This window comes from Bufo bufo, chromosome 2 (genome assembly GCF_905171765.1).
Source record: "Bufo bufo chromosome 2, aBufBuf1.1, whole genome shotgun sequence".
Taxonomy (NCBI): Eukaryota; Metazoa; Chordata; class Amphibia; order Anura; family Bufonidae; genus Bufo; species Bufo bufo.
In genome coordinates, this window is record NC_053390.1 from 767787125 (window position 1) to 768297529 (window position 510405).

The following is a 510405-nucleotide window of genomic DNA, read 5'->3' on the forward strand; positions in this document are numbered from 1 at the left end:
ATTATGGGCATTGGCATCCGAGCGTTTATTGCACATGCGCCGGCCCCAACATCCCGATCTAGCCGGCGGCTACTTCCGCTGGCTAGATCGGGATGTTGGGGCCAGCGCATGCGCAATAAACGCTCGGATGCCGATGCCCATAATGGGTTATGCTGTGCGCAGGCGCCGTCATTCGGGTGCACGGCATTTCACACTGAAGGGAGGCGGTAATAAGAAGAACCTAGGGCTGGCCTGAGTGTTTAAAGGGGAGGGGTTTCATATGAATAGCGAAGAGAGGCCTGGGCACCGGCCGCTTGAACTGGGTACTATAATGCTGAGAATGGTGTTAGTGTTCAAAAACGGTCAGTATAGGTGAAAGACTCCCTTTAAAGGGAACCTGTCATCAACTTTATGCTGCCCATACTAACGGTTGATTTCAGAGGTCTGTCAATTATAAGTTAAAAGTGGTTGCCGAGAACCAACATCACAACCATTGCAGACTGGAAAAGAGTCACGGCCACCTGAGAAGAGTCATGGTTATTCATGAATTCCTGCTCTCCCTGCCCACCTGCTGATGACTGACAGTCTACTACCTAGTTTTCTCCCTTTCTCTCTATGAGAGAACTGCCAATCATCAGCAGATGGGCAGGAGAGCAGGAGATTATAATAACCATGACTCTTCTCAGGTAGATTTGACTCTTTTCAAGGCCTGGGCTGCACTTACTTTTAGCTCATGAGTGACACACCGTTAAAATCAGCATTTCTGTCACTAATTTATGCTGCCCTCAGTGAGGTGGGCGGCCTGTCACGAGCAAAAGGATCAGGTAAGTATTATTTTTTATTTTTTCAATTTCAGGTTAAATCGATTCACTACCGCAAAGCAGGAGGAAATTCTGCTTTGCGGGGAATCGATTTTATCCTGATATTCGGTTTGAAAGAGGTTGCATACAGTCTTAGGAGACCCCAGAGTATCATGCACGACTTTTTAGGGCAACTGGAGAACTTTCAATTTGGGTCAAATCTATATGGACTGAATAGTATCTGATGGTCGAGTCGACTGAATCGGACCTGATATGAATTTTGGGAAATTCACTCATCTTCACTATATAGCGTATTTTTCGCCCTATAGGACGCACCTGCCCATAAGACACACCTAGGTTTTGAGGAGGAAAATAAGAAAAAATATATTTTGAACCAAAAGGTGTGCTTTTGGTGGTTTTTGAACTAATAGTGGTCTGTGGATGACACTATTATGGGGGATCTGTGGATGATACGACACTGTTATGAAGGGGATCTGAGGATGACACTGTTATGGGGGCTCTGTGGATGACACTATTATGAGGATCTGTGGATGGCACTGTTATAGGGAGGGGGGTGGCACTGTTATAGGGAGGGGGTGGCACTGTTATGGGGAGGGGGGTGGCACTGTTATGGGAAGGGGGATCTGTGGATGACACTGTTATGGGGGGGATCTGTGGATGACCATGCTATGGGAGGATCTGTGGATGACACTATATAGCATCGTATGCTATATGTGTCATCCACAGATCCCCCCCATAAAAGTGTCCCCCAATACACCGGGCCCCGCCGCTCACAGCAGTATACATATCTAAACAATAATCCTTAACCTCGAGTAACTTTAACTTTAAAGCAGCGCTGTCCTGTTTGCTACTTACAATCAAGCTCCGGTAACAGGCAGAGCGGGCGGCGGCGTAACGTCACTCACTCACGTCACGCGCCTGCTTCACCTGCTTCATTCATAAAGTGGGAGGAGCAGGCGCGTGACATGAGTGAGTGACATTGCACCGCCGCCTGCTCTGCCTGTTACCGGAGCTTGATTATAAGTAGCAAACAGGATAGCGCTGCTTTAAAATTAAAGTTACTCGAGGTTAAGGATTACTGTTTAGATATGTATACTGCTATTCGTGGCGGGGCCTGGTGTAAGAGTACAGTGACTGCATCGGGCCCCGTCGCGAGTTGCCGGCCTCCAGCCCCTCCTCCCTCTCCGCTGAAACATCGCTGCGTTGTGCAGCATCGCAGCCGGCGATGTATCAGCGTTAGCAATGTAAAAATGGCAGCATGTTCCCCATAATACACACTGCCATTTTCCCCCCACTTTTTTGGGGGGGAAAGTGCGTCTTATGGGGCAATAAATATGGTACTTTACTGATATTATGGCCTATAGACTGCTCATGGAATGCTGACAACCCCTTTTTGTTAAAAAAACATCTCCCCTAAAAAAAAGCTAATTTTTATAGTGTCTTTCTGCTAGTGAACCTGGTATTATGGGCTCAGTTCTCCTGCAGTGACATGGCTGGGGAGTTGAAGAATTACATGGCACTCATTAAATTAATGGTTTGTCTGTGTAATGCAGGAACGTTCCGAGTCTTCCAGAAACAGAGACTCTAAATTCTGACTATTTGGGTGATTTGACATGAATTCAATAAGCCAGACAATCCCTATAATAACAACACATTTGGACACTGCACTTTGAGCAATTTCCCAATTTAATACTTGAAGGGATACTTTAGGGAGCGGGGAAACAGAGCGGCTCATGGACGGATGCGAGGGGAGCGATAAACGATTAGGGAAAATAAAAAATGGAATAATGTATAAATGTAAAGAGCAGAAAATGACATGTTAGCCAACAGTTTAAATCATTTCCATGAGAAATGTAATGCTGAGGCAATGTGTCTAGTCCTATCATGTGTGATACCGTCTCCGAGAAGCAGGGAGCGATTACTGAATTTCATTAAGGGGAAATTTCAATGGACAATGTGCTGCTGGAGCATCGGACTGTACTTTGTAATGTTTAGTCTTATTATTCAATAAATATTACCTTAAAAAACTGAAAAAATTATATGAAAATTTTCTACATAGATGCCAAGGAATAAAATTAAAGGCAATGTGTCATGGATTTTAATATGTTTCATTGATTAGATTGAAGTAAAGTGATGATATGAACTTGGTCTTTTTTTCTGAATGTTCTAGCAATTATTTTATTTTTTTATGATAAAACGATCCCTAGAGATGGCCATATTGAAGGACACACCCTTTATACCTTCTAAATACAGTGTAGTGAGCATGGCAGGATGTGTGTGCATTAAGGCAGCTGAAATGAATGGGGGTCAATTGACAGAGAAACTTGTCAACTAATATGTTACAGAGAATGGGTGTGGACCTACTGTGCCAACTAACCGGTGTGGCTTTGGGCTAAACCTTGGGGCATTGTCCTGGTGATGCCCCTGGTATTCACCCTTTAACCCCTGTACAGGGATGTGAACTTTGTTGAAGGGAACCAACCAGGCCTCTACCTCCTGGAGTAGCCCCAATGTAGTTGGTAGCTAACCTACAGGGTCAGACGCACCAAGAATGCTTGGAATACCATTAGCTGTTGCAACTGGAGATTACCATAGGCATGCAAACTGGGAATTTCCTTCAGCTATCTTCATCAAGGCTATTTTAAATGCTGTGGACATCTTTGGGGTATTATTGTTTTTATAATGATTGCATACTACTTAATTTGACGCTAAAAATCTTTTTTTTCCAATTGGTCTTAAAACTTTTGAATTGTTTGAATTCTACAGTTCTCTTTCTTTTTTTTTTTATTAAAAGTTATTGAGTTAAGTTAACAATAAAATATCAAACAATCCCCCCTTTCAATCCACATTTTACATAGCAGCCATATATTTGTACAGTGTATTACACATGCCAAGAGTGTCAACATAGCATTTACTGAGAAATACATCTACAGTTGGATTAGGAATGATAATCATGTATAGCCATTCTTCTTCACTGTCAAGACCTGCGAAAGTTCAGGAAATCGCTCTGTTACTAAGGATAGGGGGGGCAAGGCCTGGTGAATTTAACCATGGACCCCATATTTTATCAAATCTATAGTTACATTTGAATATACTGATTTTTCTAGGAGTAGTTGTAGAATTACTTGAGGAATATACAGTATTCTACCAGCGTAGGCATTAACTGGGATTTTTCGATAGAGTGCAATTAGCTTGCGGGCCAAATATAATAATCAGAGAATGGCTAAGTGATGATTTTCCTGTACAGGTATTTCCAACTCTACCCCGAGAAAACACAGCAACAGGACTCTTTGTAGCTGAGATGCATAGACTTTATCTATAAGATCTAGCACTTCTGTCTGATATTGTCTTAATCAACGAGAATTCCACATTAGATGGATCAATCCTGCTCCTGGGGCCTCGCATCTACTGTATTGCATAGATCCCATTTTAACTAATCGAACAGGAGAAATACGCTCTATGTACATAATAAACTTGAGATAGCCAATGTGTTTCGCGGACGGATGCTTGAGGTCCATTATGAAGAACTTCCTGCCACTGATCAATTTCCTTGATTCTGCAGACTGTTCCTTCTGAGTGAATTTCTCGAAGAGCTGTTCTGGAGGCTGGATCTGTAGCCCTTATCTCTGGTTCTCTGTGTTAGGTCAACGGTCCGTGCCCGCCATTGCCCTGCTACTCACCATCCTGCCCTAAATCCTCTGCAAGCTGTTGTCTCCATTCCCTACGGTTTCTGGGTATATAAGAGACTGTCTCCAGGCAGAGGCTGCCTGAGCTTAAGGTTCCCTATGACCAGCAAAGGTGTTTGGAAGACTTCAGCGTTTTCCAGTCTGTGTTCCTGTACCCATCCTGCCTGTGTACTGTTGACCTCACAATTCAGCTTTCAGTTCCAGTTCTCTTAGTCTGTTTGCCTGTCTGTGCTACAATCTTGGTTCCTGCCTACCTTGTTTCCGCATCCACCACTATCCTACCCGCACACTCTCCTAGTGTCTCCAGTTCTGTGTTGCCGTTATCTGCAGTTCCAGTGTTGAAGAAGACTGTCCAGATTGCTTCTGTGATCGTGGTGCGGTTTCTTGCATCTCAGCCATTCAGCCAAGTTTCCAGTAGTCAAGTTCTACCAAAAACCACATAATCAGCATAAGTGACTGTTCAGACTGTACCTGCGGTTTTGGTCTGTTTTCTTCTGGTGAAAGTTCGAGTAGCCATTTTCACACTTGGACCCCAGGGCATGGAGAGTGCAGGACTGCACCAGTGTTGCAAATAAGTGAAAAGGCCCAGACTCCGGTAAAAGACATCCAACATTTATTCCGTCATCTTTAAAATCAGCCACATACAGATGAATCCAGACAGGACATTGTTCATCCTTCTGACGCGTTTTGGGTGCGTCCTCTTTGCACCGTTAGTCATAGAATAGTGAGAAAAACAAAAACAGCCAAACTAAAGAGCAGCCAAACCACATGTGTGCTTGCTGAAGGAAAAAAAAATCAAATAGAGCTTCTGGTGCTTGCACCAGATCTTGACCCCAATGAGTCAGCTGCCAATCATACAGGGACTATCCCAAGAGGTAGCGGTCTGGTTGCTCCACTGCACGGATCTTGGAAGTAATTGATGCAGAAAGCATATTGGAAAAGCGTAAACCTTTTCCTTATACAATGAATGACATTTGCTGTAGCTGGAATACCCCTTTAAGTTTTCCTATCCTCTATATCAGAACAGTACCCAGAATGCCCTCTGTTTAAGATGACTCATATGCCTGTATTTAATTACCTGTGTAAACTGTTACCTAACAAAACACACAGATGTTGTCGACCACATTGTGACTTCTTGGCTGCTTTTTGGTGTGATGCAACCTCTTACTTCATCTATCTCTTCCTATAAAAGTATTCTTAAGAAAGCAGTAACATATCCTTCTGGCAGATGTGAACATTCCTTTACAGATGACAATGGAAGCAGGTTAGACGCTGATGTAAAAGTCAGGCTGCTTCATAACGTCCTTAAAACAAAATGAAGGGTGCAAGTTACTGTAATATTCCCAAGTCTGGTGATGTCATCAGATGTAAGCCAACTTGGCAGCCACCTTACTTCCTGACTTGTCTGCCAGCCCTTATTTATTTGATACATTGATACTAATACCCGCCCCAAACTCCCAACAGAACAAGTGCAGATGGCAGGTGCAGTGTGTTTGAATGAAGCAGACATCACATGGAGGTGGTTTGCCTGGGCACATGACTCTCTATCTGTAACGCCCCAGAGATGCATTACCACCTTTTACAGCTTCCCACTATCTTCTATGGTTGATATTTTATGTCATCATGTGTACTTATTGCCAGGGCCTGCAAAATGTGTATTCCTATTTTCCTGTAATGTTATGTTTAAATGTAATGTGCCTGGTTTACCAGCAGGTGGCAGAAAGCTTGCCAGAGTTAGTTTGCCTCGAGTGGAACCTTCTGTCCATTCTAGCCCTCTCTAGAGAGGGGGGAGTTGAGTTAGTGAGGGTCAGTCTAGAGTACCCCCTGCTTGGGGAAGGCAGCAGGCCCTTGTTCCTGCTGGATTGGCCTTGCCAAGGTGAGTCTAGCTTACCCCTTCCAAGGGGAAGGCTGTGAGTCAGCCAGCAGAACCCTATATGTTCTGCTGGAACAAGAGAAAAGAGCAAAGAGCCTCATAAGCCAGGAGGAAAGGTTCCCTGGATAAAGACAGAGTCAGACTACGGAAATCTAAGTTCAGCAGAAAGGAAAAGTTTATATTTAATCCTGATAGCATAGCAGAGCTAAAGTGTGTTTGCCTGCCAGAATTAATGCCAATGCCTGCTGGTAACCAAGATTAAGTTGGAAGATTGTTCCCTGATGTAAGTATATTTAAGCAAAACTGTTATCAACTTCAGTACAAGTCTGGACTTCTTCATCCCATTCTTTAACTATCCCTTGCACTGCCTTCGGACGACTGCGCCTGGGGTTCCAGGATATCCAGGTATGAGCACCATGACACGTGCACAGCCACACCTAAAGGGACATTATAGGCTTCCCTTACACCACTCTGGCATTCCTACACCTGGGTACCACCAACACCATCTACTTAAGGGGACTCTGTCCCTTGTTGCTTCAATGCAACTGGCGTCACAACAATATACTGTATATATTACCATCTATAAACCACCAGAGGGGACCCCCGGCTGACACCCCCCTGAGGTCTGTCGCACATACATGGCAATCTTATGGACAGGACCTCTGTGTGGACAGTGCAAAAAACTTTAGAAACAAGGGAGCATAACTGATAAAATCTTGAAAATGGTGCAGAATTTCAGCAAAGGCTATATTAGTAGGTGCTATATAATCATCTTACAAACACATTGGTCAACAATAACTAGAAAGTGGCCAACCCCTTTAAGGTTAGTGCTATGGTCCGGCACAGGTAATGTGTGTTTTTGTTCTCAATTAGTTCTGAAGTTTTTAGATCTTTTATTTATATGCTACACTTCTGATTTATGTAGGAAAACCCTGGATAGACGTTGGACGCCTTACCTTCACATGTCCTAACCTACAGCATTGCCAGCCGCCAAGACACATTTTCTAGCTTGTTGTACAAAAATATTTAGAGGTAGAGCATTGTTCTTAATCCATAAACTGTGACCCTCAGTAATGAAGCCCCCGGTAGTAGTCCATTCTATTACTCTTCATCCCATCCCTAATTATAAAATACATTCTTCTTCAAACTTCTGGACCATATATTTCATTAGCTGACTGTGTGTCCTGGGATAGAACATTTTTGTTAAAAGGGCCAGGATATGGAGAGCCGGGAGTAGTAGGTGGAGAACAGTGGGGACAAAAGCAGCATTGAAACATCAGCAGTGGAGTCAGTGAGGTATGTTATAATTTATTAAAATTTTTAACCTATCCTGGCCCTTTTTACAAACTGTTGTTACCCCCATATCCCCTTTAAGAATGTATAAAAGTCCACTCTGGAGTTCCCTTAGCTATCCCAGGAAGCAACCTATTCCTGCAGCTCTAACATCCATCCAGAAGTCTTTAACAGCCTTCACTGAGGAGCAGAAGGAAGAGGTTGTGGAGTCTTTACTGGAGAGACCATGGGCATTTAACGGCATCATTGGTAATCTCTTCCTTTGTACAGTGCATATTATTGAATTTCAGTATGGAGGTTGGACTAAATAGACCCCAGTCTTTTTTTCCTCTACAATGCTTCTATGCAACTATGTAATTATTTAATATTTTATAACTGGATGAGAATAATATTTGGTCCTTGTATACTGGTAATATTTGACATATATACATATAGAAATTTACTTGCTGGATTGGGGGAGGGGGGTAGGAAGCATATGTCTTGAAACTTTTGCCCCTGATATTTTAAGACCTTAGCAATACTCTGGCATACCACCAGATGAACTGACTATTTACACTGCCTGTCCAAAAAATAAGTCGCCACCAAAAAAAGCCTTTAGCTTTGATTACGGCACGCATTCGCTGTGGCATTGTTTTGATAAGCTTCTGCAATGTCACAAGATTTATTTCCATCCAGTGTTGCATTCATTTTTCACCAAGATCTTGCAGTGATGATGGTAGAGTCTGACTGCTGCGCAAAGCCTTCTCCAGCACATCCCAAAGATTCAATGGTGTTAAGGTCTGGACACTGTCAAAACATGTGTGAAAATGATGTCTCATGCTCCCTGAACCACTCTTTCACAATTTGAGCCCGATGAATCCTGGCATTGTCATCTTGGAATATGCCCGTGCCATCAGGGAAGAAAATATCCATTGATGGAATAACCTGGTCATTCAGTATGTTCAGGTAGTCGCTGACCTCATTCTTGGAGCACATACTGTTGCTTAACCTAGACCTGACCAACTGCAGCAACCCCAGATCATAGCACTGCCCCCACAGGCTTCTACAGTAAGCACTAGGCATGATGGGTGCATCACCATCTGCCTCTCTTCTTACCCTGATGCGCCCATCACTCTGGAACAGGGTAAGTCTGGACTCATCAGACCACATCACCTTCTTCCATTGCTCTACAGTCCAATCTTTATGCTCCCCAGCAAAGTGAAGCCTTTTTTTCTGGTTTTCCTCACTGATTAGTGGTTTTCTTACGGCTACACAGCTGTTCAGTCCCAATCCCTTGGGTTCCCTTTGCATTGTGCATGTGGAAATGCTCTTACTTTCACTATTAAACATAGCCCTGAGTTCTACTGTTGTTTTTCTTCGATTTGATTTCACCAAACATTTAAGTGATCACCGATCACAATCATTCAGGATTTTTTACGATGGAACAGAGGAGAGACAACTAAGGATGAATCTGAGTAGGAGAAGCAGTTGATGATGATCACAAGGACATTACTGCTTGAGGATACGGGCTAGTTGCCAAAAAGAAGACCGGGAATAGAAGGACAGACTTGTTCTAATTTAGAATGCAATGTTTGCAGTCTTTGTACTATGCATTTATTAGCACAGTTCAATGCAATTGTTGTAGTAAAATGTCTCTGAACTACACAGTCGGATGCAGTAATGCATTCACTACCACAAATATAACAATGCAATTTTTGTTGTGAAATGTCTTTAACCCCTTCTTTTTGCAAATCTGATATGTGTCACTTTATGTGGTAATAACTTTGGAACGCTTTTATGTATCCAACCCATTCTGAGATTGTTTTCTCATGACACATTGTACATGTACGATATATTTCACCTTTATTTATAAAATAATCCAAAGTTTACCCAAAATTTTAAAAAATTGCAATTTTCAAAGTTTCTATTTTTCTGCTTTTAAAACAGAAAGTGATACATCATAAAATATTTATTGCTTAACATTCCCCATATGTCTACTTTATGTTGGCATCATTTTGTAAATGTACATTTATTTTTTGGGGATGTTAGAAGGCTTAGAATTTTCCAAAACCCACTTTTTAAGGACCAGTTTAGGTCTGAAGTCACCTTGGGGGGCTTACATAGTGGATACCCCCATAAATGACCCCATTGTAGAAACTACACCCCTCAAGCTACTCAAAACTGATTTTACAAACTTTGTTAACCCTTTAGGTGTTCCACAAGAATTAATGGAAAATGGAGATGAAATTTCTAAATTTAACTTTTTTAGCATATTTTCCATTTTAATTCATTTTTTTCTTTAACACATCGAGGGTTAACAGCCAAACAAAACTCAACATTTATTACCCTGATTCTGAGGTTTACAAAAACATTCCACATGTCGTCGTAAACTGATGTAAGGGCGCACGGCAGGGAGCAGAAGGAAAGGTTTTTGGAGGCAGATTTTGCTGGACTGGTTTTTAGATGCCATGTCCCATTTGAAGCCCCCCTAATGCACCCTTACAGTAGAAACTCCCAAAAGTGACCCAATTTTGGAAACTAGGGGATAAGGTGACAGTTTTATTGGTACTATTTTGGGGTACATATGATTTTTCTTATTTTTTACAACATTCATCTGACAGGTTAGATCACGCGCTATTTTTATAGAGCAGGTTGTTACGGACGCAATAATATCAAATATGTCTACTTTCTATGTTTGTTTCAGTTTTACATAATAAAGCATTTAAAAAAATAATAATTTTGTGTCTCCATTTTTTGAACGCCATATTTTTTTTTTTTTCTTCTAATCGTCTTATGCAGGGGCTCATTTTTGCATGAAGAGTTGACGTTTTTATTGGTACCATTTTTGGGTACATATGATTTTTTGATCATTCATTATTACACTTTATGAGGCAAGGTGACCAAAAAAATTGGTTGTTTTGACTCAGTTTTTATTTATTTATTTTTACAGCGTTCACCTGAGGGGTTAGGTCATGTGATATTTTTATAGAACAGGACATTATGGACTTGGCGATACCTTTTTCTTATTTATTTAAGTTTTACACAATAATAGCATTTTTGAAACAAAAAAATTATGTTTTAGATGTTTTAGTGTCTCCATGTTCTGAGAGCTATAGTTTTTTATTTTTTGGGCAATTGTCTTATGTAGGGGCTCTTTTTTTGTGGGATGAGGTGACAATACCATTTTAGGGGGCATACACCTTTTTGATCGCTTGCTGTTGCACTTTTTGTGATGTAAGGTGACAAAAATGGCTTTTTTTTAAACAGTTTTTGTTTTATTTCTTTTACAGTGTTTATCGGACGGGGTGGATAATGTGATATATTTATAGAGCCGGTCGTTAAGGACACGGAGATACCTAATACAGTACAGATCAAAACTTTGGACACACCTTCTCATTCAAAGAGTTTTCTTTATTTTCATGACTATGAAAATTGTAGATTCACACTGAAGGCATCAAAACTATGAATTAACACATGTGGAATTATATACATAACAAACAAGTGTGAAACAACTGAAAATATGTCATATTCTAGGTTCTTTAAAGTAGCCACCTTTTGCTTTGATTAATGCTTTGCACACTCTTGGCATTCTCTTGATGAGCTTCAAGAGGTAGTCCCCTGAAATGGTTTTCACTTCACAGGTGTGCCCTGTCAGGTTTAATAAGTGGGATTTCTTGCCTTATAAATGGGGTTGGGACCATCAGTGGCGTTGAGGAGAAGTCAGGTGGATACACAGCTGATAGTCCTACTGAATAGACTGTTAGAATTTGTATTATGGCAAGAAAAAAGTAAAGAAAAATGAGTGGCCATCATTACTTTAAGAAATGAAGGTCAGTCAGTCAGCCGAAAAACTGGGAAAACTTTGAAAGTAAGGGCTATTTGACCATGAAGGAGAGTGATGGGGTGCTGCGCCAGATGACCTGGCCTTCACAGTCACCGGACCTGAACCCAATCGAGATGGTTTGGGGCGAGCTGGACCGCAGAGTGAAGGCAAAAGGGCCAACAAGTGCCAAGCATCTCTGGGAACTCCTTCAAGACTGTTGGAAGACCATTTCAGGGGACTACCTCTTGAAGCTCATCAAGAGAATGCCAAGAGTGTGCAAAGCAGTAATCAAAGCAAAAGGTGGCTACTTTGAAGAACCTAGAATATGATATATTTTCAGTTGTTTTACACTTGTTTGTTATGTATATAATTCCACATGTGTTAATTCATAGTTTTGATGCCTTCATAGTCATGAAAATAAAGAAAAGTCTTTGAATGAGAAGGTGTGTCCAAACTTTTGGTCTGTACTGTATGTGTGTGTTTTCTCTTTTTTTAAATATTTTTTAATATAAAAACAGTGGAAAGGGGCGTTTTTTTCTTTTTTTACTTCAAATGTTATTTTTTTTTATTAAAAACTCTTTTTTTGACTTTTTTATTAAACTTTATTTCTGTTCCACTCTGGGACTTTACTTTTGGGGGTCTGATCCCCTCTGCAATGCATTACAATACATCTGTATTGTAATACTTTTCCTGTTCGTGTATTACACTGAGTCATATACTAACAGGTTGCCTAGGAGACCGGGCCTGAGGCTGGATCTCCTGGGCACCCGTAGAAGGCAGGTCCCGATGCCGTGCAGGGCACTGGGCAGCCACTGCACGGCATCAGGCTGCCTTCTCACCCATCGGGTCCCCGCCACAGCAGTGGTCTCCCTCTCACCCGCCGCAAATCCCCTCTATGCCACGGTCAGCGCTGATTGCGGCATAGAAGGGGTTATTCCGCTGGCCTCGGCTTGTACAGCGATGCCAGAGGATACAGCAGGGGCCTGGCTACCAGGGACTGCCGGGCCCCTGCAGCGATTGGGCGCACACCGCTCCAGGTGCCCGTCCGATCACAATGATGTAATAGTACGTCAAAATGTGGGAACGCACCTGCAGGCAGAGTTTTGGTGTCCGCCTCCAGAGCGGAATGGTGACTGATTGGAGGCAAACTGATGCATTCTGAGCGGATCCCTTTCCATTCAGAATGCATTAGGGCAAAACTGATCCGTTTTGGACCGCTTGTGAGAGCCCTGAACGGATCTCAGAAACGGAAAGTCAAAACGCCAGTGTGAAAGTAGCCTAACACGGAACTATCTATCAGCAGCAGCTGTATTAAACACACAACGGGGTGACCCTCAAAGATTTCCCTGATCAAATTTCTTGAAATCTACCCAATTCTATCTCCCTAATCTCTCCCTGTTCACTTCCTGTAGTGCCCCTGTCACACTGCATGAGTGGCCTGTGACTGCTACATAACTGAAGGCTGCCTGCAGACTGCATCCTGATTGGCTGCTCCAGGCTGTCTGTCAGCCTCCCAGCCAATCAGGCTTAACGTAAAATGGTGCTGAGAGCAGTTGTTATGCGATTCAAAGAAATCGCAAAACCAAAAAACCTTCGGATTTGTTCAGCAGACACATTTTTGTGAAATTTGTAATGAATCAGATTAATTTCAAATTGATTTACTGATCTCCACTATCTATTATCCGTCTATCTAACCTGTCTGTCTATTATCCATCTCATGTCACCTTTCTAACTATTTAATATTTCTATCTATCTATCTCATATCTATCTATCTATCTATCTATCTATCTATCTATCTATCTATCTATCTCATATCTATCTATCTATCTACCTATCTATCTATCTATCTATCTATCTATCTATCTATCTATCATTATCATATCTATCTATCTATATTTCTATCTTTAGTCTATCCATAAAGTGAACTCTCTTTGAGATTACTAAAGTGCAATGAAAAGTAAAGTGGACATCTATCTATCATATATTTATCTACCTATATCTCATTCTCATATCTATCTATCTTTCTATCTATTCAAAAAAGCTCTATTGGCATGTCCAAGTAAAACATTTAGCATTGCCAAAGCAAAAGAAATACTAGGTATTGTGGAGGTTTTTTGTTTATGTGGGAATTAAAGAGGGTGGATGTTGGGTTAAAGGGGCAGTATGGGGGTATAATAGTCCATGGTGTCTCATCTTACTCTCAGTTGGTGACAGGTAGAAACATATTGGTCAGCGATCTCCACAGTGGACTCCTCTTCCCCCAGTAGGATGTGGAGTTTCCTCCACTGATCTATGGAGGTGAAATCTGGGATGTGAGTGTAGAGTCTCTGGAGGTAAGTACCGTAGCCTGTAGGGGTGAGTATTTGCTGCAGTGTAGCAGGAAGTGGGCCTCATCCTCCAGGGCCCCCTGACACACAGCCTGTATGTCTGCCTGTGCCGCCCGTCTCCATCTCCAGGCTGTGGGCGCTCAGTCTGTACAGGGTCAGGGTCTGTCTGTGTTTGGGGTGGGGTATCTACTCCAGGTAGGGCGCCATGGTGTAGTCTCTTTGCAGTGATTGATATACGGTGAGTTTCTGGGAGGTGTTTATTTTGCTTCTCCATTCCTCTATGTATCGCTCTTTGCAGCTCTCTATCACCCCATTTACTTGTGCTTTATTTAGGGCATGTTGGGGTTTTTGGCTGAACAGTCAACTGACAATTGGTTGGAGGGCTATCTATCTATCTATCTATCTATCTATCTATCTATCTATCTATCTAATATCTATATATCTATCCATCTATATATCCATATCTATCTATCTATCTATCTATCTATCTATTATCTATCTATCTATCTATCTATCTATCTATCTATCTATCTATCATTTTCATATCTATCTATCATTCTCATATCTATCTATCTATCTATCTATCTATCTGTCTAATCTATTTATCATCTGTCTATCTATCTATCTATCTATCTATCTAATATCTATCTATCTATCTATCTAATATCTATCTATCTATCTATCTATCTATCTAATATCTATCTATCTATCTATCTATCTATCTAATATCTATCTATCTATCTATCTAATATCTATCTATCTATCTATCTATCTATCATTCTCATATTTATTTATCTATCTATCTATCTATCTATCATTCTCATATCTATCTATCTATCTATCTATCTATCTAATCTATTTATCATCTGTCTATCTATCTATCTATCTATCTATCTATCTATCATTCTCATATCTATCTATCTATCTATCTATCTATCTATCTATCTATCAATCAAGCTTTATTGGCAGGTCTAAAATTATACATAAGTATTGCCAAAGCATGTGGGAAATAGGGGGTTGAGGAATGGGGACACATCCGGGGTCGGTGTATAGGAGTCCGTGGCTTATCATGACAGAGGGGGAAGGGGTGCGGACAAACTCCGGGTCAGGGTATAGGAGTCCATGGCATATCACGCTCCTCTCTTCCTCCTCCATGGAGCTGAAGTATGGGCAGAGATCAGAGAGTCTCCTAAAGTCCCTCACTGCTGAGTATTTGGGGTAGTATATTAGGAAGTGGGCCTCATCCTCCACCGCCTCCAGGTGGCACTGCTGGCACAGTCTGCTTTCTCTAGGCATGTAGCTCTGTCGATGCTGTCCGGATTAGACGGCCAGGCTGTGGGCGCTCAGTCTGTAGCGGCTCAGGATTTTCCGGTCTCTGGGGTTCCGTAGTTTCTCCAGATATGGGACCAGTTTGTAGTCTCTCTGCAGGCTCTGGTACACCGTCAGCTTCTGGGATGCTCTCACCTCCTTCCTCCATTCACTGACGTATTCCTCTTGTCTCTTGTTTACTGTGTTCTTGATCCCAGCTTTTGTGAGGTGGTGTGGGGTGATTTTCTGGTCGGGCTGGGTTTCAGTAAGTTTTTTTTAAATTAAATTTATTTATTACATTTTTTTCCCATTACAACTCTAGGTTACAAGAGAATTTGACAGTAACAAGTCCGAGTACATCCTTACATACACATCTGATATAACAGATATAATAAGTTATATGTCACTTTAAACAGTAAGAAAAATACAAATCTAATACATCATACATCGTCTATGCTAATATAACAAACTCCCTGTTCGGTACACTATTACATTGGACTCGTATCTCCCACTGTCCATCCATACTTAACAACCATGCCCCCCCCCCATGATGGTCATATCGGTGGACATGCCAGTGGTTGCTTCAGTCCTCCCCCTCACCCTGTCCCCTCTTTGGCCGGCAGCTCATACAGGACCCGCCGCATATATCTCGTATCTCTCAATCCTTGCCAGAAGGTTTTTCCATTTCCTAATACTAGGTGCTCTATTTGCTCCCCACTCTCTCGAAATGATAACTTTTGCCGCCATAAGGCCTCTTATCCAGACCCTTTTTTTTTCCTTTTCCCTGATTGATGATGTAAAACACCCTAGGATGGCAACTTCCGGTTTATATCGAAGGGATATTAGGGACTATGCTCTTAGAAAATCGAAGACCTTTCGCCAATACGTTTGAATATTTGGCCAGCTTTTGTGAGGTGGTGTTGGGTAATTTTCTGGTCGGGCTGGGTTTCAGTAAGTTGATCTTGGGGCTTTGGCTTGGTGTAGCAAGGCTTTATGGTGATGGGAACCTTCACTACTACCATGTAGATGGCCCCAGAATGATAGTGCCCTCTTCTGGATTGTAAAGTGTAGAGGGAATCTGCCCAGCTCCCCTTGACAGGCACTGTTAGAGGTGCTCAGATGGACCTGGAGGAGATGCCTACAGAATTCCAGGTGGAATATTTCTGTTGGGCTGGAATCCCATCTTGACCAGTCGGGGTACGTGTGAGGGCCCCAGACTTCACTGCCATACAGGAGGATTGGTGCAATGATGGAGTCAAAGATTTTAAGCCAGATCCTCTTGGGTGCTTTGAGGTGGTACAGTCGTCTTCTGATCATGTAGAATGTCTTGCATGCTTTGTATTTCAGATCCTCAATGGCTGATTTGAAGCTCCCAGTTTGGTCAATTATCAGGCTCAGGTAGGTGTACCTGTTGGTGGCTGTAAGAGGGTGGTTGTGTAGCGTGATGGTTGGGGGCCTGGCTGACTTTGTTTTTCTTCTCTGGAACACCACAGTGTTGGTCTTTTTTAAATTGATGGGAAGGGCCCATGTGATGCTGAATTTCTCCAGAATGACTAGCTGGTCTTGGAGATCTTTCTCAGTTGGTGATAGTAGGAGAAGGTCATCCGCATACAGGAGAAATTTCACCTCAGTGTCATGGAGGATGAGACCTGGTGTTGAGGAAGGCTCCAGAGGCGCTGCCAGCTCGTTGATGTAAATGTTAAAGAGAGTTGGACTGAGGCTGCAGCCCTGTCTGACTCCTCGGCTCTGCTGGAAGTAAGCCGTTCTTTTCCTATTTACCTTCACCCTGCATCGGTTCTCGGTGTAGGAGCTTTTGATGACGTCATATGTCTTTCCTCCTATTCCGCTCTCCAATAGCTTCAGGAGAAATCCTGGGTGCCACACCGAGTCAAAGTCCTTTTTGAAGTCCACGAAACAAGCGTATATCTTTTCCTGCTTTGTGTTGTGGACATGGCTCTGGATGAGGCGGTGCAGGGTGTAGATGTGGTCTGTGGTGCAGTGGTTTGGCATGAACCCTGCTTGGCTTTTACTGAGTACATTGTGCTGGGTGAGAAAGCCAAGGATTCTCTGGTTCAGGATACTGTTAAATAGTTTCCCCAGGATACTGTTAAATAGTGTCAGTTGCTTCTGACACATATCCCTCGGTAGTTGGCAGGGTCATACCTGTCCCTGCTCTTGTGTATTGGGGTTATGGTTTCAGGCTTGGGGGAAGTAGCCAGCGCTTAGCACAATGTTGTACAGTTTTGCTATGGCTGCCCGTATTGCTGGTGGGCTGTACTTAATCATTTTGTGTGGGATGCCATCTGTGCCGTTGGCTTTCTTACCTCTTATGGTTGATATTCTCTCTGATATCTCCTGCAGTGTTATGGGTGAGTCTAGCGGGTTTTAGAAATCTTTAAGTATCTCTTCCATGCTCTTCAGTTTTGACCTCATTTGTTCTTGGTCTGGGTTTACGTTCTTCTTTTGGGATGTCTCTGTAGAGGTCTCTGAAATACTGGAGCCACATGTTGCTGTTCTGAATATGGAGGTTGTTTTTCTTCTCATATGTGCCCAGGTGGTTCCATAGTTCCCAGAAGGAGTTATATTGGAGGTCATCTTGAAGCTGTGTATGTTTGGTTGAGGTATATTCTTGCTTTTTTCTTCTGAGGAGGGTTTTGTATTGCCTCTGCGTTGTGACGTTATCTATCTATCTATCTATCTATCTATCTTTTATTTATCCATGAAGTGAAAGCTCTTTGAGATGACTACCCAAAATTGCATTGAAATGTAAATTGGTCTTCTAGCTGTGTGATCCTCTATCTATCTATCTCTCTATCTATCCAGTATCTATCTTTCTATCCAGTATCTATCTTTCAAATCAAATCAAATAAGCTTTATTGGCAGGACTAAATACATTTTAGAATTGCCAAAGCAAGTGGGAAATAATTGGGTAGGGTTGGGGGATTGAGACATATACAGGGTGGGGGTATAGGAGACCATGATATATCAGGCTCCTCTCAGTCTATAGCAGGCAGTAATATATTGTGCTGCTGTGGCCGCTGTGTTCTCCACTTCCCCAGCAGTATGGAGAGTCTCTCTTCCTCCTCCATGGAGATGAAGTCTGGGCAGAGATCAGACAGTCTCCTGAAGTGAGTATCCCTCACTGCTGAGTATTTGGGGCACCGCAGCAGGAAATGAGCCTCATCCTCCACGGCCTCCTGGTCGCACTGCTGGCACAGTCTGCTTTCCCTGGGCATGTACCTCTGTCGGTGACGCCCGGATTCAATGAGCAGGCTGTGGGTGCTCAGTCTGTACCGGCTCAGGATCTGTCGGTCTTTTGGATTGGGGAGTTTCTCCAGATGTGGGGCCAGTTTGTACTCCCTCTGCAGGCTCTGATATACTGTCAGCTTCTGGGATGTTCTTATGTCGTTCCTCCAGGCGCTAATATACTCCTCTTTGTACTTGTGTATCGTCCTCTGGATTTCGCCCTTTCTATCTGTGCCCAGGTGGTTCCATAGTTCCCAGAAGGAGTTATCTTGGAGGGCATCTTGAAGTTGTGTAAGTATGGTTGAGGTATATTCTTGTTTTTTTCTTCTGAGGGGGGTTTTGTATTGCCTCTGCGTTGTGATGTTTATCTATCTATCTATCTTTTATTTATCCATGAAGTGAAAGCTCTATCTCATCTATAGATAGATAGATGAGATAGATAGATGAGATAGATAGATAGATAGATAGATAACGTCACAACGCAGAGGCAATACAAAAAAAGCAAAAATATACCTCAACCAAACTTACACACCTTAAAGATGCCCTCCAAGGTAACTCCTATCTATCTATCTATCTATCTATCTATCTATCTATCTATCTATCTATCTATCTATCATATCTATCTATCTATCTATCTATCTATCTCATATCTGTCTTGTACTTATTATGTCTATCTATTGTATATATTTCTATTTATGATCTATCTATCTATCTTTTAAGTGGAAATGGACTTCTAGCTGTGCGGTCCTCTGAAAGTAGATGGCCAGTATGCATAATAAAGAATGAAAATTAAGATCTATCACAGTAAATCTAGTCTAGATAAGGGGTTGTCTTCTAAAAGAGGTGATCTTTTGGAAATTTTTCACCTGTATATACACTATCCTTTTCAGAGAAAGAAGAAAGAAACATAGGAAGATATACAATGGAAAGATCCATATAATAATGTAAGATAGATTGATTGCTTGATAGATAGATAGATAGATAGATAGATAGATAGATAGATAGATAGATAGATACAAAGATAGATAGATAGATAGATAGATATTAGATAGATAGATAGATAGATAGATAGATATTAGATAGATAGACAGACAGATAGATAGGTATTAGATAGATATTAGATAGATAGATAGATAGACAGATAGATATGAGAATGAGAGATAGATAGATAGATAGATAGATAGATAGATAGATAGATAGAATATAGATGATTTGAAACTTTCCATCAAAATTTCTCAGCAAAAAACTCTTTCACGCTGAAAAATGACTGCAAAAAATCTGCATTTTATTCTTATTTTTGCTTTAATTTACACTCTTCCTCTTTTTTTTATTTATTTATAATATTATAAAAAATATATATTATTATTATTATTATTATTTATGATTTTATTTCTAATAATAAATCACACACCTCCATAGAAGGAATAATAATAGAAATAGACTGGATGCAGAGCATTAGAAGTGTCCGGGTCCCCTGTGGGACTTTGCCAGATGAAATGAGAAGAAATAGTTTTTGCGGTGCCTGTGCGGACAGGAAGTCGCCCTATTGGCATACTGCTTCTTTAAAAACAGGCAGTGTAGCCTGAAGCTATCCAGCCTCTCTCGCTCTGGTGCTCTCCCTCTCTCTCTCCCTTTCTCTCTCGCTCTCCAATCTCTCCCTCGCTTTCTCTCTGTGTCTTGCCATAGAGGGCTTTCCAAGCACTTCCCCGGCAGTGTGATCTGTGCTTGCAGGCTGCTAGTTTGTGCTGGGGAGAGCACACAGCCCATGAGCTCTATATGGATGCTGTTGCTACTCTGATTCTCTGGAAACAAAACAGAAGATGTCCAGCACTCAGCATGACCCTTTCTATTCTTCTCCCTTTGGTCCTTTCTACAGAAGGCATACTCCATACATGGTGCAGCCAGAGTATCGCGTCTATGAGCTGAACAAGAGACTGCAGTCTCGCACAGAGGTAAGTCCTTCCACCCTTCCCCTATAGACTGCCATATAGGCTCTCACGGATCCTCTGACCTGCACTATGCATGGTCCAGACTCTCCGTCAGCCCCGGTCGTGCCTACTATTGTCTATAACCCTGTCACTGGGTTCTAGAAGGAACTAGAGGAATGTTAGGTTCGGTCACAATGTTTCAGTGATGGGGACTTTCTAAAGGACTGAAGTAAAGTTAAGTCTCAGAGTCAAACGTTCTTACAATTTTGATTGATTTGTTTCTTGCTTTGAGTCTTTTTGATTATTCAGAGTCATTTCTTCCAGACTATGAAGTAACTGTAAAGTTGGTACCAAGACATCTTATGACAAGGACTTAAACTTGTAGGATAGTAAAGTGTGATTGTGTATGATGAAATGAGCGGGGGGCGATGAATATTCACTAGGCTGCCTGCGCGACTCACTTTTGGAAAGTGATGAAAAGTATGTGAACTGGATTGATGGCAGGCGTCCTATAGCACCTGTATCTCCAAATGTGTTCTGTCGCCACCCTGGGAGCGTGCCCCCCGCACAGCTGCATGGTATCAACATGGCTCACATGTGTGGAAGTATTTACCACAAGTCAGGTTCCTTTAGATGGATGTCTACTGCTACTGAGGGGGGTGAAGTGGTGGGGAACCTTCCAAATATCGGGTCCGGTCATACGAGAGATGGATGGCTACTGCTACTGACGGGGGGTGAAGTGGTGGGGAGCCTTCCAAATATCGGGTCCGGTCATACGAGAGATGGATGGCTACTGCTACTGACAAGGGGTGAAGTGGTGGGGAGCCTTCCAAATATTGGGTCCAGTCATACGAGAGATGGATGGCTACTGCTACTGACGGGGGGTGAAGTGGTGGGGAGCCTTCCAAATATCGGGTCCGGTCATACAAGAGATGGATGGCTACTGCTACTGACAAGGGGTGAAGTGGTGGGGAGCCTTCCAAATATGGGGTCTGGTCATACGAGAGATGGATGTCTACTGCTACTGACGGGGGTGAAGTGGTGGGGAGCCTTCCAAATATTGGGTCCGGTCATACGAGAGATGGATGGCTACTGCTACTGACGGGGGGTGAAGTGGTGGGGAGCCTTCCAAATATCGGGTCCGGTCATACAAGAGATGGATGGCTACTGCTACTGACAAGGGGTGAAGTGGTGGGGAGCCTTCCAAATATGGGGTCTGGTCATACGAGAGATGGATGTCTACTGCTACTGACGGGGGTGAAGTGGTGGGGAGCCTTCCAAATATCAGGTCGGGTCATACGAGAGATGGATGGCTACTGCTACTGACAAGGGGTGAAGTGGTGGGGAGCCTTCCAAATATGGGGTCTGGTCATACGAGAGATGGATGTCTACTGCTACTGACGGGGGTGAAGTGGTGGGGAGCCTTCCAAATATCAGGTCGGGTCATACGAGAGATGGATGGCTACTGCTACTGACAAGGGGGTGAAGTGGTGGGGAGCCTTCCAAATATCGGGTCCGGTAATACGAGAAATGGATGGCTACTGCTACTGACAGAGGGGTAAAGTAGTGGGGACCCTTCCAAATATTGGGTCCGGTCATACCAGAGATGGATGGCTACTGTTACTGACGGGGGGTGAAGTGGTGGGGAGCCTTCTAAATATTGGGTCCGGTCATACGAGAGATGGATGGCTACTGCTACTGACAGAGGGGTAAAGTAGTGGGGACCCTTCTAAATATGGGGTCCGGTCATACACTATGGATTAATTCCGCTGTATTACATATGGAAGTTTATGATGATACATAAATAATAAAACAAGCACAGTACTACACTACATCCAGATGTAGCAGAGCTAAATTGTTTTTTTGTTTTTGTCTTGTTTTTCATCCCGCTCACCGGGGAGCATGATATGCACTTTATATTACAATAGTGACCTGGAACCTGCATTTCTTTGACCACACGTGACATAAATCTGCTTAACTTTACAAATCAGGTCGTAAGGTGTACAAATAACCAACCGTTATCTCAATGCTTGTAAGTACGTATGTAGCAGAGCTGAACTTGTCATACAGATGTTCATTCTCTGCAGTCCACACGAAATATCAGTCATATACAAGTTAGTAAAGCACATGACACAGCTCTGCTACATCTAGAATTAGGGCAGATAGGATTTAGTAAGTCTCTCCCTCAGGTTAGGGATGTATATGTGCAGGGAAATACATGTCCCTGTCTCCTTACAGTACACATAGACACGTGCATAGTACACGAGGGCACACGCCCCAGCCTGAGGGTCTCCATACATGACAGTGGGGATTACCTGGTAGACAGCCCACCCTTACCCATAGACTGCTCATACTAGCTTATATAAACCCCTCCACTTTATATAGGAGGCTGTGTTGTCAGGGCACAGCTAGCTCCTTGTGCAAATGCCAATGCAAGTGGCCGGCCCTGGCATACAGATTGCTAAATCAGGCATATACGGTATACATGTGTGGCATAAGAAGTTGTCCTCTCGTGACATGAAGATTCAAGTTCTAATTCTTTCTATACAGTGGATTCTGACATGGATACATTTATTTTTAAAACATTTTGGATGTTCTTGAATTACATTAAAGGACTGGAGTAACGTAAAAACTAAGGCAATAAAAAAGTCAAAAAGGCAAAAATAAAATCACAAATGCTGAATAGAGGCTCAGCGGCACTGTTGCCTTAAAGGGGTCGTCTCACATCAGCAAGTGGCATTTATTATGTAGAGAAAGTGAATACAAGGCACTTCCTAATGTATTGTGATTGTCCATATTGTCTCCTTTGCCGGCTGGATTCATTTATCCATCACATTGTACGCTGATCGTTTCCCGGGGTTACGGCCACCCTGCAATCCGGCAGCGATGGTCGTGCTTGCTTACTTTAGAAAAAAGTACTGGCCTCTCCGGTGGCCAGGACTGTAGGAGTGCGCATAGACACGCAGGCGCAGCAGCACTCGCCCTGGACATCTCGAGTCTGCGGTACAGCGGTGGTCAAAACCCCTGTAGAGTATAATGTGATGGAAAAATGAATCCAGCCAGCACAGGAGGCAATATGGACAATCACAAATACATTAGTAAGTGCCCTGTAGTAACTTTCTCTACATAATAAATGCCATTTGCTGAAGTGAGACAACCCCTTTAAAGTCCTGGGTTTGGATCTGACCATAGGCATCTGCAGACAATCCCTTTAAAGTCCTGGGTTTGGATCTGACGGACCATAGGCATCTGCAGACAATCCCTTTAAAGTCCTGGGTTTGGATCTGACCATAGGCATCTGCAGACAATCCCTTTAAAGTCCTGGGTTTGGATCTGACCATAGGCATCTGCAGACAATCCCTTTAAAGTCCTGGGTTTGGATCTGACCATAGGCATCTGCATGCAGTTTGTAAGTTCTTCCTGTGGGTTTCCACCGGGTACTCCAAAAACATATCTACAGTATGTAGTTTAATTCAGAATTTAGAGAGGGAGCCCCAAGGAGGACGAGAGCTGATGTGAGCTGGTGCTATATAAATGAATAACAGGATAATACCCTAAGGCAGTGTTCACATGCTGCTGTCATATTGCGGTTTTTACAGCAAAGACGTCGCTGCTTTGCAAAACTTTTTAATTTTTGTCACAGTTTTGTGACAGTCAAGTCAAAAGCCGTGAAAACAGAGAAAACCGCAAAATGTGAAAACAGAGTAAATTTTTATTTATCTTTTTCACTGATTTTAATCCATAAGAAGTGATCATTATAATCCGATCTGATGGGATGACAGGGGGCCTCATGCTGGCTGTGAGTCTCAGAAGCTTGCAATCTATACTGCATTCAATCAGCCAACAATCAATCAGAGATCCTATGCCATCCCATTCTATACACAGGATAGTAGAAAGTTTTACTTTTCCCCTGAGGGTGAGGTTTCTGTTTGTAAAAAATATTTAGTTAAAAAAATTAAATAAAAATAAAAACACTTACAGAAAAGTGAAGCTCTACCTAACGTTACCAGTGAGTCTGCCATCTATGCAGGGCATATCCATTACCTTTGTTTAGGGGAAACAAATCTGCTGTTGCTACTTAAAAACTGTCAGTAAGCTGCTGTTGACTGATCTCTTATACTTATGTGTCTCTATGTAGTAGTGCATAATGGTGTCCTATGAATCAGGATTGTCTGGTTTAGCCCATCCATTATTACGTCACATCTCCTGACAACTCTCTTTTAGTAGATGATTGTCACATGAAATTACAGTTCCATTCAATGGCTCTATGTTGTGTCGTTCCTCTATTATTCCTACTAGAAGTTTGAGTAAATTACCAGTTGGTGGTGTGTGCCTCCACAGTCTAACATTGTCCAATCAGTTCTGACCGACTGTGCTGAGACACACCCCTTTGTCAAGGAGAATGGTAACGCCAAGTTGGCAATTTATTCTTAAATTTACAGGAGGAACCACAGAGGTACAGCACGACATACAGTTAAATAATTTGATGCTTCCAAATTGCTATTCCGTTGGAAAGGAAGTAGTTCCAAAAACAGACATGTCGGGAGAGGTGATAGGTCCTCTTTAATAGAGAGAAGATGTTCTGTACCTGGCACCTAAACCAGTGTGGACAGCAGCTATTTTCTATCCATAGGACACAGATAGCCCTTTCATTTCTATAGGAATTGTGTAATACTTCATTTCTCCTGTGGTGGTGCTGCAGAGAAATTGAACACTTGTTGCCATGTTCCACTTGCAGAATACAGGTGATCACTGGGGGTCCAAGCATCGTTCGGGACCCTACTAACTAAAGGGAGCCCATCGATGAACACACCAATATATTATGTATGGACAATATATTGAGAGTTCATCAGACTATTTCCATGTTCATGCATTAATGAACAAGTCATATTAGGCCATTATAATAAAAAAAAAAACTATATTTTGACAACTTAAAGATAGGAAAAGTTTTTTTTTTTAAACCAAACAAAAAAACAAAAAATAAAAAATAAATATATATATGTATAACAGATCATTACATTTTTCCCTATAGTGCAGTGACCCATTGATTCACTGCTAAAGCTACTTAATAGTTAATGTATTTCATGATGCTCTATGTAATCCAAATTGGTTGTGTATAGGCAGGAATGTGTTAAACTGGCAGGCCTTAGTTGGTTGGCGGAAGACAGTCTGGCCCAGCCCCCTGGCTTGTAGATTATAGAGTTCCTAGCAAGCAAAGGTAGAATAAAGACCTCTTTGTGTGTACTGGTTAAAAAGTAGGCCAAAAGAGAAGCATCATCTAGGAAAACACCATTCCTGAGAGTGGAAACATGCGGGAAAGCAACCTTGCCAAGGATTATCCTCTAAGGGAAGGAACTACTGAATATTTACAGAAGGATGAGGACCAAATTAAGGCTGTGCTGGACCGAGACTGTAAGGTAAATGCAGGTTTATAGCAGTAGACTTTAATGCATATGAAAAGGGTTAACAGCTTCAGGCGCCCTCCATAATTTTGAGATGGACTAGTCATCTGATCTACTGTAGGACTGCACCCCATAGACTGGGCATTGCAGAGAAACATTGAGGGTGATTACACGTCTCTGGTCAATTTGGAAAGATTGCCAGAAAGAAATTCAGGGAGGAGGACAGCATTGCCACCTCCTATATACAGCCTTTTGTAAAACCTTGCCCTGTGATATGCCTCAGAACTGTGCCTATTACTTGCAATTGCACTGTGACACCCATCATCCTCCGTAAAGAGACTGATCTTTGTTATAATCAAGTCAGGCCTGGTCATTGCTCCATCATCTGCCAGCACTGTTCTCCTGCACATCTTCACCATCTAGGGCACCCACATCTCCACCACCAAGGACACCCCAGCCACTTTCAGACAGGAGACCCCAAAAGAGCTCTCAGGAGTCCACGGCACTCCATGAGCATTTAGGCCTCTTCCTAGGCAAGTGACATCATCATACTTCAGTCACGTGGCCTACATGCAACTCAGTCCCTTTCATTATGCAAGGTATAGAGGTGTGCTTGGTGAGGAGGCATTAGCACTTACTGGAGCTCCTCAAACAGCTGATCATTGGCAGTGCCGCAAGACGAACCCCAACTGATCGGATATTGATGACCTATCCTGCAGATAGGTCATCAATACCAAATTCAAAGTTAACCCCTTTAATAGAGTTGATCTGTATTAACCAGACAAAGTCTGCTTCTAATCTGACAACCCCTTTAAATGCTTTCATATGTACTTGAAGGATAATAATGGGCTGTCTGAGATTATAATTGTTGTAAAACAATATAAAATAGCAAAAAATGCATTACTTACCTGTTGAATCCCTCGCTGGTCCAGCTCTCTCTGGTCTTACTGGGCTGCAGCCAATCTCTGGCCTCAGCAGATTACTGGTCACATGATGTCAGTATTGCAGCCCAGATAATGGGAAAGTGGTGGGGGGGCTAAATATCTAAGTAATGCTTCTTTCCTTATTATATACCTTTGCCTCAATTTTATATGATCTCAGACAATCCCTTTATATTTTACCTTGCCTTTGGAATTAATGCATTACTTAACACGCTCTTCTATGATCCGTTATCACTGGAATTACTCCTGCCAGCCTCAAGGCTGCTTAAAGGCTTTGGGACACTTTGCATCCATTTTTTAAACTTGAAAGCAGTTTGCGCTAAAACATTATTCTAAATGGGGTTAATTAAAAATTGTGCTTTGTTTGGATTCTGCAGCCTGCATGTATTCCACTGCACGGCCAGCTGCAGAATGCCCTTGTGTGCTAAATCTGTCAGACGAGCTCTCTGATGGTCCTGTCTGCAGCCCCACTCTCCTGAAACTGAATGAAGTTCAAATCTTAAAAATAACAACTAAAATAAGCATAATTGAAATCGGATCTGAGATCAGCTTCAGGAAAGGTCCGAGCCACTGAAGATGGATAAAGGACAGAACGGCATTTTGCAGCTTGCTGAATAGTGGAATATACTAACTGCACACTACTGAAGCCAAAGGAAGCAGCATTTTCAATTAAAACCAAAATAAAAAAAATTTTTGCACAAAATAGATGCGTCATATAAAAAAATCAATAGAATGTCCGTAGCCTTTAAATCTACCGGGCCTGTCTCTTGTAATCTGCATCCTATTCATATAGTAAGGTGACAGACTGTCCCAAATGTCCTGCAGACTGTCCCAAATGTCCTGCATTAAATTAAATTACTATTTAAGCAATCCTTCTAGAATATTAGCAACCAAATACAAAAAATGCCTATTGGCAACTACAAATGGATTCCTCATTGTCAACAAAAGGTTCCTGTTTTCATAGACACAATGTATAATATTACAGTATGTTAGGGGATCACTATTTAAAGGGGTTATCCTATGATTAATGTAAAAAATGAAAATCAGACATCATATAGGAAATGACATTCTCTTTCTAACAAAGCTAGAACCGGCCCTGTACCTCACATGGATCCCGAGATCTCCCCATTCATTGCTCTGCTAGATTAATATCAAGCTGACAGCTCAAAGGGAGTGTCTTCTCTGCTGCAGATAAGTCTCAGCTCTCCCTATCACAGCTCAGGAGGCGTGTCTCAGCTCTTACTATCACAGCTCAGGGGGGCGTGTCTCAGCTCTCCCTATCACAGCTCAGGAGGCGTGTCTCAGCTCTTCCTATCACAGCTCAGGGGGCGTGTCTCAGCTCTCCCTATCACAGCTCAGGAGGCAGTTGAAGGATGGAACTGAGCATGTGCGGCCATCTCAGTGAGCAGGTCAAAGAAATAAGAAAAAACAAACATCAGGTGGCGCTATACAGACACATTTTACTAAATAACTCAATGGCTATGCAAAATTTTTAATTACATGCAATTACAAAAGTATTCAGATCCAGGTGCTGGTTTGAAAACTGTAGAATATTTTTTTGTGGGACAACCCCTTTAAGCAATTCAGTATTTCCTGAAAATTAGCAACCAAGAGGAGCTATAAAGCTACCATGACTCCTTGATCATTCATGTGTCTGATATGAATTATTTTTATTTTTTTTCTGTCTCTGGAACTTGAATCTTGAAGGACTTATTACTCAAAGGTACATGAAGAACCTGTAACTGAGGAGAATATGTCTAATATATCGTATAAATGTATGCAGAGATCAGTCTGCTTATCAGAGTTCTGATTCATCCACAGATCTATCCCCTTTTTTATTTGAGTGCTGTTATTGTGATATACCACTAGGTGTCACTGTGTTTGTGGAATTGTATGGGTTTAAACCCCATTGGACATAATGCTGAATCTGTTTCTGCAATTTATCTTTTTTTTTTTTTGTCCCCCTATATTTATATTTAGAAGAACTATCTTCTGTGTTGCTGGGGAAGGGGCAATTAGTTTTATGTTAAAGGGATTCTCCAACTTTTTTATACTGATGACCTGATCAGTGTCTGATCGGTGGGGGTCCGGCACCTTGGACTCTTACTGATCAGCTGTTTGAGCAAAGTGCAGTGCAGTACATTGTATAGGAGCTGTGCTTGGTATCGCACTCAGCCCCATTCACTTGACTAGGACTGAGCTGTGCCTAGGCCACCTGACCGATGAGTGTGACGTCACTGGGTCACAGAAGTGCTGGTGCCTTCTCAAACAGCTGATCAGCGGGGGTCCCAGGTGTCAGACACCCACAGATCAGATACTGATGACCTATCCAGAGGATAGTCACCAGTATAAAAAAGTTAGAAAACTAATTTAAGAAAAATATAATAGAAGCTTCTGGGAGAAGATTTATTGTAGATAATATAGTAATTTTAGAAAGTTTTAACATCCAAAATTTAAGAGTCACAAATCCCATGTGATGTGTCCGAGATGTGAAAATTAGATTGTGAGCCCCTTGGAAACATGATGTGAATGATTACTATCTATCTCTCTCTCTCTCTCTATCACGCTCTCTTTCTATCTCGTATCCATTTATCTAATATAATATAATATCTATTTTCAGTATCTATCTATCTATCTATCTCTTTATCTCTCTCTATCACTGTCTCTATCTATCTATATCTATCAATCTATCTATCTAATATCTATCTTTATATATATATATATATATCCAAAAAATGGAACAGCACCTCCAGAGACAAATCGCAGGTACAAGCTATCCGGCAATAATACAGCAAACAATATATATATATATATATATATACTTAACAAAATGATGAGGCAGCACTTCCAGCTTTAAGGTGACAGGGTGAAGACCCCAATAGACTTTAATCCGGCAACGTTTCGGCCTGCTCAATGAGGCCTTTATCAAGCCTTTGTCAAAGGCCTCATTGAGTAGGCCGAAACGTTGCTGGGAATAAAGTTTTTGGGGTCGTCACCCTGCCACGTAAATCTGGAAGTGCTACCTCATTCTTTGGAAAGTATATATATCGTGGAGGAGAAGCCGGCCTCTGTGAGGAATTGCACCCAGTGCACACTGTCTGACTGTGCTGCTGCGGTATTTGCTATTTATATATATATATATCCCATAGCTATCTATCTATCTATCCCATATCTATCTATCTATCTATCTATCTATCCACCCCTTTATGTGTTGGGTCGCCTTCCTCTACAAGACAGCCCACTCTTTCCTTTCTTGCCCCCTGGTGGAGATGAGGGTGGCTCACATATTTGCTCATACTGTGGGGGTTGAGCAGAGGGCTGTATGGCTCACACTACACATGTGGAAGGAACAGGCTGTGCTCCTCTCATGTGCCTCAAAGCTTTTGTCCAGTGTGAACTGCTCCTATGGTATGTGCATCCTTTGTTGCAGTATTATTTAGGGTCATGTATACAGGTAGCAGGGCTGCATTTATTATCTATTTGTGGCTTTATATTTCACATATCATGTTAATGCAGCAGATGGACGAGCGCGAGCAGTCCTATGTAGAAGAAAGCTAACACATGTACCCAAGACTCATTTCTGATTTACCAGACAAACACAGTTCCGCCTGCTATATAACATGCCTTAAAGGTACACAAGGTTCCTGCTTTACCTGCTTTGTGACTTTTTCCGCCATCACTATCATTTCTTGCCATCATTTTTTTTATCATGGTGATTTCAGGTGAAAACCACTTCATTGCTTCTATGGTTTCCAGGTTCATGTAGCAACACATATTTTTAGCATATTATTACAGACCTGTCATTACCTTTCCTCTTGGCTGCACATATCCCTGGACGTGTGACCAGCTTTAAAAAGAAAAAACATGATTATGTGATAGTATGTCACAAGATGTCTATCCTGTCTGTGTCTGTGCGTGGCCACCCAGTGGTTGTGTTGTAAATTACAATCTCTTAAGGGTTTTGCTAGCATGGGTTCTTCAGGCCCTTTATCTAATTCATGTATGGTGGTAACCTATGGAGGGAAGCTCTTTACTTTTGCATAGTACTAGTGGTGCATCCTCTCTTGCTCCCCCGATGCAGCCATCTCCACTGCACTAGCACACACTGCAGGCTCTTCATCCTGGGTCACCACCGGATGTGGTCCCTTCTTTTCCGTCACATCCAGGACCCAGGCTGAAGAGCCCGCAATGGCGTGAGAGAGGGTAAGTACTATGCCGCAGAACTTCCCTCCATGGATTAGCACTAAACGTTAATTAGATGAAATGCCTGGAGAACCCCTTTAACTACATTGAATCTAAGGTACGGAGAGATATATCTGTATATCTATGTAATATACAGTATAAAACCATCAACAAGCAGGTTAGCCGATCTTATTATTGTTTCTGTTTTGTACTTCACGTTTTTTTTAACACAATCAGTCTGGTAGACTATAGAAAGCTTCTCCTTGTCTATAGAAAATTGATCCCCAAACCTGATGCAGGATGGGATTTTTAAATTTAAAAAAATAGTAAAATTTTAAAAAATACTAGTCGGAGCCTGTGCACACATTTGTTAATAGCGGAATCAAGATGCATTGCCGGATCTGTTTTACTACAGATAATAGCATCCAACATACCCTGTTGACTTAAATTTGGGTATAAATGGTTCAGTCATGGAATCCAGGGTCAGACTGGCCCACCAGAGTACCAGAGGATCCTCTGGTGGGCCCGGGCTCTGATTCAGTAGTGGACCTCAAAGGTCCAGAAGAAAAGAAAAAAAAAATTGAGCTGCCTTTGGAATGAATTACTTCCCCCTAGGGCCTATTTATTTGATTCAAAACCTATTAGTCATCATTGATCATGTAGAGGTTGGGCCCTGAGAATAATTTCCTCTGGAGGGCCCAAGGAACCCCAGTCCGACACTGATGGAATCCATCAAGTAGCATTTCCTATTCTTCGCACTAAGTATGTGGGAAGTTGTGACAGATTCATATATCATGTGAGTATCATCCTTACAAGTCCGTCCTGGTAGGTTGAGGCTCAATACTATAGACTAAACCCATAAGGGGAGATTTACGAAGACTTCTCCACCACTTTTGCCGCATAGTAAAGTTGCAAATTACAGTGCACATCATATTTGCGTCATAATTGCAACTTTTTGCACATCTCAACACTCTTCTAAAGTGGTGTGAAAAAGAAGGCAGGGCTTAGTGGGAGGGGCGGAGCCTCCACTATCCAATGGAAAAACCATCATTTACACCAGAAACTAGTGTAGAAGATAACTCAAGTCCACACCTGCCCCCTGGCTAGCATACATTTTAGTTTCTGGTGCACGGAAGGCCAGAGATGCAGGTAGAGGCATGTGCCTCGTGATCTCACTCCACCGCGCAGGGGTTGAAGACTGACATAGGAAGTACTGGTGCTGAGCAATCTCTCCCATAACCTCCTGTGATCCTGAAGCCAGTAGCTCTGTGCTCCGTTCACAGTCAAAGCATGGCATCGTTATATATCAGGAGAGACTGTAATGTGATTTTATTGTTACCCAATTAGAGATCAGCAAACAGGAATCTACAAACAACTAGTCGAAAAAGAGACGTTTTGAAAGCTATAAGCTGAAATGGCTGATTAAGAAGAATCATAGAGCCTATTATGTTAATGGCTGCAGGTTACACAAATAACTGGGAACATGAATATGAGGAGTCATTTGCATTTCCAAGTAGAACATTGTTATACGCAGATTTCCTTTACCAAGCCAATATGGGCTAGAGAAGAAAGAAGAGAGAGAATAGATGTCTCTGAGTGTATATTGCTTAAAGGGGTTGACTCATCTCAGACATTAATAGCATATCGCTAGGATAAACCATCAATGTCAGATAGGTGGGACCAGTTCTTATCTCCAGAACGGGCCCCCCCCAAAGCGAAAGGAAAGCAACCGAAATGCGCAGCCACCCTCTGTTCATCGCAACGGGGGTTCTGAAAATAGCCAAGTGCTGGATGGGCTATTTTAGCGGTGCCATAGCAGTGAATGGAGTGGTGGCCACGCTTTTGCGCTGCGCTCTCCATTCGTTGCTGTTCAACTTCTGAAAATAGCAGAGCACATTTGCTCAATTCCCATAGTGATGAACGAAGAACAAGTCACGCATGCGCGGTGTACTCTTCTCTTCACTTTGGGGCACACCATTCCAGAGTTAGGAGCAAGTCCAAGAGGTGGGACCTGCACCTATCTGGCGTTGATGGCATATCCTAGAGATGTCTGCCATCGATGTTTGAGATAATAGAGAATTGCGACACACAGCTTTTGTCTGCAGTTTATGACATTTATTAGTGTTACATCACATGGGATTTATGATCCAGTTACATTTCAGAAGAAAATTAGTCACATTCACTAGATTTGGCGACCGAATGTTTCGGCTTATCAAGGCCTTCCTCAACGGGTCTATTATCTTAGTGTGACTTCTTGTGTTGTGGCTAGTGATCCAGCGCCTTGATAAGCCGAAACGTTTGGTCGCCAAATCTAGAGAATGTGACTAATTTTCTTCTGAAATGTAACTGGATCATAAATCCCATGTGATGTAACACTAATAAATGTCATAAACTGCAGACAAAAAAAGCTGTGTGCCACAATTCTCTATTATTTGGCTACGACTTACCAGTCCTTGCTGGCACTGGCAATAACAGTGTGTGGTGCTCTACCTCTATAACATCAATGTTTGAGATGACCCAACTAGAGATCAGCAGACTTCTTGAAATTCATTTTGTGTCCAATTCGCTGAACTTTTCCAACAAATTTGATTGAAGTCTGACGTTCTACACAAATTAAATATGCTCTAATTGGCCTGAAAATGGGCATATGAAACTCTGAGATCTCCTAGGACTCATATATATATATATATATATATTTTTTTTTACAAAGGACTCCTTTTAAGCTCATGAACGCAATGACAGCAATAGTAATTAATGTCAGAGTGCCACTGACATATATAGCTATGGGTAAATGCATGCTTGACGGTATTAACAAACAGTGTGTTTAAAAATACACCATGTCATCACAGGTGTTCTGCTTTTTTATATTAGAAAGCCCCGAAACATTGTCCCTCATTGAGTGCAAATGTTTAAACACACACAGTGTTATGGGGGAAAAAACAGTGGCTTGTTGGGGGATCAAGCTTCCAAATATTATGCCTCAACTGGGGCAGATGCATGCCCCTGTTTATACACAAACACATCTTAATATCATGAATAACAGTGGCTTGTTCTGCACAAGCATCCAAAAAGGATGTGCCTGACCATATCTATGCATCCACAAGTCTTAGGCTACTTTCACACTAGCGTTTTTGCTGGATCCGGGAGGGTTCAGCAAAAATGCTTCCATTACTGATAATACAACAATCTGCATCCATTATGAATGGATCCGGTTGTATTATGTTAACATACCCAAAACTGATCCGTCATGAACTCCATTGAAAGTCAATGGGGGACAGATCCATTTTCTATTGTGTCAGATCGTGTCAGAGGAAACTGATCCGTCCCCATTGACTTGCATTGTGGGTCATGACGGATTTGTTTTGCCCCGCATCCCAGGACGGAAAGCAAACTGCAGCATGCTGCGGTTTTCCCTCTGGTATGAAAACGGAACGGAATGTATTTTGGAGCATTGTGTTTTGTCCCCATTGACAACGAATGGGGACAAAACGGAAGTGTTTTTTTCCAGTATTGAGACCCTATGATGGATCTCAATACCGAAAAATAATTACGCTAGTGTGAAAGTAGCCTTAATTGTCAGAAGAAACAGTTGCTTGTACTGAACAAGCCTGGAAGAATTTGACCTTTAATTTGGTAGCAGCAGTAGTACAGTGTGGATGTAGAAAGGATAGGATAATAGTGGCATGCGGTTGCACTAGTAGCAGCAGTAGTAGTGGCTGTAGTAGTAGTAGTGGCAGCTGTGTAGCGGTAATGGTATTGGCAGTAGGGGTTATGGATGTGACAGTAGGGAGAGTAGCAGCTGCGGAGGCGGCAGCTATACACTGTCTGACTGCCTATGATGATAGGCAGGCAGGCAGCAGCAGTGGCATGATGGCAGCAGCAGTAGCCATGGGGTATGGAACATGATGATAGAAAGGCAGACAGCGGCAGTGGAATGATGGTGGCGGCAGCAGGCATATGGTACAGAACATGATGGTATATCATGTATATCAATATCTCAATGTACAAATCAGTAGTTAAAGGGCAGAGCTACATGTGCAGGTATTGACGCTGTGCAGTAGCTAGCTTGGCTATGAATTGATCTGTGTATTGGTGACCTTAGTGACAAGAACTTACTTCTATAAAACAGACGGTGCTTCTGAGATGAACACAGATGCTGTTAATAGTGATTCACATAGGTGTTCTGTAGGTAGGTTGGTTATAGGAAATCAAGTGCACATCTGATTTGTTAAAAATTTTTAGCAGGGTTTTCATAAATGTTAGAATGATAGTATTTCTGGCAGCTGCATACATGTCTGTGGACAGTGTGATATTGTGTCCTGCATGTCTATTTCTATAAATTATTGTTACGATTGAGCATTCTCAGTTACAAAAGCAGGAGACGTGATACTATCCAGTGACTGGCCGGTACTCTCTTTATTTTTTAGTACCATGATGTTTTTATATTGGATTTAGGTACCACTCGGCGAATTACTATGCGCCAAAACCATATGTTTACTGCAGTAGAGCAAAAGCATGCAGAGACATCTCAAAAGTTTTTATCGTAGGGGTCTGAATGCTGACACCTCCACCAAAAACTAGAATGAGACAAGAGAAGCGCTCTCCTCTCTACAGAGGATAGAAGCAAGACGGGTCCATGTCAAAAGTTTTTATCGTAGGGGTCTGAATGCTGACACCTCCACCAAAAACTAGAATGAGACAAGAGAAGCGCTCTCCTCTCTACAGAGGATAGAAGCAAGACGGGTCCATAGACTTCCAGTGAGCCCATCTCCTGAAGCGAGAACAGAGAGCGTCCTATGTGAGCACTTCTCCTATCTCGTTCTAGTTATTGGTGGGGGTCTTAGCACTCTGACCCCACAAATCAAAACCTTTTATAGTCTCTATCAGATTTTTTTTGAGAGAAAAGGGAGCAGAGAATCCCAGTCAATCACAGGATAGAATCACGTCTGCTACATTTCATCTGAGGATGTCCAGTTGTAGCAATAATTAATTGCTTCTCGGCCTTTTGGCTAAAATCAAGTATAGTATCTGTTCTCATCAGTGGCAAGGGCTCATGAGATGAAAAAGATCTACACACGGAGTGGAAGTTTTCAGATGTACACAGGTTCGCTGATGGCTACCTGTAGGTGACCCTCTAGATCAGAGTCATGGGCCGAGCCTGAGGTGTGGAAGTTCCCCAGAAGTGGTGACCCTGGGATACATGAACTCACTGGGGGGTGGGAGCCCACTGAGTGATGGTGCATTTCCATGCACTCATTCTCACATTTGGAGCACACTAACCTCTCTTTACCTAGCCATTCTGGGAACTAGGAACTTTTATCATTCCAGTCGAACATCAGGGCCATAGTGGAACATGTTCACTCTATATAGTTTTTATGTCACCGTATGTTCACTGTCCATGTTTGTTCTTCATAGGATCTTTCAGGGTGTGGCACCATTATTGCTTCCTTCTGAGGTCTAAGAGGGGAGGGGGCAGCATCAGGTTCCTTAACCTGCAATCTCTTGGCTTCTGCTTCTTGGGGATCGCCAAATCTCGACTGAGGCTCTTGACCAACACCTGGGTAGCTCAAGTAGAACCTAGATCATGACTGGCTCTAGCTTGGCTGAGGTTGACTACTTGTCCCTGACCCTCACAGGACTTTCCGACCTCAGAGGGACGGGCATTGGTTTATGGGGGACCCTTCTTTTCGGGCTTTCTATAGACATTATTTTTGTGTGGTTTGCTGAACTTTTGCAGCCCGTCTGTCTAATAGATGGGGATCCTAAATGTTCAAAAATAAGATATTTGAAAATAAATGGATTTTGTAACCCATACAACCACTTTAATAATGTTTATGATGCTGATTATTAATCAGATTATTTTACAGCAGTCATTGTATTATTCAAATCAAGTTGCAGTTTCAGTTTTTCCACCTTGAAATGGTGAAAATGTACAAATCTGGATTTTTCCGAATGGGCTTCTCATGCAGCATAGAGCAATGATTTATAATACAACCGATCGCCATATAAAACACAATATGCTGAGCTTTATTTCATATAGACAAGCCTAATATTACATAATTCAGCAGTATTTAAAGTGGCATGGATTGTTCAGCCAGGCTTCAGAATTATAATCAATGCTATTTCCTAGGTTTATGATTCTCAGTGTGAACCTTAAAAATAACCCTGTGGACCACAATGCTGCGTGCATTTATCTGAAGTCAGCTCTGACCATAATAACATGATGGATGGGGGAGAATACTGTGATTCGGGTGCTCATGTAAAATACACAAAGCATAAGTTATGATGAGCATTGCAAACGACCGCGTGCCAGCAGTAGTTAAATGTGGAATAATGAGAGCATATCAGCACACGGAGGCACCAGCGGTTCAAGAGCTCTGTCAGCGGGGCCTACTTATTTTTTCTAAAAATTATAATTTGCCAAGCCTAAGATTTTGCAGCTGAAAGAAAAATACATGTCACAAAGATGCACCTCTGCCTGTCTCCGAAGACTGAGATCAGCACACCAGTACAGAATCTCCTGAACAGTTTCGAAAAGAGGGGCGAATGTATATATACACTGCTCAAAAAAATAAAGGGAACACTTAAACAACACAATGTAACTCCAAGTCAATCACACTTCTGTGAAATAAAACTGTCCACTTAGGAAGCAACACTAAGCGACAATCAATTTCACATGCTGTTGTGCAAATGGGATAGACAACAGGTGGAAATTATAGGCAATTAGCAAGACACCCCCAATAAAGGAGTGGTTCTGCAGGTGGTGACCACAGACCACTTCTCAGTTCCTATGCTTCCTGGCTGATGTTTTGGTCACTTTCGAATGCTGGCGGTGCTTTCACTCTAGTGGTAGCATGAGACGGAGTCTACAACCCACACAAGTGGCTCAGGTAGTGCAGCTTATCCAGGATGGCACATCAATGCGAGCTGTGGCAAGAAGGTTTGCTGTGTCTGTCAGCGTAGTGTCCAGAGCATGGAGGCGCTACCAGGAGACAGGCCAGTACATCAGGAGACGTGGAGGAGGCCGTAGGAGGGCAACAACCCAGCAGCAGGACCGCTACCTCCGCCTTTGTGCAAAGAGGAACAGGAGGAGCACTGCCAGAGCCCTGCAAAATGACCTCCAGCAGGCCACAAATGTGCATGTGTCTGCTCAAATGGTCAGAAACAGATTCCATGAGGGTGATATGAGGGCCCGACGTCCACAGGTGGGGGTTGTGCTTACAGCCCAACACCGTGCAGGACGTTTGGCATTTGCCAGAGAACACCAAGATTGGCAAATTCGCCACTGTGCTCTTCACAGATGAAAGCAGGTTCACACTGAGCACATGTGACAGACGTGACAGAGTCTTGAGACGCCGTGGAGAACGTTCTGCTGCCTGCAACATCCTCCAGCATGACCGGTTTGGCATTGGGTCAGTAATGGTGTGGGGTGGCATTTCTTTGCAGGGCCGCACAGCCCTCCATGTGCTCGCCAGAGGTAGCCTGACTGCCACTAGGTACCGATATGAGATCCTCAGACCCCTTGTGAGACCATATGCTGGTGCGGTTGGCCCTGGGTTCCTCCTAATGCAAGACAATGCTAGACCTCATGTGGCTGGAGTGTGTCAGCAGTTCCTGCAAGACGAAGGTATTGATGATATGGACTGGCCCGCCGTTCCCCAGACCTGAATCCAATTAAGCACATCTGGGACATCATGTCCTGCTCTATCCACCAACGTCGCGTTGCACCACAGACTGTCCAGGAGTTGGCAGATGCTTTAGTCCAGGTCTGGGAGGAGATCCCTCAGGAGACCGTCTGCCACCTCATCAGGAGCATGCACAGGCGTTGTAGGGAGGTCATACAGGCAAGTAGAGGCCACACACACTACTGAGCCTCATTTTGACTTATTTTAAGGACATTACATCGAAGTTGGATCAGCCTGTAGTGTGTGACTCCAAATCCAGACCACCATGGGTTGAAAAATTTAATTTCCATTTTTTAATTTTTGTGTGATTTTGTTGTCAGCACATTCAACTATGTAAAGAACAAAGTATTTCAGAAGAATATTTAATTAATTCAGATCTAGGATGTGTTATTTTTGTGTTCCCTTTATTTTTTTGAGCAGTGTATATATACACTCACCTAAAGAATTATTAGGAACACCTGTTCTATTTCTCATGAATGCAATTATCTAGTCAACCAATCACATGACAGTTTCTTCAATGCATTTAGGGGGGTGGTCCTGGTCAAGACAATCTCCTGAACTCCAAACTGAATGTCAGAATGGGAAAGAAAGGTGATTTAAGCAATTTTGAGCGTGGCATGGTTGTTGGTGCCAGACGGGCCGGTCTGAGTATTTCACAATCTGCTCAGTTACTGGGATTTTCACGCACAACCATTTCTAGGGTTTACAAAGAATGGTGTGAAAAGGGAAAAACATCCAGTATGCGGCAGTCCTGTGGGCAAAAATGCCTTGTGGATGCTAGAGGTCATAGGAGAATGGGCCGACTGATTCAAGCTGATAGAAGAGCAACAACCGAGGTATGCAGCAAAGCATTTGTGAAGCCACAACACTCACAACCTTGAGGCGGATGGGCTACAACAGCAGAAGACCCCACCGGGTACCACTCATCTCCACTACAAATAGGAAAAAGAGGCTACAATTTGCACGAGCTCACCAAAATTGGACTGTTGAAGACTGGAAAAATGTTGCCTGGTCTGATGAGTCTCGATTTCTGTTGAGACATTCAAATGGTAGAGTCCGAATTTGGCGTAAACAGAATGAGAACATGTATTCATCCTCTGATGGCTACTTCCAACAGGATAATGCACCATGTCACAAAGCTCAAATCATTTTAAATTGGTTTCTTGAACATGACAATGAGTTCACTGTACTAAAATGGCCCCCACAGTCACCAGATCTCAACCCAATAGAGCATCTTTGGGATGTGGTGGAACAGGAGCTTCGTGCCCTGGATGTGCATCCCTCAAATCTCCATCAACTGCAAGATGCTATCCTATCAATATGGGCCAACATTTCTAAAGAATGCTATCAGCACCTTGTTGAATCAATGCCACGTAGAATTAAGGCAGTTCTGAAGGCAAAAGGGGGTCCAACACCGTATTAGTATGGTGTTCCTAATAATTCTTTAGGTGAGTGTATATACAGTCATGTCTCAGGCAGATATGTAAATGATTACAGGTGCGGACTAATAAGAAACTGGGTGTTGTCACAAAAGAGTAGAAAGGTGCCTCCCCCACTGCCCAACAGAATGGCTCTCAGAGGCTACTTTTGAGTAGTGTACCTCTTGGTCAGAAATAGTTGTCTGCTAGACATGCATGTACGATGCACTCAAAGACATTTTGCTCAGTTGACAGACATTGAGAAGGGGAGCATCATTGAACAAAGACAAGTAGGATGGTCATCTCGACTAACTACCTACCATGATGGACGTTCTGACCTAGCTGTTAGAAGGTGTTGGGAGCAGTAGTTACGTGAAGTGATGCATACACTGTGAACAGGCTCACACAGACCACCAGTTGAGAAGATTGATCCACTGAGAAGCTCAAGCAGCTCCCACAGGTTCATTGTCCACCATCTAGACACAGGTGGCTTCTTCATTACACACCCCTGTCTCTGGCTGAATCGTTTCTAGTCACTGAGCAGAAGAAATGTAAAAAAAAGTTTCATTCGATTCCAACAACTCCTTCTCGTTGTGGATTTTTTTTTGTTGTTGTCAGTGAGCCTATACATACTGGAGACTGGTGGAGGGGGCAGGACATAGTCTAGGGGTGGAACTTATGCATTTTTGGCTTATTGTGGACAAGACAAGGGGAAACTCCTGCTGCATCCAGTTGTCTTATAGCCTGACAAAGGATTTTGAGGAGGAGGGGAGAATGGCTGCTCTCATAAATTATTTATATATTTCTCAGCTTTAATTGTTTGATGTTCTACATACTGTGCCTTAAATCTGTATTTTTTATGGAAATAAAGATGTTACCTAACTCGCAGATCAGCTATTCTTATATATGTAAATTATGCTTTGAGATAATAATTCTAAAATGATGTATTAACCACAATATTTGGTCCATCTGTGCTAGTAATGGTTAAGGTGCACACTTCTGCAGTACCCCAGTCCTGGGGGCACCTGATTGTGTGATATTCTGTACTCTGAACACATTATCCCTCCTCTCTTCCCTCCCTTTAGCATAGGACATCACACATCAGACGGGAAGGGGTGAGATTGACCTCAAAGTAGAGAGGGGTTTGTGCAAATTCACTCCACACTGGGTCGTTTGTGGGTGTTTACTGAGAGTTTTGGGCATGTCACATAGGCAGGACTTTATAGTTCAAAATGTGGACTTCTCTCCTTGCTATCTCCACTGCTCAATGTCTATCCCCTCCCCCTTTCTCTAGAGGGGCTGTGTTTCACATGAAGATCCTGCAATGTCAGTCAGTAGCAGAGGATCAGAGAATTGCCTCAGTAGCAAATATGTGTTGTCGGTGAACACAGGGAGTTATTACAGCACTACCATACACTTTGTAATAAAAGGGCATGAGGGCAACTGTGAATAGAGGCAATGTCTGTGTGAGGGGAGAGGAATCATAGAAACTATAGTCTTTTCTCATTAGTGAACCAGCCCACAGAAAGCCCTTGCAGCATAAAAACAAAGGTGCATCACAGAACTGAAGAAGTTGGAGAAGGCCATGGCGCTACTGCATGCACTGCTGACTTCTCAAACAGCTGAGAATTCTCAGAAAACCCCTATAATTATGCAGATGTTGTTTTATTGATATAGTAGGGAAATATTGAACAAAACATACAATGCAACAGCTCTCTGCAAACCAAATAAAGTACAAAAATGAATTATATTGCTTATGCTATGCTTATAAATTAGAGATGTTTGGCAAATCATTTTGTACAAAATATTTGAGCCTGTCTGCCCCACGTCAAGGTGATCTCTGTAAGACGGGAACCTAACACTAAATTCTACCTTTTGTGTGCCATGACAGCTACCATGCAATTCAGGGAATGTAGGTTCCACATGCATGCTGGGCCTGCTTTAATTTTTATCATCTTTGGTGCCAAAATGGCCTCCATTATATCCAGAGAATGCAGGTACCAACCTGCATGCCGAGCCCACTCCACACCTCTCCTGGTGCCAAATGGCCACCAGCGAATGCAATGAGAGTCCATAGTAGGGAAATATTGTAAAAATATATATATATATATATATATATATATATATATATATATATATATATATACACTGCTCAAAAAAATAAAGGGAACACTTAAACAACACAATGTAACTCCAAGTCAATCACACTTCTGTGAAATCAAACTGTCCACTTAGGAAGCAACACTGAGTGACAATCAATTTCACATGCTGTTGTGCAAATGAGATAGACAACAGGTGGAAATTATAGGCAATTAGCAAGACACCCCCAATAAAGGAGTGGTTCTGCAGGTGGTAACCACAGACCACTTCTCAGTTCCTATGCTTCCTGGCTGATGTTTTGGTCACCTTTGAATGCTGGTGGTGCTTTCACTCTAGTGGTAGCATGAAACGGAGTCTACAACCCACACAAGTGGCTCAGGTAGTGCAGCTTATCCAGGATGGCACATCAATGCGAGCTGTGGCAAGAAGGTTTGCTGTGTCTGTCAGCGTAGTGTCCAGAGCATGGAGGCGCTACCAGGAGACAGGCCAGTACATCAGGAGACGTGGAGGAGGCCGTAGGAGGGTAACAACCCAGCAGCAGGACCGCTACCTCCGCCTTTGTGCAAGGAGGAACAGGAGGAGCACTGCCAGAGCCCTGCAAAATGACCTCCAGCAGGCCCCAAATGTGCATGTGTCTGCTAAAACGGTCAGAAACAGACTCCATGAGGGTGATATGAGGGCCCGACGTCCACAGGTGGGGGTTGTGCTTACAGCCCAACACCGTGCAGGACGTTTGGCATTTGCCAGAGAGCACCAAGATTGGCAAATTCGCCACTGGCGCCCTGTGCTCTTCACAGATGAAAGCAGGTTCACACTGAGCACATGTGACAGATGTGACAGAGTCTGGAGACGCCGTGGAGAACGTTCTGCTGCCTGAAACATCCTCCAGCATGACCGGTTTGGCATTGGGTCAGTAATGGTGTGGGATGGCATTTCTTTGGAGGGCCGCACAGCCCTCCATGTGCTCGCCAGAGGTAGCCTGACTGCCATTAGGTACCGAGATGAGATCCTCAGACCCCTTGTGAGACCATATGCTAGTGCGGTTGGCCCTGGGTTCCTCCTAATGCAAGACAATGCTAGACCTCATGTGGCTGGAGTGTGTCAGCAGTTCCTGCAAGACGAAGGCATTGATGCTATGGACTGGCCCGCCCGTTCCCCAGACCTGAATCCAATTGAGCACATCTGGGACATCATGTCTCACTCTATCCACCAACGTCACGTTGCACCACAGACTGTCCAGGAGTTGGCAGGTGCTTTAGTCCAGGTCTGGGAGGAGATCCCTCAGGAGACCGTCCGCCACCTCATCAGGAGCATGCACAGGCGTTGTAGGGAGATCATACAGGCACGTGGAGGCCACACACACTACTGAGACTCATTTTGACTTGTTTTAAGGACATTACATCAAAGTTGGATCAGCCTGTAGTGTGTTTTTCCACTTTAATTTTGAGTGTGACTCCAAATCCAGACCTCCACGGGTTAAAAAATTTGATTTCCATTTTTTTATTTTTGTGTGATTTTGTTGTATTTCAGTAAAATATTTAATTAATTCAGATCTAGGATGTGTTATTTTTGTGTTCCCTTTATTTTTTTGAGCAGTGTATATATATATGAGGACAGCACTCTTAAAAAGAAAAAGGGAGTCCTTTATTCACCCATGTGGTAACAGCAAGCTTGTTGAGCTGACATTGCTATTACCATATGGGTGAATAAAGGTCTCCCTTTTTCTTTTTAAGAGTGCTGCCCTCTTTTCTTTTTTGTATTTTGGGTAATAGCTTATTCCCCTTGGGCTTGCACCTGTTTGTTTTAGTGCTACTGCTGCCATTTTTGTTATATACTGTATATATATAACGCCTGTATAAATAGTATTACTATGAGTCTCGAATTTAAAAAAGATCTTTGTATCTATCACAATTTGACTCAAAATCATGTTTAAAACACCCAATGAATACAGTGGAGACTCAGTGCATGAACCAATGAGGCAAAAATAAAGTAATTTAAAGGGGTTGTCCCATGAAAAATATTCTGCAGTTTTTAAACCAGCACCTGGATCTGACTACTTTTGAAATTGCATGTAATTAAACATTTAGTATAGCCACAGAGTTATTTATTAAAATGTGTGTGTATATATATATATATATATATATATATATATATATATACAGTATATATCTCTTATATATATATAAAAATGAGTTTCTGTCTGTCTGTCTATCTGTCTGTCTGTCTAGACGTTCTTTATGCGCGACCAAACGACTGGACCGATCTTCACCAAATTTGCCACACAGGTACATCAGGTGTCCGGGAAGGTTTTAGACCGGGTCTCAGCTCTCTAGGACGTACCGTTACTGAGATATTCCAAAAAAAATTCCCCCCCCCCCAAATACAAGCCTGCAATTCTTTCTCTTCAAAGCCCAACTGCCATAAACACAGTTTTACTCCAGGTTTCCATAACAACCCAGCCATATTTCTTTACTGCTTAAAGTCACAGTTAAAGGGGCGGTCAGAGTGAAAGTCACAGTTAAAGGGGCGGTCACAGTGAAAGTCACAGTTAAAGGGGCGGTCACTGTGAAAGTCACAGTTAAAGGGGCGGTCACAGTGAAAGTCACAGTTAAAGAGGCGGTCACTGTGAAAGTCACAGTTAAAGGGGTGGTCACAGTGAAAGCCACAGTTAAATGGACGGTCACAGTGAAAGTCACAGTTAAAGGGGCGGTCACTGTGAAAGTCACTGTTAAAGGGGCGGTCACTGTGACAGTCACTGTTAAAGGGGCGGTCACTGTGACAGTCACTGTTAAACGGGCGGTCACAGTGAAAGTTACAGTTAAAGGGGCGGTCACAATGAAAGTCACAGTTAAAGAGGCGGTCACAGTGAAAGTCACAGTTAAAGGGGCGGTCACAGTGAAAGTCACAGTTAAAGGGGCAGTCACAGTGAAAGTCACATTTAAAGGGGCAGGCACTGTAGAGGTCACTGTTATGGGGGAAACTGTTGATATTTTTTTACGACACACGGAAACATAAAATTAAATAGGTGAAATATACCCGTGCAAAGCCTGCTAGTATATATATATATATATATATATATATATATAGCGTCACCTGCTGTTGGTATTTTTCCTATTTCTATGTACACCTAGTTGAGGAGGCCTCTTGATCTATAATAAGGAGAAAGCTGCAGCAGAAAGGAAACACTCTCTATATCGGAAATAGAAAAGGACTTGCCTCCTGAGCTGCTATTTATATGATATAATTCTTACATAGCGACTGGAGCAATGAATAGGGAGATCCCTGGATCTATGTGAGGTACAGGGCTGTTTCTAACTATGATAGAAAGAGATTATCATGTTCTATATGATGTCTGATTTTCATTTGTCACATTAATCATGGGATAACCTCTTTAAGTTAAAAACTATCACTTCCAACAAACTTCTAGTTCTGCTAGAAAAGTTATCCACAGAGGACTAGGGAACAGAAAAGCATGTACCTAAATACTTTGGCAAGTTATTATATTTTATGTATTTATTTTGGCAATGTTTCGGGCAATACTTAATCATGTACAGGGGGAGGTGTAAGGCTTCTTGGTGACTTCCGTGAACAGCGAGGGGCAGCCACAAATGTTATGTATGACTCCATATTACAGCATACTTCTGTTTTAATTGGAAACATCCCAAAATATGAAATGAAAAAAAAAAATGGAATTAACCGTTTCCTCTTTGTAAATATTTTTATATACTGTATATTCAGGCAGACAGTCTATATGTCAGGCATCATCCAACATACTATAAAGAAAACCTCTTTCATTTACTGTTTACTAGCGATGCCAAACTGTGCCTGATCTGCGCCCCCTCCAAAAGGAAAATGGATAAGTTGTACTTGCCATCCCTAGGATAAAGATCAGATGCGCACTGTAAAATCTATCCCAGCTCTAAAAGTTACGTATGTATCTATGCATGTGCAGCGAGCCCCCGTGGCAGCCGGTGTAGAGGATAGGAGTGGCAGTGGCCCTGATGTAGTATAGTTGTGTCATGGTGTCCTACTTCAGTTTGTTGCTCTCTGAGGTCCGTAGCAGTGAAGAATAAGGCCAGAACTGAATATAACAAAGTCCTTTTTACTAAATGCATCATAGAACTCGAAAATCTATACAGTAGCAGCAGGCTTTAGTGCAATTCTTCTCTGGCACCAGCAAGGATATTGAGGCAGGTTGACTGGTGGCAATTCGGCACTTAGGTGATACTGGCCTGGTAGTTTGGTGATGAGGGTGCCTTTAGCTGTATTCCCTCACTTCCCAGCAGGGTCTGTAGAGGTGGAATATAGCAGGACACTCTGCTGTCTTTATCTTCTCAAGGCTTTATGTGAGGCAATTTAGTAATGGTTTTCTCTGCAGAGATCTGTAAGGAGCAATGCAGGCTGAATCTTCTCCACACAGGAAATCCCTACTCTTGGCAGGAAGCAGGACCAGCCCGCTCCTACCAAGAGGGGAGGAACAGGGTGATTAACTCCTGACAGCCTTTGCCATACCCTCCTTGCTGGTAGTGATAGCCAGGACACAAACAGTGAAATACAATGCATAACAATAACTTTCACATCTACGTTCACATCTGCGTTTTTGCTTCCGTAAAACAACCGGCTGCATCTGTTATGAACGGATCCCGTTGTATTATCACTAAAATGGCCATCACTAAAACCATTGTAAGTCAATGGGGGACGAATCAGTTTTCTTTTGTGTCCGAGAAAATGGATCTGGCACCATTGACTTACATTGTGTGTCATGACGGATCTGTCTTGCTCCGCATCCTATGCCGGACAGAAAAACACTGCTTGCAGCGTTTTTCTGTCCGCAATGGAGATGCAACCAAAGGGAACGGAATGCATTCTGGTGCACTCTGTTTCGTTCAGTTCAGTTTTGTCCCCATTCACAATGAATGGGGACAAAACGGAAGCGTTTTCCCCCCGCTATTGAGATTCTAGGACGGATCTCTATAGCGGAAAGGGAAAGCGCAGATGTGAAAGTAGCCTAAACAATTTGTAGTGTGCAAGATGACCAGCTTTCACAAAGATATGATTTTGCAAAACCCTTTTAGGAGTTGTTTGTGCTATATGTGTCTAGGTAAGGCCACTCAGTGGTTGTGATATAAATTGCAACATGTCAAGACTTTTGCCCGCATGTCACAAAACTGTGTGGAATTTGTATTGTAATTAAAGATGAGATAATTGATTCTAAAATTCAGATATTCAACCATTTTTCCAAAATGTATGATTTCAACTAACTCGAATTTTGTATGTTAGAGAGAGGTTTTCAAGGCAAGCAGAGGACTTTCCACTCAGGTCAAACTTATTTGAACCCCAATCAAATCAGCCAACCGATTCCGTTCAGTCGGACTCAAATCAATTTTAAGAAATTCTTTCATCTCTAATTGTGATTATGGGTAAGCGAATCGAGCTTCAGATCTAAGATCTAAAGTCGATTTGTTCAAAAACTTTGCTTTAATGCTGTACGGAGACATGTCTCTGTATAGCATTAAAATGTATGTGCTTTGATGAGGCAAAATTCGTTAAGTTCGAAGTCACACAAGGTGAATAACTTTGGGCTTCGAATCTACAACTTTAAAAACATTTTAAAACATTAATCCAAAGTTGGCTTCGTACCGGCTGGTACCTTGGTACTGAAGCTGACTTCAGATTCCTAATTTAAGGCGTTTCTAAAGTAATTTAAAATGTTTTTTAAAGAATCGAAGCCCGCAGTTATTTACTGAAGTCTTGCGCGACTTCGGACTTAACAAATTTTGCCTCGTTGAAGCACATACATTTTAATGCTGTATGGAGACAGGTCTCTATACAGCATTAAAATGAAGATTTTGAATGAATTGACTTCAGATCTTGGATCTGAAGCTTGATTCGCTCACTCCTAATTGTGATAAATTGGAGCTCAAAGTTTGTAGAAACGTAAGGATGGAGACCTCTGTTTGTGTGTTACTATCCCTGGATCTGGACCTGCCTAATGTGCCCCCCACACTATTTTGAGATGACATTTACAGTTTTAATTAGCAAAAATATATATAATTTCCGTCTGATTCCCATAGAATATGTTGTCTGCATGCATTAAACAAATTTTCTTCTCTCTCGCTTAGAAAAATAAAATTTGATAGGCTATTTTTTCTTCTTTTTTGGCTTAGATTGGTTTTGGATGAATGTTTTTGGTTCTAAAGATGATTAAACATCAGATAAAAGATATGGCAAACATATATATATATACAATGTATTTTATTTTATTTTTTTAAAGAAGCTTCTCTTGGATGTCCTACAGGGTATAGCCTACGGGAGCGAAAAGACCTAAGAAATTGATTTCTTCTTGGTGATTTTAGTTTCTGATTTTTTAGAACCTCTTCCAACCATTACAATGTAGAAGAGCCTTGGACCTGATGTCAAGTCTCCTTTAAATCCAATCAAGCTGTAAATGTTTGCCGTTCATTTTATTTTTTTTGTAAAGTGAAATTTATTTTCATGTTTTGTTTTTGAGTGGAGTTCCTGATATTATTTATAACCCTTTTGGGGCCTGTAAAATGCTGACAAGAAGTTTATGACCTTTAACAAGCTGTCGCGAGGCAGAAATGAGCTTTTACTGTATATGAAATGGAAAAAAATAATGTTTTGGTCAATCTACAGTCATCTTTCCTAAAATCCTTTCCATTGTGACCTTTTCTTGCTCTGTAATTGTACAATACTCTCCAGAAACCTTTCTATAAAATGTGAGACATGCTGCGGGATTGCTGAACATCTTTGACAAGTAGAATTAACTACCCTAATGAGGAACATCTACAATGACCAAAGCTATCAGAGCAAGTACAGGTACAGCAGGGCTGGACTGTGCTTTGAGGTAGTGCCCAGGGGCCCATGGCCAGAAGAGGCCCGTAGAAGAGTCACAATAAATACTGTTCAAAGCCATTGTGCTAACCTGGCTCAGGTAAACTACAGTAAACTACTCAGAGTAAACTACTGTGGTGTTTGGTAAGGGGACCATGAATATTAATACCTAGACCCAGACCACTCTTAGTTTGCCCCAGAGCTACAGCCATTTTAGCAAATGTGGCATGCCATCACGTGTAACAGTACTTCACTGAGCACTGACAACTTACAAGTGACTTTAACTTTTCACACAACTTTGTATAAATCAATTGTACAAGCGACCACAAGAAACTTTGTAATATGTGTTATCAGTGAGAAATGTATAGTTCTCCTGTTATCAGCTGTTTATCAGCACCTCCCTAATCCACACACACTTCATCCGCTAATTGCTTTTCACTTGGAGAAATGCCTTTTTCCTGTCTAGGATGGATCATCTCCGCAGGAGGATCATATTACACATGTCAATTCAAGTGTATGGAGAGGGGAAGAGGGGGGAAGAATGAGTAGGAGCTGAGGAGACACACAAAGACAAGCAGACATGTCTTTTACAATTAATACTTGTATTTCCAATTAATATGTATACAGAGCATCCCTTCTTATAAATCTGGTTGCACTTTTCCTTTGTCATTTCTACTAGAAATTTATGAACACATTAACAATTGCATGATACCATTCCCCTGATGAGACAGTGGCCCCTATTAGACGAGCGAGTTCCACACTTCGGACTCGCAGCGTTAGTATGGGGCAGCACTCACCCCGACCTCCCAGCACTGCCGGGGTCGCATACCATTATATTGATTTATGATGCTATTTAACCCTTGCAGTTCTGGAATGTATTGTATTGCAGTGACAGCGTTATGTCAGTGTTATCCAATACATTCCAGACCTCTAAGGGTTACATAGCATCATAAATCAATATAATGCTATGCAACCCCAGCAGTGCTGGGAGGTCAGGACGGGAGCTGCTGCATACTCACGCTGCAAATCCGATGCGTGGAACTCGCTCCTCTGAAAGGGGCCAGTCTCAGTGTGAGAGTGTGCAGCCACACACCTCCAACTAAAAACACCCAGTTGTCAATGTACATTTCTACATTAATACATTTCTTGGAGGAATAACAGAGTCAACACAGAGTGATTGACAATTCATATATTATGGAAAGCTGACAGGACCTCTTTAAAAATGAATGCAGGAAAATATAGTTCCAACCCTTCATTTTTCCATCCCTGAATGGCTGAAGTGAACTGGTAAATGGGTGAATCTACAGTATATGGTGAACGCATGTAATCCAACCTTAGAGGTCACCAATCACCATAAGTCTATGTGAGTACTGCAGTATCAACATGGCACATCCGTTGCTTAAAAACAATGGGGGACATTTATCATCTGAGATAGTTTTCATGTCCCTTTTAAGTCTGGTTTTGCATTGTGTGGTTGCACCAAATTTATGAAATGGTGCACAGTTTTTTGATGTATTTGATGCAACTGAATTGTGTTGTATGACTTAGTCTTAAAAAATACACCATGGGGCTGCTTGGCATAGGATGCGACATTTCAAGTGTCGCAGATGGTAAATGTACAATAATTAAGCTTGAATCTCATTTTTCTGCCTTAAACATAGACCACTCTGAAAAGTGACGACTCCTAAATGTCACAGAGATGTCGCAAACAAGTTGAAATTGGCATGTTCTGTGACATTTTTACACCAAAAACCTGACATATCTGATTTGATATCCACCCTTACCTTAGCTTGAATTTGATCAAGGCCTTCAATTTGTCATTTAATAAAGTACAATGTTACAGATGAAACTCGAAAAAATCAGAATATCGTGCAAAAGTTAATTTATTTCAGTAATGCAACTTAAAATTAGAATTTTGTGAAGAGGTTCAATGTTCTAGGCTCAAAGCGTCACACTCTAGTCAGCTAATTAATCCATACCCCCTGAGCAAAGGGTACCTCAAAATTGCGACTTTGGAGTTTTCATAAACTGTAAGCCATAATCATCCAAATTATAACAAATAAAGGCTTGAAATATCTCGCTTTGCATGTAATGAGTCTCATCTGTTAGTTTCACCTTTTAAGTTGCATTACTGAAATAAATGAACTTTGCACGATATTCAAATTTTTCGAGTTTCACCTGTACATGCTATACAGTCTGCAATTCACATCATGGCCACTAGGTGTCCACAGAGATACATATAGAATAGATATCTCATGACAGAGTATCGTAATTTTTTTCTTTTAAAAATGGTCAACCTGTGGCAAGTATTTCAGTAATATCTCAATGTGTGGTCGGGAGGAAAAATAAGAAAGGATATAGGATATAGTTTCCAGAGTAAATGTTTTTATATATTGCATTGTTTGTCACAAAAATAAAAAAAAATAAAAACGTTTATACCCACAACTTAATTCACTCAAGAAAAAGGCACATTTTTCGTTATTGCTTTAAATGCCTTTTATAGTTGATGTCTAAGTCTTGATAATGGTAGTTACACATGGCATATTATGGCTTACAAGACAGTGTACAAGTAATAAAGTGCTGGGTATTGCGGCACCAATGTCCATTTATTATAAAGTCAATTGTATCAAGGCGATGAGCTGCTTATAGATTATATGAACAAGGTACGAAAGGACACTGCAGACGCTTAGCACCTGCTCCCTGGGATGAGAATCTGGAAGACATTGCTCTGCTGTAACCGTGCGTTAAAAAGCTATGACTTGTTAATATTAAACCTCTAAGTCACATTAAATTAAAATCATCAAAAGTTACTGTTTTTTCGCCCTATAAGACTCAACATCCCATAAGATGCACCTAGGTTTTAGAGAAGGAAAATAAGAAAAAAATATTTTTCATTAGATTGGACCCCCCCAATGTTAATAAGACCCCCAATCAGACCTCAGATTCGACCCCCTAGTGCTCATTAGTATTCGCCCCATAAGACGCACTAAAATTTTCCCAAATCTCCCCTGTCATATAAGAATAGACCAGTATTATAAATGGTACATGATAGTTAGGGGTGCTGTTACAAGTGGTAGATTGGGGTCCAGGAGTTTCAAGTTATACCACTCGCTGGGTGATCACACTTTCTACCTCACCCACTATCACATTGCGGTACCAGTACACACCAATGAGGTTTAGTCATTTACAGTATAACCCACCCGTTCCCAGAGCTATAGAAAACAGTTTCTACTGCATTTAAATATTGTGACAAAGACAAAGCCTGCGGACTTCATTATCAGACTTCACCAGAGTATTTCCATTCCCTGCATTAGTGGGTGAATCAATATGTGGCTTAATAAACTCCATCCCAGGTTGAGATTGAACTTCGGCATGTCCTGCACTCTATATCATGGATAACATAGACACAATTATACAAGAATAAATCCCTTCCAACAGTCATCTGTAGTCTGAAGGATAGAATTTATGCTTCATGGAATGTGATAAATTCTCCCGACATACAGTATGGTATGTAATAGATTTTTAAAAAGTCACAACAAATGTTACACAATAAGCAATCCCTAAGCACATGGCTGCACATGGACATCTGTGGGCCCCTACTGCATTTCTACGTGCCTCCTGTTTTACACAAAGACACAGAAAGGGGAACTTTATCATTCCCTTTGCACCAGAATTAGGCAAAAATTCTATCTTTGTGATTTCACACCGCTCTCGGCTCTTTTGAAAAGTGTCCGTGGGCGGAAAAGTGGTCATGGGCAGAAAAGTGGTCGTTGTCAATTATGTTATTAGGTGTATGCCAGGTGTATCAACTGCAGTATTTTAAAAAGTTGTAATCTTGATCCAGTAGGAAGCAGTGGAACAGAAACTGAAGCAACCACTCTAGGTAAAAAAGGTTTATATTTAAAGAGTCAAAAATATAAAAGAAAATCTCCTTATGATAACTTTAAAGCCAAAGTCTTTCTCCCAGTGTGAGTGACATCAAGTCATGCCAATGGCATGGTGTCTCTATGATGAGATGCTGAATCTTGATGGGTCATGGAGGCATTGCTTTATATCGGATGGTCAGGCTTTAACACCAGATTGTGATGTTGTCACTGACAACACTCTCATATGTACACAATGGGGGAAATTCATCAAACTGGTGTAAAGTAGAACTGGCTTAGTTGCCCATAGCAACTAATCAGATTCCACTTTTAATTTTCCAAAGGAGCTGTGAAAAATGAAATCTGTAATCTGATCGGTTGCTATGGGCAACTAAGCCAGTTCTACTTTACACCAGTTTGATAAATCTCCCCCAATGTACTGAGGATGTCCTGGAGACAACCATGTGGAGCACTACTGAAGCCAAGTAGGAGGAGACGCCAGCTACTTCCTTCCTGCCTGGTGCTGGTGTAGAACTGCGCTATGCCTAATTATTTTGTAGGGCTGTTGGACAAATACAATTTTGTTAACTGTTTAGCAGTTAGACTGACATGGCAATCTACGATCGGTAAGAGCGAGAACTTTGGGTGACAGAAAAAGCATTCCTTTGAGATCTAACATGGAAATGGTGGCAACTCTATAAAATTGATCGCAGTAGACTTCTGGAGCAAAAATTGCTGAAACAGCAGACCTAGTTACTTCATGTTTGAATTCTGGAGCAAAGCACATCGACATTTTGGTTTGAGGCCAGCCAGAAAAATTTAAGGGGTTGTCAGGCCTAGCAGTCGACTTAAAGGGGTTGTCTCATCATAGTCAATGGGGGCATATCGCTAGGATTTGCCCCCATTATCATATATGTGGGGGTCCCACCACTGGGACCCGCACCTATATTGAGATGGAGCCCCGCAAGGTGGTGGCTGGAGGACTCCGGTCCGGCCACTACCAAGACAGCTCCCCATAGAAGTGAATAGGAGCGTACCGTGCATGCGCGGCCCCTGCTCCCATTTATTTCTATGGGCCGGCGGAAATAGCCGAGCCAGCAATCGGCTATTTTTGCTGGCCCCATAGAAAATGAATGGAGGGCGGCTGCGCATGCGCAGTGCGCCCTTCTTCACTTGCAGGGCTCCGTTCTCAATATAGGTGCGGGTCCCAGCGGTGGGACCCGCACCTATAAAACAATGGGGGAATATCCTGGCGATATGACCCCATTGTCCATGATGAGACAACCTCTTTAATTAACCCTTTCCAATATTGTGTGCCAAAAAGAAAAAAAAATACACACAAGTAAACACTGTCACGGCCTTTGGTGTGCGCCGTGACATGGTTGCCACGCATGCTGTTGCCTGCGGCAACGTGTTGCTTTTTATGCTTGTGTGTGCACTTCCCCTTTAAGTGGGGTTAATGTCTTCCTTGGTGTGGTGTGGTCTCTAGGCTCTATTTATCCTTGTGTTTTGAGCCTGAGATCTAGTTTTGTCTCCAGCCTTGGTGTGTGTGTTGGAGTGTTGATGTTTCCCCCACTCCCTACCGTGACATACACATTGCGGCCATTCCAAAGCTACGTCTCCTTACTCCGCTGCTACATGCCCGGACCGGACAACCCCATTAACTACTATAGATACTCCATTTTAAACTTTTTCCAATGTTCCGAGTAATAAATGCTGTAAAAAATTTACCCAAATATCACATCTCTCTAGAATACAAATTATACCCCATGATAGATGGTAGAGCAAGTAAAGTTGGACCACTATTTTGCGAATTCCCACTGAATCGTAGTTGAATCATTTCTCATAAAAAACCGAGTCAGAGCAGCACAGAGTGTTTCTTAGAGGAGTATGATCATTTTGTAGCAGATAAAGTCCAAGTAACCTACTGAAAATATCAATACTGATATTAGCACTGATGCCTTGCATCCACTTTCATCAATTATTCTACTATGGAGTTTGTATGTTTTCCCCATATTTGTATCTTCCCACAGTCCAGAAACATCCTGACATGTGAAAGGGCTTGGTCAGCTGGTAGCATTTTTTAAATAAAAGTATCAGAATGGCTTAAAAAAATCGAATAAGTCATACTTAGCTTACTGAGCACCCCTCTGTTCCATCTTAACTCACATTCTGATGTATCTTGGTCTCTACTTCCTGTCCCTCTCTATTCAGGAAATCTGACTGTCTCTGCCAATCACTGGCCACAGTGGTGAGTCTCAGCCAATCACTGGCCACAGTGGTGAGTCTCAGCCAATTACTGGCCACAGTGGTGAGTCTCTGCCAATCACTGGCTACAGTGGTGAGTCTCAGCCAATCACTGGCCACAGTGGTGAGTCTCAGCCAATCACTGGCCACAGTGGTGAGTCTCAGTCAATCACTGGCCACAGTGGTGAGTCTCAGCCAATCACTGGCCACAGTGGTGAGTCTCAGTCAATCACTGGCCACAGTGGTGAGTCTCAGCCAATCACTGGCCACAGTGGTGAGTCTCAGCCAATCACGGGTCACAGTGGTGACCAGGGGCAGATTGACCACAGACCTTACAGGGAAATTTCCCGGTGGGCAGATGCCCCAGGGGCCACCCTAGCCCTCCTCTCAGGCGCCGACCAGGTACTGTACATAATGAGCTCTTAGTGGTAATTAACTCTGTGAGAATCAGGTACTCACCTACCTGGCCAGCGACCACACATAACCTCCTGAATTTAACTGCTGTGGCCACATCTCATTTCCTAACCCCTGCTCCATATCTTAATAAGAGACAACTGGAGGAGGACAGAAAAGTGCTGCATTGTGGCATATGTTACAATGGGGCGGTATTTGTGTTGCTCTGCCTTCTGTCAATTTGGGGCCACTTCTAGGTTTTTTACAGGGCCACTTTAAGTTCCCAGTCCACTCCTGGTGGTGACCTGTCCAAGTCAATCATTGGCCACAGTGGTGACCTGTCTCAGCCAGTGTTTGACTGGGCAGTCACATTTCCATGCACAGAAGGACTAGGAAGTAGAGACATTGTAGGATTCAGGTAGTGTCAGGAGTATCAGGGTGAGGTTTATTTTTTTTTTAAAGCATTTTGGTCCTTTTACTAAAAGAAATTACCAGTTGGACAATCCCTTATAATGGCTTCCTATGAAATTTACAGTATCTTAGCTAAGGAAGGAAGTATATTGCTCATGAACTACCTACTTTCCTACTGAGCACCCCTCTGTTATTGTGCCAACATAGCTTATTGTCTCTGCAGTGCCAACTTCTTTTTTACTATCAATGTGACTGTTGATAATCTCTATAAGGCCTCATGCACACGACAGTTGTTTTTACCGGTCCGCAAAATGGGGTTCCGTTGTTCCGTGATCCGTTTCCGTTTTTGTTTCCGTGTGTCTTCCTTTATTTTCGGAGGACCACCAGACATAAAGGAATGTAAAAAAAAGTCTAAGACAGGTTTGCCATGTAAATGATAGGAAAAAAACGGACGCGGACGACAATCTTGTGTGCCTCCGCGTTTTTTAGCGGTCCCATTGACTTGAATGGGCCCGCGAACCGTTTTCCGCGAAAATAATAGGACAGGTTATATTTTTTTGACGGACTGGAACCGCGGATCACGGACGCGGATGGCAAACGGTGCATTAGCCGAGTTTTCCAATGGACCCATTGAAAATCAATGGGTCCGCTGAAAATCACGAAAAACAGCGCAACGGACACGGAATAAAACAACGGTCGTGTGCATGAGGCCTAAAGCAGTGTGAACTATGTTGGTGCCATATATGCAACATGACATATATCATTTAAGGGGTTGCATCACAGGGGTTGTGCCTGGATCTGAATACTTTTGTAATTGCATGCAATAAAAAATTTTGTATAGCCAGTGAGCTATTCAATAAAATATATCTGTATAGAGCCGCTTATTTTTTTGTCCACCTCTCTGAGGTGGTCGCACACGCTCAGTTTAAATCTTCAACTGCCACCAGCCATTTGTTCTGTTGGAAGCTCTTCTGTTGGAAGGACACGCCCACTGAGCTGCCAGGCTGAAGATAATCTGGCAGAGCAATTAGACAATGAATGTGGAGATCTCTGGATCCATTTGAGGTACAGGGCAGGTTCTAGCTTTGTTAGAAAGAGAATGTCACGTACTATATGATGTCATTTTTTTACATCAATCGTGGCATAACCCCTTTAAGTTTCAAAAATATAGTAATAATTCTGGTTTCCTATCAAATCAATGTCCATTTCTCTGACCTTTGCTGTTAGCTCTGTATTTACCAACCAAGGGGGACATTAGAAAGCGATTTAGTCCTGGCTCATGAATATATTCACAGCTTAGGGTATCAGCAGAGACCTTGCCGCTGCTCTGTCCATGAACTAATCTCTAACCTAGTTTCTTCAATTTGTGTTGAGAGCAGAGGTGACCAATAAAGCTTTGGGTGATCCAGTAGCGCAAAAACGGGATTTGCCTCCTTGAGCTTCGTAAATCCTCCTCACTAATGAATTAGATAGGCTGAGTGTAAAATAATAGTGTCTCCTTGTTATATCCCGCACTATACACAAATATGACCTGAAGTCTTCTCTATGGCAGTGCAATCGCCGTCTGAACATTTCTGATAAATAAAATACGTGGTTAGTGGATTATATAATAAAAAAAAGCAAATCCGATTTTACAGTGTAACGCTGTGACCCAGTCAAGCAGGTATAAGCATGTCTTATCCAAATAAATACCGCAGCTTTCCAATATCAGAGATGTATTACAGTGGATTTCAGGGGAATGCAGAGATCAGCATTATCGCCCGGTTTGTTTTAGTTTGCTGTAAGCCGTTCGTGTGACTATCTGCATGAGAAACAGAAGTGCTGCCGGCTATCAGCCTGGGGGTCAGTACAAGAAAGGGGCCTGTGTGCCTAAATGACCGGCTTCACATTTATAATATATCCTAACAAAATAGACTTGTGTTTTTTTCCCTTGGGGCTGCTTCGGTAGTAAAGCAGACTTAAAACGGTTCTCCGAGTGTTCATCAGTAGGTGATTGGCGAGGATCCGACTCCTGGCACCTATCAGCTGGTGAGCCCTGTGACCTTCTCCGTGCTCACAGCTTCGTCCATTGGATAGCGGCTGTGCTTGGGATTGCAGTCTAGGCCCGTTCACTTGAATGGGACTGAACAGCGCCTAGGTCAGTGATGGCGAACCTATGGCACGGGTGCCAGAGGCGGCACTCAGAGCCCTCTCTGTGGGCACCCGCACCCTGGAGAAAGTCTATGGTGTACCAATATGCCTTAGAATTTGCCTGCCATTCAATAGTGCAGGACATGCTATGAACAGCACAGGCAGCACATTGAATGTAGGCAGGTTATTATAGCTAAATGATAAAGTACATGGAAGATATATGGTATTGGTGTTCAGGTTAAATTGCTGTGTTAGCACTTTGCGATAAATAAGTGGGTTTTGGGTTGCAGTTTGGGCACTCGGTCTCTAAGAGGTTCACCATCACTGGCCTAGGTCAAGTGACGATGAACGTGACATCACTGGCCTAGGAATAAGCTGTGATGCTCATGGGATTCGACCGTCTCTTCAAACAGCTGATCGGCGGGGGTGCAGGAAGTCGGACCCCCACGGATCAGAAACTGATGAGCTATGCTGAGGATAGGCCATCAATATTAGGCCTCATGCACAAGACCGTGCCGTTTTTTGCAAAAAACAGAAGTCGCCCGTGTGCCTTCCGCAATTTGTGGAATGGAACGGGCGGCCCATTGTAGAAATGCCTACTCTTGTCTGCAAAACGGACAAGAATAGGACATGCTTTATTTTTTTTGCGGGGCCTCGGAACGGTGCAACAGATGCGGACAGCACACGGAGTGCTGTCTGCATCTTTTGCGGCCCCATTGAAGTGAATGGGTCCGCACCCGAGCCGCAAAAAATGCGGCTCGGATGCGGACCACAAAAACGGTCGTGTGCATGAGGCCTTAAAGGGAATCTGACCCTATAATCTTGGACTATTATCTGCAATAGTGTTGAGCGAATCAAAGTCCATGAATTGGACTTATATATGAATTTCAGAGAAAATCCAATTTGCCGCAAAGCCGAATTTCCTAACATTTCATGGTAACGAATCGATTTTCCCTGAATGGCAGTAAAAAAAATTTAAAAAATCATACTTACCTCATCCGTTTGAGCGCGAAGAGCTGGCCACCACCATCTTGATTGATGATCCCACGTTAAATCCCGTGTGCAGGGATGTATGACATCATCATGGGCTGCGCAAGATTTTGCGCTGGATCTTCAATCAAGATGGCAGCAGCCGGCTCTTCGCATTTAAGTGGATGAGGTAAGTATGGTTTTATTGTATTTTTTGTATTTTACACTTTAATATTAATATAAGATGCCGCAATCAGCTATGAACATCGCACTCACTACATACAAAGAAAGCAATTTGTCACAAAGCAAATTTTTTTGTAAAATTTGGCGAAGCAGCTGAATCGAATTTTCCAATACTTCGCTCATCTCTAATCTGTAATACTATGTTAATTGTACAGCCAGTAAGGAGTCCAGATCGCTATATATTTTTTTTATTTTCCTACTGCCCCGCATCACCCATTGTCAGCGCTCAAAGTTGCACTGAAATTCACAGTTGTACTGTGCTAACAATGGAGAGGAGTCCTGTGCGCATGCACGGCAGTCCTGACAACGTATTTCAGTGCAGCTCTAAGCACTGACAGCAAGGGAACGGGGGGCAGTAGGAAAGTAAAGAATAGTAATCTGAATTCCTCATCTACAGTAGTACTCATGTAATACTACAGATAATAGTCCAATATTGTGTTGACATATTCCCTTTAAATACTCAGACAGACCCTTTAAAAGGAATCTGTCAGCTCCAAAACACCTCCAAACTAGAGTAATCTACAGTAAGCGCTGTATAGTATAAGTGAGGCAGTAAAATGCATTGAGAGGACTCACTCAAATAATGGAGAGGACTCAAAGAGGAGTCCTGTCAATGCATTTTACTGCTGGTTAGTCGGAGCCCAGTGTTGGAAATGCAAGTGAGTATGAAGATAAAAATTACATAACCGAACTTACTCTAGTTTGGGGTGTGTTTTGGATCTGACAGATTGCCTTTAAAGGGGTTGTCTGGGATTAGAAAAAAAGGCCAGTTTTTCCCCCCAAAGCAGCACCACTTTTGTCTATAGACTGTGTTGCAGCTCCTTCTCCTTAATGTGAATGAGGCTGAGCTGCAGTGCACAGCGGCGGAGGAGAGGGATAGCTGCTGGCCTCATTGATGCACTCGCCGCTGTAAACATGCAGGAAGCTTCTGATTTTGCTGTGGGAAGGTGTCAGTCAAGGCGCATGAGCAGCTCTGTGACCTAGCGTGCCTAGGACTCCTGTTCTGGCTAGATATATGACATACCAGAAGTGACATTATTGGAGACGTGGGAGCCGCAGGAACAATGCAGGTATACCAGAGTGACTCCAACTAGTGTACACCAGGCCACTCAAAGGGGTTCTCCGTTTTTCCTATATTGACAACCTAACCTCAGGATAGGTCATCAATATCAGATCAGCAGGGTCCTGACTCCAGCACCTGCGCTAGGGTGGCCACTTGCAGAACCCCAAAAAGGAGGACATCGTACCGGGGAGATTTGCGCACAATAGTTCAATACTACACCATGCAAGATACTACATTATACAGAATGTAAACATTAATCTATATTACAGTATCAGCTAAATAAAACAAGAAGTCAGTAAGAAATGTTGTACTCACCAAACCTAGCTTCTACTTTCGATATTTCACTCCTTTCCTCGCTGCCGCCAAGAGTTTGCTATTGGCCAGGAATTTCTTATACATTTCTGTACATTCTTCTACAAGCATAATAGAGGTTTAACTAGGCTAACTGGGTCCCCGCGCTGAAAAAGACACTTCCTTCAATTGATATATAAAGTTGCCGTTCATTTGTAGTTAATAAAGATACTTTCTCTTATTGATACATATGGTCCAGGTTAGTATGTTATAAGTTCTCACCTATCAATGATGTTCCAAAAATCGTTAGTGATATAGTGCAGGTAATCTTCTTATGTTAAAACACTGGGTCCTCTTGCTTCCCCTCTCCTGCGTGCGCCGCTCTGGCCGGCAGCTGGCGTACGCTTGGGGAAGCAAACAGAAGTTAGTTCCTGTGTGACGTCACACTTGCAAGTACGATGCCTTCAAAGGTAAAAAGACCTTCCAACGCATTTCGGAACATGCGTGTTCCTTCGTCAGGGATAGGTAAGTATCTTAGTCCTCCTGGTTAAATAGGTGTTCCGTTCGCATGACAACTCCTGCATGATTCAATGGGATCAACGTTTTACCTGCCTCTATTTATTTATTCCCACCATATTTCCAGCAATCGGTTTTCTAGACTATGACGTTTTTGAGAGATCTCTAAAGTAGCTTCTTATGATTTCCCTTCATCTACTTTCCAGAGGCACATAATTAATGAAAAGCAAACAGTTCAATTTCTTGATTTAGGCCTCTGGGTGTCAGGCTATTAAGCCTATAAATCCACCTACCTTCACACTGTGACATTTGTTTTATATAGTGCCCACCCGTCACATCCATTTTTACTTTCTCCACCCCTCCAAATGAAGAACCTAAAAACTGTCCTCCATGATGTTCCGTATAGTGACGTGATAAGGGATGGTCATCATATTTCTTCTGTATATTTTTTTTATGTTCTCTTATTCTTATTTTTAGGGCCTATTGGTTTGCTCTACATACATTTTCTCACAGGGGCATTTAATGGAGCAATGGGGACCAGGTCCTCTGGAAAAGATTCATTATTGACGTTGTTTTTATTTGGAAAGGGGTCAAGGCTTCATTGACACAATTTTTAACGGATATAAATAAAAATGACTTTTACTTGCACTTTACTCCAAACTGGAGTCGCCAAGAAATACAGTTTTTAGACCTCACTATTTCTATTAAGGATGGTCAGATGATCAGATCCAAACTAAAACCTACCACAAACCTACAGACACTAATAGCTTTATTTCATTCAATAGCTGTCATTTATCAATATGGCTAGCAAATATTCCCCGCAGTCAGTATATTAGACTACGGAGAAACTGTAGTACAATTGAACATTTCGAAGAAGAAGCAAAATAATTACACAGAAAATTTGAGGAAAAAGGATATGAAATTAACAAACTAGAGCCCATAAAAGAAGAAATAAAGAAGATGAACCGTGACATGTTACTGCAGAAAAAAACACATACTATAAAAGCAGAACATAAGCAGGATGGAGAAATTATTAGAGTCCCAATTATAACACAATTTAGTGAAGAAGAAAGGATCTTTAAACGAATTGTCAAACGACATTGGGACATCCTCAAACAGGATAAAATTATAGGGGGAAACATAACGACATACCCTATTTTCACTTTAAAAAAAGCATGTAATCTGGCCAGTTTAGTAGCCCCCCCTATAGGTATAAAGCAAACATCAAAACTGAATAACAAAAATAATAATAAAAAAGGGTTTTTCCCCTGTAAAATGTGTAATAACTGTAGATTAGTAAAGAATAAAAGGACTATCACAGAAATTAGGGATGGCCTAGAGCCTTAGACCAACATAAAATTGAGGAACATGTTACATGTAATACAAAAAGAGTAATATACTACATAAAATGCCCCTGCGAGGAAATGTATCTAGGGTGAACCAAAAGGGCCCTAAAAATAAGAATAAGAGAACATATAAAAAATATACAGAAGAAATATGATGACCATCCCTTATCACGTCACTATACAGAACATCATGAAGGACAGTTTTTAGGTTCTTCATTTGGAGGGGTTGAGAAAGTAAAAATGGATGTGATGGGTGGGGACTATATAAAACAAATGTCACAGTGTGAAAGTAGGTGTGAAAGTAGGCCTAAATCAAGAAATTGAACTGTTTGCTTTTCATTAATTATGTGCCTCTGGAAAGTAGATGAAGGGAAATCATAAGAAGCTACTTTAGAGATCTCTCAAAAACGTCATAGTCTAGAAAACCGATTGCTGGAAATATGGTGGGAATAAATAAATAGAGGCAGGTAAAACGTTGATCCCATTGAATCATGCAGGAGTTGTCATGGGAACGGAACGCCTATTTAACCAGGAGGACTAAGATACTTGCCTATCCCTGACGAAGGAACACGCATGTTCCGAAACGGAAGGTCTTTTTACCTTTGGAGGCATCCGTACTTGCAAGTGTGACGTCACACGGGAACGCTCTCGGACTAACGTCTCTAGCGTACGCCAGCTGCTGGCCAGAGCGGCGCACACCTACACTCGGGAGGGAATAAGAAGATTACCTGCACTATATCACTAACGATTTTTGGAACATCATTGATAGGTGAGAACTTATAACATACTAACCTGGACCATATGTATCAATAAGAGAAAGTATCTTTATTAACTACATATGAACGGCAATTTTATATATCAATAGAAGGAAGTGTCTTTTTCAGCACGGGGACCCAGTTAACCTAGTTAACCCTCTATTATCCGTATGTACATACTTTTGTGAGTCTGGGCAGGAGACTCTATTTTGGAGAACCAGCAGCGATTCCCCTGATTGACACCGGGTAAGGAAGACACATAGAAAAAAGCGGCAGTGCAGGTGTATATTCATCACTGTTATATTCTTCTACAAGGTTCACACAGATCTGAAGCTCTGCCTTTACGCTGTCCACCTCCAGACGGTTTCTCTCATTTCTTCACGCTGAAGACATCATAGAAAACACACGCTCTGTGTGAGCATTACTGCATGGGATGGAGAATACATAAGCACTGACAACCTTCAGACTTTTGAGGGGCACCTCAGACTTACCAAACAACTGTAGATATCTTTCCTGACTGCTGCTGTTAGCTGCCTCTGGAGAAGTAATAAAAGTCTCTACACTGGCATACTCCTGATAAAGGCTATCCATATCAATGCCTTGCAGAAAGCAGGCTTGGACTCTCCAAATGGCACCGGACTTCCAACACTCAGTTTAGATATTTGGCTATGAAAGCTCTTTTCAGAGAAATTATATCTGTCATTTAAGTATTTTTTTGTCCTTTCGTAGAAAAGAACCAAATCAGCTTCATATTTTCTAGCTAGATCTGGAGTAAGCTGTTTCAACCTGGAGTTCACAGCAAAACCCAAAAAGTGATCTCTAAGTCTTCTCTCAAGTTTGCCATTCAGATCTGTCATTAGCTTGTACACTGAGGTGATACAGAAGGATTTGGCCTCCAGAGCTTCAATGCAGTCAGAGAATAATTTCAGAGCATGGCTGAGAAATAGAAAATAAGCCTGTGACACATCACAGGTTTTTTTCTCCAAAGAACGCCTGCAGAACTTTAGGGAATTCCTCCTCATCTAAACCCTGTAAATAACGTGTCAGGGGTTTCCAGTTCAGAAGAATCCGGTCAATAGATGGAAGTAGAGACAACCACCTCGTCACAACATGACGCAAAAGATTGCATTTATCAACTTCAAGAAATTCACAGAATTCCCTCAGTTGTGATGTCCTACTAGCTGAGATACTGAAATGGCTATACACCTTGAGCACAACATTTTGAACATCAAAATCCAGTTTTCCTGCAGCATACTTGGATGTATTGTGGACTATGTGAGCAAGACAGTTTGCTGCAACAACGCCCTTATGAGACCGTTTCAGTTTCCGAAACACGCTGCTGTGATTTCCATAGTTGACACTGGCATTGTCTGCTGTGTAAAAGCCGACATTTTGGTCAAATCTAGACCAGCCTGATCGAGCTTGGAGAAGAGTTGGTTGGTTACAGCTTCAGAAGTTTCATTTCTATCGCTGTCAAAATCAAGCAGCAGATGTTGCACCCCTTTCTCAAAATGAAAATATCTGAGTACAACTGGAAAACACTTATTTGAAGCATCTGTTGCCGATGACTATGCCAGGCTGTGTTCTTTAATGTAGTCTATGTGCATCTGCACAGAATATGGAGCTAGAACCTTTTCACATAGAGACTTTGCTTTGATTTTCCCACAGGTCACACTTTTAGCAATAGAGGAGTCATTGTAAATCCCTCTATCAACTTTACTGCCGCAGTCCACACTTCTGTACGAGTGGTGGTGCTTCACTGCATGATACACAATGCAAAGTTCTGCAGCAGATATTTTGTCATTCAGAGGTGACCGGGTATTAGTAAAAAATTATGCTTGGGAGGATGCACCTGCACTCCGCACATTCAGCCTGTGCTTGTCTGCATCAGCTCCCTAATGTCTACATCACATCTGCATACTGTACAGAAGGCATGACATTCATCTTTCCTGCTCTTTGAAATGTAAGGATGCTGTGCTGACCACTGAGAGCTGGAACTAGTTTTTCTTTTTGGCATTGTTGTATTTAGCAGAATCTAAGCATCTGAAGAGTGGACCTTCTGAGGCTAACCACTACTTGTAATGCTGTTAAAATAATTAAGGAAAAGATATTTTTTGTGATTTTGCCACCCCCTGCCAATCAGGCACTAATAACAGCTTTTTTTCGACTTCATTGTTAAGAAGGCCTACCTTGAAACAGCAGAGCACTGTTATGGTGCTGAGTACGGTAAGCTGCAGAGTCTAACGGATCCCCCTTGTTAGTGTTGGTACTGGTCAGGTGGCACTAGTCAGCAAGGGACGACTAATCTAGGGATAAGTGCATATAAATTCTGGTGGAAGCTATGGATCAAACCAGAGAAAAAAAATGACAAAAAAATCAAGGGGTCCAAGGAAACTAGAAAAATATTGCTGAACCAACCCTGCCCATCGATTATGTCTGGTATTGCAGCTTGACTTCACTTAAGGGCTCATGCACACGACCGTATGCATTTTGTGGTCCGCCAAAAATACGAATGACGTCCGTGTGCATTCCTTATTTTGCAGAACGGAACAGCTGGCCCTTCATAAAACAGCACTATCCTTGTCCGTAATGCAGACAATAATAGGACATGTTCTATTTTTTGGGCGAAACGGAAATACGGACATGCGGAAACGGAATGCACATGGAGTAACTTTTGTTTTTTTTGCGGACCCATTGAAGTGAATGGTTCCGCATATGGTCTGCAAAAAAACCCGGAATGCACACAGAAAGAAAATACGTTCCTGTGCATGAGCCCTAACTGAATAGGGCTAAACTGCAAAGCCACACACAACCTATCGACTGGTGTGATACTGTTTTTTGGGGAAAAAATATGTTTAGCTATTTATTATGAGTCTTCATGTACTAAAGCGCAAAAGTTACAAGATGTAAATTTACCAACAGTGTCCTCCAGGTCTTTAATATTCAAGTCGATATAGCTAGCGGTGACTAGATGGGTGGCGGCCAAAATCCTGTCTCTTTAGCAGTCAGGTCCTTCCAGAAAACGGCTCCACTAATAGATAATTAGTGAAATCTGCACACACAAAAAAACAAAAAACACACCAGAAATTGATGAGGATTTCTAAATCTACATGGCAGAACAATTTCTACCTAGAAAAGAAAGCAAAATAAGAGTCCATTCACACATCTGTATGTGTTTTGCAGATCCGCAAAACACGGACACCGGCAATGTGCGTTCCGCATTTTGCAGACCGCACATCGCCGGCACTCTCATAGAAAAAGCCTTTTCTTGTCCGCAATTGCGGACAAGAATAGGACATGTTCTATTTTTTTGTGGAACGGAAGTGCAGATACGGAAGTGCTAGAAAAGACTTTATTGTGCTAAAAAAAATATTTACAAGTTCAGGGAAAGATTATTCAGGGTGTAGGGAAAGGATAGGGAGGCATCATTTCACAGCATTTATGTAGAACAGGGTTCAGTAGGGGAGGTTACAGCCTGGGTAACAGGAACAATTCTATTACACCTTGCTTCATTGACTGGGGATCCAAATTGCCATTATACTGCTCTGCAATTCCAGCAAACCGTTCTTGTTATTGGGGTGCAAGTGCTGTTTGATACAGCCATTAACAGGGTTTATTACAAGGAAATATTTCTACGTCTTATTTCCCTTGTGCGGTGCAGTTATGTTTTAAAGCATTTTTTGGCTTGTATTAGTGGGGGAAAAAGGGCTTATTAGTTGTTGTTTGGTGAAGTGCGAAAATTACAGCCCTTTTTGGCGTGTATTAGTGGCACAAAAAAAAATTATTTGCCGTTTAGCGGTGCAGTTATATGTTCTAAAGCCCTTGTTTTGCGTGTATTAGTGGCACAAAAAAAGTATTAGCCATTTTGTGGTGAAGTGAGAAAATGACAGACTTTTTTGGGGTGTTTTAATTTCCTTTTTATTTATTTATCTGATCTAACAGTATTTCAGACAGAGAAGTACTAGGCCCTGCACACGAGAGTGGCAGAGGCCTAAATGTTTCTGGCGAAGGCACAGGTCGCAACAGAGTAAGGGGGCGTGGCAGCAGATGTCACTTCGAGAGCCCTAAGCTCCTGGTGTCATCTAGCGGTTGTGTCTTGATCAGCAACCCAGCGGTTCTTGAATGGTTGACTCGGTCATCTCTGTTTTGGATCCACTCCTGTTTTTTTGGGCATTAGCAATACTGATGGATTACTGACCAAATGCTGACCGAGTGAAGGCGGATGCTCAACAGACAGGATCCGTTTTTTGGTTGTTATTGTTCTGACATCTGACATGTTCTGTAGACAACTATGTGGAATCAGCTGTGATGACAGTGTAAAAAGACTGCGCTTCTGTTTGACGCAAACATTGACCTGTAAGGCTGTGTTCATAGTGATTTGGTCAGTTTTGGTCCCGTGACTGCCCAAATAAGTGAAGTGTGCAGTGATTCTAAAAGCGTTTTTTTACGCGATTTGCCGCAAATAAATTCGTATCGAACTGAATTTTTTGGAATTGGTTAGCCGAATCGATTTTTTTAGAAATTCGCTCATCTCTAGAAAATTATATATGTACAGCTTTTATAACCTAGGCACCCACTGCATATAATTATGTTTATACAACTGGTATAAGTTATACATCTTCGCAGCTTTTAATCAGTATTTTGTGGAAGCATGTATATCGCAGCCCTTAATCAGTATTTTGTGGAAGCAGGGATATCAAACTCCTTAATCAGTATTTTGTGGAAGTAGGTATATCACAGGCCTCAATCAATATTTGGTGGAAACAGGTATATCAAACTGCTTAATCAGTATTTTATGGAATCAGGTAAATCGCAGCACTCAATCAGTATTTTGTGACAGCAGGTATATCAAACCCCTTAATCAGTTTTTTGTGGAAGCAGGTATATCGCAGCCCTCAATCCTTTTTTGTGGAAGTAGGGATATCAAATTCCTTAATCAGTATTTTGTGGAAGCAGGTATATCGCAGCCCTCAATCAATATTTGGTGGAAACAGGTATATTGAACCCCTTAATCAGTACTTTGTGGAAGCAGGTATATTGCAGGCCTCAATCAGTATTTTGTGGAAGCAGGTATATCAAACCCCTTAATCAGTATTTTGTGGAAGCAGGTATATCGCAGCCCTTAATCACTATTTTGTGAAAGCAGGGATGTCAAACTCCTTAATAAGTATTTTGTGGAAGCAGGTATATCGTAGCCCTCAATCAGTATTTTGTGGAAGAAGGTATATCGCAGGCCTCAATCAATATTTGGTGGAAACAGGTATATCAAACCCCTTAATCTGTATTTTGTGGAAGCAGATATATTGCAGGCCTCAATCAATATTTGGTGGAAACAGGTATATTAAACCCCTTAATCAGTATTTTGTGGAAGCAGGTATATCGCAGCTTTTAATCAGTATTTTGTGACAGCAGGTATATCAAACCCCTTAATCTGTATTTTGTGGAAGCAGATATATTGCAGGCCTCAATCAATATTTGGTGGAAACAGGTATATTAAACCCCTTAATAAGTATTTTGTGGAAGCAGGTATATCGTAGGTCTCAATCAATATTTGGTGGAAATAGCTATATAGTACCCCTAAATTGTTTTTTTTGTGGAAGCAGGTATATATTGCAGCCCTCAATCAGTATTTTGTGGAAGCAGGTATATCAAACCCCTTAATCAGTATTTTGTGGAAGCAGGTATATTGCAGGCCTCAATCAAAATTTTGTGGAAATAGGTATATCGAACCCCTTAATCAGTATTTTGTGGAAGCAGGTATATCGTAGCCCTCAATCAGTATTTTGTGGAAGAAGGTATATCGCAGGCCTTAATCAATATTTGTTGGAAACAGGTATATCAAACCCCTTAATCTGTATTTTGTAGAAGCAGGTATATTGCAGGCCTCAATCAATATTTGGTGGAAACACATATATCAAACCCCTTAATCAGTATTTTGTGGAAGCAGGTATATCGCAGCTTTCAATCAGTATTTTGTGGAAGCAGGTATATCAAACCCCTTAATCAGTTTTTTGTGGAAGCAGTTATATCAAACCCTTTAATCAGTATTTTGTGGAAGCAGGTATATTGCAGGCCTCAATCAATATTTGGTGGAAACAGGTATATCAAACCCCTTAATCAGTACTTTGTGGAAGCAGGTATATTGCAGGCCTCAATCAGTATTTTGTGGAAGCAGGTATATCAAACCCCTTAATCAGTATTTTTTGGAAGCAGGTATATCGCAGCCCTCAATCAGTTTTTTGTGGAAGCAGTTATATCAAACCCTTTAATCAGTATTTTGTGGAAGCAGGTATATCACAGGCCTCAATCAATATTTGGTGGAAGCAGGGATATCAAACCCCTTAATCAGTATTTTGTGGAAGCAGGTATATCCCACCTCTTCAGACAAGCCTACAACCAGTGACCCTGCTGCCTCCATACCACCATGACCAACTTCACCCGCACCTACTGTGTCCTTCTCCCATACCATGTAGATTGTAAGCCCTCACGGGCAGGGCCCTCTCTCCTTCTGTACCAGTTTGTAACTCGTCTTGTTTATGATTAGTGCAATTGTCTGTATTATGTATGTATCCCTCTTCTCATATGTACAGCGCTATGGAATGAATGGTGCTTTAACCACCTCAGGACCGCCGTACGCAGGATTGCGTCTTTGCGGCGGTCCTGTTGTTCTGGGTGGACGCGCCGGTGCGTCCTCTCGCGAGACGCGAGATTTCCTGTGAACGCGCGCACACAGGCGCGCGCGTTCACAGGATCGGAAGGTAAGCGAGTGGATCTCCAGCCTGCCAGCGGCGATCGTTCGCTGGCAGGCTGGAGATGTGATTTTTTTAACCCCTAACAGGTATATTAGACGCTGTTTTGATAACAGCGTCTAATATACCTGCTACCTGGTCCTCTGGTGGTCCCCTTTGTTTGGATCGACCACCAGAGGACACAGGCAGCTCAGTAATATGTTGCACCAAGCACCACTACACTACACCCCCCCCCCCGTCACTTATTAACCCCTTATTAGCCCTTGATCACCCCTGATCACCCCATATAGACTCCCTGATCACCCCCCTGTCATTGATTACCCCCCTGTCATTGATCACCCCCCTGTAAAGCTCCATTCAGATGTCCGCATGATTTTTACGGATCCACTGATAGACTGATCGGATCCGTAAAAATCATACGGACGTCTGAATGCAGCCTTACAGGGGAGTGATAAATGACGGAGGTGATCACCCCATATAGACTCCCTGATCACCCCCCTGTCATTGATCACCCCCCTGTAAAGCTCCATTCAGATGTCCGCATGATTTTTACGGATCCACTGATAGACTGATCGGATCCGTAAAAATCATACGGACGTCTGAATGCAGCCTTACAGGGGAGTGATCAATGACGGTGGTGATCACCCCATATAGACTCCCTGATCACCCCCCTGTCATTGATTACCCCTCTGTCATTGATCACCCCCCTGTAAAGCTCCATTCAGATGTCCGCATGATTTTTACGGATCCACTGATAGACTGATCGGATCCGTAAAAATCATACGGACGTCTGAATGCAGCCTTACAGGGGAGTGATCAATGACTGTGGTGATCACCCCATATAGACTCCCTGATCACCCCCCTGTCATTGATTACCCCTCTGTCATTGATCACCCCCCTGTAAAGCTCCATTCAGATGTCCGCATGATTTTTACGGATCCACTGATAGACTGATCGGATCCGTAAAAATCATACGGACGTCTGAATGGAGCCTTACAGGGGAGTGATCAATGACTGTGGTGATCACCCCATATAGACTCCCTGATCACCCCCCTGTCATTGATTACCCCCCTGTCATTGATCACCCCCCTGTAAAGCTCCATTCAGATGTCCGCATGATTTTTACGGATCCACTGATAGACTGATCGGATCCGTAAAAATCATACGGACGTCTGAATGCAGCCTTACAGGGGAGTGATCAATGACTGTGGTGATCACCCCATATAGACTCCCTGATCACCCCCCTGTCATTGATTACCCCTCTGTCATTGATCACCCCCCTGTAAAGCTCCATTCAGATGTCCGCATGATTTTTACGGATCCACTGATAGACTGATCGGATCCGTAAAAATCATACGGACGTCTGAATGCAGCCTTACAGGGGAGTGATCAATGACTGTGGTGATCACCCCATATAGACTCCCTGATCACCCCCCTGTCATTGATTACCCCTCTGTCATTGATCACCCCCCTGTAAAGCTCCATTCAGATGTCCGCATGATTTTTACGGATCCACTGATAGACTGATCGGATCCGTAAAAATCATACGGACGTCTGAATGCAGCCTTACAGGGGGGTGATCAATGACAGTTGGGTGATCACCCCATATAGACTCCCTGATCACCCCCCTGTCATTGATCACCCCCCCTGTCATTGATCACCCCCCTGTCATTGATCCCCCCCCCCCCCCTCTGTAAGGCTGCATTCAGTCTTTTTTTTGGCCCAAGTTAGCGGAATTTTTTTTTTTTTCTTACAAAGTCACATATTCCACTAACTTGTGACAAAAAATAAAATCTCACATGAACTCACCATACCCCTCACGGAATCCAAATGCGTAAAATTTTTTAGACATTTATATTCCAGACTTCTTCTCACGCTTTAGGACCCCTAGAATGCCAGGGCAGTATAAATACCCCACATGTGACCCCATTTCGGAAAGAAGACACCCCCAGGTATTCCGTGAGGGGCATATTGAGTCCATGAAAGATTGAAATTTTTGTCCCAAGTTAGCGGAACGGGAGACTTTGTGAGAAAAAAATAAAAAATATCAATTTCCGCTAACTTGTGCCAAAAAAAAAAAATTTCTATGAACTCGCCATGCCCCTCATTGAATACCTTGGGGTGTCTTCTTTCCAAAATGGGGTCACATGTGGGGTATTTATACTGCCCTGGCATTCTAGGGGCCCCAAAGCGTGAGAAGAAGTCTGGTATCCAAATGTCTAAAAATGCCCTCCTAAAAGGAATTTGGGCCCCTTTGCGCATCTAGGCTGCAAAAAAGTGTCACACATCTGGTATCGCCGTACTCAGGAGAAGTTGGGGAATGTGTTTTGGGGTGTCATTTTACATATACCCATGCTGGGTGAGATAAATATCTTGGTCAAATGCCAACTTTGTATAAAAAAATGGAAAAAGTTGTCTTTTGCCAAGATATTTCTCTCACCCAGCATGGGTATATGTAAAAAGACACCCCAAAACACATTCCCCAACGTCTCCTGAATACGGCGATACCAGATGTGTGACACTTTTTTGCAGCCTAGGTGGGCAAAGGGGCCCACATTCCAAAGAGCACCTTTCGGATTTCACTGGTCATTTACCTACTTACCACACATTAGGGCCCCTGGAAAATGCCAGGGCAGTATAACTACCCCACAAGTGACCCCATTTTGGAAAGAAGACACCCCAAGGTATTCCGTGAGGGGCATGGCGAGTTCCTAGAATTTTTTATTTTTTGTCACAAGTTAGTGGAAAATGATGATTTTTTTTTTTTTTTTTTTTTCATACAAAGTCTCATATTCCACTAACTTGTGACAAAAAATAAAAACTTCCATGAACTCACTATGCCCATCAGCGAATACCCTGGGGTCTCTTCTTTCCAAAATGGGGTCACTTGTGGGGTAGTTATACTGCCCTGGCATTCTAGGGGCCCAAATGTGTGGTAAGGAGTTTGAAATCAAATTCTGTAAAAAATGACGAGTGAAATCCGAAAGGTGCTCTTTGGAATATGGGCCCCTTTGCCCACCTAGGCTGCAAAAAAGTGTCACACATCTGGTATCTCCGTACTCAGGAGAAGGTGGAGAATGTGTTTTGGGGTGTCATTTTACATATACCCATGCTGGGTGAGAGAAATATCTTGGCAAAAGACAACTTTTCCCATTTTTTTATACAAAGTTGGCATTTGACCAAGATATTTATCTCACCCAGCATGGGTATATGTAAAAAGACACCCCAAAACACATTCCCCAACGTCTCCTGAATACGGCGATACCAGATGTGTGACACTTTTTTGCAGCCTAGGTGGGCAAAGGGGCCCACATTCCAAAGAGCACCTTTCGGATTTCACTGGTCATTTACCTACTTACCACACATTAGGGCCCCTGGAAAATGCCAGGGCAGTATAACTACCCCACAAGTGACCCCATTTTGGAAAGAAGACACCCCAAGGTATTCCGTGAGGGGCATGGCGAGTTCCTAGAATTTTTTATTTTTTGTCACAAGTTAGTGGAAAATGATGATTTTTTTTTTTTTTTTTTTTTTTCATACAAAGTCTCATATTCCACTAACTTGTGACAAAAAATAAAAACTTCCATGAACTCACTATGCCCATCAGCGAATACCCTGGGGTCTCTTCTTTCCAAAATGGGGTCACTTGTGGGGTAGTTATACTGCCCTGGCATTCTAGGGGCCCAAATGTGTGGTAAGGAGTTTGAAATCAAATTCTGTAAAAAATGACGAGTGAAATTCGAAAGGTGCTCTTTGGAATGTGGGCCCCTTTGCCCATCTAGGCTGCAAAAAAGTGTCACACATCTGGTATCTCCGTACTCAGGAGAAGGTGGGGAATGTGTTTTGGGGTGTCTTTTTACATATACCCATGCTGGGTGAGAGAAATATCTTGGCAAAAGACAACTTTTCCCATTTTTTTATACAAAGTTGGCATTTGACCAAGATATTTATCTCACCCAGCATGGGTATATGTAAAAAGACACCCCAAAACACATTCCCCAACTTCTACTGAATACGGAGATACCAGATGTGTGACACTTTTTTGCAGCCTAGGTGGGCAAAGGGGCCCACATTCCAAAGAGCACCTTTCGGATTTCACTCGTCATTTTTTACAGAATTTGATTTCAAACTCCTTACCACACATTTGGGCCCCTAGAATGCCAGGGCAGTATAACTACCCCACAAGTGACCCCATTTTGGAAAGAAGAGACCCCAAGGTATTTCGTGATGGGCATAGTGAGTTCATTGAAGTTTTTATTTTTTGTCACAAGTTAGTGGAATATGAGACTTTGTAAGAAAAAAAAAAAAAAAAATCATCATTTTCCGCTAACTTGTGACAAAAAATAAAAAGTTCTATGAACTCACTATGCCCATCAGCGAATACCTTAGGGTGTGTATTTTCCGAAATGGGGTCATTTGTGGGGTGTTTGTACTGTCTGGCCATTGTAGAACCTCAGGAAACATGACAGGTGCTCAGAAAGTCAGAGCTGCTTCAAAAAGCGGAAATTCACATTTTTGTACCATAGTTTGTAAACGCTATAACTTTTACCCAAACCATTTTTTTTTAACCCAAACATTTTTTTTTAATCAAAGACATGTAGAACAATAAATTTAGAGCAAAATTTATATATGGATGTCGTTTTTTTTGCAAAATTTTACAACTGAAAGTGAAAAATGTCATTTTTTTGCAAAAAAATCGTTAAATTTCGATTAATAACAAAAAAAGTAAAAATGTCAGCAGCAATGAAATACCACCAAATGAAAGCTCTATTAGTGAGAAGAAAAGGAGGTAAAATTCATTTGGGTGGTAAGTTGCATGACCGAGCAATAAACGGTGAAAGTAGTGTAGGTCAGAAGTGTAAAAAGTGGCCTGGTCTTTCAGGGTGTTTAAGCACTGGGGGCTGAGGTGGTTAATAATAAATAATAATAATATCGTAGGCCTCAATCAATATTTGGTGGAAATAGGTATATCGAACTCCTTAATTGGTATTTTGTGGAAGCAGGTATATATTGCAGCCCTCAATCAGTATTTTGTGGAAGCAGGTATATCAAACCCCTTAATCAGTATTTTGTGAAAGCAGGTATATCGCAGGCCTCAATCAATATTTGGTGGAAATAGGTATATCAAACCCCTTAATCAGTATTTTGTGGAAGCAGGTATATTGCAGGCCCCAATCAATATTTGGTGGAAACAGGTATATCAAACCCCTTAATCTGTATTTTGTGGAAGCAGGTATATCGCAGCTTTCAATCAGCATTTTGTGGAAGCAGGTATATCAAACCCCTTAATCAGTATGTTGTGGAAGCAGGTATATCGCTGGCCTCAATCAATATTTGTTGGAAACAGGTATATCGAACCCCTTAATCATTATTTTGTGGAAGCAGGCATATCAAACCACTTAATTAGTATTTTTTGGAAGCAGGTATATAGCAGCCCTCAATCAGTTTTTTGTGGAAGCAGTTATATCAAACCCCTTAATCAGTATTTTGTGGAAGCAGTTATATCAAACCCCTTAATCAGTATTTTGTGGAAGCAGGTATATCACGAGCCTCAATCAATATTTGGTGGAAACAGGTATATCAAACCCCTTAATCAGTATTTTGTGGAAGCAGGTATATCGCAGCCCTTAATCAGTATTTTGTGGAAGCAGGGATATCAAACTCCTTAATCTGTATTTTGTGGAAGCAGATATATCACAGGCCTCAATCAATATTTGGTGGAAACAGGTATATCAAACTTCAAAGAAAAAGACTTCCAGCACGTAGTAGATTAGAAAATTGCATCCTCTTTATTCTAAAAACAACATCATGATCATGAGTAAGAACCGACTGGTTCGAAAAATGTCGATCTGACGGGAGGTGTCGGGAGGTTTGTCCATTGTACTTTAATCACGATGTCGTTTTTGGGATAAAGAGGATGCAATTTTCTAATCTACTACATGCTGGAAGACTTTTTCTTTGAAGTTTACTACATAGAGCTGGCCTTGGCTTTTCCGCCTCACGATTGATATTTGGTGAGCTAAACTTTTTTCTTTTTATGTTAGGTATATCGAACCCCTTAATAAGTATTTAGTGGAAGCAGGTATATCGCAGCCCTCAATCAGTATTTTGTGGATGCAGGTATATCAAACCCCTTAATCAGTATTTTGTGGAAGCAGGTATATCGCAGCCCTCAAAAAGTATTTTGTGGAAGCAGGTATATCAAACCCCTTAATAAGTATTTAGTGGAAGCAGGTATATCGCAGCCCTCAATCAGTATTTTGTGGATGCCGGTATATCAAACCCCTTAATCAGTATTTTGTGGAAGCAGGTATATCACAGGCCTCAATCAATATTTGGTGGAAACAGGTATATCAAACCCCTTAATTGGTATTTTGTGGAAGCAGGTATATCGCAGGCCTCAATTAATATTTGGTGGAAGCAGGTATATCAAACCCCTTAATCAGTATTTTGTGGAAGCAGGTATATCGCAGCCCTCAAAAAGTATTTTGTGGAAGCAGGTATATCAAACCCCTTGATCAATATTTTGTGGAAGCAGGTATATCGCAGGCCTCAATTAATATTTGGTGGAAGCAGGTATATCAAACCCCTTAATCAGTATTTTGTGGAAGCAGGTATATCGCAGCCCTCAAAAAGTATTTTGTGGAAGCAGGTATATCAAACCCCTTAATCAATATTTTGTGGAAGCAGGTATATCGCAGCCCTCAATCATAATTTTGTGGAAGCAGGGATATCAAACTCCTTAATCAGTATTTTGTGGAAGCAGGTATATCGTAGCCCACAATCAGTATTTTGTGGAAGCAGGGATATCAAACCCCTTAATCAGTATATTGTTGAAGCAGGTATATCGCAGGCCTTAATCAACTTACTCAATCTACTTAGACTAACTCAGAGCTTTTCCACTGTTGCAGAACTTCAGCAGTGTTTCTAGTGGATACTCAGACACTGTGTTTCAAAACAGCAGAACTTCAGCGGTGTTTCTGGTGGATACTCAGACACTGTGTTTCAAAACAGGTGAGGAATTTGTTAGATAGGTTATCATTATTGTCTGATTGCAAATGAGCATAGGTGATTAAGGTGTTAAATTTGTTGTTGGGGGAGGAGCTTTTTTGGGAGTGTGTGTATATATAGCCACATTAGCTTGCCTAATTATAGCTTGCTGCTTTTTCCAAGTGCTGATTTTTATAAGTGCAGATATTCAGGAGACTAACTTAGACTAACTCAGAGCTTTTCCACTGTAGCAGAACTTCAGCGGTGTTTCTGGTGGATACTCAGACACTGTGTTTCAAAACAGGTGAGGAATTTGTTAGACAGGTTATCACTATTGTCTGCAAATGAGCATAGGTGATTAAGGTGTTACATTTCTTGTTGGGGGAGGAGCTTTTGTGGAAGTGTGTGTGTATATATAGCCACATAGTATTAGCTTGCCTGATTATAGCTTAATCAGTATTTTGCAGAAGCTGGTATATTGTAGCCCTTAATCAATATTTGGTGGAAGTAGGTATATCAAACCTCTTAATCAGTATTTTGTGGAAGCAGGTATATCGTACCCATCAATCAATTTTTGGTGGAAGCAGGTATATCGAACCCCTTAATCAGTATTTTGTGGAAGCAGGTATATCACACCCCTCAATTATTTTTTTTGCCACAACAGTTATATCACACCACCCTGTTTATTTGGGGCAACAGGTATATCGCAGCCCTCAATCAGTATTTTTTGGAAGAAGGTATATCACACCCCTCAATAATTTTTTTTTGGGGGGGGGGCAACAGGTATATCACACCCGTTGCAAATAGTTGTTCCAATAGCGCTTGTTCCTCTATATAGCTGCGGTATTGCAGCAGAACAGCACACAACTGCTGCACAATACAAATGCATTATATACTTTCTATGTTAGAAATTATATTATAGGTATTTCATACCTCTCAATCAGTTTTTTTAGGGGCAACAGGTATATCACACCCATTGCAATTAGTTTTTCCAATAGTGTTTGTCCCTCTATATAGCTGGGGTATCACAGCAGAACCACACAAAACTGCTGCACAATACAAATGCCCTATAATATACTTTCTATGTTAGAAAGTATATTATAAGTATATCACACCCCTCAGTATGTCACACCTATCGATAGCACACCTATACCAGTCCTTAAAAGGATTTTTGTGTCCCTAATAGCTAGCGTTTGGTGTCCCTGATAGCCTGTCCCTGCTCCACAAAGCAAACTTTCCCTACACTGGCAAAACACAGAATGTAAAATGGCTGCCAGATCGGGTTCTTTGATAGGGTGAGGGTGTGTCCATGTGCTGAAACGTCTCAATTGGTTGTCCTGTCCCATCTGATGGATGTGTCATGGGTCAAAGTTTGGCGCAATGCAAAAGAATATGGCGCCGGTGGACATCGCCATATGTTCGGTGAATCGCGAATGCGTAAAGTTCGCCACAAAACGACCGCCAGGCGAACCACATGGCCATCTCTACAGATAAATTGAAAAAGCCACTGAATCAACTTGGAAAAGTACTTGGAGACTTGGATGGGAAGTTGGAAGTGGCTGGCAGACAGTGGCAAGCAAGTGCAAGGCTGCTGGCTGTGGCTGGGCTCAGTGGGCTGCCTACTGGGCTGGCTGGATGGATCTTTCTGAGGGCTGCTGGGCCTGGCCGTGTCTGGCTTTCTGGGCACTTCACTTGACAAAATGCACCTGCGCGGTCCGTGATCCTCAGAGTCTGTTCCCACGCCTGCACAAACCAGAATTGACCGTCGAGATGCAGGCAGCGCTGGACATGTGACGTCACAGCGGCAGCGCACTGTGTGAGTGTGATCCAGATTGGTTGGGAATACTAAAGTGACCATCCCTGAGCCTTTCCCGCCAATAATCACAAAAAAGGAAGACTTCTGGCCGTCCGTCATTATAGCAGTGAGCAGTGTAATTACAGCTCCGCCATCCCCATTCACTTCAATGGGATAGCTCCCTCCTATTCAAGTGACGCAGCTGTGCTGCAATTGAGAACCAGGCAGCTGATAACAACACAGCCTGGCTTAAAGGGTTTCTGTCAGGTTTAGCCTATAGAGCTCTGCTAGATCGCCACTAGCACATCCGCAATATACATTTCCCATAGCTATGAGTGCTTTTATTCAGTCAAAAAAACTATTTTATATATGCAAATGAGGCTAGTAAGGAGCCCACCAAGGGGCTGTTACCAATGTTTCAGGAGCCCAGCACCGCCCCACATCCTCCGAATCTCCTCCTTGCTCCCACGACGTTCACACAGTTAGAGCGCTATAATCTCGCACATGCCAGCTAGCGCATGCACAGCTCATTCCCTGAGGCTGATGCCAGCACAGGAAAGGAATACTATGCCGGCACTAACATGCGGCGTACTCGTGCATGCGCAAGATTACGGTGCTCTAACTGTGTGACGTCAGGGGAGCAAGGAGGAGATTTGGAGGATGTGAGGCGGTGCTGGGCTTCTTCAAGTGAGCGTGGCTGGGCTCCTGAAACGTTGGTAATAGCCCCTTGGGCTCCTTACTAGTCTCATTTGCATATACAGTACAGACCAAAAGTTTGGACACACCTTCTCATTCAAAAAGTTTTCTTTATTTTCATGACTATGAAAATTGTAGATTCACACTGAAGGCATCAAAACTATGAATTAACACATGTGGAATTATATACATAACAAACAAGTGAGAAACAACTGAAAATATGTCATATTCTAGGTTCTTCAAAGTTGCCACCTTTTGCTTTGATTACTGCTTTGCACACTCTTGGCATTCTCTTGATGAGCTTCAAGAGGTAGTCCCCTAAAATGGTTTTCACTTCACAGGTGTGCCCTGTCAGGTTTAATAAGTGGGATTTATTGCCTTATAAATGGGGTTGGGACCATCAGTTGCGTTGAGGAGAAGTCAGGTGGATAAGGGCTATTTGACCATGAAGGAGAGTGATGGGGTGCTGCGCCAGATGACCTGGCCTCCACAGTCACCGGACCTGAACCCAATCGAGATGGTTTGGGGTGAGCTGGACCGCAGAGTGAAGGCAAAAGGGCCAACAAGTGCTAAGCATCTCTGGGAACTCCTTCAAGACTGTTGGAAGACCATTTCAGGGGACTACCTCTTGAAGCTCATCCAGAGAATGCCAAGAGTGTGCCAAGCAGTAATCAAAGCAAAAGGTGGCTACTTTGAAGAACCTAGAATATGACATATTTTCAGTTGTTTCACACTTGTTTGTTATGTATATAATTCCACATGTGTTAATTCATAGTTTTGATGCCTTCATAGTCATGAAAATAAAGAAAACTTCTTTGAATGAGAAGGTGTGTCCAAACTTTTGGTCTGTACTGTATATAAAATCGCTTTTTTGACTGACTAAAAGCACTCAGAACTATGGGAAATGTATATTGCGGACGTGCTAGTGGCGATCGAGCAGCGCATGTCCTTAACTCTATAGGCTAAGCCTAGCTGACAGAATCCCTTTAAGCAGTTCCGTCTCATTAGTTTAATTAGGACATGTATCAGCCGCGCAGTTCTTGATTGCAGCACGGCCGCATCTCAAACCCCACGTGATGGCGCATTTTTTTTTAACCCTTAAAGGGGTTTTCCTATCTCAGACAATGGGGGCATATCGCTAGCATATGCCCCCCTTGTTTGATAGGTGTGGGTCCCAGCTCTAGAACCCGCACCTACAACAAGAACAAAGCCTCTGAAGTTGGGGAGGGAGCATTGCGCATGCGCAGCCGCCCTCCATTCATTTCTATGGTGCTGCCGAAAATAGCCGAGCACTGGCTTTGCTATTTACGTCAGCCCCATAGAAATTAAATGGAGCAGAGGCCGCGCAAGCGGGCTGCGTTCCCATTCACTACTATGGGGGGAGCTGGTGGACCCTGAGTCCAGCCACCACCTTCCCAGCTCTGTTCTCGGTGTAGGTGGGACCCACACCTATCAGACAATGGGGGCATATCCTAGTGATATGCCCCCTTTGTATCAGATGGTAATACCCCTTTAAAGAAAAATCATCTAAAGTGGAGAAGTGATCATGTGGATTGCAGGTGATGAAAACATGAAAACAGCTGAATAATTCTCTGAATCCCGTCTCTTGTCAGCCGCCGCTCCTACCTGTAGCACGCTCCCCATATTTCTATCATCGAGCCTTTACTCCCTGCATATTCTGACCTGTTGATGCTCAAGTCAATAAATATTGTTTCAGTCCCTGGATGGAAAGAGGATGTAAAAGGAACCATTGTGACTCCATACAACAGACTTACAAAAATAAATGTGAACAATACTGGAGTTTTTTTGCCCAGCAGGAAACACCAACAATACTCCCACCTTTTTCCTGTGACTTACCCAGAGTTCCTTCCAGGCGACACAGATAACTGATATTACCCTGGAATCAGCTGAATGCCAATGAAAAAAAAGAGGATATGCTGCATTGTGACATCTTATCTGATTGAAAACGGGCCTTATATTGTAAAAGGCAAAGGGCTTCATGTGACTTCTTGTGGTTACCGTCCGTCATGTGCCTTATAATCACTTGTATTTAACTCCTCGTGGTAACTGCTGCTTTTATCATTCCACTGTCAATATCTGAGCGCAAGAAAGTCAAGTTTTAGGCTGATTGTATACCTTCAGGTAATTCTGGCGAATTGATAGATTTGAGAATGGATTCATAATGTATGAGGTGACATCATTACGGTGGCCTTACATAGGACTGCAGGTAAAAATGCTGCATTATCTTAAAGTGTAACTGTGATTTCTGGCACTTTTTCAGAATAATCTGCTGTGTGTACATGAGAAAGAACAGTATTGTAGACCATTATTTGACATTTATTGCATTTTATAACCTGCTATGTGTCTGTAATTCCTGTAAATGAGTTCTTAGAAAGCTCTTCCTCCAATGCCACCAGATATAAGATAGCTATCCGGATTTTAGTGATAAATTTGATTTATCACTAAGATCTGGCACAAAATCCCATGCACGGCGTGGCCTGTGGTGACGTCATACAATGACGTGCACAGGATTTTGTGCCAGATCTTCAAGCAAGATGGCGTTTTTTACACTATTTCATGTCAAATTGATTCGCTACCACAAAGCACGAGGAAATTTGGCTTCGTAGCGAATCAATTTGACATTAAATAGTGTAAAAAACACCATCTTGCTTGAAGATCTGGCACAAAATCCCGTTCACGGCAACGTATGACGTCACCACAGGCCACGCGAGATTTTTTTTAAATTAGGTGAAAAAGCCAAATCGAATTTTTTAATAATTCACTCATCTCTAAAGATAGCCATCCTATAAGTCAATGTTTCATCTTTTAAACAGGCCTTGAGACATGATTCAGAAAATAATAAATCCAGCATCTCATCTGCAGAAAGCTGTTTCATGTGATTACCCCTCATAAGTGCAGAGGCCAGAGTACTGGCTTAACTGGGTGGGAGGCCTAGGTGGGAGGCCCAGGATTCGGGGGATACTATATCTCCTTAGGGAGAGTGCCAGCTGAGCTGGTGGATAGTAACTAGCTGGAATTATGTTTTCCCATACACAGGACTTAGATAAATAGCAGAATATACTTCCTAACTCTCTGTAGTACAACCTCAGCAGCAGCAGTAATAGAGGACAGTACACAGCAGAATAGAGCAGTGTAGATGTAAATCCAGCAGTGTAGTTAGACAATCAATCACTAACAAACAAACTGCAATCTCTGTGACAGTCACTCTGCCTCTGCCTGCCTCTCCTGCTTCCTCTCTCCATAGACATCTATGTAATCTGATTCTTCAGTGAGCAGGTGGCCCATCTGAGAGTTACTGAAGGGGAAGGGGAGCAGGAGAAGATTCTGAGGAGAAGGAAGCATCTTTTTCTGATAGGATATATTATAAAGTTTCTTATATTCGTCTGAATTATTCAGTAATGACTCACTTACTCTTTAACTTTTTTAATGAGTTATCAGGACGCTTGAATGAAACTACCAAATGACTATTACAGTTCAGCTACATCTGTAAAAAAAAATTTTTATACACCTGCCCAATATACTAAAATGTTATGGATATAGTTACAACAACCCTGTGAGGCGGCTTCTGATGTGCACTTTCCTGTGGAAACAAGTTAAGTGTCTTGAGACACATACCTCTTTCTTTATCATTTTCTTCAAATGTCACATGACACTTAACACAACCCAGGGACAAAACTATAAATTATAGGTCTTCATAGAAAAATAAGATTGCACTCCTACCACCTAGTGTAAGAAAATTAAAACAGCAGCATAAGTAACAATATACAAGTATGTATAGCAGCAGCATATATCAGAAAATCTACATGATAGCAAAAGCCGCCATATTGTTATTCCCTACAAAAGGTATAATGTTCTTGCACCTGATTGGACCCCTCAACCTCTGAGCCCCAAAGCAAGCGATATGGCATATCCCATGGCATAACCTATAGATCAGGAGTTGCGCTTGTGCCATATATTATTACATACCTCCCAACCATCTAAATTTTGTAACACAAGGCAGACCATTAGGGTACGGCCACACGGTCAGGTTTCCTAATGCAGTTTTGGAAGCCAAAAGGAGTCAATCTTAAAAATAGGAAAGTGTAAAGGACAAAAACAACATCCTTTTTTAAATTCACTCCTAGCTTCAGCTTCTAAAACTGCATCAGGAAACCTGAAATGTTTGGAGGAATGCTATTATGATTTTGAAGTAAGGATGGAAACTGAAGCAAACATAGGGAGAATGTACAGGGTGGGCCGCGAAAAACAGAATCCTGTCTTGAGCAGCGGACAATTCATATGGCTTCAGATGAAGCTGTTTCAGTACAAGTCAACATGCTGTTTTGCCAGAATGCACCTGCTGGGATCATTTTTAGTGATGAGCGAGCATGCTCGGCCGAATACCTGTTTAGCTCGAGCATCGCTATGCTTGGCAGATCCGAGTGCTCGGCCGAATAATTTAAGTGCTCAAATACAATTTAATACAATGGAAGTCAACGGCAGACAACTAGGCACCCTCTGCTCAGAAGAGAAGAGGATGTCTGGTTTATAAAAAAAAGATTAAAAATTGATGGAAACCCCATCAAAATGGCTTGGAAACAGCATTAAGAGGATAGCTGGATGTGTCTTAGACTCCAATTATGTACCACATACAGTAGACAACCACACAAAGGCTATATGACAAAAGCCAGGTATGTACAAGCCATCAATCTATCCATGAGACAGATAACAGCCAGCATACCTTACAATGGCAGTCTTGAGCACTGTGAGATGTTCCAAACCATCTGATTGAGAACAAGTAAACCTCAAAGTTATTTTGCATCTGTTGGATGGCTTAGGTGGACCTGCACACCTAGATCAATATCATTAGGGCGACAAAAAGTTTTCTGATTGTCCGAACATAATATTCAATAACCTTTCTATACAGTTTTGTCATGTAAAAGCTAATTTGCATAAACATGGGCATATGGGAAAGACAAGCAAATGAGCAGAATCTGCCTTGTTTTTTTAGCTGTCATAAGACTATGAAAAACAATTGATGGCGCTGTTCACAACTCAATAGCGTCCTCTATTGGTTTCACAGTCTTCTGACAAGAATATTAGACTGATTCCTATGACAAGCTTATTAGTGTAGCATTTTGCATGGAAAATTAGCGATTAGAATATTCGCGATCTACACTAGGAGGATATCTGACACTGATAAAATCTGACACTGGGAAAGCTGAGTAATAACTTGCGATCTACACTGAGTTAATACCCAGCTTTTCCAGTGTCAGATATTATCACTCACTTGCTACATAATTATTACATAATATTCGCTATATTGCTATATATTTGTTTTTTAGAATATTCGTAATATTCGAAAAATCAAATATATAGCAATATAGCGAATATTATGTAAAAATTATGTAGTAAGTCAGTAATAATATCTGACACAGGAAAAGCTGGGTAATAACTCAGTGTAGATCGCGAGTTATTACCCAGCTTACCCAGTGTCAGATTTTATCACTGAGTTATTACCCGGCTTTCCCAGTGTCAGATATCATCCTAGTGTAGATCGCAAATATTCTAATTGCGAATATTCTAATCTCGAATTTTCCATGAAAAAGGCTACACTAATAACCTTGTCATAAGACTCAGTCTAATATTCTTGTCAGAAGACTATGAAGCCAATAGAGGGCGCTATTGAGTTAGGAACAGCGCCCTCTATTGTTTTCATAGTCTTCTGACAAGAATATTTGTCTCGTCATAAGACTGTAAAACCAATAGAGGGCGCTGTTCATAACTCAATAGCGCCCTCTATTGGTTTTCATAATCTTATGACAGCTGAAAAACAAGGCAGATTCTGCTCATTTGCATGTCTTTCCCATATGCCCATGTTTATGCAAATGAGTTTGTACATGACAAAACTGTATAGAAAGGTTATTGAATATTATGTTAGAACAATTGGAAAACTTTTTGTCGCCCTAATGATATTAAGCTAGGTGTGCAGGTCCACCCAAGCCATCCAACAGATGCAAAATAACTTTGAGGTTTACTGGTTCTCAGTCAGATGAGAGCTGTTTTGGAATATATCATAGTGCACAAGGCTGCCATTGTAAGGTATCCTGACTAAGCCTGTCATCTAGTTACGAATAGTTGGGCAGCAATGCTTGAAGGTATGGGTGTGCGGTTAGCAGATGTCACTCCGGATGCTTGAATGAAGGAAGGAACCGGCACTCCTTTGTACTGAAATTATATCAGGTTTATTTGCCACTCATAGAAGAGGTGACATGCGTTTTGGCACATACAAGTGCCTTTATCAAAACAACATGGATACTGCTGCTCACATTGTTTTGATAAAGGCACTTGCATGTGCCGAAACGCGGAGGAGTGCCGGTTCCTTCCTTCATTTAAGCCTGTCATCTGTCTCATGAATAGATTGATGGCTTGCACATACCTGGCCTTTGGCATACATCCTTTGTGTGGTTGTTTATTGTATGTTGTACATAATAGGAGTCTAAGATGCATCCAGCTATCCTCTTAATGCGATTTCCAAACCATTTTGATGGGGTTTCCATCAATTTCTAACTTTTATGAACCAGACACCCTCTTCTCTTCTGAGCAGAGAGTGCCTGGTTGTCTCCCATTGACTTCCATTATACTTGAGTGCTCAGCCGAGCACACGAATATAGCAATGTGTTCTGGCAAAACACCCGAATACTTTGGTGCTCGCTAATCACTAATCATTTTCACAACTGATTTTCTTGGGCTCCTCATAATCCTCTCCTGGATTTCTGCAACAATAGCGGGTGCTTGTCTATTGTTTATGACATTGTCCACGGAGCATGCATTATGCCACATCCACACTAAACCATGTATGCTGCTTTGTGCAGGAAATCACAAAGTGACTAGCAAAACAACCCTGCTCCAATCTCGGGCAGGAACCCACAATATCATGCCGTGAATACAATTCAGTACAGCCGCAAACTGGAACGCTTATGTATTCGTATATCATATTACGGAATTCTGAGTTAATAGTCAGGAGTCCCTCATTCAGGACACTTGTCTATTAACCAGTGCAAAGAGCAGCTGCAAAGAGTGTCTCTAGCTCCGGAAGACCCAGTTCAGGCAATTGATCTTAATGGAAATGATGTAATGCTTAATTTCTCCTGTGGTGCCACTGCAGGAAAATCAAACACTTGCAGCTAAGTTCCTCCAGAGATTACAGCCTATACGTTATCACCAGGGAACCCATCTAAATAAAATGGATTGTCGAAACAGAGAACCTTTTTAATTCTTTACCCTAAATGTTGATGTACTGAAAGATGTGACAAAGAATCACTAGAATCTTCCACTATAACCTTAACAAATGGATTAAAAGTATATTTATTTGACAAGGGCTTACTAGATTGATGGTCACTCAACTATGTAGTAATAAGATTACAGTTTTATAAGATGAGTTCACAATGTGTTCCCAAGCAAGGGATTTCTGGATTTTAAAACAGTGAAGATGGAGGTGCAGTTTCCAGCTCTAGGCCAAGAACATAAACCCTTCAAAAAATTCACCTAGGGGTATAGTGATAAGTTTGACCCCACAGGTGTGTCATAGAATTTTTTAAAATTGGGACATGAAGTCAAAAATTACATGACATTTTACCTTCCAATGTTTCATTTTCATAAGTGGTAATAGAAGAAAAACACCCTAAATTCTGTTACATGTTTTCCCGAGTAAGACAATGTCCTCTATGTTGTCATAAACTGTGGTTTGGGCACACTGCAGGGTTCAGAAGAGACAGAGCACCAAGCGCATTCAAGGACTAGTTTGTTGATTTATACAGCCCTGGTCACTGCAGAAGTGCTGAGATGGAGTAAAAAAATAAAATGCCCAAGAAGTGCCCCCATTTTACAAACCATACCACTCGCAGTGGTTTTTGCATGGACATACAAAAGGGCTCAGGAGTAATAGACTGTAGAGGCTCTGGGGTCAAATAATAACCCCCGAGAAGTGACCCATTTTGGAACCTACATCCCTCAAGATATTTTTTAAGGGGTGGGTTGAGCATTTTGAGCCCAAATCTGTTTTGCGAAAAAATTAATGCACATTAGATGGTGCAAAAGGGGTTAAACTGCCATCATTGGCGTTTTCACCGATGCTGTCAGTAACAACCAGGTCCCTGTCTTTATTGGTCAAGCACGGCTCCTGTGCCCACCTGATTACCGTGCCGTAATAGTATGGAGTCGTTAACTCTTTTCCAGATGTTCAGTATATACATGGAAATGGTCGGGATGGGGTTAAACTTAGGCTTTCTAGACCTACACTGGATTTATCCCAGGGGCTCAGGCCGTTTGATATATTTGGTGCAGGGAGAGATAATTTTGTTTAACTCTACAACAATTATTGGTTAACTTATTTTAAAATTAAATTTTATGCCAAAATTACAGCCCAATTTTGGCGCAAAATGTTGCTTCTGAGATGTTGCCGCTTAGGGAAGTGTCCCTTTAAATGTCTGCACTAGCAACAAGTAATATAATGTAGTTAGATATGAGGAACATCCTTGATCTAGATATGTGTGAACAGGCAAATAATGCTACAATTTAATTATTTTTAAGCGCATTACATAGATATATTTGTTAGCCATTGGCAGTCCTCTTAAACATATAATGCGAAAGATACGAGTGCACAACGCGTTCTTCTGTGTGACATGTTGCTGTCAATTCACAGCCTCTTTAATGGATATGGAAATGTAATGTGCTTTATGACTGCAGTCAATAGAGGACAAGTGAATATAAAACTGTCAAGGTAAATTATAGATGCTGCAAAGGAGGGTTTTCATAATCACTATTTACTGCCGGTAAATATCCATTATGGAGTGGGGCTTGGTCTTCTTAAACATGTGGTATGGATGATGAAATATTTAGGGAAAGGCAGATAAACAATTTTAGATTACCGTTAATTACTTTGAGAGTGGGCACTAGATGACCTCTCTGTGGGTCTCCAGTCCTCTGGACAGTGCATTAATTGCCAGCTAATGCAATCAATTTCCATTTCTTCCAGACTTCTTTATGAAGTCTGAGCCATCTACTGTAATAACGTCAATGCCATGTCAGGGAAATGTCTTATTGCGCCTTTAGAAAGTTCTTATCGCAGGTAGGAAAAGACTGATACTACATACTGAAATAGCTCTAATCAGTGCTAATGCATTACATACATGCTTGCTTCGCTGGGCTGTGAAACATGGTGCTCCTTATGGGTTGCGTGTGGTATTGACTGGGACGGGGCTGCAATACCAAACACAACCAGCTGGGGCACTGTTTTTGAAAGAAAGCAATCATGATTTTCCAAACCTTAGGGGCAGGGCCGGACTGGGGATTAAAAACAGCCCTGGAAAAAGTTGCATACCAGCCCCACAGCATTGAGTCATTATTTACTTGTTTATAAAAGGGGAAAGCATTAATTTTAAAACACGTGTGTAAACACGAATATGAACTTTGCCCCACGATAGCTCTTTTGTAGAACCCCCATTGTTCATATTATCACAGTCTTTTCCCAACCAGGATCCCTCCAACTGTTGCAAAACTACAACTCTCAGCATGCTCAGACAGGGTTTTACCACGCCCTTTGACCCGCCCCTTTTTTGTTGGCCAACTATTTAATGATTGTTGCATGCAACATTTTACTTGACCAGCTATTTTAGATATTCTACGGCAGTCCTGTTACAATCCCCCCCAATGAGCCTCAACCAAATAATAAAAATATTTATAAAATCTCACCCATATGCTGCAAAAAAAATAAAAAATCTGCAATGTAAAATCGATAATAAGGATCAACTACAAACATAAACATATTTCACATAAAAACTTACAATTACTTGGCTTGGCCCTTGGGGATCTCGGACACCACTTCAACACTTGGCCGGGGGCTCGGTGGAGCTGATGTTGTGTTTTATCTTAATGAGAAAGATTTCATAATAAGGATTTGGAGAAGGGGCAGAGGGATAGCAGAGCAGGAAGAGGCTGGTGCTGCTACTAGGGGGTCATACCATAGGGGAGTAATAAAGCCCACCATAATGCCCCAGCCAGTAGTAATAATTCTCCTTATAATGTTCAAAACATACCCCTTTGTAATGCCCCTAGTTGAGCTAATATTCCCATAATGTGCCAATATAAAATACCCCTTCTCAGTGCCCCCATAGATGACCCCCATAGTGCTCCTCCCCCCTTCCCCATAGAACCCACCATAATGTGTCCCAGTATAAAATGCCCCTATACAGAGCCCCCCATATAAAATACGCCTTCTTTTTAGCCTCAGTAGATGCCCCTATAGTGCCACCCAATAATCTGCCAGTAATAAGTGCCCCAATAGATGCCCCCAATCATGTGCCAGTAAGATGTGCCCCCATAGATGCCCCCAATTATGTGCCAGTAATAAGAGCCCCCCCACCATCATGTGCCAGTAGCCAGAGTGCTCCCCCTATCATGTGCCAGTAGCCGCCCCTTATCATGTGCCAGTAGCCACCCCTTTTGTGCCAGTAGCCCCCCTTATGTGCCAGTAGCCTCCCTTATGTGCCAGTAGCCCCCCTTATGTGCCAGTAGCCCCCCTTATGTGCCAGTAGTCCCCCCATCATGTGCCAGTAGTCCCCCCATCATGTGCCAGTAGTCGTCCTTATGTGCCAGTAGCCCCCCTCCTTATCATGTGCCAGTAGTCCCCCTTATGTGCCAGTAGCCCCCCCTTATGTGCCAGTAGTCCCCCTTATGTGCCAGTAGTCCCCCTTATGTGCCAGTAGACTCCCTTATGTGCCAGTAGCCCCCCTTATGTGCCAGTAGCCCCCCCTTATGTGCCAGTAGTCCCCCTTATGTGCCAGTAGCCGCCCCTTATGTGCCAGTAGTCCCCCTTATGTGCCAGTAGCTGCCCCTTATCATGTGCCAGTAGTCACCCCTTATCATGTGCCAGTAGCCCCCTTATCATGTGCCAGCAGCCCCCATATCATGTGCCAGTAGCCCCCATATCATGTGCCAGTAGCCCCCTTTATCATGTGCCAGTATCCCCCTTTATCTTGTGCCAGTAGTCCCCCTTATCATGTGCCAGTAGTCCCCCTTATGTGCCAGTAGCCCCCCTTCTGTGCCAATAGCCCCCTTATGTGCCATAGCCCCCTTATCATGTGCCAGTAGCCCCCCTATCATGTGCCAGTAGTCCCCCTTATGTGCCAATAGCCCCCTTATGTGCCAGTAGCCCCCCTTATGTGCCAGTAGCCTCCTTATCATGTGCCAGCCCAGTAGTCCCCCCTTATCATGTGCCAGCCCAGTAGTCCCCCCGTATCATGTGCCAGCCCAGTAGTCCCCCCTTATCATGTGCCAGTATTGTACCTATATAAAAAAAAAAAAACTTATACTTACCTCCAGCGATGCGATGCAGGCCTCTTCCGGCCTGTGTCCCTCGCTATACGGCTCAGGCGGTGCGATTACGTCATCGTGCCGCCTGCACCGGCCTCTGATAGGCTGCCAGCACTAGGCCAGCAGCCTATCAGAGGAACAGGAGGGGACACACCTCTCCCTCCCCTGCCGCAGCATAGACATCTGTATCGCGGTCCTGAGGACGGCGATACAGATGACTATGGAGATGAGCGCTTCCACAATGGAAGCGCTCATCTCCTGCTGCTGTGCCCTGCCGCCCCCACTTGCCACCAGGGCCGCGGCCTTGTGGCACTCAGGCCTGTCGGCCTAGCGGGAAATTTCCCGGTATCCCGGCAGGCTAGTCCGGCACTGCTTAGGGGTCATTTATTATACTAAAATCTGACTATATTAGGCGTATTTCAGGTGCAGATTGCGTCGCAATGGTTAGTTGCGCCACAATCTGCAACTTTTCCTTACTCATACCAGGTCTAAAATTGTTGGAGTGGCATGGGCGAGGAAGAAGAGGGGCCAGCAGGCCCATCCTATTTACCATTTTCTACGCCCGTTTTAAGCATGAAAAAAAGGTCTAAATGTAAGACAGCTCGGAATATGTCTTACATTTAGTAGCAGCGGTAGATCCGCAGAAGTTATGCCTCTTCATAACTCTGACAGATCCACCGCCAGCTTAGGGGTTTATTAAGATCGGCGTCTAAAACTCCGGTCTTAATAAATATGCCCCCTTGTACTGAAAAATGGGGAAAAAGTTCTATGCCAGTTGAATTCTTTTTTTTTTATAGTTTTTTTGGGGTTATGCCATACATAAAATTCTGTGATGACCCTATTCTGTGGGTCAGTACTTATTAAAAAATAAAAACCTTTGAAAAAATAAAAATGTACACTATCTTGTGAGTCTCCTGACCAGTTCAGAAAAAATTTTTGTATCTCTTGTCACACTTAATCATAATTACTCATATAATACAAAACGGGTGGATTAATCCTAAAAATTCTCTGTCTTTTACCTTCAGGAACATTAAAGTCCACCCACAATAGAGAGCAGTTAGAGAAGCCTCCAGTTTCATAAGAAATCCATTGTATTGTTAAAAGCATTCCTTTGTTGATTATGGCGATATCAGTTCTCAACATCATCCCAGAACCTTTCAAGTAACAGGAATATTCTCTGGGGCTTCTCTCCCTCCAAATATCCACCCATCCTCACTCCAGTAACAGTTCAGAGAAAGCAGACCTAGTGCAGTTCTTGTTGAAAGGTAATGCCTTTTTTCAGTCTAATAAGGGATCGGCTTCACGGCTGGTAATTTGGGATTGGTTTAATAGATTAAAATTTATTAGAGAAGTCTATTTATTGGGAAAGAAGTTGAGGTTTCAAAGTTGGGCTTTATAAAAGGTAGAAGAACCTGAGTTTAGATATCGGAAGGAATTGTCATCTACAGTATTTGAAGTTGCGGTGGCAGATGGATCAAGACTCATATAATAAATATCAATTGCAGAAAGCTCAAGTACAGATCTTTATTAATTCAAAGGATTTTCTTTTAAGCTAGCAGGTCGAGTGGCCTCCTAGCATTGATTATAAGCAATCAAAAAGCAGTTATAGTAGCTATTGAGACTAAATGGGAAAATGGGATACAATTGTCTCACATTTTTGCTAATTATTCCGAACAACTTTATTTATCTAAACTTGGATATGGTGTTAGAATATCTTAACTTAAAGGGAAACTGTCACCAGCTTTATGGTGTCCTAACTAAGGGCAACATAAATAAGTGACTGATTCTCTTAGCAAAATTCTGGGTCACTTTCTTTAATTGACCCAGTCAATCTGCCAACATCTTGTATTGAAAAGCTCCAGCGGATAATGATGAGTCCTGAATATTCATGAGCTCCTGACTGTTCCCACCTACCCGCTGCTGATTGAGAGTTTTTTTTCCATATGAATCAGCAGCAGGTGGGCAGGGGAGTGGGTATAGCTCTGAATTAAATAAACTCTGGACTCACTGACATCACGCTTGACTCAAATCAGCTCATTAGCATGTGGCATCATTGTGTGTATATTATGAGGTAACCATCTGTCACACCAGTAAGTTAATACATCTAAGGTACTTTTTAGTAGTTAATAATTGTATATAATTAGTTAGATTATAATAAAATATCCACATGAAGGTTCCCTTTAATTCAGTTACCCTCCATTGCAAAAGAACAAAGGGAGGAGTTGGACGGGGCTCTCTGCATTGAGGAACCTTGAAGAGTGTTGAAGAAATCCCCCAACAATAAGTCTGGGTGGTAGTCCTTGTGAAGTTCTATGATAAGTTTAAGGACTTCGTTTTGATTTAGTTTTTGGAGACCTTTAATTATGGGTGTGCCTTGCTGTCCTCTATGAATGAGATAGTTATACCTTTGATACCTAAAAAGGGTAAATCTCCAATGGAGATTAAAGACTACCTTCTAATTTCTCTGTCACCAGCGACCTACCATCCAACCATAGACACATAGCTGTGGTCCACCTGATTGCGACACTGTTTTTCTTTTGTTGATGTTAGGCTCCATTCCAGAGTATGATACTTTTATATGCAAATTAGGCCTTTGGTGCCATGAGGGCATCACCGTTGCTCTTGTTGCACCCAAGCTCCACTAATTTCTTTGGCCACCTCCTCCCTCACTGCTTTGCCACTGCCTGGCCCTATCAATCAAAGCATTGAGGAAGGGGCTGGCTATAGAAATGAGTGTCGTTGTGGTGCAACAAGAGCAATGATGACACCCTCATTGCACCAAAGGCTGAATTTGTATATTAAGAAAAAGAATCATGACTCATGAACGGAGCCTCAGATCAGCATAAGAAAAACACTGTTTTATTCAGGTAAACTACAGCTATGTGTCTATGGAAACAGTTGGATAGGAAGGTCGCTGGTGACAAATTCCCTTTAAAGGTGCATATGAACCTGTTGGCTAAGATTTTATCCAATTGATCGTTAACAACAAATAGGACAATAATGCACCCAGATCAAACATATATAATATATAACGCAATATACTCAGTCCTGCTCTGGTTCTGGAGGTTTTTGCAATTGATGCTGTTAGGGCATCTGAGACGGTAGAACAAAGGGGGGGGGGAAGGTTACAGGTTCTTTTACAAAAATGTACTTTTGGAGAAAAATGTATTGTATGGGTAAAGTTATTGTATAAAATGCCAAGAGCTATGGTAGTAGTTAATGGGGAATCTTCCAAATGACTTAAATTAGGTTGTGGAACTAGACAGGGCTGTCCCCTTATCCTTCGTTATTTGCAATTGTGATAAAACCATTTGCCTCCATGATTAGAGCTGACTCATGGATTTAAGGTTTTTATATTTTGAGTTGTAGGGAGAAGATTTTTTATTATATGCAGATGACATGCTATTTTTTCTAAGCGATATTAGGGAAGTGGAGCATGTCTTCTCCCTGCATGGACTCTTTAGGAGTTTTACTCGATTAGAAATCAATTGAAATATGTCTTACCACTGGGGAATAGTATGTGTACTGAGGTATTACAGCATGGGATAAGAGCACTAGATAAGATCCAATATTTGTGTATATGGATATCTTGCAATTGTTTGAATTTTGTTAAATTAAATGTTTCTCCATTGTTATAACAATATTTTGTAGGACCACCTTTCACTGCAATTACATCTTCGAGTGTTTTGGGGTATGTGTCTACCAGCATTGCACATCTAGAGGCTGAAAGTTTTGCCCATTCTTCTTTTCAAAATAGCTCAAGCTCAGTCATATTGGATGGAGAGCGTCTGTGACCAGCAATTTTCAAGTCTCGCCACAGATTCTCAATCGAATTTAGCTTTGGACTTTGACTGGGCCATTCTAACACATAAATATGTCTTGATCTAAACCATTACATTGTAGCTCTGGCTGTATGTTTAGGGTCGTTGTCCTGCTGGAAGGTGAACCTCCGCCCCAGTCTCAAGTCTTTTGCAGCCTCTACCAGGTTTTCCTCCTGGATTGCCCTGTATTTGGCTCCATCCATCTTCCCATCAACTCTGACCAGCTTCCCTGTTCCTGCTGAAGAAAAGCATTCCCCATAGCATGATGTGCCATCACCATGTTTCATAGTGGGGATGGTGTGTTCAGGGTGATGTGCAGTGTTAGTTTTCTGCTGGCTTAAAATGATAAATGAGACCACCTCACCCACCCATTTTTTTAGACCTGGCGTGAGCTGGAAAAGTCGCAAATAAATTTTGCACCACAATCTGCGACAGATATATGTCAAAAAACTGTAATATATCAGTTAGTAAATGACCCCCATAGTGTTTTGAATTTAGGCCAAAACATTTAAATTTCGTCTCATCAGTGAATAGATTTCTGAAATGGCCCTAACCTGCATGTCCGAGAGTTAGGGATGCCATGATGGATTTTAAATTGACTTGGTTGGATGCCTTGGTGCCTTTGGATGTGAGACAAGGGAGTTCTCAGTATAATTATAACTGTTCTGTGAAGGCCTCAGAGGTTTGTTAAAGAATAGAGATGAGGGAATTTCTTAAAAGTTCGATAGCGATAGCGCCGTCCCTGTCATTGTACCCCTCAGATACCACATTCATACATGATTGCGGCATCTGAGTGTAAAATAAACAATACTTTTTTTTTTATCAAACTTACCGCCTACATTTGCTCGCAACGGGGCGGCCGCCGCCATCTTTCTTGAAGATCTCGGCTGAAATCCTGTGCGGCGCGAGATTACGTCATCACGCCGGCTGGTGTGGTGACGTATGACGTCATCATGCCGGCCGGTGTGATGAGGTAATCTCGCGCCGCACAGAATTTCAGCCGAGATCCTCAAGCAAGATGGCGGCAGCTTGCCCGTTGCGAGCAAATGGAGGCGGTAAGTTTGATTTAATAAAAAAAAATGCCGCGATCATGTATGAAAGTGGTATCTGAGGGGTACAATGACAGGGGCGGCGCTATCGCTATCGAACTTTTAAGAAATTCGCTCATCTCTATTCTTTAACAAACCTCTGAGGCCTTCACAGAACAGTTGTAGTTATACTGAGAATAATTTACACACAGGTGGACTCTATTTACTAATTAGATGACTTCTGAATGCAATTGATCACACTGGATTTTATTTAGGGCTATCATGAGAAGAGGGGGCTAAATACAAATGCATGCCATACTTTTCAGATTTTTATTTATTCAAAATTTTAACAGCCATGTACCATTTTCTTTTTACTTCACACATGCTTGCTACTTTGTGTTGGTCTATCACATAATGTGTAATGTGTAATGTGAAAAAATGTGGAAAAGTATGAATACTTTTTCAAGGCCCTTTATTTTGATAGATCGAATAAATAATACTGTTTGAGGGGCAAAGCAGGGGCCATTATACTGGGTGAGGGTCACCGCAAGGGGCATTATATGGTGTGAGGGGACAGCAGTGTGCATTGTACTGTGTAAGGGGCACAGCAGGCGGCATTGTACTGTGTGAGGGGCACAGCAGGCGGCATTGTACTGTGTGAGGGGCACAGCAGGCGGCATTGTACTATGTAAGGGGCACAGCAGACGGCATTGTACTGTGTGAGGGGCACAACAGACGGCATTATACTGTGTGAGAGGCACAGCAGGGGGCATTATATTGTGTGAGGGGCACAGCAGAGAGCATTATACTGTGTAAGGGGCACAACAGGAGGCATTATATTGTGTGAGTTGCACAGCAGGGGGCATTATACAGCGTGAGAGGCACAACAGGGGGCACTATACTTTGTGAGGGAGAAAGCAGAGGGCATTATACTGTGTGAGGGGAACAGCAGGGGGCATTATACTGTGTGAGAGGCCCAGCAGGGGGCACTATACTTTGTGAGGGAGAAATCAGAAGTCATTATACTGTGTGAGGGGATTAGCAGGCGGCATTATACTGTGTGAGAGGCACAGCAGCAGGGGTCAAGTCCTGGGAAAAAAAGTGTGGGAACTCACCCAAGATCCACTGCCACCCCCCCCCAAAAAAAAAATATATATTTCGCTGAAAATTCAGTGCAACATTTATTGTAAAGTGCCAGTTTACACAAACAACTGCAAAATTAACATGAAATAAACAAATATATATAGGGACCCGCACCTATCAGACAATGGGGGCATATCCTAGCGATATGCCCCCATTGTCTGAGATGGGAAAACCCCTTTAAAATACAATACATGTGAATGGGCTTTTGAAAGCTACGTGTAGCGGGGGGAAAAAAGCACAGAAAATCTAGCATGCTGTAATTTGTGTCGCTGCGGACTGAGCCAAATGTACACATTGTGATCAAAACAAAACAAAAACTCCCCTTATATATAATTTACTTACAGTTCTGAAGACTCAGGGGTGCTGGCTGGTTTGCCTCAGGGGTGCTGACAGGCTTGGCCTCAGGGGTGCTGACAGGCTTGGCCGAGCAGAAGGAGTGTGGGACTGTGAGGCCTTTTTTCTCCAAGCTGCTCCGGATCAGTGCTCTAGGCATCTGGGCTCAGGGCTGGAAGTGGGCACCACACAATAAGAAAAAAATATTTTTCATTACACCTCAGGTCAGACCACCAATCAGACCCCCAATGTTAATAAGACCCCAATAAGACCTCAGATCAGAACCCAATATGAATGACCCCCAATCAGACCTCAGATAAGAGCCCCATGCCTCATAGCAGCCCCCAGTGCCTCTCCATCAGCCCCCCAGTGCCTCTCCATCAGCCCCCAGTGCCTCTCCATCAGCCCCCCAGTGCCTCTACATTAGCCCCTAGTGCCTCTACATTAGCCCCCAGTGCCTCATATCAGCCCCCCAGTGCCTCTCATCAGCCCCCAGTGCCTCTCATCAGCCCCCAGTACCTCTCATCAGCCCCCCAGTACCTCTCATCAGCCCCCCAGTACCTCTCATCATCCCCCAGTACCTCTCATCAGCCCCCAGTACCTCTCATCAGCCCCCCAGCACCTCTCATCAGCCCCCCAGTACCTCTCATCAGCCCCCCAGTGCCTCTAAATCAGCCCCCAGCAGATCTCATCAGCCCCCAGTGCCTCTATATTAGCCCCCAGTGCCTCTCATCAGTCCCCAGTACCTCTCATCACCCCCCAGTGCCTCTATATCAGCCCCCATCAGATCTCATCAGCCCCCAGTGCCTCTACATTAGCCCCCAGTGCCTCTCACTCATCAGCCCCCAGTACCTCTCATTAGCCCCCCAGTACCTCTATATCAGCCCCCAGCAGGTCTCATCAGCCCCAGTGCCTCTAATCTGCCCCTAGTGCCTCTAATCAGCCCCCAATGACTCTAATCTGACCCTAGTGTCTCTAATCAGCCCCCAGTGCCTCTAATCTGCCCCTAGTGCCTCTAATCAGCCCCCAGTCCTCTATATCAGCCCCCAGAGCCTCTCCATTAGCCGCCCAGTGCCTCTTACCAGCCCCCAGGGCCCCATTCACTAGCGCCCAGTGCTGCCCCATCCACCAGCCCCGAGTGCCCCCTCCACCAGCCTCCAGTCAGTGCCTCTCCATTCAGCCTATAGTATAAAATATGAAAAAAAAAAACCCACTTACACTTACCTCTTCTGCTCCTGGACGCAGACACTCCTCTTCTACTGCTGTAGGCTGCGCAAGGAGTGACGTCACAGAGCAACTCACCCGGCTCCTGTGCGCAGCCCTCACAGTCGACAGCCGAGGACCAGGAAGGCGGTCCTTTTGCCCTGAAAGGGAACGGCGTTCCTGCCATGAAAAAAGTGCAGGAACGGCGTTCCCACGCTGTCCCCCTCGACTCGACCCCTGCACAGCAGGGAGCATTATACTGTGTGAGGGACACAGCAGGGGGCATTATACTGTGTAAGGGGCACAACAGGGAGCATTATACTGTGTAAGGGGCACAACAGAGAGCATTATACTGTGCGAGGGGCGCAGCAGGGAGCATTATACAGTGTGAGGGGCACAACAGGGGTCACTATACTTTATGAGGGAGAAAGCAGATGCCATTATCCAGTGTGAGGGGCACAGTATAATGCGAAGGGGCAGGCAAGGGGGCATGGTTACCGTGACTTGAAGCTAGGAGGCCGCTGCCTCCGTGACTTCAAGCCTGACTAGAGAAGTGCGCTGGCAGGGGATTAAAGATCGTTTTCACAGCTTTTGCTGTGAAAATTATCGTTACAAATTATCGTTACAAACACGCTGCTGGCTACTCTAAGGTACTGCTGGCAGCTTGGGATGTTTTTAGGAGGTGACAGGTTCCCTTTAAGATAATGCAGTCACACATGGGTAACAGTCCGGTAAATGGTATGAATGGGTATGTAGTCCAAATTGAAAATATTTTGGATTATTTTATGTGCATTGGTATTTCATGTTATTACTATAGCATATGATATGCTTTTATCTAGATTTTTACTATAACATTTGTTTTAAATTATTGCTTAAATATTATATTTTTTTAAAATTTCAGGTTAGGCTTGTTTCAAATATGTGTGAAACAGATGCGGCAGGCTTTTCCAGCCGGGAACAGCCTGTTGGGTCCGTCTCTACCGGGCACAACCGTGCGCTAGCCCCCATTATAGTGAATGGGGCCAGACAGAATTCCGGCAGCGCACGGTTGTGCCCGGTGGGGCGGATCCGGCAGGCTGTTCCCAGCTGGATACCAGTGTGAAACAAGCCTTATCTGGACATTCAGATAAAATGGGCCAGAAAGAATGAGGGAAGAGAGCAAATGCTGCTTTTTGATCTGCTAGCATCCCAAGCCTCTATCTCTGCCGCTGGTTGGGTACAGAAAAAGCTATCAGTAGTGTTGGGCGAGCATGCTCGGCCGAACATTAATTTTACTCGAGCATCGCGATGCTCGGCACATAGCGGTGTTCGGCCGATGCTCGAGTCTCCTCCCCGCATGTTTGTTGCCTGCTACAAAGCCAATAAACGTGAAGGTAAGTACTGCCATTCACTCTAATGCCGTAGCCATGTTGGCTACTGGCATTACAGTGATTGGCTGGCCGGAATGCGTCATCAGGTGCTATATAGCACCCAATGTCACGTGTTCGGCTCAGTCTTAGTCAGGAAGAGCTGTGCTGAAGAAGGGACAGATAGTGTAGGGAGTGAAATCCTAATATTTTTATTGAAAAAACTTGTTAGAGACCCAAAAGTCCTTTTAAAGGACTATTGTTGTATCTGGCAGCAATATAATTATTAGTGCAACCTGCGCTAAATTGGGTGGAATTGTTAGAGACCCAAAATTTATTTTAAAGGGAGACTTTCACCTATACTGACCGTTTTTGAACACTAACACCATTCTCAGCATTATAGTACCCATATGTGAATGCTACTTACTGTTTAGCTGTCTGTCGCTTATTTCCTTCAAAAAACACTTTAATCCAATATTCAAATTAGGTCTGAAGGTGCCCAGGGGCGTCGTTCAAGCGGCCGGTGCCCAGGCCCCTCTTTGCTATTCATATGAAACCCCTCCCCTTTAAACACTCAGGCTGGCCCTAGATTCTTCTTATTACCGCCTCCCTTCAGTGTGAAATGCTGCGCCTGCGCCGCGCAGCATTACGCATTATGGGCATCGGCATCCGAGCGTTTATTGCGCATGCACCGGCCCCAACATCCCGATCTGGCTGGCGGCTTGAACGCCACCCCTGGGCACCTTCAGACCTAATTTGAATATTGGATTAAAGTGTTTTTTGAAGGAAATAAGCGACGGACAGCTAAATAGTAAGCAGCATTCACATCTGGGTACTATAATGCTGAGAATGATGTTAGTGTTCAAAAACGGTCAGTATAGGTGAAAGACTCCCTTTAAGAGCTATAGTTGTATCTGGCAGCAATATATATTTTAGCTTGCAATTATTTGGCCGCTGCAGACAAGGACATTATCTGCGCTAAATCTCCTGTTTAACGTGTGCGCATAATAAATATCTGTGACAACCAGTGTACTTATTTTGTAGACGTGTCCACTGCGGACAGTTACATTACCTGCGCTACATCTCCTGTATAACGTTTGCGTATCCGAAATATCAGTGACATTCAGTCAAATTTTTTTGCTGGTGATGGCAGTGACATTACCTGCGCTACATCTCCAGTATAACTTTACCGCATCCAAAATATTAGTGACATACAGTGTAATTTTTTTTGCCGCTGGTGACAGCGACATTATCTGCGCTACATCTCCTGTGTAACGTGTGCGCAGCCTAAAAAAATCTGTGACATCCAGTGTACTTTTTCCTGTAGACGGTGTCCGCTGCGGACAGTTACATTACCTGCGCTACATCTCCTGTATAACGTTTGCGTATCCAAAATATCAGGAACATTAATTAAGTGTAATTTTTTATTAGCCGCTGGTGACAGCGACATTACTTGCGCTATACCTCCTGTATAACGTGCCTGCTGCCACAGCACAAGAAACACACTCATCCACGATACCTAGCTTCATGTCCCAGTTTGTAGGGCAGCACAGGACAACACTCTCGACGTCACACCAGTGCGACCAGGTGGTCGGTTGTATTGCACCAGATAATGCTTCCAGTTGGTTAAGCACCACCCTGTCTTCAACAAAGTCCAGTCTCAGTAGCCAAGAGTCTGGTCAACAGAATCCTTGCCCTGATCCTCCTTCCTCCCACCACAGAGAGTCTTTGCAAACAAGTAATCCCACACTCGCATAGTCCCAGGAGCTCTTTTCATTGCCATTCCTTAATTTGGGCCTCTCACCAAGCCCGCTTGAAGAGTGACATGAGATCTTGTGTCCTGATTCCCAAACTCTTAAGCATCCACAGTCAGAAGATGGCGGTGGGGAACGGTAATTAGTGTTTCACGAGGTGGATGATGATGATAAGACACAGTTGCCAATAAGTCAACCGCAATTAGTGTCTCAAGAGGTTGTTGATGAGGATGAGACACAGTTGTCAATAACTGAGGTTGATGTTAGGTCAACAAGTCAGGAGAATAACCAGAGTGAGGAAGTGGAAGAGGAGGTGGTGGGCGATGAAGACATTGACCCAACCTGGGAAGGTGGCAAGCCGAGCGAGGACAGCAGTACAAAGGGGGAGGGATCCGCAGAACCGCAACAGGCTGGAAGAGGCAGTGGGGTGGCAAAAGGGAGAAGGCGGGCCACACCAAACAGGCCTGCAACTGTTCCTCGGAGCACCCCCTTGCGGAAATCTCCGTTGCCATGGGGTAGGTGTTCCACAGTCTGGCGCTTTTTTGATAAAAGTGCAGACGATAAAAGAATAGTCATTTGCAACCTGTGCCATTTCAAAATGAGCAGGGGTACTAGCAACCTCACCACCACCAGCATGATCCACCACATGGCATCAAAGCACCCTAATAGGTGGGCCGAACGCCTGGGTCCATAATCAGTGTCTGCGGGTCACAACACTGCCTCCTCTTCCCCTGTGTTACATGCTGGCCAATCCCCTGTCCAAGACGCAGGCCCGGATGCCTCCTGCCATGCACCTGGACCTTCGCAAGCACCAACAGCTAGCACATCCACTTCTGTGTCTCAGTGCAGCGTACAGAAGTCTGTACTCCAGGCCTTAGAACAAAAGCGCAAATACCCAGCCACCCGTCCACAGACCATAGCACTAAATGCGCACCTTTCCAAATTGCTGGTCCTGGAAATGTTGCCATTTAGGCTTGTGGACACTTAGGCTTTCCGCAGCCTGATGGCAGTGGCCGTCCCATGTTACTCTGTCCCCAGCCTCCAATATTTTTCATGGTGTGCAGTTCTAGCCTTACACCAGCATATGTCCCGTAACATCACCCGTGCCCTGACCAACGCAGTTATTGGGAAGGTCCACTTAATGACTGACACATGGACAAGTGCTTTTGGCCAAGGATGCTACATTTCCCTGACGGCACATTGGGTGGACGTTGTGGAGGCCATGAGCGAGTCGTACCCTGGGATGGCACAGGTGCTACCGATGCAAAGGATCGCGGGCCCTATTTCCATCAGGGTTTCCGCCACCACCTACGTTAGTGGCTGCAACCCACCCCCCCCTTCCTTCTCAACTTCCACCTCTGAATTATCATCTTGCAGCACCAGTCAGAAATCAGTCAGTAGCTGTAAGCAGTGTAGCACTGCAGTGGGGAAGCGGCAACAGACTAAAACTAATTTGCTTAGGTAACAAACAGCACACTGCCGCAGAGCTGTGGCAGGGTATAAGGGACCAGACTGAGCTGTGGCTCTCTCCACTCAACCTACAACCAGGTATGGTTGTGTCTGATAATGGCCGTAACTTGGTGGCGGCTTTGGAGCTCGGCAAGCTCACATAGTGTCACGGCCATGGCTATGACCGTGACTCCTGAACCGCATGCGGTTGTCAGCGGTTTTCATTGGTGTTCAATCACAGGTGAGGGCTGTGGTATTGGCCTCACCTGTGGTTGCCGCTGGCAACAGTTTGTATGTGGCAGCGTAGCAGGCTGAGCTGTGCCATGCAGCTCGCTACGCTGCGCATGCGGTTTTGTGTGTGATGTGTGGATGTGTGCACTGTGTTTTATGTTATTGTGTGCACGTTCCCTTTAAGTGGTGTTTTCCCTTCCCTGGTGTTGGAAGGGTTAATCTCCTTCCTAGTGTGTGTGTGCACTGGGTGTGTCCGACTGTGGGGTGTGGCTTCTTGGCCTATAAAGCCTCACTGCTTTTGCAGGCCTTGAGGTTGCTTCAGCCATGCTTAGCTGAGAGCAGCCTCATGTATTTGTTACCTGCCAGTAAGAGCCACCCCTGTGGTCATAAACCTTAATGTCATAACCATATTGTGCTTTAGTTATTTCCAGTTATGTGTGATGTCCGTGTGATGTTTTATATGTGATTTTGTGCAGCTATGGATCTGGGTCCCTGTGTAGGGATGCGCTTGTGATCTGCACCCTGCTAACACAGGGATCCAGTCAGCAAGGCTGTGGCAGGTAGGTGGAACTCCTTGTTCACCTGCCATATCCATAGAGCTGTTTATGTCTCCCCTTTTCCTGCAGCTTGGCCGTTGAGACTCCTGCTCCTCCGTGTCTAGGAGGAGTGGGCTTGTCTTACTTAGCTCCTAGGTGAGGGTCATCTTGAGGGCTAGCAGGGACTTTTAGGTTCCGGAGCATGGGCCCTCCTACCATCAAGGTTGGCCCATGCAGCTAGGAGCTAGGGTCAGGTTAGGGATGCCTTAGGAGGTGACCTGCTCCCTAATCCTGTCTTCATGGCCAAGCAGCCGAAACATCATCGGGCTCCACACGGCTGAGGATTTCCCCCATCCTCAGCCGTGACAGTATGACCACAGTCGCTCTTACGTGGCGTTCCCTCGAAAGAGGGTAAAGCATGCACCGCTATCTGCGGATGGGGTGCATGCGCGTTCTCCGGAGGGAGAGCGTTATGGGGCTCACCATCTACGGCGCGGTGAGTGGCATTCCCCGCCATTCCTCGCTCACCGTTGTCCGTGTTGGTGTCCCCTTTTGTTTGTCTTTCCCCTCCCCCCCTCCCACTGTTTTTTATGCCTCACCAACTTTCCCCTTTTTGTGGTTGGGAGGGGCTTTGAGGGGTGGGAGTATGCATACCTTCGAAAGAGGGTGCAGCATGCAGTGCCATATTCTTGTGGCCTGCATGCGCGTTCTCCGGAGGGAGAGCGTTCCTGGGGGTTCTCCGTTAACGGCACGGTTGGTGGCTTATTCCCCGCCACCTTACCTTCCGTGTCCGTGTTGGGGATCCCTCGTCCCTCTCCATGTTCCCATCTCTGGTCGTTTGCTGGCAGCACTCCGTAAGTAGTCCAGCTGCGTGCTGGTTAGGGGTGTCTGCTGGCAGCGACTGGAGTGGGGACGTGTGTGGAGAGTCCCTTCGTCCATCTCTCAGTGGTTCTTTCCCCTTTGTTGCTGGTGCGGGCTGCAGTCCTCGTCGGACTGGCTAGTGTGAGCCGGGAGAGGATGCAGCTGACAGCGACCCCTTTTTAGAACCGGCACTGAGAGTGGACGTCCCCTTCTCCTATCCCCTTGTCTGAGTCCCTCACGTGTCTTTTTTTGGTGGGGGGGCTTTGAGGGGTGGGAGTGTCACGGCCATGGCTATGACCGTGACTCCTGAACCGCATGCGGTTGTCAGCGGTTTTCATTGGTGTTCAATCACAGGTGAGGGCTGTGGTATTGGCCTCACCTGTGGTTGCCGCTGGCAACAGTTTGTATGTGGCAGCGTAGCAGGCTGAGCTGTGCCATGCAGCTCGCTACGCTGCGCATGCGGTTTTGTGTGTGATGTGTGGATGTGTGCACTGTGTTTTATGTTATTGTGTGCACGTTCCCTTTAAGTGGTGTTTTCCCTTCCCTGGTGTTGGAAGGGTTAATCTCCTTCCTAGTGTGTGTGTGCACTGGGTGTGTCCGACTGTGGGGTGTGGCTTCTTGGCCTATAAAGCCTCACTGCTTTTGCAGGCCTTGAGGTTGCTTCAGCCATGCTTAGCTGAGAGCAGCCTCATGTATTTGTTACCTGCCAGTAAGAGCCACCCCTGTGGTCATAAACCTTAATGTCATAACCATATTGTGCTTTAGTTATTTCCAGTTATGTGTGATGTCCGTGTGATGTTTTATATGTGATTTTGTGCAGCTATGGATCTGGGTCCCTGTGTAGGGATGCGCTTGTGATCTGCACCCTGCTAACACAGGGATCCAGTCAGCAAGGCTGTGGCAGGTAGGTGGAACTCCTTGTTCACCTGCCATATCCATAGAGCTGTTTATGTCTCCCCTTTTCCTGCAGCTTGGCCGTTGAGACTCCTGCTCCTCCGTGTCTAGGAGGAGTGGGCTTGTCTTACTTAGCTCCTAGGTGAGGGTCATCTTGAGGGCTAGCAGGGACTTTTAGGTTCCGGAGCATGGGCCCTCCTACCATCAAGGTTGGCCCATGCAGCTAGGAGCTAGGGTCAGGTTAGGGATGCCTTAGGAGGTGACCTGCTCCCTAATCCTGTCTTCATGGCCAAGCAGCCGAAACATCATCGGGCTCCACACGGCTGAGGATTTCCCCCATCCTCAGCCGTGACACATACATCCCATGCCTAGCCTACATGTTTAAACTATTGGTTCAGTGGTTTCTCAAAACCTATCCCAATTTACCTGAGCTACTGGTGAAGGTGTGCCGAGTGTGTGCCCGTTTTCGCAAGTCATCGACAGCTTCCACCATTCTGGCGACGCTGCAGCAGTGCTTGCAATTGCCAGATCACTCCACGTTCCACATGTTGGCCAGGCTTTGTGAGCAGCAGAGGGCAGTATTATTATTTATTATTATTATTATTATTATTTATTATTATTAAAGCGCCATTCATTCCACAGCGCTGTACATATGAGAAGAGGTATACATACATAATACAGACAATTGCACTAATCATAAACAAGATGAGTTACAAACTGGTACAGAAGGAGATAGGACCCTGCCCGTGAGGGCTTACAATCTACATGGTATGGGAGAAGGACACAGTAGGTGCGGGTGAAGTTGGTCATGGCGGTATGGAGGAAAAATATGGAACGCTTCACGAATTTGCGTGTCATCCTTGCGCAGGGGCCATGCAACATGGTCGTCGCCTTTCCAGTCAGCTTCCGCTCTTCACAAGCGACGAGTGGGCATTGATGTCTGACCTCTGTGAGGTTTTACGCAAGTTTGAGGAATCAACACAGATGGTGAGCGGCGATAACGCTATTATCAGCGTAACCATCCCATTTTTGTGTCTAATCAAACGCTGGCTGCTCACAATTAAGGCGGACGCTTTGCATGTGGAAGAGGTGGAAATGAGGGAAGACAGTTCACAGAGTGATAGCCAGACCACCCTCAGTTTGTCTTCTCAGCGCGAATTGGACAATGATGAGGAGGAGATTGTGAAGTATTGTCTGTCGGGACTCTGGCACACATGGCTGACTTTATGTTAGGCTGCCTTTCCCGTGACCCTTGCGTTGAACGCATTTTGGCCAACACCGATTACTGGTTGTTCACCCTTCTTGACCCCCGCTACAAAGAGAACTTCTCATCTCTCATTCCTGTTGTGGAGAGGATGAGCAAAATGGTGCAATATCAGAAGGTCCTTGTGGAAAAATTGATCCAAAAATTTCCAGCTGACAACACTGGCAGCAGAGTACGTAGTTCCTTGGTTAACCGAGGAGGGGAGGGGAACCCACAGCAGTTCTAACAGAGGCAGGTCAACACTCTCCAAGGCCTGGGACAGTTTTATGACACCCCGCCAGCAACCTCAACCTGATGCGTGGCCTAGTGTCACAAGGAGGGAAATATTTTGGAAGATGGTGAAGGAGTACGTAGCAGACCATGTCAACTTCATCAGCGATCCCTCTTTGCCTTACAACTATTGGTTGTCCAAGCTGGACACGTGGCACAAACTGGCGCTCTACGCCTTGGAGGTGCTGGCCTGCCCTGCCGCCAGCGTTTTGTCAGAGGGTGTATTTAGTGCTGCTGGGGGCATAATAACTGATAAGCGCATCCGACTGTCAACTGAAAATGCTAACCGGTTGACTCTTATAAAAATGAACAAGGCCTGAATTTCCCCTGACTTCTCTACTCCACTAGAGGAAAGCGGCTGAACATAAAGGCACTCTAAATGTGGCTTTTATGGCTTATTGAATACACTGTATTCCCATGCACCCCTTCCACCACTAAAAGGGTATATGGTTCAATCTCCCTTTTCTCGTCCTCCTCCTTCATCATATCAACATGCTTATTAGGCTGCCCTCGCTCCTAATGTTTTTTGACGGTCAGCTCAGCAGCAGGCCCTCACCCATAATGTTTTTGAGGGTCACCAGCAGGCCCTCATTCATAATGTTTTAGAGGGTCACCAGCAGGCCCTCGCCCATAATGTTTTTGAGGGTCACCATCAGGCCCTCACCCATAATGTTTTTGAGGGTCACCAGCAGGCCCTCATTCATAATGTTTTAGAGGGTCACCAGCAGGCCCTCGCCCATAATGTTTTAGAGGGTCACCAGCAGGCCCTTGTTCTTAATGTTTTAGAGGGTCACCACAGGCCCTCACCCCTAATGTTTTAGATGTCAGAGCAGCAGCAGACCCTTACCCCTAATGTTTTAGATGGTCAGCTCAGCAGCAGACCCTCACCCATAATGTTTTAGAGGGTCACAGGCAGGCACTCGCCCATAATGTTTTTGAGGGTCACCAGCAGGCCCTGAACCATAATGTTTTTGAGGGTCACCATCAGGCCCTCACCCATAATGTTTTAGAGGGTCACCAGCAGGCCCTCGCTCATAATGTTTTAGAGGGTCACCAGCAGGCACTTGCCCCTAATGTTTTAGAGGGTCAGCTCAGCAGCAGACCCTTACCCCTAATGTTTAAGATGGTCAGCTCAGCAGCAGACCCTCACCCCTAATGTTTAAGATGGTCAGATCAGCAGCAGGCCCTCACCCCAAATGTTTTAGATGGTCAGATCAACAGCAGGCACTCGCCCCTAATGTTTTAGAGGGTCAGATCAGCAGCAAGCCCTAGCCCCTAATGTTTTAGAGGGTCAGATCACCAGCAGGCCCTCGCCCCTAATTTTTTAGATGGTCAAATCAGCAGCAGGCATTCGCCACTAATGTTTCAGAGGGTCATCTCAGCAGCACCTTTAGGTGTAAAAGTAGAACAAGGGTTTGCCTGCCATGAGATATGACAAAAGTCGCACATAGTAAGTGTGCCCTAATCCCGGTCTAATCTGGAGTTTTCATCTAGAAAATGGAACTGTTGCAGAATTGATGTAAAGACCAAAATGTTGCAAAAACCCACAAAAAACACCATCTGCGACTTTTTTAGACCAGAGAACAGGCATACCATAGTTCCTTAATTAGCCCCTTTATGTCTACTATATGTACACTGTAAATTATATGACCAATATATGGCAGTACCTTACAGTATTTTTCAATGTTGTCATATTAATGATCACCTCCCATGTGTAATGTGTCTTGCATATCTAACCACTTTTCTTTATTCTGCTGTATGATCCCGTGCAGTATATTAAAGCAGCTCTTCAAGTGCTAGCTTCCTTGTAGGTGGATGGTCTTCTGTAATTAGAAAAGATTTTCCTTGCAGGAGATTAAAGTCATTGGTTATGTCCTATGTACTGTACAGTTGTTGCCCGGAGAAATGAAAACTCCAGGCTCGAAGTTCTTAAGTGAGTCACACAAAGTCACTGGCACAGAAAAACTCTGTGTTAATCTTATGCTTCTTTTAATATTATGCACATTTTAATATTTTATGTTTTTAAAGTTTTTTTCTTTCCTTTATATTAGTGTAGAGGGATTTTCCCATCTTATAAAGTGATAACATATCCCTAGGAAATGCCATTACTTTATGATCGATAAAAAAGTCTGATCTCTGGGGTCTGTATTGTTGCATCCAGAGATAAAGGGGTTGCCAGAAAGTGGCCAACCCTTTTAAATCCTATTATGATACCAGTTATCCACTTTAAAAAGCATCTGCCATGACCCGTGAATGGTGAACAATTTGACATTTCCTAACGGTGAATCTGAAATACTTATTGAAGGCAGCATGAGAAAGCATAGCAGAGCATGGGGGCATGGGGGGGGGCTCAAAATAATTATCAGAAAGACCTTCAGGTCATTCTCATTACTGGGAGCCACCAATGGGCAAAAGGGATTTTGTGGTCTTATGGGCACAAGAGTGAATATTTAATTATGATGAGATGAGCCTATGGTTGTCTTCTTTACAATAAGTTGAATGACGCCTCCCAGATATGATGCCAAGGAGCAGCAAGTAATTATTATATCTGCACATTAGAAGACTGTTATATATGTTATTTCAGGAAAGATTTACCATAAGTTTTTTTCTTTTTAGATTTATTTATTTTACGCACTTATAAAGTGCTGCTATATTCCACAGCGCTTTACAGACATTAGCATCGGGCTGTCCCCTATGGGGCTCACAATCTAAGTTCCCTATCAGTGTAAAACCGGAGAACCTGGAGGAAACTCAAGCAAACATGGAGAACATACAAACTCCATGCAGATGTTGTCCTTGGTCAGATTCCAACCTAGGACCCCAGCGCAATTCTGTTAACCTTTTTGCAGTTCCTGGGGTGAGGGGTGCAGATGCTAGATACAAATGGCCGGTCCATCTCAAAATGTGGTGGCTGAATGTTTAAATTCATCTATTTGGAAGACGATACTGAGAATTCAATTTATAATATATAATGTTCTTCCAAAACCTTTCCACATTTCTCAGATATAATTAATCTAATTAGTCCATTTTCCTAGTATATTTTTATTTGACATATTTTTCCTCATAACATTAAACATTAATCTCTAGCCTGGTTTAATTAATTTATTTAATCTATAGAGCGGACATCTGTAAATTGATACAGTAACCCTTTAAGGTGAAGATCATTCGTTTTTCGACGTATACGCCCATTTTCTTTTGCCCTTAACATCTTTCAATATCCGTATCCTCATATGGCCCTCTGCGCATGCTGGTTTAACGAGCCTACCAGCGCGCTGCCACCGACGTATGTTCACAGACCAGGTCTCTGTAGGAATCCAACTAATGAGGCCATGACATTTGCGCATGCGCACCTTCAGATGCGATCTAGCTGGGGAGGTGAGAAATACTCTTCTTCCTTTTTATAGGCAATACTAGACTGATATATATCGAGAGGATAGCGATCTCCCCCCTTATCACTATGAAACTATGACGTAACTATTGGTGCATGCGCAACAGAGGACCCTTAACGCTGGGATTTTTTTAGGGGGACTATTTAAAATGACACAGTGCTTTCTGACCGGTTGGCTGCAGCACTTAATATAGCTGATATGATAATCATTTAAGCACCAAGCTTAAGTCCACTGATGAACCTGTAACTTATCCATCCAGGGGAAACACCGGGACATTTGGTTAATTAGGGTCTTCTAATCTAGGGACAGCCACCGATAAGTGGGGCCACCCCTTTCTGGAATATTACTCTACTTGTAGGCAGGGACTTCAATAGGGACAGAGTCCCAGACCAATTTTGCCTAATAGCGATATTGGACAATAGACCTTGTTTGCACATGGCACTTTATAGTTTGAATATCTACAGAACTTCTAAACACCTGAACTGCTTCCATTATTACCCGGACCGATTGCTTCTGTGATCCTGCAATTTCTCCAGTCTATATTGTGAATTCCAAATACAATGGAAGTTTCAAACTTTCCAGCGGACATCAAAACATAAGTAACCACAAAAGAAAATCTATTTAAGCTATTGTTTGATTTTGATTAGCCCCATCATCCCTCACTAGACCTTGCTTTAGACCTTTTAGTGTTATTTTTGACCTTGTATCTAACATTTATTTTGCTAAGTGGTTTTTAATATCTAGAAATAAAATATATGCTTTAAAAGTAGGTGTATCCCCTCAAGCTCAGTGATTTATGACACATACCTACCAAAATTCTTCAATGTTCCCACTTGATCTCATCAGATTCCATCAGTAGAGGCATCATATTATACCACTGAATCCTGTTTTACATTCCGTTTTGGACTGATTATTTTTAAGCTAATTTGTTTATCGTGGTATTTCCACCAGGATAACCATTTTTCTGTTTTGTTAATGAGCCTGACACAACCCATACACAGGGTTAGAGCTGTTTCCAAAAAAAGTTTAAAAAAAATAAAATAAATTTAAATTATACTATCATTTGAAATATTATATTAATACAGTCTTTTTTTCCATTTAGGAGCTGAAATTAAGACAAACAATTCTTACCCAGTAGAAGTTATCATTAAACAATGATTTCGGAAGTGATCCATTACTCGCTCACTATGGAGTCATCCTTGCCCGCCAATTGTCAATCATATTTTAGACTTATATTTAAAGGCGTTACACATGGCATCACATCTGAACTTATATTAAAGGGCATTTTTCATGTGAAACATCACTAGGATATGCCATCAATGTCATTAAGGTGTGGGACCCACTCTTATCTCCAGAACAAGGCCACACTCCATTCCTCATGGCCACACTCCATTCCTCATGGCCACACTCCTTTCTTCACTATGGGAGTTCCAAAAATAGCAGAGCCCTGACTCAACTATTTCCGGCAATCCCATCGCAGCGAACAGAGAGATGGCTCACTCCGCTGTCTTCAGAAGTCTGAATTCACTGCAGGGAATGGCGAGCAAGACGTGCAAGTGCATTGTGCTCTTCTTCAATTTAGGGGCCCCATTCTGAAGATAGTGATATAACATCAATGTCCAAAATGGGACAACTTCTTTGTTGATGCTAATAACTTATGGATAAGTTGTATAAACCTGTGCTACGGCACACTTAGCTTGGTATAGATCCATACTTTACCTTCTTGTCCAACTGATTTTACCTAGTTTACAGTTTCTTCTAGAACCTGTGAACAAAAATGGTGTGCCTGAATACAGGGTTGCTTCAAGACCAGAATATGGGACTTCATCAAGGCAATGTATGGAGGCACATATGAAGTGCTGTGTAGGTCACAGAGTCTGTGTATGGAGCAATTTCATGCGAATACCCTTATATACGTAGGCCATAGTGACCATTAGAGTCCATAAATGACCATAAACTGAAGAATAAATTGTCTGTCTCCTGTCTTAGTTGACAATCCATGTATGTAAATAACTTTTTCTTGCAATAATTTAGTTACAAGGAAGAACATACAAGGCTAGAACTTTCCCTCTGAAACATCTACTTTTTAATTTAGTTGGACTCCAGGGAGGCAATAGATATTCAAAATCATGTAATTGCTGGTGTACCTTGAATAACAAATCAGCTCCCGTCATTTCTTCTGAATATTCATTTTAACATAATAAAGCCTTCTATATTTACATTTTCTTGGGGGAAAAAAAATGAGATGACAATTGAGCCCTCTAGCATTTCGGAAAGGTGAATGAATCATCTGGTATTTTATTTTCCCTTTTATTTTAAAATATCATAAGTTCAGTGTGGTCCTTGCCGCCGTCCACATTCTCTTGAAATGAAAATTGTGGTTTAGATTTCAGCAGATGTATTTTCCACTAAACGATTTCTTCATTCCGAGAGTGTAGCACTGAAAAGTAAACATGCAGTAGAAAATTAGAATGGTGTTGGATATTTATGAGATCAACTTTTTAAAGCAAAGTGAGAGTTTCAAAGAGAAGAGTAGATAGAAGAATAAAATGTTGGAAAATATTACAAATCTTTATGTACTTAAAGGAGAAAAAAATGTAATTTAAAAGCCCACGTACCCCATATGTGAAGTCAATATATACCTTTGGAATCATTTTCTAGTATTCCAAAACATAGGGAAAGGCAATTTTGAACAACTACCATTTTTGTTTATACTTCTCTTATGCAGATACATGTGTCTCCTTGGTTACAGACTACAAACAAAGTCTGTGTAGTCTGATCCTACAACCGTATGTTAATTTCTATTATCTCGGAGAAGAGCTGACAGTTGGAAGAAAGTAAAAGTGTAGGGAAGGCCAGGCTGGAAAGGGTCAGTGACCATAGAGAGAAATACGTCTATGTAGAAGCTGTAGATGCAAAACCGTAGGATTTTAAAGGGGGTTGCTAAGTGTTTATAGTGATGACCTATCCTCAGGTAGGTCATCAGTATGTGATCAGTGGAGGTCCAACCTCCGCCACCACTTTTGATCAGATGTTTGGCGCCACATCATCCTTGCAGTTGACCAACCACAGTGCCATCCATTAGATAATGGCTGTACTAGGTATTGCAGCTCAGCCCCGTTCACTTAAAAGGGACTTAGCTACACCTAGGCCATGTGACCAATGAACTTGATGTCACTGGCCTAGGAAGAGGCTGCAGCACTTACCGGAGCGATCCAGCCTCTTCAAACAGCTGATTGGTGGCTGTGCCGGGAGCAGGGTTGCCAATTTTTCCTTTTTCTGGACAATTTATCCCAAAATGAATGATAAAGATTATAAGTAATACATGTCTATAGCCCAGTATACTGATAAGAACTCATTACTAGCATTTACTGTGAGCTGTAAGATCATGATAATTACCAGCAAAATAATCTAGTCAAGAACCACCAGCCTTGAAAAAATCACGGACACATCTATTTTTTTTCCACGGACACAGGAAAAAAGTCAACTATTTTTACGGACTGTCCATAAATCTCTGATTGATCAATTCAGTTTAATTTAAAGAAAAATAAATAAATACTGGACCCACCTACGTTAAATTTACAGTAACCGCTCATCCTACGGTATATGGCCGCAGTTTGCTACCCACTGTTCCGTAATATTTCCTTACGTTGCATTTTATGGAATGTGTTGCTTCTGCGGTCTTGCTGCTGCAGCGCTGCATACATTAATTATCCACACCCTGCACATTCATTACACACAGCCCTGCCGCCAAACTGTTTTTATGCCTAGTTCAATCATGGAGGCTGAACTCTAGGCAGTAGCTGGATCGCGGCTCATCTCTTACTGCAGAGCGTAATTTATCTCCGAAATGATGCCCATGAATCTTAATCATATTAAATAAACCTTATGTAATCAGTTATTGAAAAACACACAACATTTGCAGCTGCGGGATGGTAGTCATTCCTCATGGGACACAGTGATCTTGGCTTTATATAAAGCTGCACACATGAACATTGTAGCACATTTAACCTCTTCTGGACTGGGTGATTTTTCATTTTTGCGCTTCCTTTTTTTTTTTTTAACTCCCGGCCTTCCCGGAACCATATTTTTTTTATTTTTCCATTCACTTTGGAGGGCTTATTTTTTTTCAGGACAAGTTGTATGTTTTAATGGCACCATCTAATATTTCATATGAAAAAATTGGAAAGCTGGAAAAAATTACAAATTTATTTATACTATATAGTGCTGACATATTCCACTGCGCTTTATAGACATTAGCATCGGGCTCTCCCCATTGGGGCTCACAATCTCAGTTCCCCATCAGTAGGTCTTTGGAGTGTGGGAGGAAACCCACGCAAACATGGGGAGAACATACAAACTCCATGCAGATGTCATTCATGATTGGATTTGAACCCAGGACCTCAGCACTGCAAGCCAACAGTGTTAACCACTGAGCCACCGTGGGTGGGAATTGGGGGGGAAAAAACACAATTCTGCCATAGTTTTATGGGTTTCATTTTTATGTGGTAAAACTGACCGGTTACCTTCATTCTCTGGGTCAGTACAATTACAGTGATACCACATTTGTATAGCTTTTCTTGTGTTTTAATACTTAAAAAAAAAAATAACAACTTTGAAAAAACTGATTTTTGCTTTGCATCTCAATATTCTAACCCCCATAAATTTTCTATTGTTATGCTTACAGAGCAAAATGAGGGCTTATTTATTTTTTCATCCGTTCGTGTGAAACAGCCCTAAGAGGGAAGGAAACTACCACAAGGAACGAACAGCGGGGGACCCATTCAGGCCCCTGGGAAAGCTGCTTATGACCATGCAGTTGTGGGGTTAAATGTCTGCGATCTACGTTATCGCCGATCGCAGACATTTTCTGTGGGTGTTTGCTGTTTAAGGCTGGGTTCAGACCTGAGCGTTTTACAGCACGTTCCTACGCGCTGTAAAACGCTCAACAGGCAAGAACCAATGTTTCCCTATGGGAATGGTTCTCACCTGAGCGTTTCACAGCGCGTACGATTGCGCTGTAAAACGCCCGACGCCCCAAGAAGTACAGGAGCTTCTTTGGGGCGTTATGTCGCGCGTTCCCGTACATAGACTGACGGGAAAGTGCGACAATGGGCGTTCGCTTGTTCCGGAGCCGCGTCTGTAAACGCGCATAAAATCGCGCATACAGAGTGCTCCATCCCGTACGCTCAGGTCTGAACGCAGCGTAAAACAGAAGAAACCCAGTGGCTAAGGCGCCCACTCTGCTCATTGATGGGCACAATTTAAAAAAAATGGATTTCCACCATACATGTACGTTCCTGAAGGGGTAATAGGTAGGCAATGAATATTGTAAGTAAAACATCAGCTCTCCTTATATTTCTTTCTTTTTTTATTAAGTAAATACAGTTCTAAAGCATCTTTTCTGCTTTGCACTATTTCTCTATAACTCTATTATTCCTCCTGGGTTTTAACATTCCCCTTGTCAATGGGTTGTGCCCCTACATAATCTGGCATTGCGCAATCTGTGCTGACAGTGTCTTACTATAGGGGTACACGTTCTTCTCCCAAGCATCCTTTCGCACTTTGTCTCTTGTACATGTAATCACAGTGATGGCTCCTTTAGAATATCTGCTAGGTAGTATCACATGTGGGCGTTCTGTGCTGCATGCAAACAGTTTTCCATCGGCAACCCCCAATATTTGAGACAGTTTTCCCCAAAAACAGTAAAATCTTACATCGGCAAGCAGTTTTCTGCTAGCAACTTATCTGCCGTGAGAACAAAGAACATTCATCTAGTGTGTATTCTCATCTTAAAGGCAATGTGTCATCTATAGATATGAGCCAATCGATTCTAAACTAATCAGATTTAACCCAAACTTAGAAAGAATTAAAGTTGCGTCCGAATCAGAATTTTTGGTGATTTGATTTGGGTGAATTTTGGGGAAAGAGAGAGAGAGAAAAAAATATATGAGTCCTAGGAGACCTCAGAGTGTCATACACACAATTTCAGGCCAATTGGAGCACTTTCGATTTCAGTAGAATTGATTCAGACCCAAATTGAATTGATCGATCTACTTGGCCCAATCAAATCTGAAGCTAGTCATGTAAATTGTATCTGCCAGTTAAAACCAGATGTGACACACATTTGTTTTTCCCAATCTGTTTTAATTTTCTGATTGTCTCATTTTTTATTCTATTTTCTGAACATGATTACGGGGGCAGCCATCTTGCCTGATCTGTTGTTAACAGCATTTAGAGATATGCTTTACAGCAGCCACCATGGGCCATGGGCACAATGGACAGGAGGGAACCTCATGGACTTCTATGGCAGCCTTGTGCAGAGGTCAGGAGGGAGTAGAAAAGCTGTAATATAATCTCTTCTGAATGGTGATATCTGTCATTGTAATCGGCAATTAATGATAATGAGATGACTGCTGAAAAGTGACCTGTACAGACCAAACAGTGGCACTAGGCGATGACTTACACAGGTATCCATCTACAGGAGGCACTAGTACCTTCTGAGAGGATGTTAAGTTACACAAATTTTAAGAAATACTTTGTCGTTTCTTCTTATCTCTGGCTATAGCAATCTAGATAAACATACATTTTTAGTTGAGATTTATCAAGAAAATTTTACAATACCCCTCACCATTTGCTGCTTTATTTCATGATTCATCGCCAGTCTTTGTTATGCTCAATGTCCTTGTATATTTTCAGTCTTCGCAATGAGTCATTTCAGAATGTAAATTTTTCTCTTAAAGGTAATATAGTCTTGATTTTATGCAAGTAAATTAAACATTCCTGCCTCAATTCTTCTTGCACCACTGGATTAAAAAATAAATAAATATCTATCTATCTATTATCTATCTATTTCATATCTATCTATTATCTATCTATCTATCTATCTATATCATATCTATCTTTCTATCTATTTATATCATATCTATCTATCTATCTATTTATATCATATATACAGTACAGACCAAAAGTTTGGACACACCTTCTCATTCAAAGAGTTTTCTTTATTTTCATGACTATGAAAATTGTAGATTCACACTGAAGGCATCAAAACTATGAATTAACACATGTGGAATTATATACATAACAAACAAGTGTGAAACAACTGAAAATATGTCATATTCTAGGTTCTTCAAATTAGCCACCTTTTGCTTTGATTACTGCTTTGCACACTCTTGGCATTCTCTTGATGAGCTTCAAGAGGTAGTCCCCTGAAATGGTTTTCACTTCACAGGTGTGCCCTGTCAGGTTTAATAAGTGGGATTTCTTGCCTTATAAAGGGGGTTGGGACCATCAGTTGCGTTGAGGAGAAGTCAGGTGGATACACAGCTGATAGTCCTAAGGAATAGACTGTTAGAATTGGTATTATGGCAAGAAAAAAGCAGCTAAGTAAAGAAAAACGAGTGGCCATCATTACTTTAAGAAATGAAGGTCAGTCAGTCAGCCGAAAAATTGGGAAAACTTTGAAAGTAAGGGCTATTTGACCATGAAGGAGAGTGATGGGGTGCTGCGCCAGATGACCTGGCCTCCACAGTCACCGGACCTGAACCCAATCGAGATGGTTTGGGGTGAGCTGGACCGCAGAATGAAGGCAAAAGGGCCAACAAGTGCTAAGCATCTCTGGGAACTCCTTCAAGACTGTTGGAAGACCATTTCAGGTGACTACCTCTTGAAGCTCATCAAGAGAATGCCAAGAGTGTGCAAAGCAGTAATCAAAGCAAAAGGTGGCTACTTTGAAGAACCTAGAATATGACTAGAGTTGAGCGAACACCTGGATGTTCGGCCGAACTTCCCGGAAATGTTCGGGTTCGGGATCCGAACCCGAACCGAACTTCGTCCCGAACCCGAACCCCATTGAAGTCAATGAAGACCCAAACTTTTGGGCACTAAAAAGGCTGTAAAACAGCCCAGGAAAGAGCTAGAGGGCTGCAAAAGGCAGCAACATGTAGGTAAATCCCCTGCAAACAAATGTGGATAGGGAAATGAATTAAAATAAAAATTAAAAAAATAAAAATGAACCAATATCAATTGGACAGAGGTCCCATAGCAGAGAATCTGGCTTCACGTCAGCAGAGAATCAGTCTCTTCATGCCATAGCAAAGAATCTGGCTTCATGTCAGCACAGAATCAGTCTCTTCATGCCATAGCAGAGAATCTGGCTTCATGTCAGCACAGAATCAGTCTTCATGTCATAGCAGAGAATCAGGCTTCACGTCACCCACCACTGGAACAGGCCACTGTCACACATTTAGGCCCCGGCACCCAGACAGAGGAGAGCGGTCCCGTAACAGAGAATCTGGCCTTATGTCAGCACAGAATCTGTCTTCATGTCATAGCAGAGAATCAGGCTTCATGTCACCCACCACTGGAACAGGCCACTGTCACACATTTAGGCCCCGGCACCCAGACAGAGGAGAGCGGTCCCGTAACAGAGAATCTGGCCTTATGTCAGCGCAGAATCTGTCTTCATGTCATAGCAGAGAATCAGGCTTCACATCACCCACCACTGGAACAGGCCACTGTCACATATTTAGGCCCAGGCACCCAGGCAGAGGAGAGAGGTCGCGTAACAGAGAATCTGGCTTCATGTCAGCACAGAATAAGTCTTCATGTCATAGCAGAGAATCAGGCTTCACGTCACCCACCACTGGAACAGGCCACTGTCACACATTTAGGCCCCGGCACCCAGACAGAGGAGAGGTTCATTCAACTTTGGGTTGCCCCGCAATATAATGGTAAAATGAAATTAAAAATAGTATTGAATGAGGAAGTGCCCTGGAGTAGAATAATATATTGTTAAGGGGAGGTAGTTAAAATCTAATCTGCACAAGGGATGGACAGGTCCTGTGGGATCCATGCCTGGTTCATTTTTATGAACGTCAGCTTGTCCACATTGGCTGTAGACAGGCGGCTGCGTTTGTCTGTAATGACGCCCCCTGCCGTGCTGAATACACGTTCAGACAAAACGCTGGCCGCCGGGCAGGCCAGCACCTCCAAGGCATAAAAGGCTAGCTCTGGCCACGTGGACAATTTGGAGACCCAGAAGTTGAATGGGGCCGAACCATCAGTCAGTACATGGAGGGGTGTGCACAGGTACTGTTCCACCATGTTAGTGAAATGTTGCCTCCTGCTAACACGTTCCGTATCAGGTGGTGGTGCAGTTAGCTGTGGCGTGATGACAAAACTTTTCCACATCTCTGCCATGCTAACCCTGCCCTCAGAGGAGCTGGCCGTGACACAGCTGCGTTGGCGACCTCTTGCTCCTCCTCTGCCTTCGCCTTGGGCTTCCACTGGTTCCCCTGTGACATTTGGGAATGCTCTCAGTAGCGCGTCTACCAACGTGCGCTTGTACTCGCGCATCTTCCTATCACGCTCCAGTGTAGGAAGTAAGGTGGGCACATTGTCTTTGTACCGGGGATCCAGCAGGGTGGCAACCCAGTAGTCCGCACATAGTCGCTCATGTGTGCCAGGCTGCCCAGAGGTAAGGACAAGCTGTCCTCTGTGGGAGGCGTATCGTCATCGTCCTGTGTTTCCCCCCAGCCACGTACCAGTGATGGGCCCGAGCTGCTTTGGGTGCCACCCCGCTGTGAACATGCTTCATCCTCATCCTCCTCCACCTCCTCCTCATCCTCGTCCTCCTCGTCCTCCAGTAGTGGGCCCTGTCTGGCCACATTTGTACCTGGCCTCTGGTGTTGCAAAAAACCTCCCTCTGAGTCACTTCGAAGAGACTGGCCTGAAAGTGCTAAAAATGACCCCTCTTCCTCCTCTTCCTCCTGGGCCACCTCCTCTTCCATCATCGCCCTAAGTGTTTTCTCAAGGAGACATAGAAGTGGTATTGTAACGCTGATAACGGCGTCATCGCCACTGGCCATGTTGGTGGAGTACTCGATACAGCGCAACAGGGCACACAGGTCTCGCATGGAGGCCCAGTCATTGGTGGTGAAGTGTGTCTGATCCACAGTGCGACTGACCCATGCGTGCTGCAGCTGAAACTCCACTATGGCCTGCTGCTGCTCGCACAGTCTGTCCAGCATATGCAAGGTGGAGTTCCACCTGGTGGGTACGTCGCATATGAGGCGGTGAGCGGGAAGGCCGAAGTTACGCTGTAGCGCAGACAGGCGAGCAGCGGCAGGGTGTGAACGCCAGAAGCGCGAACAGACGGCCCGCACTTTATGCAGCAGCTCTGACATGTCGGGGTAGTTGCGAATGAACTTCTGCACCACCAAATTCAGCACATGCGCCAGGCAAGGGATGTGCGTCAAAAGGGCTAGTCCCAGAGCTGCAACGAGATTTCGCCCATTATCGCACACCACCAGGCCGGGCTTGAGGCTCACCGGCAGCAACCACTCGTCGGTCTGTTGTTCTATACCCCGCCACAACTCCTGTGCGGTGTGGGGCCTGTCCCCCAAACATATGAGTTTCAGAATGGCCTGCTGACGTTTACCCCGGGCTGTGCTGAAGTTGGTGGTGAAGGTGTGTGGCTGACTGGATGAGCAGGTGGAAGAAGAGGAGGAGGAAGCTGAGGAGGAGGAGACAGGAGGCAAAGAATGTTGCCCTGCGATCCTTGGCGGCGGAAGGACGTGCGCCAAACAGCTTTCCGCCTGGGGCCCAGACGCCACTACATTTATCCAGTGTGCAGTTAGGGAGATATAGCGTCCCTGGCCGTGCTTACTGGTCCACGTATCTGTGGTTAGGTGGACCTTGCCACAGATGGCGTTGCGCAGTGCACACTTGATTTTATCGGACACTTGTTTGTGCAGGGAAGGCACGGCTCTCTTGGAGAAGTAGTGGCGGCTGGGAACAACATACTGTGGGACAGCAAGCGACATGAGCTGTTTGAAGCTGTGTGTGTCCACCAGCCTAAATGACAGCATTTCATAGGCCAGTAGTTTAGAAATGCTGGCATTCAGGGCCAGGGATCGAGGGTGGCTAGGTGGGAATTTACGCTTTCTCTCAAATGTTTGTGAGATGGAGAGCTGAACGCTGCCGTGTGACATGGTTGAGATGCTTGGTGACGCAGGTGGTGGTGTTGGTGGTACATCCCATGTTTGCTGGGCGGCAGGTGCCAACGTTCCTCCAGAGGCAGAGGAAGAGGCCGAGGCGGCGGCAGCAGCAGCAGAAGAGGCCGAGGCGGCGGCAGCAGCAGAAAAGGCCGAGGCGGCAGCAGCAGCAGAAGAGGCAGCAGGGGGAGCCTGAGTGACTTCCTTGTTTTTAAGGTGTTTACGCCACTGCAGTTCATGCTTTGCATGCAGGTGCCTGGTCATGCAGGTTGTGCTAAGGTTCAGAACGTTAATGCCTCGCTTCAGGCTCTGATGGCACAGCGTGCAAACCACTCGGGTCTTGTCGTCAGCACATTGTTTGAAGAAGTGCCATGCCAGGGAACTCCTTGAAGCTGCGTTTGGGGTGCTCGGTCCCAGATGGCGGCGGTCAGTAGCAGGCGGAGTCTCTTGGCGGCGGGTGTTCTGATTTTGCCCACTGCTCCCTCTTTTGCTACGCTGTTGGCTCGGTCTCACCACTGCCTCTTCCTCCGAACTGTGAAAGTCAGTGGCACGACCTTCATTCCATGTGGGGTCTAGGACCTCATCGTCCCCTGCATCGTCTTCCACCCAGTCTTGATCCCTGACCTCCTGTTCAGTCTGCACACTGCAGAAAGACGCAGCAGTTGGCACCTGTGTTTCGTCATCATCAGAGACGTGCTGAGGTGGTATTCCCATGTCCTCATCATCAGGAAACATAAGTGGTTGTGCGTTAGTGCATTCTATCTCTTCCACCCCTGTTGAAGAGCTAGGTGGATGCCCTTGGGAAACCCTGGCAGCAGAGTCTTCAAACAGCATAAGAGACTGCTGCATAACTTGAGGCTCAGACAGTTTCCCTGATATGCATGGGGGTGATGTGACAGACTGATGGGCTTGGTTTTCATGCGCCATCTGTGCGCTTTCTGCAGAAGACTAGGTGGGAGATAATGTGAACGTGCTGGATGCACTGTCGGCCACCCAATTGACTAATGCCTGTACCTGCTCAGGCCTTACCATCCTTAGAACGGCATTGGGCCCCACAAAATATCCCTGTAAATTCTGGCGGCTACTGGGACCTGAGGTAGTTGGTACACTAGGACGTGTGGCTGTGGCAGAACGGCCACGTCCTCTCCCAGCACCAGAGGGTCCACTAACACCACCACGACCATGTCCACGTCCGCGTCCCTTATTAGATTTTTTCCTCATTGTTCCCGTTCACCACAATTTTGAGAATGGCAAATTTGGGAATAGTTTTTCAAACCAGAAAAAAAAAGTGCTTTTACGGTCACTACAAATAACTTGACCAGCTAAAACAGTACAGATTTGCTTGAATAGAAATGTGAGACCTGTTTTTTTTTTTTGCACTGTGTGACAGGTTAAGGTTTAATCGCAAAATCAGACTTCTATCTGCACGGTAGCGTGTGTCTTAGGTTTTTCTGAATGACACTATCAGTACCTTCAATGTAAGATATCCTTTTTGGGATAGATTTCAAGTAGGCCTCAAATACCAGAAACTAGTCATTTTGAGAATGGCAAATTTGAGAATAGTTTTTCAACCCAGAAAAAAAAATGTGCTTTTACGGTCGCTACAAATAACTTGACCAGCTAAAACAGTACAGATTTGCTTGAATAGAAATGTGAGACCTGTTATTTTTTTTGCACTGTGTGACAGGTTAAGGTTTAATCACAGAATCAGACTTCTATCTGCACGGTAGCGTGTGTCTTAGGTTTTTCTGAATGACACTATCAGTACCTTCAATGTAAGATATCCTTTTTGGGATAGATTTCAAGTAGGCCTCAAATACCAGAAACTAGTTATTTTGAGAATGGCAAATTTGGGAATAGTTTTTCAACCCAGAAAAAAATAAGTGCTTTTACGGTCGCTACAAATAACTTGACCAGCTAAAACAGTACAGATTTTGTTGAATAGAAATGTCAGGTCTATTTTTTAGGCGCTGGGTGACAGGCTCAACTTGCCCCTGATGTAGTATATGGCCAAAAAATAACCACACTGTTGATGGTTAAATGCACTTGGGTGACACAGGCTCAGCCTGCACCAGATGTAGTACAGTCATGTGAAAAAATTAGGACACCCTTTGAAAGCATGTGGTTTTTTGTAACATTTTTAATAAATGGTTATTTCATCTCCGTTTCAACAATACAGAGAGATTAAAGTAATCCGACTAAACAAAGAAAACTGAAGAAAAGTCTTTTCAAGATCTTCTGTAAATGTCATTCTACAAAAATGCCTATTCTAACTGAGGAAAAAGATAGGACACCCTTGCCCCTAATAGCGAGTGTTACCTCCTTTGGCTGAAATAACTGCAGTGAGACGGTTCTTGTAGCCATCTACCAGTCTTCGACATCGGTCTGAGGAAATTTTACCCCACTCCTCAATGCAGAACTTTTTCAGCTGTGAGATGTTTGAGGGGTTTCTTGCACGTACAGCCCTTTTCAAGTCACCCCACAGCATCTCAATGGGATTCAAATCTGGACTTTGACTTGGCCATTCCAGGACTCTCCATTTCTTCTTTTTCAGCCAATCTTTGGTTGATTTACTAGTATGTTTTGGGTCATTGTCATGTTGCATGGTCCAGTTCCGCTTCAGCTTTAATTTTCTAACTGATGGTCTCACATGTTCTTCAAGCACCTTCTGATACACAGTAGAATTCATCGTGGATTCTATGATGGTGAGCTGACCAGGTCCTGCTGCAGCAAAGCAGCCCCAAACCATGACACTTCCACCTCCATGCTTCACAGTTGGTATGAGGTTCTTTTCTTGGAATGCTGTGTTTGGTTTACGCCAAACATGTCCTCTGCTGTTGTGTCCAAATAATTCAATTTTGGACTCATCTGTCCAAAGAACATTATTCCAGAAGTCCTGGTCTTTGTCAACTTTATCGCTGGCAAATGTCAGTCTGGCCTCGATGTTTCTCTTGGAAAGCAAAGGTTTCCTCCTTGCACACCTCCCATGCAAGTTAAACTTGTACAGTCTCTTTCTGATTGTAGAGGCATGTACTTCTACATCAACAGTAGCCAGAGCCTGCTGTAGTTCTCGAGATGACACTTTAGGGTTTTTGGATACCTCTTTTAGCATCTTGCGGTCTGCTCTTGGGGTGAACTTGCTGGGGCGACCAGTCCTGGGCATGTTGGCAGTTGTTTTGAAAGCCCTCCACTTGTAGACTATCTTCCGGACAGTGGAATGGCTGATTTCAAAATCTTTTGAGATCTTTTTAAATCCCTTCCCAGACTCATAGGCTGCTACAATCTTTTTTCTGAAGTCCTCTGACAGCTCTTTTGCTCTCACCATGGTGCTCACTCTCACTTCAACAGTCAGGAGCACACCAAACTAAATGTCTGAGGTTTAAATAGGGCAAGCCTCATTCAACATGCAGAGTAACGATCTACTAATTATGTGCACCTGGTGTGATATACCTGTGTGAGATCTGAGCCAATTTAAGAGGGAATACATGTGAGGGTGTCCTATCTTTTTCCTCAGTTAGAATAGGCATTTTTGTAGAATGACATTTACAGAAGATCTTGAAAAGACTTTTCTTCAGTTTTCTTTGTTTAGTTGGATTACTTTAATCTCTCTGTATTGTTGAAACGGAGATGAAATAACCATTTATTAAAAATGTTACAAAAAACCACATGCTTTCAAAGGGTGTCCTAATTTTTTCACATGACTGTATATGGCCAAAAAATAATCTGACTGTTGATGGTTAAATGCACTTCGGTGACACAGGCTCAGCCTGCAGCTGATGTAGTATATGGCCAAAAAATAACCAGACTGTTAATGGTTAAATGCACTTCGGTTACACAGGCTCAGCCTGCAGCTGATGTAGGATATAGCACAAAATAACCACACTATTGATGGTTAAATACACTTGGTGATAGCTTGTGCTGTCGCACCACAAGTCACAAAATGGCCGCCGATCACCCCAGAAAAAAAGTGATCTAAAAACGCTCTGGGCAGCCTCAAAAAAGTGAGCAAGTCAATACTAGCACTTCAATGATCCACAGCTGCAGATCGATCACAGAATGAAGTCTTTTGGAGGAGTTAATCTGCCTAATCTCGCCCTAACGTCGCAGCTGCAACCTCTCCCTATGCTTCAATCAGCAGAGTGACGTGCAGCGCAACGTGACCCAAGCTTATATAGAGGCTGGGTCACATGCTGCACTGGCCAATCACAGCCATGCCAATAGTAGGCAAGGCTGTGATGGCCTCTTGGGGCAAGTAGTATGACGCTTGTTGATTGGCTGCTGTGCAGCCTTTCAAAAAGCGCCAAGAAAGCGCCGAACACCGAACCCGAACACTGACTTTCACGGACACCCCAAAATTCGGTACGAACCCGAACTATACAGTTCCGGTTCGCTCATCCCTAAATATGACATATTGTCAGTTGTTTCACACTTGTTTGTTTTGTATATAATTCCACATGTGTTAATTCATAGTTTTGATGCCTTCATAGTCATGAAAATAAAGAAAACTCTTTGAATGAGAAGTTGTGTCCAAACGTTTGGTCTGTACTGTATATAAATATATATATATATATATCCAGTACCTATCTAGCTATCTATTTATAATCTATCTATCTATATCTATCTATCTATCTATCTATCTATCTATCTATCTATCGATCGATCTATTTATCTATCTGTCCAGTATCTATCTATCTATCTATCTATCTATCTATTTATATCATATCTATCTATCTATCTATCTATCTATCTATCTATCTATCTATCTATCTATCCAGTACCTATCTAGCTATTTAGCAATCTCATATCTATCTATCTATCTATCTATCTATCTATCTATCTATCTATCTATCTATCTATCTATCTATCTATCCAGTATCTATCTATCTATCTATCTAATCTATATCTATCTATCTAATAAGTGTGAGTCCCTTTTTTCTGGGATGCATGTCTATGTCAAGAACAGGACTCCCCAGTCGAAGAGAAGATGACCATGCCTGTGCCCCTCTCTCTCTGTCATGGAAACAGCAGATCAAGCATGCAGCAACCTCTCCATTCTTTCTTAGTGGTGATGCAGCAGTCAGTGGCCACATCATCAAACCGGATGGTGTCCAACACCTATCAAATATTTATGTCATATGTGCAGTCCCAACCATGTGACTAAAATATTTTCAAAAATCTCAATTAAAGGTGGGGGGCCTTGTGGCATCCTTCATCCCTGGTGCTACTCTTGTATTTCAAATTGCAATAAAAACGTCACTTTTCTATGGGTTCATCTTCCCGGGACAGAATTGTTGACCATAATGTACAGAAGAGGTCACATGTGTATTTTCATTTGCCATTTGTTTATTATAATAGAAGACCAATACAGGGCATAGACCAGCAGCGTGTTGTCCATGTGCAAGAACAGTATATGGGCCCCATATTCTCCGGCTGTCAATTTGATGACAGCTATAGACTAAATCATTCCTGGCTCTCCAAAACAGCCTTCACTAAAGTGCCAACCCACCAGTAAGTGTAGCCCCTCACATGTGATGTTATACTGTAGAGATAGCAGCGGTCCTCCTTGTCCATTCACATCTGGATTCTGGTCTATTTCTGTCTAAATATGTTATCTTAGCATGTTTGACATTTATTTGACAGTAGTGCTATTACCATGCTTTAAAATTTTCCAATTTTTAGTCTCTCATACTATTGGCTTAAACAGATATGACTATACTCTTCGGCCTGCTGAAATTGTTAGAGTCAATTTTACACTGTCTGCAGAACATGTTTATGAGAAGCAGCGAGAGTGCAAGACATATGCAATAAAAGGAGCCAAATTTCCCTATTATACCGATTTACTTTTGGTGTAATTTCACTAGTATCACTTTTAATATCTTAAGTAGTGGCAACAAAAGCCGATCACAGGGTAAGTACAGTGGTGCTTGAAAGTTTGTAAACCCCTCAGAATTTGTATATTTCTCCATGAACTGCTCACTTCAGGTCCTTCACAACATTTCCATTGGATTAAGGTCATGTCTTGGCCATTCCAAAACTTTAATCTTCTTTAATTATTCTTTGGTAGAATGACATATGTGCTTAGGGTCGCCATGGACAAATTTCCTAAAACATTTTTTAGAATTTGCTGGCATAATTAAGAATTCATTGTTCTGTCACTTATGGCAAGCTGTCCTGGCCCAGATGCTGAAAAACAGGCCTAAATTATGATATTACCCCACTGTGTTTCACAGACGGGATGAAGGCTTTATGCTGGAATGCAGTTCTATTTTGGTCTCATCTACCCACAAAACATTGTTCCAATCACCTTATGGGCAGCAATGTTCTTCTAGGAGATCAGCGGCTTTCTCTTTGCAATCCTGCCATGCACACTATTGTTCTGTATCTGTCAAAGGTGAGGTATGGGAGGGAACACCACACCAACAACAGGAGGAAAGGGAAAAGCCACTAGGCCTCAAAGCTAAGGAAAAGGGGAAGGGTCATCTCCTAAATAACCCTACTCCTTGCCTTGTCTCCTATCCGTATGGGCACACCCCGAAGGTAGGAATGCCCATACACTGGAACCTGAGATAAAGGCTGGGCTTGAGGTGACCCGCTTCTTCCCAGTAGAAGGAACTAGCATCTCCCTGAGGCCTAGTAGCAACAGACAAGGGAGGGACAACAAGACACAAAGGAGCAAGACACTTAACTGCTGAAGAGATGGATGAGCACGGACTCCAGAGAGGACAACACACTAGCTCTTCCAAAATCCAAATGAAGCTATCAACCGCATAGCCAGAAGGGTGAGGTCAGACTATATAGGGGAGGTGTGATGACCACTAAGCTACACCTGAAACAAGGGGTGTGATCATGAGCAATAACAACAACTGAAGTAAGTAACCAAAGAGGCTGTTAGATTCCTTCACGTGTAGCCAGTCTCTTTGATCTACTGACATCTGTCACAGGGGGGACCGTGACAGTGACCTCTTGATGGTTGGTGGACTTGTGAACATTAACATTAGCTAATGTGAGAAAAGCCTTTAGTTGCTTAGAGGTTACATTGGGTTCAATTGTGATCTAGTAGACTATTACACGCGGTGCTGTTGGCGTGGTCTTTGTTAGCCAACCACTCCTGAGGAGGGTAATAATGGTATTGATGATCATCAACAACTCTTCTACTGAGGCCTTCAGAAATCTTCTTTATTCGTGTCATAATACACTTCCTTAACCTCTTCCAGACTGGGCCCTTTACCCCCTTCCTGTCACGACCATGGTCATGGTCGTGACTCCTTGTGACGCATGCAGTTGCCCGCGGTCTGGTATTGTTCTCAACCAGTTGAGGGCTGCTAGTATGTTGCCTCACGTGTGGTTGATGCTGGCAACATAAGGTTCTTGGCAGTGGAGCAGCCTGAGCTGGAGGCTAGGCGGCTCGCTGTCTATGCATGTGCTTTTCTCTGGCAATGTGTAGTTTTATGTGTGCACTTTGTTTGTTTGGTGTGCACGGGATTTAGTTGTATGTTCACTTCCCCTTTCAGTGGTTACCTTACCTTGTCTGGTGTTGGAAGGGTTAACTTCCTTCCCAGTGTGTGTCTGTGTGGGTGTGGCTACTTGGGCTATTTAGCCTCTGCTGGAAGCCTGTAGCTGAGGGGTACTCCAGCCATGCCTTATGCTGGAGTCATCCTCCTGGTATCCTTATACCATCTTCCAGTGAGGGCCACCCTTGTGGTCATAAAAGACATGTCGTGATGTTATGTTTATCTTTGTGTGGTTTCTATCCTCATTGCAGCTATGGATCTGGTTTCCTGTGTGTTTATGTGTGTGTGTGGTGTCCTTTTTATGTTTGGTGTGGACATCAGCATTTGAGCACAGGTTCCAGTCAGTGTGTCTGTGGCAGGTAGGTGTGGAAGTGGTTTCACTCACCTGCCATATCCATAGGCTGTATATCTACTCCCTTCCTTGCAGCTTGGCCAGTTAGACACTTGTTCGTCCGTGTCTAGGAGGAACAGGTTGTCTTACCCTGCTCCTAAGTCCAGGGATTTCCTTAGGACTAGTAGGGACCCTAGGTTCCAGAGTATGAGCCCTCCTACCATCTGGGTTGGCTCATACGGATAGGAGTCAGGGTCAGTATTAGGGACGCAATAGGAGGTGACCTGTTCCCTGATCCTGGGGTCCTGGCCTAGCAGCTTCCATTATCCTTTAACATCGCATGGTTGAGGGTTTCCCCCACTCTCATCCTTGACACTTCCTGACCAGGCCTAATTTTGAAAATCTGACGTGTCACTTTATGTGGTAATAACTTTTTAACGCTTTTACTAATCCAAGCCATTCAGAGATTGTTTACTCATGACACATTGTACTTCATGTTAATAGTAAATTTGAGTCAATATGTTTTACTTTTATTTATAAAAAAAAATCCAAAAGATAACAGAAATGTGAAAAAATTCACTGTTTTCTAAATTTGAATCTCTCTGCTTTTAAGACAGATAGTAATGCCTGATAAAATATTTATTAATTAACATTCCCCATATGTTATGTTGGCATCATTTTAAAGAAAATTTCCAAAGTCAAATTTCCAAAGTCAAGGATCAGTTATGAAGTCACTTTGTGGGGCTTACATAATAGAACCAACCCATTAATGACCCCATTCATTTTAGAAATTACACCCCGCAAACTATTCAAAACCAGTTTTAGAAATGTTGTTAACCCTTTAGGTAGACCACAGGAATTAAAGCAAAATAGAGGTGAAATGTCAGATTTTCCATTTTAATCCATTTTTTTCCTGGAACACATCAAGGGTTAACAACAAAACAAACCTCAATATTTATTACCTTGATTCTGATGTTTGCAGAAACACCCCATATGTGGTCGTATACCGCTGTTTGGGCATATGACAGGAAACAGAGGCAAGGAGCGCCATATGGTTTTTGGAGGACAGATTTTGCTGGAATGGTCTTTGGAATGTTGCATTTGAAGAGGCCCTGTAGTAACCCCACAGTGAAAACACTCAAAAAGTGACCACATTTTTTAAATTACACCACCCAAGGAATTTTTAAGGGGTATAGCGAGCACTTCACTCGACAGCTGTTTCATAGAATTTTTAATACTTTGGTTGTGGAAATGAAAAATTACATTTTTTTTACAACAAAATGGTGCTTTAGGCCCAAACTTTCTTTTTCACAAAAGATAACAGGAGAATATCCTCCCAATTTGCTACCCACTTTCTCCTTAATACAGTAACACCCCAATTGTGGTCATAAACTGTTATTTGGGGATAAAGCTAGGGCTCAGAAAGGAAGGAGCGGCATCTGGATTTTCTAACATGGAATTTTCTGTCAAAGTTTTTAAGAGCAATAACTTTTACATTTTTTGTTGAATGAGCTGCATGAGGGCTAATTTTGTGCGGGACAAGCTTTAGTTTTTATTGGCACCATTTTGGGGTACATTTGGCTTTCTGGTTGCTTTTTATCTCATTTTTGGGAGGTGAAGTCACAAAAAAAGCTGTTTGGTGTCATTTTTCTATATATATATTTTTTACACTGTTCACTTGATGGGGTAGATCATGTGATATTTTTATAGCTCCGGTCATTACGGATGCAACAATACCAAATATGTCTTTTTTTTTTTTTTTTTTACATTTTACACAATAAAAACATTTTTAGCGAAAAAAATCATGTTTTTGTGTTGCCATTTTCTTAGAGCCATATATTTTAATTTTTCTGGCTATAGTCTTGTGAGGTCTTGTTATTTGCAGGACAAGGTGACTTTTTATTGATACCATTTTGGTATACATACGACTTTTTGTTTGATTGATATTATGTTTTTTGTGAGGTAAGGTGACAAAACAGTTTTGGCATAATTATTATTATTTTTTTTACACCGTTCACGTAGATCATGTGATATTTTTGGAGAGCCAAATGTTACGGACGCGGCGATACCAAATATGTCTATTTTGTATTTATTTTTTTACATTTTATACAATAAGAGCATTTTTTAAAATAAAACCATGTTTTGTGTTGCAATTTTCATAGAGCCATATTTTTTTATATTTCTGGCTATGGTCTTGTGTGGGGGCTCATTTTTTGCGGGAAATGTTTTTTTTATGTGAAACTTTTAAATTATTTTTTCAAAACGGTTTATTTTTCTATTTTATGTTACACTTTGTGTGCCCCATAATGTCATACAAGACCTCTGGGGGACATTTAACTTTTTTTTTAACTATTGATTTCTCCTGTAACTGGGGCTGACATAGTAGCCCCAGTTACAGGGGAAATACACCCCCCAGAGAGGCTGTACAACATAATACTGCGCTGTACAGCCTCAGTGCAGGGCTGATCGAGGTCCCGGGACAGGGAGCGGCATAGCGCTCGTTGAGTGCTGTATATACAGCGATCTAAAAGGCAGGGACATACAGGAACTGTCCCTGCCTTCTCTCTGGGTTGCCCTTCTGTCACTGGCCCCCCGCTTTGCTGCTTTAGGATTAGTGCACAGCTGCGATCTCTGAATGGACGTTCCAGAAAATCCATTCAGAGATAAGCGACCGCCCAAGGACGTTTATAGTCAATGGGCGGTCGTGAAGTGGTTAAACGTGTTGCGATTTCAGACTTTGATTCCTGTTCTTTAAATAAAACAGATCGTCCACTCACAGCTTATTGTCATCCCATTGAAAACACTTGACTCTAATTTGACCTTCATATCTGCTAATCCTAAAGGTTCACATACTTTTGCCACTCACAGACACATGATGTTTGGATCATTTTCCTCAATAAATAAATGACTAAGCCCAATACTTTTTATGCATTTGTTTCATTTGGTTATCTTTACTGTATCTACTTTTAGGACTTGTGTGAAAATCTGATGTAGTTTAAAGTCAAATTTATGCAGAAATATAGAAAATTCTGAAGGGTTTACAAACTTTCAAGCACCACTGTATAGTCAGGAAGGGGTCACATTAGTGGCACAAGGTGGTATATGGAGGCTCCCCTTTTTTGGCTGTGCAAGACTTAGGCACAATTAATTAGCGCTTTAGTTACGTATTCGCAGATGCTGCCAAGGTCTTAAGACCTTCTTCAGTCCCCTGACTAGAGGAAAAACAAGGGAAGTGGTTAATGTGTGATTGTTATGGACAGTGATGAATAGAATGGGTGTAAACTGCAGTGTCACCGCTGCATTATTGAGCCCTACTTCTGTATCAGAGGCCCATAAAATATTCTTAGTAGGAGGGATAAGGTAGCCTAACAGCCTCAACAGTAAAGTAAGATGCAGAGTATTGACTGGGTCATTGGGCAAATGTATTAAAAATTCAAGAGCTGGCAGTTGCATGACACAAGTATTGTGCAGATTGCAGATGTGATAGATTGAAACTGCTGATAGCTGTGTATACACAAGTCAAGTACAGTGCACTGAGGGATCAATGAAGTCTCATTACAAGGACGAGAGCGCAGATCTCTGTACACACACCTCCGCTCCGCGTGTTTGCCGATGATACTCTAATTTGTTTATCTGCCGGGATTTGCTAACAAGCATATCGGAGTCTGTCTGATAATGTGAAGGATTCATAACTGATTACAGGAGAGGTACTCTTCTCTGACTGTTACCTTAAAGCACCCCTCCAGGCTCCCTCCTTACTAATTGTCCTTTTACACAGACGGATGAATCGATTGATCGAGTGCCAATCCGCAATATAGGAAGTCAATCAGCGCTTGTTTTCAGCTGGGTGGAGCTTGAACAAACGATTGGGCTCCCGGTCATTTGTTCAAACTCCACTCATTTGTTTGGCAAAAATCACCCAATGTGAGTGGACCTTAAAGGGGTTGTCCCGTGAAAAATATTCCACAGTTTCCAAACCAGCACCTGGATCTGAATACTTTTGTAATTGCATGTAATTAAAAACATGTATATAGCCAGTGAGTTATTCAATAAAATGTATCTGTATAGCTGTATGTTTTTTCTTATTTCTTTGGCCCCATTCACATCTTCAAAAAAATGCTGGGTTTCGGCCGGAAATAAACCGTTCCATGCAGTGGTTTATGTCTGACTGAAACCCGTCAACACAGATCCGGAAGATCAGCAGGTTGCTCTGTGCCGAAATCTGTCAGATCTCCAAGCGGACATGTGAAGGGGGTCTTAGTAATCTGTGCTTTATCTGTTGTAATAGATATGAGCTCTCCATGCAGTGACTTCCTGGAGAGCCTGAGATAGACCGGCAGAGCTGAAGGGGAGAAAGAGAACAGCAGACGAGCTGAGTCTCGGACTACCGCAGACTCCCTCCCGGCACTGTAGCTAAAGTGTAGTCACAGCTCAGCCCTAATGGAGCTAAACCTAAACCGCGACCAAGGAGCAAGACCTGTAAGCCAGTATCTAAATGCAATCATCCTGTGTAGATACTGACTTACATATCATTTTCATTGAGCTCACGACTGGACAGTTTCTTTAAGTTAGTGATGATATGCAGTAGTCAATGCCAAAATTGACCTACTGTCCCAGAGTTTGCATGGTGCAGGGTGATTAGCATTAGCATTTTGCAGCAGTGTAACCTTGCGTTCCATGTTGGTCAGTAGAAATCTAAACATTTATTTCTCATTTTGCAGTAATTTTTAAAGAGGGCTTGTGTCAATCAAATAATATAGTTTTTCCAAAAAGTTTTTTTTTTGAAGTGTCATTCAAGTGTTGTGACCATAGACAACCACTTGGAATATACGGAGCATAAGGAAACAAATACGTTATCAATAAATCAATTAACTCTTTGACATAAAATTAAATACATCTAAAAAAATTTTTTTTTCAATTTTGCTCCCTTAAGAACTTAAAGCAATTTAGCATGAAAACAATATTAACATATTTTCCAGTTATGTTCTAGTGATGTTAATTGGAATTCTCCATACAATAGAATCATATTTTTAATAACTGACAATGGGCTGACACTTTCTATCACTTCAGCTGGTGCAGTGTACACTGGGTTCATAAGACATAATCATCATCAAAGGGCAGGTTACAATGAGGTGACACTTCTGTTAAAAGGCTAGATGGTGGTAATACAGGATCCATCACTGACAACAGCAGGTGATGGGAACAGCTCCCCTCCTCCTGCCTGCAGAGTGACCACAGCCTGACCCGAGCATGCCCACAACACCAGAAGTCAATACAGCATTTTCTAACTCAGGTTTATTATGCCCAACTAGTGCCTGCTGTAATGGGAACTTTTTCAACTACTGTTGAAGCAACTAGGGCAAGATGGCTGCCTCCCTGCCCCCCCCCCCCCCTCAAAAAATAAAATAAAATAAAAATATCCGAAAACAGATTGGGCTAGCTAGGATCCTTACATTATAGATTTAAAAACATGTTCTATATGCTAAAAAGTTCCTATAACTTCATAGGTCAAACCCAATCTTTTTGATATGATATATAAAGATTTTTTTCAATGACATGGGCCGTTTCATTTACGATCATCTTTACATGTTTTCTATTATGTCACCACATTATGCAAAAAAGATATCTTACATGAACACCTTTGCTTTAGGCAGGGGCGTAGCTAGAGCCGTGAGCAGGGGTGGGATTCAAATTTTCAACAATAGGTTCCCTACTCACTGGCGGACAAGCGGCGTCTTGACACATTTTTACATATACTTACACCATATATATGCAACAGACATACACATAAATACACCATATACATAGTACACATACATAAATACACTATATATACACTACACACACATACCACCCAACTAAGGAGCTAAACTATCAGCGTCGCGCGAACAATGGAAGCAAACATCTCCAGCTGCCCTACCTCCGCCAGAGCACTAGATCAGGACTCAGCCGGTAACACAGTTCTCCAATCCAGTTGTAATTTTAACAACCATATCTGGAGAACTAGAGGGAACTGGCTGAATCCCATGCCTGGGTGTGAGTCCCCAAGGGAGTGGGTGGGGGGGGGGCATTTGACCTTGTCCAGGTTACTTAGATGAAGAACTAAGGCAGGAACCAGAATACTTGCCCTGGGTGTAGGATAACTTTGACTTTACTTTGAGTTTTCTGAGGGCAGACTTTGGCCGGTGCAGCAAGCTGTTTATTTATTTTAGTCTTCCCCTCAATCAGCAAGATGGTGCTTTTCAATATCCCGAACTGAGCTTGTTGTGGTTATTGATGGGAGCTGACTAGCGCCGACAATGCAGCAGACAGTGACCAGTACATGTTTTATTCTGTCACAACTTAAAACCCACTTCAGCTTGACAGGCTGACTACCTTTCAATCTCTTTTATCGCCTCAGTTAACAAGAGATCCATTCCTAAACATCTAGCTGGAAACTCTCCTGATAGTTATTTTGTAATATTAACACGCTTCAGTGTGCACATAAACAGTCCCTTCTTCCCATATTCTTTCATGTTGTTTAGAGCGCTACCAGCAGATGAACATGGATGAATCGAAGCCGATAATCATTAGCAGACCACCGCGGTAAATCAAAGTTCACAATGCGATTTCATCATGTTACCGGCCTCAGGCTTTTGTAAACTATAGTTTACAATTTTCTTCAAACAACCTACTGTATCTGAGAACCTACCTATTAAATACTTATTTGTGGTGCTCTGGTGTGATATGTAGCAAGTGACCTGAAATGAAATTGATAAGTGGTAGCAGTCTCGCCTGGCCCCTGGTGCTCGATGGGGCCCAAAGACCTCACTGCTGCATAAGAGGACACTAGTATTATAAATGGAACGTGGTAGGATCAGAGTCTAGAATAGCTTTTATATTGGGGCCTAGACACATCAATGTCTCTACTCTTTGCAAGTTGTGATGTGTGACACCATGCATCATTTGTTGAAATAATAAGTTCTAAGCTATTTGGACAAAGGTATTGGGACCCCTACAAATTACACATACAGGATATTTTATGACAACCCATTCTACACCCATAGGCTATTATATGGAGTTGGTCCCTTAACCTTTTGCAAAACAGCTTCTGCTCTTCAAGTAAGGCTTTCTACAAGATTTTGGAGTATGACTGTAGGATTTTTTGCCCATTCATCCAGAAAACCATTTGTGAGGTGAGACACTGATATTGGGCATGAAGGCCTGGCTCACAGTTTCTGTTCTAGTTCTTCCCAGGTTTTGAACTCAGGAGGACTCTGTGCAGACCAGTCAAGTTCTTCCACATCAGACTCACCTAACCATGCCTACAGTATAGACATTTATTTATACACTGGGGCAAATGCTGGAACAGAAAAAGATCTTCCCCAAACAGTTCTCACAAAGTTGGGAGCATACAAGCAATTGTCCAAAATGTCTTGGTACGCTGAAGCATTAGGATTTCCCTTCACTGGAACTAAGGGGCCTAGGCCAACCCCTTAAAACAACACCATAACATTGTCCCTCCTCCACCAAATTTTACAGTTGGCACAATACAGTCAGAAGTTCTGGCATTCATCAAATCCAGACTGTTCCATCAGACTGCCAGATAGAGAAGAGTGATTTTTTAACTCCACAGAACACAGTTCCACTGCTCCAGAGTCCGGTGAGGGTGTGCTTTACACCACTCCATCCGATGCTTGGAATTGTGCTTCGTGATGTAAGGCTTCTATGTAGCTGCTCAGCCATGGAACCCCATACTACGAAAGACGTAACACATAGTTTTTGTGCTAATGTTAATGACAAAGTAGCTTTGGACTCTGCAGGTATTGAGTCAGGAGAGCATTGGTGACTTTTATGCACGATGTGCCTCTGCACTCGATGATTCTGATCTGTAACTTTACGTGGTCTCCACTTCATGACTGAGTTGCTGTGGTTCTTCAACGCTTCCACTTTGCAATAACACTACTAACAGTTGATGGTAGAATATCTAGGAGGGAAGAAACTTCAGGAACTGAATTGGTGCAGCAGTGGCATTCTGTTACAGGACCACTCTGGAATTCAATGGGCTCATTCTTTCACTAATGTTAGTAAAGACAGACTGCATGGCAAGGGACGACTGGATTTTATATACCTGTGGCAATGGGACTGAATGAAATACCTGAATTCAATTATTAAGAGGTGTGTGTACCAATAACTTATAGACTTTAAAAGCATATCCAAATCTAATTTGGATAAATTAAAAAAGATATGGGCAATGTTTACACAATGTATGTCAATCACATGAAAGCCGTCCGGTTATTTTAAACAAATAGTATTAGTAATTAATGATGGTGGGGCACTGCTTTTCAAGTTTATGGCACATTTGGTCCTTGACTCTTCTAATGTAGGCAAAATGAGTGTAAGCTGTCCTTCAGTAACTACACAATAGATAGAGCTGAGCTTCTGGCTTCATCATCTGTGTTTACTTGCAGTGATGCAAACAGCTGATCACTGGGGGTGTCAGGTGTTGGCCCCCCACAAATCTGATATTAAGGATCTATCTAAGGGATAGGTCATCAATATCTAGAACTGGGGCAGCCCCCCTAAAGTTGTCTGTCGATTCCACCAGGCCGACCAACCATATAATGTGTACAAAGGTGTTTTGACTTTCCCCTGATGGCAGATGGCAGGAGAAAGAAGAGTTAGGCATGTTCGATGTCAACATACCCTAGCCATTACTAGAAGTGTCTGAAAGGTTTAACTGAATAAGCTTCTCTCTTCACTGTAGTGCAAAATAGGAGTTGTAGAACATCCAACGATGTATGGAGTTAGGCAAGGATAGGAGTTATGGCCCTCTTCCATCTCTATCTGTATCAAGCCTCTTCCACCTACAGCAGGCAATAATACTCTTTTAATGATGGCTGTAATGTCCACTGCAGGATAAAGGGTTTTAGTGATACAGCTGACCAGTTCATGTCCAGAAGTGAAGGATGTCTTAATAGTGTCCCTCATTGCAATAAAGTCTTGGTAGTTTTAGATAGTATGTTACCTTACTGACTCCAATGTTCAGCCTTGCAGACTATAAATTCTCTAGTTCTCTCCATTGTATTACTCCTTCTCTCCTTCTGTAGATCATGCAGAGGTCAGTTATGTCTCCTAAGCAGAAGGAGCAGAAGTTTCAACTTCCTCTCTTGATGAACTTCAGTCTAGACTGACCTAAGGTTAAGGGTGGGGCCAGCCCACACCTAACATCCTACAAGGACTGAGCTAGGATTTTTACCTTGGCTGTACCATCCATACATAGTTATGTTACTGTAGGTACCATGCAAAACATGAAAATATATAACACTATATCACATAACAAACCATTTGCCGATACGCTCTGCTCTGGGGTACTGCACTTTTACATTTTTATAGCTTATTTTATTTTGTTCTGTAGGGATTGTTTCTCCTTACCATGTAGAATATCTCAGAACTTGTATTACATTATGTGCACACTTGGGACTTCATCCAGATTGCTAGATGTAAAACTTTCAAGTTCTACATCTTGTGCATGCTTAATGATGTAATGACATTCTTGCAAGGCACAAAACTCTCGAGCCTCATATGCTGCACTCTAAATGCACTTTCACAGTCTTGAAGCCCCTGATATCGTATGGGCTTCTGAGACATGGTGAAAAATTGAACATTTGAACACATGATGGTATAAAATGTAGCTGGCTTATCAACGCATACTGTGTAATATGATGGATCAAATGCCTTTTAGATGGTGTGGGCATGATGTGATGTTTTTTTGGGTAGCATGGCAACCTCACAGTGGACAGAACCTTCTGCTTTTGGCTTCGTCTATTGTTTCATTTCTGCCACCAACAGCTGCCAAAAACAACTGACCAGTGTGGGTGCCAGGTGTCGGACCTCCACCAATCTCCTATTGATGATTTATCCTGAAGATAAGTTATTACTATCTCCAGGCTGGAAAACCCATTTAAAAGTGGACGAAGGGGTGGCCTTCTAAAAACCTCAGTCCTTTGGGGAACCTAAAAAATCAACAACCTTCAGACACTGTTATGCCAGATTCTGATTAGAGGAAATGATCTTGAAACTGTACGGTGGTCATTTTCCAATAGAAATCTGTCATATGTTTTATTTTTTTGGAGAACCACTCGAGAGTAGAACATCCATGGAAAACAGTAGTTTGAGATTGACTTCAGAGACTACACTGATGAATACTATCATTTGGATATGAGAGAGTTGCAATACCATTCACGGTAACTAACCGATCAATGGAGTTGTGTATGCCCTGGAGGATTGTGACTCCCTCATCCAGCTGATTATGGGAGTGCCAGAAGTTGGACTTCTACTAATCAGATATTGATAACTTTAATGGGTTCTCTGGACTACAGATATGGATGACCTATCCTCAGGACAAGTCATCAATTTCAGATTGGTGGGGGCTTGACACATGGCCACCTGGCACCCCCACCAATCAGCTGTTTCAGGCTCCCACAGCGATGGAGACTTTGCTGTGTATAGAGCTGGAGGTAGACAGTAATGTGCAACATGTAGTGGACATGTTGGGGCACTGCAGCTCAGCTCCTATAAAAGTGAATGGAAGACCTTCTTTTTCCACTCTGAACACTGTTATCCTCCAGATGATCGGCGAGAGTGCCGGGTGTCGGATCCCCACCAATCCGATTTTGATGACCTATCCTGAGGACAGGTCATTATTATCTGGAGCCCGAAGAACCCCTTTGAGGACAAGTCCTCAATAGCAAAATCCCGGAAAACCTGTTTGATTCTAGATGCTAAATGCAATGGGAAATGGTACTCTAATTTCATGGAATATTGTTTTAAGTCTTCCTACTTTTTGCTAGATCTCTATACACAATTGAAGTAAATTCATGGGGATTTGGAAATTACAGGATGTCAGGATACATATAGAGAGTATAATAGGAAGAAATAGCTAAACTGGAAACAAAAGTAGACCACCTGTAGGACCACTTGCCTGCTTTGTGTCTGGATTTAAACTTGGATCAATAAATCTGAAGTTTTTACAGGACCCATTGCTGGAGTAAATGTCTTTCTGGCATTTTTCGCATGCCTCAGACGACCTTAGACTCCCTGTATGCACTGTAGCTAAAGTGTAGTCACAGAGGACAGCGGTGTCCTAATGGAGTAGAGCTGAAAGGCAATCAAGGAGCAAGAACTGATGAAAATAAAGATCAGGTAAGCATCACCTGCGGGTACTGACTTACATATTAATTCTGAGCTCCCGGCTGGACCGTCACCATGATCTTAATAGCACAATTGCAAGGATGAGAGATTTATTGCTGCCATGAAACTGCTGAGCGATCAGTTCTGGATAACGAAAAGATGTAATCAGCTTTCCGCCGTGACACCGTCTCTTATGTGCTGCATGTCTTTTTGGGTACGCCACAATGCGGATTTAAATAGCGACTGAAGTAAAGGGATTATGATGCATCACATTGTAAGCTGTTGTTGAATTGACACGACCTCAGTAATTCATTTACCTTTATTTACCTTGACTCGTCATTATAGTGTTGTCGAGAGAAGCAAATTAAGCCGCTTGCCGTGGTATAAAGTCCCTGTCTAGGCAATGCGCCAGTCATGCTGTGAGGCATAGTTCCTAACAATAAAAAGTAACAGCTTCACAAAGCTCGCTTTCTAAACCTACTTGGAACATTTCCATTCTGAAATTACTTCCAGCTGTTCATTTAGATCATGAACTGTTTGTCAATTTTGACAATTAGTAGGCGAAAGATTTCATTGACCATTTTGCAAGGATCAATGTCACTAGCCGCTGTTAGTTATTTACCACCTTGTATTCCGGAGTCTGGATTCCTAATAATTCCTCCCGAGCCACCTTGCTGAGACTTCTGGAAAAAAAAAATGTAAAAAAAACACGACACATCAATAAATCCCTTTGACCAGAATGATATGTGAAAATCAATATTAGTTCATCAGGAATTCCCATGAAATCAGACAGGCTGAAGGTGTGTGGTAACTCAAGCCATGGTCTTTGTCCTAAAGTATCACAAAGACGTCTTACGATGCTGCGTAAGCGATTTCCTCATCTGCTTGATTTAATCAAAAACACAAGTTGTACTCCGCGATGTTCTTATACTGGGAAAGTATGTTTTGTATGATACAGTATGGATATTTCTGACATACAGTGAGTGACATGTTCTGTAGATTAATAGGCCAAGGATATCATGTATGGTGTTTAGTGATAGTAAAAGGGTATGATTTACTATATGATCTTCTAAATGAATAATAAAAAAAATCTGCCCTTCAAAAAACAAAATTCTTAAGGTAAATTGTTTAAGAGGATCTGTCCCCAGATTTCACAATACAAACTGCCTACATTATAAAGGGGTTGTCTGGGTTCAGAGCTAAATTCGGACATACCCCCATCTTCACCCAGGAAAACCCCTGATATCAGCATCAGAGCATTTTATGCTCTGATGCTCTCCCATGCACAGCACTAGATTGCGCTGGGCCACAAATTTTTTTGTTTATGTTTTTACACTACTAGGCGGAGGTTTCCACCCAGCAGTGTGTTATGTGATGTCACCGGCTCTGACGGGCAGGCTTTGGCACTACCCTAGCTTTTTTACAGGCTAGGGCAGAGCTAAAGCCTGCTCATTAGTGCCGATGACATAACCGGGCTCACTGCTGGGCGGAAGCCTCTGCCTACCAGTCCCTATGGAGAGCCCGGTACGTCATCGGATCTCTTAAAAAAGCCCTTGCAGGGCAAAGGAGAGCATTGGAGCATGAAATGCTCGTAACAGGGGGTTGCCTTGGTAAAAAAATGTGGGTATGTCGAGGTTCAGCCCTTTTACTATCACTAAACACCATACATGATGGATAGGGCCGGGGGCTATCCATAGTACTCAGATATATTGGGCAGACTAGATGGGCCAAATGGTTCTTATCTGCCGACACATTCTATGTAACCCCTGTAAATAGGTTTCTTAGACCTAATGAGGCTGGAGTAGTTGTTTTGAAAACCCATGTCTGAATGGTTGTAGTTTTCTTGCCTAAATTTAAAATGAGCATTTCATGAGTCCAGAAAGACACTATAAACAGAGGCATACCCAGAAATCATAAGCCACCATAGCAAATCTTAGTAAGGGCCCCCTTCCCATTAGATTTTTGGTTAACTTGTGATTTTTTTGTGTGGATGTTTTCCTCTGCCTCACCAAATTTACCCAACTTTTATGTTGTAAAGGGAAACAGATACTTTATAAATATCGATGAATTTACACCAGACATCTGGCATCAATTCGTTGCTAAATCTCCCCCACAGTGCTCTAAATCCTCTGATTCCCTTGAAAAAGTACATGATAAAACCAGCTGCCTGCAGCCATCATAACGGGGAGTTCGGTGCATAAGAATTTATACAGCTACCATTGAACTCAAACAAAACTGTAAAATCTCTATACACTGAGCTCCCTCTAGTGGTAGCTGCAAGTAAATGCAGAGGTTTTATGTTGAGAAGCAAGATAAGGAGTTCACCATTGGACCTCTCTCATCATGGGCCCTATAGCAATGGTGTGGTCTACTTCCATGATGAGTATACCAGTAACTGAAAAAGTTCATAAATCCAATACATTCACGTGCTAAACTCAGTATTCACTCATCTAGTCTGATTGACAAGTCCCCCTCCTCCGCAGCTGCTGATATCACACACTAAGGGCTTATTCACACGACCATATGTATTTTGCGGTCTGCAAGTCACGGATCCGCCAAAAAAATGGAAGACATCCATGTGACGTCCGTGTTGCATCTGTTTTTTTGCCGATCTATTGTAACAATGCCTCTCCTTATCCGCAAAACGAAAAAGAATAGTACATGTTCTATTTTTTTTTGCGGAACGGACATACGGACACCGAATGCATACAGAGTAATTTCCATTTTTTCAAGCCCCATTGAAAGGAATGGTTCTGTAAATGAACCTGTAAAAAAAAAGCAGGACGGAAACGGAAGAAAAATATGTTTGTGTGCATGATCCCTAACCTATATTGTCAGAGGAGATTGATTTTAGCTCATAAGTACAGTTCTCTCACTTATTTGCTGAATTGAAAAACTTGTAAAAAGCTATTTTGACATGAGTTTTCAAAGTAAGTACACCAGCCTCGCCAGGTCTAAAAGAGCGATTTAATAATTTATGAATTTTGCATTACATTGTATTGATTGTGATGCCATTGCATGATTCTCATGAATTGAACTGTTTTATGATAATTTAGGTATAGTTTTTACTAGTTAGCGCCCTGTAGAATTTTGTAAGTATGAATTATAGTTTGCTAATGGAAAATCAGGACAACTGCAGGGATCAAAAAATTCATCCAACTATAGTGCCCTTTTTTGGATCGTTCCTTTAACTGTCTTCTTTATCCATTGTTGCTGAATTCTACCTGTCAGATCTTTGGTAGGGCTCAATCACACTTGCATGCTACCAATGCATATTACAGTTTTTTTTTCATCATTATACAAAATATTTCCAATGCATTTAAATGACCTGCTACAGCCAGTGATTGGCTGAGCTGTCACGTTTTCATGTTGCGAGGGGACCAGTTAGTACACATACAAGTGGGGCACATAGGAGAAGGAGCAGCAGATGATTGGTGAGGCGAGTATTGCTTTTTAATTTATTTCTTTTTTTCTTAAAACGTTTCTGAGTCTGTTAAAAAGCTATACAACCTCTTTAAACTAATTTCAGATAGTGTAGTGTGAACATACAGTATAAGAGCTCACTAATTTAAGGAAAAGGTGCCTTCAGCAACCAATTGGAATTTGGAAAGGTGCGCTTTCAGTGCTACGGCCTGTGGGTGGGTTGCTGGGTATTTGCGCTTTCATTCAAAGGCCTGGGGTATAGACATCTGTACGCTGCGCTGGGACACAGAAGTGGATGTGCTAGCTGATGGTGCTTGCGAAGGTCCAGGTGCATGGCGGGAGGCATCCGGGCCTGCATCTTGGACAGGGGATTGGCCAGCACGTAACACAGGGGAAGAGGAGGCAGTGGTGTGACCCGCAGACACTTATTGTGGACCCAGGCATTCGGCCCACCTATTAGGATGCTTTGATGTCATGTGGCGGATCATGCTGGTGGTGGTGAGGTTGCTAGTGTTCACACCCCTGCTCATTTTGGTACGGCACAGGTTGCAAATGACAATTCTTTTATCATCTGCACTTTCCTCAAAAAAGCGCCAGACTGTGGAACACCTAATTCTTTGCAAGGGAGATTGCGGCAAGGGGGTGCTCCAGGGAACCGTTGCAGGCCTGTTTGATGTGGCCTGCCTTCTCCCTTTTGCCACCCCACTGCCTCTTCTGGCCTGTTGCGGTGCTGCGGATCCCTCCCCCTCTGTACTGCTGTCCTTGCTCGGCTTGCCACCTTCCCAGGTTAGGTCAGTAATTTCATCGTCCACCCCCTCCTCTTCTATTTCCTAACTCTGGTCATCCTCCTGACTTGTTGACCTAACAATAACCTCAGTTATTGACAACTGTGTCTCATCCTCATCATCAACCTCCTGAGACACTAATTGCCGTTGACTTATTGGCAACTGTGTCTCATCATCATCATCCACCTTGTGAAACACTAATTGCCGTTCCCCACCGTCATCTTCTTGTGACTGTGGATGCTCAAGAGTTTGGGCATTGGTGCACACGATCTCCTCATGTCCCTCTTCAAGCGGGCTTGGCGAGAGGCCCAAATCAAGGAATGGCGATGAAAAGAGCTCCTTGAAATATCCAAGTGTGGGATCACTTGTTTTGCAAGACTCTCCATGGTGGGAGGAAGGAGGATCAGGGTGAGGATTCTGTTGACCAGACTCTTGGCTACTGAGACTAGACTTTGTGGAAGACAGGGTGGTGCTAAACTGACTGGAAGCATTATCTGCTGCAATCCAACCGACCACCCAGTCGCACTGGTATGACTTCGCGAGTGGTGTCCTGCGCCGCCCTGCAAACTGACACATGAAGCTAGGTATCATGGATGAGTGTATTTCTTGTGCTCTGGCAACAGGCACAGTTTCACCGTGCCCAGGGCCACAGCCTCTGCGTGCACCATCAGCAGCACGTCCACTTCCCCGTCCCTTACTGCTCGCCTTCTGCATATTAAATGGTATATATGCTTGCAAGTATGTCACACGTACAGTAGCGCAGGTTTTGTAAGTGTATGCGCAAATAAATTAAACTGATGTCACTGTTATTTGGGATGTGCAAACGTTATACAGGAGATGTAGCGCAGGTAATGTCGCTGCTGTCACCAGCGGCTAATAAAAAAATTACAGTGAATGTCACAGCTATTTGGGATGCGCAAACGTTATACAGGAGATGTAGCGCAGTTAATGTCGCTGTCACCAGCGGTTAATAAAAAATTACAGGGAATGTCAAACCTATTTGGGATGCGCAAACGTTATACAGCAGATGTAGCGCTGGTAATGTCGCTGATGTCACCAGCGGTGATAAAATTAAACTGAATGTCACTAATATTTATGATACGCAAACGTTATACAGGAGATGTAGCGCAGGTAATGTCGCTGCTGTCACCAGCGGCTAATAAAAAATTACAGGGAATGTCACAGCTATTTGGGATGCGCAAACAATATACAGGAGATGTATCGCAGGTAATGTATTTGTCTGCAGGCAACAAACGTGCGGGGAGGAGACTCGAGCATTGCGCTTGAGCACACATGATGTGCCGAGCATCGCGATGCTCGAGCCGAACTGATGTTCAGCCGAGCATGCTTGATCTACAATAGATGTTATATGATTTTACTTGGCAATATAATAATATAGTAAGGATTAAAAGAAAGCCTTAGAGAAAACATTCCGAATAAATCCACAAAATGACATGTTAGCTGGTATTTTTTTTTTTTAAAAGAGCATTTACCTATACAATCAACATCAGTGTTTTTAAAGTACTGGATGTATCAGAGCAAAATGTTAAGAAATAGCAGTAAGATTACAGAGGTAAGAAAGTTACAGGGTCATTGTCTGGGACAACTGCTAGTAAACTCAAAATTTCCTACCTATATTTCTTTACAACTCTGGTTAGTGAACCTAAAGCTACCTCTAGGTGTTCACCAGAGCCCACTATGATGTAGGCTGGACTTCTCTGCTAGGACCTAGTTTATGCGCTGAAAACAGCTGTATGCTCACAGGTAGCAGATCTGTCAGATACCCAGGAGTAGAAGGAAAGTAGAACAAGGCAGAGTCTAAGCCATGACAGACAGTAGTAGCCACAACAGAAGACAAGGGTTTAATCCAGAAACAAGCTGAGGAGTCAAAGCCAGGAGAACCAGTAGAAGCCTAATCAGTAGACAAGGGGTTGCTCCAGAAACAAGCCAAGGGTTCAAGCCAGAAGAAACAGTAGAAAACGAATCAGTAGACAAAGCATAAATACTGACACAAGCTGAGGGAAAAATACAGATCCGGCAATATACAGGTCCAACAGATATGCAGCTCAGTTCTGAGAAAACAGAACAATCACATCCCAGTAAAACAAAATCAAGCAGTAAGTGCCAGACTTAAATCCCCAGCCTAGCTCTGGGATTGGATGCCAAGCCGAGGACCTGATTGACCCGGCATCCAGATTCACTGATAGGTTGACCATCCGAGTCTTGGCTGGTCAGAATAATAATCCTCCTGGAATGTTGTTGGGGAAGTTCCTGACAATAGTATTATATACTGTTATCTATTATCTTCATTAGCTATCTTCCATACTGTGTAAGTAATGTGTCGCTGGAGGAGGAGGCCATGAGGGAAATTAAAGAGCTGAAATCAAACACTATGTGCCAGAAAGGCTATTGGCGTCGTGCTCTAGCATACCTCGTCCAACCATAGACAGTATTACATCCATTTGAATCATCCTAAGATATTGCATTTACCCTTTGTGACTGCTATATGTAATAAAGTAAGAAGTTTGTGAACATAGAAGCCTTATTTTTCACCTACCAAAAAGGAAAGCAATAAATGCCTGTTTTTAAAAAAGAGAATATCATGAGACACTGCCGTTAAACATGTAAATTAGCACACCTCTTGTCTGGACCTTGGGTGAAAGTAAAATGCTGACCTCTGATGTCCCATTTGAAACCCCCATCATGTCCACCATTGGGTTATAGTTTCACTATGGGCTCCAAGAAGCAGAAGATTTGCATGTTTTTATTAGCTGCAGACTGATTTTGCACAAATTATTGACTATGAGTGCCTCCAAACTGGAGCCAGAGGCTGGAGGGATACATGGGGATACATTTATAAAGCGTGGCTCTAAAAATCAGCACAGAAAATAATCTTACATGAATTATTTATTTATAATTATTATTATTTTTAATGTGATTTATTATCGTGTTTTCTTTTTAATTATACATTTATTTATTGTATTTCTTTATTTATTTAACAAACTACCGTAATTCATTTTTACTTATTCATTTCTAACTACTAAGCTGTACTGTATTGCAGCGATTTCCATAGCTTTATAGTTTATTTTCTTTAGCCATTTAAATTAGTAACACAGTATCTCACAATACTCAGATTAAAACTAGTGCATCAAGAATGTAAACTCTGCAAGAAAAAAGCTGCGTTTAATGAGCTAAGCCCTATTTTAAAGGATTGAGATAAAACAGTTCTTCTGCATGTTTTAATGATCAGTATCATGGACTTTCAGATATAGTTATGTATATCAATGGCATTTAAAAGCAAATCCTGCATTACAGTGACACTTTCAAAGCTGTTTAGTTCTGCACTGGTAATTTCCAGCCACTGTGGAATAAGCAATATGTCCTGAAATGCAAGTTCGAAGGTTTAAGGATCCACATGAATGAGCAATGCTGAAATGATAGTAGATGCAGACGTTGCCACTGTGAGTGCACGCACCCTAAATTAACTGTTGTGGCCCCCGCATACTCACTCCCGCTGTAAGACCCACACCAATTAATTCCAAGCAAGAAAGTAAAGAGACATTTTAAAAGTAAAATAAATATTGCAGATGCATTTATTCACAACCACTCCATCAATTATTCCTTATATTACAGACTACTGCTATCTAAGTAACTGCTTTAATGTTTCAACCTGTCGAGCTGGGATCTACAGTGGGGCAAAACAGTATTTAGTCAGCCACCAATTGTGCAAGTTCTCCCACTTAAAAAGATGAGAGAGGCCTGTAATTTTCATCATAGGTATACCTCAACTATGAGAGACAGAATGAGAAAAAAAAATACAGAAAATCACATTGTCTGATTTTTGTAAGAATTTATTTGCAAATTATGGTGGAGAACGTTTCATCTTCAATGCCCTTGCTGATGGAAGGAGGTTTTCACTCAAAATCTCACGATACATGGCCCCATTCATTCTTTCCTTTACATGGATCAGTCGTCCTGGTCCCTTTGCAGAAAAACAGCCCCAAAGCATGATGTTTCCACCCCCATGCTTCACAGTAGGTATGGTGTTCTTTGGATGCAACTCAGCATTCTTTCTCTTCCAAACACGAAAAGTTTTTACCAAAAAGTTCTACTTTGGTTTCCTCTGACCATATGACATTCTCCCAATCCTCTTCTGGATCATCCAAATGCTCTCTAGCAAACTTCAGATGGGCCCGGACATGTACTAGCTTAATCGGGGGACACGTCTAGCAGTGCATGATTTGAGTCCCTGGCGTAGTGTGTTACTGATGGTAGCCTTTGTTACTTTGGTCCCAGCTCTCTGCAGGTCATCTCACTAGGTCCCCCGTGTGGTTCTGGGATTTTTGCCCACCATTCTTGTGATTATTTTGACCCCACAGGGTGAGATCTTGCGTGGAGCCCCAGATCGAGGGAGATTATCAGTGGTCTTGTATGTCTTCCATTTTCTAATAATTGCTCCCACAGTTGATTTCTTCACACCAAGCTGCTTGCCTATTGCAGACTCAGTCTTCCCAGCCTGGTGCAGGTCTACAATTTTGTTTCTGTTGTCCTTCCACAGCAATTTGGTCTTGGCCATAGTGGAGTTTGTAGTGTGACTGTTTGAGGTTGTGGACAGGTTCTCTTATACTGATAACATGTTCAAACTGGTGCCATTAACGAGTGGAGGACAGAGGAGCTTCTTAAAGTCTGTGAGAGCCAGAAATCTTGCTTGTTTGTAGGTGACCAAATACTTATTTTACCGAGGAATTTACCAATTAAATCTTTAGAAATCCTAAAATGTGATTTCCTGTATTCTTTCCCCCCATTCTGTCTCTCATAGCTGAAGTGTACCTATGATGAAAATTACAGGTCTCTCTCATCTTTTTAAGTGGGAGAACTTGCACAATTGGTGGCTGACTAAATAGTTTTTTGCCCTACTGTAGCTGGAAAGTCAGATTCTCCATCATTGTTTGCAGCAGTCTATATTCTGTCTTTGGAACAGACTGCTATGGACTTCATTAAAATCTCCACCTTCTTTAATAGAGTCAATAATAGGGAACACGTTGTCAAACCAAGCCATTTCGCCTGAGTGGGAGCCGTAAACATTAATAAAGGTGTACATGTGGCACCCGATCATGCCCTTCACCAATAAAAAAATATATATATATATATATACACTCACCTAAAGAATTATTAGGAACACCATACTAATACGGTGTTGGACCCCCTTTTGCCTTCAGAACTGCCTTAATTCTAAGTGGCATTGATTCAACAAGGTGCTGATAGCATTCTTTAGAAATGTTGGCCCATATTGATAGGATAGCATCTTGCAGTTGATGGAGATTTGAGGGATGCACATCCAGGGCACGAAGCTCCCGTTCCACCACATCCCAAAGATGCTCTATTGGGTTGAGATCTGGTGACTGTGGGGGCCATTTTAGTACAGTGAACTCATTGTCATGTTCAAGAAACCAATTTGAAATGATTCAAGCTTTGTGACATGGTGCATTATCCTGCTGGAAGTAGCCATCAGAGGATGGATACATGTTCTCATTTTGTTTACGCCAAATTCGGACTCTACCATTTGAATGTCTCAACAGAAATCGAGACTCATCAGACCAGGCAACATTTTTCCAGTCTTCAACAGTCCAATTTTGGTGAGCTCGTGCAAATTGTAGCCTCTTTTTCCTATTTGTAGTGGAGATGAGTGGTACCCGGTGGGGTCTTCTGCTGTTATAGCCCATCCGCCTCAAGGTTGTGCGTGTTGTGGCTTCACAAATGCTTTGCTGCATACCTCGGTTGTAACGAGTGGTTATTTCAGTCAACGTTGCTCTTCTATCAGCTTGAATCAGTCGGCCCATTCTCCTCTGACCTCTAGCATCCACAAGGCATTTTTGCCCACAGGACTGCCGCATACTGGATGTTTTTCCCTTTTCACACCATTCTTTGTAAACCCTAGAAATGGTTGTGCGTGAAAATCCCAGTAACTGAGCAGATTGTGAAATACTCAGACCGGCCCGTCTGGCACCAACAACCATGCCACGCTCGAAATTGCTTAAATCACCTTTCTTTCCCATTCTGACATTCAGTTTGGAGTTCAGGAGATTGTCTTGACCAGGAGCACACCCCTAAATGCATTGAAGCAACTGCCATGTGATTGGTTAACTAGATAACTGCATTAATGAGAAATAGAACAGGTGTTCCTAATAATTCTTTAGGTGAGTGTATATATATACCATCCACATCTTAAGTATGTGAACAGTAGTGAAAAGGGGTGCTCCTCTGTAATCCGACACTCAATCCCCTGGAGGCCGAGGAGCTAGCACCACAGTGGTACCATTAAGAATAATGTGAATATGAAGAGTTCGGGTAGTGGTCAAACCTAAAATGGGTTTCCTGGAGTATAAGCACAGGGAATCACTCCTTTTTCAAATAGAAGAAAATTTGTCTACGTTTTGAGGGAGCGTTAAGGCCCTTAATATTTTATGAAGCAAAAAGGGGGAGGGTTAATGCCATTTAGTATAGGCCCAGGGAATGTGTATAGAGATACATAATGGTACTCAGCCTGTCACAGGCGAGTTAGTGTTGACCCATGTATAATCAAGTTATGCAGAAAAAGGTACCTGTAAGAAAAGAGAAAAACTAACCAAACACAAACAGAACAAGGACACAGTAAATTTAACATCAAAGAAAAATCCACACTCAAAGAGCAGTACTGGGGGAGGGGGAGAAAATGAGAACATGTCGTATACACCCTCTGGTAAAGCTATACCCAATTGGGAAGGAAAGTAGGATAAGGTGCTACGGCGAGTGGCAGGGAGATGGGGACTATACTCTCCGCACAAATAACCGCAGTAAAGGACTGTACAGTGTGAGCTTAGCAAGTGGGTAGTAAAGGGAAGAAATTATTGCCAACAAAAACTGACAGCAAAAAGGTCTTAAGAAAAAATAAAGCTAGGCTTCCCTACAAATAAATCTTACAAAATGTTCAGAAGTGATAAAACAAACCTAAGAGACATAATCACTGCACAAGCACCTCAAGGAGTGTCTGTGATGATCCTTCTAGGAGTGAGATGGAGGTTCTTCTTGGTTCTTTGTGGTTTGGGAGTGCAGGGTTGCTCCCATGGGATAATTGTAGAAAGATCTGGAAGTGTGGAGAGATCCTATATGGTTTCCCAGTTCAAAATTTTCCAGAGGTGAGATGATAAGATTATCATAGGCTGTTTCCAGATTCGTATAAAAGGATAAAGAGAGACAGCGACCTTCATGTAAAAGTCCAGCCATACATAATAGAGCACTGGCTACTCTTGTGCAGTGTGCTCTCCATTCATTTCTGTGGGATTTCGGAAAATAGGTGAGTGCTCGGCTGTTTTCAGCCCTCCTATAGAAATGAATGAAGGGCGTCAACGCATACACAGTGTCCTCTCCTTCACTTTGGCGCTTCACTCTCGAGATAGGTGCAGGTCCCAGAGGAGCAATATGCCACCAATGTTTGAGGCAACCACTTTAATGCGAAGGAGAAGCGCCAATGAGTCACTCTGCCTTGGCCCAGGGTATTTAGATATAAGGCTGGGGTGGCAAACTGAGTCTTTGCCCCAGGTGAAGGAAAGCCTGGCTACAGCTCTGTCTACTGAGGCCTCCCAGAACAGCATTTTGATCGACTTACTCCAATGTTGTAAGAGATCATCACGTAAGCAGAACTGTAACTATAATATGATATTTTTACATAGCATGTCCCAAACTCACTACGAAGACATTAACATATTTAAGACCTTTTTTCCCTAATTAGATGGGAATTGTCAACTTGTCTACTGTGATGAAGTGTGAAATGCAATCTAGCACCCAGCACGGGCAGATGTCAGCCGTACAGTAGCCTTTAAAACTTTAAACAAATAGACATTTTGCTAAACTAATTGGCATCTAGGCAGCATATGATGACATGTGAAGCACGGGTGACATTTGAGCAGTGTAACTGGCTCCCGTGTCTTCTGACTCCGACTCACTTTGACAGATTGTTATAATTGAGATCATTGCATTTAGAAATGGAAGACGGGAACATTCAGGGCCATGGTGTAGGGCTTTCGCACAGCTGACCATACATTGTTAGGTTTGGATAGATTTTTGAAAGAGGATATTTAGAGTGTTCAGTGCAATTCTAAAAATTGTGAGTATGACACTAATAAATATATGGGATTTTATTGTATGAGGCAATTGTTTTTTTGTTCATCTTGCGAGAGATGAGGAATATTAGCGTAAATTACCGTGGTCATCAGCTGACTGGCACGGGTCGGGCTTGTGATATTCCTAGCAAACAATTGATTTTGTCGGGGCTTATGTACTGTTACATAGCATCAAGAACCATTTTTTACTAGCGACTGGCTAACAGAACGGGGAAAACTCTCCATGACACTTACATGCCCTAATAGGACATTTAAACAGGGCTGCCGATTAAAGGGAATCTGTCGCCAGTTGCTATTCTAACTCCTAAAAGCTCTAGCACATGCCAATAAGTCCTCATATTCACGAGCTCCTTGCTCCCTCACCCCCAACCTCCGATTGACAGTTTTTTCCTACTAAAGACAGTGGCAGATGGGCAGGAAGAGCCTGAATATGAGGATTTATCGGCATTTGCTGGAGATGTTCAATACAAGATTTTAGCTAAACAGTTGGGTCAAATAAAGTGACTCAGTGTCTAGCTAAGGGGATCGGTCACTTGGGACAGCATATATGGTAACTGCTAACAGGTGCCCTTTAATTTTTGGCATGTCAATGAAAATGTCTTTGTCAGTTCCATAATAAATGTATAGATTGACCAATAGAAGTCAAATGTGTTCGTGGTCAACCAAGTTTTGAGTTGTTGTTTTTTTATCCAGAACAAGTTAACTTCTTGCTGCTCTCACATAAATTTCATTAGTGCTTATTGTGTTGTTCTTTGTGGAGTCATCATGACCATTGACCTTAGCTGAGATTGGAGATGTTTTCGAAGTTCCTTTTATTGGCTCCTGAATGAGGGGTCAGTGTAAGAGGGATGCCCATTCTTAGGGAGATTCACAAATGGTCCCTTTCACCATTTTAAGACAATAGGTCTCACTTTGATTCAATGGAGAACCAGAGCTAGAGGACAACAACTTTTTTCTCTTGTCTTCTTAACATGTTCCTCAATCATTGCTTCTTTAATCTAACGAATATTTAGTAGATTATTTGGTCAGTTGGTTGATAGAGATAGTGGAGTATGAGAACATGGCAGCATAATATTTACTTCCAGTGACATGTTTCCAAAGGATGCAACTTTCTGCCCCGGTATTGATATCCCCTGCACTGCCAGAGGACGCACCTAATTTATGACGAGGTACATGCTTCGTCAGGTGATGAATCCCCTGGCAGTCCATGCACCAAAACAGAAATCTTCGACAGCTCAGCACAGCACACACAAGTTTTCCGCTCCTAGATGCCTTGATCACATTTGCCCACGGCATCTGGGGGGGGAGGGGGTTAAACATCTGTGATTGGCATTATCGCTGATTGTAGACATTAAACTTGGGAGTCTACTGGTTAAAAAAAGAGAAACCCGGTGGTTATAGTACTCACTGTTCTCATGATTGGGCGCCATTTTTAAACCCCACACTTTTGCCTTATATGTACAGTGGCAGTGTTGAAGGGGTTAACAGGATACATTTAGGTATGGAGATGAAAAATGTATGCAGGTTTAAATGTTAATGTTTGAGCAGCCATATTGGAGCCTTAAACATCCTTCCTGCATTGCCTTTATGGACAGTACATCAGGGTGTCTGCTTTCTTGCAGATTCAATTATTAGAAAAAGGTCCCTGGACTAATAGTCTGTGTATGCAGTGTTGCTATCCTGCTAGTATATCTCCTGAACTCCTTAGTGACCACCAATGCGTTGCCTTTTTACAGTGGCCTAGTCTAAGATCTGCATGGGTGCCCTTTTCATGCTGAGGCCAGTGATCTTTAATGGCACCCTTGACATCTAACTGATTTAAGAGGGAACAGACTCCCGTTGCCTACATACTGTACCCAAAAATTATACTGCTGAAAACTGCAATTTGACATTCAAAAACAAGCTCATACAACTTGTCAATGGAAAAATAAAGCTGACGAGGTTGAACTTTTTTTTGGTCATTTTTTTAATATTCCTGAAAAGTAAAAATCAAAAAGTAAGATAAAAAGAAATCCCTGTTTATGGTAAAGGACACGGCTGGTAACTGGAAAGTGGAGTTTTAACAAGCTCCATGTAGGCCCTTAGCCATCAGATAAAGCTGACAAGCTTGAACCTTTTTTGTCATTTTTGAAATATTTTGAAATTCTTATATCCCATCTCCATCATGTAATAATATTAAACAATTTTTAGCTTCTATCATGGTTTGCTAATGAAGTATCTTCTTATAATTAGGATTTCTAAGGATTTACTGAGCCAAATGCAAGATAATTCTGTCCCACTCTTTTCCAACAGGTGAAGTACATGGCGTGACCCCTCGTGGCTCCTCTAAAGGCAGAGCAATTTAATGTGTATGCCCGCCCATCCTTAGGTCTTGGATAGTGTTGAGCGCGAATATTCGAATTATGAATATTTATCGCGAATATCGCAACTTCAAGAATTCACAAATATTTTGAATATAGTGCTATATACAGTATTCGCTATATCGAATATTTAGAATTTTTTAACATCTGAAAACATGATTCCTCCCTGCTTCTTGCTTGTGGGCCAATGAGTCATTGGCCCAAAGGCAACTTAAGCAGGGAGGAATCATGTTTTCAGATGTTAGAAAATGACAAATATTCGATATAGCGAATAAACAGCACTATATTCAATATAGTGCTATATATTCGTTTTTTATAATAATCGTCATTTTTTTTTTCTTCTTAAGTCATGATTCCCTCCTGATTAAGTTGCTTGTGGGCCAATGACTAGCTGGCCCACAAGCAAGAAGCAGGGAGGAATCATGTTTTCAGACGAATATTCTAAAAACGAGTATATAGCACTATATTCTATAGTGTTATACTGTATATTCGTTTTTTGACCCACTTCGCATTACGCGATTTTTACATTGCAGATTTTAAATAATCTCGAATACGAATATTCGCGAATATGTGACGAATATTCTACCATATATTTGCGAAATATCGCGAATTCGAATATGGGACCTGCCGCTCATCACTAGTCTTGGAATGTGACAATGAAAAAAAATTGATTAGTCATCTTGGCCCAAAATAAGCCAATCACTAAGTGGTTAAGGGGTTATCCAATATCATAAACTGCCCCCCTTCATGTGCCGGGCCGCTCACAGGTAATATACTTACCCCGCTCCCTGCTCTGCTGCTGGTCCCCGCACCGCCGCTGCTGCTTCTACCTGTGCACAGATAAAAACAACCGGTATTCGGGGGGGGGGGGGGCAGCCAATGGCAGGCGTCACCTGCGATGCTAGGGAGGCCCGTCCCCGTCCCTGCCTGCCATTGGCTGCTCCTCCCTGACACCGGATGTTTTCATCAGCACACCGGGAGAAGTGGCGGTGCGGGGACCAGGAGCGGCGCAGGGAGCGGGGTAAATATATTCCCTGTGAGGGGCCCGGCACATGGGAGGGGGGGCAGTTTATGATTTTGGATAACCCCTTTAAGAATATATATATTTATATAATTATTATTGTGTCCTGTCCTGTATTATTGTGTCCTATCCTGTTTCGAGTCACTAGTACGAAAGCGGAAATATTTCAGGATTTTCACATGAAAAATATAAAAAATATATACTAAGTCATTTTCTGATGATCCCCTTAATGTTTTTATTGCCTTCTATTGTTTTCCCTCCATGTCTAATGAAAACCAATTAGCCATATTACCTTCTAGTCCTATAAGATTTTATTATGTCCCATATATGTAGAAGGTAATGATGCAATATGAACAGATATAAGTACATTTTAGATAGCACCATGATCCATGACGTTTAATGCATTCCTTATAATTTTCCAGTAATAGGCTTTATGGTCTTCCTGTACCCATTATCCACGATAGGGCAATTACTCCATGTAAGTGGGGAGCATCATAAAGAAAATGAGTCCACATTGTGGGTATATGCTGCGTGTTACTTGTTCCCTTCACATGACTGTGTGTGGTGTGCCTATACCATCTGCCAGGGGAGAACTTAGTTGCCATGGCAATTTCTCATTACCGTTGAATAGGAAAATAATTAGTCTGGTAGAACTCCACACTACCTGTCAGTCCATAACTTAAACCTGCCTAGGGCAGTTCTCGAATTTCAGTTTTTAATCTTTTGTTTCTTTTTTTTTCTCTACTCATGGAAAATGAAGCACTTTTTTGCCAGTACTGATTTCTGCATTTCTAGCTGAGCAGATCTTTTGAATTAAAATTTCCACTAAGTTGCACTTTAAAAATCTTTGCCAAAAAAGCAATTTTTGTGTTCACTTTTTTTTTAACGTAAACTTCTTTGCTTTTGTCCTGCTTAGTAAAAGTCAACAGTAAGAACGGAGAGGTTTAATTGGGTTAGTTGTGTATTTTCTGCAAAGCTAGAAAAGTGAAATAAACAGAAATCCCTGTTTTTGGTTTTTGGATGCGGCAGGTAACTGGAAAGTGGAGTTTCAATAAGCTCCATGTAGCCCCTCAGCCATCAGATAAAGCTGACGAGGTTGAACTTTTTTTGTCATTTTTGAAATATTCCTGAAAAGTAAAAATAAAATAAATTAAATAAAAAGAAATCCCTGTTTTCGGTAAAGGACATGACTGGTAACTGGAAAGTGGAGTTTTAACAAGCTCCATGTAGCCCCTCAGCCATCAGATAAAGCTGACGAGGTTGAACTTTTTTTTGTCATTTTTGAAATATTCCTGAAAAGTAAAAATAAAATAAATTAAATAAAAAGAAATCCCTGTTTTCGGTAAAGGACATGGCTGGTAACTGGAAAGTGGAGTTTTAACAAGCTCCATGTAGCCCCTCAGCCATCAGATAAAGCTGACGAGGTTGAACTTTTTTTTGTCATTTTTGAAATATTCATGAAATTCTGTTTCTTAACTAATCATTCTTATATCCAATCTCCATCATGTAATAATATTAAAATATTTTTAACTTCTATTATGATTTGCTAATGACATATCTTCTTATAACTAGGATTTCTAAGGATTTAATGAGCAAAATGCAAGAGAATTCTGTTCCAAGAAGTGAAGTACATGGTGTGATCTTGTGGCTCCTCTTAAGGCAGAGATCAAGAAATTTCTGATCTCTGTGGTTTAGCATCATTAACAGCATTGACCACAACATGGAAGTTTGAAACACAGGGTTTGCTTCTGTAAAGCTTCTTTGTAATCAGTCGACGATGTGATCTCTGCCCTTAAGGTTCTCCTATACATTAATTTATTGTTATAGTAATGAAGAGCCGTCCTTTACCTTATCTATATATCTATTAATTTATTGTTGGCTGAACCCACCGAGAACAGCGGATTTGGCCGACAGTCTAATGTGTGTGAGCTCCTGACTCTCCCCTGACAGACGATGTGGGGGAGAGGAGGATTGGGCAAAGTAAATCTTTTTGCTGGATCCTTTGGTTTTCACAGGAGATAAGACACCTCCAGAAGTATTTGTCAACCACTTTTTTTTCACGGACTCCTAATTGAATACACATAAACATTCAACCATGCTGACCGTGTTTGTATATGGGGAGCGTTGAAAGAGACTGCTGTCGACGAACAATCTTTTGGCCGACAGCTATTAAATGTGTATGCCTGCCCATACAGCCCAGTGTCCATTGAAAAACTCTTAAGGAGGCCATATTAGACAAATCAGTGCAGAACCTGACAATTTTGTTAGGACCACCTGACTATCTAATGCAGGGATCAGCAACCTTAAACACTCCTTGTGAAACTCCCAGCATGCACACATGCTCGGCTGCTCTTTTAACTTCCATAGAAGTGAATGAAGCATTCTGGGAGTTGTAGTTTCTGAACAGCTGGAGTTCCGGAGGCGGGGGCGGACTGGGAACTTAATGTGGCCCTGTAAAAAATACTAAAAGTGTCCCCGTTTTGTACTTGGGTCCAAATTGATGGAAGGCAGGGCCAGCAATACTATATTGTGGCACATTATACCACCTCAACAAAGGCAAATACCACAGTCCATCACAAAATACTGCTAGCAGCACAAAATACATCCCCAAAAACGTACACTGGCTGGCCGTGAAGAGGGCCCATGCGGCCCCCTGGGCATTGGCCCACCGGGAAATTTCCCTGTAAGGTCTATGGCCAATCCGCCCCTGGCCGGAGGTTTGCTGATCCCTGATCTAATGTGTATTGGGGACTCCCAACTGGATTTCAACTGTCAAATCCTTTTGTTCTTGAGGAAATAAGATACTGCCAGAGGTGTGTGGCTGCGAATTTCTTCCCACTCCCCATTTGTAACACATGCATGCTTGATTGAGCCAAGTGGGCGTGTGTGTGCGTGGTGGGGGGGGATTGAAAGAGTTAGTTGTCAGCTGAATTAGCGGTTGCCCAACACAGATATATCCTGTATTCAGGGGCGTAACTACCATAGCGGCACACCATGCCACCGCTATGGGGCCCAGGGCAAGAGGGGGCCTAGGCTTGGGATTATTTCCTCTTCTACTGGAGGTGAAAACTTGGTCAGGACTCTACTCTATAAATAAACAACTTTTAGCAAACGAGGCAGTGGAAAAATGGCCCAAGGGTCATTGAAAAGGCTTTAGGCAGAAACCCTTCTGTCCTGTGTGGGGGGCCTGGTTTGATCCTGGTCCTTGCTATGGGGCCCTTACTTCTCTATGTACGTCACTGCCTCTATTGCCAGCCTATGGTCTCATACAAACAGCCATATTATGGTTTCATGCAACCCATGAGTTATATAGAGCTTTAATATTTCACAAAATATAATACAAATGTATGGGCCCTTACTGTACCTCCTGTATGCCTGTATGCTTCTGATCCCATACTATTATAGAGGCTTTTGTCAGATTTCACACAAATCATCATGCAAAAATTATGATGTGGCATATTTATTCAGCTTCCATACTGTATATACAGAGTTTTCCCCCTCTAAGTATTGCATTAGGTGGCAGTGCAGTTTTATACTAGGAAGCTGTATGCCTTTGGTTCTGTAGAGGAGCCCTAAGGTTTTTACAGGCTCTTTTACACTGGCTGATGATTAGGCCAATTATTGCCACCAAACATTCCTACAAACACTATTTCCAGGTAATTGGCTCACATAAACCTGCTATTGATCACTTGGCCAATGAGCAAAACTCTGGTTTGTTGGGTGATTGCATCTTTCCTGGGGCACCCAAAATTGTTTGCTGCCAGCATATTACCCTGTGTAAACAGATGATGTGCTGTTGACGATATGCAAAGTGAATGGTGGACAAACCATTGTAATAATGATCATTTGCCCCGATCTCACTTTGCATCTGGCCATGTGAAAGTTTTAGCATCTGCCTGTACATTTAACCATTCAGAGAAAATTAGCTTTTTTTTAGATGAGCGAATAGATTAATTAGAATAGAATTTCAACCCAATTTTTGTTTAAATCTGATTCGGTAGAATCAGAATTTCTTCAGATCTGTTTGGGTAGAATTTTTCCAGAGAGACAGAAATTGCAGGGCAGAGAGAACTAGCTTAGCTAGGTGAGAGGCCTTGGTCAGTAACCGGTGGGTACTATTTCTACTTATGGAGAGTGCCTAGTAGGTGTCTTACAGGCCTAGCAATGTTCCTCTGGGGAAAAGATATGCAAATTAGTATTGTCTGACATATAAGATTCCTTGCGCCTATCCCCAAGATCCTGGCCAAGGCCTCTCACCTAGCTAAGCCAGTTCTCTCTGTTCTCCACTGATCAGGGGCAATCATCTCAAAACTGCTATCTGCAGCAATTGTTCAAGTTATGATTGAAGGCCTGTTTAAAGGGAATCTGTCACCTGCTTTTAGCATTTTAAGCTTTCAACATTTCAATAAAGTACCTTATTTCCTGCAGTTTTTTTTTCCTCTCTGGAGCCCAGTGACGCCCCCCTGCAGTGCCCAGCCCGCCTTAATTTGAAGCCCAAAAACGCCTCCTGATCCTGAAATAACCTCCCACAGCCCCGGCAAACAGTTCCGCCCCCTCGCCATGTCATCTTCTACCTGCCCCGTTCGTCTTCCTGTCTGCTGCCAGAAATCTGCCTGCGCCTGCATGATCATCAAGCTCCTGAGGCAACAGCGCCCAGATTACATCACTGGGCTTGGTGCATGCCCAGTGAGACTTTTGAGGCTGTTGCCCTCAGGAGCTTGATGATCTTGCAGGCCGCAGGCGGTACTGCGCCTGCGCAAGATTTCTGGCGGCCGACAGGAACAAGAACGGGGCATTTCTTGAAGGTAGAAGATGATGTGGCGAGGGGGCGGAACCGTTTGCCGGGGCTGTGGGAGGTTATTTCAGGATCAGGAGGCGTTCTTGGGCTTCAAATTAAGGCGGGCTGGGCACTGCAAGGGGGCGTCACTGGGCTCCAGAGAGGGGAAAAAAACGCCCCTCTGGGCACCTTGGAGCTTTATTAGCATATCAGAAAAAGATCTTTTTTTATCAAAATGACAAAACAAAATAAAGTAAGAAGACCACTTCAGGAAATTAGGTACTTTATTGAACATGGCAATGTTGAAAGCTTAAAATGCTAAACGCAGGGGACAGATTCCCTTTAAAAGGTTGAGAACTGACTTGAATGGAAAGCTAATTTGCACATATGTTTCCCAGAAATCAATCTGTCCCTCCCTCAGTCATTAAAAATACCTTTGTGTAACGGGGTTCCGAAGGTGCACTCGGTCTCCCATTAGCCGCAGACCTGCTGCTTAGCTTCTGGAGCGAGGATCTGTGTTTGACCTCGTTCCCAGGGCGGCTTTGTTAGCTGGGAGGCCCCCTGCTCCTGCCTTGAGCGCCGAGCTGATCACTCAGTGCTCGACTGGTTGGTCTGTCGGTCATGTGACGCTGGCCACGTCACATGACCCTCACTCCCCACTATAAATACAGGCAGCCTGCTGGCCACAGGTTGCCTGTTAATTTAGGTTCCACCTGTGATTTTGTCTTTCCTTGCGTACTTACCTCCTGCTGAATTCCTGACGATCCTCTGCCTGCTCCTTGTGTACTTTGCTGCTCTCCTGGTATTCTGACCCCGGCTTCTCCTGACAATTCTCTGCTTGCTCCATTTGTACTTTGTAGCTTTCCTGGTATTGACTCGGTCCGTTCACGTCCTGTTGTTTGTCTGTCTGTCATCCCTGCACTTATTCCAAGCTAGGGATTGCCGTCCAGTTGTCCCCTGTCATTAGGACTCGCGAGGCAAGTAGGCAGGGCCAGGGGTAAGGGTGGAGCGCAGTGGTCACTTCCCTCCCCCTGTGTGTGTGTGTGTGTACACGTACGCGACCGTTACACTTTGATTCAGGTAGAATTGGGATTCTAATTTTAAGAAATTCTCACGTCCTTATGCTATTTTCTTTTCAGGACAGATTGGCTCATTAACCTTTTGCTGGATCAGTAGGAGAAACAAATTTCTAAACTTTACCCATACCTCTTCCCTTCCTTCCCATCCCTTGGTTGGACCTAATTTACATACCGTATGTCATTTTTCATCAGTTCTAATTGTGTAACTTTATGTAACTATGATCAATAAAAACCAATACTTTGAAAATAAATAAATAAAAAATACTATTTCAAAATTTTGAAGAAATGTAGAGATACGCTCTGCAACTCTTTGCCTTCTGAAATGACTTATTTTGAGTGTGTCGTAGGTACAATATTTCATATGTGGCCCCATTTTTAATTTTGCACAGCCCCACTCATTGTCTAAAACGAGCCCTGTACTGTAACTATGATTAATAAAAGGACATCTGCTATTTAATAAAACATAAATAAAATAATTATTACAAAATTTAGAGGAAACTTTTTTTTTAATAAAAAAATAAACTTCCAAATTCATTGGAAGACAGTAAATAATATAAAAAGAATTGGTAACCGAGAGACGAGCAAATTTCTTAAAATGTTATTTAAGTCGGATTCGATTAAGCTTTGTTTCGATTCAAATCAATTCTACCTGAACAGGAATTGCTTTGATTGCCTGAAAAAGCGTCTCGCTCTCTTTTTTTAAAATTCTGCTCAAATTTTGAATCTGCAGGATGGACTTACTGTACTTATCTCCAGTATCCACATAACTGTAATGATCTATACATTGAACTTTTGACACTATTTCAGCTGATTGGTGAACAGTGTAATAAATAAATCAACGTCAAAATATTTTTTTCTCATTTTTGACCATATTATTAATATGAAAATGCCAACAAATGCATATCTTTAAAGTGGTTGTCTCACTTCAGCAAATGACATTTATCATGTAGAGAAAGGTAATACAAGGCACTTACCAATGTATTATGATTGTCCATATTGTCTCCTATGCTGGCCTCATTCATTTTTCCATCACATTATACACTAGTCGTATCCAGGGGTTATGACCACCCTGCAATCCAGCAGCGGTGAAGGTGCTTGCAAGCTATGGGAAAATGAGGTTGGGGCCAGGGGAGTGTGCATAGGCTGGAGCTTTTTCCTATAGTGTACAAGCACAACCACCACTGCTAATGGATTGCAGGGTGGTCGTAACCCCTGGATATAACCAGTGTATAATGTGATGGAAATATGAATCAAACCAGCAAAGGAGGCAATACGGACAATCACAATACATTAGTAAGCGCCTTGTATTAATTTTCTCTACATGATAAATGCCATTTAGTGAAGTGAGACAACCCCTTTAAATAATGTCCTAAAAAAGTACAACTTGTTCAACCCAAAAAAGACATGTTGGAGTAATGGAACACTATAATATACAGAATGTGAAAAAGCTAAAGCCAAAAAAGTTGGGTTCTGAATGCCTAAACTCCCCAGGTCTTTTTGAAAATGACAGAATTAGTCATTTCCTAAGAGAATACTATTGAAATTGCTGTATATAACACTCCATTGCTAAGCTTATGGCCGCAAGGCAGGTTATTACAGTGATTAACTTTTACATGTGCTACAACACAACTGTATGTTGTTGGTGCCATGCAAGTGCATGGAGCAGTTTTACATGCTGAGACCCCTCCATAGGTGGTGAGTGCTGGCTGTGTAATACAGAGATAATGCAACTTTTGGCATTATCTCTGTATTACATGCAGCCAGTGAAAATTGCTTGGACTGCACTAGTATTCTATAGTAGTCTACTGGACAAGCGATCCGGAGTTCACTTGTACAAGTCCTCTAAGGGGACTAAAAATGATAATAAAAAAAAGGTAAAAGAAAAAGCTTGAAAAAATGTAAACACAAAAATAGTATAAATTCAAATCACCGTCTTTCCCGATTTTACATATAAACAAAACAATAAAAAAGAGTAATTGGTATCACCGCTTCTGAATGTCCAACTAAACTATTGAAATATAAAAAAAATACTTTCCTGCACGGTCAATGCTATAGCAGAAAAAAAAAGGCTGATTTGCTGTTTTTGGGTCACCTCACCCAACAATTTTTTTTTTACAAAAATAGATCATAAAGTCACCCCACAAAGGTAGTAAAATAAAATAAAAACTACTGCTCATCCTGAAAAAAAAATTACATAGACAGAAATATAAAAAAGAAGTTATGGGTGTCAGAATATGGCGATAAAATAAAAACTTTTTTTTAAAATACTAAAACATAAAAAAAATATATATAAATTTGATATAATTAACAACCTTATTCTGCAGGTCAGTGTGCTTATGGCAATACATAATCGTACTGACCTGCAGAATAAACAGTGAACGCTATAAAAACAAAACCCCAAAAACCTTGGTGGAATTGGCATGTTTTTCCAATTTCACAACACCAAGAGTATTTTACAGTTTATGGTAAATTAAACGGATCTGACTGCCATCTACAAAGTCCAACCAGCATTTGTTTTGAAACTGCTGTTTTTTTATGTTTTTTTTAAATAAAATGTTATGCTGTAAGGTAATCTTGGGCCATTTCGGGGAATGTATATTAGTGATGTAGTCCCTATGATCAGATCATTGTACGATTAGAAGGATGTATTATTACGCTTTTGAATTGCAATATTTTTAGGTTGTGTGTGGGAGGGTGAAGGGCTTGTGAGCTTTGATGCATCCCTAGCTACCTTGGAAACCACAGCAAAAAAAAAAAAATCTAAAACTTATTTCAAAATACAAAAAAACTATCTAAAATATCAGTTAACTGCACCAACTTACATACAAAATTGGGGCCAAGAACAATAAAATACAGTATACTTATTTGGTTTATTAAACATTCACAACATCTGGTTGATGCCTGATTCAGACTGCTATATTTTAAAAATCATCTGCGTGGCAGCCACAACACATGGATGATTTTTAATTTGCGTAGGGGACAGTCCTGGCACCCATCAGAGATGACTGTCTCCAATGGCTTCCAGGTTTATGTTCCATGAGACGTGTAGTGTGTGCACTGAGTTTCTCTACACAAACCTATGGTCTATGTGGAAAAATGGAGTGCGATTGCACCGTTGACTTCTATGGATCTGTGCGCAGTCTGCACGAAAAATACGGCCTTCTGAATCAGGCCCGACTTTCTTTGCCAAAAATGTAATCACTGTTGTTGTGTTGTTATTTTATACTAAACAGAATTTACTCGTTTTATATCAGTTCGAAGAACGTTAATGATACCTTAACAATTATGGAAAAAAGAAACTAAAAAATAGATTAAATGGAATACTTTGGTTTTAAATATAATATTATAGGTCAAGATTCAAGAGGTGTTCCAAAAGCTGATCAAATTTTTTACCATGAGATCCCCGTGTTTTTCCCTCAGAAAATTCACAACGGTGAACGCTTTTAACATCCTAGGCTACTTTTGGGAATGTATGTACTGATACCCATTTCTGATTTCTTTGCTAGGACAGTGACAATCTTTGGTGGGATGCCTTTACTACAGAATTTTTTGAAGATGATGCAACGTTAACACTGTCATTTTGTTTAGAAGATGGACCAAAGAGATACAGTAAGTCAGATATTCTATATGAATATGCCATCACTCTGTATGTACTCTATATGCCATCATGACCAAACAGCGTGTACCTAAAGAGGGGTTATCTGGGGGTTTTCTTACCCCCAGGATCGGTCATCAATATCAAATTAGTGGGGGTCTGACTCAAGCTTTATTTAAAAATATTTAAAAATGATTTAAAAATATTATATTGTTGATTTATTTTCTTACTTATCTTTTTCTTACTTTTCTAGTTTGAAAGTCAATGAGAAAAAAAATTTGTATTTCCTATTAATTGTGTCAAATGTATATAGAAATTCTAGAACAGTGTATTGTAGAAGTGCAGGTTTTTCTATATTTCTATATAGCCATGTATACCACACAGTGAGCTTCACACATTTAATTAACTTATTGTGCCGGAGGCAGGAATAATTCACGTGAGTGTGATATTTTCCACCGTACCTGTATATGCCAAGTGATTGTGTGCACCTATGCAGTATAAATGAATTCTTCCTCTATGGTTTGTAGATAGTGGATCACTATTTCAGTCATAAACAATTCAATACAAAGTCAATGGGGCTTTGTTAAAAAAAACAGTAAACTTAGAAATGAATGATACAAGTAAACTGGAGTTGGCCTTGACCCCACGGTTTGTCAGTCTGCAGGATTTTCAGCATGTTCCTGAAACAATCGGTCTTTCAGAAATTCAGCAGAGAACACAGGGAATAAAGGGGTCTGTCTCCAGGAAATTCACTGTTAAACCGGGCAAGACCAAGTTCTTGCAAAGTCACCTTGCCTGTCCCTGTCAATCAAGAAGGAGAGGGAGGGGCTGGAAGAGGAAGCAGGAGGAGCAAGGGAGCACAGAGTGGCTTGGGCCCACCTTTTGTGCACTTAAAGGGGTTGTCCAAGCTTACCCGGATAAATCCACTTCTTTCCCCTTTCAACCCCTCTGTATCGTGCTGTTTTTTTAAAAATATAATAGCAGTGTTCCCGGTGACGTCACCGGCACTCATGGGCGGGCTTTAGCGCTGCCCTAGCCGTTTTACATGCTGGTACTGGTATCTCGGAACTGAAGCAGGGTACAGTTTCAAACTTTAAAATGGTTTTCCACTTTAAGAATCAATTACTGAAGTTATTCAGCAAAATCACACACGACTTCGCGAATAACTAACTCCAGCTCATTGGAGCCCATACATTTTAATACTGTACGGAGACAGATTTTTTGTGGATCTTAGTTTTGTGGGCCACAAAATACATACGGTCATGTGAAAGAGGCCTAACCTGGCCCTCACACAGCTTGGCACAGGGAATGCAATGACGTGGCCGTTGTCAAACTGCCCCCATTTGCTCCGCATTGATGTGACCGTTAGGGAACTGTCCCATTTCCTCTACATTCAACAAAATACGATCCAGGGTTCTTATTTCAGGTTGCATGGAATATTTTTGAGTTTTCGAAGTTACCCAATAACTCTAGGATTACTAACATCTTCAGCTAAAGGCCTCAAGCACACGACCGTTTTTCGGGTCCGCATCCGAGCCGTAGTTTTTGCGGCTCGGGTGCGGACCCATTCACTTGAATGGGGCCGCAAAAGATGCGGACAGCATTTTCGTGTGCTGTCCGCATCCGTTGCTCCGTTCCGAGGCCCTGCAAAAAAAATATAGCATGTCCTATTCTTGTCCGTTTTGCGGACAAGAATAGGCATTTCTACAATGGGCCGCCCGTTTCGTTCCGCAAATTGCGGAAAGCACACGGGCGGCTTCCATTTTTTGTGGATCCGCAGTTTGCGGACCGCAAAAAACGGAACGGTCATGTGCATGAGGCCAAAGTCTGAATTGTCCCTGAGCCTGTGACAGAGGAGTGCAGAGGTTTACCATTGCTCAAAGCGTAACCATAATTTTTTTTCTGGATAAAATAAATTAGCATTTAGATATTTTATATTTAAAGGGGTTGTCTCACTTCAGTAAGTGGCATTTATCATGCAGAGAAAGTTACTACAAGCCACTTACTAATATATTGTTATTATCCATTTTGTCTCCTTTGCTGTCTGGATTCATTTTCTTTTACATTATACACTGCTCGTTTCCATGGTTACAGACCACCCTGCAATCCATCAGTGGTGGTCGTGCTTGCACAATATAGGAAAAAGCACTAGCCTATGTGCAATGCCATGGTCCCGGCCACCAGAGAGGCTGACACTTTCTCCTGTAGTGTGCAAGCACGACCACCGCTGATGGATCGGTCTGTAACCATGGAAACGAGCGGTGTATAATGTGCTGGAAAAATGAATCCAGCCAGTAAAAGAAGCAATATGGACAATCACATTACATTAGTAAGTGCCTTGTATTAACTTTCTCTACATGATAAATGCCACTTACTGAAGTGAGACGACCCCTTTAATCTACCGTATTTACCAGTTTGATTCTTTTTTTTTGTAACAATTTTGTTTTATTTGGCCGCACATTTACTTTATGCTATTTTCTTTTAAATGCCTTTTTTTATGCTAATACGAAAGGATTAGCAGGCCGTGATGTCCATCTGATAGGACTTATTATTATATTTGCATTTTTTATCCAGAGAAAATATTCATTTTTAGACCAAATAAATTTGCTCAGTTTAATGATGTTAGTATCTAACTAATAAAACGAATCTATGAAGTGTAAAACATAAAGAGTTCTAATTACATCAATAGCTAAAAACATTTCCCCAGCTGTTGTGACATGAATGGCTGTAGCATGATAAGGTGCTATTGGAAGGAATGACAGTATTACTGTCCCTAACTTTTTATTTGTTAGACTACCAAACTATTTTTTTTTGTCATGGGCATATTATTTCTTTGATTTACATAATATGTTGCTCAAGAGGTCACTAAAATACCTCTGGCAGACACTGACAGTTTTCCTTTTTTGAATTTACACTTTTCCACTGTCATTGGGGAAAATAGTCCCATGTGGGGGCATTGTTGGCAGACAGAGCTGATCAGGGTCTGCTAAGACCTAGCAGCTCTGCTGTGCCTCTGAAACACTCAGCGATCACATGATCACCAGGTCCAATAGAGGAAGTAGCATAGCCGTTTCCTCTATTCATTGCACAGTGCTCATTGAGAGCAGGAACCTATATTATTGCACCCATAGCAGTCTATCGGCCAGCTAAAAGACAACATACAGATAATACAGAGGCATAGAAAGTATTTGTGCTACTGTATAGACTCCATGCACACGGCTCTGCTGCATGGACGGAGCTCCAGATTAAGGCTTCCACAGATGGTGGTATTGTACCTATTACATTAAGGACACAACACTGGGACCCTGACTTTCCTACCGATCCTTTGCTCACCAATTTCATTTTATAGTAATTTAAGTTCAGTTTCTTAGGGCTGGGTATAACAGGTGTCATGTGTATCCTAAATGAAATGCATTTATAGGGTTTTTCTGGGCTTCTAATACAGTATTAATGACCTATGCTCAGGATAGGTCATCAGTATCCAATCGGGCGTAAAAATGGGTGTTACCAGTTGAGAGTGTGTCCCTGCAAAGTGGCAGCACTAACTAGATAGACTGTGCAGTGGCATGCCCCCAACTGGTGACACCCATCTGGACCTTCATTGTGGACTGCTAGTAATGTATTTATAACTTCTAGCAGTAATAATAAGGGAGCATAGCATAGAGTCATAAGAACAGATGCTCTTATTACACGGGGACTACAGCAGGCATGTCCAAAGTTATACCGTCCATCGGTACTATACTCCTGAGGTAAACCTAATGACATATACACATAATTGGCATAACTGGCAGTACAGGTGAAACTCTGATAATTAGAATATTGTGCAAAGTTCATTTATTTCAGTAATGCAACTTAAAAGGTGAAACGAACAGATGAGACTCATTACATGCAAAGCGAGATATTTCAAGCCTTTATTTGTTATAATTTGGATGATTATGGCTTACAGCTTATGAAACCCCAAAGTCACAATCTCAGGTCCTCTTTGCTCCGGGGTTATGGATTAATTAGCTGACTAGAGTGTAACACTTTGAGTCTAGAATATTGAACCTTTTCACAAAATTCTAATTTTAAGCTGCATTAATGCAATTCCTTTTAATTTACATTACTGAAATAAATGGACTTTCTAATTTTTCGAGTTTAACCTGTATATTTCTCCTTTAGACACCCAGGGAATATAATTCTTGTTAGGCACAGAATATAAGATTATTGTTGGAAAACATTCTCTAATCAGTCATTAAAAATGCAACATTTCCGTAAGGTTTTCCAGATGAAGAACATAATATAATCTACCATACAAAGATCACCGGACAATGGTCTAGTCTGCTTCTTAATAGCTTGAGTACAGATTCCCCTCAACAATTACTGCTGAGGAATGGGATTTATTGTACGAAGGATACTCAGGCCTCATTCACACTTCAGTGTTTGATCTGAAGGTGGATTTACAATAATGAAAAGAAGTATAAATCTTTTCATTTCATTTTTTTTCTGCATTTAGAATCCACTACTGGTTATAGTGTACAAAAAAAATACTGATCCAATTCTGAAGTGTGTATTGCACCCCAGCCTGTTATATTTGCCTGTTCCACATTGCTCTGTTTCAGCTCCCTGGCATTGTGACTCTCTTCACTGGTCTTCTGGTTCCCTTGCCTTTAACTTCCACACAGATGGGGGCATGTGCTACTGGGCAGATTCCCAGTGGACTGGTCTGTCGGCGGGGCCACCTGACTGGAATAAACAAGAACTACACTCATGATGCAAATCCTGCAGCATAAGTGCAGTTCAGAGTATATGAGAGCTCAAAGACCTGTGATGACATCATCATAGGTCCTTAACACCCTTAAAGTACCCGAACTGCACTGATAGTCAGGGCAGTTCCAAGGTTAGGAGCACTCATTTTCCTGTCATAATGTCATCACAAGTTCTTAACCACCTAACTGTACAAGGGTAATGCCTAATATGAATGGGCTTCTGAAAGGTTGAGGTCATGTGAAGAGGTCATATGACTCTGAGATAGGTAGTGGTATAAAGTATCATTTATGTAAGTTATGTTTTGGGGGTTGTCCACTGATTAGGCTAAGGTTCTAAATAGAGATGAGCGAATTTTTCAAAAATTTGATTCGGCCGTTTCGCCAAATTTTTAGAAAAAATTTGCTTCATTGCTAATTTATTCACGGCGAATTACGTTAAAAAACATATATTTCCGGGCTGCAGAGAGCCTTTATAGTGGTGTAGAACACTGTGCCTTACAGTTACACGCATAGGGAGTCTGCTGTGGTAGTGAAATAATACTGTGAGTCCGTATGATATACAGTTGACAGCCGTCGCTCTTAAAATCACTGCACACTTCACTTATTTGGGCAGTCACGGGGGCCAAAACTGACCAAATAACTGAAGTATCAACTCAGCCTTACAGGTCAATGTTAGTATCAAGAAGAAGCGCACTCCTTTTACACCCTCGTCAGCTGATTCCACATAGTTCTACACAACCTGTTCTATTGTAAGCCTGACATCAATAGTGGGGAAATGAATGGAAACCATACTTAAGGAGAGGATTGTGGAACATCTACAATCCCATGGATTGAAAGATGAAAAACAGCATGGGTTTACTTCAGGGAGATCATGTCAAACTAATCTTATTGATTTTTTTGATTGGGTGACTAAAATAATAGATGGCGGAGGTGCAGTAGACATCGCTTATCTAGACTTTAGTAAGGCTTTTGATACTGTCCCACATAGAAGGCTTATCAATAAATTGCAGTCTTTGGGCTTAGACTCCCATATTGTTGAATAGATTAGGCAGTGGCTGAGGGACAGACAACAGAGGGTTGTAGTCAATGGAGTATATTCAGACCATGGTCTTGTTACCAGTGGGGTACCTCAGGGATCTGTTCTGGGACCCATATTGTTTAATATCTTTATCAGCGAAATTGCAGAAGGCCTCGATGGTAAGGTGTGTCTTTTTTCTGATGACACAAAGATTTGTAACAGGGTTGATGTTCCTGGAGGGATACACCAAATGGAAAAGGATTTAGGAAAACTAGAGGAATGGTCAAAAATCTGGCAACTAAAATTTAATGTTGATAAGTGCAAGATAATGCACCTGGGACGTAAAAACCCAAGAGCAGAATATAAAATCAGTGATACAGTCCTAACCTCAGTATCTGAGGAAAGGGATTTTGGGGTCATTATTTCAGAAGACTTAAAGGTAGGCAGACAATGTCATAGAGCAGCAGGAAATGCTAGCAGAATGCTTGGGTGTATAGGGAGAGGCATTACCAGTAGCAAGAGGGAGGCGCTCATGGCACTCTACAGAGCACTAGTGAGACCTCATTTGGAGTATTGTGCTAAGTACTGGAGACCATATCTCCAGAAGGATATTGATACTTTGGAGAGAGTTCAGAGAAGAGCTACTAAACTAGTACATGGGTTGCAGGATAAAACTTACCAGGAAAGGTTAAAGGACCTTAACATGTATAGCTTGGAAGAAAGACGAGACAGAGGGGATATGATAGAAACTTTTAAATACATAAAGGGAATCAACAAGGTAAAAGAGGAGAGAATATTTAAAAGAAGAAAAACTCCTACAAGAGGACATAGTTCTAAATTAGAGGGGCAAAGGTTTAAAAGTAATATCAGGAAGTATTACTTTACTGAGAGAGTAGTGGATGCATGGAATAGCCTTCCTGCAGAAGTGGTAGCTGCAAATACAGTGAAGGAGTTTAAGCATGCATGGAATAGGCATAAGGCCATCCTTTATATAAGATAGGGCCAGTGGCTATTCATAGTATTCAGTATATTGGGCGGACTAGATGGGCCAAATGGTTCTTATCTGCAGACACATTCTATGTTTCTATGTTTCTATTAAACGCTTATACAAGTAGAGCCCCCCTGACAGAGTGGAGAGGGTGTCAGCAGTAAGTTTGTGTTGACGTCACTGATTATTTTGCTCTTCCTCTGATCCGTCAGAACAATAACCCACAAAAATCGGATCCTGTCTGTGGAGCATACGCCTTCACTCGGTCAGCCTTTGCTCAATAATCCATCAGTATTGCTAATGCAAAAAAGAAAACAGGAGTGGATCTAAAACAGAGATGACACGTGAATGGAATATTTGCATGTCTTCTGTGCTTTGTACCCACTCCTGCTTTTGGCTATCAAATCATAAGCCAATTCTGATGAGACCAGACAGGCCTTACAGCTGCTACACAGACAGTATCCGTTGTGCGTCTCATTTTTCCTTACTTCTGACAGATCAGAAGAAAGATGAAATAAATGATTATGTCAGCCAGGCCGAAAGCCAAAATAGTGGACCAGTCATAAAGTGGTGAGGGTGAGAACAGCATGAGAAGTCCACAGAGTGAGCCTATGACATAGTGGTGAGGATTCAAGCAGCATGAGGAGACCACAGAGTGGCCCAATGACAGGGTCTGGATGTGGAAGCAGTATGAGTAGGCCACCGAGTGGCACAGTGACCAAGTCTGGAGTTGGCAGCAGTATGAGCAAGCCACCGAGTGGCACAATGACTAAGTCTGGAGTTGGCAGCAGTATGAGGAGGCCACCGAGTGGCACAATTACCGAGTCTGGAGGTGGCGGCAGCAGCATCAGGAGAAGGCCACTGAGTGGCACAATGACCGAGTCTGCAGTTGGCAGCAGCATGAGGAGGCCACCGTGTGGCAAAATGACCTAGTCTGGGGGTGGCGGCAGCAGCAGCAGCATCAGGAGAAGGCCACTGAGTGGCACAATGACCGAGTCTGGAGTTGGCAGCAGCATGAGGAGGCCACTGAGTGGCACAATGAGCTAGCATGGAGGTGGCGGCAGAAGCATCAGGAGAAGGCCACCGAGTGGCAGAATGAGCTAGCCTGGAGGTGGCAGCAGCAGCATCAGGAGAAGGCCACCGAGTGGCACAATGACCGAGTCTGGTGGTGGCGGCAGCAGCATCAGGAGAAGGCCACCAAGTGGCACAATGACCTAGTCTGGAGGTGGCGGCAGCAGCCGCAGCATCAGGAGAAGGCCACTGAGTGGCACAATGACAGAGTCTGGAGTTGGCAGCAGCATGGGGAGGCCACAGAGTGGGAAAACCTCACGAGTTCCCAGTCATCATGGACTGGAAGGAGGACATCCTGTGGTGCACGGAGATTGAGAGGGTCTTCGGATTCCCCGCACACTATACGGACGTCTCAGAAATGAACAGCTGCTCCCGACAGCAGCTCCTGGGAAGGTCATGGAGCGTCCCGGTCATCCGGCATCTATTCGCCCCACTGAAGGATTATTTTGAAAGTGTTTAGAAGCCACACGGGGCCCTCACGCTGCAGATTTATCATGGAGACATCATGGAGATTTTATAGCATATACAGTCAGGTCCATAAATATTGGGACATGGACACAATTCTAACATTTTTGGCTCTATACACCACCACAATGGATTTGAAATGAAACGAACAAGGTGTGCTTTAACTGCAGACTGTCAGGTGAATGGTGTAGGAATTACAACAGTTTGCATATGTGCCTCCCACTTGTGAAGGGACCAAAAGTAATGGGACATCATAATAAACATAAATCAAACTTTCACTTTTTAATACTTGGTTGCAAATCCTTTGCAGTCAATTACAGCCTGAAGTCTGGAACGCATAGACATCACCAGATGCTGGGTTTTATCCCTGGTGATGCTCTGCCAGGCCTCTACTGCAACTGTCTTCAGTTCCTGCTTGTTCTTGGGGCATTTTCCCTTCAGTTTTGTCTTCAGCAAGTGAAATGCATGCTCAATCGGATTCAGGACAGGTGATTGACTTGGCCATTGCATAACATTCCACTTCTTTCCCTTAAAAAACTCTTTGGTTTCTTTTGCAGTTTGCTTTGGGTCATTGTCCATCTGCACTGTGAAGCGCCGTCCAATGAGTTCTGAAGCATTTGGCTGAATATGAGCAGATAATATTGCCCGAAACACTTCAGAATTCATCCTGCTGCTTTTGTCAGCAGTCACATCAATAATAAATACAAGAGAATCTGTTCCATAGGCAGCCGTACATGCCCACGCCATGACACTACCACCACCACACTTCACTGATGAGGTGGTATGCTTAGGATCATGAGCAGTTCCTTTCCTTCTCCATACTCTTCTCTTCCCATCACTCTACTACAAGTTGATCTTGGTCTCATCTGTCCATAGGATGTTGTTCCAGAACTCGGAAGGCTTTTTTAGATGTCGTTTGGCAAACTCTAATCTGGCCTCCCTGTTTTTGAGGCTCATCAATGGTTTACATCTTGTGGTAAACCCTCTGTATTCACTCTGGTGAAGTCTTCTCTTGATTGTTGGCTTTGACACACATACACCTACCTCCTAGAGAGTGTTCTTGATCTGGCCAACTGTTTTGAAGGGTGTTTTCTTCACCAGGGAAAGAATTCTTTGGTCATCCACCACAGTTGTTTTCCCTGATCTTCCCGGTCTTTTGGTGTTGCTGAGCTCACTAGTGCGTTCCTTCTTTTTAAGAATGTCCCGAACAGTTGTTTTGGCCATGCCTAATGTTTTTGCTATCTCTCTGATGGGTTTGTTTCTTTTTTTCAGCCTAATGATCTCTTGCTTCACTGATAGTGACAGCTCTTTGAATCTCATCTTGAGAGTTGAGAGCAACAGATTCCAAATGCAAATAGCACACTTGAAATGAACTCTGGACCTTTTATCTACTCATTGTAATTGGGATAATGATGGAATAACACACACCTGGCCATGGAACAGCTGAGAAGCCAATTGCCCCATTACTTTTGGTCCCTTAACAAGTGGGAGGCACATATGCAAACTGTTGTAATTCCTACACCGTTCACCTGATTTGGATGTAAATACCCTCAAATTAAAGCGGACAGTCTGCAGTTAAAGCACATCTTGTTCGTTTCATTTCAAATCCATTGTGGTGGTGTATAGAGCCAAAAAATTTAGAATTGTGTCGATGTCCCAATATTTATGGACCTGACTGTAAGTACAGAGCTGAACGCTGAATAAATTTTATTTTTCAACCAAAATACGTCAATAAAGATTTTACCACATATAACTCCAGCACTAAACGCTGAATAATAAAAAAAAAAATTTGACCGAAACACATCAATAAAGATTTTACCACATATAACTGCAGCGCTGAACGCTGAATCAAATTTGTTTTCCGACCAAAATACGTCCCCAAAGGTTTTACCACATATAACTGCAGCGCTGAATGCTGAATAAAATGTTATTTTTGACCTACGGTAAATACGCTAAGAAAGATTTTACCACATATAACTGCAGAGCTGAACGCTGAATAAAATTAGTTTTTCGACCGAAATAAGTCAATAAAGGTTTTACCACATATAACTGCAGCTCTGAACACTGAATAAAACATTTTTTCAATCAAAATACGTCACTAAAGGTTTTACCACATATAACTACAAAAATGAACGCTGAATATATTTTGTTTTTCTACTGAAATAATAATAACTGCAGAAGTGAAATGCGCATATATTTTTTCGTTTTGTACTGAAATAGGCCACTAAACTCTTTCACCACTAGTAAATGTAACAGTGAAGTGGGTATATTTTTTTCCTTTTTGTACTGAAATAAGACACTGAACGCTTTCACCACATATAACTGCAGAAGTGAAATGCGTATATTTTTTTTCCTTTTTGTACTGAAATAGGCCACTAAACTCTTTCAACACAAATAACTGCAGAAGTGAAATGCGGATATAGTTTTCTTTTTCCACAGATATAAGCCACTAAAGGCTTTTCAACATAACACTTGCACCCCAATAACAAGAACAAATTGCTGGAATGCCAGAGCTGTATAATGGTTATTTGGATCCCCGAATAATGTTTCCCTGCACTTATAAATCGCTTTTTTTTCACAAGGGTTTGAGGTTTTCAGTATAACTCTCCCTAGCGCCTGCAATGTCTGTCCCTGCACTCAGAACGCTGGAAAATGTCTGAATCCAAGATGGCTGCCGTATTTATAGGGCTGTGACATCACAGGGCTGGTAAGCTGCTGACTGGCTGCATGCAGGCATGTCAGTCTGGGTGATCTCGCCTTCCCAGAGTTCCTTGCCCCATGTCCTCAGTCCTCACATGTGTAGCTGCCATTTTAGGAAAAATTGTGTTTCGTTACCATGAAGCGCAAGGAAATTCACATTCGTTGCAAATAGAATTTTTCCTGAAATTCGGATCGAATTCCACTTCATCAGCTTCGATTTGCTCATCTCTAGTTCTAAGGTCCTGACTGTGATGACATCACCACAGGTCCTTCACCCCCTGGGAGTGTGGAATTTTACGCAGGGGAAAGCATCTCTATCCAGTCTCACTGCTCCTATGCTGTCCTTCTGCAAGAGAGGTGAGAAATTTAAACCCCTCTTGACATCTGCCATACACGTATGACAGATGTCAGGACTTTAACGTTGGAGGCCGGTCAGAAGCTGAGTAGGTGCCAAAGCTGGGTGCCTGCTGCTTTACAAAGCAGACTCTCTGTGGCAGAGTCTGTGATCAGCGATAATGCTGATCACAGACTTTTAATCTCTCAGATGTTGTGGTCAATTGTGACCAAAGGCACCTGAGCAGTTACTTTCTGGATAACTGAATGACTCTCCCACTATGAGATCACAGGAGATGTTTGGTTGCTATGGGAAACTTGGGCCTTCTGTCATAGCTAATTTCCTATGTAGCCCTGTCTGTGGCAGGGCTTGTTAGGAACGTAGTGATTCTCCCATATACTGCAATGGTAAATCATTACAGGCTAAGGGAAAAGCAGACAATCACATATTCAAGTCCCTTAGGGGTGCTAAAAATAAATGTAAGAAAAAAGTAGAAAAAAGTTTAAAAATTTTAAAAAAGCCTAAAAAGTAAAACAGTATAACAAACAAAAAAATAATACAAAATAAAAAAAAATAGCATTGCTGTGTCCCAAACACCAGAACTATTAATATATGAAAGTGTTTATCCTGTACGGTGAATGCCGTAAAAAAAGATCAAAATGGCCAATTTGCGTTTTTTTTGGTCACTTCACCTCCCAAAAAATTGAATAATAAGTAATCAAAAAGTCAAACACATCCCAGAATGGTATCATTGAAAAAACAGATCGACACGCAAAAAATGAACCCTCATACAGCTCCGCAGACATAAATAAAATAAAAAAAGTTATGGGGGTAAGAATATGGTGTTTCAAAGTAAAAAGTTTAAAGATAATGTCATTTCTACCACATACCGTATTGAACACCGTAAAAACAAAACCCATAAACCTATGGCAGAAGTAATGTTGTGGACCTGCGAAGGAAGGGAGTAAAAAAATTAAAACAAAAAATTGACAAATCGCTGCATCAGGAAGGAGTATAACTGGGGATGCTGCTGCCAGTGGGGGAGGGGTGGTGCTGGGAGGTATTTTGTGCTACATGGTGGCATTTATTTGTGCTGCTGGGGAGATATTTTGAGCTTTATGATGATATTTATTTGGCGCCTTTGGGAGATATTTTGTGCTGCATGGTGATATTTGACGCTGCTGAGGAGAAATTCTGAGCTTTCTCATGGTATGTGTTGCTGTTGGGAAGGTAACACTATCCCTAACCATGTGCTCAGGCATTTCTGTCTTGCATTTTTGTTCTCTTTTTTTTGTATTGTTTAATTAGGGACATGACCATGTTGAGCAAAATTTTGCACCACTAATTTCACACCACTAATTTTACACAATATTATACAGGGGCTGGTGGGAGTTTTTGTGCCAGGGCTGCTTTGTAATCCCAGTCTAGCTCTGCATGTGCACTACGGCAGCCAATGACTGGCCTCAGGAGTGATGTGTCCCCAAGTAGCACTTGACCCAGCAGTCACCCTCAGGGACAAATTGTGATAACTATGGCTGGCCATTTATTCCATGAAATTATGTGATCAATAGAACATCAAAGAAAGGGGGGCTGACTCTTCGCATTTGATGTGGCCAACAAAGAACGCGAGGGCTGTCCTCAAATAATGCCTGTTAGAGCATATTTAAAGTATGCCAGGCTAAATGGCATTATAAATGATAACTAACGGAGTGTTAACATCTGGAATCTTGATGGCTATTTCTAGGATATGCCATCAATTTTTGGTGTTGGTCCCACGTCTGGAACCCATTCCTAGTTCTAAAATGGAACCCTCAAAGTGGACAGAGAGCAGCCACATGCGGGGCCACCCTCTGTTCACGACTATGGTAGCTGGCTTGGCTATTTCCAGCAGTCCCATAGTGGCAAATGCAGAGGTGGCCTTGCAATTGCACAGTGCATTCTGGATTCATTACTATTGGATTTCCAAAAATAGCTGTGAGTGCTCGCTCTACTGTTTTCAGCACTCCTGCCCATGCGCTTTGTGCCCCCTTTACTTTAGGGTCCCCGGTGTCTAAATAGGAGCGGGACCCAGAGGTGTGACCTGCACCTAACTGAAAATGATGGTGTATCCTAGTGATATGCCATCAGTGTGGCAGATGGGCCAACCCTTTTAAAAGCCAGACAAAAATATAAAATTACATTCAATAAAGTAACCATAAAATGAGCAAAAGGAAATAGTGAACATAATTAGTGTTGAGCAAATTTTTGAGAAATTCGCTTTGTGATGCTCATTTCACCGCCTCCCGTCATTGAACCCCTTAGATGCCGCTTTCATGTTGATTTCAACATCTGAGAATAATAGTGAGGGCTTTCAGGGGTTAATCCGTTAAAACAAAATAATAATACTTATCTCATCCATCTGACCGTGAAGAGGCTGCCGTGACCATCTTGATTGAAATTCCCACACAAAATCTTGTGAATTACGTGACAACGTCATATGAGAAAATTTGGTTTCGTGTTGAATTGGATACTTTGATTCGCCTAACCCTAATAATAATTAAAAAAAGGTGAACGTGAAGAGCCTATTGGTGCACAGTACAAACCTGTGTTCTACCACACTGGGTCCATCCTTGCAGCAATTAACTTACCGATGTGGCCCTTGAAGCTCCTTGGCCCCAGTGGAAAATGTGTTTCAGAAGCCAGTCTACCTAGCAGCTTTTATAATACTGATGTCCTCTTATGTGGCCTTTGGACACCTTAATGAACCAGGGCCCGGGTGTGCACTTTCTATGGCCCTGCTAACTAATATAGCTCTGTTCTTCGAGAAACTTCGGCGCATTTCTCCATGATCCATAAATGTGCAGTGATAAACTACCTCACTCATCATGGGTAATATCTTCTGCTGGTGTATCAGATGGATGTGACCATTTAACCCCATTTCTCTATCCGAATTATGTTTCTACAGACCCATTCAGTTCCCAGTGCAGGAGTTTTCTTTGTCACAACATATTTGTTATTTCCTTAATTAAGGGAAAGAAGAAGAGAGGAATATGGCAGTGAGCACGGCTTTCTAACACTTGTCTGCATCCGGAGCTTCTACCGCACACAAGTTATCGACTTAATAAATAGAATAGTTTTTTCTGCTTTATTTGATCATAAAATAATGTTCTTGTTGTAAGGAAAAAGTACAGAACAGTGAGAACTCTAACTATAGACAAAGCAGGAATGTGACCAACTTCAAGAGTCTAGTAACCACCATGAATCCACTCATTGTTCCAAAACTTCTCGTAGAGATGTGACTCTAGTAACACATAATTTTTGAAAAAAAATACCTGACTTCTCGTGAAGGCACCAGCGCTAATCACTGAGCCCTTACTGCAATCTCCTTTCATGTTGTTGGCCCTGTAATACCATATCTTTTAATGATCACAGTCATTTATTCCCCTTTTTCCCTTCTCAATCAAATACGGTTTATGGTTTATGGTCATAAAAACAAATTTTCTTCTTCAACGTCATTGTGTTCTTCTTCAGAAACAGGGGTTGAAACATTGTTGTTTGCTTCTTTGTTACAGAATCTGTCAAACCCCTGTATTAGCTAAAGCACAGAGGCTAATTCTCAGCTGTGGAGTACCGCCCCACGGGACATACTGTATGTGGGAAAAGAGCTGCAGGGAAAACACACACTTAGGCCTCATGCACAAACACTTAGGCCTTCCGTGCATTGGGGACGGCACTGGCATTGGGAATAATGCACGGGCACTATCCGTGCGGCTGCCGCAACAGATCCAGACCCATTCATCTTGAATGGTTCAGTGATCCGTCTGCACCGCAAAAAATAGAACATGTTCTATTTTTTTGCAGTGCAGACGCACAGGGTGCTTCCGTGGGGTTCCGTGCCTCCGTTCCGCACCCTCCAGATAGCAAACCCATTCAAGTGAAGTGCTGAGCAAACAGCCGGTGCCTGCATATTGCAGACCCGCTGTTAGCAGGCCGTAATACGGGCACTACCGGGCAACAGCTGTGTTCATGAGGCCTTATGCAGAAGATTCCCTAAAAATCATGGATGATAATGGTGGTGCCTGGCAGCGAAACACCTTGTGCCAGGGTGACCGGTAATCCAAAACAAATTTCATGAGAATGAAATTCAACAACTTTTTTTATTTTATTATTGTTTAGCTTAGACCTTAGTTTTCGCTTGATTACCAAAGTGGCTCATTTGGTAGGAAAAGGGTGTGACTTAGTGAGAAATCGGGCACGGGTTATGAGGCGCCATCGTGCACCAACTTTTTGGCACAACGTGTAGGTAGTGTAAGTTTACATTTCTCTTTGTGACCTAAAAACGACCATCTCACTATTCAACTGATCGCCAACAAAAACACATCCAATTATATTGGAGAAACTAAAACCCATCCTTCCACCATTTTGGTTTAGTATATTGAACAGTATGGGGGTTATGCCCTCATTAAGACTGGTGGTTTAGACACTGGTCTTTATACCCCTTTGCGCAAGTTATGTAGAGGTGCCGGCCTCTTCATAATATCAGCGCATCCACCGCCTGCCTAAATGTAAGACCACTTTCTTGCTGGAGAACATTTAGACCATTTTCTATGCCTAAAACAGACGGGTCTGCAGGCCTGTCCCCTTCCCCGCCAACACCACACCCTCTTTTTTAGACCTGTTTTGTGCTAAGAGCTCTTTACAGGAAATGTATTGTAGTTTTTTTTAGGCCAGTCTCACTGGAGCATATACAGTCCGGGAAACATGTGGGAGCTATATTTTCCTGACAGAACACGGCTCTTCTGAAGTGAACTCACAGCATCCTAATCATTTATGATGCTGTGAATTCCTGTTTCACCGTTTGGTCCACTAAACGTTATTCACATAATGTAGTAACTTGAGTTCAGTAGACCTACGGTAAGATGCGAATTCACAGCATCAGGAATCTTTATGGCCTTAAAGGGGTTGTCTCATCTCAGACAATGGGGGCGTATCGCTAGGATATGCACCCATTGTCTTATAGGTGCTGGTCCCACCGCTGGGACCCTCACCTATATTGGGAACAGAGCCCTGCAAAGTGGTGGCTGGAGGACTCCGGTCCAACCACCACTAAGCGCTCTGCCCATAAAAGTGAATGGGAGCGTATCGCACATGACCGGCCACCACTCCCATTCATCTCGAAATAGCTGAGCCAGAGCTCGGCTATTTTCGGCGGCCCAATTGAAAATGAATGGAGGGCGGCTGCGCATGCGCAGTGTGCCATCCACCACTTCCAGAGTTCCGTCCTCGATATATCCTAGCGATATGCCCCCATTGTCTTAGATGAGACAACCCCTTTAAGGATGAACAGCCGGTTTGCTGAGATGTTCAAAGCCAAGGGAATATTTAACTATGTTTTGGGTCACTCAGAAGTTTACATCTACTCAGAAAAATTGCATAGAGTACCACCATCATTAGTGCTTATAAACAGTACCAACCTTCCAAATGCAAGACTGAACACTATGAAAAGATACAGACAATAATGAAATGCTAAAAAGAGGAAAAGACCATTGGCTATATGGGCGGTGTGGTCTAGGATTATGAAAATTTTCCTGAAATTCACTTTGAACATGCAAGCACATATACTCACCGATCCCCCGTTTCTGCTGAGGTCCCCTGTGAATGTCACCCAGCCAAACACTCGCTGAAGCAATGATCCGCCTCAGATGGTGATTGGCTGAGCAGCAACCCCAGCCATTTCCTGCTATGTCGAGACAGAAGCGGAGTGCAGCAGGAACCCTGGCATATCATTGTGGCATCAGAAGGGCATCAGTAAAGTGAATATAATCGCTTTTATTTTACTTTTATACCATTTGCTGCCAAGGGAACTGAGAACAAAGGATTGAGCATGTTGAAATCCAACAGGCTTGATCCTACTTGATCCTGACATGTGCAATCAGGAGAGAGTCCCCCATACACATTAAATGGTCGGCTCCAGGGGAGTAGCTATAGTGGAAGCAGGGAAAGCAGCTGCTACGGGGCCCAAAATGAAAAGGGGCCCGCCTGGGAAGAGGACTGAAATTTTTTATTTTCAAGGCTCCTCAACAGTATTATACAATGACATTATATACAGTGACATGACATACAGTATATGCGTATAGGGAATGGACTGAGCGGCTGCCGGTCCTGGTCTGACAGACCGATCTTGACTAGCTGCAGGAGTGGGGGGGTTGCATGGGAGGAGGGGGTTGCTGGGGGGGGGAGGGACGTTCAAAAATTTGCTGTGGGGCCCAGTCAGTTGTAGTTACGCCACTGGTTGGCTGGTCATGTCAAAGTCAGCAGGTATGGCCAATGAGTTGTTGCTCCTCATCAGTAAAGAGTAGGGATCCGATTGGCGTGTGTATAGCATAAATCCTCTTATATAGCTTAAGCGAAGTATTAAAAAATTTGTTTCGGCTTCTTCGCCAAATAAAAATAAATAAATCTGCTTCATGATTAATAATTTCATCAAGAAATGCATTTCTTTGTAAGTAGTAGGTGCATTGTACCAGTCATTGTACCCCCTCAGACTCTGCGTTCATACTGAGTATAAAATAAAAAATATATATCATACTTACCTGATCCATTTGCTCGTGATGGGCTTACCCCCACCATATTGCTTGAAGATATGGTGCAAAATCTTGCGCGGCCAAAGATGACGTCATCACGCCATCCCCCGCACATGGGATTTCGGCCGAGATCTTCAAGCAAGATGGCGGTGGCTGGCCCGTCATGAGCAAATGGATCATGTAAGTATTTTATTTTATTTTTTTATTTATTTTTTTACACTATTTCAGGTTTAATCCATTTGTGGCAAATCGATTTTATCCCTAAATTCAGATCATAGACTGATTCGCTCATCACTACTCTTCTACATGGGCCATAGTGTGATTCCTGCCATTGTGAAGGCCAGTCACTAAGAAAAGGCTTCTCTTGCCTTCTGAGAAGGAATCATAAGAACAGCAGGGGGCGCCATGACAAGTATGTACCGTAACTGCAATATCTGCACATAGGAGATGAAAAAATAATAATAATTGATGTGAAGCTAAGAGATGTACACTGTAACATTAAATCGTACACCCAGCTCACAGTATAAAGCCAAGTGAGAATATTTTATTTCTAGAGGACTGAACTGAAGATGTGTATAGGGAATGTGTCTCCGGAGTAATGATTGTCATCTCAGTTCAGCATCATAGCCGCCTATTCAGCCATCGAAGGACGGTTGTTGCCGTTCCTTGGACAGAGAGAGCCGTTATCCTGACAGCCCGGTCAGCCACATGTTGTTGATGTGTCCGGAAGTGACAAGTGACTGACAGCTTAAGACACATGAAAGGAGTAAGATGAAGCAGGCTTCCTTCAAACACAAAGGCAGACATAACGTCTGTCACTATATATATTACTATTACTATTGATGCAGAATTTCATATAAATGACAGTGGGCACCTTTATTACTCAAACCAGTTATATTATTTCTTAACATATCAGATTATTGGTTCCGATCAGCCTTATGTGGTTTCGACACATGAAATGCAGCAGAAGAAACAGCGAAAAGGTGAAAAAAAAAACAGCATCCATCATCAGATGTTCTCTTAATTGAGTATCACATGAAAACTACAAGATGACATCTGCTGACGCATTTCGGGGCCTTGTAGTCGCTTGTTATACAGCTAGCCAAACGGCTCCTTTACAAACTCAGTTCAAGGAGTTTGCCCTGGTAGAGCTATTTTATTCAGCAAATAGTCTTTGATTTGCAGAACACTGAAGACGTAGCAGACAGCGGTTATTGCATCGCATTACCAGACAGCTCTTATTGTGGCACTGGCGGGCACGTGACTAGCAGTCTCGTTCCTTGCCTGACATGTACCATTGTGCTGATGGAATTGCATTGTTCAGTACACAAAATGACAGCGCGTTCCCATACAACAGCTTCATCTATAGGCAGAGTTTATGGTGTCTCTATCTATAGGTTATAATTTTTCCATCTAGGGACGATAAATGACAATACCATGGAATGACATCATGTGACGCCGCAGTGTATTAGGTAACACTCTTCTCAGTTTTCCCTATGCCTGGTGATCAGACTTTCTTGGCAAAAGTTTACTCATAAATAACAATTGTGGAGCATCTTGTTTTTTATAATCTGCATTGTGCTGTTCCTCTGTTATTTTTCTTGGAAATTAAGAACTACATTGACAACTAAGCCTTACAGGGTTTTTCCCATTAAAAATATCCTAGTTTTCAAACCAGCACCTGGAGTTGAATATTTTTGTAATTGCATGCAATTAAAAATGTATTATAGCTAGTGAGTTATTCAATAAAATGTATCTGTATAGCGCCACCTGCTGTTTGCTGTTTTCTTATTTCTTTGTCCTGCTAACTGAGATGTCCGCACATGCTCAATTTCATCCTTCGACTGCCTCCTGGGTTCTGACAAGGCAAGAGCTGCAGCAGAAAGGATCTAAATCTAGCAGAGCATTTGGATAAATGTATGGTGAAATCTCTCATGTGAGGTACAAGGCTGGTTCTAACTTTGTTATAAAGAGATTGTCATGTCCTATATGATGTCTGATTTTCATGATTTAAATTAACCATGGGATAACCCCATTAACTTACCCCTTGTGTGCACTCACTGACACCATACGTTGTCAATCAGCTGCTTCTAAGGCCACCAGGATATTGTCATGCATTAAACGAAACATGGACTCGCGGGACAGGGTTGTGATATTACCACTTTACAAAGCGTTGGTGCGGCCTCATCTGGGATATGCAGTTCAGTTCTGGGCACCAGTCCATAGTAAGGACACACTACAGCTGGAAAAAGCGCAGAGGAGAGCGACTAAACTGATTAGGGTCATGGAGGGTGTGGCAATATGAATAGTGATGGGTGCAGTAAAGTCCTGGGGAAGCATGAAAAATGGGTGTTTGCACCAGGAGCGTGTCACCAAGGGGCCTGGCCTTGGTGGAGTAAAGGCCCAAGATATAGGTGGCCACTAAGCTAGTTGGTGGATACCAAGCTACTTGGCTTAGCTGGCTCCATCTAGTCCGGGGCGGGCTTTTACTGGGAACAGGCAATGTGTTGGGTGGGTGGCTGTTCCACATGCTCCAGTCCAGGATTTTGGAATATGCCCATGTCCAGAGATGGTATTTAATCCTGTTGCTGGACTTGGGTGTGGCTGCCAGTCTGGGGAAGGAGACAGAGTCTTTGGAAAACACAGTCCTGCTGGAGGCTCTGGAAGAGTTGTCTCAGCTGGGCTGGCTGAGGGGCCACGGGGCTAGGTGCTAGCCGGATTGTTGGGGGGACGCCGTGACACTTGGGTGCAAGTGGTCACAAGGCCGGAGTCTGGAGGACTACTGGGCCACACTCCCCCATAAAGGCACTGGACCGTGTGTGAACGGTGCTCTGTACAGCCAGGAGGCTGATGGACATTGGGCTGGGAAAGCCGCGTGTTATGACCGTGTGTGAACGGTCCTTTAGGTGAGTCAGGTTATTATATGTTTAGTTAGAGCCCAGCCGGGCAGGTGTTTATTTTTTATCATTTATGTTTGTTTTGCTGAGGTGCCAAATAAAGCGATGTTTGGACCTGAAACTTGGTGTCTGGCGACGATACTTGTGTGAATGACCCCCAGAGAAGAGCTAACCCCCCACAAGGATCTTAGTTATGAAGAAAGATTAAAAGAATTACATTTAGTCTTGAGAAGAGACGACTAAGGGGGGACATGATAAACCTATACAAATATATAAATGGGGCTTACAAAAAATAGAATGAAAAACTGTCCCATGTCAAATACCCCCAAAAGACAAGGGGGCACTGCCTCCGACTGGAGAAAAAAAAGTTCAGTCTCAAGAAGCGTCAAAACTTCTTTACTGTAAGAACTGTGAAGCTGTGGAATAGACTTCCTCAGGACGTGGTCACAGCAGGAACAGTGGACAGTTTTAAAAAAGATTTGATGAATTCTTAAAAGTAAATGACATTAATGGCCATAGGCGTTTTTGTGGTCTGCAAATTACGGATCCGCAAAACATGGATGGAATGGAACATCCTGTCATCTATACAACAGTACTATCCTTGTCTGTAGAACATCAGATCACTGGGAGGCCGACACCTAGCAACCCCGCCGATTACCTGTTTGAAGAGAAGGCTGCGCTCACACGACCGCTTCCTTCTTTTTATTGTTTACCTGCTTGCCATCGCAAATGCAGCGGTGAGCAGGTATAATGCTTAGGAAAATGTGTAGTCCGGGTCTCACCCTCCTTTTCTGAAATTCACATCCCCACCGATACCTTGGTTGAACTTAAAGAACTTATGTCTTAACCATGTAACTACTGTATGTAACTATGATTGGATAGAGTCAGAGTATATAGGGACATAATTCGTATTGTAAACAATGTCCAGCTCATCTGCTGCCTCTATCCCTTGTGTCCGTGAGATAGTAGAAATAAAGCGATGAATCCAGCATCGAAGTTATAAAATATTGTGGGTTCCTTTATTCAGTATAGTACAGATCCATACAGTGACAGCATCACCTCAGTGTTCCGAGTGAACGTCTACGCGTTTCGAACAAACATGTTCTTGGTCGCGACTAAGAACATGTTTGTTCGAAACGCATAGACGTTCACTTGGAACACTGAGGTGATGCTGTCACTTTATGGATCTGTACTATACTGAATAAAGGAACCCACAATATTTTATAACTTCGATGCTGGATTCATCGCTTTATTTCTATATAGGGACATAGATGACATCTTTAAAGGGGTTATCCAAAGATTTTAAATAATTTCCTATACAGTGGATAGGGGTAAATGTCCAACTGCTTGGAACCCCATCCATCAAGATAATGGGGGTCCTCTGAACCCCCTGTATGAATGGAGAGTCAGTCTAAAATTTGCATTATGTTTTTGCAGTGTTGAAATTCCCCTATGTTTTCTGACTTAAAAAAAAGCAAACTTTTGTAGTCGCAACTGGCATTTTTATATCGCCCTTGCCAGTTTCCAAATGGAGGCATGGTGAAGGTGGGTTGTTTCTCCATAGCATATCACATCAGCAGTTGGAGCAGTGTGTCGTTGCAAAGGCAGGATTGTGCACTCACCACAAGGCCTCCGTATTTGAACTCGACTGTTGTGGGATCCCAAACAGAACCTGGATTCGTTAATAAAGACAATAAGGTTCCAGTCCATAGCAGTCCAGGTTTCATGACACCACTGCAAGCAAAGGCAACAGTGGCTGACTATCAATGGCAGGACATGTAATAAAACCTGTACCCCATTTGTTTGCGCTCACATAACCACTGCTCCGAACACCACCCAGCAGCTAGGTCAGAATGGCCTAGATGTTGGGTAATTCGTCAAAATGACTATCCTGTTTGTCTCAGTCTAATGGTGTGCCCCCTCTCAAAGTCTGTCAACTGGGCAAAATTTCTTCAAGTGCATAGTTGAGGCATCTCTAGCAGTCAATAATCTCTCACCATAAGGTACACTACCCAAAAGTAGCCTCTGAGAGATGTTTTATAGCAGAGCAGGAGAAGCACTTTCTTGTGGCAAAACCCAGTGTCTAATTAGACCACACCTGTAATTATTTACAGGGTTGCCATTAGAACAGTACTGCCAGTAGTTCTATCAGGGGCCAGGTGAGAATGATGGACTGGGTGGGCCAAGCGATGGCTGGGCTGAGGCCCACGTGCTATGTGCTGCACCCTATACTGCTATCAGTGTATGATATAATATATGCCGGATTAGATGGAAAGACCTTGGCATGGATGGTCTTACTTCTCCAGGACAGGGTACAACGAGTGAAGCTGGGGGTATTTCACTCAGCCGATCTCCCACTGTCCTGTGGAGTACCACAAGGCTCGGCACTACCTCCAGTCTTGTTCAACATCTATCTGAGACCATTGGCCGACATCATCAGGAGCCACAATCTTCAGTTTCATGTTTATGCGGATGATACACAACTGTACTTTAGGCTTGCCAAAGGTACAGTTGATCAAGTCGATCTGGCCGAATGTCTCTTGGAGATCGATCACTGGATGAGTGGCAATCATCTAAAGCTTAATGGCACCAAAACTGAATGTATTACATTCAGTGACCAGAAAATTATACCCTCAGCACCCCAATGGCCATTGTCTTTTGGACCTGTCCCTGAGACAGCCATCCAGGTCAGGGACTTGGGAGTGGTCTTGGACTCCAGATTAACCCTGGCTCCTCAGATAAATCAGGTGGTTAGTACCTGCCACTACCAGCTGAAACTTCTGAGGAGGATCTTAAAATACATTGAATCCCCTCTCAGGAAAGCCTTGGTCGGAGCAGCGATCAGCAGTCGGTTGGACTATTGTAATGCCTTGTACATGGGACTCCCTAAGAAAAACTTGCATAGACTTCAACTTGTGCAGAATGCCGCAGCAAGGCTACTAACGGGTGTTGCCCGCCGAGAGCATATCACTCCCTCTCTTAATGCCTTGCATTGGCTCCCCGTCCAACAACGGGTGATGTTCAAGATTGGATGCTTCATGCATAGGGTATTCCATGGTGTGGGGCCCTTGTACCTGCGACGTAAATTCACCAGGTACGCCCCGTTGAGGACACTGAGGTCTAGTAACTCTGCGAATTTTAACATCCCGCAAGTTATTAAGATCAGACGTGGAGGTAGATCCTTTTCGGCTCAAGGGGCCAGATTTTGGAACCACCTCTGGCCCCGAAAATGATTCCCAGTCTTCTCTCATTCAGACGTGCACTGAAAACCCTACTTTTCAAACAGGCGTTTGATCTTCCTACAGTATGTAACACTTATTTTTGGTTCATATAATTTTGGGGGTTTTCCTAAATCTTAGTCTGGTTGGTAATGTCCCTTCTATTTTAAGGATACCTTTTCCTCACGTTTATTAATTTTGTTCTCTTCACATTCTCTATATCTCGTCCGAACCCTTTGAATCTTGAGATCCCCCTACCTTCCCTCCCTTTTTTTTTGATTCTCCATTTGATAAGTGCTAGGAAATTGATCTCTGGAATAGGTGCCTTATCCTCTAGGCCTTTGCAGCCCATGGTAAAGTGTCATGCCTTCTTCTTCAGCCAGGTAGGCGCCACGAGGCCCTAAGGGTAAGACTGCGTGTACACAAGACTATACATCATCATCATCATGCCTGTACACATTGGTATTGGAGCCTGGCTCTGGCATTGTACATCATGCCTAGCCCCCATCAGAGCGCTGTTGGCAGTGGTGTCACATGTGCTGGTGGTAACGCTCTGGCATCCTTCTGTCTATCGGCCCCAGAGCAGTCCTACTGGTAGCATTCACTAGTCAATAATGAAGCGGGTGGTGTCTCACTGACAGTGCAGATAAGCAGGCTTTTTAGTTAGGGTTCAGCAGACATGCTCCCAGATTTACTGCTAGCATCATGTATGCAGCTAGGTGTACTTTGTCATGATGACAGGATTAAAAATCTTTTGACCAAAACAAAAGCTAATGGTGGTGTATGTGATATGGTGTAGGATGGCAACTGTTAATGTGTGCTCGGGGGAGGATGTAGGGGCAGGGCCGGGGTGGAGCCAGGGAAGGGTAAGGGGTGGAGTCTGGTAAAGTATAGTGGAGCACTGTATGGGGCCCTGAAATTCCTGATGGCAGGCCTGTTTACATATCTGCTTGAGACTTCATTCCAAGTGTATGCCAAGTTTGGCAGCAATCCGACATTTCTATCTGAGTGCGTTAATTTTTTTGTCCATGAGTGTGTAAAGAAATAAGAGTTCATTACGGCATGGCTTCAGATTTATAAAAATTATTCTCCTGTTCGCTGACTTTTGCATCCTTTTCTTTAAATTGATATCTGAATTTTTGATGCTAGTGGAAGCATTAAGCAGAATTCACACTCTACCCAGAGCCAACGATTGTCATAATTAATCCCGTATTTTCCACAGCAAAATGCAACTCATTTTAATGACTGCAAAGTAGCTGAAAGAAACACCCTTGAAGCCATATTTTATTTCTAGCAGTATTTTATACCGTGGGGTACAATGCACTTCTCCACACACTTTCTATTCCTTTATTGTGCTTTAACATTCTTTTCATTTGTATACTGCACCACATCTGCTATCAATAACATAATTACTATCTGACCTTTATTCTTTTTTTCATTTATGCAATGTTTCTTTTGTATGAGCAAATCTCTACAATATACAATATACATTTGGGATAATAACCCTCTAACAAATACCACGATAATAGTCACATACCGTACATACTAAAGTTGAAAAAGACAAGTTCAACCAATTATCTTACAGTGCAGATTCAGAGCAAGATACAGTATCTAGGTGTACTTAATTCATTTGCATCCTCCACAATTGACCTGGATGACTATACCTCTCCATAAACGCTTGGCCGAATATGCATGTGTTTTCAATGGGGTGAGAGGAATAAGCCCCTCCTAGACACCTCTATTGTCCTTTGAGAACAAAAGGATTGGGCAGAAAGATTGGGACAATCTGTCATTTGGGGGAAAGTTGGGTTTTCCCAATGAACTTTAATGGTTAGTCAATCTATCAAGATTAATCTAATGTGTATGAACATCTTAAAGGGTTTATCCAGCCAAAAAAAGTTTGAAAAACTTTTCAAAATGCTGTGAATACAGATTTGAGTTGAAGCCCAGGAGCTTCTAGTTATACCACTGGCATTAGACCTCGGTCTACAAGGACATGAAAATGTAATTGTTCCAAAATCCACATGTGTAGTCTTGTCAAAAGGGGTTTCTGGTACTTAGATATTGGTCCTCAAGATATATCATCAATGTCAGATCAGTGGGGGTATGACACCCAGCACTGATCAGCTGTTTTGGCAGCATCTGCACCAGATACTGTACAATGGATGGAAGGGTCTGACCACTGTATAGTTTCTGGTACTGTGTACTGAATGGGAGCTGAGCTGTAGTACACTGGCACTACACAGTTTGCGTAGCCTTCGGCTTCCAGTTCCATCCACTGTATAGTTTCTGATATCGGTGACCAATCCTCAGGATAGGACATTAATATCTAAGTCCCAAAAATCCCTTAAAATCTACTTTATGGTTTGCCTGACTTTCCTTCATACAAGACCAAAACTTTGTCAAACCACTTAATCAGTATTTTGTGGAAGCAGGTTTATCGCAGGCCACAATTAATATTTGGTTGAAACAGGTAAATTGCAGCCCTCAATCAGTATTTTGTGGAAGCAGGTATATCAAACCCCTTAATCAGTATTTTGTGGAAGCAGGTATATCAAACCCCTTAATCAGTATTTTGTGGAAGAAGGTATCTCGCAGGCCTCAATCAATATTTTGTGGAAGCAAGTATATCAATCCCCTTAAACAGTATTTTGTGGAAGCAGGTATATTGCAGCTCTCAATTAATATTTTGAGGAAACAGGTTTATTAAACCCCTTAATCAGTGTTTTGTGGAAGCAGGTATTTTGCAGGCCTCAATCATTATTTGATGGAAGCAGGTATATCAATCCCCTTAATCAGTATTGTGTGGAAGCAAGTATATCACAGGCCTCAATCAATATTTGGTGTAAACAGGTATATGAAACCCCTTAATCAGTGTTTTGTGGAAGCAGGTATATCGCAGGCCTCAATCAATATTTGATGGAAGCATGTATATCAATCCCCTTAATCAGTATTTTGTGGAAGCAGGTATATAGCAGCCCTCAATCAATATTTGGTGGAAACAGGTATATCAAACCCCTTAATCAATATTTTGTGGAAGCAGGTATATCACAGTCCTCAATCAATATTTGGTGGAAGCAGGTATATCAAACCCCTTAATTACTATTTGTAGAAGCAATTATATCGCAGCCCTCAATCAGTATTTTGTGGAAGCAGGTATATCAAACCCCTTAATCTGTATTTTGTGGAAGCAGGTATATTGCAGGTCTCAATCAATATTTGGTGGAAACAGGTATATCAAACCCCTTAATCAGTATTTTGTGGAAACAGGTGTATCGCAGCCCTGAATCAGTATTTTGTGGAAGTAGGTATATCACACCCCTCAATTATTTTTTTAGCGACAACAGTTATATCACACCACCCTGTTTATTTGGGGCAACAGGTATATTACACCCGTTGCAAATAGTTGTTCTAATAGCGCTTGTCTCTCTATATAGCTGCAGTATCGCAGCAGAACCGCACACAACTGCTGCACAATACAAATACACTATAATTTACTTTCTATCTTAGAAATTATATTATAAGTATATCACACCCCTCAGTTTATCACACCTATCGATAACACACCTATACCAGTCCTTAAAAGGACTTTTGTGGCCCTATTAGCTAGCGTTTGGTGTCCCTAACAGCCTGTCCCTGCTCCACAAAGCAACCTCTCCCTAAAATGGCAAAACAAGAATTTAAAATGGCTGCCAGATCGGGTTCTGTTATAGGGTGGGGGTGTGTCCATGTGCTGAAACGTTTGAATTGGCTGTCTTGTCCCACCTGATGGATGTGTCATCGGTCAAAGTTCAGCGCAATCCAAAAGAATATGGCGCCGGCGGATATCGCCATATGTTCAAATGTTCGGCGAATTGCGACCACGCAAAGTTCGTCGCTAAACATCCGCCGAACGAACCGCAAGGCCATCTCTATTGTTAACTTGTGTACCTAGTACTGCAGCTCATCCACATTCAAGTGAAAAACAAGAAGCATCACCTGAAATACAGGAACATAATATCTTTCTTATTAACGCTACTTTCACACCTGCGTTTGGTGCGGATCCGTCTGGTATCTGCACAGACGGATCCGCACCTATAATGCAAACGCTTGGATCCGTTCAGAACGGATCCGTTTGCATTACCATGAACAAAAAAAAAAAAAAAAAAAAATTTTTTTTTTTTTTTTTTTGTTCATGATAATGCAAACGGATCCGTTCAGACTTTACATTGAAAGTCAATGGGGGACGGATCCGTTTGAAAATTGAGCCATACTGTGTCAACTTCAAACGGATCCGTCCCCATTGACTTACATTGTTTCACACTAGCGTTCGGAGCGGATCCGTCTGATGTTTCATCAGACGGATCCGCTCCTATAATGCAAACGCTTGCATCCGTTCAGAACGGCTCCGTTTGCATAACAGTTTATTTCAGATCTGATTTTTCACTTCGGAAAACTCAGATCCGACAGTATATTCTAAACACAGAAGCGTTCCCATGGTGATGGGGACGCTTCAAGTTAGAATATACTGAGAACTGTGTACATGACTGCCCCCTGCTGCCTGGCAGGTGCTGCCAGGCAGCAGGGGGCAGCCCCCCCCCCCCTCCTGTATTTAACTTATTGGTGGCCAGTGCGGCCCCCCCTCCCTCCCCAGTATTAATTGTAACCAGTGCGGCCCCCCTCCCTCTATATTCATCGGTGGCCAGTGCGGTGGCCAGTGCAGATATTAAATATGAGCAGTGCGGTCTCCCCCTCCCTCCCTCCCCAGTATTAAATATGAGCAGTGCGGTCTCCCCCTCCCTCCCTCCCCAGTATTAAATATGAGCAGTGCGGTCTCCCCCTCCCTCCCTCCCTCCCTCCCTCCCCAGTATTAAATATGAGCAGTGCGGCCTCCCCCTCCCTCTATTCATTGGTGGCCAGTGCGGATTCAAAGTATTGTGATCAGTGCGGCCTTTCCTCTCCTCCCCCCCCCCCCCCCCCCATCATTGGTGGCAGCGGAGAGTACCGATCGGAGTCCCAGTTTAAATCGCTGGGGCTCCGATCGGTTACCATGGCAGCCAAGACGCTATTGCAGTCTTGGCTGCCATGGTTACTTAGCAACAAATAGAATCATTATACTTACCTGAAGAGCTGCGATCTATGTGACCGGCCGGGAGCTCCTCCTACTGGTAAAGTGACAGGTCTGTGCGGCGCATTGCCTATAGACCTGTCACTTACCAGTAGGAGGAGCTCCCGGCCGGTCACATAGATCGCAGCTCTTCAGGTAAGTATAATGCTGCTATTTGTTGCTAAGTAACCATGGCAGCCAAGACTGCAATAGCGTCTTGGCTGCCATGGTAACCGATCGGAGCCCCAGCGATTTAAACTGGGACTCCGATCGGTACTCTCCGCTGCCACCAATGATGGGGGGGGGGGGGGGGGGAGAGGAGAGGCCGCACTGATCACAATACTTTGAATCCGCACTGGCCACCAATGAATAGAGGGAGGGGGAGGCCGCACTGCTCATATTTAATACTGGGGAGGGAGGGAGGGGGAGACCGCACTGCTCATATTTAATACTGGGGAGGGAGGGAGGGGGAGACCGCACTGCTCATATTTAATATCCGCACTGGCCACAGATGAATATAGAGGGAGGGGGGCCGCACTGGTTATAATTAATACTGGGGAGGGAGGGGGGGCCGCACTGGCCACCAATAAGTTAAATACAGGGGGGGGGGGTCTGCCCCCTGCTGCCTGGCAGCACCTGCCAGGCAGCAGGGGGCAGTCATGTACACAGTTCTCAGTATATTCTAACTTGAAGCGTCCCCATCACCATGGGAACGCCTCTGTGTTAGAATATACTGTCGGATTTGAGTTTCACGATTTAACTCAAATCCGATAGTATATTCTAACATAGAGGCGTTCCCATGGTGATGGGGACGCTTCAAGTTAAAATATACCATCAGATTGGAGAAAACTCCGATCTGATGGTATAATCCTGACTTTACATTGAAAGTCAATGGGGGACGGATCCGTTTGAAATTCCACCATATTGTGTCAATGTCAAACGGATCCGTCCCCATTGACTTGCATTGTAAGTCTGGACGGATCCGTTTGGCTCCGCACGGCCAGGCGGACACGAAAACGCTGCAAGCTGCGTTCGGGTGTCCGCCTGCTGAGCGGAGCGGAGGCCAAACGGTGCCAAACTGATGCATTCTGAGCGGATCCGCATCCACTCAGAATGCATTGGGGCAGTACGGATCCGTTCGGGGCCGCTTGTGAGAGCCTTCAAACGGAACTCACAAGCGGAGCCCCGAACGCTAGTGTGAAAGTAGCCTTAATGCTGTATATAATATTTTATGTTCTTGCAGGATACAGTTCTTCTGTGTTTCTATGATTAGGTTTGCATTTTATTTTGCTGTTGGCTAACGGATAATGGTGGATAATATGAAGAAACTATGTAGGGAGGATTCTTTTTTGTAAATCTGTTTGCAGCTTAAAAGAAGATCTGGGATTTTGATGCTAAAGACTGAATGTAACGCAGCAGATTACATAGTTATATTTAACATTTGTTAATTTTTAACAAGCAGCTTTTTCATTCTCTGTGCTGACAACTAATCCACAAGACTAATGCTCATCCTCCATAACTAATCATCCCGTCTCTATGAGATTTTCTGTTGTACAACAAATTTCCTTTTCTAACAATTACCGTAGTATTATTATAATTACTATTATCAATTCACTACATTTCCCGTTTGCTGCATTGACTCCTAAGATTATTGGATTTTTTAAATACATTTTTTTACTTTGATTTCAAATACATCGACCAATCTGAGAATTATGCTAGAAAACTGAATCATTTATATCAGTCTTTATTATAGAGGTTGTTTGAAATAAGAAAAATCATGGCTGCTCTTGGAAAGAATGCCACTCTCATTCATGACCTGTGTCTGGTATTGCTGGTCAGCGCCATTCACGTCATCTGCAATACCAAATCCAATCTAATGTCATGCACTGTTTCTGGAATAAAGCAACTATTTTACAACCTCAAACAGATACTTAAAATCTTTATCATATATTGCATTAATTTCCCATGCATTACAGAAATTATAGGTTTTGGGTAGAGATGAGCGAATTTCATAAAATTATTTTGGGGTCTGATTCATCTGAATTGGCCTTGTGACTCGATTCAGGCATGATTTGATCGTACCTCAATTGTAAATAGTTTAGATGCCTGGAAAAGGTCTCTCTTATGAAAAATGTAGGCCAAATTTGGATTCTAAAGAATCGATTTACCCATCTCTAGCTTTGGGAACTGGAAAAAATTGGAGAAATGTCATAGACTATGACAGTCTCTAGGAAATGATGGGGTACAGACAGGGGCAGACACAGAAAAATTTCCCATTGTTTAGATGGACAGGGGCAGAGCAGTGGCGTAACTAGAAATGACTGGACCCCACAGCAAATTTTTGAATGGTGCCCACAAACTCCAGCAAATTCTTCACAACCTACAGTGTCTCTGTATACAATCTTATTTTATAATACCATTGAGGGATCCCTGACAACAAAATCTTTTAGTTCTCTTCCTGGATGGGCCCCTTCTGAGTTCGGGACCCAAACCAGCCATTTCCCCTATGGCTACGCCCCAGGGGCAGAGGCAGATTGGCCATAGACCCTACAGTGAAATTTTCCAGTGGGCCGATGTCCGAAGGGGCCACCCAAGTCCTCTTCTCTGCCGTTGACCGGGGACATAATGAATTTCCACAGTAATTAATGCTGTGAGAATCTGGTACTCATATACCCAGCCACTGACTACACATGTCCTCCTGAATTCAACTGCTGTGGCCCGCACCTGACCTCCTAAGCCTCCGGCTCCATATAGCTATTGATGGCCACCACAGAGAGATGGCTTTTGGGGCAGTATATTGTGCTGCATTGTCGTATTTGGTTCTGCTGCAATAGTATTTTGCACTATGGTATTGTTGACCCTACCTACTTGTGTTGCCCCATCTTCTGTTAATTTGGACCTGCCTACAAAATGGGGCCACTTTTAGATTTTTTTCTAGGGCCACTTTAAGTTCCCAGTAGTGTTGGGCGAGAATGCTCGGCCGAACACCTTTTTCACTCGAGCATCGCAATGCTCGGCACATTGCGGTGTTCAAAAAATAGTGGTAGGTTGTGGTGGCTCACTAGCAAGTAGTTAAGGTATGGTGCTGCAAGCTCATATAGAGGGAATCACCCCACCCTCTCTTAAAAGGCAAATGTAGTAATAGGAAAATGAGCGAGCACTCATACACTTGGCAACCAGATTGACATGTGCAGAAAATATTTATTAAATCCCCATAAAATACAAGTAATAAAATTTATAAGAACAATGTAGCAATAATATACAACATTACAGTCACATATATTATGGTAGATATGATCGACACTATATTCATATGACTCAATAGTGTCGATAAATTCAATAATATATATCTCACCAAAAAACTTCAACTATATGCTGTTATTTGGGAAAGAGGGGGTATTTTCTTCTAGAGCTTTATCCCAATTTGGGAAACTGAATGTCACTGAAAATGTTGTAGGTGTATTCACTGGGAGCGCAATATGTTCATAAAGTGTCCACAGGAATCCTGATAATGTGAAAAGTCTCTTATAGCATATCCTTTTAAGCTCGTCCTCGACCAAATAACAGCATATACTTGAAGTTTTTTGGTGAGATATATATTATTGAATTTATCGACACTATTGAGTCATATGAATATAGTGTCGATCATATCTACCATAATATATGTGACTGTAATGTTGTATATTATTGCTACATTGTTCTTATAAATTTTATTGCTTGTATTTTATGGGGATTTAATAAATATTTTCTGCACATGTCAATCTGGTTGCCAAGTGTATGAGTGCTCGCTCATTTTCCTATTACAAACTGAATGTCACTGAAAATGTTGTAGGTGTATTCACTGGGAGTGCAATATGTTCATAAAGTGTCCACAGGAATCCTGATAATGTGAAAAGTCTCTTATAGCATATCCTTTTAAGGTCGATATGAGCTTTGAATTGAAGAAAACTTTAAATCGAGTTTGCAGGGCGGTGCAGGACACCACTCTCGAAGTCACACCAGTGCGACCAGGTGGTCGGTTGGATTGCAGCAGATAATGCTTCCAGTCAATAAGCACCACCCAGTCTTCCACAAAGTCCAGTCTCAGTAGCCAATAGTCTGGTCAATAGAATCCTCACCCTGATCCTCCTTCCTCCCACCATGAAGAGTCTTGGCAAACAAGTGATCCCACACTTGGATATTCCTAGGAGCTCTTTTCATCGCCATTCCTTTATTTGGCCCTCTCACCAAGCTCTCTTGAAGAGGGACATGAGGAGATCTTGTGCACTGATTCCCAAACTATTGAGCCTCTACAGTCAGAAAAATGGTGTGGAATGGCAATTAGTGTTCCACGAGGTGGATGATGATGATGAGACACAGTTGTCAATAAATATATATTAACATGGGTGACGAATAAAGAAATTTCTGTTCAGCATAACGGAGTGCTGGTCTTTCTAATATATATTTCTAGAGGGATCCGACCTATTGACCGCGCACCCGGACCTAAAGAGCACAGTGCCGTCCAATTGTTTGTATCACAGTTGTCAATAAGTGAGGTTCTTGTTAGGTCAACAAGTCAGGAGGATGACCAGAGTGAGGAAGTGGAAGAGAGGGTGGTGGACGATAAAATCACTGACCCAACCTGGGAAGGTGGAAAGCCGAGTGAGAACAGCAGTACAAAGGGGGAGGGATCCGCAGCACCGCAACAGGTTGGAGGAGGCAGTGGGGTGGCAACAGGGAGAAGGCGGGCCAAACCAAACAGGCCTGCAACTGTTCCCCGGAGCACCCCCTTGCGGCAATCTCCCTTGCCAAGAAGTAGGTGTTCCGCAGTCTGGCGCTTTTTTGAGGAAAGTGAGGACGATAAAAGAATTGTCACTTGCAACCTGTGCTGTACCTCACCACCACCAGCATGATCCACCACATGGCATCAAAGCCCCCTAATAGGTGGGACGAACGCCTGGGACAACAATCAGTGTCTGCGGGTCATACCAGTGCCTCCTCTTTCTCTGTATTACGTGCTGGCCAATCCCCTGTCCAAGACGCAGGCCCGGATGCCTCCCACCCTGCACCTGGACCTTCGCAAGCACCATCAGCTAGCACATCCGCTTCTGTGTCCCAGCACAGCGTACAGATGTCCATACCCCAGGCCTTGAACGAAAGCGCAAATACCCAGCCACCCACCCACAGACCATAGCACTAAATGCGCACCTTCCAAATTGATGGCCCTGGAAATGTTGCCATTTAGGCTTGTGGACACTGAAGCTTTCTGCAGCCTGATGGTGGCGGTGGTCCCACGTTACTCAGTCCCCAGACGCCACTATTTTTCCCAGTGTGCCGTCCCCGCTTACACCAGCATGTGTCCCGTAACATCACCTGTGCCCTGACCAACGCAGTTATTGGGAAGGTTCACTTAACGACTGACACATGGACAAGTTCTTGTGACCAGGGATGCTACATTTCACTGACGGCACACTGGGTGAACGTTGTGGAGGCCGGGAGCGAGTCGTACCCTGGGATGGCACAGGTGCTACCAACGTCAAGGATTGCGGGCCCTACTTCCATCAGGATTTCCGCCACCACCTACATTAGTGGCTGCAACCCCCCCCCCCCCTTCTCCTCCTCCAACTCCTCCTCCACTTTTACCTCTGAATTGTCATCTTGCCGCACCAGTCAGCCATCAGTCAGTAGCTGGAAGCAGTTTAGCACTACAGTGGGGAAGCAGCAACAGGCCGTGCTGAAACTAATTTGCTTAGGTGACAAACAGCATACCCCTGCAGAGCTGTGGCAGGGTATAAGGGACCAGACTGAGCTATGGCTCTCACCATTCAACCTACAACCAGGTATGGTTATGTCTGATAATGGCCGTAACTTGGTGGCGGTTTTGGAGCTCAGCAAGCTCACACACATACCATGCCTATCCCATGTGTTCAAATTAGTGTTTCAGCAGTTTCTGAAAACGTACCCCAATTTGCCTGAGCTACTGGTGAAGGTGCGCCGCGTGTGTGCCCATTTTCAAAAGTCATCTAGAGCTTCCGCCAGTCTGGCAACGCTGCAGCAGCGCTTGCAATTGCCAGCTCACCGACTGTTGTGCGACGTGAGCATGCGCTGGAACTCCACGTTCCTTATGTTGGCCAGGCTTTGTGAGCAGTAGAGGGCAGTAGTGGAATACCAGCTGCAACATGGTCGTCGCCTTTCCAGTCAGCTTCCGCTCTTCACAAGGCATGGATGTTTGACCTCTCTGAGGTTTTACGCAACTTTGAGGACACAACACAGATGGTGAGCGGCGATGCCGCTATTATCAGCGTAACCATCCCACTTCTGTGTCTACTGAAACGATCGCTACTCACAATGAAGGCGGACGCTTTGCATGTGGAAGAGGTGGAAATGGGGGAAGACAGTACACAGGGTTATAGCCAGACCACCCTCAGTTCGTCTTCTCAGAACGAATTGGATGAGGATAATGAGGAGGAGGAACTGTAGACGGTTGCCTCCACTACAGAGGGTAGTACCCATAGCAGGTTTATTCCATCTGTTCAGCGTGGATGGGCCGAAGAGGAGGAAGAGGATGAGGAGATTGAGAGTCATCCTCCTGACGAGGACAGTGAAGTCTTGTCTGTTGGGACTCTGGCACACATGGCTGACTTTTTGTTATGCTGCCTTTCCGTTGACCCTCGCATTATATGCATTTTGGCCAACACCGATTACTGGTTGTTCACCCTTCTCGACTCCTGCTACAAAGAGAACTTCTTATATCTCATTCCTGTGGTGGAGAGGACTAGCAAAATGGTGCAATACCAGAACGTCCTTGTGGAAAAATTGCTCCAAAAATTTCCAGCTAATGACGCTGGCAGCAGAGTACGTAGTTCCTTGGGCAACTGAGGAGGGGAGGGGAGGGGAACACACAGCAGTTCCAACAGAGGCAAGGCAACACTTTCCAAGGCCTGAGACCGTTTCATGACACCCCGCTAGCACCCTCACCCTGATGCGCGGCCTCCCCAAGGAGGGAAAAGTTTTGGAAGAAGGAGTACGTAGCAGACCGTGTCAGTGTCCTCAGTGATCCCTCTGTGCCTTACAACTATTGGGTGTCCAAGCTGGACACGTGGCACGAACTGGCGCTCTACGCCTTGGAGGTGCTGGCCTGCCCTGCTGCCAGCGTTTTGTCAGAACAGGTATTATGCTGGGGGCATAATAACTGATAAGCGCATTCGCCTGTCAACTGAAATTGCTGACAAATTGACTCTTATCAAAATGAACAAGGCCTGGATTGCCCCTGACTTCTCTACTCCACCAAAGGAAAGCAGCTGAACATAAAGGCACTTTAAATGTGGCTTTTATTGTGTATTAAATACACTGTATTCCCATGCACCCCTTCCACCACAAAAAAGGGTATATGGTTCAATCTTCCTTTTCTCGCCTTCCTCCATCATGTCAACATGCTTATTAGGCTGCCCGTGCTCCTAATGTTTTAGAGGGTCAGCTTAGGAGCAGGCCCTAGCTCCCAATGTTTTAGAGGGTCAGCTCATCAGCAAACCCTCACCCCTAATGTTTTAGAGAGTCACCTGCAGGCCCTCGCCCCAAAATGTTTTAGATGGTCAGATCAGCAGCAGACCCTCACCCCTAATTTTTTAGATGGTCAGCTCAGCAGCAGACCCTCACTCCTAATTTTTTAGATGGTCAGATCATCAGCAGTCCCTCGCCCCTAATGTTTTAGATGGTCAGCTCAGCAGAAGACCCTCTCCCCTAATGTTTAAAAAGGTCAGATCATCAGCAGGCCCTCACCCCTAATGTTTTAGATGGTCAGATCAGCAGCAGACCCTCACCCCTAATTTTTTAGATGGTCAGCTCAGCAGCAGACCCTCAGCCCTAATTTTTTTAGATGGTCAGATCAGCAGCAGGCGTTCTCCCCTAATGTTTTAGAGGGTCAGCTCAGCAGCAGACCCTCACCGCTAATTTTTTAGATGGTTAGCTCAGCAGCAGACCCTCATCCCTAATTTTTTAGATGGTCAGATTAGCCTCAGGCCCTCGCCCCTAATGTTTTAGAGAGTCAGCTCAGCAGCAGACCCTCACCCCTAATTTTTCAGATGGTCAGATCAGCAGCAGGCCTTCGCCTCTAATATTTTAGAGCGTCACCAGCAGGCCCTTGTTCCTAATGTTTTTGAGGGTCACCAGCAGGCCATCAATCATAATTTTTCAAGGGTGTGTATGATGCCCTCCCTTATGTGTAACAAAGGGTGTATTGGAGTGCCGATCCTTGTAATTTTTGGCAGCCCTTTCACTTAGTGCATAGGCTTTATGAGTGTACGAGTCCGACTACCTGAACAATTGTACCACAATGTGAATGAGGCCCTCCTTTATGTGATATACAGGTTGTATCGGAGTGCATCTTGCTTGTAATTTTTGGCAGCACTTGCACTTTATATACAAATAAATATACAGGAAAGATTGTTTTCTAACAATTTTTCCTCTAAAATCGATTTTATCTTTGGTTTGGAGCGTATTATTGTCAGTCTGTAAAAGTTGCGTACTACTTGGACAACATCGTTTCCAGCAGCGACCTGGGAGTCCAAGATGCATCCGGACATCCTCCCCATGCTGTTCCCGAACCATTTAGTGGTGTTTTCATAAATTTCTGACCTTTTCCTATGAACCAGACACCCTCCCCTCTTCAGAGCAGGAGGTGCCTGGTTTAATGCTCGGGTTCTCCCATTGACTTCCATTGTGCTCGGGTGCTCGGTAGAGCACCCGAGCATCCTGATGTGTTCTACTCGAGCATCCGAGCACTTGGGTGCTCGATCAACACTAGTTTCCAGTCCACCCCTTATCATGACCGCCAGACGGGTACATAATGATCTCATGCACCCAGCATTAATTAATGCTGCCACTAATGCAACTGGCCAGCAGCAGCTCTCCTGAATTCAACTGCATTGTCATCCTCAGGACGGTGATACAGTTGAATACTGTGTTGACGGTGGCAGTATTGTGCTGCACCGTACAATTTGGTACTGGTGAGTCAGTTTTTTGTGATGCACTTAGGTATTTGGTTCTGATGGGATGGTATTTTGTGCTTCACTATGGTAGTACTATCCCTGCCTACTTGCATTTCCTCACCTTCTGTCAGTTTGGACCTATCTACAACATGAGGCCACTTTTAGATTTTTATACAGAACTTCTTTAGGTTCCCAGTCCGTCCCTGCGTGCAGCTTCTCCTCCAGTTACCAGGTAGTGGAAGGGGAGATGTATACGGAACTTCATATGTATATATAAGGTATAGTGTTACTATTATGCCCCATTTTGGTCTCCAACAGTACAATAGGGCTGTCATTAAATTACTTTTGTCCACCATGTCTCAGCCTACACAGCAAAGCTGGCACGTGAGCTGGAACAGGAAATGTGATTATTTCTCCTCTTCTGATTCCCTAATAGTGCATTCCCTTTAAGACAGAAAAAATATGCATACATTTAGATTAATTTGATCACATTAGTGCCCAGAATTCTCTTCATTCTGTAAATAACAATATTAATAAAATGGAACAATATGAGATCATACATGAGACTACTTTGAGGTAGCATGGTTTGGAGGAGAGGTGTAAAACATGGGATTATGTACAATGTTAAGTGGAGCTGCTATTCAGAGGGAAGCATTCTTTCTCAATGGTGTAGTTATCTACAACATACAGTAATATACATGAACCTTAAATGGTAGAATTGTGAGTTTCCCCAAAGAACGTCTAATATTAGCTGAGCCTACAATGTCACCAATGGTTCTTTTAAAAGTCCATTCTAAAGAAAAGGTCACGTTTCAATACTTGAATCATTAGATTAATATTCACAATATACTTATTATTCCTTTATACTGACAATAATTTCCATGGTGATCATTAACAGCCACAGACAATGGAAAAGTCTCAATATAAATATTTACTTCTAACCATTACCCCTTACTGTCCTAAACAATTTTTATTAAATTTTTTGCTTTTTACTCCTTTCCTTCCTAAAGTCATTAAATCTTATTTTTACATTCACATAGCCATATGAAGGCTCGTTGTTGTTGATTTAGTTTTTTTGCAGAATATTGTTTTACAAATTTTGCTTTAATAACGTATACTGGGTTGTAAAATTACACAATTTGTGGGTCAGTACAATGACAGTAATTCCAAATTAATATTGTTTTTATGTATAAACACTTTTAAGGAATGAATTTTTTGAGGAAAAAATCTTTTTGCGCCACCATATTCTGACACCCAGAACTTTTCGATGTTTTTTCCTATAAAGTTGTGTAAAGATTATTTTTTTGCTGAGCAATATATAGTTTTTATTGATACCATACTAGGTTATGTATAGCTTTTTGATCACTTTTATTCAATGTTTTTTGGGATGAAAAGCAACAAAAAAAAAGGTGATTCAGGCATTTTAATTTTTTTTTTTGTTATGGCATTTACCATAAAAGATAAATACTTTTATATTTTGATAGTTCTGGCATTTTCAGATGCAGTAATGCCAATGATGTTTACGTTATTATTATTTTTTTTATTGTGGAATGGCGAAAGGGGGTGATTTAAGTTTTTTACTTTTTTCCACTTTTTTTGAAACATTTTTAGCTTTAGTTTGAGACCCCCTTGGGACTTTTGATCATGAGATTGCTTATACCATAGACTGTAATAGTTTGCTATTACAGTCTATGGCAAATTCAGCAGGGTTTAGTAGGAACTTTACTATAGCAAGCCTGGGAGTCTTCACAAGGCACACAAATTCCATAGAAATGAAATGACTCCCATAATATTATTGTGAGAGGGGAACACTCAGTGACCATAGATAGCAAACATTTGGTAAATGACCTCTCAGATGCCGTGGTTACTTCTCTAAACCCTTTCTGATATCTGGCGTACATGTACAGGGGATATAGGGAAGGAGTTAAAGAGAATTTGTCTCTTCTTCTGACACAACTATTTTCTTAGAACTGTATGTTGTGCCATTCCTCTGCTATTCCTATTACAAACTTATGAATAAATAGCTGGGTGTTATAATTCACCTTGTCTAAGGGATGTATCACTACACAATCTGCCACTGCCATGATGGATTGAATAGATTTCGATTGCGCAGGGACATATCAACTGGTAACACCCAGCTGGCAATTCATTCAAAAAACTTAGGAATAATAGAGAAATTTTATAATGTGCAGCGATAGGAATAAATGCTCCTGAAATGTCAGATTCTTATTGGCAATGCTGAGCTTTGCTAAGAAGACTCTTTATTCCCTGTTTTCTACAAAGACACATCTTTCGCTAATGAAATATATTACAAAAATGTCTAACATCACTGTCCCTGTACTATATTATAAAATTAACCAAAATGACAGTTACACGTTAAATACAAAATATTGTCCTTCTGCAGCACTCAGAACAAATGATAGCACCTTTATATCTAGATAGGTAATCAGTTATCAGCTTAAAGGGGCTGTCACAGTTTTTTTTGTTCTTTGTATGTTTCTTACTAAGCAATAGTGTTGATCGCTAGTATTCTAATCGCGAATTTTTATCGCGAATATCGGCACTTCGAGAATATAGAATATAGTGCTATATCTTCGTTATCGCGAATATTCTAGATTTTTTTTTTTCATCAGTACCCTCCTGCTTCTTGCTTGTGGGCCAATGAGAAGGCTGCAATATCTTTCTCTGAGCTTATCAACATCGCTAGCAACCAATAGGAAAGTTGCCTACCCCTTTACTATATAGGAAACTCCCCAGCAGTCATTTCCTGCAGTTTTTTTTGCAGTTCTGAGAGAGAGAGAGCAGTGACATTACTGTGCTCTGTGCTTTCATCTGGATCCTATTCCTTATCTAATTACATTGGATAGTTTGGACCACCATTTAGTTACTTTGACCCCTTCACCCAAACAGAGGAGAGAGGTTCCACATCAGAGAATCAGGCATCATATCAACCACCACAGGAGTAGGCCACAATTTAGTTTATTTGACCCCTGCACCCAGGAAGAGGAGAGAGGCCCCACAGCACATATTCTGGCATCATATCACACACCACAGGAGAAGGCCTCTTTCAGTGATTTAGGCCTTTGGACCCAGACAGAGGAGAGAGGTCAGAGATTAGCTTCATATCCCCCAGCACAGCAGAAGACCGCTTTATTTGACTTAGGCCTCAGCACCCAGACAGAAGACAGAGGTAGCATGGCAGAGGTTATGGCTTCATGTCACCCGTTAGTTTAACCGGCCACTTTCATCTGGTTAGGCCCCGGCGCCCAGACAGAGAAGAGTTTCATTCAACTGTGGGTTTCATAAAATTTGTATCAAATAAAGAAGTGGCCCGTAGCACAACAAGACATGTTTTAGGCAGTTAATAAGGACTACTCTGCACAAGGGAGGGACAGGTCCTGTGGGATCCATGCCTGGTTCATCTTTATGAAGGTCAGCTTGTCCACGTTGGCTGTGGACAGGCGGCTGCGCTTGTCAGTAATGACGCCCCCTGCCGTGCTGAATACGCGTTCAGATAAAACGCTGGCCGCCGGGCAGGAAAGCACCTCCAAGGCATAACATGCTAACTCTGGCCACGTGGACAATTTCGAAACCCAGTAGTTGAATGGGGCCGAACCATCCGTCAGGATGTGGAGGGGTGTGCAGACATACTGTTCAACCATGTTAGTGAAATGCTGCCTCCTGCTAACACGTTCCGTATCAGGTGTCGGTGCAGATAGCTGTGGCGTGGAGACAAAACTTTTCCACATTTCTGCCATGCTAACCCTGCCCTCAGATGAGCTGGCCGTGACACAGCTGCGTTGGCGACCTCTTGCCACTCCTCTGCCTTCACCTTCCACCTGTTCCCCTGTGACATGTGGGAATGCTCTCAAGAGCGCCTCTATCAGCGTGCGCTTGTACTCGCGCATCTTACGGTCGCGCTCCAGTTCAGGAATTAAAGTGGGCACATTGTCTTTATACCGGGGATCCAGCAGGGTGGCCACCCAGTAGTCTGCACACGTTAAAACGTGGGCAACTCTGCTGTCGTTGCGCAGGCATTGGAGCATATATTCGCTCATGTGGGCCAGGCTACCCATGGGTAAGGACAAGCTGTCCTCTGTGGGAGGCGTATCGTCATCGTCCACCGTATCCCCCCAGCCACGCACCAGTGATGGGCCTGGGCTGCCACTCCGCTGTGAACTTGCGTCATCCTCGTCCCCCTCCACCTCCTCCTCCTCATCCTCCTCGTCCTCCAGTACAGTGCCTTGGCTGGCGACTTGTGAACCTGTCCTCTGCTGCTTAAACAAACCTCCCTCTGAGCCACTTCGAACAGACTGGCCCGAAAGTGTTAGAAACGAGCCCTCATCCTCCTCCTCCTCCTCCACCTGGGCCACCTCCTCTAACATCATTGCCCTAAGTGTTTTCTCAAGGAGACATAGAAGTGGTATTGTAACGCTGATAACAGTGTCATCGCCACTGGCCATGTTGGTGGAGTACTCGAAACAGCGCAGCAGGGCACACAGGTCTCGCATGGAGGCCCAATCATTGGTGGTGAAGTGGTGCTGTTCGGCAGTACGACTGACGCGAGCGTGCTGCAGCTGAAACTCCACTATGGCCTGCTGCTGCTCGCACAGTCTCTCCAGCATGTGCAAGGTGGAGTTCCACCGGGTGGGCACGTCGCATATGAGGCGGTGAGCGGGAAGGCCGAAGTTCCGCTGTAGCGCAGACAGGCGAGCAGCGGCAGGATGTGAACGGCGGAAGCGCGCACAGACGGCCCGCACTTTATGCAGCAGCTCTGACATGTTGGGGTAGTGGTGAATGAACCTCTGCACCACCAAGTTCAGCACATGCGCCAGGCAAGGGATGTGCGTCAAACCGGCTAGTCCCAGAGCTGCCACGAGATTTCGCCCATTATCGCATACCACCAGGCCTGGCTTGAGGCCCACCGGCAGAAACCACTCGTCGGTCTGTTGTTCAATACCCCGCCACAACTCCTTTGCGCTGTGGGGCCTGTCCCCCAAACATATGAGTTTCAGAATGGCCTGCTGACGTTTACCCCGGGCTGTGCTGAAGTTGGTGGTGAAGGTGTGTGGCTGACCGGATGAGCTGGTGGAAGCAGTGGAGGAGGAAGCCGAGTAGGAGGAGGAGGCTACAGGAGGCAGAGAATGATGCCCTGCGATCCTAGGGGGCGGAAGGACGTGCGCCAAGGAACTGTCCGCCGGGGGCCCAGCCGCCACTACATTCATCCAGTGTGCAGTTAGTGAGATATAGCGTCCCTGGCCGTGCTTACTGGTCCACGTATCTGTGGTTAGGTGGACCTTGCCACAAATGGCGTTGCGCAGTGCACACTTGATTTTATCGGACACTTGCATGTGCAGGGAAGGCACGGCTGTCTTGGAGAAGTAGTGGCGGCTGGGAACCACATACTGCGGGACAGCCATGGCCATCAGCTGTTTGAAGCTGTCTGTGTCCACCAGCCGGAATGACAGCATTTCAAAGGCCAGCAGTTTAGAAATGCTGGCGTTCAGGCCAAGGGCTCGAGGGTGACTCGGGGGGAATTTGCGCTTCCTCTCTAAGGTTTGAGATATTGAGAGCTGAACGCTGCTGTGTGATATAGTGGAGACGCTAGTTGACGGTGGCGGTGGTGGTGGTGGTGTCGGTGGCACATCCTCTGTTTGCTGCTCGGCAGGTGGCAACATTCCTCTCGAGGCGGAAGCCGAGGCAGCAGCGGTAGAGGGAGCAGGGGGAGCCTCAGCGAGTGCCTGGTTTTTAAGGTGTGTACCCCACTGCAGTTCATGCTTTGCATGTAGATGCCTGGTCATGCAGGTTGTGCTGAGGTTCAGAACGTTAATGCCTCGCCTCAGGCTCTGATGGCAGAGCGTGCAAGTCACTCGGGTCTTGTCGGTAGGACATTGTTTAAAGAAGTGCCATGCCAGGGAACTCTTTGAAGCTGCCTTTGTGGGGCTGGGTCCCTGTTGGCGATGTCCAGTAGCAGGCGAACTCTGGGGGCGGCGGCTCGTCTGCTTTGGCCCCCTGCTCCCTCTTTGGCTTCGCTGTTGTCTCGGTCTCACCACTACCTCTTCCTCTGAACTGTGAAAGTCATCGCCACGACCTTCAGTCCATGTGGGGTCTAAGACCTCATCGTCCTCTGCATCGTCTTCCACCCAGTCTCCCTCCCTGACCTCCTCCTGTTCAGTCTGCACACTGCAAAAAGACGCGGCAGTGGGCACCTGTGTTTCGTCATCATCAGAGAGTCGGTGACTCTGCTGTGGTGGTATTCCCATGTCCTCTTCATCTGGAGACATAAGTGGTTGTGCGTCAGTGCATGGTATGTCTTCCTCCACTGGGGAAGGGCTAGGTGGACGCCCCTGGGAAACCCTGGAAGCAGAGTCTTCAAACAGAAGAAGAGACTGCTGCATAACTTGTGGCTCAGACCGTTTCCCTGATATGCTTGGGGGTGATGTGACAGACTGATGGGCTTGGTTTTCAGGTGCCACCTGTGCGCTTTCCGCAGAAGACTGGGTGGAAGACCATGTGGTGAACGTGCTGGAAGCACTGTCGGCCACCCAATCGATTAATGCCTGTACCTGCTCAGGCCTTACCATCCTAAGAGCGGCATTGGGCCCCACGAGATATTGCGGTACATTCTGCCGGCTAGTTGAGGGAGTTCGTTCACTACTGTGTGCGCCTGGGGCCGAACGGCCACGTCCTCTACCAGCAACAGAGGCTCCACGGACACCACCACGACCGCGTCCTCGTCCCTTAATAGTATTTTTCTTCATTGTTGCGATTCAACTCGCACCACAATGAAATATATTATTTTTTATAAGCAAAATCCCCTCACTGGAATACTTTCAGTCTTTTGACTGTATGGATTACAGATGGAATGACTGTTATATGTGAGTACCGCTTTCTTTGACAGATTCTAGTATGGGTACATATATGTTTTCCCAACCCCAGCACATTAGTTTGCTAATTCCAGATGTATGAAACGCAGGCCTAACTGTATCTAGTATATTGAACGCCAGATAAACTAACTTGGCCTTTTTTAAATAAAAAAAAAATTCCCTCACTGGAATACTTTCAGTCTTTTGACTGTATGGATTACAGATGGAATGACTGTTATATGTGAGTACCGCTTTCTTTGACAGATTCTAGTATGGGTACATATATGTTTTCCCAACCCCAGCACATTAGTTTGCTAATTCCAGATGTATGAAACGCAGGCCTAACTGTATCTAGTATATTGAACGCCAGATAAACTAACTTGGCCTTTTTTAAATAAAATAAAAATTCCCTCACTGGAATACTTTCAGTCTTTTGACTGTATGGATTACAGATGGAATGACTGTTATATGTGAGTACCGCTTTCTTTGACAGATTCTAGTATGGGTACATATATGTTTTCCCAACCCCAGCACATTAGTTTGCTAATTCCAGATGTATGAAACGCAGGCCTAACTGTATCTAGTATATTGAACGCCAGATAAACTAACTTGGCCTTTTTTAAATAAAAAAAATTCCCTCACTGGAATACTTTCAGTCTTTTGACTGTATGGATTACAGATGGAATGACTGTTATATGTGAGTACCGCTTTCTTTGACAGATTCTAGTATGGGTACATATATGTTTTCCCAACCCCAGCACATTAGTTTGCTAATTCCAGATGTATGAAACGCAGGCCTAACTGTATCTAGTATATTGAACGCCAGATAAACTAACTTGGCCTTTTTTAAATAAAAAAAATTCCCTCACTGGAATACTTTCAGTCTTTTGACTGTATGGATTACAGATGGAATGACTGTTATATGTGAGTACCGCTTTCTTTGACAGATTCTAGTATGGGTACATATATGTTTTCCCAACCCCAGCACATTAGTTTGCTAATTCCAGATGTATGAAACGCAGGCCTAACTGTATCTAGTATATTGAACGCCAGATAAACTAACTTGGCCTTTTTTAAATAAAAAAAATTCCCTCACTGGAATACTTTCAGTCTTTTGACTGTATGGATTACAGATGGAATGACTGTTATATGTGAGTACCGCTTTCTTTGACAGATTCTAGTATGGGTACATATATGTTTTCCCAACCCCAGCACATTAGTTTGCTAATTCCAGATGTATGAAACGCAGGCCTAACTGTATCTAGTATATTGAACGCCAGATAAACTAACTTGGCCTTTTTTAAATAAAAAAAAAATTCCCTCACTGGAATACTTTATGGCTTTTCACTGTATGGATTACAGGTGGACTGGTATTAGTAGGGGTGACACAAGCACACCCAAGTCCCTGATGTAGGATTTCTATGGCACAGACCACTATTACAAGTGATTAATGGACGTTGGGAGAGATTGTGCTGCAGCACTAGTCCCAAGATGGCCGCCGCCTATCAGCCCAGTAACATGTGCCACAAAATGGTCTGCACAACCTTTAAAAAAAATAGCCTTGGACTGTGCTGCTAAATCGCTATTGGTCTGAATCCCAGGTGTAGATGTCTGACTTGTTTGGAGCTTTGGAATGCACACTGTGGCAGCTTCTGCTGCAGCACTACAAGTCGCAAAATGGCGGCCGGCGGTCAGCCCAGGTACATGTGGATGGAAAAATCACTCTGGCCACTCTAAAAATAGCCAATCCCTATCAAAAAAGCAGCTCAGCTGCAGTTGTTCAGATGAATCACAGGTGGAGGAGAGAAATTTGCTTCCAGTTATTCAATTATCCCTGCCTATTCTCGCCCTAGCATCAGCTGCGTCTATCCCTGTTCTATTCACATCGGGAGTGAGCACGTCCCGACGTGCGCACAAGCTTATAAAGAGGCTGAGTCACATGCTGCACTTGGCCAATCACAGCCTTGCCAATAGTAGGCATGGCTGCGATGGCATCTTAGGGCAAGTAGTATGATGCATGTTGATTGGCTGCTTTGCAGCCTTTCAAAATGCGCCAAAATACATGCCGAACGACGAACCCGAACCCGAACTTTTACGAAAAAGTTCGGGTTCGGGTCCGTGTCACGAACACCCCAAAATTCGGTACGGACCCGAACTATGCTCGAACTGTTCGCTCAACACTAAATACAACCGCATGCATCCGTCATGAACGGATCTGTTTGTATTATCTGTAACATAGCCAAGACGGATCCGTTTTCTATTGTGCCAGATTGTGTCAGAGAAAACGGATCCGTCCCCATTGACTTACATTGTGTGCCAGTTTTGTCAAGCGGACAGCAAAACGCTGCAAGCAGTATTTTGGTGTCCGCCTCCAGAGCGGAATGGAGGCAAACTGATGCATTCTGAGCGGATCCTTTTCCATTCAGAATGCATTAGGGCAAAACTGATCCGTTTTAGACCGCTTGTAAGAGCCCTGAAAGGATCTCACAAACGGAAAGCCAAAACGCCAGTGTGAAAGTAGCCTTAGTTAGCTCATATTTATATAATACAGATAGTGGGAGATAGTCAGTGTAGGTTAGGTAGTGATATAGTGTAGCAGGGTGTTAGCTAGTGTGATAGGAATTACTGTGCTGTGATAGGGAATAGTGTCTTTGTCTTTCGTCTTTGAAAAAAAAAGACTTCCAGTAACTAGAAAAATGTAGCAAAGTGACCCGTGCCTGTATTGTGCACGCAATACGCGCATAGTAAATTGCCGATTTTCGCAATCAAGAAAATAATGACTGGAGATCACGAATTCCAGAATTTGCAAATTTATGGTGAATATTAGGCCAAAAATTTGCAAAATATTGTGAAAAAGAATATTGCCTATGCTGCTCATCACTACTAATCAAATGCAAGGGGTTTTCAATAAACTTCCTTCATCTACAGTGACCCCGTACTTCTAATCAGCTGAGTGTGACATGATCTGTGATGTCAGCTTCTTTCCCTGCTCTGATGATGTTCAGTGCACAAGCCTGAGGGATCAGAAGGAACAGGTCTGTCTCTGTGCACGGAACGTTGGAGTGACAAGCCACGCACCCTGCATTGCCGATCTGCTGTCTCAGCTGTCTGCCCTGTGTCTCCCCTCCAACTGGATTCTCCTGAAAAGTTTAACCCCTTCTACCATCAGCAGCACAGACTCAGGGCTGGAGGCACTTCCTCAGATACTGAGCAGCTGCAGGCTTTCCTCTTCTCCAGGCACTTAAAAGACAAATGCTGGGAACAGGATCTTCCCTCCTCACCCTGCAAATACAGAGCTGACAAAGACTGGATGAGTTCTTTCCTCTGTACTCTTCTGCTGGCTGTGATGAAGTGTCTATAAAACATTGCACAAGCATAGGTAGGGGGAAAATCCTGTGTGAATCAGCAATGTCATTATACTGTACAGCTGGGACTTGTAGTCCTATACATACAACATGAGTATGTCAGCACCCAGACTGCAGGCAAGGCGCCAATTTAATTCACTTCCTTTGCAGTGCAGGGGGAGAAGAAAGGCAGTCTTTGTTGACACCCACAAATATTCATGAAGAAAACCTCAAAGATTATTGTTACATGCCCCCACAACCCTGCAACTGCATGTCAACAATGGGCCAGAAAAGAATTTAGGAAATTAGGGAATATCATTTTTTGACTAAAACTTGCTTAGCTTATGTATATATTGCAGACCATCAGATTTACAGTGCTTTATTTTTATTTTTTACATTACTCATACAACCCCTTTAGTGCTACTGTGAGAAGAAGAGTTCGCCTGTAAGGCAATCCTCATGATAAGATTAGGTTTAGAATTTGGTGGGATCAGTATAACCGCCCTATTTTTCTCTTGATAGACCTAGATAAAGTGTCACTACCAGAGTTTTGAGACGTTCTCACAGCTCTGTTTCTCCACCCCTGTGATGATGTCACTACTAGAGCTTGGAGGAGTCCTCCCAGCTGTTCCTCCTGCGTTTGATTTCCCTGCCTTTAAATCACCCCTCCTCCTTTCTAGGCTGTGGATTATAGTTCTCATTTGAGTTGTAGCTCTTGCTTGAGTATCTTCACTTGTTAGCTATCATTTCACTGGACCTGTGTTCTGCTGCAGCAAGCACTCCGGATATTGCCAGCTGTCTTTGGATCCGTCTTCTCTGCGGCTACAGCACCTTCAGCTAAGTGTGCAGACATTGTTGGGTACCTGTTTATTTTCTGACTGGATCTGAGGCGGCCACGGTTCCCTCCATATACTGAGCAGGGCACCGGTGGCCGTGCCCCTTCCACTATTGTAGGGGTTACAGTGGTCATCAGTCTTAGGTACGTGGGCATGCCCCGTTCCACCATTTGGATCCGGGCATGTGCTTTAGCAGCATAGGGAGAGCTTTGAGGGTCTGACAGGGGTCACCCTTTATCCTCCCTAGTTTTGGTCCGGTCAGTAGCTCTATTAACTGTGTATGCTCTTGTTGCTCACATACAGCCGTGACATAAAGATGTTCACAAAAGAGCATTACTACAATGTGTGATGCTCTAATTAAGTAACCCCCCCCCCACGCCCACCCAGCCAGAGTAATGGCTTAACTGAAAGAGTTAAGCGAGATTGTCTGCTGTGCTAAAAATTCAAATAAGATGTTGAGCAGTCAGGCCAGAAAGCTGAATATGTGGAATGACTTCAATAGAACTTTTATCCAGAAAAGTATTCACTTGTTTTGTTTTGTCTTCTTACAAAAAATTACATTGAATATGCAGATATGTAGGTTGTTAATATGTGACAAAAAAATGTTGATGGCAGTATCCCTTTAAGGACGAGCCTATTTGGGGCCTTCAGAATCAAGCTTTTCATTTTACATAAGGCATATAAAGGGGGGGGGGGTTTAACTTTCCTTCGACAAAGCTGCATGAGGGTTGGAGTTTTTTGTTTTGTTTTTTATAGTTTAGGATACATATAAACTATTGATTACTTTTTTTTTGGGGGGGGGGGGGTGTAGGATACTGCAATTCTACCATTGTTTAGGGTTCTCTGGAAGACCTTGGGGTCTTTCTCATGCCCCCAGCTGATATGGAAATCCATTGACACTATGCAATTGTGTTGTGGGGCATCAGTGGGCTGATGGAGGGAGTCTCCTTCCTCTCTTAAACACTGTCAATAATGAGGGTTAAATGATGAGGAATCAGGATTGAATGTAACTCCAATCCCAGCTGTTGCAGTCGGATGCTGGTACACACTGTTAGTGGCGCAAGCACAGCTTCTGCCCCTGTTCCATCCACTGAAGATACTATTATGTCCATTTTTGGTAAAGACACTGCATTTTGGATGTAATAATATAGCGGGACAAAAATGATGGAATTTGTAATTACGCACTTTCCCATACACTGCCTATGCTACGAACATTATGATGACTATTCAAGTGAGATTAAATGTTTATATCTATATAGTATAGATAAAAGGTTAGAGAAGCATTGGCTTCCTATACCTGTGATGAAAAGCAGCTTTGTTCTCTATGATCAAAAGAATGAGATATTGTCTGATAGCCTCTTCATTCTTTGGGATTGGCAGGAGCTTTGCAGTCAGAGTAGTTGTTGCAAAGGTATTGTTCAGTCGAATAACATTTTTTTTATACAGTACTGTATATGGATCAGAGTGGGTTAAGAAAGAAGCATTACTCACCTCACCCTTGTGTTCCAATGTTGTGTCCACTTCCTGGTCTCGACACAAAGTCCCCGGAGATACCTGCGCCTCCAATCACTGACTGAGGTGAGTCAGCACTGCAACTAGTGACTGGCTGAGCATCCATAATCATCCCGTTTACTGTAACAGCCAAATATAAAGTCCAGAATTCGATGCGAGCAAATGTATAAAATCCTCAGCTTTATAAACAGAAAATATACCTACAAAAATCCAAACACAGAGCCTCCTTCCTTGGTCTACACGTTTCGGCTATTCAGTCTTATTCATGACCCTCTGAATAGCCGAAACGCGTACAACGAGGAAGGAGGCTCTGTGTGTTGATTTTTGTAGGTATATTTTCTAGTAATAAAGCCGTGGAGTTTTATACATTCCCTTCTATCGAGTGCTGGACTGTATTTGGTTGTTGATGCTCCAGGAGGTACAGCGCACAGTTGCTTTGGATTATACGGGTGAGCTGGATATTGTTGGCTTAATGCCTTTTTCTGTGTGTCAAGCTGGAAGACGGAAGTAGAGAGCAGCGGGAATCGTTAAGTGTCAGAACAACAACGACAGCTCACCAGTGAGAGGGAGTAAAGCTCTTTTTTTTTTTTACCCATTCTGAGCTATATATTTAAAAAATATGATCCTTTTTGAAGAGGTCAACTAGTTTAATGCATTTTCAAATACTATATTAGGGAATTCTTAAGTTAATGGAGCGGGTCTATCTTTTGGCACCTAAGTCAATTTGGGAGAGCTGAGAATGGCTACAAAGAATTTCTCTCCCAAAATATCATAGAACATTATGTTGCAGGAGGCCATTAGAGCCCTAAGTCAAGTGCACAGATAGGAGTATGATCATACAGGAGTATCATCAGCAAAGATAATGGTATCTTTACACCTGTATTCCCCTATTTAGTGTAGCTAGGTTTGATTTAAGTTCCCATGTATATTACAGCTGGACTCTGAGCATCATGGCAGCAGGACACTAAAAGGAGGTCGTCTAAGCGAACAACCCCTATTTATACATTTCTCCACTGCTTACCCTCAGTCCGTCCTAAAGCTGGACCAACGACTTTCCATACTGACGTATTTTGCTACATCTATCTACCCATAGAGGCAGAGGCATAGCTACAGGGTAAGCCTGAACGCAGAAGGGGCCCACTCAGGTGGAAGACTAAAATATTTTATTGGCAGGGCCCCCTCAACAGTATTACGCAATTACATTATATACAGTGACATGACATACAGTATATACGTGTAGGAAATAGACGGAGAGGCTGCTAGGCCTCATCTGAGAGTACAATCTTGACTAGCCACATGAGTGGGGGTTGCATGGGAGTCAGACTTTGTGAAGAAGTTGCTGGGTGGGGATGGGGTAAGCTTGGCTTTCAAAAATTTGTTTTTGGGCCCAATCATTTGTAGTTACACCACTGCATACAGGTGAAAAAATATATAGAAATGCTTCACTTTAAAAATTTTCTTAGATCCATCTACACAGAGAGATTTAGGCCCCTTTCACACGGGCGGTATTTCCGCGCGGGTGCAATGCGTGAGGTGAACGCATTGCACCCGCACTGAATACCGACCCATTCATTTCTATGGGGCTGTGCACATGAGCGGTGATTTTCACGCATCACTTGTGTGTTGCGTGAATATCGCAGCATGCTCTATATTGTGCGTTTTTCACACAACTTAGGCCCCATAGAAATGAATGGAGCTGCGTGAAAATTGCAAGCATCCGCAAGCAAGTGCGGATGCGGTGCGATTTTCACGCACGGTTGCTAGGGGACGAATGAGATGGGGACCCGATCTTTATTATTTTCCCTTATAATATAGTTATAAGGGAAAATAATAGCATTCTTAATACAGAATGCTTAGTAAAATAGGGCTGGAGGGGTGAAAAAAAATAAAAAATAATTTAACTCACTTTAATCCACTTGTTCGCGCAGCCCGGCTTCTCTTCTTTCTTCATCTTTGCTGTGCACAGGAAAAGGACCTGTGGTGACGTCACTGCGCTCATCACATAGTCTGTCACATGATCCATCACCATGGTGATGGATCATGTGACGGACCATGTGATGAGCGCAGTGACATCACCACAGGTCCTTTTCCTTACAGATGAAGACAGAAGAGACGCCGGCTGCGCGAACAAGTGGATTAAGGTGAGTTTAATTATTTTTAGGTTTTTTTTAACCCCTCCAGCGCTATTGTACTATGCATTCTGTATTCAGAATGCTATTATTTTCCCTTATAACCATGTTATAAGGGAAAATAATACAATCTACACAACACCTAACCCAAACCCGAACTTCTGTGAAGAAGTCCGGGTTCGGGTCTGGGTACCAAACATGCCGATTTTTCTCAAGCGCGTGCAAAACGCATTGCAATGTTTTGAACTCACGCGGAAAAATCATGCATGTTCCCGCAATGCACCCGCATCTTTTCCCACAACGCCCGTGTGAAACCAGCCTTATAAACCTACAAAAAAAATTTCATTCTATCTCTATAAACTAATTTTTCTTTGCAAAAATTCACAAATGTACAGTGATAACATAGAAGTTTGTTAAAGTGTAATATATTGCTTTGTACTGTACAATTTTGTGCTGAATTATGTTGAGACAATGTGACCTGCAAGGGTGTCTGTATAGAGGCGCTATTGCACCCCTGGAGAGAGAGCTGATTCGAAGTCTGTCTTGTCCCTAATTTAGTGGTGAAAGTTAAGGAATGTGCTGTTAAGTTTAACAACAAGTGGTAGTGTCAGCTGCTGTAAAGGCCTTCATTTTTATCTTTGCTATGCAATGCGACCTCCTCTCCTCCATGTATGCCATTGCTAATCAGGGTCATGGGTAGAGATGAGCGAATCGAATCCCACAAAGTGGAATTCGATCTAAATTTCTGGATAAATTCGATTCGCCTCGAAGCAGAATTTCTTCGTGCTTCGTGTTAGCGAATCGATTTAACCTGAAATAGTGTAAAAAAACAAAAAATTCATACTTACCTCCTCCATTTGCTCGCGACATGCCGGCCATTGACATCTTGATTGAAGATCTCAGACGAAATCCCATGCGTGGTGACATCATCTTGCTCCACGCGAGATTTCGCACCAGATCTTTAAGCAAGATGGTGGAGGCCAGCCCGTCGCGAGCAAATGGAGGAGGTAAGTTTAATAATTTATTTTTTTTAAATGCAAATTTTACACTGTTTTTACACTCAGATGCCGCGATCATGTATGAACGCGGCATCTGAGGGGTACAATGACGGGGGCGGCGCTATCACAGCTCCCTGTCATTGCACCCGCTACTTTTTTTGCAAAATTCGGCGAATCAGCCGACTTGAATTTTTCAATAATTCGCTCATCTCTAGTCGTGGGCTTGAAGATCAATTTTTTTTGTTCCTAAAACGATCTGTGGAATCAGCATGATTCTTCACATAGGGACTAGACCAATACTCCAATGATGTATGTAGGGATCATACCCCGGCCGGTGTAATAACCGTAGCACCTATTTTCCAGCTTGTTTGCCAGTAAGCTTGCCTATAGCATATTACACAGCTGGATGCATGAGAGTTTTATGTGTGATCTTTCTTATCCAGATTATCAGCTTTCCTCCCTGTCTTGATTGACATCCTGTTTGCGAGTTTCCTTCCAACAACGTAAGCCGCAGGGCTGGTGTTTCCTATTAGAAAATCTCCCTGAATCCGCCCATGTTGTACTAAATGCAAAAATGTATTTATATGAATAATGTTGGTAAGCAGCCAAATAGTTTTTGCATTTTAAAGTGCTGTATTTTTTTCTTATACTAAATCCATCTACAACAGACATTAATAAATACATAGTTAAAGTGGGTATTAAAAAGAGGCTTAAATGCTTCTTAAAGGGGTTATGCCATGATTGATTTAAAAAATGAAAATCAGACATCATATAGTACATGACATTCTCTTTCTAACAAAGCTAGAACCAGTCCTGTACCTGACATGGATCCAGAAATCTCCCCATTCATTGTTCCCATTGCTCTGCTAGATTTATTTCAGGCTGGCAGCTCAGTGGGTGTGTCCTTTTTAGGAGAGTGTGTCCTGTCTGAAGTAGCTCTTCCCTGTAACTGCCACAGCTTATAACACAAGAAATGGCTGGGGTGGTGACAGTTGAAGATTTACACTGAGCATGTGCGACCACTTAAGACAGGTGGACAAGAAATTAGGAAAAGAACAAACAGCAGGTGGCGATATACAGGTACATATTATTGAATAGCTCAGTGGTTATGCCAAATTTTTTATTACATGCAATTTAAAAAATATTCACAAGCAGATGCTGGTTTGAAAAGTGCAGAATATTTTTTGTGGTACAAACCCATTAATTCTGAAATATGGATATATCAATACAGCTCAATGGACGAATGAAATGAATTAAAAAGTAACAAATTTAAGTAACATTTTAATAAGATGTCCCTAATGCCCTAATAAAAGTTTTTCTAATATACTTTATTAATGTTTTTTGTATTTTTATTAGACTTTTCTCTACCTAAAGCGCTATTCCCCGTGCGCTAAAAACGTACATTTCCGTACACCGTTGACTGCTTTGCGGTGTACGGAGTATGGGCTGTAGACACTTTATGAATGGGGCCTCAGCAGCAGTGCATAGGGGCAGGAGCGCTTATTGCTGCTCCTTCCCCTGCCCCCTGCAGGTTTACTAAATCCTGGCATAGCACATGGGTACCCTGCTGACTGCTCTGCTAAGTTAAGAGTCCTGCATGTCAGCTCTTAGCTTAGTGAAGCAGGCAGAAGCAGGAGCCGCTCCGCTCAGCTAATCCTGGCATAGTATATGGTTACAGGGTACCCATGTGCTATGCCAGGAGTTAGTAAACCTCCGGGGGGCACGGGCAAGAGCAGCAATATGCTCTCCTGTCCGTACTCACTGCTGCTGCGGCCCCATTCATAAAGTGTCTGCAGCCCGCACTCCGTACACCATGGTGTGGTGTACATAAATGTACAGAAATGTCAGTTTTGAGTGCACAGGGAATGGTGCGCTTTAGGTAGGGAAAAGTCTAATAAAAATACAAAATCCATTAATAAATATATTAGAAAAGGTTTCGTTACTCTTTAAGATGCAAGAGTTTGTGTACCTTCAATGCATTTTCCTCCTAGTTTTGAGCAATTTCCAAAAAAGTCCTTTTTTTTCAATAGAAAGTGAAAGAGCGACCCACTCTATCGAGTAATTTATAGAAATTAATACGAAGGAAAGGAAATCTCCATTTAGTTTAATTTAGAGAGATTTAGGAATTAGTAAAGAGTGCAAAGGAGGCGCAGTTCTCTCTCTCTCATTTTTCTGATACTGCATGCTGTGAGAGGGGAGAAGGAGCAGAAGTAGGCAAAACCTGATTGGCTTGGAGTGCTGGGCACATCAAAAGCATCACACCAGGTAAAATCTGCCCATTCAGTAGGCTTGGAGAGAACTTCAAAAAATATGCAGAGGGATAGAAAAGACCGAAAAAACACAAGACTCGCAATTTAAAGGGCTTCTGTCACCCCACTAAAGTAATTTTTTTTTTTTCGGCTAGTTAAATTACTTATCCTGCGATATATGAAAATATAATGGTCTTACTTACTTTGATTCAGCAGTTTCTTCCAAAAAACGAACTTTTATAATATGTAAATTAGGTCTCTACCAGCAAGTAGGGCGGCTACTTGCTGGTAGCAGCTGCAGAAAACCACCCCCTCGTCGTGTTGATTGACAGGGCCAGCCGGGATCTCCTCCTCCTGCCGGCCCTGTCGGCATTTCAAAAATCGCGCGCCTGTGTTCATTCGGCGCAGGCGCTCTGAGATGAGGAGGCTCCCTCAGTGCGCCTGCGCCGATGAAATCACCGAAATAGAAGACGTCATCGGCGCAGGCGCACTGAGGGAGTGCTGAGGAGGCGAGCCTCCTCATCTCAGAGCGCCTGCGCCGAATCAACACAGGCGCGCGATTTTTGAAATGCCGACAGGGCCGGCCGGAGGAGGAGATCCCGGCTGGCCCTTTCAATCAACACGACGAGGGGGCGGTTTTCTGCAGCTGCTACCAGCAAGTAGCCGCCCTACTTGCTGGTAGAGACCTAATTTACATATTATAAAAGTTCGTTTTTAGAAGAAACTGCTGAATCAAAGTAAGTAAGACCATTATATTTTCATATATCGCAGTATAAGTAATTTAACTAGCCCAAAAAAAAAATATGACTTTAGTGGGGTGACAGAAGCCCTTTAAGGCTGCACTAATAATGTGTCTAACACAAATCTGCAGTTTCAGGAGCTTTACTGATATTATACAATAATAAATAGATTTTCTTTGCCATATTAATATAATAACTGCAGCAGGATATGTCCACCTGGGTATTCTCATCTCTAACTTTTGCTTCGTTTTTGTTAAAAGTTATACTTTTATATTCTTTTGACTTTTTAACTGAAAGACAAGACATTTTATACAGTTACAGAAAGTGACAAAGTTTCTGCAAGTTATCTATTAATCATACATTATCATACATTATTTCTAAATGTCATTTTCTGAAGAATGTCTCTGAGTAAAAGTTTGAATATTTGATTTAAATAATAAAAAAACATCTAAACCTGGATGTGCATACAGGACACCGGTCACCCTTCAGTAACCAAGTGGTTTTATACAGTTTTGTTGTCTGATCATTTAGGTACAGTGCCTCTTGAAAGTATCTACCCCTCATCGTTTTCCTTTTTTGCTATAATCTGGACCTGCATTGGATTTTATGGATCTTGTACCATTTGATTTACCCAACATGCCTACCTTTCAAGGTGGAAAATATTTTTTTACTGAGACACATTAAGGAGAAATTTGATATGCACTATTGTATATACTGATGTTGCCCAGGTGTAAAACTATATATTTTCTAAAGCTGTTTCTTTCCCAGAAATACTTATTGTTGTCTTTGGCCCAATTGGAGAGGTAAAGAAACATCCACCATTTTTAAATAATTTATGTTATTTTTTTTCTTTATAGGCCCCCATACACATTAGTGTATTGTTGGGTTCGGATAACAGTTTAAGGGTCCATTCACACATACTTTGTTCTGGGTCCGCATCTGTTCCACAATTTTGTGGATTTGATGCAGACCCATTCATTTCAATGGGGCCGCAAAAGATGTGGACAGCACACGGTGTACTGTCTGCATTCGTAGTTCTATTCCGCGGCCCCACAAAAAAAGATGTCCTATTCTTGTCCCCCAAAATATTAAGTAACAGTGATCAAAAAGTCTTACATACCACAAAAATGGTACCAATAAAACCTACAGTTTGTTAGGCAAAAATCAAGTTACATATTGAAAGTCAATGGGTCCGCAGAAAATCACGAAAAACGGCACAACGGACACGGAACACAACAACGGTCGTGTGCATGAGGCCTCAGAGAGACATTCGATTAGCCCCAGCTTCTGGCAGAAATCACCTATTAGGTTCTGTTGAAAGAGTTCCTCTATGTTGCCGGCAATAAAAAATATTTTCCTTCCCCTCTTAATTGAATTATGATCGAGATACCTTTGAGTACAGCACTCCCATAGCACATTGACTTAAGGATGACTGTGATTAACTAGTGGATTTGCACATGACACATCTTAGACAGTTAATATCTTTGACGTGCAAATAGATCTAAGAAGACATTTACTGAATGAAAAGATGAGCTGCAGTAAGACAGCCGAAACACCTAGGTATCAAAAATATTTAATCACTGTGTAGATTAAATTTCTTAAAATATATAACAATTCAAAAGGGAAAAATACCTTAGGGTTTTTTTCATAGATAAAAGAGTAGAACATTAGTACCTGCACAGTAACTGGGAATATTGAGTCCTAGTGATTGCTATATGCCGGCTACAGATTCCGGTGCATGAATATTAGCTGGTCGTGCTGTATGCTATTCAGGTGTAGAAAGATGAAACTAGAATCACACTTAGTTGTAGACATTAGTCAGAAGTATTCCTCTTTGCCAGATTGGAGGTAGCTTAGTACATACAGTATACATGTAGCCTCACTACACCGCACACTCTGCTTCAATTTTGTGCGTAACCTGCATATTTGAAATCTTTTTTCTTCCCTCTGCTGGTTTATATCAATTTATATTTGCTTTCTCCAAGCTTGCTGAGAGGGGTCTTCCCGGTGAGATGTAAGAGTTGTGTTGTGTCACCCATCTGTTTTTCACCCTCACAGTCCCAGGCACACAAATGGAGAGATACTGCAGCTGCATCCCCCTCCTGCATCTCTTATATTGACTGTTTTACATTAGATGGACTTTTTTTTAGTGACTGGGGTCATGAAAATGAGGAAGAGGCATTTTTTCCCTTAACAAGTCATTCAGTTGTATTCAGATGTTCTAGAAGGGTTCCATAGTGCAAAGGTGAACCAGTTAGGGGTTAAAAGTGTGCCCTATTAAAAAAAAAAAATTCAGGGCGTAAATATTGTTGACCGATCCTCAGAATAGGTGATCAGTATTTGTTTGGTGGTGGTTCGACTCACAGGAACGCTGCTGATCAGCTGTTGGAAGGGGCCTTCAACTCACGTTGATTAATCCCATGGACTTTGTGCAGCTGAGTCCTATTTAAAGGGGTTGGTCACTTTCTAGTTCCTATTGACAGCAAAGACAGGTGCACTCTGCGGTCTTACTAAACCCTCAAACTGATTTTAAAATTGAGAGATTAGTCAACATGTCCTACGGTGTAGGACATGTCTAAGCCCGGGCACCACGCCAAGGTTTCTCAAGTAGTTCCTATTGACCAATGTGTATGTAAGATGATTCTATGACACTTACTAATATAGTCTTTGTTGAAATTCTGAGCCATTTTCTATATTTCATAAGCTGTGCACCTTGTTTGCCAAATCTTTTGTGCTGTCCACACAGAAATCTTATCCAAAAATGTCTGCTGATGGAGGGTCATATGACCAGGAAAACCACCTCCATGTGATGTCTCCTCCATTCAAATACATTGCACCTGCCTTCTGCACTTTACTGTTGGGAGTTTAGCGCAGATGCAGTGTGAATAGAGAAGACTGAGTGATGTTTCTGGTCACATGACCCTCCATCAGTGACCATCCAATGCATAGGAACTCTATACGGACAGCACAGAAAGGGCCAGTGCTTATGAAATATATCAAAATGGTGCACAATATCAACAAAGATTATATTAGTAAGTGCCATATAGTTATCTTCACTACACATTGGTCACAAGTAGCCCGAATGTGGCTGACCACTTTTTAAGTGAATTGGATTGCTATACCAAGTTGAGCCTTTATACAACATATGGCACTGTACTTGATATATTATGACGAGGCTGGAAAACTCATCTGAGTGTCACAGCCCCTTCCAACAGTTGATTTGTGGGCATGCCGGTTGTTGGACCCCCACTGATCTGATATTGATAACATACTGTATACTGAGGATCGGTCATCAATATTTAAAGTGATTTTTCTGGATTACAGTGGTCTAACATATATACTTATATAGGTGTTTCCTTCATGTACCTATTTCCCATACCTTTTCTTTTTCAGTTTGGACTCTCCTGACTAGTGTTGATATATTTTCGAGAATTCGCGAAGATTTAGAATATAGTGCTGTATATTCGTATTAGTGAATATTCTAGATTTTTTTTCATCTGAACCCATGATCCCTCCCTGCGTCTTACTTGTGGGCCAATGAGAAGGCTGCAATATCTTTGTCTGAGCTTAGCAACATCCCTAGCAACCCATAGGAAAGTTGCCTACCCCTTACTATATGAGAAACTCCCCAGCAGCCATTTTCTACAGTTTTTTGCAGTTCTGAGAGAGACAGCAGTGTCATCTGCAAGAAAATAATGGCGAATTCTTGAATTCGTTAATTTATGACGAATATTCGCGAAATATTGCGAATTCAAATATTGCCCCTGCCGCTCATCACTACTCCTGACCCGTTTTCACCATGTAAACCAATCACTCTGCTTTTCCCACCAAACCCATAATTCACCTCTCCTTCCACTGCCTCAGCTCTAGTACCGCCCCTAACAACACCCAGCTAGTTTACAGCTCCTCCCACCCAGCTAGTTACATAGACACTCCCCTATCACTACCCATTCATGGACATAACATCACAGGAAGTAAGAAAGAGCTGCATGGACATGGTCATGTCACCACAGCCCAGAATGGAAGAAAGGGAGAAAAAAATAGATTACAAAATTACAGGTACCATCATAAACGATCTGTTGCAAACTGGAAAACCCCTTTAAATAACTGGAAAACCAAATTCCGTAATGTACTCCAAACCAAATAGCATCTTCCAATGCACTTGAACTAGAGAGTAATGCATTGTGGGAGCTCATATGAAACATGACAAAGGAGTATGTAAATCTGCATTATGTTTCCAAGGGCAACCAGAGGAATCTTATAAATACCTGCAGAATTAAGATTGGTAACATAAAAGGAAGGGGGGAAGAGAGAGGCAGCGCCAAATGTGTAGTAAAGTATGAGACGATTACAATGATGAAAAAAGTAATGCGCTTACCAGAGTCTAGTTGTGACGAGCCTTGCTGGAAAATGGACCAGCGGCCAGGGATGCCTTGCTGCAGCCTAGGTTCCAGGGCGCATTTAAAAATTAAATGCGACAGCGAAGTGAGATAAACAAAAAGGAAGAAAAAACTGGAACTGCAAATAGTATTTGCTCCTTGGGCGCTGCTCGGCTGGATATATAACGCAGAAGGTGAATAAAAAAGTATTTATTGGTCTACGCGTTTCGAGGGAATTGGACCCTCTTCCTCAGGACAATGCGTAGACGTGACGCGTAGACCAATAAATACTTTTTTATTCACCTTCTGCGTTATATATCCAGCCGAGCAGCGCCCAAGGAGCAAATACTATTTGCAGTTCCAGTTTTTTCTTCCTTTTTGTTTATCTCAAGATTGGTAACATGCTACTCAACATTTTATGTACGTCTATGAGAAGTAGATGTAGACAGTAAGATACCTCTTGTCCTGGGCCCCAATGCAAAATCTATAACAGGGCTCCCTACTTACCAACGTTTCTTTCTGTAAAATCGGGGCATATAAGCCCCGCCTACTGGAAATTTATGGGCAGTGTTTGCGTTAGCCCTGCCCTTTTTCGACCTTCAGTCCGGGAAATTGTGACTTGCCGGGACAGTCCCAGCAAATTCGGGACAGTTGGCAACTATGATCTAGTGTCTTTTTGTATAGAAGACCACCAGTCCCCTTTATGCACCAGGGCTCAGGTGCAACTGTTTCTACACCTCAATTGCCATACCCCTGAATGTGATCATTTCAAGAGCTTCCATTGACTAAAAAAGCGGAGATTTTATTTTGGAGAAGTAGCACATGGGCCCTCTATCGGACCTCTGTGTCAGTCTACTGCGGCAGCCCAAACTGTCCCGTACTCCGCTCACTGCTGTGTTCTCTCCTCTGCTTTATCCATATATTTCTTTGTATTTTCAGATTTATTTTGTCAGTCAGGGGAGAATGTAATGGAAAATTCCCAACTAATGAGAGATTCTTTTTTTTTTTTTTTTTCTTTTTCTGCAGTGCAGAAAAAAAAATGTGTGTTCTTTCCTTGCCAAGGAAGAAAAAAATTAAACTTGGATGAATGTTATAAATAATATATGCTTGGGGTGCCAGAGGTACCTAGAGTCCTTCTGCTTCGATGGGTGGTTTGAAATTAACTCTTTATGGAATTCTTGTTATGGTTGGAAAACATTATAAATACTGCATTAAAACCCCAAAGACCTCCACAGCTTTCTCGTTCATTCTGTATTTTCAACTTTTTTTTAAATTTTACTAGTTTGGTGCTACAACCATGTGGCAAGTTGCCAATCAGCTTTATAGACAGAGACAAGGAATGAGATCAAAATCTGCAAATTAATATTGTCGTAGGATTTTAAACCAAATTATCAGGGCAGGGTTTATATCATGTTCTTGATGTGTGTTTAGCGTGTACACTGGGAAAGCTCCCGACATATTCTACATGCTAAAAGTGTCCTTAGGGTTATATTAACCCAGCAGAGGATGAAATGCAGTAGACTTCTACAGTATCAAGTATAATATCTTGGGGCAGACTTCTACAGTATCAAGGCAAATTTTCAAGTTAACCCCTACCCACAGAATAGGGGTGCGATTTTCATGCATAGTACAATAGGGCTGGAGGGGTTAAAACATTTTTAAAATAATTTATTTCACCTTAATCCACTTGTTTGCGCAGCCCAGCTTCTCTTCTGTCTTCATCTTTGCTGTGCAGTAGGAATAGGACCTTTGATAACGTCACTGCACTCATCACATGGTCCATCACATGATCCATCATCATGTGACGGACCATGTAATGAGCGCAGTGATGTCACCACAGGTCCTTTTCTTGTGCACAGCAAAGATGAAGACAGAAGAGAAACTGGTCTGCGCGAACAAGTGGATTAAGGTGAAATAATTTATTATTATTTTTTAACCCCTCCAGCCCTATTGTACTATGCTTTCTGTATTAAGAATGCTATTATTTTCCCTTATAACCATGTCATAAGAGAAAATAATAATGATCGGGTCACCATCGCGATCGCCTCCTAGAAAACGTGCGTGAAAATCGCACAGCATCCACACTTGCTTGCGGATGCTTGCGATTTTCACGCAGCCCTATTCACTTCAATGGGGCCTGTGTTGCGTGAAAAACGCACAAAATAGAGCATGCTGCGATTTTCACGCAACACACAAGTGGTGCGTGAAAATCACCGCTCATGTGCACAGCCCCATAGAAATGAATGGGTCCGGATTTAGTGCGGGTGCAATGCGTTCACCTCACGCATTGCACCCGCACGGAAATCTCGCCCGTGTGAAAGTCTTTTTAAAGGGTGTGTGATTTAATGACAGCTCTGTTGTTCTGCTGGAGGCTTGGATGAGAGAGGACAGCAACATTATATAGTGTACACAAAGACACAGAAATGTACACTGACTCTCAGAAACTTTATCAGTCTAATGACATCTCTACGACCATTAACCCTTTCAGGACCCTGCCATTTTTCACCTTAAGGATCAGGCTGTTTTTTGAAAATCTGCCATGTGTCACTTTATGTGGTAATAAGTTTGGAACGCTTTTACTTATCCAAGTCATTCTGAGAATGTTTTCTCGTGACACATTGTACTTCATGATAGTGGTAAATGTTAGTCAATATATTTCACTTTTATTTAAAAGTAAATTTACAAGAATATTGGAAAAATTCGCAACTTTCCAAATTTCTATTTCTCTGCTTTTAAAACAGATAGTGATATTATAGTTATTACTTTACATTTCCCATATTTCTACTTTATGTTTGGATCACTTTGTGAATGCCATTTTATTTTTTGGGTACGGTAGAAGGCTTAGAAGTTTAGAAGTAAATCTTGAAATTTTTTGGAAAGAAGACACCCCAAGGTATTCCGTGAGGGGCATGGCAAGTTCCTAGAATTTTTTATTTTTTGTCACAAGTTAGTGGAAAATGATGATTTTTTTTTTTTTTTTTTTTTTTTCATACAAAGTCTCATATTCCACTAACTTGTGACAAAAAATAAAAACTTCCATGAACTCACTATGCCCATCAGCGAATACCTTGGGGTCTCTTCTTTCCAAAATGGGGTCACTTGTGGGGTAGTTATACTGCCCTGGCATTCTAGGGGCCCAAATGTGTGGTAAGGAGTTTGAAATCAAATTCTGTAAAAAATGACCTGTGAAATCCGAAAGGTGCTCTTTGGAATATGGGCCCCTTTGCCCACCTAGGCTGCAAAAAAGTGTCACACATCTGGTATCTCCGTACTCAGGAGAAGGTGGGGAATGTGTTTTGGGGTGTCATTTTACATATACCCATGCTGGGTGAGATAAATATCTTGGTCAAATGCCAACTTTGTATAAAAAAATGGGAAAAGTTGTCTTTTGCCAAGATATTTCTCTCACCCAGCATGGGTATATGTAAAATGACACCCCAAAACACATTCCCCACCTTCTCCTGAGTACGGAGATACCAGATGTGTGACACTTTTTTGCAGCCTAGGTGGGCAAAGGGGCCCATATTCCAAAGAGCACCTTTCGGATTTCACAGGTCATTTTTTACAGAATTTGATTTCAAACTCCTTACCACACATTTGGGCCCCTAGAATGCCAGGGCAGTATAACTACCCCACAAGTGACCCCATTTTGGAAAGAAGAGACCCCAAGGTATTCGCTGATGGGCATAGTGAGTTCATGGAAGTTTTTATTTTTTGTCACAAGTTAGTGGAATATGAGACTTTGTATGAAAAAAATAAAATAAATCAGCATTTTCCACTAACTTGTGACAAAAAATAAAAAATTCTAGGAACTCGCCATGCCCCTCACGGAATACCTTGGGGTGTCTTCTTTCCAAAATGGGGTCACTTGTGGGGTAGTTATACTGCCCTGGCATTTTCCAGGGGCCCTAATGTGTGGTAAGTAGGTAAATGACCTGTGAAATCCTAAAGGTGCTCTTTGGAATGTGGGCCCCTTTGCCCACCTAGGCTGCAAAAAAGTGTCACACATGTGGTATCGCCGTATTCAGGAGAAGTTGGGGAATGTGTTTTGGGGTGTCATTTTACATATACCCTTGCTGGGTGAGAGAAATATCTTGGCAAAAGACAACTTTTCCCATTTTTTTATACAAAGTTGGCATTTGACCAAGATATTTCTCTCACCCAGCATGGGTATATGTAAAATGACACCCCAAAACACATTCCCCACCTTCTCCTGAGTACGGCGATACCAGATGTGTGACACTTTTTTGCAGCCTAGATGCGCAAAGGGGCCCAAATTCCTTTTAGGAGGGCATTTTTAGACATTTGGATACCAGACTTCTTCTCACGCTTTGGGGCCCCTAGAATGCCAGGGCAGTATAAATACCCCACATGTGACCCCATTTTGGAAAGAAGACACCCCAAGGTATTCAATGAGGGGCATGGCGAGTTCATAGAAAAAAATTTTTTTTGGCACAAGTTAGCGGAAATTGATATTTTTAATTTTTTTCTCACAAAGTCTCCCGTTCCGCTAACTTGGGACAAAAATTTCAATCTTTCATGGACTCAATATGCCCCTCACGGAATACCTGGGGGTGTCTTCTTTCCGAAATGGGGTCACATGTGGGGTATTTATACTGCCCTGGCATTCTAGGGGCCCCAAAGCGTGAGAAGAAGTCTGGAATATAAATGTCTAAAAAATTTTACGCATTTGGTTTCCGTGAGGGGTATGGTGAGTTCATGTGAGATTTTATTTTTTGACCCAAGTTAGTGGAATATGAGACTTTGTAAGAAAAAAAAAAAAATTCCGCTAACTTGGGCCAAAAAAATGTCTGAATGGAGCCTTACAGAGGGGTGATCAATGACAGGGGGGTGATCAATGACAGGGGGGGTGATCAATGACAGGGGGGGTGATCAATGACAGGGGGGTGATCAATGACAGGGGGGTGATCAGGGAGTCTATATGGGGTGATAACCACAGTCATTGATCACGCCCGTGTAAGGCTTCATTCAGACGTCCGTATGCGTTTTGCGGATCCGATCCATCTATCAGTGGATCCGTAAAAATCATGCGGACGTCTGAATGGAGCTTTACAGGGGGGTAATCCATGACAGGGGGGTAATCAATGACAGGGGGGTGATCAGGGAGTCTATATGGGGTGATCACCACAGTCATTGATCACGCCCCTGTAAGGCTTCATTCAGACGTCCGGATGCGTTTTGCGGATCTGATCCATCTATCAGTGCATCCGTAAAAATCATGCGGACATCTGAATGGAGCTTTACAGGGGGGTAATCAATGACAGGGGGGTGATCAGGGAGTCTATATGGGGTGATCACCACAGTCATTGATCACGCCCCTGTAAAGCTTCATTCAGACGTCCGGATGCGTTTTGCGGATCCGATCCATCTATCAGTGGATCCGTAAAAATCATGCGGACGTCTGAATGGAGCTTTACAGGGGGGTAATCAATGACAGGGGGGGTAATCAATGACAGGGGGGTGATCAGGGAGTCTATATGGGGTGATCACCACAGTCATTGATCACGCCCCTGTAAGGCTTCATTCAGACGTCCGGATGCGTTTTGCGGATCTGATCCATCTATCAGTGCATCCGTAAAAATCATGCGGACGTCTGAATGGAGCTTTACAGGGGGGTAATCCATGACAGGGGGGTAATCAATGACAGGGGGGTGATCAGGGAGTCTATATGGGGTGATCACCACAGTCATTGATCACGCCCCTGTAAGGCTTCATTCAGACGTCCGGATGCGTTTTGCGGATCCGATCCATCTATCAGTGCATCCGTAAAAATCATGCGGACATCTGAATGGAGCTTTACAGGGGGGTAATCAATGACAGGGGGGTGATCAGGGAGTCTATATGGGGTGATCACCACAGTCATTGATCACGCCCCTGTAAGGCTTCATTCAGACGTCCGGATGCGTTTTGTGGATCCGATCCATCTATCAGTGGATCCGTAAAAATCATGCGGACGTCTGAATGGAGCTTTACAGGGGGGTAATCAATGACAGGGGGGTAATCAATGACAGGGGGGTGATCAGGGAGTCTATATGGGGTGATCACCACAGTCATTGATCACGCCCCTGTAAGGCTTCATTCAGACGTCCGGATGCGTTTTGCGGATCCGATCCATCTATCAGTGCATCCGTAAAAATCATGCGGACATCTGAATGGAGCTTTACAGGGGGTTGATCAATGACAGGGGTGTAATCAATGACAGGGGGGTGATCAGGGAGTCTATATGGGGTGATAACCACAGTCATTGATCATGCCCCTGTAAGGCTTCATTCAGACGTCCGTATGCGTTTTGCGGATCCGATCCATCTATCAGTGCATCCGTAAAAATCATGCGGACATCTGAATGGAGCTTTACAGGGGGGTGATCAATGACAGGGGGGTGATCAGGGAGTCTATATGGGGTGATAACCACAGTCATTGATCATGCCCCTGTAAGGCTTCATTCAGACGTCCGTATGCGTTTTGCGGATCCGATCCATCTATCAGTGCATCCGTAAAAATCATGCGGACATCTGAATGGAGCTTTACAGGGGGTTGATCAATGACAGGGGGGTAATCAATGACAGGGGGGTGATCAGGGAGTCTATATGGGGTGATCACCACAGTCATTGATCATGCCCCTGTAAGGCTTCATTCAGACGTCCGGATGCGTTTTGCGGATCGGATCCATCTATCAGTGCATCCGTAAAAATCATGCGGACATCTGAATGGAGCTTTACAGGGGGGTGATCAGGGAGTCTATATGGGGTGATCACCACAGTCATTGATCATGCCCCTGTAAGGCTTCATTCAGACGTCCGGATGCGTTTTGCGGATCCGATCCATCTATCAGTGGATCCGTAAAAATCATGCGGACGTCTGAATGGAGCTTTACAGGGGGGTAATCAATGACAGGGGGGTAATCAATGACAGGGGGGTGATCAGGGAGTCTATATGGGGTGATCACCACAGTCATTGATCACGCCCCTGTAAGGCTTCATTCAGACGTCCAAGTGCATTTTGCGGATCCGATCCATCTATCAGTGGATCCGTAAAAATCATGCGGACATCTGAATGGAGCTTTACAGGGGGGTGATCAATGACAGGGGGGTAATCAATGACAGGGGGGTGATCAGGGAGTCTATATGGGGTGATCAGGGGTGATCAGGGGCTAATAAGGGGTTAATAAGTGACGGGGGGGGGTGTAGTGTAGTGTAGTGGTGCTTGGTGCTACTTTACTGAGCTACCTGTGTCCTCTGGTGGTCGATCCAAACAAAGGGGACCACCAGAGGACCAGGTAGCAGGTATATTAGACGCTGTTATCAAAACAGCGTCTAATATACCTGTTAGGGGTTAAAAAAAACACATCTCCAGCCTGCCAGCGAACGATCGCCGCTGGCAGGCTGGAGATCAACTCTCTTACCGTCCGTTCCTGTGAGCGCGCGCGCCTGTGTGCGCGCGTTCACAGGAAATCTCGGCCATCGCGAGATGACGCGTATATGCGTGACTGTGCGCAGCGCTGCCACCTCCGGAACGCGATCCTGCGTTAGGCGGTCCGGAGGTGGTTAAAGGACCAGTTCAGGTCTGAAGTAACTGTTGGGCTTACATAATAGAAACCACCCAAAAATGACATGATTTTAGAAACTACACCCCTCAAGGTATTCAAAACTGATTTTACTAACTTTGTTAACCCTTTAGGTGTTCCACAAGAATTAAAGGAAAATGTAAAGGAAATTTCAGGATTTCACTTTTTTTTCCAGTAACAAAGCAAGGGTTAACAGCCAAACAAAACTCAATATTTATTACCCTGATTCTGTATTTTACAGAAACACCCCATTTGTGGTTGTAAACTGCTGTACGGGCACACGGTAGGGCGCAGAAGTAAAAAGGAGTGCTATGTGGTTTTTGGAGGGAAGATTTCACTGGGATAATTTTAAGTTGCCATGTCCCATTTGAAGCCCCCCCTGATGCACCCCTAGAGTAGAAACTCCAAAAAAGTGACCCCATTTTGGAAACTACGGGATAAGGTGGCAGTTTTGTTGGCATTATTTTAGGGTATAAATGATTTTTGATTGCGCTATATTACACTTTTTGGGAGGCAAGGTAACAAAGAATAGCTGTTTTGGCACTTTTTTTTTTTTGTTATTTACAATGTTCATATGACAGCTTAGATCATGTGCTATTTTTATAGAGCAGGTTGTTACGGACGCAACAATAGCAAATATGACTACTTTTTTTAGTTTTTTGTTTCAGTTTTACATAATAAAGCATTTTTGAAAAAAAAATGCATTCTGTCTCCATATTCTGAAAGCCATAGTTTTTGTTTTTTTGGGCGACTGTCTTATGTAGGGGCTCGTTTTTTTCAGGATGAGGTGATGGTTTGATTTATACTATTTTAGGGTGTATGACTTTTTGGTCGCTTGGTATTACACTTTTTGTGATGTAAGGTGACTAAAAATGGGTTTGTTTTTTTACGCTGTTCAACTGAAGGGTTAGGTCATGTAGTATTTTTATAGAGCAGGTCGTTACGGACATGGCAATGCCTAATATGTATATTTTTTATTTATTGAAGTTTTACACAATAATATCATTTTAGAAACAAAATAAAAATCATGTTTTAGTGTCTCCATAGTTTGAGGTCCATGTTTTTTAATTTTTTGGGCGATTGTCTTAGGTAGGGTATGATTTTTTCAGCAGGAGATGACGGTTTGATTGGCACTATTTTGGGGTGCATATGCTTTTACACGTTTTGTGATGTAAGGTGACAAAAAATTGATTTTTGACACCTTTTTTATATTTTTTTAATGGTGTTCCCCTGAGGGGTTAGGTCATGTGGTATTTTTATAGAGCAAGTTGTTACGGATGCGGCGATACCTAATATGTCTACTTTTTTATTTTTTTTACATTTAATACAATAAAAGCATTTTTGAAACAAAAAAATCATGTTTTAGTGTCTCCATAGTTTGAGAGCCATAGTTTTTTTTATTTTTTCGGCGATTGTCTTAGGTATGGGCTCATTTTTTTGCAGGATGAGGTGACGGTTAGATTGGTACTATTTTAGGGGGCATACGCCTTTTTGATATCTTGGTGTTGCACTTTTAGTGATGTAAGGTGACAAAACAATGTTTTATTAGCACAGTTTTTATTTTATTTTTTTGATGGTGTTCACCTGAGGGCTTAGTTCATGGGATATGTTCATAGAGCCGGTCCTTAAGTCACGTCCATCAGCGCCATACATATACGGTGCGGGCCTGCAACTGTCACAGCTTTTAACTTAAGATATGGCTGGTGCTAGTTGCAGGATGCAACTGACCATGTGTGTCCACTTCAAAAAAGAACAAACAGCAGGTGGCGCAATACAGACACATTTTATTGAATGACTCAGAATAACTATACTAAATTTTTTATTACATGAAATGACAAAAGTATTTAGACCAAGACGCTGGTTTGAAACATGTAGAATATTTTTCAACGGATAACTCCTTTAATTCCCTTTTATTCCAGCTGCCCTAAAGTAGAGACACCTTGTTACAATATTTTTACACTAAAATTAGATTTAATAATTAACTAATACATCTGGAATTAAATACGTGATACATTCCCTTGAAACCATAACTATGTAAAATTGGTCCTTTAAATTCTCTGTTCACAGGGTAAAACATATTTTTTCACTGTGACTTTTTAAATGCTAGTTTTAGTAGACAATTAGGCAGCAGTTCTGGCAGAGAAGAGCCTGGACAAATACTGCTGCAGCCAGATCTCCCCCGGAAACCATTATAGTCCATGGGGCTGGTGGGCATTCTGGGAACCTGCCGGAACTACCGTCGGCAGGGTGAAACAAGCCTTACTTGAATGGGTCTTATTTTTTAGTTTTTTTTTATAAATAAGCTTAAAGGGGTTGACCACTTTCTGGTTACTGTTGACCAACATGTATGTAAGATGACTATATGGCTCTTACTAACATAGCCTTAGTTGATATTATGTGCCGTTTATTTCATAACACATGCCTTCTTGTTGGGCAAGTCTTCTGCACAGTCATGAGAAAGGATCGTATTTTTGTATCCAAAACGCCTAGACTACAACGCTATCCTGCATGTATGATGTCACACTTGGATTTTATTATTCAGGATTTTTGAAGAATACAGATGCAACGCTTTTATTGTAAGCTGGACTTTTTTCCACTTTTTTTGGACTTTACGTCTTCTGAGCTGTCTACACAGAGGTCCTGCCAATAAGATGGCCACTGAAGGAGGGTCATGTGTCATATACACCCTAAAATAGTATAAATCAAACCGTCATCTCATCCTGAAAAAAACGCTGCACCCGCACTAAACTTCCAACAGTGCTGATGGCAGCTGTAATGGAGGAGTGATGTGTCTGGTCATTAGCAGCCATCTTGTGGACAGGATCTCTATGCGGACAGTAGAAAAGATAATGGACATACCTTATGAAATATAGAAAATGGTTTGGAATTTCAAGCCTATATTAGCAAATGCCATAGAATCATCTGACAAACACTGATCAATAGTAGCCAGTAAGTGGTCAATATACTTAGAGGCTGAACAGCTTATTGGGTTAAATGAAAAAAGAAAGGCCAATTTTAGCAAATGATGATGAAGAATATCATTGTTCTCACCATAATTGTGCATCGTCATCATCATCATCGTTGTTCACTGCCATCATTACTGCTCATTATCATGGTCATAATAATCATCATCATCATTATTCATAATCGACATAATCATGAAAATATATTATTTTTATCACTGCACCAAAAAAGCGTGTCCTTGTCCTCTGCTTGGATCCATTACCATTTTGCTTCAAACATGGAACAAGATCAAGCTTTAAAAGGGTTCTCCACTTTGGGCAGTCCCTACCTGTTACATGGGTCCCTTGACCATAAGCTAATCCAGCGGTGCACATAGCCTTTCTAGCCTTTCTGCTGCCTGAGGCGAAAACTTAAACGGTGACCACCCCCCCAATGCCAATTTCTTAACCTAACCCCTTTGCCACAATGAAAGCGCACATTGTCCATGGCCCTTCCGCTGCCCCCCTCTTGCCCCTACCGGGTGCTGCTTGAGGCATTTGCCTAACCTGGCCTCATTGGTGGTGCACCCCTGAGCTGATCTCAAAGCCCCCCCCCCCCCCACTGGGACCTCAGCAATCAGTTGTAGGAAAACCTGGCAGCAAGTGTTCAGTTTTTGAGGGTAAATTAACCATTACAAAGTGCCCATGTCTATGGATGAATTGTGAGGGTAAAGGCTCATGCACACAATCGTAATGGCTCAGTGCCCGTGCTGCGGACCGCAAATAGCGGTCTGCAATGCACGGGCACTGACCGTGTGCACTCTGTGGTGCGGATATACTATCCACAAGATACGGCCAGAGATAGAACATGTTCTATCTTTTTGTGGTGCTTAGGCATGGACCACAAAGCCCACGGAAGCGCCCCTCAAGATAGGTGAAGTCCTATCTTTGGTCGTATCTGGCGGATTGCAGACCCATTCAAGTACATGGGTCCGTATACACCACATGAAGTGCACACAGCCAGTGCCAGTACATTGTGGCCCGGCCATTTATGGTCCACAATACGGACACGGAGTCCTTACGTTCATCTGCTTGAGCCCTAATAGAGGACAACACAGGTCCTCCAGAGTGAGATTTGCTAATTGTAATCACCCTCCACTCTGGAAAAAAACAGAGGATCCTGAAAATAGAACCCTCCCCCCCCCCCCCCCCCCCTGAATTCACAATTTCTTAACTAGGTACTAAGGATAGGTGAGCTAATCGATTCATGAGCGAATCAATCCATTCATTTTGTTATGAATTGATTTGTTCATCTGAACGAATTATGGGGGTCATTATCAAACTGGTATCAAGTAGAACTGGCTTAGTTGCCCATAGCAACCAATCAGATTCCACCTTTCATTTTGGATAGCTCCTTTGGTAAATGAAAGGTAGAATCTGATTGGTTGCTATGGGCAACTAAGCTAGTTCTACTTTACACCAGTTTGATAAATGACCTCCTATATGTCTGTGAGGGGGCGTTCCTCTACTGACCATTCTCAAATGCGCAGGCCGATTAACATGGCCGGACATCCCACACAGCCACGATAATCTCACGTATGTGTCGTAACTGCAAGTATCGGCGCATGCACAAATGATCTGCCTACTAAATCGGACTAGCGACTGTGCACACGCCGCAAATATTTTTTTTATGGTGCATGCAAATTCATTGATGTGGATTGCTATAGATATGATCGGATTACCAAAACCGCTCGAGATGTGCTGCTATGTTAATCCGCCGGCAGAGGGAGCGTCCAGAGCTGTGGGGGCGTTCTCTCACAAGGGCAAATCCGCTCAGACGAACAAATCGATTCGTAAAAATCAATTCACTGCGTGCCTTATTATAGTAAAGACAGAAATACAAAGGCAGGTTTTGGTGTTGATGTGCGGCGAACTTCACCCTACACATTGCAAAGTGCGAAATCCTTGGTGGATGTCTGCAGCATAAATTGACATGCTGCGGATTTAAGATCTGCGCCATAGGTCAATTTACGCTGCAGATATTCTTTGTAGTATATGTATGAGATTCCTTAAAATACTGTACACAGTGGCAAATCTGCATTGCATCTGCTACATGTGAACATACACCCCAGGGGTGCACCACCAATGAGGCCAGGTGAGGCAGCACCAGGTAGAGGCAAGAGGGAGGACCATGGGCAATGAGCGCTTTTTATTGTGGTGAAGGGGTTAGGTTAAGAAATTGGGCATTTGCGCCGTTTCAGTTTTTGCCTCAAGCAGCAGAAAGGCTAGGTGCACCCATGATACACCCCTACAGTATATTTGGAAATATGCCTTTGTAAAATTCACCTGTTGATGGAATGAATATAGATAGCAGTATAGTTGTCCTGATTCAGAAAGAAATGATCCACCTCAATGGCCGACATATAAAAAAAAATACCGTACCCCCCCCCCAACGTCTTGAAGGGTCTATGCCCTTTCTATGTATTTCCACATTAGAACGGGATCTATAGAGAGATAGATAATAGCTGCAATGTAAAGTGCTAAACTCTCCAAGACATCTGCATCAGTAAACAGTGCTTAAAGGGGTGTTCCTGTCTTAGATATCTATGGAATATTTTCTCTGCAGTCAGCAGGCGTTCTCATGCATTGCAGAAGCTCAGTCTCTCTCCTAAACTCTCATTTCATTTAGGCTTATTTTATTTGGGTGTAAAAATGTCAACTTAGATTTGTGTTCGGGAGAGCAGAAGGAGGGTCTACGGACTGAGCCATTGTCTGGCAGATTGCACACTGAATGGGACTAAGTAGCCTGCAATGTATGAGAATACAAGCAGATTGAAAGAGACAAACGGAGAAAATTTTTAATGATAACCGATTTCATATGTTTTAGCGTAATAAAAATAAATAAAAAATCCCCCTAATGGTGTCCATAACTATTAAAGGGGTTGTCCAAAATAATAATAAGAAAAACATGGCCGCTTTCTTCCAAAAACAGCACCATCCCTGTGTGTGTGGTATGGCAACGCACCTCTAGGGGGGGGGCTGTTTTAGCAAGAAAGTGGCCATGTTTTTCTTATCCTGGACAACCCCTTTAACTGTTCACTCAATCTGAATTCAGTAATAAAATTTGCCTCTAGAAGGGAGAAGGCTTTCCGGCTTCATTGAGAGGACAGGTTACAGTCCTCCATTCTGCCCATATGAAGGGGGGGAGGAAGAAGCAACTGCAGAGGAAAAATAAAGGCAGAGAGACACACAACGATACTGCTGGTGGATCTATTAAAGGGGTTTTCCCATCTCAGACAATGGGGGCATATCGCTAGGATATGCCACCATTGTCTGGATAGGTGTGGGTCCCACCTCTGGGACCTGCACCTACACCGAGAACGTTGCCCCGAAAGCTGTGGAGGGCGCACTGAGCATGCGCAGCCGCCCTCCATTCATTTCTATGGGGCCACCGAAAATAGCCAGAGCTCGGATATTTTCGTCGGCCCCATAGAAATGAATGGCCGTGCAAGCGCAGTTTGCTCCCATTCACTACTACGGGGAGCGCTCTTGAAAGCGCGGGAAACCCGTGATCCCACCACCAACTTCTCCGCTCCGTTCTCACTGTAGGTCAATGCCCCCATTGCGTCAGATGAGAATACCCCTTTAAGTTTTCTATCTAACCCCAGTACTGGGGTTCACTGCTACACTTCTCTGTACTGCTGTATAATGTCCTACATGGTGCAGCTTCTTTTGAAGGTGTTCTACAGAGAAATGTGGGAGCAGGATCTTCTCTTCTATGTTTATAGTGTATGGCAGACTTCAGAGACTGCTGTGGGCAACTATATCCTGATCTCTCAGTGAAGCCGAGAAGCTGTTGTCTCTGAAGAAGGGCTTTGGCAGTGAATTCATGGTATGTGATCAGTGTACATGACATGGAGAAAAGGAAAGGGGACTCATAAGTGGAGAAAGAGGCCTATTCAATAGAATATATCACAGTTTCTTCGCTTTGCTGGTATTAAGGTGTTATGGAAAGTTGTTTATAACCAGAGATATAATATGATGAATATAGAAAAGGTCTACATCAAGACAAAACACAATAAAAAAAAAAAGAAAAATATAGAACATGGCAAAAGCCTGAAAGCAAATTGTGAAAATTTCTATGATCCTTTCAATTTATTATAACTTTTTTAATGTATTTTTTTTATTTAATAACACATAAACTTGTCATCCTGTCGCTTATGTAATGCTTTAAGTTCACGAGATTAAAATGTGGTGAATGTCTTAATGAGTTGATATCAAAACATCTCAGAACTGTGAGCAAATAGAAGGAAGCGAAGTGCTGCTCGGATTCTTCTGGGTGATTATTGGAAGAATAGAGAGAGACAATAGTAATGTCATTTAACCGATGGGTTAAGGAGTCAAACTGTCCAAACTTGACAGCAACATGACGTATTAAACTGTTTATCATATTTGGCAGCAAATATTGGAAAAAATAATGTTTTCAGTCTTTCTATCTCTGGTAGATTACAGATTTTTTTTTAATAGGGCGTAACTAGTAAAGACCGGGCCCTGTGGCAAACTTTTGAATAGGTCCCTCCCTCAACTGAGCCCTAAAGGGCATCTGTCAGCAGATCTGTACCTATGACACTGGCTGACCTGTTACATGTGCACTTGGCAGCTGAAGGCATCTGTCTTGGTCCAATGTTCATATGTGTCCACATTGCTGAGAAAAATGAAGTTTTGATATATGCAAATTAGACTCTAGGAGCAATAGGGGCGTTGACTTTACTCCTAGAGGCTCTGCTCTCTGCAACTGCTGCACCTTCTGCACTTTGATTGACAGGGTTAGGCAGTGTAAATCTGATCACACCTGGCCTCGTCACCAAAGTGCAGAGGGTGCAGCTGTTGCAGAGAGAGCAGAGCCTCTATGTGTAAAGGCAACGCCCCCGTTGCTCCTAGAGGCTCATTTGCATATATTAAAGCTTAATTTTTCTCAGCAATGCGGGCACATATGAACATGGGACCAACACAGATGCCTTCAGCTGCCAAGTGCACATGTAATAGGTCAGCTAGTTTCATAGGTACAAAACTGCTGACAGATGCTCTTTAACATTACACACCGAAATGCACACTACTAATGCGGGTGAGGCCTAAATCATTTTAAAAAGTAGCACTGTCTGAACTGACAGTTCCAGGCAGCTTAGGAAGAAGAGGACTGTGGAGGATGTGCTGCTTACGCTGTAAGTAATGCTGTGCATCCTCCACTCTTTCTATTCATTGTGTGCCAGGTTGGGCCCCTGTCACATTGTTGGGCCCCTTAGCAGACACTATGGCTGCTATAGTGGTAGTTGCGTCCCCAACCCCATGATTTTTATATTTTTTTACAAACCACTTAAAAGGGTACTGCATATAATATGAAGGAGGAATACACACCTTACCAATCCCCTGCAGCTCCTGTTCTTATGTTTCTCTGGTCCTCTGCCCACCACTCTTCACCAGACTCCAGTGGCACGTCGACATGTGACTGTTGCAGCCAATCACTGGTGATCAATTCCAGCAAGGTCACTGCTGCAGCCAGAGCCTGGTGGCAGCATTCACAAGTGATATCGACATATCATCAATGAAGCCCAATAAACAGGGACTGGCAGGGGACCAGTGAAGCCTGAGCTCAGGAGCAGAACTAGATTGTTAATTTAGTGTCATTCCTTTACTTTTGATATGATTCTAAGCCGTTTAAAAAAATAAATCATTATTTAGACATAACTTTGGGGGTTATTTATTAAGACTGGCGTTTTAGACGCTGGCCTTAATAACCCCTATAGCTGGCGGTGGATACGCAGAAGTTATGTAGAGGCGCCGGCCTCTACATAGCGTTGGCACATCCACCGCCAGTCTAAATGTAAGCCAGCTTAGACCATTTTCTACTCCTAAAAAAGGCCCGTCCCCTTCCTCGCCCACACCACACTCACTTTTTTAAACCTGGTGTGAGCAGTGAAAAGTGAAATAACCTTTGTGCTGTAATCTGTGCCATAAATAGGCCAAAAATAGGCCTGTTTCTGGATAGTTAATGACCCCCTTTATGCATGGAGCTATTATTTGGTTGTTGCTTTTGAGCATCGTGTGGAGGACTTTATATATGCACTGGCGTAGAAGTGTTTTTAGTTACTGGACACTACCATATTCTTGGTTTAAATTGTGATGGCAATTTAGAATAGGCTTATGGTCAATAAAATTATTATTAACTATTACTGTACATCCATGTACTACACCATGCATTCTAATATGGGATCTCAACTATATGTTAGAAGCAAAAAAGTGTTTTAGGCAGGGTGCTGAATCTCTTTAAAAGAGTCCAGTGCTGTATGGAGACTTACTGGCAATGCTCCATGGGAAACAAATATGGAAAGAGGTATCCCCCAAGGAAGAGAACCATCTCACCGGCGCCACCTATTGGAAGTGGTTCCCCATGGGTTATGATCCAAGTTTCCAACATGTTTTGGGATTTCACAAGGGAATATAGCGAGGCCAGATATCTTTCCATAGACAGCTGTTTTGGGTTGCTTGCCCTTCATCAGTACACAGTAGGATTCTGGCTGGCTCAGTGCAATACCTTAGAAGCCACGTAGGAAGGGTGCTGAATCTTGTTAAAGAGACCAGTCCTGTTTGGAAACTTGCTGGGAGTACTCCATGGGATGGAGACTTATTGGCAATGCTCCATGGGAAACAAGAAAGAAAAACATCTATAGGACTGTATCTGTAAAGAATAAATCAAGGCAACTGGACTTACTGTAGATTTCTTGAAAACGTTTCACTCGTTCTTCCAACGAGCTTTCTCAATTCTGAGGGAATTCACTCAGAATTGAGAAAGCTCGTTGAAAGAACGAGTTAAACGTTTTCAAGAAATCTACAGTAAGTCCAGTTGCCTTGATTTATTCTTTACAGATATACCATGACCTGGATAAATGAGAACCTTCACAGACATCTATAGAACTGGATCCCTATGAGTCAAGACTCGACTCGCCTTGAGATTTGACAAGGGAATATAGCCAGGCCAGATATTCATATGTAGACAGCTGTTTTGGGTTGCTTGCCCTTCATCAGTACAGAGTAGGATTCTGGCTGGCTCAGTGCGATACCTTGGAAGCCACGTAGGAAGGGGGCTGAATCTCCTTAAAGAGACCAGTCCTGTTTGGAGACTTATTGGCAATGCTCTATGGCAAACAAATATGCAAAGAGGTATCTCCCAAGAAAGAGAACCATCTACAGAACTGGATCCCTATGAGTCAAGACCTGACTTTACAAGCCTTGGGATTTGACAGGGGAATATAGCCAGGCCAGATATTCATATGTAGACAGCTGTTTTGGGTTGCTTGCCCTACATCAGTACAGAGTAGGATTCTGGCTGGCTCAGTGCGATACCTTGGAAGCCACGTAGGAAGGGTGCTGAATCTCCTTAAAGAGACCAGTCCTGTTTGGAGACTTATTGGCAATGCTCTATGGCAAACAAATATGCAAAGAGGTATCTCCCAAGAAAGAGAACCATCTACAGAACTGGATCCCTATGAGTCAAGACCTGACTTTACAAGCCTTGGGATTTGACAAGGGAATATAGCCAGGCCAGATATCTTTAAGAACATTCAGCACCCTGCCTAAGACGCTTCCAAGAGTCAAACAGCTGTCTATGGATGTATATCTGGTCTGGCTAAATCCCAAGGCTTGCTGGAAAGTCAGATCTTGACTCATAAAGAGCCACTTCCAATAGATGCTGGTGGCGAGATGGAAAATGAAAAAAGATTCATTCAGATTATAAAACACATTCTAGGTGATACATTCCCTTTAAGGAGGGACCTTTCTTAGATAATTTTGGAGATCATTCACATCTTAACATGTACATATACAGATCAGGACTGCGAAGAATATAAGTAATTGAAGCCTGCAGAGAGCTTGTATTGTCAGCGTGTAATCCTTATATACGGCTCTTTACTTTTTGTATTATTTATGAAGCTGTCTTGGTATGTTGTCGTGTTGTAATGTAGTCTGGAAGTGTGCTGTCTATGCTTTAGTGCTGTCTTCCGGTGCGAGAGAGCCATGTTTTCATATGTAAAGTACCATCTCTAATTACATGCTGCATTGTGTTAGTTTAGTGCTGTCTGCAAATGTAACGGCATGCTAATGTTGTTTACAAATGCAAGGTCCTGTCAGCAAATTATACATCATAATGAATTCTTCCTCCTGCACTGGGGTTTTTTGCATTTTCTATTTTACAAGAATACATTTATGTTTGTAGTTACATTGCTCGCTGCCAACACTGTACAATTAGAGAGATGGAAATACCTGTACAAGGCAGGATCAATATATGATATGAGGAGCAGATGGCAGAAACACAGCCAAAATGTCCTAGGAAACATATAAAAGTACCATGCCATTTTTAATTGTAGATTATACATGTTACAGGCAATGTATGATATGCAGGCATTGTATAGAATGTCTAAAGTCTATTTTTAAGCAAAGTACTGTATGAAATGTTTGTGTTATTTCAGTTTTTTATATACTTTGCCTAGGAATTGTATATACTGAAAGGCCAGTACTTTTTAGGGCTCATGCACAAAAACTTATTTTTCTTCCGTTTCCATTCAGTTTTTTTACAGGTCCGTATGCAGAACCATTCACTTCAATGGGGCTTGAAAAAAAAAATCGAAATGACTCCGTGTGCATTCCATGTCCACATGTCTGTTCCACCCAAAAAATAGAACATGCCCTATTCTTGTCCGTTTTGAGGACAAGGACAGGCATTGTTACAATGGATCTGCAAAAAATGGATGTATATCGTCACGCGGACGTCACGCGTATGTCATCCGTTTTTTTTGTGAGGATCCATGTTTTGCGGACAGCAAAATACATACAGCTGTGTGCATGACCCTTAGGCAAAGTATGAAATGAAACAAGTACAGTATTCAATGTTGTGAAAACATGAAACAAAAGAAATGCAAAATAAACGAAAAGCAAAATAAACCACTTGTTATTATAAAAAAAGCGGAAGAACAGAAATTTCTTAGGCTTCGTTCATATCACCGTTCAGCCTTTCCGTTCTCCTGCTCCATTTAGGAGCAGGAGAACGGAAATGACGGAGAAGGCACATAACTGAGCCAAACTGAGCCCTTAGGACCCCATAGACTATAATGGGGTCCGTTATGTTTCCGCTCAGAAGATGATTTTGAAGGGGAGACAAACGTCCTGCATAAATAAAATGCATAAAAAAAAATCTTAAATATTACTTCATTATAAATATATTACCAAATACCTTTCATTACTTATAATGGCTCGTTTTGTCTGAGGAGCAATCATTAGGAGAAATAAAATGGCCGCCATCCTATTAGTGCACACAAAACCTGTCCTAATCACCAGGAGGACAAGTTTCTTCACAACACTGAGGTAAAGCGCTGCCTCATCCTCCTCCTGCTCTCCGCTTGTCAGGGATTATGATCCTGAATACAGCTGATACAGTTGAATCTCTGTGGGAGTGGAGTTCATGAGGAGACATGAAGTTTAGGGATGAGCTAATCGAGCTTTGGAACCTTTTTAATGCTGTATGGAGATCCATTTCCATACAGCATTAAAATGTAGGGGCTCTGGCGAGCAATTCATTAACATGAAGTCTCGTGTGACTGTGGTGATTAACTTCGGGATTTAATTTTTCAACTTGAAAACCATTTTAAAACTTGTAATTAAACCAACTATGTTTCCCTATTTTAAATAATTGAGTGATCCATAATCACACATGAAGAGAACCAATAAGAAATATATGGATCTATGGGTTCAAAATGACAACTCAAACAACGAAATTTTATACAAAATAACAGATGTTTTATTGGTACAAAAATAGAGTTGTGACCACTGGCCACACAGACATTTAAGAACACTTAAAATGCCATACAGATAGCAAATGTGTGGTAGTTCCAATTATAATGCATAAAGTGCAAGTGCTAAATAACTTTACAGCAATAAGATGAGTCAGTGCCTATACCAGAGTATAGTCCTGTCTATGATATAACAACAACAGGTCAGCAATGGACCCTAGACTAAATGGACCCCATACTCACACCAAAAAATATAAACTTAATAGTAAAAAGTTGATGAGGCATACTGACCAGAATCTCTACCACAGCACTAGCTATCCGTGCCCCGACGCGCGTTTCGCCGTCAGCTTTTTCAAGGGGTAATGACATACACCTTCCCAGCCGGGTATATATAATCCACAACGTGGGCGAACACATATTCACCTAACCAATAGATGAGGAGCATAAAGACAAAGAGGCAGGATCACCAGGGCTGCTCACCTGTATGGTATAATATACCCGCCTCATGCGTTATGGCGCACGAACCGCCGCACACCGCCGATGCCCGCGTACCCGGCCGTAGCGATGACGCAGGACGGCTACGCTCATTAGAGCACAGAACGTCTCACGTCAGAGCCAGGACCGCGTCAGCGCGCCCGCGGCTGCGCAGAGGGACGCGCGCACTACGAGCTCCATACTGGTTACGGGCAGCACAGTATCATAGATCCATACTTTGTCAATGCGCTCTCCATCTTACCGGATACACATACGAGTAGGCTACTGCATCCCTACATAGTAATTAATGCATCATATATCTAGAAGAGACACATATGTATCCAAATATATCAATATGACTCTGCATAAGTTTTCCACACTATAAAGTAAATCCTAAATAAACCACACAAATATAGAAGTGTAAAAACCTTTACAGCAGTGGCAAATGCCACTAGTGATAATACTGCAGGACATATATATAATATATACCTATAAGTGTGACATAATTTATATTATATAAATCGTTTCCCCATATAATTATCATCACATATGAAGAAGGTGCAAACAAAGTTAATCAATATATGAGTAAATAGCATTGTGCCAACATACAAATTGCGCCACCATACAAATTAGCATAATCTGACATAAACAGATAGATTTGTGTAAAAATACAAGAATAACACCATGCAAGAATACAAATGGACATGATCATTTATATGAATAAATATAATTGTGCACAAATGAATAGATAATACATCAAAAGTGTTGTCCCTCATGCCTAATCAGGGTACGAAAGCACCGGCATGAGTGGACACTAATGTGAAAATATACTATAGATCAAAGAACATGATTATACCAACACCAATCTATACCATGTAGACATAGAAACATTTCATAATATGATACATATACAGGATCATAAATGGTTGATCACAGTTCACCAATCGGTCCCATAATCTTAGGCCCTATGCGTGAATCCATCACTATGGAGGGAAAGATTTTCTAATACAGCGGCCTCCAAATATATGCATCCTACATCTCTAAATAAAGAAAAAGTGAAAGTCATATTAGTGAACATGGTTCCAACATCTCACTCAATGAACCCGGCTGGAGAAATCTAAAAACATAGACATCCTAAACACTTAAAACACCACATATCAGGGATGATGCTGCACACTACAAAAATGAAGCGAATGGAATTTTATCATTCAGGCCAAATGGCATCTGAGTGTTCAATTTAACAATCCACTTGCTTTCGACCTGCTCCAACCGTTTAAATAAATCACCGCCACGCGCACCAAGGGAGACCCTATCCTATCCCCTAAATTTGAGATCTTGCCAACAGTTATTATGTTTCTGACGGAAATGTCTCGCAATAGGTTTTAATTTTACAAGTTTGTCTCTTTCTCCATCCATGATTTTGGCAGCTGCCCGAATATCTTTTTGATGTTCCTGTATGCGAACTCGAAATTCACGAGTCGTCATACCAATATATATCAGGCCACATGGACAGGTGGCATGATATATAATTCCTGTGACACTACAATTAATAAAATGAACAATGTTATAGCTCATATTGCCTGAGGAATCCTCAAAGGTCTTGGTTTTAATAATAACTTTACATGTGGTACAATGCCCACATGGTACGCATCCCATTTGGGACCTTTGGATTTCAAATATGAATCCAGATTTAGGTTGTATATAGTGACTCCTCACAAAATGTCCCTGAGATTCTTACTGCGTTTAGCCACAAATAGGGGAGTAGGTGTAATTATTTTCCCAAATCCACATCCGATTTGAGGATGGGCCAAAATCTTTTAAAGATTGCTCTCATATTGTTGCCATTGTGTATTGTCGTTGGTTATCATACGTGTGACAGGCATTTCTGGGTCAACCCGAGACCTAGGGGATAATAGAGATTCCCTTGATGCGGTGGCGGCAGCGCATATTACCCGCGTTGTATATCACTTTGATTATATCCCGCTGTGTGAATCGGTTTTTTAAGGTTACTGATTCCCTTTCAAATTCACATCTGAAGTGCAGATCCGTCTTGCCCTCAAGAATTGGCCATCGGTATTGAGTTTTTTTGATGTTTGGGGTGGAATGATGTCGCATGAAGCAGGGAGTTGACAGCAGTCGATTTCCTATGATCGAGGTTTCTAAGTCACCATTAGTTGTAACTTTAATGTTGATGTCTAGGAAATCAATCTCTTTTTGACTTACCACTTAGTCAGAGTGATATTCCAATTATTCGCATTCAATTTTCTCCAAAAATAAATCCAAAGACACCCGTGACCCCTGCCATATAAACAAAACATCGTCAATAAATCTCATCCATGATATTATACTCCCCCATCGACTTCATCCATAGATGCCTGCACACATTGCCGTTCCCAGTTCCCCAAAAACAAATTAGCATACGAGGTGCGCATTTCGCACCCATCGCCACTCCTCGTAGTTGTAAATATGTTGGTCTTTGAACAAAAAATAATTGTGCCTCAATATGTAGTCCTAGAAGCTTCATCAGGAGGTCAATCAAATCTAGTGGGAGATTTCTTGTGCGCAAAAAGAAACAGGAGGATTCTAGGCCCATATCATGTGTTATGCACGTATACAACGATTCCACATCACATGTTATTAAAAACATGTCATTCTCCATTTTGAACGTTCTCCAGGCGTTTTAACCACGTCTGTCGAATCGCGTATATAGGAGGGTAGACTCTCCACACATGGTTTTAGATAGAAATCCAAAAATTGACACACTGGTTCATTTAAACCACCACAGCCCGAGACAATGGGTCTCCCAGGAGGTTTTGTGGGGGACTTATGAACTTTCGGTAATAAATATAAGGTCGGAACGACCGGATGTTTAATTATAAGACTCTGACATACCGTTTTGGTAATAATATTGTCTTCCACCCCTCTTAATAAAATGTCTTCCAGCTGAAGCTTAAAACCAACTGTTGGATTGGCTGGTAAGCGTTCATAACACGACCCATCACGCAATTGCCTAAATACCTCAGTTTCATACATATCAGTGGGCCAAATGACCACGTTTCCACCCTTGTCAGTGCTGTGGTAGAGATTCTGGTCAGTATGCCTCATCAACTTTTTACTATTAAGTTTATATTTTTTGGTGTGAGTATGGGGTCCATTTAGTCTAGGGTCCATTGCTGACCTGTTGTTGTTATATCATAGACAGGACTATACTCTGGTATAGGCACTGACTCATCTTATTGCTGTAAAAGTTATTTAGCCTTGCACTTTATGCATTATATTGGAACTACCACACATTTGCTATCTGTATGGCATTTTAAGTGTTCTTAAATGTCTGTGTGGCCAGTGGTCACAACTCTATTTTTGTACCAATAAAACATCTGTTATTTTGTATAAAATTTCGTTGTTTGAGTTGTCATTTTAAAACTTGGTTCCGAAGCAGACTTCGGATTCGTGTTTTAAAAGGGTTTTTAATGTTAAAAATCGAATGCTGAAGTTGTGAGACTTCGGTGATAACTCTTTTCAACTCGCCGGGCCCGTACATTTGAATACTGTATGGAGACGGATATCTGTAGAGTATTCAAAGTTTTGCGCAAAGCGACTTCGGATCTAGGATCTGAAGCTCGCTTCACTTATCTCTAATGAAGTACAGAGATGAGGCGGGCTGTGGCTAATGAGCAGCAGCTCTTGTATGCAGTCTCCATTACCACAGCCCAACATTACCACAGTCTACTAGTGCCAACTGTTCCCTGATTTTCAGAGACAGCCCGGGCAAATAAGTGCTCATAAGTAGGCGTTTTCAGGCGTTCCCTATTTTACCAACTGAGATGTTGGTAAGTATGCAGTCTGTCCTGTCCATCCTCTCTGTACCTCATGTCTGCTCCTGAACTCCATTGCTACAGAGATTCAGCAAGTTCTTGTCTGCTGTATTCAGGATCATAATCCCTGACAAGTAGAGCAGAGAGGAGGATGAAGTAGCTCTGTAGCTCAGTGCTCTGAAGTAACTTGTCCTCCTGTGTGATTAGGACAGGTTCTGTGTGTACTGATAGGACAGTGGCCATTTTATTTCTCCTAATGATTTCTCACTAGACAAACGAGCCATTATAACTAATGAAAGATATTTGGGAATATATTTATAATAAAGTAATATTTAAGTATTTTCCTTTTATTATTTCCCGGAAAACCCCCTTTAAAGGGGTTTTACGGGATTTTAATATTGATGACCAATACTCAGGATAGGTCATCAATATCAGATCGGCGGCGTTTCGACACCCGGCACGTATGAAGAGAAGGACACATGCCTTCCCTTCATTGTTTACTTGCTCACTGTCGACATTGCGGCGGTGAGCAGGTGTAATTGCTTGAAGACGTCCCATTCACTTCAAAGGGATGGCTAGCTCCTATTCAAGTGAATAGGAAGGAGCCGTCCCATAGAAGTGAATAGGACGGCTTGTAATTACTCCTGCTAACCTCTGCAATATCGACGGCGAGCTGGTAAATAATGAAGAGAAGAGGTGGCCTTCTATTCAACCAGCTGGTTGGCGGGGGTGCCATGTGTTTGTACCCCTGCCAATCTAATATGATGAACTATCCTGAGGATTGGTCATCAAAATTAAAATCCCAGAAAACCCCTTTAATTGTTTTTCTCACACAAGAACACATAGTTTGGCACTTGATCTTTTTTCACACACTTAGGAATACATTATATTTATGTATGAGCAATTTTCTATGCTAACACAGTTTGACTGTACACTAATCAGGAACAAGAGCTACAAAGAAGTACCTTGAGATCTATATTTTAAAACATTCTTAAAATGAATGTTTATAGGTAATAACACAAACAACAATGAAAAAAAAAACCAAAAAAAAAAACAGGTGCATCAAGATCACATAAAATAAAGAACGGATTGAGGAGAAGGAACATGAAATTTAACAGAGTGGGCAGAGCTGGATTGCTGTAGGTAACAATAGAAATAACCCCCCCAGCTAAACACGTACACATTATATGCAGGAGATCCTACACATGTTAAATTTATGGCCATTGAGCTGATACCAGCATCAGTGATACTTAGCATTTTAGTAAATATTTTAATTACTGAAATCATACCTTTCTATTATAAAAATAGCTCTAAAGTGGCCTATTTTGAGCCTTAGCAATGCCCCACGCCCCCCCCCCCCCCCCCCCCCGTGTTCTGTTTACAAAACACAGTCAGTGTTAGCAAGTCTCCACAGTTAAAGGCTACGTACACCTTTGGGGGCAATTTTCTTTGTTAGTGCATTGTACTCATTATGAGCTAAAAAAATTTTTTTTCAATTGGTCTTTAGAAAATAAAATTTTGTCCTTTTCTCTGTACGGATCTGAGATGCTCTAGTAGCAGGATCTGAATTTTCTCTGTCAGACAGCTAGCTGTCAGGCTTCTTATCTCTGCTCTCAGATGTTATAAATACTCATCAAAGCTCAATCCTTATCTTACTGATAAGAATGTGGCTTAAATAAGCGTTTATGACCTCTTGGTGATTTAGGGATGAGAGTTATTAAATCACCTGCAAGTGAAAGTAGGATGCACACGCTAAAAAAACAGTTAACCCTTTGTGACAGAATGGCTTAATATTTTTTAATAAAGACCAATTGAAAAAATTATCTCACCCCTAAAGAAGTAAAATGCAATCATAAAAAATGCCCCCAAAGGTTAATATGTTTTTATTTTCTGATTGTAGATTTATTTCTTCTTTTTTTCCTGTAAATTATGGGGGAAGGGGGGGGGGGGGGTGACCAGCTTGCCTGTTCTGTTCTTAACAGCATTTATAAAGCATTAAAAAAAATTCTTTACGGCAGCCCCATGGGCCATAGACACAATGGTCAGGAGAGGACCTCATTGACATCTATGGGAGAGTTTTCTAGGCATGCTCTGTGACCTGTACATAGGTCAAGGAAAGAATAGATAAGCTTTGACAACCACCTATTGTGAATGGTGGATCCTGTCTTATCTATACACACAGGTGATTTAATTACAGGCAGGATTAGAATGAGTTAACTGTGGTAAAGTCTGTACAAACCAAGAAGTGGCACCAATTATTAGACATAGTGGCCAGTGCAAAAACTGCCGGATTTTATCTTTTTTGTTTAAATATATGGAACACATGGAAAATGAAAAATAATATCATCAAAAATTCTTAAAAAATATGTTAAACATAAAAATGTGATTTAAACAGCAGGTCATTTTGATGACACATTCCTTTAAGTAAACAGAAGACAGGGAGCATTGCTTTAGAGCTACTTTTCTAATAGAAATGGATGACTTCTGTAAAGTATATTAAAAACATGGTCAGTATTACTGCCCCTGCACAATAAAAAAAAATAAAAAATGACAGTTACACTTTAATTAATTCAGATACTCTGATACACATTACTACCCGAAGCAAAGTTGGTACCATCTACCATCTACAATAGGGTTGTTGTAGGGTATCCTATTTAGTTGCTAGGGATGGTCCACAGGGGTCACCCCTTTTGTGGTGGGTGTTCTGACTAACTGGACAGGGAGACAGTCCTGGATTTTGGTGGCTGTCCCACAGTCCCGAAACGGTTGAGGCATGTCCGGCTCTCAGCTGTCTCTGTATCCACAGGAAGCAGAAATAGCTGATTCTAATGGTGAAGCAGGGAGCCGTCTGCTCCCCGCTTCACCATTCAACTGCCAGAGCTCCCCAGCAGCCGCATGATGCCCTTACAAATCACTCTGCTGGTCTGTCTAGGAGGAGCCAGGAATCAGCCTCTGTGCTCCTCCTCCACATGGCCATAACTGCCCTGAAAGGGGCATATCTGGGCATAGCCACTGTGAAAGGGGCACATCTGGGCATAGTTACTGTGAAGGGGGAACAATGTGGGCATTACTACTATCTGCTGGCACAAAGGGGGAATAATTACTATGTGGGAGAATTAAGGGGACTGGGTGTGTATTATTATGTTTTGGGTGGAGTTAGAGGCCCACAAATTTACCGCACCTATTGTCCCTCTTTATGTTTTTCAAAAGTTGGGAGGTATTCTCTTGAAGCCATAGTTTTTTGCAGTCCTATTCATGTAGATACAAAGATTGGAAACTGAATCTTTGCTGTGGGTGAAGGAATGTCTAGCTACAACAGTGCCCTTATAAACGACTAATGCTAGTTTCTGTATTTCTTCCTGCAACCTCCCTTAAATGTCCCGATCAGTGGGGGGGGGGGGGGGGGGGGGGACTCCACACTGAACACAGATGGGAAGGGGAACAGTAACTGGGCCTGAAAACTAGGGAAGAAAAAGGTCACCGCTGTAAGGCTGCACAGCCTGCCTCCGGTAGAGGAACAGCCTGCCTCCGGTATAGCAGGATAAGGCCACAAAGCACTGGATCCCCTTTGACTACAGTGGAGTCCAATGGGGAACTGCCAGCTTTCGGCCAGACAAAAAGTCCTGCATGTAGAACTTTTTGTTCAGTCGAAAACCATCTGATCTCATTAATAGTCGATGGAGATCCAGTGGTTCTAGGCATTATCCGGCTATGCCAGATACAATGACTGTTTCTTTGCCGGGTCAGCCTACCGGATTTCACGCTGCAGATGAAAACATAGGGTCACTGGAAAAAAATTTTTTTTAAGTTTCTGAAGTTAGAGTAACACATTACCTTCCCATTCTGTTCCTCTCAGAACGTGGAAATATTCCAGACCCATGGGTTATTTCACAGCAAAGCAACAATGAAATGTCAAAAGACATCCACACAGACTCTTTCAGCAATCAGGATTTTGATTTTAATTTTGCAAATTCATCACTCCTGCACTTTTTCTATTTGTCTCTCCGCTAATACACGCCTATAAATTGTCAATATTTCGCTCACATCCCTACAGTTTAGGCAGCAATTTTAACAAGTCTCTGCAGCCGCAGATAGCAGCAGCATATGGAGATTAACTACATAAAGAACCCGTGTCAGCGTGTTTATGGAGCCATTTCATTAGCAATACAAATTTTGTTTCTAATTAAACTTCATCCCCTATTATTTTGAAAAACAATCTAATTCCCAATTTTAAGATGAAGTAATAGGTGCCCATGTTTGCCTTCCACCATTTCCTTTTTCATTTCATTTTCTGGGTAGTAATGAAAGCTAATTTATTACTGATGGGAACTTTGCATAAATTAGCTTCTGCTGTTTTATCCAGTCTTCTGTCCCTCTGCTTCAGTACCTACAATAGCACAACATATGTTCCAAGTTTTGACAACTCTTGTTCGTCAATTATGGCAATTAAAATGTCCACAGATTAAGGCCTCATGCGCACTAATGTGTTATCTGTGCTGTGCAGATCCTTGAAGAGTCGCTGTACTTTCACACAATTTCATTTAATTTGACAGAGAATTGTGTAATTAGCAAGTTTCTAAATCACTTCATTTAAAAAATCTGCCTGCATCCACCTGAAAAAAAACTGTAAAGTCATGGCCACTAGGGGTCTAATTTCCACCTAATTTGCAGTCCACTTTGCAGAGAGGAAGTGCGGGCTTGTCAGAGCTAGCTGAGATCCTGAGCCCGATAAAAGAACTGCTTCCACTCTGCTTCTGAACATCACAGGAGCGTCCTGTCTTTCTGTAAGTGTGATTTCGCCCTCCTTATCTGTTCTGTTTCACTCTGGAGCTAAAAATAAACATAGTGGGAAGTGAGAGAAAGGATGTCATAGCAGGACAGTGCTGGCAGATTCCACAGAAGGGAGATGCCCCCTGCTTGTGAGAGAAATGCATCTAGCTGTGCAGCTCAATAAGTAATAATTAGGCTGAAAAGGATATTTAGGCCCTAAAAAAAACTTTTCCTTCACAGTTATGATTTTACAAAGAAGCACAGCCTTTATGTAAACTTTTTTTTTTTTTTTACTTAGGTATGCTTTAATATAGTGCCCATAGTCTGCCATGTAATCTGCAAAGAAAATATTGCATTATATTCCAACACAGGCACCAAAAACTGCATCTCTGACAAGCGGGACTGGAGGGATTCCATGTCCTGCCCATGTGTGCAGATTTTCTGCATGTGTGACTGTTCAATGTATGCCTTCCAAGTTGTCCAATAAACTTAGTACACTTTTGTTTAACCTTTCCTTTCATGCCTCACTCTACTAGCTATGCGTATATTGATTCCTATTGGAACCTGAGTAGGAGGAGAAGCTACTTTCTCCCTCACTGATGTAACTACCAATCTATATGTCTCCAGGTTACTCATTTTTCCCCTTTTAAAGAGATTTTCCATATTATAAAGGGATGGCATATCAGTATGACAACACTTTATGTATAATGAGGACCAGAGGTGAGTGAATTTCTTCTCAAAAATGCTCTTATTGCATAGGACAGTCATGCTCTCTCACTTTCTCTCACTCTTTCTCATTCTCCCAAAACGAATCATCACACAAAATTTGACTTTATTAAAATCTAAACTTTTTGAAAAATTCTACCAGGATTTTCAAATTTTTACAATTTATCTCTAATGGGAACCAATGGACCCTCCTCTGGCTGTGAGACTGAAGAGGCTGCAGCACTATTTTAGTGGATGGGGGTTGGCTGCAGTTCCCTACATACTGTAGGTGGCTGCATAGGAGTGCTGCTGTGCAGGGAAAACCTCAGTGCTAAATTGCAGTGTGCACCTTGATTCTCAGGATCAGTGGGGGTCTGGCATTTTCTAGCAATCTTTGTAATTTATTTCACTAACAAACGTGTAACATGGAAATTGGTAAGCAATTGCCATTTGTCCACTCAACAGATTATGTTTTACAATCTTGAAGGTGCATTCTGGGACTTAAATATTGATGACCTATCTTTAAGATAGATCATGAATACCTGATTCATGGGGATCCAGCTCCCAGCACCAGCACCCCCGCTGATAAGCTCAGCCGGTGACATACCAATTATAGGTTAGATGGTCTTTGTACAGCTTTGTCCCATTCACAAGAATAAGATTAAGATGCAATACCAAGCACAGCAACTATCCAATGTCTGGTGCTAATCGTAGGGTTGCCAGGGTGCTGAGGAAAGACCACCAATATTTAAAGGGGTTATTTGGATATCCTCAGGATAGGTCATGTATATCAGATTGGCAGGGGCCTAACTCCTGAGACCCTAGCTGATTAGCTGTTGGAAGAGAATGGGCGCTCCGTGAGCACCTCGGCCTCTACCTAGGCCATGTGACGTCACCATACATCGGTCAAATGACCGATGTATGGCGGCCTTGCCTGTGTGAGGGGCCCGGGCATATGGGGGGGGGGATTATAGGTCTTGAATAACCCCTTTTTTCATATAATTAATCTTTATTAATCCATATTTAATACAGATATATCAAACATTGTCTTTTCCCCATTCTCTTATTCATTGCAATATGAACAGTAAATGTCAGTACACAGTTGCATAACCCGTTGTGCCTTCCCTGTTGCTTGGTCCTCTCCTGGAGGAGGTGGAGGAGAAATAAATAAATAAATATATATATATTTCATCCTTGCTTCTCCCCCCCAACCGCACCCACCGCGTATCCAGCCCCCCCACCCCCCAAGTCCGCCACCAACTCTTCACACACTGATAGCAACACCGCAGGAGAAATGCTAGCACAGGCTTCCAGTATCCGTAGTTTCAGGTGCTGCACATCTCGTATCTTCACAGCATAGACGATTGCCTTCAGATGATACGAGATGTGCAGCACCTGAAACTACGGATACTGGAGCCTGTGCTAGCATTTCTCCTGCGGTGTTGCTATCAGTGTGTGAAGAGTGGGAGAAGAGGGTTGCATTGACAATCCAACACAATGGCCAGAACATTGAACACATTTTATAAGTGGTCATAAACTTGAAAATAACTCATGAAAGAATAAAGTTACGTTGAAACCAAGCACACCATTGTTTTTCTTGTGAAATTCCCAATAAGTTTGATGTGTCACATGACCCTCTTCCTATTGAAAAAACAAAAGTTGAAAATGGCCGACTTCAAAATGGCCGCCATGGTCACCACCCATCTTGAAAAGTTTCCCCCCTCACATATACTAATGTGCCACAAACAGGAAGTCAATATCACCAACCATTCCCATTTTATTAAGGTGTATCCATATAAATGGCCCACCCTGTATAGACGATATAGTATGCTAAATTGCGTAATTCTATAAGAGAAATTATTTGACACACTATTTTTGGACCGTATAGCCTTTTCCCAAAATTCTTCCCGTAGCAGATTTAGTACCTCTTGCCATCTATGATTTAGAGTAGTAATAGCTCTTTTTTTTGTCTTCTGATGAAGTAAACCTCCATATATCTTGGAAACCAATTTCTTCCCTGCGACTAGCTTAGTGATATTAGCTAAGGGTAGTGGGAGGGGGACAATTTGCGTTCCTTTTTTTATCTCTGCTCGTACAGCTTGTTTTAATTGAAAATAAAAAAAAAATCGAATCTCTATTTCCAAATAAATATTCATTCTTAAGGTCTTGATAAGTAATTATATCTCCCTCTTTCCATATCTGGCCCAGTTCAAAAATTACATATTTCCACCAGACTTTTTGTTCTATTAATTTTAATTCCCTTAGATTAATATTGTCCCATAGCAGCGTATCTGAGTGTAGTCCCTTCTGGGACCACAATTCCTTTACCCTATTCCAAGATTTAATCCACAACTCAAATAAGAGTAGTTTATTAACTTGTTGTTGTGACAAAATATCCGCTTCTAGTAGTTGAAAAATACTACAATTTTCCAAGTTTTTATTGATCCCTGCTATCATACTCTTGTAGCTATGTGACTTACTCCACATTATCATATTTTTTATCTGTCCAGCGATATAATAAAGATCCAAATCGAGAACTGATAGTCCACCCTCTTTCTCATGAATATACAATATATGTGCTCTTATTCTCGTTTTTTTCCTCGCCATATCAAAGTTATTAAAGTAGCTATTATTTTGAAAATTCTCTTAGGGATTGTTATCGGTGCATTCCAAGGCATGTAGTTCAAGGAGGGCAATATACACATTTTCACAAGCGAAATGCGACCCGCCATCGAAATGTGTATTTTTTTCCAAGCCTCTATCCTTTTACGTATCTCGTGTATTTTGGGGAGTACATTCAACTGTACATAATCCCTAGGGTTAGATGTTATCTGAATACCTAGATACTTAAAGGGGTTATCCGAGTTATTTTTTGGTTCTTTCTATGTTCCTAACTAAGCAAATGTAACAGCTTTCCAATTCACTTACTTTATCTCCAGTTGCTGGTTTCTCAGATTTCACTGAGGGTCACATGACCTGTGATGTCAGCTTCTCTCCCTGCTCTGATAAAGGTCATTTACAAGCCTGTAAACGAGACGTCACTGTGCTGGCCACGCCCCCCCCCCCCCCTCCCCTCACTGCCGTCTACTCTCTGCTAGGATTCTTAACCCCTTCAGCTGCACAGCTCTGCAGACGGTGAGGAGACAATGCTGGGCACTGGAGCTGACATACTAGAGAGAGCATTACACAAGAAGGTAGGGGGAAGATCCTGTGTGTATTAGCAGTGTCATTATACAGGTGGGACATGTAGTCCTACACATACAACATGCTGCAGAGTCTCCCAGCAGGCAGATATGTCATTTAGGGCAGCTCTTGTATTCACTCCCTTAGCAGAGCAGGGGGAGGGGCAGAGATTGTTTTTATTGCATGTAAACAAAGGGCCAGAAAAGAACCAGGGAATTTGCATAAAACTTGCTTAGCTCAGTTATATATCAGATTTTCAGTGCTATATTATTATTTTTTCATAACTCGGACAACCCCTTTAACCGGTTCCTGCCTCTCTTTAATTTTAAGTAGTCCTGGTTAAAAAAAACATTCAAGAGATCAATCGGGATACAGGCTGATTTGGACCAATTTATATTCAGTCCAGCATAATTGCTATAATCTTCAAATACTTCAAAAATCTTCGTAAGTGAGCCATGCGATCCTACAAACAGCATGATGTCATCTGCAAATAAGGACATTTTTTCCTCATAGGCCCCAAACCTGAAACCCACAATTTCTTTATCTTGTCAAATCAAGCCAGCTAAGGGTTCCATAGCTATGCCGAATAGCAGAGGGGATAGGGGGCAACCCTGCCTAACCCCCCTACCAATATATATTTTATCCGAATGCTCACCATTCAATATTACCCTTGCAGAAGCCTCAGTGTATAATAACTTGACCCCATTCTCATCAATGTAGCAAATAGGAAGGGCCATTCTATCGTATCAAAGGCTTTAGATGCGTCTATAGTTACAATCATACGTTCTACACAGTTTGTGGGTTTCAACTGGGTGCCCATAAAGTATCTCATTATATTATCAGTTGCAGTTTTACCTGACATAAAGCCCAACTGATCCTCATGAATAATCCCAGGAACTACACTCCCGAGTCTATTTGCTAGGACCCTTGCTAATATTTTATTATCGGTGTTTATTAATGAAATAGGACGGTATGAGTCCGGAAGTGTTGAATCTTTCCCTCGTTTTAAAATAAGTGTTATGAAAGCTTCTCTTACAGAATCTGGGAGTTTTCCTATTTCCCGCGAAGCGGTCCACATTGTAAGGAGTTTTTGGAATTAATAGCTCTTTGTATTGTGCATAGATCTTAAATGGGATCCCATCTATTCCTGGGGTCTTGTTCTTAGTTATCCTTGACAATATTGCCTCCACCTCTACCGAATCTATAGGAGCTTCTAGACTTTCTCTTTGATCAGCAGTTAACATGGTAATAGTAATTTTACCTAAAAACTGTTGTAATTCCACCCCACTCTTATTTATCTTACTACTATACATATCTTCGAAGTATTCCTTGAGGAGAACTATTTTAGCCGATTGTTCCGTAATTTTATGGCCAGATTTATCTATCAACTTTTTACTGGGTATATGTGCATATATAAAATTTTCCCTTACAAAGTTCTCTTTCTGTTGTTCCGCCATTAGGAGCAAATCCGTTTCCAATTTGGCCACTTTATCTGTCCACTCTTTATAATTTTGGACTATGGGGTCGTCGATATTTTTTTTTCCAGATTTTTACACCTCCCTTTCTAAATCCATAATTTTTTTCCTTATGCTCTTCCTATATATTATAGTGTATTTGGTGATAATCCCTCTTATAAAAGCCTTTGCGGCATCCCATACCATGTTATTTTCAGTTGACCCCTCGTTTATCTCAAAATATTCCCTAATCTCGTTTAATATCTTGTTGTAAATACCCATTATATTAATCCATACTATACTTATATTCATCCCTCTATTTTTTTTTGTGTTTTTATGTTTATAATAATTGAATTGTGATCCGAAATCCCTCGTCTTCCATACTTAACCTGTTCGATATCCTGTGCACCTTTATTATCGGTAAAAACTAAATCAATCCGTGATAGACTCCTATGTGTTTTGTAAAAACATGAGTATCTTTTTAGCTTTGGATTCATCGCCCTCCAAATATCGATCCAACCCAATTCTGTTGTAATATCTCTTAGTTTTGACCCGGTATTAATTAATTGGGGATTATTTAATCTACATCTGTCCATTTGACCATCCATTACATTATTAAAATCTCCCATAACTAGGAGTGGCTTGTCTCCCACTTTAAGAACAAACTCATTTATTTTTAATAAAATATCTGACCTAAAAGGGGGGGGGGGTGTATATATACATTAGCTATTATCCATGGTCTGCTTCCAATATACAATCCATAAGGACATATCAACCTTCCTCATCTATAGCTGTATTTACTATTTTAATGTCTATATTTCGATGGATCAATATACTCACTCCTCTCGCATCTGATGAGAAAACCGAATGAAAAGCATATTGTACCCATGGCCTATCAAGCCCTGTTATCGTCTCGCCTGTCAGATGTGTTTTTTGTAAGCAGACTATGGCGGGAAAAATCCTATGTATTGAATCAAAAATCGCAACTCTCTTTATTCCCCTACTGAGTCCCCTAATATTCCATGAAATTAGTCTTATCCAATCTCATTATGGCGGCTATCTATTTCGTGTCTATCAATATGAAACCAGGGGGGGGGACACCAGGGGGAGCAGAGGAGGGGGGAAAAGGAGAAGCAGGAAAAAAAAAAAATTCCCCCTTATACCTACCCAGGAGTAAACGCCGCAACAGGTTACAGACCCCTCCTTAACCCACCCTACCTGAATGGCCCAGGTAACATCCGAACCTGGCCCTCTCTCTTGCATTGCTCCCTCCCGACTAGGCCCCAGCCTTACTTCCTCAAGTTTTTATCTTTTCTTTAATCCATTCTTGCGCCGCCTCAACTGTGTCAAAGAACCACATTTTATTCTCCCATTCAACTCTCAACTTAGCTGGAAACATCATTGAGTACTTTCCATTTTTTAAGCGCAGCATTTTTTTTATGTCAATAAATTGACTTCTTTTTCTTACTGTTTCTTGTGCATAATCAGAGAACAACATTATTGCTGTTACCCGCATATTCTAAATTGAATAACCCCTTTAAGGCCCCTTTCAGAAGGACGAGTTCCATGCATTGGACTCGCAGTGTGAGTTATGCGGCAGCCCCTGTTCTTACCTCCCAACACTGAAGGGGTCACATAGCATTATATTGATTTATGATGCTATGTAACCCTTAGAGGTCTGGAATATATTGGATTACACTGACATAATGCTGTCAATGTTATACTGTACAATACATTCCAGAACTGTAAGGGTTACATAGCATCATAAATCAATTAAATGCTATGCGATCCCGGCAGTGCTGGGAGGTCAGGGCGGGTGCTCTCGCTGACACACGATGCGAGTCCAATGCTTGAAACTCGCTTATCTGAAAGGGGCCTATACTCCCAAAAACCTCTTTAAGAGATAGATTTGTGCTGCCATGAGACTTAAGCAGGGGAAGAATATTTAGAATTAATTCATTTGCAACTAAATCCTTTCATTTGATGTCCCTCAGAGGTTGATATCTTAGCGAGCTGATTCAGTATGGCCGATTCTGTTGAAGACCATCCTTAGTTATACTATACAATAAATGCAAAAAATTCGTATTTTAGGGACCAAATTGCTAAAAGTCAAGTCATTTGTTCAGTATGTTCTGGAACTATGCACTTCAGTCTGCATCCAATGTGACAGGTCCAGAAATCTTCTTTAAATGGAACAATCAGCGGATTTATTATTTATAAAGCTGCATTGTTGGCATCGACAAATTGTGCTAATTAAGATGACTGTTCCCATGTTGTCTTACAGTATGTGTCCCGCCAGTAGCACAACAGCGAGTAGGATCTGTGATATGTGATCATCATTTCTGGTCCTCGCATCCCTGGCGTTCACGCTGTGTGTCACAACAGTTCTATTGCTTCAAGCGGGCTTTGGCTCAAACGTCTGGCATCATTCCTAAGGGCTCTGAAGAAATAATTCCACAAAGTGGCATAAATTAATGTAACTAATTAACATGATGTTAATTATTTGTAAATTGTATGTTTGGATACACATTACTTGAGAGGCATATGTTACATTCAGTGTTTATTGAAACAAGTGACTGCTTAATCGTATCTCCTGAGCCTTCCTTTTTAGAGCAGTCAGCAAACGGCAAGCTCGCTAAAAAATAAAAATTGCCTCCTATGGGAAAGTAAGAATGATTGTGCATAATGAGAAGAGTAACTAAACCTACTGACTACCTTGAAATGTCAGCATTAAAAAAGTTTGGAATGACTCTCGTAGGTGATGAATGTTTACATGAGATATTCCACATACTAATTCCACATTGATCACTGCCTAAAATTTCCTTTGTTGTTTATGCTGGAAAAGCGATGGGAAACTTAACATGAAGTTTTAGATGCAAAGGAATTCTAAAGAGACCTTAAAGGGAACCTGACAGCAAGATCATAGTGCCCTAAACACATCAGAATGGCTTAAAGGGGTATTCTAAGTTTTTTATACTGATGGCTTGTTCGTAAGATAGGCCATTTATATCTGATTAGCGGAGGTTTCACACCCCGCACCCCACTGATCAGCTTTTTCAGATGAGCCCTCCTCCCCGAAACTATACAGCTTAGTCTATTGTGCAGTGGACGGAGGTGGTAACTGCAGCACTGCTCCCATTAAAGTGAATGAAGGCAGCACTGCAGTTACCAGCCTTGTAGTCTTAGCACCAGAGCTACTCTGAAATAGCAGATCGGTGGGTGGAGGGTTGTTGGATCCCCGCAGATCAGATAAAGATGGACTGCCGTGAGGATAGGCTATCAATATTAAAATCCTGAAATATGCCTACGGTGGCCATTTGTTCAGCTGATTCATCCTGACCTCTCTAAACACATTCATGCTTAGTTCAGCCAAGTGTACATACATGTACTCTTAATGGGGAGAGGGAAGAAAGCGGCTGGCCATGGCTTATCTATAATACCTTGAGAACAAAGAATTTGGCATGTTGAAATTTAACATGCTCAATCATTTTTCCCCTCATCTGCATATGCATATTAGACATAGTTCATACTTCAGTGATTTGGTCAGGGATTTCTATCAGTGATTGAGCCAAAACCAGAAGTGAAGCCTCCACATAGATAAGGTGCACCTGTTCTGCGTTTAGAGCCGCACCTGATTTTGGCTCAAAATCACTGAGGAAAATCACTGACCAAACAATAACTGTGTGAAACCAGCCTTAGACCTGGCAGGTTTAGGTGGCATAAATCTAATGTGTATGGCCAGCTTTAGTGACAGGTCCACTGACGGGCAGCATGGTGGCTCAGTGGTTAATACTATTTATTTGAATCAAACATCTGTCTGTTCTCCCCACGTCAGTATGAATTTCCGACCACAGTCCAAAGACATACTGATAGGTTAATTGACTTGCTATGAAATGAATTTAGTTTTCTAGTGTGTCTGGCTAAGATTGGGCATTTGATTGTTTGCCCCATTAAAGGTAATGTCTGGCAGACAAAAATTATATACGAATGGCTCAGAATGCTGTAAAAAATAATAATTCTTACCTCAAAAATCTCCTGCCACTCCCATTCCAATGCTTCCTGGTCCCTCACTTGTCTCTACTTACTGTTGCCTCTTGACACACTGGAAATGACCACTCAATCATTGCGAAAGTCGAGTCACTGCTGGGTCGGTGATTGACTGAGCAGAATACAGAGGTGGGGGATCGTGAGTATTATATATATATATATATATATATATATATATTATTTTTTACAGCATCCTAGTTTTTCATCAGCCATATAACCTTTTTAGGAACCTGTACTGATAGTAACAATCTCTGTACAAGGCTACAGGACACGCTGATGTGATGTACGCCAGAAGAAATACATAACGAGCTGTCTTTGAGGCCGAACTGCCGCCATAACGTTTATGCACTATGCCAGGACTATCACGGTTAATAAAAATTAATAAAAAGTCATAAAAGTTATTTCTCCTGTCACATGTCCACTTATGGGTCCTAAAAAAAAATCTATAAACCTGAGCAACCCTTCTTATCTTTACCCCCATGAGATTTCATTTACAATTGTCCTACTTTATCTGCTCCTATGGTGAAAGAACGAGTAGTTGTTCAGTGCTGTCCTCTTCATCCCTTCTATATGTCATTGTTACCTCCAGCTCCTATTGAGCAGTTTTCCTCCGTTCTTCTCTACTATGTCATGTCTGCTGCCTTGGAGTGACCTTGGATTCGGACCTCTCCTGTCACAGTCCCTCAGGTGACTGATGTCAGGAGATCAATGGAACTGGCTGAGCGTGGAGGAATCTAACAGCCTCCCTGATTTCTCTTGATTCAGTGTTGATAGGGTTAATGGCCACTTCCCTTTTCTCAGCTGTTTCTCAGTGGTCATCACTCCTACCCTTTATAGTCTGACCCCACCCTTCTGACTATGCGGTAGATAGCTTAATTTGGATTTGGATGTGCTGGTGTGAGGTCGTCTCTAGTATTCCCTCTCGTCCATCTCTACTGAAGTTAAGTGTCGCGTTTGTTTGTGTTTGTTATATTCCCTTTTGTTTGTATCTGGGCCTGAGACAGAGACTTCCAGTCGTCCATCTGGGAAGGAATGGGTTGTCTCTGGTCCTATACTTATTTCAGGGCCTTATAGGGAAATTAGGGCCTAGGTATCCTGCATATGAATATTCCTAACTTCAAGGTCTATTCATATTGATAGGTAGTTAGGGCCCGGATTGGGGTTGTTTAGGAGATGACCTGTTCCTTCCCTAGTTTCCAGGCCCAGTTACTGTTCCCCTTCCCTCCTGTGTTCAGTGTGGAGTTTTCCCCCCACACTAATCGTGAAATCTCCTTCCGACCACACATCCAAGCCCTTTCAACCACCTGCCGCCTCCAACTCAAAAACATCTCCCGCATCCGCACTTTCCTCTGCGAAAATGCTTGTACATGCCCTCATCATCTTCCACTTAGACTACTGCAAGATCCTCCTATGTGGCCTTCCATCTAGCACTCTTGCACCCCTTCAATATATTCTTAACTCTGCTGCCCAACTAATCCAGCTCTCACCCTGATACTCCTCTGCCTCTCCCCTCTGCCAATCTCTTCAATGGCTCCCCATTGCACAGAGAATTCAGTTCAAAATACTAACAAATACATACAAGGCTGTCCACAACCTGTCCCCTCCCTACATCTCTGAGCAACTTTCCCAATACATCCCCACACGCACTCTCCGATCCTCACAAGACCTCCTTCTCTCCTCTTATCACCTCTTCCCACAATCGCCTCCAAGATTTCTCCCATGCATCCCCCACACTCTGGAACTCGCTACCCCAACATATCAGATTCTCACAGTGGAATCCTTCAAAAGAAACCGAAAAAAACCCACCTCTTCAGACAAGCCTACAACCAGTGACCCTGCTGCCTCTATACCGCCATGACCAGCTTTACCTCCTACTGTGTCCTTCTCTCATACCATGTAGATTGTAAGCCCTCACGGGCAGGGCCCTCTCTCCTTCTGTATTAGTCTGTAACTCGTCTTGTTTATGCTGAGTACAATTGTTTGTATTATGTATGTGCTCCCCTTATCATATGTACAGCGCTATGGAATGAATGGTGCTTTAATAATTATTAATAATAATAATAATAATAATAATAATAATAATAATGTACAGTCTTTACACCTGGTCAGCTAGTACATTGGACATCAACTTTCAATGAATTCCCAATACCCTACTACCAATTCAAATGAGACTTGAGAAGGATTCTTACCATCAGGTTATATCACTGGGTAATGTGAAAGAAGGGACATTTCTACCCCCAATCACTATGAGCTCCTCTCTGCTATCAATCAGTGGATTTCAATCAATAATCAATGATGTGAGGAGATGTTTTATTCTAATTCATAAGAAATGCCAATAAAATTATTACTGTCTGCAGTACATTACCTTCCTATGCTCCATTTGCTATTTTTTATTCTTGGGATTAGGCCACATTAATCACCATATTCCTTATAATGCAATCAATTATCGATGACTCCCCAGATGGTAGATTTTGGCCAGAGGATATTACCATCTTTAACATCTTGGGTTTCATGGCCGACCACACAATTGCCGCCTGAATCACACTCAGAGGCAGCAAAACCAAAGGAATTTGACAGAGAACTGAAAAGGCCACAGTCTCAGACTGGTAAAATTCATTCTGGGGGCCTACTGTACAGCTACATGGCAGGCAGTATGGCAGGCACAGTGGCAGACAGCAACAAGACTCTACAAAAGGATTGATTATTGGGGTTCCTACAGTAACTTTGAGAAGGCAGGTCCCTGGGGAAAGAAGATATCGGCTTGACCACCTCGGTGCCTAGAAGTCTTCTCAGTGACCCAATGCATCTATAATAATAAACTGTGTAGTTTGCTCAATAATTTATCCAGTTTGTTATATGACCATAGGCTGGTTGAGGTGCTGCCTGTGTATATGTAGTACAGTCAGTCTACTGTATAATGTGCCATTTGTATAGGGAACTAGGGGGCCCTCCTTGCTCAGGGTCCCATCGGGGGATTCACTTGTTTCTCTGTGGAGCAGTCCGAGCTTGAATGGCCAAATGCTAGATAGAGTTAATGATGAACATATACTAAGATAAAAAAAATGTTAAAATTTAATGAAGATTGGTATGTTGGACAGTCTAGGAGTCAAAGCCTACTTTTAACACAAGCAGGTATAGATTTGCAACACATATTTTGTGCCATTTTCTGGCTTTCTTCTAAAAAAGGTTGTCCCATAAGTGTCTGATCAGTGGGGTCCGATGGCTGGGGCTCCACATTTGACTGGTGCAGCAGACACTTATCCATTCACCTCTGTGGGGTTGCCAGAGATAGCCCAGTACAAGCGCTGAATGGAGCAGCAGTACACGTGCGTGACAGCCACTCCATTCAAACAGGGAAAAAAAAGGCCCAGCAGTCCGACCCCCCATTGATCAGACATTCATCCTAAATCCCATGGAAAGGGCATAAGTTGTCTTAATGACACAATCCCTTTGATAGGTAAATATGTCTAAAACTTGGAGACAATGTCTACTTTTTGAAGACCCATCCACTTTTCAAAGCACTTTTGAAATATGGCAGGTGCCGAAAAAAGTCACACTTTTTGTGTAAACTAATTAGCAAATGTGAGCTGACAACCCTATAGATAGGAAATTGTAAAAATGGAAGGCAGGGGAGACCGTGGTTGGGTGTTTTCCCTGTTCTAATGTGTTTTAGGTTAAAAAGAAAATAATAAAATTATTATAGAATTGAAAGGAGAACAAAAAAACTTTTTGTCGGGGGGGGGGGGGCATAGCTTGCACTTAGTTATGAACGTTCTAGACAATAGATATGTGGAGTATATAGCTGCAATATACGTCAGAAAAGGTTTGGTTTATATCTGTATAGTAGAGAAGCAGAAATCTAAATGGGTTTTCCTAGGATGTAATTTGTCAGCGGTCAACCCTTGGGATCCCCATTGGTCATCAGTACAAATGAGCTCCTTGACATCAAGTGAATGAGCTGAGCTGCAGTACCCGATGCATCCATATCGAAGAGAGTGGCGCTGTGTTAGGTACTGCAGTGGTATGTTTGGTTTTCCTTCTTGCTGATCGCTGAACCAACCTTTCAATATTATTTCACCAAAAAAAAAAACATTTTTTCTTCTATTTTATGCAAAGGGCACACAAGGCATGGGCATGTTTCTTTAAATCAGCAGAAGCGGAATAAGCTGCTGGCAGACTCCCAGTCAACACGTTACACAAAATTTCCACAAATTCCACATTCAGGGCTTTTTAGTTTTCCTTGTATTGCCCCTAAACATGATTAGGCAGAAGAACAAATGTTCTTTTGTGCATTTATTGGGCTGAATGTGTTAATTATCGCATGGATCTTTGGGTTCCTCGGCAGAGAACAATATATGATCCTGTTCCATTGGTAACAGACGTTGATTGCTGGTATTTAGGCTCGGCTGACAAGGTTAGAAGTAAAAAAAAAAACATCTTCGTATGCCTTCTCCACAAAGTGACCTGAGGGACACAGCAAAAAAAAATGTAACATTAGAGGTTGTGCTGGTAGAAGAGTCCCAGAAAGACCAATTATAAAAGTGTCGATTTCTTTCACTAGAAGGCGGCAAAAAATATACAGCTGCATGGTTAAACACAGCAGACTTACCAAGTTTCAAGGGGGAGATAAATTATAGGTTGCGCTTGACTTTTTGGCATTGCAGTTTAGAATAAAAAATTGTCTAGAAATAAGAGCAGAAAACACTTTACGTGGTGTGCTCAATCAGGCGTGGACGTAGAGCTTTGTGTAGCCTACTCAGCGGCACCAATGCCCAGGGTCCCCCTTCTAGTCACATTGTGTGATAGATTACACTGCCACCACTCCAACAGAGAGCCTGTATGATTGGGAGTTGGTCTATGATTGGCCTAGAGCTGATGATGCAGTTGAACTCCTTCACTACCCTAGACCACCAGGGGTATAACCATCAATCTCTTCATTGAGCTGGACCACTACAGATGCTCTCCTCAACTCCCTCATTAACCTACACCATGACTAGTGACAGAAAAATGTGACCATGTTCAAATGTTAATAAGTTAACTGCTTTTAGTGATGAGCAGCATAGGCATTATTCGTTTTTGCTATATTTTGTGAATTATTGGCCTATAAATTCGCAAATTCTAGAATTCATGATCTCCAGTCATTATTTTCTTGATTATGAAAATCGGCAATGTAATATGCGCCAATTGCGCGCACAATACAGTTGTGGTTCACTTTTGCTACATTTTTAAAGCTGCTAGAAGTTTCCTGAGACTGGAGAAAATGCACAGTACAGTAATTCCTATCACACTGCCTAACACCCTGCACTGGAACCTATCAGCTACACTATATCACTATCTGTATTATATATATATATATATATATATATGAGCTAACTATCTAATGTAATTGAATAAGGATCCAGATGACTCAGCAAAGCACAGAGCACAGCAATGTCACTGCTCTCTCTCTCTCTCAGAACTGCAAAAAACTGTAGAAAATGGCTGCTGGGGAGGTTCTTATATAGTAAAGGGGTAGGCAACTTTCCTATTGGTTGCTAGGGATGTTGCTAAGCTCAGACAAAGATATTGCAGCCTTCTCATTGGCCCACAAGCAAGAAGCAGTGAGGGTACTGATAAAAAAATAAATATGTGCGATTACAAAGATATTCTAGATCTTCGCGAATTCACAAAATGTCTATATTCACGATACAAATTTGCGATTAGAATATTCGCGATCAACACTGCTTTATGGATTTCATAAAAGGGGGTCCTCTTTATCAGCTTTGAGAGGACAGCGCCAATGCAAAAAGCAGACCCTCCAGACCTTCTTTTGGAGATCCAGCTATAGTGGTGGAAGACAGCCTTCCAGCTGTTCATGCACAAACATCCTCAGCTGTCCATGTCTCCCCTTGCACTCAAATATTTAGTAGAAGATCTGTGATCCATTTCAGGACATACAAATAAACTCAGTTCATCTTCTTTTTGAGAAAATGGTCAGAAAATGTGAAAAAACTGTGCTACCAACGTTTAATTTGGCAAATTCGGACAACTAAAAGCCACCCGGAATGGGGTTTAACATTAGACTAGCCAACTTTTGGCCTCGGACAGCCTGAATTTGCCAGGACTCTCTCTAAAGATTAGGGATAGTTTTGTGAAATTCAGGATAGTTGGCAAATATGTCCTATTGTTCAGCTAACTAAATGTGGAAAATAGGAGCAATTGGTAGCCTTGAGTGACCAATTTATGGCGTTCAGGAGAAAATGTCATCAATAGGTCTTTCTCCCAGATGACATGAGCTTTTTTTGGAACCCTCCACAGCCTTGTTTAGTCGATCATAAATTTTGTATTCAGACTGGCCAGAGGATCCTTTGGTGGCTCTAGCTCTGAAACAATAATGGGCCCTTTATAAAACATGGCCCCTTATAAAGCCTGTCTAACAGAGGTTGGGCCTCCAGAATCATTTCCTCCAGTGGGCCCAAGGAAATTCCATCCGAAGCTGCTTGTATTCTTTACTTCAAGATTTGGAGCAAAAAATATGATATTCTTTAAGAACTAAAACTACTAATATTAATTTATAGGAATGTATTGTGGTCATGTGTCGGGATTTTACATTTTTAACCAAATATCAAAAATACCTGATATTACCATTTGTATTTCACATGTGTGTGCTCACTCAATTATTTCCTCAGCAGTTTTAAAACTATATAAAAAAAAAAATTAAGAATGCATAACCGAGCACTGGTCCTTATATCACTGGGTATGGAAACATTCCTCCTGAGCTCAAAACATTAATATGTTATATAATACTCTCTGGAAACCTCCTAATTGGTAGAAAAACCTCCACAGCCCCTTCTATAAAACCTTTATCTGAGAAGGTTTCAAATCATTGGGGCAGATTTATCAAAACTCGTGGTAAGAAAAACCTGGCTTAGTTGCCCATAGCAACTAGAGATAAGCACATTTTCAGAAAGTTCAATTCGGCTGCTTCACCGAACTTTACAACAAAATTGGCTTTGTGACGAATTACTTTGTCACAAAGTGCATTTTTTGTAAGTAGCTGGTGCAATGACAGGGATACCCCTCAGATGCCGAGTTCATATATGCTCGCGACATCTGAGTGTAAAAACAGTGTAACAGTAAATATAATAAATATATGTATGGAGAAGGACGCTAAAACAAAATAACAAAATCTTTATTATAATGTCTCAGTAAAATATAGGGGTGTCTACCCAAACTGCACAGAGCAGCTTTATGCGTCACTGATTTATGGGAGCACCATCATAATAACTACACTGGTGAAGGTGGAACTGCACTGGAGCAGAATAAACGGTGGATCCCACAAACTAAAACCCACCAACACTGGGGGGCGACACACCACAGGGTCCTAGGTGTGAGACCTGGGTGAAGTACTGTATAGCTGGATATCTGGTACCAAGTATAGCACCAGGTATCACTCCTAACAGTGGATGTCAGCGCGCAGACATCCACTGCACTGACACAATACAGGTGCAGAATTATGACAGGGTAAGAGCCGCTGACTCCGACTGGTGTGTCAAGAGCACCGATTCCCCTGACACTGTCCTCAATGGTTAGTGCTCAACGCGTTTCCATGCACTGAACGTGCACTTCATCAGGAGCAACATGGACCATGAATGGAGCCCACAGCCTCTAATATGGATGTTTACTTGAGGCTATGACAAGGAGGCAGAGGTAGGGTGACCTGCCTATAACTGACTTCCTCTAGTGTGAGGCACGGTATCGTCACTGGAACCTACAGTCCACCTCTAGATTGAGGGGCAGTGTGCTGGTGTGCAAACACATCGGCGCTGTAATGGCCGCAAAGCGGCTCACAGAACGTCGGGATTCAAAGGGTGAAACCCCGCCCCGCTGGACACCCCCCACCCCCCCTGCATGACAGCCAATCCGGCCAGGAGGCTCGGTTAAGGATCAACCAATGGCTGAACAGCGGGCGGAGCTAAATCGGTCCCGGGGAAAGCGCAATGTGCCACATTCAGAGAGGAGAACTTCACGGCGGCTCTGTATGAACATGCGATCACGGTATCAATACCTTAAAATTATTGTCTATATTCAGTAGAATAGGATCAGAATAGAGGAAACAAAGAAAGAGTGTTGACACAACACTCTAGGGAGCCCAGGAACGTCAGGAAATGCCCCAAATGAGTTAATCATGAATCACATATATACAGCCAGTAAATTTTCATATAAAAGGCACAAAAGAAATGGCATCATTGAGGCCAGACGGTTTGATAGTATTTAAAGAAAAAATCCATTGCGCCTCTTTCTGCAAAAGGATGCGGTCACAATCACCGCCCCTTGGTGACATCTTTACAGAATCAATTGCCTGAAACTTAACCGATGACGTTCTGCCACTGTGACAATCAGACACATGGCGTGCAATAGGGGTGTCCTTCAGGTTCGTAATGTCCAAAACATGTTCCCCTTTGCGTCGCCTGAGTTCCCTAATGGTTTTGCCAACATATTTTATGCCGCAAACACATGTCATCAGATAGATAACACCAATCGACTTGCAGTTGTAAAATGACCTAATGAAATAGGTCTTATCTGATGTGCTGTTGGCAAAACTCTTGGTCTTGTCTATAAACCCACAGAACTTGGAGGATCCACAGGGAAATGTCCCTGTAAGGGAATTGCGCAACCAGGACTGTGGTTTAGGACTTAGGTAAAGACTGTGTGTCAACATATCTCGTAAGTTGTTGCTACGCCGGTAGGTGACAGATGGTCTGGGTGGGATCATATTGCCAATATCTGGATCAGATTTGAGTATGTCCCAGTGTTCAAGGAGGACTTGACGTACAGCCTCATGGGCACTATCATACGTGCCAATAATTCTGACATTGTTGTCACCGACCTCCCTCTTATTGGGGGACAACAGAAGATCCCTATTGGCGCTTAGTGAATGTTGATACTCCTGTCTCAAGCATCTCTGTGGATAACCACGACGCCGGAACCTGTGTTGAAGATCTCTCGCAGCCACCCTAAAATCACCAAGTTGAGAACAATTCCTCCTCACACTTAAATATTGTCCCTTTGGAATCCCTCTTTTCAGGGCCAAAGGGTGCCCACTCCCATTTTAACAAGTTGTTGGTGGCCGTGGGCTTCCTGAACACATTGGTGATGATGTGACCAAATGCATCCCTTGAAATGGTGAGATCCAAAAAGGAAATAAGTTTGGAATCGATCTCCGACGTAAATAATAGCCCTAATGGATTGATATTCTGGGCTGCAACAAACTCCTGGAACAAAACATCAATGTATCTGATCCAGAGGGGGATGACAGAAGTGAATCGCTCCATGTCCACTTCCCTCTCCCACCAGCCCAGGCAGAGATTCGCAAAAGTCGGGGCACAGGGACTGCCCATTGCGACCCCCCTGAGCTGGTGGAAGATCCGCCCATCAAACAAAAACACATTGTGCTTGAGGATAAAATTCAAGAGTTCAATCACAAAAGCATTGTGGATCCTGGTAAGAAAAACCTGGCTTAGTTGCCCATAGCAACTAGCGATAAGCAAATTTTCAGAAAGTTCGATTTGGCTGCTTCACCGAACTTTACAAAAAAATTAGCTTTGTGACGAATTACTTTGTCACAAAGTGCATTTTTTGTAAATAGCGGGTGCAATGACAGGGAGCTGCGATAGCGCCGCCCCCGTCATTGTACCCCTCAGATGCCGAGTTCATATATGCTCGCGACATCTGAGTGTAAAAACAGTGTAACAGTGACATAAAAAATAATTAAATGAAACTTACCGCCTCCATTTGCTCGTGACGGGCCAGGCGGTACCTTCATGCTTGAAGATCTGGCGCGAAATCTCGCGCGGCACTATATGATGTCGGCATGGGTATTTCGGCCGAGATCTTCAATCAAGATGGCAGCTGGTGGCCCGTCGCGAGCAAATGGAGGAGGTAAGTAAGAATTTTTTTGTTTTTTACACTATTTCATGTTAAATCAATTCGCTAACACGAAGCACTAGGAAAATCGGATCGAATTCCACTCATCTCTAATAGAACTAATCAGATTCCACCTTTCATTTTTCTGAGCTCCCTTGGGAAATGAAAGGTGGAATCTGATTGGTTGTTATGGGCAACTAGGCCAGTTTTCCTTTACACCAGTTTGGATAACTCTCCCCCGTTGTGTATATGAACGATTGTTCTCACAAGAATTTTCAGTATGGTTGGAACTCTTGAATCTAGCATTTTCTGTCATGATAACCGTGACTTCGCTTCTATAGCGAATTCTGAAAAGTCAGCCGAGTGTGATATGTTGCCAACCCTTCCATGTGTGCAGCTCTCTTTACTCCCATCCTCTCTTTTCCATCTACATAACTTTCTTTATTTCCTTTTCTCCACGATTTTATCCACTATAGTCTTGTTATTTATTACTTTTATATTTAAAATCCAATAAAATTCATTGGTAAAAAAGGGACAATTACCCATGGGCCCCGACCATCTGGGAGCTGACACCAACTCCTCTCCACAAGAGTGCACAGTATATTACCGTGATGATCACGCTATGATGTCAAGTTTGAACTACACCTGTACCGTGCGCCTCCTTTTTAATATGATAATGCGTAACCATTATTTACTTTCAAAGACCCCCATCTCTTCTGCCCTTTTTTCTTCTCTTCCTCTTTACCCTGGTGCTATGACAATGACATTAATCTGTCTCCATGAGTGCCACCTCAAGTGGCCAGGATCTCGTTACTCCAGATGCTTTAGACCATTTGCTTCTGCTGCCTCACTTGTGCCATCTGTTATGTGCCTCGCATCATAAGACCTCTTTTACTGTCTACCCCCCCCCCCCCCCCCATGTTCCTACTCCTTGCCTCAATTCCTCCACACCTGCCAACGTTAAGACCTTCCCCCACTATGCCCCTTCCCTCCAGGTCAAAGACATGCTCCTTTATGGCTGTTCCCCCATGTGCTGCTCTTATAACCCCATTTTTTGGTAAATAAAAAATTTAGCTTTAAAAAATTCAGACATGCATATGTAGCACAGTCAGGTTGGCAATGCAGAAGAGATGACATTCTCAAACAATTTTCCCCTTACATCAGATTTTTTATTTTTAGATTTCAATAATTCTTGAGTTACCTTGGCGCACACAAAAAAAAGAAAAATCGAAAAGTTCATCTCTGCTCCATCTGTACATGAAGTAATAATTTGCTGGGACTGTCATGGTAATCACTGCTGGTCAATGCTCATTTTTGACCAGTCACAGTGAATGTCAGGGACAGAAAATGTGTCTACATTAAATGCATCAAATATTGTGATTTTTAAATACAATAATGGCCTGTGCCGAGGCTTCTGCTGGACACCGGGATTATTTCAGCATGAACGGCCGCGGGTTGAGCATCACGCAGGTGTCTAAATCAATGGTGGATTTTATTGCGCCAAAATAAATACAATTCTGGTGTTGTAGATCCCGTTCTCCAGTTCACTGGTGCTGTAAAACATTAGAACACATAAAAAAAGAAATTAATAGCCTGGTGGGTTAATGCAAATATATATGCAAATGAAGAGAGCATGCAATTTCACATCTCTTTACTCTTCCCTTTTCTTGGTGTTATTTCACCTTACATTCTTTTTCTGTCCATAGCTGGATTGATGGACACTTATAAGACAGACCCAATACATAGTAAATTGGTCGTTTTCTTCTTATCACATCAAAAAATACAGCAAAAAACACACATGAATAAGCCTGATAAGGATAATACTACTAATAGTATTTGCTTTATTCCTCTATATAGCGCTTACGTATTCCGCAGAGCTGTACTGTACTGATATTGTCACATGTCACATCTCTACTCTTGCACTACCTAAGGCTATGCGGTGACTGGAGGGCACACCCTGGTATTGGGTCTTCTGTCTGATGTTGATTGGGGTGCTGTCACGACGGGGAGTAGGAGAAACCCCCCACCGTGCAGTGTCAGAGGGTAAAGGGGATCAGCCTGGCCAAAAGGAGTAATAAGGGAGCAGGTCACCTCCTACTGCGTCCCTAATCCTCTCCCTGACTCCTCACTGTATGAGCGGACCCCGATGGTAGGACGACTCATACTCAGGATTCCTAGAAACCCTAAGTTGCCCTGGTAATCCCTCACCAAGGAGCAGGGGAGAGACAACCTGTTCATCCCAGTAATGGAGGAACAGGAGTCTCCATCTGAGGCCAGGCTGCAAGGAGAGGGGAACACATACAGCTATAGAGATGGCAGGTAAGCGAGACTAGTAACACACTTACCTGCCAAAGACACACTGACTGGAACCCGTGCACAAGTGCTGCTGTCCACACCAACATTAAGGACACAGCACAAACCACACAGGGTCCCAGGACACCATAGCTGCAATAAACATAAGACACCATAAAAACATCTTCTATCTTCTATGACCACAAGGGTGGCCCTCACTGGACAGATGGAATATGAAGACCAGGAGGATAACTCCAGCATACACCATGGCTGGAGTACCCCCCAGCTTCATGCATCCAGCAGAGGCTAAATAGCCCAAGCAGACACACACATAAACCCAGTGTTTAAACACTAGGAAGGGAGTTAACCCTTCCAACACCAGACAAGGGGAGGAAGCCACTTAAAGGGGAAGTGCACACACAAGCAAGGAAAGCTACGCGTTGCCGCAGGCAACAGCAAGTGTAGCAACAGTTTTTACAGCGCATAGGCCGTGACAGGTGCTCTTAATGTTGGATGATTTGCTAGGTGCAAGGCAGGACAGGTTCATGATGGAGTAAATAATCAGGCCCGCTGTATACAATAAATAAACTTTCTCTTTACTAAGTTGATGATAGGGATTGTAGGACAAACAGCAGCAAAAGTTCCAACTGTCTGTCACAGTGCAATATTCTCTTAATAGCAGCGTATGGACAGCAACAATGATGGTGATTATAGTACTCCCTCTCTCTAAATACACTTTGCAGTCTCTCAGCAGAACCACAGGCATGCAATAAAGTTACAGTTAAGTCCTTATGCAATTCCTGGACTGAAGGGTGCAGAACTGAGATACGGGTGGCCAATGCATTTGAAGGTATGGGGGAAGGTTTAGCAATATTTCCTTCCACAGCAGCCAAGCCTTTCTGCCATAAACAAGCACAATACCTTGCTGTCTGAGTCCAATGCATGGTCTAGTGTGTTGTAGACCTTCTCAGATATGTGGTCTCCTTCTCTCAGGAGTACTTTAGTAGTATGGCTGCGTTCTGGGCAGTTGTAGGGTCAAATATTACGGTTCTCTGAACTTGGGCCTAGTTGTGAAAGAGGTTAAACAGACATGTCTTCCTTCCAGGCTTCTTAAGACTAGACAGTAGGTGGACCTAGTCCATCTCTTGGCAACCTAACACAATTTGCCAAGTTGTTAACCATATGTTGTCCATACTATTCCACTACGTGCACGTACATAGCAATTCTCAACATTTAACTCAAGGCATTGCAGTAACTCTGTGACTAGTAGTTAATACTTTGCTGTAGTTCTTCTAACTACAATTTCATAATTGCAGTTAATTTGTAAGTTTTATTAAAGGGGTTGTCCAAGTTTCAATTTTTGGTGGCAAACTGCAGGTAGGCAGTTAAAATAATAAAAAGATTAATGGGGTATTCCAGTTGTTACAAATTATGTCCTGCCTGCAAGAATGGAATAACTATTACATCAGTGGGGGTTCTATTGCTGGGAACCACGAGTATGGGGACCCTGTACCCCTCGGAGCCCCCGGAAATGAATGGAGCGGCAGGTCAATCACGTGCACTGCTCCATTCATCTGTATGGGAGTTCCAGAGACAGCAGAGTACAGCTCTCTGGTACAGCCTGCCCTGCCACTTCATTCATTTTGGGTGCTCCAAGGGGCACGGGGGTCCCATTCTTGTGCTCAGTGGAGGTCCCAGTGGTAGGACCCTCACTGATCTAATAGCTATCCCCTATCCAACTTGTAACAATCGGAATACCCCTTGTAACAACGTGTAACAACTGGAATACCCCTTCAGACCGCTGAGGCCGGATGATCCTTCAATTCCTACGAGCAAAAGATCCAAATAACTTTTGTCTCAGAACAACCCTTTTAAGCGTACAGGTTTGCATATTGTAGGTACAGATCTTTTAACTGTTTGTCACCTGGACTGAAGACTGACCAGTAGGCGCCTATTAACAATATTGTAGGCAGGTTTTAACAACATGCTATTGGTATTTATAGATATGTCGTAGTGTGGCTTGTAGCCAAAGTACCGAAGAACTCCTTTCATTAAAAGTTGCAGTAGGGTGCATAAAACTTGGTAAAGTCACCAGAAAGCAGCAGAACCATTGGCGTTGTATGTTGTTTAATCCACTAAATTAATGAACATGACTTCTAGATCCATTTAAATTGTCCGTAAATTCAAACAGAGTTATTTTTCTCCTGAAATCCTGACTTGCTTTTGCACTTTCAATCGCGGGGATTAACTGAGCACGCTTCTATTCACTAGAACTCATCAAATTCTTCCGTTATTGCAAGATCTGCTCTCTGGCATAAAACTTTATTGATATATTAACATGCAAATTAAACCATGGTACACTAAGGTTTCCACTCAGCCCTGTTTTTCATTTAAAAACTGTATATCCCAGATTTTACTACCTGTGCTCTCCGTTTTACTGCTAAGTAGTGGCAGTACATTAAGAAACTGAAAAAAAAAGCTATTTCAATGTTCTCAGTAAGCAGTACGCCAGAACTTCCATAACATAACGTAAGAACATTTAAAAGACGTTATGAGGTTCAGAAAACTTCATGTAAAATGCCCTATTAGGACATGCCGAGAAGATAAATAGAGGTTTGTGACTCATGATGACCCCCCTCTATTAGCAAGGCACAAAAGCAGTATAAATTGTTACTTAAACTTTTGGAGAACCAACAATGAGAATTGATTTCAATGGACAAAGTCCGTCCTCCAGCCATGTTTGATTAGTTGGCACTGATTCTATCTTGGATAATAAAAGCTGGCTGCAGGAGGTAGGAGCAAAGAACCGGTAGGTGCAATTAAAAATAACCCTAAATACAAAGTCACATAGTTGGTAAGGCTGAAAAAAAAAATGTCCATCCAGTTCGGCCTGTTATCCTGCAAAGTTGATCCAGAGGAAGTAAACACTTGAGGTAGAAGCAAATTTCCCTCATTATAGGGGAAAAAAATTCCTTCCCGACTCCAATCAGAATACTGTAACTCCCTGGATCAACAACCCATCTCTAGTAACTATAACATGTAATATTATTACCCTCCAGAAATACATCCAGGCCCCTCTCAAACTCTTTTAGTGAGTTAACCATCACCTCCTCCTCAGGCAGAGAGTTCCCTAGTCTCACTGCTCTTACTGTAAAGAATCCTCTTTCCTCCAGACGCAGAGGATGTCCCCTCGTCACAGTCCTGGGGATAAATAGATGATGGGAGAGATCTCTGTACTGACCCCTGATATATTTATACATAGTAATTAGATCTCCCCTCAGTGATCTTTTTTCTAAAGTGAATAACCCTAATTTTGATAATCTTTCTGGGACCTATAGTCCACCAATTCCAGTTATTACTTTAGTTGCCCTACTCTGAGCCCTATCCAGCTCTGCTATATCTGCCTTGTTCACAGGAGCCCAGAACTGTACTCAGTACTCCATGTGTAGTCTGACTAGTGATTTGTAAAGTGGCAGGACTATGTTCTTATCTATGCCCCTTTTGATGCAACCCATTATCTTATTGGCCTTGGCAGCAGCTGCCTGACACTGGTTTCTACAGTTAAGTTTACTGTCAACTAAAATTTCTATATATTCCTATCATTTCAATCCTGTAGAACACTTCCTGTCATTAGAGTCCCTAAATATCAGAAATAACAGTCAGTCTATTACATTACTTAATGTCCTAAGGATACAGGGGTGTATGCCATCTGGAACCAGTGATGTGTCTAATCTTTTTAAGACTCCACTGAACTTCTTCCTGGGTCAGACAGGATACATTTAATGGGGAGTTTACTTGTCACTCTGCATTTTATCTATTTAATTTTCCTCTGTGAATATAGTGAAGAATAAATGATTTAATAAATTCGCTTTCTCCTCATCGCGCTTTATACCTCCTCCCTTATCACTCTTTAAAGGGCCAACACATTAAGTTTAACATTTTTTACCATTTATATATTGAAAAACATTTTAGGGTTAGTTTTACTCTCTTTGGCAATGAGCTTCTCTATCTCCAGCTTAGCTGCCATTATCTGTCTTTTACATATTAAATTTTTTTTCCTTACAGTTTTTCAGCGCTTCTTCACTATCTTCCTGCTTTTCTAATTTAAAGTAAATGGAAGCTGAATTCAGAATAATCAAAGTAAACATGTCATGCAAATGTTAGTTTGTGGTGCAAAACTAAAGTATGCCTCCAGTGGAAAATGGAAAATTTAGGCTACGGCCACAATGTCAGGTTTCTTGATGTTTAGTTGAAAGTCAAAACCATGATCCACTCCTGAGTTTGGGTTGCAGACCTGCATCAGGAAACCTGATCTTGTGGTCGTACCTTCATAGAGCCTTATGTAGAGAGCCTGTGTGGGGTATTTCCCTACAAAGGTCAGCCATCTGTCGGTGGAAATACGGTGGAGCTGCAGCCCAGTCACCAGTCACTGTTTCTGCAAGCCTGCTAGTCCACATTCTACTTGCCAATCCTCACTGCCATCCCCACACGTTGCTTGAGCTGATTTATTATTGAGTTTAGTAGACGCTGTCTAAATCCCCATGCTGCGAGCTACCTCTAGCGTTATCATTTATCAGGATGGTTGTGTGAAGCAAAGCAGAGGACTTGAAACTCTGTATCAGAAAAAAAACCCACTAATTTTAAAATTGAATTATACTGAAGTATACTTTCTTCCCTTGGCCACCAGCCTAAACCATATAATAAAATATATATAATTATCTTATTACCGGTATATAGTATTAAATTTTAACCACGAAAACCCACCCTAGACCTCCAGAAATATTGAATATTAATTCATAACCACCATGACCAGACCACCCTGGATAAATGATATAAATATTAAACCCTTCATCACCCTAGCCTAGACCAACAGAGTTAATAGCTATAATTACTAAACTTACACCTAAAAATGTGTAATGTAGTACAAGTTGAAAATTGGCAACCATAGTATAAACAGGGTAAAGGGGGAAGTAGGGGGAATTTGGTAATTTTCTTGTTTCTTGTTTCTGCCATGGGTACAACTCCCATTTAATAATCCTGCATTATTCCTACCTGTAGAACGTTCATGTAGAACCAAGAGCAAAATGTTAGTTTTTCATGCCACACAACAGAAACCTGTCCTCCTCCTCGGTTACTTATCTGTCTATGATGTCATTGTTTCCTGCTTGTCACAGAGAATGCAAGCATTAAAAAGGAATCAGAACATCAACATGAAAAACGTGGATTTTGATCTGTTTGGTTGATAGTCTGTTCGGAAATCCAAGTGTGGAATCTGTTAACACGTTACTTGTACTGCTGATAAAAGCTATAAGTAGCAATACACACAGATACAGCAATAAAAAATAAAAAAAATTTTCAAGGCACAGACAACCGCTTTAAATTTCCATTAGTGTACAGATAAGATATACAGTAGCTGAAGTGAACACGAGACTTTAGACAACCTGAACTGAAAAGAAAAATTTCTATGCAAATAATGTTATCTTTGATCTTGAAAATTGGCTTCTTAGACTCTAGATGAGAAATCATTTATTCTATGAAATAATAATAATAATAATAATAATTATTATTATTATTATTATTATTATTTTAATATAAAATATTACAAAAATACTAGTTTTTGTATTAATGTCATTTAGGGCTCATGTACGCGAACGTATTTTTCTTATGTTTCTGTTCCTTTTTTTTTTAAACAGCTCTGTATGCAGAACCATTCATTTCAATGGGGCTTGAAAAAAAAACGGAAATGCATTCCGTGTCCGTTAGTCCCCATGTCCATTCTGCAAAAAAAAAAAAAATAGAACATGCCTTATTCTTGTCCGTTTTACACAAAAAAATAAACGGATGCAACATGGACATCACACAGATGTCATCCATTTTTTTTGCGGATCCGTATTTTGTGGACCACAAAATACATACGGTCGTGTGCATGAGCCCTAAGGCTGTCACAATTCTCCTATTTGGATACAATAAATAAAAAGTTCAGCTAAATGTTGAGCTTGGTAGCAGTCATGGATTATCCTGGGATACTAGGCTTTCATGCTTAAACTATAACTGGACCCATCACAGGCAATGTCTGACGCTGGGACGTATAAAATGTCGCAATATAGGATGTGCCTCCAGTATGACAAGTAACCAGTGTTACCTTCAGGTGAATGTTCTTTCCATGTTGTGGTTGTGTTTTTATGTTGGATTCATCAAACAGATCATAATAGAAAACAACAGTCTGCCATACCTATCATGGATTCTTTAAAAAAGTAATGAAGCCTGTGTGAACAGGGCAATAGCTCTAATACTAAAGGCAATGATCAGGGCAATTATCTGGAATAGAAATGGGTGAATTTCTTGAAATTCGTTTTTCAGTTCGAAACTAACAAATCAGTAAAAAAAAAATTATTCGGGTACGAATCAGGTCTGCCCAAATTAAAAGTATTTAAATTGGCCTTAAAATTGGTGTATGACACTCTGAGGTCTCCTAGGAATTTTTCCTCATTTATTTTTTGCGAAAAATTTCTGTGGCAGCCTCGGGCCTTCTGGATGCTACTGAAGGAAAAATGTATAAACATAGTGAAACTTCCATAGGCTACCATTGTAAATCATTGCAGTCTATGGAACAAGAGATCTAACAATAGCATGTTAAAGTTCCCTAGAAGGACTTAAAAAAAGGGGTAAAAGTAAATAAAATGTTTAAATATAAAAAATATATACAAATTCAAATCATCCCCCTTCCCCATATTAAAAATAAAACTAAATAAACAATAAGAATAAGCATCATTAGCCTAAAATGCTCATACTATTAAAATATAAAAGTATTTACCCCGTACAGTGGATGCTGTAATGGAAAAAAAAAATCTAAATGGCCAATTCACAGTTTTCTCGTTGCTTCAAAAAATGTAATAAAATATGATCAAAAGCCGGATCAGAACTGATACACAATCCAAAATGGTATCAATAATAACTACAGATCGCCCTGCCTCACACAGCTCCGTAGACATAAATATTAAAAGAAAATGCAAAGAAAAAATATTTGTTTCCAGTTTTTATTTTTTTATGCATTAAAACAAAAGAAAGAGTTTAAAAATGCGCTATCGCTGTACTGACCTGTCACAGGTCAGTTTTACCACATAAAGAACAAAGCCAATAAAACTTTTTTTTATTCTACCCCTTTAGGAATTTTTTTTCCAGCTTCCAACTACATCATACGCAATATTAAATGGCGCCATTAGAAAGTGCAGCTTGTCCTGCAAATAACAAAATGTGAATGGAAAAATACAAAAGTTATAGCTCTGGGAAGGCAGGGAGTGTAAAATGAAAACGTAAAAATGGAAATTGGCAGGGTCTTGTAGGGGTTAATCATGGTATAACCCCTTCAAGAAAAAAAAATTGATATAATATGAGACAAAACATCAATATGCCAAGTCCGGTATATGATAAGGCTGAGCTCACATCACTGTTTAGTTTTCCGTTCTTCTGATCCGTCAAAAGAAGAGAGAAAAAAAAAAAAAACAGGATCATTTTTTTTTCAGGATCCTGTGTTTTGTTTATTTATTTGGATCAGAAGAACAGAAAGTTAAACATGATATGAATGTAACACCCCGGAGTGGTGTTACCACTTCTGCACCTTGCTACTGTCACCAGCAGGTGAGAATAAATAAATCACTACAAAGGTGCACTACAATATATGCAAATACAAGGCTAAATCCTCACCCTAGATGTTAAAATGAGACTTTAGCCAATATATTCAAGTACATATCGAAGCCCGCGCACGCCGTCAAGGTAGCTCATTTGGCGCGCAACCTACCACTAAACCTACCTATAGTGTGTGAACACTGTCTGATAGGTGCTAAGGTCCAACTCACAGCCAAGCTTCCACAAACCTCCAAAGTGAGATCACAAATACAATGGAAGGAGGGAGGAGGCTGTGAGCCCCACCTATAATAGGCTAGTGTGACACAGGGTACCAAGTGCACCAGAATGTTACCAAAGATTAAAAAAATCTCTATATTGTCTCTATCTATGGAATGTGCCATTTTTTTATCTTTGGTAACATTCTGGTGCACCTGGTAGCCTGTGTCACACTAGCCTTGTAGCCTTGTGTTTTCATTTGCATATATTGTAGTGCACCTTTGCAGTGATTTATTTATTCTCATAGTCTGACCCACACATTATTCCATATTGTGTAGGATTTTTTGTGGCACATGTGGTCCGCTGCCGGCATCCTCCATTGTATGCATTATTTGCTGAGGATTGCCGTTTGCAGCGGATCACATGTGGAGGTTTTGCTCCCCCGGTTATAAACACACTACAGTATCTGGGGTTCTGAGCATTTCGGCCACTTTATTCAGTGATTCACCAGCAGGTGGCAGCAAACACGGCAGAGCTGTATGTAGATAGAATGGAACTTACCATTCCATTCTAACCCCCCTCTGCAAAGAACTGGGCGAGTCCTACTTCCTGCAGGAAGTGTGGGGCAGAAGTCCAGTTAGAGTCAGTCTAGCTTATCCCCTGATAGGGGACAGGTGTGTAGGGGCACGTCTCTGCTGGATGTGCCCATTCCAGCCAGAGCACCTCAAGCTCTGCTGGCCCTGGAGGCCAAAGCTTGAAGCCAAGAGCCAGGAGAAAAGTTCCCTGGCATAACTTAGAGTCAGACTACAGAGATAAATTGCATTATCAAGAAGAAAGCAAGGATTTTATTTAAGCTTGTCAGTACAGCAGAGCCAGAGAGAAACAGATGTAGCAGTGTCGAGTTTGCCTGCCAGTTTTAATACTAAAGCCTGCTGGAACCAAGACAAAGTCTGTAAGCTGTTTTGGAGAATGTTTATGCAAAGTAAAGCTGCCATTGAAGTTCATCTCAAGGTCTGGACTCCAGTTATTCTTTTATCCCTCAATTATTCCCCCTATTTATTGCTTCGGAGCCAAGGCCTGGGGTCCAGTGCTATCCAGGTAGGAGCACCGTGACACATATAAAGGGACATTTTAGGCTGCACTATACCACTCTGCATTCTTACACCTGGGACCAGCTTTATATATATAGAGGGCCCTAGGGGGAAGCACCCATTGCAATTTTGGCATTATGAACAGGATTTACTTGCGTGCCTTTATACTACCAGGCCTACAGATTTGACAGACATCCCACTAAAAATGACTTTATTGCGTTTATTGCGAAGCGACAGGCGCAGGAAAGTGCGATCCGGCATCCGAGGGGTTAATATGCCATCTTTGCCAGTGATGGTATATGTTCTTCTTGAACCTCAAGAGCGGGAAAACAGTGAGATGCCCAGACCAAGCGCGGGAAAAGACAGCACTGCCCACAGGGAACTGCCCAGTGCAAATGAAGAAAGTAAGAACTCCACCCCTAAAACTCCTCCTCCCTTATCAGTTTGCATTGGCCAAGAAGAGAGCAAGATGGCGCGTCCTCTGCGGCCCAACTGGAATGAGATGATATGGGGCGACAAGACATCCGATTATCGCAAATACAGCGGGGAGGGGGAGAGGTCCGAGGAGTCCGCCCAGGAAGAGTGGCTCGTTCATCGGCCTGAACCCGGTGGTCCCGCCAGAGATTACAGCCAGCGCCAGGACCATGTGGGAGTATAAGAAAGCCATTGAGGACTGGGTGGTCCGCGTCTTAGACCATCCACGCTGAGAGATCCAGAACTGGAGCGCTGCCAGGGCACTGTCATCTGGTTTGCCGTGGAGAGAGGGAGCGGTTTCATAATGGATGATGAGAACGGTGGGGAGTTGTTCGCGGGTTGACGTTCTGTCAAACGCCCCTACCTGCCGCAGGCCGAGTGTGCTGTCGTCAGGAGACCTCAGAGAGGGTCCTCCACTTTCAAGAAAAGCCACAGCCTCAGCCGGAGCTCCTGATCCCAGGTCTGCCCCTGCCACCAACTGTTCACCTGGGATGTGTGTCCACCACTATGTTTTCCTACAGTCCGACGGTGGTAAATTACCACTCCCATGGAAGATGGCGTCTGCTGCAGTGAGAGCTTCTCGAGCTTCATCAACACCCCTGGAGGATTGTTTACGACAGCCCCTACAGCCGGAGATTCTCAGTCCATCTGTCCCGGCAGGAGGTTGCAGTGCTGTGAAAGGGAAGGTTGCTGCCACTATGGCCAGTGTGACCACCCGGTCACTACCAAGTCCTCCACCAGAGGTCAGTGGAGCTCCACCACAGCAGCAAGTTTAGCTTACAAGAGGCAGGAGCGCCCTCTCATGTCTTTTAGTAGCAGCAGCAGTGAGGAGGACTTTTGGTACCTCCTCTAAGGAGCTTCTTCCTAGGTATCCTGAAAAGAAAAAAAATCATGGACTAATGGGAGCCACAGCTTGGACTACTCTTGACGGGTGAGGACGTGTTGGCCTGTTTTATGTTTTGTTGTCCCCTGTTTGTTCCTCATCTAGATGGACATGTTTGTCAGGACTCCCCCCATCTGCAGGAACACTTCAAGTTAAGCACGTCTGCGCCAATTCCTTTTTTTTCTTCCCCTCTTCTCAGGTTAAGTGGGAGCCCCCTTTGAAAAATAAAAAGGGTTCTCCTTATTATTGCTGCTATCTTATACCCATGTGGATTACCAATATTACTACCCCATGTGGATTGCAAATAGTATTACCTCATATGGATTACAAAGGACTTTTGCACTACATGGTTCCCGTTTGGTGCACTTGATCCGCCAGCACTAGTGTTGATAGAGCATGCTCGGCCGAACACTCGAGTCACCTCCCTGCACGTTTGTTGGCTGCTAAGCAGACAATAAACGTGCAGGTAAGTACTGCCCTTCACTGTAATGCCGTAGCCATGTTGGTTACTGGCATTGGGGTGATTGGCTGGCCAGAACGCGTCATCGGGTGCTATATAGCACCCGATGACACGTGTTCGGCTTAGTGTTAGTCAGGGAGAGCTGTGCAGAAGAAGGGAAAGATAGTGTAGGGAGTGAAATATATTTTTTTTAAGTTGAAAAACTTGTCAGAGACCCAAAAGTCCTTTTAAGGACTATTGTTGTGTGTGGCAGCAGCAATATATATTTTTAGCACAACCTGCGCTAAATTGCTAAAACTTTACAGACCCAAAAGTCCTTTTAATGACTATTGTGTGTGGCAGCAATATCTATTTTTAGCACATCCTGCGCTTAATAGCGTGCAATAGTTAGGCCGCTGCAGACAGCGACATTATCTGCGCTACATCTCCTGTGTAACATGTTCGAATCCCAAAAATATCTGTGATATCCAGTGTACTTTTTCCGTAGACGGTGTCCACTGCGGACAGTGACATTACCTGGGGTACATCTCCTGTGTAACATTTCCACATCACAAATACCGGTGACATTCCCTGTAATTTTTTATTAGCTGCTGGTGACATCAGCTACATTATCTGCTGTATTTCTCCTACGTATGTAACCTTTCCCATCCAATACCTGTGACATTCCCTGTATTTTTATATTAGCCGCTGCTGACATCAGCGACATTATTTGCGTTATTTCTTCTGTGTAACTTTTCCACATCCCAAATACCTGTGACATTCCCTGTAATTTTTTATTAGCCGCTGGTGACAGCATTGACATTATTTGCGGTATATCTCTTGTGTGACGTTTCCACATCCCAAATACCTTTTTGAATTTTTTGCGCATACACTTACAAATCCTACGCTACTGTACGTTCGACAAACTTTCAAGCATATATAACATCTAATACGAAGAAGGCGAGCAGTAAGGGACAGGGAAGTGGCTGTGATGCTGATGGTGCACGCAGAGGCAGTGGCGCTGGGCGCGTTGAAACTGTGCCTGCTGCCAGAGCACAAGAAAAACAATCATCCACGTTACCTAGCTTAGTAGTCTCAGTAGCCAAGAGTCTGGTCAACACAATCCTCACCCGGACCCTCCTTCCTCCCATCATGGAGAGTCTTGCCAAACAAGTGATCCCACACGCGGATATTCTGAGGAGCTCTTTTCAGCGCCATTCCTTCATTTGGGCCTCTCGACAAGCCCACTTGAAGAGGGACATGAGATCTTTTTCCATTCATTCCCAAACTCTTGAGCATCCACAGTCACAAGAAGATGACGGTGGGGAACGGCAATTAGTGTTTCACGAGGTGGATGATGATGATGAGACACAGTTGCCAATAAGTCAATTAGTGTCTCAGGAAGTTGATGATGAGGATGAGACACAGTTGTCAATAACTGAGGTTGTTGTTAGGTCAACAAGTCAGGAGGATGAGCAGAGTGAGGAAATGGAAGAGGAGGTGGTGGACGATGAAGTCACTGACCCAACCTGGGAAGGTGGCAAGCCGAGCGAGGACAGCAGTACAGAGTAAGAGGGATCCGCAGCACCACAACAGGCTGGAAGAGGCAGTGGGGTGGAAAAAGGGAGAAGGGGAGCCACACCAAGCAGGCCCGCAACTGTTCCCCTGAGCACACCCTTGCGGAAATCTCCCTTTGCAAACTGTGCCATGCAAAACTGAGCAGGAACGTGAACACTAGCAACCTCTCCACCACCAGCATGATCCGCCACATGGCATCAAAGCACCGTAATAGGTGGGCCGAACACCTGGGCCCACAATCTGTGTCTGCGGGTCACACCACTTCCTCCTCTTCACCTGTGTTACGTGCTGACCAATTTCCTGTCGAAGGCACATGCCTCCCGCCCTGCACCTGGACCTTTGCAAGCACCATCAGCGACCACATCCACTTCCGTGTCCAAGACCAGCGTACAAATGTCCTTACCCCAGGCATTTGAACGCAAGCGCAAATACCCAGCCACCCATCCACAGGCCATAGCACTAAATGCGCAACTTTCCAAATTACTGGCCCTAGAAATGTTGCCATTTAGGCTTGTGGACACTGAGGCCTTCTGCAGCCTGATGTCGGTGGCCGTCCCTCATTACACATTCCCCAGCCGCCACTATTTTTCACCGTGTGAAGTTGCGACGCATGTATGCCACAAGTCATCGACAGCTTCTGCTGGTCTGTCAATGCTGCAGCAGCCCTTACAATTTCCAGCTCATTGACTGTTGTGCGACGTGAGCACGCGCTGGAACTCGACGTTTGACATGTTGGCCAGGCTTTGTGAGCAGCAGAGGGCAGTAGTGGAATACCAGCTGCAACATGGTCGTCGCCTTTCTAGTCAGCTTCCGCTCTTCACAAGCGAGGAATGGGCATGAATGTCTGACCTCTGTGAGGTTTTAAGAAACTTTGAGGAATCAACACAGATGGTGAGCTGCGATAACACTATGTGTGTCTACTCAAACGCTCGCTGCTCACAATTAAGGCAGACGCTTTGCATGTGGAAGAGGTGGAAATGGGGGAAGACATTACACTGGGTGATAGCCAGACCACCCTCAGTTTGTCTTCTCAGTGCAAATTGGATGATGATGATGATGAGGAGCAGCAGGAGACGGTTGCCTCCGCTACAGAGGGTAGTACCCATGGAAGTTTACTTGTTCTTCACTCTTCTCGACCCCAAAGAGTCTACAAAGAGAACTTCTCATCTCTCATTCCTGTGGTGGAGAGGACGAACAAAATGGTGCAATACCAGAAGGTTCTTGTGGAAAAATTGCTTCAAATATTTCCAGCTGACAACGTTGGCGGCAGAGTACATAGTTCCTTGGGCAACCGAGGAGGGGAGATGAGGGGAACACACAGCAGTTCCAACAGAGGCAGGGCAACACCCTCCAAAGCCTGGGACAGTTTCATGACACCCTGCCAGCACCCTCACCCTGATGCACGGCCTAGGGTCACTTTCACGACAGAGGGTAGGGATAAGTGCAGCCCTAAACTCCACCCTACCTCTGTCCCTGCCTACTTGCACAGCGTACAACTTGGAGGCAGTCCCTCGCTTAGACACGTGTAGGGGCCTAAGAAGATAAAGAAGTACCGTAACAGAGTCAGGAAAGCCAAGGTCAAAGCCAGGAGGTCACCTAGGTACACAGAAAACAATACAATAACGAGGCCAAAACACAATCCGGAATCAGAAGCCAAGAGGTCACGTCAATTCCAGGGAGGTCACAAGGTCGAGGTCAAAAACAGAGCCGAGGTCCAATCACACACAGAAAGGTGCAATACAAAATGCTGGTGAGGGTAGCAAGACCAATCACAGGCAACCTGTGACCAGCAGGCTGCCTGTTTAAATAACCCGTACAGGTGAGTCACGTGACGTGGCCAGCGTCACATGACTTTGATTGCTCATAACACAGCTGAGCGCCGATTCATTAACATCGGCGCTCAGATCCCCTGCTGCTCGTTGTCTAGGGGATGTTGTCATGGAGACGAGGATGCCGACCGCGTCCTCGCTCCACTGTATGCACGGGATGCCGGCGGCGTTGCGAATGAAGAGCAAGGAGGGCCCTCACCTACAATCTTTTAGAGGGTCAGCTCATCTGTAGTCCCTCGCATGTAATGTTTTAGAGGGTCAGCTCACCAGCAGGCCCTCAACCATAATGTTTTACAGGGTCAGGTCACCAGCAGGCCCTCACCTACAATCTTTTAGAGGGTCAGCTCTTCTGCAGGCCCTTGCATATAATGTTTTTGAGGGTCAGCTCACCAGCAAGCCCTTAACCATAATGTTTTACAGGGTCAGCTCACCATTTTTTCAATGGTTAGCTAAGCAGCAGGCACTCGCCCATAATTTTTTCAATGGTCAGCTCAGCAGCAGGCACTCACCCATAATTTTTTCGATGCTAAGATCAGCATCAGGCACTCGCCCCTAATGTTTTAGAGAGTTAGCTCTGCAGCAGACCCTTACCCCTAATTTTTTAGATGGTCAGCTCACCAGCAGGCCCTTGCTCCTAATGTATTTGAGGGTCACCAGCAGGCCAGAAATCATAATTTTTCAATGTGTATCATGCCCTTTATGTGTAAAAAAGGGTGTATTGGAGTGCCGGTTCCTTGTAATTTTTGGAAGCCCTTTCACTTAGTGCATAGGTTTTATGAGTGTAGGAGTCCCACTACCTGAACAATTGTACCACAATGTGAATGAGACCCTTCCTTATGTGATATACAGGTTGTATCGGAGTGCCTCTTCCTTGTAATTTTTGGCAGCACTTGCCCTTTATATACAAGTAAATATAAAGGAAAGAATGTTTCCTAACAAATTTTCCTCTAAAATCGATTTTATCTTCGGTTTTATGCGTATTATTGTCAGTCTGTAAAAGTGGTATACTACGCGGACAACATCGTTCCCAGCAGCGACCTGGTAGTCCAAGATGCATCCAGACATCCTCCCCATGCTATTCCCGAACCATTTCGGTGGTGTTTCCATCAACTTCTGACCTTTTCCTAAGAACCAGACACCATCCCCTCTTCAGAGCAGGGGGTGCCTGGTTTAATGCTTGGGTTCTCCCATTGACTTCCATTGTGCTTGGGTGCTCGGTAGAGCACCCAAGCATCCCGAGGTGTTTGACCCAAGCACCCGAACACCCGAACACTTTGGTGCTCGGGAACACCCGAACACACTAGCCAGCACTAAAGAAAGATAATTTAATGTGAATTTAACTGCACTATGCTATTGCATCATATATTTGCACTGTGCTTTTACACTAACCCTTTTAAAGTTTCAGTAACGTTCAAGAATTTAGCTCATTGTATGTACTCTCTTACGGGTACTGCAATGTGATCCTATGCACTTCAAATGGACTCTGGACTTTATATTGTTAGCTATATAGTTAGCACCTTACTCTAATGCTCATATGGACTGCCTCTGAGGACGTTAATACTAATGGTTCTTATGTTACCTTGTGTTAGCTTAGAAAGCCTAGGCATTGTATTATATTTTTGCTACACAAGGGGGACCGAGTGGTAAGTCACAAGCAGATCTAACACTGTCAAGGGTAACTCCGCTGCTAAAATGTGTGTTTAGAGGGATTAACCCTTGTGGGAGTTCTGGGAGAGAACAGGCTCCTCCTCCTACTTTGGTGTGTCCTAAGGCTTAGTGCGCAGTCTTATGGATATGTATGTTTAGCTACCTGTTTAGCCATCAAGGTGACCGTGCGAAAAGCTTTTTATAGACCGTGGTGCTAGGAAGGGATTACAGTATGAAGCCACCCTTCTATTTGCAGGCGTCTCATAGCATCGTGGAGAGATTACCGTACATGAAACCCCCACACTCCATATATGACTGTGGCAACGTCGTGGAGTATTTGAGCGCTTTGTGCAGTGTTTTTGGTTCACTGGTTATTACCGAGAGGGAAAACTGTGAATAGACACCCTACTCATACGGGAACCTAGTGGTAGCCGTTGTTATGTCAGTCTATGTATGTATGTAATGAAAAATAGTCTCATGCAGCACTCTAACCTTCCTTAGGTACCCTTAGAGCCCATCCTAAGCACAAGCTGAAGACTGATTGGTTTAAAGTAAGGGGGAATGTAACACCCCAGATTGGTGTTACCACTTCTGCACCTTGCAACTGTATTTATTAGTCTAATATAATTTCATCCTCCCCACTGTGCATTCCTATTTTGTTATGCAACTGTTATGTTCACATGTAATGTGCCTGGTTCACCAGCAGGTGGCAGAAAACACGTCAGAGCTGTATGTAGATTGAATGGACCTTACCATTCCATTCTAACCCCCCTCTGGAGAGAAGTGGGCGAGTCCTACTTCCTGCAGGAACGGTGGGGCAGAAGTCCAGTTAGAGGTCAGTCTAGCTTATCCCCTGCTAGGGGACAGGTATGCAGGGGCACGGCTCTGCTGGACATGCCCATGCCAGCTAGAGCACCTTAAGCTCTGCTGGCCGTGGAGGCCAAAACTTGAAGCCTCAGGAGCCAGGAGGAAAGTTCCCTTTCATAACTTAAGAGTTAGACTACAGAGAGAAAGTGAAGCATCAAGAATAAAGCAAAGATTCTATTTGAGTCTGTCAGTACAGCAGAGCCAGAGAGAAACAGATGTAGCAGGGTCGAGTTTGCCTGCCAGTTTTAATGCTAAAGCCTGCTGGGACCAAAATAAAGCCTGTAAACCGTTTTGGAGAACATTTATATAAAGTGAAGCTGCCATTGAACTTCATCTAAAGGTCTGGACTCCAGTTATTCTTTTATCCCTCAATTATTCTCCCTATTTATTGCTTTGGAGCCAAGGCCTGGTGTCCAGCGGTATCCAGGTAGGAGCACCGTGACACACATAAAGGGACATTTTAGGCCGTACTATACCACTCGGCATTCCTACACCTGGGACGTGTTTTATATATAGAGGTCCAAAGGGGAGGCACCTGTTGCATGAACTCAGCCTAAACTAGTGAAAGATGCACCATTCATTCCATAGGCCGATGATAACATTCTCCTAGGGTCAGGTTTGTATGGGATTTTATGAGACAGAATATACGTCATCAGGGCAGTTTAGTAAGGTGGGCTGCACCACTGAGCTCACAGTTTGCTATTGGTGGCTTTGGTTTTCAATACTGCTGCAGCATTTGGGTGAATGCCGGATTATGAAATGATATCAGGGCTCCAAGGCTTTGTCACCCTGCTTACCCAAAAAGTTGGGTGACATCCCTTGTAGGGAGACAATTGTTGGGTAAATAGGTTGTAACCCAGCTTTCCCAATAATAAGTGCACCTTTACACAAAAAATAGAGGTGCTTTTATTATTTTAGAGCACACGTAGGTTTGCACTGAACTGTAGCCTTCTATGACCCAATCATTTGAATGTGCAAGAATATTTTACAACATAATGAGACTATGCAGCCAATATTCTATGTTATCTATGGCATTTTCATGCTGGAGATATACAATATTCTACTATTTTGCTTACAGGTGGCTGAGTGGATCTTGGTTTTGAAATCTCATTACTTTTTTTTTCTCTGTCTTTTACTTCCTTAGCAATTGGAAGGACTCTTATTCCTCGATACTTTAGCACAGTGTTTGAAGGGGGTGTCACTGATCTCTATTACATTCTCAAGCACTCCAAAGAATCATACCACAACTCATCCATCACCGTGGACTGTGATCAATGTACCATGGTCACTCAGCATGGGAAACCCATGTTCACCAAGGTAATAACAAGCTGATTTCTTTCCCCATCTTTAAGAGTGATTGATTTTCCATTTTCGTGTAGTAATATAACGTTGCCTCCCTGACCAAATGCACAACTTTCATTTTTCAACCAAGAAACAAACTGTTTAATATATAAATATTTGCTTTCCATTAAACAAGCAGTGGGAGGACGACCATTACTCACTATGGTCCTCATGCATAACAATGGTTCAGACAAAAAAAAATGTCAGATTGGCCCTTGGCAACCAATGAGATTGCAAAGATTTTAGGGGGATGGTTGGAAATGAAAGAAGTGGTTGGAGTGGTTGTTACAGACAACAGTGAGTATTCTTAGATCATCCCATGGGGGAGTTTTAGCAAAACCAGTGCAAAGGAAAAGAGAAGGCACCTATAGCAACCTATCAAATTCTGGTTCTTATTTTTGGAGACCCTCTGGAAAACGAAAGCAGCAGCCTGGATTCAATAACACCCAAATCCTTTGCACTAGTTTTACTAAATCTCCATAATTGTCTACAAGCACTTCGCCATCTCCCGTACACTTGAATAGAGTGGCAGCGCACCTGCCTGACTGCCACTCCATTCAAATGTAGAAACACAAGGCCACTGTTTTCATGATAATCAGGGGCCCTACAGTTTGGCCACCATCAATCAGACACTCATGGCCTATCTTATAGATAGGGGATAAGTGTTTGTAATGGGATGACCCCTTTAAAGTTTATCGCTCACTGCATTGCTCTTTTCACCTCCTATTTAGGATACTAATTGTTGGTAATTTTCCCTTCAGTAGTTAAGGAGGTATGAGATATCTCCTTGCTAGTTAGTAATGGCTGTATTTCAGACTGCATAGCAGCTAGAGATATGAGCAAAGGTCTTGTTTTAAAGCAGCCATCTGCAGATCTCACTTCCAACCTGTCCTGCTCTATCTCTGGCTGTATTGTGATTATGGTCTTGTTTTAAAGCTTAGATTCTTAGGAAAACCGTACCAAAGTTCATAAAAGAAGACATGGCAAACATCTTTAACTGCTGTAAAGGCTGAGATAGAGTTGGCTCAACCCCCCTCCCTTCAGTCAGCTGTGATATCAGCTAAGGCTACTTTCACACCTGCGTTCGATGCGGATCCGTCTTGTATCTGCACAGACGAATCCGCACCGATAATGCAAACGCTTGTATCCGTTCAGAATGGATCCGTTTGCATTATTCTTATTAGAAAAAAGTCTAAGTAAAAACGGATCCTGACTTACATTGAAAGTCAATGGGGGACGGATCCGTTTTCAGTTGCACCAGATTGTGTCATTGAAAACGGATCCGTCCCCATTCACTTACATTGTGTGTCAGGATGGATCCGTTTGGCTCAGTTTCGTCAGACGGACATCAAAACACTGCAAGCAGCGTTTTGGTGTCCGCCTCCAGAGCGGAATGGAGACGCAACGGAGCCAAACTGATGCATTCTGAACGGATCCTTATCCATTCAGAATGCATTGGGGCTGAACTGATCCGTTTTGGGCCGCTTGTGAGAGCCCTGAAACGGATCTCACAAGCGGACCCAGAAATGCCAGTGTGAAAGTAGCCTTACCTTGGAGGAGTATGAGGACAGTGAGTAACCTGTTCACAGTCTGCAGGGAGAGGTATAGATCCTGTGTAACTGTATGTAAACCCAGGGGCTTATATCGTGGAATTATGTGCATGTTAATAATCCTCCCACAAATCAGAAACCATACTTGCTTCCTCATTGTTACATATGGTTGGACTTTTTCCAGGATAAGTTGCATGCATTTTGTGTCACATACAGGTATTATGTCATATATTTATGTACAATATAGCAGACATATTCTGTGACTCTGTCTAATGGAATATTTCTATATTTTTTTACCATGCCTATAACTTGATGTGTTGGTTTTCTTAGCCTCTTGCCATTTGTGCTGTCTGTTGAGAGCTGAGCATTTTGCTGAATTTCTTTTAATAAAGCTCATTCACTATATAAAAGAAACATTCTACAACGTTCTAATATACTTTGGGGGTTATTTACTAACAGAAATACATCTATATTAGGAGCCTCTACATAAGTTCGGCGATCCACCGCCAGTGCAGGTGCTTAGTAAGACCTGCATCTAAAACGCTGGTCCTAATAAATGACCCCCTTTATGTTTCAGTTTCTCACCATTTTCCAGATATCTGGATATATTTTTGCTGTCAGTGAATATTGTCCTGTATTTACTAATGTGAGTGCACCTCGAAGTGGTAAAATGCACTAAAATTTTGTGCAGTTTGTCAGATACAGTTTAAAAAAATCTGCAATGTCTAGCTCTCCAAGGAGCGTGGACACTTGCGGCAGAGTGATCCGGCAGGCAGTTCCGTCGTCGGAGCTGCCTGCCGTATCCGCCGATCAGTGTGACAACTGACAGCATTTGTAGACGGATCCGGATGCGGATCCGTCTACAAATGCATTGCAAGAACGGATCCGTCTCTCCACTTGTCATGCGGATGATTCCATCTTGCAGTCTTTTTCACAGTTTTCCCGGTCTGAGCATGCACAGACCGGAAGGACGGATACGTCCTTTAGTTGTTTTGCAATGCCGGATCCAGCACTAATGCGAGTCAATGGGAATTAATGCCGGCATTCCGGCGACTGATCAGGCATTTTGGACGGACATAATACCGCAGCATGCTGCGGTATTATGTCCGGCCAAAACGCCTGAAAGTGACTAAACGGAAGGCATACTGAACGGATTTCTATCCATTCAGAATATATTGGGATATGCCTGATCAGTTCTTTCCTGGCATTGAGCCCTTTTGACGGAACTCTATGCCGGAAAAGAAAAACGCTAGTGTGAAAGTACCCTAAGGTGAGCAACTTTGCACCACAACTCACCACCGCAAACTGAGCCAACCAATAGTTGGAATAGAGTTAGACCGAAGTACCTCTCCCTGCACCACATTTATCTTCCAGCCTGACCCCTGGGTTCCAGCCTAAGTTTTACACAATCTACATATATAGCTACCGTAGATCTGCATTCACCTGAGGTAAGATTAAGGCCTCATGCACACGGCCGTATGTATTTAGCGGTCTGCAAAAAAACGGATCCGCAAAAAAAATACAGATGACGTCCCTGTGCATTCCGTATTTTGGGGAGCGGAACAGCTGGCCCATAATAGAACAGTCCTATCTGCGGAACGGGTGCGGACCTATTCATTTCAATGGGGCCGCAAAAGATGCGGACAGGACACCGCGTGCTGTCCGCATCCGTTGTTCCGTTCCGTGGCCCCACAAAAAGATAGAGCATGTCCTATTCTTGTCCGCAACAAGCTTAGGCATTCTCTATATAGCGCTGGCCATATGTGGTCAGCAAATTGTGGAACACACGCGGCCAGTATCCGTGCGGACCGCAAAACACTTACGGTCATGTGAATGCACCCTAATAAATAACTAACTAACTAACTAAATAAATAACCAAATAAATAAATAAATGGTTGGTGAGGTAAACACATCAGCAGCAGCAGTTTGTTACAATGTATCAGTCTGGTGTGCAGGTCGTCTTGTTCACGGCGCATTGGTTACAATTGTATCCACTTCTCAAATGAGAGCAGAACAGCACAGAGCAGGTCTAATCCTATAAATTTCGACAGGTTGACTATGCCCCAGATTTATCACAGGAGCTCAGCCTGGATGATGGATATGCTGCCGGGAGAGACAATTTTATTTAACCCTGTACCAACTGTTGGTTGGTTTAGTTTGACACAACATTTTGGTGCTTTTGTCCCTTGTCTAAACCCTTTAGAAAACTGTTGAATGTGTCAAAAGCATCTGTTTTATTCTATTAAATTTATTATTTCAATTTATGTCAATGCTTGGGAAACATTTGCGGCAGAATTGAGAGGCAAATTATCCCACAAAAGTGGTGCAACTCTGCTAGTAATTATCATCATATTACGGATGACAGTAAATGCTGCTAATGTATACATATTAATATCCTGAGCTATAGATTTATCATCTTCATCATTCACTATGGTTTTACAATGTGTGCCAAGATAAAAGAAAAACGCAGGTTGGCAACCCTGCTCTCCAGAAGACCTCTTAGGTGCCAGGCTTCTCCTTCTCTGCCACCCAGTGTACAAGCTCTGCTGCCAATCAAGTGATGAAGGAAATGCTGGTTTCTCCCTTCCCTTACAATACTACCTAAAGAGAGCGATTACATAGAGAGACAGAGTGCGAGATGTAGCAGAGCTCAATTTGGCTAACCTGGTGTTACTGGTTTTTCATCTCTAAATCCTCCATGTAATTCCGGTGACTTTGATGGACGCACAGACGACACCATGTAGTCCCTAATTTTACTTCTCCCGTTATTGCCTTATGGACCCTTCAGGGAGCATCCACGAGAGACGAGCGGCAGATCCTGAATGTTTTAAGGCCCTATTACACCTATAGATCATTGCTAGCAAGCACTCGTATGAACGCTCCTTAGCGATGATCTGGCGGTGTAATACTGCCGCCGATTACACGATGAATGAGCAAATCTTCCTCAAACGCTCGTTCATCGAATAATCAGAATTTTTCAACATGTTTATAAATAATCGTTTGACGGCGGCAGATTGTGCCACGTAATCAGCACTGTGCTGCTGGCAAACAATGATTCAGTATGGGGACGAGCGATGGCATTAGTGATCGCTCCTCCCTATACCGAGAAGGAGATCGCTACATGTAACTAGCGAGCAAGGCGATTACCAGGAAGGAACGCTTCCCGCCCGACAATCGCCTGCTAATCTTACAGTACCAGCCAAATGGCTCTGAGATTTCGAAGGAATCTCATCTACAGGCTGCGCAAAAATAATTACAGGGCAAACGGATCTGTGGCGAGGATCTGAAATCATGTCCATTTATCCTGCAGATTTCCATAGCGGATTTCACCCTTTGCAATGCAAATAGGAATCTCCCAAAGAAGAAAACCATCTCGCTAGCGCCACCTCTTGGAAGTGGCTCCCTTTCCAACAAGCCTTGGGATTTGACAAGGGAATAGAGCGAGGCCAGATATCCATCTGTGGACAGCTGTTTTGGGGTGCTTGCCCCTCGTCAGTACAGAGTAGGCTGGCTGGGATGCAGCTTAGGCAGGGTACTGAAGAGACCAGTCCTGTATGGAGACTTACTGGAAGTACTCCATGGTATGGAGCGAGGCTCATTGGCAATGCTACATGGGAAACAAATATGGAGATTCAGCACCCTGCGTAAAGGGAGTCTGTCACCTCCATATGGCCATATACAGCGCTTACATGGCCCTATAGCACACCTATACATCAATGTAACGGTACCTTTGTCTTTGTCTTTAGACTTGCAGAAGCTGGAAAAACGAACTTTGATTGATATGCAAATGAGCCCCCGCAAGTGCCCAGGGGCGGCGTTCACTGTGTTGGTGCCCAGGCTGCCCAGCCTTTTTTCATTGTTCCCCCGGCCCGGCGAGGCAGTGCGCAGGCGCGGGATCTCGGCCGGACCTTAGGATGATGTAAGGGAATAGGAGGGCGGGCATATGCAGAGGCTGGGCAGCCTGGGCACCGACACAGTGAACGCCGCCCCTGGGCACTTGCGGGTGCTCATTTGCATATCAATCAAAGTTCGTTTTTCCAGCTTCTGCAAGTGTAAAGACAAAGACAAAGGTACCATTACATTGATGTATAGGTGTGCTATAGGGCCATGTAAGCGCTGTATATGGCCATATGGAGGTGACAGACTCCCTTTAAGCTGCATTCAAGGCATCACATGCAGCCAGCCAAAATCCTACTCCATATTGATGAGGGGCAAGCACCCCCGAAACAGTTGTCTATGGGTGGATATCTGGGTTGGCTATATTTCCTTGTCAAATCCCAAGACTTGTTGGAAAGTCAGATTTTGACTTCCAAATAGTGGCGCTAGCGAGATGGTTCTCTTCCTTGGGAAATAACTCTTTGCATAATCGTTTCCCATGGAGCATTGCCAATAAGTCTCCATACCATGGAGTACTTCCAATAAGTCTCCGTACCATGGAGTACTTCCAATAAGTCTCCGTACCATGGAGTACTTCCAATAAGTCTCCGTACCATGGAGTACTTCCAATAAGTCTCCGTACCATGGAGTACTTCCAATAAGTCTCCGTACCATGGAGTACTTCCAATAAGTCTCCGTACCATGGAGTACTTCCAATAAGTCTCCGTACCATGGAGTACTTCCAATAAGTCTCCGTACCATGGAGTACTTCCAATAAGTCTCCGTACCATGGAGTACTTCCAATAAGTCTCCGTACCATGGAGTACTTCCAGTAAGTCTCCGTAGAGCACTGGTCTCTTTAAGGAGATGCAACAGAAGGCATAGGGTGAAAGTAACAGCAATTCCGCAGCAAAATCTGTCATGTATATTCTGTCCTCGGTGGCTGTACCCTTAAGAGCCCCTACGTCAGTAAGATTTGATGAGCAGCAGCTCATAAATGCTCTGGCAGCAATTGGTTAAAACAATTCATACACGATTTTTCATAAAAATTGTCAAATGAATGAATGAATAGGAGACTTATTTTAGCAGAGCTGAATGTTAACTGAATCTTCCTTGCTCTGCATTGGTACGAAAAATGTAGCAGAGCAGAATTTGTCATCTAGCTCTGCCTTTTATGAACTGCTTTAATTTGTGGTTCTATGCAAAACCACATATGACACATGATAAATCGGACCGAATCACTTGTTCTGCTCTGCTGCAGGAGCAAACTTATTACTGCTACATCCACCTTAGTAACATAGTATATAAGGCCGAAAAAAGACATTTGTCCATCCAGTTCGGCCTGTTATCCTGCAAGTTGATCCAGAGGAAGGCAAAAAAAAAACTGTGAGGTAGAAGCCAATTTTCCCCACTTTAGGGGAATAAAAAATTCCTTCCCGACTCCAATCAGGCAATCAGAATAACTCCCTGGATCAACGACCCCTCTCTAGTAGCCTTAACCTGTAATATTATTACGCTCCAGAAATACATCCAGGCCCCTCTTGAATTCCTTTATTGTACTCACCATCACCACCTCCTCAGGCAGAGAGTTCCATAGTCTCACTGCTCTTACCGTAAAGAATCCTCTTCTATGTTTGTGTACAAACCTTCTTTCCTCCAGACGCAGAGGATGTCCCCTCGTCACAGTCACAGTCCTGGGGATAAATAGATAATGGGATAGATCTCTGTACTGACCCCTGATATATTTATACATAGTTATTAGATCTCCCCTCAGTCGTCTTTTTTCTAAAGTGAATAGCCCTAATTTTGATAATCTTTCAGGGTACTGTAGTTGCCCCATTCCATTTATTACTTTAGTTGCCCTCCTCTGGACCCTCTCCAGCTCTGCTATGTCTGCCTTGTTCACTGGAGCCCAGAACTGTACACAGTACTCCATGTGTGGTCTGACTAGTGATTTGTAAAGTGGTAGGACTATGTTCTTATCACGGGCATCTATGCCCCTTTTGATGCAACCCATTATCTTATTGGCATTGGCAGCAGCTGCCTGACACTGGTTTTTGCAGCTTAGTTTGTATTAAAATTCCTAGGTCCTTTTCCATGTCAGTGTTACCGAGTGTTTTACCATTTAGTATGTACGAGTGACTTGCATTATTTCTTCCCATGTGCATAACCTTACATTTGTCAGTGTTAAACCTCATCTGCCACTTATCTGCCCAAGCCTCCAATCTATCCAGATCCCTCTGTAGTAGTATACTGTCCTCTTCAGTGTTAATTACTTTACACAGTTTAGTGTCATCTGCGAAAATTGATACCTTCTACAAGATCATTAATAAATATATTGAAGAGAATAGGGCCCAATACTGAGGTACCCCTGAGGTACTCCACTAGTGACAGTGACCCAATCTGAGTGTGTACCGTTAATAACCACGCCCTGTTTTCTATCATTGAGCCAGTTACTTACCCACATACAGACGTTTGCTCCCAGTCCGAGCATTCTCATTTTATATACTAACCTTTTATGCGGTACAGTGTCAAATGCTTTGGAGAAGTCCAGATATACGACATCCATTGATTCGCCGCTGTCAAGTCTAGAACTTACCTCCTCATAGAAACTGATTAAATTAGTTTGACATGACCGATCCCTCATGAAGCCATGCTGATATGGCGTTATTTGCTTATTTCCGTTGAGATGCTCTAAGATAGCATCTCTCAGAAAACCTTCAAACAGTTTACCCACAACAGATGTTAAACTTACCGGCCTATAGTTTCCAGGCTCTGTTTTTGGACCCTTTTTGAATATTGGCACCACATTTGCCATGCGCCAATCCTGTGGGACATTCCCTTATAGAGCAACTTATGTTTTTGGTATTGAAGAAGTTTAATGCTTTACTCATGTAAAGAGACTTGCTGGCCAACTGCTCCATTGTAAGGGTACGGCCACACGGTCAGGTTTCTAAATGCACTATGGTAGCCAAAATCAGGAGTGGATCATAAAAGGAGAGAAGGTATGAAAGACAGATACGATTTTTTTTTTATTATTCAATTCTTGTTTTGGCTTCCATCATAAAACCCGACCGTATACCTGCACGGCAAAAAGTTGTAGAAATGTTTGGTAGTTTGTAAATGTAGAAGAATATAAATGGAGGCTGATATTATAATATATATATATATATATATATATATATTCCGTATCTTCTGCTTTATAAGACGCACCCGATGATAAGACGCACCCCAGATTTTAGAAGAGGAAAATAAGATATTTTTTTTTCATCAGACCTCATATCAGATCCTCAGATCAGACCCCCATAAATATCAGGACATCACATTAGACCCCTATATCAGCCCTCCATGTCAGAAGCCCATCAGCCCTCCATGTCAGACCCCCCAACAGACCTCAGAACAGCCGTTTTATTTTAGACCCCATCAGACCTCAGATCAGCCATTTTCTTTTAGACCCCCATCAGACCTCAGATCAGACTAAAATAAAAAATTCTCTTACCTCTCCTGCTCTCTGGGTCCGGCGTCACGCTCCCCTTTCTTCTCCGGCCCCCTGTCAGTCACCTGACTGCGTTCTGTGTCAGAACATAGTGTGCGCACTACGTCCTGATGCTCTACGGGGTCAGGACAGTGGAGCACGGGCCATAGCAAGAAGACCAGGGAGGGTGAGTTCCAGAAGCGCTTGCAGCGCTTCTTCCCCGCTCCATAATGAAAGCGCTCACTAGTATTTGCTTTATAGGACGCACGGCCATTTTACCCCTACTTTTGGGAGGGGAAAGTGCGTCTTATAAAGCGAAAAATGCAGTGTGATTATATATATATATATATATATATATATAATATATTATAAAAATATACATATATATATATAAAGTGGTCCCTCAAGTTACAATATTAATTGGTTCCAGGATGAGCATTGTATGTTGAAACCATTGTCAGTTGAGTAATCGGTTCCAAAGCCTCAAAATGTCATCCAAGATAAGAGAAAATGAAGATTTAAGAAAAGTAAGGCGATAACTAAGACAAGTTAAACAAGTCCTTACATATAACAGTCAGGAATAGCTGCTAACTAGTAACTAATACAGATATTTTACCAGAGAAGTGGCCTTGATTAGTTTGATCTGAGTCTGAGGCATTGTATGCTAAGTCTGGTTTCAACTTACGATGGGTCAGAAAGGACTATTGTATTATGAAAATATTGTATCCTGAGGCCATTGTATCCTGAGGGATCACTGTATATTTATATGTAGATATACTAGCAGAAGGACCTGGCTTCGCACGGGTATATTTCATCTATTTCATTTAATTTTTGTGTGTGTCATTAAAAGATATCGACAGTATCCACTATAACAGTGTCATTCACAGCACCCTGCCCTTTAAAGCTGGCCTGTAGCAGTAAAGAAAAATGGCTGGGTTGTTATGGAAACCTGGTTAAACTGTGTGTATGTGGAGACTAAGGGCCTGCGAGCTTCTATTGGCTGATAAGGGTCATGTGACCAGGCTTCTATTGGCTAATGCATTTTTTGGGAATATCTCACACAGGGATGTCCTTTTGAATAGCTCACTCTCAGACAGCAGCACTGTGCTGTCTGAGTGTAAGCTGCAGAGAGAAAGTCACCCTCCCTCCCACTCCTGCAGCTGACAGAAGTTGATTTTTACCTTCACTTTTCAATCCCCGTTAGCTGCGAAATGGCAACTTGGTAAGTTCAACCCCACATGGGGGCACCCGGTTCCTTTCACAAATTAGTGATTTACTTTATTTACTTTATTTTATCTGTCATGTTTACCATACATTTCCAGTGCATTGTAAGGCCTATGTTTCTATATGTCCTTGACTATTCCAGATAGATATGCAAACCTACATTATCTTTTTGGGGATTGTATATTTTACTCCTCGCGTATGCCTTGTTCAGCTAATTCTATACTGTTATTCCTAAACCGCTCATACTGGGCATATCGTGAGCTCTGCACATTCAGTTATCATTGCTTCTGTATTTTTTTTTTTTTTTTTTACATGCCTAACTAATATGTTTCATGACATGAATTCAATGTCTACAAATTAATATTTAGACCTGATAACTACTATAATGCAAATTGAACATTTATTTATTTTCTTTAAACATGTTCACACTTGATGTCATTCTTTTTTTCACTACTATATATTGTTTATATTGTCTCACAGTGTTTGAAAAGGTCATGTTTGTCCGAAACGTCACTTGAATGTGAAATTACCTTATGAATAAAGATTGAATTCTGCATACAATACAATCATAGTCTGAGAGTCATAGTTTTATTTTATTTTTTGGACGATTGTCTTTGGTAGGGTATCATTTTTTGCGGGGTGAGATGACGGTTTGATTGGCATTTTTTGGGGTGCATATGACTTTTTTATCGCTTGCTATTACACTTTTTGTGATGTAAGGTGATAAAAAATGGCTTTTTTGTGGCACTGTTTCAAATATTTTTTTTACCATGTTCGCCTGAGGGGTTGGGTCATGTGATATTTTTATATAGCTGGTTGTTACGGATGCGGCGATACCTAATATGTCTACTTTTTTTTATTTATTTCACTTTAACACAATAATAGTTTTAATGTCTCCATGTTCTGAGAGCTATATATATATACTGTATATTTTTTTGAGCGATTTTCTTATGTAGGGGTGCATTTTTTGTGTGGAATAAGGTGACTGTTTTATTGGTACCATTTTGTGGGACATGCACCTTTTCGATCACTTGGTGTTGCACTTTTTGTGATGTAAGGTGACAAAAATGGCTTTTTTTGACACCGTTTTTATTTTTTATGTTTTTTATCGGACAGGGTGGATCATGTGATATATTTATAGAGCCGTCCGTCATGGACGCGGCAATACCAAATATGTCTATTTTATTTTTCCCTATTTTTAATATCTTTTTTAATTACTTAATTTTTATATGTGAAACCTTTTTTTTTTTTTATAAAACACTTTATTTTTTTTATTTTTTTATTTTACACTTTGTGTCCCCCATAAGATCATACAAGACCTCTGGGGGACATTTGGCTGACATAGTAGCCCCAGTTACAGGGGAAATACATCCCCCAGAGAGGCTGTACAGCAGAATACTGCGCTGTACAGCCTCAGTGCAGGGCTGATCAAGGTCTGTGGAAGACCCGACAGCTCCTGCACTCTCCCGGTGTCACAACCAGACAGCTGAGAAGCTCTGACAGGAGCCTTCCAGATCCTCCTCCTTGAGTTTCTTTGTTTTGGTTTCAGTTCCTCATCTCGTTAGTCTATCTCAGCTGTCATGCAGTTGGACTGATTGCTTCCCTTTAAGTTCCTTCCCATAATGCAGTAGTGTGCGGCTTATACAACTTCCTGGAGTGTGTGTGCATGCTGTTCCTATTTCCCAGTCATCTGCAAGATAAGTGCTGTTCCTTTATTTGTGATTTTCTGTCTGCTGGATTTCAGGAGACCCTGACTCCCTCCGTGTCTAGTGTAGGGAGCCGGTGGTCGTGTCCCCTCACTATTGTAGGGTCTTCAGGTATTAGATAGCCGAGGTACGTGGATATGCGCCCATTCACCTTTGGGGTGTTCGCATAGGCTGAGCAGTCAGGGAGAGTGGCAGGTCTCATGCAGGGGTCTCCCTTTTGTTCCTTAGTTGTGGATCCAGTGAGTCATTGATTATATTGCATTGTCTTGTTTCCTGTACACCATCCGTGACATTATAAGCCGCCAAAACCGTCTCAAGCATGGATCCGGTTTCACTTTTGGCTGAACGCTTCCAGGGTCTTTCATTGGAGGTAGCTGATCTCCGTAAGACTTTTTCTCAGTTTCAAGTGACCGGTTCAGCTTGCGTTCATGGAGTTTGTTCTGAGCCTAAGATCTCGCTCCCGGATACGTTCTCCGGGGGTAGTGAGTATTTTGTGCATTTTAGAGAGGCTTGCAAACTCCATTTTCGCCTTCTTCCCCATTCCTCTGGTGATGAGGAACAGAGGGTGGGGATCATTATATCGCTGCTCAGGGGTAACGCTCAGTCCTGGGTCTTTTCGCTGCCGGAGGGGGCACGGCCCCTCCGTTCAGTGGATGAATTCTTTTTAGCCCTGGGTCAGATATATGATGATCCGGATCGTATTGCTCTGGCTGAGTCTAGACTACGTCTGTTATGCCAGGGTAAACAATCCGCAGAGATATACTGCTCAGAATTTCGGAGATGGGCAGCTGATACTGGTTGGAATGATGCTGCACTCCGAAGTCAATTTTGCCATGGTCTTTCAGAGGGATTGAAGGATGCATTTTCCTTTCATGAGAGACCTACCTCCTTGAATTCTGCTATGTCTCAGGCCGTTCGAATTGACAGGCGTCTTAGAGAGAGAGGAGAGATCTCTCCTTCCTGTCCTACTCAGTCCCGGGACAGTGCAGCGGTCTCATTCTGTGCGCAGGGGTCTCAGTCGCTGTCAGCCCCTTCTGAGCAGGAGCCCATGCAGCTGGGGTTGATTGCCTCTGACAATAGAGGATTCAGCCCGCATGGGAGGGTTTGTTTTTGTTGTGGAGGTATAAATCATTTGGCAAATGTTTGTCCCTCTAGGAGATTCAGGCAGTCTTCTGGGAGTAATAAAGAAACAAAAAGGAAAAAATCTTTTAAAAATGTTCCGTCTGTTACTATTGGCAGGGTTGAGGCGGAAATTGAAGGTTTTCCGTTTGCTTGTAGTTCCCGTTTTGTCCTGCCTGCTAGGGTGGCGCTAGAGAGCAAGAGCATTTTTTGTGAGATTTTTGTGGATAGTGGAGCAGCTGTCAATCTCATTGATAATCAATTTGCAATAACTCATGGTTTCCAGGTATGCACTTTGGGAAAGGATATTCCTGTTTTTGCTATTGATTCCGCTCCACTTTCTCAGAAATCATTAAAGGGCATAGTTCACAATATCCGTTTAATTGTGAGTGATGCTCATGTTGAGGATGTGTCATGTTTCGTCCTTAGCGGTTTGCCTACTCCTCTAGTGTTGGGGCTACCCTGGCTCACTAAACATAACCCCACCATTGATTGGCAAGCGAGGCAAATAAATGGTTGGAGTGACTTTTGCAGAGAGAATTGCCTCATGACATCTGTTTCTGAGGTTTCTACTAAGACTGTACCACCTTTCCTCTCTGAATTTTCGGATGTCTTCTCTGAGAGTGGAGTTCAGGATTTGCCTCCGCACAGGGAGTACGATTGCCCTATTAATCTCATCCCAGGCGCCAAGCTGCCTAAATCTCGTTTATACAATCTTTCCCAACCTGAGAGGGTCGCTATGCGTGCTTATATCTCTGAGAGTCTGAGAAAAGGACACATACGACCCTCGAAGTCACCTGTTGCCGCTGGTTTTTTCTTTGTTAAGAAAAAAGATGGTTCTTTAAGACCTTGTCTGGATTTCAGGGAGCTGAACAGTATCACTATTCGTGACCCTTATCCGCTTCCTCTGATCCCGGACCTGTTTAACCAGGTTGTTGGGGCTAAAGTCTTTTCCAAATTAGATCTAAGAGGGGCATACAACTTGGTCAGGGTCAGAGAAGGAGACGAATGGAAGACGGCTTTCAATACTCCTGAGGGCCATTTTGAGAATTTGGTTATGCCTTTTGGTTTGATGAATGCCCCAGCCGTTTTTCAGCATTTCGTGAACAGCATTTTTTATCATTTAATGGGAAAATTTGTATTAGTGTATTTGGATGACATTTTGATTTTTTCTCCTGATTTCAAGACTCATAAGGAACACTTACGTCAGGTCTTGCTCATCCTGCAGGAGAATAAATTATACGCGAAACTGGAAAAATGTGTGTTTACGGTTCCAGAAATTCAATTTCTGGGGTTTCTTCTCTCCGCTTCTGGTTTTCGCATGGACCCCGAGAAGGTCCGCGCTGTGCTTGAGTGGGAGCTTCCTGAGAATCAGAAGGCGCTGATGCGTCTTTTGGGCTTTGCCAATTATTACAGGAAATTTATTTTGAATTATTCCTCTGTTGTTAAACCACTCACTGATATGACCAGAAAGGGGGTAGATTTTTCTTCCTGGTCGGTAGAGGCGCGTAAGGCCTTTTCTAATATCAAGGAGAGTTTTGCTTCCGCTCCCATCCTGGTACAACCTGATATTTCGATACCCTTTATAGTTGAGGTTGATGCTTCTGAGGTAGGGGTGGGTGCGGTCTTGTCTCAGGGTTCCTCTCCTGCCAAATGGCAACCATGTGCCTTTTTCTCGAAGAAACTCTCCTCCGCAGAGAGAAATTATGATGTGGGAGATAGGGAATTGTTGGCCATCAAGGTGGCTTTTGAGGATTGGCGCCATTGGCTAGAGGGAGCCAGACACCCTATTACCGTGTTTACTGACCATAAAAATCTGGCCTACTTGGAGTCAGCCAAGCGTCTGAACCCGAGACAGGCCAGATGGTCTTTGTTCTTTTCAAGGTTTAATTTTGTTGTCACGTTCCGCCCTGGGGTTAAGAATGTGAAGGCAGATGCCCTGTCACGTTGTTTTCCGGGAGGTGGGAATTTTGAAGACCCGAGTCCCATTTTGGCTGAAGGTGTGGTGGTCTCTGCTCTTTTTCCTGAATTGGAGGCAGAGGTGCAGGCAGCCCAGTCAGAGGCTCCTGATCTTTGTCCTCCTGGGAGGTTGTTTGTGCCTCTCGCTTTGAGACACAAGATTTTTAAGGAACACCATGATGCGGTCCTTGCTGGGCACCCGGGGGCAAGAGCCACACTGGATCTCATCGCTCGGAGATTCTGGTGGCCTGCGCTTCGTAAGTCGGTTGAGGGTTTTGTGGCAGCTTGCGAGACTTGCTCTCGTGCCAAAGTCCCTCATTCACGGCCATCAGGTCCTCTCCTTCCCTTACCCATTCCTTCCCGACCTTGGACACATCTGTCCATGGACTTCATAACGGACTTGCCTCGTTCCTCGGGGAAGACTGTGATTCTGGTGGTGGTGGACCGTTTTAGCAAAATGGTGCATTTCATCCCTTTTCCTGGTTTGCCCAATGCTAAGACGCTGGCGCAGGCATTTATTGACCACATTGTCAAATTGCATGGTATTTCTTCAGACATAGTCTCTGATAGGGGCACGCAGTTTGTTTCCAGATTCTGTAAGGCTTTCTGTTCTCGCTTGGGGGTTCGGTTGTCATTCTCTTCTGCTTTCCACCCGCAGTCGAATGGCCAGACAGAGCGCGTCAATCAGAATCTGGAGACATATCTGCGCTGTTTTGTGGCGGAGAATCAGGAGGATTGGTGTTCTTTTTTGTCCCTTGCTGAGTTTGCTTTAAATAACCGTCGTCAGGAGTCCTCTGATAAGTCACCATTTTTTGGTGCATATGGGTTTCATCCGCAGTTTGGGACTTTCTCGGGAGAGGGGTCTTCTGGTTTACCTGATGAGGACAGATTCTCCTCGTCTTTGTCATCTATTTGGCAAAAGATTCAGGATAATCTAAAGAGCATGAGTGAGAGATATAAGCGTGTGGCAGATAAGAGACGTGTGCCTGGTCCGGACCTGAATGTTGGTGATCTGGTGTGGTTGTCTACCAAAAATATCAAATTGAAGGTTCCCTCCTGGAAGTTGGGTCCTAGGTTTATTGGGCCTTACAAGATCCTGTCTGTCATCAATCCTGTTGCCTACCGTCTTGATCTTCCTCAGACTTGGAAGATCCATAATGTTTTCCATAAGTCCTTATTGAAACCTTATGTTCAACCTATTGTACCCTCGCCTTTGCCTCCTCCTCCGATTATGGTTGATGGAAATTTTGAATTTCAGGTCTCTAGTATTGTGGATTCTCGTCTTGTCCGCGGTTCCCTCCAGTACCTCGTTCATTGGGAGGGTTATGGTCCTGAGGAGAGGATGTGGGTCCCAGTGACGGACATTAAGGCCACTCGTCTCATCAGGGCTTTCCATAGGTCCCATCCTGAGAAGGTGGGCTCTGAGTGTCCGGAGTCCACTCGTAGAGGGAGGGGTACTGTCACAACCAGACAGCTGAGAAGCTCTGACAGGAGCCTTCCAGATCCTCCTCCTTGAGTTTCTTTGTTTTGGTTTCAGTTCCTCATCTCGTTAGTCTATCTCAGCTGTCATGCAGTTGGACTGATTGCTTCCCTTTAAGTTCCTCCCCATAATGCAGTAGTGTGCGGCTTATACAACTTCCTGGAGTGTGTGTGCATGCTGTTCCTATTTCCCAGTCCTCTGCAAGATAAGTGCTGTTCCTTTATTTGTGATTTTCTGTCTGCTGGATTTCAGGAGACCCTGACTCCCTCCGTGTCTAGTGTAGGGAGCCGGTGGTCGTGTCCCCTCACTATTGTAGGGTCTTCAGGTATTAGATAGCCGAGGTACGTGGATATGCGCCCATCCACCTTTGGGGTGTTCGCATAGGCTGAGCAGTCAGGGAGAGTGGCAGGTCTCATGCAGCGGTCTCCCTTTTGTTCCTTAGTTGTGGATCCAGTGAGTCATTGATTATATTGCATTGTCTTGTTTCCTGTACACCATCCGTGACACCCGGCCCCTGCAGTCACATGACCACCGAGCTGGGACAGGAAGTGCATAGCGTTTCCTGATCTGTATACACAGCGCTCGGTGAGCGCTGTGTATGCAGCGATCTAGAAGGCAGGGACACCTGGGAACTGTCCCTGCCTTCTCTCTGGGGTGGCCTGCTGTCACTGACAGCGGGCCCCCTGCTCGCAGCTGCACGATTAGCGTGCAGCTGCGATCTCTGAATGAATGTTCCAGAACGTCCATTCAGAGTTAAACATCCACCAATAGGACGTTTATATACTATGGGCGGATGTGAAGTGGTGAAAGCTGACCTACAGCAGTGAAGAAAAATGGCTGGGTTGTTATGGAAACTGGTGTAAAACTGTGGGTATGTGGAGACTAAGGGCCTGCGAGCTTCTATTGGCTGATAATAGTCATGTGACCAAGCTTCTATTGGCTAATGCATTTTTGGGGAATATCTCACACAGGGATGTCCTTTTGAACAGCTTACTCTCAGACAGCAACACTGTGCTGTCTGAGCGTGAGCTGCAGGGAGAAAGTCACCTTAAGCTGACAGAAGTTGATTTTTACCTTCATTTTTCTAATCCCTGTCAGCTGCGGAGTGGGAGGGGGCATGACCTAACAGGATTGGGGGCATGGCTTAATGGGTCCTGGGTTGGGGTTTTTACGTCCATCTTTTGAGGGTGGCCTGAATGGCCACCCTACCTGTCCCCTGAACTGTCACCTCCACAGCACTCCGCTCCCTTAACATTGTCATCCACAGCACCCTGTCCCTTTAAAGCTGACCTACAGCAGTGAAGAAAAATGGCTGGGTTGTTATGGAAACTGGTGTAAAACTGTGTGTATGTGGAGACTAAGAGCCTGCAAGCTTCTATTGGCTGATAAGGGTCATGTGACCAAGCTTCTATTGGCTAATGCATTTTTTGGGAATATCTCACACAGGGATGTCCTTTTGAACAGCTCACTCTCAGAACAGCTCACTCTCAGACAGCAGCACTGTGCTGTCTGAGCGTGAGCTGCAGGGAGAAAGTCACCCTCCCTCCCACTCCTGCAGCTGACAGAAGTAGATTTTTACCTTAATTTTTCCAATCCCTGTCGGCTGCGGAGTGGGAGGGAGCGTGACCTACCCGGATTGGGGGCGAGGTTTTTAAGTCCGTCTTTTGAGAGTGACCTGAATGGCCACCCTACCTGCCCCTTGAACTGTCACCTCCACAGTACTCCGCTTCCTTAACAGTGTCATCCACAGCGCCCTGCCCCTTTAAAGATGACCTGTAGCAGTGAATAAAAATGGCTGGGTGGTATGGAAACCTGGTGTAAAACTGTGTGTATGTGGAGACTAAGGACCTGCAAGCTTCTATTGGCTGATAAGGGACATGTGACCGTGTGTATGGCAGTTGGGATATGAAGAGAAAGATCTGCAGGCTTCTATTGGCTAATGTAGGTCATGTGATGTGCCATAGTTGCATTTTTGGGGAATTCTCAGGAACTAGAGAGCTCAGACCCCCACAAGATTTTTTTTCCAGGTAGCAGGGGATGTGTATACAAAGTTTCTTTGAAATCAATGGTTGCGTTTTTGAGTGATCGCGGAACATATACATACAGTATATAGATACATGTATACGTCCTTCTTTATATATCTATATATATATATATATTATAAAAATAAAATTTATAATATATATATATTTATATATAATATAAATTAATATATATATAATTTTTTTTTATATATATATACATATTATAAATCTTATTTTATTTTTTTAATCAGCTAAAACAATGTGTTATTTTACACCTTAGAATACATATACAGTTTATATCATCTGATACTATGCAGCTGAGTTGGTGGTCAAGGGGAAGAGAAGGGTTAATCCGCTATTGGTTCACTGAAGAAATGTTCTTTTTTTCGGCTCCTTTTTTTTCCCTTTCCCCGGTCTAGTCTGGAGGGAACACGTGATCCTCTGAATGACTGCCAGCCTCTTTCTTGTTGATCCTCCGGAGACCATCTGTGCTGGGGGCATTGATTAGAGTGTGTCTGCTGGGATTACATCTTTTCTGTTGCCATGCCAACTAATCAGCTGATTTTCGGTTGCCGTGGTAACAAAATGTCAGAGCTCAGCGCACGGCAACATGAATTCAGCACAACACAAAATGTTTCCTTAATTGGAGACCCTTTTTGATTTTTGGATCCTCTCTCTTTACATTAAAACTCACATTAAATGTGGCCCTAAATATTTTTTTTAAATTGCCCTATAGGAAAATGAAATGCAGCCCAGTGCGGGTCACGTTCGGCCATTCATTTTTACGGTCGGGTTCTGGGTGTGCATTTTATTTTCATTATGTCATTAAACCTTTTTTTTTGTTTACTATTATTTCTATAAAAAAAAATTTATATAAAATACCATCCCGTAGGGGCCGCATTCTCGCAGCTATACAGGAGATGTGTTTCTATAGGTCTCCCAGGTTCTTATTATACAAATAGCTTATAGTCCGTGTGGGACACTGACCCCTGACCTCCGCGCAGCACTCGCCCACCACGCTGTCGAATGGTGAATTTGTGTAGTAAACCTTGAAAATTAATCAGCTCTGCGGATAGCTGAAAACTTTTTTTTCCTGTTCCCTCAGACTTGTAAACAGCTGACGCCGTCCTGTATTATAGAATACAACAGGACGTCTTATTAAAAAATGTAGCACTAAGAGCATAGTAAATTAAAATCTACTGCACTGGAGTCACCAGCCAAAATCCCTTGTGCCCCCAGAGCTTAATTTCATCTATTTTTTTAAATTGCAATAGGTCATGGGAGTTAAAATAAAAAATAACAGCATTTTTATAGAAAAAAAAACCCTGTAAAATAATTGTTGGAGTGTTTCCAAACAGTTTTCTAATTTAACCCCTTCCTGTTTTTTTTCTGTTGTTTTTGCATTTTTCTGTATTTACTCTCTTCCCAGAGCCATAACTTTTTTATTTTTCTATTCACATAGTCATATGAGGACTTTTTTTTGCGGGATAAGTTGTACCATACATTCTACTGGGAAACTGTAAGAAATGTCCAAATGGAGTGGAATTGGGGAAAAAATTGCAATTCCACCCCAGTTTTATGGATTTTGTTTTCATGGCATTCAAGGTCAGTACGATTACATCAATACCACACATATAGTTTATCTTTTAATTTTGAAAAATAAAAACTTACGTCTACGGAGCTGTATCTCATTTTTTGTAGGATGCCCTGTAGTTCTTATTGATACCATTTTGAGGTGTATATCACTTTTTGATAATTTTTTATAGATTTTTTGTGAAGGTGAAGAGACGAATAAAAGGCTATTTTTTCCCCCATTACTCCGTTTACCATATATAATAGATATTTTTTATATTTTAATAATACAATAATACAAGTCTAATTATACGCTATATCTATATATATTTATAGATATGGTTATAAATATATATATATACATATAGACACACACACCACAGTACAGCAATAACACTACAGTAAAAACTACACTACACAATTCTAAATTCCACCCACAAACTTAAACTAACATACATACATACAAAAGCAGCCCACCCTTACTATCACTGGACTAGAAACACACCTGCAGCAGTGAAGGGGTTATTGTACTGCTGCAGTGGCAATAGAGGGGTCAATACAGGGTGCAGGTGACTGTGGGTAGCAGGGCTTACTGGGACCTGCAAGGGTTAATGCAGGCCACAGATACACCGGGCTGAAGGCTGCTGCAGGGGTACAGCAGAGCAGGGTTCAGGGTTGGCAAGGTAGGGGTAAATGCAGGGGTAATGGGGAGGGAGGTCAGAGGTTACACCAACAGGGGTTGATGCTGCTGGGCAGGGAAAGGGGTAAATGTGGTTGGCACTGCAAGGGCAGATATGCAATGCAGTGCCAGGGTATTTGCAGGGGTTACACCAACAGGGGTTGATGCTGCTGGGCAGGGAAGGGGTAAATATGGTTGGCACTGCAAGGGCAGAGATACAATGCAATGCCAGGGTATAGTCAGCCGGGTAATGCTCTTCCCAGGAGATGATCCATGTCTTCTCTCCTTCTGGTGAAGTCCCAAGAGCCCTTCCCTTTGTCTTGGACTGATATATAAGTCACTCTCACACACCCCTCCCCCACCCAAGGTGCAGGGATATGACATCATCGTGTGCGTGTGACGGAATGCATGCACTCAGACTGCAGCAGATAACTGACTGGCCCCCTGAGGCTCAGGATCTGTACAGACAAAGACACCATGGCACCACACACACACCCATGTCATAAACAGTCCCTAAACAGAAGGTGGGGGAGCCCTGCTGGGGATGTTTCAAAAGGATCTATTGATCTTCTGAAGTGACCAGAAGCTGGACAATCCAGCCATCTGGTGTCATCTCCCGCAGGTATGCAGGAGGAGGCGGGGGGGGGGAGGGGGAGGGCACCGTGACTGGGGGACATAACTGGCCACATGTATAAGTACATATACATACACATAGACAATTGGGGCATATCTATATATATTATATATACACAACTCTAATATAAGTATATATGGACATGTGTGTAAATACAGGGGCATACAGACATATCCATATATACACACATAACACTATGACCTTCCCCCCTCTGGCCATACAGGGCCAATATATATATATATATATATATATATATACATACACATATATTGGACACATATACATACATATTCAAATCTAACCCTTCCCTCTACACACGGGCACAGGGTGAGGGTCCTTAAGGTGGCACTTGATTATCCAGAACTTGTTTCCCATACAGAACTGGATGATAAACCCCAAGGAGAAGAGAAGCAATCATAATCCCATTGTAAAACAAAGTCTACCAAATTTTTGCTTCGCTTCGCTTTTTTCAGGATGTCTTCCTTGAATGTAGAAGAAAATGTGATCTGTTATCTACAGTTGCCATAAAAAGTAAGTGAACCCTTGAATTTAATAACCTGTAGATCCCCATTTAGAAGCAATCACCAACACCAAATATTTCCAATAGATGCTAAAAAGAATGGCAGGACGTTGAGTAGGACCATTTGAACCATTTCTCCCTGAAAATGTATTTCAGTTAATCAATATTTCTAGGAGGTCTGGTGTGCACAACCCTCTTCAGGTCACACAGCATCTCAATAGGGTTAAAATGGGGATTCTGACTTGCCGATGTCATGGATCCTTTTATTCTGTGGTAAAATGTTTTGCAAAAGCTTAGAATTCATTTTCCCTCTATTACAAGGCATCCAGGTCCTGAGGCAACAAAGTCCTAAGTATGAAGCTCCCCTCACTGTGCACAGTTGGAATGAGGCTTTGGTGTTGGTGTGTAATGTTCTTTTTTCTCCAAACATAGTGTTGTGCATTTGTACTAAAATGTTCCACTTTTGTCTCATCTGCCCATAGAACATTTTGCCAGGAGCACTGTGGAACATCCAAGAGGTCTTGAGCAAACTTGAAATAGGCCGCAATTATTTTGTACAGACGAGGCTTTGTTCGTCCTTCCATGAACACCATTCTTGTTCAGTTCCTCTAATAGACAGGCACACAAACCAAGGTTTTTGCAGTTCAAAGAGTCTTCTGTAGTTTTTTTTTCTTTAACCCTTGGTTGTCTTTCCTGACCTCTTTCAAGTGCTTGGGGCTGAGCTGCAGTGGTGTAACTAGAAATGACTGGGCCCCACTGCACATTTTTGAACGGGCCCCCCACCACAGCAAATTATTTGGGCGCGAATATTCAAATCGCGAATATCGGCACTTCGAGAATTTGCGAATATTTAGAATATAGTGATATATATTTGTAATTTCGAATATTCTAGATTTTTTTTTCATCAGTAACCTCCCTTGTTGCTTGTGGTCCAATGAGAAGGCTGCAATATCTTTGTCTGAGCTTAGCAACATCCCTAGCAACCAATAGGAAAGTTGCCTACCCTTTACTATATAAGGACCTCCCCAGCAGCCATTTTCTGTAGTTTTATGGAGTTCTGAGAGAGACAGCAGTGTCATTGCTGTGCTCTGTGCTGTACTGTTTAATTACATTAGATAGTTAGATAGCTTATATACATCATACAGAGAGTTAGTGGGAGATAGTCAGTGTAGGTTATATCCTGATATAGTGTAGCTGTTGCAGTGCAGTGTGTTAGGTGGTGTGATAGGTTCTGCTGTCCATACATACATGCAGACCTGCTAAAATGTGAAGTTTCACGTATTGCGCCAAAATATTTGCATCATTAGTGCCGATTAGCGCAATCGCGAATATATTGGAGCACTCTATCTGCATATAAAGCCATTTTTAATGTTCTGCCGTGCCAACCATTTTCTCCAGTCTCAGGAAACTTCTAGCAGCTTAGAAAATGTAGCAAAAGTGACCCACGCCTATATTTCGCACGCATTACGCGAATATTACAATGCCGATTTTTCGCAATCAAGAAAATAATCTCGAATTCGTGAATATATGATGAATATTCATCCAAATATTCGTGAAATATCGCGAATTCGAATATAGCCCCTGCCGCTCATCACTAGTTGTGTGCTCTGCCTTGCAACCAAGTAGAGCTGTAATTGAGCTTATTGCCCTCATGTTGTTTTAAGTAACTCTTTCTTCTCCAGAGGACACAGCTTAGAGGGAACACTGAGGTGGACCCCAGTTCAGGTTGGTCTCCTCCATTCTCTCGATGGGCTCCCCCATGTGGACACATGAAAAAGGCGGTCACCAGAGGTGCTTCTCATACAAGTAATGAGAAGGAAAAGGTTCAGCAAGCAGGATGGAGGATGTGTTATGGAAGCCAAGAGCAGAGCCCCAAGAGCGTTCAACCCTCAAGAGCACAGTTGACCTTCTGTAAACTTTTTTTCTCTCCAGTTTCGAGAACTGATCAATGCCTTTGCTCTGAATAAATAATTACAGTCATCTCATACCTATTACACCTTGTACATATTTATTTATTCCATGTTTGATTATTGGGATCTTTCAAAAACCATCAAAAAGTTTTTGACACATGATTTAACCATTTATAGTACCAATTATTGGAGTCAAATATTTCAAGATAATAATTTACAAGCACAAATCTATGTTAATTAGTAAGTAAACAATTGTGCCATTAATAGGAAAGTTTAAGGGGGACATTTATCGTTCTATGTACAGTCGTGGCCAAAAGTTTTGAGAATGACACAAATATTAGTTTTCACAAAGTTTGCTGCTAAACTGCTTTTAGATCTTTGTTTCAGTTGTTTCTGTGATGTAGTGAAATATAATTACATGCACTTCATACGTTTCAAAGGCTTTTATCGACAATTACATGACATTTATGCAAAGAGTCTTTGCAGTGTTGGTCCTTCTTTTTCAGGACCTCTTCAATTCGACTGGGCATGCTCTCAATCAACTTCTGGGCCAATTCCTGACTGATAGCAACCCATTCTTTCATAATAACTTCTTGGAGTTTGTCAGAATTAGTGGGTTTTTGTTTGTCCACCCACCTCTTGAGGATTGACCACAAGTTCTCAATGGGATTAAGATCTGGGGAGTTTCCAGGCCATGGACCCAAAATGTCAATGTTTTGGTCCCCGAGCCACTTAGTTATCACTTTTGCCTTATGGCACGGTGCTCCATCGTGCTGGAAAATGCATTGTTCTTCACCAAACTGTTGTTGGATTGTTGGAAGAAGTTGCTGTTGGAGGGTGTTTTGGTACCATTCTTTATTCATGGCTGTGTTTTTGGGCAAAATTATGAGTGAGCCCACTCCCTTGGATGAGAAGCAACCCCACACATAAATGGTCTCAGGATGCTTTACTGTTGGCATGACACAGGACTGATGGTAGCGCTCACCTTTTCTTCTCCGGACAAGCCTTTTTCCAGATGCCCCAAAGAGGCTTCATCGGAGAATATGACTTTGCCCCAGTCCTCAGCAGTCCATTCCCCATACTTTCTGCAGAAGATCAATCTGTCCCTGATGTTTTTTTTGGAGAGAAGTGGCTTCTTTGCTGCCCTTCTTGACACCAGGCAATCTTCCAAAAGTCTTCGCCTCACTGTGCGTGCAGATGCGCTCAAACCTGCCTGCTGCCATTCCAGAGCAAGCTCTGCACTGGTGGCACTCCGATCCCGCAGCTGAATCCTCTTTAGGAGACGATCCTGGTGCTTGCTGGGCTTTCTTGGACGCCCTGAAGCCGTCTTAACAAGAATTGAACCTCTTTCCTTGAAGTTCTTGATGATCCTATAAATTGTTGATTGAGGTGTAATCTTAGTAGCCACAATATCCTTGCCTGTGAAGCCATTTTTATGCAACACAATGATGGCTGCACGCGTTTCTTTGCAGGTCACCATGGTTAACAATGGAAGAACAATGATTTCAAGCATCACCCTCCTTTTAACATGTCAAGTCTGCCATTTTAATCCAATCAGCCTGACATAATGATCTCCAGCCTTGTGCTCGTCAACATTCTCACCTGAGTTAACAAGACGATTACTGAAATGATCTCAGCAGGTCCTTTAATGACAGCAATGAAATGCAGTGGAAAGGTTTTTTTGGGATTAAGTTAATTTTCATGGCAAAGAAGGACTATGCAATTCATCTGATCGCTCTTCATAACATTCTGGAGTATATGCAAATTGCAATCATAAAAACTTAAGCAGCAACTTTTCCAATTTCCAATATTTATGTAATTCTCAAAACGTTTGGCCAAAACTGTATATCTATTTTTGGAGGCTATTTGTCACATGATTTTTTGCACTATTTTTGTGCGAAATTCTGCGACTTTACCTACTTACACCATACTTCGCCACTTTTCGAAGTAGTCTATGTGTTAAGAGATGTTAAGCGTTTAGGACTGTTTGAAGGACCATTTACTATTTGTGTCATTTGCAAAAATTGCAACCCCCCCTGGTTTACCTTTCCAGACACAAGTGAACACCAGATTGCACTTTTGCCAAATATATTATTACTGTGCTCCATTTCATAAATCTATCTCAATCTCACAAAGCAGACAGACTTAAAACCGATACGAAAAGCACAGCACATGATAAACTCCCCCCTAAGTCTATATTTACTTCTGATTTATAGAGTTTGTCTCGAGATTGTTGAACTCTGAATTTTTGAAGGAAATTTATCAAACAGCAGTGACGTTACAAAGGATTTTATTTCTGTTCTCCACAGGGGAAACGACATAGTAGGTGTTAATAAGCAGTGTTCAGCATGAAAGATCTAGTGAATGGGCATATGTGGCAAGGCATGCTGAGATATGTGACTGCTGACTGTTAATGGAAAGGTGGTAATGATGATCTGGTACATGTATTAAGTAGAAATGGTATTTTCTTTTATTTATTTTTACGTGGGGGGATTTTCCAGGTATACCGGTATAGACAGGAATTGCTAAGGTTCTTTAAAAATAGATGTATCAATGCTGTATGGGAAAGGCAATCTTAATAAATCTCCCCGTAGTGTGGCAGCATTTTTAGGGACTTCTAAATTAACCCCTTCCACCCTGTGCAATTTTCCGTTTTTGCATTTTCATTTTTTACTTCCTGCGTTCTTGGATCCATAACTTTTATATATTTTTTTGTTCTCATTCATGTTTTTTGCAGATGTTGTACTTTCTAAAGGCACTGTTTAATATTGCAAAATACAAATGCAATAGCACTCTGCAACCAGCACTCTGCCCTGCCTCTATGCTGGATGAGGCATTGGTGTACATTTTGGCCAAAGCGTAATAAGCCATTCACCACGTCAAGGTCGCCTCTATGAGTGGTCCCTAACACTAGTTCCTACCTGTTATGGGCCATGATAGCCACACAAAGTCCAGGGAGTTTAAGATTGCATAGGCTATAGTGGGAAGTTGGAAAAAAATTCCAAATGGGGTATAATTGAAAAAAAAATGCAATTACACCATCGATTCATGCCGGTACGGCATGTTTCCCGAGTCCTTAAGGACACATGACGTACCGGTACGTCATGGCTTTAAATAGCGATGCCGGCGCCGCGGGGGTTAATCGGAACGGGATGCCGGCTGAAATCATTCAGCCGGCATCCTGTAACAATGCAGGGGGGGGTCATTTGACCCCCCCGCATCGACGATCGCAGAAAACCGCAGGTCAATTCAGACCTGCGGTTTTCTGCGTTTCCGGTCCATTCGGGTGTCCTGTGACCCGATGAACCGGAAAAAGACTGCGATCGGTGGCGTAATTATACACCACCTATCGCAGTCCGAGGATTTGGAGAGGCGGTGCTGGCCCTGGTGCTGAATGCCGCTGTCCAGGGTGCTGATTGGTGCAGGGGAGAAAGGCGCGAGATTCAAACTTCCTGCGCTCCTCTCTCCCCTCCTCTTCCTGTCCAGCACCCTGACCGTGCAGCATCGTCCAGCACCAGCTCCTGTGTCCCCCTAATCGCCATCCATCACCCTCCTGCACCCATCGCCACCCAGGTAGGTTAGGGTCAGTGAGGGAGAGGCACCGTTAGGCAGGGAAAGAAGGGAAAAGTTAGAAAAAAAAAAAAAAAAAAAAAGCACATTTATTCTAAACTTTTTTGTTTCAGCTTTCAGACCCCAGACCCCCCCTGCCACTTGCCCCCCCGCATCCCCCCCACCACCAGCCCCCCCCCCCCACCACCAGCCCCCCCAATCCACCCACCAACACCCCCCCCTCCCCCACCAGACCCTTCCCCCACCACCACTTTTTTTTTTTTCTGCGTGCGCTGACTGTCCGGCACTCTTAGCGTCCGGCCACTGTTAGCGCATCGCCCGCCCCACCACCCCACCGACCGCTGATCAGCGTTGAACCGCTGATCAGCAAGTTTGAACTTTTTTTTTTTTTTTTTCTAACATTTGCCCCTTTTTTTTGCCTGGATTTTTTAGTACGTGAACACCCGTGCCCCCACACACACGCACATAGAATAAAGGTTTACACGCACGCACATACACACGCACACACACACACCCATGGCCCGCCGGATGTTCTCGGTGGAGGAGGCATACGCCCAGATTGCCTCCGACTCCGAGAGCCCCAGTGAGGATGAGGATGACCCCACGTTCCTTTTGTCATCCGCATCCTCCTCATCATCATCGGATGACGATGAGCCACTAAGGCAGCGGAGACGCCGCCAGGCGGAGCCAGGGGCCCCACATGCTAGGGATCCTGTGGCCCACCCTAGTACGAGCCGCCCTGGGGTTCGTACTGGTTTCCCGGCCCACCAAATAAGCCCACCGGAGCCCCCTGCCGATGAACTTAGCTGGTGTCCCCCAGTGGACTTTGAGCCCGAGATTCCGGATTTTGCTGGCAATCCAGGAATCCAGATTCCTACAGTGGGGTTTACTGAAATGGACTTTTTTAGTTTTTTTTTCAGTAACCCACTGGTGAATCTGATGGTGGAGCAGACGAATCTGTACGCCCAACAGTTCGTTGCTCAAAACCCGGGCTCATTTTTGGCTAGACCCGGTGGCTGGACGCCGGTCAGTGCAGCCGAGATGAGGACATTTTGGGGCCTCGTGCTGCATATGGGTCTAGTGCAAAAACCCAGTGTCAGGCAATACTGGAGTGGGGACATACTCTACCAGACCCCACTGTACAGTACGGCCATGACACGCTCCCGGTTTGAGGCCATCCGGAAATGTCTGCATTATTCCGATAATGCAGCATGTCCCCCCCGAAGTGATCCTGCCTATGACCGGCTGTACAAGATACGGCCGGTCATCAATCACTTTGGGGCCAAATTCATGGAGGCCTACGTACCTGGAAGGGAGGTCGCGGTTGATGAGTCTCTCGTTGCGTTCAAGGGGAGACTCAGTTTCCGCCAATACATTCCCACAAAGCGGGCGAGGTATGGCGTGAAGCTATACAAAATTTGTGAGAGTACCTCAGGGTACACTTACAAATTTCGTGTGTACGAGGGGCGAGATTCCCGGATTCAACCACCAGAATGTCCCCCCACTCTGGGTGTTACCGGGAAACTCGTGTGGGACCTTATGTACCCACTGCTGGATAAGGGTTACCACTTGTACGTGGACAACTTTTATACCAGCATTCCCTTGTTCAGGTCCCTTGCCGCCAGATCCACGTTCGCTTGTGGGACCGTGCGGAAAAATCAACGCGGCCTCCCTGCCCACCCCCTCCAGGTACCCATCCCCAGGGGTGAGACCCGTGCCCTTACCAGTGGAAGCCTGTTGCTGGTCAGGTATAAGGACAAGAGGGATGTCCTTATGCTGTCCACAATCCACGGTAACAGCACCACCCCCGTCTCTGTGCGAGGTACCGCGGCAACGGTCCTCAAGCCCGATTGTATCGTCGCCTACAATCGGTATATGGGAGGAGTTGATCTCTCTGATCAAGTCCTCAAGCCATATAATGCCATGCGCAAAACCCGGGCATGGTACAAAAAAGTTGCGGTCTACTTGGTACAGGTTGCCATGTACAACTCTTTTGTACTATCCCGAAGCGCTGGCAGCACAGGGACATTCCTCCAGTTCTATGAGGCAGTCCTCAAAGACCTGATCTTTTCGGACCGGGAAAGAGCAGGCCGGAGTACCTCGGGAACTGGAGGCGCCCGGATCGTCCCTGGCCAACACTTTCCAGGTGTGGTCCCCCATACTGGAAAGAAGGGACGAACCCAAAAAAGATGCAGAGTGTGTCACAAGAGGGGGATACGGAAGGACACCACCACTCAGTGTGACACGTGCCCCGATCATCCGGGCCTCTGCATTATCGATTGCTTCAGGGAGTATCACACTTCCATGGAGTACTAAATTTTTATAATCCCCAACAGTCCACTAGAGAACATAAAAAACTATGTCTCTCAGACTTTGGAGACACAGAAACAATTTTTCTTTCCCCAAAAAATATTAGTTTTAGTGCAGGCATCCTCAAACTGCGGCCCTCCAGATGTTGTAAAACTATAACTCCCAGCATGCCCAGACAACCTACAGCCATCAGCAGGGCATGGTGGGAATTGTAGTTTTACAACATCTGGAGGGCCGCAGTTTTAGAATGCCTGCTTAGTGTCTCCAAAGTCTGAGAGCCATACATATTGGGCATCGTCGCGTGCGTAAAAGTCGTCGCTATAAAAATTACTTTTGACCAAACGCCTCGGATGAACGGTGTTAAAAATATAAAATAAAAACGGTGCCAAAACACCTATTTTTGGGCAAAATTTCAATTTGAATCCATTTTGCCGGTAATAAAGCAACGGTTAACAGCCAAACAAAACTAAATATTTATTGCCCCGATTCTGTAGTTTGCAGAAACACCCCATATGTGGTCGTAAATGGCTATATAGCCGCACGGCAGGGCATAGAATGAAGGGAACTCCATATGGTTTCTGGAAGGCAGATTTTGATGGACAGTTTTTTTTTTGACACCATGTCCCATTAGAAGCCCCCCCTGATGTAGCCTAGACTAGAAACTCCAAAAAAGTGACCCCATCTAAGAAACTACACCCCTCAAGGTATTCAAAAGTTACTTTACAAACTATGTTAACCCTTTAGGTGTTCCACAAAACTAAATAGCGAATGTAGAAACAATTTTAGAATTTAATTTTTTTGTTACATTGCCTCAAAAAGAGTAATGTAGAGCAACCAAAAATCAAATTTACCCCTAAAATAGTCCCAAAACAACAACCACCTTATCCCGTAGTTTCCTAGATGGGGTCACTTTTATGGAGTTTCTACTCTAGGGGTGCATCAGGGGGCTTGAAAGGGTACATGGTGTAAATAAACCAGTCCAGCAAAATCTGCCTTCCAAAAACCATATGGCGTTCCCCTTCTTCTATGTCCTGCCGTTTAGCCAAATAGTAGTTTACGACCACATATGGGGTGTTTCTGCAAACTACAGAATCAGGGCAACCCATTTTGAGTGTTGTTTGGCAGTTAACCCTTGTTTTACTCCTGGAAAAAATTGATTATATTGGAAAATTTTCCAAAAAATAGAAATTTCAAAATTGTTTCTCCATCTGCCATTAACTCTTGTGGAACACCTAAAGGGTTAACAAAGTTTGTAAACCCAGTTTTGAATACCTTGAGGGGTGTACTTTCTTAGATGGAGTCACTTTTTTGAAATTTCTATTCTAGGGGTGCAACAGGGGGCTTCAAATGGGACATGGTATAAACAAAACCAGTCCTGCCAAATCTGCCTTCCAAAACCCATATGGTGTTCCCCTCCTTCTATGTGCTACCGTTCGGCCAAACAGTAGTTTACGACCACATATGGGGTGTTTTTGCAAACTACAGAATCAGGGCAACCCATTTTGAGTGTTGTTTGGCAGTTAACCCTTGTTTTACTCCTGGAAAAAATTGATTATATTGGAAAATTTTCCAAAAAATAGAAATTTCAAAATTGTTTCTCCATCTGCCATTAACTCTTGTGGAACACCTAAAGGGTTAACAAAGTTTGTAAACCCAGTTTTGAATACCTTGAGGGGTGTACTTTCTTAGATGGAGTCACTTTTTTGAAATTTCTATTCTAGGGGTGCAACAGGGGGCTTCAAATGGGACATGGTATAAACAAAACCAGTCCTGCCAAATCTGCCTTCCAAAACCCATATGGTGTTCCCCTCCTTCTATGTGCTACCGTTCGGCCAAACAGTAGTTTACGACCACATATGGGGTGTTTTTGCAAACTACAGAATCAGGGCGACCCATTTTGAGTGTTGTTTGGCAGTTAACCCTTGTTTTACTCCTGGAAAAAATTGATTATATTGGAAAATTTTCCAAAAAATAGAAATTTCAAAATTGTTTCTCCATCTGCCATTAACTCTTGTGGAACACCTAAAGGGTTAACAAAGTTTGTAAACCCAGTTTTGAATACCTTGAGGGGTGTACTTTCTTAGATGGAGTCACTTTTTTGAAATTTCTATTCTAGGGGTGCAACAGGGGGCTTCAAATGGGACATGGTATAAACAAAACCAGTCCTGCCAAATCTGCCTTCCAAAACCCATATGGTGTTTCCCCTGGAAAATTTTCCAAAAAAAAGAAATTTCAAAATTGTTTCTCCATCTGCCATGAAGTCTTGTGGAAGACCTAAAGGGTTAATAAAGTTTGAAAAAACAGTTTTGAATACCTTGAGGGGTGTAGTTTCTAGAATGGGGTCATTTTTGGGAGGTTTCTATTATCTAAGCCTCACAAAGTGACTTCAAACCTGAACTGGTCCATATAAAGTGGGATTTTGAAGATTTCTGAAAATTTCAAAATTTGCTTCTAAACTTCTAAGCCTTGTAACATCCCCAAAAAATAAAATATCATTCCCAAAATGCTACAAACATGAAGTAGACATATGGGGAATGTAAAGTCATCACAATTTTTGGGGGTATTACTATGTATTACAGAAGTAGAGAAACTGAAAGTTTGAAATTTGCTAATTTTTCAAAAATTTTGGTAAAAATTTTATTTTTTTATGCAAAAAAATTAACTTTTTTGACCCAATTTTAGCAGTGACATGAAGTACAATATGTGACGAAAAAACAATCTCAGAACGGCCTGGGTAAGTCAAAGCGTTTAAAAGTTATGAGCACTTAAAGTGACACTGGTCAGATTTGCAAAAAATGGCCTGGTCCTTAAGGTGAAATAGGGCTGTGTCCTTAAGGGGTTAAAGCGATATTCTGACTCCATAACTTTTTTTATAGCTACATCTACAGAACTGCATGAGGATTCATTTCATGGGACAAGCTTTTTGTTTCAGTGATACTATTTTGAAGTTTTTGAATATTTTAATAGTTTAGTTTTATTTATTTTTTTATATTTTAATAGTATGGGCATTTTTGGATGCAGTGATGCTTATTATGTTTATTTTTTAATAGTTTATTTATTTTTATTTTAATTTTAGGGAAAGTGGGGTGATTTGATTTGAGCTTTTATTTTATTTTTTAATTTTCCATTTTTCCCCCCTATTTTTAAGTCACCCTAGGTGACTATAACATGCAATCATTAGATTGCAAATTGTATAACGTAATGGAATTGTATCCATTTCAATATACGTACAAAGATCGGTATATTCTAATCCAGTGCTGCCACCTGCAGGGCTACATTGGAATATATCTGTAAAAGGCATCGGCGCCTCAACAGGTCCTGGCCTTTCACAGACAATGAATGTCTCTCCTAATCACCTTCCAGGCATGGGAGCTCAGCGCTTCCAGGTTTTATACTCTCAGATGCCTTGATCATATTTTACCATGGCATCTGAGGAGCTAAATGTCTGCGATCGGCATTTTTGACAGTTTCCTACATTAGCTCTGGGTGTCTGCTGTGTGAAACGGCAGACACCTGGCAGCCATGGCGCCTGCTCCGTTACATGTCGGGAACCTCTGTTCAGGATCCTCATCTCTTTTCCAGAGTACAGAGCAGCTACAAAGGATGACTCTTGCTCAGAATGATACCTGTCCAGTGCTGGACAACCCCTTGATTTGAATAGGTGCTGTCTAATGCTTTATTTTCCGTATAATGGTGCTGCAGGAAAAAATTACCACATAATTACCACACAGAGCACCACTTGTCTTTCCTTTCGAGTAGATAATCATTAACAGTGAGTATTTAATTTTTGGCAGTGTTTTTGCCCTCTTACCAATCAGCAAATTGACAGCAGCAATGAAAAAGGATATGGTAAAAGGCAAGTCTCATCCTCACACCTCACCAGGTAACTGATCTGGCAGATTTCCAAGGTGAATTCCCATGGCTGTCAATGAGAATTAACAAGTGAAAAGAACCTATCTGCATTTGCTGTATCCACAAATAAAGCAGAATAGAGAACATTCTTGTATTTAGAATTGTTTTAATGAGTCCCATGAATGAGGGGGGGGGGGGGGGGGAGAACATCTTGGAAATCAAAATTCCTGTAATATCACAAAGTCAAGACAATGCTCCAGTAATTCTTGATTTTATGTCTGCTGGTTCTCCAGGTTGCCTCATTACACGGGGACTATTGATCAGTATTTTTCATGCTTCCCTTCAAGAAATCCTAGAGGGAACAGAATTTTATAAATAAGTGAAACGTATCCAAACTCTGCATAACACATTACCTTTTGTCTTAAAACGAGGCATTTTCTTATAAAAAAAAAGTTTCCCTCTAAAATCAAGTTACCTGGAAACCTAAAGTCAGGATTAGTGTTGAGCGAACAGTTCGAGCATAGTTCGGGTCCGTACCGAATTTTGGGGTGTTCGTGACACGGACCCGAACCCGAACTTTTTCGTAAAAGTTCGGGTTCGGGTTCGTCGTTCGGCATGTATTTTGGCGCATTTTGAAAGGCTGCAAAGCAGCCAATCAACATGCATCATACTACTTGCCCTAAGATGCCATCGCAGCCATGCCTACTATTGGCAAGGCTGTGATTGGCCAAGTGCAGCATGTGACTCAGCCTCTTTATAAGCTTGTGCGCACGTCGGGACGTGCTCACTCCCGATGTGAATAGAACAGGGATAGACGCAGCTGATGCTAGGGCGAGAATAGGCAGGGATAATTGAATAACTGGAAGCAAATTTCTCTCCTCCACCTGTGATTCATCTGAACAACTGCAGCTGAGCTGCTTTTTTGATAGGAATTGGCTATTTTTAGAGTGGCCAGAGTGATTTTTCCATCCACGTGTACCTGGGCTGACCGCCGGCCGCCATTTTGCGACTTGTAGTGCTGCAGCAGAAGCTGCCACAGTGTGCATTCCAAAGCTCCAAACAAGTCAGACATCTACACCTGGGATTCAGACCAATAGCGATTTAGCAGCACAGTCCAAGGCTATTTTTTTTAAAGGTTGTGCAGACCATTTTGTGGCACATGTTACTGGGCTGATAGGCGGCGGCCATCTTGGGACTAGTGCTGCAGCACAATCTCTCCCAACGTCCATTAATCACTTGTAATAGTGGTCTGTGCCATAGAAATCCTACATCAGGGACTTGGGTGTGCTTGTGTCACCCCTACTAATACCAGTCCACCTGTAATCCATACAGTGAAAAGCCATAAAGTATTCCAGTGAGGGAATTTTTTTTTTATTTAAAAAAGGCCAAGTTAGTTTATCTGGCGTTCAATATACTAGATACAGTTAGGCCTGCGTTTCATACATCTGGAATTAGCAAACTAATGTGCTGGGGTTGGGAAAACATATATGTACCCATACTAGAATCTGTCAAAGAAAGCGGTACTCACATATAACAGTCATTCCATCTGTAATCCATACAGTCAAAAGACTGAAAGTATTCCAGTGAGGGAATTTTTTTTATTTAAAAAAGGCCAAGTTAGTTTATCTGGCGTTCAATATACTAGATACAGTTAGGCCTGCGTTTCATACATCTGGAATTAGCAAACTAATGTGCTGGGGTTGGGAAAACATATATGTACCCATACTAGAATCTGTCAAAGAAAGCGGTACTCACATATAACAGTCATTCCATCTGTAATCCATACAGTCAAAAGACTGAAAGTATTCCAGTGAGGGGATTTTTTTTATTTAAAAAAGGCCAAGTTAGTTTATCTGGCGTTCAATATACTAGATACAGTTAGGCCTGCGTTTCATACATCTGGAATTAGCAAACTAATGTGCTGGGGTTGGGAAAACATATATGTACCCATACTAGAATCTGTCAAAGAAAGCGGTACTCACATATAACAGTCATTCCATCTGTAATCCATACAGTCAAAAGACTGAAAGTATTCCAGTGAGGGGATTTTTTTTATTTAAAAAAGGCCAAGTTAGTTTATCTGGCGTTCAATATACTAGATACAGTTAGGCCTGCGTTTCATACATCTGGAATTAGCAAACTAATGTGCTGGGGTTGGGAAAACATATATGTACCCATACTAGAATCTGTCAAAGAAAGCGGTACTCACATATAACAGTCATTCCATCTGAAATCCATACAGTCAAAAGACTGAAAGTATTCCAGTGAGGGAATTTTTTTTATTTAAAAAAGGCCAAGTTAGTTTATCTGGCGTTCAATATACTAGATACAGTTAGGCCTGCGTTTCATACATCTGGAATTAGCAAACTAATGTGCTGGGGTTGGGAAAACATATATGTACCCATACTAGAATCTGTCAAAGAAAGCGGTACTCACATATAACAGTCATTCCATCTGTAATCCATACAGTCAAAAGACTGAAAGTATTCCAGTGAGGGGATTTTTTTTATTTAAAAAAGGCCAAGTTAGTTTATCTGGCGTTCAATATACTAGATACAGTTAGGCCTGCGTTTCATACATCTGGAATTAGCAAACTAATGTGCTGGGGTTGGGAAAACATATATGTACCCATACTAGAATCTGTCAAAGAAAGCGGTACTCACATATAACAGTCATTCCATCTGTAATCCATACAGTCAAAAGACTGAAAGTATTCCAGTGAGGGAATTTTTTTTATTTAAAAAAGGCCAAGTTAGTTTATCTGGCGTTCAATATACTAGATACAGTTAGGCCTGCGTTTCATACATCTGGAATTAGCAAACTAATGTGCTGGGGTTGGGAAAACATATATGTACCCATACTAGAATCTGTCAAAGAAAGCGGTACTCACATATAACAGTCATTCCATCTGTAATCCATACAGTCAAAAGACTGAAAGTATTCCAGTGAGGGAATTTTTTTTTTATTTAAAAAAGGCCAAGTTAGTTTATCTGGCGTTCAATATACTAGATACAGTTAGGCCTGCGTTTCATACATCTGGAATTAGCAAACTAATGTGCTGGGGTTGGGAAAACATATATGTACCCATACTAGAATCTGTCAAAGAAAGCGGTACTCACATATAACAGTCATTCCATCTGAAATCCATACAGTCAAAAGACTGAAAGTATTCCAGTGAGGGAATTTTTTTTATTTAAAAAAGGCCAAGTTAGTTTATCTGGCGTTCAATATACTAGATACAGTTAGGCCTGCGTTTCATACATCTGGAATTAGCAAACTAATGTGCTGGGGTTGGGAAAACATATATGTACCCATACTAGAATCTGTCAAAGAAAGCGGTACTCACATATAACAGTCATTCCATCTGTAATCCATACAGTCAAAAGACTGAAAGTATTCCAGTGAGGGGATTTTTTTTATTTAAAAAAGGCCAAGTTAGTTTATCTGGCGTTCAATATACTAGATACAGTTAGGCCTGCGTTTCATACATCTGGAATTAGCAAACTAATGTGCTGGGGTTGGGAAAACATATATGTACCCATACTAGAATCTGTCAAAGAAAGCGGTACTCACATATAACAGTCATTCCATCTGTAATCCATACAGTCAAAAGACTGAAAGTATTCCAGTGAGGGAATTTTTTTTATTTAAAAAAGGCCAAGTTAGTTTATCTGGCGTTCAATATACTAGATACAGTTAGGCCTGCGTTTCATACATCTGGAATTAGCAAACTAATGTGCTGGGGTTGGGAAAACATATATGTACCCATACTAGAATCTGTCAAAGAAAGCGGTACTCACATATAACAGTCATTCCATCTGTAATCCATACAGTCAAAAGACTGAAAGTATTCCAGTGAGGGAATTTTTTTTTTATTTAAAAAAGGCCAAGTTAGTTTATCTGGCGTTCAATATACTAGATACAGTTAGGCCTGCGTTTCATACATCTGGAATTAGCAAACTAATGTGCTGGGGTTGGGAAAACATATATGTACCCATACTAGAATCTGTCAAAGAAAGCGGTACTCACATATAACAGTCATTCCATCTGTAATCCATACAGTCAAAAGACTGAAAGTATTCCAGTGAGGGAATTTTTTTTATTTAAAAAAGGCCAAGTTAGTTTATCTGGCGTTCAATATACTAGATACAGTTAGGCCTGCGTTTCATACATCTGGAATTAGCAAACTAATGTGCTGGGGTTGGGAAAACATATATGTACCCATACTAGAATCTGTCAAAGAAAGCGGTACTCACATATAACAGTCATTCCATCTGTAATCCATACAGTCAAAAGACTGAAAGTATTCCAGTGAGGGAATTTTTTTTTTATTTAAAAAAGGCCAAGTTAGTTTATCTGGCGTTCAATATACTAGATACAGTTAGGCCTGCGTTTCATACATCTGGAATTAGCAAACTAATGTGCTGGGGTTGGGAAAACATATATGTACCCATACTAGAATCTGTCAAAGAAAGCGGTACTCACATATAACAGTCATTCCATCTGTAATCCATACAGTCAAAAGACTGAAAGTATTCCAGTGAGGGAATTTTTTTTATTTAAAAAAGGCCAAGTTAGTTTATCTGGCGTTCAATATACTAGATACAGTTAGGCCTGCGTTTCATACATCTGGAATTAGCAAACTAATGTGCTGGGGTTGGGAAAACATATATGTACCCATACTAGAATCTGTCAAAGAAAGCGGTACTCACATATAACAGTCATTCCATCTGTAATCCATACAGTCAAAAGACTGAAAGTATTCCAGTGAGGGGATTTTGCTTATAAAAAATAATATATTTCATTGTGGTGCGAGTTGAATCGCAACAATGAAGAAAAATACTATTAAGGGACGAGGACGCGGTCGTGGTGGTGTCCGTGGAGCCTCTGTTGCTGGTAGAGGACGTGGCCGTTCGGCCCCAGGCGCACACAGTAGGGAACGAACTCCCTCAACTAGCCGGCAGAATGTACCGCAATATCTCGTGGGGCCCAATGCCGCTCTTAGGATGGTAAGGCCTGAGCAGGTACAGGCATTAATCGATTGGGTGGCCGACAGTGCTTCCAGCACGTTCACCACATGGTCTTCCACCCAGTCTTCTGCGGAAAGCGCACAGGTGGCACCTGAAAGCCAAGCCCATCAGTCTGTCACATCACCCCCAAGCATATCAGGGAAACGGTCTGAGCCACAAGTTATGCAGCAGTCTCTTCTTCTGTTTGAAGACTCTGCTTCGAGGGTTTCCCAGGGGCGTCCACCTAGCCCTTCCCCAGTGGAGGAAGACATACCATGCACTGACGCACAACCACTTATGTCTCCAGATGAAGAGGACATGGGAATACCACCACAGCAGAGTCACCGACTCTCTGATGATGACGAAACACAGGTGCCCACTGCCGCGTCTTTTTGCAGTGTGCAGACTGAACAGGAGGAGGTCAGGGAGGGAGACTGGGTGGAAGACGATGCAGAGGACGATGAGGTCTTAGACCCCACATGGACTGAAGGTCGTGGCGATGACTTTCACAGTTCAGAGGAAGAGGTAGTGGTGAGACCGAGACAACAGCGAAGCCAAAGAGGGAGCAGGGGGCCAAAGCAGACGAGCCGCCGCCCCCAGAGTTCGCCTGCTACTGGACATCGCCAACAGGGACCCAGCCCCACAAAGGCAGCTTCAAAGAGTTCCCTGGCATGGCACTTCTTTAAACAATGTCCTACCGACAAGACCCGAGTGACTTGCACGCTCTGCCATCAGAGCCTGAGGCGAGGCATTAACGTTCTGAACCTCAGCACAACCTGCATGACCAGGCATCTACATGCAAAGCATGAACTGCAGTGGGGTACACACCTTAAAAACCAGGCACTCGCTGAGGCTCCCCCTGCTCCCTCTACCGCTGCTGCCTCGGCTTCCGCCTCGAGAGGAATGTTGCCACCTGCCGAGCAGCAAACAGAGGATGTGCCACCGACACCACCACCACCGCCACCGTCAACTAGCGTCTCCACTATATCACACAGCAGCGTTCAGCTCTCAATATCTCAAACCTTAGAGAGGAAGCGCAAATTCCCCCCGAGTCACCCTCGAGCCCTTGGCCTGAACGCCAGCATTTCTAAACTGCTGGCCTTTGAAATGCTGTCATTCCGGCTGGTGGACACAGACAGCTTCAAACAGCTGATGGCCATGGCTGTCCCGCAGTATGTGGTTCCCAGCCGCCACTACTTCTCCAAGGCAGCCGTGCCTTCCCTGCACATGCAAGTGTCCGATAAAATCAAGTGTGCACTGCGCAACGCCATTTGTGGCAAGGTCCACCTAACCACAGATACGTGGACCAGTAAGCACGGCCAGGGACGCTATATCTCACTAACTGCACACTGGATGAATGTAGTGGCGGCTGGGCCCCCGGCGGACAGTTCCTTGGCGCACGTCCTTCCGCCCCCTAGGATCGCAGGGCATCATTCTCTGCCTCCTGTAGCCTCCTCCTCCTACTCGGCTTCCTCCTCCACTGCTTCCACCAGCTCATCCGGTCAGCCACACACCTTCACCACCAACTTCAGCACAGCCCGGGGTAAACGTCAGCAGGCCATTCTGAAACTCATATGTTTGGGGGACAGGCCCCACAGCGCAAAGGAGTTGTGGCGGGGTATTGAACAACAGACCGACGAGTGGTTTCTGCCGGTGGGCCTCAAGCCAGGCCTGGTGGTATGCGATAATGGGCGAAATCTCGTGGCAGCTCTGGGACTAGCCGGTTTGACGCACATCCCTTGCCTGGCGCATGTGCTGAACTTGGTGGTGCAGAGGTTCATTCACCACTACCCCAACATGTCAGAGCTGCTGCATAAAGTGCGGGCCGTCTGTGCGCGCTTCCGCCGTTCACATCCTGCCGCTGCTCGCCTGTCTGCGCTACAGCGGAACTTCGGCCTTCCCGCTCACCGCCTCATATGCGACGTGCCCACCCGGTGGAACTCCACCTTGCACATGCTGGAGAGACTGTGCGAGCAGCAGCAGGCCATAGTGGAGTTTCAGCTGCAGCACGCTCGCGTCAGTCGTACTGCCGAACAGCACCACTTCACCACCAATGATTGGGCCTCCATGCGAGACCTGTGTGCCCTGCTGCGCTGTTTCGAGTACTCCACCAACATGGCCAGTGGCGATGACACTGTTATCAGCGTTACAATACCACTTCTATGTCTCCTTGAGAAAACACTTAGGGCAATGATGTTAGAGGAGGTGGCCCAGGTGGAGGAGGAGGAGGAGGATGAGGGCTCGTTTCTAACACTTTCGGGCCAGTCTGTTCGAAGTGGCTCAGAGGGAGGTTTGTTTAAGCAGCAGAGGACAGGTTCACAAGTCGCCAGCCAAGGCACTGTACTGGAGGACGAGGAGGATGAGGAGGAGGAGGTGGAGGGGGACGAGGATGACGCAAGTTCACAGCGGGGTGGCAGCCCAGGCCCATCACTGGTGCGTGGCTGGGGGGATACGGTGGACGATGACGATACGCCTCCCACAGAGGACAGCTTGTCCTTACCCATGGGTAGCCTGGCCCACATGAGCGAATATATGCTCCAATGCCTGCGCAACGACAGCAGAGTTGCCCACGTTTTAACGTGTGCAGACTACTGGGTGGCCACCCTGCTGGATCCCCGGTATAAAGACAATGTGCCCACTTTAATTCCTGAACTTGAGCGCGACCGTAAGATGCGCGAGTACAAGCGCACGCTGATAGAGGCGCTCTTGAGAGCATTCCCACATGTCACAGGGGAACAGGTGGAAGGTGAAGGCAGAGGAGTGGCAAGAGGTCGCCAACGCAGCTGTGTCACGGCCAGCTCATCTGAGGGCAGGGTTAGCATGGCAGAAATGTGGAAAAGTTTTGTCTCCACGCCACAGCTATCTGCACCGACACCTGATACGGAACGTGTTAGCAGGAGGCAGCATTTCACTAACATGGTTGAACAGTATGTCTGCACACCCCTCCACATCCTGACGGATGGTTCGGCCCCATTCAACTACTGGGTTTCGAAATTGTCCACGTGGCCAGAGTTAGCATGTTATGCCTTGGAGGTGCTTTCCTGCCCGGCGGCCAGCGTTTTATCTGAACGCGTATTCAGCACGGCAGGGGGCGTCATTACTGACAAGCGCAGCCGCCTGTCCACAGCCAACGTGGACAAGCTGACCTTCATAAAGATGAACCAGGCATGGATCCCACAGGACCTGTCCCTCCCTTGTGCAGAGTAGTCCTTATTAACTGCCTAAAACATGTCTTGTTGTGCTACGGGCCACTTCTTTATTTGATACAAATTTTATGAAACCCACAGTTGAATGAAACTCTTCTCTGTCTGGGCGCCGGGGCCTAACCAGATGAAAGTGGCCGGTTAAACTAACGGGTGACATGAAGCCATAACCTCTGCCATGCTACCTCTGTCTTCTGTCTGGGTGCTGAGGCCTAAGTCAAATAAAGCGGTCTTCTGCTGTGCTGGGGGATATGAAGCTAATCTCTGACCTCTCTCCTCTGTCTGGGTCCAAAGGCCTAAATCACTGAAAGAGGCCTTCTCCTGTGGTGTGTGATATGATGCCAGAATATGTGCTGTGGGGCCTCTCTCCTCTTCCTGGGTGCAGGGGTCAAAGTAACTCAATGGTGGCTTCTCCTGTGGTGGCTGATATGATGCCAGAATATGTGCTGTGGTGCCTCTCTCCTCTTCCTGGGTGCGGGGGTCAAAGTAACTCAATGGTGGCTTCTCCTGTGGTGGCTGATATGATGCCAGAATATGTGCTGTGGTGCCTCTCTCCTCTTCCTGGGTGCGGGGGTCAAAGTAACTCAATGGTGGCTTCTCCTGTGGTGGCTGATATGATGCCAGAATATGTGCTGTGGTGCCTCTCTCCTCTTCCTGGGTGCAGGGGTCAAAGTAACTAAATGGTGGCTTCTCCTGTGGTGGTTGATATGATGCCTGATTCTCTGCTGTGAAACCTCTCTCCTCCATCTGGGTGTAGGGGTCAAAGTCTTTCAAAGTCGCCTTCTCCTGTGCTGATTGATATAAAGCTGATGGTTGTGCCATCTGACATGGTTGCCAGGGTCTGATTCAATGGGGGCCTACTCCTGTGGTGGGTGATCTAAATGCCTGATTCTCTGCTGTGAAACCTCTCTCCTCCGTCTGGGTGTAGGGGTCAAAGTCTTTCAAAGTCGCCTTCTCCTGTGCTGATTGATATGAAGCTGATGGTTGTGCCATCTGACATGGTTGCCGGGGTCCCATTAAATTGGGGCCTACTCCTGTGGTGGGTGATCTAAATGCCTGATTCTCTGCTTTGAAACCTCTCTCCTCCGTCCGGGTGTAGGGGTCAAAGTCTGTCAAAGTCGCCTTCTCCTGTGCTGATTGATATAAAGCTTATGCTTGTGCCATCTGACATGGTTGCCGGGGTCTGATTCAATGGTGGCCTACTCCTGTGGTGGGTGATCTAAATGCCTGATTCTCTGCTGTGTAACCTCTCTCCTCCGTCTGGGTGTAGGGGTCAAAGTAACTAAATGGTGGCCTACTCCTGTGGTGGGTGATATAATGCCTGGTTCTCTGCTGTGGGACCTCTCTCCTTTGTCTGGGTGCTGTGGTCAAAATAATAGTAAGTGACCTTCTCCATTGGTGGGTGACTTGAAGCCTGATTCTGTGCTATGGGACCTCACTCCAATTAATATTGTTTAATTTTTATTTATTTTATGTTAACTCATCATTTCCCTATCTACATTTGTTTGCAGGGGATTTAACTACATTTTGCTGCCTTTTGCAGCCCTCTAGCCCTTTCCGGGTGTGTTTTACAGCCTTTTTAGTGCCCAAAAGTTCGGGTCCCCATTGACTTCTATGGGGTTCGGGTTCGGGATGAAGTTCGGGTCGAGTTCGGATCCCGAACCCGAACATTTTTCGAAAGTTCGGCCGAACTCGTCGAACCCGAACATCCAGGTGTTCGCTCAACTCTAGTCAGGATTTGTTCTGTCTTGATTTCCTACTGGATACCTTTATTAGACACTAAGTGACAACTTCTAATAGTAGCCATTACAGTGACCAAAGACGTTGTCAACCAACATCACAGATGCTGAGAGGTACAGTCAGGTCCATAAATATTGGGACATCAACACAATTCTAACATTTTTGGCTTTATACACCACCACAATGGATTTGAAATGAAACAAACAAGATGTGCTTTAACTGCAGACTGTCCGCTTTAATTTGAGGGTATTTACATCCAAATCAGGTGAACGGTGTAGGAATTACAACAGTTTGCATATGTGCCTCCCACTTGTTAAGGGACCAAAAGTAATGGGACAGAATAATAATCATAAATCAAACTTTCATTTTTTAATACTTAGTTGAAAATCCTTTGCAGTCAATTACAGCCTGAAGTCTGGAACGCATAGACATCACCAGACGTTGGGTATCATCCCTGGTGATGCTCTGCCAGGCGTCTACTGCAACTGTCTTAAGTTCCTGCTTGTTCTTGGGGCATTTTCCCTTCAGTTTTGTCTTCAGCAAGTGAAATGCATGCTCAATCGGATTCAGGTCAAGTGATTGACTTGGCCATTGTATAACATTCCACTTCTTTCCCTTAAAAAACTCTTTGGTTGCTTTCGCAGTATGCTTTGGGTCATTGTCCATCTGCACTGTGAAGCGCCATCCAATGAGTTCTGAAGCATTTGGCTGAATATGAGCAGATAATATTGCCCGAAACACTTCAGAATTCATCCTGCTGCTTTTGTTAGCAGTCACATCATCAATAAATACAAGAGAACCAGTTCCATTGGCAGCCATACATGCCCACGCCATGACACTACCACCACCATGCTTCACTGATGAGGTGGTATGCTTAGGATCATGAGCAGTTCCTTTCCTTCTCCATACTCTTCTCTTCCCATCACTCTGGTACAAGTTGATCTTGGTCTCATCTGTCCATAGGATGTTGTTCCAGTACTGTGAAGGCTTTTTTAGATGTTTGGCAAACTATAATCTGGCTTTCCTGTTTTTGAGGCTCACCAATGGTTTACATCTTGTGGTGAACCCTCTGTATTTACTCTGGTGGAGTCTTCTCTTGATTGTTGACTTTGACACACATACACCTACCTCCTGGAGAGTGTTCTTGATCTGACCAACTGTTGTGAAGGGTGTTTTCTTCACCAGGGAAAGAATTATTTGGTCATCTACCACAGTTGTGTTCCGTGGTCTTCCGGGTCTTTTGGTGTTGCTGAGCTCACCGACGAGTTCCTTCTTTTTAAGAATGTTCCAAACTGTTGTTTTGGCCACTCCTAATATTTTTGCTATCTCTGTGATTGGTTTGTTTTGTTTTTACACCCTAATGATGTCTTGCTTTACTGATAGTGACAGCTCTTTGGATCTCATCTTGAGAGTTGACAGCAACAGATTCCAAATTCAAATGGCACACTGGAAATGAACTCTGGACCTTTTATCTGCTTATTGCAATTGGGATAATGAGGGAATAACACACACCTGGCCATGGAACAGCTGAGAAGCCAATTGTCCCATTACTTTTAGTCCCTTAACAAGTGGGAGGCACATATGCAAACTGTTGTGATTCCTACACCGTTAACCTGATTTGGATGTAAATACCCTCAAATTAAAGCGGACAGTCTGCAGTTAAAGCACATCTTGTTCGTTTTATTTCAAATCAATTGTGGTGGTGTATAGAGTCAAAAATGTTAGAATTGTGTCCATGTCCCAATATTTACAGACCTGACTGTATATACAGTTATATTCTTGCACAGCCGTATAGTCTCCTTCCTAGCTAGTTTTCAGCCATTTCACAGTGTTTGTATCTAGAACGTAGGGTTGTTATTTTACCGTAAATTTATTTTCCCCAATTATATTTTTCCAGAAAATGAAGCATGAGATTTTAGTCATCAGAATTCAATCAAAGACAAATCAGCAAATCCATATGTTGCTTTACATCCCCCAACTGATCCCACTGATCCTCAACCATGCTTGACTGGTGGTTGTAGATGTGGTGCAGGCCTTCATTACTTCAGCAATATCATACAGACTACCTCTGAAAATCTCATCATGCCATTAAACTAAGCTATTATACAGAAACAACATATTCCGCGGTGCTGTACAATCAGGAGATTTATGTACAAAAATATCTTAAATATCGCAACAAACAAAGCAACAATTAAAACAAGAGGAATGAGGGCTCAGCTCATAAGAGCTTACAATCTATTAGGAGGTAGGGGTGACACAAAAGGTAACAAGTGCTTGTTTTATATAGGGGAGTATATATAAAGCTGCTTAAGCCAGTGCCCAGCAAATGTTTGTAGTGCTTCTGAGTGCATGCAGTTATGGTGAATACTGTTGGATGATGGATCAGGCTCTGAAGAATGAGGTTGGAAAGGGCGGAAAGATGAATGAAAAAGAGTTAGATTAGGGAAATTAGGGAGCGCCTAAAACTGTGGATGTTAAGAATTAACCTAATTGCTTGGGGTAGGGCATTCAAAAGAACTGGTGCAGCTCAGGAGAAGTCTTGGAGATGAGAGTAAGAGGTGCAGATTATGGTGGATTTTAGTCTTAGATCATCTGCAGAGTGTAGAGCACGGGTAGGATGGTAGACACAATGTCTGGAAATGTAGCCCTGTGGAATGTTTTTTTTTTCTTGGGGGGGGGGGGTGAGAAGTTTAAATTTAATCCTATACTGTATGGGCAACCAGTGCAATAACTGGCACATGATGGAGGCATCGGAGTAGCAGTTAGACAGATAGATGGGCCTGCTGACTGCATTCAAATTGGAGGTTTTACTGAGGGGGGAGACCAATTAGCAGTGAGTTACAGTAATCAAGATCATAAGAGATCAGGGCAACAATGAGAGTTTTTGTTGTTTCTACAGTAAGAAAAGGGTGAATTCTAGAGATGCGTTTGAGGTGTAGGCAGCATTAGCGGGTGAGAAATAAAATATAGTAGGTGAAGGAAAGATCGAACATAACATCGAGACAGTGGATGGGCTGCCTAGGCATTATGGTAATGCCACACACACTGTGATGGAGATGTCAGGTTTAGGTAGGTAGTAGATGGAGAAAATACATGTGCTTCAATTTTTTAAAGATTCAACTTCATATAGAGAGAGAGTGCATGATAGAGGACAGGCAGTCAGTGGTGTTCTGTAGTACAGCAGGGGTGATGTCACGGGATGAAGTGTACAGTTGGGTGTCATCAGCATAGAGATGATACTGAAAACCAAATCTACTGATAGTCTGTCCAATATGGGCTGTATAATGAGAAAAGAGGAGATGACCTAGGACTGTGAATCTTGAGAAATCCAAACAGCAAGAAGAGGGGAAGAAGCAGAGCAAGCAAATGACACACTGAAAGAGCTGCTAGAGAGACAGGAAGAAAACCAGGAGAAAGGAATGTCCTTAAGACCAATAGATTGGTGCATGCTGAGTAGGAGATGGTGGTCTACAGTGTCCAATGCCGCAGAGAGATCCAGGAGAATGAGTAGAGAGTAGATACCGCTGCTTTTGGCTGTAAGGGGGTAATTTGTTACTTTGGTGAGGGCAGTTTCTGTAGAGTGTAGAAACCTGACTGTAAGGGGTCAAGCAGAGAGTTAGCAGAGAGCTAGCTGATGAGACAAGCGTTGACCAGGCATTCCAGAAGTTTAGAGATGGAGGGGCGATTAGAGACCGGTCTGGAGTTCATTGTGCAGGATGAGTCAAGAGATGGTTTCTTTAGTAATGAGGTTAGGTAGGCAGTGACAGCCGGGGAGAGAGATTGGAGTAGTGTTGATCGCGAATATTCTAATCGTGACTTTTTATCGTGAATATCGGCACTTTGAGAATTCACGAAGATGCAGAATATAGTGCTATATATTCGTAATTGCGAATATTCTAGATTTTTTGCATCAGTAACCTCCCTTCTTGCTTGTGGGCCAATGAGAAGGCTGCAATATCTTTGTTAGAGCTTAGCAACATCCCTAGCAACCAATAGGAAAGTTGCCTACCACTTTACTATATAAGGAACTCCCCAGCAGCCATTTTCTGCTGTTTTTTTTTTGCAGTTCTGAGAGAGAGAGCAGTGACATTACTGTGCTCTGTGCTTTCACCTATTCCTTATCCAATTACATTAGATAGTTAGTTAGCTCATATATGTAATACAGATAGTTAGTGGGAGATAGTCAGTGTAGGTTATATCGTGATATAACAAGCCAAACTGTTACGAGATTTTATTTCATTTCTTCTTATAGTGTTAAAGGTATTTTGTATTATAACACCAACTACTTACTTATTTAGATCGTGATATAGTGTAGCTGATAGGTTCCAGTGCAGGGTGTTAGGTAGTGTGATAGGAATTACTGTTTCTCTGCTGTCCATACATACAGTAGGTGAACCCGATTTTGTGTCAATCTCGCTGTATTTCTCGGCGAGATTGAGCACATACGAGCCCCATCGCGGGAGCCAGCGCCGAGCTGGCTTGCCGCGATGGAGACAGAGCCGTCATAGAAGCGACGGGAGATCCGACTTGGATTCCCGCCAATTCTACACGTGTGCGGCGTTTGTTATGAATCCTGAGGGGGAAGTCCCCGCCGGATTTTAAATAAAAATCCGGCCTGGGTCCCGCCCTCAGGAGCATACCGGGCCCTTAGGTCTGTTATGGGTTGTAAGGAGAGCCCCCCCTACGCCGAAAAAAACGGCGTAGGGGGTCCCCCTACAATCCATACCAGACCCGTATCCAAAGCACGCTACCCCGGCCAGCCAGGAAGGGAGTGGGGACGAGCGAGCGCCCCCCCCCCCTCCTGAGCCGTACCAGGCTGCATGCCCTCAACATGGGGGGTTGGGTGCTCTGGGGCAGGGGGCGCACTGCGGCCCCCCCACCTCAGAGCACCCTGTCCCCATGTTGATGAGGACAGGGCCCCTTCCCGACAACCCTGGCCGTTGGTTGTCGGGGTATGCGGGCGGGAGGCTTATCGGAATCTGGGAGCCCCCTTTAATAAGGGGGCCCCCAGATACCGGCCCCCCACCCTAAGTGAATGAGTATGGGGTACATCGTACCCCTACCCATTCACCTGCAAGAAAAGTGGTAAAAACACAAATAAACCACACAGTGTATTAAAATATTTTATTTTTCTGCTCCGGAGGCCGCCCCCTGTCTTCTTTATTAGCTCTTTTACCAGGGGGGGGCTCTTCTTCTTCCGATATCCCGACGGGTCTTCTCCGCTATCCGGGGGGTCTTCTCAACTCTCCGGGGTTCTCCTTCTGTCTTCTCCTTCTGTCTTGTTGTCTCCTTCTGTCTTCTGTCTCCGGGGTTCTCCTTCTGTCTTCTCCGCTATCCGGGGGGGTCTTCTCAACTCTCCGGGGTTCTCCTTCTGTCTTCTCCTTCTGTCTTGTTGTCTCCTTCTGTCTTCTGTCTCCGGGGTTCTCCTTCTGTCTTCTCCGCTATCCGGGGGGGTCTTCTCAACTCTCCGGGGTTCTCCTTCTGTCTTGTTGTCTCCTTCTGTCTTCTCCTTCTGTCTTGTTGTCTCCTTCTGTCTTCTGTCTTCGGGGTTCTCCTTCTGTTTTCGCCTCTCTCTGTTGTTGACTCGGCGCACCCCGGTTCTTCGTCTCGCGAGACTCGGCGCACCCCGATTCTTCGTCTCGCGAGACGAAGAATCGGGGTGCGCCGAGTCTCGCGAGACGAAGAACCGGGGTGCGCCGAGTCAACAACAGAGAGAGGCGAAAACAGAAGGAGAACCCCGAAGACAGAAGACAGAAGGAGACAACAAGACAGAAGGAGAAGACAGAAGGAGACAACAAGACAGAAGGAGAAGACAGAAGGAGAACCCCGGAGAGTTGAGAAGACCCCCCCGGATAGCGGAGAAGACAGAAGGAGAACCCCGGAGACAGAAGACAGAAGGAGACAACAAGACAGAAGGAGAAGACAGAAGGAGAAGACAGAAGGAGAACCCCGGAGAGTTGAGAAGACCCCCCGGATAGCGGAGAAGACCCGTCGGGATATCGGAAGAAGAAGAGCCCCCCCCTGGTAAAAGAGCTAATAAAGAAGACAGGGGGCGGCCTCCGGAGCAGAAAAATAAAATATTTTAATACACTGTGTGGTTTATTTGTGTTTTTACCACTTTTCTTGCAGGTGAATGGGTAGGGGTACGATGTACCCCATACTCATTCACTTAGGGTGGGGGCCGGTATCTGGGGGCCCCCTTATTAAAGGGGGCTCCCAGATTCCGACAAGCCTCCCGCCCGCATACCCCGACAACCAACGGCCAGGGTTGTCGGGAAGGGGCCCTGTCCTCATCAACATGGGGACAGGGTGCTCTGAGGTGGGGGGGCCGCAGTGCGCCCCCTGCCCCAGAGCACCCAACCCCCCATGTTGAGGGCATGCAGCCTGGTACAGCTCAGGAGGGGGGGGGGGGCGCTCGCTCGTCCCCACTCCCTTCCTGGCTGGCCGGGTAGCGTGCTTTGGATACGGGTCTGGTATGGATTGTAGGGGGACCCCCTACGCCGTTTTTTTCGGCGTAGGGGGGGCTCTCCTTACAACCCATAACAGACCTAAGGGCCCGGTATGCTCCTGAGGGCGGGACCCAGGCCGGATTTTTATTTAAAATCCGGCGGGGACTTCCCCCTCAGGATTCATAACAAACGCCGCACACGTGTAGAATTGGCGGGAATCCAAGTCGGATCTCCCGTCGCTTCTATGACGCGCTTGCTGGGATGTGCTGTCACTATCCCAGTGAGTGCGAGATCTCGGCACCATGTCGCCGAGTATCAGCGCGACGCTGTCGTGCTAAAAACACAATGTCAGAAACACCTACTGTACATGCTACAGACATAGTGCTGTGAAGTCACAACAATACTTAGTGTACCAATCAGTAATATCTACTCAGACCTGATAAAATGTGAAGTTGCATGTATTGCGCAAAAAATATGTGCACCATTAGTGCTGATTTGCGTAATCGCGAAAATAATGACTGGAGATCACGAATTCTAGAATTCACAAATTTATTGCGAATAATGCGAAAAATTCTCAAGATATCGCGAAAACTAATATTGCCTATGTCGCTCATCACTAAATTGGAGGAGGCATGAGGGAATAGGGTCAGTACTGCAGGCAGTATTAACCAGAGGAGGTGTGGGAGGGAGGGGATTGTTGATGCCTGAAGACTAGGAGATTATTTCATGTCAGCTTTTCTCTTTGAAGTAGGTGGCCAGATCTTCAACACACAAGTCAGTGATAGTTGACTGCACTTTAGGACTGAGAAGGGAGTTTTTTTGGATTATTGGATAGTGAAGAGATGAGAGAAGTGAAGTAAGTCTGTTTGGCGAGGTAGAGGGCAGAGTTATAGGTCCTTAGTATAAACTTTTAATGGAGGAAGTTTTCTTGTGTATGAGATCTTCTCCTCAGGCATTAAACACTTGTGAAGCATCACTTAAAGCGAGTTTGAGGTGTAAGCCAAGCTTGCTTTGTTATGTGTTGGGAGTTTCTAAGTGTAGAGGCGCTACTTCATCCAGGGCAATTCTATGGGTATCATTGTAGTGTTTTGCAGCCAGATCAGGACAGCAGAGAGACTGGGGAGAATGATTTATTCAATTTATTTATTTTACTTATATAGTGCTGGCATAAGCTGTAGCACTTTATAGACATTAGCATCACCTTCTGTCCGCAATGGAGCTCACTATCTAAGTTCTCTATCAGTATGTCTTTGAAGTGTGGAAGGAAACCAAAGAACCCAGAGGAAACCCATGTAAACACGTGAAGAACATATAAGCTGTATGAAGATGTCCTTGGTTGCATTCGAAACAAGGACTCCAGCACTGCCAGGCACCTGTACTAGACACTAAGCTTCCATGCTGCCTGCACTGATGATGACTGTAGAGTGTCTGTAAGTTTCTTAGGGTCAATGAAACATAGATTTCTGAATGTACGAAAAGTAGGTGTGTGCTGGGATGGATGAGGATTTGCAACAGTGACCATCTTTATGTGTCTGAGAATTAGAGAGTTGTGAAAGGCCAAGAGAGGAGGTTAGAGATAGAAGCTGGGAGGCAGATGGGTAGATTGGACTATCTATAAGGATGCTAAAGTCATCCAAAATTAGAGGGTATGGGGAAGCCAGGCAGCAAAGTGAGGATCCAGGAACTGGGTGGGAGAGCCAGGATGTCAATATACAACAGCCATTCTCAGGGACAGTGAGTGGAAGACTCTGTGGGCACGGACCTCAAAATATGGTAATGTCTGTGATGGTACTAGGAGTATGCTGACTCCACCTCTATGTCTGTTCTCAGGTCTGGGGTATGAGAAAAATGTAAGCCACCATAAGATAGAGTAGCAGATTGCTGAAACCAAGTTTCAGGGAGGGCCAGTAGGTAAAGAGAACTTGAAAGAAAAAAGTTGTGAATGTAAAGGAGTTTGTTGCACTCTGACCGTGGATTTCAGAACACACAATTAACAGAGAGAAGAGGAGACAAACAATGAATGTTTATGAGATTAGCAGGGTTTCTTTGGGAGATGAGGAAGGGGGTTGAAATTAGTAGAAGCAGGTGGAACAGGATTAGGAGAGATGTCCCCTGAAGTTAAAAGCAAAACAATAGTGTTGCTTATCCCACATCTCATATGTCCAGTGTTGGTGCTTTATCTTCTTGACTACTTTTCAGATTCAGATTGCTGTCTACTCACGGTTGAAGCAGGGACAGAAATAAAATCTGGTGCATGATTAAAGCTTGAGTGTCACCTATGTTTCAGCACTGAAAACTTTTCAAGGGAATCTATTACTTAGATCTTTTTATTTTCTGATAGATTTTTGTAGATTATTTTATGTATGTGATTATAGGGGCAGATCTGTCCTTCTGCTCTATTCTGTAAAAATAAATGTGCTATACAGCAGCCATATGAACATAGGGAACTGGTCTCTAGAGATCACTTATTGACTTCATTGCAGTGTTGGGGCATGTTCTGTGATCTGTGCAGGAGAAACTGTGTATTGTCAATGGTAGATCCTGTGTTAGTTGCCACCAGATTTAAAATAGAGGTGTCACCTGTCATTGCAATTCTGAGTGTGATAATAATGATATGACTGCTGATAAGTGATCGCTACAGAACAGAAAGCTTATGCATATTGTGAGACTTACTTTCAATGTAAAAACTGCAAGACATTTTTAAATATAGAAAGTGAAATGGAAAATTTGAAAAAAACAATAAAACATGGCTAACATAAAGCTTGATTTAACAAAAGGTTATTTACTGACAGTTTATTCTCTTCAATGGGTTGACTGTTTTTTAGGTGGAGACCAGACAACACTTGGGATGTGCCTGCAATAAATACTAGATGATCACTTACCTAGCAGATCCCACTCCATCATTCCTGTTCTCCCAGACAGGCTCTGTTTACCCAGCCGTAGTGGTGATGTCACATCAACAACACGTGAACACTGCAGCCCATCAATGGCCTCAGCAGTGTTTAAGATGCCAAAATATGTGTGAAATGTGTCAATTAATTGGGTTTATAAACTACACAGTCTAAATTTAAACCAACTCTATCATCCAGCATCAACTACTGTGATAATTATGGTCCACCTTTCGACTGTCTAGCCAGAGATCAGCAACCTCCGGCACTCCAGCTGTTCTGAAACTAAAACTCACAGAATTCTCATTTCACTTCTGTGGGAGTTACAAGAAAAGCCAAGCAAGCGTGCATGGTGTGAATTGTAGTTTCATAGCAGCTGGAGTGCTAGAGGTTGCCGATGCCTCGGATAGTCTAAGGGGAAAATGTATCAAATGTGCCTTGCCAAAAAAGTGAAGTGCTTTTTTTTACCAGTTATGCCAATAGAGTAGGCATTTGCACCAAATTTATGACATATTTGCCCATATTTAAGCTTTATGCAGACGTCCGTGGAACGCGGTCTGTGAGATACCGGACTGGCATTGCAGGAGCGCAAGGCGTCATTGGTTGCTATGACGCCGTGCGCTTCGTGCCGCCGCTGCTGTACAGTAATACACTCGTATAGATCATATGAGTGTATTACTGTACTGCGGCGGCGGCACAAAGCGCACAGCGTCATAGCAACCAATGACGCCTTGCGCTCCTGCAATGCCAGTCCGGTATCTCACGGACCGTGTTCCACGGACGTCTGCATGAGGCTTTAGTCTGGTTTGCAGCATATACTTAAGGGGTGTACAGATGTTTTGTGGGCAGGACTAAATTTGAAGCCAGATTTTTCCTTGCAACTTTTTGTAAAAAAATAAAGTTACACAAAATGACAAAAGTTGCTTCATTCTTCTGGTAGTGTAAATCTGCCCCAATGCATTTAGGACAATAACTGTACGTGTACTTTAAGGGGAAATGTAATTATCCTCAGCTGGAATAAGTATAGTTTAAGCTATAGACACAGATGGAAATACCAGTGTGCTGCCTCTATATGGCTTATATTCAGAATTCTGAGAATGGAAAGCTACCTTGCTTGTCTGTTCCTCAGCTGACCTATCGTCATTAAAGGGGTTCTCCAGGAATTGAAAAAAATGAAAATACTTAAATATTACTTTATTATAAATATATCCCCAAATACCTTTTATTAGTTAAAATTGATTGTTTTGTCTAGGGAGCAATCATTAGGAGAAATAACATGGCCATTGTCCTACTAGTACACACAAAACCTGTCCTAATCACACAGCAGGACAAGTTACTTCACAACACTGAGGTAAAGAGCTGCCTCATCCTCCTTTCTGCTCTGCCTGTCAGGGATTATGGTCCTGAATAGGGATAAGCAAATTTCATATTTTGAAGTTTGTGTGCGGGTTTGTGTTTACAGAATTGCGTTATGTGCATGTAAAACTATGTTAAATGTAAATTTCCTTGTAATTTTCTAGGTCGACCAGCAGGTGGCAGCAATGCGTTGGTAAGGTATTAGTTTCAGTTTAGTATATCTAGGCTGGAATGGTTCATTCCAGCTTAGCTCCCCCTCTGTGGAGGTGTGGACTGTTCCCACATCCTTCAGCTTGGGTGGAGAAGGAAGTTAGATTAAGTGTGTAGCCCTGCTAGGGGTGGGTGTGTATGTAGGAGTCCCCCTGTATAGGGAAGAAAGCCAGGATCTTGTCTCAGCTGAGACATTGATCAATTTCCCAGTCTGAGCCCTGCAGCCTCAGCTGGATGAGAAGACAGCAGATAATCTCCAGAGTTCCAGGACGAAAGTATTCCCTGAGAGCCTATCTGTGAGTAAAGTCCAGAGACCTAGGAGAAGCCATATCCTCCTCCTCAGCTAGTCAGTCCCCACAAAGCAGAAGATAAAGAGAAGTGCAGAAGATAAATTCCTGCCACAGTTACAGAGCTATTAAGCAGACGTCTTATCCTGCAAGCTCCAGATTTATAGTGCAGAAGATTTATTCCTGCCAACCATTGCCAAAACTTGCTGGGACCAAAGACCAAAGCTGTATTCTGTTTGGATTCAAGTTATCCTCAGTAAAGAAAAGTTTGAACTTCATCTAAAGGTCTGGACGTAATTTCTGCTGCAAAATTCCTCTATTACTCCTCCTATCACTACACTCAAATTTATTGCAAGTGAGCCAGGAGCCAGGAGTCCAGCCGTACCCAGATAAGAGACACCATTGACACAATTATCACCACCTATAGAGACATAATAGGCCATTACACCACTCTGGCATTCCTAACCTGGGACGTGCGTTATAACACCTTGGGAGGGCCCTGTGATAGTACCCTGCGCACGCTGCAATTGGCGTCACAAACAAACTATAGACTATTAGCCACCCATATCCTGACCCACTGCATAAGTGGCGTCAGTGTACCTGTTCCTGCTCACTGCACACATGCTCAGTTTCATCCTTCCACTGCCTCCTGAGCTGTGATAGGAGGAGCTGAGACACGCCTCCTGAGCTGTGATAGGCAGAGCTGAGACACGCCTCCTGAGCTGCAGCAGAAAAGACCTTCCCCTTGAGCTGTCAGCTTGATATAAATCTAGCAGAGCAATGAATGGGGAGATCTCTAGATCCATGTAAGCTACAGGGCTGGTTCTAGCTTTGTTAGAAAGAGATTGTTATGTTATATATGATGTCTGATTTTCATTTTTTACATTAGTCATGCAGTAGTCCTCTGGAGCATTAGCTGCAATACTGGGCACAGCCTCTGGGCACTGGTGTAACTATAGGGGAAGCAGCGGTCGCGGTTGCGACCGGGCCCCTAAGCCTTGCCAGTGGTACTGTACTTTTCCCTTTATAAGATGCAGTACTAGCAAATGCTTCCATAATGAAATCACTCACTAGTCTGCAGGAGGAGGGGGAGAGAAGCACTGTGAGCGCTGTACAGTACTTACGCCTCCTCCTGCTTGCTCTTCTCAGGGCCAGCGCTGCTGTGTCCTGGCTGCCTGCAGCGTCAGGACGTACAGAGCGCACTCTGACCTGACGCTGCAGGAGGTCAGGTGATTGCAGCGCGGGCCTTGAGAAGAGAAGACAGCCAGGACAAGGAGAGTGGCAGCAGGAGAGGTAAGTTACTTTATTTATTTTACAGTCTGATCTGAGGTCTGAAATGGAGGTCTAATGAGGAGTCTGGAGAGGTCTCACTGGGGGTCTGGAGAGGTCTAATGGGGGTCTGGAGTGGTCTATGGGTGGTCTGGAGGTCTGACTGGGGGTCTGGAGGTCTGACTGGGGTCTGAAGTGGTCTAATGGGGGGGGTCTGGAGGTCTGACTGGGGGGTCTGGAGGTCTGACTGGGGGTCTGGAGGTCTGACTGGGGGCCTGAAGTGGTCTAATGGGGGGGGGGTCTGGAGGTCTGACTGGGAGTCTGGTGGTTTGACAGGGGGGTCTGGAGAGGTCTGACTGGGGGGTCTGGAGAGGTCTGACTGGGGGGTCTGGAGAGGTCTGACTGGGGTCTGGAGGTCTAATGGGGGTCTGATTAAGGGTCTAGAGGTCTAATTGGCGTCTGGAGGTCTAATGGGGGTCTGATTGTCAGTCTAGAGCTCTAATGGGGGTCTGATTGGGGGTCTGGAGGTCTGATTGAGGGTCTGGAGGTCTAATGGTGAGATATGGGGGTCTGGAAGTCTAATGGGGTCTAGAGGTCTGATATGGTGGTATGGAGGTCTAATGGGGGTCTGGAGGTCTAATAGGGGTCTTATATGGGGGTCTAGAGGTCTAATGGGGGTCTTATCTGAGGTCTGATATTGGATCGGGGTCTTACATGGAGGTCTAATGGGGGTCTGATCTGAGGTCTAAAACTGCTGTATTATATGGGGCCTGACATAGAGGTCTAAAGGGGGTTTGGTCTGAGATGGGGGGATCTTATTTAGGGTTTTATATGGGGGTCTGATCTGAAAGGAAGGGGGATTTTTTTTATACTAGCATACAATATAAAGGGGTGTTTTTGTACTGATGCACTGGTGTGGTACCAGTATTTTCAGGGGGACTGTTTCTGCAGGAAAGTATTGGGGAGCACAGTGGGCACAGTATTGGGGGTGGCAGGATGGGGTGTTGAGAAGGTGAGGAGGAGGATTGAAAAGTAGGAAAGTAAGATGTCTGTTTGTTAAACTCTGCAGATATAGGGGCGGCTGAAAGAAGTCACCATGGCGGTCTGGTCTGAGAGGAGAAGAAGAGGAAAGAGAATATCTACATCAGAGAAGAGAAGTCACTGGATGGAAGAGATACATATGTGGGGCTGTATGACCCTGTATGTTCTGTAGTGCTGTATGGAATGTTTTCCAAGTGTGTCTTTAAAGGGGTTGTCCGCTTTTAGTTTTTTTTGTATAAGCGCTGCCTTCTCTGCTCTGTTTACCTGCTCATCACTGCAAATGCTACGGCGAGCAGGTGAACAGAACAGAGAAAGCAGCTCTCATATGAGTGCTGTCCTCTCTTCAAACAGCTGATCGGCAGGGGTGCTGGGGGACCCCGGCTGATCTGATATTGATGACCTATCCTGAGGATAGGTCATCAGTAGTAAAAAGAGGACAACCCCTTTAACAGTAGAACTGGAGGGAAGGGGGGCCATTTCAATATTTGCATTGGGCAGCAGAAAAGCTAGGTGCACCAGCGCTGAGTGAAAGGGGGGGGGGGGGGCAAGCTGAACTCTTGCACCAGGTCCCATGAGCCTTTAGCTATGCCTTTGCCTGTGGGCAGGTGTGGTGCTGTTCTTGGAAGAAAGCAGCCATGTTTTTCTAATCCTGTACATTTATTTTCATGTGGTTTGGTTGTTTAGCAGCAAAAGTACATCCAGATGCCTCGCTTTTAGTGTCATCCTTCTTATTAAAAACAGCTTCTGAGAATATTTTGCAAAATGTATTGTACATGGTGATGCTAGTTATGTGATAAAATACATTGCAGTGATTGTTTTTTTTTTCATTTGGTATTTATTCCAAAATGGTAGAGGCAAAAACATTTTCATTGCTGGATTTTGCATATTCTAGAGAAGCAGCATGTTTTATGGAAATGAATTGTTGCCTCTTACAAGGATCTGTCCCACGCCTTACATAATTGATAAAAATGAAAAGACAGTCTTGCCTAAATGTTATCTTGTAGTTTACATATTCACATACAGTACAGACCAAAAGTTTGGACACACCTTCTCATTCAAAGATTTTTCTTTATTTTCATGACTATGAAAATTGTAGATTCACACTGAAGGCATCAAAACTATGAATTAACACATGTGGAATTATATACATAACAAACAAGTGTGAAACAACTGAAAATATGTCATATTCTAGGTTCTTCAAAGTAGCCACCTTTTGCTTTGATTACTGCTTTGCACACTCTTGGCATTCTCTTGATGAGCTTCAAGAGGTAGTCCCCTGAAATGGTTTTCACTTCACAGGTGTGCCCTGTCAGGTTTAATAAGTGGGATTTTTTGCCTTATAAATGGGGTTGGGACCATCAGTTGCATTGAGGAGAAGTCAGGTGATAGTCCTACTGAATAGACTGTTAGAATTTGTATTATGGCAAGAAAAAAGCAGCTAAGTAAAGAAAAACTAGTCGCCATCATTACTTTAAGAAATGAAGGTCAGTCGGTCAGCCGAAAAATTGGGAAAACTTTGAAAGTAAGGGCTATTTGACCATGAAGGAGAGTGATGGGGTGCTGCGCCAGATGACCTGGCCTCCACAGTCACCGGACCTGAACCCAATCGAGATGGTTTGGGGTGAGCTGGACCGCAGAGTGAAGGCAAAAGGGCCAACAAGTGCTAAGCATCTCTGGGAACTCCTTCAAGACTGTTGGAAGACCATTTCAGGAGACTACCTCTTGAAGCTCATCAAGAGATTGCCAAGAGTGTGCAAAGCAGTAATCAAAGCAAAAGGTGGCTACTTTGAAGAACCTAGAATATGACATAGTTTCAGTTGTTTCACACTTGTTTGTTATGTATATAATTCCACATGTGTTAATTCATAGTTTTGATGCCTTCATAGTCATGAAAATAAAGAAAAACTCTTTGAATGAGAAGGTGTGTCCAAACTTTTGGTCTGTACTGTACATAGTCATGGTTTCTACCGTGTTTGACTGGGAGGAATGGTAAACATTTTACAAGACCTAGTGGACGGTATATGGGAGACCTATGGTGCCACTATATATTTTATATTGGTTGTCCCTCGTGCTGCCTATCGCATTCAACACTAGCTACTGAAGGTTCTTGTAGTATTATGTTAAAAGGTCACTAAAGGCACATGGGTGAATAGGGGAGTAACTGACATAAAATCTACGGTATCTACAAATATAGGGGGTCATTTACAAATAGTATATACGCCACTTTTCGGCGTATATCTGTTGCAGATTGTGGCACAAAGGTTATTTGCGCCGCAATCTGCTACTTTTCCCCTCTCACCCCAGGTCTAAATAAGGGGGCGTGACGTGGGTAGGGAAGGGGACAGGCCTGTCTCATTTATCATTTTCTACACCTGTTTTAAGCGTAGAAAATGGTCTAAATCTATGCCAGCCAGGGAGCTGTCGTAGATTTAGACAGGCAGTGGATACGACAAAGTTATGTAGAGGCCGGAGCCTTTACATAAATTCGTCCGCCAGCTAAAGGGGTATTAAGACCGGCGTCTAAAACACCAGTCTTAATAAATGACCCCCATAGTTCCCAAATAGCTTACCCTGGTTGCAACATCCTGCTTCCATATACAAGGGGGGGGATTTATCATGAGGAATTTTTTAACTTAATTTTTGCAGGAGACTCCCTTGTCGAAATCTGGGCCAAATATATCAAATGCCACAATGTTTGATACATTTGGTGCATTGTAACACTTCTGTCTTGAGATGTTACTCCCCTGTCTACACCACCCCTATACTGGAGTAAGATTGCAACCAAGGTTGCAGTGATAAATCTGGAGTTTTATAGTGGGAGGCTAATATAGTCTCCCACTATACAAAACTGGAGCGAGTTGAGTAAAAATGCAACATTGAGCAAAATTTTACACAATAAGCCCAAAAAAATCACAAAGCCCTATTTATTTATTGTGATGCTCGGGACTGTTGGCATCTATGAAGCCAGAAGCTGAAGTGTGAAGGTAGACATCAATATACAGTAGAATGCATACAATGAGGGACACTTATCAATGCCGTTACGCCACAATTGTGGTGTAAAAAAATTCCACATTATGGCGCACGGCAGGGCAGAGATGCGCCTGACTTGTTAAGGCTGGGTTCACATCAGCTGTCGACAGGACTATTTTTTCCGTCATGTATATGCATATGTATTTGGCGATCAGGAGGAATAGCTACAGTAGAATCCTAGCATGCATGTGTATGGAAGGAAAAGATGTGCAATGAGTGCTCAGCCTACAGCTTAGGCCGGGTTCATATTAGCATTATAGAATTCCGTTATAACGGAATATAACGGAATTCAAGCACGGAATGCAAAAGGGAACCCTTTAAGAGGCATTCCGTTTTGCGCAGTCCTAATACATGTTTATGGGGGCACATAACGGTTCCGTCTCGCTATACATAACGGCAAAAATAGTCCTGTTGACAGTATAACGGAAAGAGACAGAACCGTTATGTGCCCCCATAGACATGTATTAGGACGGAGCACAACGGAATGCCTCTTAAAGGGTTCAGTTATAACTCTGTTCTACCTCTTAATAAATCAGGCGCATCTAACGCCAGCGCAGGGAGATCAAGACTGGCGGATGGAGACTGTATGCAATCATTGGCTTGCCAAGAAAACAATATCCTTACATTATATGACTGCATTCAACACTAATAAAACATGTTCCCTTTGTTTCTGCTCTGTAGGTATGCACTGAAGGTCGCCTCATCCTGGAGTTCACATTTGATGATCTCATGAGAATCAAGACATGGCACTTTACCATTAGACAATACAGAGAATTAGTACCTCGCAGCATACTAGCCATGCATGTAAGTACCTCATTAAATTCACAAGCAGGGTGTGATATAATTAATGGAGGATGCTAATATTACCACAGGCTATGGTCCTGAGTACAACCTACTAACGCCAACTTCTCAAACAACCTGTATACTGTTCTAATTCCTATTCTGAAGTCCTACAATCTAGATTCCCACCAAACTGTTCCACTGAAACTCTGTTTTGCCGATGACAAATTGACCGAAAAATCTGCACAACAGAAGGGTGTGATGTAGCCGGAAATGGGTGGGGATTAGTGGAAGGGGCACTCTTTCAAATGCAATTCTATTTGTGCCAAAAATGTGGTCTAAAACTTTGGCACAACCCATATGCAATGTTAGATAAAAGTGCCCAACTTCAAGTGGGCCCCATGTGATTAGTGTTGATCACGAATATTCGAATTGCAAATTTTTATCGGGAATAGCGCCACTTCGAGAATTTGCAAATATTTAGAATATAGTGATATATATTCGTAATTTCGAATATTCGAGATTTTTTTAAAATCAGTGCACATGATCCCTCCCTGCTTCTAGCTTGTGGGCCAATGAGAAGGCTGCAATATTTTTGACTTTATGAGTAGCGTTGATTGCGAATTTTCATAATACAAATTTTTCAATTGCCGATTTCCGCAATCAAGAAGTTAATGACTGGAGATAACGAATTCTCGAATTCGCGAATATATGGCGAATATTCACCCAAATATTCGCGAAATTTCACGAATTCGAATATTGCCCCTGCCGCTCATCACTACATGTGATAAATTCGAAACATCTTTTGACTGCCCGGTCTAAAGATTAGGCAGAATTGGGAAATCTGTGTCACATTTATCAAGCACATGTACTAAGGCCTCATGCACACGGCCGTTGCTCGGCTGCCACAGACGGATCAACTTGAATGGGTCCGTGATCCATCTGCAATGCAAAAAAAATAGAACAAGTTCAAGTGAATGGATGCTGTGTGCACACGGCCGGTGCCCATATATTGCGGACCTGCTGTTTGCAGGCCCCAATACAGGCACGGCCGGGCAACAGCTGTGTGCATGAGGCCTAAGGCTGCTGTGCTTGTGTTTGGGGTTATTTGCACAATTTTGTTTTATTTTGTCTTTTTGTACTCACTCTAGTTTTGAACAGTAGGTGGGAAGGTGGGCATGGTTAGTCTGTTGAGTTGATTTAACCCCTTCAGGACACATCCAGTTTTGAATATTGCCTTTTTTTCCTCCTTCAATTCCAAGAGCTATACATTTTTCACGTTTCCATTGATATAGCTATATAAGGGTTTGGGGAGGGGGGGAAGGGGGTTTGCCGGACAAGTGGTACTTTTTAATGTCACCATTGTTCCATATTATGCATTGTGAAAATGTTAAAAAATAAAATAAATTTGAAAAATTGGGGTGAATAAAGAAAAAACACAATTCTGCCATTGTTGTTGTTGGGTTGACATGATGATCTTATTCTGTGCGTCAGTTTGATTATATTGATACCAAATTTATATAGTTTTTGAGGGAGATTTAGTAAGACCATCGTTGTGTACGCCAGCCTTAACCTGCCCTGTGCTAGCAGATGTGACAGGTTTATTAATGTACCTGCCTCTTAAAAAAATTTGTCACATCTTCCACACTTAAATTTACCAAGTTCCATAGCTGGAGTTGATTTCTGGCCTAAGGTGCAGCAGTTTTCTGCACTTGGTTTGCGGAGCTCCTGCCTGAAACCAGCCTCCTCACAACAAACTTTTTGAAAAAGTGTCAAGAGTATCGGAAATTGCTAAAATGTTGCCAACTTTTTCACAAAACGGCATTGTGTTTCATGTGTCATGTCACTGGGTCATGTGATGCATGGGTGACACGTCACTGCTTTGGCGGCCACATGAACTGTGTCAAACCAGATGTTGATGCAGAGAGACGAAGGAGCGGTCGCGGATCCAAAGGAGTGAAAGAGACAGGACCCAGTGGCAGGAATCAGGTAATTATGGTTCCCACTGAGGGGTCTGCAGAAAAGGTCCACTGGGGTGAACAACCCCTTTAAACCAGGGTGCATTTTCTTTCTCAGTCCTGGACACCAAAGCATTTAGACATGTGCATCTGCCCTAATGTGCATGGAAGAAATGTTTTTTTTCTATCATAGCCAGGCCTTGCGTCTGAAATGCGTGATGTACAGTTAGGTAGGAGGAACGGCACATCTTATATGAACTGAAATTCACATTTCCATATTGTTAACATTTTTTGATTATCGCTCGCTTTACTTGTCTTCAGGTCAGTAATGTGATCAGGTATATGAATGTATGCATTTTCATTTTGATACTATCTATCCTAATACATGTCTTGTCTGAATGCAGGCTCCAGACCCCCAGGTGCTAGAGCAGCTCTCCAAAAATATCACTAGGATGGGTTTAACCAACTTCACCCTCAACTACCTCAGGGTAAGCACCAAGAGATGGTAATTGTGTAACCTGAGTTCGAGAGAGTAACGTTTTATGGACAGTTTATTTATAATCCATTGATTACGTAGCACCAACATATTCTGCAGTGCTGTACACAGATCATAATGACTCTCATCATTTGCTGAGTTACGCTTTCATTTCACTATTTCAGACATGTAAATAGACATATGTACAGACAGTTTTATAGGAAGTTTGATTATGTCATTTGAAAGGGAACTGAAATATCCAGAGGAAACTTCCCGATCACTGGGACCACAAGGACCACTAAGCCATGGTGACAATGTTGTCACCATAACATGGGGCATGACTTGGCTTGACCGCTGCCAAGAAGCTTCTTTTCTCTAATTTCAGCACCAGTGCCAATTCAGCTTTGATCTGCACAGCCAAGTCATGTAAGGCAGACTGGTGTTTCTGGATACACGTGCCTAATGTCTCATTCACACGTCAGTGTTTTGGTCAGTGATTTCCATCAGTGATTTTGACCCAAAACCAGGTGCGGGTCTAAACACACAAGAGGTGAAGATCTTTTTCTTAGACCTTATGTCTAGGGATGAGCGAATCGACTTCGGATGAAACATTCAAAGTCGATTTGCATAAAACTTTGTTAGAATACTGTACAGAGCGAGTGCTCCGTACAGTATTAGAATGTGTTGGCTCAGATGAGCCAAAGTTATTACTTCGCAAAGTCTCGCAAAACTTCGGGTAATAACTTTGTAAATTAATTTCTACTGTTCGTACCACTTGGAACCAAAACCGAGTTCGGTAAAAGGTTTTTAACCGTAGAAATTACATTTTGAAGTTATTACCCGAAGTCTCTCCGTTCAGTATTCTAACAAAGTTTTATGCAAATCGACTTCGGATGTTTCACTACACGTGACCCTGTCCATGCCAGAGGTTTATATGCAGGGACTGAAGCACAGTGAAGACAGAGGTGAACCCATGGAGATGGAACCAAGCGGTGGGGAACATGCAAGTATGCTTCCCTTCACAGGTACCGCGGGTTAGGGGCGGAATTGAAAAAAAAAATGGGATGCAAAACCTCCCGAAATCCTACTTCCATTTTCATGTGCACCCAAGGCAAAATCTGCATGATTTAGGCTACATGCACACGACCGTATGTGTTTTGCGGTCCGCCCAAAAAAAAACGGATGATGTCCGTATGGCGTCAGTTTTTTTTTTACGGATCCATTGTAACAATGCCTATCCTTGTCCGCAAAACGGACCAGAATAGGACTTGTTGTATTTTTTTGCGGGGCTACGGAAGTGACATACTGATGCGGATAGCACATGGTGTGCTGTCCGCATTTTTTGCGGACCCGTTGAAATGAATGGGTCTGCATCCTATCCGCAAAAAAAAACGCAACGGACACGGAAACAAAATACTTTTGTGTGCATGAGGCCTTACGTGTAGATTTTCCAGTGGATTTCACCCTGTGTATTGCAAAGTGAGAAATCCACGGTGGAAATCCTCAGCATAAACTGACTGCTAAAGATTTAAAATTCGCACTATGGGTCAATTTACATTGCAGATTTCTTAAAATCTCAGCCATTTGGCTTGTACTGTAAAACATAGCGTTTCCATTCCGAGAGGACGTACCCTAAAAACTTGTTGGGGGGGTTGATTTCACTATATCAGACACTGTGCAAGTTGAGGATTTCTATGAATATAAGTCGCATTCTGGCAGCTGTCAGCATTATCTGTTCATTTTTAGTAATTCGCTAATTGTGCTGCCATTTGCCTCTTGCTGCGTGCAGAATGATTTGCTCATTGATGTCTCACCTCAGCGTGTCAGCTGGATGTCTCAATTAATAAATAAGATTAATTTACAGTAAATTAGGGCATCTGTCATAGCTGAACAAAAAATGTCTGACTCGTTGGAAACAGTTGCTTCAACCTATTACTTTCTCTGCCCATGGAGTCGGGCTTGGACTGGCCCACAGGGGAACAGGTGAACCCCCCGGTGGGCCCCTGAGCAAGGTGGGCCCCTAGAGTCCCACCCCTGCACAAGTGGCACATAACACATTAGACTTGCAGCACTACATGCATATACTCCATGTACAGCACCTCAACCAATGTTCATATAAAAAACATGATAGATTATAAAAGAAACCCCCAGTTTATTATTACAGACACGATCAGAGCTGAGATGACTTCTAGGTATAGAGGAAAGCTGCCAGTGTCCTCTTCTCCCCTGGACCTACCTTCTCAAAGTTGCTGTGAGAAGTAGTGTTGATCAAGAATATTCGAATTGCAAATTTTTATTGCGAATATCGGCATTTCGAGAATTCGGGAATATTTAGAATATAGTGACATATATTCGTAATTTTTTTTAATCAGTACACATGATGATCCCTCCCTGCTTCTAGCTTGTGGGCCAATGAGAAGGCTGCAATATCTTTGACTTTAGGAGTAGTGTTGATTGAGAATTTTCGTAATCTGAATTTTTGTAATTCGCTATATTGCTATATATTCTTGAATTGAATATATAGCAATATAGCGAATATTCGGGGAAAAAACGAATATAGAGCAATTTAGCTAATATAGTGCTATAATCTTCTTTGTCTAATAGTTGTCATTTCTTTCTCATCTGAAGTTCAGATTGGAGAAAAATTACAACTATTAAAAAAAAGATTATAGCACTATATTAGCTAAATTGTTCTACATTCGTTTTTTCCCCCCGAATAAATTGCTATATTGCTATATATTCTTGTTTTAGAATATTACGAATATTCTAAAAAACAAATATATTTGTTTTTTAGAATATTCGTCTTTTAAAAAAAAATCTGAATCTGTACAGTTGTTCCACTTGGGCATACTCCTCCCCGACAAGCGTCCCCGTCACCATGGGAACGCCTGGGGGTTAGAATATACCATCGGATCTGAGTTTTCACGATCTCATTGATTCTCATTCCGAAAATTCACATTACGAAAATTCGCATTACAAAAATTTGCATTACGAAAATTTGCAAACAACACTACTCCTACAACAAATATTCGAATTCGCGAATATTCGACGAATATTCTACGAAATATTTGCAAAATATTGCGAATTCGAATATGACCCCTACCGCTCGTCACTAGTGAGCAGGTAATATTTGAATGTATCCGTACAGTGGGCCCCCAAAATAAATTTTACTGGTGGACCCTAGGCACCCCAGTCCGATACTGCATGGAGAGACCATAGCCATTCCGTATCAGACAAGCAGATGGTGTGTGTCCTGTTACTCCTGACTTCTCACCACCATGCCAAACAAGTGTGTAAGCAATGCTATACATAAAAAAAAGAGGAGCGCAACCAGGGGGAATTTATCACACCCTAGACTCCAGAATTCTGGCTTCAAAAAAGTTGTGACTTTCTGGGCTTATTTACAACCAAATTTTGTGACATTTTGCACCACTCACTTCAGTTTTGAAAAGTGGGTGGAATAGTGACCTTAGTTATCCTGTCCAAGAGATTTAAGCCACATATATCAACAGTCACAATCTTACTCCAGTAAAGGGGTAGAAAGTGGAGTAACTTCTCAAGACAGAAGTGTATCCAACATTGAGCGACATTTGATCAATTTGGTGCCAGCCAGTGCAGTACCCAGACCTGAGGGTATCTGCAATAGTTTTATTTGTATTGTAATGTTATGCTTTGGTATGCTAAGTACTCCAGTAAATGAGGCATGGTTGGAAATGGTTAGCAGTAACAGAGCTAACCAACCTGTTCCTGAGAGATAGTGAAGGAGGTAGGAAGCACATGCTAGAGCTCCTCCTCCTAGTGACTTTAACAAGTGCTCATGTGAGACCCTTACAGTCAAGAATACTGCTTTCAAAAAGCTTCAGTGTGCTTAGACAGCAGAATGATCAGCAAAACCACAGCTTGATAGACCCTGCTGCAGGTGAGGGGCTAAAGGCTCAGATACCCATCACCTAGACCCCTTTCAGGCCAGTAAAACACCAGGCCTTTATCATGCCATGGGCACCTATATCCACATGTGCTTGCAAGTGCCATTTAATTGTTACCCAACTAGCCATCAATACCTAATCACCTGGTGACCGAAACTGCACTTTGTACCTACTATTGGTGGATGTACCACAGGTTATATTTTAACAAGATACTTTTATACTTCTGGCCTGCTTCAAACCACCTCTCCCCTGCACTGATCCTCATAGAACAACAGCTTGAGGGTATACACCATGACACAACATCTAATCAGGGCCACTACCACTCTCATCCTCTGCACCAGCCCCTCCGGGGTCCACTGCACCAGCTGCAGTTGGAATGTGGCCATACACAAGCCACAGTGGGATCATATTAGCTGATTGTTTATTCGGTGCTCATTATTAATGACCACACAGTGTTGGGTACGTGCAAATATTAACAATGAACATTGAACAAACAATTCAGGTCTAATCAGTTAGTATCATCCCACTGCAGCTTGTACCGCCACGTGGTACTCAACTGCATTTTTATGCCCCCCGACTGTGGCACAGCTGCGCCATGTATGCATGCCCAAATATGGTCCGGGTAATCATATATATACACAGTACAGACCAAAAGAGGACCTTTCACCATTCCTGACATGTCTTTTAATAGCTTCATGCATTCTCCATGCACTAACAATTCTGGAGGATCTAATCTTATTGCTCTATGTTGTGTCATTCCTGTATTATTTCTACTACTGTAGAAGTTATGAATGAATTGCTAGCAGTCTGCAGTAAGGGTACAGAGGGGAGGTAACCAGTTGGGGGCGTGTACCTGCACAGTCTGAAAATGGCAGCACTGATTGGATAGAGTGAGTCTGTGCAGGTAGACACCCCCAACTGGTTACCTCCCCTCTGTACCCTTACTGCAGGCTGCTAGCAATTCATTCATAACTTCTAGTAGAAATAATAAAGGAACGGCACAACATAGAGCTATAAGAATAGAGGCTCCAGAACTGTCATTACATGGGGGATGCATAAAGCTATTAAAACAAGGCATGTCAGGAGCGGTGAAAGATGCTCTTTAAAAGTCTCAGTACACCATTTTATTTCAGAAATAAAAGGGAAAATGAAATAACTGAATACCCCAGCAAGTAATAGGTGAGAGGGCCTATGTTTTAGGCTATGTCCAGAACATGGCCGCCATCTTGAAAGTCGCCATATTGGATCAAGACTAAATTTTTCCAATGTAACATATCAAACAAGACCAGGATTTTCTCAGAAATCGATTGCCACAATCAGATTTGCAATATATCTTGTGGTTCAAAAGTTATCAACATAGATAGATAGATAGATAGATAGATAGATAGATAGATAGATAGATAGATAGATAGATAGATAGATAAGTGTGTAACTACAGGGGGTACAGAGGTTGAGGTCACACCCATACCTTGGGGCCTAAGGGGAGCAAAACAGTCCATCTGTCCCAAATGAGAATAGTACTATAAATAACAGATTATAGACCTTTTTTGGATTTTGCATCAGGCATAAGAGCATCTAATTATACCTCTTGATAGCAACCAGGTGAAAATACACAATCTATTAGCTGTGGTGATTTCCTACACAGTCCATTAATTAGTAATAACTTAATTGTAGCAGCATCTACAAAGTAGAGATGATTTACTCCATTAAGAAGGATTACACGGATACGTCATATAGACCTGACTATAACATCTTCTACAAGGCGTTGCTAAATGTTATCACATTCACTATTTGTCCATTATCATGAAATATTAATACCTTTCCATATTAAAGGAAAATGTGCATTCTGAATGTGCCATTCCCACAGGTAAGGACTAGTGTAGCAGGGGGCGATAGACTACCAGATAGGCAAATGCTACTTTATTAAATACTGTTGGTCTAGAAGTCATTGATGGTCATTATTAATCATTTTTGTCAGAAGTCATCACTGAACATGTAAATTCAGCAATAGAACAAACCTCAAGAGTGGCAGGCCATATCAATGAGTAGTGTGGCTTTTATATAGTAGTTTTACATGGAATGTAAATTGTACCCTAAAGACGGTGTCTAGAAAATATGCTCATTCTGGTAAGATCGGCACCATAGCAGTGTTGGGCTGGGATTCCTTGGCTCCCCACACAAGAAGGTCCACTCTCCATCTATATAGAACCTGTCCATTTCTAATTGTACACAGGACATATCAAAAATATGATCCAGAAGGGGACAGCACGGGGGCCCAGAAGGGTAGAGCGTCCACCCAGGCCAAATGGAAAACAAACAAGTATCCTACTTCCCGCACTCACATTCTCCTTGGGCCCCTCACAGATTACACAGACAGTGCATCATAACAGTCAGCCAGTCATATACATTCAATAATTGTCTGAGCTCCACAGCGGTTGGATGATAATGCAGCATCTGTGTATATGAGCAGTCTACCTGGCATTTTATTGTTAGCTCCTTCACTGCCCTAGACCAACAAAGATGTATTTACTTTGTATTCCGTTACTGCTGTAGCCCACCAAGAATGTTCTTTTTCCAAGATTCTGATATCGAGGACCTGTTCGCAGGATAGGTTATCAATATCAGATCAGCAGAAGTCAGACTACCACTGATCATCCCTTTTACTTCCCCAGCCCACAAGGGATGTTATTAGTGACCCCCTTCACTGCCCTAGTCCGCTAGGAATGTTGTCATTAAAGGGGTTTTCCAAGATTCTGATATTCATGACATATCTCCAGAATAGATCATCAATTTCAGATCAGCAGCAGTCCGATCAGTTGTTTGAGGAGGCTGCAGTGCCCTGATGAGTGTTGTAGCCTCCTCACAGTTTATCAAGCACATCACCATCCCTTGGATAGTGACTGTGCTTGGTATTGCAGCTTAGTCCGATTCACTTAAATGGGTCTAAGTTGCACCTAGGACATGTGACTAATGAACGTGATGTAACTGGCCTAGGAACAGGCTGTGGCACTCTAACTCATTGGCAGGGATTCTGGGTGTTGGACCCCACCAATCTTGCAAACTTCTAAGGTGCCTCTGGAGCCTGTTGCAGAAGCTCCTGCTCACCTTGAGCCTTTTCTTCTTTTTCTTTATTTTTTATTTCTTATTACTCTACTTAAGAGAGATTACTGTAATCTACTGTCACTGTAAGGCCTTAATTTTGAGTTTTTGTATTCTCCATGCTGCTGTAACACTGTGAATTTCCCCATAGTGGGACTAGTAAAGGGTTATTTTATCTTATCTGATAATGATGACCTATGATGAGGATAGGTCAATATCAAAATCTCAGAAAACCCCAGTAACACTTTTAGTTCTGTTCCCTGTTAAAACCCTTAACTCCCCTAGTCCACCAAGGATGTACTGTAATCATTAGTCCTTCTCTAGCCCACAACGGATGGTACTATTATCCCATTTATTGCCCTAGTCCTCCAGGAATGCTTACTATTAGCAACTTCACTACCCTAAGCCACCAGGAAAGTTACCCACTTACTTCATTTCAAGAAAACATTATGAAGACCATCCTCTCAATAAGAGGGAATAGTAGTCATTACTTATATAAGAAGAAGCAAGTTGGAGGTATGCTGGCAGAAGGGAGCCCACAAGCTGTATTGCGTAGGGGCCCCTAAATTGTCTGTGCCCATCCTTGTAAGCTCTAGTACTGTAGGCTATTTGTCAATCATTCCATAAAAAAGACCCTAGAATCAGCTCTAAATGGGGTTTGTCGTCTGCAGTTTCCTTGGGACCTCTTATCATATTGTTATGCTAGAGCCTGGACCAAACGAAGGAACCTCTCGTACTTCTGAGGGCCAGTACGACCCTGAAACAAACCCCAAATGCACATGTTTTTATTAGAAGAATATTACATTTTTAACAAGAAAAAAAAAACATAATTTCTGAAACATTACAATTCTGTTAATCCAACACCTGGTGGCTTTAAAATATGTCAAGGTCAGAAATCATGAGCTACAGACAGATCCACGAAAGGTGGTCAGAAAAAAACAATATACTGTACTATGTGGAACCTTGCAAGTATACAGTAATAAATTGTCATATGGGCTTGTGCATGAGGCCTAACATTTCACATGTCCTAACAGATTATAAAAAAGAGTTTATGTTCAATAACGATTTATAATATAATCTCAAGAGTAATGGAGGGGGGGGGGGTGACATTAATATCATCGACTGCTGTTATTTGTTAGCAATTAAGTTTAAGCCAACACTAAAATCCACCAATAAATGAAACGAAGCCCACACCTCATATTGGTGGATGATGAGAAACATTTCTGCTTAATGAGGCAAAACTCCCACCTGTAATGTACTTAATGAGAGATATTCCTATAGATGGAATCTGATTTTCAGCAGAACTGGAAAACACATGAAGAGGAAAATCAAACTAAATACCAGGAAATAGATTTTATTCCCTGTAGCTATAATTTCTGCCTTTCTAAATGACCCAGGAACATGGAGATACCTATGTGGATTGCAGCCTACACGGTGGATACCTACAACCCATAATTTTGTACTGCGGAAATCTAGCATTTTGCTGACAAACATGTGGTTTTCACAAGAGGTCTTCATAAGACCCAACATTTCCCATTTCTGCTGGGACAACTTATTTCAACTTATTTTACTCCTCCATATTTTCTAATAACAATAAGAAAAACGTGCAATAGAAAATATTTCATACAACCTGTTACCTATGGTATTATAATTCTAAGATACAGTACAGACCAAAAGTTTGGACACATCTTCTCATTCAAAGAGTTTTCTTTATTTTTATGACTATGAAGGCATCAAAACTATGAATTAACACATGTGGAATTATATACATAACAAACAAGTGTGAAACAACTGAAAATATGTCATATTCTAGGTTCTTCAAAGTAGCCACCTTTTGCTTTGATTACTGCTTTGCACACTCTTGGCATTCTCTTGATGAGCTTCAAGAGATAGTCCCCTGAAATGGTCTTCCAACAGTCTTAAATGAGTTCCCAGAGATGCATAGCACTTGTTGGCCCTTTTGCCTTCACTCTGCGGTCCAGCTCACCCCAAACGATCTCGATTGGGTTCAGGTCCGGTGACTGTGGAGGCCAGGTCATCTGGCGCAGCACCCCATCACTCTCCTTCATGGTCAAATAGCCCCTACTTTCAAAGTTTTCCCAATTTTCGGCTGACTGACTGACCTTCATTTCTTAAAGTAATGATGGCCACTCGTTTTTCTTTACTTAGCTGCTTTTTTTTTGCCATAATACAAATTCTAACAGTCTATTCAGTAGGACTATCAGCTGTGTATCCACCTGACTTCTCCTCAACGCCACTGATGGTCCCAACCCCATTTATAAGGCAAGAAATCCCACTTATTAAACCTGACAGGGCACACCTGTGAAGTGAAAACCATTTCAGGGGACTACTTCTTGAAGCTCAGCAAGAGAATGCCAAGAGTGGGCAAAGCAGTAATCAAAGCAAAAGGTGGCTACTTTGAAGAACCTAGAATATGACATATTTTCAGTTGTTTCACACTTGTTTGTTATGTATATAATTCCACATGTGTTAATTCATAGTTTTGATGCCTTCAGTGTGAATCTACAATTTTCATAGTCATGAAAATAAAGAAAACTCTTTGAATGAGAAGGTGTGTCCAAACTTTTGGTCTGTACTGTACATCAGCATTATCAAAACTGGTGTAAGGGAAAACTGGCTTAGTTGTCCATAGCAACCAATCAGATTCCACTTTTCATTTTCCAAAGGAGCTCAGAAAAATGAAAGGTGGAATCTGATTGGTTGCTATGGACAACTAAACCATTTTTCCTTTACACCAGTTTTGATAAATCTCCCCCTATAGGTACAGAATTACACTTCATGCGCACAGCTCGTGTGCATGGAGCTGGTACATTTACCCTACAGCTTCATACAGTCGAGACTATGGACCCTCTGCACTGTGATGGTCCAAGTGGTGCTATGTGTCAGAGATATAATCCCCTAGAATTAATGCTTTTAGGCCTCCTTCACACACAGTTTTTAAGCTTTTTGGGTTTTAAGCATTTTCAGACATCTATGTCCATTTCATCGAGACATATAGAAAGTCTACGGGCCAATCTTCATTACATCCCCTACAGTGAGGAGAGAGACTGAGATATGCGGTGGTGGTCTCAGCACCAAAACTCAGTGGCTCTTCACATTTCTGCAGTCCTATCAGTGGGCTGTCTCTGTAGTCACATACCTTATAGACCATGCAAGATGCTCAAATGCATTGGCAGTTTATATGAAGTAAGTCCCAGGAGAAAAATGATTTCACTCTTGAAGAACTAAGCAGAGATCATCTGTTGCTGCAGGCTTGCTCAGATGCTTCTGCGTCTTCATGTAATCCTAGACAGACTGAATGATGATGAGATCAAGGCTCTGTGAGGACCATATCCTCACTTCCAGGACTCCTTGTTCTTCTTTAGGCCTCATGCACACGACCGTTATTTGGGTCCGCATCCGAGCCCCCGTTTTGGCGGCCCGGATGTGGACCCATTCACTTCATTCACTCTGTGTGCTGTCCGCATCCGTGGCTCCGTTCCGCGGCCCCGCAAAAAAAATATAACATGTCCTATTCTTGTCTTGCGGACAAGAATAGGCATTTATATTGCCAACGCCTATTCCATTCTGCAAATTGCGGAAGGCAACACGGGTGGCCTCCGTTTTTTGCGGACCGCAAAAAATGGCACGGTCGTGTGCATGAGGCCTTACTCTGAAGACATTTCTTAATAACATTGGCTGTATGTTTGAGGTTGTTGTGCTGCAGAATAAATTTGGAGCCAATCAGAAGCCTCCCTAATGGTATTGCATGATGGATAAGTATATGCCTGTCTTTCTCAGAATTATGCACATCAGTAATCCTGACCAAATTCCCAACTCAATTTGCTGAAATGCAATCCCACACTTGCAAGGAGCATCCACTATGCTCTCCACGCCTCCAGTCCATTGACAAACAAACCGCCTTCTGTTACAGCCAAATATTAAAATTTTTGTCTCATCAGTCCCACTGCTGCAATTTTCTGCATCTGAGAACTTATGTTTTCATGCATAGTTGAATTGCTTAGCCTTGTTTCCACGTTGACAGTAATTCTTCCATAAAGGCCAGTTCTGGTCAGACTTTTCCAAACAGTAGATGAGTGTACCTGGGTCCTACTGGTTTCTGTCATATCTGAGCTGATGGCACTGATGGACATCTGATTTTGAAGGGATGTAATCATGATTTGTCTTTTATCTGCTGCACTGCTTCCTCTGCCGACCCCTCCATCTTCGGTCCTCAGTGTTGCCCCTTTCTTTGTTCTTTTTTAAAAGAGCTTGAAGGGCACAACTTGAAAATCCAGTCTTCTTTGAATTGTACATTGTTGCTGTGACAGTCTTGCCATGGTGTATGACCTGTGACCAGGAACGAACATAGAAATCATGGGGCCCCATAGCAAAACTCAGTATTGGACCCCTCCCTCCCCACACAAATATAAAGTACATTGCTTCTGATGGTTACTGTGCAGGGAAGGGGGGGCTCCCATGAACGCTGTTTGCTGCTAATGCCTATATAGGCAACAGTGTGTCTCCCACCCCCACCAGGTCATGAACTAGCCAGTTTCTCACTCACAACTTGCAGGGGGCTGGAGTATGGTGGCTGACTGAGCAGGCAGTGAGCATGTCCCGCCCGCTGCAGTGGCCAATCAGCAGCAGGAGCCTAGCACTGCTAAAAGCTGATTGGCCAGTGCAGCGCCCAGCAGGAAAGGGAGAGCGAGTGGCATGCTCACCTGCCTATAGACTCTCCGGTCTGTGCACTGTTTGTAGTGCACACAATATATCTAAGAGAAGAGGGGAGGGGAGCTTGAACAGAGGAGAAGCAGGCCCCGCCCGAGCCCCGGATAGAAGACAAGCCATACTACAGACATTGTAGGGGGTGTGGCTTTCCATCCACTCAGGGCCCCCTCCTGCCATGGGCCCCGTAGCAGTTTTGTGGTCTGCCGCTATTGGCGGTACACCACTGCCTGTGACATGACGTTGTCTTCCACAACCTTGCCTTTCTAGCAGAGTTCGGCTGTTCCTCACCCAGTTTTAAGTTTCCTATACAGCTGTTTCTGTTTCAGTTAATGATAGTGTTTCAACCTGCATTTGAAAATGATTATCACCTGTTTGGTATAATTGGTTAATCATACACTAGACTATAATCCTACCAAATCTCTGACTTTCTGCAAGTGTACATATAGGAACTTATGCTATTTTAAATGCAAAGGGTGGTCACACCAAATATTGATTTCATATACATTTCTCTTTGCTTTTTGACAAAAATAAACTATTAACATTTTTGCTAGTATTCTTACTCTGCAGGATTTACTTCAACAACTGCCTAGAACTTCTGCACATTACAGGCATGGTGGAAGAGTAGGCATACTACTTTTTTCCACAGTGCATGTTTCAGGTCATTCCCCGGCACTCTTACATTCCCCTCTTATGAGGTTCACACCACCAGACTCTTCACCCATTCTGCATATAAAGTAGTACTATCCAGCTCACCTCCTTGGCCTTTGTTCTCCCGTGTGTCCAGAAACCTTTGGGTGTGTCCCAGTATAGCACAAATAAGTGAAAAAAATGGTCTTGGCACTAAAGTTGTAGTCCAATAAAAACATCTTCTTTATTGCAAAATCACAGGAGGAGGTATCTAACTATCATTGGTCATGTTAGAATGACCAATGGTAGTGAGATACCTCCTCCTGTGATTTTGTGGGGGATGGGATTTTGGTCTTTAAATATCTCAAACTAACATGGAACATTGTTACGACTAAGGACAGAGTGTCCGAAACGCGTCAATGATTACCGCATGCTTCGAGGTTGTGTCTGCTGATGTACATAAGTTGCAATAAAGAAGAGGTTTTTATTCGACTACAACTTTAGTGCCGAAACCATTTTTTTCACTTATTTCTTCACCCATTCTCCCTGCGAGTGGCTGTTGTTTATCAGCCCTCATGCTCCCCCCACTAGTTCCTGGATCACTTCGCTGCCTGGCTTCCCCACTTCCTATAGTCTAAAATACCAAAATTTATTATGGGTGATTTCAATATCCTCATTGATGATCCAATCTCCCCATGAGCCTTTCACTTTCTTTCTATAACCTCCTCTCTCGGCCTCTCTCACTTCCTCTGCCACACACAAAGACGGCAATACATTTGATGTAGTCTTCTTCTGCCTCTACTCAGTCTCTGACTTTATTAATTCACCCTTCCCACTTTCTGACCACAATCTTCTTTCCTTTACTATAAAGATCTATCATTGTTCCCACGACATTCCTACTTTTTACACATGCAGAAACCTATATGCCATTAACTCCCAGTAATGTATTGACACTCTACAGTCATCTCTGACCCCAATCTCTTCCCTCTGTTGTCTGAACCTGTCTGCCAGTCATTACAACCATACCCTCAAAACCATCCTGGATGAAGCAGCTTCCATTAGTAACATAGTAACATAGTACATAAGGCCGAAAAAAGACATTTGTCAATCCAGTTCGGCCTGTCATCGTGCAAGTTGATCCAGAGGAAGGCAAAAAAAAAAACCTGTGAGGTAGAAGCCAATTTTCCTCACTTTAGGGGAATAAAAAATTCCCTCCCGACTCCAATCAGGCAATCAGAATAACTCCCTGGATCAATGACCCCTCTCTAGTAGCTATAGCCTGTAATATTATTACACTCCAGAAATACATCTATGCCCCTCTTGAATTCCTTTATTGTACTCACCATCACCATTACACTTTGACTTTCCCGAAACAGACTTCAGGAACCCTTGCACATACCTGAAATACATTTTCTCCAGAGCTGCTCTAGTTGTGCCAAACGTTTATGGATAAAATCATGAATATCTGCAGATTTCCTCCATTATAAATGTGTGTTTAAAACCTAAAACTCTTCCCTCCACCTTACCAAACAACAGACCAATTTCAACTCATCTTCTCACTTTCAAAATAACCTGAAATGACTCTTTGATATTTTAATCTCCCCTCAGGCCTAAAATCATGACGGATCTCTGTGCTGAAGACCTGGCCACTTATTTAAGAATTAATCTCCCAGTCCCCAACCAGCTTCGATCCCCTTTCGTCCCACACTTTGATCTTATTTCCTCACACCTGCTCCTGCCACTCTTGCCAGCTGTCATTATTCACCTAACTACAATATTTAACCTCTTTCTCTCTTCTGGCATCTTTCCATTCTCTTTTAAACATTCTGTTATAACCCCACTACTAAAAGAAACATCTCTTGACCCAATCTGTGCTGCTAACTACCGACCTGACTCAAACTCCTCCTTCATCATTAAACTCCTGGAACGTCTGGTCTACTATCGCCTAATAAACTACCTTTCCGCAAACCCTCCTTTCAATCCCTTACAATCTGGCTTTTACCCTCTCCACTCACTCTACAGAAGCTGCCCTCACCAAAGGGTCTAACAATCTCCTGTCAGCAAGAAAAATGGCAACTACTCTCTACTGATTCTTCTGGATCTCACCTGCTCCACTCTATTTGCCTTAAGGCCACTGCTCTGTTGTGGTTTTCCTCCTATCTCTCTGAGCACTCCTTTAGTGTATCATTTGCTGGCTCTACCTCTTCCCCTCATCCTCTTGATGTTGGGTCCCTCAGAATTCAGTTCTAGGTACTCTACTCTTTTCGCTCTACACAGTAGATTCAGTACATGTCAATATCAGTAGATTTGGTTTTCAGTATCACCTCCATGCTGATGACACCACTATACATTTCATCCTGTGAAATTACCCTAACAGTGCTACAAAACCCCAGTGATTGTCTGGCAGCTGTCTCTAAGGGTACTTTCACACTAGCGTTAAAGTTTTCCAGTATTGAGTTCCGTAACAGGGACTTAATACCAGAAAAAAATGCTTCAGTTTTATCCTAATGCATTCTGAATGGAAAGCATTCCGTTCAGTATGCATCAGGATGCCTTCAGTTTAGTCCCTCTTACGGTATTTGGCCGGAGAAAATACCGCAGCATGCTGCAGTATTTTCTCCAGCCAAAATTCTGGAACACTTGCCGGAATGCCAGATCCTGCATTAATTTCCATTGAAATTTATTAATGCCATATCCGGTACAAAGTGTTTCGGAAAATCCGGTTTCCCTGTCTGCGCTTTAAAAATACCAAAAAAAAAATACCGGATCCGTCTTTCCGGATGACACCGGGATCCGGCAGGCAGTTCCGGCAATAGAACTGCCTGTCGGAATCCTCTAACGCAAGTGTGAAAGTACCCTAACATCATGACTTCTTTCTACAGGGAGTGCAGAATTATTAGGCAAGTTGTATTTTTGAGGATTAATTTTATTATTGAACAACAACCATGTTCTCAATGAACCCAAAAAACTCATTAATATCAAAGCTGAATATTTTTGGAAGTAGTTTTTAGTTTGTTTTTAGTTTTAGCTATTTTAGGGGGATATCTGTGTGTGCAGGTGACTATTACTGTGCATAATTATTAGGCAACTTAACAAAAAACAAATATATACCCATTTCAATTATTTATTTTTACCAGTGAAACCAATATAACATCTCAACATTCACAAATATACATTTCTGACATTCAAAAACAAAACAAAAACAAATCAGTGACCAATATAGCCACCTTTCTTTGCAAGGACACTCAAAAGCCTGCCATCCATGGATTCTGTCAGTGTTTTGATCTGTTCACCATCAACATTGCGTGCAGCAGCAACCACAGCCTCCCAGACACTGTTCAGAGAGGTGTACTATTTTCCCTCCTTGTAAATCTCACATTTGATGATGGACCACAGGTTCTCAATGGGGTTCAGATCAGGTGAACAAGGAGGCCATGTCATTAGATTTTCTTCTTTTATACCGTTTCTTGCCAGCCACGCTGTGGAGTACTTGGACGCGTGTGATGGAGCATTGTCCTGCATGAAAATCATGTTTTTCTTGAAGGATGCAGACTTCTTCCTGTACCACTGCTTGAAGAAGGTGTCTTCCAGAAACTGGCAGTAGGACTGGGAGTTGAGCTTGACTCCATCCTCAACCCGAAAAGGCCCCACAAGCTCATCTTTGATGATACCAGCCCAAACCAGTACTCCACCTCCACCTTGCTGGCGTCTGAGTCGGACTGGAGCTCTCTGCCCTTTACCAATCCAGCCACGGGCCCATCCATCTGGCCCATCAAGACTCACTCTCATTTCATCAGTCCATAAAACCTTAGAAAAATCAGTCTTGAGATATTTCTTGGCCCAGTCTTGACGTTTCAGCTTGTGTGTCTTGTTCAGTGGTGGTCGTCTTTCAGCCTTTCTTACCTTGGCCATGTCTCTGAGTATTGCACACCTTGTGCTTTTGGGCACTCCAGTGATGTTGCAGCTCTGAAATATGGCCAAACTGGTGGCAAGTGGCATCTTGGCAGCTGCACGCTTGACTTTTCTCAGTTCATGGGCAGTTATTTTGCGCCTTGGTTTTTCCACACGCTTCTTGCGACCCTGTTGACTATTTTGAATGAAACGCTTGATTGTTCGATGATCACGCTTCAGAAGCTTTGCAATTTTAAGGGTGCTGCATCCCTCTGCAAGATATCTCACTATTTTTGACTTTTCTGAGCCTGTCAAGTCCTTCTTTTGACCCATTTTGCCAAAGGAAAGGAAGTTGCCTAATAATTATGCACACCTAATATAGGGTGTTGATGTCATTAGACCACACCCCTTCTCATTACAGAGATGCACATCACCTAATATGCTTAATTGGTAGTAGGCTTTCGAGCCTATACAGCTTGGAGTAAGACAACATGCATAAAGAGGATGATGTGGTCAAAATACTCATTTGCCTAATAATTCTGCACTCCCTGTATTTGAAACCGAATGTCTCAAAAATTGAACTTTCTTTGTTCCCCCATCTACTACCCTACCTAAACCTGATATTTTAATTTCAGTCTGTGGTACTATTATTACTCCTGGGCAGCATGCCTGCTGTCTTGTTGTCATGTTTGACTCAGATCTATTTTTTGTTTCCCATATTTCATCACTTGCACACTCTTTACTAATTGGTCTTCCTCTCACTAAACTTTTCCCTCTTCAGCCTGTCCTAAATGCAGCAGCGAGGCTCATCTATCTGTCCACTACACTGATACCTCTAGACTGTGCCCGTCACTTCACTGATTTCCCATCCACCACAGAATACAGTTCAAACTCCTCACCCACAAAGCTCTCCACAGTTCTGCACTTCCTAACATATCCTCCCTCATCTCTGTCTATCAGCTACTTATGCTTTCCGTTCTGCCAATGATCTAAGACTAACATCCTCCATAATCCAACCATCTCACTCCCGTCTTCAAGACTTTTCTCGAGCTGCACCTACTTTCTGGAATGCACTGCCCCGGACAATCAAGCTAACTTTCTTAGCTTCAAATGTGCCTTAAAAAGCTCATCTTTTCAGATAGGTTTATCATGTTATCCAAACTGACTCTTCCCGTTTACACCTCACCCCTCCTTTCATTTTTCATAACGGAACCCCATCTTCTGACCGTAATCCATACACTCAATGCACTAGCTCATCCAGCACCAGAAAATACTAAATTTTACCTTTTCTGTCGCTCTCATTTTCTCATAGAGTGTAAGCTCTTGCAAGTAGGTTCCCCACTCCTAGTGTTTCAATTGTATGTATTAGTCTTTAATTCTGTTATTATTACTATTTTCATTTGTAAATGCACCCTCTTGTAAAGTGCTGTGGAATATAGTGGCACTATATAAATAAAGATTATTTTTAGTAGTAGTAGTAGTACTACACATATATACATCTATACACCCAATTGTATATTTATAAATTTGTAGGTGGATTAACAGAGGAACAACTCAAGTTATGAGAACCAAAAAAGGTATAATACAATGTGGGCTCAGCATGGATGAGGAACCTGCATTCCCTGAATTTTATGGATGCCAGTATGGCACCAAAAGAGGTAGTATTTAGCATAGGTTCCTGTCCTAAAGTGATCGCCTTGCCGAGGCAGACAGGCATAAATAATTTTGTACAAAATTAATTTGCCAAGAATGTCACATTCATATAATGAGCATAGCATTAGCACTAGTATATTTTATATAGCGAGTATGGCACTATTGTATTTACTTTGTTATTTGTGTTTGCAGAGTGCTGTTGCATTGTGTTTGTTTTTGCTTATCAGAAAAAAATACTCCAGAATTGCTATTACTAGAGATTAAGTTAGGACAGGTGACAAGTCCTCTTTAAAGGGGTACCATTCCCATCTCAGACATTTACAGTACAGACCAAAAGTTTGGACACACCTTCTCATTCAAAGAGTTTTCTTTATTTTCATGACTATGAAGGCATCAAAACTATGAATTAACACATGTTGAATTATATACATAACAAACAAGTGTGAAACAACTGAAAATATGTCATATTCTAGGTTCTTCAAAGTAGCCACCTTTTGCTTTGATTACTGCTTTGCACACTCTTGGCATTCTCTTGATGAGCTTCAAGAGGTAGTCCCCTGAAATTGGGACAGGTGTGCCCTGTCAGGTTTAATAAGTGGGATTTCTTGCCTTATAAATGGGGTTGGGACCATCAGTGGCGTTGAGGAGAAGTCAGGTGGATACACAGCTGATAGTCCTACTGAATAGACTGTTAGAATTTGTATTATGGCAATAAAAAAGCAGCTAAGTAAAGAAAAACGAGTGGCCATCATTACTTTAAGAAATGAAGGTCAGTCAGTCAGCCGAAAAATTGGGAAAACTTTGAAAGTAAGGGCTATTTGACCATGAAGGAGAGTGATGGGGTGCTGCGCCAGATGACCTGGCCTCCACAATCACCGGACCTGAACCCAATCGAGATGGTTTGGGGTGAGCTGGACCACAGAGTGAAGGCAAAAGGGCCAACAAGTGCTAAGCATCTCTGGGAACTCCTTCAAGACTGTTGGAAGACCATTTCAGGTGACTACCTCTTGAAGCTCATCAAGAGAATGCCAAGAGTGTGCAAAGCAGTAATCAAAGCAAAAGGTGGCTACTTTGAAGAACCTAGAATATGACATATTTTCAGTTGTTTCACACTTGTTTGTTATGTATATAATTCCACATGTGTTAATTCATAGTTTTGATGCCTTCATAGTCATGAAAATAAAGAAAACTCTTTAAATGAGAAGGTGTGTCCAAACTTTTGGTCTGTACTGTATATTATATCCATCAGACTTCCATCTATCAGACGTTCATGGCATATCCTGTGGAAAGATGGGAATGCCCTTTTAAGCTGTTTGTGATTAAAAATAAGCAATAAAATGAATAAAAGGCCATTTTGTTTATCTGAAGTAAAGGGAAGCGACTAACAGAGAAAACTGATAGAGACACTGATGTAGGGTCTGGCAGCACCCATAGATTGTCACCACGAGCTATGGAGAAATACCAAACATCTACAGTAGTGGTTTTGTGAACCACTGTTCTGTTTTCATACACGTTCACACAGTGTGCAGTCTGACATTCAGCATAAACCATTCCTGTCTTCCAAATAAGAGGACTGTTTTCTGTAGTCTAACTTGTTTATTGGTCAACAGGATTGTGAATTGGTAAAACTGCAAGAATACAAATATAGAATGGCATGTACAGTAATATTACTTTAACAGAGAAAGCATATGTCCAAAATGGCTGCCTATACATAAGATTGCATAGCTAACAGTTAGAACCTCTTCCCTGAGTAACGCTACAACTACTTGAACAGCTCTGCATAACATACTGTCCCTGAAACAAAGGTACGTCTTAACAGATATACTTGCAAAAGGATGGTGGAGTTTAAGAAGAAGATATGCAGGAGACAGCTCTGCTGATGTCCTGTAACAAGGAAACTGGGCTTCTCTTTCCCAGAATGCACTACATTCCCACAATGCTTTGCACCTCCCAACAATACAATAATCTTTATTAACAGACAAACAAAGTATAGTACATTTTTAAGACTGCTAGATGGTGCTATAACCTAACTAATAACTACATAACTACAGGAGCTCTAACAGAATAAATTAGAAATAATTCAGAACCTCTGTTGGGGCAGAACAACCACTGACAGGATTCTTAGACATCTTTCAAAAGTCTGTGTCTGTGATGACATCCGTGACAAGATGGTCAGTGGTTCTTCAGTGAAAATGCCTGTGAAGAATCAGTTTGGTCCATGTGTCCACCTTATGCCCTCTGCGTGTCATCTGTATTTCATGTGCACTGCTAGGCTGAAAATTATTTTGCAGAGCATCTGCTAGCAGTGATCCATGAAAACCACAGACCAAACACAGACATCCATGTTTTGTATGTGGTTTTCAAGGACCCATAGATTATAATGTGTGTGAGGGATCTGTAATCACGGACAAAAGTAGAGTATGCTTCCGTGGTGTCATCAAAGACCCACAGCATATGTTCCCATCTGGGCCATTTGCCCCCTTCCTGACCAGGCCTAATTTTGCAAAACTGACATATCTCACTTTATGTGGTAATCACTTTGGAACGCCTTTACTTATCCAAGTCATTCAGAGATTTTTTTCTCTCGTGACACATTGTACTTCATGATAGTCATAAATTTGAGTCAATATATTTCACCTTTATTTATGAAAAAATCCCAAATTTACCAAAAATTTAGAAAAATTCGCAATTTTCTAAATTTCAATTTCTCTGCTTTTAAAACAAACAGTGATACCTCATAAAATATTTATTACTTAACATTCCCCATATGTCTACTTTATGTTGGCATCATTTTGGAAATGTCATTTTATTTTTTTAGGACGTTAGAAGGCTTAGAAGTTTAGAAGCAATTCTTCACATTTTTAAGAAAACTGCCAAAACCCACTTTTTAAGGACCAGTTCAGGTCTGAAGTCACTTTGTGGGGCTTACATAGTGGATACCCCCATAAATGACCCCATTGTAGAAACTACACCCCTCAAGTTACTTAAAACCGATTTTACAAACTTTGTTAACCCTTTAGGCGTTCCACAAGAATTAAAGGAAAATGGAGATCAAATTTCACTTTTTTGGCAGATTTTCCATTTTAATCCAATTTTTTCTTTAACACATCGATGGTTAACAGCCAAACAAAACTCAATATTTATTACCCAGATTCTGCAGTTTACAGAAACACCCCACATGTGGTCATAAACTGCTGTATGGGCACATGGCAGGACGCAGAAGAAAAGGAATTCCACATGGTTTTTAGATGTCATGTCCCATTTGAAGCCCCCCTGATGCACCCTTACAGTAGAAACTCCCAAGAAGTGATCCCATTTTGGAAACTAAGGGATAAGGTGCCAGTTTTATTGGTACTATTTTTGGGTACATATGATTTTTTGATCATTCATTATAACACTTTATGGGGCAAGGTGACCAAAAATTGGTTGTTTTAGCACAGTTTTTATTTATTTATTTTTACAGCGTTCACCTGAGGGGTTCAGTCAAGACATTTTTATAGAGCAGATTGTTACGGACGTGGCAATACCTAATATGTATACTTTTTCTTATTTATTAAAGTTTTACACAATAATACCATTTTTGAAACAAAAAAATTATGTTTTAATGTGTCCATGTTCTGAGAGCTATAGTTTTTTATTTTTTGAGAGATTTTCTTATTTAGGGGCCCATTTTTTTTGCGGGATGAGGTGACGGTTTTATTGGTACCATTTTGTGGGACATACGCCTTTTTGATCACTTGGTGTTGCACTTTTTGTGATGTAAGGTGACAAAAATTGCTTGTTTTGACACAGTTTTTTTTTTTTTTTTTACGGTGTTCATCCGAGGGGTTAGGTCATGTGATATTTTTATAGAGCTGGTTTTTACAGATGCAGCAATACCTAATATGTATACTTTTTTTATTTATTTCACTTTAACACAATAATAGCATTTTTGAAACAAAAAAAAATGAATATTTTTTGAGAGATTTTCTTATGTAGGGGCTCATTTTTTGCGGGATGAGGTGACGGTTTTATTGGTACCATTTTGTGGGACATACGCCTTTTTGATCACTTGGTGTTGCACTTTTTGTGATGTAAGGTGACAAAAATGGCTTTTTTTGACAGTTTTTTTTTTATGGTGTTTATTGGACTGGGTCGATTATGTGATATATTTATAGAGCCGACCGTCACGGCAATAGCAAATATGTCTATTTTATTTTATTTTTTCTATTTTAAACTTTTTTTTTTTATTCCTTACTTGGGGAATTTTTTTTTTTTACATGTGAAACCTTTTTTTTTATTTTATTTTTCTAACACTTTTCATCCCCCATAAGGTCATACAAGACCTCTGGGGGACATTTACTTCACTTTTTCTTATTTTCTTATTTTTTTTCACTGATGATTTCTCCTGTAACTGGGGCTGACATAGTAGCCCCAGTTACAGGAGAAATGCACCCCCCAGAGACGCTGTACAGCGCTGTACAGCCTCAGTGCAGGGCTGATCGAGGTCTGTGAAAGACCTCACACAGCTCCTGCACTCTCCGGTCCCGGCGGTCACATGACCGCCGGAACAGGAAGCGCATAGTGCTTCCTGCTCTGTATACACAGCGCTCGGTGAGCGCTGGGTACGCAGCAATCCAGAAGGCAGGGACACCTGGGCACTGTCCCTGCCTTCTCTCTGGGCTGCCCTGCTGTCACTGACAGCGGGCAACCCGATCAGCAGCTGCACGATTAGCGTGCAGCTGCAGTTTCTGAACGGACGTTCTGGAACGTCAATTCAGAAATAGAGAACCACCTCCCGGACGTTTAAAGTCTATGGGCGGATGGGAGGTGGTTAAGGTCAGTGGCAATGTGTGCTGTCCATGGAGACCATGGACAGCACGGCCCGTGATTTACTGACGTGGTGTGAAAGAGTCCTTAGGGAGGACTAGACTGTTTATGGTGCTGGTGTGACCTATCATTAAATGTATCAATATCAGACATACAGACATGGAAGATGAAGAGACTGCAGGGCTTGTCTACTCTTGGCTTAAACGGTGACGAGTGTGTTCACAGTGGCAGGTAAACGGTTCTGGTAACATTTCCGTCATGAAAAGTCTCAACACAACTATTTCCAGTTGTCAGAATTTTTGAGAATTGTTCAATCAGTGCAGGTCTAGTAAATAGCGGCCTGCTGCTTCAAAGGTGAAAAGACTAGCATTTCAAACTGGGCTCATTCTTTTCCCCAGTCGAGAAGGTGGAGTGGGGAGTCCCTCAGGGATCTCCCCTCTCTCCATTACTCTTCAACATTTATGTCCGACCTCTGCTCGCCATTCTGAAGGAGTATAACATCAGCTATGAGTCTTATGCGGACGATACACAGATCCTTTTGAGAGTATCGAAATCCGCTGATGACTATAAACTCATGCAAGAAGGACTAAATAAGGCCAGGAACTGGCTAGCACATAACCACCTCAAACTCAACCCGACCAAGACTGAGCTTATTGCACTACATAAAACACCTGAGGCTGCCGCCCCGTCTATCTTTGGGGAAAACGTTGCCATCGCAACACAAGGAAAGAGTCTGGGGATAATTTTGGATCAAGAAATTAGCCTCCGTCCCCAGATTAAAGAAGTAATACGGAAAGCAAACTTCGCCCTATTCCTTCTAAAAAAAGCCCTACCGTTTCTCCCCAACACATGCAGACAGGTCGTGGTGGGAGCGCTAGTCAACTCCCACCTGGACTACGGCAATGCAATGTATGCGGGGCTACCAGAGAAAGATCTGAGAGCTCTGCAACTCTGTCAAAACAGAGCCATCCGGCTCATCAAGAAACTAGACTGGACAGACTCTGTTACAAAAGCACGCAGGGAACTCCACTGGCTCCCAGTGAAAGAGAGAGTGCAGTTTAAGCTGTGCTGCTTAACACACAAAGCCCTCCACAAAACAGGCCCCATCTATCTGCAAAAAAAGATAACACGTTACCATCCTCCTAGAGAACTGAGATCCACCTCAGCCTCCCTTCTGTCGGTGCCAAGAACCCGCCTCAAGACAAGGGGGGACAGACGTTTCTCAGCATTAGCCCCCAAGATCTGGAACTCCCTCCCAGAACATATCAGAACAACATCAGATTACCTGGAATTTAGGAAGCTGGTTAAGACCTGGCTATTTGTGTAGGATGACGTAGGGGCTCACAAATATAGCCGTCCACAAGCGCTTCGATCGGATTGAGTTCCTCTAGAGCGCTATACAAGGACTTAGTAACATAACATAACATAACATAACATATATTGTTCCTTTCGACTGGAATGTCTCTGCATTCACCAACACCCGTGCAATGGGTTACACCATGAAAGACAAATGTCCCAAAAAATTGTTTTTATTATTTTCATTAACTTTAGGGAATTCTTTAGTCTCCATTACTGAATATGTAAATATTTAGTAATCTGGGCAACCATCCAGTACTGGATTTACATCCCAGGACACAGACTCCACCCATCAAGAAGGCCGCTCCTTAAAGAGGACAAGTCACCACTTCTGACATGTCTGTTTTAATAGCTTCATGTATTCCCCATCTATTCTTATGGCTCTGTGTTGTGCCGTATGTTGATTATTTGAACTAGAAGTTATGAATGAATTGCTAGCAGTCTGCAGTAAGGGTACAGAGGGGAGGTAACCAGTTGGGGGGTGTACATGCACAGTCTGAAAATGGCAGCACTGATTGGATAGTCAGTCTGTACAGGTACACACCCCCAACTGGTTACCACCCCTCTGTACTCTTACTGCAGACTGCTAGAAATTCATTCATAGCTTCTAGTAGAAATAATAAAGGAATGGCACAACATAGAGCCATAAGAATAGAGGCTCCAGAATTATTATTACATAGGGAATGCATAAAGCTATAAAACAGGCATGTCAGGAGCGGTGAAAGGTCCTCTTTAAAGAGGATGTCCCTATTGTTGCCATTCTCATGCCTAATTTATTACTTTTTTTTGTCGCATCGCTATACTAAGTAAAATCTTGCTTTTTAAGATTTTCTATGGTCATTTCATAATCCAAAATATCAGATAATTACACGTTACATCACACTGTACAGAAAATATCTGCTTTGTTAATAGCAGCTAATAAAGAATACAGTAGAATTATAGTGATGAGAAGTGTGATCTTCCTCCCACCTCACCAATGACTGAATGAGCCTGATATAAATCTGCTCTCATACACATCAGCCGAGAGGGCAGGAGATGGCGGGATAGTTGCTACTAATTACACAGTACAAGATTCAAACATGAATCTACTTTATAGCCTCCATTTTTATTTTTTGGCGGTTTTGTTCTATGGTGAACTGGCGATAAGGTGAACATTCAGATAGACAAACTGTAGGCAACCAATCAGACCATGACGTGCCCACATGATACCATCAACTCCACAACATTACATTTAGTACACAGGTAAGAAGGCACATATGTGCATTACACTGCAACGCAATCATACTGCACAAGCAATACGTTTTCATGTATACATAGACACAGACACTCTCATATATAGACAGACACTTATATGTACACACAGATAAATGCATACATAGCTATACACACACAGTATACTCATATACATATATACACACAGGTCATACGGTACATAGCTATAGATACACACATACAGTACACATATACAGTTGCAATAAAAAGTATGTGAACCCTTTGAAATGATATGGATTTCTGCACAAATTGGTCATAAAATGTGATCTGATCTTCATCTAAGTCACAACAATAGACAATCACAGTCTGCTTAAACTAATAACACACAAAGAATTAAATGTTACCATGTTTTTATTGAACACACCATGTAAACATTCACAGTGCAGGTGGAAAAAGTATGTGAACCCCTAGACTAATGACATCTCCAAGAGCTAATTGGAGTGAGGTGTCAGCCAACTGGAGTCCAATCAATGAGATGAGATTGGAGGTGTTGGTTACAGCTGCCCTGCCCTATAGAAAAACACACACCAGTTCTGGGTTTGCTGTTCACAAGAAGCATTGCATGATGTGAATGATGCCTCGCACAAAAGAGCTCTCAGAAGACCTACGATTAAGAATTGTTGAATTGCATAAAGCTGGAAAGGGTTATAAAAGTATCTCCAAAAGTCTTGCTGTTCATCAGTCCACGGTAAGACAAATTGTCTGTAAATGGAGAAAATTCAGCACTGCTGCTACTCTCTCTAAGAGTGGCCGTCCTGTAAAGATGACTGCAAGAGCACAGTGCAGACTGCTCAATGAGGTGAAGAAGAATCCTAGAGTGTCAGCTAAAGACTTACAAAAGTCTCTGGCATATGCTAACATCCCTGTTAGCGAATCTACGATACGTAAAACACTAAACAAGAATTGATGTCATGGGAGGATACCACAGAGGAAGCCACTGCTGTCCAAAAAAAACATTGCTGCACGTTTACAGTTTGCACAAGAGCACCTGGATGTTCCACAGCAGTACTGGCAAAATATTCTGTGGACAGATGAAACCAAAGTTGAGTTGTTTGGAAGAAACACACAACATTATGTGTGGAGAAAAAGAGGCACAGCACACCAACATCAAAACCTCATCCCAACTGTGAAGTATGGTGCTGGGGGCATCATGGTTTGGGGCTGCTTAGCTACGTCAGGGCCTGGACGGATTGCTATCATCGAAGGAAAAATGAATTCCCAAGTTTATCAAGACATTTTGCAGGAGATCCTAAGGCCATCTGTCCACCGACTGAAGCTCAACAGAAGATGGGTGTTGCAACAGGATAACGACCCAAAGGATAGAAGTAAATCAACAACAGAATGGCTTAAACAGAAGAAAATACGCCTTCTGGAGTGGCCCAGTCAGAGTCCTGACCTCAACCCGATCGAGATGCTGTGGCATAACCTCAAGAACACGATTCACACCAGATATCCCAAGAATATTGCTGAACTGAAACAGTTCTGTAAAGAGGAATGGTCAAGAATTACTCCTGACCATTGTGCACGTCTGATCTGCAACTACAGGAAACGTTTGGTTGAAGTTATTGCTGCCAAAGGAGGTACAACCAGTTATTAAATCCAAGGGTTCATATACGTTTTCCACCTGCACTGTGAATGTTTACATGGTGTGTTCAATAAAAACATGGTAACATTTAATTATTTGTGTGTTATTAGTTTAAGCAGACTGTGATTGTCTATTGTTGTGACATAGATGAAGATCAGATCACATTTTATGACCAATTTGTGCAGAAATCCATATAATTCCAAAGGGTTCACATACTTTTTCTTGCAACTGTATATACACAGGTCATAAATAGCTATAGACACAGACACATTATACTGATATACATATATACACACAAGTTATACATACCTATATTTTCGAAAAGCCATTTTGCCACTAAAACCCTTTTTACGTTTATCACTCAGTGTACCCTTCTCTGCTTATTTTTATTCCCACATTGCTCAAACTCTAAAGCTAAAGAACCTGTCACTGCTGCTGCACATCTATCAGCTTGGGATTTGGTTGGTGCACACAACTTATCTATCCCTATGGCACCATCAGATACGGTGGTGTACTTATACTTGTATTAACTGTGTAACAAGCTTGCAGCTAGTGCAACTAGTGCCCGTAGACATGTTTTGCTAGATTCCTGGTGTCTTCTGGGGTTTAGGGCAACCCAACATTAATCAGGGTAAATTTTTATTGCATACATAGCTATAGACACAGCCACACAGTACACCCATATATACACACAGGTCATACATGGCTATAGATACACCCATACAGTACACCCATATATACACACAGGTCATACATAGATATAGATACACCCATACAGTACACTTATATATACACACAGGTCATACATGGCTATAGATACACCCATACAGTACACTCATATATAGACACAGTTCATACATGGCTATAGACACACCCATACAGTACACTCATATATACAAAGAGGTCATACATAGCTATAGACACACACATGCAGTACACTCATATATACACACACAGGTCATACATAGCTATACTGTCACCACCAGACATCTGAGAAGCTCTGACAGACGTCCTTCAGAACCTCCTCCTTGAGGTTCTTTTGTTTTGCTTTCATTTTCTCATCTCGTTAGCCTCTCTCAGCTGTCATGTAGTTGCACTGATTGCATCCCTTTAAATCCCTTCCCATACTGCATCACTTTGCGGTTTATACAACTTCCTGGAGTATATGCATGCTGGATGCTACTACTGAGTCCTCTACAGATAAGTTTTGTTTATTCATTTGTATTTTCCTGTTTGCTGGATCCCAGGAGACCCTGACTCCCTCCGTATCAAGTGTAGGGAGCCGGTGGTCGTGTCCCCTCACTATTATAGGGTGTTCAGGGGTTATTCAGTCGAGGTACGAGGATATGCGATATTCTACCATTGAGAATTTTGCATAGGCTGAGCAGTTTAGGGAGAGAGCCAGGTCTGTTGCAGGGCTATCCCTTTGGTTCCTTAGTTTTGGATCCAGTCAGCCGGATCTTCCTTTTGTGTCTTCTAGTTTTCTGTACACCTTCCGTGACATATACACACACATATACAGTACAATCATATATACAACCACACAGTCATACATGTTTGCACACACAACCAGACAGTACACTCATATATACATAGAGGTCATACATAGGTATAGACACACTCATACAGTACACTGATATATACACACACACACACACACACACACACAGGTCATACATAGCTATAGTGTACTTCCCAACTTTTGAAAAGAAGGAAGAGGGACACTATGTGCAGGGTGCAAAGTGCACCCTTCACAGGTTATGTCCAGATATGTACCCTCTCACAGTAGTTGTGCCCAGGTATTTGCCCCCTTCACAGTACTTATGCCCACATTGTGACCCCTTCACCATAGTCCTGCCAACATGTGCCCCCTTCATAGTAGTGAGGCCCAGATATGTGCCCCATCACAGTAGTTATGCCCAGATATGTGCCCCCTCACAGTAGTTATGGCCAGAAATGTGCCCCCTCACAGTAGTTATGGCCAGATATGTGCCTCCTCACAGTAGGTATGTCCAGATATGTGCCCCTCACAGTAGTAATGGCCAGATGTGTGCCCCCTCACAGTAGTTATGGCCAGATATGTGCTCCCTCACAGTACTTATGGTCAGATATGTGTCCCCTCACAGTAGTTATGGCCAGAAATGTGCCCCCTCACAGTAGTTATGGCCAGATATGTGCCTCCTCACAGTAGGTATGTCCAGATATGTGCCCCTCACAGTAGGTATACCCAGATATGTGCCCCCTCACAGTAGTTATGGCCAGATATGTGCTCCCTCACAGTAGTTACGCCAAGATATATGCCCCCTAACAGTAGTTATGGGCTAACATGTGCCCCCTTCATAGTAGCGAGGCCCTGATATGTGCCCCCTCACAGCAGTTATGCACTGATATGTGCCCCCTTACAGTAGTTATGGCCAGATATGTGCCCCCTCATAGTAGTTATGGCCAGATGTGTGCCTCCTCACAGTAGTTATACCCAGATATGTGCCCCTTCACAGTAGTTATGGCCAGAAATGTACCCCCTCACAGTAGTTATGGCCAGATATCTGCCCCCCCTTACAGTAGTTATGCCCAGATATGTGGCCCCTCACAGTAGTTATGGCCAGATATGTGCCTCCTCACAGTAGTTATGCTTAGATATGTGCCTCCTCACAGTAATTATGGGTAGATATGTGCCCCCTCACAGTAGTTATGGCAAATATATGCCCCCTCACAGTAGTTATGCCCTGATATGTTCCCCTTTACGGTAGTTATGCCCAGATATATGCCCCCTAACAGTAGTTATGGGCAAATATGGGCCCCCTCACAGTAGTTATGGCAAATACTGTATATGCCCCCTCACAGTACTTATGCCCTGATATGTGCCCCCTCACAATAGTTTTGCCCTGTGATGTGCCCCCTCACAGTATTTATGCCCAGGTATGTGCCCCCTGCACAGGAAGTGAAAAAACAAACAAACTGTACATACCCACCTAGTTCCTCCGATGATCTGCGCTCCCCAGCAGCCGTCAGGATACACATCTCACTGCTTTGGGTTGTGTAGGAGGAGGAGGAGCACAGCTGACTCCCCGTCTGCCCTGCCCCTCCTGCACAGACCAGCAGTGTGGAATGCTGGCAGAGGGGAGAAATGGTGAAGCGGGGAAGCTCCCTGCTTCATCACTACATGCAACTGTCTTGGCGTCCTATGGATGGACCTCACCCGTTCTAGGACCACGGACGGATGGGAGGTATGCTACAGTACACATATATATACAGTTGCAAGAAAAAGTTTGTGAACCCTTTGGAATGATATGGATTTCTTCACATATTGGTCATAAAATGTGATCTGATCTTCATCTAAGTCACAACAATAGACAATCACAGTCTGCTTAAAGTAATAACACACAAATAATTAAATGTTATCATGTTTTTATTGAACACACCATGTAAACATTCACAGTGCAGGTGGAAAAAGTATGTGAACCCCTAGACTAATGACATCTCCAAGACCTAATTGGAGTGAGGTATCAGCCAACTGGAGTCCAATCAATGAGATGAGATTGGAGGTGTTGGTTACAGCTGCCCTGCCCTATACAAAACACACACCAGTTCTGGGTTTGCTTTTCACAAGAAGCATTACCTGATGTGAATGATGCCTCGCACAAAAGAGCTCTCAGAAGACCTACGATTAAGAATTGTTGACTTGCATAAAGCTGGAAAGGGTTATAAAAGTATCTCCAAAAGCCTTGCTGTTCATCAGTCCACGATAAGACAAATTGTCTATAAATGGAGAAAGTTCAGCACTGCTGCTACTCTCCCTAGGAGTGGCCGCCCTGTAAAGATGACTGCAAGAGCACAGCGCAGACTGCTCAATGAGGTGAAGAAGAATCCTAGAGTGTCAGCTAAAGACTTACAAAAGTCTCTGGCATATGCTAAAATCCCTGTTAGGGAATCTACGATATGTAAAAAATGAAACAAGAATGGATTTCATGGGAGGATACCACAGAGGAAGCCACTGCTGTCCAAATAAAAACATTGCTGCACGTTTACAGTTTGCACAAGAGCACCTGGATGTCCACAGCAGTACTGGCAAAATATTCTGTGGACAGATGAAGCCAAAGTTGAGTTGTTTGGAAGAAACACACAACACTATGTGTGGAGAAAAAGAGGCACAACACACCAACATCAAAACCTCATCCCAACTGTGAAGTATGGTGGTGGGGGCATCATGGTTTGGGGCTGCTTTGCTGCGTCAGGGCCTGGAAGGATTGCTATTATCGAAGGAAAAATGAATTCCCAAGTTTATCAAGACATTTTGCAGGAGAACTTGAGGCCATCTGTCCACCAGCTAAAGCTCAACAGAAGATGGGTGTTGCAACAGGACAACGACCCAAAGCATAGAAGTAAATTAACAACAGAATGGCTTAAACAGAAGAAAATACACCTTCTGGAGTGGCCCAGTCAGAGTCCTGACCTCAACCCGATTGAAATGCTGTGGCATGACCTCAAAATAGCGATTCATACCAGACATCCCAAGAATATTGCTGAACTGAAACAGTTCTGTAAAGAGGAATGGTCAAGAATTACTACTGACCGTTGTGCACGTCTGATCTGCAACTACAGGAAACGTTTGGTTGAAGTTATTGCTGCCAAAGGAGGTTCAACCAGTTATTAAATCCAAGGGTTCACATACTTTTTCCACCTGCACTCTGAATGTTTACATGGTGTGTTCAATAAAAACATGGTAACATTTAATTCTTTGTGTGTTATTAGTTTAGGCAGACTGTGATTGTCTATTGTTGTGACTTAGATAAAATCAGATCACATTTTATGACCAATTTGTGCAGAAATCCATATCATTTCAAAGGGTTCACAAACTTTTTCTTGCAACTGTATACACAGGTCACAAATAGCTATAGACACACACATACAGTATAGTCATATATACACACATGTCATACATAGCTATAGACACACATATAGTACACTCATATTCACATACAGGTAACATTTAGCTGTAGACACACACATACAGTACACGCATATACAGGTGAAACTCAAAAAATTATAATATCGTGCAAAGTTCATTTATTTCAGTAATGCAACTTAAAAGGTGAAACTAACATAAGAGATAGACTCATTACATGCAAAGCGAGATATTTCAAGCCTTTATTTGTTATAATTTGGATGATTATGGTTTACAGCTTATGAAACCCCAAAGTCACAATCTCAGGTCCCCTTTGCTCAGGGGGTATGGACTAATTAGCTGACTAGAGTGTGACACTTTGAGCCTAGAATATTGAACCTTTTCACAATATTCAAATTTTAAGCTGTATTAACGCAATTCCTTTTAATTTGCATTACTGAAATAAATGGACTTTTGCACGATATTCTAATTTTTCGAGTTTCACCTGTATGTACAGGATATACACAGATCATGCATAGCTATAGACACATACATACAGTACATGCATATATACACACAGATCAAACATGTCATATAGTACACTCATATATACACACAGGTCACGCTTAGCCATAGACACACAGCTTGGCGGTACATGTGGTACATTATCTTATGACTACAGCTCAGCCATTTGAGTCTCCCTCTAGTGCTGTCATTTGGTACAGAGATATTAGTCAAGTTACTGTGACATCATCAAGGTCCTTGGAAGGTCTTAAACACTGCTAGATGAGAAAACCATAGCCCCCAGCAGTATACATGCTGTGGTCCATAGTCTTCTCCACTACCCTCACCGACTCCCTGATCCCAGAGCAGTGGCCAGAAGATGGTCATAAAACTGCCAGTCTGTGTCTGTGTAGAAAGCTTAAGGGGTTGTGGCGTCTCCTTGAGTAGGCAAGAAGAATGTACCCTGTGCACAGGTTGCAGACCCCTAAGGTTGGGCTTGAGTACAAAAAGGGTTAAATGTTTTTTTGTGAAAAAAAAATATTATAACTAGAGAGATAGAATATTTATTCCGTTTTGGGTATTTGGATCATCTCATTGTAATCAGCATTATAATCTCTCACCCATCATTAACAATGCTTAGAAAGATGCGCGCACAGAATATTGTCATTGTAGATGCTGCCTTCTTATTTCCATTTCCCCAGTAATTTGTTGGCTGTAGGCCAAGCTATCTCTCAGGCTGGCACGTTAACATGCAGCAGGGCTCTCTGCTTCTCTCCCATCTATGAAAGCTGCACATTTCCTACAATTCACTCTAAAAATAGAACTGGTTATGTGAAAAACACCGCGAACAGTTGGCTGCACAACTGGTTTCATGATCGCGGAGGACGGATTTCAGCAAGAAGAAATGATCTGGCAGAAAAACTCCAAATCTTTTTGTAAGGTTTCATTGTGCAGAGGAAATGTTCTGAACCAATGTTTATTATACCGTCTATCTATCTATTATCTATATCTATATCTATATCTATCTATCTAATATCTACCGGTCTATATATCTATGTATCTATCTCATATCTATCTTTCTAACATCTATCTACCTATCTATCTACCTATAATTATCTATCTATCTATCTATCTCATATCTCATATCTATCTACCTATAATTATCTATCTATCTATCTATCTATCTATCTATCTATCTATCATAGATATTTATCTATCTATCTCATATCTATATATCTATTTATCTATCAGTCAGCACCAAGAACAAATATCCTATCTATATGTATATATCTCATATCTATATATCTATCTGTCTATCTCATATCTATCATTTTATAGCATCACAATACAGAAGACATTTAGCCTCTGCCTTCAAGGTCCTTCAAACTGTGTTCCTGATATTTTCTGTCTAATATAGGGGTAAACTTGAAAGTGGTGCCTCTAACCAGATTTATTTATTTTATTTCCTGAACATGATTATGGGGGCGGCCATTTTCGCCTGAGCTGTTCTTCACAGCGTCTAGAAAGCATTCTGAAAATTGCTTTACGGCAAACACAAAGCCTCACCATGTTAGTTAAGCCTCACCCTTGAGTTGACAAAAATGGTCTAAATAAAAAAAAAATGATCCCCTTCTTTCCTGGTAATTTTTTACATTCATTTTTCAATTTAGCATGCTTATGACAAGAAATCCATAAGGATGAGAAATATAAAATACAAAATAAATAAATAAATAAATAATGGTTTACCTATTAAAACTCCTATTGCCCTAGAACTGCTGTTCCTGCAGTGATGATGTCACATATATTGCAGCCAATCACTAGCCCCAGCAGTCATGTGCTCTACATGAAAGCATCACCGCTGAGGCCAGCGATTGGCTCCATCTCTCAAGTGGATGATGTGTGTTACGTCATTGTTGATGGATCGGTGGGGACCAATGGAGTGGTCGTGGTGTAGTGGCAGGTAAGTATTGTCATTAGGCAACTTGCTTAAAATCACGGAAAACCCTTGATCCTCAAAAATGCGTAGATATAGATTTTTTTTTTTCAGACGTCTCTCAGATGACATCTTTTTGCTGTAGTCTCTATTCTCTCAACATTTTGCTTTGTTGCTTTTACATTTATTGTATATTATGAAAACACATAGAAATCAGACTAATATCCAGGCTGTGGTATGGCTGCATTTACTGTAGTGTGAAAGAAGTGTTCATGGAGCATGGAGTGGCAGGTAAGTCCTGCTCATTTTCTTTTCTTTTATACAATTTTTTTGTCTTTAGGCAACTTATTAAACTTATTTAAAAAAAAGTGTATAGATTTTTTTGGAGACATCTCTTAGAAGACATCTTTTTGCTGTAGTCTCTATTCTCTCAACATTTTGCTTTATTGCTTTTACGTTTATTGTATATTATGAAAACACATCGACTAATATCCAGGCTGCGGTATGGCTACATTTACAGTAGCGTACCTTTTCTAGAAATCGTATTATTTCACCCTTGACTAGAAGCCATATCACAATGAGATCCTTGCGTAGAGCGAGCAGAGCTCTTTATATTAATAGTACCATCAGTACACAATGCCTCATACCGCCTGCATTGTACAACAAATAACATAAAAAATGGGCATGCTGACATGTTGTCCTGCTTAGAGGAAGGAAATGTGACTCAACAACTGTGAACACTGTACTAGGAGATGCTAAGAAGGAAGTACAGATTTCCCATGCTGTTTCCTAAAGATACTGTACACCTCCGTTCATTCCCTCCATGTGTTTGTTATCAGACATCAGTTAACAAGTGGGAAAAAAATTTATATGTTTCTGTGTTGGAAAGTATAGAAGACATGACACACACAGTGTGAAAGAAATAATACCGTCCACACATCTACATACCCCATAACCATACATGCTCCATATGACTAGTTATTCTTTGCAGGTACACTTTTTCTCTTAGCTGGTCAGAGATATACAAAATTCCCTGCGGCCATTAAAACATAGCAACATAAATATAAGATATTAGACCAATGCGTTTTCATTATAGACCAATACATCTCAAATTCAAAAAGAAATCCAGTCATTTAGTGTATACAGCTCTGAGGCAGGCAAGAGACAAACACTGTACAGTCTGATTCTGCCGTCACTTACTTCTTACATACATTCGTTAGCTTAGAAAAAAAGGGGAGGGGGGGTTAGAAAAAAATGGATCATGTTTTTAGTTTCAGACTACACATGGGGTTTCTACGTAGTCTGTTACCATGGAGACATCTGGATCTGTGGAGGAGATGTAAAGACAAAGCAATAGAATTTTTTTTAACCTTTTATGGACCAGAGTATTTTAATCGTAAATGACCAGAGATCAGTTAGTCATTTTATGCAAGTAGTGGCTTTAATGGCTTTAAGCTTTTTTATTTGTTGGGCTAGCGAAATATAGGATTTTATTCATACCATCTTGGCTGGTTTTCTGTGCTTATAGTAATGCTTTTCACTTTTTTTTTTTACTTAAAAGGGATAAATTGTGCAAAAAGTAGAAATTTGTTTTTAGATTTATTTTATGGAAATTCAGACAAAAATAAATAAAAAATTTAAGCCTGCCATTTTGATATATAATAAATATATAATAAATATAGCCATGGTCAAACAGGATGGCTATGATGATGAATTGGTTTAGCATGGCATTTGCATTGTTTTTGTATTGTTTTGTTATTTTTTCAGCCTCTTTTGCATGTATATAAATTTTTACATATTTTTTTTCTCCAGATATGTGAGGCATTGGATCATTACACATATTTTTTTATTTTGTAGTATTTCACTGTATCTGGGGCATACATAGAAGCGCCCTCATTGTGCGCTCTGTAAGATAAAGTGGAGAAAAAAAAGAAGCATTACTGCTTGTGTTTTCTCCTAAGGGCACCCAACCTGCCTCAGCTAGATTGTAGGATCAGGAGCTTTAAACCCGTACCGTACACATATAATGAAATGGGTCTAAAGCCAACAAAGATACTTTGCGCTGCAATCTGTGCGCCTAATAGACATATTTCTGTTAGTAAATAACCTTCAAAGTCTTTCTTTACTGGCTTGAAGATGGAAGTAGTAGTGCATACAGCACTTAAAGGCTCTGTTCCAAAGTGTATCACAAAGTAGGCTTTTCCCAATAGCAGCATATAGGCAGCAACAATGATAGTAGCTGTAGTACTCCTGGCTTTCTTTCTAAGGACGCTTTGCAGTATCTCAACAGAACCACAAACATGTAGTTAGGTTCTAATTAACTCCTGCAATTCCCAGGCTGAGGGATGCAGATTTTAGGTACAGGTGGTTGGTGCAAAAAGCTATAATCCTTCCCACAGGATTAATGTCTCTTATGCCATAAACGAGTGAATACCTTACTATCTGAAGGTGGCTTCTTAGGTTCTGGACCTTCTCATCTCCATTTCTCAGGGGTACTCTGGTAAAGAAGTTGCTTTCTCTGAGCTTGGGCCTATATAGCAGGAGCTTTCTTATACATGTCTTCTCCCTTGCTCTGCTCAGACTAAACTCCCTGCTATTTAAACAGGAGTGGATCAAGTCCATCAGCCTGGCAAGTGGCAACCTCAACAGTCTGCCGATTTGCTAACCATTTGGTTGCCTACATTGCTATTAAGACAAAATAAATGACAACATGTAATTCAATAGCTTTGCATTAACTCTTTTAGCCCTAGTTAGCCCATTGGCGTAGCCCCACTAGCACAAGGCTCTCCTTCTTGCACAATGGATTCAGAACTGATCAAGACAGGGACAGTTACAGTGCTTGAAAGTTTGTGAACCCTACAGAATATTCTATATTTCTGCATAAATTGGAGCTAAAACTACATCAGATCTTCACACAAAGTCCTAAACGTAGATACAAATAACCAAATCAAGCAAATGATTCAAAATGTTAGATTTGATCACTTATCTATTGAGTAAAGTGATCAATATCACATGTCTGTGAGTGGCAAAAGTATGTGAACCTTTAGGATTAACAGATAATTTAAGGTGTTTTCCGTTGGTGGGATGACAATCAGATGTGACTGAGAAACCTGTTTAATTTAAAGAACACGTATCTATCAAAGTCTTATCTTCACAACATGTTTGAAAAAGTGTATCTTGACATGAACAAAGGAGATTTCTCAAGGAACTCAGAAGAAGAGTTGTTGATGCCCAACAGGCTAGAAAAAGTGACAAAAACATATGTAAAGAGATCCACAGTCAGATTGTGTACAAATGGAGTAAATTCATGGCAATAATTATTCTCCCCAGAAGTAGTTGACCAACAAAGATCACAGCAAGAGCAAGATGTCTAATAGTCCATGAGGTCACAAAGGAATGCAAGGTAAACTCTAAGCAACTAAAGGCCTTTCTCACATTACTAATATTAATAAGTCCACCATCAGGAGGGCACTGAAAAGTCCCAGCAGTGTCAATCTGACCAGTATATTACTCACTGGTCTCTTGTAGATACAGCAGCAGATCTGCCTCAGAGACACAGCCACCAAACTCTAAATGCACCTTACATTCATATTGCATGTGCAGCGTAGACCAGGGATTAGGAAACCCACCCTTACTATTTACTAATCTGGCTCCACACTTTGAAAAGTATGAGCTTTCCACTACAGATCAAACATTTCCTGGAAACCTAAGGCTGGAGCTACATGAGGACGTTGACCATGACACACAGCACACAGCCAAAGAACGCAGCAATGTGATGCTACTCTACTGTGCATAATGAAAGTCAATGAGGTGATGTTAAAACTTGCAAATTGCAGCAAACGTGGTTGTTGCAAGAAATTGAGCAGGTTTGGTACCGTTAAATTGAGAGTCACTTCTTGACCTCACTCACTTTTATTAGCTGCAATGCTGCATATATACAGTTGTATACACTTGTTTTCATTTTAGGGTTTTTATATTTTTTTCTACTTTGTAGATTTATATTGAAGACATGAAAATGAAGACGGCACACATATGTAGTAAGTATGTTTTATATTTTAAACTCTTCAAAGTGGCCCCTTTTGCTTTGATAACAGCTTTATGTACCCTTGACATTCTTTCAATCGGCTTCATGAGGTGGCTTTCCAATAGTCCTGAAGGAGCTTCCACTGATGCTGAGCACTTCTTGGCTGCTTCATTCTTTGGTCCAACACATCCCAAGCTATCTCAGTTTAGTTAAGGTTAGGTGATTGTGATGGCCATGTCATCTGATGCAGCACCCCATTACTTTCTATATTGGTCGACTAGCCCTTAGATATCCTGGAGGTGTGTTCAGGGTCATTACCCTGTTGAAAAGCAAATTATGGTCCCTCTAAGCACAAACCAGATAGGATAGAATGTCTATGTAGAATGCTGTGATGGTCATGCTGGCTAAGTTTGCCTGGAATTTTGAATAAATCACCAACAGTGTCACCAGCAAAGCACCCTATACCATTACACCTCCTCCTCTATGCTTCATGGTGGGAACTACATCAACTTACCTTTTCTGCATCTCACAAAAACATGGCGATTGGAACCAAAAATATAAAATGTTTTACTCATCAAAAGTACAGATTTCCAATGGTCTAATGTCCATTCCATGTGTATCTTGGCCCAAGCAGTTGTCTTCTTGTTGCTCTTCAGTAATGGCTTCTTTGATAACAGCTGATGTTGAGATGTGTCTGGTTCTTGATCTCAGTAAACAATTTTTGTAGGCCCTGTTAAATTCTGGATTTTGCAGCTGGTAACTCTAATGAATATAACCCCTGCAGCAGAGGTAACCTTTGGTTTTCCTTTCCTGGGGCACCTCATGAGAGCCAGCTTCATCATAGTGTTTGATGGGTTTCATGACTGCACTTGAGAATACCTTCAAAGTTCTGGATATTTTGCGGACTGACTGACTGATTAAAGTAATAGTTCTTGTCATAATGTGGATTAGAACAGTAGTAGAATAGTGATAATTTGATAAATACTGTATAAAACTGGGTACCAGTCCTACCTCTGCACAACACAACTGATGGTCTCAAACACATAATTAACGTAAGAAATTCCCCAAAAATTACTCTTGACTGGGCGATTATCTCATGAAGCTGATTGAGAGAATGCTGAGAGTGTGTAAAGCTGTCATCACAGCAAAAGTGGGCGACTCTGAAAAATCTAAAATCTAAAACATATTCCAGTTTGTTTAACACTCTTTTTCTCGCTACAAAAGTGTTCCTTCATCGTTATCAGGTTTTCAATATGAATCTACAATGTAGAAAAAAAACAATAAAAACCATGAAATGAAAACATTTTGTACTGTGTATATACAGCATAGTGTTTCTTCTCTGAATAAGAAGCTGCTCCATGATGTAATATTGCAGGTACACTGCCTTACTCTGCCGATCAGCTTTTCCTTAGGGAACCTAAATGAGATAAACAATGAGAAACTGCTGTTTTTTACAGTGCAATATATTCACATCGCAAAAACAGTGTGGCCATTAAAAATGTTGGGTAAGTCCACTGAGTCCAAAGCTGTATGACATGTTGGAAAACAGGAATAAATGTAAGAAATATACAGTACAAATGTGGGAATGAATACAGGCAAATGGTATAAGATTAAACAAGAGCAGTTAAAGTAGAAAAGACCCCCCCCCCCCATAACTCTTTACAATAAGAGTAGGGGGGCAGGAGGTAAGTGAGACTACGGTCCTAGGGAAGCCAGGACTTTGATAAGGAAGGAGGATGGAAGAGCAGCAAATAGCAAGATCACGTTAGAAACAAAAGCAGCGCAGTTATAACTGAGAAGGAAGAACGTTTTAGAGATGATTAATTATAAATGCTAGATAACAGTTATTTGATACATATGGATGGACAGACATATAGATATTAGATAGAAGATAGATAGATAATAGATTGATTAATAGATAGATAGCTATGAGGTAGTAGACTAGATAGATAGATATGAGGTAGATAGATATGAGGTAGATAGATATGAGGTAGATAGATATGAGGTAGATAGATATGAGGTAGATAGATATGAGGAAGATAGATATGAGGTAGATAGATATGAGGTAGATAGATATGAGGTAGATAGATATGAGGTAAATAGATATGAGATAGATAGATAGATAGATATGAGGTAAATAGATATGAGGTAGATAGATATGAGGTAGATAGATATGAGGTAGATAGATAGATATGAGGTAAATAGATATGAGGTAAATAGATAGATATGAGGTAGATAGATAGATAGATAGATAGATAGAATAGATATAATAGATAGATAGATAGATAGATAGATAATAGATAGATAGATAGATAGATAGATAGATAGATAGATAGATAGATATGAGATAGATAGAGAGATAGATAGATAGATAGATAGATAGATATGAGGTAAATAGATATGAGGTAGATAGAAAGATATGAGGTAAATAGATATGAGGTAGATAGAAAGATATGAGGTAAATAGATAGATATGAGGTAGATAGATGATAGATAGATAGATAGATAGATAGATAGATAGATAGATAGATATGAGGTAAATAGATAGATATGAGGTAGATAGATATGAGGTAAATAGATATGAGGTAGATAGATATGAGATAGATAGATATGAGGTAAATAGATATGATATAGATAGATATAATAGATAGATAGATAGATAGATAGATAGATAGATAGATAGATAGATAGATAGATATGAGGTAAATAGATAGATAATAGATAGATAGATAGATATGAGAATGATAGATAGATATAATAGATAGATAGATAGATATAATAGATAGATAGATAGATAGATAGATAGATAGATAGATAGATAGATAGATAGATATGAGGTAAATAGATAGATATGAGATAGATAGATAGATAGATAGATAGATAGATATAATAGATAGATAGATAGATAGATAGATAGATAGATAGATAGATATGAGGTAAATAGATAGATATGAGATAGATAGATAGATAGATAGATAGATAGATATAATAGATAGATAGATAGATAGATAGATAGATAGATAGATAGATAGATAGATAGATAGATAGATATGAGGTAAATAGATAGATATGAGGTAGATAGATAGATATGAGGTAGATAGATAGATAGATAGATAGATAGATAGATAGATAGATAGATAGATAGATAGATAGATAGATATGAGGTAGATATGAGATAGATAGATAGATATCCAGGAAAATCCAAGCAGCACAAAACCTAAATGAAAAATAAGTGAAGGAGGGTTCCAGAGTCATCAGACCCCCATGTGTGGTCCATTGCTAATATGAAGAAGAAATCATTCCTGATTAATGTGCTTGAAAATTGCCCTGTAACATTTCATCTGTTCACATGGGTGAATAAAGTGTTTAGACTTCTTTCATCTTTCAGGAGTGCTGCTGATTTCTTTATAAATAGATAGATTGATAGATAAATAGATAGATATTAGATAGATAGATAGATATTAGATAGATAGATAGATAGATAGATAGATAGATAGATAGGAGATAGATATGAGATAGATGATAGATATTAGATAGATATTAGATAGATAGATAGATAGATAGATAGATAGATAGATATGAGATAGATAGATAGATAGATAGATAGATAGATAGATAGATATGAGATAGATAGATAGATAGATAGATAGATAGATAGATAGATAGATAGATAAATAGCCAAACCAGAGACTCTTCTAAAGGAAGAGACCCATCTCCAGACAGCCGCTCCAGCGTTCTTACTTCTTGCAGGAAAACTTGCAGTTAGCACACTTCTTGCCATGAAGCATTGCGGTACCTAAGTCTCCACACACCGCTGGATCTCTTCAATAAGGCCTCTTTCAGACGGGCGTTGCGGGAAAAGGTGCGGGTGCGTTGCGGGAACACGCGCGATTTTTCAGCGCGAGTGCAAAACATCGTAATGCGTTTTGCACTCGCGTGAGAAAAATCGCGCATGTTTGGTACCCAAACCCGAATTTCTTCACAGAAGTTCAGGCTTGGGATCGGGGTTGTGTAGATTGTATTATTTTCCCTTATAACATGGTTATAAGGGGAAATAATAGCATTCTGAATACAGAATGCATAGTACAATAGCGATGGAGGGGTTAAAAAATAAATAAATGAAATTTAACTCACCTTAGTCCACTTGATCGCTTCCCGGCTTCTCGTCTGTCTCCTTCTTCACCGCTCATGTGCACAGCCCCATAGAAATGAATGGTTCGGGATTCAGTGCGGGTGCAATGCGTTCAACTCACGCATCGCATCCGCGCGGAATACTCGCCCGTGTGAAAGGGGCCTAAGAACTGAAGTGTTTTCTAGGCCACCTGTTCAGACTCTTAATGATATCCATGGGATTCCCAGTTTTGTAGCTACTACAGTTAGGTCCATATATATTTGGATGTTTTTCTAATCTTTGTTCTGTACATTACCACAATAGATTTTGAGCAAAACATTCAGACTTTCAGCTTTAATTCAGAGGGTTGAACAAAATGATTGCATAAAAATGTGAGGAACTAAAGCATTTTCTAAACTCAAGCCCTTTATTTCAGGGGCTCAAAAGTAACTGGACAAATTAAATAATTGTAAATAAAATGTACATTTTTAATACTTGGTTGAAAACCCTTTGTTGGCAATGACTGCCTGAAGTCTTGACCTCATGGACATCACCAGACGCTGTGTTTCCTCCGGTTTAATGCTCGGCCTTTACTGCAGCGGTTTTCAGTTGCTGTTTGTTTGTGGTCTTTCTGTCTGACGTTTAGTCTTTAACAAGTGAAATGCTCTATTGGGTTCAGATCCGGTGACTGACTCGGCCATTCAAGAATATTCCACTTCTTTGCTTTAATAAACTCCTGGGTTGCTTTGGCTTTCTGTTTTGGGTCATTGTCCATCTGTATTATGAAACGCCGATCAATCAGTTTGGCTGCATTTAGCTGGATTTGAGCCCACAGTATGTCTCTGAAAACCCCAGAATTCATCCGGCTGCTTCTGTCCTCTGTCACATCATCAATAAACACTAGGGCCCCGGGGCCACTGGCAGCCATGCATGCCTAAGCCATCACCCTGCCTCCGCCGTGTTCTACAGATGATGTGGTATGCTTTTGGATCACGAGCTGTTCCATGCCATACTTTTTTCTTTCCATCATTCTGGTAGAGGTTGATCTTGGTTTCATCTGTCCAAAGGATGTTCTTTCTTGGTTTTTTAAGATGTTTTTTAGCAAAGTCCAATCTAGCCTTCTTATTCTTGAGGCTTAAGAGTGGCTTGCACCGCGCAGTGAACCCTCTGTATTTACTTCCATGCAGTCTTCGCTTTATGGTAGATTTGGATATTGATGCGCCTATATCCTGGAGAGTGTTGTTCACTTGGTTGGCTGTTGTGAAGGGGTTTCTCTTCGCTGTGGTAATTATTCTGCCATCTTCCACCACTGTTGTCTTCCATGGGCATCCAGGTCTTTTTGCATTGTTGAGGTCACCAGTGCTTTCTTTCTTTCTCAGGTTGTACAAAACTGTAGATTTTGCCACTGCTTATAGTGTAGCAATTTCTCGGATGGATTTTTTATGTTTTCGCAGATGAAGGATGGCTTGTTTCACCTGCATGGAGAGCTTCTTTGACCGCATGTTTACTTCTCAGCAAAATCTTCAAAATGCAAGCACCACACCTCAAATCAACTCCAGGCCTTTTATGTGCTTAATTGAGAATGAAATAATGAAGGAATTGCCCACACCTGCCCATGAAACAGCCTCTGAGTCAATTTGTCCAATTACTTTTGGTCCCTTTAAAAACAGGGTGCCACATGTAAAGGAGCAGAAACTCCTAAACCCTTCATCCAATTTTTATGTGGATACCCTCAAATGAAAGCTAAAAGTCTGGACTTTATGTCCATGTCCTTTATATAACTATAACTTGGATATGTTTTAGTAAACAGGTAATAAAATCAAAATTTGTGTCAGTGTCCAAATATATATGGACCTAACGGTATCTTTTCTGTCTGTCTGTTCTTTATGCACGGCCAAACAACTGGACCGATCGGCACCAATTTTAGCACATGTTGAAAGACAAATCCAGCTCCACGTCTAAGCAGGAAATACTTTTTATTGATGCGGTTAAAATCTTCATACAGGACAGTTTCGTCATGACAATTTTGGTCCTTCGTCATGAAGAAGGACCAAAATTGTCATATGGTCTGAAACACGTTGACGAAACTGTCCTGTATGAAGATTTTAACCGCATCAATAAAAAGTATTTCCTGCTTAGAAGTGGAGCTGGATTTTTCTTCCAATATTTGCTCAACTGCAACCAGGTGCGGTATCCTTGCTCGTCTAGCAGAGGAAGAGGTGAGAGCTGCCTTTACCACTATTGTCAATTTTGGCACATGGGTACATCAGGTGTCCAGGAAGGTTTTAGACTGGGTCACAGCTCTCTAGAATGTACCATTTCAGAGATATTCCCCAAAAATGTATTAGCCAATAGGAACTTGCAGCTTCACTGATTTTCTAACTGCTATTCACGCATGACTCTTATTATTCAATAGAAACTTGCAGGCCCTTCAGTCTTGACATACACAGTTACACCAGGTTTCTATAGCAACTTCACTGTTAGAGGTCACTGTTAATGGGGCGTGGTGCTGTGAAGGTCACTGTTAAGGTGCGAGGTGCTATGGGTGTGACATTTTAAAGGGGCAGGGTGCTGTGAAAGTCTTATATTAAGGGGGTGGTGCAGTCGGGGTCACTGTTAAAGGGGAGGGGCCCTGTGCAGGTCAATGTTAAGGGTGCGGGCCGCTGTGCAGGACACTGTGGGGGGTGGGCTGCTGTGTGTGGGACATCACTGTTAGGGTCAATTTCACAAAATGGGTCCGCATCTACAGGGAGTGCAGAATTATTAGGCAAATGAGTATTTTGACCACATCATCCTCTTTATGCATGTTGTCTTACTCCAAGCTGTATAGGCTCGAAAGCCTACTACCAATTAAGCATATTAGGTGATGTGCATCTCTGTAATGAGAAGGGGTGTGGTCTAATGACATCAACACCCTATATCAGGTGTGCATAATTATTAGGCAACTTCCTTTCCTTTGGCAAAATGGGTCAAAAGAAGGACTTGACAGGCTCAGAAAAGTCAAAAATAGTGAGATATCTTGCAGAGGGATGCAGCACTCTTAAAATTGCAAAGCTTCTGAAGCGTGATCATCGAACAATCAAGCGTTTCATTCAAAATAGTCAACAGGGTCGCAAGAAGCGTGTGGAAAAACCAAGGCGCAAAATAACTGCCCATGAACTGAGAAAAGTCAAGCGTGCAGCTTCCAAGATGCCACTTGCCACCAGTTTGGCCATATTTCAGAGCTGCAACATCACTGGAGTGCCCAAAAGCACAAGGTGTGCAATACTCAGAGACATGGCCAAGGTAAGAAAGGCTGAAAGACGACCACCACTGAACAAGACACACAAGCTGAAACGTCAAGACTGGGCCAAGAAATATCTCAAGACTGATTTTTCTAAGGTTTTATGGACTGATGAAATGAGAGTGAGTCTTGATGGGCCAGATGGATGGGCCCGTGGCTGGATTGGTAAAGGGCAGAGAGCTCCAGTCCGACTCAGACGCCAGCAAGGTGGAGGTGGAGTACTGGTTTGGGCTGGTATCATCAAAGATGAGCTTGTGGGGCCTTTTCGGGTTGAGGATGGAGTCAAGCTCAACTCCCAGTCCTACTGCCAGTTTCTGGAAGACACCTTCTTCAAGCAGTGGTACAGGAAGAAGTCTGCATCCTTCAAGAAAAACATGATTTTCATGCAGGACAATGCTCCATCACACGCGTCCAAGTACTCCACAGCGTGGCTGGCAAGAAAGGGTATAAAAGAAGAAAATCTAATGACATGGCCTCCTTGTTCACCTGATCTGAACCCCATTGAGAACCTGTGGTCCATCATCAAATGTGAGATTTACAAGGAGGGAAAACAGTACACCTCTCTGAACAGTGTCTGGGAGGCTGTGGTTGCTGCTGCACGCAATGTTGATGGTGAACAGATCAAAACACTGACAGAATCCATGGATGGCAGGCTTTTGAGTGTCCTTGCAAAGAAAGGTGGCTATATTGGTCACTGATTTGTTTTTGTTTTGTTTTTGAATGTCAGAAATGTATATTTGTGAATGTTGAGATGTTATATTGGTTTCACTGGTAAAAATAAATAATTGAAATGGGTATATATATTGTTTTTTGTTAAGTTGCCTAATAATTATGCACAGTAATAGTCACCTGCACACACAGATATCCCCCTAAAATAGCTAAAACGAAAAACAAACTAAAAACTACTTCCAAAAATATTCAGCTTTGATATTAATGAGTTTTTTGGGTTCATTGAGAACATGGTTGTTGTTCAATAATAAAATTAATCCTCAAAAATACAACTTGCCTAATAATTCTGCACTCCCTGTATTCTGCAATTTTGCGGAACAGGTGCGGACCCATTCATTTTCAATGGGGCCGCAAAAGATGTGGACAGCACACAGTGTGCTGTCCGCATCTGCACTTCCGTTCTGCGGCCACGCAAAAAAATAGAACATGTCCTATTCTTGTCCACAGACATGGACAAGAAAAGTCATTTCTATTAGTCATAAAAGTCATTTCTATATAGTGTTGGCCATGTGCGGTACGCAAAATGCGGAACGCACATGGCCGGTGTCTGTATTCTGCGGATCCACAATTTGCGGACCGCAGAACAGTTGCAGACGGGTGACTGTACCCTCAAGGGGTAGATCGCTGTGAAGGGTCACTTTAAAGGGTTTGGGAGCCATTGGAGGTCAGTGTTAAGGGGGTGGGGTACTGTGGAGGTCAATGTTAATGGTGTGGGGTGCTGTAGAGGTCACTGTTAAGGGGACGGATGCTTTGGAGGCCACAGTTAAGGTGACGGGTACTGTGGAGGTCAATGTTAAGGGACGGGGTGTTGTGGGGGGGGGTCAGTGTTAAGGGGACGAGCCTCAGTTGAGATCACTATTAAGGGTGGCGGGGTGTTGAGAGGAGGTCACATTTTAAGGGCACTGTAGAGGTTACTGCAGGGCACTGTAGAGGTTGCTATTAAGGGGGCAGGCTGCAGTGGAGGTCACAGTTAAGGGGGTTGGCTGCATTGGAGGTCAACATTAAGGGGGCAGGGCACTGTGGTGGTCACTGTTAAGGGGGTGAGGCACTCTGGTGGTCACTCTTATGGAGGACATAAACAGTAAATGAAATAGCCAGAATATATCCGTGCGAAGCCAGGTCATTCTTCTAGTATACTGTAATAGTATGTAAGTCTCAATACTGCTGCCATTATTATTTTTTTTGCACACACAGGATTAAGGCATCCCCTGGTACTTTTTAAGTATGCTAGGGAATGTTTGTTACATGTGTGCAAAACATTAGTGCTAGCTCTGTACCTTTTTGACCATATAATCTGTTTTTGTCTTGCCGTATTTTGCATAGCAGGGGCTTTTGACAATTTTTTTGTATCTGGTATAATTAATTCCAGTGCTTGAAGACAATGTTTTTCTATTTCAAATAGCAGCATTACTTCTGACACAAGAACAGTATATTGGGGATTAGTGTGCTGCCTTCTCATACCCTAGATATATCATTACTGCCATCTAGTGGTCATACACAGCAAAACAATATTATATTTCAACACTGCAGGTCGGTAGCGTCCGAGGCACCTTCATCTATTTTTACTGCCAATTTTCTGTAAATGTGTTGACTATTTTTCATGATATAGTGTTTATGTGAACATGCATTACATATGGTCAGGGACTGTTTCAAGTGAATGGGACTGAGCACGATACCAAGCACAGCCGCAATACAACGTACCACGATGCGGTGCTCTCAGGAGTGCCGGAGCCCTCTCAAACAGCTGATTGGCATGGGTCCCGGGTGTCAGACCCCCATCAATCAAATACTGATGACCTAAGACTTGATAATTACAAAAACTAATAATAAATAAAAATGTACTGAAAATCAGCTAATGAAAAACAGACATTGCTTGTGAATTGTGGTTAAACAGGATAATGTTAAATAACAAACTAATGAAACTGACCTGGACAAAAATGATGGTTAGTGTTGATCGAGCACCAAAGTGCTCGGGTGCTCTGGCCAAACACATCGGGATGCTTGAGTGCTCTACCGAGCACCCGAGTATAATGGAAGTCAATGGGAGAACCCGAGCATTAAACCAGGCACCCCCTGATCTGAAGAGGGGATGGTGTCTGGTTCATAGGAAAAGGTCAGAAATTGATGGAAACACCACCAAAATGGTTCGGGAACAGCATGGGGAGGATGTCTGGATGCATCTTGGACTCCCAGGTCGCTGCTGGGAACGATGTTGTCCGAGTAGTACGCCACTTTTACAGACTGACAATAATAGGCACAAAACCAAAGAAAAAATCGATTTTAGAGGAAAAATTGTTAGGAAACATTCTTACCTGTATATTTACTTGTATATAAAGTGCAAGTGCTGCCAAAAATTACAAGGAAGAGGCACTCCGATACAACCTGTATATCACATGAAGGAGGGCCTCATTCACATTGTGGTACAATTGTTCAGGTAGTCGGACTCCTACACTCATAAAGCCTATGTGCTAAGTGAAAGGGCTGCCAAAAATTACAAGGAACCGGGACTCCAATACACCCCTTGTTTCACATAAAGGAGGGCATCATACACACCCTTGAAAAATTATGATTGATGGCCTGTTGGTGACCCTCAAAAACATTTGGAGCAAGAGCCTGCTCATCTGACCATCTAAAACATTAGGGGTGAGGGCCTGCTGCCGCTTTGGTGACTCTAGATAACCTGGGGCAGATCGCACATCCCTGTGACGTCGACGATCCTTTGGATGTCTGGCCTATCAACTTTCGATGTTATTGTCAGTGCAAATCATGGTTGCTGAGGGCCTGCAGGAGAGATAACCCTGCAAAAGATTTTAGGTGCGGGCCTGTAGGTGAGGTGACCCTGTAAAACATTGTAGGTGAGGGCCTGCTGGTGATCTGACCCTGTAAAACATTATATACGAGGGCCTGCTGGTGATCGGACCCTATAAAAAATTATATGCGAGGGCCTGCCGGTGAGCTAACCCTGTAAAACACTATATGCGATGGCTTGCTGGTGAGCTGAACCTCTAAAAAACTATATGCGAGGACCTTCAGGTGAGCTGACCCTGTAAAAGATTGTAGGTGAAGGCCTGCTGGTGAGCTGACCCTGTAAAACATTGTAGGTGAGGGCCTGTATGTCATAGAAATTTTTTTGAAGCGCACACGTTACACTGCATATGTGGCACTGGTAATGTCACTGTCAGAAGCGGACACCGTCTATTTGTAGCATACCAAACCACAGGGGAAAACACAAGACGGCGTGACGCTCACGGTGGGCCGATGGGTGCAATAGTTCATGTACTCACGGTTAGCAGATGCCTCCCTGGGCTGGCGTACAGTGGATGGGAAGACAGCACAAAATCCTCCTGGGCACTCTCGGTTGCAGGGAACACCAGCCAGATGAAAGTTGAGGTGCCCTTGATGGCAGAGGTGGCTCTAGACTTTGTGAGGCCTTAGGCGAAACTCGAACATGAGGCCCCCACGAACACAAGATATGCAAGCAATAATAAAGATTAACCCTGGCTGTACTGTATGTGACATCACTGTGCATATTAACCCTGTACTGTGACTACCAGTACAGGGTTAACATGCACAGTGAGTGACATCCCAGTACAGGGTATACACAGTGATGTCAGGGTTAAGCAGCTGCATGCTTGCAGCACATAGTACAGGGCAGGGACGTGCACAGACATTTTGAAGGGCAGGGGCTTAAGTAAAAAAAAAAAAAAAAGGGCACTTGTCATAATTTCTAGAAATGACTGCCCACATACATGATACAACACTGTCTGCCCACATACATGATGCCACATGGAGGGACACTTCCAGATTGTTTTGTGGTGGCGGACGGAAAATAATGTGGTGCTTATAGAACAGACTCCACAGTGTAGAGGTATACTGTATATTGTGGGGCACAGTGTATGCTATATCTGTATATTGTGGGGCACAGTGTAGAGGTATACTGTATATTGTGGGGCACAGTGTAGCGGTATACTGTATATTGTGGGGCACAGTGTAGGCTATATCTGTATAACAAACATATTTCACATGAAAACTTACAATTACTTGGCTTGGCCCTTGGGGATCTCGGACGCCACTTCAACACTTTGGCCGGGGGCTCGGTGGAGCTGATGTTGTGTTTTATCCTAATGAGAAGGGGCAGAGGAATAGCAGAGCAGGGAGAGGCTGGTGCTGCTACTAGGGGGTCATACCATGGGGGAGTAATAAAGCCCACCATAATGCCCCCCAGTAGAAATAATTCTCCTTATAATGTGACAGTGCAAAAAATACCCCCTTGTAATGCCCACAGTTGAGCTAATGTCCCCATAGTGCCCCCATAATGTGCCAGTATACTGTATAATACCCCTATTTAGTGCCCCCAGTAAATGCCCCATAGTGCTCCTCTCCCCCCTTCCTCCTAGTGCCCCCCATAATGTACCAGTATAAAATGCCCCTATATGGTGCCCCAGTAGATGCCCTCAGTGTCCCCTATAATTTGCAAGCATAAAATACTCGTTCTTAGTGCACCCCGGAGATGACCCCATAGTATTCCTCTCCCCCCTACCCCATAGTACCCACCATAATGTGTCCCAGTATAAAATGCCACTGTACAGAGCCCTCCATATAACACACCCCTTCTTTGTGGCCTCACACCAATAATGTGCCGGCAAGAAGTGCCCCCATAGTGCCACCTAATAATGTGCCAGTAAAAAGTGCCCCTAACGATGATGCCCCCAGGCCTTGATGTCACATTACTCTCCCTCTATCCATGTCACATTTCTCCCACTCCATGTCACATCACCCCCTCCTTTTTACATCACCCCCTTTGTGTCACATTTCTTCCCCCCCCCCCCCCTCCATGGCAGCACTCCTCCCCCCTCCCTCCCCAATGGCACATTTCTCCCCCTACATGGGCCTGGAAGCAGCACATCTTACCCCCCCCCCCCCCCATGGCACATTTCTCCCCCTCCATGGGCCTGGCAGCGCAGCAGTATATCTTACCCCCCCTCCAGTGCACATTTCTCCCACTCCATGCGGATCGGATGCGGACTAAAACAACGGTCGTGTGCATAAGCCCTTACTCAAATAAAGCTCAACCATTGTGTAATGAAAATATCTAATATTAACTAATAATTTTACTTTTCTCTTTCATCTGATTATTTTCAAGACCTCTGTTTTTGTCAGTGACTAGGAACATTTTTGCGTTTATTCAGAAGCTGAAAACCCACACAAACCTAAGGGTCCATTCACACGTCCGCAATACACCCGGCCGGCACCCCCATAGAACTGCCTATTCTTATCCGCAATTGCGGACAAGAATAGGACATGTTCTTTTTTTTCCGGAGCCGCGGACTGGAAGATCGGGGCCACGCTCCGGAAATGCGGATGCGGAGAGAGCACTTAGTGCTTTCCGTCCCACAAACTGAAGATGCAGACCAGAGCATCAGTGCTGGAAACGGTGGGGGGTTTAGTGGTGGGCAGGGGCGTAACTACCATAGCGGCAGAACATGCGACTGCTATGGGGCCCAGGGCAAGAGGGGCCCAGTCTTAGTTGGGATCATCTCCTCTTCTACTGGAGGTGAAAACTTGGTCAGGACTCTACCCTCTAAAGGAACAACTTTTAGCAAATGAAGCAGTGGAAAAATGGCCCAAGGGTCATTGAAAAGGGTTCAGGCGGAAACCCTTCGGTCCTGTGTGGGGGGCCTGGTTTGATATTTGCTATGGGGCCCTTACTTCTCTGTGTACGCCACTGCTGGTGGGTATGTCTTCTTTTATTATATTAGCACATTTGCAGCACTGGACAAACCCTTCAATTTTAGTTAGAGCAACACCTGTATACACCTGTATCACTGGGCAGGCTAGAACTGGATGGGTTTCCAGCCTCAGATCTTGAAAATGGTAGGAAACTAAACTCAACGTAAAGCAGACTCTTCATTGCTTCTCAATACTACACGCTGATTATACACATAACACTGGACATCTCTAGGATTATCCTCAGGATAAGTCATCATTATCAGATACGTGGGGGGTCCGATTCATGGCAACCGTAAGCGATTCAAGGCCATGTCACGTCATGTAGTGCAGCTCAGTTCAATGCAAGTGAATGGGGGTGAACTGCAATACCAAGAACAGCCACTATCCAATGGACGGCGCTATGCTTGGTAAGCTGTCAGGAGGCAGTGGCACTTACTGGAGCTCTTGGGAGTGCACCGGCTTCCTGCTGATTGGCAGGGGTGATGGAAGTAAGACCCCCACAGATATCACATTGATGACTCACTATAGAATAAGTGGACAACCCCTTTAACCCCTTAGGGACTTAGGATGTACCGGTACGCCACGTTTGCCGAGTCCTTAAGGACTCAGGACGTACCGGTACGTCCTAAGTTTAAAAGTAGATTGCGGCGCGGCGGGGGTTAATAGAAACAGGATGTCATGTGACCCACCCCCCGTATCGGCGATCGCCGCAAACCGCAGGTCAATTCAGACCTGCGGTTTGCGGCTTTTACCTGCTGTTGCGGCGGCGGGCGGTGCCATCGGGTTCCCATGCGGCTGTGGGGGGGACCCGATGGCATGGAAGGCAGCGCAATGTCTAAGGAAGGCATCGTGCTGCCTTCCGGTGACGAGCCTGTGAGATCCAGCCCCCTGGATCTCACAGGCCGGAAGCTGTATGAGTAATACACACAGTATTACTCATACAGCCAATGCATTCCAATACAGAAGTATTGGAATGCATTGTAAAGGATTAGGCCCCCAAAAGTTCAAGTCCCAAAGTGGGATAAAAAAGAAAGTGAATTTTTTTTTTTTTTAAATAAAGTTTTCCCCCCCAAAAATTAAAAGTTTCAAGTAAAAATAAACAGAAACTTCATTTTCCCCAAATAAAGTAAAAAAAATTGGTAAAAAATAGGGGGGAAAAAAAGTATACATATTAGGTATCGCCGTGTCCGTATCGACCGGCTCTATAAACATATCACATGACCTAACCCCTCAGATGAACATCGTAAAAAATAAAAAAAATAAAACTGTGCTAAATAAAACTTACATCACAAAAAGTACAACTGCAAGCGATAAAAAAGGCGTTTGCCCACCAAAATAGTACCAATCTAACCGTCACCTCATCCCGCAAAAAATGAGCCCCTACCTGAGACAATCGCCCAAAAAAAAAAAAACTATGGCTCAGAATATGGAGACACTAAAACACTAAAAAAAGCTGTTATTGTGTAAAACTTACATAAATAAATTAAAAAGTATACATATTTAGTATTGCCGCGTTCATATTGACCGGCTATATAAAATATCACATGACCTAACCCCTCAGATGAACACCGTAAAAAATAAAAAATAAGTCATATGCACCCCAAAATAGTGCCAATCAAACCGTCATCTCATCCCGCAAAAAATGAGACCCTACTTAAGATAATCGCCCAAAAACTGAAAAAATTTGGGCTCTCAGACTATGTAAACACTAAGGCTGGGTTCACACTTGAGCGTTTTACAGCGCGTTCAAACGCGCTGTAAAACGCTCAACACATGAAAACCAATGCTTCCCTATGGCCCTGGTTCTCACTTGAGCGTTTTACAGCGCGTTTGAACGCGCTGAAAAACGCCCTACGCTCAAACAAGTTCTTGAGCTTCTTTGGGGCGTTTTGACGCGCGTTTGTGGCCATAGGTCACTGCAGTCAATCACACAAACGCGCGTCAAACGCGCGTTTACTATTGCAAAAAACGCGCATAAAACGTGCGACAAAAACGCGCGTTAAACGCGCATATCAAATACGCTCAGGTCTGAACCCAGCCTAAAACATGATTTTTTTTGCTTCAAAAAAGAAATCATTGTGTAAAACTTACATAAATAAAAAAAAGTATACATATTAGGTTTCGCCGCATCCGTGACAACCTGATCTATAATAATATCACATGATCTAACCTGTCAGATGAATGTTGTAAATAACAAAAAATAAAAACGGTGCCAAAACATCTATTTCTTGTTATCTTGCCTCACAAAAAGTGTAATATAGAGCAACCAAAAATCATATGTACTCTAAACTAGTACCAACAATACTGCCACCCTATCCCGTAGTTTCTAAAATGGGGCCACTTTTTTTAGAGTTTCTACTCTAGGGGTGCATCAGGGGGGCTTCAAATGGGACATGGTGTCAAAAAAAACTGTCCAGCAAAATCTGCCTTCCAAAAACCATATGGCATTCCTTTCCTTCTGCGCCCTGCCGTGTGCCCGTACAGCAGTTTACGACCACATATGGGGTGTTTCTGTAAACTACAGAATCAGGGCCATAAATATTGAGTTTTGTTTGGCTGTTAACCCTTGCTTTGTTACTGGAAAAAATGGATTAAAATGGACAATTTGCCCAAAAATTAAAATTCAGAAATTTCATTTCCATTTGCCAATAACTCTTGTGGAACACCTAAAGGGTTAACGACGTTTGTAAAATCAGTTTTAAATACCTTGAGGGGGGTAGTTTCTTAGATGGGGTCACTTTTATGGAGTTTCTACTCGAGGGGTGCATCAGGGGGGCTTCAAATGGGACATGGTGTCAAAAAAAACAGTCCAGCAAAATCTGCCTTCCAAAAACCGTATGGCATTCCTTTCCTTCTGCGCCCTGCCGTGTGCCCGTACAGTAGTTTACGACCACATATGGGGTGTTTCTGTAAACTACAGAATCAGGGCCATAAATATTGAGTTTGGTTTGGCTGTTAACCCTTGTTTTGTAACTGGAAAAAAATTATTAAAATGGAAAATCTGCCAAAAAAGTGACATTTTGAAATTGTATCTCTATTTTCCATTAATTCTTGTGGAACACCTAAAGGGTTAACAAAGTTTGTAAAAATCAGTTTTGAATACCTTGAGGGGGGTAGTTTATAGAATGGGGTCATTTTTGGGTGGTTTCTATTATGTAAGCCTCGCAAAGTGACTTCAGACCTGAACTGGTTCCTAAAAATTGGGTTTTTGAAAATTTCTGAAAAATTTCAAGATTTGCTTATAAACTTCTAAGCCTTGTAACATCCCCAAAAAATTAAATATCATTCCCAAAATGATCCAAACATGAAGTAGACATATGGGGAATGTAAAGTAATAACTATTTTTGGAGGTATTACTATGTATTATAGAAGTAGAGAAATTGAAACTTGGAAATTTGCAATTTTTTACAAATTTTTGGTAAATTTTGTATTTATTTATAAATAAAAATGAATTTTTTTTACTTCATTTTACCAGTGTCATGAAGTACAATATGTGACGAAAAAACAATCTCAGAATGGCCTGGATAAGTCAAAGCGTTTAAAGTTATCAGCACTTAAAGTGACACTGGTCAGATTTGCAAAAAATGGCCAAGTCCTTAAGGTGAAATAGGGCCGAGTCCTTAAGGGGTTAAGGTAGATCTTGTTCATAGAGGCTAAATATCCTTAGGAAATAAAATAAAATATTCAATTAGCAAAGTCTTGGATAGGTAAGATGTCCCTTCATACAGCTGGTCCAACACCCAGCACCCCCACCGATCTGATATTATTGATGACCTATCCTGAGGATAGGTCATCACTATTAAAAGCCCGGAAAACCCCTTTAATTCTGGAGGAAATGTCCTTTTATCTTGATGACATTCTCTACAGAGAGTCAGTGATTGCCATTTACAGGGATGGTGTGGGAGCAATACCCGTACAATACAGAAGACACAGAATCCAGGCAGTCGTCTTCTCTGTGCAGAAGTGATCTTGTCCCAACTCCCACCAGGCCTTTGTATTGGATTTTATTTGTAATGTAATTGCCATGAAGAGAGGAAGGATATTTCTTGCTAATTAAGTATTGTCATCTGAAACCAATTGTCAGCAGTGAGACAATGGTGGCAGACTGCAGCCATTATCACAGTGTGCCGTCTGCATCCCAGCGAATGTGTCACAGCTTTCACTTCTAGAAATGTATTCGGAAGAGGCATTAAAATCTGGAGGTGGAAGCAGGGGAGGACTGAGCGTCATCTTGGCTCCCCAGGCACTAAATGTCATCGGCCCAGATTTACTGATGTGCCTGTGCCTAAAATCTGTCTAAAAGTGGCACAAATTGGCACAACTAGGGTTTCTTCACTTTTTACAACATGTTTGAAAAGGGACCAGGGTTTATCAGAAACAGGAAGGGATTCGCGGTAAAGGGGGTGTGACCTAAGAGGCGCCTTATTCACCTCCGAGGGAGGAGTGAGTGTGCATCGCACACTATTATTGTTATGCAATATCATATGTGGCTGGTGGGGTCTGTGGGGGCAGTTTTGTAATCCCAGTCCAGCCCTGATAGCACACTGTATACACACTGCAGCAAGCCCAGTTCATGGAGAAAGGGGAGGGGCCAGGAATGGATAATGGGAGGGGCTGTAAATGGGGCAAAGGGCCCAATTTAGATTTTTGCTATGGGGCCCAGTGATTTCTATGTATGCCCCTGGGTTACGTCATCTACAGGACTACTAAATCTGGGACCAAGTGAATGTAAGGGTACGTTTACACTTGCGTTCTAAAGATCCGGCAGGCAGTTCCGTCGCCGGAACTGCCTGACGGTTCCGTAAATCTGTCTGCAAACGGATAGCATTTGTAGACGGATGCGGATCCGTCTGACAAATGCATTGAAACACCTGATCCGTCTGTCCGGTGTCATCTGGAAAAACAGATCCGGTATAAAAATTTTTTTGCATTTTTTGCAAATTTTTTGCGGGAACACTTGGTGCTGGATGCGGCATTAATATATTTTAATGGAAAATAGTGCCGGCAAGTGTTCCAGAATTTTGGACGGAGAAAATACAGCAGCATGGAATGCTTTCCGTTCAGAATGCATTAGGATAAATCTGATCAGTTTTTTTTCCGGTATTGAGCCCCTGTGACGGAACTCAATACCGGAAAACTTTAACGCTAGTGTGAAAGTAGCCTAAGGTGCAGATGGACGGGCGGCAAACAGAATTAGACTGGGTTGGGAATAACACTCTGCTTTGCTGAGGAGGGTGTAGTAAACTGATTTAAAGGGTAACTGTCATATAATTTTTTTATTTGCTAGTTTATTAGAGCTAGGCATGTATAACTGAGTTATGATCATGACTAAGAGCTGGCTGGCTCGAAACATGTCGGTCTGTCCAGGGACTTGGAGGGACCTTTGTCACTGCACCGTATGTACGTTTGGAATATTTAATAAAGAACATGCAAGATTTTATCTTCTTCGTGCTGGAAATCTGTTTATCTGAATGATGTATATTGTCAAAAGATCTGTAATTACCTTATAATAACAGCTTTCATTAATGTCCTCTGTCCCTTTCCACTGCTCCCTCTTAAAAGACAGTTGCTATGGCTTGTCTGTCTCTGGCTAAGAAGACAGGAAGACATAGGGGTGGTCCTTCACACTGCATGCCTGCATTAGTCTTCATTCAGAGTGAGGAGGCGTGTCTCTCAGTAATATAATCTGATTGGCTGGCAGAGAGCTGCTGGCTACAGCAAGTGTATATGGGAAGTAAGGGAAAGCAGTTTTGGCTTCAGAGAACTGGCAGAGGAGCCATCTTGAGAAGTTCCTCATATTGTAGAGGTTAAAACAGCTGTAACTAAAGGAAAAACAAAAGGAAAACAGTGGTATGTGAAGAAACTAAAGATTGCTTTATGCATAATGCTGCTGCAGCAGCAACATATGCTAAAATTGATTTCTTGATGGAAACATGACAGTTACACTTTAAAGGGGTTGTCCGCGTTATATAAAAAAAAATAATACAGCACTGGAAATCTGATGGTCAGCAATATATACATAAGCTAAGCAAGTTTTAGGCTATATATATATATATATATATATATATATATATATATATGTATATCCTCATTTCCCTAGTTCTGTTCAGGCCCTTTGTTGACATGCAGTTGCAGAGCTGCACGGGCGTGTAAGAACAATCTCTGAGGTTTTCCTCATTAATATTTGTGGGTGCAATTCAAAGGGAGTGAATAAAAGTGCTGCCCTATCTGCAATCTGACTGCTGGGATGCTCATGTTGTATGTGTGGAACTACAAGTCCCAGATGTACAGTACAATGACACTGTTAATACGCACAGGATCTTCTCCTTCCTGTTCTTGTGCAATGCTCTGCAGACACTTCCTCACAGCCAGCAGAAGAGTACAGAGGAGAAAACTGGTCTTTGTCAGCTCTGTGTTAGCAGGGTGAGGAGGGAAGATCCTGTGCACAGCATTTATCTCCTCACTGCCTGGAGAAGAGAAGGGTCTGCAGCTGCTCAGTACCTAAGGTAGAGCCTCCAACCCTGAGTCTGTGCTTCTGATGGTAGAAGGGGTTAAACTTTGCTGAAGAATCCAGTGGGAGGAGACACAGAGCAGACAGATAAGCCAGCAGATCGTGCACTGCAGGGGTAGCGGACAGCCAATTGGCAGTGCAGGGGGCATGGCTTGTCACTCCATCCAGCACAGCCTTCACAGTGACTGCGCACAGAGACAGATCTGCTCCTCCTGCTTCCTCAGGCTTGTGCACAGAACATCATCAGAGCAGGGAAAGAAGCTGACATCACAGGTAATGTGACCTCAGCTAACCATGAGAACAGGGCTACTGGGCTTGGTTGGAAACACACAAGGAACAAAAAAATTACTAAGACAACCCCTTTAAGCTGTAATAGGATGGATATAACTTGTATATACCAGTAATATGACTTATAACCTCAATCAGGATAATACAATCAAGGTCAGATTGACCTACCAGAGTACCAGAGGATCCTCCGGTGGGCCCAAGCAATGACATAATAATGTCCCCATCATAAAACAGGGCTCAAAAGGTCTTGCAAAAGATACTTTGGGGCTGACTTTGGAACCAATAACCACCAGATAACCTATTAAACATCATTGACAGTAAGTCCCTAAATGTGCAATGATAAAAATTACTTAAAGTGAAAATGAACATGTCCTGTGTACACAGAGAATCATTTCCTCTGGTGGACCCATGGAAATTCGGTCTGACGCTGAATATAATGTTTGAACATTCTCTGCTACTTAGTAATCACTCATGACTGAGCTGAAGAACAACTTCAGAACAATATTGTGCTTGGACCTACATAAAGAAGGTGCCCTATTCTGAGCATGTCTGTCCCCGACACACTTGCCTATGTCCTCCAACAGCTCAGTGACTTCTATACTCCTGGTCTCCTTTAGGTTCCACTTGCTGTCTGACACTTTGCTGCCAATAGTTTGAATCAGGATCAGGTCATAACACCCAATCTTTGCACACGTGTGCACACACTGTAGCAGTATTCGTTGCTCATTTATTGTCTGGGATAAATCTCCTTCCCTGAATCTCCTTCCCTGACCATCCTGACCAAGTATCTGGTATTTTCTGCTAGAGTTACAGAGGCTCACTACTTTACATACTGAATACACATCCCTGCAGCCCCACAATCAGGAGCTCAGCTTGTGTGTATTGTAGCATCTAATATTTATTCAATTCTATATAAACATGGCATGTTTCGGAGAAAAATATGCAACCACTATAACCATTATAAATGGAAATGGATTGGCGGCCAACTTTGTACATTGTCTGTGGTCTAAAATGGTTGACAAAGTATTAAAAAGTAGTAAAGAGCATACTGTATAGACACAAAAGACTGAAATGTAATACAATCTTTCCACACTGTTATATATTAATATGGACATGCTCTTAGTAAATCAAGCTGTTGAATGTAATGTCTTGAATTTGTGTTTTATTTTAGTTGTGTGTAATACTGGAGCCAATGCAAGAACTAATGTCAAGACATAAAACATATAACCTAAGTCCACGGGACTGTCTGAAGACCTGTTTGTTTCAAAAATGGCAGCGAATGGTTGCACCACCAGGTAAGTCCTCCATGGCTTTCATCACATCCATGTACTATGCTGTGTCTCTATAGGTATGTGTACAATATGCAGAATGCACCGTGGAGGAGGGAACCACTTTGGAGTCATGAATAATAATCACATAAATTAAAATAATAGTCATATAATAGATGAAGGGTAAGCCTTATGAATTGTATGATGATGTGGTGGATGACCTTTTCCATAAAATGCAATTGGACGTTTTTAATCAAAGGTGATGTCTGCTTTGGACAAGCAGTTTTTGTTAGAAGGGTCCTCTGGGGATAACCTGATTTCAGGATAACCCCCAGCTCGTAATCTGCGAGGGAACCTAGCAACAAGTGTTCCATTTTCTTGCAGCGCCACCACAGGAGAACTGTAGCATTACAAGGTGTCCCAAAGAAAATAACATCTGTCTGTGTACTGCACAGATGTTCCAGGTCCTCCCAAGCAAGGACATGGGGGTACTGTAGGGGAGAATTACTCAATTAACACACAATTTCTAAGGACAATCTCTTTCAGCAGATCATTTTCAGGTAACGCTTCAGAATTCCAGAGGAGCATGTATGGCCTGTAAGTCTCCTCACGCCGGTTAAGACTCTCCCTCCCCAAGGAGAGCTAGTACCCCCCAGATCACGCTTCGGAAGCCCTCACCATACAACTGGGTTCATTAGGCGGAACAGTTACCAGCCAGGCATACAGTATTACATGACAGTATTACATGACTCTACGTTCTAGGTCATAGAAGGAGGTCTTGAGCAGGGCACCCCCTCTAAATCATCCAATAGGAAATTTGGACAGGGGGTGTCTTGATGAGACAACCTCTCTAACAGGGTATTGACATGGGAAAATGATGGAGGAGCCTATGGAGGACATTTATCAAGACTGGAGTTTTACACACCAGTCTTAATCTCTGTCCACTCACATCTTATGCAATATAATTATTAAGAGGCATGTGCCTCTTAATATTTGTGTCACATCTTTGCAGGTCTGTGCACCAAGCAAGCGAGCTGGTGTAGATTTACGCTATGATCTATGCCACGTTCCTGCCGTAAATTGTAGTAAATGTGACGGGCTGGCTATGCCACCCCACACTGCTCGCCACTTTGACAAGTGGTAAGAAGTGTCTGAAACCCACAAAAAGTCACAACATTTTGCGCAACTACAGCATGCGCCAAGCATTGCAACTCTTTGGTGCCAGTATTCTTGCGCACAGGGGATAATAAATGCCCCCCTGTATGCTAGATTAGTAGTAGAATTTGAAATGCAATGTGACCTCCTTAAAGAAAAAGTCTTCGAGACTTAAATTTCATTATTGGTTGGACATAAAAGGAATGAAAGATTGAGTAGTCCCTTTATGCTCCTTTACAGTCCTAGTATGACATTAGCAGTCCCAGAGTAGAGACTGGTGGACTGAAGTAAGCTGGTATGAAATGAGTGAGAAGACTGGTGAGATCTCTCCCATGCCTACTACCTTCTATTCACTCCATGCAATGATGCCAGTTTGATGTCAGACCATGTAACACATCATAGATGAAGCTATCCTTTCACAAATAGCTTTTCTCATACATTTTATTATACATTATTTTCTACATGATATAGCTACCATTTCTTCAAACAGAAATGTCTTGATGGCTTCAAACCAAAAATATACCTATATTATTTCTGTCTCGCAGCAGAACCTACAAGACAGACAACCACCAAGAGGCGGAAAAGGAAAAATTCCACCAGCAGTACAGCAAACAACACAAACAGCACATACAGTAAGAAAAAAGCACCAGCTACGTGTCTCAACTTATCCAGTCAAGTACCTGTAAGTATCACTATGTGAATGCTGGTCTTGTGTATCTCACACGTGACTCTCTGTCAGGGATATAAAGAGAACATGATAAGAAATTCAGAAAAGTCCACAAAAATACACATTGTCTGTATAATCGGTGTTGTCTGACCAATCGTAAGACGTAAATGGCCAGGTACAAACGAAATTCATAAGGGTCAGGCCTTTGCCATTGACTAAAGATGGGACATCAATGAGAATTTCTGGAAAACCACTTTAAGAAGGAAGTTCATCTACGGTAAACCAACCAGAATATATCAGGGAATTAAAGGGATTATTATAAAAATGAAATTTGGACACTTCACGTCAACTAGACTGTAGAAAAAAATCACTATGTTTCATCACTAGAATTTCCTCTACAATAGAGTGTTCCTGGGTCTTGTAAGGTCCCTATTAGAGCTGTAATTACTGGTAGACCATGTGTATATGTTGTCTGTTACTGGACCTTCATGCATTTAACATCTAGATATAGATATGAAATGGAAGCATTAAAAGTTATAAATATAAAAAAAATTATAAAAATGATGTCAAATTTTAAAAAATAGCAGGATAAACCAACAACCCTCTATATTTTAACTCCTTAAGAAAGAACAGCTTTCATTTTTGTTTTAAACAGGAAATAATAATATTAAAGGGGTTATCCAACGTCTCCAATAGCCCCCCCCCCATGTTCCTGGGTCCCCGTGCCACTCTTGGTCCCCGCACCGCCACTGCTACTTCTGCCATTGGCTGTTCCCCCCGACACCGGATGTTCTTATCCGTGTACAAGGAGAAGCTGCAGCGGCGGTGCGGGGACCAGGAGCGGCTCAGGGCACGGGGACCCAGGTAAGTATATTCCCTGTAAGAGGCCTGGCAAATAGGGGGGCTGTAGGAGACGTTGGATAACCCCTTTAATATAATTATATATTAGGAAATTTAAGGGTTGCAAAAAGCTACAAAATAAAAAAAACATACAAAAACATGGCAGGCCTAAAGCCATACTTATGCTACACCTGAATTATTGTTATGGCATTCATTTATAGCACTTAGCTATACCCCAGCACTGTACAAAGATTGTCGCTTCAATTTAAATTCCAAATTAACCTTACCCAAGCAGGAAACATAGGATCAGATCGGTAAAATCACACCTGCCCAATCCTTGTTTGACCAGGGAAGAAATTTGGCTGTACACATAGACATTGTATAATCTGCAAAAATTCTTATTTCTATTTTTACTAGTACTATTATGTCATGGGGATTGCACAGGCTCCGAACTTGTGGCCATCACCATGGGAGTCCAGTGATGACTGACACTTGGGCTCCAGCTCTAATGGCTGAGATCAAAGAAACCTTTTATCCCAGCAGTTTACATCCTTATTGACCGCGACATCTAAGGGTTTAAATGACTGGAATAAGAGGTGGTTAGACAGAAAGAGAAAGCTTCCACTGCCACCCATTGATGCCCAACGACAAAATCAAGGGGCTCCGATGAATTGCCATGGATATATGACTATAAAAAAAGGCTCTTGGACGACAACAATTTTAAAAAATGGGGGGAAAAATTATTTGCCCTGAAAGGAATATGCAGGACTTTAATTATCATGGCCTATATCGGTAGGGTGTTGAATGGCCCAAAATACGATTTTCAATTAATGATAGGTTTCGTCCAGTCACTTAATGCATTTAATGCATTACATTTTATTTTAAAACACAACTAACTAGATAAGCTAATTGACCAGCTGATCATTTTTAAATTTTTTATTAAAAAAAAGTTATAATTTTTTTTTCGATTCAATTGCATGACGTTGGAATACTTTGCAAATATGTTTTTGAAAATGTACAAATGCATCTTACTATTATATGTGTATTTTATGTTTCAATATCTTCTTTAACAAAATCCCTCTTTATTCACAGCTCATCTCTACAAAAAAATGCATAGGCGATAAGACAAGAGTCAGGAGGAATTATCGTGGAATACGGAACGGTTTGGTAAGTAATGGGCCCAGGCAAATATTATGGGCCTGTTATGCCAAACCAGTCCCTATTCCATGATAATCCCCCTATTGCAGGCTTGTCCTGCTCCAAAATATGTCCCCATTGTAGATATGCCTGTATGGTTACGTACCACGAAGGCATCAATGAAATTATCATGGAATATGGACCGGTTATAAAAAGAGTTTGGCATACCCATTCCCTTGCCCTTATCTAAGAGAAGTTCTTTGTAGTAAATATGACTGTTTTCAGCAAGTCATGGTTTAATATGTTCTGCATGAAATGATCCTTTGATGCCATAGAGACATAGCAGATGCATTGTCATGGCTATAGGTATTGCCGTCAGAGATCCCAGGTTCCTGAACACTTGAGGCCTTAGGGCTCTTTCACACGAGCGGATGCCGTGCGTGGAATCCACATGGACAATCCGCGTGGAAGGCATTCGTTCCGAGTCATTTCCCTTTAGTGTTGAAAACTTTCAACAAAGGCAAAGATGCCAAGATTGAAGGCGTAAAGGGGGAGGACATTTGTACAATGTCCTATCAAACCTGAACCAAAAGACATAATCTCTCCCAATCTCAATACCAATCATGTCAGAAAATGTGAGCTTTACCTCGCCCCACCTGACAGTGTGTCACACTAAAAGGAAGAGAGTTACATGACTAGTTGGCTTTGATGAATGGCTATATAATATGCATTTTTAACCCTCCATGAATAGTGCTTTAGTTGTATCTTATAAATGTTAAAAATCCAAGAAGGTTTCTTATAGGATGAGATTATTAACCATCCACACAATTCTTTTGTGTCGTTGCTTCATCTCTCGGAAGCAAACCTTCAGAGCTTCTCATATATATAATCCATAATCTTTATCTGATCTCCAGTAATACATTTACAATGCCTTTTGTAAGCTAGTACAATATCAGTCCCACATTCAGTCATCGATAGTTTTTTTGTCTTTCCTCAAGGTGCCCACATAATAATGGTCTGTGCTGTTCACAGGATGTGATGGTGGTAGGAGAACCAACTTTGATGGGAGGCGAATTTGGAGATGAAGATGAAAGGCTTATCACTAGACTAGAAAACACACAGTATGATGCAGCTAATGGAATGGATGACGAAGAAGATTTCAACAACTCACCTGCACTCGGAAACAATAGTCCATGGAACAGCAAATCGGCCACTGCCCAGGACACCAAACCAGAAAACCCAACTCAACAGGCTTCCCAATAGGTCGAAATCGACCAGAGAACTTGATAAGGCATAAGATGTTGAGTTACAGATTATGGCATTGTTACTTTATGGCAGTACAATTATACAAGAGTGTCATCATATCGACCAAGGCATTCAGACAGACAACTGTTTCCTAATGGTATTTGGTAACATATTTTTCACTAACTGTACAAGTTTCCTCATGAATTACTCTGCAGCTTGTGATACGTTATTAACCACAGTATACATTGGTTTCATTGATAGATCCTAGAGATCCATGGGAACAAATAATGTCACTATAAAGCTACAATTCCCCCAAAAAAGTAATACAAAATAACATTTTTAATTTCACATGAATTGCTTTGAATTGCCACCAATAATTGGAAATCATGTTTATTCTTAAATAAGTCTTCGAACTGTATGGTGTACATAGGAAATACAAAGAAGAACACAAGGTTCACCTATCAGAGGTTTGCTGATAACATGCCGATATTGACGTGAGGACGGTCAGTCATGTGGCTTCCCTCAGAGGACAAGTAGAGGAACTCTATGATTGCTTCCACTAGTACAGGGTTTCTCAATTCCGGTCCTCGGGACCCACCTACCAAGACATGACTGGATGTGGGTCCCGAGGACCGGAGTTGAGAAACCCTGTGCTAGTAGGTAATGATAATTCCCATTCTTTTCAATAAAGAGAAAACCATGTCTTGAGGATCAGCCTGGCCCACTAGGGCAAATAAAAGCATACATATAATAAACATCAGAGTACCCCTAAGTAAATTGTCATAGACTGTTTTACATCAAAAGTATAGCATATCTAATGTGTGAGTATGTGAGGGCCTTCCACAGACAGATTTTTTTTTTTACACAACTATTATGACAAAAATGTCACAAAGTATCTCACACGCCATATTTGCCCTATAGTTTTTCCAACCTGGTTAGAACAGTAGGTGGCGCTTAACTGGAGGGGGTGGAGGCTCTGCAGGTCGACAGATTCACTATAATTTACACCAGAATCTGGTGTCATTATAGATTAAACCTACGCCAGGTCAAAGCTGGCATAAAATAGATTTTTTTGCCGCTTGGACTGATAAATTCATTAACAAGCCTGTGCCTGAATAAATTTTGTGCATTTTGGTCTGATTGCCTTTTCCCTAAGACATGCACATAAAAACACCAGTTTTAGTAAATCTGCCCCATAGTATGGTATGTACCTTTTGGAATACAAGCTTTTTTTTTTTTTATTTAAGTCGCCAGGTACATCATATAAATGAACACTTGCAAGGAACAAAGTCGCCGCTTGACATCCAAGAACTGACTCTGCTTTTTTTGGACCGCTGAGGAAATTTCCTGAAAGAACTCAATTGTTTGCCCATTAATAGTGATGTTGGGGCATCCCGGTCTCTGTAGTGTAGTAATTTAATCAGAACGGGTCGTGGAGGCGATCCCGGCGGCAGCAGTCTCGTTGGGACTCGATGCGCCCGCTCCACCGCATAGAGTGGGGAAAGCACCTCATTGCCAAAAACTTCGTTAAGCCAGCTTTCAAAGTAGGGCGTAGGATCTTATCCCTCAACTTTTTCAGGGATCCCCATCTAAGGCGGTTCTCTAGATCGTCATTCTTGGCGATTAATGCTGAGATCTGCTGTTCATGGGTGCAGGATGCCCTGGTTAGAGAGGGCAACTTATCTTCCACCTCACTGACACGGCCCTCCACCCCTACAATTCGTTCATTAACTTTCTGCAAGTCATAGCGAATAAAGAAGAACTCTTGCTTCAGGGACCCCATTTGCTGTTGTAACTCTGTCAGGGCCACTCCACACTGGGTAACTGCCCTGAAGACATCTTTTAAGGTTGGCTCTGTACTCTGGGAGATATGGACCCCTCCTCCTATGCCACAACTGTCTCCTCAGCCCCTACTGCACCAACCTCCATATTGTCATCTTGGGCTCCTCCTGCAGTAGTCTTCTCCTCAGTAGGAATCGCCTCCTCCACCTCCAAATCCTCTGCCATATAAGGCCCCTTCAGCTCTGGCATCTCCTGTGGTGCCCTGGAGTTCACCATACTCTGCGCCGCTGCCGACACACCTCCCGCTCTGCTTTGATTCCTCACAGTGAGGAGCGCTCTGGTGCCATCTTGCGCACCGCGTTCGGCACCTCCCGCCGTCTCACTGCTCTTTTTGGCAGTGCCTCCGGCCATGGGACCCCTCCAGAGGGACACTGGGCTGCAAACGCCGAAATAGAGATGCTGTCGTCAGCCCCAGGAAAGCTCAGATAAGCCCACGGAGCAGGCTTATGGAGTAAGGTGGCGGGAGCTAACTCGCGCTGCTGCTGCTCACATCCCGGTCATCCCCCAGAATACAAGCTTTACATGTTGAGAACCTAAGCAGTGGGATACTCTCTAGATCCTTCAGAAGACAACCCCATTTGGAGGTGACTCTAGATACAATCACTAGTTAATAGGGTTTATTTCTTATGGGTTGTTTGCTACGTCCCCTACAAGACCTTAGTGATGATATGTCCTGCCTGTGTGTACAAGGAAAATGACAGCGATTATAGAATAATAGGTTTTGTATAGATAGTGAGTGTGACTTGAGATGATATTTTTATGGGGCAAGCCAAGAAACCCAAGTCCAATACTCTTTGCTTTCCATTACTCCTCCAAAATGGTATTGGATTCCTTTGTTTCTTAACTGGAGGCAGATCAGCCTAACTTTTTTAAATGTCTTCTTGACATAGGTTTATACCGGTAAAAATTATTCAAAGATGTTGTTCCTAATGATTAAGTACAAGAATTTTTCAGGTGACACCTTGAATTTCTAAGGTATTGTACATTCAGTGTATACTAGGCCAAACTTGATTATTTTAAATTAAATGGCTTGTCCATTTAAAAAAAAAAAGCAAAAACTTTACTTTAATGGACGGTTGGGTTCTCTTATCCAGAAGCTCTATCCATTAGCCAAAATAAGAACAGCTAAAAAGAAGAACACTCCCCAGAGGACCTAGCCTTGCATTACACTGCCAGACCTTTGATTTCATTGGGCATTATGCAATTCTTACTTTACCCTGTGGTGGCGCTGCAGCAGAACTGTACAATTGATTGCCGATTCCTGCACAGATTACAGCTGATTACTTGGAGTCCCCACATTAGAATACTCTGCTATCAGCTTATTTTGGGGGCGCCCTTCTGACAAAAAGCAATGAAAATGCAATTAATGATGGTTCACTTTCTTACATTTTCCTTTGCATACATATAAAGTATCACAGCCTGCAAAGTATTTAAAAAGTAGTCTTGTGTATGAATAGATTTTCTGGGATATGATTCACAATTTTTTTTTTTTTTTACTATTATTTCTGGCCTGTACTGTACATCATGTCGTTCATGTTTTTTTAGTTTTTTTTTTCAACAATGCAATTCATAAATGATTTCTGACATTTTTACAAAGGATGTTTTGCTGGATCAAATACATTTAGAATGTATAAAAAATAAATAAAAATACAAATAAAAAATTCATAATTCCAAAATTTACTACCAGTGCTTACTTCAAACACCCCCACATGGTTACATGCATCTACTGGGCCATTATTGTTTCGCTCATCTCTACCTATGTAGACATTTCTAAGTAACAGTTCTGTTCTATTCATTTGGTTTTGGACCGTGATTATGACAGTATTAACTTACAATAGTTGTAAGTGTGAAACTTTTTGTAATACTGAAGAGTCATTTGTGCTTTAACAAATGGAACATCAACTTCATTTATAACTTTGTATGATCCTGCTCTTGAGACTTTTTTATATATTTCGTTTGTTCATTTCCTTGGTTACAAAATGAATGCAGAATTTTTGATTTCTTGCTGTTTCTTGGTCATATAAAGTTCACATAGATGATTAATGCTCTCTATTATTTAGAGAGGCTCTGCCAAATCTTCTGACATGCCTGTTTTCAGCAGAATTGCATTCTCTGTGAAATAAAATAATTCTGGGACATATTTTATATTTATTGTGCTGTTTCTCTGCTATTCCTCCTATAAATGTGTGCAGAAATTGACCATTGGGTGTTACCATCCAGTTTGTTAATAGGGTGTGTTGCTACACGCTGCCTGACATTTTCAAAATTGGTAGGACAGTGTCAGAGTGTATAATTAGGGTTATGTGGAATGCTAATACCCAGTTTGTCAATGTATTCATACAATTCCAGGAGGAAGGCAGAGGAACAGCATAATGCGGAGTTCTAAGAAAATCATTATTTCACAAGGAATACAAGTATTTACTAAAAAAATGTAAAAATTAAAAAAAAAGAACTCTCAGAAGAGATGACAGCTCCTCTGTAACATCATGATAACAATCGGAAATAAATAAAATCATCAATAACGACCCAAACATTTAAAAAAAAAGCTTTTCGGCAAAATTTCAAAAGCCATGTATCCATTTTCATTTTGTGAGGAATTTATAAAAATCCACAATTTGTGTTTTATTGTATCTCGGTTGGCTTTGTCGCTATTTTTCAAAGTATATTTCTTTTATAAATATTTTGTAAATTCTCTTATGCCATTTTTTTTATTATTATTATTGCAGTGTATTTATGTGGAACTTTATATGTCTAAAATTCTGTTTAATTTTCATATGACCATTTTGAGCACACAGTAATAAGTCAATGTGTTATTATGAGCAAATGTATTTCATGTTATGCTTTGCCAATTTGTGTGCCAATAAACTGTGCTAACATAATTGTTTTGGAGTTTTCAAATTGCCTGATGGATAGTGACAGAAAAATGAGTAGAAGTGCCATGCGAATGTGTACTTTTAGAGGTTATTTCTAGGTTTAACATTCTGTGCTGATTATCTATTTTATATATTTACGGCAGTCATGAATACAAAGCTCCAAATGCACTGCCACATAATATTACATGATAACATTCTGACTTCCTGCAGCCACCACTAGGGGGAGATTAGCAACCTACTGCATCGGTATTATCACTGAATTTGTAGTAAGCTGCAGTTGTTCAGATGGGACAAAAAGAAAAGAATATGAAAATATGCTTTCCTTTTAAATTTATCGCCATTTGTAAGATCTCTTTTTTTTTTTTGTGAGTGAATGGTAATATAGATTTTTAATCTAAAAGGCTGAAAATCCATACAAACATAAATGCATCACGGTTTTCTTGAATTAAAATAAATAAAAACACACTATACACTTAAGGGCTCATGCACACAACTGTATCTATTTTGCGGTCCGCCAAAAATAAGGATGACATCCGTGAGCATATTTTGCGGGACGAAACAGCTGGCCCTTCATAAAACAGCACTATCCTTGTCCGTAATGCGGATAAAAATAGGACATGTTCTATTTTTTTGCGGAACAGAAATATGGACATACGGAAACGGAATGCACACGGAGTAAATTCCGTTTTTTTTGCGGACCCATTTAAGTGAAAAACGGAACGGACACGGAAAGAAAATACGTTTGTGTGCATGAGGCCTAATGAAGTAGTTTTCTTCAATTGTATCTATTCTAGAAAATCTCCTATGAACAAATTTCTGCTGACCTAATAGTTTGCTACAATGTATCAATTTAGCTAAAATGTATCAACTTGGAGTCCATTCTGTTTAGCTCATAAAGTGTTTTCTACATTAGGGTGAATTCACACATGGCAGACTTGTCCCAATTGTTCCAATAATACGAACGGGGCTTGCAGATATCCTGGTGCTGGCCTCTAAAATAGCCCCATTCTTATGAATGAGCTGGTCATGCTCTCTGTCTACTATGTTTAATGTCGCTGACAGGAGTCAGCTCTGCTACAGTATCTGCTGAACTTTGCCAGCCCTGACTTTCTGCTTAATCAACTATGTTTTCAGGCTTTCTGATTTTGTTACTGCAAACTGGTTTCTACTCACATTAGTTATTGCCCATGGATTAACAACCAGATGAGCTGATTAGTGATGGCCTTGCGGTTCGCCCGGCGGTCGGTTTGCGCTGAACTTTGCTCGTTCGCGATTCGCCGAACATGCGAACATATGGCGATATTCGCGCCCGCCATATTCTTTTATGTTGTGAAGAACTTTGACCCATGACACATCCATCAGGTGGTACAGAACAGCCAATTGAGACGTTTCAGCACATGGACACACCCCCTACCTTATAAATAAACCTGATCTGGCCGCCATTTTACATTCTGTGTTTTGCCAGTGTAGGGAGAGGTTGCTGTGTGGAGCAGGGACAGGCTGTTAGGGACACCAAACGCTAGCTAATAGGGCCACAAAAGTCCCTTTAAGGAATGGTATAGGTGTGCTATCGATAGGAGTGCAGTACAGAGGGGTGTAATACACTTATAATATACTTTCTAATATAGAAAGTATATTATAGAGCATTTGTATTGTGCAGCAGTGGTGAGCGGTTCTGCTGCGATACCGCAGCTAGATAGAGGGACAAACACAATTAGAAAAATAATTATAACTGGTGTGATATACCAGTTGCCCCCCAAAAAAAATGATAGAAGCCGGGTGTTATATACCAATAATATAATTTCTATATAGTGCATTTGGGTAGTGCAGCATTTGTTTGCGGTTTTGCTGCGCTCCCTCTGCTACACAGAGTGACAAACGGTATTGGAAAAAATAATTATAACTGGTGTGCACATGCGCGTACGTGAAAATTATATTGCCGATATTTTGCATTGAAAAAAATAATGTTACTGTCTATGTTGTAGGACTATTTGTGCACTTCTAGTAATTATTTCTTGGCTGCAAATATGAGCTGAAGGTTTTTCAGGTTCGCCTGCCATTAAAATGAATGGGACCAGCCGCGAACTTGCGGTTCACGAACATTTGATCGCATTCGCGAACCGTCCCGGCAGATGTTCGTCCATCACTAGAGCTGATCTCCATTCATTACAACCCTGAGGATCCACTGCCATGGGTGTAGGAACCCCAAAAAATCTGGGGGGGACAGCATTTTTGCTCGCCGGGTATATTCTTATTCAATAAATTGCGAGTTGTTTATATCGTTAAATTTTAAGTGTGTGTGTGTGAAACACCCCCCCCCCCCCCCCCCCACACTTACAGCTCTGAAGACTCAGGGGTGCTGGCTGGCTTGGCCTCAGGGGTGCTGGCTAGCTTGGCCGGGCAGAAGGAGTGTGGGAGACTGTGAGGCCTTTTTCTCCAAGCTGCTCCGGATCAGTGCTCTGGGCAGCTGGGCTCCGGGCTGGAAGTGGGCACAATAAGAAAAAAAAAATGTTTCATTACACCTCAGGTCAGACCATCAATCAGACCCCCAATGTTAATCAGACCTCAGCTAACAGCCCCAATAAGATCCCCAATGTTAATAAGACCTCAGATCACACCTCAGCTCAGACCCTAATATGAATGACCCCCAATCAGACCTCAGATAAGAGCCCCATGCCTCATAGCATCCCCCAGTGCCTCTCATCAGCCCCCCAGTGCCTCTCATCAGCCAGTAATAACAGCCCCCACAATCATGTGCCAGTAATAACAGCCCCCCCAATCATGTGCCAGTAATAACAGCCCCCCCAATCATGTGCCAGTAATAACAGACCCCCCCAATCATGTGCCAGTAATAACAGCCCCCCCAATCATGTGCCAGTAATAACAGCCCCCCCCCAATCATGTGCCAGTAATAACAGCCCCCCCAATCATGTGCCAATAATAACAGCCCCCCCAATCATGTGCCAATAATAACAGCCCCCCCAATCATGTGCCAGTAATAACAGCCCCCCCCAATCATGTGCCAGTAATAACAGACCCCACAATCATGTGCCAGTAATAACAGCCCCCCCAATCATGTGCCAGTAATAGCCCCCCCAATCATGTGCCAGTAATAGCCCCCCCAATCATGTGCCAGTAATAGCCCCCCCAATCATGTGCCAGTAATAGCCCCCCCAATCATGTGCCAGTAATAGCCCCCCCAATCATGTGCCAGTAATAGCCCCCCCAAACATGTACCAGTAATAGCCCCCCCAATCAAGTGCCAGTAATAGCCCCCCAATCATGTGCCAGTAATAGCCCCCCAATCAAGTGCCAGTAATAGCCCCCCCAATCATGTGCCAGTAATAGCCCACCAATCAAGTGCCAGTAATAGCCCCCCCCAATCAAGTGCCAGTAATAGCCCCCCCAATCAAGTGCCAGTAATAGCCCCCCAATCAAGTGCCAGTAATATCCCCCCCAATCAAGTGCCAGTAATAGCCCCCCCAATCAAGTGCCAGTAATAGCCCCCCCAATCAAGTGCTAGTAATAGCCCCCCCAATCAATTGCCAGTAATAGCCCCTCCAATCAAGTGCCAGTAATAGCCCCCCCAATAAAGTGCCAGTAATAGCCCCCCAATCAAGTGCCAATAATAGCCCCCCAATCAAGTGCCAGTAATAGCCCCCCCAATCAATTGCCAGTAATAGCCCCCCCAATCAAGTGCCAGTAATAGCCCCCCAATCAAGTGCCAGTAATAGCCCCCCCAATCAAGTGCCAGTAATAGCCCCCCCAATCAAGTGCCAGTAATAGCCCCCCCAATCAAGTGCCAATAATAGCCGCCCCCAATCAAGTGCAAGTAATAGCCCCCCCCCCCCATCATGTGCCAGTAAAACAAAGTATTGTATATATTTAAAAAAAAAAATTAACACTTATACTCACCTCTTTGGAGCGATGCGATGCAGGCCTCATCCGGCCTGTCACTGTGTCCCGACTCCAGCGCTGTACGGCTCAGGCGGCGCGATGACGTTATCGCGCCGCCTATGCCGGCCTCTGATGGGCTGCCGGCCTAGTAGTGCCGGCAGCCTATCAGAGGAACAGGAAAGGGACACACCTCCCTGCCCTGCTCCTCCGCAGCCTTCTGTTTGTATTGCTGTCCTGAGGACGGCGATACAAACAGATCACTATGGAGATGAGCGCTTCGCTTCCACAATGGAAGCGCTCATCTCAGTGCCTGCCCCGCTGCCGCCGCACACATTGCCCCGCTGCCGCAGGGGGGGATTTGACCATACCTGTCCCCCCCGCATTATTTCCTGGGGGGGATCTGCCCCCCCCCCGTCCCCCCCGCTTCCTACGCCCATGTCCACTGCCCAAGTAGGCTTCATGTCAGGAAATGATTTTCTATAGCAAATTTTTCATGTGTGAATTTACCCTAAGGCCTCTTTCACACGGGCGTTGCGGAAAAATGTGCGGGTGCGTTGCGGGAACACGCACGATTTTTCCGCGCGAGTGCAAAACATTGTAATGTGTGATTCACCATGGTAAAAGATCATGTGACGTACCATGTGATGACCGGAGTGACGTCATCACAGGTCCTTGAACTATAATTAATGCTCACCACAGGTCCTATTCAGTAAAAGAGACAGACGGAGATGCCGGGCTCCGCGATCAAGTGGATTAAGGTGAGTTAAATGATTTTTTATTTTTTTTTAACCCCTCCAGCGCTGTTTTACTATGCATTCTGTATTCAGAATGCTATTATTTTCCCTTATAACCATGTTATAAGGGAAAATAATAATGATCGGGTCTCCATCCCGATCGTCTCCTAGCAACCGTGCGTGAAAATCGCACCGCATCCGCACTTGCTTGCGGATGCTTGCGATTTTCACGCAACCCCATTCATTTCTATGGGGCCTGTGTAGTGTACGGGGACTGTAATGCCCGTCACTACAAAAGTGTCACTTGGTGTGCTGTCGTCCCTCCTTAATTATGGGGAAGTTGGTATATGTCATCTTTATAAATTGTCATGTAATGTAATGCTATGTATTTCCCTGTTACTATGACACTTGCATGTACAGGCCTGCTAGGGGTGTCATTCCAGCTTCTAGTCACTAGAGGGAGCTAGAGAGCCCTAGTTTATATAAGGCCCAGACAGGGAAGCAAAAGTCAGTCTAGTCTAGAGCTCAGAAGTTTCTAGAGCCTGAGGAAGCTGAGAGGGAGACAGAGGCAAAGCGCAGAAAAGCAAGAGGTACTCAAGATAACAGAGGAGGTACTTTATAAAGAGAGAACCAAGGATATACGCCAGAGTTAAGGTATTGGGCCTTGGAGAAGATTTTCTATGTCCCAGGATCAGTCAGAAATAGAGTGCAAGCTCCTGTACTGCAAGTCCTGTGTTTCACACTCTGAAGTCACCTTGCTTAATCTGTATTGCCTGCATCGACCGTATTGAAAAATCAACTGTATGCAAAGGAACTGTGCTTCCATTAATGTCTCTATATGGAAACTACTAAAGTTGGAGTTTTGTTTTAACATCACGTGGTTCCTCAGTTATTCCTGCTATCAGCAAACGGCGTGCCACCGTTTAATTGGCACTGGCGTCACGAACATTTTCTACCATCACCTGCCTTTGCAGAGAGTCAGCCGTCTCAGGTTAGTGTCTATTGCACTACTACACCCAGGAACACTATTACACACAACTTGAGTACGCTGCACCTCTCTTTTGGCGTCACGAACAGGATACGCATGCTTTCTAGTGCAAGAAGCGTGAACTTTGTGCCTTATACAGTTGCCCTGTGACCAAAGTGACAAATTGCCTGTTTATTTAAAGTGGACTTTGTGGACTGAAAATCCTACCCAAAGTGTACCTAAAACCGCTAAAAAGCGCGGTGCAGTATAGCGCTACCAAGAGGAAGAAAATCGCCACATTGGAGTGTGGTTTTGTGGACTTTTTACAATCCTGCTTGCTGTCAGTGAATGGACAGCGTTTTGCTAAAGATGGCCACCGGCCGCCTGGAGTAAAGTTTCCCGCGCTGCTGAGGACCTTCGTGGGCGGATCCCTGCAAGGACACAGAGAATCCCGCCCCTCTTCATCATCGCACCGCCGCGGCTTCTTCTACGTCATCGGGTGCTCAGGACGTCCGGAATCTCGCGAGACTTGGCCTGCGCAAGCCCGGCGATACCGGTAAGCACTTGTAACCGGAGGGAAGGGGAGTGTTCCGGCCCCTTTAGTCGCCAGTGGCCACCTCTCAATAGACTACCATGTCAGAGCCAGGAGTGCCTGAGCAGCCGGCCCCGGGAGAGTTCGCGGCTCCTAATCATCCTACAGCCCCCAGCATGATGCCCTTTACCATGCCTTACTATTTCGGGGCCCCATGGTTCCCTCGCTACAGGGGAGAGACCCATACCCTAAGAGACTTTAAAGAAAAGTTGCTGGCACTATTCCGATTGTACCCTATAAATGCCGACCAGCAAATGGAAATCCTGCTGGCACAACTGGAGGGAGCGGCCCGTAGAGAAGTGTTATCCTGGCCTGCTACTGAGCGGAGTACTCTAGAACAGATATTCACCCGCCTCAGAGCCACTTTTGAAACTAGGACTGCCTCAGAGATAAAGATGCACTTCTTTGGCAAGAAACAGAAGTCCGGTGAGTCCCTCCGTGACTATGCCCTATCACTTCAGGAGGCTTTAGGGGCTGTAATTCAGATAGATCCCAAAGAGGCTGATAACCAGGACCAGACCCTGAGGGAACAATTTATCAACGGGGTGTCTAGTGAACAAATAAGGACCCAATTAAAGATGCTGTCCGCCCAGCACCCTAACAGTGCCTTTCTGGACTTTAAAGAACTGGCTATAAAAATTCTGGGGTCCGCAGTATCTCCGGAGTTGAGCACCCCACCTGAGTCATCAGCCTGCAGGCCAAAACCGCTTATCACTAACCGAGCTGAGGCCGGCCAAGCTGTTCAAGTGTCAGCTACCGATACTATTGCCATGCTGACAGAGCAAGTAAATCACCTCACTAAAAGTCTAGAGAAGGTGTGCAGAAAAATAGAGGAATGGGAAAAACCCATAATGACAGAAGAATTCCTGTCACCTCCTAGGCCGTTCCCACCTCCTTACCAAGAGACTCACCCCAGGGATCCTGGGAGGCGCAATAAAGGCCGTAAGCGGCCCGTGTGTACATACTGCAAAAAGCTGGGACACACAGAATCCACGTGCTGGCAGTTAAACGGGCAACCCCTGAGGCTGAGGACCACCCCTCGGGAGGTAGAACACTAGGTCCAGAGGATCCAAATTGGATGCCACGTTATGTAGGATCCCATCCTAAAATCAATATAGAGATCAACGGGGTCCCCTTTGAAGCCCTATTAGATACTGGGTCTCAGGTCACTACTATTCAGCTGCCTGCATTTGAAAAGTTCTGGGACACCAACCAGTTGACCCAACCGCCTGAATCCTGGGTGGAAATTATCGCCAGCAATGGCAAACCAGTAAAGATTCATGGATACTGGGAACCCACCCTGCAGGTGGGAGAAGTAACCCTGCCTCAACAGGGAGTGATCGTAGTACAGGCCGGTGACAGAGGAGGACATCCTGTCATTCTAGGCACCAATGTCTTCAAAAACTGTTATTCAGAAATACTTGCTGTATTACATCAGACTTTGCCCACTGCTTCCTCTGCATCCAGGAGGGTGATTCAAAAGACTATTACTGTGTTAAGTGCCCAGCAGAGGTTTGCTAATGGGAAAGGAGAAATTTGTACTGCCAGGATTAGTGATATTAAGCCTGTGACTTTGCCTCCTAATTCTCAAACTCTTTTATGGTGTCGTGCTGTCCTGGGAGTCCAAGGCCGAGATTATCCAGCCCTGGTGGAACCAATCCAGATGGAGGATTACCCTTATGTGAGAGCTGCCAAGTGCCTGGTGAACGTCTCCCAAGGTAAAGTACCTGTCCGTCTGATTAACCTGAGCAATCATCCTGTTGCGCTTACTAAGCATTGCCGTGTTGCCCAGCTGTCCCAGGTGTCCTTCCAAGACATCATTCGTCTTCCAGTGACAGAAAAGCCGCCAGCTGCAGACAGCGGATGTTCGCCGGTGACCCAGCCACAAGTGCCCTGGTGGGAAGAGCTCCATGTCGGGGACGAGACTACCCCCCAACAACAACAAGAAGGGATTATACAGCTTGTCAAAGAGTACCACCAGGCCTTCAGTAAGCATGCTACGGATTATGGAGAGGTGAGTGCCATACAACACACCATACCTACTGGCTCTCATCCTCCTATCAAGGAGAGATACAGACCCTTACCGCCTACTTCATATCAGACTGTAAAGGAAATGATCCAAGAGATGAAAGACTCTAATGTAATCCGGGACAGCCGTAGTCCGTGGGCTGCACCCCTAGTCCTTGTAAAGAAGAAGGACGGTGGTATCCGTTTCTGTGTGGATTATAGGAAAATTAATCAAATAACCCACAAAGATGCATACCCACTGCCCCGCATTGAGGAGTTGCTAACTGCTCTGGGCTCCTCTGCCTATTTCTCCACATTGGACTTGACCAGTGGCTACTGGCAAGTACCCATGGCCCCTGCAGATAGGGAAAAGACTGCTTTCACCACTCCCATGGGCCTGTTCGAATTCAATTGTATGCCGTTCGGGCTATGTAATGCCCCAGGAACTTTCCAGAGACTAATGGAGCGGTGTTTGGGTCACAGAAACTTCGAAACAGTGCTGCTGTATCTAGATGACGTCATTGTGTACTCAAAAACATATGAGGACCATCTGAAACATTTGGCAGAAGTATTTGAAATCCTTATCAAATATGGCTTGAAGGTAAAGCCATCCAAGTGTCACCTGCTCAAGCCTGCAGTAAGATACCTGGGGCATGTGGTAAGCGGAGAGGGCGTGCAACCTGACCCTGATAAGTTAGCGGCTGTCCGTAATTGGCCGGTTCCTACTACTGTCAAGGAAGTGAGGGGTTTCCTTGGTTTTGCCGGCTACTATAGACGTTTTATCCCCCATTTTGCTCAAATAGCTGATCCTATCCAGGAACTCTTGAGGGGGCAACCCAAGAAAAGTTCTAGAACTCCTGTGCCCATTGAGTGGAATGAGGAAAGAGAGATAGCGTTCCAATTGCTAAATAAGAAACTGACCGAGCCTCCAGTGTTAGGTTATCCAGATTATAGCAAGCCTTTCCATCTTTATACCGATGCTAGCAAGCGAGGCCTGGGAGCTGTGTTAGCCCAAATCCAAGAGGGAAAAGAGAGAGTGATAGCATATGCAAGCCGCTCCCTGAAAGGAGCTGAGAAAAATGACCAGAATTATAGTTCCTTCAAACTAGAGTTCCTGGCATTAGTGTGGGCAGTGACAGAAAAATTCAAGGATTATCTAGCCGCCACCCCGTTCATTGCATTCACGGACAATAACCCTCTAGCACATCTAAATACAGCTAAATTAGGGGCCTTGGAGCAGAGATGGGCCTCTCGCCTTGCCAACTATGATTTCTCTGTAAAGTATCGTGCTGGACGCACTAATGATAATGCTGATGCTTTATCCAGGCTTCCCACAGAGACAGCTCCTGATGATGTACGAGATGCTTGGGAAGATGTAGAGATGCCGGCTTTCTATAACAAATTTGCTCAACAGGACCAGGCTCGAGCTACCCATGGCAGAGCTGCAGTTCCTTCACCCTCCAGTAGGCCTGATCCTAAAGAAGAAAGGTGGGTGAAACTACAGTCTGAAAGTAGAGTGCTGGGTGAGTTGTTGGACTTCATTACTAGTGGCAGAGCCCCTGAGAGGATTCGGCGTAAGAGTGCAGATCCTGAGCTCATCAAACTGTGGAGACAGCGCCATCAACTCTTCATACAAAAGGGCCTGTTACTACGGAGAAGCCTAGACCCAGTGTCCAACGAGAGAGTGCACCAGATTCTCATACCCCGACGAGATGCAGGTATGGTGTTGGAGATGTACCACAATCAATCCGGTCACTTTGGGGTCCAAAAGACTGAGGCTACTATCCGCCAGCGGTTTTACTGGGTGGGCATGAGAGAAGACATGGAGAAGTGGTGTCGGGAGTGTGTAGCCTGTGCCTTAAAACGAAGTGAGCACCATGATCAGAGGGCACCACTGAGACCCATTGTAAGTACCCGTCCTCTTGAACTTGTCGCCATCGACCATGTGAAACTGGAGCCTAGTCGCTCAGGGTATGCTTATGCCATAACTATTATTGACCATTTCACAAAGTTTGTTGTAGCAGTGCCTGTGAGAGACCAGACAGCCAAGACTACAGCCGAAATGTTCTGGAAGCACTTCCTCCTGCCCTATGGATGTCCAGAAAAGATCCTCACCGATCAAGGACCTGCTTTTGAGTCCCATCTGTTCCATGAACTGTGCTGCTTACACAACTGTAAGAAGATCCGGACAACGGCCTACCATCCTCAAGGTAACGGATTATGTGAAAAAATGAATCAGACCTTGATAGAGATGCTGAGGGCCGTGCCTCCTGAGAACAGAGGAGATTGTCCCAGTCTGTTGCCACAGCTCATGTTCACATACAATCATACCATACATTGTTCCACCGGGTATACCCCTTTTTACTTGATGTTTGGGTGCCAAGGGACATTGCCTGCTGATCATTAATTGGACATACACGTACCTGATTGCATTAACCCATTACCTAACACCGACTGGGTTGCTGAACATCAAAGGCGATTGAATACAGCCAAAGCCATTGTTCAGGAGCGTATGGACTATGCTAGGGACCGACAGCAGAGAGACTATGATCAAGCAGCCCATGCAGAACCCTTGACAATAGGGGCTGTGGTATGGTTAAAGAATAACCGCCGTACCAGTAAATTGGACAGTAAGTGGGAGCGATGTCCCTATGTTATCACTGCAATCCCAAATGTTGGAACTCACACTTATGAGATCACCCGGGAAGACAAGGGATCCCAAATTGTACACCGAAACCGGTTGAAGCTCTGCCTGACACCAGAACCTAGTGCCGAGAGTTCTGGATCTGAATATCCTGTGTCAGAGTCAGCAATACAGCCCGAGGATCCTATGCAGGCTGTCAATAATCTAAGGTATGACTCTGATCCCATGCATTGGCTTCTGACATAGTGGTTGAACTTGCCGGCACCTAATGTATCTTCACCTCCAGAAGAGCCGGTTCAAGATGCTCCGGATCCAGTTCCCCCTCTAGTGGATCTAATTGTTCCAGTTGTTCCAGTTGTTCCTGACCAAGATCTCCCTGATGGAGACCCTCCTGTTGCTCCTCTCTCTTCTACCTCGTTGCTAAGGGAAGAGGAGACCCCTGTTTTGAGAAGGTCTACCCGGATGACCAGGGGACGCCCGCCAGTCCGTTTAGGAGACTTTGACTATTCTGGTGGTGTCTCCTCCCAAACAGTTGCCACTGGCAATACCTTACTTGACATTTGTGCGCAAGAATGGACTCCTCCACGTGAGCCCTTGCCTGTGATACACCCACAGGAAACTCCTGGGTAGTTCCGTTTTTATACTGTTTTATCTATTTTGCTGTTCTATTATGGACTTATTCATTGTCATGGACTATCCTGGTTATAATGTTACGCTGTGCCAGGTCAGCGCCCCAGTTCCATTCACTATCCTGAGAGAAGAGAACGACGCCCCTTGTCACTACCCTTCACCTTTGCCAATTGGACCTGATGTGAATGTAAATGCAGATGAATTACATGTATGTATGCCTGCATGTCTCTATTTTCTGTTTCAGGTAGAGATTCCAGTTGGGCGAGCCCTGATGGAGTACGAGGTCGTACTCAGCTTAAAGCAGTGGGGTATGTAGTGTACGGGGACTGTAATGCCCGTCACTACAAAAGTGTCACTTGGTGTGCTGTCGTCCCTCCTTAATTATGGGGAAGTTGGTATATGTCATCTTTATAAATTGTCATGTAATGTAATGCTATGTATTTCCCTGTTACTATGACACTTGCATGTACAGGCCTGCTAGGGGTGTCATTCCAGCTTCTAGTCACTAGAGGGAGCTAGAGAGCCCTAGTTTATATAAGGCCCAGACAGGGAAGCAAAAGTCAGTCTAGTCTAGAGCTCAGAAGTTTCTAGAGCCTGAGGAAGCTGAGAGGGAGACAGAGGCAAAGCGCAGAAAAGCAAGAGGTACTCAAGATAACAGAGGAGGTACTTTATAAAGAGAGAACCAAGGATATACGCCAGAGTTAAGGTATTGGGCCTTGGAGAAGATTTTCTATGTCCCAGGATCAGTCAGAAATAGAGTGCAAGCTCCTGTACTGCAAGTCCTGTGTTTCACACTCTGAAGTCACCTTGCTTAATCTGTATTGCCTGCATCGACCGTATTGAAAAATCAACTGTATGCAAAGGAACTGTGCTTCCATTAATGTCTCTATATGGAAACTACTAAAGTTGGAGTTTTGTTTTAACATCACGTGGTTCCTCAGTTATTCCTGCTATCAGCAAACGGCGTGCCACCGTTTAATTGGCACTGGCGTCACGAACATTTTCTACCATCACCTGCCTTTGCAGAGAGTCAGCCGTCTCAGGTTAGTGTCTATTGCACTACTACACCCAGGAACACTATTACACACAACTTGAGTACGCTGCACCTGCGTTACGTGAAAAACGCACAAAGAGGAGCATGCTGCGATTTTCATGCAACGCAAAAGTGAAGCGTGAAAATCACCACTCGTGTGCACAGCCCCATAGAAATGAATGGGTCGGTATTCAGTGCGGGTGCAATGCGTTCACCTCCCGCATCGCATCCGCGCGAAATACTCGCTCGTGTGAAAGGGGCCTTATAGTAAACTGCATCTAGATGCGAGCAACAATGGACTTTGTTTATCATCCCAGTTTAATACAAACATTTAAACTGTTGCCTATAGCAACTAATCAGCACTGATAAATGAAAGCTCCATGGTTCCATTCTATTAAAGCAAACAAAGATATTGAAAATGGTGAGGAACTGAATGCTAAGTTATGTAGTAGAAAATCACATTTTCATTATACTTTAAGCCATCTTCAGAAAATGACATATTTTAGGGTTAGTTCACATCATTGCTGTAACGTTAAAGATGGAAGTACTGGATTCGGCACATAACTGAGACTAGTGGAGCTGAACAGACTCTACTGACTACAATGAAGTCTGTTCCGTTTCCATTCGGTATCCTGCCTTTTTACCGGACATTTTGTAATTTATTTATTTTTTTACAGAAACTGCTATGGAGGTTCCAATGCAGATGTGAACAAACAAAACCTTACATGTTTGTTTTTTTTACTTTGAGTTTTTCTGGTGTTTATACTACAAACTTATCCTAAAATCTTGCAGTTCTCACACTGACCACTGAGCCCCACACTTTCTGTCACTTCTTAGCAGTTAACACTTGTATATAAAGATGACATAGGACTATACCATTCACAATAGCTGATGGTCTCAGCTTATCTACTCCTCCTCCCTGTAGAAGGTCACAAAACTTTCCTACAATACTCTCCAACAGAAGTCATTGTTTGAATCACTTTTGACTGCTGTTTTTTTATACCCAGCTGTCTGCCATAAAGCAAATGTCTGAATTGCTGTTCACTCATGTTCCCCAGAAGGCATCCACTATGTTTCTTCTCCTCCTACTTCAAGGAAAAATAGACAGGGATGGGGGAGAGCTTGATTTCATAGATTGCTCTGTCTGCAAACAAAACCAGACAAGCTAAACCATCCCCACCAGTAAAGCCCCAACCCTTCATCTAGTCCTAGCTTTAAGAAAAGAACTGACAGCAAATGGATCCCCATTTCTCTGAAGGACTCAGAAGCTTATAGAAAGTTCTATGGTTTCTGCCTTATTCAGTTCTATGATTAGGTTTGCTTTAATATTGCAGTCGTCAGAATGTACTGTAACAAACAGTACTGCGTACATGCTAATTAAGTATATTTTTCGACTGTGTTCTATGTTCTTGTGCCCTCAGTATTACTATTATTTCCAAATAGATCTTATTGTCAGCTCAACCAAAAATCATAATTAGACTAATCAAAAACTAATACTTTATTACTGAAGCCAATTATACCTCCCACGCGGCTTAACCGCCAGTGCAGACTTTTTATTTAAGGACTATAACGTAACGAGTCCAAAGTTACGGGAAATGTGAGACTTGTAAGTGGTAGACGTCTGTCTGCGTTGTTTTCAAGGAGAGAACAATGCCTCCGTCATCTTATGAACCACTGGACCCAGTGAATGGCGCGCCCCCCCCCCCCACCTTGTTATTCTAAGTACGTTGCAGAAATAAAAGGCATTTGCATTTGTCAAAACAGAAAAAAAGCTAAAAATGTTTCCTTGGTGAGTATCACACTGTGAACAAAACCACTTCTTTTCAGACCTAAAAGGTGTTCAATTATGGAGGCGTATTAGTGAGAGAGCGGTAATTGCTCAGCCTGCTCATTGTATAGGACTTGGAGGCACTATTGTTACCACTATATGAATGCACCTGTGTGAGCGAGGGCAACCATAGGTGAGATTTTAGAAGACAGGACACACAGAAATGCTTTTTACATTCCAGTCCTGCAACTTTGTGAACTAAGACTAAAATTAATGCGTGACAGCTTAGATTCTAAAATATAAAAGTAATGTCAGAAGACACTACAATTGTCAGGTTTAATTTAAATCCTGACATGCCTGTTCAGTAGATACTCAGAGTATTCCTAATGAAATGGAGCACCCAGAAGTCATCTGTTACTCCTCCCAGAATTTCTATGTGGACTCTTCCTCCTAGAGATGTATGAATTCTAGTGATGAGATACATAGGCAATATTCATTTTCACGATATTTCGCGAACTTTTCGCATAATATTCACAATAACTTTGCGAATTCTAGAATTCGTGATCTCATCATTATTTTCGCGATTGCGCAAATCGGCACTAATGATTTTTTGCGCAATACGTGCAACTTCACATTTTATCAGGTCTGAGTAGATATTACTGATTGGTGCACTAAGTATTGCTGTGACATCACAGCACTATGTCTGTAGCATGTATGTATGGACAGCAGAGAAACAGTAATTCCTATCACACTACCTAACACCCTGCACTGTACCCTATCACTACACTATATCACTATCTAACCTACACTGACTATCTCCCACTGTCTGTATTATATATATACAGTACAGACCAAAAGTTTGGACACACCTTCTCATTCAAAGAGTTTTGAAGGCATCAAAACTATGAATTAACACATGTGGAATTATAAACATAACAAACAAGTGTGAAACAACTGAAAATATGTCATATTCTAGGTTCTTTAAAGTAGCCACCTTTTGCTTTGATTACTGCTTTGCACACTCTTGGCATTATCTTGATGAGCTTCAAGAGGTAGTCCCCTGAAATGGTTTTCACTTCACAGGTGTGCCCTGTCAGGTTTAATAAGTGGGATTTCTTGCCTTATAAATGGGGTTGGGACCATCAGTTGCGTTGAGGAGAAGTCAGGTGGATACACAGCTGATAGTCCTACTGAATAGACTGTTAGAATTTGTATTATGGCAAGAAAAAAGCAGCTAAGTAAAGAAAAACGAGTGGCCATCATTACTTGGGAAAATTGGGAAAACTTCGAAAGTAAGGGCTATTTGACCATGAAGGAGAGTGATGGGGTGCTGCGCCAGATGACCTGGCCTCCACAGTCACCGGACCTGAGCCCAATCGAGATGGTTTGGGGTGAGCTGGACCGCAGAGTGAAGGCAAAAGGGCCAACAAGTGCTAAGCATCTCTGGGAACTCCTTCAAGACTGTTGGAAGACCATTTCAGGTGACTACCTCTTGAAGCTCATCAAGAGAATGCCAAGAGTGTGCAAAGCAGTAATCAAAGCAAAAGGTGGCTTCTTTGAAGAACCTAGAATATGACATATTTTCAGCTGTTTCACACTTGTTTATTATGTATATAATTCCACATGTGTTAATTCATAGTTTTGATGCCTTCATAGTCATGAAAATAAAGAAAACTCTTTGAATGAGAAGGTGTGTCCAAACTTTTGGTCTGTACTGTATATATATATATGTATATATATATATATATATATATATATATATATATATAATGAGCTAACTAACTATCTAATGTAATTGGATAAGGAATATGATCCAGAGGAAAGCACAGAGCACGGCAATGACACTGCTGTCTCTCTCAGAACTGCAAAAAAACAGCAGAAAATGGCTGCTGGGGAGGTTCTTATATACTAAAGGGGTAGGCAACTTTCCTATTGGTTGCTAGGGATGATGCTAAGCTCAGACAAAGATATTGCAGCCTTCTCATTGGCCCACAAGCAAGAAGGATGAAAAAAAAATCTAGAATATTCGCGATTACGAATATATAGCACTATATTCTACATCTTCGTGAATTCTCAAAGTACCGATATTCGCGATAAAAATTTACGATTAGAATATTCTCGATCAACACTAATGATTGACAACTACCATTGCTCTTAACAATAGGGATCCGTTCCAAACACACTTAAAGGTATGGCCACACATAATGGGTCTGTTGTGAATTTTTTATGATGCAAATGCAGTGACCTGGTTTGAGGTGGCACCAACACTATGTTGGGTCTCTCAGACACCATCAAGGTCACCACGTGTTGCTGCTGTTTGGTGGGGAAGGTAAGTTGTGGGGCACCCCAATCGGAAATAATTCCAGAGAGTCAGGGTTTGCAGTAAACCAGTGGGCTTCTTTACTGGAGGAACTGAAATGCAAAACAATACAGACGAGGCACCGAGCTGGTTTCTCAATTCTTGCCTCTTATAGCAGAAGGTTCTGTGCTGAGGAAAGGCATGAGCTAGCTGTTGCCCTCTCTCTCAGAAGGCTGATACCTTTGGCCGAATTGCTAGTCGCCCAGGGTCTGTGGCTCAGTCATCTGGCTGGCTCCCTGGTCAAAGGGCTGGTGTTCCAGGGTCTCTAGCACAGTATCCCAGACTCAACATCTTCTTCTGGTCATTTGTGGAGTCTAGCAGAGTCTCTCCTACTAAAAACTTGTCCCTATCTACAGAGAACTAGGGGCTCTGAATGCTACTGTGTGTTGTATGCTATTGTACCTCAATACAAGACAATGAGAATGAATAAGCAGTTTTCAGACATAAACAACCATCTGACGGAGCTAAACCAGATGGTTAAAATTTACCTATGTCTGTTTTTTTCCCTCCCAAACTTAGAGATGTAGCCGAGCTAAAACTGACTCTGATAACACATGCCACAGTGTTATCTCCGTTTTCTCATGACAAAAGCCATGAAATCCATTCTTTACTTAACGCATTAACCATGAAGTTTAGTTCAGCTGCTTCTGTAGCTCTGCATAGTCCCTTATGGTAACTGTGGAAAATTACTAGCTTCTCAGTGCACAGGCTGGAGAGTCCCAAAGTCTCTCAGTATTAGCTAACTGTTCATTAAAGGGGTTTTATAGGCTTTTGATGTTGATGACCTATACTCAGGATAGGTCATCGATATCAGATCGGTGGGGGTATGAGATCCGGCACCCCCGCCAATCATTGCGACATGCACGAGTGCCGTCTCCTGTCTCTCTTCCTGATCGCTGATGCTATGTCTATGGCAAGCAGGAAGAAAGACAGGAGACGGCAAGCGCACATGGGGCGTGCCTTCTCCTCATACAGCTGATAGGCAGGGGTGCTGGGTGTCGGACCCTGACGATCTGATATTGATGACCTATCCTGAAGATAGCATCCAAAAGAAAGCGATGGCAGCATCTCCAATCCAACAAGGTTTATTCACACGTGGTGCATGAGAAAGTACAGAAGGTCCAAAAACAGCAACGTTTCGGCTTTTTCAAGCTACCATGTAGCCAAAACATTGCTGTTTTTGGACCTTCTGTACTGTCTCATGCACCCTGTGTGAATAAACCTTGTTGGATTGGAGATGCTGCCATTGCTTTCTTTTTGGATGTTGTCACATTGACCCCTATGGATCTGGGGATGGGCTGATGCATTCCGGAAGTTCCTTACAAAGGTACTGTTGTGCTGCTCTATATCTGATATTGTCTATCCTGAAGATAGGTCATCAATATTAAAAGCCTGGAAATCCCTTTTAACCATTTCCACATTGCAATACAAATACAGTGTAATAACAGTGCAAATGAACAGGATATGTTACAATAAACATATCAAATTCAGTTCAACAATATGAAACAGTAAATGTAAACAACGGCATAAATCATAGGACAAGTTAACCCTTCTAAGTGCACTAAAGTAGTGAGTTGATGGCTTTGCATAGTAGCAATAGGGGTAAATGTCCACAAACGTCTATAGTCCAAAGTACCCTTGCTGCAGATCTGTCCAAATATGCACAGGCAAAAATTGTACTAAATAGTGCAGATTTTGCTCAATGAGGGCTATTTATACATACCAGGAAGTGGCTTCCTGCTCTGGTCTTAGCGATTGTGTGATTGATGGAGGCAGGGTATCTGCACGAGCTGCTGGGTCTTAGCAGACCCACAACAGCTCTTTAGTGAAGCTGTATAGCCCTGTAAACATCTCTGGGACTGTAAACATCCCTGTAAGGCCTCTTGCACACAAACTTTTTTTTGCGTTTCAGTTCCTTTTTTTTGCGTTCCGTATACGGACTGTATATGGAACTATTCATTTCAATGGATCCGCCAAAAAAAACGGAAGGTATTTCGTATGGCTTCCATTTTCGTTTTTCCGTTCCATTCAAAGATAGAATATGTCCTATTATTGTCCACATAACGGACAAGGATAGTACTGTTCTATCAGGGGCCAGCTGTTCCGTTCGGCAAAAAACGGATGTCATCCATATTTTTTGCGGATCCGTTTTTTGCAGACAGCAAAATACTGAAAAAGCCATACAGTCGTGTGTAATAACTTTCTCTATATGATAAATGCCACTTGCTGAAGTGAGACAACCCCTTTAAAGGGTAACTGTCATATTTTTTTTTATTTGCTAGTTTATTGGAGCTAGGCATGTATAACTGAGTTAGTCTGTCAATGATTGTGAAAAGATCTGTAATTAGCTTATAATGACAGCTTTCATTAATGTCCTCTGTCCCTTTCTATTGTTCCCTTTAAAGACCGTTGCTAGGGCTTATCTGTCTCCCAACTTAATGTAAACAGAAGACAGAGGGGCGGTCCTTCACACTGCATGCCTGCATTAGGCTTCAGAGTGAGGAGGCGTTTCTCTCAGTAATCAAATCTGATTGGCTGGAAGGGAGCTGCTGGCTACAGCAAGTGTGTATGTGAAGTGAGGGAATACAGTTTTGGCCTCAGAGAACTGGTAGAGGAGCCATCTTGAGAAGGGCCTCATATTGTAAATGTTTAAACAGCCGTAACTAAGAGGAAAAAATTAAGGAAAACAGTGGTATGTGAAGAAACTAAATATTTCTTTATGCACAATGCTCCTGCAGCAGTAACATATATATATTTTTCTTTTATGAAAACATGACAGTTACCTTTTAAGTAAAGAGTCTGCTACTGAACCAGCAGGGAAGACCTTCTTCTGTGTGCTCTGCCAAGTAGGCCTGAGAAAAATGTTTATCCAAGAAAACACCATCATTCAGAGTGGAAAACTGCCAGAGAAAGCAAAGTTGCTAAGGATTATTCCCTGAGAGAAAGAGGCAGTGAATATTCACAGAAAGTTGAGAATCATTTTAAGGGTCAAAAAGGTAAAAACACATTTATGGCACTAGAATTTACTGCATGTGGAAAGAATTAATTGCTGAGACGGACTGGTCATCCGATTTAAAAGTGCACCCTGCAATTAGGTATTGCTGAAAGTTTGTTGAGAGATTGCCCGCCTGTGGTTATTTTGGAAAGATAGTACAGTGTTCCTTGCCTGTATGGTAAGGAACACTGCCAGCCGAAATATACAGCCTATGGGAGAATCCTGTAGTCAGGGGCTTTACTACCATAACGGCAGACCATGCGACTGCTATGGGGCCCAGGGCAAGAGGGGGCCCAGTCTTAGTTGGGATTATCTCCTCTTCTACTGGAGGTGAAAACTTGGTCAGGACTCTACCCTCTAAAGGAACAACTTTTAGCAAACGAGGCAGTGAAAAAATGGCCCAAGGGTCATTGCAATGGGTTTAGGCAGAAACCCTTCTGTCCTGTGTGGGGGGTCTGGTTTGTTCCTTGCTATGGGGCACTTGCTTCTCTATGTACACCACTGCCTGTAGTGATATATATATTAGAACTGTACGTGTTGCTTCTGTATGTGCTATAACCTCCGTCATCTTTTCAGTAAAGAGAGACACTTTACTTATTATAACAAAACGGGCATGGTCATTGCTTCCACCATCTGCTGGCTCTGTTACCTCCGCTCCTGCCTTGCACCCTGCTGCCTATCCACTCAACATCAAGGACACCCCAGCCACCACCAGGCAGGAGCCTCCTCCACTCTGGGGCGTGCCCTTAAAGGAAGAAGGGTTGCACCCCTCCATCCACTGCACTTGTGGACTGGAGGAGTACTGGAGAAAGGAATTAGCCACAGTGAGGACTACAAACACCCTCATTGCCACCGCCACCACTCCCATACTTTCCAAAACCTCCATCACAACACCTCCCCTGCAGTCCGGCGAGCTGCAGAAACATGGGTTAATCTGAACTACATTACTGCTCTTTGTTCACAATTTTGATCAAAATTGTGTCTGGCCCATCTTCCAAAGACAAGGTGGCTTCTGCAACAGGAACCTACACTATCAGACTTGCCTTTCATGGATTTTTGGCCTACAAAATACAGGGCAATGTAGGATCCAACTATATTATGCTCTTATTAAAAGCCTTGGACAGATGGGCAGAAGAGCACAGTCCAAATAGATGCAGCCACTCCCCTAAAAAGTTTGACCAGCACCCTCAAACAATCTAATATATAAAGCTGAGTGTATGTGTGTGTGTGTGTGTTTGTGTGTGTGTATGTATGTATGTCAGCTAAAGGAATCCGCACCGTCGCATTTACAATCACGAAATTTGCACACAGGTACAGTACAGACCAAAAGTTTGGACACACCTTCTCATTCAAAGAGTTTTCTTTATTTTCATGACTATGAAGGCATCAAAACTATGAATTAACACACGTGGAATTATATACATAAAAAACAAGTGTGAAACAACTGAAAATATGTCATATTCTAGGTTCTTCAAAGTAGTCAACTTTTGCTTTGATTACAGCTTGGCACACTCTTGGCATTATCTTGATGAGCTTCAAGAGGTAGTCCCCTGAAATGGTTTTCACTTCACAGGTGTGCCCTGTCAGGTTTAATAAGTGGGATTTCTTGCCTTATAAATGGGGTTGGGACCATCAGTTGCGTTGAGGAGTCAGGTGGATACACAGCTGATAGTCCTACTGAATAGACTGTTAGAATTTGTATTATGGCAAGAAAAAAGCAGCTAAGTAAAGAAAAACGAGTGGCCATCATTACTTTAAGAAATGAAGGTCAGTCAGTCAGCCGAAAAATTGGGAAAACTTTGAAAGTAAGGGCTATTTGACCATGAAGGAGAGTGAAGGGGTGCTGCGCCAGATGACCTGGCCTCCACAGTCACCGGACCTGAACCCAATCGAGATGGTTTGGGGTGAGCTGGACCGCAGAGTGAAGGCAAAAGGGCCAACAAGTGCTAAGCATCTCTGGGAACTCCTTCAAGACTTTTGGAAGACCATTTCAGGAGACTACCTCTTGAAGCTCATCAAGAGAATGCCAAGAGTGTGCAAAGCAGTAATCAAAGCAAAAGGTGGCTACTTTGAAGAACTTAGAATATGACATATGTTCAGTTGTTTCACACTTGTTTGTTATGTATATAATTCCACATGTGTTAATTCATAGTTTTGATGCCTTCATAGTCATGAAAATAAAGAAAACTCTTTGAATGAGAAGGTGTGTCCAAACTTTTGGTCTGTACTGTACATCAGGTGTCCGGTAATGTTTTAGACCGGGTCTCAGCTCTCTCGCACGTATCATTCCTGAGATATTCCCCAAAAAAATTGCAAATATGGCACATCACATGACCTACATTAGCCAATAGAAGCCTGCAGGTATTTCTCTTCATATCCCAACTGTCATACACATGGTCACATGTCCCTTATCAGCCAATAGAAGCTCGCAGGCCCAAGTCTCTGGGCGTATGGAGCGTTCTGGGGACCGTTTATCTGTCCTCTGGCCTTGTGAACTCATAGTATGTCTCTTCCAAGAAGCAAGACTATTCGGGCTTCTGGGTCCAGTTCCGGTATCAGGCGAGTTATACTCCTCAGGTGGGGGTGGTATGCTGCCACCTCTGGTGTAGGTATCTCAGACCGGTTGTCAGGAATGTGATTGCACTCCAGTATGGTTGGCAGGGACAAGCAGGTCTGACCATCTATGGACTCTACCTTGTATCAAGTTTCTACCGCATTCTATGCATGTCACACTGACCTTACAGTTCCTGGCAAAGTGTGATGGGACTGTAAGTAAATGATTAAAGCCAGGTCCTCCCCAGCAGCTGATAACAGTGCCTGGGCTGTGTGTACTTCTCCCTGTCCCTGCACTTGGCAGACATTCCCTCACTCAGCAGAGCTGGAGAATGCAGAGTTGAAGCAGCGCACAACAGGGAAGGGAGATCTGCCATCTGCTCAGTGTATAAATGAAAGCAACATGTGGTAAGAGGACCCCTTTGTGCTGCAGGAGATTAACTCTTTAGGGGGGAGGGCTCTGGTTACTGACACTTTTGGGGGGCTATTGTTACTGGCTAGTGAGGGCAGGCGGGATTAGCCTCAGGGGGAGGGCAGTGGCGGCCATCTTAACTGAATAGTGAAATTGCAGTTTTATGCAGGCTGGTTGCTAAGGGCTGAATCTTATTAAATATGGGGTAAGTCAGTCTAATAGTAACTGAAAAACAAGTGCAATACAATTTAACACCGCTAGATGGTGCTATAACCACATTAATCACTACAGGAATACCAAACCCTGGCTGATGTGATCTGTAATGATTTTCCCTAACCCGGCTGGGCAGAACAGGGGTATGTCAGGGGTTCAGAGCTGAACACCCCCTTTAAGTGAATCTCCATAGTGCAAACAGATCCTAGTGGTTTTCTGTGTTTTTGTCATGAGAGCAGGAATGCTGACCATTGAAGTAGGTTAGACACCATATGCATCTCACAGTCCACGGGTACATGAACAGTGAATACCATTTTAATATTTTCTATATGAAGAAGGAATTATTTGAATTCGGCCTCATGCACACGACCGGTTTTTTTTGCGGTCCGCAAAATGGATTTCCGTTGTTCCGTAAACCGTGACGTTTTTTCTTCCGTGGGTCTTCCTTGATTTTTAGAGGATCCACGGACATGAAAAAAAAGTTGTTTTGGTGTCCGCCTGGCCGTGCGGAGCCAAACGGATCAGTCCTGACTTACAATGCAAGTCAATGGGGACGGATCCGTTTGACGTTGACACAATATGGTGCAATTGCAAACGGATCAGTCCCCCATTGACTTTCAATGTAAAGTCAGGAGTCCCTATTAATATACCATCAGATCGGAGTTCTCTCCAATCCGATGGTATATTTTAACTTGAAGCGTCCCCATCACCATGGGAACGCCTCTATGTTAGAATACACCATCGGATTTGAGTTAGATCGTGAAACTCAGATCCGACAGTATATTCTAACACAGAGGCGTTCCCATGGTGATGGGGACGTTTGAGGTTATCAGGTTAGAATATAATAAAAGAACTCTGTACATGACTGCCCCTCCCTCCCCCCCCCCCTGTATTTAACTCATTGGTGGCCAGTGCGGCCGGCCCCCCCTCCCTCCCTCCCTCCCTTGTATTTAACACATTGGTGGCCAGTGCGGCCGACCCCCCCTCCCTCCCACCTTTGTATTTAACACATTGGTGGCCAGTGCGGCCGGCCCCCCCCTCCCTCCTTTGTATTTAACACATTGGTGGCCAGTGCGGCCGGCCCCCCCTAATTAAAATGACTGACCCCCCATCATTGGTGGCAGCGGAGAGTTCCGATCGGAGTCCCAGTTTAATCGCTGGGGCTCCGATCGGTTACCATGGCAGCCAAGACGCTACTGCAGTCCTGGCTGCCATGGTTACTTAGCAATTTTAGAAGCATTATACTTACCTGCGATGTCTGTGACCGGCCGGGCGCTCCTCCTACTGGTAAGTGAAAGGTCTGTGCTATAAGCAATGCGCTGCACAGACCTTTTACTTACCAGTAGGAGGAGCGCATGGCCGGTCACAGACATCGCAAGTAAGTATAATCGTTCTAAAATTGCTAAGTAACCATGGCAGCCAGGACTGCAGTAGCGTCTCGGCTGCCATGGTAACCGATCGGATCCCCAGCGATTAAACTGGGACTCCGATCGGAACTCTCCGCTGCCACCAATGATGGGGGGTCGGTCATTTTATTTAGGGGGGGAGGGAGGGGGGGGCCGGCCGCACTGGCAACCAATGAGTTAAATACAGGGGAGGGAGGGAGGGGGGCCGCACTGGCCACCAATGAGTTAAATACAGGGGGGGAAGGAAGGGGGGTCTGCCCCCTGCTGCCTGGCAGCACCTGCCAGGCAGCAGGGGGCAGTCATGTACATGTAGTGTCCCACTAGGTAGGAGTGAGCACTACACAAGGGTCAATTGGGTCACGTGTTACTCCTACTCCTAAGGGACAGTGATATTGTATTTAACTATGTGCTTTAATGTATTTTCTATGTGTTTTTACATGCAATGTTTCCCCTGTGTCATGCATAGCAGGCCTATTCGGGTGTAGTTAGGCATCCTAGACACTAGAGGGAGATAGGGAGCCCCTAGTATAAATGTTCAGGCCCAGACAGGGAGGGGTTAGTCTGTAGTCAGGAGTCTGTGGACACAGAAGTGAGAAGGCATCTTAGCCAGAGATATGCTGAGGGCCTCCTCCTGACATGCAGCTGGATAGTCCAGGCTGCTAGTTGCTACCAGGAGGCTAGTAAAAGACTCTAGCCTGCCTGTAGATAAAGTGAGCCTCAGTTAGCTCAGAAGATTACCCCAGTAGTAGGAATGAACCTCCTGGGAGAAACCTGCAGCTTCCCTCACAACAGGAACAATACAACCAGCTCAGATAAGTAAGCTGATGGGCAGAAGTACTATAATATAAAAGCAAGGGTCTATACGGGAGGAAGATTTAATTTGTACCAAGGATTAAAGCCAGCATTCAGGCATCCGGGCCTTGGGATCCAGCCAGCTAGAATAGCTGAAGGGGATAGTGCAGAATAGTTCTGCTAAGCATTAATTGTATTACCCTCCAAGTATCTTGCATGATTAATACCTGCCATTATTGAAAGTAAACCTACTGTTGACATCTGTAATATAAGGGACTGCATCATCATCATCTTATTGTATAAAGTTGGACTGTTCAAAGTAAAGCAACGTTTGGTTCACTATACCACCTGTGTACCTCACTTCTTGCTCCTACAAACCGGTGTGCCACCGTTACAGGCGCTGGCGTCACAATCCTTAAAGGGACCTTGCCTCAGGCACTCAAAATACCTGCAACATCCAGGGCACCTCATCCACCATCAGGTCTGGTCCCTACATCCAGAGTGTGCCCCAGAGGAACTTGTGTCTACCTCTCCTTCACTGCCGCATGCCTGCCCAGGGTTCTCCTCTAAAAAGTGAGTAACCCTTGATTGCCCATAACCGTGACCTCACTATCGCAATACCCTGCAGGTCTGGCGTGCTGCATACACAGTTCTTTTAGTATATTCTAACCTGAAGCGTCCCCATCACCATGGGAACACCTCTGTGTTAGAATATACTGTCGGATCTGAGCTTTCACAAAGTGAAAAATCAGATCTAAAAAGCTTTTATGCAGACGGATCAGCGGATCCGTCTGTGTGAAAGTAGCCTACGGACAAGGATGACGGACGCGGATGGCAATCTTGTGTGCATTCGTGTTTTTTCACGGACCCATTGACTTGAATGGGTCCGTGAACCGTTGTCCGTCAAAAAAATAGGACAGGTCCTATTTTTTGGACGGACAGGAAACACGGATCATGGATGCGGCTGCAAAACGGTGCATTTTCCGATTTTTCCACGGACCCATTGAAAGTCAATGGGTCCGCGAAAAAAAACAGAAAACGGAACAACGGCCGCGGATGCTCACAACGGTCGTGTGCATGAGGCCTTCATCAAAGGGATATTATTCATTATTGTATGACCACCAAAAGCACTTGCTAGTGCCTTCATATATTACATATTTGATGGTCAGGTAAGTCACAATTATAGCCAAGCACAATCTAACTAAACGAATAACACACATCATTGTACCGTTCATGTATTTAGTTGAGCACATTGAGTAAACATCATTAGTGCAGGGAGAAAAAGTAAGTGTATTTTGCCAAAGATGTAGAGAAGTCTGATGAGTACAAGTGGCAATCTTTTGTACAATCAATGGAAGATATTGACCACCATCACCACTCCTGTCCTCCACCCTACTCTCTTCCTGGGCCTGTTGCAAATGTGTTTCAATTCATCCGTATTTCTGGGATTCCTTGCATGCACACTGTTCAAAGAAAAAGATAACTGAACATGTGCTAAGTCATTTGTCAACTTCATTCAGTGTATGAGTTGCCTAAGGCTACTTTCACACTTGCGGCAGAGAGATCCGGCAAGCAGTTCCGTCGCCAACTGATGGCATTAGTAAGACTGATCAGGATCATGATCAGTCTTAAAAATGCCTGATCAGTCAAAAAAATGCATTGAAATGCCGGATCCGTCTTTCCGGTGTCATCCGGCAAAACGGATCCAGCATTTACTTTTTTCATCTTTTTTTCTGTCTGCGCATGCGCAGACCAGGACGGATCCGGCATTCCGGTATTTTGAATGCCGGATCTGGCACTAATACATTCCTATGGGGAAAAATGACGGATCCGGCATTCAGGCAAGTCTTCAGTTTTTTTCGCCGGAGATAAAACCGTAGCATGCTACGGTTTTCTCTTTTGCCTGATCAGTCAAAATGACTAAACTGAAGACATCCTGATGCATCCTGAACGGATTACTCTCCATTCAGAATGCATGGGGATAAAACTGATCAGTTCTTTTCCAGTATAGAGCCCCTAGGACGGAACTCAGTGCCGAAAAAAAAAAACGCTAGTGTGAAAGTACCCTAACAGAAGTGCGGATCTACATATTTATCAGGGCTGGATAAAAGTAGTCAATGCATTTATACTTTTTCTGTTTTGAGTTACTTTCTCTTGATGTCTATGGAGGACTTACCTTGGGCAGAGGCGGGCAGGAAACTTAAAGTGGCTCTGGAAAAAAAAATAAAAGTGGCCCTATGTTGTAGGTAGGTCTAAACTGAAAGTAGGTGGGGCTAAACATCTAGATGGGGTCTCTAATACCATGTTGTGGCACAAAATACTGCCCCAGTGGAACCAAATACCACAGTGCAGCACAATATACAGCCCCAGCGGAACCAAATACCACAGTGCAGCACAAAATATCTCCCCAGAAGATGACCTTTTGTTTGGTGGCCAGCACCATCTCCCAAGCTCCATCTTTCTACTCCAGTTGCCTCAGGATGGTAATACAGTTGAATTCAGGAGTCAGGGCGGCACCTGCGTTGGTCAGGTACATAGATTTTTGAAACTCAGGGAAGATGAGATTCTTACCTGGCTGGCGGCTGTGAGTGATGGCCTCTGACCATTGGCCCACCAGGAAGTTTCCCTGTAAAAATCTAAATCGAAATAAAAAAATCTAAAAAAAATTGTCCATCTCTGCAGGAGGCACAATTGTGTTTATCAACCTGAAATGTAAAATGCAGTGGGAGTACGTGCTCCTCGTGCTATTTATCTATTTTACATTATTCCTCCTATTTATTGTTATAGGCTTGTACTTTCTGCATGCTTCAGTGACTGTGTATAAGCTTCCACTCCTTCGTGTTAAGTGGTTAATTTTCCAGGCTACAATGGACGGCTCTGCACTCAGCACGCTGTTTTTCTTTTATGGCGTGCACAGACTGTTCTACGCACAGCATGGCACGGTGTTGCTTTTTTAACATACCCGGCTCCACGGTCTATGTATCACACTGGGAAAAATGTTTCATGTTGGCAGTTCTGACATTCAGACCATTATTTAGAGCAACACCAGGGAGAGGCGAAATATGGGCACAGAACTAGGGGAACTCGGCTATTTTGTGGTAATTATGTAATGTTTTCATTGTTTCTGCCTCGATTTTGAGCTGAGGTGGTAGTGATCTAGATTCAGTTTAATCACTTAATTATATTAACCAAATGGAGGGGTTTTTAACTCCTTCTAGGGAATAAACTCTGATGATCTGAAAAGCTGACAAAATGTGAAGATCTGTCTGATGTGAACAGCTTCACTGTGACAGCTTCACAAGTGTCCTTCAACTAGTACAGGACTGTCCAAGATGGTTTGCAAAGTTTTAGGCCAACTTACCCACAAAGGACGTAGTAGAAGATAAATTACCCAATAACTAGAAAACAAGGATATAGCTGACCAGTACTAGGTTCTTCTTTGATGTAATGGAGGAGTAACCTAAATGTATTAAAACTGAAAAGATCCCAGTTCTACAAGTTTATGAAATGGTGCCCCATACAACACCCCATGTACATGAAGCATAGCTCCATACAGGGCCCACGTAATCAGGTCATTTCCTACTTTATTAAACAGAGTCAGATCAATTACTATTAGTAGGGCTTCATATAATGTCCAGGGAAGGAGAAAGAAATGTATGGACCAAGCCTTGGGCTATGGGGTTACTAACATCATAAAAACAGGATAATTGTTAATACAAATAAATTGGAAAGTGAATAGTTGATTTGCATTAACATGGCTTCTTATGGCCATTTAAAGAGGTTCTCCAGTTTAGAAAAACAATTTGCTTACGCTCTGTTAGGCAATTCTGAGTTAAAGGGGTAGTCCAGTTTCATAAAATTTATGACCTATCCTTAGGATAAGCCATCATTTTCAAAATAGTGGAGGCCTGATTCTCGGCACCCCCGCTGATCAGCTATTTGAAGGGGCTGCAGAGCTAGTGCGAGAGTTGTGACCTCTTCAATATTTACAGTACCTGCACAGCATTTACATTGTACTGTAGTCTACCTTGTGCCTCCCATTCGACTGAATGGAAGAGGAAGCTGTAATTACCCTGCATTACCACTACCACGTAGACGGCGGGCAGGTAAACATTGAAGAGGACACATCTCTTGCACCAGCTCCGCAGCCCCTTCAAATAATTGATCACCGGAGGTGTCAAGAGTCAGGTTTCCACCATGACTTACTAGGATGGAAGATCCCTTCAGTCATACACTATCAACCACCCAAAACCACCCACCACCTAAATAAAACACAGGACAACTTCTTGATGGAAAAATGGCCTTCGCGGCCCCATTTATTTAAACAACATATTAACCAATATATATATATATATATATATATATATATATATACCATGTAAAATAATCATCAACACAGAACATAACAAAATACAGGTGATAGGATCCTAGAAGGCAACCAGGCAAGCTGTTTCGTCACTCTCCACACCTCGATTCCTCGTTCCACCTTACCCTTGGCCGCGGTCACCGACCCAAGGGCACCAAATCCATAAATACCATATACCCCTGCAGGCCCTTTTTGCCCAACAGAAGCCCAAACCACCAGCTTGCCGAACTTCCTGAGATGCACACTCCAACTTGTCATGCACCTCTTAAACCTTGCAGTGCCTTCCAGGACCCTCCATTAACATGCCACGAACGAACAGAGGTGACACCTCACCTATGTTCGTCCTGCCACACCCTAAGAGCTGTCTCCAAGCCCTCTTGAAGACCCAAGGCCCACAAATCCATTCCAATATCATTGAGATGGACCCAGTCCGCCCTCAAGAACTGAGGCGATGCAGCCTCCAGCTCCATATGGCGAACTACAAATCCACCTTGGCGCCAAACAAAACGCCCAACTTCCCTATTAAGCTTCGCCCTCGCCTTATTAATCTGATCTAACGACCTTGCGAAGTGCCAAACCCTCCGAGCCACCACTTCAGACCACACCACCATCAAACCTGAGTAATCGCACAACAGCCGCAGCAGATCTAGTTTAATGTCCCGGATCACCTCCCTGGAACGACGAACCCCCAGGTCGTTCCCGCCCACATGCAACACCAAAATATCCGGAGGCCTGTTATACACAATGGAAGCATGAAATTCCAGAAGCACCCTACCCCACATGAGCCCCCTCAAACCAATCCACTGCACCTGTAAAACCTCTGGATGGAAGCCCAATTCCCTTCCATTTGTCCTCACATCGGCCCGCAGAGCACCCCAGTGCACGTAAGAATGTCCGAGGATCCACGCTAGACACATTGAAGACCCTGTAAATAAACAAAATTAGACTCGGCCGAACATAACTATACTGATAACAGAAAATGAACGCAAACAATCCTAAAACCCCAACCCTACAACATATGAGGGCGAATGTACGAGCGATAACTCGCCGATTCCCAGCGACCAATCCGCTTAATAGCGTCCTCCCCCAAACCCCATCTAGCCGCCTCAGTCGCCGCGCCTATCCGAAAAGAATGAGACGCAAATTCTAGCGCCGGATAACCCGCTGCCGCCAAACACCGACGGAAGACTGCCACAAACTGAAAACGCGATAACGCCGTACCATCCGAATGCACCAACAACAAACCATTCACATCCGGCTGCCTACCCAAAAATTCCTCCACACACTTCACTGGACACAGAACCGACCCACCCAAAGGGCGCAACAAAATACACACCCACTTGTCAATCTGATCCGTCTTAGACCTGCACAAGACACACCGCAAACCATCCTCCCCAAAGCATATATCCTCCCGTAATAGACCCCCCCCCATTAACCCGACTACTAGACACCAACTCAGATACCCGAAAGGCACCAAAAAAGCCAACGAAAATGCCGCTCTGAACAAACAGACCTCATAACCAGACGAACACACCACACCACACCAGCTTGCTCCTACAATTCCTGCAACACAGCAAAAGAAACCGGACGACGAGTTTCCTTCCTTACCACACTGCTTCGATACCCTTTCAAAGCCTGGCGCACTAAAAAACTCTTGGATACATCGGGCACTCCCCGCAACCGTGACCAAAACCCCACCGTTGCTACCCGTTTGGAAGCTACCAAAAAAGACAAACCCGCGCTGAAAGAAAACCCCACAAAGTACACCAACAATGACTGAAAATCCTCAATAACCTCGCAACCCCCCACCTGATCCTTCAACCGCTCCCACTGGGACCACACAGAAGAATAAGCTGCCCACGTACTACTACTCACGGACCGCCTAATCAGATCTGACGAGACCCCAAGGCCACGCTCCAGAGCCACTGAGGACAAAGCAGACCCCTCCCGCCCGCGTTCGATCCCACTGGAAACGAGAAAGTGAATTAGCGATCGAGTTATCGACACCCGGTACATGCACAGCCACAAAACAAGCGTTTAAACGTAAACCCCTAAGAACTAAGTGGCGCAACAGACGCAAAACCGGGGGGGTGTTAGCCGACTGACTCTTCACTGCTTGCACCACCCCCATATTGTCACAACAGAAACTCACTCGTTATTCCTCTATGTAGTGTCCCACTAGGTAAAGGTGGGCACTACACAAGGGTTAATGTGTTCATTGCTTTCACTGTCATGTGTTGTATTTCCCTGTTATATGCTTGTCAGGCCTAGTTGGGTGTAATTAGACATTCCAGACACTAGAGGGAGCTAGAGAGCCCTAGATATATATAGGTAGGCCCAGACAGGGGAGTGTTATTGTATTCCAGGGGACTAGAGGAGTCACTTAGTCTACCTGAAGCTCCTGAGGCTAGGATTAGCTCAGTCGAGATACCCCAGTAGTAGGACAGGACCTCCTGGGAGAAACCTGCAGTTACCCTCAAGCCAAGCAGAGACAGTGCAACCAGCTAAGATAAGTAAGCTAATGGGCAGAGGAACTATAAAGTAAGAGCAAGAGTCAATACGGGAGGAAGATATATTTACCAAGGATTAAAGCCAGCATTTGGGCATCCGGGCCTTGGGATAGAAACCAGACAGGAGTTCTAAAGAACAGCGTACACTATTTCTGAGGAGAAGGTACAACCTGATTCTGAGTGTGTTGTTGATTACCCTCTGAGTATCTTGCAACAGAATTATACCTGCCAGTAATTGAATTGAGCCTGCTTGTGAAGCATATGAAATAAGGGACTGCATTACCATCTTGTTGTACAAAGTTGGACTGTTATAAGTAGAGCAACGTTTGGTTCATTATACCACCTGTGTACCTCACTTATTGCTACTGGAAACCGGTGTGCCACCGTTACAGGCACTGGCGTCACGAATCTCAAAAGGGACCTTGCTTCAGGCACTCTAAACACCTGCAACATCCAGGGCACCTCACACAACATCAGGCCAGGTCTCTACATACAGAGTGTGCCCCAGAGGAACTTGTGTCTACCTCTCCTTCACTGCCGCATGCCTGCCCAGGGTTCTCCTCCAAATAGTGAGTAACCTTCGATTGCCCATAACCGTGACCTCACTTCGCTATACCCTGCAGGTCTGGCGTGCTGCATAAATTGGCGTCACGAACAGGATAACGAACATTCCTGCGCCATTGCGGATACAAGAACTGTGTGCTACTATATGCCTTAAAGTGACCAAGCCCTAAATGCTTTATTGAAAAATTGCTGGGCCAAAGAACTGTAATAATTTGCGGTGTGAAACTGTGCTTTTTCTGGACTGTTTTACTGTTGTAAAGCCACCGCTTGCTGTCAGTGAATAGACAGCGATTTTTGCCCACTTAACCTGAGGTGGATTACAAGTGCGCCTTGTGGAACCGTTTGGCGCGAAAAAGAGTACTTTGGCGCGAAAATAACCAGGCGGAGTCATCACCCAGCCAGCAAGGAGGAAGAACGCCGCCCTGCCTGGAAGAAAAGGTGCCGCCTACCTGAGTCCCGGAGCTACGAGAGGCCGCGCCCACCTGCTGACGCGGTACGCAGGACGCTCAACGCCCGTAGCCACACCTCTCGCGAGACTTGGAGCGAGCTCCACTGGAGTAAGTACAGACTTAAAACTTTTACCGGAACCTTCCTGACCCCTGCCAGGACACCGGAGGGAGCCCCGTTAGGGACAAAAGACTTTTCTGTGAAAAAAAAAAGTTATTACCATTGCCGCTCCGGTCCGCTCCGCTACATTTAAAGGGCCATACCCACCTAGCAACGCCATGTCCACACCTGAGGAAATCGGACAGGTGGCCCCAGTCGTGCCTTCTGAAGTATCCAAAGCCGACCCTAGGGCCCCTGCCGCCGCGGCACCGCCAAGCCTGATGCCGCTAACTATGCCGTACTATTTTGGGGCCCCCTGGTTCCCACGTTATTCAGGGGAAGCCCATAAGTTAAAGGACTTTAGGGAGCAGATACTGGCCTTGTTCAGGCTTTATCCCATAACTGCTGAACAACAAATGGAGATCCTCCTAGCTCAGTTAGAAGGGGCCGCCCGCAGGGAAGTCATGTCGTGGCCCCGCTCTGAGAAGAGTAGCCTGGAACAGATCTTTGATTGCTTGGGCACCACATTTGAGGCCAGAACGGTGTCAGAAGTTAAAATGCGTTTCTTCAGCAGAAAGCAGCAGCCTGGAGAGTCGCTCCGCGATTTTGCCCTGTCCTTACAAGAGACACTGAGAGCTGTAGTCCACGTGGAACCTAAAGAAGCTGAGGACCAGGACTGGACTCTTAGGGAGCAATTCATTGCGGGCATAGGTACTGAGCACTTAAAGGGCCAGCTACGCATGTTGTCAGCTCAACACCCCCACTGTGCATTTCTGGACTTTAAGGAATTGGCCATCAGTATATTAGGCCAGAACCCTGCTCCAGGGCCAGCAGCCTCCTCCAAACCCCAGGCTTGTCAGCCAAAGACTGTTAATGTGGGGTCTGCAGGGGTCAGTCAGGCTACCCAAGCTCCAGTCACGGATGTAGTGGCAGCACTCATGGAGCAAGTGAACTATCTTACTCTAAGCCTAGAGAAGGTGTGCAAGAAAATAGAGTGGGAGAGACCATTGTTACTAGAAGATGAAGGTTCTTTTCCTCCAAGGCTCCCACCTGCATATGGAGACGCATACCCAAAAGAGCCTGATGGGCGACCGAGGTACCGGCCCAGAAGTAGAAAACAGCACTGAATCAATGTGCTGGCAGTTAAACGGGCAACCCCTGAGGCAGAGGACCGCCCCTCGGGAGGTAGAACAGTAGGTCCAAAGGATCCAAGCTGGATGCCTAAGTGTGTAGGATCCCGTCCAAAAATTAATATATGTATCAACGGGATACCCTTTGAAGCCCTGTTGGACACTGGGTCACAGGTCACCACCATTCAACGGCCTGCCTTTGACAAATTCTGGGATCCAAGTCTCCTCACCCAGCTACCAGAGTCTTGGCTAGATATCATTGCCAGCAACGGTAAGCCAGTGAAAGTGCATGGGTATTGGGAACCTACCCTTCAGGTGGGAGACGCCACCCTGACACAGCAAGGCGTGATTGTGGTACAAGCAGGAGATAAAGGAGGACACCCTGTGATTTTGGGGACTAACGTTCTAAAAAATTGCTACTCCGAAGTGCTTGAAGCATTGAATCAAACTATATCTTCAGCCTCACCTGCTTCCAGAAGAATTATTCAAAAGACTATTAGTGTGCTGTGTGCTCAACAAAGGTTCGCCAACAAGAAAGGAGAAATTTGCACTGTCCGGATCCGGGATAACCGGCCGGTAATTCTGCCTCCAAATTCCCAGATCATCCTGTGGTGCCGTGCTGTGTTAGGGATCCAGGGCCAGGACTATCAAGCCCTAGTGGAACCTATTCCCATTGACAGGGCTGGGGCAAGGTCCACCACCAACAGAGGCTGAGCTGCCCAAGTGCGCCCCCCCCCCCCCCCCTTGCCTGCGCCCAGGGCCTTGCAGGGTTTTTTACCAACACAAGTGAACTTACATTTTGGCGTCCCCGACCCCCCCTTCCCCTTCAGCTCACCTGGGGGAAGGGGTGATGCTCCAAAATGTAGGTTCGTCCCATAAGACGCACCTAGGTTTTAGAGGAGGATAATAGGAAACAATATTTTTCATTTCACCTCAGGTCAGACCAGCCATCAGACCCCAGCTCACAAGCACAGCCCCAATGCCTCAGATCAGACCCCCATGTCAGCCATCAGCCCTCCATGTCATATTTCTCCCCGTCCATGGCACAGACAGACTACAGACATTGTCTCCGGCCCATCATGTAACCCCCATCCTCACCCATGTCACATTTCTCCCCCTCCATTTGATTGCTCTAACACCTAAAGAAAAATTATTATTTTTTTAAAACCTGATGTTTCTCCAGATGATCTTATGCTAAAAGTAGTGGTAAAAGAGTCTCAAAGGTCTATAGAAGCAGGTACACTATTTTTACAAACCTTTGAGACTCTATTAACACTACTATGAACATCAGGTCATTTAGAGAAACAGCAGGCTTTTTTAATTATGTTTTTCCTTTAGGTGTTAAAACATAACTTTCATTTGATTGCTGTAACACCTAAAGGAAAAATCATTTTAAAAACCTGCTGTGTCTCTAGATGACCTTATGTTGATAGTAGTGTTAATAGAGCCTCAAAGGTCTGTAAAAATAGGGTAACTGCTTCTATAGACCTTTCAGACTCTATTACCACTGCTATCAACATAAGGTCATCTTGAGAAACAGCAGGTTTTTTATTTGATTTCCTTTAGGTGTTCAAGCAATCAAATAAGTTATGTTTTAACACCTAAAGGAAAAAAATAATTAAAAAAACTTGCTCTTTCTCTAGGTGACCTTATGTTTATAGTAGTGTTAATAGAGTCTCAAGGGTCTATAAAAGCAGTTACCCTATTTTTACAGACCTTTGAGACTCTATTAACACTACTATCAGCATAAGGTCATCTAGAGAAACAGCAGGCTTTAAAAAATCACTTTAGGTGTTAGGGTAGATTGCAATCAAATGAACGTTATGTGTTATGATTAGGGTCAGAAGCAGACAAGCAGGGCTTTGTTTAGCCTCTTGGGTATCTTAGTTTTTACATTCATAAAGCTCCACATTGAGCTTCCAGCAGCAGACAGATGCCAGGGCACTTCTGTGGTCACCTCACCTGGGCACATGGTCTTTGCTCAGCAGAGTCCTGCCATACATGCTGGGTAGATGCTAGAATGGATTTGTTAGAAGGAGGTCTGTGACGTCACTGGTCACATGCTCCTTCATGGTCACATGATGCACTGTGAGAACGCCTGCCTCCTGCTGTGTTCAGCTCCAGAGAGAAGGGGGTGTGAAAGGATGGACCAATGGCAGGGCAGCTAGCTGATACTGGCCAATCAGCAGCCTCCTGCTCCTATCTACAAGCGCAGCTTAGAGTGAACACTGGCTGGGGAGGGCGCCTGGCAGCGCTGCGCTGCTGGCAAGTAAGTCATAAAAAAAGAAAGAAAAGAGGTTTGTTTTTCCGCCCACCCCAGCCTGCGCCCTGAGGCTGGAGCCTCCCCAGCCTCTGTGTCGGCCCGGCCCTGCCCATTGAAAATCATCCCTTCATACGGACAGCCAAGAGCCTGGTGACCGTGTCTCAAGGTAAAGTGCCTGTCCGTTTAATTAACTTTGGTGATCATCCCGTCACTCTCCTTAAACACTGCCCCGTTGCTCAGCTTTTTCAGGTGTCTTTCCAGGATGTGATCCGTCTGCCTGCCACGGAGGCGTTCCAGACTACACAGAGCAGCAGCACCCCTACGACATCCTGGTGGGAAGAACTACATGTGGGGGACGAATCCACCCCAAAGGAGCAAATAGAGGGAGTCCTGAAGCTGGTGAAGGAGCACCACCAGGCTTTCATCAAACACTCCACAGACTACGGAGAGGTCAGTGTAATCAAACACACCATACCCACCGGCTCTCATCCTCCTATTAAGGAGAGGCACAGACCCATACCACCTACTACCTATCAGTCTGTGAAAGAGATGATACAAGAGATGAAAGACTCTAATATAATCCGGGACAGTCATAGTCCCTGGGCTGCGCCCCTAGTACTTGTCCGAAAAAAAGATGGCAGCATAAGGTTCTGCGTTGATTACAGAAAAATTAATCAAATCACCCACAAAGATGCATATCCATTGCCACGCATTGAAGAGTCCTTGACTGCCCTGGGGTCATCAGCCTATTTCTCCACCTTGGACTTAACCAGTGGGTACTGGCAAGTACCCATGGCCCCAGAAGATCGAGAAAAGACTGCTTTCACTACACCTATGGGCCTGTTTGAATTCAATGATATGCCGTTTGGACTGTGTAACGCTCCAGGAACGTTCCAGAGGCTGATGGAACGTTGTTTAGGCCATAGGAATTTTGAGACTGTACTCTTATATCTGGATGACGTCATTGTATACTCCAAGACGTATGAGGACCATTTAGAGCACCTGGGTGAGGTGTTTCAAGTTCTTGCTAAATATGGCCTCAAAATCAAGCCATCCAAGTGCCACCTGCTGAAACCAGCGGTCAAATACCTTGGGCACGTTGTCAGTGCCGAGTACAGCCTGATCCTGATAAACTTGCTGCTGTCCGCAACTGGCCTACTCCTATGACCGTGAAAGAGGTGAGAAGCTTTCTCAGTTTTGCAGGGTACTACAGGCGTTTCATCCCGCATTTCGCACAAATTGCGGATCCCATCCAGGAACTCCTGAGGGGGCATCCAAAGAAGAGCCTGAAAACTCCTATTCCTGTTGAATGGAACGAAGAACGAGAAATTGCCTTTCAACTCCTAAAGAAGAAGTTGACTGAACCCCCTGTTCTGGGTTACCCAGATTATCAGAAGCCCTTCAACCTCTACACAGATGCCAGTAAAAGAGGCCTGGGGGCCGTGTTGGCTCAAGTGCAAGATAACAAAGAAAGGGTGATTGCCTACGCCAGCAGATCCCTGACGGGAGCTGAAAAGAACGACCAGAACTACAGTTCTTTCAAGCTGGAATTTCTTGCCTTAGTGTGGGCTGTGACTGAAAAGTTCAAAGACTATCTCGCTGCCACGCCATTTGTTGCCTTCACGGACAATAATCCCCTGGCGCATCTGAATACGGCCAAGTTAGGGGCACTGGAGCAAAGATGGGCTTCCCCAACTATGACTTTGCAGTGAAATACCGGGCGGCCGCTCCAATGATAATGCTGATGCTCTGTCGCGGCTTCCCACTACAGAGGCCCCAGATGAACTGAAAGATGCCTGGGAAGAAGTGGAAATGCCCGCGTTCTACAGTAAGTTTGCCCAGCAGGATAATATCCGTACTGAAGATCTCCCTGCTGCTGATCCTCCCGCATCAGATGGTCCTGAGTCCAGAGGCGATCAAGAAAGATGGATTAAGCTCCAGTCCGAAAGTAGAGTCCTCGGTGAACTGCTCGACTTCCTTACCAGTGGGAAAATCCCTGAGAGAATCCGCAGGAAGAGTGCAGACCCAGAACTAGTGAGACTGTGGAGACATCGCCACCAACTATTCCTTCAAAGAGGCCTGTTGCTCAGAAGGAGTCTGGATCCAGTGTCCTGTGATAGAGTGTACCAAATTCTCCTGCCACGTCGGGATGCCAGCCTGGTACTGGATATGTATCACAGCCAGTCCGGACACTTCGGTGTGCAAAAGACTGAGGCCACCATACGTAGAAGATTCTATTGGATTGGGATGAGAGAAGATATCGAGAAATGGTCCCGAGAATGCACTGCCTGTGCTGTGGGGCGAACTGAGCGCCATGACCAGAGGACGCCTCTCCATCCTATTGTAAGTACAGCTCCTTTAGAACTTGTCGCTATTGATCATGTGAAGTTGGAGCCGAGCCGCTCTGGGTATACGTATGCCATGACTATAATTGATCACTTCACCAAGTTTGTCGTAGCAGTGCCTGTGAAAGACCTGACAGCTAAGACTACAGCGGAGGCGTTCTGGAAGCATTTTATGCTGCCCTACGGCTGCCCAGAGAGGATCCTCACCCACCAAGGGTCTGCGTTTGAGTCGCAGCTGTTCCATGAAATGTGAATGCTGCACAACTGCCAGAAAGTCCGGACCACCGCCTATCATCCGCAAGGTAACGGACTCTGTGAAAAAATGAATAAGACTCTCATTGAAATGCTGAGAGCAGTACCCCCTGAGACGAGGGGTGATTGGCCTACTCTGTTGCCACAGCTCATGTACACCTATAACAACACCATCCATTGTTCCACCGGGTACACCCCGTTCTATCTGCTGTTTGGGCGACAAGGGAGATTACCTGCGGATCACTCCCTGGGGGTACAAGTGGCGGATGTGATCAACCCACTGCCCAGGACTGATTGGGTAGTGGAACACCGAAGGCGTCTCCTCAATGCTAAGGAGATTGTCCAGGAACGTATGGAGATTGTTCGAGAAAGGCAGCAAAAAGACTATGACCAGACTGCCCATGCGGAACCCCTGGCTCTTGGAGACAAGGTGTGGTTAAAAAACAACCACCGGACCAGCAAGTTGGACAGTAAATGGGAAAGGATTCCCTATGTTATCACTGCCATACCCAATGCTGCCGCCCACATTTACCAAGTCTCCAGGGAAGGAAAAGGTTCCCAAATCGTTCACAGGAACCGTCTCAAGCCTTGTATAGAAGGAGAACCAGCGGCAGAGGATATGGAGCCTGAGCCTTCTGAAGAAGAGTTGCCGGCTCCACCTTTGGACCCTATGCAGGCTGTGGAGAACTTGATCCATGATAAAGAGCCGCTACACTGGGCCCTCACGCCTTGGTTGAATTTATTGGTTCCTGCTCCTGCTCCTGTTAGTCCTCCGCCTCAGGACGTCTTACCCCAGAGAGCTCCTGAAGTAGTTCCAGAGGCGGTGGGCTCCTCTGACCTTCCTGAATCCAGGCAGGAAGAACCCCTGCCAGTAAGGAGGTCCACCTGTTCTACCAGGGGGCACCCACCTGTGAGGTTTGGAGACTACATTATGGGCCCAGGTAGCCCCTCACGGGAAACCCCTGTTTAACCCTTTGCAAGCTTGGGTACGGACTCATGTGATCCTGTGAGCCTCCAAGGACTTTTGGTTGTTTGCGTTTTTGTGGACTGTTTACATTTAAAGTTTATAATGGACTATCCTGGTTTGTTGATACGCTGCACCAGGTCAGCGCCCCTGTTCCCTTACATTATCCTGAAAGAAGAGAACGACGCCCCTTTTCACCACACCTCTCAGTGACACTGTTCGTCATTGTCTTATATTGTTATTGTGGTGATTGTTGTGTATGCATGTTCTTCCTTTGTCTTTCAGGCTGCCGTTTCCAGATGGGCGGACCCTCCATGTTGTGCCGAGGACGGGCAACGTCATAGCGTGGGGGTATGTAGTGTCCCACTAGGTAAAGGTGGGCACTACACAAGGGTTAATGTGTTCATTGCATTCACTGTCATGTGTTGTATTTCCCTGTTATATGCTTGTCAGGCCTAGTTGGGTGTAATTAGACATTCCAGACACTAGAGGGAGCTAGAGAGCCCTAGATATATATAGGTAGGCCCAGACAGGGGAGTGTTAGTGTATTCCAGGGGACTAGAGGAGTCACTTAGTCTACCTGAAGCTCCTGAGGCTAGGATTAGCTCAGTCGAGATACCCCAGTAGTAGGACAGGACCTCCTGGGAGAAACCTGCAGTTACCCTCAAGCCAAGCAGAGACAGTGCAACCAGCTAAGATAAGTAAGCTAATGGGTAGAGGAACTATAAAGTAAGAGCAAGAGTCAATACGGGAGGAAGATATATTTACCAAGGATTAAAGCCAGCATTTGGGCATCCGGGCCTTGGGATAGAAACCAGAACAGCAGTACACTATTTCTGAGGAGAAGGTACAACCTGATTCTGAGTGTGTTGTTGATTACCCTCTGAGTATCTTGCAACAGAATTATACCTGCCAGTATTTGAATTGAGCCTGCTTGTGAAGCATATGATATAAGGGACTGCATTACCATCTTATTGTACAAAGTTGGACTGTTATAAGTAAAGCAACGTTTGGTTCACTATACCACCTGTGTACCTCACTTATTGCTACTGGAAACCGGTGTGCCACCGTTACAGGCACTGGCGTCACGAATCTCAAAAGGGACCTTGCTTCAGGCACTCTAAACACCTGCAACATCCAGGGCACCTCACACAACATCAGGCCAGGTCTCTACATACAGAGTGTGCCCCAGAGGAACTTGTGTCTACCTCTCCTTCACTGCCGCATGCCTGCCCAGGGTTCTCCTCCAAATAGTGAGTAACCCTCGATTGCCCATAACCGTGACCTCACTTCGCTATACCCTGCAGGTCTGGCGTGCTGCATCAACAACTCCCCCCACAATTCAGTTGCCAAAACAATCGGGAACAATTCTAACAGTGCCAAATTGCCCAAAAACCCGGCCGCTCTCCACTCCGCTGGCCAGGGACCTGCGCTCCACTGCCCTTGACAAAACGCACTATAACCATCCGACTCCAAAACATCCGTAAACAGCTCCAAATCAACACTGGAAATGGGCGCTTCCATCCAGACCGAACGACCATTAAACTCTGACAAAAATTGCCTCCACACTTCCAAATCCGCCCGCACCTCAGACGATAACCGCAGAAAGTGAAAAGGTGCCTTCACTCTTGCAGTGGCCAACGCCAAGCGCCTACAAAACACTCGACCCATCGGCAGGATCCTGCAAGCAAAATTTAATTTACCTAACACTGACTGTACCCGCCGAAGCTGCACTTTCTTGGCCGTACTTAGGAAGACAATCTCACTGTTCAAATCCGCCACCTTGTCCTCAGGTAACCTACATTCCATCGCCACGCTATCAATTAGGATGCCTAAAAACTTCACACACGTAGCCGGACCTTCGTTTTTTTCCGGCGCCAACGGCACGCCGAACCATGCCGCCACACGTTCCATTGTACGCAGCAAGATCGAACTAATTCACGAGCCAGCCGGCCCTATAAACAAAAAGTCGTCTAAGTAATGCAAAACCAAATTCCACCCCACCTCCTGGAACACGAAATAGAACACCCCATCAGTAAACAACAATCAACGTAATATTGCCCATCCCACTTAAAACCAAGCAAATGAAAACTATCCGGATGAATGGGCAGCAAACGAAACGTTGCCTCAATATCCGTCTTTGCCAACAAGGCCCCCTGCCCAAAACGACGGACCCAACGCACAGCCGTATCAAACGACGCATACGACACGGAACATAACTCGTCGCTGATGCCGTCATTAACCGAACCCCCCGCAGGAAAAGGCAGGTTAGGAATAAGCCGAAATTTACCGGGCTCTTTCTTCGGAACCAGCCCTAAGGGCGACACCAACAAATCCTGCAAGGGACATTCAGCAAACGGGCCAGCAATCCTCCCTGCGGCAACCTCCTTCCCAATCTTGTCCGCTACCACATCAGGCCGTTGCAGCGCAGATGCCAAATTATGCACCGCGACTACAGCCCCAACCGAAACGCACGGGATCTTAAAACCGTCCCTAAACCCCGCCCACAACAACTCGGTCGCCTCCCTATTTGGATAAGTCCTTAGAAACGGCCCCATCTCTTCCACGCTTACCGGATTCACCCCTCTGGTGCGCAGCCTCAAATGCTTTTCCCTTCCCCCGCTTGAAGCACTGCGACAAACTGTGAGTCACACCGCAGCCTGAGCATTCATGTTTAAACCGGCAATCGGCGAGGTATTTGCAATAACTCTCATTGAACTGCCAGCAGCATCCCTTTTTTCCCCCACTAAATGACTCTGACGCCGGGGAACACCCGGCCGCTCCCAGAAAGGGCTGGTTACTAATCCTTGGAGCCGCCATCAGCCGCATCCAGAGGCTGATATCTTTGTAATCCCACCTAATACTCGGCTGGATGGCTTTCCTCTGGCGAAACTGCTCGTCGTACCGGAGCCACGCCACCCCCCCCCCCCCCAATACGTCCTGTACGCCTCCCCGATCGCATCCATATAGCAGAAAAGGGCGGAACAATTTTCCGCTAGACGGCTGCCGCCCCCTCTCTCACTCCAGACGTCGTCCTTCCTGGCCGGTCTTTCCTGCTCCACGGCCCGACGGCCGCGAGCCGCATCCGACCGAACCTCCGCAGACGCATCCACAAGCTGTGCAGTGGGCGGGGCCAAACCTGCTCCCACCACCAGGGCCCTGTCCCTCAAAGAGCTCTGGCCTGCAATACCAGTCTCCACCACTGGTGTCACTGTTTTGCGAGTCCTGCACCTGCTTCTGCCGGAAGAAGAAGGCTGCCGACCTGCTGCTGCAGGCCGCAGCGCCTCCACTAATGCCACATGAGGAAAAAGGCCCCCCCCCCCGACTTCCGATGGGGCCGCACGGTCCACTGCTCTCCCGGAACGACTCCTGGACGCCCGAACAGGTAGGTCCCGACCTTCAGCTCGCCCCTGGCCCCGGACATCCAGCGAGGGGACCGCCGCTGCACTCCCCCCCCCGCCGCACACAGGACGAAAGCCGAGGGTTAACCCGACTCCTCTCTCCCGTCGGTGCCCGGCACTGTGCAGGATTACTCCCGCTGAGCCGGCCGGCAGTAACTCTTTCGGCCCCAGCAGACGCCAGCGGAGGGTCCCTGGTGGGGCTCCTTAAGCGCCGCCGCACCCGGGGGGTCGCCTCAGGGCTCAACCGTTCAGGAGGAACGGATCTCCTCGCCCTGGGCCCCTCCGTTACATTAACTTGCGACCCAGCAGGCACCGCCAGCGCCTCCTGCAAACTATTCTGCAGCCATGCAGAACCGTGAAGTTCTGCAGCTGCCCAAACTGCCTCCATCAAAGCATCTAAGGAAGCCATGCTCTCCACTAACCTGACCTCAAACTTCACCTATTCACACTGGACACACGGGTCCCTCCCCCTCCCCAGGTTATATACAGCCCGCGAATCCCCAGATCCACCCCTTTTCCTTCCCCCTATCCTATCCATCCACAATCCGCTTTAACCCTTCCTGACTTCAACTTCCCCCTAAGTCAAGCTACACTACACTATGGCTGCGCCCCGCTCCGTTGCACTCAATCTAAGGACAACCTAACCTGAGGATAGGTTATCAATATCACAAAAAAGAGCCATTACTAAGAGCATCTCTCGCTCTGGAGGACCTCTTCACTGAATTGAATGGGCACTGTGTAATACCTACATTTCCCCTGTGGTGGTGCTGTAGGGAAATTACTACTAGATCTTCCCATAAATAACAATGCAGAGGAACACTTTGTGATCAGCTTTTTGTGAAGGGACCTTTTTTTAATAGAAACTGAGTTTTTAAAGCAGAGAACCCCTTTAAGGTATATTGTTTAAATCCTTAATGAAGGGCTATGGCTGCACCTTACTTGGATTTTCTTATGTGAATTTATTTTCGGCCAAAAAGTTACTAACTTATAAAACATCCTTGAATCTTAAAGGAGTTTTCCTACATCTGCAGCCAGCCAGAACCGCAGGGGCGACACGTGAGGTGCATGGTGGGCTGATGAGAGAAATAGTAGTACAGTTCATCGGTTTATTCACGGTTAGCAGAAAGCCTCCCTGGGCCGGCAGCACAGTTTTGAGGAAGACAGCACGAAATCCTCCGGGGCGCACTCTGTGGTAGGGAAGCACCAGCCTAGATGGAGGTTGAGGTGCCCTTGATGACGGCAGTGTTTAGGGTGCTTGTGGCGGCTGGGTCCCTTGGTGGTATTTGTCGTGACGCCAGTACCGTTTATGGTGGTACAACCAGTTGTAGTAATGTTGAAGAATGAAGTAGACAGTGGTAGGATACAACTCACAACTTTTACTGTAGCTGGTTTTAGCTGCAGCATATACATCCAGACCGAATACAGTCTCTTGATGTTTAGAGGAATTCTGTTGATCCACTGTTAATAGGCAGTGGCGTAACTACCGGGGAAGCGGCTGCTTCGGGGCCCGGCAGCGTGTGTGACAGTTTATTTTCAAGTTAGTTAACTAAGATCGATTCTTGTCTAAGGCCCCCCTCGCTAATGTGATCTAATCTTACTGTCTCCTGATGTGTCTGGGATTTGAACCCACAACCTTGATGTATCAGAGGCAAAGCATTTACCCACACAGCCATAAAGGCTGCCTTGCTACTGTCTGAAAAAAATATGAGACTTCTACTGTTATAGCTGGCTAAGTGTACATCTATACACATGACAGCTGCCCCAACACACCCAGCACTGCTATATCTCTATATGACAGCTGTCCCAGCACACTCCGCTCTGCTATATCTCTATATATGATAGCTGCCCCAGCACACCCAGCTCTGCTACATCTAATACACATGACAGCTGCACCAGCACACTCAGCTCTACTATATCTCTACATCTGACAGCTGCCCCAGCAAACCTAGCTCTGCTACATCTATACACATGACAGCTGCCCAAACACACCCAGCTATGCTACATCTATACACATGACAGCTGCCCCAGCCGGGGCAGCTGTCATATATAGAGATATAGTAGAGCTGAGTGTGCTGGTGCAGCTGTCATGTGTATTAGATGTAGCAGAGCTGGGTGTGCTGGGACAGCTATCATATATAGAGATATAGCAGAGCTGAGTGTGCTGGGACAGCTGTCATATAGAGATATAGCAGTGCTGGGTGTGATGGGGCAGCTGTCATGTGTATAGATGTACACTTAGCCAGCTATAACAGTAGAAGTCTCATATTTTTTCAGTCAGTGGCAAGGCAGCCTTTATGGCTGTGTGGGTAAATGCTTTGCCTCTGATACATGAAGGTTGTGGGTTCGAATCCCAGCAGAAACTTTTCTGAAATACAAGCAATGACTCCGTATATGGACATACAGGAAGAGGCTGCATCGCATCGCTGACATGGAGGTAAGTAGAAGTGTTTATCTTATTTTTTTATACCCGACTGTTACTGCCATGGGGGGAGCGGGAGGCACTTGATACTGGCACATGGGGGGAGGGGGGTTGGCACCTGATACTGGCACATGGGGGGAGGGGGGTTGGCACCTGATACTGGCACATGGGGGGGAGAGAGGCACCTGATACTGGCACATGGGGGGGGGGAGAGGCACTTGATACTGGCACGTGGGAGGGGGGGTTTGGCACTTGATACTGGCACATGGGTGGGTTTGGCACTATGATACTGGCACATGGGGGGGCACTTGATACTGGCACTTTTTTTGGGGGGGGAGATGGCACTATGATACTGGGACATGGGGGGAAGGGAGAGGCACTTGATACTGGCACATGGGGGGGAGGAGAGAGGCACTTGATACTGGCACTGGGGGGGGGTTGGCACTTGATACTGGCACATGGGTGGGTTTGGCACTATGATACTGGCACATGGGGGGGCACTTGATACTGGCACTTTTTGGGGGGAGGAGATGGCACTATGATACTGGGACATGGGGGGGAAGAGAGAGGCACTTGATACTGGCACATGGGGGGGTTTGGCACTATGATACAGGGACATGTGGGGGGGGGTGAGAGGCACTTGAAACTGGCACATGATGGGGGGGCATCTATGGGGACACTTACTGGCACATTATTGGGGGGCATTATGGGGGACACTAGGCCGGCAGCCTATCAGAGGCCGGACACTGAGGGCATCTACTGGGGCACTATATATGGGGCATTTTATACTGGTACATTATGGGGGGCACTAGCAGGAAGGGGGGAGAGGAGCACTATGGGGGAATTTACTGGGGGCACTATATAGGGGTATTTTATACTGGGACATTGGAACTGGAACAGCACCAGCCTCTCCCTGCTCTGCTATCCCTCTGCCCCTTCTCCAAATCCTTATTATGAAATCTTTCTCATTAGGATAAAGCACAACATCAGCTCCACCGAGCCCCCCAGCCAAGTGTTGAAGTGGTGTCCGAGATCCCAAGGGCCAAGCCAAGTAACTGTAAGTTTTCATGTGGAATATGTTTGTTATACACATATAGCCTACACTGTGCCACACAATATACAGTATACCTCTACACTGTGCCAAAGGAGTGGGGTTTACACAGGAGGAGGGAGGTGCGAAGCACGCTGGGGGGCCCTTACAAATATTGTGGGGCCCAGTCACTTCTAGTTACGCCCCTGTTAATAGCTTTGGCTGGGTTCTGACTCAGGCTGTTGTTCTGTAGTACTCTTTTTCGGGTATGCTTAGTCCTATTATTTCTGTATCTTCCAAGCCCTTGAACAGGTAGCTAATCTGTCTTCTATAATTTATGGTGAGGCTGCCTGTAGCTAGATTGCCCTGCACCATGTGCAAACATGCCCATTAAGCCTTAGGTAGCGGCTGTTATCACCGATGTCTCTCTTTGCTTGGATTTCTTCCAGGGACGCAACACTATCCTCTGGTTGTAGGATAGACGGAACTAAGAGGATGACAGGAGGAAAACGCTCTCCTGCCCCTCATACCTTGGCACTACTACATTGCTACGTCTGACTTCACCCACTACTCCGTGGTGTGTAGTTATACCTTAGCAACTGACTCTACTCCTCTCTTCTCTCTACTCTCTTCTTTTTTTCTTACACTAGGCCTGACCTAAGTATTTATATAAACTAAGTGCTATCCCCATCTAGTGGTGGGATGTATAAAATGCACCTAACCAGCCTATGAACAGGGATACAACAGGTGATGTAATGCAAAATCACATGCAACACAGTAATGCAGTTTTACAGTAATTTTGCAGTTCCCACGTGTCCTGAGTGGGACGCTGCATACCCCCATGGTAAAACATAAGTCGCCCTCGACGTTGGTAATATCTGAAGCTGTGGATCTCTAAGCCGTTTCCTGTAATACACCAAATACACACCACCAAATATGCACATATGGATATAGACATTGCAATGCTATATCATGACTCTTCGATAACCTCCTGTAAATAAAGGGTTATGCACAAAAATACATTCTAGGCAAATATATAATATATCACATACATAATTTTTTTTTTTTTTGGTTGATGCTTTACGGCCAAAAATGGTAATTAGGTAGCGATCTCACATAAGGGCAGTAAAGTTCTTGAAACGTTTTTTTTTTTTTTTTAAGACAAAGTCCATACCTAAATTGGGGTATAAAACATGTATAAAAACTTTTATAAAGTGCAAAATTTTTGTAAAAAGGATGAACGTGCTTTAAACGTTTCATCAACATAGTCCCTTGATAACCTGAAAATGGGGTAAAAAGGAGTTAAATAGCATAAAACACACAAATAAAGTGCAACTGTGATTTTTCTTTGGATTCAAGTGGAGTTCATGATGGAGTCCTTGCTAATAAAACACAGAGAGGGGCTCAAAACAAAAACAAGATGAGAAGTCCTCTCAGAACAATGGCAGCTCCTGCTCCATATAAGTGTTTGGCATACAGCCTACTTAATTGTAGGGATCCAGAATCCCATGAATAAGGGGAAGATCCTTCAGGTTTTCCTTCCATTATCCGCTGCTTCGGAGTGGTTGGCAAGTTCAGCTTCTTTTTCACCTCTTCAAAAATAGGAGATTGCTCTTTTTTTATAATCTTATAATTTTATAATGTTATAATCCAGCCCAATTGCAGGGTCAATCCTGGTTACAGGTTTTGATTCCTCTAAAGGATTTCTCATTAATGACAGATTCACTGGTTCACCTTTACAGCTTGGGATAGTGAATTCCCGATGCTGTTGTACAGCCAATTGTTGGAACAAAACTGCACAGTCCTCCGCAGCTGCACTTAGGCGTTTTGGATCTGGCCTCTTTCTCCTAACATGTTCCCTCTGGGGTTTGGGTTCACTTGCAGGGTCTTTGGTAACAATGGCTGGTTGCCAGAGTATGTTAGTGCCCGCAAATCCAGTAGCATACTGATTTTGGGTGCTAGGCGGCACATATTTTGCAGCAGGCCGCACGGGGGCGGTAGATGGTTCTTGTTCAAGATCCTACTCAGACTCAGAGTCTTGGGCAAGGTCCTGGGTCTCCGTGGGCTGTCCTGGTCGACGTACCGCAGTAGCGTATGGTCCACGTGTACCTTCTGCAGGGGTGAACTCAACCGTCTCATTGACGTACAAGCTATGTAGCCAACTAGGGAGCTCCTTTCTCTTTACAGACCGGCGATTAACGTAATAGTCTCTGTTTGTTTCCATATCTCGGATAAACCCGAATCCTTGCTGCTTACAGAAGTTAAGAACTCGCCCAATCTCCGTACCGGAACCAGGAAGTCCTTTACAGGTTCCTCCAGCAACTTGCGAGTCAGACCCTCATTATACTTCTTACAGGCATGTGTGCGCGGGAGTCGAGCCGACTTGATCTCCGCTGACAACTTGGCCCAAAGTTCTGTCTGCTCAGTAGTAGGCCACGCTATGGTGGGGAATTCTGTAGCCAGACCGGACCTTTCGGCACATTTCTGAGGCCGGTTTCGCGGCATCGCGGCTACGTGCTGACCTGTACAGTTATCAGCCGATTCGGCAGTGCGATCCACACTGCGCTCCCTCCAGTGGCGATCCCATAGGTCCTGGACACGGACCTGCAGCTCAGGAGTAATGGGCGTAGGGGTCCACGCTGGGGCGGCGACAAGGTCCTGTTCGGATCCAGTCTCTAGCGCAGAGCTCACTGGCTTCTCCGCCATGCTGCTTCGGCAATACACTTCTCTCTCTAGGAAGCAATCAGCGTCTCTCTTTTTAATGTGCGCACGCACGTCACGCTCTTCCTGAATACTGGGCCCGCCTGCTAGGTCTGTATGAATGACAGGGGCGACGCAACCATTATCCACCGTACAAGGGGCGGTCTCAGGGAGTCGAGTGTCCGGAGCAACATTGGTCAATACTCCAATTGGGTTTGGTGGTTTGGTGACACACAATAATGGAGCAGTCTTTTGTGCATTGGGATATTCATGAGTGTTGTGTTTTTGTCACAACATCCAACAGGTGGGCACATCGATATTCCACACATGGTTGCACCCATTTTGTTTTACGGCAGAACTTTTTATAAAGCAGAGGAGGCGGCGCTGAGTTTGCATATAGGGTCTGCCACTCAGAATTGATACAGCAAAGGTAGGAAGGGCTGGCCGGACAATTTTGCATATATGAGCGGCACTAGGTTTTCCCGCTCTTCAGGGGGTGTCACTAACTTATCCACAGTGATGGCGCAGTATTTTTTCAAACAAGAAGGCCTCCGGCGGCCATTTTAAGTGCATAGAAACAGTCTATTCAATGACAGCAAACTGTTTTAGTAACACACAAATATCTGATTTTCTCACTTTTGACACTGCGATTTTTATGCTGAAGACTGGTATAACACTTCCATGCAACTACCAAACACTTTAAACAGTTCTGTGGCCCAATACAGCGTGCAATAAGTAAAAGTCTCTTAATGGACCAAAGGGGCTTATTCTCATGTGACAGTCTTTCAAATAAGGCGCAGGGGTTAATATCCTGTTCGTGACGCCAATAAAAATATGCAGCCAGCCAGAACCGCAGGGGCGACACGTGAGGTGCACGGTGGGCCGATGAGAGAAATAGTAGTACAGTTCATCGCTTTACTCACGGTTAGCAGAAAGCCTCCCTGGGCCAGCAGCACAGTGTTGAGGAAGATAGCACGAAATCCTCCAGGGCACACTCTGTGGTAGGGAAGCACCAGCCTAGATGGAGGTTGAGGTGCCCTTGATGACGGAGGTGTTTAGGGTGCTTGTGGCGGCTGGGTCCCTTGGTGGTATTTGTCGTGACGCCAGTACCATTTATGGTAATACAACCAGTTGTAGTAATATTGAAGAATGAAGTAGACAGTGGTAGGATACAACTCACAACTTTTACTGTAGCTGGTTTTAGTTGCAGCATATACATCCAGACCGAATACAGTCTCTTGATGTTTAGAGGAATTCTGTTGATCCACTGTTAATAGGTTTGGCTGGGTTCTGACTCAGGCTGTGGTTCTGTAGTACTCTTTTCGGGTATGCTTAGTCCTATTATTTCTGTATCTTCCAAGCCCTTGAACAGGTAGCTAATCTGTCTTCTATAATTTATGGTGAGGCTGCCTGTAGCTAGATTGTCCTCCACCATGTGCAAAGGTGCCCATTAAGCCTTAGGTAGCGGCTGTTATCACCGATGTCTCCCTTTGCTTGGATTTCTTCCAGGCACGCAACCTTATCCTCTGGTTGTAGGATGTAAGGAACTAAGAGGATGACAGGAGGAAAACGCTCTCCTGCCCCTCATACCTTGGCACTACTACATTGCTACGTCTGACTTCACCCACTACTCCGTGGTGTGTAGTCTTAGCTTAGCAACTGATTCTACTTAGGCCTGACCTAAGTATTTATACAAACTAAGTGCTATCCCCATCTAGTGGTGGGATGTATAAAATGCACCTAACCAGCCTATGAATAGGGATACAACAGGTGATGAAATGCAAAATGACATGCGACACAGTAATGCAGTTTTACAGTAATTTTGCAGTTCCCACGTGTCCTGAGTGGGACGCTGCAGATCTATATCAGATTTGCAGGGGTCCCACAGTACCGCCACTAATCAGCTATTTGACAGTGCCCAAGTGAGTGCTGCATCCTTGTTAACGTTTAGCTTGGCCCGGGTACCTGCATGGCGTCTACTTAGTAAAGCAGCTTTCTCCAATTCATTTGTAGGCGTTGCAAGTAGTCATCCAGAAATGAGTCTAGGAGTCCTCTCAAGCGGCATCGGGTGCATGAGCATTGTGCTGATGAACGCAAGGACAGTGCACCTCGTTCCACTGTGCATGCCCTGCATTACCGGACTCATCTCCCAGTATGTTTGATCTTCATTTAAAGTATAAATTGAAGAGTTTCATATGGGCAGGTTTGGGACCCTAAACTTCAGTTGCATAAGTGCATGCTGGTGGTTTAGGGGCTCCAAACCAAGTGACAGGTTCTCATTAAATTGGAAATCAAGCCAAAATGGTCATATTAAAAAGGTTGTATGAGATTAGACATGACTACCTTCTACCAGATATAGTGGCACATGTGTCCAATGGTTCTGTTTGGAATGACAGCTCAGTTATACCCTAGAACAGGGTACTTGCTCTTGATCTGATGATAATCTGCTCATGCTTTGTATTATGCTTTGTCTCTATTCCTAAAAGCCATCTGTGGATGGCACTGTCTAATTAATAATTCCCTGACACAGCAGAGGGAATAAGCTTTCCCTTCTGAAGGGAGGATTTTTCTAGTAAGTATTGCATCAGTCACCTAAAGGGGTTGTCTCACTTCAGCAAATACCGTAGCATTTATTATGTAGATGAAGTTAATACAAGGCACTTACTAATGTATTGTTATCATCCATATTGCCTACTTTGCTGGCTGGATTTATTTTTCCACCACATTATACACTGCTTGTTTCGATGGTTCCGACCACCCTGTAATCCATCAGTGGTGGCCGTGCTTGCACACTATAAGAAAAAGTGTCGGCCTCTCTGGTTTCCGGGACTGTGGGAGAGCACATAGGCTGGTGCTTTTCCCTATAGTGTTCAAGCACAACCACAGCTGCTGGAGTGCAGGGTGGTCATAACCATGGAAACGAGCGGTGTATAATGTGATGGAAAAATGAATCCAGCCAGCAACGGAGGCAATATGGACAATCACAATACATTAGTAAGTGCCTTGTATTAACTTCCTCTACATGACAAATGCCATTTGCTAAAGCGAGACAACCCCTTTACGTTTTAGCTCAGCCTGCTGTTCAAGGAAGATAATTCAGTTCAGCTCCAGGAAAAACCTCATTCCTGTTGAGAAAACAATCCTTGCACCTACATCTTGCACCCATACAACAGTCATAACAATCATTCCAACATTCCTGTTGAGAAAACAATCCTTGCACCTACATCTTGCACCCATACAACAGTCATAACAATCATTCCATCATTCCTGTTGAGAAAACAATCCTTGCACCTACATCTTGCACCCATACAACGGTCATAACAATCATTCCATCATTCCTGTTGAGAAAACAATCCTTGCACCTACATCTTGCACCCATACAACAGTCATAACAATCATTCCATCATTCCTGTTGAGAAAACAATCCTTGCACCTACATCTTGCACCCATACAACGGTCATAACAATCATTCCATCATTCCTGTTGAGAAAACAATCCTTGCACCTACATCTTGCACCCATACAACAGTCATAACAATCATTCCATCATTCCTGTTGAGAAAACAATCCTTGCACCTACATCTTGCACCCATACAACGGTCATAACAATCATTCCATCATTCCTGTTGAGAAAACAATCCTTGCACCTACATCTTGCACCCATACAACAGTCATAACAATCATTCCATCATTCCTGTTGAGAAAACAATCCTTGCACCTACATCTTGCACCCATACAACGGTCATAACAATCATTCCATCATTCCTGTTGAGAAAACAATCCTTGCACCTACATCTTGCACCCATACAACAGTCATAACAAAGGGCACCCCAACTACCATCAGGCAGCAGCCCCAACATCAGGGTTTTCCCTGAGGGAAGAAAGGGTGCGCCTCCCCCCATCACTGTGCTCAGGGTGAGGATTGCCACTGTGAATAATTATTGCAGCTAGAGCCACTACAACTCCCATCCTCCTCTCAAGCTTTTCCTCTGCTTGCGGCACCAAGACAGCCCAATAATTACCGAGCTGCTGTTTCCAGAAAAAAGCAGTCATATATTTTTAATCTAATACACCCTTTAAAGACCTTAAATAAATAGGCGGCTGCCTGCAACATGTAAATAAGTTTTTTCACAATCCTAATAATACAATTAAATATTTTCCATCCTAATGGGTGTATACCGTAATACTGAGAGAAAGGTAATAATATTCCTTCTCAATAGCCGTCTATTCATTTCATCATTTTCAAAGACTAATACGTTCGAGATTCCCTTTCTGCAGCTTAAAAATAAAATTCAAGGATGAGTGACAACTCTCATTCCCCTGTCTGCGTTCATTTTTAATTTTTATTTTGGACACAAAACAGTGATAGCCTTGAAGAGACCACAATAAGCTTTGGTTAAAAAAAAAAAAAAAGCAGTCCTTTAACAGAGTGGTGTATTATTACTGCCATCTAGTGGCCCAAGAAGAAAGTACTTATACGTATCTACATAAGGGTAGTAAGTGATCCACTATTTTGTGGGGGGTGTGCATTAGTCACTATAAATGTACACGTCCAGTCGTCAACTATATCAGACCCACTCCGTTCTAAGATATAGCTATAAAAATCTTTATTTTTCTTTTGTTTCAGTGTCACAGATAAGAGAACAGATCTGCCGATTGACAGCAGTAAAGGACCCTCCTGATACATCTAGTCTGCACTTAGATTTATTTTTTTATTTTTCTTCTAAGATAGAAATATTTTTCTCCCATCTGCTGGAAGCTTGTTCCAATCCTCTAGTACACTTTCAGTAGAATAATATTTTCTGACATTTCTTTTGATCTCCTCCCAACTAATTTCAATTTGTGCCCCCTTGTTTTCACACTTCCTGTCATGTTGCCCCCTTTCTCTTCTTTCCTCCAGTTATAAAAATGAAGGAGGTCATCTGTTAAACTGAAATACGCCTAAATTAGGCGTATTTGTGGCGCAAAGCTCCCTTGCGCCGCAATCTGCGACTTCTCCCTGCTCACGCCAGGTTTTAAAAAGTGGACGTGACGTGGGCAGGAAAGGTGGCAGGCCCGTCTTATTTACCATTTTGTAAGCCTGTTATAAGAGTAGAAAATGGTCTAAATGTGAGACAGAAAGGAAGATGTCTATCATTTAGAACTGGTGCCGGATGCGCCGAAGTTATGAGCCTCTTCATCACTCTGGTGGATCCACCGCAAGCTATAAGGGATAGTAAGAGCGGCATCTAAAACATCGATCTTAACAAATGTGCCCCTACGTTTTTTTAAGTCTTTCTTGATAGATTTTATTCCTAAAGGGAACAAATCATCAGAAAGTGGCCTATTGCTTACATCAAATTTTAATGCTAAACGTATTTTCAAAGAACTTTTAGAGATTTTTTTTTTTTTATTTAATGTCGCCGTCTATGTTTTTAGCAGTTTTCGCAATGGTCACTAAACCTAATAATAGGCGGCACTTCCCGGTCTGTAAAGATCACCTTTCAGCAGTCATCTCATAATTATCACAGGCAAGATTACAATGACAAATATCACTTATATATGCAGATAACACAGGATCCACCATTCACAATAGGCGATGGTCACAGCTTATCCACTCCTTGCTTGTACAATGACCTCTGCACAGGTCACAGCAAGCCAATCTACTGTGTCTCTGGACCATGGGGGCTGCTGTAAAGCAGCTCAGGCAAGATGGCTGCTCCCATAATCAACGCCATTTCTAGACCAGCGAATCAGAGGACTCCATGATGCATGAGGGCTGATTGCTTACCGCTGTCTAGAAGGTAGCATATGAGAAGGTCAGGAAAAGGCTATGTACAGCTTTTTTTCATTCATCGTTCTTTCTCTGCGGGTGTTTTCCAGAAGAGGACCCTTTTTTACCACTTTCACCACAACCTGCTGTCCGCTGGCACGATCTGAGGCCAAAAATCACAGACAGAAACAAAATATTTTAGAAAATGTCTGGGGGCTAAAATGTCCAAATTACTTAGCAGTTCACCAGCAGAACACGGACGGACTATCGAAGCTAGGGGTCAGCGACCTGTACAACTCCAGCTGTTGTGAAACTCTATTCAGTTTAATGGTTGTTCCAAGAACAACTGTGCAAGTGTGCATATTGGCGATTGTAGTTACACACAGTTTTGCTGATGCTTTTTCTAAGAACATAAACACACAAAACCTAAAAGATCATTGTGTAACGCCCCAGAGGTGCATTACCACTTCTGCACCCCGCCACTATCTCCTATGGTTAACATAATGTCATCCTGGGTATTAATTTCCAGGTCTTGCAAAACGTGTATTCATAATCCTGTTATGTAACTGTTCACGTGTTATATGCCTGGTTCACCAGCAGGTGGCAGCATCAATGACAGAGCGATATTACATAGAATGTAGCTTTTCTTCCATTCTAACACCCCCCTCTGTGGTGTGGTGGGCGTGTCCCACTTGCTGCAGGGAGAGGGGAGTTCTAATTAGAAGTTAGTTCGGCTTACGCACTTCTAGGAGAAGGTCTAGAGTACCCCCTGCTAGGGGAAGGCAGCAGGAGCCTGTCCCTGTTGGACGAGCCCTGTACAAGCCAGCTAGAGCACCTTTAGCTCTGCTGGATGTGGAGGCAACAGCTTGGAACCTCTGAAGACAGGAAGTGTAGTTCCCTGGACAAAGCTAGAGACGACCCAGATTACAAAGCGAAGTACAGCATAAAGAAGAAGCTAAATTCTATAGCCAGCCGGTCAGTACAGCAGAGTCAGAGAGCAACTGATGTAGCAGAGAGGAGTTTGCCTGCCACAGTTAATGCTAAAGCCTGCTGGGAACCAAGACAAAGTCTGTAAATCGTTTGGAGAAACGCTTATTGAAAGTAAAGCTGCTTTTCAACTTCATCACAAGGTCTGGACTCAATTTATTCTTCAGCCCACAATTTGACTACCCCCTTTGTCTGCTTCAGAGCCAACGCCTCGGGTTCCAGCGTATCCAGGTAGAAGCACCGTGACACGTGCAGAAAACACTTAAGGGACATTATAGGCCACCCTATACCACTCAGCCATTCCTACACCTGGGTACCACCAACACCATTTCTTAAAGGGACTCCGTCCCGCTGTTGCTTCATTGCAACTGGCGTCACAAAACACTTATCTCATCTTAAAGGGACCCCTTGCAGACCATGTCTTTGTTGCAATTGTCCATGTTTCTTGTGGAAGATAAAGCTATCCAAGGACAACAGCTTTGAGAAGTTATGCAGGGGGGTGGTTGACTGGACTGTGTCTCCTCCAGCAGTTGATGTTGGCTTGGAGGGCAAATCTTGGTTCTCTCGCCTACCTCTGTTGGTTATTTCTATAAGATAGACCGAACCTGCCTCCTCTAGAGGTACAATCTTGATGTTGTATCTCCTTTGACTCATCTTGCTTTCTCTTGGTGTCCTTTGTCTATTAATTGGGTTTTCAGGGTTTCAAAAAATGCGGATCAGATTTTGAGACTAAATATGGTCATGTGAATGGGGCCTAAGGGTGCATTCACACGCGGATCTGCAAAAAATAAAGATGATGTCCGTGTGATGTCAGTGTTGCATCCATTTTTTTTTTTTTTTTTTTGCAGACCCATTTTAAAAATGCTTATTCTTGTCCACAAAACGGACAAGAATAGGACATGTTCTATATTTTTTTGCAGGGCGACTGAATGGACAGCCGCATTTTTTTGTGGTTCTATTGAAATGAAAGCATCTGCATCAGATCCACAAAAAAATCTAGTTCAGATGCAGAGCAAAAATTCAGTTGTGTGAATGGGGTCTAAGCCCAGGGGGTAATGATAACATGGGATAGAAGATGTCTATTAGATTGGTGGCGATCCTACCACTGGGTAAGGGATAACTTTAGATACCTGGAATATCCCTTTAAGTTGGCTCCAGATAAATTGGCTGTCAAAGGCTTAGACTTTACCATCAGGAGTTTATACAGTATGTATATGATTCAAGTTTAATCTACTCTATTTGAGTCAAATACTTTCACATCAATGATGTGGAAAAAATGACAAAAATTTGTTTTTTATATTTACATGTATATAATAACTATTACACTTTATGGTCCTGCGTTTTTATAAAAAAAAATTCCTCATGTTTTTCCAACTTGTGTAGCTGTGTCAGGGGCTTCCATGGCAGGTCAGATGTGCCCTATAGTTGAATACAGTTCATGCTGCACTTGGGGAGGAGGCAGAGGTGTAGCTAGGGTTTCCTGCATCCGATTCAGGATGTCCCTTCCCCCCCCTTCCCCCCCCCCCCCCCCCCCCCCCCCCCCCCCCGCCGGCAAACACGCCACTCAAATTTACATAAAGAGGAAAAAGTTACGCAGAGCGCAGTTTTTTTTTTTTTCACAAAGAAACTCCTCTAACTCTGCCCAATGTATAACTATACTCACCAGTCCCACCTAATAAAATCTATCATAGGGTACACGGCAGTAGTGATGGACGACATCTGACAGGACGATTCGCGAACGCAATCGTGCGAACGCGATCAAATGTTCGCGAACCATAAGTTTGCAGCAGACCCCATTCACTTTAATGGCAGACAAACCTGAAAAACCTTCAGGTCATTATTGCAGCCATCAAATATTTACAAGAAGTGCACAAATAGTCCCACAATATGGACAGTGACATACTAGAGGGGGATCAATAGCAAAAAATTCCCACAAAAAATATGTATTTTAATCAGGGGCCATTTTTATGCGTCTTAAAGGGAAACTGTCAAAAAGGTGGCCCTGCTGGAGCCTAGAAAAAAAATGTTTAGGCCACGGGAGTACAGGCCCCAAACATTAGGCATTCACCTGACAGAAAACATCAAGTGATTATGTGGCTGGAGGTATATTAGACGGTCATTGGATAACAATTTTATTGCAGGCCAGTGCAAATAGATGTCCAAAACATATGTTTAAAAGAACAAAAAATATAAAATTGGATTAAAAGCATGGCTAACGAAATCCCCCCTCTTGAAAAAACCCCAAATGATAATAGTTGAAAATCGATAACACGTGGTCGTCCTCAACAGGTGTTGAACTCCTCCAAGGTCCCAAACATTAGGCATTCACCGGACAGAAAAGAACAAGTGATTATGTGGCCGGAGGTACATTAGGCGGTCACCGTATAACAATTTTACTGTTGGCCAGTAAGTCTACTTTCACACTCACGTTTGGTGCGGATCCATCATGGATCTGCACAGACGGATCCGTTCAGATAATACAACTAGGGATGAGCGAACCCGAACTGTATAGTTCGGGTTCGTACCGAATTTTGGGGTGTCCGTGACATGGACCCGAACCCGAACATTTTCGTAAAAGTCTGGGTTCGGGTTCGGTGTTCGGCGCAGCCAATCAACAAGCGTCATACTACTTGGCCCAAGAGGCCATCACAGCCATGCCTACTATTGGCATGGCTGTGATTGGCCAGTGCACCATGTGACCCAGCCTCTATTTAAGCTGGAGTCACGTAGCGCCGCACGTCACTCTGCTATGATCAGTATAGGGAGAGGTTGCTGCTGCGACGTTAGGGCGAGAGTAGGCAGATTAACATTTTGTGACTTGTGGTGCGCCAGCACGAGCTATCACCAAGTGTATTTAACCATCGATAGTGTGGTTATTTTGTGCTATATCCTACATCAGCTGCAGGCTGAGCCTGTGTCACCGAAGTGCATTTAACCATCAACAGTCTGGTTATTTTTTGGCCATATACTACATCAGCTGCAGGCTGAGCCTGTGTCACCCAAGTGTATTTAACCATCGATAGTGTGGTTATTTTGTGCTATATCCTACATCAGCTGCAGGCTGAGCCTGTGTCACCCAAGTGCATTTAACCATCAAAAGTCTGATTATTTTTTGGCCATATACTACATCTGGTGCAGGCTGAGCCTGTGTCACCCAAGTGCATTTAACCATCAACAGTCTGATTATTTTTTGGCCATATACTACATCTGGTGCAGGCTGAGCCTGTGTCACCCAAGTGCATTTAACCATCAACAGTGTGGTTATTTTTTGGCCATATATTACATCAGGGGCAAGTTGAGCCTGTCACCCAGAGCCTAAAAAATAGACCTGACATTTCTATTTAACCAAATCTGTACTGTTTTAGCTGGTCAAGTTATTTGTAGTGACCGTAAAAGCACACTTTTTGTTCTGGGTTGAAAAAGCATTCCCAAATTTGCCATTCTCAAAATAACTAGTTTCTGGTATTTGAGGCCTACTTGAAATCTATCCCAAAAAGAAAATCTTACATTGAAGGTATTGATAGTGTCATTCAGAAAAACCTAAGACACACGCTAGCGTGCTGATAGAAGAGTCATTCTGTGATTAAACCTATACCTGTCACACAGCGCAAAAAAAAACAGGTCTCACATCTCTATTCAACCAAATCTGCACTGTTTTAGCTGGTCAAGTTTTGTCTGAACGTGTATTCAGCACGGCAGGGGGCGTCATTACAGACAAACGCAGCCGCCTGTCTACAGCCAATGTGGACAAGCTGACGTTCATAAAAATGAACCAGGCATGGATCCCACAGGACCTGTCCATCCCTTGTGCAGATTAGATATTAACTACCTCCCCTTAACAATATATTATTCTACTCCAGGGCACTTCCTCATTCAATACTATTTTTAATTTCATTTCACCATTATATTGCGGGGCAACCCAAAGTTGAATGAACCTCTCCTCTGTCTGGGTGCCGGGGCCAAAATGTGTGACAGTGGCCTGTTCCAGTGGTGGGTGACGTGAAGCCTGATTCTCTGCTATGACATGAATACAGATTCTGCGCTGACATAAGGCTAGATTCTCTGTTACGGGACCGCTCTCCTCTGTCTGGGTGCCGGGGCCTAAATGTGTGACAGTGGCCTGTTCCAGTGGTGGGTGACGTGAAGCCTGATTCTCTGCTATGACATGAATACAGATTCTGCGCTGACATAAGGCCAGATTCTCTGTTATGGGACCTCTCTCCTCTGCCTGGGTGCCTGGGCCTAAATGTGTGACAGTGGCCTGTTCCAGTGGTGGGTGACGTGAAGCCTGATTCTCTGCTATGACATGAAGACAGATTCTGCGCTGACATAAGGCCAGATTCTCTGTTACGGGACCTCTCTCCTCTGCCTGGGTGCCTGGGCCTAAATGTGTGACAGTGGCCTGTTCCAGTGGTGGGTGACGTGAAGCCTGATTCTCTGCTATGACATGAAGACAGATTCTGCGCTGACATAAGTGCAGCATACGGGTAGGTTACCCGACACTGCTAGGTTGTATGTGTGTTTCCCTTTAAGCCAGTTAGGCCTGTGCAGGTGATCCCTGTTCCAGTCAGCAGAGGGAGCTCCCAGTGCAGTATAAATAGGCAGGGCCTAGCCTAGGAAGGGAGTGCAGAAGTTTCTAGAGCCTGAGGAAGCTGAGAGAGAGACAGAGGCAAAGCTCAGAAAAGCAAGAGGTACTCAAGACAACAGAGGAGGTACTTGATAAAGATAAAACCAAGGATATACGCCAGAGCTAGGGTATTGGGCCTTGGAGAAGAGTTTCTATGTTCCAGGATCAGTCAGGAAAAGAGTGCAAGCCGCCTGTACTACAAATCCTGTGTTTAACACTCTGAATGTCACCTTGCTATATATATTGCCTGCATCAAATGTACTGCAACCAACTGTCTGCAAAGGAACTGCGCTTCCATCTATGTCCATGCATGATGACTACTAAAGTTTGAGTACTGTTTTAACATCACGTGGTTCCTCAGTTATTCCTGCTATCAGCAAACGGCGTGCCACCGTTTAATTGGCACTGGCGTCACGAACATTACTTATCATCACCTGCCCTTGCAGAGAGTCAGCTGTCTCAGGTTAGTGTCTATTGCACTACAACACCCAGGAACATTTCTAAACCTAACTTGAGTACGCTGCATAAGGCCAGATTCTCTGTTACGGGACCTCTCCTCTGCCTGGGTGCCTGGGCCTAAATGTGTGACAGTGGCCTGTTCCAGTGGTGGGTGACGTGAAGCCTGATTCTCTGCTATGACATGAAGAATGATTCTGTGCTGACATGAAGCCAGATTCTCTGCTATGGCATGAAGAGACTGATTCTCTGCTGACATGAAGCCAGATTCTTTGCTATGGCATGAAGAGACTGATTCTCTGCTGACGTGAAGCCAGATTCTCTGCTATGGCATTGTTTCCCAACCAGTGTGCCTCCAGCTGTTGCAAAACTACAACTCCCAGCATGCCTGGAGAGCCTTTGGCTGTGCGGGCATGCTGGGAGTTGTAGTTTTGCAACAGCTGGAGGCACACTGGTTGGGAAACACTGTGCTATGGGACCTCTGTCCAATTGATATTGGTTCATTTTTATTTTTTTAATTTCAATTTTAATTCATTTCCCTATCCACATTTGTTTGCAGGGGATTTACCTACATGTTGCTGCCTTTTGCAGCCCTCTAGCTCTTTCCTGGGCTGTTTTACAGCCTTTTTAGTGCCCAAAAGTTCGGGTCCCCATTGACTTCAATGGGGTTCGGGTCCGGGACGAAGTTCGGATCGGGTTCGGATCCCGAACCCGAACATTTACGGGAAGTTCGGCCGAACTTCTCGAACCCGAACATCCAGGTGTTCGCTCAACTCTAAATACAACCTGCATCTGTTCAGAACTGATCCGTTAGACGGTCATTAGATATCAATTTTACTGAAGGCCAGTACAAATAGTTGTCAAATACATGTGTTTAAAAGAACAAAATATATAAAATTGGATTAAAAACATGGCTAACGAAATCCCCCCTCTTCAAAAAAAAAACAAATGATAATAGTTGAAATTCGATAACACATGGTCATCACAGGTGTGGAATTCCTCCGAGGTTCCAAACATTAGGCATTCACCGGACAGAAAAGGCCTTTTATGCCGCTGTATTTACATAAGACAAGGACCATTATTAGTTCTGGGTGGTGGCGGATATTTGTGGGCTGTAATGAGGAAATTCAATTAAACGTGGTCGTCACAGGTGTTGAATTCCTCCAAGATCCGTGCCTCATTAATTTTTTGAAATGTGAGGTAGTCCACACTGTCGTAAGCTAGGCGAGTGCGCTTATCGGTCACGATCCCCCCTGCTGCGCTGAACGTTCTTTCGGACAGGACACTCAACGAGGGGCAAGCCAAGAGTTCCATGGCAAATTGTGCCAGCTCTGGCCACAGGTCAAGCCTGCACACCCTGTAGTCCAGGGGTTCCTTGCTTCTCAGAGCATCCACATCGGCCGTTAACCCAATGTAGTCAGACACCTGTCGGTCTAGGCATTCCCTGAGGCTGGATCCTTATGGCGGCTGTTGATGGGTTGGTTGCAAGAATGATCTCATATCCAAAGTGACCAACACATCTTCAAACTGCCCTCTTCTTGCATGCGCGGTAGGATTGGTACTCGCAACTGTTTCTCTGTGGGTGGAAATTCCTCTGCCAGCACCCACAACAGCAGAATGCAGCATCTCTCGCAGCAAGGCCTGGAAATGCTGCATTCTGACAGCTCTCTGTGATGCTGGTAACATGTCTGCCATTTTGTGTTTGTACCGGGGGTCTAAGTACGTTGCCACCTAGTACTGGTCCTTTCCCTTTATGCTTTTTATACGGGGGTCCCTCATCAAACACTGGAGCATGAAGGTCCCAATTTGCACTAAATTGGAAGCGGTGGAGCGGCCTGGCTCCTGCTCATCGCCCAGGAGAATGTCGTCTATGGTCTCCTCCCCCCATCCACGGACAACACCAGGGATCCCAGAAAAGTTTAAAGCATGCTCTTCTTGCTCCTCCTCCTCCCCCCAGGCACCATCCTCCTCTGACTCCTCTTCAGACTCCTGCTGACTTGTCTCAGATGGAGTAGCCCCCCCTGGGAATTCATTCAGCATTGCGACTTCCTCATCTTCCCGCTCCTGCTCCTCGCTGCATGACTAAGTTCAGGATGTGTGCCATGCACTGCACGTGTGTCATTTTGCCCTGTTTCAGTGTGCTCAGCAGATTGGCACCGTTGTCGCACACCACTTTACCAACTGTCAAATTGAGCAGGGTTAGCCACTGATCGGCCTGTGACCGCAGAGCTGAAAGCTGTGCAGGACCAGTGTGGCTCTTGGTTTCCAGGTACAACAGCCGCAGAACAGCATGGCAACGTCTCAATTGGCACGTCAAATAGGTTTTATGGAGCTTGGGGGGTGCAGCAGAAGAGGTGGTAGCAGTGGAAAAGGAGGAGTAAGCCAAGGAGGAGATGGAGGATGGAGTAGGAGGAGGAGAAGAAGAGGCAGGCCTGCATGCAATCCGTGGTGGTAACACCAAATCCACACGGTTGCCACCGGTTACATGCTTGACGGCAGTCAGAAGGTTCACCCAGTGGGCAGTAAAAGTTCTGTACCTTCCCTGCCCGTGTTTGATCAATAACACGTGTCTGTGATAAGATGTATCTTAGCACCGACACTGTGTGCCAGAGATATATTCACTTGCTGCTGAACGTGGCCATATAGAAACATAGAATGTGTCGGCAGATTAGAACCATTTGGCCCATCTAGTCTGCCCAATATACTGAGTACTATGGATAGCCCCTGGCCCTATCTTATATGAAGGATGGCCTTATGCCTATCCCATGCATGCTTAAACTCCTTCACTGTATTTGCAGCTACCACTTCTGCAGGAAGGCTATTCCATGCATCCACTACTCTGTCAGTAAAGTAATACTTCCTGATATTACTTTTAAACCTTTGCCCCTCTAATTTAGAACTATGTCCTCTTGTAGGAGTTTTTCTTCTTTTAAATATTCTCTCCTCTTTTACCTTGTTGATTCCCTTTATGTATTTAAAAGTTTCTATCATATCCCCTCTGTCTCGTCTTTCTTCCAAGCTATACATGTTAAGGTCCTTTAACCTTTCCTGGTAAGTTTTATCCTGCAACCCATGTACTAGTTTAGTAGCTCTTCTCTGAACTCTCTCCAAAGTATCAATATCCTTCTGGAGATATGGTCTCACTATACTCCAAATGAGGTCTCACTAGTGCTCTGTAGAGCGGCATGAGCACCTCCCTCTTTCTACTAGTAATGCCTCTCCCTATACACCCAAGCATTCTGCTAGCATTTCCTGCTGCTCTATGACATTGTCTGCCTACCTTTAAGTCTTCTGAAATAATGACCCCTAAATCCCTTGCCTCAGATACTGAGGTTAGGACTGTATCACTGATTTTATATTCTGCTCTTGGGTTTTTACGCCCCAGGTGCATTATTTTGCACTTATCCACATTAAATTTTAGTTGCCAGATTTTTGACCATTCCTCCAGTTTTCCTAAATCCTTTTCCATTTGGTGTATCCCTCCAGGAACATCAACCCTGTTACAAATCTTTGTGTCATCAGCAAAAAGACACACCTTACCATCAAGGCCTTCTGCAATTTCACTGATAAAGATATTAAACAATATGGGTCCCAGAACAGATCCCTGAGGTACCCCACTGGTAACAAGACCTTGGTCTGAATATACTCCATTCACTACAACCCTCTGCTGCCTGTCCCTCAGCCACTACCTAATCCATTCAACAATATGGGAGTCCAAGCCGAAAGACTGCAATTTATTGATAAGCCTTCTGTGTGGGACAGTATCGAAAGCCTTACTGAAGTCTAGATAAGCGATGTCTACTGCACCTCCGCCATCTATTGTTTTAGTCACCCAATCAAAAAAATCAATAAGATTAGTTTGACATGATCTCCCTGAAGTAAACCCATGCTGTTTTTCATCTTTCAATCCATGGGATTTTAGATGTTCCACAATCCTCTCCTTAAGTATGGTTTCCATTAATTTCCCCACTATTGATGTCAGGCTTACTGGCCTATAGTTGCCCGATTCCTCCCTACTACCTTTCTTGTGAATCGGCACAACATTTGCTAATTTTCAATCTTCTGGGACGACTCCTGTTGCCAGTGATTGGTTAAATAAATCTGTTAATGGTTTTGCTAGTTCACCGCTGAGCTCTTTTAATAGCTTTGGGTGTATCCCATCAGGCCCCTGTGACTTATTTGTATTGATTTTAGACAGCTGACTTAGAACCTCTTCCTTTGTAAAGACACATGCATCAAAAGATTCATTAGTCTTCTTTCCTAACTGAGGTCCTTTTCCTTCATATAGCTCTGGGATGCCCTTCTGGGAGAAATATTTCCTTCCGGGTACCTTCCATTGCGGTGTGCCAATGGCCACAAATTTTCTAAAGGCCTCCGAGTCCACCAGTTTATATGGCAGTAGTTGGCGGGCTAGCAGTTCCGACAAGCCAGCGGTCAGCCGTTGGGAAAGAGGGTTATCCGGCATCATCAACTTTTTACGCTCAAACATTTGGGCCATGGAAGCCTGCTGAATGTGACGACGGCACGGTTGAAGGTGGAGTGGATGACAAATGGGAGGAGAAAGGAGAAGGAGAAGAGGCAGGACGCAGAGCGCCGGGAGTGTGGCTTTGTGGGTTCTGACAGCGTTGCTCCCACTGGGCTCGGTGATGTGAGGCCAGGTGCCTTCTTAAGGCAGTCGTCCCTAGGTGAGTGTTGGGCTTCCACGACTTGTGCATTGACAGCATAGGCTGCAGATGGCAACATTATTGTCAGCAGCTGACACGTTAAAAAAAGCCCACACTGCGGAGCCATGTGCCGGCGTCCTGGGAGCGCAAGATGTGACTGTGCATGGTGGATGGCTCGCTCCAGATACATTTGAAGTCTGCTTTTTGCCTCCTGTGCACTGTAAGTTCTGCCTGCTTCTCCTCCCTATCTTCTGCTCCGTCTCTCCCTCTGTACTCCCCTCCTCTTCCTCTCTTGTGGGCACCCACGTGACGTCCATCAACACGTCATCATCGTCACCTTCACCACCACTGACATTACAGATCTCGGAGTAGGCGCAATAGTGGGGATTTCCCTCCTTGGGCTGATCTGGGTACTGTCCTCAGACCGCTAGGTGGCGGCCGTTGCTACCTCCTCTTCCTCATCCGATGCCAAGAATGGCTGCGCATCGGTGAGCTCTGGGAATGGATGGGAAAATAATTCCTCTGACTCGAGTGGAGGGGCTATGGTGGTGGTGATGTATTTGTGGGTGCATACAGCAGAGAGTAAGGAGGTGCAGATACAGAGGATGAGGAGGGCGCAGAAGCGGAAGGCTGAGTGAGCCACTCAACCAACTCTGGTGCGTCCTTTGACGTAATCGCACGCACCTTCTCCAACTTCCCACCTAGGCACCTGCCCGACCTCTACCACCCCTGCGGAACAACCTGCCTCTTCCTCTGCCTGTCATTTTTAAAATGACCCTGTGCCAAAGTCCCTAGAGAAGAGCAGTATTTGTGGAAGCAGGTATATAGAACCCCTTAATCAGTATTTTGTAGAAGCAGGTATATCGCACCCCTCAATCAGTATTTTGTGGAAGCAGGTATATCGCAGGCCTCAATCAATATTTGGTGTAAGCAGGTATATAGAACCCCTCAATCAGTATTTTGTGGAAGCAGGTATATAGAACCCATCAATCAGTATTTTGCAGAAGCAGGCGTATCCCACCCCTCAATCAGTATTTTGTGGAAGCAGGTATATCAAACCCCTTAATCAGTCTTTTTTGGAAGCAGGTATATCGCACCCCTCAATATGCATTTTGTGAAAGCAGGTACAGTATATCAAACCCCTTAATCAGTATTTTGTGGAAGCAGGTATATCGCACCCCTCAATCAGTATATTGTGGAAACAGGTATATAGAACCCCTTAATCAATATTTGGTGGAAGCAGGTATATCGCACCCCTCAATCAGTATTTTGTGGAAGCCGGTGTATCGCAGGCCTCAACCAATATTTGGTGGAAGCATGTATATCGCACCCCTCAATCAGTATTTTGTAGAAGCAGGTATATCGTACCCCTCAATCAGTATTTTGTGGAAACAGGTATATAGAACCCCTGAATCAGTATTTTGTAGAAGCAGGTATATCGCACCCCTCAATTAGCATTTTGTGGAAGCAGGTATATCAAACCCCTTATTCAGTATTTTCTGGAAGCAGGTATATCGCACCCCTCAGTTTTTTGGGGGGCAACAGGTATATCACACTAGTTGCAATTAGTTATTATTCCAATAGCGTTTGTCTCTCTATATAGCTGCGGTATCGCAGCAAAACAGCACACATCTGCTGCACAATACAAATGCACTATAATATACTTTCTAGGTTAGAAAGTATATTATAAGTATATCGCACCCCTCTGTGTATCACACCTATCGATAGCACACCTATACCAGTCCTTAAAAGGACTTTTGTGACCCTATTAGCTAGCGTTTGGTGTCCCTAACAGTCTGTCCCTGCTCCACAAAGCAACTTCTCTCTACACTGACAAAACACAGAATGTAAAATGGCTGCCAGATCGGGTTCTGTTATAGGGTGGGGGTGTGATCATGTGCTGAAACATCTCAATTGGCTGTCCTGTCACACCTGATGGATGTGTCATGGGTCAAAGTTTGGCGCAACGAAAAAGAATATGGCGCATGCGAACATTGCCATATGTTCGCATGTTCGGCAAATCGCGAACGAGCAAAATTTTCCGCGGAACGACCGCTGGGCGAACCGCAAGGCCATCTCTACTGTTCAATAGGCTCACCCCGTAGTTGGTTTACCCGATACAACATATCCTGATGAACCACATAACGGGGAAACAGTGACTCTGCCCCAGGTTGTTGTGGTTCACCATCTACTATTAGCACATTTTCCCAGGCGCGGGATAGGGTTGGGTCGTACCAAAATTATCCCCGGAGACCTTGAGGTCTGCCAATTCTGGACCCGGCGGCAAGTCCTCCATGTCTCCCACCATCACACTTAGCTGGGTTGTCTCCCCCTCTTCCATCGAAGTGGCAGTCACCCCTACCCCTGGCCCTTCGGTCTCAGGTTCCTAGGGTTCTGGTCTCCCCCCTGAGCCGGGCCACTCTGCTAGGGTTACCCCTGTCTAATGGGTATCAATCACTCTCATAGCAGGACACAGTGCCGGGAAGCCCTGAAAGTCTTTCTCTATTATAAGTTCGTAGTCTAAATTTGGGGCAAGTGCAACTTCGTGAGTCCACCTGCCAGCCCTGGTGGTTAGAGACACCAGGGAGGTGGGACAGTCTTTTAAGTCTCCATGGATGCACATGACCCCGACTTTCCGGCCAGTATACTCCGCTGACCGTAACAGGGGAGCCCTTACTAGGGACACCAGACTCCCTGAGTCCAGCAGAGCCTCCGCTGGAGTGTCTCCTACCTCCACCTAGCACAGGTGGTTTAGAGTTTTTGGGGTACCTGCTGCATACAGCTTCCTGGCATATAGCGACTGACGGTAGCCATAGTTAGTATCCATGGGTTCCACCTGATAGGGACAGTCAGCTCTTATATGGCCCAGCTCCTGACACCACCAGCAGACTATCGGAACCAGGTCCGTAGAGGGTACACCCCGGGTGGGTTTGGTTGGTACAAGTCGCCGGGTCTGGGATGGAGATTTACGGGGTTTGACTACCCCCCTCCCAAAAGAACCCCCTGGAACAGTCTTAGTAGCCTCGTAGCGCTCCACCAGGTCCACCAGTCTTGCCAAAATCTCACCCTTTACTTTTTGGTAGTCGGCCACTTGATCGTCCGGCATGTTGAAATACACCCGCTGGGAATCGGACGCCAGGTAAGCAGCCCACTGGTCACGGGGTAGCTTTTACCTGATGGCCACTTTCTCGTACATCACCAGGTAGGTTTCGATGTCGTCTGCGGGGGTCATCTTAGGAATCGCTGCACGGGCTGCTTTCCAGGCATCGTGGATGCTCGGGGTTGCTCCTGCTGTCTGCAAAACCATCACGTGTTGTAGCAGCAACTGGTTAGTCTACAGCTGCTGCTTAGTAGTCTCACGTTGCTGCAGGTTTGTCTCTCGCTGCTGCAGATTATCCTCCATGGGGGCCTTCACAACAGCCTCCATGTTGTTGTGGGGCACTGGTTGTAATATAGCTGGTTTAATGTACGACATACAACCGTGCCTGAAAAATTCAGAAACCAAAAATATCGGCGTTCACGCCAGCCTCACTGCTCTTGCCCGCATTCTCCACCAATTGTGGGGTTTCACTCTGGTAGATATGGTAGGCGGGCGCAGTACCGAGGCAAAATAATTCTTAACTAAAAACTTCAGTGTTTATTCACACTTGAGGCAATTGCACAAAAAAGCACGTAACTTTGCAGTCTTGGTGTTAATTCACACACAATGGAAAGTTCATATAACACAAGTCACATTGCTGGCAGTTCTGCCTCCAGTAGTCCACGGAAGGCTTTAGGGGGCCCACTAGCATGGCACAAAGCCTCAGATCCCAAAAACAGAGTACTCGCAGCTGAGCCCAGCTGCCTATTTAAACTCTGGTCCAGTATTTGACCTCACCTGGCTGGAAACTAGCCCAGCCGCACATGCTGGGAGGAAAATACCTGCCTTGCCAGACACAACCTCTCACTGTGTCACAATATATATATATATATATATATATATTGTAGGGAGGCGCAAGGGTCCGTCATTGACGGAAGGTATGTGTCACCGAGATTCCTGGCCTCGGTGAAGTAAGAGCTGGTAATTTTAAGTGTCAGCGGCAGCTAGTGCTGACTGACACTATTTGTTATTTAGTATGGCAGTAGAGCCGATCTGGGCCGGCTCTTACTGGGAGCAGCCAAAGTGCAGGGTGGGTGGCTTCTCCCCACATTCCAGGCCGGGTTTTGCTTTGGGATATAAAAACCCAGCCAGCAGTCTCAGCTGGGTGGGTTACCTCCCTCTGACAGTGGAGCTCTCTGCGCTGAGGTCTGAAGACTGTGTGTCAGGCGAGCAGGCCGCCTAACAGCCTGCAAGTGGACTTTCTGAGGCTGAGCATTCAGCGGGGTGTGAACTGACACCCAGGATACCAGGTGAACATTATTTAGTTTTTTCTGTGTGTGAACAAGCACCAAGCCTGAAAAGGGACTGTTGTGTTATGTTATGAGTGTGAATAAACATTGAAGGTTGATTTAAAACCTGGTCCATTGCCTCTATACTGTGTCCGCTAACCTGCCTACCAGAGCAAATTCCCACATTTGGTGACTTGGAGCGGGCATACGCAGTGAGGCTGGCCTGAAGGCTGAAAAGTTGTTGTTTTTTTCCCGGGCACGGGTGTATGTCCTATATCAAGCCGGCAAGGTTACGACCCGTGTCCCCTAACAAAATGGAGGCAGTCGTGAAAGCCCTCATGGAGGCTAACTTGCAGCAGTGGGAGGCTAACAAGCAGCAGCAGGAAACCAACCAACTGCTATTACAGCATGTGATGGCGTTACAAGCGACAGGAGCGTCCCAGAACGTCTACGATGCCCGGAGAGCTGTTCGTGCGGCGATCCCTAAGATGACCCAATCGGACAACGTCGAGACGTATCTGGCGGTGTTCGAAAAGGTGACCATGCAGGAGAAGTTACCCCGAGACCAATGGGGTGAGGTCATCGCTCCGTTCCTGGCATTTGGACCCCAGCAGGTGTTTTTCGACCTACCAGCTCACCAAGCTGCCGACTACCTCACTGTAAAAGGTGAGATTCTGGCAAGACTGGAAGGGAATGTATTGGTCCGGGCCCAGCGAGTACATCAGTGGGAATTTAACCCGGCTGAACCCGCCAGACCACAGTATTATGATCTGCTACATCGGCAGCAAAAATGGCTGCAGCCTGACGTACTGAGTCCCACTGCTATGCTGGACCGCCTGTTGGCGGATGTGTTCTGGAGGGCTTTGCCATACCCTCTCCAGCACTGGATAGGACAGGTGTCTCCTGGTAATGCCCTAGAGATGGTCGACCTGGTGGAGTGCTACGAGGCCACCAGAAATCTGCAGGGGGGTTCTTTTGGGAGGGGGCCAGTCTCCACCCCTGGCCCAGCGGCTGGTGCCAGCCAAACCCGCCCAGGACGTACCCCCTGCAGACCCAGCCCCGGTTGTCTGCTGGCGGTGTCACGAGCCTGGACACATAAGGGCCGACTGTCCCCATCGGGGTGAACCCATGGACACTAACTTTGGCTACCGCCCCTCAATGTATGCCAGCAGGCTGTGTGCATCCGGTAACCCAGAGACAATAGACAATAGTCACCTGTGCCAGGTGCAAGTGGGAGATACCCTGGCAGTGGCGCTGCTGGACTCAGGGAGCCTGGTGTCCCTGATAAGAGCTGTCCTGGTGCGGCCCGCCGAGTATACTGGCCGAAAAGTAGGCGTAGTGTTCATCCATGGAGACTTAAAGTACTATCCCATCGCCCTGGTGTCACTATCCACGGTGGCCGGCACGTGGACTCATGAGGTGGCCGTCGCCACAAAGTTGCACTATGAACTAATATTTGGGAGAGACTTCCCTGGTTTCCCGGCACTATGGCTGGATACAAAAGTTACCGATACCCGGGAGACAGATGTGACCCTAACAGAGTGGCCTGGCTCAGGGGGGAGACCAGAACCCTGGGAACCTGAGACCGAAGGGCCAGCGGTAGGGGTGACCGCCACTTCGATGGAAGAGGGGGAGACAACCCCACTAAGTGTGATGGTGAGAGACGTGGAGGACTTGCGGCCGGGTCCAGAATTGGCAGACCTCAACGTCTGGTACAGCACAGCACCAGGACCCGACTCTATCTCGAGCCTGGGAAAATGTGGTAGTAGTTGAGGGTGAGCCGCAACAACCGGGGGCCGAGTCTATGTTCCCCCATTTTGTGGTTCAACAGGAGATGCTGTACCGGGTAAATCAATTTCGGGGTGAGCATATTGAACTGCTGGTGGTGCCCTAGGCGTATCGCAAGCTCGTGTTGGAGTTAGCCCACCAACATGTTTTTGGGGGACACCTGGGCCAGCAGAAAACACAGGACCGGATTCTACAGTGGTTCTACTGGCCCAGTGTGTTCAGAGAGGTGGTAGAGTATTGCAAGTCTTGCCCAACTTGCCAGATAACCAGCCCCCAGCCACATTTCCGTAGTCTCCTGGTCCCTCTCCCGATTATTAAGGTTCCATTTGAGAGGATCGCTATGGATCTCATAGGCTCAGTACCGAAGTCCACTAGAGGGCACCAACACATCTTAGTCGTCCTCGACTACGCCACTCGGTATCCGGAGGCGGTGCTGGTGCGTCATACATCAGCCAAACTCATAGCTAAGGAATTAATGGAGATGTTTTCTCGAGTGGGTCTGCCTAAGGAGGTTCTGACTGACCAAGGGACCCCATTTATGTCCAAGGTCATGAGGGAACTCTGTAAGTTGCTCCACATAAAACAGCTACGGACGTCCATGTATCATCCGCAAACGGATGGCCTGGTAGAGAGGTTTAATCAAACACAAAAAAATATGTTAAAAAGAGTGGTGTCTAAGGATAGGAGGGACTGGGACCTTCTTCTGCCCTATCTTATGTTCGCAGTGCGAGAAGTGCCCCAGGCCTCTACTGGGTTCTCGCCCTTCGTACTGCTATACGGCAGACACCCTCGCGGTCTGTTGGACGTCGCTAAAGAGGCGTGGGAACAACAGCCCACACAGCACAAAAGTGTTGTTGAGTACGTCACCCAGATGCAGGGATGGATGGAAACAGTGTTGCCTCTGGTTAGGGAGTATATGGAGGCAGCACAGCGAGCCTAGAGTAGGGTCTATAATAGGCAGGCTCGGGTCCGGAACTTTAACCAGGGTGATCGGGTGTTGGTTCTGGTACCGACCGTAGACAGTAAGTTCCTAGCTAGGTGGCAGGGGCCCTACGAGGTACTTGAAAAAATTGGAGAGGTAGATTACAAGGTACACCAGCCAGGGAGGAGAAAGTCGGAGCAGGTGTACCATGTGAATCTGCTCAAACTCTGGAAAGATAGGGAAACCTGTACGGAAGACAGCCCACGACCAGGGTTCCTAAGGGAAGCGTTTTCTGCCCCCCTGTCTGAAGCAAGGGAAGCGGCTGCCACAGTGAAAATTGCTGACAGCCTCTCCTCTAAACAGGCTCAGGAAGCCAGGGAGTTCATTAGTCGGAACACGGATGTGTTCTCGGACCTCCCTGGACAGACGTCCATAATCCGGCATGACATTGTCACTGAGCCTCAGGCAAGAGTCCGGTTAAAACCATACCGGGTACCCGAGGCTCGGCGACAAGCCATCGCGGAGGAAGTGCCGCTAATGCTCCAGCTAGGTGTCATCGAGGAATCAAAAAGTGAATGGGCCAGCCCGATAGTCTTAATACCCAAGCCGGATGGGACATTGCAGTTCTGTAATGATTTCCGCAAACTGAATGAGGTGTCCAAGTTTGACACGTATCCCATGCCCAGAGTAGCTTATGAGCTTATTGAGAAGTTAGGCCAAGCCCGGTATTTTTCTGTGGTGGACCTCACCAAAGGGTACTGGCAGGTACCCTTGATGGAGGCTGCCAAGGAAAAAAACGGCTTTCATCACGCCAGAGGGGCTGTATCACTACAAGGTATTACCCTTTGGTCTACATGGCGCTCCCGCCACGTTTCAAAGGCTAATGGACATTGTACTCCGTCCACATCGTCGGTACGCTTCGGCGTACCTGATTGATATCGTTATCCACAGCACTGACTTGGAAAGTCACCTACCTAAAGTACTGGCTGAGTGGACTCCCTTAGGCAGGCTGGCTTAACCGCTAACCCAAAAAAGTGCGCGATAGGGTTAGAAGAGACCAAGTACCTTGGGTATGCAATTGGGCGCGGAATGATCAAACCTCAGGTGAACAAAATTGAGGCAATTAGGAATTGGCCCCGACCTGTCACTACTTGGCAAGTGAAGTCGTTCCTGGGTATGGTGGGGTACTATATGAGGTTTGTCCCCAATTTTGCTACAGTCGCTGCACCATTGACAGGCCTTTTGAAGGGACGCAAGTCAGTGACGGTCCAGTGGAATGAGCAGGCGGAAAAGGCTTTCTCCGCTTTGAAGTCGGCCCTGTGTGGGTCCCCGGTATTGGTGACGCCCGACTTCAAGAGGGAGTTTGTGGTACAGACCGATGCCTCTGAAGAAGGCCTCGGAGCTATACTCTATCAGGACATTAATGGGGAGGAACATCCCGTTGTTTTCCTGAACCGAAAGCTTACCCCAGCCGAGACTAGGTACAGTATAGTGGAGAGAGAGTGCCTGGCCATCAAGTGGGCACTTTGAGTATCTCCACTATTATCTATTGGGGAGAAAGTTAGGTCTGGTGACCGACCACTCCCCTCTCAAGTGAATGAGCCAAGCCAAGGGGAGGAATGCTCGAGTCACCAGGTGGTTCTTGTCTTTACAAAACTTTACGTTTTCCGTGGAACATAGGGCAGGCAGGTTACAGGGAAACGCGGATGCCCTGTCCCGCGTACACTGTCTGGCAAGTGTTCACCCCCCCAGGGTTGAACAAAGGGGGAGGTATGTAGGAAGGCGCAAGGGTCCGTCATTGACGGAAGGTATGTGTCACCGAGATTCCTGGCCTCGGTGAAGTAAGAGCTAGTCATTTTAAGTGTCAGCAGCAGTTAGTGCTGACGGACACTATTTGTTATTTAGTATGGCTGTAAAGCCGATCCGGGCCGGCTCTTACTGGGAGCAGCCAAAGTGCAGGGTGGGTGGCTGCTCCCCACTGTTGTAGAAATATTAATATTTGAAATCCGCTCTCATCAGATTTTGTATAAGGACAGGCAAATCTCTCAACCGCAGTCAGCCAAAGGTGTTTTCATGTTAAGTTCTGCTGAGCAACTGCTCACCTTTTATTTAGTCACAGTAACAATAGAAAGGGGTTGGCCCATCACCCGACCACTTACTTCATGTAACAAGGATACAGGAAGTGATGACATAGGAAGACAAGACACCATCATTTAGAATAACATAGCCAGCTAACAAACACACGTATCCTATAACCACTGGAGCGAACTTTATCCAGCCTTGCTCAGTGATCAATGCCAGATAAAGTTACTATGATCCTCTTGCATGTTTATTTACAGGACAACGTCATTATCTCCAGCGGCTGATCAGGCGCACTAGAGACAACAAACGCACGTTCCTTTCATATATTGTTCTCTTAACAAATGCATCCACGCCAAGCCAATAAATCCACGTCTTGCGCGGGGGCCCTAGCCGGCGTCCATACATCAGCCAACAAATCACTGCTCTGCTGAACACATCAGTCTCCCCCGGCCCACAGCCCAGTGCTTAGCACATGGACCATTCTCTGATGGAGACCTCTGCGCCCAGCAGCTGTGACAGGACATACACGGGAAGATATCTACTCCAATGGTTTACCCTGACACTGAGAGACATGATGACAATACACAATATATTAAATACACATCCTAATAAAATTTTCACAACACCACGTTCCAGGCCGGGTTTTGGATATAAAAACCCAGCCAGCAGTCTCAGCTGGGTGGGTTACCTCCCTCTGACAGTGGAGCTCTCTGCGCCTTACAGCCTGCAAGTGGACTTTCTGAGGGTGAGCATTCAGCCGGGTGTGAACTGACACCCAGGATACCAGGTGAACGTTATTTCGTTTTTTCTGTGTGTGAACAAGCACCAAGCATGAAAGCGGACTGTTGTGTTATGTTATGAGTGTGAATAAACACTGAAGGTTGATATAAAACCTGGTCCATTGCCTCTATACTGTGTCCGCTAACCTGCCTACCAGAGCGAATCCCCACATTATTTTATATATATATATATATACACTCACCTAAAGAATTATTAGGAACACCATACTAATACGGTGTTGGACCCCCTTTTGCCTTCAGAACTGCCTTAATTCTATGTGGCATTGATTCAACAAGGTGCTGATAGTATTCTTTAGAAATGTTGGCCCATATTGATAGGATAGCATCTTGCAGTTGATGGAGATTTGGGGGATGCACATCCAGGGCACGAAGCTCCCGTTCCACCACATCCCAAAGATGCTCTATTGGGTTGAGATCTGGTGACTGTGGGGGCCATTTTAGTACAGTGAACTCATTGTCATGTTCAAGAAACCAATTTGAAATGATTGGAGCTTTGTGACATGGTGCATTATCCTGCTGAAAGTAGCCATCAGAGGATGGATACATGTTCTCATTCTGTTTACACCAAATTCGGACTCTACCATTTAAATGTCTCAACAGAAATCGAGACTCATCAGACCAGGCAACATTTTTCCAGTCTTCAACAGTCCAATTTTGGTGAGCTCGTGCAAATTGTAGCCTCTTTTTCCTATTTGTAGTGGAGATGAGTGGTACCCGGTGGGGTCTTCTGCTGTTGTAGCCCATCCGCCTCAAGGTTGTGCGTGTTGTGGCTTCACAAATGCTTTGCTGCATACCTCGGTTGTAACGAGTGGTTATTTCAGTCAACGTTGCTCTTCTATCAGCTTGAATCAGTCGGCCCATTCTCCTCTGACCTCTAGCATCCACAAGGCATTTTTGCCCACAGGACTGCCGCATACTGGATGTTTTTCCCTTTTCACACAATTCTTTGTAAACACTAGAAATGGTTGTGCGTGAAAATCCCAGTAACTGAGCAGATTGTGAAATACTCAGACCGGCCCGTCTGGCACCAACAACCATGCCACACTCAAAATTGCTTAAATCACCTTTCTTTCCCATTCTGACATTCAGTTTGGAGTTCAGGAGATTGTCTTGACCAGGACCACACCCCTAAATGCATTGAAGCAACTGCCATGTGATTGGTTGACTAGATAATTGCATTAATGAGAAATAGAACAGGTGTTCCTAATAATTCTTTAGGTGAGTGTATAAGGTCACAATCTGGTGACAGACTCCCTTTAATACTGATTTTCTCAGGTGTTCAAATACTTATGTTCAGCAGTGCAAGACAAATACATTCTTTAAAAATCATACAATGTGATTTCCTGATTTTTTTTTTATTCTGTCTCTCAGACAAGTGGAAGAACTTGCAAAATCACAGGGTGTTCAAATACTTCTGTTAATCACTGTAAGGCCTCATGCACACGGCCGTTGTTGTGGTCCGCATCCGAGCCGCATTTTTTGCGGCTCGGGTGCAGACCCATTCACTTCAATGGAGCAAAAAATGGAACGGATCGTGTGCATGAGGCCTAACTGATGAATGTACTACAACTTCTATTGTGCAAACAGTAAATAGGCGTTTACAGTGGAGTTGGGAAGTTCCCAGGGGTGGGGTTTGGGATGCCATGATTTTACCAACCTAAATGTTGGTAAGTATAATATTGATGGCCTGTCAACTGCCCCGAATTTAGTGGGACTGCCTCTGATTTTCAGAGACAGTCCTGGAAAATTTGTGCTGTGCTGGGCCAAAAATGTGCGGGGCTAACACAACATCCTCCCATAAGTGGGTGTTTCCGGTCAGATTCGGGGCGTTACTGGGGAAGAGCTTATAGTTCCCTTTTTTTTTTTTCAGTTAGTAAGTATGCATACCTCCCAACCGTCCCGAATTGCAGTGGCTGTCCCGGTACGTTGGAGCTATGTCCCGCTTTCTGGCAGTTGTCCCTGTGTCCATAGGAAGCAGAGACAGTTGCCTGTATTATGATGAAGCAGAGAACCGGTGTTCTGCCAGATTTCTATACCTTGCCAGAATGCTATACCGGAAGTGACGCGGCCGCACAGGAATCAGCTGGAGGAGGGTGTGTGCGGCACTGCACAAGCGCACATGCACTGGATTAGCAAAAAAATCATTGCAGCACCGCGGGAGAAGGACTTCAGGCATATTACTGGAGGCATAACGTGGGCATATTACTGGGGGGAAGATAACTGGGCAAATTACTGGGCCACATAACTGGGCATATTACCAATATCCAGCACTCAGCTCTGCGGTGTCCCCCAATATCCTGCACTCAGCTCTGCTATGTGGTGACCTCGATATTCTGCACTCAGCTCTGCGGTAAGGATGAACTGCGTACGCACTTAGGGGTAGGTAGATTTTCCAGCGCAAAATGTTCCATCAGATCTCCCTACCCCTGAGGGTAAACCCGCTCGCAGGTAAGGATCAGTCACTCCTGATCAACCTCTCCTCCCAGATTCTAAGCCCCATACAGATGTCGGCACTTCAGAAGGGACTCTCATTTAGTCCTTCTACTCATTTTGATACTTTTCAATATGATATTGATCTAAATCACTTTTTCCGCAAATTGCGATTGAAAGCTCATTTTCTGAATTATGACAATAGAACTGCTGGTCCGGAGGATGGTGAGGGACCGTGTGTCCTCCGTTTGCATGATTTGGGTTTGAAGAATCCAAGTAAACTTATGCCCCCCAAATTTTATTACCCGGTAGAGACTTATATAGAACTGGTTTATAAGGACATTAAGAAACATTTAGATGGAATCAAGAAAGGTGAATTGCGACTCACACATAATGTGACACCACAAGAAAGAACTGCAATCAAATCATTGATGGATGATAAGAGGGTTGTTTTCAAGCCAGCTGATAAAGGGGGCGCTATTGTCCTTATGGATAGGGCAAAATATGTGGCAGAGGTGAATCGACAACTCTCGGATCATAAAACATATGAGCTTTTGACCACTGATCCAGTTTTTCGTATCAACGAAAAAATACTGAGGGTTGTGGATCACTTTGCCACATTAGGTATTTTTGATAACAACATGTATACTTTTCTGATAAATCAAACACCAATAACACCTGTGTTCTACGTGCTCCCTAAAGTCCATAAAACATTAATAGACCCCCCAGGCCGCCCAATAGTGGCCTCAGTGGGATCTATCTTATCTCCATTGGCAATAGTACTTGAGAAAATACTCACACCCTTAATTAGGGATATTCCATCATATTTAGCTGATACACCGCATTTTCTCAGCACTATTTCTGAATTAGGTCCGGTACCGGCGGACAGTTTGTTGGTGACAATTGATGTGGTCAGCATGTATACCTCCATTGAACACAGTGGAGGTATACAGGCCGTCAAAACATTTTTGGAAAGAAGTGATTACTCCATTATTGAACGAGAATTTTTTATAGAACTTCTTCACCTGGTTCTGTACGAGAATTACTTCATGTTCGAAGATTCCTATTATCTGCAGAAGCGGGGGACCGCGATGGGGTCGAATGTGGCCCCGCCCTATGCAAATGCATATATGTCGAAATTCGAAGACGAGTTTGTATACAATAGTCAATGGTACCACAACCACATTTTATTGTGGAAAAGATTTATCGACGATGTTTTTTGCATATGGGCGGGGTCACAGGAGGCCCTTGCATCCTTCACCTCACATCTGAACCAAGCATGCATTGGTCTACAGTTCACGGTTACATGCGATGATCACACAGTCAGTTTTTTGGATACTAGGGTGATTAAGGATCCTATAGGTAATCTCTCTATTGATCTACACCGTAAAGAGACAGACAGGAACAGCATTCTCCACTTCACCAGTGCACACCCACCCTCTCTAAAGAGAGCCATTCCTAAGTCCCAGTACCAGAGGGTCAGACGTATTGTGTCTGATCCCTCAATACGGGAACTCAGAACTGACCAAATGACCATGAGGTTTAAAGAAAGAGGGTACCCAGCCTCAATTCTAACAAAGACCCTAAGTGGATTAGAAACCCCTGCCAGCTCTGGTAAAGAACAAACTAAAAACCCAAGGGTGGCACTGATCCACAAATACCACCCGTTCAATAAGAAATTGGACAATGTCATAAGGAAACATTGGCACTTGCTAGAGAAAGCGTACCCCCAGATTGAGGAGTTCAAAAATCCGTCCCTCATTTGTAATAAAAAGAATCAAAGCTATAGGGATAAACTAGTACGCGCGGATATTGGGAGTACTCGTGTTGCCCTCAAACAGAGTGTACTGGCTACACAGCGGAAGGGTACTTTTCCGTGTCTGCATTGCTTCCAGTGCTCCAATATAATCAAAGGGCCCAATATATACCACCCACATACTGGACGTACATACCCAGTAAACGGCTTTTTTACATGCGATTCAGCTAATGTCATTTATTTGATTAAATGTCCATGTGGGTTGCTATATATTGGTGAAACAATACAGAGTATACGGGATCGCATTGGTAAGCACAAGTCAACCATTAGGACCAAAAATTTACTTCTACCTATCCCTTCCCATTTTGAGAAACATCACCATACAATTGCTCAACTGAAGTTCCAGATTATAGAACAGGTTATTAGGCCCAGGCGGGGAGGTGACATCAAAAAGCTTTTATTGCGTCGGGAGGCCTACTGGATCCACACCCTGGACACCCTTCATCCAAGGGGTCTCAATAGAGATTACGAAATTATGCACATTTAAGTTCTGGTTCTGTTCACTCATGCATTTTCTGTTTGTCATTTATTAATTTATATATCATTATTATTTTTTAGACATCCACTATCCATTGAAGAATTTTCTCAGCCACGCTGGTATTTACCATCTATTATCTATACTATTAGTATGTGTTCTAATACCAGTGCCGTTTGCTTGCTTGATTAACCCTTTATCTGTATATTAATTTGAAATGTACCGCCCTCTATGGGCGTGGATGTTACTGGGAGGTTCTCTATCCTTAATCATTGATGTCTGTATATATATCTGCTTCCTACCATGTAAATTTACTTGTTGAAAAAGGCAGTTGCCGAAACACGTCCTAGATGATGGGACATATTGATTTATGACAATAAAATTTCTTGAAGATCAAGCCACGTCTGCTGGGATTTTCCATTTAGCTACACGTGGAATCGGTCCTATCCCGCGCGGCGTGCATCTCGGCGTGTGCTGGTCGACTCATTGCTACTGTGCGGGAGGTGGGGCCGGCGGGCAGTCAGTCTCGGCTACGCCTCCTTCACAGACCAGAGCGGCTGATGTCCTGCTGCTACTGCTAGGAAGAAGGTAAGTAAGTAGTGTTTTTTTTTTTTTTACTTTCTGTGAGAGGCACAATGTGGGCATATTACTGGGGGGCACAATGTGGGCATATTACGGGAGGCACAATGTGGGCATAATACTGGGGGGGCACAATGTGCGCATATTACGGGAGGCACAATGTGGGCATATTATGGGAGGCACAATGTGGGCATATTACTAGGGGCACAATGTGGGTATATTACTGGGGGCACAATGTGGGCATATTACTGGGGGGCACAATGTGGGCATATTACTGGGGGGCACAATGTGGGTATATTACAGGGGGGCACAATGTGGGTATATTACTGGGGGTACAATGTGGGCATATTACTGGGGGCACAATGTGGGCATATTACTGGGGGGTACAATGTGGGCATATTACTGGGGGCACAATGTGGGCATATTACTGGGGGGCACATAGCTGGGCATATTACTGGGGGAACATAACTGGGCAAATTACTGGGGGCACATAACTTGGCATATTACTGGGGGCACATA

General features: G+C 43.3%; 1 protein-coding gene, 1 long non-coding RNA gene and 2 pseudogenes across 6 annotated transcripts; 2 read left to right on the forward strand and 2 right to left on the reverse strand.

The window, feature by feature from the left end:
• The first annotated feature begins 19922 nt into the window (after positions 1–19922).
• On the forward strand, positions 19923–425036 carry LDB2 (LIM domain binding 2). Of its 5 annotated transcripts, none has more exons than XM_040419061.1 (9): positions 19923–20287; positions 165323–165425; positions 295325–295497; positions 356145–356267; positions 358606–358689; positions 418794–418917; positions 420591–420727; positions 422645–422719; positions 423722–425036. In XM_040419061.1, the coding sequence occupies exons 1-9, from the start codon at positions 20156–20158 to the stop codon at positions 423950–423952; spliced, it is 1182 nt and encodes a 393-aa protein (XP_040274995.1). In that variant the 5' UTR covers positions 19923–20155; the 3' UTR covers positions 423953–425036. The 5 variants fall into 5 exon arrangements, with proteins under 5 accessions (XP_040274995.1, XP_040274998.1, XP_040274996.1 ...); XM_040419064.1 differs by having other exon boundaries at positions 423688–423836; XM_040419063.1 differs by lacking the exon at positions 19923–20287 and adding an exon at positions 81432–81530.
• LOC120992963 lies at positions 35778–35950 on the forward strand (annotated as a pseudogene).
• On the reverse strand, positions 106099–106154 carry LOC120992629 (annotated as a pseudogene).
• Positions 425037–427254: 2218 nt separating the features above from the next.
• On the reverse strand, positions 427255–435221 carry LOC120990325. Its single transcript, XR_005776400.1, has 2 exons — positions 435189–435221; positions 427255–427888 (listed from the first exon to the last, which is right to left on the reverse strand). It is a non-coding gene; the product is annotated as an uncharacterized LOC120990325 (long non-coding RNA).
• Between the last annotated feature and the right edge of the window lie 75184 nt (positions 435222–510405).

Coding starts and splice junctions, on each gene's coding strand:
- LDB2 (XM_040419061.1), top strand. CDS start 20,156: ATGTCCAGCACTCAGCATGACCCTTTCTATTCTTCTCCCTTTGGTCCT. Junction 165,426..295,324: donor AGATGGACCAAAGAGATACA/GTAAGTCAGATA, acceptor TTACTTCCTTAG/CAATTGGAAGGACTCTTATT. Junction 295,498..356,144: donor GGAAACCCATGTTCACCAAG/GTAATAACAAGC, acceptor TCTGCTCTGTAG/GTATGCACTGAAGGTCGCCT.